We start from the raw sequence: 576,716 nt of genomic DNA on the forward strand, positions 1-576,716 counted from the left end.
CTGCGTTTCACCGGGCTGGAATCGACGTACCGACGGAGGCAGAGCCGGACGAGGTATTGGTGAAAATAAACGAGGCAGCGCGCACATCCCGGGCATGGCCATCCCCTTCGCCCCGTTCGACCGGGGCGCGTTGGGTGGCTATTACAATTAGTCACCATTATGGTAGGTTGGGCAGAGGTCGGGGGTGGGAGTGGGGGTGGAGGTGGAGGTGGTGGAGCTGGATGACCGGCGGGAGTCTATCATTGCTGACCAGCCGGCTCTACCGAACTGAACCGGACCGTTCCATCGTTTGAACGGAGTTGGGTGACGCGGGGGGGATGGGGGGCCAGTTGAAGCGGGGGCAGCGTAATTACAAGCATTCATTTCACACTGAAAGCCGAGCATCGCGTCAACCGGACGAGGCAGGCCGATCTGGAGTGCACCGCGTCGGGAGCTGGTTAAAATAAGAGAACAACAAAAGCGAAAACGCCGTTTTTGCCGCCCCCTCTGCCCCCGCCAATGCTCCCGTAGATTTATTTGGAAAAGCTCGTTAGCGGAGGGATCGCAGCGAAATAATCGGTAAAAGTCGGCCGTGGTGTAACGATTTTTGGGACGCTATAAGCGTTTCCACTAACGCCTTATGGGGGTAAATCATGTACAAGTCATCCGGTAAGATCCGCTGGTATAGACACGACTGAAGATTTTTTCTACTTTTTCATCATTAACCGACCGAATGCAGTTTTCGCGAAATAACGAGCTCCTCAAAAGCGAATCGTTTCAGTCTGTATCACCTACGTTTGCACAACTTCATCCTCTCGTAATGAGATCTCAATTTACTTTGACATTAGGTATATACCTATAGCTCAGAATTAGTGTGAGATTTTTTAAGCTCTGGCACCGATTTCGCATGTCTCAACTTATCACGGTCGATGACTGCGAAAATGATTTTGCAGCCTAGCATCCACCGCTCAAAGTTTACGTTGACACGAAGTAAACGACCACCTGATTAGAAGCTACTCGAAATATATATGATATCTCTCAAAATCTTGATACAGGGAGTTTCAACTTTTGTCACAATTTTATTAGAATTTTTTTAGTGAAATCATGACAATTGAAAAAATTCGTAGAAGCCACGGAAGCAGACAAACAGTATTAGGTAACAAAAAAAAAAAAAAAAAAGATCTGCAGTAATTATGCACTGAAAATAAAGAGTTGAGTTCGTATGTGTTTTTATACATTTATTCGCATTGGATTTCATCCGAAATCTGTAATTTAAAACGACAGGTTTGCCGAAATTTGTAAATTTCCGGTTAAACTCTTGATAGTTAAAAGCGGTACGATGTAAAGAACGGTTTTACGCAAAGATTCGAAAAGCAGTGGTTGTGCAGAACAAGCGAAGGGATTGGCGTTGACAGGTAGGTGTCAGCTCAATTCGCCGGTGGGAATCCATCATAAAATCCGCGTTACAGGCATCGCATATATAATAGGGGGTGCCGGTAACCGCAAGCGACCCCAGAATGGTGTAACGATTTATTAATGGTAACGACAGTGTTAAGCGAGCGCCGTTGGAAATTCAATCTATATACATGTAGCTGGTGTATAATATACATCGCTATACAGAGTGAGTAACGATACCTCGAAGCTACGACCCCTCTAAGAAACTGAGCGATCGCATCCCGACGGCGGAAGTCGGAACGTAGGTACCACGGGGCACCGGAAGTAGGAGTGCAAAAACAAAAGGGAATCAGAGAAAGCGAATAAGTTAACAATGGGAAAAAAGGGAATAAAATTGAAATAAAAAAAAAAAAAAAATAAAGAAAGAAAGAAAGTAAAACGAAATAGAAAAATCGAGAGCTAGAGAGGGGCAAAAACGCTGCATTTGTAGAAAAACCAATACGGTGTGCAGGGGGTGGCACGTGGATTGAGTTTGCGGTCTGGTGCAGGACTAGATGGTTAATTTCACACTCCCATGATTATATAGACGAAATGGAGGGCATTTATATGCGGCCGCTTGGAGGGCCGTTCGGTCGGTCGCTCGGCCGTCGAGGATGTCTGATTGGGTCCGATATTCAACGAATATAAAACCCGCCTGCAGGATCCAAAGCCACGGGGAACCCTCTCGATCCGCGGGTGTTATTATTATTATTATCCATGTAGGTACGTGTGCGTTGGCCGTTCAAGTATCCTGAGTCGTACCAACGCGCCGAGCGTAAGATCCGTCGGGCGAAGGGGTTGGGCGAGTGGATCTACAGGGTGGGGGTTGGGGTCGAATAAGGGGATGGGCAGGTACCCCTGGAGCAGTATAACGTAATGTCTCTCTTCCTGAATCCGAATGGAATCGTTCGGTAGCTCGAAAGATTGGCTCGTTCTTTACTTTTGAAGGCGGCTGTTTTCTCCTCCCTTTGCAGCAGTGTGAGCAGAGTCGAGTTGGTTGATCGGCGACTGTCTCGAGGAGCACTAGGAGGATCCTTTGGTCCGCAGGTCACCCCCTGCGCGCAGCCGCTTGAGAGGGGGTGGAGGTGGAGGTGGATGGGGACGGGGACGGGGATGCAGTCCTGCAACGCATGTTAACGAACTCGCGGTAACGCGCTCTAATAATATATATGTATACAGGCACAATATCAGCCTTGTGCAAAAACTGAATATAGTCACAGTTTTCCAGATACGCGGCGAGAATTGTGACCATAAATATATTTACCAACCCGCGGCTTTATCGCTCGGTATATGGTGGCTGTGCGGTGTTTCTCAACGGATGAGTCAGTGTATTTCGCCAAGCCGTTACACTTACCGGAAATATGTATAGACATACGTATATGCACGTATATATTCACGCATACAGAGAGAGAGAGAGAGAGAGAGAGAGAGAGAAATGGAGGACAAGAGCCACCCTCGGTAACTACCCGGTTAACGCAGTGCGGCGTCGCGTCGCGTTGCGCCGGTCGACAGAAGCGCCGTTGAGCGTCCCTGCAAAGGTTATAAAAATTCAATTAACTCAGCAGTTTTAATTAATTCCGTATTTATATGGCGCGATAAACAGAAACGGCCCCAGTTTGTTTAATCCCCGGTATACTCGCGCTATCTCCACGTCCATTTTACCTGTACTTTCTTTTTTGCGTCCACAGTTTTTCGTTTTTCTTTTTTTTTTTTTCCTTCCGTTTGTTTTCTTTTTTCAATTTCTTTCCTCTTCGGCAATCCTTTTTTCCAACTTTAATACTAACCGCGATCTTTCCGAGTGCACTAATGCAATCGGTTGGTATCGAGCTAATCGTAGTACGATGAAGTACGAAAGGGAGTTATAAAAGATATCACGAGTTAAGATATCGCAGGTATAATTGTGTATCTGTGGGAACAAAGAAAGAAAACATCGTCACATAGATGATTAGAGTGAAAAAAAAAAAGAATGTAAAAAAGGAAAACGAAGAAAAATGAATAGAGAAGCTAGGATAGCGTACAAAGAGTATGAAAAAAAAAAGGTGAAACTAATTTTCAGCCAGACTTTTTTCACCCTTGACTGGGTTCTCGGTTATCGGGAAATCGTGCAGGGTGCAGATTAGCGTGTCTGAGGTCGGAGCTATCGATTTCAATATCCATTCGATAAATATTCCTCTGGATAAAGTCAATCCAAGTTCTTCTCCATACTTATATACACATACCCAGAGCAATCTTGAATCTGGTATATATATAATATGTACGTAGTATATATGTATATGTATATATGCGTACGTGTGTGTGTGTGCGCGTGTGTGTGTGTGTGTGTCGGTGGTACATGGGTGGCACGGTGGCCTCGCGCACATGATTCGAGATACACGACACCCCTACAGGCGAGGGATGGCCGAAGCACCCCGGCTTTAGATAATATCCTCCTCTCAAGCCGATCCGCATCCGCAACTTCCTCTTTCACCCCCGACGGCCGCCTTCTTCCACCTCGTCTCCTCGGCCAAGGTATATTTTGAATCGTAAGTTTTCACATATTTTAAGGGCTCCTACTACCCCATACGCGCCACGCCGTGCGGTATCTCCAACGGAAGTCTATCGCGCTTATAGGTATAGAAGAGACGGTGATAAGCGATATACTCTCTTCGGCAAAGTCGCTTCATATCTATAGTATACACATTCTGCCAATAAAGACAGATACGCCACTTTCCTTCCTCGGCCAATCGCTTTTCCCTCCCTCCTCCTCCTCCTCCTTCTCCTCACCATTCAACTTGCGATAATAGAAATGTCCCGATTTCCCGCGCGTATAATGTATTTGCGCACCTATACCAATTTCCAGGGAAGTAGATTTTACCGCTGCGTTAGCTGCCCGCATAAATTCTTTTTTTTTCATTTTCATTTTCATTTTGGATCTCTTTTTCCTGCTACCTTCCCCTTCTCTATTGTTTCGAATAATCGAACTCACCCGGGACTTTATCGCTGGGATTATTCTGCAACATTGTTTGGGGAGTTGGTTTATACCAGACACGCGTGTTGCCCTCGGGTTTGATGATCGGAGGGCGTCGCGCACGGCTACGCTCAGCTGAATCAGCACCGTGCACTCTGCCGTTTCCCGCTCTCTGTCCAACATCCATGTGGGTCTGAACACGCGCAAGGGTGCGTCGGAAAGACGCTTTCCTGCATATAATAGTTTCATTTCGACTGCGCGAAGTCTTTGGTCAAATTTTGACTGATAAAGTCGATGGTCAAAATCGAAGGTGGCCGCTTGTCGTTGCGTGGTTGAAAAGCTTTCGCACGGATTCGTTCGACGTTGCCTGACGGGACGTATACACTCGTAAACTTATCGGGGGTGGTATAAGACACACGCGAACTTTCGATGGGAATAAGTAATTGGAAGTTGAAGGGTTTCGAAAGTATCGGCTTACCGAGTCAAGAAAGAGTTTTGCAGTTGGTGCAGCTTGTGCGCAACCAAGTTTTCAGCCTGTTTCTAATATATTAATATTAAGTGGGGAGAAAGGTTGGCTGATCAGAGGAGCGGCCGGTGGTGAACCGCATCAGAGAGCCACATCTATCTATCTCGGCTATTAGCATAATTACAATACTTTCATCCGAAATGCATCTCTTCGTATTTATTTTAAGCTCTTTGATATTCCTGATGGGATTGCCGGCTGAACCCATTACACTGATGCTGCGTTAAAAGGTAATAAATATAAACCGAGGTTTGAACGTGGATAATAGTACCTTTGCCAGGATAACCTGTAGGATATTGATTCCGTTCGACGAATCGCATTCTTGCTACAATTATCTCGATTGCATCATCATCATTGCATTTTGCATTTTTTTTGAAAAATTTGGCAATAATATTGTTCATTTTATAAAAGATAACGATCGACTAACACTTGACAAAACGCGGGATTTTAACGACTCCAGGGGATATCTTTTATCTGCATTCAACTACCTCGCATCGAAGATTTTGTTCCGTCAGAATTACAGTCCGTTAATGTATAAAAGCAAAGGCGAGAGAGGGCGCGAAGAAAATTTGCCCCTTAAACAGCGGTAATAATTGGTATAATTTTTTAAACTTACCTACATGTAGAGGGTCCATCAATCTGGGAAACGGGACGTAATTAAGTGCCGCACTAATTAGCGGAATATTAATCAGTTTCAACGGTGTAATTAATTACTTATTATACCCGGTGGAACCCGTGCCTTGAAAATTGTCGTTTCCGAGCATGAGAGAGTGGATGGTGAGATTAAACGAAAGCGAAATAAATTGCGGAGTTATTTATTTTCATTTAATTTCGTTGAGCTGCAGGCAAAGTATCCAGTGATTTCGATTTTTCACCGCTTCGAACAACCGCCGGACTCGCACGGTTTGATGTAACATCAGCTCGCGCCCCTCATCCCTGCATCAACCCCATAAAACTCCGAGCGTAATTTACGTCTGGTCCACCCTGTAAATAACCGTTAAAACTCTCTTGCAGTCCAGTTCTCATCCTCATTCTCATTCCCAGACTAACGCCTGGACCAAAATCCGCGCGTGGGACCCAAAATCGAACCTTATTAAAAATGTGCAAACCAATCGAACGAAGCAGCGGATTCAAATCTCAATTTAATAAACATCTCGCATTGCATTCAAGCCGCGTTTCCCACCCTCGAACATCGACGAGCCCGCAAATGTAGCAGATAGCGACCTGCAGCTGCTCCGGGAACGTCGGCGCTACACAACGCGACGCTGCATGGCTGGGCTCGGTTTTATCTCGACGGTGCAGGAGCGCCTGAAAGAGAGCAACTCTTGGTGAGCCGGTGTAAGCCGTACTTTTTGCGCGACTAACAGGGGCATTGCCTCATTATTTATACCCCGCACCTAAGGTACACCTAAGGTGGTCTTCAGTGGCCGCTGTTCATTTTACAGGATGGCAAACGGGCGTTAAATTTTTACGGCTGCGGAATAAAGGTGCGCCAATTTGCTACGGCACCACAAATTCGTACTCTCTGCGTGTTTTTTCGAGGCTCCTATATTAACCCGTTTACTTTGAGATGAAAATATTCACCCGAAATGCCTTTATTTAAGTATTGAAACACTTTGTGAATGATTTTGAGATGTTTTGGAAATGCTTCAGAAATTGCGTTGTTTTTTTTTTGTTTTGTTTTTTTTTTTTAAATTTTCAATTTTACTCGCAATGTGAGAATAATTTTGCAAAATAAATAGCGGAAATCGATTGTTTCTGTTTCGTATACTTTCCAATTACTTATTATGCAGGATATACGTCGAGGAATTGGTAAAAAAACAAAAATCAAGATTGTACACTATTGGGTGCAAAAAAACGAATGGATTGAAGACGAAAACGCGCACGCACCTGGCCCAAGGCTTGGGCCGAAAATTGAAATGATTGAAAGTTCGAATGAAAGGAATTTCACATAGTCAAAGCATTAAATCATTGAAATTCCGAACGATTGAAACTTCGAATTGTAAAAGATTCAAACGGTCGACATGTCTAATGATGAAAATTCTGAATCGACGAAATGTCTATTAATCAAAATTCCCAAAACGCGAAACTTTGAATTTATCCGAGGTGAAAATAACATGTAGAAAGATTAGAAACCAGAAGAGTTACAATATCGAGATTTCAAAAACGTAAAATTTGACTCACAGAATTTTTTGATCTAGAAAGTCATGTAGAAAAGCAATATATGAAATAACCAAAATTCTTATTCAATCTGACAATTCTACACGTTCGTCTTCTCCACTTTGACCTCGACAGATTCTGTCATCCCTATATTTCACGTCTTTCAAAAATTCGACACACTGACCCGTCTATTGTTTGATCTCGCATTTTCACTGCCAAAAGCCCAATCAACGTTAAATCCGAAATTTGCCAAATTCTTGATACCGGCTGAAACTCACCGTCCCGGAATCACTGCAGCCTAGTTGGCGTTCGAGTTGAGATATCGACGAGATCGATTAGGCGACGGGGTCGTGCACAAGGTGGGAAGTCCTCGTTCCAGAGGCACTCGAGGTAAGTGGATGTCCTGCAAGGGGGACGGTCGCCGTCGGGGCGCACGGCTGAGCCGACACCAGGACCATCTACGTGCGTGGCAATCACCTGGCTCAGGACAGGAGCTACTCTAGTGGCCGAGGCAGCGCAGACAGCCTCTTCATCAGGGATCACACGTGTGCCCAGCCAGCCGTCCTGGACGCCCATCCTCTTCCTCCAGCTCCAGCTCCAGCTCTCCGGGAGGGCGGCGTTCCCCCGACGCAGGTGCGGCATGTTATCACCCTGCACCGAGTATGTACCGATTTCGAGTGGTCGAGGGTGGAGTGCAGAGGTCACGCACTACACGGATAAGCCGTGGACCGTGGTCTTGGAGCTTGGAGGTTGGAGGTTGGAGGTTGAACCCCGTAATGCGTTTGCCTTGTTAGGCGCTCCTACGCCCGGTGAAGAGTCACCCTGATCCCCGATATCCGAGATCGGGGTGAAAATTGGCGGTGTGATAGAGCTCCCGTCTGCAAAAGCCGTCAAAGACACGCGTGATGGCCACCGGAAACACACACGCATACCGTTTCTCGACAACACATCGATGCATGGCGCATCATTAGAGCGCCTTCTGTTCGGGGCACTCGCGTCTTCGCCGAGGAGTGGATCGTGTATAAACGAACGAACGAGCGTAACTCGTGCATGTAAACGAGGTCTGCACGACAATTGGCCACCCCGCGCCCGACGGGATTGGGTACAGCTATTCTATGAATCGACGTCAGTAGCAAAGTTCACGTTTCAATGGCTCTATTTAAACGGTCGCTGGTCGGGGGGACCGGCTGACGCAAACAGGATTTCTGAGCCCGACAAAAATTTCACTCTATCATTGCACGAATCGCGCTCGCCAATGGCTAGCTCTCGTACAATCGCGGACCGATATTTTCTGTCAACACGGAACGCGAGGGGCGTCCAAACGCTTCGTTACGAATCGACTGTTTGACCGCGGTGACTATGTTGGTGAAAAAAGCTCACGTGTCTGGACAATATTATGAATATATGTACATTTAGGGTGTTGCACGAAAATATAATTTGCGAATTTCCATTTTAGCACACCCTGAAAAGTTTGTTTTGGATTGAAAGAAAGATTCTCTCCAAAAATGAGCGTTCTAAGTTACGTCTAAGGTGGCGCTCATTCCATTTTTCACTTTTTTGGATAAATCCATCGCACGCATTTTTGGAAATTGGCAATATTTTTCCAAACCAAAGAAACTTTTCAGGAGGTGCCACGATAAAAAATTGGCAAATTATTTGTTTGTGCAACACCCTAATGTACGTACAATACTCCAGTTAGAGACAGCACGTGTCAATCAGCTTTTGTGCCTTCGTTACTTTCCGGCGATAAGCAAGACAGTCGTCGGCCTTTCAAATCCAGAACGCCACCTTGAGTTCGGCCCACCTTCTCCACGGCGAGAGTGTCTCCCAAGCATTATCAAGTCGCTGGCAATCTCGGATTCGCATCTGCGCCCAATCTAACCCGCTACGTTTCCAGCGCCGTCTCTCAGACCAAAGCAGAAACCCCCCGCCATTTATACCTATACCTATACCTATACCGCAACCCTTGAGAAACGCATCTGAATTATCAGACCGAAGGGAATCCTGACATCTAGACAAAGGGATTCTGCCTTGTCGACAATGCGTGTTACTCGGATCGCACGAAATTAATTTCTATGATTCGGTTATAACATACTCACCAGCAAGTATGTTCCTGTGTCCCTGGGATCATTAGCGTATCCTCGAATTGATTCCACCCGCTTTTGATTCTTCGATTTGTTTTTTTTTTTTCAAGTACAAGCATCTGTTCGACGACAGTCAATTCGGCTCAATTTAAAGGCGAGAAGTGGAAATCCGTCGAATTCAGTGTTTGAGACTGACACGGAAGACGACCAGCTCTGGCTGTCCTGAGCCATGATGGATTGGCTATTTGCCAGGACCCACTGCTGCTGTACATAAATCAAAGACGTATTACATTGCGAGGGGTTCTTGCGCGTCAACTTTTCGCGTATTACCTAACTACCGTTGCGCAGGGTTCAATCCGTCGGGTACGCGCGACGATAGACACGAAGGCATTAAATATCAGACGGGCATTGATTGCGGAGGGTTATACGGTAGACGAGGTGCGAGTTGACGAGGGTGACGGTTCAGGCGCCAGGATTTCTCCACCCCTATACTGCAAGGGGGAAATGGCGCCCCGTCCTCGACTATCTGCACCCTCCGTCGCTTCTGTTTTCGGTATTAATATCTCCCATGACGCTCGTTCTCCAAGTTTCGCCGCTCTCCCCCCCTCCCCCCCCTGGAACAAAGATCATTCGAGTTCTTCAGGGGCTAGTTGCCCGGCGGGGAATCCCGACGTGCATCGAGATGACGCCGCTTAAGTATCAAGCTGGCTGGTGCACAAAAAGTCAGTCGACCAAAATTTGTTCGGCATAAACCAACATCTTATTATGGTGGAGTCTGAATAATGATCGAAAACCATTATCAAAGATCGAGTATCATTTCACCTCCCGGGATTGTCGCAGCAGTAGATACGCAGTGAATCTCGCTTGTTCCGATATCGGGAATTCGATATTCGGATGGTGCAGTGATAATTAAATGTACCATAAATCTCCCGGCCTCGATACGCTGACGTCAAGAGACTCGGGTTGATTTTAGGATTCTCAGGCTAATCACGTACCGGCTAAGAGTCAAGATGGGAAGAGATTCTGGCCCAATTTCAATTCGTCTTTCTCCCATCGAGCTTGCTCATCTCTCATTCTGCCCTCTGTCTTGAACTTGCGGATTCTCGCTTTGCTCCAGAGATATTCTCGACCATGGACTCAGCCTCCCGTACACTTAACAATGTGGCACTGTTAAAATAACCATTAAAATGACTTTGAACATCTTCGAGAGCCATAAATTGTTCGGTTTAATAGCCACGTCTACTACGCAGCGACTAGTCGCACCAAAAACCTGCGTTGCTTAGACGGTGAGAATGATTAGTGCTTTTATAGAATACGGCCAAGAATTCGTCCGGGGAAAAAAACAAAAAATTTCAATAGACCGTAGCTGATAATTGATGATGTATCGGTATTGTGGACGAGGAAGCTATTAAAATCACCGATGAAGTTTCTTTGCACGTACTCCACCGAGGCTATTGTAACCAGGCTACTTAACACCGACTTTCTCTCGCGGAAGCTCGTACCGTAATTAAAATGATTATGCGATGGGCCGCCAGGAGTTTTGAGGTTGAAAGAAAAGGGACATAAATCATGAAGCGCGCGGGTTAATCGATTATTTGACATGCTTGTGAAATTTTTGAAAAAAACAAGACGCTGCAAGGAGTTGTCTATTGGATATGCCTACTCAGGTATGATAACATCTAAGAGGTAGAATAGTTGGTTTGGAAAGGCAGGGTCCCGGGATACGCGGCATAAAGGCAATATAAATTTCGAATCTTTGGTCCGTGCCAATGGTACGGAATATTCTCTCTCGGACCATTGAAATGGATTATTGTACCGTAGTTTTTATTCCACGTAATACTGTCAGAAGGGTCGATGTATGCAAGCGAATTGGCAGTTTTCCAAGCGGCTTCGAGCCGGGAATAAGACGAGGGTATGGGGAGTTTGACTGGGGGATGAAGAAGATCTGAGGAATAGTTTAGAGTTCTGTCGATAGATGGTGGCTCGTCTGCAAAGCTCTGCCCGGGGCTGCTTACCGTCCCGAGCCGAGGACGCAAGGACGACGGCGACGTTGAGACCAGCCTTCTGGAAAATTTTCATATAAAAGATTCCCGGAGTGTACCTCAAGTTTTCCCTTGGATATTACTCAAACTATTCCCACCATGCGGGAGGGGCGATTTCCGGCCGGAAGTCTTCCAAGGGAATGTATTTTGGGGCCATTGATTCTATTTTATCACCTTCTTCTTCAAATGCGCGAGTCCCGTTGTTGTTTCACGGCAACATCCATCCCGCACCTTCTGCAGTTGACGCATCGGAATGCCAATTACATAAACCGAGCAGCTGGTCAAACAAGTGATAATTCAGGAAACGTCATCTACTCCACGTACAGTTAACTCTTTTGAAACAATGCCGCAGATGGGTTTCTTTGTAGCGCAATGGTTTGCCTTGCGCAAATACGACCTTCGATTATTCAGTATAAATTACTCTGCACTCGACCGACTTCCAAAGTCTCGTACGATACGATTTCACTTCACTTCATACACTATGTACGGTAAGCTGATAATCCTACTCGCTGTTGCGGGCTCCTTATCAGCCCAGTCGAATACTACCCTTTCACTGAACACTACGACCCCGGTCACTACCACAGTCGCATCAACTACTGATACCACAAGTGTATCAACGACCGAAAGTACGACCAATAGTACAACTGGAATTAGGACCGAAAGTACAACCGCATCAACGACAAATGCTACGGTAAGTTGCAATTGTGGTGATATGATATCGTGCTAAGACGTCATAGAATTCGGGAGAGTTTATGCTTATAGTATGTAATTGGTTGTATGAACCGTAGAGTGCAGCCCAAAGTACGACACAGTCTGCTACTAAGGGAACCAGGCGCCCGGGGCATCATGGACCTCATAGACATCCAAGGCCTCCAGGACCTTCAGGTTCTTCTGGGTCGCACAATAACCCAAAGCCTTCAAAACCTCACGGACTTCACGGCCCTCCAAATCCTGTCGAACTTCCAGGCTTGCCAATCCTATCTAGTTTCTTGAATGCTTTCGGCAAAATTTTTGAACCACTAGTCCCCAACGTTAGCGTTAGTCGTCATCCTAGAAGTACCGTGCCTTACAAGCTCTCGGATAGTTTTAATACAACCGACATGTCTGACCTTCTTAACGGTTCAAGCCTACCGGGTCTCTCCGGCATTCCTGATTTAAGGAACTTCCAGATGCCTAATGTATCCAACATGGTTCCGTCTTTGCCTGAAATATCGAATCCCCAGGATCTCAACATCCCCGAGATCCCAAATTTTCCGAGCCTCCCGATGATCCCCGGGATGCGAGATGTTACTGAAGAGGCGAGGCAAAGGGTAGCGAACGAAATCAGCCCTGGACAAGATCTGGTCAGCGGTATCCAAAGCGCCATTCAGAATGGACTCAGCAGTTCAAATCCGACCGAAGCCATGAGGGGGCTCATCTCCACAATCTTGGATGCCTATTCGGCCGTCGCCCGAAACTGCCCTTTCCTCATAGTCGGTGGATATATTATGCGTGAGGGACTGTGGCTCAGTTCCATCGTCCTGAGTACCATGGCAGACATCACAGAACAAATCTACAACGACTCTTAGATCGTGTTATTATTTATTTAATACTCTTGCACTTGGTAGACACGACTGTTAGATGACTATAAATGTTTTACGAACACGTATCTCGAGTGAGAAAATAAATATGCTGCACCTTTATCTCCTTAATACTCACTTACTCGTCCGATGAATATGTTTCAATCTTGGAGCGAAGGTATATGATATTTTTTGTAGTCAAGTTGCACATGTATGCGACGTATTTTACCTGAGGGTATGGAGGGGCGCATACGACACGAGGTTGCCCCATTCGATGGCTGAGCGAATATTTTTACCTCGACAGTCTGGGAAAATACATTTCCTGCGAAATGTCGCTGTAGGAGGTCTTCAGCTGCCTGAAGCTACTAGGCGTTACATTCTACATGCGTAATGCTCGGCAGAGAATTTCCATACATGAATTTCACCTGGTCCCGACACTCAAAGTGCGGAGTACTATCCTGCCTCCGTAGAAATGTTTGGGTGTTACCTTTGAGCCTTGAAACAGTTTCAGCCTCTGCTCTCATCGTTCTTGAATCGAGCTTGTCGATATATCGACGTCGAAGATCGCTGGTCGAAAGGCGTGATCTTGACGTGGACGCTGAAAAGCGCCACATTTTCCTGAGATATTCAAACTTCCCGTGGGCCAATTTTTTCCCTGGCAATTGGCTTTTGATTCGAACCTCAATTGTATTCACGAGTTGTCTGACCGAAACGGTGACATCGTTGTGGGACCTGTCACTGCACCAGCGTAATTTAATTCCCGGCGATGAAATCCAACGTTGGCGATAATGCTTGTAAATTATGCGAATTATGCACGTTACGTGGAGCGCGGTCGCGCGAGCGACCTAAATTAGCATACGCATTGCAAAAAGTCGATTCCTGTGGCTGTTTATGCAGGAGCAACACGTACTGAGTGTAATGGACGGTTTCTAATTCTTCTGCACTTTGGCGAGGCACTTTGACCGTGACTTATTGAGTGATATATGGTATCCAAAGTTGATGTGCGGATAGATAACTATGAGATTATCAGGACCAGAAACAGTCGGATGAAATAGTATTACATTGTCAAATACTCGGTGGTATATTCCTGCATAAAGATGTAGATTAAACATTTACAAAAGTCATCAAACGGAGGAGCTAATTGCCCTCAAGTCCCGGCTCTCGTTAGCGTTCCCGTCGCGTTCATCACGCTCGCATCTACCTCGCCCCAAACCGCCCGACCCATCCACGAGCCGAGCAAACCCCTTCAACGGTCTACGGATCTTTACCTTGGAACACCTTCATCAAGGGTCGAGAACGCCTCCGTTACTCCAGTACAGGGTATAAGGGCTCATCGTTGTACCCATCAAGCACAGCCGCCTGGCTCGCTCGAAACAAAACCATGAAATTAGTTACTCGTTGAACACCAGAGACACGCGTTTACGTCCTGGAATGAAAGCCGAGGAAACGTCTCGCTGGTTATTATTATTTTCCCACAAAACCTCCGCGGTGAGGAGTTAGAGGCAACTTCTCGTTAGGACAACACAGACCCAGTTGAATAGAATGGCACCGAAGATACGGAGGTTGACAGCGAGTCTCTATAAAGTATGAAAAATGTATAAAATGCGGTAGTAACTTTCCGTCTAAGGGTCGCTGGCAGTGAGGTTTTCCAAATGGTCAGAGATCCCGGAGTGCTGGTCAATTTCTCTTGCAATTTGTCTCGGTCTGTTTTAGAAATATAAGATAATCAAGAAGCCTGTAGTCGAAGCCTGAAGAAGTTGGACGGGGCCAACGAGTGGTATAAACAGTGTAGCAAAACAGAAGGTAGAGCAAGTGTGGTAAAGTAATGGTCTGTTACCCAAGTAGTCGGTTCGATGGTCCGTTTATCCGCAGCGTCTCTCTCCTAGTTAAGAGAAATCGCGGATAGGGTACGGATAATTAATTGGCATCGAACAACGCAAACAACATTAACTAGCGGGAAAATTAGCTCGTATAGCAATCGTGAGAAAGATGGGATCCGAAATAGGGTTTCCGGCGAGAATCGCCCCTTTCTAGACTCTGTTAGTTCTTTCTCCTCTCCATCTGTTGCCTCCCCTTTTCTACGAGCATCCCACCGCGATCGGCAAATAATGATGAACGGAAATCCGGGGGTATATACCGATTAGAATCGTCCGTTCGATGGGTGAAATCATGAAAGTATAGTCTCGAGTAGAACGTTACCAGGAATGGTGGTAGTCAAGGAAGTGGGTGTCGAAGAGATGGCTAAATTGTAAGACTGGAGCAAAACCCATCTGGAACCCCAATCAGAGCGTTGCCGTCAGCACATGTGTTCGAGTTGCGGTTCAATCAGGCGATAGGAGAGGGGGGGGGGGGGGCGCCCTTCGCGTCCCGCTTGGGAAGCCAGGAAGCGAGTGCTGCTTGCTAAAGGAGAAGGAGCTTTATATCGCATAATCGAGACTTTAGGGCCGGCTGTAGCAGGGTTGAATGGATGCGGTGCCGATAAATGCTACTGGCGAAGTAATCGTCGGGCGAAGAGTAAATGCAATGACGACGCGGCGCGCGAGGTGCTTGGACCTTGGAGTTGAGTACGGACAGACACTGCAGGGGGCTGTTATACGTGGTAACTGGGAAATAATGATCCCATCGTGCGATTTCCAGTTTCCCTCTGTTACTCGAAGCGAGCTAGTTGCCTGGTGCAGGGGTCTATAGCCCCAGCCTCGACCGGAAGACGCCGGGGGATTAACTCTTGGAAAGTTGTAATAGGCCGATAAATTGTAATGGGATTTCCGCGGATCTAATTATCGCGTCTTGTTCGCGGGATAAAACCGTTCGTCTAGGATAGCTCGTATAGGAAGACACGAGGGTGAGATTGACACGTCAAAGACGTGGATCTCGGACAGCATTGTGGAACAGCATGGGGCTTCGGGTAGTATGCGAGTTTATTTTCCCTATCGATTGAGGGATGCGGTCGTCTTGACTATATCTCAAGGTTTTGTATACCTATATATGTATGCCTATATGTACGTGGACATACAATAAGTATGGCATAGGTGCACAGGGTGTATATACAACCCAACGGATGGAAAGAGAACGAGGCGTCGAGGAGGAGAAATTATTATCTTCGAGAAAACGACTTCGCGGGAAAAAAGTTTCCATTGTTCCCATAAAACCCGGTATAACCGACCCACAGCGGGGGTAAGGTACCTTATTAGTTTTTATTCCCTTCGTTTGCTTTGCCGCTCTAAGAGAGCTTGCGACGTTCAGCGAGTAGAGAGAACGGCTCGCGAGCTCAGCTGAGCCACTCCATTACTCAGGTTTATCTTTTACGTGACCCTTTGACCCAATCGAACCGTCGTGTACCGGATGTGAGCCGCAAGAGCAGGAGAGTCGCGCACGTACATAGGTGCTCCGAATTTTATCTACGTATGCTAATTCGAATTTACCTTCGTCGACGACTCGAACCGGCCCACGCGGCTCTGGAGGAGAATCTCAACCCGACTGCCTCGTGAGCTCGGCACCGACTCTATGCTTAACGCTTCCCTCTTGTCACCGTTCCCATTCCAGGCTTGGTCACCGCTACTTTACAACGTTTCGCGTTTGAATAATATATGGAGCGAGCCTAGCCGCTCCCAGAGGTTCCTTGTCCACGTGACTCGTTGCCTCGAGTGCCACAACGACGACGACGACGACGACGACGAGGACGACGAGGACGACGAGGACGACGAGGCTGCTGCTGCATTTGCATAGAGTGTCTGTTGTCTCTTCGCGATCGCTATCTCGTAAAGAGTTTTGTTGTCGTAGGTATGAAAGCGCTCTTCTATTCGATGCCGCGTACAACTCTAACACAGGTCCCATTTTACGCTTACTAAACTATAAACTAGTACTCCAATCCGCTGTTTGTTCTCACAGCCTTTTCAGAGAAAAGTGTTTCGGTTGGTTCCTGACGGTGGATGATCGAAATTACTTTTCCAAGTAGCTTTCAACCCAGGCAAACCACTCAACAGAGCCACTCATTTTTATTAACAAAAAGTATTCAAGCCGATAAAAACCGAATGATGATGTTTAACCATTATTAATATATACCTTGGTTATATATTATTATTCACTTTGATCATCGCGCAAGAACATTTGACTTATGTATTTATTCTCTTTCCCTGATGATAATTCCCTGAAAATCCTGCTCCTCCAAGTACAATTTACAGATAAAAGCTCCATGCATTTTGGGCGGCTTATTATATTGGACAAATTTCACAAGGCTGGAGGGCATAATTGAACAATATCTCTAGATTGCATAATCGCTCGAGCGAAACGGTTGGTGTCTTCCAAAATGAGAAGGAGTGTGTACACAAAATGTTGCGAGACCCCGTTTCCATAACTACGGTATATAATCTCTAAGCCTTACGACGAAGAAGCGGGTCGAATTTAGGCTCAAGAATCGCATGGTCGAAGCAAATCCCCACGTAAAATTGCTCAAAGTATAAGCAGTCAGGACTCGTTACCGCAGGTACTTGGACTGCAGAATTTTGTTCACATAACGATCTATCACCGCTCGCGTGGCTCGAGAAATTCGAAAATCGGTTTATCTTGCTCCGCGTGCGACCAGTGTCGAATTAAGTGAATGCAGTTTGTTTGCAGCGGTCTGAAGCTGCATTTAGAGGGGTTTTGGGGGTGGGTCACCGGCTCTCGCATGGACTCGGAAGATACGAGCTAAATAATGGAGCACGAACCTTCGTAGGTGGTTGCCTTCCGCTTCTCAGTGGCCAGCCATATACCTACAGGATCCGTTGCAGGCACACCCGGTGTGGGTACTAAACTGCACCAACACGTGTCCACCATCACTTGTGTAAAGCGAGTCTGACCACCCGCACTTCGCGATCTTGGTAACGCCACATGGTTAGGCAACGATCGCCCACTGTGTCCTTCCGGAAGAAAAACAGCTGTAACGGTCCTTCCAGGACACGTATCAATGGCTTCGTATAGACCAGCTCCAATGCCGTGTTTGCTTAAGCAGACACTTAATGATCGTGATGATTAGTTCAAGTCAAACTGCGAAGCAAGAAGCTGACAATTGATCTTCTTTCGACACATGCGCGTATCCGTTTAATGCAAGTTGCAAAAAAAAAAAAAAAAAAAAATGCAGAGTGCATGCAGGAAGAGTTGATCTGGCTTTCACTAGTAGCAGTGTCGTTCATTCGTTCCTCGCCAAGTCCAACGGTTATCTGGTAACAAAGACCCTGAGCTTTATAACAAAGCCCCGACGTTTTGTCTGGTGCGTCGAGTGCGTCGGTTGAACTTACCCCTGGTCCTTGGCGAGATAGTGGTGGAAGCCGCTACTTAATATACGCGCTTTCGTTGACTCGCGTGTGGGCCTCTCGCGCCTACTCGAGATACGATTGTATCTCTGAGCCTCGTGTACACCGGCTGCTATTCAGCCTCGTGAGAGATAACGTGCCAAGATCGTGCCCGATGTCTGTAGTCGAGGCCAGATTCAACGGCTGACTCAAGGGTCTGGATTCTATTTACATTCGAGGGATCTCGTCTCTAGCTCGTGCCAGCAATGGACCCAGAAGACCGGGAACGGAATTCTTGACCTTATTGCAGATACAATTTCCATTCAACCGAACAAGAATATAAGGAAACAGAGAATTGAGACGAGGAGAGTTAATTGTTTCAGTCAGGTTCTATGGAAGAACGGTAACGGAAGGGTCCAACGCTTGAATCTGGAAATGATTACCGAACTATTCGGAGACAGAATGGAACCTCATATGGAAAATTGGTCTCCTTCATCATTCAACAAGGAGACTAATGATGGCGGCGGTAGCAATGATGCGAACGACGAGCATGTGCAATCACGCCAATCATTATCTGCGCGACTCGAGAAACGAACTCCGCAATCTCTATACTGCCCTGCACATTTGGCACTTCCAAAGTGACTCGGACGCGTTCCGAAAATTCAACGAAAGTTATTATCACCCTGCTACACGCCGTTCACGTGTAATGACGCGCGTTATATTGCCCAGACGTGGATGTAATATCCTTTAAATGTGTGTAAACTAGCACACTGCAATGGGCATCTGCAGTGCTGTACGCAGAGCCAGCCTACCCTGATCTGACAATTTGCATAGCGCATCGGTAATAAACACTCGAGAGCAAACTACCCGCTACGTTTGATTGGGTCGAGCTGTAATGACGCGGCATTGTCATGCAAATATACGCCCGGAGTGCCGTTGATCGTGTGACCACGTGGGGTCGTCATTTGGTCCCAAAGACCCTTGCAGGCCCGAGGGCAAGTCGCGTCAGGTTTCGTCAGGGGACCAGGATGATTCTGAATCGTGATCAGGAAGGAAGTGATTTAAAACGTGATAAGGAGCTCGTGGATCCCAAAGCTGCGCAAAGCCAGCGTTAATTGCCCCGGTTGCAGCTGAAAATATGGCTGCCTTGTGCCAGGGTGCAACACTCCAACTCCTTCGGAGTTTCATGCCTGGGGCGCCACTTGGTACTCTGAACCTAATTCCCGACGAAATGGGACTCACCGTTCGATGGTGTGAATTGATGGGGTGAGAGTGGCAATTTGAGAGCCCAGAAACGAGGATAGGGCTTTGTTATCGGGGACTTTGGAGTCCCTCGTAACCCACGCAGGCACACAAATTGCGATCACTGCAGTATTTTGTACTAAGTTGACAGCTGCGGTGGCTGTGATTCCCCTTCCAGTAAAAGTCGCACCTTCTCGTAAGAAGATGGAGATTGACGAGATCAAAGATTGACCGTGATGACGAGAATTGATTGGTGTGATCCTTGAATGTAAATCCGGCTTATAACAGCTACCGTGCAATGATCTAACGATATGTGTTTACTGCCATAACAGCAACGCGATATTTTGATTACTGTGAAATCACAAGTTACACGTATAGCCTATATAATTATTTGAACGGACAACCACACTCCTGATATACCGATTCGCAATCCGCTCTGACGGCACCACTTTCTACCTACCTGCAGGAAACTGAAACGGGTCACTTTGATGCCCCTCAGGGGAAGCACGTCAGCCGACTAGACTGGACAACCACGTCCGGAAATTTTTATTGCTTCATCCTTATCGGGCTGAAAATAGAAATAGAGAAAAATATGTATACATGTAGAGAGAGAGAGAGAGAGAGAGAGAGAAAATATTATTATGATGTGTGTTTTACCCATTTATCGCTAATCTCTCGTTAAATTCGCCTTCAGTTGACACCTCCAACGACACCATCGGTTAATAGCCTCAGGCAGCCTTTGAGCGCGCCCGTAAATAACGCTATTCAAACATAATTCAAGCCTCGTTTCCACAATAATCACGTTGGCCGACCAAAACTCTGTTAGGCAGCAGAGGACACCTGCCGTACCAGATTTCACTCTTATTTCCCAGTTTTTACAGCATTCAAAAATCGTGCGAGTAAATAGAAAATTTGACGCACTCTTAGAACGCTACGCCACTCTGAAAATGTGAGAAACATGCAAAATCATATAAAGATGATAATTGGTTTCGACATCTGATAAAATTGCAATTCATGATTTGCCTCCAAATGTTTCCAACTGTACTCACAAATGATTTCCACCCAAATCCTCATAAAGTAAGTGTGCATATAAATTTTGCAAATAGAGTGAAATACTGAGGCTGCAGGTGAGTGGGGCCCTCGGGGTTAGGACCCCGACTCCACGCCGACTTCGGGGGCTCCTGTGTCTGCCGTGTATCTGCGTAATAGGATCAGAGGCTTATAGCGGCAGCTTAACGGTCCGATCAATTATTGTCTGCTCCGGCTGCTGCTATCTGCGCTGGCTACTATCAGCCAGTCGCCGTTGCGTGGCTTGTAATGCTGCTCCATGTAGGTACGCCTTTATCTGCCTACGCCATGCTTGTGCAAAAGCCCCGTGCTGGTCATACTTCGAGTGCATGGTGGTTACTACGGGGACAGAAAAAAAAAAAATGTTGAAAACAATGTTTTAGTATCAATGAGAAAAATAATGTAGAAAATTGATAAAGTCAAAAGTTTACTTTTGTTTTTATACAACAGTGAAAAGAGAGGGATGAATATCTGGATTTTTAATATCAAGGAGTTAGAAACGTTATCGGTATTTTTTTCATCTCAAAGAAAAGCGTGATTTCAGAGATTTGCAAAAAATGTGCTGCTTTAGTGAAAAGACAAGCTAGAGGGTAAAAATAATTCGTTTTCCGTTGAGAATGAGACACGGGGTAAGAGTAGTTTTTGCCGGTGACATCTCATTTCGCACGTCCTTCGCTCTTCGGTAGGGAAAAGAGTAGCGTGAAATGCGGGCGTGAGAGAAAAGGGATAAAAAGAGAAGGAGGAAGAGCAGAATAGAGGGAAGCTCTAGCCCTCGCACTTCGGGGGAGTTTGTACTTTTATCAGTTTCAGTCTTTCCGACTCCGCCCATCCACTGCCGCTGATTACGCGCCTGTCATTTAACAAAGTCTTGACTCCAGTGGAAGTTTAAGGAGATGCTAGCACTCGAGTTTCACGAGTAGGTAGGAGAAGAAAATTCAGAGAGAAAGCTAAAGAAATACGCCTGAGTGTGTATATACGCTTTGAAAGTAAGCATGATTTGCGAGGGTGGAATTGTCACGGCAGAAAATCCTGCACCGGGTGATTCATCCCTCGTTTTTTTTACCGCAGTTTCGCAGGCGCGTATAAATGAAGAGGAAATTGGAAAAAGTAAAAGATGAACCGCGCGGAGAAAAAAGAGCGAAAGATAAGAAGCATAAACAGACGTTTGAGGAGCTGAAGGAAACAAAGCACGAATAATTTGATCCAATTTCTATGAAGCGATACAACTAATATCACCGCTGTACTACTTTTGCAGCTTTTTTCTACCATTTTTTCCCTCCTCCGGAATAATCAAAGTTCGCTGAGTGCATGGCGGAGGTTGTCGTATCAGGCAACTGCAGCCGCGGCGCATGGCGTCGATCGCCGCAAGGGATGAATAATGGCGAGTAATCTTTCGCGAAAATTAAGTTATCGGAATCTCACGGAACGGCGGCGGAGCCTCGAGGCGAGAAACGCTTTAGCGGTCCGAGGAGCGCGGTCCAAGAATTGCGGCAAACGCAGAGCGGTTCTTCGCCTCCAGGTTCCGCAAGCACGGAAGCCAGATAGAGCAGCGTCTGCACGAGCAGATAGATATAAGTTTGAAACAATCAACCGATAAATCTGCTTTCCTTCTGATTAATGGCACCTCCTAGCGAGCCGGTGTCGCGTGCCCGATCTCCGCCCCTAAAATCATCCCTCCCTTCTTCTGGCACGAGTCTCTCCCCAAGTTTTTTTTTAACAGGACAGTGAAATACGGCTATTTCTAACCTGTCGAACCTCGCGAATAAAATACTGTGGCTTTGGTTTCGTTTGGTTTCATTTCATGCGTCCAAAGAGAACGAAGTATCATATAGTCGATGCAAAGGTAGTAACACAACTTTTTCAGTTATGAAAAATCGTTTTTTTTTTTATTTTTTATTTCTGGGTACAGAAGGCAATTTGGAAACAGCAATTTTTTCACTGAGCTAATAAAATGTCTGAACAGGAACAGGTTAATACAAAACAGATCATTTCTATTGACCAATTTCATAGCTCTTAAATTCGAAATACGAGGTCTCCAAGCAACAAGTTTTCGTTTATATTATTTAGCGATGGAATTTTTTTGCTGACGCGGCTTTCATTCGGTGCGAACGTTCAGGTGAAAATGAAGAAATGATGGCGAAATTTGTAACAGGGGTGAGTGGTTATTTGCAAGTGTACGGAACTTCGACTTTTGAAGACGAAACTCTGTTAAGGCGAACAAAATGAGAACAGACAGCAGGTGATTCACTTCGTTTTGAAGCAATCGAGGTTTCGTTTGAGGGTATATGGAATTTGGAATTGAAGTTAAGCCGGCGAAAAAGGGGTGAGAAGTGTTTTCTAAATAGTTGGCAAATGGAAACACGCCGAGGGAACGAAGAAAACGAGGGCGAGCGAAGAAAAGAAGGTGGAAGCATCACGCCACATCGCCGTACACGTTCGAGAGAAGAGTTTGGTATACGTGTACGTATACACGTGTGTTAGAAGAGGCGGAGAGGACCTGCGTGCGATTAGATGACTTGTCAACCTACGGGAAAATTGCATTTTGCAAACTTGTTTCGCGAAAAAGAATTGGAGGGAATTGTGGACCAGAAAAAGGGAGGAATGAGCGGAGACCCGAGTCGGGGAGGAAAGGGAAAAGAGCGTATTTCTCTGCTCCCGGACCTCCGACGTCCCCAGAGACCCTTGGAACGTCCCGAAAGGATGCGAAGGGAGGAGCGGCAGCCTCAGAGCTTGCAGGCTGAGCGATGCAAAGTTGCCATCTTGGCTCTCCGCCTTGCCACCTCACAAAGAGAGACGCAGAAATTGGCTCGGAATTAAGTTTCGCTAGTCGCATGAAAAAACTCTCTCATATTATATGCTCTCTCGCATGTTTTTCTCGCACCTGATTGATCCACGATGACAATTTGAAAGAGTCCCAAATTCCAGCTCAAAATCTCTCTTCCTCATCTGGCCGAAAAAAGTTTCCGGATTTTCCAAACCACCCACGTGGCATGATTGCAGTTTTTTAGGGGTAGAAAGTACGTTACCCCGTAACTAAGGGTGGGTGGCTAGCAGATTTTATCTTTGAGACAAACGGTCCCTGCAGAGAATAAGTAAAACGTGTGACTCGATAAGGACAGGATCGAATCGAATTTACCTTCCATACTCCTTCCTTCCAGTGCTTATAACCTTCATCATTTGATCCAAGAGATTTGACTCACCAGACCAGGATGTTGGAACCGGAATACAGATACAGACACACAACGATGCACCTAAAATTCAATGCATGCAGATGGCAAAGCAAAATCGGGCATCGCGCCGGATCGACAAACAATCGACAAGGGATGAAGGAGGACCTGCACCGCTGGTCAGAGAAAGAATAAAGCCCCCGTTTCACCCCTCGAGCAACGATGCATCGGAGAAATCGATCAGCCGGAAAAACGTCGTATTTCCACCCCGTGTGATGCAAGCCCCGTCAACGTAGTGCGATTATGTGTTTGAAGAGAGAAAGAGATTTTTCCCGCTTTTTGGTAGTCTAAATAAGAGTTTCGTACTCGTGACGGTGCGCGTTGATCAGAACGGGTGTCCAACGGGGCGTAAAATCCTCTGAAAATCTGTAACGCAACCGTCCGACGCGTAATATTTATCGAAATAGCGTCGTTCGAGGGGTGCGGGGGTCTTTATCTTCGGCGTGTGCTTTCCGGGTGTTATTTTTCCACCGGCGACATTCACCCTTGCTAAATTTATATAAATCGGGTAAACTCCAGGTCAGATCGCCGCGATGATCCTGCCTTTGGGATGCAGGGTCGACGGCTCTGCTCGCCCGGGTGTGAAATCCGAAAAATCACACGTCTCCGTAATTTGACTGGGTGCATTTTTAGCCCCGACGTGCGTGTGGCCCCGAGCCAGAGGGGAAGTAAGGAAGAGAAGGGAAGGAAATAAGGTCCGAGTGAACTTATCTCCTGAGCCCCGTTCTGGCAAACAGCGGCCAGCGCCTCGCGTCTACGGCCGTTTGAAGCCCTTCTTAGTCAAATCAGCGACCCTCGTAATTCGCAGCCTGCGCACCCCTGTCGAGCCGGAGCGAATTATCCCTGTTTGAATAAGTTTCCCTGCACGCCTGAGTTTGCCGAGCGGTATTTAAATAAATGCCCAACGTCCAGCGGCGTGTTTGTTTGTCCAACGAATTTCGCCTTTTTATATGGCTGTAGGTGCCGATCCAATAAAGCTCGTTAGGCGCCGCGGCACGGCACGGCAGGACGAATTCAGCTTCGAGGGGCGCGTCCTGCGGCCCCCGACGATTTCGAGGATCGGTCAAGCTTTCGGGGTATTAAAAATCCCCCGCGTGAAGTGAAATTTCCACTCGGTATCCACAATGGATTTCTCCTAGCAATAATACTTCGGGTTTACAAGGAGCTCGATCACGTTGTTGGTCGATTCCCCCGTATCATAAATCGATATGTGACGTCGATCGTTGCTGGGCGCCTCGGGCCATTTGGGTCAGCGCTACATTGTCGAGGTAACACTGCCTGACCTGTACCCCTTGGTCCACGGTTTTACCGGCCCACGTATAGTAACGTCGTCAGGACTATTGTCAGCGGAATATGTGTGGAGGAGGGGTGGGGGGCTATAAAAGAGAGCGTTTCAAGGATTCCTCGAGGGCTAAAAGTGGACCGGAAGACCGAAATGAAGAAGAAATTCTTATTGTCGGAAGAACCGCGGAGGTTCGATCGCTTCATCCGGTCGGATAATTCATTATTATCGCATTTTTCGGAGTGCTCGAGACGTCGTGGAGAAGAGGAAGGAAAGTAAAGGAAAGGAATGGAAGCTGAACCGAGGTCAGCTTCTGATCGGTTTCCGCGGAGTGCATTCGGCCTCCATTCATCTTTGGCAAAGTATCGAATCGAGGAGATATATGTCGAGGCAATGAGGCGCTAAATGAAAGTGAAAATCCCCGGTGTGGACCGGATCCGTGGAATAGCCGTGAAAAAGAGTGTAGCCAAGGGTGGACAAAGAGTTTTTCAATTCTCGTGCCGAATCGCGGTTGTCAGCGACACAAAGGAACGATTCTACGGATACGAGAGTGGCGATCGAACCGCGAAGAGATAACCAATAACGAGAAATTTCGCGTTATACTTTGAGGTAGGTACGACTCAAAGTTTTCTTGTCTCCCAGTAAGCCGTCTGTATTATTGTCTCGTTTGGTCATGGTCAAAGGATAATCCGGCCGGGAATAAGACAGGGACATCCAGGACCTGCACGGTCGACAATTGGTTCTGCGAGTGAATGGCGCGCTGATTGTTCCCCCCTCCTTTGCCTTGGCAAGGAGGATCTGTGCAGCTAGTCTCTCCAAGATAGAGAATTTTTCTTCCGTCGCTGCCCCGTTAAGAGTCGACGAGTTTCAACGTACGTGGCTCGACGGGTCGGAGGCTAGTTGAGCGTTTCACGGCAGCAGACGTCGGCGTCGTCGGCGTCGTCGGCGTCGTGGGCGGGCATACATAGTCGCCACTGGTGATCCAAGCATGCGGGCGTCTGATTGCTCTCAGACATTTTTCAGGCACCGCTACCTCTCCGTTATGGACGCCTAGAATTTTAGAATTTTACGGATCGATTTCCGCCCCCCATCCCACCCTCTGGAGATAATTTCGGTAGCCTCGGTCGCCAAAACGCGAAAACGCGGTAGCGAAGCTCTACAATGTTCAATTTCCAGCCAGTTCTCCACTAATCCGTTTCAATGCCTCCTGCTCTCTTGCTCCTCGCTGTAGTCCGCAAATCCGGACAATGCAGTATGGGTTCACTGTTCCGGGGTATCCCTTGGTGCTCCTCGTCGTCTCGTGGTGGACCAAAGGCTGGTAAGCGCAAGGCTCGGACCGCCTCTCTGCAACTTCACCAGCTCCCGACACACAAAAGTCCGCCTCGTCATTTCCTCGGCAATCCAGTGGTGAACCCATAGAAATATGCTCCTCGTACTTTGCTGGCATGGAAACACGGTTAAACTTCGGCCCGACAACTCCGCATGACTCTGGTCGAATTACCAGGCTGCAAATGTCCGCGAATAATATCCGGCAGGTCAGGCGATTCTCTGTCTCTCATTCCAACCACGAAGAACCAGCGCGATATCGCAATATCTCAGGGGTGTAATCGAAGTTGCCAGTCCCAGGAACGCGACGGGCAAGTAATTGCAGTGATAGGACCGGGATTCGGTGCCATTAGAGTATCCTGGACGCGACCCAGAACCCGGTTCTGTGGCAAATGGATACCTCCTTTGACAGAGGATGTACGGCATGTAGGTCGGTGCTCGAAGGTATTGCCGGCGTTTTCATAACGCTGGCCGATTCTACTCAACGAAATCAAAATCAGCGCCCTCGATCTCCCCGAAGTCGCGGAACTGCCTCAGATATGAAAGAAGGAAGAAAACAAACGTCTGGAAATCTATCTCAGAGTAGATCCGACCGCTGTCACAAGACCGGAAGTCGATTATCGTTGGTAGCTACGTTTACTGTTTCGATATTATGGTTTTCGATTTAATTACCTAATCTGAACGGGATAAATTAGTCATGAGTTATAGGCTAATTAAATCACCGACGTAGCACATTCGTGTTTTCGCTCAATGTGACCGACTAATTACCAGTTTATAGTGTCCTGCAATTGCGCATGGCGTACCTGCCCTGTCTGTGACCAATTACGTGGTACAATATTCACGTGCGCTTGGACAATTTTGATGCACGTTTAAAACGAATTATATTCAGGAAATGTCCAACATGTCTGTTAGAAGTTGGGAAACAATGGACGAAAAAAAAAACCACAATTCAACGATAACAATATTACTTGTTCGACTGTATCAGACGTTACTATACAATCCAATACGACAGAGAACAAAAGAATCAACTAACGCGGGTACGTGGGCAGTTGCCAAAATTTTTTTTTTTCCTTTTCATTTAATATAGAAGTCTAAACCGTCAGCGACGTTATTATTTGAAAAAAGTCGTTCTGCGATTTTGTGTTCCTGCGATTCCCCAGAATTCCTAAAAGCCGAGGTTAAGGTAGCTTTTCGATATGCAATTTCAGGTTACTTCCGAGCCATGTAGTTTCGCGCACACCCGACCAAGCAATGGAGAATTGGGACATTAAGCTTTCCTATGCATACATTATCGGCGAGCTTGCAGCTGCGTTAGATATCTACAAATGACGGTTGTAACGAGAGTGAGTTTTTAGTAATAAGATTTCACGGTAACCAAGGTTGCATAAATGGAACCGGTTCTTCTTGAGCAGTCATCCAGTCCTGTTGTTTCTAAATTCAGAATTGAGGGATCTACCAACGCTCAACGCACGTCTTCATCACGGGGTTGAAAATGTATACCTACGCAGGTACAACGTACTTGATAATATTTTATTCAACACTGGGAAAGTGCTGGTGAATGTTATTGTAGCCAGTAGCATAGTAGCTAAGATACACCTACTTAGCTTTACCGCCATTGTCAATTTACCATTAAGTTTAATGCGAAGATGTAAAAGTGACGATTACGCGCGGTTCTCCTCACGCATTGGGATCTTCAAGGAAGGTTTTTTAACGAACGTTGTTAAAAGCCGGGAATAAACGAGTTTCTCAGCTTTTTCTTAGCGGATAACAACTCTGTATTTACCGCGAGAGGAAGAAGTACCGCAACAAAAAAACAAAAACAAAAAATAAAAATAAAGAAAGAATAAGAGAAGGAAAAAAAAATGCGGTAGTCCAAGATGGATACGCGAACTTTTCAAATCCTGCTCGATACAGAAATGATGGCGTGAAATAAGTGTATGCAAATACATGTTTAAATCGTGGAAACGTGAAAACCGGAATAGATTAAAATTCATATTACACCCGGTTGAACGTCACGGCGCGACGCAATTTCCTCGGGGCTTTGCCGTTATATGACGGGAATTAAGTCGCGAGTCAACGCTCCCGGAGCCCCGATGAACCTCGGCGAAACTGCACCCTTCAAGTCGACTGTATTTTTCGACTCTGCTGCAGCGGCAGCACTCAGCGCAGAATATCTGGCCGACGGCCACGGTACGTTGTAATTTATTTTTCAGCTTCTCTTATACCTCGAGCTAGACAAACAAGGGGACAAAAACATTTTATTACGCGATTAACTTTCTTGATGACGATATTTTAAGACCGATAAAAAAAACTATCCAGACGCTGCCCCTCCGGTACCCCCGCCCACCCCCTGGATCACCCGAACTCCACTTTTGTCACCCGCTATGGCCATGATCGGAGGATATATTTTGACTGCTGCTGCTGGCTACACGCGCTGTGTTCGGAAATTATCGTCAAAGTATCCACATGAAATTTATTCACGAGCATTGACACCCCCCGTTTCTGACATTTGATTCGAAACTATGTCTCCAGGGGTGTGAAAAAGATCGTAAAGTTTCTCTTTACGCATACCTACTCGCCTATGTACAGCCGGCGTGAGGCAATAAATAGAACTTTGGACACGTGGCCATGCGCTCGCAACATGGCCTGTTTGTATTTCATTTCTGTCAGCTTGCATATTGCTCGAAGATGGTTAGATGCGATTAAAAAATGGCCTTCTGCATCTTTTTTGTTTGTGGTTTTCTTTTTTTTTTTTTTGGGACTGTGGCTACGAGAGAAAAAACAAACAAAACGTGCAACAGTAAGGAACCGATATATTAATCGGTTCAGCATTTCCACGACTGGAAATTATGAAACGTTATTGAAATTGCAGAGCTTGCGCGATTGTTTGTGCTTGTCGTTCGAAACTTGATAGCCGTACAGTTGAAATAGCGCCTCGCTCTTAATTTACTGCAGTAAAATTGCCTACCAGTTATTCGTTCTACAGGCTTAAGAAGGGCGTGGTCGACGGCGGGTTTTAAAAAGCGTAGCTCACAAAATGTTTAAATACGACCGTGAAGGTAGTTTAAGTATAAAATAAACTTACGAGCCGGTGGACGTAATTGGTATATTCTACGTACAAGCACCGTGTGACTCGAACACGCGTCGAGCATCGCGGGTTGCAGGTGTCATGATTTTTACGACTGTGAAGAAACAAGGAGCGAAGAAGAAAGAGAGAAAAAAATTTAAAAAAAAAAATATATGAAGACGAAAAGAAGAAAAGCAGTAAAACAGCTTCAAAGAAATTATTTTTTAACGCAAAAGTACGCATTTCCAAGTCCGACTGCACTTTCAGTGCCAAGTATAACGCGCTGCGCTAATCCGGAGAGGATGCATCGTGCAGTTGGCAAAAAGGAAAAAAGAAAAATGAAGGAAAAAAATAAACGGGCCATTGAAAATATGCTAACTGTGATTATCGCGAACGGTGTGACCTGAAATAAAACAAATTGCTCCCGGTACAGGGTGAAACACGCCATAGCTGCGCCAATAATATAAATCCTTTATTCGTTATCATGGAAATTTATTGGAGGATATTATCGAGCATCGATTATCGCGATAACATCACGACCGCATGCTCCGCATGACCAGCCCGCTACCTCCCCCCTGCCATAATACGATTATTTATTGTAAAAGCACAGTAATTACCGGATATCATATCCTCTTACGGCTTTTTGTTTTGTTTTTGGTTTTTTGGTTTTTTTTTTTTTAATATTACTCATTTTCCCTTCGCTACTGCTTTCCACGTAATAATATACTTAATCATGACTTTAAATACTAATTAGATAAATTGTTATTCATTCGAATATGCAATCGGCATTTGACGCTTGAAGAGAAATTCGCCTTAATTGATTTTCATAAATTAATTATTCTGAATAACCAGTTTTTTTTTTTTTTTTTTTTTGTTAAATGAACAAAACGTAAAGACAATTTCACACAAGTTCTACAATGATTTCATCATATACCAAAATCATTATTCCCGATAACGTTTTTATTGTTATAATAGAAGAGATATAGGATTTCCGTAAAACAATGTCAACTTGACCAAGAAAAAAAAAAAAAAAAAAAAAAAACAGCCAAAAACCCTTTAAATTCACACCACAATAGCGGCTCTTTTAAGAGCGTTCGAAAACTTTGTTTCCCGTTGTTTCTTTTTTCTTCTAATTATAATTAATCGATCCTCGCAACCCTGCGGAGCGCGATAAAATCCTGCAGGATTCGATGGAGCCGACGGCCGCTTGAGTAGTTCGGTGGGTTGCCTTATACCAACGCCGTGGCTTAATACCGCATGGGAATTTGGCTCAAGACGCGTTAAGCCGAGGAATAAGACGGATGTAAGAGTGGCTTTTTTACGAGATTGTATACCGCGTGTACGTGCAGTACACACCGGTTTGCCATGCCAGGGCGAGGATGGAGGCGGCGGATTGCTTCTAGACTCGATTCTTACATCCAGTTTCTATGTATACCTATACAGCCCCGAAGCAAAGGGAAGGGTGTTCGAGGCTGAAGCTGGGGGTTGGCGCCCTCGGGCTACTCGGCTATCTGTACATACTCATCAGCCATTAAGGCCTAAACGATTGGTACTAGACTGCTAACGACTTAGGATTAAACCGAGGACTTAAGGAAATATTAAAGAGAGGGTGAGGCGGAAGAAATCGCGATCAAAAGCTGAGGGAACCAGCAGATCGAGCATCTTCGAGAAGACTTTGTAGCAGAATTTTTTCCGCCAGTCATGTGGATGGACCTTTTCACTAATTAGGTATTTTAATTCCCTACACGTGGGTGCCTGTAACGTTGGATTGCGACAGACGCTTGCGAGGAGCGACTCGAAGGGTTATTAAGGGTTTATTTGCTTTTGCACTTATTTATTCATTTAACGACGTCGCCTCGCCACTCGAAAGTAATGGGCGTTTTTCTCGCTCTTTACCGCGGAGTAAAAATGACGTAGAGAAAATTTTTAAATTTTAATAGTATCCTTCAAGCTTGTTATTATTACTATTATTATTATTGTTATCGTTATTGTTATAACTGTCATTAGTATTTCTTCGATTTCTACCCGTCTGTAGCGTGAATAGGTTTCAAGTTTTTCCCCTCAGAACCGTTCATCTACAATGTAAATTGAGAATTTCTTTGACATTTTTTTGGTTTTTTTTTTTTAATAATTCCACGGGATAACGAATATCGAATGACCAGTTTATGATCAGTTAATCACTGCGAACAAATCGATATCTTCGAAAATCAACTTCAAATAATTCGAAAACAATTGCCTAATATTTTCAGATTTCCACCTCAACTCTGGGACAGTCCGTTTTGTGATCGAAGTTTCTGATGGAAATGACATGTGAAAAGCTTGTTTCCTCAGTATATATTCTGTAGCAAGAGTATTAATATTAAAAAAAAAATCTGTAACTGCTAGGTTTTAGTGGGCATTAGTGCTATTATCTGTAAAAAAAATTCACATCACGATACCAGCAAATCTAGACGAATTGCATTTCCTCTAAATAAAGAAAAGTCAGATTTCGAGGGTGTGCAATTCGTCGAGATGATTATGTGAATTTTTTCTCAGACAGTAGCACTATTGCCGACTAAAACCTCACAGTTACAATTTTTCTTTACCATTATTACTTTTACAATAAAATATATACTGAGAAAAAAAGTTTTTCCCACGTTATTTCTATAAGAAACTTCGAGGTATTGAGGTAAAAATCTGAAAAAGTTTGATAATTGTTTTCTAATTATTTAAAGTTGATCTGGGAGGTGGGGTGGCAAAAATTCGTCAACATCCTAAATAAGGGACACCCTAATGTATACGTGCGTGTACATGTGTATGCATTATACTTGTAGTAAGCGTCTGCGATAACGTTAAACCATAGCTGCTGCTTACGTCGTTATACGAGGTAAATATCCATTCACGAGTAGATAGAGAATTAATCTCCTCTGAACATTATCAAGCATCAATACCTCGATCGCGTTGCTTTGGCCAAGTTTGATGGAAGCCTCAGTTACCCCATGAAGAGAACTTGAGCTGCTCGTATTATCATGCGATGCATCGTCATCGGCTAATTTCATTCAAAGATACCATCGCAGCAACAATAATCCCAGGCATAACGAGTTTCCCACCGTCTTACATGCTCGACGATCCATGTTCGTGCGAATAGTGTGGTAGGTATAAGGTGGAGGTGGAGGTGGAGGTGCACCTGTAATCCAGAGGGCTGCAGGCGCACGGTCAATTTACCAGAGAATTCTAACACGTAGGAGAAAAGTTGTTATTTCTAATAGGATATTTTCAAAAGTTGCACTTTGCACTCTCGCCCTCGTTACCCCGGGACTTCGGTGATTGCAGAAAGAGAGAGGAGAGAGAGAGAGAGAGAGAGAGAGAGAGAGAGAGAGAGAAAGAGGGAGAGGGTGAGGCGTAGAGATATTCGCACGATGTGTTGAGATTGGGTCCGGGAGAGACTGGGAGGTCAGCGGAGGTCATTCGAGGCGGAAGTTTCACGGGGAGGAAAAAGACGTCGGTGGAGTGGGAGAAATGAGGATAAGACGTTATCACCGGAGATCACGCTAATCTAGCTCCACGCCACGCCGCACCGCCCCGCAGCATCCCTCTCGACGCTGATCTGACTTCGACTTTTTGTATTTGGTTTTCCGCCTCGCTTTTCATCCCTTCTATTCTTTTTCCACCGGTCAGAACCGCTGCTGCGGTGGGGACTGAATCGAGGCGCAAGAACGTATCCCCCTAATTATCCTGTCTAGGCAAGAAAGAGAAAGGTCGGAAATAGAGAGCGGAAAAGCCTACTTCAAGCTTGTTGATACAAGATCTTCTCTCACTCTCTAATTACCTAAGCCAGGACGATCCCCTCCGGAGAAATAAGGATAATAGAAATAGTACGTAGAGTGAAATCGACTCAGAGTTCGATCGCAAATCAGCGTCGAATAATCAGCTCCTGCTGCAGTCGAGAGGTCTAACAACCCTCTCGAGTAGCAACATATTCGTTAGCAACAGCATCAAATACCCTTAGTGCTCAAGTGGTGGTGGACTTGATCCGAGTTCGGAGGGTCTTTTAAAGTGTGATCGTTCTCGGCGTGGGGCGCAAGAACGTACGAGGGTGGAAGTCCTCTTCTCACCCTCCCCCTCCCACGAAAGTGGACGACGACGTTCAACTCCGTGCCGGTGCAGCGGGGTATCGGTAAACTATAACGAGACAAATGGATGTGAGAGTGTTCAATCTCTCCTCAGGCAGCGGCTCGCAGTTTCAGTTCCAGCTCCAGCTCCAGCTTCAGCTTCAGCTTCAGCCCCAACCCTTAAGCCAGGGTATCCCGCGTCCCGCGAGAGAATCAAAGTTGTAACTGCATGTGCCCTTCCACAGTTTCGCAGAAGTTTTTCCCCGTATCTTCCACCCCCTCCTTTCTTTATCTCCGTTCTTTTCTCCTCTCGTCCCCTCGTTTTCCTCTCCAGCTTTCACCTAAGACACAACGCAACGCGACGCGACGCGACGCCGGCGACGCCGATGCACGTGCCTTGGCTGGTCAAAGTTCCGTCGCTCAGCTCCTCCGTCCTAGCATTAGATAGATATAAATGAACTCGCTCCACTCACCCCCACATTTTTAACGCTGCAGCTACGGACAACGACCCCGTAACAAAGAATAAGACCACTTTTCTTCGTTCCCTCCTCACTGCAACCGGCGAACTCCTTACGGTTCCCGCAGTTCTCCGGGTCTTCGGGAAGCCCAACGGCTTCGGGGCTAATGGGTGATTCGTGTATCGCCGTCGCCTTTGCCGCTCGGCTCATCTCCTTGGCCAGAAACTTGTTCGTCAGCTTGGAAATGATCGTCACTCTAAATTTGGCAGCTGGCCTTCAGGCTCCTTTGATTTCCGCCATAATATTCCACTTGGACATATATAAATCACGTCAGTTATTCTCAGTCTCTATCAATTCTTCCTTTCAGTTCACGGAATAGGATTCATCCTTCGATCCCAGTATGCATTGAACAGTCTATCTTACGGGTTTTGATACCCCTGTGTCACAGGGGTGGTTCACTGCTCCACGGTCTGTCCAATCCCTGAGAGATGGCGCCACGGGTTCCACCCTGGCACTGACGACCCTTCGCCCAAAGTCGCGCCAAATTTCATCAGTAGAAGAAACTGATTCTTCACTTGAAATTATGAAAAACAAAATTTCTAAGTTTTGATTATGCTTTTAAAATCGTCATCACATGATATGGTTCAGGATGGACAGGTGAAAAAAAGTTTCCTTGTCCACAGAAGGCTGCAACAACTTGTGAAATTTTTTTCCATCATCAGAAACTGATTCAGGTATATCTCATATGATCGATTGGAACCGATTCAATCCCAGCAGTATCGTTTATATTAAAGATAGAAACCGAGGTGAGAATAGGATAAGAAAGATAGAGTATGAGAGGAAATAAGAAGGAAGAAAAGTACCTAAATGGCAAGCTTCTTTCAGTTGGAAAGATGTAGTAGTAACGGCAGGTCGCAGCAGGTAAAAGAAAAAGAAGAAGAAAAAGAAGAAAAGAAGAAGAAGAAAGAGAAGGAGGAGGGATAATAAAGTGACTGGAAATCCAGATCTGAGATAGCGAGAAAGCGCGAATCTCCTAATGGAAAATGACACCCATGCCGGATTAGGTAGAGTGCAACACGGAATATGCACCGATGCAGTTCTGGCTGTATACATACATACATACATACATACATACATACATATATGCAGGCTGCAGTGCCTAGGTAATACGATGCAACGGTAAATTGCAATAGAATACAGCGAACAGCCTTAGTTTCGATATGTAGGTCAATACCTTATTTACATAGAGCGCATACAACCCTCCACGTTTCCCGTACGTTTCACGCTCCACGTTATACGTGCCTATAACCTACGTCTATACCTAGTCACGTGAACTCACGTATAAGCGGGAGTCCCGAGGGAACGGGAACGCGACGGAATCGCGTCGGTTTATCTGCCCGAGAAGAGGCGCACGGCTCTAAACTGTACCGGAATTGAACCCACCTTGATTAAAAAGTGAAATCCTGGCTTCTGACGATCATCTCTTTTGCGATCACCGATTCCCAGTCGATCCACGTGCAGAAAAGGTAGCTGCAGAGGTTAAATTCTGTTGTATGGAAAAAGGCGCGGTTAGGTGACCACAAATGTTCTCCATTTTCGCACGCTTAGAATATATTTATATGTATGTATATATTAGGGTGGTGCAAAAAAACCTATTTTTTTTTTTTTTTTTTGAGTCTCGTGTGACAAAATGTTAGTTTTTGATGTTTTAAGAGCCCACCCCAAAGGACAGCTCAAAAAAAAATTTTTTAGAGGCCACTCCAAATTTTTTAAAATGTAAAAAATCGACAAAAAATTAAATTAAAACAATTATATTTTTAGTATTTTGTTTGATTTTTAATTCATGTCGTGGTGTATTGTTGTCGATTCTTTCTAACTAAATTAAAGCAAAAAAAATTTATGAAATTTTAATATCAATATTAAAAGGTCGCTCGAAAAGATCTAAAGAAATACACGAAAAAATTGAAAAAAAATTATGAGTGACTTTTCAAAATTCAAATTTTGAACTGAAATTTTCGGAAACTTATTTTTTTTTTGTCTATAAAATTATACCGTAACGAGAAAAAAAATTCAAAAAAAAAAAATCGATTTTTTACGATTTCTGACGTTTTAAAAAATGTGGAGCAACCTCTTAAATTTTTTTTTTAACTGTCCTTTGGAGTGGGCTCTTAAAACATCAAAAACTAACATTTTGTCACACGAGACTCGAAAAAAAAAAAAAAAAATATTCGGTTTTTTTGCGCCACCCTAATATACATACGTTATACACTTGTCGTATCATATTATATTTATTGCTTATCCTTTGAATTCGATTCAGGGCACGGTTGTTGGCAGTTGAAATAAAACCCTCAAGTTAAAACTTATTAAAAAAATTCAAGAAAAAACCCTCAAAGTTGATTGTTTTTATCGCAAACCTGCAGGTGACGATTGAGCAGCCAGCTTCACCGCGTACAGTTATCATTTAAATATCCAGCATAACGGAGAAGCCGGATAAAATTGTAAACAGTAGACCATCGCAATGAGTTTTTCCCCGCTTAAAGCGCAACCCGCAAGTATATAAAGAAAGATAAGAAAAGCAGCTGAGGAACAGATGTGCATGGCAAACTGGAGAATTGCAGCCTCGTCTATCCGGGGTTTAGTTGGACAGGGAGTGAAACGGGACCTGCAATAGCTGTAAGTAATTCACGGAGTAGTCGGTGCAGGAATGGCGAAAAGAGGAGGCAACGCAGCAACGTGGAATAGAGTTAGTGAAAAAATAATGACTATGGGCGAGTGTTTCAGGCGAGGAAAACGGTCGAACTAACGGTAAGACAACACCGCATAAAACCTCAAGCATTACTCCCACGCTTTTACCCAAATAAAAGAAAAATATTTTCACTTATCGTTAGCTTTTTTCAACAACCCTCTCCACGCACGAGGAGACGAATTTTGTTTCACACCGGAAGGCTACAAACGGTGCTACAGGAAAGGTCTGATCGAACTTACAGGCTGGGGTGCGAAACCGGAATGATAGCAAAACACTTTCCTGTGTCGTGAGTAAAGCGGAAAGAGACCCTTCGAGCCCCCCTCCCCTCGGATCGAGATGGTGCACGTTTATTCAGGGGAAGATTTGGCGCGTTTCACATTCCGCTTTTCGTTTTTCACTGTGTTTTGTGCAACTTTAGAAATTGGCGTGGCGACGTCCTGCGTGTCTGTTCACCACGATGGATCATTCGATGCTTACGATTCAATAAATTTAGTATTAAAATAAAACATATTAGCATTGTGTTCAAAGGTTATCGCCAATGTTTTCGCAGCTTTAATAATTTGGTGAAATTTAACAATTTTATTTATTCACGTTGCAGGTATGTGTAGTAATAAAAGAAGCTTCGAAGCTTCTCGTGCTCTCGTGTTCCACGGTGAAATAATTAAATCAAATTCAGTACCCGTTTCTAAGTATAAGACATTCGGTGTATTATTACATTACAACGTTAATGAATTTCCTGACAACTTTATAGCGCGAGCGAGCTACCTCAAATGAGATATGTACATATATACATACACATATAGATAGGTGTATGGATGTAAACCACTATTTGCATAGCTATTTGCATCGCGTAGTTATCGAACCTTGATAATCACCAAGAAATTTGATACTAATATCGCTGCACCGTAATGCACCATATCTATTAGCTAGCCTGCATAGAATCACCTACAACAACCAGGTACGAGAATTTCATTGATCGTTGTATGTATTTCTCTCGATTGATCTTTCGAAAATCATTAACAACATGAAACAATTTTCATCAGTTCACCGCTGAAAATGATAGATTGTCTAAAATCTAGAAAGAAGAAAAAAAAAAGGAAGGAAATTAAAATTATACCGAAACACGCGTACGAGCTCATGTATAAGTTAAAAGGTCGATGCGAAGGAGCGTAGCGGGTTGGAATTATTCGAATTCTTTGACTCGGCCGTAAATCAACTTGTTACAATTTACAAACGACGATAAAAAAGATAACGATGATAATGTTTTATTCATAGGAAAAAATATACATATTTTTTTTTCCGTCTCTCCTTTATAAATTGCTCCGTAACAGTAGTCGAGCATTCATTCGAATATATAATTTTGGTAATGGACAAGGGTTGGCAGTCGTTTCGGTAACTGCGCCCCTCGCAGCCCGGTTTCGTCACATGTGGTAGCAGCAAGAACCGAAACTATTATCTCTAATTTATTGTGTGTCCAATTTGTCCGGTGACGAAATAATTCGTTTCTGAACATTTTCTTCCTCCCATTCGCATAAGCAAATCAATGAAATTACAAATGAAGTGTATATTACAAACGAAACGTTCAAGTCTTCCAAATCCAGCATCCAACCAACAATAATCATCGAAATAAAAATCGCGTAGGTACACTATACGGTAGATTCTCATTTATATGCTAAGGAGAAGACGTCTGTTCCTTCACAGCTAATACGATCCAAGGCTCGTCTGGCACTGCAGCCAAGGATTCTCTCTCGCGTTGAAACAATGGCTCTATATATCGTGCGGCATATGCGTGCGAAATCGTATTAATTTATCGCGCGGCAATTATAAGGAGCCATATATTAAGGCTCCTGGGTTCATTTACAGCCTGGCGACACACGCACACATACTGTTAAACATTCTCTGCTCATTCCGACTCTCACAATCAGGCGAAAGAGCACCCTGCACCAGCGATGCGTGCATCTGTCGCCCCCCAGTCCCTGCATGGTTTCAGTGGGTTGGTATGGTCCGACAGCATGGCGCAGCCTCGTGACGTCGGTAAATGCAGAAATACTCTCGCCCTTCGGCCCCGAAAGATTTTAGCCGTTGTTGGCTTTGTTAGAAATATCTCACCCCCGGAGAAAATGGATGTCTGTCGCACAAAGCGATTGTTGGCGAATGCAATTATATTGTAAGATGTAAGATAAATTCAGAAAAAACGGTTTATAGTTGGGTTTCAACGATCGAGGTAACGAGAACTTGAGAATTTGACGTCCTTTTTTCGTCTGCAGATTTTTTCCATTGATTTTGCATTCAGTCATCGTGTGCGTTGTAAACCATAGAACGCCAGACTGGGGCGAACGTTGGAAAATGAGATTTTCGTGGATTTTCATAATTTGTTTATGTCTTCGATTGGACTTTTCACCAATTAAACTATTCGCCATTTTTTTCCTGATCAAAAAATGAAAGGATTCATCTATTTACGAGTCCCATTACCACATTGGGAACGATTTTACGTACAAGAAAGGTGAAAAAAATAAGTCTAGCGTTCTATGGTTAATGATTTTCCCTGGCTAACTTTGAAAAAAATGTGTAAAATAATATCACCCGGAAGGAAATACGCGAAACCGTAAGCTGAGTGGCTTATAGTTTTCGCATTTGATTGATGTATTAAAATTACAAGGGTGAATATAATCGAGCGAAAATACCAACCGAAGGAGAAGAGAATCTGAGAGCTTTAAGTGCCAATTAGCAGTTTATTGGCTGTTTATTATAGAAGCAACAATCGCCTGTCTGGTACAACGCAATTATAAAGAAGAAAATTACCCGGCAACAACGCCTCCCTCGCTCTGTCCACTTTCTTTCCCGCTATTTTCGGTTCTCTAATTAAGCGAATAACAGCGCGTTTAGCATTTTCCATCCGCCATTGCGTCACGACATCGGATTCGATCACGTTGTGTGTCGAGCTTGCGGGCCTGGGTGGCTAATAAACACTGATAATACTTGCCACTGCGGTAGTAAACCGAAAATTTAAATACAAATTTAGTGGACGTGAGGCGCGCTGCAGACCCGGAACATCCGGGCACAGCGACGTCGATCCGGCTCATTATAAATTGATCTAATCTGTATGCATTAAAACCATGTTTCAATACTTGTCTCCCGCTGGCTTGCTCCGACCTTCTCCTGCAGCCTGGTTGATATCGCGTTTTGATAATGCGATTCTGTATTCAAATCGGTATTGGAATTAGTCCGATATTTATTATGGCGTCGATGCTGGCACTCGTAAAATAGTTCGGTATAATCTGTCTGACAAAGATTTTTTCTTTTCAAATAATCGAGTAGATTTATTGTACTCGCGTCTAAAAATATTGCGGCTTACACACAGACATCATGTACGCAGCGGATCTTATAAGACTTACAAAAGCAGAACAGCGAGATATTTCAAAGCACTGAAATACCGACTACCAAGCAATTCACGTAGGTGGTAACAGCCGGCCGCGAATAACCGATCATTGAGAATACCTGAACGCGAATGTGTAACGCCAAAGGAAATTCAAACCCGTTACTATAAATATGTTAGTATTTTCGGAAGCGAGGGTGAACTGCCGGATGGACCATAGACCGACCCTCGAGACCCGGAGAATCTGCGGCTAGTAGCTCTAACCACGAATTGTCTTCTTAAGCAATTTTTTTTTTTCCTTTTTTTCTCTCTTTTTACGCAGGTATTGCACAAGCCAAGATATAAAAAAAAAAAGTGCGAGTAAAATGTTTATTTCCTTAGTAAGTACCTACACGAATTCAAAACTTTTTTAAATTCTGAAAATATTTTCAGCACCATTAGCAAAAATTGATGTAATTAAAATTCGTCCAACTTTTTTCACATCTCAGTGAATATTTTACGTAAAAAGATCTTCACACGGACAAACTGCATAGGTAAAATACCTGCGTGCCGAGATTGTCGGTAAGACGGCATCTCTACCGGCGCTGTGGGTGCGTCTGCATCCGTGGTATGTAGCAATTGCCTTTCTTTGTCGGCTTTAAGACCAGCATCAAGCGGTGCTCTGTGGAATCTCGCGCATTACAGAAGAAGCCACGAGCAAGAACGTGGCGAGTAAATATAAGCTGATAAGGAAAAAGTTCGATATGAAAAAGAGAGAAGTAAAAAAAAAAGCAATACAATAAAAAAAAATAAACAAGCGCCTCGAACACAGAGGGGAAAAAAAAAAATATTACAAAAGGGCGCGTGAAGTGGCTTGAAAATTACGTGCATTATAACTCGATCTATAGCTATTCGATCATGGGTACCTATATAAGGCATTACCGCGTGACCGCCCAGCGTCGATGAACTTGTGTGCGTAAGGATTGTGTGTATAAAAAACGGTAAAGAATAGCCGCGGAATACGGGTGAATGATTCATCGAGGATTACCATGTTCAAAATTCGTTTGCACCACGTGTCTAATACATATATTATACTCGCCCTTTTTTGTATAGAAATACCTAGAAGGTACAGGTAATAATTTTATGTTTACATGTATATGTGGATAGTGTGAGAGAGAGAGAGAGAGATTAAATTGTCACTTGTGTGTGTGTGTAAATGTATATAACACGACAAGAATGAGTTACGAGTCTACGTTTGATGAAATGAAATTTAATTGAATCGAGGGTATCGCATTTATGTGGATCCTCCGAATATCCTTCGAATATCCTCCTTTACTCTATTATAAATACACACTAGCACACACGTTGAAGCTATGACATGATATGCAGGCGATCATCACTCGACAAAAGGCATTTACATACAGATACTAATAAGAATAGCTCGATTAAACGACTTTCTTTGATGATTTCGACATCTTCGAGAGGACACACGTACCCTCGTTATACGCGTGACGCTTATACGAAAGCTCTGAGGATCGTGTATCTCCTCTACCGAAGGGGATACCCATCGTCCGAAGCTGCAGCACCTTAATTTTCTAATCAACGCCCTCGGCGCCAGAATCCATAGTTAAAGGTAGATTTTTTATTTCAATATTTATTTGTATTTTTTCCATTAATTTTTTTGCCTACCTCGGCCTACCGGCAAGATTTTCAACAACGTCATGCCAAGGCGGAGGCTGACGAGAGACCAAAACCAATAATTAACACGCTGAACGAGTTATTGTGCGTAAGCTAGACCCGGTGCAGGGTGTCGAGGACGAGGGGATTAAGGGGACGTCCAAGCCTCGCGGGGTCCATGATCGAGTTCACAATGCGTCCACTTTGTTAAGGAGAAACAGCAAGAGGAAGAATAAAAGTGCGACACACTATGTCCGCTCCTTTATATTCGTTTTGTTTCACTTTTCAAGTCGTAAGATTAAAGAAGAATAAGAAGAAGAAGAGCAGCGTATACCTGATGCATACATCGACGTGCACATATTATTAACGCGTCGGTAGAAAAGTAGTCGACGAGCGGCGAATAAAGGAGCCGTTAATTGAAAATTAATAACCAAGATAAAGGCAACATTCGGCTCCGATCGGTATCTGCATTATCCCATCCCCAAGATGGGAACGGACTTTCAGAGGTTTATTGTGCCCGGAATACAACGCTCCGTGACGCGGTTATTCTCACTCGGAGAACTCCGTTGTATCTGGTACCGGATCTTGACGCAACACTCCGCATCCAGCATCCAATTCAGAGCGCGGAGGCGTCGGAGTCGGCGTCTCTGGCTATTTGTAGCAATTAAACACCCCCCGTCATTTTCCAGTACCCTTTATACCTACGTATGTATAGAGGAAGCATAGTAATAGAGACACGCTTTGTACAATCAGTTGTCATTAACGTCTGTATTATCGTTTCTGTTAATGACAGGTATAACACAATCGAATTCAGAGGTGTAGCTATGATCGAGCTTGATCCGAATGGAAATTACTTTGGGTATCATTAATTATGCATGGCTGTCCATCACTCGTTGAATAGGCATCTCGTTCGATTTCAACATACGAGTTCAAAGTCTCACTAAGAATATAGCTGAATTCCTTCGATTGGCGAACTGAATGTTCTCGTGATTTTTAAGAATTGCGTAAAATCACGCGTCAGAAGTCGAAGATTCCATGGCGCTATATAGTGAGCTCAATTTCATGGTTTAATTTCGATTGGAAGACCAGAGTGTAAGTAATCGAGAATCGAATAGAGTCTGAGGATAAGAGTTACGGACTTTCAGCTCTTGAAATATTAATGATCATTTTGAGAAAGTTATTAGCGGGGCAAAATGACTCGGCTGGAGCATTGTCTCGGTCAAAGGATCGATGCTGAAAGGTACGAGAAGAACGGACGGCGAGCTGCGGAGCTCAGAATTAAGAGTGCACTCTGGCATGAAGAACGATATATATCTCAATTTGTTCAGGACGTGGTTCTCAATGTATTTATATAAATATATATGTCCGGAGGGGTCGGTGGGTCCAGATGGAGGGATGCGGAATGGGAGGGGGAGTGGTGGGGAGGGGAGGGGACAGTCACGGGTTCTGATTTTGCAACCCTAATGACTTTTAGACCCCGCGTGTTCGGCTCCCATTTTATGGCCTTCGCTCTCCTATACTCACACACACACTCGCCCTTTCTATATAGATGTGTTTTCCAATTCCGCATATATTACACAACCCCCCACCCCCTTGCATCCATCATGCATTGAACTTGACTTCGCAGTGGCTTAAAATTCAATTATGCGTTAGAAGTTATATTGCACCTCGTATATTATATTATATTATATTAAAGCGAAACGCCGTTCGTGCAGCGTAATAAAAAAATTTTAACCGACCAATGTGAAATCGAAAAAAAGAAGACAATCCAGAATCCAAAAACTGCACGAACAAGATTCACTGGATTGATGTACTCTGGAAATTGTTTCGAGTAGATCGTTTTAAAATTCAGGTCAACGCGAGTTACTCGGCTAAACTCGACCGCATGGAGGGATGAAATTTCGTTGCTCTTATGAAGCATGTGCAATTAGATTAGAGGGCGTTCCTTGGATGTGCTCGCCGATACATAACTTTGATATTACATTCGTCGTAGCGACCGATTTACCCGACAGCAGGAATTGGCTGCATAATATCTTCGTTAATACCGCTATTCAGAGGCCGAGTTCCGATTCGCCTATACACTTTATGCCTGCAGAACGTTCAGGTATGAAGAAAGACTTATGTATTTATATGCAGGTAGGTATTATTACCTCGATGAATGGATTCTAGCTGGTATTCGACACCGATCAATGATCGTGTAAAACTGAACTATATAATCTGGACTCGTTCGTACTTTGAAATACGATCAATCCGTAGAATTCCTGACATTCTGTATAAAATTATACACTATATAAAGTTTGAAATTTCACTTGACACACCTGATGAAAAGGGCAGCGATATTTAATAAACAATATTTATTTTACTCCGTCTGTTTAATATTCAGGAGAAAAATCACGTTTCACACATCTTTGAAGTAACAAAAGAACCTCAATCTTTCATTTGCAGCTTGATTAGTTTTCAACAATTAACTTTCATATAATAATACCTAAATGAAACTTGTTACTGAACGTTAAGAGTACCCGATCAATCGACAATACATTGACGTACGGTAATTATTTAAGAATCGTAATAAAAAAAAGTCCGTTTGAAAGTAATTGGAAGAAAAAGCAGAAAAAAATAGAACAAGAAGAAAAAAAGAAACGCTGGGAAAAAAAATGAGACAAAGTAAAACTACGAGGAGAAAAGTTGTTCTTGTGGATACATCGAGAGGACGCGAAAGCTAGGCAGAGAAAGATACGGTGACATCATAGCCCGGGAAGTTATGGGGTTGCGAATTTACGAGAAGGTTGTGTAGGTGTAGAGTATAGGTGACGGGAGAACAACAACGGGGTGTTAGGTTAGCGGAGAATCTGCTGCTTTGTGGTGAAATTTTATTTATACGTATACGCGTAACGGTCGTGGGTCAAACGAGAAAGAGGAAAATATTACGGGGTTGGGGATTGCGGCGTTAATAGTTAGAGCTTTTCACCGGTGGCAAGCTGCTTCGGTGTTTTTTTCGTCTCTTTCTCAATTTTCCTTTCCCTGCACAGCGTCGAACGAGCCTCGCGGTTATGCCGGCCTTTTACGTAAATGAAAATCATACACGAAACAACGCGAGTCACCCAGCTAGCTTTACTCGAAGGGTTCTGCCATCCCCGAGTATGGCTAGTAGCAATATCGAAAATTAGAAGGGATATCAGCGGCGTTACAAAGCGGGGTTAAAGGTCAGGGAGAAAAACTCTGGGATTCAGGCTTACAGACATCAAACCACCCCAGTCGTGATGGTGCAGTAGCGGAAAAGCGACCGAATCGTTTGAAATTCTCGCTGCACTTTGTTGAGAAAACTCGATGACGTTACGTCTGATGTCGGATGAAAGATGGATCAAAGTTGCTTCACGATTTAGGTAAAAGGGAGAGCAATGAGTCGATAAATGGAGAAATAGTATGACTGTTCGACTATTTTTTTCGTTGCAAATTCATAAAGACAGAGGTTGAACCCAATTTTTAATACAGGACAGCGAAACGATTGCGAAAGGTTGATTGTAATTAGATTAAAAGACGAATTTCAGGATCAGGCAAGAAGCTCCGACGAAGTCTCGATTTCATTGGTCTAACAAAAAGTTTTTCTCCGCAGCTAAAAGGGAAGGTTTTTTTTTTTTTTTTTTTTTTTTCTTTTACGAACGGGCATCAATAGTGGTAGGATAGTAGTGGCGTAGCAGTTGTAATGACCCCGGGGGTTTTGAATTAACATGAAAATGCTTGTCATACACGTTGAGCACATCGAGCAGACCGTAGTGAACAGGGCGAAGCCTCTATACGAACACCGTGATAAATAATGCATCGACGAGAAATGCCCCAGCTCTGTTCGCCTCGTCCTGCATCGAGAGAAAGAGAGAAAGAGAGAAAGAGAGAAAGAGAGAGAGACCCTGGTGCAGTGGCTGAGCCAACTCCCATTGTCAGGACACCCCGGCTGCAATAACTCACGAGGAGCAACAACTGTACACAATGCAGGATGCAGGCCCGCCACTGTGTGTCACGTTTAATGAAAAACATTTCGTTCAATTTGAAAACGACTCTGAACTTGAGAATGCCGCCTCGTTTCTCGGCCGCTTTTACCGACCGTTTTGCACGCTTAGCTTCGGACCAGATGCTCGTCTCTTGATCTGATCAACGGGTGGATTCTAACCCCGGTGAAAATGATTCTTAAAATTTACTACGAATTTTTCGGGAACTTGGTACATACTTAGTAAAAACTAGTAAAATTGCATATTTTGTAATAAAAGTTTTTGTATATTTTGAGTAAAAAAAAAATCAACAAAATAATACTACAATTTATAACGAAAAATTAACAACTCTTTACGGAAAAGTATTTTTATTTACTATTTTGTAGGAAATAATAGAAAATATTCAAATTTCCGTAAAAATTCGTACTAGGAGAAATTTTCACCTGCTGTAGAGAAGACACTCAGAATCAAAGGCTTATAATCGTGGATGTAAGTATACAGGAACACCTCGTCTGAAATCACGTGCCTTGGACGAACGAACCAACGAAGAAAAAAAGAAAAAAAAAGATAAAGTAAAGGAAAATACACGTTTAAGATATCGCGAATGACCGTCTACTTACTCGCGGTGCATTCGCGATCAGCACCTGCACAGCGGAGCTACAGAGAAAAAGTGAAGATTGAAAGTCGTGCAGCATAAAAGTGACCTGACTGTGTATTTAAAAATGTATGACAGCTGCAACGGTGACTCGGCTAGTGTAATGTAGGTAAGTACGTGTAATACAAGATCGGTAAGAATACTTTACCGGTTTTATAATTGTAACTCAGTGTGTAAGATCTGGGCAGGAGATTTTCTTGAGATAGTTATTTCAGTCATCTCATGAAACAAGGGATCGAACGTATAACCCAGTGATACCGTTGAATTTGATATCACGCTGCGATTTTCTATATCCTAAAAGGTCTTCGACGCAAGACGAAAGATCATAGATCGTAACGATTTTCGCAATACTTATCAAAAAGAGAAGAGCGTCATTTCATCGAGTGGAAAACAAAGCAAGTCAAGTCGGTAATGGAATTCATCGAAGCACCTGCAACAGGATCCACCTGGCCTCTGTCAAGAGCAGCTTGCTTTACAATTGAGACGTGCGGATTATGCTAATCCGGTGAAACGATCTTTAAGCGAGAAAATCAGCGTCGATATTTTCGATTCGATATCGTTCGACTGTTCGTTTTTCTCGAAGCCGGTTTCAACGATGCTACAATTTGAGCAGCACTTTTCCGAGCTGAGTAGCGTCAGAATTTTGATTGTCACCTCAGTTGGTACGCCCGGAGGACGTTGCCCTATATATGTATCAGGTACATACACACATACATACGTACGTATAACTGAAGAGCAATGGAATGCACGGTATATACCATATTCGAGTTTGACGTTGTGTACGAATATACGTAGGTAGATATAGAAACGAACGTAGGTACGTGCCGTTCGCAATGAGAGAGAGAGAGAGAGTACGGCTGGAAAAAATAACAGGCAGATGTCACCTGCTGCAGGCGTATTCACGCGTGACAACTGCATCCGGGAGTTGCATTGGAAGAAAAAAAAAAAAAAAAAAAAACGAGGTAGAGTCGATGCCCCACTTATGAAAAAATCACACAGTACAGAAGAGGAGAGTCCCACAGTCGTGTATTTTTTAATTGCCGTCGTATATACTGTACACACACACACACACACACACACACATCGTTTCCTCTCTTCATTTTTGACTTTAATTCTTCATATTTCTCCACCGTTTATTCACCATATATACAATTTACGCTGCATAGCGCCAGTTGCAGGTTGTTAAAAATTATGCAATTCAAAAAATGCATTTTTGCGCGTATAGCCAGTTTCAAATTTCCTCGCCATAATAATAATAATAATAATTATTATTATTATTATTTTTTTTTTGCACCTCCAAAATTTCATCGTTAGCAGTTTTTTTTTTTCTTCCATTTTCATTTCGTCCGATTTTTCCTCACGAACGGAGGAAAAACTCTCGAGGATCATATCTATATATATGTAAATACAGATATTATACGTAGAAGAGCTGCGCTGCTGCGCAGCGATGCCAAAGGCAAATAAAAATAAACGCTGGGTAAACGTGGGACAAAGGTTCCATGACAATTTTCCCTTTATTGCTTGATCCTCGGCCAATCAAAGGTCGGGATAAATATCATCGAAGCCCGCCGGCACTGCACAGACTCTATATTTGTTCGGGCACGTGCATTGTTGTCTCTCTGTCATGCTAGCTGTCGCTACTGTCCAACCAATAAACGATCTTTGGCCGGTTTGTATTCGGCGCGTTTATCCGTCACAAATTGTCACTCGTGATACGTACACGTCGATAAATTTTTATCAAAAAAAAAAAAAAAAAATTATTTCCCAAAAAATTCAGGTCAATTAGTACGGACTTCACACTTCATTCAATTACTATCTACATTGTACCGAACGACGTGTTAACCTAAATGGAATTTAATCGTCAACCGTAATCGAAACGCGAGAAATTTCCTAGTCAAAAACTGCAACACGTATATGTATATGCAGTACATACAAGACTGAAAAAAACGAAAAACAAATAAACAAAAATTGAGTTGCAATTGTCGCTTTACCGCCTCCGCAATTATAAATATATATAACAACGTTCGTCACGTACGAGGTAAACTTTATCTACCCTCGGTTATTGCATATTCATTGTGCGAAACGGAGAATCGCATTCTCTCGACGGGTTTCGCTCACCCGTGCCAATGCACTGTATTAAAAAAAAACGTTCAAACTTTATCGGAACTAGATCCAATTAGCACTTGAAATCACGTCGGGTTTTCGGAGGGCGGACGATATTATAACTTCAAATATATATACCCTAGCTATAAATACACACACACACACACACACACACACACATGCACATATATAGTCCGAAAACCCTACACGATTATACATATATATATATATATATATCTATGTATGTATATACATGCTTATATATATATACATACATGTGTGCTTACACATTTATCTAACCGTGGCTTAGCTGCTCCTGGGGATTTGTGCAGGATCTACAGTAACAGCATATCCGGCAAATGCCCGAGGCGTTCATTAAATTGACCGTTATTCATTTTCACAGCTCACCTTTCGTGCATCCACGTGGTATGCCCAAGAGAGAGAAAGAAGAGAGGATAAGAGAAAGAGAGAAAACATATCCTGCAGTGGTTCCTAGTCCACGAACAATTTCGCTATACGATAGTTCTGACGTTTTATTGTTTCATCCCACCCCACCCCCTCCCCCCCCTACGCGCCAGGGTACACTAAAAAATTTACATCAATTCAACACACGTGCTTGTATTTTCCGAGCGTTATAACGAGTTAAACGTGTTTCAAAAATTTGACACAAATTGAGCATTTTATTACCGCGGAATGAAATTTTATCAGAGATTTTTTTATGCGCTACGGTGAAACGGCAAGAACTTGACACTTTTTAACTCGCTACAGCTAAACGTGCTCATGTGTTCATAAATATTGAACACTACTGAAAATCACGATTAATAATAATAATAATAATAAGCAGGTAGGTAATGTAATAATTGCAGAAATGATGTAAAAAATTTATAATTTCATTAAACTTTTCATAATCTTGAATCGAATAATCACCGCCACGTGTGACGGTTGTCAGAAAAGCAACAGTACAAGGGGTTTACCAATTCATGGGGTTTACTCAAGCGGAGTCCAACAGTTGGTCTCGCTCCTCGTTGCACCTGTAAATCACCCGGGTGCTGGCAGAGGAACCACCCACGTTACCTGTACAAATAAAAACCCGCTTGTGGGTTGAGCCTTGCATACCTTCGTTATACGCAGTCGGAAAGATCCGTGTAGATAGAGCCGAGAACCCGATGACTGGATCCAGGCAGTACCAATTGCGCAACGAATCGGTACGCAGTTCCGGAGGATGGACATGGATGATGAGGGAATTTTTGTCCTCGAAGATGGTTCCGACATCCTGCAGCGCTTATTTTTTGTTCAGAAAACGTATCACGCGCACGAGGAAAAAATACGCACATATGATGTATGAATAAAGGTTCTCTCGATGTAGTGTGTCGGCGTGGTGAGCGTTAAAAAATTCATAAACCATAACATAAATTTCCATCCACCTAATTTAGGCAGCAGCAGCAGCAGCAGCAGCAGCAGCATCCCGAGCGCTTCTTATCTGCCCTCGACATCGTACTGCGCGTATGGAACGCGATTGTGGTCGGTCGGCTATAGAGAACCGACCGTATATATAGACCACGCGGAGAGAATAGCGCAGCCCTTTCTCAGCTGGTCCATGAAACTCGGCCCACGCAGGCAGCATCGCTCTTATATGTACCCGCGGTTTGAAGGCAAGAAACCGAGGCAGCCGTCCAAAGCGCAGAGAACAAGATACTTTGGAATGTTATAAATATAAGACACGAGTATTCCGTGAATTCACCGTTCAAACTTCAACGCGGCACGCACACACGAACACAAGATCACAAGTCCAGGTGCTTTATACCTGAGTTATTATGCCTATAACGGAGAGCCGAGCGGCTTCACGTCGCGAGCATTGAAGAATTTGAATTTTTGAATCCACTTTCGTGCTGGCGGCGTATCGAGACACGAGCTACCCAGAGATTAATACTTCATGATCCTGACGTGAGGACCTTCGGCACTACGAAATGAAAAATCTCCACTTTCACCGGTTGAGTTAAAGAACGAGCGAATCATTCGAGGCATGATCTCGCTTCGAAGGTTGTCGTTTCTATTTCTACTTATATTGATTTCAATTCAATCATTGGACACAAAATAAGAAGATCGTCTGCCTAAATGTGCATCAAGGACTTCCACATTGAACAAATATACGTCGTCTGTCGTTAAACACGTCTGAAAGGCGAAAATCAGGAGATGCCAGCCGACGTTTGCTTGGCTCCTGGTCCAGGGTTTATCTCGTGATCCTGATGCACCAGCCGTGTCGATGCTGGTCCAGTTGGGAATAGGAATGAGGATGAACATTAGTCTCCTTCGATTTGCCGTCGGACTTCAGGTCCGTTTGTCTTCGTTGAAATGCGTACGGAGAGAGGCTGCAACGAACGGAGGAAATGCAACGCGCAGGGCGATTGAAACGGTCGACTCCTTAATTCCGTCAGTGAAGTTAACGCGGCGTTACGTCCTCCGTAAAGTCCATCCGCTATTCAAAGCGCACGCCGACACCTAATTCTCTGGCTGAGAATTCATCCAGCAGTGCAGTTTCGCTTTAATCCTGTTCGCCTCCGTAGGTACAGTGAATTGACAATTCCTGGGCCGAGTTTCGAGGCTTGTTGGTCACTCCAGAGAAGCTATTACGATTGTCCTTGGTGCAGGATTATTGGGGGGCTTTTTTTTACACAGCCACGTTGTCAAAGTTGGAAGATTTATCACCGTAGCAAGAAATTATAGAATGACTTACGCGTAAAGCGCGTCGTCGGGTTGAATTGAAGTGAATGTTTGTCCATCTTGTTTCTTTCTGATTACGGGTCATTAATGGAAATTTGAACAAACGTCGACTGTGACCGGTTGTTTGAATACATTACGACGTATAAAAAGAACTCCGTAATAAGGCATTAGACGGCACTCCGCCATTAGCCGAGACGCAAGTCTATGTAATTTTCACTGTGTGGTCCAGCTCGAGGGGTTTCAAAAGCGCTGCCCACTGACATCTTCATAATTTTACTACCAACCAGCAATTAGTGTGACAACAGCTCGTGCATTCGTCATGACGCGACGATTCAACGCTCGTCCAGCAACGTCTTCCTTATAGTAATTTCTCTCTCTCTCATATTTTATCAAACCAGTTTTCCGACCAAATGATGTTCTAATTATACGGTGTACGTACGACGGTATAATTTTTGAAAATACGGTCTTCGTTTTTATCTCATTATTCACCATAAAGCGACTGACAGTTGAATGAATTTCGTGTTGAGTTACAGCTGCGTGAGAATTGAAAGTTACAAGAGTTGACAAGAACAGCAGAGAAATAAGTTTGAAAAATCGGAGAAATTTTTCATCCCAGAAACCCGTTCGATTCTTCAACGACGAGGCGGGCGTCGAGCTTACGGAAGATGCCGAGGCATTGTCACGATGAAATGACGCGTGACGCGTGACGCGTGACGTGCCGCAGAGGAATTCAGCGAGTTCCCTCCCGCGGAATAATAGATATTATTACGACAAAGCGCGTGTGTGCCAATGTTGAAAATTGATTGGACATGTACTGATTGTCGATAAGGCTGAGAGTTCAGAGGATCCGACGAGGCGCGTGCTCTTTCATCGTGGGAAGGGAAAGGACGAGGAGCCGGAAGGAAAGGGGGAAGGAAGAGAAGAGGAAAAAGATGTGCAGAAATACGAAGATGCTAGGTCGAAGAACTTAACGATTCAGCATTATTTCACCGGGCGTGCTTACACGCAAGGACGTTTCGAGGATCGTGACGTGTATTTAGATACAGCTCGGGTTGAGATGATGTGGGGAAAAGTTAAGAAAGAGAGAGACAAAGAGATTTGAAAATACCAACGAGCCAAAAATCGTCTCGTCCGATTGGCAGAAAATCGTTGATAATTTTGGTGAAAAGTGTAAGGAAAGTGTAAATTTCTTTCGAGTCCAAACTTTGATCGAAAAGAGTTGCGCACTGTGTCAATAAATTCTTCTCCTTTTTTCCTCTCTTCGAAGACTTGGGCGAGGCGGTGGAAGAAATGTTGGAAAAATGGCTGAAGATAGTAGCGGATGGTATTCATGAGGAGAGAAAATGGGCAAGAAACTCTAGGCTGATGCACGGTACGCGGAATAGCGCGGGGACGAGCGAAGGGAGGCTTTTTTAATTAGCAAACACACATTCGCGTGCATATTGTAGCCATCCCGGCAGCATCCCCTTCACTTTACCGGGTGCCGTGGCTTTACGTGGCCCGCCGCCATCCAGCAAGGATAATCTAATTATTCGGGACGACAAATCTCGTTACCCAAGCCGTGTGCTCGTTGGCGACGTCGGCGTGCTGGTTTCAGCGCCGAGCAACGCAACCTAACGCAACGCAATTCGCAACAAAACGATACACGTACATATATTTATGTATATATATATATATGTATATATATACGTATATACGAAACGTTGCAGAGAAGAACGAAACGGTGTTGAGTTCGTTCCAGCGAACAGAAACGAACGAATGAACGAGAGAAAGCTTCGAGCCAGGTATCGTTAACATAATCGTTAATTTCTCACAAAGTCCCCGAAAATTATTCACTCTTCCTGCAGGAAAGGTAGGGACAGGAAGAGGAAAAAGAGGGAAAAAAGGAAAGGAAAAGAGAAGACGAAAAAAAAGTTTACGGGGGCTTATGCAAATGTTAGTAATTAATTTCGCGAATCCTATTAGGAGGACCTACGCTTTCCGAGAGGACCAGTTGCCGGAATAAGGATCTCATGCAGAGCTCTAGCGATTCGAGCGAGTCCATCTTTCGCACGTATTGGAAACGAGGAGGAAAAACCACGCTCGAAAAATGATGAGCTTCCTTCAAATATCAGATAATAGATAAAAGCTCAAACGTTTCTATCGAATGTAAGGTGGACGATCTCAATGATCGAATCGAATTGGCGACTGATCGTATCGATTATACATCAGCAGATATTGTAAATACGTATATCCGATTCCCGCGGAATCTCATCAGGGGTGAAAAACTGTTATATAGAAATTGATGGTTGAATGCAATAAATGGATAGATTCTTCCTACAGCGGGGCTGAAACATGACCAATAATTTGTTTGAAACCCCTCTTTCGCAACGAGGGGTGACCCTCGTTATGGCTGGCAATTTTTAAACAGTTGGAAGGGGATTCTCGGTTTGCGGGTTACAGGGCCAGGCACAGTCCGTGACTTTTCCCCCCGCGGAGATTGTCCTGATTGGCGTGACCACCCCCACCCCCACCCCCACCACCCACTCTCGGATTCTCGCCCCTTTTACAGGCCACGAGGCTGAACCGACGTTGAACTCTTCATAAACAGTTCGACGTTTTCGCTGATCTGGCTGGAAAAAAGGCGGTAAATATACATTCATCGTGGGAAATTCGTTAATTTCACAGTGACTGAATTCGGGTGGTCGGTTGGCCAGCAGGAGAGATTTTCCCGGTGTACGGTTTTCCCCCTTGATTGCGGTGGTGCCGCGACGATTTCGCGGCTGTCGAGCCTGCAGGCGCAGCTTTCGGGTTCCCATCAGCTTTTACCCTCCCTCCGAATCGCTCTCGCGTATTATTGACGGCTTAAATTCATTAGATTCCACCCGCCGCCCGCGCCTGATGCGGAACGCTTCTGAGGGGGGTTCCTCCTTCTTTGCAGGGGGAAGAATAAGGAGGACAAAAAGGAAGGTAGGAAGGAAGGAAGGAAGGAAGGATGCGGGCGGGTTGCGCCTGCAGAGTCGGCGAAAAATAATGCCGTAAATATATCGGATTACTTTATCAAATCACACCGATCCTGCAGGAAAACTGTGCAACGTAGAACCTCGGCCAGTTCTCACCCTCTCTCTCTTTCTCTTTCTCTTTCGTTATTTCCGCCTGGCTCTCGCCCTTTTTGAACCCAGTCGCTCCTCTCTTCGCGTCCTCTTCCTCTTCCTCTTCCTCTTCCTCTTCCTCTCCTCCCTTTCGCCCCCTTCCGTCCAGCCGGATCCCCTGTTTACCCACCTTTCCTCGTCGTCAGCTCTGCCTGCTCGTCTCTCTATCTCGTTCTCCTTCCCTCGCGGCGAAGCGTCGGCGTATTTATCTTTTTTTCGCAAGGGACGTAATTTGGTAAATCCGGAATAAAGCCGTCAATAAAGTGTACCTTTATACACACCTTTATACGCGCTACAACACGGATACGCGATACCTGCACAATCGCCTGCAAATTCTGCACGGAGTTTTTGATTAAGTGCAGAGAATCGCAGTACACGTACAGCCGCGTTTGTCCGTTAGCATCAACCACGTCAATCCATTATCGCGTTTTTTTCCCTAATTTTTACAATATTTGGCAAAGTCATTCGTTAGCGTTCGAAAAACAAAAAGCCAAGTGATAAAATAAAAAAAAAATAAAAATAAAAAATTGCAAAAAGAAACAAAAGCTTCGGGTAAAAATGAGAGAAAATAAAATAGACGTATATGCGACCTACTACACTAGGAAATAGACGAATGTCACCCAATCTCCGATTAAAGCTTCTGATTTAAGAGACGTCATTCACTCTGAAATAGCATACCGTCGTCATACAGTAATATCTCGGTAGCAGGTATCCGGGGTAAAATCGACATCCGAAGCTTTTCGGCGTGTTCTAGTGCCTCCCTTAGCACCCCGTGCGAAGAGCCGCGTCCCCGCTTGCGCATAACTTATTCTCCCACTTCGCAGTGCCACGAGTTCGTTTAATGGAAGTTGTATTTTTGTTTATACAGACAGATTTATCGGCGTTAGAGCAGCGAAAGCTTCGCGATGGTTAAATTGTTACTTTGTGGTCTCAGCGAAAAAAATCCTCCGATACAAGCTGTCAAAGATCTTTGAAGGGGTCCAAAAAAAAAAAAAAAGAAAAACAATAGAAAAAAAAAAGAAAACGAAAGAGAAACAGAATTGAAACTGTATAACAGACACGAAGTTGTAACGATGAGAAGCTGCGTTGTGATTAACTTGCACAACGCGGTGATCTCGCTGTCCACGCTTATTCAAACGACCCGCGAGTAAGAAGTTGATGCGTTGAAAGAGTCATAATTACTAAGTCATTCACGGCGAAGGAATAAAGAGAGAGAGTGAGCTAGAGCTTGAATGAAAGTATGAGTACCGTGCATAACTTATACGCCAGGTTTCTAGGCGCGTGTATTTATAGAGAGCAGTAAAATCCACATACGTATACGTATACGTATATACATGTGTTTCTTTTTATTCCACCATTTTTTTTCTCCCTTTTTCAAGACGGTTGCGTGCGAGACCCGACCAAGTATTTATACCTGAGACCAGACCAGACCAGACATAGTCCTCAACGCCATCAATCTTTATTTCCACACGCTCGTGCGATACGTCGACTGTGCTAACCTCACCTCAGAATTGGGTGTATATTCACTTAAATCTTTTAACAAAATGCCGAATGAATTTTCAAAGCCACTCACGTGCATCGGATGCGTGCGCTGGTAGCGAGACTGTGATGAAGAGAAGAGAAAATAAAAAGAAAAACAAAATAATTTTAAGACCTTTGGAGGCATTGCGTAGGCGTATGAGAGTATGAAGATAAGTTGTGATAAAATTGTGACTTCAATTTTGAACAAAAAACGCAAGAGGCCGGAGGAAACGCGTCACGAACGCGGACGATGGTGGAATAGAACACGAAATGTTAATAACGAACCGAAGTAATTGAGAAAAATAAAACGAAAATGGTGAAAATAGAGAAAGGCTTGCTTAAAGAACGGCTCGGTAAATTTTTTGTACGGTTTTATTTTTGAGGGATTCAATTTGCCTCTCCGACGATCACTATCGCCGCTTCGGCTCACCTTGGCGTGTCGGTGATTGCGGGTCGTTAGTTAATCAGTTAAGACGCTGTTGCCGCTGTTGCTGATGGTGATGGTGAGAGTCGGGTGTTTTAATTGCTTTTAAATTCACGAAAATATATCACCCTTGGAATACAGAATAAATTACAATCGACATTTCTGCCCACCATCGTAGGTCCGTCTTAATGCGTATAATATAAATACATCTCTACTGACCTATAGGCGTCTAATCCGTCCACGCATCTCAATTAACGTAGATACGTATGTCTAAAACCGGCAGTGATGTGTTAATTATCATTAATTAAAGCCCAAGCAGGATCTCCGATGTCCAAATGACGCCCAACAATGTCCGTAAAAAAAAAAAAAAAAAAAAATAAGTCGCAGGCACGTGTATACATATACCTACACGCATAATTCGACTTGACAATGTTACCCGTAAGAGGATGTTGGTTATGCATATGGTTTGATTAATTAGTTAAGGTCTCCAGATCAAGCTGGTAATTGATAACGTTAACTCGTTTTGTGCTCAGATATCATCGTTGACCGACGATTATGACGATCGGTTTACACGCGGTTGTGTAATTGGCATCGATATCGGTTCCCATCGCGAGGACGCGAGTTATTATTTTTTAATCACTGGTCCTTTCCGTCGGAGTTAAGAGCGGCGCGAGAAGAGAGAGCTAAGAGTTGAAGAGGAATAACGCGAACAAACTGCAGGCTAAGAAAAGAGAGAAATATTAGCCGACTATCTGAGAGCGAGAGAGATATATATATAGACTTAATGAGCGGAGTAGAAGGTCGGGGGGAGTTTTGTACAGTTCGAGTTGGACAAAGCTTTTCCGAAGCACGATGCACCAATGGAGCCTCGATGGGTACCTGGTAATTATTCCACTTCTAAACTTTACCCGATTCCCGAAACTCCCGACGCCCCGAAGCTCGGTTTCAATTCCCATATAATGTATATATATGGATCTCTGTGGAAGAGTGCTGTAAATTAGTAAAAATATGAATAAGAAGTTATCATCGCCATCGTCGAGACACTACGAGACGTTCGAATACATGAAAGAAAAAAGATCAAAAAAACAAAAACATTATTTCAAATCATGATCATCAGTTGTACTTTATGTATCAAGAACTTAAATATCTGCACCACGGGATGATGGTTATCTACGAATGTATGTACCTATAGGTATATATGTCAACCGCAAGAACCACGGTGGCGATAATTTATCTTCCAAAGGTGTCCTCGTGTGTCCGTAAGATGTGCAGAGTATGGTTATAACGTGAGGGTAAAATGTCATGGTTTCACAGACGGTGGTGATTGAGTGCGTTGTTGCAAAGAAGCTGCGAACTCGAGTCCTGCGGTGCTCTTCTTATATTCTCTGGTAAGTCGGAGAAGAATGCAAGTAACGCGGGATAAAGTGACCGGACTAACGAAGTTGGCGCCAAATTTAAAAGCTGTTGTATTCATGGAGCAAAATTTGCATCTACGTGCCTATATTTCTCATCACTGTACAGTGTTTCGATCGTTTAAACATTCCCACTGCAGGCAGCTCATCCGAAGACCATCCATGAGTCCGCTGTCCACCGACCCACGACGTCCCATTGACTACCGCGTTGATAATGTCCTCGCAATTAATAATCGTGAAATTAATGCTCAGATTAGAATAAAGACGAATGACGGGGATGTCGTCGACACACCCGAGGCCCGCGTCTTCGGCTTTCACCCTTCACCCTTCACCCTTCACCCTTCACCCTTCACCCTGCGCCCTTCGCCCTTCGCCCTCTCGGCTTCCGGTGCCCTCGCCCTGCGGGAGGCCCTTTCCTCCCGATATTCGCAATGCCATTACGGATTAGATTCTCCCTCTCGTCTCTGAAAGCGCATCACCCTCAGCCTCATGCCCTCGGTTGAGCTAGGCAAAGAGAGAGAGAGAGAGAGAACCGCCATCACGGGATTCGGTGCCGGTAGAGGATGAACCCTTTGATTTGTGCTGCCACAGCGCTATCTGGCATGAGACTTTTGCTAAATCACGCGGGCAGCACCGTTCCTTTTAAATCTCATTCCCACCCACCGACTGAGACGAGACGTTGCGCGGTAAGGGGAGGAGAGGAGAGGAGAGGAGAGGAAAGGCAAGGCGGCGCCTCCGCCTCGTCAATCGCGACGGATTTAACTTAATTCTCCTCCCAAGTTCGGCGAGAAAACCGTACCAGCGACTCGGCTCCTTTACTCGCTTTCACTAAACAAAGGACTGAGCGAAATACGGTCCTGAGTTGCGGAACGTGTAGTTTATTTTTCTTGTTGGGAGCAACCCAGTGAAAGTAAAAGTAAAAGTAAAAGTAGTGTATTTTTGGTACCGAAAAGGTGATCACTAATGCAAATCCGATCGAACCCGGGCCTAAAATCATTCGTACAAAAACCCAGGCCTCCGCACAGCCTTTTACTACCAAATCGAAAAACCCTGCGCCAGCGGTGGAGAACGTCAAAGGCCATTCAACGCCATTTCCGTCGATTACGATGGCCAGCCTTCGCGAAGCGAGAAACCAACCCGAGATTCTGCAGCGTAGCTTGGCCAGCCTGCACTTTGCCACCAACGAACCCCTGAATGCTATAGCCGATGGTCACGTGTGTGTCACGACGAGGAGATTAAGTGATTGCTACCCCAATTAATTTCTCTCGCAAAATATCGACGTTACTCTCGATTCGATTGGTCGTCACACGCTTCCCTGCTTTTGTCATAACGTTAATGGAGAGATTTTATGATGCATTTGCATGCTTGTAGGACTTGAGGTGATTGGAATGATCCGAGATGAATTGGAGCAATTGTATTGCACGCACGTAACACGCTTCGTCTTACCGAACTCTGCAATGCCAACACTCAGCCTCTCAACCCTTGTCAGTTTTACATGGACGCACGGTATAAGGGAGGATGAGACTCGGAGTGCCCGAGTCAATATGCGATGGAAAAATACCCATTCAAGGATATCGGTGCCTTTCAGACCATCGAAAGAGGGTCACCCGTAGAGGCTTCTTCTCCTAATCGAAATCAAGATATCCGAGAAAATCAAATAAAATTCCTTATTTCACGTCCCTTTTTATGAAGATTCAGTTAGGGGGGATCCCCATCCATGCATGTGTGTATCGAATCGATGCTCTCACATACACACAGAAACACTTCGGTCCAGACGTCGCGTAGAGAAATGAACGTTCAAGTTTCTTTCCACTGCCTTATAGTTGTAGAATGTAACGTAAAACGATTTTAAATTTTGGTGATTTCCAGAGCAAAACCGATTCGAACGCTTATATGTGTAATCTACCTAAAAATTTCGCCGAGCAAAAAAATTACTCCCTGAATCGAAACACACATATATACATATTGAATTCAACTACACATAGGTATACCTGTTTTACGACATTGTTTGGGATGGGGTTCCAGCTTCAGAGGATCGACGAGTTTTCCTGGAAGCAATAGGCTCATCGGACTATCGGAGATGAATCTTGATACCATTAGGGACCGAGTCGTTGGCCCGGAAGTAGATTGGGTCCAAAGTCAAAGGTCGAAGACCGAGAAGTAATCGCGTCACACTAACGACAAGAATTTCGGTCCGTTCCAGGCGGATGCAGCCAGGTTTGAGGATCTGCATCAGTGTCTGCACCGAGGACATTGGAAGAGAGTATAAATTTCTGTTTGTGTGGGATAAAAGTGAGGATAAACTATGAAGCTCGACTAGAGCAGCGTACGTGGTCCTCGGTCCTTACCGGGGGTTGGTTTCGGGCGCATGACGTGGCGCAAGCGCAGCCTGGAATCGAACCCCGAACCTCGCTTCATCGAGAAGAACCGCCGAGGACGATGATGTCTAAGCTCAGTGCGCTCGGCGGACTGTTCGCGAACGGACGTTTCCCTCGCGAGTCCTTGCCCTTCAGTCAAAGCCACGCTTGAGCCTGGATGTGCCCTCGGCTGGTGCACCCAAGTCGTGATTGAACAGTTCCTTAGTTGGCGCTGAATGTTGGAAAGAGTCCTCAGCCTACGCGGCACAATAAATCCTAAAAAAGGCAGATCAGAGACAACGAAACAGCGAAATTGCGACTTCGGTCGGAAAGTAGACCGACATTGATGCGAGCTTGCAGAGCTCAGATCCCAGCATCTCATCCAAGACAAATCCTAGCTGTTTCGACAGCATCCGTTTAATGCTTAGCGGCCAAGGAACCAGTTTTTCCAGTCATCGCACTGGCTTGCTAGGCCAGTCTAGGAACTCTTCCGTCTGAAACATATCCTAGACATGGGAATTTAGCCACGTGAATTCAAGCTTAATTGAGACTCGATTTTCTCGTTGAGAAATCGAATCAAAGCCTGACCAAGCACAGAGTCAAGGCTTTGCGGAAATTTAATACGCGTTCGTTCAGCCAGCGGGACAGCAGGAAAAGCTTTATTCCACCTGTTCGAAAGCTCAACCGTACGTAGTTGCGTGTGGCGTTGATCCATTTGTAACTCAGTTGAAATTCGTCGGCCAAAAGCATCGAGACATAGATTGCAGATTTCGGTTATCAGGAGTGCAGCGTTGTTTTCACCCTCACGTGACACAGCCTTGAGAAAGGCGAAGAGTACCACATGGTGGAAAGGCTGGATTCTACGAGTGACGTTTAGTGAAGTTTGTGAAGAAACTAGACAGACGAACTGTTCACCCTAAATAAGAAAGAGAAGAAAGAAAAACGGAAAAGAAAAAAACAGAGTGATTATTGAGTATTAAAAGAAGATAAATCGGTAACGAAGATCGACAGCAACGTTGGACTGCTCTTTCGCCATCCGAAGCTGCGGAGTAAAGAGCTGAGCTTTAGCTGGTGAGTCGAAAGCTCTACTTTTACACCCTCGGCCGTCAGTTTTTATCTTTCTTTCGGGATATATTTAAAGCTTGCGGAAGTCGGCCACGCGTAAGGATCACTCCTGGTCGGTTTCGTTCCCCTGCTGCCGATCAGCCTTTTGTTTTTCAAAGTCGAGTGGCCGATCTTCCCGCGCAAAGGGTTCACTCCGCCGTAAAATTTCTCCAACAAATTTGGCGCCTTTTATTTTCATCCACCCGAAAAACCGTCCGACACCTCGGGCACCTTAAAGGTCATCATAATAATAATAATAATAAAAATGTCGCACATTGGCAGGTGTGTGCGTTGTACAAATTTTTTTTTTTTTTCTTTTCGCAAAGCGTATAAAATTGATGACAAATTTTCGACATGATCGAGAGCGACGAAATTGCAGCGATAAGCGGAATTGTTAATTGCGTTTAAATTCACACGACCGGTCGTTCATTTTGTCCCCCATTTTTTTTTTTAACTCGCGTGACACGATGAAAAATACGTAAGCCGTAACGGGCGTCGAATGTTCGGTACAGAACGCGTTTTCAAACAAAACATTTTACCGCCCATCGATGTTTTATAACGGAGTTTTTAAGCCACTAGAATTAGCTTCTCCCTTGATCACTTACCATACATGAAGTAGGTACGCGTTTAAAAAGTGAAAGAACGACGGGTTCACCCTGAAGTACGCATAGAGACGAATATAGATCGAAGATGTGCGGCAGAGGCTTAGACTACACTTAAAAAGAGGATACGTACGTACGTACGTACGTTGAAGGCATACGGCAAAGACGCAGTGGGTTGATGGCCCATAGAAATGAGCGTAAGAAACGAATGTTGGAAAGGAAAGGAAAGGAAAGGAGAAGAAAGAACGCAAGTAAGAATGAAGGAGCGAAATAAAGGACTGCGCTATGTTCTGGGTGGTCTCTTGCTCGGTCTCCGATCTCAACCATCACACAGACACACAGACGAGAATCACTTTGAATACGAAACAGAGTTAACCGGGCTCTTTGCGAGTATTATCTACCCGCTGGCTAGTGGCTACAAGAATAATAAGTGCCAGTGACGCATTTAGCCAGACGACGGACTCCGACTGACTGACTGACTGACTGACTGACTGCCTCCTAATTGCTGGCGACAAAAGGAAATCATGAATGAAAAAAAGAAAACACTTACATCTGCGTTAGGCCTCGTTGCACCAAGTCTAATTACTAATTACTCCGCATGGCCAGGCAACCCAAAACGTCAGTGTACCTAGCATCAACCGTGTAGCGAATGAATTGAAGTTGCCGCTATAACATCATTGCGTTTGGTACGTTATTATGCTCCGATACAAAACCAAAACGCGACGTTATAGAATAGCGTGAAATTGGCAAGGGAGCGAAATTATTAGGGATCAGCGCGTGTCGCCGGTTACAAAATGACGCAGAGATGACAGTTCGTTCGGCTATGAAACGACAACGACGACGACTATCGCGCGGCGAGAGAGAGAGAGAGAGAGATTGAAGGAGAAGGTCGATCGATCACTGATTTATACGACACAATGCTTTCTCGATCAAACGATTTATAATCGCTCTCCTCGATAGAAAAGGGGCGCAGGGGTAGAAAGAGGTTCACGTGGCTCGTTTAAAGAATTTTCTCATCGATTCATCATCGCGCCTTATACAACGGGGCCCACGTAGAGCCTATGCTACCAATGGAAGCTTTGGTTTCACCACCTTTCGTATTACATGGTCAGTTTTTTCATTTTGCCAAAACTGAGACTAGTAAAAACGCACGTGGCTTGAGCGTATGAAAAGAAAAAGAAGAACGAAGGTATGAAAATCGAACCTTTCACAAAGGGTTGTTTTTTTGCGAATCAACACGTCAACCCGCGAATATCTCTGACGTAACTACTCGCGATGTTTACGTATTACTCTGACGTATGTATCTTGTTTGAGCGTTTTATTCAACAGCAGATTAATCGCGTGAACCACTCGACCCAGCCTTAGAGGTACGGGGGTGCGTGGGGGTACGTGTTAGCTCTGGTGAGCGATGTTGATGATAATGACGATGCGATGAACGGAAATCACTCGCGTGATCTTACGCCCTGCAGGCAAGACCGAGGTACACAAGCTCGTCCACATTTATGCAGCAGTCAAGCCCGACCTAGTTTGCAATCAGACCTAACGTAGGTAGGTACCTACCAACGCGAGGTGCGCGATGGAGTGCGATAATTATCGAGTTTTCTTGGCCGGGTGGTAGTTTTGCGTTTTAGGCCACTCGGCCGTGGCTATGATTTGATCGTTAATCCGAGCGAAAGTTTCGCGGTGGAGACTTATGCATATACATATACAGAAGACTTCTGATACGGATAAGATGAGTTTTAGCAAAGTGGAAATTAAAAACGGTCAGGTTATGCTAATGGGGCTTGCAAAAATGGCGCCAAGTTTACGGTGGAATTATGCAACCGCATTGGAACCCCGGCGACACGCAAGACTCCACTTTTTCCACCCTCTACAGCTGGGACGAAGTTAGCCTGCGGCTACCTCTTATCGCGAAAACAGTCGCGGTATTTGCCATTCTGGTATTCTGTCGATTCATGCTAAGAAATACTCCCTCGTCAAATTTTACTGTACAGACGAAAAAACGGATCGTGAGTCTCGATGGTGAAGATTTGCTTTAGAAGTAGCAATAGCAGAGCTTTCGTAGAGAGACAGAGACGCGAGATGGGTTATGTATATATATATATATAACAGTGTGCGAAATTAGGCGAGCTTGTCTGCCGTGATTTAAAAAAAGAAATAAAAGAAACTGAGAAATTGAAACTCTGAAATCGATCTTGTCAAGGCTCAATGCAAATTGTACGAATTGCCGCCAATCAAATATAATTGACAGTCAATCATGAAGGATTTGGATTTGGCGCCTGGCTTGTCAATTCTCCAATCCGTATAGGAACAGAGTTTACAGAAATTTGCTCGGCGTTACGAGACCGCTGTTTGCATTCTGCGCCCCCTCATCCCTCGCGATTATTAGCCCCCGCGTTGATACGCCGATGCATCAGTCACAGGTCGAAAACGATACGATAACTTTTTTCAACGTCATTTCGATACTGTATTTACAAGAATAACGCCACCAATGGTCGCAGATAAATGAAAAACAGAGATTCTATTACGTTGTCTTGGAATTGAAGGTGAATTCGTATTCATTTAATGAGGTAAATCCAGGAAAGATGCCCCAATTAGAGTGATGACCCATCATCGATATTTCTTGAAATACTTGTCGGACGTTTACATTTGAATTTAAAGTTGTTTTTCGTAATTCAAATGTGATACGCAATCCGCAAACCGCATTAAACAAACTAACATAGTTTATTGGTAAGATGCGAGGATTTTTCTAGCGAGAACGATTTAACGTTGAGCTATAAAATTTCGAAAACCTTACAATTCTAATTTTCAAAACGAATATAACTGGAAAACTATTCGAGACATTGAAAAAAAAAAAATCATCAAAACATTTTTTTCCGTCTAAAATCATAGATTTATATGTAAGAATCACCGACCTCCTCTCATCTCGATCAAAGATATTTCCGTTTTATTTTATCCCAAATTTGAAGCCAATTCTAATAAAATCCGACCTACACTCGAAAAACTTTACCTTTAATTTTGTATTAAAATGATTTCATACAAAATTTTTCACTCAAGGAAGTCATTGCTTCCGAATATACCCTACGTCGAACGGAACGGCGATTGGTCGAGGATGAAGGAGGTTGGGAGGAGGGTTCGAGGTCCTAGTCATTCCGTTAGATTGCCGCCGGGCCTGTAATCTCCGCTAATAACTATAGATTGTCCGATGACGTCACATACCATCCCCGTATCCCTCGGCGGTGGCTTATCACCACCTTAATCGTTCCCATAATACGAGACAGCAGCTACAGTACTCAGAGACTACGTACCTCTGCCGTGTCCCTCCAGACGGTAGCTGATGCAGTACGTGGATCGCATTAGAAATTGGAATATAATATATATATTCCGTTGTATCAGCCTGCAGAGTTTCTATATCTCTCAAGTTTCGAATCCTCCTCGATACCAGGCGCAGAATTTTTTTCATCGAGATTCACGAGTACTCCTGAGACCGACGAACGTCGCAGGACGATTTGACTTCGGTGATCGTGAAGGATCTGACAAAGACAAAGAAAGAATAAAATATAAAATGTTTTTCTGCTGTGATTCGTGCGTCGATATTGTTTGTCGATGCGAAGTAATAAACTTTAGTGTAAAAAAACAGGCGAATGTGTCTACCATATTTGTTGAGATAATTTGAAATAGGAAAAAAAAAAATGTCAGCTCATATTGTGGGACAATTTTTGACGTGTACAATGATCGATCGGTTTACACAGGCGCGTTTACACGTCAACAAGCATAATATTCAAGACGAAGATAAAATTGGTTGTTGTCTGAGATATTGGATATCGTGTACCTTTTTTCTTGTGTTATTTACCAAAAGTGATTCTGGACCACGGTCGAAGTGACGTGGCGGCGGAATATTTGCAAGAAATCTATTTACTTTTCACCGAAGAAAGTTAAAAAAGTTGTGGACTTAGAAGTATAAACGAGGGCGAGGAAAACGAACGAGGGGAGGAGGGAGAGGAGGGAGGACTTCATTTTATTTACGGTAAAAAACTAATAAAGAACAAGTGACCGAGTCGATAGAATTTTTTTCCTCAGTCCCACGAGAGATGGGCTCAAAGTTATTTCTTTTTCGTCTTTTATTTCTGAACCAATTACATTGTTCCAATTCTGAGTGGATTTTGCATATATAATAAAAGTCAAAAGTCGCAGGTAAGTATAACTAACTCAACCCCACGATGCGGAATGTGTATTTGTGAAATCGCTCCGAGCTTGAACATACAGTAAGGGAGGCAAGTTTCGCCAAAAATTGCAAACGCTTGTTTCCCTCGCAGAAGAGAAAAAATTTCTTCGTCATAAGCAAAAGGCTAATTGCCGCAGTGGTGAAATAGCAAAATCGCGAATCGATTGATCCAGGAGGCGTATAATAAAATGCCTTTGAAAATAGTACCTGCGGGAGTAAATTCCCGCCAAGTTATATGGGCGGTAAAATTTTTGCATCGCACGTAACTACAGCAGCAGCTAGTAAGGAAGTAAAATAAAATGAAATATCAACCCAAGGTGGAAAGATCACGACCCGACTTGCCCCTCGAGTGTGTTGAAAAGTTTTTATGTTTTTGAGTAAATCGCGTTTCCCTCTCCAGCTAGCCGGTTCGCTTCGTCCAGCACTTTGCGTGTTGCGCCATTCAGTGGAATTTCAAGCTCCCAGCGAAACCCTGTGAGCAAACGATTTTCAAGCTAGTCAAGTTTGCAGGCATAATTGCACGACTCGACTATGCGAAAGTATGCCTGAGAGATATCACGCGAAGTCGGGTGAAAAAGATATGCTCGTATATGGGGCATTCCATGCCAACTCGACCTGCCGCCAACCTTCAGCATCTCTGATTTTGCTTGAACTTTAATAAAGTATTTCGGGGGTCGAAAAACTAACCCCTAAATTGTGTGAGACTATTTTGTTTCATACTGGTTCAAAACTTGTTTTATTTACGCTGTAATTTGTATAATGCCCTGCATGCAGTTGTAAAAAACGATCAAGCCTCGCGGTTTTTCAGTAAATAAATTCACTCACTTGTCAACTTCCGTTCTAATATAATAATACGATCAAAGCTGATAAAAAAAGTGTCCTGCTAATCGCGTTAGAATCGAAAATGAAACGAATGATTTTCGCAGCGCTATAAGACAGTACAAAAATGTGTCACGAATCTGAAACTGCAGGTAAATGCGACCGAAGAATACTGATAATAAACGTGCTCGACGAGTAGCAGATGTAGCGAATCGGTAGCAGAAACAGCAGCAGAAGCAGCAGCAGGTGGGCAGCAGCTCCTATCCTCAGATACGTAGAACGTGGTGACAGCGGCGTCGCGTCGTCGAGCGTACAAAATTTTTTTCGCCCTTTTAGTGCGTCTTGTTTTCTCCCTTTTCTATTATTTTTACTCTCGTTTTTCCCCTCTTTATCCCGCCTGCCGACCACGGTGCAGGGGGCAATATTCACAAGAGAAAGAGAAAGAGAAAAAAAAAAACGAAGGGAAAAGAAAAGAAAGAGTTGGTTGGCTGCTTTGTGGAGCTAATTGTTTTCTGGAGTAACGCGGACGTAATAGCTCCTGGCGTGCGGGAGGGACGCGACGCTCGGACTGCTGTTGGCCAAGCGAAAAGGAGAAACTGAATGAAGATGGAGGGAAAATAAGAGCAGGAGAGGAGAAATGATATCGGAGAGCTGAGAGCGAGTGCCGAATTAGTGGTTAGAGTTGGACCGGGAGAGGCGGAATCCGGAGGGAACGCGGGGTGGGGGGAGGAGGGGGGTGGGGGTGCACAATGAGAGAGAGGAGTAAAGCTGTCCGCGAATGAGGTCGACATAATTGCACCCCCAGTCATACTGGAGGCGGGCGGCCCCCGCCGTCATCCATTGTGCCACCCAACCTCGACCTGGCTTTGATTAAATACTTGACACATCTCAGCGATGGGCATAAGTTCGGTTGAATTGTAATTACGGGAAGCCGACCGTAATTTTCATCGCTCTTCGCAGAGTTCGTATCCTTGCAGAGGATTCTCTGCTTTGCAAGAATATTCCGATCAATATTTGATCGTGTAATGCATCAGGTCTCTACGACGTTGCTATATTTGCTGCAGTAGCTTTTAATATGGAAAATGTTTTTAGAGATTTGATCAGGATGACAATTTTTGTTGGACCTTTTAATTACTGTGATGAAGAAAATGAATTTGCAATTTTTCGAAAATTATTTTGATCCGTAAATACGCATGTTTTACATAGTGGTAACGGAATATTTCGGATTTTGATACAATTTGTTTGTGGATTTTTTGTTCTTTAGTTAAAATTAGGACAGAAATATTTCTGCTAAGCGTGAAACATTATTCGAGTGATTTTTTATAATTACATTGAGACAGCGTTCGGTCAGTTAATTTACGTTAAACTGACACGTGGTAACCCAATTTTTTCTGTCAAAACTGATCATTTTTCTGAGCGTCAATCTGGGTGCGAGTAAACTTGAAATCCTGGTTTCAGGTTAAACTGAAATTTCCGAGACTCGATTAATCTTTCTTCATACCCGAGAAAAATCTAGCTCCACCGTTATTTGTTCCTGTTTCCGATTCTCTTCATATTCCGCTCCATTTAACAATAAGTTACGTTAACGGATAGTCACAGCTCTCTGCTGTAATTTAGCTGCTGCCCGTTTCCACAGCTGAGAAGTCGATTTTTTTTTTTTTATCAAGAACCGAGAAATACGTGGTAGTCAACTTTCGTAAACAACAATATAAATTCATATATGCGCTCTTTTTGAAAGAAGAAGTTTGTTAATCGGTCAATTCGTCTTAAAACGAGCCAACCATGAGCTTACTAACACTTAAGGGTGCTTCTCTGAAGAATAAGGGGTTGCCTTACAGGCTCCTTTTCTCTCGACAAAGAAGTTTTGTTGCAACAGTTGACTCGTCCTTTTGATGTCTAATCACGTCAAAGTCTTAATCTGATTGGATCCCGACGTTGTCGTCTTTGGTTATAACTTATATTCGGTAGAAAGAGTCATATAAGGAATCGTTGACATTACAAACTGTTGAAGAAACAAAAAAAAAAAAACAAGAAACATAGCGAAACTATTTTCTCAAATTGAAAATTGAATTTATATAATTAAGTAAATCAGACTTTACAATTTATTTTTAGAAATCTAATACCAATTATTGAACTATACCTATTTTATTTTTTTTCTAAATTTTGTTGTTCGGCCGAGTGATTTGTGCCATGGCGTCGAACTGGCCTGCAGATTATGCAATTCGAACAGAATCAATTATAGTCCAATAAGTCGTTAAAACTCCTGAGCAAATTAATTAACATGAAAGTCGGTTAGGTGGAGAAAAGCCAGTGGAATAAAAGCGATACTCCGAGGGGCGGGAGGGAGAGAAAGAAAAGAATGAATATAGCGCAGGGTCGTCGACGTCGCAGAGGGCGAGAGTGTGGTCGGTGAGTAGGTAGGTATAGCGGAAGGAAGGTCGGGTCGGTAATGAAATAACGTGCCTTATACGTATCCTTACCCCGAGCAGTGGACCAGCCTTAGGGAACTTCTGAGCTTCGCGAGCTCTAATCTGCAAACTCTGAGTGAAATGTATCAAAAGATGAATAAAAGCGAAGAAGCTCGTACATTTCAAGCCTTTGACAGCCCGGTTTAATCTGACATGAAATTACCGAGGAGATGACAAAAGGGACTCCATAAAACTGACGGCGCACTCAATCTTCGCGAATTACACCCTGCGTAACAATAATAATCGAAACGATGATTGGCGTAAAATTCTCACCGACTGTACAAGCTATCGAGCGAATGAATATTGAGTGACACAAATGTACGTGAGTATAAATGGATTTGAGTTGATGATGCCAGTCAGGATTTTCCTCGGTTATGAAATAGTTCCCCAACACGAGCTAGCAAAGTTGTAGATAGGTTGTAGGTAGGTAGGTAGGTAGGTACGAGTAGGTACCTACCACACTGCAAACTTGCTAATGCTCGTTACCAACGGTTTGACACATTTCCTATGCAGGTTGTACAATAACTGCGAATGAAATATTACCGGCGATGAACGGTTTCCGCCACGTTACCAGATATCAACGCGAAATCGATATGCGGCAGGTACACATACAGCAGATTTCGGAAAGTCATCTCGTTCTCTAGTCTGTCTGCTCAAAGTTCGAGTTGACCGATTTGTCAAGCTACCTGTCGGGCAGCGTACCGAGGAATAGGTCATGTCGTGATATGGTTATCAACGAGTTTGCGTCAGCTGTCCTTAACGTCTTCACGAACGTTATTATAGGTATTCCGACATCGAAGCCGAGCAGAAGACCGTCGTCCTGAAGGGCGAGAAAGAAAGAGAAAAAGAGAAAAAGAGAGAAAGAGAGAGAGAACGAACTTTTAAACAACGTTGTTCTAAACTTTTCCGTGTATTAATTAATATACTTGAGCCAGTGTGATTTGTAACGTAAAGCTCGGCGCCGCGCCGGCTGCGAAGGTAATGCACTGCACTTGCTACTGTTGCTGGTGCTTTTCCGTATTTCCAAGTTCCGCCATCTGGCTCACCTGAAACACCTGATAAAGTAGCTGCCACCTTTTTCAACGATATGTATGTGATATTACGAACGTTTCGATAGTTCGAAAAACCAAGACAAAAATCCGTTTCCAAAGTCCATGTGCTTTCCGAAGCTCCTTCCGAATATGATCTCAATAGCGAACAAAGTGACTGAATTTATTCTCCCTGACCGTAACGACAGGATTAATTATTTCCCGTTTTATTTCTCTAACGGAATCGCCAATTAATCGTAGCTCTTAACGGCTGGCCAAAATCCCCAAATCAACGATATGCAGTTCGAATTTCGAAGCTGCATGCTCGGTTATCTCCTGAGCTTGAACACAGATCACGTTGAACCCGTTGCCCGTTAGGCGATAGGTACATACATAGTGCGAGGATGCGGAAGCTCGAAAATCCAAACAAGCTTTGGGATCCGGAGCAGAAATCTATGTACCGAATTCAGTGGCACATTGAACACCATTCCATGGCCCATTAACGGCAGTTACTTGCCACCAGAAAATCCCTGAGTACAATAAGTCACGCAGAGAGGTTTTGCAGGAAGAAGCAGTGTCGATATACTGATCCTGGAAGACAAGCTGGACACTTTTACGCTAAAAAAATGTACTTTTACCGGGACTGTTTCAAACAACGATAAAAATATTTTCAACCAAATGGTTTACGGTGCCAAACTACACGTTACACGTCCATATAACGCACACACGTACCTTATACCTTATACCCAACCACAGAGATCGACGTACCTATACTATGTATACCCTTGAATATATATATATATATATGTATACATATATACGGTTTACGAATGTGCGGGAGCCAGGGGATAGAGCTGAATTAGCATGCCTATCTGTGTAATATATTGGACGGTATATCGCTGGACGTAGTTGGTGCCAGCGGTGGTTCCACCGGCGATGCCGCTGCTGTTGGACGCTGCCGGCGTGATGTAGTGACCCCCGGTTTTATTGGCACCCTCGTTCCCCGCCCCCCGCAAACCGCGGCCAGCTCGCTATATCCACTCTCTCTCTCTACAGTTAATCCGTACGTCGGGGTACTGACGAAGGCTCGTGATAAAAAGAATGCTGCACCCGAATTTTCTATCTACTTTGCAAGTTCGTGTCTGTGTTACGTCTGGCCTCTCAGCTACGCGTCTTTCCGTTTTTTCCGGTCACCCGTTATCTGTTGCATGTACATACTGACTCTGCTCTCCCACATTCTTGATGGTAATCCCATAGCCACGTTTCTATCCTCATGTTTTCGTTTAGCCTCAAGTTAGGCTTTGAAAGCTATACAGAGTCAGTTGCTGGTCGTTTTATTCGGCCAATTTTATACTTGACTATTAATATTCTGAATAATTGCAACTTTCCACCATTCGAAGTCTTTATCTCCGACTCACTTCTATTTTGCGATTCAATTAATCGTAAGTAAGTTTTACTTCATAACCCAACGAGACCAACACACATCTCCAAATCCGAATTCCAAATTATCATATTTCAAAAAGCACTTTGTTTAACTGAACACCTTTGTACTCCCTATTCTTACAATATATCGTTGTAAATTCAAATACACATCTTTCTCGCTTCAATTTATCCTCCTTTCTCCGTTACCTGAGTTGAGAGTATCGACGAGATCGAATCCAAATGTACCCAAATAAACATCTTGAGAGAATTGATACTAGCTAGATCTTTTTCCGGTAACACTTGGATAGAGCAGAAAAAATCGCTGATAATACAGCCTCATCCGTAGTTCTCTTATATTTTTTCTGACAATTTGTTTAACTTTTTTGCACTGAATCCCGTTCGACCGATATCGACGCGCCATATTTCATACTCGATTTTAATTTTTTTTTTTCTCTTTCTTTCTTTCTTTTTTTTTTTTTCTTTTTTGTCTCTTTTCGCCACAAATGCTCACACCTACGTATAACCACGTACGATGTATTGCTTGCGACCAGATTTTGCGACCCTCATTCTTCATCACAGATTTTCATCGTGTTTTTCACCCAAAAGGAATACCGACAGTACATAGTGGCTATGGGGTTACCATCAAGGATGCTTCTGAGTCATTGGATCGCAGGTACAACGTTACGTCACCCCAAAAAAACGGACAAAATAAATCGATTTTGGAAAATAGATGATTTTTCAATATTCATAGCTCGAACGAAATCAAATTGATTCATACTGTGAAATACAGATTTTAAAATCCATCGATAATATATTTCAAATTCACACAGCGTCGGATTTTCTTGGGAAAATTCATAAATAAATTATCAGTGTTGAAACAAGACTTGCAATAATTTTTTTACATAATGATATATCAGCTCATGTTTTCAGTTCAATAGTGTATCGTGCATCGACCTTGGCAAGTAGATGCCAAATATAACCCTCAAATAGTCAGTTGGGTAGATCAGTGTAGGGTAAAAGGCATCGATAAGTTTGTAATTGTGAGTGGACGAAAGATGGAAAACGATTTTCGGAAGAAAAGATTAACAATTAAATACACATCGAGAAACGGACGGTAAATAAGAATTCGAAGAGATTGTTAGGAAAATAGGGTTTTCTGAATTAATGAAACGTGCATGTTAGCTAGTCGGTCTGAAAATGAAAACAATCAAGTCCGTGTAAACAAACTTCACGCCATTCTATTTACCTCAACCTCTCTCGCTGACAAGCCGCCAAATTTCTCCAACCCTGGCCCTTCTTCTCACTTTTCCGTAACACTTTCCTTATCTAAATCACAGTGAATCACTAACGAACACTTATCACGGACTTTCGGATACTTTACTAATATTTATTCGCGAAGGACGCACCGAATGACGCTCTCGGCTCGCGGTTTAAATTACGGGTCTGAACGCGTTCGTTGCTGACTTCACGCCGCGGCCGTTAGTTCGTTCGACGGCCGGCCTCAGCCAAAGATGGCGCTGGCGAGCGATCGCATTTCGCCGCGGAAATTCGCCGTTTCGTGCTTCAGCTCGTGCGAGTTTTCTCGCAACTCTCAAGTTCGATTTTATTGCTCTTAGTCCCGAATTAAAGGTAAAGGATGGATCTGTGTCGTGTGTTTCGTAGAATTTTGAAAAAAAAAATCGTTCTTGTTTTATTACGACGGGAACTTTGCTGACTTTCAGTGTTGTTTTTTACGACTCTGAAAAAGAATTTTGAAATTCGGAAAAATACACGACACAGATTGCTCCTTCAACTTCAAAATGCTTGTAATGCAAATTCAATATCTCTATAAATGACGGAGAAAACTTGCATCACGCGAACCACTGCAAGCGCCAGGTACGCCGGGAGTAGACAACGCCCTTGAAACTATCTATATATGATCTGCGGTTCAAGATTGTGCATGTTACAAAAATTGAGTTAACAGTGTTTCAGCTAATTTCAATTACCTTGAATAATTAAATTTCGATGGATATTGGGAAAATCGATTATGAATAGAGGCTCAAACTGTATCACCGATACACAGAGGAGGATAAAGTGGATGAAAAAACGAAGAACAGAACCACGTAAAAAATATCTCTGCACGTTTTTTCAACTTGTTTACAAACATAGAATAAAAATTTATTATTCGCGTGAAAAATCCCTGAGAATGCGACCGGAATGTTGCAACTGTATGGTGTCCTGATCTAATCAGATTCTGCTTCGTAATCCGGTACAATGAGATCAACAGTACCTACGATTTTATTGAATGTTAATAAATACGCTCGGCATGATTTATGGAACCTAAGTGGTTCATAGTTTGGAATAACTAGGTACATTCGAGTTAACGGCTGTCCGCAATTGGTGTTCATTCTAGATTCGTCCTGGAGCTATGAATCGCGTCTTGATTAGTTCCCGAGGAACCGACGCTACGCCACCGAACCTGTCAGAAACCACAGTATATGAAATCAGCTGCGTCATTGACGTCACCATGCAGTGCACGGCACACATGGTCTACGATTGAAACAGGTTGCAGATGCTGCGGAGGAAATCAAGGATCATTGTTACCGAATACGATGGATGCGTTTCGTGAATCCGGCACAATGACGCCGCAACACTTATACCAATCAAAGTGAATTCCTCGCCGCCTAATCGAGTATCTCGAGATCTAAAAATTTCCCTGCGAGCCAATCGGGTGAAGCATGAGAAAAGTATAAATAAAAAATTAATCTGTATAAAGTATGAATAAAAAATGTCTATCTGTGTTACCATAATTTGTGATACAGATTTAATATTTTCGCCAAATTTTTCAGCATTTCTCTTGTGACCTGTTGGAAAAGTTTCTTCAAAATTTCATATATCACGTTTTATTTCATTCGTACCTACGCCGTTCTCCCGGCATATTTTACAACCATTTCAACAATATCACTCAATTTGCTCAATCAAAAGTTTCCCTTATGCCGTTTTACTTCATTTGAAATTTTCTTCGCGATTCTGAACGACACCGCATTTGTCATTCGACCGTTTTTCAATAGCGTATTGTGCCGCATTCTGTGAGTAATTTCAGTGACTATTATTAATATTGTTCCTGACCAGAACGTATACGAAAGTGAAAAACACGAGCATTTCAATTCACTCGTACCTTGCATTGATTCAAAATTTATCGGGTGTATAAAAAGTTTTCTATGTATACGTATGCACATATTATTATACGCATACATATTACTACACACACACACACATATATATTTATAATAGTGTTGACCGTGCTGACGTCATAGAAATGAATATGAAAACGGGGTATGGATTTTCAATGCAATTACTTGCATACTTGTACAAATATAAAGCGACAATGGATTAAACGATAACTCAGTTCAGTTACCCCAATTTAAATTTTCTATATTTTCAGTACGTACTCTGTGAAAAAAAAAATTAATAATGGAGTTGATTAAGAAATTCTTGAAGCAGCTCAAGCTTTTTATGCACTCTCTTCAATAATAATTAATCCACAAATTCTGCTCAATTATTTCAACGACCCAGTAACCGAGAAACTGAGTGGCACAGAATTTATTTCTCATTATTTTCCTTTCGGTACGAGCTTCACAGTTAATTAACTATCCTGAATGCAGAAATTTATGCCTGTACTAAACAATATCTCTAAATAATACATGAAAGTGAAATTTTGGTCGTTGTCATATCCATGCATGTGGCCATGTGGGCAGTTCGGAGAGACCTGAATTATCTTTGGTACGAGGTTAAATTTTCGCCTTGACATATATTAGGGTGATAATTGCTTCTATAATATATGTATATATATATAATACCGAACTGCGATTGTTAGCTCAAACCGTAACACGAGCGTATAAATTCTCCTTTGTGTTTATCCACCCGAGATCAGCACTCGTGGAGCGAGCTTGACGAGTGTTTTACACTTTGACTATTCGTTTCAATTTACCAGCTAAAAAAAGTAACGACTTGCTAGCTACAGAGTTTGTGAAAAGTATGCACTTGCAGAATTCAAACGATGTAGGTTAATTGAGGCTCGGATCATCGCGGGTGGATGACGCCTTTCGAAATCCTCAAAATTCTCTCGTCTAAATCGGAACGCAGGTGAATGAAATTCGGAAAAAATCTAAACACGTGCATTTACCTCGTGGAAGACTTTCGAAACTCGAAATTTTCACAGCGCCCGAATGTCGATACGTCGAGTATAATTAACACGGGCCGTTACGGGAGGGGTGAAAAATCGACGCAATCAGGAAGGTAGAGACGTTACTAATTACCCGTCGGAACTCGCGATTACACAGCTCAGTCAGTAGCTGATCCTCCCGCCAATTCTCTAGCCTGCAGCAGCTCAATTTGCATTCTCGTGAATTTATTCAAAGAAACCTGGTTTTCTAATCGAGCAATTTTGCGATAGTGATTTCCGAATTGTGGGAGGACCTTAATCTCCCTCTATCCAGTCTATGGCAAAGATCGGACAAAAATTTCACCCTCGTTTTATCCCGCTTTCCGTCGAACTCACGCACAAACTTTCGCGGATTGCCCTGAGCGGCGGAATTTAGTTTTCAACAAATCGGCAATAAATTCGAGGAGCTAATCTAGTTTACGTTGGCATTAGTGGGGTCCGGCGGTATAACGGTCCAAGGATCGTGAGTTGGGCTTAAGTCGCTTCGGACCGAGTTTTGTCGTTGTGCAGAAACTCAGGAAGGCCCCGCAGCGAGTCACGTTGCAAAGCCAGAGCCTTAGCGCCAAAGTACTGAAATAAGAAAGTGTCCTCGCAGAAGCCTAAACGCTACTTTACACGCGCCGAATTCTTTTCTCCAATTTTCACCGTCATTATTGCTCTGCTCTATTTTATCTCTGTATTTTCCATCGCGTTCGCGACGGTTTATAATCAATTTCCTCGCCAAGTTTATTGGCAGGAGTGTACCAGAAGGAGAAAATCACCCCGAGCTGTTCGACATACACGAAGACCCCCCTCAGGGTCTCGACAAGTTCAACGTTGCTGGTGACTTGGAGAAAAATGCCGGAAGTGAATTTCCCTGTAGCACAAACTCTTTCGCCGGGAGTATTTCTCCCATTTCTTTCAATATCTTTTCTCCTTTCTTTGCTAAATATTCACTTGATCGTCAACTTTTTCGTCAAAAATTTTGCTTCGTTTTTTTCTACACGTCATCGTCTTCGTCCACCCCGCGATACTTTATTTCACTTCTTTGTACATATATTTCTATCATAAAATGGACACTGTGTGTAAAAAATGCTCGAAGCTAAGGTCGATAATGATTTGCCCTCCATTGTGGTGGAGATAAGAGGCGCACGGGAGGGGCTTAAAGGTTAAGATACTAGGTGAGCGAGGGTTTAGATTGTAAAGAATGTTCACCCCAACCCCTGAATGCTTGTCCCGAAGAGTAGGTGCAGCTGACTATAAAAGAGGGGCAGCTTTATACGTACAAAGGCCGATGAAGTTTCGCTCGGTCGATACAAGACACATAATAGACGACTAACTTTTGATACATAGTTCGTCAATAATACAGGTCGGTTAAACCGGACTCGAAAATTGAACAGAAAGAAAACAGCAAATGGTCGAATGCCTCTTCGGACATTCTCACTTATTTCACTTCTAAATTCCAAATTTTACGAGCTTCGTGATTTTACTGAAGTCAGGACAGAATAGTCGTTCCGAACTAAGTGTTTGAAATGGTTTCAGCCATGAGTCATTTTCCTTTTTATAATTTATTGTCTGAACATTCGCTCTTTGCTAGGATTGATTTTCGTGACTTGGACTGGCTGGAAGAACCATCGCAGCAAAAAAAGTCTTGTTTTAAAACCAAATATAGTTTTCTCCTGCGTCAGTCGTTAGCCGGATTCGCAAATTTTCTGCAGGACACCATTTGGGCTATGAATATTATACATGTATCGACGATATTGATGTCAGAAAATGACTTACGAATATTGAACTTTTTTCTTTCCCCGCAATCTCTTCTTTTATACATATATCTGGTTCGGATGTAGGAATAAGGCAGCTTTCAACCAATCTATAATCGATTTATTGCACGGTTATATGTACGAATATGTATTCGTTCAAATAAATGACAAGCACACTCGTGGCTACATATATATTACATTTATGTATTGGTATGTGTATGTAAATAAGCTGCGGATTGATTGAAAGAAATCAAAAATCTCACATTTCCTTTTTGCTTCTCAACGTTTCGTGCCTTTTATTGGCGATTATAACGGACCGTGGCGTTCGCTGGACTTTTTTTTTTTTTTTCAATGCCACGCGCTCTTAGAACCACATATATTCGAAATATCGATTTTTACATTTTAATTTCTACAAGAAAAATTCGCCGACGGTGACTAATGAGCCTAAGCGAAATTCAAAGGGCGACGAAAAGGCGAAAATAAGTGAGGGAAAGGAGAAAAGAGAAAAGAAAAAAGAAAAACGAAGGAGAAGTGTAATAAAATAAAAAATAGAAGGGGGAAAAATACTTGGCACCCGGTAAATGAAAGTACCGCCCCAAGCGAGAAGGGATGGAGTTTGGCAATGCTTATATCTATACAGCGGGGAATTAATGCTGTACAGAAGAGAGTTATTCGGGGTGAGAGGAGGGAAGAGTGGAGGGTACGGAGCATTTTGAGTCGAGGCAAAGAGTTTAAAGCAATTAGGCGAAGTGTGAAACTCTCGCACGAGAGTCGAGGTCTCAGACGCAATATTCTATGCACAAACCCACACATGTAAGGAAGACAAGCGTAATGCGAGTTCTGTAAATAAATTTTTTGGCGATGAAAAGAGCTGAAGAGGGTTCAAAGGTTTAAGTAAATTGGAAAATGCACCGATTTATTCCGATGATATCGACGAGTGATTTCCAACCGAGAAGTTTTTACACGTTTACACGTGAATTGCCGGTAAAATTATTCAGTTTCAACATAGATATCGGAGCTGGAAAGGCTCGGTGTTAGTTTGTTTCTGCCGTCTGTCGACTGCAGTCAAAGTGCATTCGAATAAATTTTTTACACTGTGGTGTTGCGATTGAGAAGCTCGCGAGATAAACTAATCGATGATTTAGCGAAATTTTAGGAAAAGTATAGCATGCAGTGAGCTGAAAAGCTTTTTTTTTTACTCTCTAGTCGGTGTTAAAATCGTTGAGGTGCGAGTTCCTTGGGGAGCGAGGATCGCTCTTCACCCCAGAATCGCGTTTTGGTTATGAGGGAGGGGCGAGGATGTATTCGTCTACAGTCTTGGAGGGACTTAAGAGCGGCTCGAGAGGCGAGAGACGAAGCTAACGATAAATAGAGGCGAAGACAAGGAGACGCAGAGTGGAAAGTTAATGAATGCGTGAGCATTCGAAAGCCTTGACGTGAAAATTTTTCTCATTCAAGAGTCGCGCAGTCTCGGCCCATCAGCCATAACACCAGTTTCTCTTAATTAAATTACCCAGAAGAAGAACAGCCCTCGTCAGAATAAATTAATTTATACGAAAACTAGGAAAGTTTCGGCTCTGTTTCCACCCGTTCCTAGCTCTCGGATCTACGCACCAAAACTGCGTTTCAAAGCTTGGATTTCAACGCCTCCAATTATCCACTTGGTTTGTTGCACCAGCGATTTGCATTTATATAATGATTTATAGTGAATTTATTTTTTTTATTTTTCAAATATTAAACTGGTCTTAAAAGTTGTTGAAAGAATAGTAGATTGAAATAAAAGAATTTTAAAAAAATCGGAAGATACACTCACTTCCAAAAACACGATTTAACATTTCATTTAAACGCAAAAATCTTAATCAAAAACACTGTGAATATTTTTTTGCATTTTTTCTGTAAAGTCCATCTCAAAACAAAGATTTTCTAAAAAAAAAAAACTTCAATTTGAAGGATTATTAAGAAAGTTATGAACAAGAAACCAAAAAACGAGCCATTTTTTTTAAATTTCATGGTAAAATAAAGAATTCCATTTCAGAAAAATGGTTCCCTCTTCGTAAGAAAATTAACAAATCACTCGAAATTTTATCCATTCGCACGATTGTGGATTCTCGATTTTTTCTTACCCAGAGAGGTTACGTAGAAACGTAGACGCCTGACGATCAAAATCCGTTTAAGAAAATGACTCGTAGCACAGCTTCGTATTCCTTCCGGTATTAAAACCGCGTGGAAATGACGACAATAACGTCACGATTTCTCATAGTTAAGACGTCACGGCGCATCGTCAGCTAAACATTTTACTGCACATACATACATGTAAGTACACACGATTCTCTTACGTTCGTTTTTACGGCTTACGCGTCTATCATGCGTCTTATTTACCAAAGTACGTGTTTTATATGCAAGAACGGTGATGCGGCTAAGATGCATATAAAATACTTTACAGCATCGTTATTCCAGCGTACAGCCGCAGGTGAGTTAATTTATGACAACTTTCAATGGTTCCAAGTGTGTAAAAAATTATTTTTATCCTTTCTTTTTTCCAAAAGAAATCAGGATTTTCCTTCTGGATTCGGGATGAAGATAGAAAACCTCAATAAACTCTAAAAATATCGTCAACTCTGAATAATCGCGATCTCATTTAGCGCAAAGTTCTCTCATTTCCATTGCCCCTTCCATTTTTATGTTCAATTCTTTTTTTTTTTTCTTCTGATTGTGGAAAATCGCCTTGCCACAGTCGGTCACGCAAGGTGAGAAATAACAATGAGCGTGTTGTTAAAAACATGTACGAACCCACGCGCAATAGCGACCTTTCAGCTTTATTCAACCGACGATAAAAAAAAAAAAAAGATAGAACCACCTACGCCTGTTTGCCGATAATTCTGCACTGCTCGCGTGTTTTTATTTATCGCGACAGAATGTGGCGTTGCTATTCTCTCTGTGTGTGTGTGTGTGTGTGTTTGTGTAGTACGTATTGCTTTTTGCGCCAAAGAACTTTTCACGTCATTTCAATATGTATGAAAAGTTGTTCGAGGCTACAGCCAATTCGTCACCCCGTATAGTACAGAAACAAAACTCATTTGCTACTATCACAGCCGCTGTTGTTATCACAAGAAAAGAAAGACATGTATTGTTCAGGCTCGTGAATTGGAATCTCTCCCTCCCGCCCATCGGAGATGAAAATTCAAAATTCACATTTACCGCAGAAAAAGTGCACAATCGCCTAGAAAAGTGGAGAGAAAAGCTGTCACTTACCAATCGTGCCAGTGGATAGAAGAATCGGAAGTGTGAGCAGATGATGTTGAGCAGTATTCCGTCATTTAGGTGCACATTTCACAGGCTTGATGTTCAACACTGTGCTGCACAATTTCAATGCACTTTCACGAATGAAACTTTCACTCGAATTATAATTCACGAATAATCGCGAATCTTTTTACGAAATTTTCATCCACGCATGTGCGCCCGAATTTTTAATTGTGCTGATTACCCGAAGTTAGTAGGTAATATATCGTATTCACACGTCAGTTTAATGAAATTTTCATGGCACCTTAAAAGACTCGCGAAAATCGACATTGATTGAAAAGAAAATTCATGTTTGGATATAGCCAGAGTTCAATAATTTTAATCCGCGAGTAGGTAACGAAAGGAAAAAGGGGTTGAAATGCGTGGAGATAGAAATAAAGAGAGAGATTCACGTAACTGGTTCGCTTTGTTCCGTGTTTAGAGCAGTACTGAGGTTTACAGCTGATACAACAACATCGCGTCGAAGGGAACATAAGAAAAGTAAACATAGAGACGACAGAGGCGGACGTACAAAGAGAGAGACAGAAATAGCAACACCAGTGACAATGAGACTTTAAATTACCGGATAAATGTAAGAAATAGATTACATATACATGTACATGGGGTATTCCACGCCAATTCGACCAGCGTTAAATCCCGACCATCTGAAAACCATTGCACATTTTTTTCTAATAGTCTACTCGGTAAAAAACGTGACCTGAATTTTTTTTCAAATTCTTTTATTAAACCGTTTATTTTTTGTCGATTGCGAATGCCCATTTTAAAAAATCTGAAAAAAAATCTCAAAAATCCAGTGAATGACAGAAAACAAAATTTTTAAAAAATCTTTTTATCACCTAATTTGGAATTTAAAAAATTTTTAAACTCTTGTGTAAGAGGGGCTTACTGATATCAATAATTCGTGTACCCGTCTGGGAGATTTTTATGGTCGAATTGCCGTTTAGATTCAAGAGCGGTGGCGAACAATCCCAGGCGAAGGGTATGGAAATTTTCTCTAAAATATTTTTCTCCTCTCAATTCCTCTCCGGTATTCCTTACTTGCTTACGGATGTCGACACCTTAAGGCGCAGCTGACGCAGACACCTTGCGAAATTCGCCATCACCCTTTCGCCGAAACTCGACTGATCATTGGAATATTTCACTCCGACGAGGAAGATAAAAGCTCGGCACGTCCACGCCTAGCTCTTGGTAATAAATTTTTCCTCGTTCATCGGGTGACGCGGAGAAAAGAGAGAAAGAGAGAGAGAGAGAGAAAAAGGAAGAGATAAAAGAAAAGGAAAAAACGGGTTTCAGTTACGGTTCCAAGGCACGACTTGACGACCTCACGCGTGCATCTTGCACCGAATATCCGGCAACGAATTGCCCCATAAAACAAACGTCGTGTTTGGATAACAAATCCATACGCCGGGCATCGAGGTGCAGCATTGAGCAGGTGCGACTCAAGAAGAAGTGAATGTACCGGATTCCAAAGTCGAAGAGGCGCGATTGGTCGCGTGGTTCAAGTTAAGGTTCTGGAAGGTTCGCGAGCGGACAATTCTGTTTCAAAACGCGTTAACATTCTTTGGATTAAAAAACTTATCAAATATAAAATTACGACTCTAGGAGGTTGAAAGATCGATTCCAATTTTCCAATTCTAACAACTCCTCGACGTCTAAGCTGAAATCACCTTCACTGATTATGGCGGGACGTCATAATTCGCTCCGAATAAATAAACGAACGAAGATCCCTGAACTCTGGATCGAGAATCGGCTCCGTAGCTTCTCCGAGGATGACTGTAGGTATAACGCTGTAAAAGCGCGTTTGCTCTGCTCGGGACGCGGGTAAGGATCTACTTTGTCAGACGATACTCGGGCGATACTAACAGGGACCGGATAATCCAGCGTCTCAGTGTATCGAATGCGTATCAGAGACCGCGGCTTTGATCATAATTTATATCGGCTGATGCGCGACACCGGAGATTTCGGGATCAGGCGAGACCGGGAATAACAGGCTCCGGTGGCTCCCGGGTGCGCGCCGCAGGATTCAGGAGAGGATCCTGGGACGGCAGGCGATGTTTCAGGGGGCGATAATTTCGACCGCCGTACGTCCGGCCGACATTTGCGGCTACGGAATACATCCACTTTATTTTACTGGAGGGCGAGCAAATAAGGGCAGCGAATCCGGGAGTTCCGGACTCGGCGCGTAGCATTACACGTCTGAATTTGAATAAACTGGCTGTTGCTCCAACTTATTTCACCCCCTTTTCTCCACTTCGCGGGAAACTCACGCCCCAAGAAAGCTCCAAGGTTCTGTCTAAATTCCAAAGTCTCAAGTACAAAACCAGCTGACGGTGTCACCACGTTTTATGAAATATTATACCTATCCTATATCCCGGAAAAGTTTTCACCCCTCACCCCCCCCCCCCCCCCCCCCTCTCCCCCATTCCCTTCCCTTAATACGAGTCCTGCAGAACTCCGCACGGCTGACATCTGCAATATGCATTTTCTCACACACCGACAATCCGTCCGCGAAATGGGAACTGGGTTTAGATTTTTCGCGAAATCTCACTCTCTGCATTACTCTTTCACGATCCATGTTCTCTTCCCATTCACTGTTCACGAATTATTCACACCTTTCATGTACCCACCATTTGGAACGTGACTGTATTCAAATTGTGACAAGTTCGGATAAGATTTTTACGCTGGAAGAATATAATCTCGAGTGCAAAATTGTGTAGGAAAACCTATTTTGAAACTGCTCTTCACTTTGGAGTCGCATTTTTTTCCCGTTTGGCAAGATATTTGTTCTGAAAAGTATTTTTGAAATGTGAAAAAACAATGTTCGGTGTGAAAAAAATTCATTTTTTCATCAACTCGAACAGTTTATTCCATCGATCACAACTAGTTTGAATTGGATTTACTGGTGCTGTGTTAAAAAGTGATGCTGTAAAAACTCCAAGTGTGAATTTGCTAGAGGACAAGTGATTCGGACCGTTTGTCCGATTTTGAATCAAGGTTTCGTGTTGCGTAAAAGTTTCGATGGTGAGACTGACGTGTGTTTTCCATTCGGGGTCCAGCCGGGATGATCGCATCCGAGTGGATAACCGGATAGGAACGCCCCATCCTTTCGCCCCACTTTTTATCTATCAAGAAGTTTCATAATCGAAGTTTCCTGAATTGTTTATACGATCTCACAGCCCGGCGGCGTTTCCTTCTTCTCCCTTCCTTTTCCTCCTCCTCCTCCTCCTCCGCCACATCGACTCGGAGCATTTCTTACCGTTGAGTAACGGGATGGCAGTTTGATATCGAAGTCGCTTATTCACTCCCCCGCCGCCCCCGCACTTTCCTCGAGTTCTTACGCCGGCATCGGGGGTCCCAGCTTCGTGTCGGAAACGAATCTTTATTTGTCTACGCACGAGATCATAAAATACGCTCCTGTCGTCCCTTCCCCCCCATCGGTGTCCTGCACCTATTTATCTGAACTCCTTGTCACCGGGAGAATCTTTCATATTTCAATTCCTCGACCCTTCTGCACCCCGTCTTACGCCATGATATAGCCACGGTAATACCAGTACGCGTAATAAGCCGCGTCGTCAAAACTGGAGATGGTTTATTAAAGCGTTTTAATCCCTTGACCTAAATGAACAGCTGCCTTATACCGCTGTGCGAACAAAAATAAGGCAGGTAAGACGTAGTCCGACCTAAGAAGTCCCCTTTAATCAACGAAATTCCTTGCGTAATTAACGAAAATGTCGAGGCCTGCGATAATGGATTCAAACCACAAAGACGCGTGTTCATTCAACTTCTTTGCAAGCTGTCTAGCCACTCGTTCCTTCAAACGTTACTTACAATTAGGTCAAAACCGAATAACGCTTCTCTGCTTACAGTCAATGCGATTGTGCACGAAACAAACGTGAAGATACTCATCTTGCTCCAAAAAGCAAACATAGCAATGTCATTGACAAAGCAAAGTAGCGATGGTCTCTCTCTCTCTCCCTCACCGATTTCATTGTTCCTCATTCCATTGGAAGTCTACGGATCGATGAAAGCTCTTCGGAGATCGGAGCTTGAAGTCGGTTGAAGTGAGCCGAGGAATAATTTGGCTTCGCCTAAACTAATGATAACCGTTTTCTCCGCTGGTCCATGACGCGCTTTTGGGATCAAGAGAGAAAAAACTACGCCAGAATGGAACGTGCTTAACTGGGTGGCGTCGCTAATCGCGTAATGCTTATTACACAGGAGTCGCGAAGCGTGGCAAGAATAGCGACAAAGCCAAGGCGCAAATCTCACCAGCACCCGTCACACTTCCGGTTTACGTGCCTCCGGCGTCCTACGCCGACGCTACGAGTACCTCATCCTCACCTCCAAACTCAGGCATACTTTATGCTATTTTTTTTCTAATCTAGTATTATATAAACTTTCTGCACAATTCGGTTTTGAATTTCTTACTGGGCTCGGAATTAATTTTGACAATTTCCACTTATCTCCTGGCATCGAAAGGTGCGGTCATTTCCATGTGAAATTTGATTATGAAAACTGGATCATCGGGAGAAAGTATACCAAGGGAAAAACATGGTTATAGAAATTGTCTCTATCCTGGGAACCGAGTTGCAGTCTTTGCAGAGAATATGTTGACAAGTATTATGAAACCGATAGAAAATATCATATGTGGTATAAAACGTAGACTATATACTTTAGTATCACTGCACAGGAGGATTACTTGGGAAAGTCATTGGCTCGTCGATTGCCGAAGAAACTTTCCGTTGGATGTTTCTGGCACGGCGCCGGTTTTCTTGGCCAATAAAAGGCAATGGAAACAGGGTTTATTATGCGAACGAGAGAATTGGTAACATCGGGGAATAAGTTGGCGATAACGCGAAACGATACAGCGATATTCTGTTGCAGATTCTTCTCTGGTAAACAAGAGAATACATATCCATAGTCTTAGACAGGTACTTGCGAGGAATTCAAAAATATTGCGATACGCCGGCCACCCTGTGACCGCTTCTCAAAGTATAAACTACCCGCGAATAGATTTTCTTCCCCCTATTTTTCCGCCTCGAGCTGCGCTCGTTCGCGGGACGTGCGAGTGCATAAAAATGAAAAGCCGTGCGCATGCCGATGCACCGAGGCTTAATTAACACATCAAGTGGACGGGCTGCATTTTACTCGGACACTTTGATCGCTGCGGTCATCTTACGGCGATAAATAAGGAGAATAAAAAGGCAGGATAATCGTCGACAAGGACACGTCAAGGATTATTCTATAAACGAGAGTAACAAGCTCGGACGTCGGGTGGGAAAAAAATGAGCGGAATAATTCCGGGCCGGCTTTTCCTCGGCAATTATCCGAAAGGATGACGGCATTCTTCTCCTTTTCACGGGGTCAAGTGAGACGCGTGGGGCAGTTAGAAGGCGAAAGTGAAGGTTCTCGAACTGCGCCGGGAGGCCGTGAAGACAATAAATCGAAGGGACTGAGTGAGTTAGGTGACGGAAAATAAGTGGTCAGATTGGCCTCGCCTCGCCGGCCCACCGCCAAGGGCTCAAGGATTTCCCGCTCCGCGAGAATAAGTCGCGGCGTCTACTATCCGCGGATGGGAAAACCCCGGCCCGTCGAAATTGAAAAGCAAATTGAAAAGTGACCGCGCGTCCACCCTCGACCTCCCATTCCCCATCCCCTGCCATACGAGTCGGTGGGGGGTGAAATACGCGAGGTTCTTTTTCCGGAGGTCCTCCTGCCCCTTCTCCTCCTCGTCACTCCTTCTCGAAGGAGCGAAGAAAGGAGTCTTTTTTTTATTTTCATAATCCGTTTATTATTCAGACTTGTGAGATTAATTTTCGACCACATTATCGGCCGCACGTGAGAATGACGAGGATGTTATTGCGTCCTCGGGGTGGCGAAGAGGCGTCAAAAGCTCAACTTGCGCGGTTATTTGCCCTCACGGTGAAATGTCAAGAGCCTCTTCTCACCGCTGATTAACCGGTATTGGAGGAACAATAAAGTGACAATGCGGAAGGCTGACGCGATCGATGAGGAAAGCGGAGCTTTTTTCCCGAGATATTGCGGGACGAGAGGTACGGGGTGTGTAAATATAAGTCACGCGGAAGGCGCGGCGACAGAGGGTGAAAACTGCGCGGGGGTTAAGAAAGGGTAAGTGAAATAGTTAGTCGAGCGAAAGCGGAGAGGAAAGGAAAGGTTGCGGTTCAGACTGGGACGGGTCGAGAGAATCTAGCTGGTCAAAACTCGGGCCTCGCACTTTCACCCCCTCTCATCCCTGCCGTGTATTACAGAGTGGAATTGCCGCCCCTGGCTGTCGTATAATGGACGCCTTGGAGTCGTTTCGAATGAAATCAAACTCGGAGGTTATATCTCGAATGTTCAGGTTCTACAAATTCATCCGCAACGAGATTATCGTCGATGTGATCCGTGACCTTTACCCGAATCAGAGGAACGGGAAAAATAACGAATAATATAAATAATAATCACTTATCCCAGTATTCAAAGGGAAGAATTCAAAGCGTGCGCCGTTAAAAATGATTGTGAATTCACTACAGATTCGCTGTGAAAAGGAGAAAATTAAAATGATTTACGAAATAGGTTTTCAAATTTTCAAATTTGGTACAATTACGTAAATTACGATGCATAGCTAGTTGTTTTAAATTGACAATGAAAATTTTGATTTTGCTAAAATTCACAGGGAAAATACAGAAAAAATTTATTCGAATTTACTCAATTGAATTTACTCTTCCTTATCCGCATTAAACTTCCAATTCGGTGTAGGAATTTCCATGAAAAAACAGTTTGTTCGACTCGTCAATTTATATTTCAATTGAAATTTCACTCCTAAAATATATTATATCAAGTTCATAAGTTCGGTTCGAGTGAATCTAGAATAGCTTCTAAAGCATGTAACGTGTATTCCCTGAAAGGCAACAAACCCCGGTGAACTATCACCCTCGAGGATTGAGCTCGCAGATAGCAGCCTGCGAAATAGTGTCCGGCGGTAGTTCGCCTCGGGTTTTCAATCTCATCGTGAAAACCTCGGGGCTTTGAAGGCCTCTAAAAATCCATTCAGTCGGCGAAATCTCCTTCAGATGTGCAGGGGGATTGCAGAGAGATTTAACAAGGGATCCTGCCAACTATTCGATGCTTTCAAATTCACACGTATAACCGGCTTCATCGGATCAGCGAGATAGTCATTCGCACTCCCAGATTCCGGATGCTTTCGATAACTGCGACGATCTGCCGGGGAGTTGTGTGTCTCAATTGAATCAATGCAGGACACGAATCGCGTGAAACTTGTTCAAATGCAAATGTAACATGGAATAAATATACTTTTGAAAATTTTCGGCTGTTTTATTCGATTGAATTCCTTGCAAATATTTTGTGATTATAATTATAGGAGTAATTGAGAAGAGCTTGAATTTGTGTCTCCGAGATTAGACATGAATTTGATTTATATTTGATGTATGTATATATAGCTATGTATATGAATCATAGATATAAACGATATGAATCGTTATTCATTATTATCTGTGACGATTGTCACTCGGCACGGAACGAAATTTATATTTCGATCAATGCTCAATTTCTGGCATTAATTTATCTAGAATGTTGAAACTCAATATCCTGCGTTGAATAATTGACTTTATTGGATTACGCGGCCTGTATCCGGCAAAATTGGGTGCTATGGAAGAAAATATTTGAGAGCATAAAATATCGTAATCAATATACGACCTCGGGCTGGCGGCACGTGCGACTTTAAATTTATTACTTCGACGCAGCAGGTTGTGCGGAACTGACCCGAGGGCTTAAGCGCGTGAAATTCAACATCCGGTTCGCAGTTACGATTTCCCTAAAACTAGAATCACGAGGAGAGGAATATTTCCAAAAATTCTGATAGTTTCGTATCGAGATAAAAATCTGCAGGGTGCTTACAATAGCTTCCGACATCGATTCCCCGGGTTCAAGGAATCCAGACAGCCACCGTGATTCCGCGAATGTAACAGGATACACGCGTTTTCAGCGTCGATCGTTCGCGTACTTCCCTTAACTTTGTATCCAGGTTCAGCGATACTGTGCAGCTACTGTGATTTTATTCCACCGTTCACCAATCGGCACGATTCGACGACGCGAAAAGTAGCTTTCAATTCCCAGGAGCACGATTTCCGCGGCACGTGATCACGCGTTCCCGATAACTGGCAATCTTTTTTGTCAAATTTAATCGCATTCTTTCAAACTTCATCTCCGCACCGCTAATTTCCACTTTATACGAAAACACACAAGACTCTCGGCAAATCGTACCTGCGAATATTCGCAGACGTTTGAAAAAGTTCGTTTCGATCGCTGCTGCAGAATTTCGTTCAATTCGACTCAAGAGTTCGTGAATTAATTCGCGAGAGAATAATTCCGAGGAAAATCGTGGTTCACTGGTTATACGAGAAAGGGTTCAGCCCAGCCCTTTCGGAACCGTGTTTGGTGCCTGGCTGAGTAGTCCGATGAATCCGCAATTCGATGCTCCGACACAATGACGAGGCCGTCGGTTCTTACCGTGTTCCGTTCGGAATCCCAGCGCCGGTTACCGATATTCGGAAATACTCGAGAGTCATTAATTCTCACTCCAAGTTTCCTCACGGTTAAATATGCCCGCGTATTGTTTATTCATCCCGCGACGAGATTTCGCGGGGAATCCAATGTCCCGGCAGTTATGGACGCCAGAATCAGCGGGACCGGAAACGCCTGACTGAAGACGCTTCGGAGATCGAACGGGTTCCAAGAAACGATGAAACGCGAGGTGTAAGGGCGTTCCGAGTTTATAGGCTCGGTGATAAGGGTGGAATGCGACCTATATTGCAGCCAGCCAATATTGTCGCCGGTTATTTATCGCCCGAAAATCGACAAAATTGTCCGAATTGCACTGAAGTTTATTGTTTTTTACACCTGTTCCACCTATTTATTGTTAAATGAAAATAAAAAGTCTTGTAATTTGGTTTATAAATACCGGAACCGAGTGATCAGCGGTGATCGAGCCGGTTTACTGAAAACCCGATAATAAGTTCCCGACTTAACAAATCCCCGTTCGTTGCCGTAAAAAGTCAAGGTTAATCCGATCTGCCCCACGGCGTCGCCGTCGACGGGGTTCCTCTCGCCGAGATGAGTCGTGTAATCAAAAACTCATTAGCCTTGCCTTCCACAATGAAAATCCGCGAGGACCGAGCCAGCAGCTTTGATCGGATCTTGCTCGGTCGGATTTTGAGCAGACAACTAGAGAGAGAGAGAGAGAGAAGGAAAAAGAAAATTGCGAGGTTTTACTTTCTCTTTTTCTCAATCCTGCGACGGTCTAACGCCTCAGGTAAAGCGGACTCGAAGGTCATACACCGAGGTGGCGGTGAAAAATCTGTCCAAAAACCGAGCTCCAAGGATTTTCTTTTTTTCCCGAGTCGCGATTCATGCGCGTGTCCGCAGTTTCATCCCTTTATCCAGCGCCCCCATAAACCCAGCGCTGCACCGACGCGACGACACGAATCCCGTCTCATCTCCTCCTCTCGCACCGACGCTATTTCGCAGTCCGTTCCTTCCGTTTCGAGGCAGGAAGCTGCATTGTTCTCGGTTGTTTTACTCCTCGGTCGCCAATTTGTGCCATCACCTACAACCACGCCGTGTGTAATAAGCGAGTCGGCAGGAGAATAAGGGAGGAAATAAAAGGGGTCGTCGGTAGGCTCCGGTCTCATTCGACAATCTTTCTCATCGAACCTCTCCGCGAACATCCTCGAACCGAAGCGTCACGACGTTAACCACGATGGCCGGTGTTTGGCCATACATTATTTAAATCAGCGCTCTCGGTGTTTGCCGTCTCTGTATGCACCGCGTAAATATACCCCGCGTGTCCCGATCCCTGCAGAATCCTGGAGCCCTGCAGGACCTAGATCCGAGATCCCGGACCACACACGGCGCCGCGTCTCTTCACCCTCAGTTTCCGTCCACGCCTTTCGAGGAGACGCTGAGCTGCTTGTCCCGCAAACAGACACGCTACTTCGTCTCCTTCTCGGCAGCAGCGGCATCTCCAGGATTCGATACAACGGAAAGCCGTTCGCTCTGCATTTTTTTCTCATCTTGTTCGGGAGTTTCATCCGGTAATTTCCGCCGATTAGATTCCGCAGAACCCGGAAGTACATTGACGAGATTTTCCAGCTCTTTGATCCCGTCGACGTCTCACCAAAGCTTAATCCAGCCCCACGGATCTTCGTAAATGATCGTATTGGGCGGGAAACATGCCTGCATAAATAACCAGCAGATACACTTATCGATCATCCGATAGATCGTGCCCTTTTATCAATCCAAAGAGGCGCCGTCATCTCTGTCGACGATCCAAGGTGCGTCCCGACGTTTCGTATCTTCGAGTCACAGGATATGATTTTCATGCAAAACAGTTCCCCAAATGGTTCGCTCAGCTGCAGCACCGATGCTAAGATATACACGAAGATACCGAGTCCATTAGCCGAGTACCAGAACCGGTGGGAGGACTCCAGGATCCGCTCTCCGAGATCCTCCGAGCGCCGCAGACCTCTGACTAAATTCTCATTTGCAATTCTCTGCAGTGTTAAACACGACGACATATAAATTTACAGTTAACAGGTGTGACAATAAACTATTCGGTCAAGACGGACTTGCCAGAGATTTTTCGATTGAGTTGAAATGATTGAAAGCATCTTAATTGCGTGATAATAAATATAAGATAATAAAAAAAACTTTTTCTTTATCACTTTATATATAATATTCGAAAATCTGTAACTCTGGACATGGCCGTTGGGTATAAGGAGCGGTAGGTGTTACAGTGAAATGGGTCAATTTTTGGGACATAACGAAGAGGTTCGTGATACAAGAAAGGGTTGGGTAATGCCCTCCGATGTCCCGTTAGTGAGGAAGGGACTCGGCAGCAATTACTGCCCAAGGAAGAGCAGGACGCACAGGGTCTAAGGGAAGGGAAAGGAAAGGAGAATGTCAATAAGGTTTTGACGAGGCCGTTAACGTCAGAGTTACCACGAGTAACGTGACTATATTCCCTTCGCGAGGTTCGCCCTTCGTCTCGCCGCCGCGCCGCGTCGTCTCAATTTCTATCCCCGCACGTACACACCAATGCATTCTTGAGCTCTGCCGTTATAGTCGAAAAGATCCAATCCTCGGTGGTGCAAACGACGAAATTGCCGAAAAAAAGGGTTGCCACGGAATCCTCAGAATTTCAATTAAGCCCTCCCTCATTTTTTTTTTTCTGATCCGGAAATAGAGATATCCTCTCCCTCTCTTTCTCTCTCTCTCTCTCTATATATATGCGAATATCCCTCGATCCGAGGTTTTCCGCGTTATAAGTTATTGATTTTCTCAAAGTCAACCGAAAGCCGGTATTATACGAGTAAAGAGGACCGGGTAAATGACCCGCGAAATTTAAAACGCCAATCAGCGAACCGTTCCGAATAAATTCCATCCGAACGTTGCAATAAAACGCAATGGCCCGGCGGTAATAATGATAATAATAGTAGCAGTAATAGTACGCCGGAGCCAAAACTGTCAGGAAACCGAGCTGAGCCTACAACCTACGATCTAGGTCCGTATACCTAAAGGGGCGCACGTAACCCTTCGTGATCGCCACACGCGATTGATCTTAACTTTATATACAATAGCATCGTTTGTCGGGGAATCGGTCTCGCAAATTATTCCGGTAATTCGGAAATTCTTGCACTTCCCGTTCTCAGGATTCGGTGTGTCTAAGAGTTCGTGGAGCGCCGATCGAGCAGCGTCTTCGATTTCTCTTCTTTTTCGTTTTTGTTTTCTGTATTAAAAAAAAGAGGCTCATAAAGACACGATTATACATACGCCTTTTCACTTGGTGAAAACTTATCTAACCCTCGAACGGTATACCGATTAATTATCAATTCGAAGAAGGTGAAGTTTCAGCGATCGTTGAACCGACGACTTCGTCAAAGTTTTTGTTTCAACCTCTCCAAATATTAGTCTGCAAAACATCTCACGCATGCTGGTTAAAAAAACTTGTGACTCTTTGAACGAGTAAGAGTGTGATAAATCGAAATTGAAATCATTAAACCTTACGGAAAGCCGATCTTGGTCCACGCTTACGTCGTTGGACTTGAAAACCGACACCTACGTTCTTGAGACGAAACTTCTCGCTTCTCGAAGAAGCGTAAAAACCTCCCAACCGACCTTCTCGGTATCGGAGCCTCGGAATTGGTCGAAATACTCGACACGTGTTCTTGACGATATCTCTTCTCAAGACACCGAATGATAATTTTCGGTAATTAATCGAGTCCCTAAGCTCTCGTTAGACGGATTATCGAAGCTTAGGACTATGAGCCTTGCTTGCTCTGGGCACAAAGAGAAGCGTGTCTCACGGTGTCAATTTCAGACCATCGAGCTACCGAGGGATAACGGTTGTGTAAATACTAGACCAACGATTCACCGATATAATGTATATATGTATATATACTCGGGTAGGAGGCCGAGGATCGGAGTCACCCTGATCCTCGACAGCCGCTGCTGCTGCTGGTGCAGTGGTGAAATGACAGGCTGGCCACTTGTGTTTATTATTTCAAGAACCCGCGACAGACCTCGGTACCGTTTTTTGGGGGTGCGGCGGGTTTCTTTTCCATGTACCCTCCGGAGCGAGAAAACCACTCGCTTGTCCTTTTATTTTGGAATGATTCCTTTTTTCTTTCGTTCATTTTTTTTTCCTTCCCATGTTCACCATTCTCTTAAGTTTCCTCATTTTTATTACACTCACCCACTTTCCAAGGGGTATCGTTAGCCGCGGTCATTTGACCCCGTGTCGAATTTCAGGGGGTTAAAGCTTGTATTCTCCGTTGTTTAGGTTGAAAATTACGACTAAACTGGGGAAGCACAGGAATAGATGAAGCATTGTTCCTTCAAGTCGATAGTTAAACTACTCCAGGGGAGGTTATACTGCCACAGCTATAAGGCGATAAGTTTTATGTTGTCCAACAGACATTTGATAACAATCCATTTCAAGTTGTCTCCGCTCAAGATTACAAAGCAGCTGTATCATTGCTCGAGAACGAGAAAAAGGTTCACGACAAGCAGCCTGTACACGCAAGACAAGAGCAAGGAATTCCCATCTTTCTATTTTCTCAATTCCCTTCTCGTTTTCTTTTTCATCCCTTCGATTTGTTTATTTTTTTTTTTTTTCACTTTCGTGTCGTTTTTTTTCTCTGCCTCCCTCCTTTCTCCGGTGAAAAAGAGTCGTCATTTGCATATCGTTCGTGAAAACAAATTGAAGAGGGGCACCGAGGTGAAGGGAGGGGGCGAAGAGTCGCGCTAGGTGGGTGGCGAGGGAGGGTTGGTGGGTGGAGGAGGGGTAATCATCGGGCCTCGCGGATACCAATGATGTTAATGAATGTTAACGACACCGTGCATACATTTGCCTAACTGGCAATAAAAAAGTTTAAATGAAAAAAAGTAGCAAGTAATTAAACACGGTGATTGGCAGCTGCAATGCGGCAGGGTAGCGCTGAGCAGAGAGCAGCCCAGGGGTGTGGTATTATATAACGGAGAAGAATCGGTAAGGGTGGAAATTTTGTTTTTAATCAAACATCAATTATTATTTCGAATATACCATACTGCACATACACACATATCTATACATACATTATACACATGTGCAATATAGGTACGTCCCGATCGGTAAAAGTATTATAATAAAAAAAAAAAAAATTTATTCTTGATTGCTGAATAATATCAACCCCGTGTTAAAAATCATCCCCGTAATACAGAAACGAAGGAAGGTCACGCGGTTCCGGCCACTCGTTCACTGAAAGGGGCAGTAGCGGCGGCAGCTGGGGGTTGACGATCGATCTGATCGATCAGCTGGACGGATTAAGCCCAGCGTGGGCACCAGGGTGCAAAAAGCACTATGCCTCCACCCCTGTCTCGCCCCTTCGTCTCTTTATACATACTTTAGTTTCACACGTGGCAAGTCTCACGCACTTATTGTGTGTCCTGCCGTCGCGCGTCGCGTCGCTGCCTCCCGTAGACAACGTCGGAGCTTCCACGGTAATGCAACCATAAATAACAAAATAGCATTGCCCTTGCTTACCCCTCCACCACTCACCCACCACCACCTACCACTTCTTCGCCACCTCTACATGCCTCTTCTCTTCCCCTTTCGCACTTCGATTCCTCCGTCCCTCTCTCCCTCTTTCCCCTCTTTCCCCTCTTTCCCCTCTTTACTCGCGTCTTCGACGCGCTCTGCACGACGACGCCAGCTAATCAAACGATCTGTCAGCGTCACCCCCGTCCCACGAATGGCCGCAATTTGTCAGATTTCTACAGATTTTCGCGTAGATTTCTTTCGGCTCCGCAGGTTCTCCCCGTCTCTCGCCTATCTCATGTGTATGTATGTATATATAATATATATTGGACCGATTCATAATTCGGTCCAGGCCACCGCCGATTGCGGAGGGCGATTTTTCACGGGGGGGAAAAAAATCGTATCGGATCTATTATATCGCAAGCTTCCCTGCATCGCGTATATATATCTAACTATATTTTATTACAAGGGTGTGAAAATGTGTTTCAGGAGAACGGGTTCGGGTAAATAAATGGATAAATAAATAAAGTGTTAAATTTTATGATCACCATACGCACGAGGTAATATAACTGTAATATTTTTCTGCGAATTCGGTGAAGCTGCGCTGGAGCCACTCTGCGATATCCATTTGTGTCCTCCCTTGAAGTTGAATTAATTTCGATGGAAATTGATATAGTCTGAAAGGACAAACTGATGAAGTCCTGTCACGCTTGTAAGGGTTTTTGAAATACCGTAAAGGCTTCGGGAGATTATGAGCTTTGATCTTTTGAGTTGTTTGAGCCTGCATGGTATTACGTTAATTAAAGGCTTAGGCTCGCTCTCGTGAGCTGAAATTTTGTATATCAAAAAGCGGTTCGATGTATGGGAGCCATGAGCTAGTACCCGTAGCAGTAGTAGAAGGTGGACGTGAATAGGACGACGCGTGTTAAAGCTTCGTAACATTCTCGCTTATCTGCGTAACAAGAATTCATTCGAGACTTAAACAAGGTTGTTTACGGCGTTTGTATCGGGTGCTCGAACAGAGACACATGTTCAACGAACGGAAGTAATTCTCTTCTACTTATCGCTGAGTTTCTCCATACCACACTCTAAAGCTCCGTCAATCTTCCTCTCGAACTACCGATTAAAGCTGCTTTTCATCCAGCTGAGTCATAAAATCCACTTTGCGATTTGCTCTGGCGATAAGATATATGAACATGAAAAAGGAATCCAAAGTGATCGAAATGAGGAGAGCAACGAATTTTATTGCTCAAAAATTTATTGGACCCGTTTTAAATTAGTGCCTTACAAATTTACGAGTATTTCAAAATCCCAATTCGAAAGATGTCTCACTTGACTCGCTCGTACGCACGTCAGCTGTCAATAACTCGATACAATGTTTCTCGGGCTTTCTGAGTAAAGCTTGCAAGTGTCGCTGCGATGGAGAGGTTGTGGTTGTGCCGTTCAAAAATATCTTCGCGTCGAAGAATTCTTTGGAAGAAAAGGCAACAGCCTTACACCGGAATGTTCCCGTCATGTATTTCAAGCGTTTAAAATGCAACTGCACTGAGTGGTTCCAGGATACAGACGCGAAGGTGACGATAGACGAAAGCTGCGTGGGGGCCACCAGGTCGTCGGACATTGCGTGGTGAGAAAAGCGGAAAAATAAGAGAAGGAGAGAGAGAGAGATTTGAAGGAAAGAGGGCGCGATGAAAAATGAGAGGGATAAAAAAGGTGGTAAACTCTGGCAACTCGGTGCATGGCGGAAAGATTTTCCTCGGTAGTGCGAGTAGGCGGGTGCTTTATACCGGTCCTCAAGCTCCGGAAGGGCACGGCATAAAAATAAAACGTCCCTTGAGTGAATGATGGAAATAAATGGTACGAATGAATGGTGGACGGTCGGTCGGACCGGCGGACAAACGGCGAGCGAGACCTCGAGGCTTCAAAAGTAACCAGCAGGGCGCACTTTGGCGTCGACCATTAAAACCCCCATTACCAAAACGTTTACCCAGACACGGGGACCGCGAACCGTGTGATTCCCGACTCGAGGAGAAGAGGAGGGCCTCGTCGTAACCAGAAGCAGACTTCCTCCCGCCCCCGCCCCCGGCTTGTTGCTTTATTGTTTTATAAATCGTTTGGCGCCCGACTGACGCTGTCGAGCGACGCTTAAATGGTCCCTTTGTAAACACTTGAAATAGTTCCAAGCCGTGAGTACGAAGAGTCGCGGCCCCGGCCTCTTCTTTCTTATCCCCCTTTTAGAATACTCGGTGAAAAATACATTCTCGTGACACTAATATACGTAGGTGGATGGATGTGTGCTTGCTTATACGTACATTCAGACGTTTCAAACGCTTGAGCTTCGTCTCTGAAGCCGTTTCGTTTACCGTTCACCAATCCACCTTTAAAAAACGTACGTCTTGGACGAGACGAGCTCCCCTGGATCAGCAAATTCTCGGTTGTTATAATGAGACTCGTATTTGAGAGGTGTCCGTAGGAAAAGACGACGTTACGTAAAGAGTATGATGCAAGTTGTGTCATTAGGACAATTAGCGAAGAGAAAGAGAAGGTCATTGGTGGATGCAGGTGGGGAGGACCGAGAAACCTAGAGACCCAGAACCTGCAGGGTGGCGTGTAATTAAAACAGCAAAACATTGCGAGCGGTTGTTAGCGCCTGTTGGATAATGAAAGGTGGGCGGCTAGAATTTGCGCAGTAGTGTAATTAAAACGAAAGGCTCGGCGTGAATTCCGCGTCAGTGGTCGAAGTAAACGGATCCTGAGCTTCGCTCCAGTTCACCTTGCTCTGTACAATTTCTAGTTTTTCATAGTACGGGACTGTGTCTGTTGGTGTTGAGCGTTTTCAATACCGCACCCTGCACTGCAGCGCCCTGCTTTTGTTGCTCAAAACACCTCGGCCGGCTCTCAGGATTCACTCCGTTGCAGCAATAAGCAACAAAGCTCTGAAAGCTCGCGCTTCATTCAACGGAAACCCGAGTGAAGTTGCAGCAGATTGATGAAGAGAAAAATTAAAGTATCGGTTCTGCAGGTGCCGGATCGTACGTAGATCGATTTCCTCGCGTAGCAAGTTCCTTTTGCAAATTTTCCACCAGCGAACGACTTCCGCTCGAGAATTCACTCCTGGTCTTAACCTTAAGGACCAGGATGAAGAACAAGCACGTGTATAAAGTGTCCTTAAAAAATACACGCAGAGTCACGTGAGAATCGGAACGGAGAATTTAAAGACACACGAGGGTGTCAGACAGACAATCAGTCAGTCATTACCAACCCAAGTCGGTGGACTGACCAAACCCCTTGAAGACTTGAGAGTCGAGCTGCAGCAGTCAAGCCGATGGCGCAATTGTAGCCCTTTCTCAAGGTGTTTGCTCACGTCTAAAGTCCCGGGCGACGAGGGCGACGGAGGGGGATTTTTACACAAGAATATTTGTCGACTGCGAACACTCGACATGATGTCAGACCGCAGGTCACGGAGGCGTCCGTACACGTTAGACGTACACGGTACGTGAACCAAAGGTTGTTTAGTTAGGCTGTGACCGAAATATCCGGTAAAAGCTCCCGAATAGCTAGCATCCGAAGCCGGGGGCTGAAGTTGAGGCGCTACTGCAGTATGCGCGGTGCTTCTCTTTCCTCAGCTCTCTCTTTCTCTCTCCCTCATCTCGGTGAAGTCCCTCGTGGCACCAGCACCTTTGAACCTCCCTTTCCAAAGTAAATATTTTTATTATCACTATGCTAAGTATTCGATAGTGTATCTTCCCCTCCTCCTCCTCCTCCTCCTCCTCCTCCTCCCACTTATCCAACCCACCTACTTCTCCTATTATTCGAAAGATGCAACAGCCGCTGGCCTCTGCCTACTTCACTGCTGTGATGAACTGTAACGATCAGTGTGAAGTGCTTCCGAGATATGTAACAACATCGGACGAACCCATGGACGGACCGTCTTGAGTTGGTACGAGACTAGTTTCATCGAAATTTATCATTGTCTACTTTTTCTGGGGAGGGGGGATGGGGAGAAGGTTGATTCTAAGAAGAGGAATAAGCTCGGTCCCTTTCTTTTATTTGTGTATATGTAGTTCGTTCATTCTTAATGTTCCTCAAGCCGGTCAATTAATTTCGATGAAATAACATCGCAGCATCCCTATCTTCTCGGTATCTCATCTCTCGGACGTTTCAACTCTGACCTCTCATTCGGTGGTCGAGTTCAATAAATCCTGTATTCTATTTATATCGGGGGACAAAGAAATAAAGAAATCAGTTGAATCGATGAACTATACGGAGACGGACAGGGAAGACCGCGTCAGCTATGCTGCAATGGATTTTATTTTGCGCGGAAAGAATACGGTGTTTGAAATTTGTACACGTATCGAGTATCTTCGATACCTAAAATTGCGACAAGTTTGAAAGTTTAATATCAGATACGTGTTTTCCGGTAAAAACCGGAAGAACTTCATTCCTAAGTTGAAGTAGAATATTCCGACGCGCGGAAATATATCCGCAGCGTTTTGATAGTCGTATATCTATAGACCGACGGGACAATAGTGGATGAAGTTAGAGGGCAGCCGGTGCATGTTATAACCGTAACGTAGTGTATTGCGGGGTGTCGGTGTAACGTAACTTGGTATAATGCGACGTAGCTTGACGTAATGCGAAGTAATGCGGCGCAACGTAACACGGCGAGCAACCAAACGAGGCTTTATATCAAACGCATAACAACGCCATTATCACGCTCAATTGCTATAAGCTGTAGATTGCGGATTATCTGCAACCAGTCCGTCCGCCCGCCCAGCCGTCAGTCGGTTAGCTCTTCGCTGTTCGCTGTTTCGCCATTCGCTGAATTTCAACACGTGAAACTCCCTCACTAATCAGCGACGGTACATGTTAATGTATAATAATATACCCGATGAGTATTAATGCTAATTGATATTAGCGTAGGATCGTGTCTCATTCAGCTATACCTTCGTTTTAACCTTAATTTTTTATTTTCTCGCCATATTTTGAATCAGATTAATTTTTATCACAAAATCGATTTATAAATCGAAATTTTCTAAACCCAGGAGTTCAAAAAGCGTGCCCAAAATATCGTCAGATTAACTTGATTGTGAGAAAATACAATGCAATTTTTCGATTTGCGTTTTCGAACCTGTAGTTGTTGAACTATTGTCCTATTAATTAATTATTTTATCGTCTTTCAAATTCTCCCAGATTCGCGAGTCTCGTCAATCCAGCTAATATTCGTATTGCGAGCGATCATTTAGCGCGTTTGTCCATTTTCAGCAGCCTTCAGATATCCACGTACCTAATTTAAGAAGAAAGAGTATTTTTCACCAAAAATACTTTTGTTTTCCATTTTCTCCGTCTGTTGCTCGTCCTGATTGCCTTTCAGCAGCGGAGGAAAAAGAAGCAAATTTTTAGTGTACCGCAAAAGCGACTCGAGAATGCAGGTTAACCCTTGATCCCCTGATCTCAGTGTTAGCCATAAGTCAGAAACAGTATGGTAAGTGAATGGTGAATGGTGAATGGTGAATGGGATGCCAGGGGGCAGATGTTTCCCTGCGCAGGCCCGCAAACCAAACCAAGCATATAAGGTAGAACCGCCCCACGTTTGTCTGACGCCTAGCTCTGCATGCGTGTGACACCCGGTGATTTATTCCTACAACTGGTGTTACACGTGTTTCTATGTATATATAACGGGCATTTCCACCAACCTCGAGCATAAGTTATGACACGGAGCTTAATTATCCCCAAAATTGTCCATTTTTCATTGAGATTCTCGATCGCCGCTTCCAAGATCTGATCGATAATTCGAGGTGAATTAGAGATTCGCAGTTTGCATAAACTGTCCTCACATATTACACATTCATGTATGTATGAATTGGAATTTGCTGGAACAGGTGTGGACTTGATGAGCGGTCGTTTTCACCCCATGAAGTATGGCCGCAGTATTGCTCTCGGAGGCGGATAAATCACATGTCAATATTATCTAAGGATACACGGTAAACAGACTCTATTTCGCTTTTTGGAAAACACTGACGACGTTACGGTGAAATGCATGCGCGACTCGCGCTCGAAAGTAAAGGATTTACGGCAACATCTGAGAGAAGACAGACGCGGAATGGCCGCAAGGGACTCATTTCTCACGGTCGTATTTACAAATAACCGCGTCGAATTAATTGCATTCTCCTGAGAATATCCGCGCTTCGTTTCTTTACCTCGTGGTTTTTTTTTTTTTTTTCTTTTTTGATTTAAATTTTTTCTTAATTTTCATTCGTCGAATTTCATTCCCACCTTACTTTTTTTCTTTTCTGATCCCTCACTTTGCATTCGAGGGTCTCCTCAACTACTACAGACACGAGTCTGTTTTTGAGTGTCGAAGAAGCCGGGGAACCGAAAACAGGCAAGTATTAATAGCCTTAACGGTTGAAAAAGAGAGAAGACGAAAGGAGAAAAAAGAGCTGAAGTAAAAAAAGACTCGAGTGCAGGAGCCAGTTTGTCAGGGAATCGACGTCGCCTCGTCAACTTTGAAAATACCACCCGCGTTGGACGATAAAACCAAATACGGTACGAAGTCAGAGGCCCGTCCAGGACAAAAGTTACCCTCTGGATGACATTAGTTATAATCATGGGATGGGAATTTTTCCCGTTTCGACGATATCTCTCGCTCGACATCGGAGGTGAGCGATCAGTGACTGAAACCGAGGGCGAGGCCGGGGAACTAACTGGTGCAGGGGTTGCGAGGGAGGAAGAGTGCCAGAAGAGGAAACGAATGAGGGTCCAATTTTATTACGTTTAGAACGTAATTCATTTTTTTTCCCCTCCCAATTCGTTTCATTCTTTTTTTTCCTTTCTTTTTCTTTTTTCCCTTTTTTTTTTTTTTTTGCTTTTTGCACCGTCTCTTTGATAGATCGACGCTTGATTCGCGGGAAGGTAACCAAAATGTTCGAAAATGTTATTTCAGCCCGTCGCTGCTATACTCTCTAATTTCAATTTCAATTTCCAATACGTTTCGAATGCAAAGAGAGCTTGGCCAGCCAGTCATCCCTTCCTGCATCGGTATTTCCCGCCATGCACTCGTCTGCTCGGGCAATGCAGTGAAGCAATTATACATGTATATATAGCGATTCATGTGTTGCCGGTGTTAATTCACTTAAAATAAGCCTGTAGCGCCAATCGAACCGTGGCTGGTGAACAAATGGAAATGAAAATAAGAAGAGAGAAAGAGAAAACCAAAAAAAAAAAACTAACAAACGGAAAGAAAAAAAGAGAAAAATAAAATAAAACTCGGTGAGTTCAGCCCGGCGTGGGTTTGGGGTGGTCGGTATAATTTGCCCAGCAGAGAACTTGTAAAAGTTAGTCAAGTAGGCGAACAATCCGCGGAGTAAATATGCGAACTTTTTGCGCGAGCCATTGGAATATTAATTAATATCAGAAAATTTTGCGCCAAAGCCGGAATAATTTTGTTCGTTCGATGTTCGTTCGGCGAACTTTCGACAATGAGTGGCTGGATAATTAAAACGTTCTCGCGATAATTATTATTGGCGTCATAACTTCATCCCCTGAGCATGGTTATACATCTATACCTATATATATATGTTGTATATTATGTGCCGAAGCCCGCGCCTGCAGATGTTGGGAAATACCTATTTCTTTGAAAAACTTGACGAACTTTGAATATCAAATATTTTCCAAAGCTTGTAATCTCTAATCTTAGAGGTGCTTATTTTTTATTTACTATTTTCTATTCGCCGAAGAGTTCAGCGACTGAAGTAGAAACGTAAGAGAGAACAGGAAATTTATTTCCACTATATACACAATCTTGAATTGTCCGTATATAAATTTCGTTCACTCTATCTCGGGAATACGAGCGCGATATTCCGTCAGACCAGAAGTTCGGTTCTCGATGCGCATAACTTGTCTAGGACTGACAGATGGCGTCTCGTCTATTTTTTACACAAACTGAGAGAAGGGCCACACAGCCGTTCACCGGCGATACGACTTTAGGGATACGAGCGGCGAGACCTCTTGCAACGTCGGATCAACGCGTGTTTGTTTAACGTATTTCCTTACTGTTTTGACAAACGGGTGCAGACGTCGAGGCGGGGGGATAAATTCTCGTCGCGTCGGTCCGAACGACTTGATAAACAGTTGAGTCAGCCTAACCCGTGTAACAATATTAAATCCACGGCTTGTGCAACGCGGCGTTTCGATCCTGAACATCTTTCGAATTCATCGACATCGTGGCTGTCAAATATCAACCACCTGCGGCAATAATACATATATATATACATTAGGGCAGCGCAAAAAAACGGACTATTTTTTTTTTTTTTTGAGTCTCGTACGTGTGACAAAATGTTAGTTTTTGATGTTTTAAGAGCCCACTCCAAAGGATAGATCAAAAAAAATTTTTTAAGAGTTCGCTCCACATTTTTTAAACCGTCACAAATCGGCGAAAATCGATTTTTTTTTTAAATTTTTTTATCGTTACGGTATAATTTTATAGACAAAAAAAAAAAATAAGTTTCTGAAAGTTTCAGTTCAAAATTTGAATTTTGAAAGGTCGCTCATAATTTTTTTTCAATTTTTTGGTGCATTTCTTCAGTCTTTTCGAGCGACCTTTTATAATTCGTATTAAAATTTCATAAACTTTTTTTCTTTAATTTAGTAAGAAAGAATCGATAACAATACACCACGACATGAATTAAAAATCAAACAAAATACTGAAAATATAATTTTTTTAATTTAATTTTTTGATGATTTTTGACATCTTAAACATTTGGAGCGACCTCTTAAAAAGCGCGCCACCCTAATATACATATATATATATATATATATATATATATATATATATATATATATATATATATATATATATGTGTGTGTGAAGGTACCATCACTACTTTCGTTACTTTCAATTTTTAATTCTTTTTTTTCCTTTGAAAACGAGATTCTACAAGCGGTAACCTGTATATTCTATGAAGGATTCGCTCTGCAGGTGTATTGTATTAAAAAAGCTCGCAGAAAGGAACACGCGTGTGAGTATCCCGCAGAAATATTCTCGTGGACCGCAGCGATAGAGAGGCTCGAGCCCAAGATGTACGAAGTGGCTGGCCAATATGTTTGGTAAAATATTGATGACGCCCCGCAGGCTATAGTTGCAGCTGGTTGGTTTCACCTACGAATTTCTGCGGTTGGTGGTGCGGCAGAAGCTCGAGGGTTGGTTACCCTTAAGCCTCGGTTCGACGCCTGATTTTTCGCCAATGAATATTTGATGTTTCAATGCTGCGCACTGGCCCTTTTGGCTTCAAGCGATAAATCTAATTTAATCTTTTCAAGATTGCCTGACTGAGAGAAAGAACGAAAGAGAGAAAGAGAGAAAGAGAGAGAGCGAGAGAGTGAAACCTAAATGATAAGACGGTTCAAAGCGCGAAAGCAGAATCCAGTATTCGATCGTTTACTTGAGGTTGGTGCGGGGGAAAGGAAAAGAAAATTAGATCGGGAGACAAAGTACCGAAATAAAGAAACGGGGCGGAGTAAATATTGGGCGGGCATGTGAGGGAGGAAAGTATACGTATATACGCGGTGTAAATCTTGAATGCCGATACATACCTAGTGACAGGTTCGTTTTACTATCGTATGGAAATTCAGTGAATTATATCGAACCTTCTTCGGCATATCGGGTTAGGGTCAAATCATATTTCAAGGATAACGTATTGCGTGAGATATTTTTTTATACCCTCGTGCTGCAATGCAACCGCAATCCGGAACTTACGCAATGGCGTTCTCATAGTCCGGTGCATCCTTGGATTTGACACCGTGCGAAAGAAGAAACCAAAAATGATGTAATTGCAGCGACAATCTTCCCAGATCTTGTACGACTGCAGTTTACGCTTACTCGTATACCATCCGAACAGTTTTCTCCGGCCATTTTTATCCCGTTTCCGAATCTCTTCTGTCACTCGACCGGTGAATTTATCGGCCCGGGCGATACCGGGGCTGAAATGTTTCCCACGAAAACGGCAAGGACCGTCGCAGAACTCGGCATGCACTATATAACAACTCCATTTGTCCTAATCGAGAAATAAAGAAGTTCGGAAGAAAACAAATGCACGGTGCAGTTTTAACTTGCGGAAATTCAGACAACCTGGAGCTCTGGAGATTTGAGATTACGAGCAGCGCTCCCGAGATCGAAACGAAGTCTGAAATTTTTTTTCTTTTTCCAAAATCTCACTCGTAGTTTTTCCCGCGAACTGATCGGTAACGATTGCACATCAGCAGTGATCCGAATACTCGAACGATTGTAGATTTCTCCAAAATAAAAATCATTAATTTCCCATAATGCTGATACAACGTGATCATGAAAATGCGAGAGTGGGATTAAACGGCGAGGAAATAACGCAGCGCGGATTCAAACCGCAGTTTGCGATTCACCTAAGCGATATGCGTTGTCGAAAAGTATGTTTGAATTTCGGTTCTCTCAAGTGCGCAAACGATATTCGCTGGTCTCCGAGTAGTTTTAACCGCAGTTGAATCTAGCGGGATGAGTTTCAATTTGCGGATTGATCACGGCGTTTAATTAACATCGGGCCGAGTTAATACCAATTAGGAAATAGCAGGGTGGAATTGAGTGCAGCGCCCGGTGCGCATAACGTATATTTTCCCAGCACTCGAACTCAGAATTAGTTGGGCACGATTCAGATTTTATAACGGCAGCTAAGCAGTCTGCCATCCATAGTTCGGCTCGTCTACTGCTCAAATATGCGCACAAATATTATCACTAAGCGTGAGTTTTCCTCATAATTTTCCGGAAGACCTCGCAACCAGCTTCGTTCTTCATAAACTACTACAACGTCGCATACTAAATATGAAAACCCTCATTCCCTTCTCGCTAAAGAATTTCGATGAAAAGAAGAAGTAAAAAAAAATTCCCTTTACTTATTACGGGAAAAAAGTTTACTCCTTATTCACCCTGATCTACTTCATCGGATATCGATACTTTATTAGCGCCGAACAATTAGGTGGTTTATAGAACGAACAATATTCAGTGCCTTGTTGTTGTTGTTTTTTTTTATTTTTTATATATTTATTTTCTTTCTTTTCCTTATCATCAAGTCAATTTCTTCCAGCGTAATTTTCAAGGCAACGCGCACCCTTCGGGCCCCAAAGAGCAGCGCCCTATAGCCATAACCGGTGTTGAACTGCGCCGGAGGAAAACGGCGACAGGAAAACGGATCTGAGAAGTACCCTAAGTCGCATCGTCCCTCGTCGTCTCCGTGGAGCATTAAACGGGAGGCGGGAATTATATCGGGCGATCGAGGGGCCCGAAGGGCGTTGAAGGGCCCCGAAGGGCCCGGACTTGGCCCATAACGCGGGGCGGCTGCGACCCGCGGCAGTTTGGGCCCGGCTTCGACCCGCTAAGTTTCTTAATCTGCTCGTAAGTCAGAAGGGTTCCTGCAGGCGCAAACGAGCTGGGCGTGTATCCAAGGATTCTCGGCACCCCAGAGACCAATTTTGCCTTTTCAACTAAACTCGGTCACGTGCGCGTACAGCGAGAACCCGCAGCTTGATTTTTGGCGGATTTGAGCTTGAGACGGTGTTTCTGCGCCACGGGAATAATAAACTGGACCTTAACGTCGAGAGAAAGGATGCCGAAAATTTTTGCCACGAGCATGTAATAGTTTTGGTCGCAATTATTAAGTTGGTTGAAAATACACGTGACCACGGTTATTGGTCGAGAGGTTTCGTCGTAAATTTGCTTTTACTGTTACCGACGATCGTACATCTTTGATGGCAACTCATGATTCTGCCACCGTTCACTGAAATACATATACTAATTTTCAAAAAGATTTTTACTTACGTTTTTACCCACTTCAGGGTACCACAGCAAGTTAACTCTGACTTGGTTGGGTCACAATTACTTCGTCTGAGACAATTGATTTCTTTACGAGATGCTTTATAGAAGAGCAGTTGACGATGACACTTTAGGGAATACATTTTTTAGTATCCAAATGTAGTCGGATTTTTCCCGCGTTTCGTTCCCACTTTGAACGGGTATCAGAGCTTCTCCGAGTTTATTCAGGTGTGCAAAACCAGAGTAAAATCGTAAATTCCATCAACGAGTAAAAGTAGGTACATACACATACATGCATACAACGCAGATCCCACGGACATACATAACGTGGTTATGTAAAGTAAAATGCATGTGTATCCACACGTAGTCGCGTTAACGAACGAAGCAGAAGGATTCAAAACTTCCAACTCAAATAACGTGTAAAAATAGAAGGCGAATAAGGAAACGTAGAAGCAGAAGGAGAGAAGGCGGTCTAGCCGGAAGGTAATTCGAATAACGATAATACATAAATTTAACTGTTCTCACCGAGGGAAAAGTTTTCCCCGTAGGAATATAACGATATTGTATGAAATCTGCATCGCGGAACACGGCGAATATATTTTACCGGTTGGGTATGCACCCCGCGCTGCGCGTCTCCGCATATTCACCACCGACTATTTGAGCTTCGCAGCAGCAGCATCCACCGAGTAAGCAAGAATATCTCATCGTTACAACCTCCACCTCCCTTCCACGATGACAATCCCTTTTGCCACCCCTCCTACACCCTTTCAATTCGAAATGACCGCGAAAGCTCCTCACGGTGACCTGGTTACCGGCTATCGCCTCCGAAGAAGCCTCAGCGTCGCTGGTCGTCCCCTCGATTCTGCAGGTCAGTCGCTGGGCTCGCTAACTGGCCACAGCCAACCCCCACCTCTTTGGCAAATTACCTCCAATTTACTACCAAAGTTGCACCGCACGCCTGAAGCTCGTTCTGCCCCCCCCCCCCCCCCCCGACCTTCCCACCAACATTTCTCTCTCAGTCGCTGCTTGCGCGATGGATTGCTGAGAATCTATTGTCACGGTGCAGAATTTTCGCACACTGTACGCCGTTACGAACCATCCCTTAACCGCGTTTGGAATCAACTCACAAATGCAACGAACTGTCGGACTCAATTGGCATGTCGATATGTTGCAAATGAGATAACTTTGGAGTGTGATTATTATTGCAGTTTGTAGTCCAATGATGAGAGCATGAATAGAAAAAGCTTCGTTTACTGTTGTGGTCAGTAGGAAAATTACGTTTTTCTCTAATCTCTAATTTCTTTTATTTTTATTTTGATAAAGTCGATGATGAAGAATAAAGGTAACGAAGGGGCGAAGGATGCAGCGAAGCGCATTGCGGATGTGACGTTCTCTGTTAGCTTTGGAAAGTTCGCTGCATGAAAATGTTTAATAGTTGTATAATTTGAGCAAGTTTTCGTTTTCGAATATGGTCGGTTCAGTTGAGTGCAGCGAGAGACGTTGTAGGTAGCTAAGCTTATGCAAAGCCGAAGCGTTTATTAATAATGCATTAAGTGTATAATTATGAGAATAGCTAGCCTGCTTGTCCATGTATATACATGTATAATATTATAGGCGGGAAAGAGAAAAAGATGAAGAAGAAAGCGTATTATGAAGTACAGCGGGATCGGGAAAATCCGCGGAGCGTAGAAGAGGCGCGACATAAAACTGAAAAGTTTAATAATAAAAAGAGCTTAGCATTTTCGGAACTTGGTAAATCCCTTCGTATGGAATGACTTTACTTTCGCCGAATTAAATAAATGGTCCCTCCGCCCGCCCACCCGCCCACTCGTAACGGGGGCTAAAACCTGTAGACGCCCAGCTATGACCTCTGTTTCCATCCCACTCTCTCACTCTCTCCCTATTTCTCTTTTCGCTTATCTTTTGGCCCTTTCTCGCACGCCGCGCGTCGCTCGCTGCAAAGGGACACAAGAAATGGAACACTAACTTTTTATCGCCGCGCCAGGAACTGCGTACCAAGTGTCTCAAATGGTTTCGATTTTCATTTTCAATTTGAATTTGAATCTTCCCCGGTTAACTAGCTCCGCGAAATCCGAACCACCGAGCTTATCGGTGGATATCATCCCGCCTTTTCAACAGAATTTCGCAGCCGTGACTCGATAATATTAACTTCTCTACGAGATTTTTTTCACCCCGATTCTCCTCCCGCTGGATCCACTCATCTTCGACGGGAATTCCTTCCTCGCCCTTTCAGCACTTTTTATTTGACTAATCGTTACTCCGTCGTCGGTGTGCATGTGCGTAAGTATCATCCTTATAGGCGAGCTCAAGTGAGATCGTAACAGCTCGGAGGCGTTATTTTACGAGCTAGATTACCTCGGCTTTTCGCGACGAGTTTTGTCTAGCTCTGGTAATTGCGTGCCAGAGTTTAAGCGAAAGAAAAAAATAGAGACAGAGAGAGGGAGAAAAATTAGAAACACCTTCCCAGAGAAACAGAAAATCGTGAAGCACTGCCACGATTCAACGCATATCCGAGAGCTGTGCGAATCGGTTTTTATTGCGGTAACAAACTCGACGAACAAATGAAAGGAAAGGGGCAGAGGAGGAGGGTGGATAAGAGCGTTACAGGTGAGGCAGGCGGTTCGGAATGACGAGAGATGCTGAATCGGATATGAAATAAACAAAACATAAAAAAAAAAAGAAAAAAAAAGAAATAGCGAGACAGGAAGCGGAGGAGTATCGGTGCGATGCGATGTCGAGGTCGAGGGAGGCGGCGTTCGGCCTCCGCCATGCAGGCCGTTTGTAGGTACTGGATATATTTATTTTTACAATATAAGAACGATATCCGTGAAATCGTATTTTCCCGTAATCTCGAGGAACCCGGATAAAAATAATCTCCAATTTCCGGAAACAGTTGGGATTACTGCAGCTAGCACAGGAGCTGCCCATCGTTCCACCTCTCTCCATTCGTATAATGGGCGGCGGGTTAACTTTTTAGCTTTTTTCGATATCACTGCACCTTGCGGGCACGATTCAATTTACGAAAGCCATTCGTGTAATTGCGTAATTGCCGGCTAGCGGTTACCGCCTGCAGTTCTCGTTATTCTAAGCTCCACGTGTCGAGCCATCAACTGCCCAAGATTTTCCACGCCAGCTCCGCGTCGTTACTTCCCCCCCTCCCTTTTATTCGACATTCTCCCCTATATTGAGACTGGAAAGTAAGTAAAAATGCCTCATTGTCGAGCAGGCACATTATCGGAAACTGGGGCAGTAGAGGTCCTGTGAAAATCTGCGAACCTCTGCAGGGTGGATTTGAATGCATTTGCGGAGACGGTGCGATCCGCCTGTAGGTATGTGTGTATAATGTAGTCCGTGTCAGAAGTGATTTAGCACTGCGAATGACTGAAAATCGATAATTCAACTGCCAAGGATTACTGCAGGATATAATTCACTCGGGTAGGTGGTTAGATTCTCTTGCAGAGACCCGCTCCGCTCGCCTCGGATTGTCTTGTCTAGCATTGATCTCGCCGATCCGGATCAGCGGAGCTTCAAACAAGAGATTCGGAGTGGAATTAAGCTGCCCCCGTTTCAGAAGTTTTCCCGATAATATCCAAGCAAATTCTATATTCCTAATAGAGTAAAAATTTCGAGCTTACTCTTGCAGCGCGAATCGAATGACGGACCGAGACTCACTCACGGCAATTATTTGACATCCGTCAAATCGACGTAGCCGACTGGCAAATGGGGAACATTAAAAGTAAGGTAGCTGTCAGCGGGATGAAAATTTATAGCACCACTCGAATCGCGAATACAATTTAAGCGGTGTTGATCGGTGGCGGTGACAAAGTGGCGGGCATGATGGATGCAGCGTTGAGCTGGTCCTCGCATTACAAGCGAGAGCGAGAGAGAGAGAGAGAAGGAGAAACTGGAGGCGAAAAAGAAGATAGGCAGAAAGAAAAAGGGGGAGAAAAAAAACGAGAGCGAGGAAACGACATCCTACTTAGTTCGTAATTTGCGCTACACCCTCAAACGCGTCGTAAAAATGACTGACACACATTCGACTCTCTTACGCGGCCCGCCACGCACGGATAAAAATTGTTGAAAACAAGTCCTGACGCATCTCTGTGTCTCATAATCTGTACTCGAATGAAACGGGGTGAAATCCTCGCCGACGTTTAACCCGGCTATGTGACGACGATGGACTTCGAGGGTGTCGTTGCTTCGTTCTAAGAGATTCAAGCGCGTCTTCCACGGCGAGGAAACTTGTCTCGTTAACGGGGTTATTGTATCACTGTGCCGCAGTTGTTGCAGGGCTTCCGAGAAAACGGCTAATGTTATATACAACTGCATGTCGTTGCACTGAGTTATCCATCTCGCAGTTTGATATTATGGCATCACTTTTGCACCACAAGTTCCAATTCTTATGGATTTATTAGAGTAGTACGTGAAATGCAGAGTCGTTGGTTAAATGCTTCCACTCCGATGGATCTATGAATACACCATGAGTATGGTCAGATTTTTTTCAAACCATGATACAGCATTTTAAAAAATGATTAAAGTCATTGTCTGACATTGCATTGATAGCTCGAAACATGCAAGATCATACGTCACGTTTCGATTAACCGTCAAAACTCTATCGGTCTTCGTGTTAACCAGGCATGTATGACGTAACGGATATTCGGTGGAGTTCTGGGGTGCATGCACATCGAGAGTCCCGCGACTTAGACGTCCAGGAAAGAGGAAGGGTGGATGTTTCGGTGCAGGGTAGCCTCGCGACGCGACATTCTCTATTTACGACACTTCCTTACCAGCTAAATTACCCGAGAATGCCACGATCCTTATCCACGACATTTTGCATCGCCGTACGTGACCGGGCAGATAAGAAGCAAAGACGTCGTTAGTTTAACCGAGGAAGGGCTTGTCACGTGCAAAGTCCAAGATAATAGCGCTTATCATTCTGTCTACATACTCCCTACACATATCTAGTATACTATTCCTCTACAGTCTCTAACGCCAAGGCCAGTTCAAATCCTAATTGTAACATTCTCCCCCGATCTTGTCATGTAGAGTAAGTTCTCGAAAATCTTCCCAACTAAACGTCTGGAAGACTGAAATCTAATCGCACTTTGATTTTCCGTGTGTTTCAGGTAAGCACAACCGTTTCTTCTCCACTACCGTCACTACAAGCTAAGGTGAGTTTCACCCGCAGGTGGAAACGGAATGAGAACCATTGTCAGACATATTTACACTGCTGTTATAGCGCTCGGAGCTCGGGCTGAATTCGACTAATGGAATTTATAGCAAAGTTCCGAATCAGACATTGGCACTGTACGCAAAGCGCCGCGGAAGCTCAGGGGAGAGCTTTAGTGGCCACGGTTCGGTCGAGTTGGGTCAGTTTGTCAATTTCTCGTTATGGCCGCGGCTGGCGCACGGCCGCAGCGGGAACCGGAGTCCGGCTTGAACGGGAAAGGCCACCAGTCAGTGGGACCGCAACTTAATTCCTCTAAAACCATAAGGGCGATGCATCCGCGACCGCGTTTTGCGATTACTAGTCGTTGATTCCGTCCCGCGTTTAACTCAGTTTTCAAACTTGGCTTTCGCGGCTCAGTTTTGTGATTTCTCGCGGCAAGTTCCAGCGGGAAAGGTGTAATATTCGCGACCGCGAATCCCAACGACTGTAGGAATCCGTTCATGCACGCGGGCCGCTCGGGGACGGCGATGAATAAGTGAAAAACACGTTTCCACTTGAGTCTCTGAATGACTGTCGCCGCCGAGTTTTTGAACGGTTTAAATATTCACCGACACCTGAATAACCCATGAAATGCCGCGAGATCTGCGGAAAACGGATGGAAGCCGACTTCTCGCTTCGCCCTCGGCATGCTTCCAAAAAAAAGTTTTCCGTCAAACTGTACGGTTAGTAGCAAGCCACGTTCGTCCGTCGAACGGAGCAACGACGCGTCGCTATTTATGGGGATAAGTGTTAAATTCTGCAATATTTTCAGCAACGTCTCAGCTGACGCGAGATTTAACAATTTCAGGATCTTGATATGAGCGATGAATAATTGAATACCGATAAAACGCCGTTCGCGAAAATAGTTACGATCCTCCCAAACGCCAGTTGCCAATCGCTCAACGTGTCACGGGGAGAAAATTCGCGAAACGATAATCGCCTATCGCTGCACGAAGAAAGCATATCCACATGAATATTTCACCTGTATGCAGCGGCAGGACACCAGCGGTGTTCTTCCTTCGTTCTCAGGGTATAATTTCGCCAAGACTGAACTTGGTTCGCTTTGATTTGTCACTGGGATACTTCCTTACGTTATACGTACCGGACGGAAGCGTATGACTGCATAGCGTGGTCGTAATAGTCCCTCTAAATTATTACAACCTGTGCATGCAACGGGTATAAGGTGGACATTGAATCCCGGCACAAAACGAATCCGATACCCAAACACACCTACATATATATATATACTCATACAGCCGACGTTGTGGCCGGTATTGGAACTCGGGTAGATGCGAAAAAATATGCTGTAAAATTTAATGATGGAGAATACGTGAAAGGAACGGATAGTAAAAAAAAAGAAATGAAACAAATTGATTTGAAGAATTAAAAACCGAGTCAAACGTTGTAATTTGTTCAAATCCATACATGTATATGTGAGTTTCGAAAGGCGAATCAAGATTTTTTTTTCTCCAGTGAGCTCGAAACTTTCAACCAGTGCATGAACTCTACCCGTAATTGTGGAAAAGTTTATAGGCAGAGTGCGAGGGGGAGAAAGTAGGAATGAGAAAAGATATACGTTTATAAATATAGAAGATCATAGAAAATTTAGTATCGCCTGCATATGATTTACATGAAAAATAAATTACGATTGAAATCATCTATGTATTATCGAAATCAATAGAATTCCGCTTTACTCCTCGAGATTGAGGCAGTCTGCAGATGTATAAAAGCCGCGGTGTGGAATGCATGGCAATTTAGTTAGCCTCGTCCGAAATTAACTTTGCGAAACTTCACCGAACGATTCACTTGGGAAAAATGACGCGACTGTAATTAGTCGGAGAGAATTAGGAAACTCTTTGCGCCAACTCGTTAATCTTCATTATATTTCGCTGATCGCATTTTGTCACAAAGCGCCGGGAGCGGTGGAAAGAGAAAGCGAACTGAGCGATGGATGGAAAGGCAAGGCAGGGTAAACTCGTGCTTTCAGCAGGGATCTAAGATTGTGAAAATTTGAAATAAGTACATAACAGCTGAGAGTTTGAAGCGCCGCCTCGAGGCCGAGCGACAATCTTGCACCTAGATTTTAGTCGCCAACGTCAAATCAAAGGAACGCCGTTCAAGATCCCTAAAAGCTCTGCGCGACGCAAAGCTGCAAGCTGTGCTTAGCTAAAGCAGGTCTCAGAACGAACGCCGCAGCCCGACTCGTCACCTGATGAGTAATGAGTGCGAGATGAAATCAGTTCTTAATCCTCGCTTCTCATTTCTCTCAAAAGCCCGGGCTGACGTCTTTAATTACAGTTTTCGCGATGCAAAGCGTTGAAATATTACACCAATGTTCCCACGCGGACGGTAACTTACATAATATAACAGTAAAGAGAAAAAGAAAAACCGAGAAAATAACCCCGTATAAAATTTCCAAAAACTCGACCGTCGCGTCTTCTCTTCGCCAACTTTCGTAGCCAATTTTCGCGCCAAGTATTTCGAGCTTTTCAGGAGGTTATAACCAGCAGCGGACCTCGGCCCTACGGAGGCGGAAAGACGTCGCTGAAAGAGCCGGGCGGCGCAGTTTATAATGTTTATCTCGTAATGCGCCATCTTTCATGGGGCCTCTTCGTATAAAATGTGAGGCCGTTAGTCTTTGGTTGAAACACATTAGCCACCAACGGCCCCGCGTCTCAGCTAGCTCTGCGACGACGCCCGAGCTATTCCACCCCGCAATTTTTATACCGCCTCTTTATATTTTCCTATACTTTATACTTACACCGTTATTCCATATAGAGCCTCTCGGCGGCCGAGCGCTGCAGATTATCCCAAGGTAATACGTGTCAATTTCAAACCAATTTTCCAACCGTCCTGCGCACCCCATTATTCCCGCGTTACATTCCCCCATGCATACTGCCATTCCCTTTCCCCTTCGTACCAAAACACTTTTCCACTCTCAATCGAAGATTCAATTAACGCATCAAAGAAGTACCTATACCAGTAAAGCGAGTGGATCTTTGCAATGGGATAACTAGGTAAAAAAATCACTGTTGAAATTACTATCTTCCCGGAAATATGAGGGATTCGTACAATTTTCATAAAGTTATTATAGTTTACCGTTAAAGTTACTGCAGAGATGATCATTACATTTTCGTAAAAAAAATTTTAGTAACTTCACAGCAAACGTGCACCAGTCGCAAAAGTAGTAAGTATAAATGCAACAGTAATTTTCTTCCCAGTAATATTGGTTTTTGAATTATGGAAAAATTGTTAGGTTTAAAAATTCACCAATTTACCGAATCGTTCGCTAAACTTCGGTTTGAAAATTTTTTATCGACGAGCATGTCATTGTTGCAAATCAGCATATTGCATCTTTTCATTTTCACCCCGGCCGAAACGGCTCGGAGTGCGTAGATTCGTCGATAAGCGGGAGCCGCTGCGGAAGGTGATAAGGGGGAGGGGGCGACAGGCGTCAAAGCGTTCAATTGAATCTGTACTAAATCCCGGTAGACACAACGATGGCAACTAGGAGAGCGAGGAGAGCGTGTCTGGTTGACGGTTGTGATTTCCAACGCGGCATTAGCATGCAGCGTGAATCGCCAGTTACGTGTCCCGATGCGTGTCACGTCGGGACCCCCCGACCCTCCGCCGCCCTGAAACCACCCTTAAAAGCTGTACGTTACGCCGCTTAACCGGTGTCGCCCCTGCAGAGACCTCCTCTCCTCTCCTCTCCTCTCCTCTCCTCTCCTCTCCTCGCCCCTATTCCCTCGGATCAACCTGTCGGATATCGAAGCTTGTCGCCGAACCTCCACCCTAACCGCAAGTCTTTTGCTCTTGAAAAAAGCTGCCTCACAAATCGAGCCGTCAAATGGACGCCCAATCAGCGCCGCCTCATTCCCACCGACGATTCATCCCGAGCCCAGATTTCCGTCGATCGGAAAAATATTGGGATAAGTTTTGGCGATTCGATAACAAATTTCACGTTTAACCGGGATATTTTTTTTTCTTTTTTTTTCTTCAAATTTCATCGCGCGTTATCCGCTTGTGAGCAATTTTACGCGATTCAGTTTCGCATGACGGCTAGGTTTTCCTAGACTTGAGATGCGGAACGAATCGAGCGGCGAAATACATACGTACGTACGTCGTATAGGTACGTCGTAATGGACTAATCGTTGAAATCAGTACAAATATTTATTTCCAACCTGTCATAGGCAGCCGACTCTCAAGCTTTTCGAACCTGGCAAGAAATATACGCCGAAGGAACACTCAAACGCAGCTGTACGGTTTTCCTATTTCCTCCTTCCGGTGCAGCTGCGACTAGGTGCATGAAACTCGGGCGCAAAGTGATAGAAGTATTTCGTCACGCTGGTTAATCTTTACTGCTGCACTTGGCTTAATTCGCTGCTTCTTATTTCTGGTTTGATTTTTTCCACCTTTTCCCTCATTCCGCAACACGTTTGGATACCTTAACGAGCGAAGCACTTACATCCCTTCACTTTGGAGCTGAAACATTACGCGGTGAAATTTCTCAACTAGAGTATAGCTTGCTTTTGGGACACAAATTGCTCCCCGGTGTCGAACTCCGTGTAAAGTTTACCTTTTTACTCCCCTTCTGCTTTTTCTTCTTGCTTCCTTTTCTCTTCTTCTTTTTTTTTTTTGTGTGTGTTTCGTTCTTAACGTTCTGAGAGCGATATAATAGGACCGCATATATAAAGATTTTACGTTCCAATAAAGGTAAGCTCCCTAGTAGCGTAACTCCTGGATCCGTTTCACGGAAGCATATACAGCATAAGGGCCACCGTCGCGGGACTTTACCGAGGATAGAGAGGGCCGTTAAAAAGTTTTCCCAGTGCCAAGAAAGTCGCCTCAGGAATAGGATCGAACCGAAACGAATTTCGCCGCTACGGCTGTAGAGCTAGCTGCAGGCATCTCGTGGAAGCCGTCAAAAATGGCGAATCGAATTGTAACGCGAATGTCAAGCCGACGACAATCGCCTAACGTTCAACGGCTGTGACAAAAAATAGAATAACATAAACGCAGCTTTGACGGAAAATTGGCAGCAGTCAAAGGGACGATGACGAAAAAAATTCCGGAGACCTTTTTCAAAAGCCACAATTGCAAAGTAAAATTTCAAGGATAACACGACGAGCCAAGGGGTAACTGATAAGCGGGCCTTGGCAATTTATCGCGATAGTTTAACGCGACCTCGTCGAACTTCCGGCAACTTTAGAAGCGCAACGGTTAACTATTGGTGTAAAATATCGGCAGAGCACTGCAGCAGAGTTTGTCGATAGAACTCGCGGGTGTGGAAGTTCATATACGACGGCCTGCTGCTGCTGCGCACCTTTCGTGTGAAGGTGAAATTTTCTCTGGGGTGCAAAATGCGGGTCAGAGTTTTACACCTCATTACGTCTTCGGGGTGGAAGCCAGCTGGCAGTTGACCTACCCCAACCTCTCGGTTGCAGGCTCTAAATATCCTCCGGCATTAGCCGGGCATCTAGGTCGCGGGAAATCTCGGCCTAATATCGACGGACGAATAGGAGGACCGGTGGTGGTGGTGGGCTCACCCTGCTTCCTGGCTTCATACCTCCCTCCTTCCTTCCCTGCTTACTTCCTTCCTTCCTTCCTTCCTTCCTTCCTTCGTCATCGCTCAGAAACGCGGCATCGATTCACTCTGCGTAACCGCAACGCGGCTCGGTCGACGTCTGCCTCTCAGCCCTGCCGCCAACCATCCAACCACCACCCCCCTGTAATTTATTAATTATTCGTAAGTGCGTGGCACGTAGCAGCCGCAATCTCGTTATGCGACGTTGATTGAAGACTGTGAAATCAAAAGCACCTTCTCTCCAGAACTCCGCATCCTGGAAAGTGTCAAAGATCAAGCTTCAAGCATTAATTGAGAAGAATCATCTTCTCGCGGCACTTTGTGCTCGCGTAACGGAAAAACGGTCCCTAAAAAAATCTGATCTCAGAATCAGAATCAATTTTAAATACGGCTCTAAAAATATAAAAAATATACCCTACTCTGATGAATTTCGCATAGCTTAAATTAAACCTGTGCAGCTGGTTTTACCGGACAGCGAATGAGAATAACGTGAAATAATTTTTAATTTAAAGTCGACTTATTCCGAGTGCAAATTTATAATCCCTCTGAGGATAATACCGCAGTTGAGACACTTTGCCCCGGCTATCTCGCTCGTAATTTCACCCCTCCGTTGCGCTTTGCACCCCGAGTTCTGCCGCTGCTGCTGCGTTATCGTATGCATTGGATGCGCGGGTGAACTTATCTTGTACGTCTAATTCCCTGTAAAATGTATGACTTAATTTCTGCGGTTGTCGTGTTCTTGTTTGAACCACGTAGGAATCCGCAGGCCACTGCAACTGACTGGCGGATGTTTCCTTCCCAGGACGAAGGAGGGACGTTGGAACAACAGGAAGAGCCTTGGTTCACGCTGCAATGCGTCTCTGTTTGGTGACTACGCCTCACTAGGGTCTACACAAATTTCCACTTACGCGGGGCAGAGCGCGTCTCTATCCCCTTTCATCCCTCCACCCCTTCCGAGCTTCTTCTTCATCTCTCTTACCCTCAGTTTCCCGAATTGCTCAGGGTATATCTTGAGGGATCGCGCTCGCAACGGCCTCAAGGCGGCGGCGCGTCGCTTCTTGCTGGTCGTGGGGGTGGCTTTGGTCCCCGACCGGAGGGTCGCGCCGTCAGTCGCGTCCAGAGGACTCTGGGTTTCGCACATCCCGATCCTCCAGTCACACGCTGCAAACTACACGAGTTACTCTCGTCCGCGATTTAGCCACGCGTTCGATTCCGCAATGGATCGCAGTGCCGAATCAACCCCTTGAAACCCATCGTCGTGTGATCAGTTGTGATCTTTGTTTTGTCCTGTCGATTCTCATCCACTTCCTCTTTCACTTTACAAAGAGTGAAAACAGTGAAAATGGGTGCGATTTAGTATCATCATGGCTTCACGCATACGCTCACCTCGACCTTACATGACAAAAAAGGATGACAGAAAATGATCCGCCATCGACGTTGATGAGCGTTCAAAGATAAAGGGAGGGAGAGAGAGAGAGAGAGAGAGAAAGAGAGAGAGAGAGCAGATCGAGTTTCAGTGAAAGAATAGTACAGGAAAACAGCTAACCTATTAGCCAGCATTTCCACCCCGATGCTAAGTACACACGGCTCGTCTCGCATCGACGCCATATTGACAGCTGACACGTGAGTTCCCTCGGTTTTCCCTCCCTCGCTTGCTGCCAGCCACTGACGATATCCTTTCTCACATCCTCGAATCAGCAGCTATTCTCATCCCCTGATGTGACCACTCCATCCTGAAAGCCATCGGTTACAAAATCATTGGACAGGCACTCAGACTGGCTAAAAAGCTGGAAAAACAAGCCAAAGATAACACACCGCTCTCCCGGCTGCAGAGCAAGCTTCTTATGCAACGCTATTCGGGGTTTGGTTGTGAGAATTTTGTGCCACGATTCCGACACATCGGATAGTTCCAAATTCGAGATTCTGTTTTCATTTCTGGCGAGGAGTACACGGCGTATCCCCTTAAAGAATGAAGATTCGTCAAATCGTCACCGCGAGTTTGTCAAGCCTCCAGAAACGTGCCTTCAAGATGTTTCTCGTTGAGTGAAGCGTCGCACGTTTTCTTTCCGTTGCGGAAAGTCATCCGGAAGATTTGTCAATACGGCGTGAAGCAGCCCGAAAAAAATTTCATCACGCGGATGGTATTACGAGAAGTTCTTCCAACTCTGACAGTCGAGTGACGCGTGATTTTCCACCGACCTTGAAACTTTCGGATCATCTCGGAATTCTTAAGTGAGAAACTTTCCGCGGGTCGGCAAAAGTTGGCGAATCGGCGTACGTACCCTGCACACACACACACACACACACACACACACACACAAACGCACATCTGCTTCTGGGATCAGTGCTAGAGCCCCGTTACCAAGGGTTTCTTGATTCGACCTTGAAGATCTCCGGTAAGTGATCCTCCCGGTGTTTCTCTTTGACTTTCGGCTTGATTTCGCCGGCTACACGTGACCAAGTGAATTTCATTTTTCCTTTCTTATCCGCGTACCTACTCGAAGGCCGATGATTCGAAACTTGATTCGCTGTTTCGACGAAAGTTTGCTGATCCTTGCCTCAGTCGACGAACAGCAGTATTACTTCGGAGATTCGCTAACGGTAAGTTTAACGTGCCAGCCAAACATTTATATGCAGGACAGTAATTGACCCGGGCAATGGGACATGAAAATGGTGCCTCTTTGTGTTACGTAATTTAACGAACGATCGGCGCCGACATTCCTCGATCAGAAATTACCAATTTCTACAACTCTTATCGTGGAAGAAAATTAGCTGCTTAGTCACGTGCAGTGGGCGTGCTTAAGCCTCGACGATAATACATACTGTGCACTTATAAACTTTCGTAAGAAGCTGATTATCAGGTGTACAATCTAATGCTTGACTCGAATGAAGCGTATAATGCAGCCTTTGCGTAGGAAGATGACGATGGCTATTCAGCCAGAAAAATTGAAATCTTGATTCTTGCGGTGAGAGATCTTGATTTGGTGCTCGATGAGTGAGCCGAGAGTTTCGATTGCGTTGTGCACGGTTCCTCTCCGTGCTTTCTTCTTCTTACGTTTCTGCTGTGACCCTATTCCTGCGGTTCCTGAATCCTAATGAAACGTCTCACCGAGTAGGTGGTTGGTAAAAATCGTAATATTCCTTGCATTCTTTCCCTGGAATGTATACGCAACTATGGCGTGCCCATTTCGCGCTGTCTGGTGTTAAATACGGCGGAAGAGACTGCGGAGAAAATGTTGGAGCAAAGCGAAGCGACGCCGAAAATTACAATTCTCCATAGATCTCGTTTCAGCTCGTCTGCGCATACATAGCTTGACTCACTCGGTCGCTGGAAGAACGCGAGAAAGTTAAAAAGAAGTTGAGTCTTCGAGACATAAAACGCAATAAGGAATGGACCACGGTACCCGTGCATCCACGGAGTTTAGAGAAGCTCAGCTCAGGATAATATTCGTTACAGCTGCGGAAGCTCTGCAAGCGCTTGCATAAAATCCGCACTTCCCGACGACAGCGGGACTTGAACAGCAGTTTCCCGCGTTATGGGAAGTAATTTCGCAAGATTACTGCATCTGTCCGCGTTCGGAAGATCTTAGAAATTCTCGGGAGAAAAAAGTGAACTCAGTGTTACGTCAGACGAAGGTGGTCGCTTTAAACAATCGACTTCAGTTTTACCTGTTTGTATGATAAAAGAGATACCCCGATTGAAAATAGAAAAGACGAGACAGTTTTTTTTTCACCCGCTTCCAAACCACCTTTTGTTCATCGTTTTATCCTCTCGAGCTACAGAACCCCGTCGGAATGGTTACAATTTCATACTTGAAAGAATGTATACAATACATGTATGTATAGTATAGTAGACATGGAAAAACACGAGCGAGAAGCAGGAGTTTCGCGTTCGCGTTTTACCCTCGAAAAAATTCGCATATCCGCGCTCAACAAGCCACGTTGATGAAATTTTCAAACAAGCACAATTCAGAACGGGGATCATTAGGTTAACTTTGAAAGAAGGTTCTTTGGAGAATTAAACTCAAGTGACTCTTCGATTTTCATCATTCACAAAAGTCAAGCTCTGCTGTACAAACGGTACTACAAGTACTAAAAAAAAAAAAAATTTCACCTCATTTAATTTCACTAATTGTGCAAGAACTATTTTTTTCTGTACTCAAAAGAGAAGCTTAAATACAAAAATCGAAACACAAGAGAAAATCAATTCACAAGCAATCGTCCGATCCTTTCGATCGAGATCGGTTTCAAGTCTAATGAAGAGTCCGGTTTTCGATCACGGTATACGATCATCGATCCCGATTTTTGACACTAATATCCTGTCGGCACCCGGGTAGGTCACCAGTGGCCATGGATAGGCGACGATATCTGTTACAGACATTGATTTCGCCTCACGATCTCCGGCGACATGCCACGTACCAGACTCCAACACCGGCTACGTGTTCATGAAACAATGCTTGCCTACCGGCTGAGCTACCTGCCTAGAATCCCGATGCGCTCTTCAGCCAGAGATGTTATAAATAATTGTAGGTATGGGCATTGTGTCATACCTGCTGCGCGGCTCCGGCGCACCTAGGTCGGTCACCTTTTACCTACTACAGTCATGCCCACTCATTGCCGAGCTACACCCGGGGACGTCCGACTTAGATAGTGGAGCGAAGGGTTGAAGGCTGCTGTAAAAAACGGGATTTTATTGTAGGCAGCAAGAGATGATATAGATGCAGACAATTTCCCGTAATATTCTCCCGCGGCGGCGTGTTCTGTTATGCCCCTATAAAAATTGCCTTATAGTTACGATTTAATCCTGGGCAAGCCTCGCGATTATTAGCAGGTCCATAAAGCAGGGCTAACGGCCGAATCATTACAATAAATTACAGCCTCTCGTAAACAACGAAATGCACGCACCCCCGGCGAATCAGCTGAAATCGCCAAGGTTTTTTCCGCTTCCGCCGATAGGATGTGGCCTCTCTGACAATAAGTCAGACCCGACTTGATTCTAGCGCGCCTTTTCACTGTACCCTCTTTCCTTCCTTCCTTTTATCCCTGCTTCTTTCTTACCGCGGTAAATCTTTGCCGATGATATTAGAGAGTCAGAGATCAGTCGCTATTTTCCATCAGTCTTATCGGCGGATATTACAAGGCGTGTCGTTTTTGGTAGGCTGAAACGATTCTTGGTATCAATTTGCGCGTGCGAGCGTGTTGCTGGTGAAAATTACAGGCTTAGTTCTCGCCCGGCAACGAAAAGAGCCAAATTATTCTTGCTTTCCCGGAGGCGTTCAAAGACGGTGCAAAAGTCAAGGTTCTTAAAAGATAAAAATTGATCATCGTGGAGCCGATTTGAGGAATCCTTAGACAGACTTCCTCCTGGAGCCGGCTTGCGGGGTCCCGTTGATTCGTGCGGTAGAAAAATTTCTTCGAAAGTTGAACGGGATATTGATTTACGTGGACGAGGACCTTCCAAGGCACACTTTCAATGCTGGATATTATCGATACCCGCCTTAGAGCGCTGCAGGATCCACACCGCCGGAGAGAGTGGAATTTTTTTGACGTAACCGATCGCGGGGTGAACCGTTAACTTGATAAATCCCTGGCTATACGTATTCGATCGAACGTCATGATCGGAGCGAGATCTTGAGCAACGACGACGATGCGATTGCGCGCTCAGGAAGCGCTATAAATTACATTTAAAAACAGAGTGTCTAGAGTCGAAATACACCGAATTTCTCTCTTTCGTCTGATGCTCCCTCTCTCGGATGCGCGATGTAAATTTAAAATGGATAAGAGGATCGGTGTCGCGGCGTTTTATGATTCCATGAATCATCGAATATAAGATTCCGGTGCTTTTAATTTAACGAGCTATCTTCGCCCGGCGCTGCCGCGTGCAGCCAACTCTCGCACTAACAGGATTTCACCGTTTCCTCCCGGCCCTCGCCATCCTCCAGCCAATGATAACAATATTACCTTATCAATGCCGTAAATTTTCTTCATTTTCCACGGATGCCAGCCCGTGTCACACGGACGCTTCACCAACGTGCCGCCGATCGACCCGCATGTACGTACAACACTTTAACGGTCGGTATTTACGAAGGGCTTGGCGTGACATGTCGCAGTGGCATCCTACTGATAACCCTAACTGCCCTGCGAGCACTCTGTATTAATTCATAAAATCACTTCCAATCTATTAGATATAATCACACTTCAGAAGCCTTACACCATATACCTACTTGACTTTAGGGTGAAATAATGTATGGGATTAAATCGATGTCAAGATGTCGATTTTTATATTTCTGTCCGACGATAATTATCGAACCCTCAAAGTTTTGGATGAGCAGAAATTCTCTCACGAGAAGTATAAACACAATTTTCAAAGTTCTCCTGCACATCTTTATAAACTGTACTAAATCTCGATACCGATAGAATATCAAGATAACTGTGAACTACTTGGTTTAAGATGATTTTATCTTAATATGAAGTTTAAATTTTTTTCCAATGAAAGCTTCTGCCTAGGGTCGATTCCGACGTTGACGTATATATTTCCAAATATCGAAGTCCACGTATATAAATAACGAAAAAAGGACTAAGAGCCCGATTATATATACAATTCTGAACAAAAACACTCCAAAACATCTTCGTTTGGGACAGAAATAAAAAAAAAAAAACGCATGGACTCTACTAAATCGAAATATTAAATTCGTAGAATTCATACCATTTCTTTATTTCTGTGTAAAATAAAGAATTGCATAAAAAACAGGACCGTTATTCCCTTCTTCGATATGTGGACTTCGATATTGAAAGATGTATGCGTCAACGTCGAAATCGACCCGGGCACCCCTTCAAACGCAAGAAATTGTGAGAATGACGACGTGGAATGGTTTCCTTGAATTCCACATGTACCGCGGCTTTCCCCGCATTGAAAACCGGACGAAGAAAGGAAAAGTCTGAAAGTATAATGCGAGTGAGTAGACGCGAGTAAAGGGGCAAAGGAAGAGGTAAACTTGCGCGTTTGTCGCGTGGCTAATCCCCGACCTTCATCGGATAATCCGGCATCAATCCCGCAGCTTCTCGTCTCGTCGCGCTGCGTCAAGTCTGGCCCGATCCTCGCGCGAACGTGCGTTGGCTCTTCTTGGTCGGAAACCGGTAAGCCTGGGTCTCGGATTATGCGTCCCGTAGCCGAGGGAACGTGGAGGCAGAAGAGGCGGAGAACGGGGGCCCGGCTTGGCTGATATAATAAACAATTAATTTAACGAGACAACAATGGCCGCAATATCGGGCCCCGCGGTACGCCTAACGATGACTGACAGTGGTTTTACCGAGGCAGCTCACACGCCAGCCCCACCCTGGCCGCCCCCCGCACCCCCCGATCAGGGCGCGGCTGCAGGAAGTCGCGGGAATGCCTCCGTCCGCCTTCCGCCCCAGGTTACGTTGTACGTTGTACGTTGTACGTTGTACGTCGTTTATCCGCACACGACTCAATTTCAGCGGACAGGTAAGCCGAGGTATAGAACCTGGGGTTCTTTCATCCCCCCGTGGAGTCAACGCGGTGTCGAATTGCGGGTTTGCGGGTCGCGTGATCGTCGCGATGGATTCACTCGGGCTAATCACCCGGTGATTAATTGGAACCCGTTTCCTTGCTGGCTCGTAGATTTATTGAGAAGCTATATTTAATCCACCATTGATGGCCGCGGCCATGGCCTCGAGTTTCGTTCACTCGCCCCACGGCCACATGCGTGTGTTATACCCGGTGTTTACTACTCGATAGATTTACTGGGCGCGTGTCTACCGCAGTCGACTGGTATCGAGGACCAGCCGCCATAAAACTTATATACCGGATCGTAAATATGGTAAGTATCCGACGAATTATTGGATTATATCGGTACCCGGGAATCCGGGCCGCGCCACGAGACGACGAAAACCGTCATTGAACACGTCGACAAGTGTCGACGGGATTGTAGACGAACGAGACTCGCTTGCACTTGACACACGTTGCAATGCAGTTCGGTTCTTTTCCTCTCGCGTAGCATCGTTGCATAATTATATCGCTCTTCGTCGCGTTCCCGCAGGAAGTCACATCGAGATCCCCTCTGATGTGAGACGTTTGTGCACGTAGTTATTGCGCAACGAAGATGAAAAAAAAATCGGACACCTGCGTCGCCGCCACGTGCTCAAAAAATTAATCAGTCTGTAATAAGTGAATTCGTAGAAACCGTGCCGTAAGCATTGATGTGGTGCCAATTTAGTCCTTGAGTAATTAAAATGATTAAAATGTCCCTGAACTGTGCTTACAAATATCCTTCTCGAAGAATTTCTGAGTCCCTAAATCCATTCGTGCAAGCGTTATTCATTCCTGGACAATGAATCGGAGAAAATTGTGGGAACTGCACGCGCTAGGATCGCGTGATGCATATAAAAATCCAGGCGAGCTATTTGCTTTGGCAAGGTTGTAATTCCGAGCAGGTCTAACCATACGCTAGGAATGAAATAAAAACCAGGACAAACAGGTGAAAACCACCCTCTGCAGAAGCTAGGTCCGCCTAGAACGGCGAGAAGATAAAAGCTTGGACCGGTGACCCGGTGGTCTACGTTTTTATTGCCGAAGCCGGACGCAGCGTGCGACAATCTCGTTATTTTACTCCGGTCCAGAGTTCTCATTTTTTGACTTGTTTGTTATTTCTTCGTTTGCCAGCAGCTTTTTTTTTTTTTTTTTTTTTGTTTTTGTTATTTCCATTTCTTTCTCTCGACACGTGTGCCGCGACTGCTGGTTCTCTCGTAAAAACATCCATCCCACACCCACTTCTACACTGACAAACCAGTATATACGGAGTACAGAGAATCCTTTAAAAATATGTAACTGTTTTTCAGTCTTTTTTGTTTTAGTTCTTTTTTAGTTTTGCGGAGCAAATTGAAACTGTCAGGTTTGGCGATCGGTTTACTACCATAGTAAAAGAGAAATCGATAAGTTTCGTGACTTTCTGGTATATACTATAAAAGCTTGCAATACAGCTTTAGAAAAATGACGGAGAATATGTAGCTTCTACCATTCCATATCTCCGATTCTTAAAGACTCATCTGTACCCCGGTCGTAAGTTCTGTTTTACGTCAAAAGTATTTCCATCCCTCCCTTCCACTCAAGTACCTGGCCCTGATCCTGCAGCAGCAGGAGCAACACTAACCAGGACACCGTTGCGGTATTTTTTGGACTAATGTAACGACCATTCTCTCACGCATACCAAAGTCGGTAAGATGGACGCACTTATCTCGAGTGGGTTGGATCGAGTCGGTGGTTAGAAACTGTGAGGTATTATTCCCAGAACTACTTTCGTCCGCTTTGAAAGAGACGCGCGTAACACGTGTTCCTGTCGGAGATTACGCACGGTTTTCAATTTCTACGCACCTTATACGACGAGTGGAGGACAATCTGGAATGCTTCAAATATTTCAACCCACCGCCATAGCTCGACAATTTGATCCCGATGCCGGTATAGCAGGTTTTCTTTTTCCCAGCTCGACTGATCGTGGAATCGTCGCAATGGGGGTGAAGGGTTTTTGCATTTATTGGAATCGGTGCCTTGTTCTAGACTAAGGAAATATCCTGCGGCGTTGTGACTGATTTGAAAATCAATCACGAACGATGAGTGTCTACCGCAGTCTCAGAGTTTTCGGAAACCCCATAAACCCGGACGACGACTGTTTAATACCTTTTCTCAAGCGTCTCGGAGAGTCTTAGTCGAAGGAACGCGTCACGACACGAGCAATACGGAGTACTGATTAGCATTTGAATAAATCCCGGCGTGAGTATACTTGGATGTAAATTTTGACATCGATGACGACAGATTTGTAATGACGATTAAATTACATTATGCTTCCAGGTTGTATGTAAAGGGGTTTCTGGTGGTTCTCATCAACAGGCCCTCGACACTCGTACAAGGTTTATAATGTTGGCGAGGTTTAATTCAGCTTTATATGTATATACATACACATACGTCGACACGTGATACGAGTCATTGATGGTGCCGATACGGGGTGATAAACTGTGCCTGCCTTGGGTCGTTGATCGGAGAGTCATTGCTGACAGATTAACGCGCGCGTTAAAAGACATCGACTATTAAATGAGGTAGATAAGCCGATATAGGATGTGTGTAAATGATGAAATCCATGTAACTTACACAGTCGCGGGGGACTAAAATCTGACTCCAACATTATTGCATTATTTCCACTTGAGTGGGTTTGTAATGCGATAGTTTTAACGAGCCTGCAGGAGTGATGAAATTTCGTTTGTGAATTATCCGTAGCGCACGCGCGATTATTTTGATGAAAATTTATGCGCCGACGTAGTCGAGGGTCTGCACTCACTTGACGGTGAAAATTACCGCGTATAGGTAACGCGGAGAGTGCATGGTGACAAAGAGAAACTGTTGACAAGGGTGCGCGCGGGTGGGATTTGCGCGCGTAAATCAGAGTCCGAAACTGTTAGGGTACTTTTAACTCGTTCAACGGCGGGAGAACAATAATTTGAATTTTACATTTCTCTGGAGTCATTAACGCGCTTGTCCCCTGGCTTTATCGCCGGTCAGAACATGTTTACTCACTTAATGAAGTCGTGTAGATCCTACCGACAACTACTACCACTACTGTCCTTTGTTTACTTTCAACGAACAATACGCACCATTGTCAACGGACCCGGATATCCAGCGGGGTCCCAACACCAACGCAACGCAACGCGACGCGACGCGACGCAACGAAACGCAACGCAACGCAACGCAACGCAACTCGGGACTTCCCCGCCACCTTTGTCCAATCCGAGACAATGGAGACCACCCGAAAGTCGAGATGACTCGAATCGATTGTTCCTCTAACCGGAGGGATAATTTATGAATGAGGAGAAGTGAGGAGAGAAGAAAAAATGCACACGAATGTCGGGGGGACACGGGTGTGAGACACTTCGTCAGTCGATTCAAAAATTTTTCGGAAGCGAACGGATGTCACGCTCGTCGTTTTACCGCGTCGATCATCACGTAGGTTCGACCGCAACGTCGTGCGCTTTGCGGTTATTTTGGTTTGATGCCAAAGATGACTTCATCGCGTGAGCCGCCTCGCGCATGTGTGATTCGAGTTTGTAAAATCCATTGAAGAGAACGGTTTTCGTCATTCGCCAGATTTATCACCGCCTTGAAAACCTTGCGGTTTCATTATGGATGTAGCGACGCGATGCGGCGAGGAAGGTGAGGAATATCAACGAATGAATCAACCCGTCAGGAATCTTATTCAAACGTCAGACTCCGACGTCATTCCACGAACGAGATTGAAAGGTGTCTGATGATCCCCCGGAAATACCAAACTAGCATTAAAGAACTCGCCGAGGGTTGACTGGGAGAATTTTTGTCGACCGAATTCTCCAGACGGCTGTTTCCAAAACGATATTTGTCTTCTGAAAAGCTTTTCACGGGGACCCATATCTTCATCAACGTCACCGGTTGACTATAAAGTGTCCGTTTGACCCCGGGAAAAGAAGGAAAAAAAAACCCTGAGGACGAAAGAAACTGAGCAGATTGCTGCAGTTCGATCATCGCTTTTCCTGAAGTTCTGAACGGTGGAATGAAGAGTAATTGAAAGCAGAGCACTCGATGTATTTCAATCAACTCGGAGGAATTTCCCTGTGTCGACGCATCCGGGAAACCGGAAGACCCTTATGGAAATTAACAACCCGTGTAGCGATACAATGGCGGGTGATCACCTCGAGTTCAAACCCGAACACGCGATCCGCATCAGGAATTGCAGAACGCACCTGCGACGACTTTTTTCCGTCGTGTTTGAATCCTTGCTTCGCAGTGAGAAGTGGGGACAAATTTTCTGCTCGACGAGCTCGTCGACGCATCGATTTCACCTAACTCCAGTCATTAGCGCGTAATGTCCTTCGTACATAAAGCATTACCTCGCCTCTTGCGGCGACGAGGACGAAGAGGATGAGGAGGCGGGGGTGAAGGTGAAGGTGGAGACCGACCCTTCGTCGGCCGGGTCGTCGAAGTGCGAGGGCAAGGAGTTCGCCGGGGGTTTTACGACCTTTTTACGATTCATTCCGCGCGAAGCATATATTTGCTATCACTAAATGATCTTTGTTTTACATTCGAAGGGGACGCTGGCTGTTTTCTTTGAAAGCAGCCGAGCCCGCCATTTTCCCCCTCGTTCTCTAAAGTATGCAAACATGCCCCGGAGATATTTCGCGGATGCCTGACAAAAATAGCATGTCAAGAACCCGCGAGAGCTGTCTGACGATCGTAATCACTGGAAAGTTTACCGGGAGAGCGTGGAGAGCGAGGGATGAGAAAAGCATACACATTAGACACGCATCGAGAAAGCAACGAAGCAGCTGATGGCGGAGAGATCAAGATCAGTCATATTCGCGTGACAGAAACATTTTATCCGACTAGTTGTTGGATCGCGACGTTGATTCAAGCAGGTGGACGTGGTCACGCGTCAACGTCACGTCAGTCGATATTTCTCTAAAAGTGAAAAAGCAGAGACACCAGTCGCCGGCGAGGATCCTAAAAAGCGTCTAAAATTAACAGTTGTAATTAATTCCAGCAGTGAATCTTTTGCAGGACACTTTCGACACAGGTGTAACCAACCACCGGGAGTTCCGACGACTGTCGAGGCTCAAAGGAGGGTTGGTCGAGGTGGAAATACAAAGAAGTAAAATGAAGCCGGAGAGAAAGTGAGAAGGGATGACGAATAGATAGAGCAAAGTCGGGAAGAGCTTCGGAGGGTTGAGAGGAAAAAAGAGGGCGAAAGCAGGGCGCACGGTGGTGAGAAGATGAATTTAATGTAGGTCACGGGCTTGCGGCAGGCTACAGCTGCCGGCGCGTACAGCCGAGAATTATGAACGGGTGTTGTAAAACCTCGGGGAAAACTGACTCCTGCGGATGAAGAAATGAAGACCCTCGCTCCGGTGCCTCCGGCTTGAGAGTCGGGGCACGCTGTGGCCAATCCAGTGTTGATAACCGCACGGGGCCCGAACACGGCATGCTAATGTCTCGCCACGCAATCTTGGCTCCTGACCCCGACAGCCACGGCACCGAGGAGAGTCTAAGGCACTCGAGATTGGGCGACACCCTCTGAATATCAACCGCGAAGATATTACCGTCAAAGTCTGAACCACGGGGCGTATGCTGTTAAGATTTTTAACCAGCAGCAGCGGCGACAGGAGCAGGTGAAACATATTACAACCGGAAGACCAAATCGTTCGGTGACCTTGCCGCTTCGCACGTATGACAGATGAGTCCTAGGTGTCTTCTGCTCGGAATACAGAGCGCCGATTACACCGAAACGGACTTCTTGTGACGTGTTGAGACGTCGCGTTGGATTGCGCCGCAGTATGTGACCGGTGTCGTTGATTGATGGTGTTTTAAGTGTTTCCGGGTGTAACAGCATCACCTTATTCGGTCTGCTCTGCTGTTTTCTCCACGACACGAGGCGCGGCGTCCGATGCATGCACCCCCAGTTTCTCTCGTTTTAACACGATCTTGTGATAAACAGAGGTCATGGTTCGCGGCCTTATACCCATTCGCTCACCTCAAAGCGGGTTTGGAAGTCACGCAAGTAGAGCCGGTCTGCACGCGAACTTGAGTGGCTGCAGGTAGTCTCGGTATTTCGCCTTGCGGTATCCGTCTCGGCTCATCGAGCGGGATTTGGCAGATATAATGCAAGAACAATGTCACGCTAAGTTTTCCCCATGCAGTGAATGGAAGGTTTTTTCACGAAGAAGCTAGATTACTCGCGTATACAGTGTGTGGTAGTTTGTTTGCGGTGGCGAATCGCCGGCTGTTTGCCACGGCTTTGTCGTCGTCTCCGCCAGAAGAAAGGAACCGGCCTCATTGACATTTCCCCCAATGCCTGTCATCCCCCGTTTTTTTTTCTTCTCGACAGAGGGTAATGGTCAGAGTCCGTTTCCGGGATAGACAAAGCCGTGACGTTGCCGCCACCGCAACGACAGCCTGACAATTACAAAAGTTTCCTCGCTATTGGCGTAAGTGGGTTGAGAACAGTAGGTACCGCTACTTCTTGGTGCTCCGATGTTGCTGGCAGTGTAAGTGGGACATAACAATATTGCATCGACTGGCCACTGTCAAAACCAGAAACATCCAGAAGACCCTCCCACCCATCGCGTCTCGAGATGGCGCAGAACGGTATATATATTGTACATACACATATATATTTATATATATATGTCTGTATGTATTCACTGGATCAATTGTTCCGAAAATACTTGCAGCAAGTTGAAATCAACACGGAATGGAAAAAAGTTAATATGTTTTTACGTGAGATCAGAAGTTCGAGGATATACCGCGTAAACCGCAAAGACGGAAGACGTTACCGATAACGTAACCAGGAATACAAGCAAATCTGTGAATAATTACAAGCACAGCTTTTCGCTGGATTTCGAACTAAGTCCGCAGTTGAAGACGAGACGAAACGGTGCTAATTTTGACGCAGCTTTGCAAACCGCATACCGCGTGGGTTAGAAGTTTCGAGGAATAGAGGAAACGCGAGGGAGATCCAGCCGGTATAGAATTTCGCGAAATCCAAGAATTCCATGCTGATCAGAACTTGGCCTACATAAGTCAGTATCACCGTGGCATTCGGTGAAAAGGAGTTTGAAGGAGGGAAAGGAGATTTATCACGCCCTTCGAAACGGAGCCTTTTTCAGAGTGTGGTAAAGAAGTTCGATTACCTACCGATTGACAAAAAAAAAAAAAAAAAAAAAACATATCAAAAACCAACTCGGAAAATAAGACCTCGAACACATGTATCCTCTCAAGTAAATTCCTTCCCACTGATTTTTTTCGGCCCGACCGGGCGACTCGGATGAGCAAACACCACCGTGACGGAGCGGGCTGGATGAAATTTTCGAAACCTACCCCAGCTGGGGTTAATATTTGGACATGGCGAGCCACGGGCCCGACAAAAAATAATCCGCTGATCGAGCTGGCTAAAGAGTCCTTCAAAGTTGGGTCCTGATCCTGTCAAGGTGCAAGCTCGCCTGGGAAGGTCGGTGCTACACGAGTTGGGTTTTTCGCCGTCAGAAGTCGTCCGGCGTATAATGCGAGCGGAGAAAAATGGTGAAATATCGCAAGGATTTCTCAGCCCGAGTCTAGGCTGCTCGTTCACGATGTGCCCTTGGCTATTATTTCGCCAGCTACGGCCTCTGCGGGGAAAACGCCGTCGCGATATATCCGTTGACAAACGATTACGCTCCAACGCTCGCCCTGGCTTCAAGTAAGAAAACACTTGCGCTAAATCATACGAGCGGCTGGAAACGCCTCCGGATTCCTCTTGTCCTCCTCGCAACTCCTGTCATCATCTTGAACGAAAAGTCGCGGCATTTTATCACGGTTCGCGATGTATAAAAATGTATGGAATTCGTTCAATCATATTTCGTAGAGCATTGAAAATCTCATGGTGAACTTTTGATTGATCCAACGCTTACACAAGCTTTGTAAGCAAGCACAGTGATTCGAATAGCTTTGAACTCTGACAGGATCGTTATTTTAAAAGTATAAAGAGGTTCCAAATTTGAACGCCTACTCCCGTCAAACGATGTGAAATTATATTATACAGGCATGAGTCGAGGTGTGTCACAGCCCATACAATTCGAGCAGAGCATATCGTTGATTAAAGGCCTAACGCCCACGCCTTGACGTGTATTCAATTCGAAAATGTTCAACGAACCGTTCGTGCCACGCGTAATCCGGTGATATTGAATTTTGCCCTGGTTTGGATAGTGACAGGTGTAACGAAAGGGGGGAGTGGATTCGGGGGTTTCTCAATTTCCGGTTTTTCGACAAAGAATTTCACCCTTGACCCAGGTACTCGGATGATTTCGGGGACGGCAGCTCGCATTAGCCTTCGCTCGCGTCCCCGCATCGTGAAATAGTGAGTAAATCGGATTTTTCCTGGGGGGTGGAAGAACGGGGGTCGTAATTGATCCGGCAGCAAGTCTCGCGCGTGAGCTGTAAGGAGTTCCTCTGTCCTCCGCAGACGTTGGAGGGGTTAATTCAAGAAGCAGCGCTTGAGTGGTTCCCCGCATAAACAAGAAGCGTGACCCTGCGGATTGCGCAACGCCTAACCATCCCTTTGCCCTTCAGCCCTTCGCCAACCGCGCCGCGGCGCCGTCTGAGATACGCGCTCCACTTGGAATGCGTTACTCTTTCTTTACCCACAAGGCGACTCTTTTCGCCGGTACCAGTCGCACTCAGCGTTCACTCAACCCCCGAAACTCGGCCGCACACAACCCTCGTAAAACGTCGATTCAAGCCCTCAAAATTTCACGTGCAGGAGCAGTAGAGAGCTTGCGGGCCGCGCGGAAACGGTCCACGACTTTCCCCCGACCCTTCCAGAATGGGTTCGACCCTTGAGCTAATCTCACTTTGCACAGGCTATATATGTATATACACTCTCGGCTCGGACTTGCCGCAAGCTCCTGCATCGCGCCCTTTTTTCCCATTGTGGTTTTCGCGCTCTGGCCGCTTTTTACTCCTTCTTCGGCTCGTTTCATAAAGTAAAGCTCCGGACTGGCGGCTGAGGGTTGAATTAATGACTCCGACAGCAGACGCTACCTGGGCATTTCGCCTGGCAGAGCAGCAGTCGACGATCCCTGAGGCGTCGTTACGGGAGACAGAGCGCATCAAACCCCCATTGCCGTTTGTTTATTTACCCCATGTTCCACATTAGCGGTGCGGAAAGCTCTATTTTAGTAAATAATATGAGGATAATTCGATGAAAATGCGACAAAAAACGAAGCATCGCTTTCCAGCTCTTCAACTTGTCACGCGGTATATCCGGGAAAGTCTAAGTTTATCCGCCAATCGCCAGCGATATATATCATAGTACATATGCGGTGATAGGTGGTGGTGTATATGCATAAACGCTTCCGGGATGAAATAAAATTCCGCAAATTCCTGTCGTCACATCAAGAAATATTCCGTGAAGGGATGGTAGGAATGACGTTTGGCAGCCAGAGGGTTGTTACCCTGGAGGAGAGGCTGCCGTCGGCCCCGTCGAGGGATTCAAATAAATTCCAGGTTTTCTGAAAAATTCAAACGCCTCGGGCGGAAGCTAGGCCGCCGCCGTAAGGAGGAAAAGTCATCTCGACGATCCATATTCGAGCTCCTTATTCCACCTCATTCAACTTTCAATCAAAACCGCGTAGGGCCCTCCGCAATGCAGTATATTCTCAATGCGAAAATTTCGGATAAGAATTCGCGTGCCGATCCTCAGAACGCACTTGGCGGAACTTGGCTAATTCGATCCATAATTATTGAACTTGCGGTTCTTCGACGAGTATCGACATCCTCGTTACCAAAGACGCCGCTTGACTTGCCCCATAATTGATTGCCGACCTAAATATTAACCGATTGAACGGGCATTGACGTTCCCTCCGACGACGGAGCTGCGTCACACGGCTTCGCAAGCTTATTTACGTTTCACGTGTCTGCAGCAAAAGCTTTTCAATAGAGTTGGAAGCGTGAACTTCTTCTCTCTCGGTGTTGAAGACTGCACAGCCGTGATACCATATTTTATCATAAGGACAATCACCTGATTGTGAGGCGAAAGCTGTCGATCGTGCTTACGTAGGTAAATCTGATATCTGCAGAGCAGTTTACGCCGCAGATGTTGCACCGTGAATCCGCCGTTGAAAACTTATACGCTATAGCTCGAAGTCGCGTACGGATATCTCCAACTTTTTATTTATAACATAAAACTTTTTTATTCCAAGCTTACCCCGTGCTTTTCCTCCGCGCCATGTCTTTCTCGACGAGCTGGTATTCCGAAGCTTTCTTTTCTCTCATCCTTCGTTCTTCTTCTTCCTTCTCCCTCCGTGTATCCAGCCACACGTCCGCACTGCGTCTCCGTTCGCAGTTTTAGTTCGTTCGAACACCACTCGCGCATAACAAATGGCCACGTTGAAACTTTTCTTTAACCTGCTACGCCGGCATTCCGGGCGTTACTGTAAATAATTCGTTTCAAGAAATGAATTCGGATGAAGCGTTGTCTCCGCGGGACAAAGAGTGATTCGAAGAATCTCAATGAGTTATTGGCCCGTATAATTCACGATAAAGAAAATCTGTATCCCCGGAGTGGAAATTTTCGGTACTCGAATATTTTCATCTGCTTCGCTGGCGGTGCGTAATGACAATCGTACAATTTATCTACCCGCACATTTTTTTTTCCAGCCAGGATATTCTTTCGCCCTGCAATTATCCCAGCGCTTTTTTGCACAGCTAGGTCACGTCACCTTCACCCCCGTGAACCTCCGCTACTTTTTGGCGACTTTTATCTGCGGCCACCGCCCGGTCCAGATACATCTCGTTCTTTGGGGGCCCGCTATCGCGTCCCGACAGCCCGCAGCGTTCCTCCGTCCAAGTTTCAACTCACTCGGATCTTTGCACCCCTCGGGGCTGGCCCAGATTGTTTTATCTTGTTCGAGTCAGAGACGCACTGACACGCGCCGAAGCTAGTTAACCATAAAACCGGGCACCTTGGATCCAGCGAGAGACGTGGGTTCGATTTTCTCTTCCTTTTCTCCTGCGATCGAAAAGTAAGTATCGCTCGTTAATTTCGTTGATTCCGCGATTCGACGTTAATTTGGCAATTATACTCACCGGTTTGCGTGGAGATAATGGATCAGTCGAACTTAGCTGGCATAAAAATGTTTACGTATGTTTATTTTAACTCGATTATTATCATCGTATGAGTCGGCGTTTATCAGTCGGTAGAATCGGTGCACGGCACGCTTATGACAATCAACATGGAACCGGCTATTGAGCGCAGTCCCAATACGCTGCGAGCGATAGCTGAAAAGTTACAGCCGAAAAACTCATGATTTTCATCGTCATTTCTCTGTTGTTGGTCCGACGCTCTTTTTCATGTGTTTTCTGAGTTCCTGGGGGTCGAATTACTCTAGAAATGGTCATACTAATCGATTCCGAGACGAAAAATTTTCGGCTCCGAAAATGAGGAAAAAACTAAGGCTAACCCCTTTGGATTTTTGGCCAAAATTTCGAAGACATTGAAAAGTGCTGCGATTAATTCTTTCAGGCACTATTCCGACGTAATTTTGCGAGAGGAATCGATTAAGCGCAGTCCCAATAGGCTGCGAGCAACGCATCAAAAGTTACAGCCGAAAAACCGGAGATTTTCGTCGGCATTTCTCTGCTGTTGGTCCGACGCTCTTTTTAATGTGTTTTCTGAGTTCCTGGGGGTCGAATTACTCTAGAAATGGTCATACTAATCGATTCCGAGACGAGAAATTTTCGGCTCCGAAAATGAGCAAAAAAGTAAGGCTTACCCCTTTGGATTTTTGGCCAAAATTTCGAAGACTTTGAAAAGTGCTGCGATTAATTCTTTCAGGCACTATTTCGACGTAATTTTGCGAGAGGAATCGATTAAGCGCAGTCCCAATAGGCTGCGAGCAACGCATCAAAAGTTACAGCCGAAAAACCGGAGATTTTCGTCGGCATTTCTCTGCTGTTGGTCCGACGCTCTTTTTAATGTGTTTTCTGAGTTCCTGGGGGTCGAATTACTCTAGAAATGGTCATACTAATCGATTCCGAGACGAGAAATTTTCGGCTCCGAAAATGAGGAAAAAACTAAGGCTAACCCCTTTGGATTTTTGGCGAAAATTTCGACGACTTTGAAAAGTGCTGAAATGAATTCTTTCAGGCACTATTCCGACGTAATTTTGCGAGAGAAATCGATTAAGCGCAGTCCCAATACGCTGCGAGCGATAGCTGAAAAGTTACGGCCGAAAAAGTGAGGGTTTTGATCGTCATTTCTCTGCTGTTCGTCGGACGCTCTTTTCGATGTGTCTTCTGAGTTCCTGGGGGTCCAATCACTCCAGAGATCATCATAGAAACCGATTTCGAGACGAAAATCTGTCCGGCTCTGAGAATGACTAAAAAAGTAAGGCTTACACTAATTTTTTTTTTTTTTCGATATTGCTGGTAAAAATCCCTTATGCACACCCTGGAGCTTCGCGCAAGAAACTCCAGGGTAGTGCAGGACTTGCACCCACTAAAAAACCAGCGGCCACTCTGGTAAGGGTCGGGGACTCCACGGAACCGCACGGGGCATAACCTCAGGGAGCCCCCTGGCACCTTCGCAGATTTGCGCGGACCTACCCCTAACGCCTAGTTGGGAGTTGCGCCTCCCCTCCTACTCTATTGAATTTTTGTTCTCTATTATTTTCTACCTTCCTTATTTCCCCACCGCTTTCTTGATCTTGTTTTTTTTTTCTATTCTTTTCTCCCCCTTTCTCTGAAAAACATTCCTACCCGATGGTGGATGGTCGTCATTTAGCACCGTGGCCAGAGCTTCGCTCACAATCAGCGGAGCCGCCCATCGTATGGTGACCCCTACTCAGTGCTTGTATTGTCTTGACGGAGCACCCTTCTCATGCAGGGCTAACCTATTTCAATTTTTTGCGAAAATTTTGACGATTCTGAAAAGTGCTGCAATCTATTCTTTGAGGCACTATTCCGACGTAAATTTGCGAGAGAAATCGATTAAATCATGTGACATAATTCGACGCGACATGCAGTGAACGAAGCGGCTCGATAGCACGGGGTGTAAAAATGAAGGTATGTATACTTTATTCGTCGCAGATCGCCGAAGACGACGGCGGGCGGTATAATAATTCCGGGGGAAAAGTTGGCGCGTAAATCATTGCCGAGGCGCATATAACCCTCGTTACGTAATAATAAGGCGGTAACCTGGGTTCCCTGGTTCCCTTAGCCACCCTTGGCGGATGAAATTAAGGAGAAAGCGAAGGGGACACCCCGCCGAAAGGCATCGGTGAGCGATAGCGAAGGTTTCGGCAATGGACAGCGCGATCAGTCTTCCATTATGTTTAAGTCGGGGGTGTGGCGGCGGCGCAGTGGCGTTATCGGCCGCCCGGAGGCAACGAGGCGCTTCTTCTCCAGCTGATTCTGTCAATTTAATCGGGGAGAAGTCAACAGGCGGCTAGGATATTCCGATTTAGTATATATACGTTTCGTTATCGTTATTACAGCTCTGCTGCAAAGAACGTCACCCGGTTTCATCCTGATCGATGATTCCGCACCAACCTAGTTCGATCGGCTTCGTTTTTTCCGTGGGAAGTACCTCATACCCGAAATCCAGGCTCGGGGAATCCCTTGACAAGCCTTTCATCCTGTGCCTAAACGACGGCCGATAGCGGCGGGGGAAACGGCCAGGAATCGATGCTACAGCGAGCTGGAGACAGTATCGATTAACGACTCTGCCGCAGCGGAAGTTGACCCTGACCCTGTTGCCCGTTCGGTTTGTTTCTTTGGAAAATGAAATGACAGAGATCAGAGCAGCGGATTTCACTTTAACGTTAATTTTATATTCGCAAATTTACGCGGCGGCAAAGGTTGATTTACATTTCTCTGTGTCAATGTTTTTTCTTCTTCCCTCCGCGCGTATTTCCCTGATAGAATTAACAGCAATTTTCTATAGCTGACGACGCGTAACGCTGAAGAAAAACGAATCAGTATTGCAGAAATGAATGTCCCGGGATGTGATCGCGTTTTTGCTTTCTATTCTACGTCTGAAATAATGAAAAACACTACGCTGGGTGTACTGTATATATATACCTCAGCGTGCTTCTATTCAAGGCACGAAATTCGAATGATTCGAAGCCTGCAGCCGAGGGTTGGTAGATACAGGGATGAAAATGGAAATACGAGGCACAGCCTGGCACAGGTGCGTCAGAGATGTCTGTCATCTCTCCACCGAGTCTGCGGGATCCTCGCTCAAATGAAGCCCCGGTGAAAACTTGGCTGTTCTCAGATTTCCACCGTATATTTCAACAGTCCTCTTGTCGATGGGATCTCGTTCGAGATTTCAATTCGTCACTTTGAGACACCCCTCGAAAATTGAGGTGCTGGATATTTTCTTCCTACAAGACGGATGATCGATAATTCTCGCTTACGTAGGCGCCTATGAACGAATAAATATTTCCGCATTTCTTAACGCTGTGACAATAGAATAAAAACGAAGCAAGAAAGAGCGGTTTGTCGAAAACTAATTTCGCTTAAAAGTGGGCAACTGTCGTATAAGCTGACCATCAGACTGATTAAGTGTGAAGGAAAGCCGCCGCACAAGATTAGCCCTCCGATGTAGCCTAGAATACCGTGGCACACATGTGGCAGGATCGAGCTGCGTGTCGTGCATTTCGGTAATTAGACCTTGCGTGCGTTATCGTTCGTGACGTGCCGGATTCATTGAAAAATGAGGAGTCCGTCGGAGGCCTTTACAAATCCGTACAAGTAGTAGTCGGTTCGATTGACCGCCCGTCGTCTTTGCGCCCGTCGATTTTTCAATATCAAGAGAAGAAAGGGGCTCGGGGTGAGTGCTTTCTCTTTGCCCAACCTGTTATGTCTATACGCTATCACGAAATTCTGTATATTTTTCTCTCTCTCTCTCTCTTTCATCGAGGCTTTTTCTCTGTCGAACGCTGGGTGGCGTTGGAACCCCAGCCAGCGGTCAGGGACCATCATGAAACACTGACAGGCTGCGTTCGCTAATGTATTGATCGTTGATCGCGCCACTGGACGTCCTGTCCATGATCTATTGAATGCTGACCGCGACGCATATATCTCCATTACCGCGACCGCATCTCGTACACGCCGCTACACTCGACGCAAAAACCGGCCACCCTTGCACCGCGCCATTTTGGTGAGCAGGATTTTCAGCTGTTCACTGTTCTTCCGCCTTTTGGTCCCCGGTGAAATTGATGGCTAGCCCATGGCTGGAAGGAATATGCTTGTGCGAGTATAAAGGTCAATACATAGGCTGCTCTTGTAGATACGAACGCGGAATAAATTGACGCCAGATCATTAAACAGATTTGATCGGATGATGAATCGTGCACTGATGTTACACGACGCGATATAACCAGTGGAAACTCCTGCTGGTCTCTGTTTACTAAGTCCGTTTGGTTACGCCGTATAGTATCATACAAGTTCAGAGTCTGCTTCTTCTTCTACTTCTTCTTTTTCTCGAGTTGCTCGATTATACGAATTTAGCGTGACGAAGATGTATAATGACGCCAACTAATATCGAAGCCTCCTTTAATTCATCTCATCTTCGTATCCATTAATAACCGAAGGCTTTTCTTTGTTTCAGGTAAGTCAGCAGGGTTCCGTACAGCACGTATACACCGTGTAGTACCACGTGAGTTTCAAAGTCATTAATCAAGTCAGGCTCGCGTCTAACGCGGACGAAATATCCCGCAGTGAAAAATATCACGAGGAAAAAAACATCCCTCAAACTACCCCAGAAACTCTGCTGATATTATCTATCGTGCGATAAACGTTATTCAGATATCCGGTTGGATCGAGGCTGTTCCAATTCGCGGTATAATTAGTATGGAAAATTTTCTTCAAAGTTGCGTTACGACGACGACGCTTATGTGCCAGTTGAAATCGTTCTCATTATCATTAGCCAACGTACGTTCCAATTACCCGGTCACGTTCCTCCCTTTCACATATTTGGAACAAATAGTTCAGTTCATCGTGCCATTTATTTTTCCTCTTCGCCCGATGTGGCGTCATCAAAATTTTGGCACGAATGGACGGCAATAAAGTAATAACCCAGACAACGAGTCGCCGAGTCTTAAACCTCGGAGACTTCATTTTATCCGGAGATAACACGCCACTGAGTGCCTTGAAACGCTCGAATTTTGTTAATTAAATGTCTCCGGCGATAGATTCAACCGATTCCAGTTTGTTTATAGGAAGATCCTGGTCCTCTCTCTGCACCTGGCTTTACTCGAATAAGGGAAAGAGACGATTTGGGGTTAGCTGACGGAACGAGAGAGCGAAGGAAGCAGGGCGGGCTAATTGGATGTCGAAGGCGCAATCTTGTGGTCTCCATTTGTCATTTGGTAGCAGACACCTCCTCCCCCGTTTCGCCGCGGCGAGAGTTTTGTCACGAAACCGCGACTTTAATTCGGTTCATCTCTTTCACAATCCGATTTCGATCAATTACATGCGGCCCCCAATCGGCTCCCTTTTTCCCCTTTTTCTTACACCCGATAATGACAAGTCGATAGAAATATTGCATTCTTCGCCTGACGGATCGAGGTCACATCGCTGCCGTCGAGTCGATGGGAGGTTGGAAAGGGAGAACAAAGAAAACCGAGAAACGCCGGATTTTAAAATTGGAAGATTCGAGATGAACTGAGAAGCTCATATATGTCAATAGGTACTGACATAATCCACCTTTGGGTTTCTCCAGCAAAGAAGGCATACCAATTGAACGGATAAACACGAGACGTAGTGTAAACTCCGAAACCACGTCAACTTTGTGAAAACTTTAGCTTGCCAGAGACCCCTTCCAACAGGAATCAGATGTCGATGGAACAATTCATTCCACCATAATCGACCTGAACGCTGCTCCGATCTCTTCATGTAACAGATTTTACGGTTCGATGTACGTACCAATTGAAGTTGTGAATTATTCAGGGTCGTGGGTTGAACAATTACCAAGGTCTTTGTAGAAAATGCAGATGTATACGATGCGTGTAACTGGAGGGTAAACTCGTGCCACGCAGAGGCTAGCACGGAACGTTGTTAGGGGTTGTATAGCCGTATAGCCAGCCACCGTGCAACGTCTATCGCACTTGTGACGCAAGGGGGTTGTGCAGGGTTTACACGTCGATACGACGCCACGGCAGCGGCATTGTTTGCCCGAAAGACAACACCAGTAATTGTCTCCGTCCGTTCCTCCGTAACCCAGTTCCCGAATAACCAGAAAAATACACGATTTAGCAGGTGAATTTAAAGGTAGTATCAGCGTCAGGGTACATTCGGTTTTCACGATCATCGATCATCGTTCGTGCAGATTTGACTTTTGTGACGTAGACGATAGTCATTGGCACGGTTCGATCGCTTCTCCCCTGCTTTACTTCCCGCACGAGGAATTACGAACGAGTGACTAATTGTTCGCACGCGATAAACCAGACGGACGATAAATTCTTCTATGGCACTCAACCGGCGTGGGTGAGGCTTAGCCATGTGGTGGCCACGTTCCGTCGCCGCAATATACCCGGGGAACCCGAGACTCGGTGAGCCGGAGACCTGCAGCCGACGACCGGGAGAACCGGAGGAGCAACGCTACTAATTGCTCATTAGCCGGGTTCACAAGCATTCCTGAACGCATCGCGAGCTACGCTGCTCTTACTCTTAGAAGAAAATATCCTCAGTCCCGTAGCCCGATGCGGAGATGAATAATAATTATTGTGCAGCATCGATGTACAGAACAAGGTCGAAGCGAGAGCGACATTGCAAAGAGCCACTCGTCGTCGCACAAATTCAAGAGAGAATAATAGAGGCGGTGTAATTTTTTGCTACAGTGTTTAGTAGCGTATAGCTGGAGCCGAAGTTATCCAGGAAAATTTCACTTCCTCTTACCGATTTTCTCCACGTAATACCTTGGGCGCATTGTCAATGGTGTTACGGTCTCACCTTATCACTTTATTTTAATGCTCGCTCGTTTTCGTTATCCGAGTCCTTAGTCCCGCTCGATTTCATCAGCCACCCCACCCACCCCCAAGTCCCGCGCCACCCACTCGCAGACCATGATTAATCGTTGTAAATAAACGTCCTCGGTAGGACTGCCTCGAGAAGGATTTTGCCCGAGTTGGTTGGTTATTTCTTGCCCTTGAGGGAGAGTTGTGCGGAATTCGCCGGTGAGAGCGGGGGATGAAGGGGGTCGCGATGGCGGCGATGCGGAGTCGAGAATTTATAGGGAGTGTCCCACGCGTGTATAATTTAGTGTCCCGCTCGCGAGAATATGAGATAGGTAGTTAAGAAAATGTGTAATACCGTTACTTCGACGAGTTTCTCGCCGTCTTCGTCAGCCTCGCTCTCCGTCTCTAGCAACCCTCGAAGTTTCGTACTTTCTTGCCCTAAACTCTGACCCCTCTAACCTTCATCCCTTATCCCTTACTCCGCTACGTCTCGTCAGCTCAGCAACTGCAAGTGCCAAGAGTAGTTAGCCGAGTCCCTAGGCAAGCGACCAACCGAGGTCCATTAAAATCCTCGCACATAGATCCGTTTCAGCCGTTCAAGGATCGACCTTCCGTTGCGTCGTCCTTGACTGCAGGACCGCAAACTCCTTCGAACGTGAAATAGAGATTTTTAGAACAGCTCTCTCTTCTCCCCTTTTTCTTTTTTCATTTCGTCCAAGGGGCAGAGTCGGGGCCAAGCCTTATATAATCGGGGATCTCGTCAGGGTGCTCAACCTCTCGAGAAGAACTGGGTCGAGCCTCGGAGCGTCTCTTAATTAATTACCTTCTTCAGCTCGCTGGAGTCTCTCTCCGCTAGCACGGAGGGGAGGCACCACCGTCGAAAGTATGTAGCGCGCACGTGTTGTTAGTAGCTGCCCCTCGAACACGCCAACCCCAGTTTCTCAAACGCATCGCGTCGACGGAACTTGGCCGAGCGTAAAGGGTGTAAATGTCTTCGCTTCTAGCTATCACGAGGGCGCAAGGCCAAGACAGAGATTCTGCCAAGGTGGGGCGACTGCAAGGAAAAGCGCGGGGCTTGCGAAGTATATTGTTACGAGGAACAAGGATTAGATAATTAATGAGGCGAGGTTAAGTATCTCGGAGTAAGCGAGTACCCAGCTATTCTTTATACTCTCCCTCACTTCTACTTCTTGTTCTTCTTCTTGTTCTTCTTCTTCTTCTGTCTCAACATCCCCCAAGCGTGAGAGCAAAGAACCAAGATATTTGTGTAATGATCAAGGTGCTGCATCTGCTCTCCTAAAAACTTCCCTGAAACTCACTCACTCACTCACCCTCTCTTATTTTATCCTCGGAGATGAGCGCTGTTGTGATCTCGTGATCGAAGCCCCTTGCGATTCTGAAGCTTTTCGAAAACACGAAGAAGAAACATTCTCCTTTATTCACACCCCGGTCAAAGTAAGAAAGAAAAAAAAGGGAGAAAAACCGGACTAAATTACTCAGAAGAAAAACAACGTAATGAGGGCGCAAAGTGAAGCGACGAGCTTCGCAGCGCGAGAGACGGTAAGAACAAAGTGTTCTTCGCTGACTGCAGAACTATCGAATAGCACATCGTGGTTGCAACTTGGCTGCACCAACTCCCGAGGGGTCAACAACGGCGGAGGGGGGCAATTAAAACGTCTGAAGCCGCTAACGAGGATCACCTTGCCAGGAAATTTTCATCCCTGAAGCATCCCGGCGGTCTTTCAACGGAATCTGAGATTGCGGAAGTCACTGATTGCTCAAAGAGTACTTTCTTCTTAGACGAAAAAACAATTTTTTTTTTTTTTTTTTTCAAATTATTGTCAAGTTCTCGTCTGACCGAAATGCCTCGAGCGAGTTTTGTTCCAATTTTTTCTCTCTCTCTCTATCTCTCTCTAATATCTCAATTCCATCGTGTTGTTTGCTGGTCCATAGCTCGACTTTGGTTTGATTTGACTTCTTATAGGCTAAAAAAGGGTTAAGAGCAGGTGGGCCTGAGATGACATGCAGCATTCGAGATGATTGTTTCATTCACTGAATTCTCAGCTAATGGAGCGAAGCGGTAATTAAAATTCTTCCCAAATACCAACATCATCAAACCCTTTAGGTGCACAAAGGAAACCGCGCGAACTATTCGTCAGGATGGGCGTGTCGGATATTACGATTTTCATAAGTATCTATATATACATATATATATATATATATATATTTCGGTGGCTATCACTGCAGAACGACAATGATGCTGACGATTAACATTCGATTAAAACTGTATACACCAACCTTGTACATTCAGCCGCCTCCGACACCTGCCAGAGTTTTTTTCCGATGGACTCGAAAATTGTTGGTGGGCCCGCAGCTGGGTGGGCCCGAAACGAGCTCCAAGCAATACATCGCGATGGTAATTACGGAGAGGTTTTAATTAAATTTAATGAAAAATAATGTATCGAATACACGCGCGCTGCATGCCACTTGGCTGCAGCCTAATATTATGATGTATGCACCTATTTTTCAAACGAAAGTATACAAACGTCTCAATATAGCTCGGATTCCCGCAGTCACTGGGATCCTATTCCGTCCAAAGAAAGTAGCGGCGCGGCGGTATAAAGCGATAGCGGGAAATTCAGGCGAGGAATGTTTTTCACAAATCACTTGGAGTGGACTTCGGGCGAGCTTTGGATCCCTGGCATGCTTTGTCTCGACTGGACAGAGATATCAGGCGAGTTTCACTTTGGGTTGGCGGCGGCGAAACGTATACAAATGGAAATTAAGTCGGGAGCTGGGGTTTTCCTTGACATTTTCTCTCCGCGTTCGCGAGCGGAAAAACAGAACTCCGCAGAGTTCCGTAGGCAAGAATCGAGCTGAAGTCAGGCTCGCTTACGGCGAGACAAAAGGTCGGATTATAAGGGACGGTTAATTATTAAAACTGTTTTGGCCGGTAATTAAATTCCAGGATTCGAATATTACCATTCATATATATATATATATATGCACCGGGTATGTTTTCCGCAGCCTCTTTCTGATTAAAAATCGTGCGACGAAGGAATAAATAAATAAATTCAACCGACGACGAAACTACCACTTCTTCATACTGCCGCCTCGTACCAGCTGCGTCGTATTTCCAAGGGGGTCTTAAACCCCACCTGAGAATAATATACGGAGTAAAATGAGATCCCTTGATTATCCCGTAAGAATCGATTGGCAGAGCGCTGCATGCAATATTCGCGTCGTGATCAAATGACCAAGCGATTTCTTATGAGATTCCGTCCCGTCTTCTTCAATATCAATTTAAATTCCCCGCCACTTTCATATGGCACCTGGTCAATGAATTCAATCAACTATCAGTTTGTTTCCACCATGGATTCAAAACAGACTGCAATTTCATGAACCGTGGCATGTGAGCTCGTGCAGGGAAAAAATAATGATAGTGATAATAGTAATAATAGTGAGCACACTGCGAAAAAACCTTGCAGACGACCTTCAGACTACCAAAGAACCCTTCTCTCTCTCCACGAGCACTTTATCCAAACATTTATCAACACTTACCCAGCAGCGTCTTCTCATCACCTAAGTTATTCGTTCACATACAAGACCACGGGGCTTGTGTCAATTTGCATAGGAAAACCCGTCTTCCATTCAGCCAAATTCGTCATACTCGCTAAAATTTCTTTCATGCTGAATACATGCGCCAATTCAGACGATCTTGAATTTCGCGGCGGTTATCAGTTGCAGATGAAGCAGCAGTTCGAGACGATTTCTATTCACTCGTATACCGATGTATATATCATAGTATCGACGCTCGCATTAAGTGACGGAAGTTTGACCTGTCAAACGGTTCACTTTCAGCAAAGTAGATTCTGCCCTGACGAAGGAACGCGGCTTTGGTATCTTGTGGACTCCGTACAGAGAAGGAATCGATACTGAACCGTATAAAGTGCACTGTCACGAGCCGGTGAGATAGCTGAGTTAATTGAAAAATGCATAAGAACGTACTCCCTGGTATGACTGTAAACGCGTTTTCGATTCAACCCGAGATCCCGACGATCTCCATAAATAGACTCACAGCAGCTTTGAGCGGATCGAACGGCCATCATACGAAGCGCGCTGTACCAATCTCACGCCTGTTTTTACAGGAGATAAAGAAAGACAGAAATGAAGATGAATTGGAAAGAGAGAAGCTCGTGTCAGGGTGGAGAGTGGAAACGTACGATGCGTAGTAAGATCAAGCCATAGCGGTGGAGAAACCAGTAACAGACTTTTACTGTTATTTTGCAATGTGAGATTGTCTTCTTTTCTTTTTTTGAAAACGTAAAAATGCAGCTGCAGGGACGTACCGCTAAAGTCTAGACAGTCTGCATATAGTAATAATTTCGAAAGAATATTCGAATGCAAATCCGCCCACCTACCCAATCTAGGCAAACCTGAAATATCCGAGAGCGAAAACGCGACAGTTTGGCGTCGCCAAAAACTCTGCAAGATTCAAGATTCGAGTGAAAGAGAGAAAGAGAGAACGAGAGAGCAGGAGAGTAAGGGTCTCTTTCTGGTTCTCATCAGCATGCGAAAACTTTGTTATTTGTTTGAACACGTTAAATTATGCATGCACAATATGCCGACGACGGGCGAGTACGTCGAGTTGGAAATAGGGGTGGGTGGTCGGGTGGGTTAGGTGTAGGGGGGGCGGTGGGGGGGGGGGGGCGGTACTCGAATAAGCGACGGTCTATCCCGCGTGCCTGCGTAATTGAAACAACAATAAAGTGTGAGCGAACAACAATGAACGTGCGTAATAACTCGGAGCTCTTTGCCGAGGCGTTGACGCCACCGTCAAGCCGGATCTCGAGGGGTGGGGGTGGGGGGTGTTACCGCACGTTGACGAAAACCCGATGGAGGAAAAGCTTAGCAAAGAGCAGCGGGATGCCTGAGCCGCCGAGCTGAGCGACGTATCCGCTGTCCCCGTGGGGTGAAGGAGAGAAATATTATTAACGTGAAGCCTTTTTCCACCTTGGTGAACTTCTCGACTCTCCCGCAATTACCCAGCGATGCCTCACACCGTGCAGAATGAGGAGTTAGGAAAGGGAGTCACTGGCTCTCCGAGAGGTGTGCCGGACCCTTGATTTCCGAAGGGGATTACTCGCGCTACCAAACCCGGCTGACTTCCGCACCATGGCACAAACGCGTGGATGTGCATACATGCAAGTGTATTGCGTCACGATGGTCCTCGTGCATTTATAGAATATTATACATATACAGCACGATGATAACTAATCGCTGCGGGAAGAGTTCGCGCCGCACACGTTGCAGCGTTCACAAAGAGGGTGCATGCAGGCTTCCATCTTCGGGCAATGAACCACTGAAGCTAAGCGCACTTGTAGGTACGCAATTTTTTCACCAAGGGATGGTGGGGAGTCCGTTGGTGCGCGCCGGTTGCTTCTGCCCGTCAACACGCGGAAGGCCGAACGAGGGTTGCATCGTCGATGTAAAGTGTTTCGCGTCTGCACACGGGGTACTCGCTCGATCGCTCAGGGGTATTTTACACACCCGTGCAGCGGTGGTGGGGACGCAGAGTGGACGGGGAGAAAACTGGTATGAAACCCCGCCCCCGATACACACCAGGCAGCGAAAGGGTGCATGAGGGAGATAAAGTGACTCGGGGCAGCTGGCGGCGTTCACCTACAGCAGTCGCTATTCGCCCCACATAACTAGTGACCCATATTCCCTTGGGTCTGACAGTAAATCTGCGGGACTTGCATCCGTGTTTGCACTGTCGTATTTTCCGAGCGTCAACCACCGTCAGTTCTGAGTAGAGGATGTGGAGGGACGGCGTCAATTGCCGTGAAAAATATGAACCCACCCGGAGAACCTGACATTGGATATAATTATCACCATCAAGTCGAGAGCCGGAGGAATTTATTTGCGTGGGACATGCAACGACCATTGTTTCCATGTCCAAGTACTACGGTTGGGTCTTCCAAACGCGCGCGTCCCTTCGCCCTGTGATCTGGCTGCAACGCGTGGATGCCGGATGGATTCCATCCGTTTCGAACACCGCGAAAATGCCTGGAATTGTTAATTTCGCTTCACCCCGCCTCCTGCAAGGCTGTGGACACATTTTACGGGGGTGCGAGACACCCTGCAACGTGCAACCCTGCGCTTTTCAGCCAGCTCACGACGCTTGTCTGCACGTGTATAACCGACTCGCACTCACCCTGGTTTCACCCTTTCTTATAGCTCGGTACCAACCAGCGGTACGAGACATTTGCGACCAAGCAGTGGCAGTACCACCGGCGGCACGAGTAGCGCCAGACCTCGGCGTTATTACCGACGATAAATCGCCACCTTTAATAAGAACGCCTGCGTGCCAGCCCTACAACCACGTCGTGCTTCGCTATGCCAGGCCGTCAGAGAGGAAGAAGAGCGAGGGTGCGAAAGAGAGGGAGGGAGAGAGAGAAAGGAAATTAAGAGCCAGTCGACCTCTCGCCGATTCATTTATGCAAGAGAACAGTCCATTGATTTTTCTTGATCTATATTTTCATAGCTTTCTCGCGAACCTAAGCTCCTCGCATCATAGTGTGAAAAGACACACTACGGATCAGCCAGCTCGTCGACAGTTTTGACGAGTCGTGCGAACCGATCACCTGACGCTCCTGCAACCACCGCCTTGGTGACACCTTGGGGGTGCGCCACTTTCGGAGGGTGTATTTTAATCTCGAATAGAAATTCAAATTCAAATTCCCGTTCTGAATGGAACTGAGATTAGTGGTGATGCATTATTCCATTATGTACCACGTCGCTGACACACATTTCCTCGCTAAGCTTTTTCCGATACGAGACACACCAGGCCGAGGACCATCTGCGGGCCTGTCATATGTGTGTTATAAAAAAGTATTAAACCGAAAAATTGAGGGTAGGGAGAATCACGCGGTAGTCAGAGAGCCACTAAGTGATCAGACCTTGAAAACAATTCCCTTGTGATATCTGATGATGTTCTTTTCTTCCTTTCCTTTCTCTTCAGCTCCCGAAGAATTCCATTCGGAACCGCTAACCCCCGATTTCCATGATCGGAACAGCAGGTGCATTTCCCATGATGAAGCACCGCACCGCATACAAAAAGTCCTAAGAGTAAAGAGTGACCAGCAAGTTTGATAATGTGTTGAAGATTCAGGTATCTTCTATAAAAGACTCTACCAGTCTCTGTCGAAACAATACACGAGACATCTGAAACCAGTCTTTCGACTATCCTGGCCAAGTGAATAATTTGGGATCTGGTTATCTGGTTCAAATTAGGCGCACATTATGATCAAGAGGACAGGCTTTCATGGCTTCGTGGAGTATAAATACAGACAGTGAAAGAGCAAACGAAAAAGCAATATCTTCACTTCAGACATGGCGTCACCGTAGATAAATATAACGACATACTGAAAGATTTTTTAGCAGAGCTAGTAGCAGAACGCCGCGTGAAGCTCTACGGTATAATTGGGACGCGAGGAATTCTTCTGCCAGGTGGCACCTAATTGGTCCACCAAGAAGCCACGTGGGTGGCCTGGCGCTAATTATGCGTGAAGACTTTCTTCGTTTCTCCGGGACGAGTGTAACGCTTGGGGATAGCTGGTACGTTGCTCACCGAAAGCATATCAGTGGATAAGTCCAGGTGCACGATTTGTACGAATACACGCACATAATTACAGGTGGCAGCACCTGTGCGCGGTCTTATCGAAATAATTAAGTCGAGGAGATTTTTATTTAGCAAAGAATTTTTACCGTTTTTCTCCATTCTACATCTTGGATCAAACTTCAAAGTACATTCCGGTTTGCACTCGGTAAACCCCAACTAAATAAAGAGCATTAATTACTGACGGCGGTCCTCACGATTTCTACTTTCAGATGCCACCTCCTCTGTGACAGCACTCTGTTCGACTTCATTCCAAGGCTGAATGTTACCGGATCCAAATATTGTGAATATCAGCCACGCTGATATCTGACATATGATGATTATCCAGAAAATATTTCTCCAGGTAGCGAAGGTGTGCTGAAAAAAAGTCGATTAGGGGCACGTTTCGTTGTTGATATTAGATGAAGAATTTTTCTTTTGTTTTTTTCTTTTCATTGAGATGACTTGCGGTAAACCTCGTTCTTGGTAAAGTGCCCTGTCAGGGCTGGGATAACGAACGCCGGAATAGTGCCAGGTGTGTTTGTGATCCCCATCAAAATCCCTGCGAAGTTCGGGGACAAGTCGTTCTGGTTACATAAGTGGCCGATGAAAACTGTACCGGCTACGACGATATTTATGCAAAGAAGAATCGTTGTGGCCAACCTGTGACACCCGATGTAAGCGATGATTAATATGAGTACAGCGGTCGGGACGCAGCCTAACGTGGAGAAAAAGGGTACGCTTCAGCGTCATCTTTATACACACGGGTGAGAAGTTCAACCAAGTTGAAAATCACTCGAGACTTCATCAAATGTTACTAACTTATAGTGACGGCAATTTTTCTTGCTACCGTCATATTCCAAATACCCCGCAATCTTCCCCAGTCCAACATCTTTCCAAGACATGGATTGAGAATCGCGATGATCAGATACGGAAAGCAGGTTATCCCGGCGTTCTAAAACGTTAAAACAATTCTCACATGCAAGGGCATAAAAAGTAAAAGACAACGTCGACTCACCGCTTTGATGTTGAACTTGAGAATATGATTCATGTACAAAGGCGCCGTGGTCAATAAAAAGTACCAGGAAAAATTGCCAAGAGTATTGGTTAGTATCAGGGCCCACAACGGTACCGAAGTGAAAATGGCCTTCCATGGTACTCTGGGCTTGTTTTCAGAAAAGGGTTTGCGGTGACCATAAGCAGCGCAAATATATTCCCGTTCTTCTTCAGTGATAAACTTTTGTGACTCGGGGTTATCGGCGAAAAAGAAGATGAAAATAATACACCAGATCAAAGGTAGAGTTCCATGGATGTAGAATACGGCCTCCCAGCCTGCGGCACTCATGATTTGAGCGGTGGTCAGTATCGATATCACAGTACCAAGCGGCATGCCCGCGTATATGATCGCCGCCCACATGCTCTTCTCCTCGTAAACAATCCACTTGCCCATCATCACGTTCATTACCGGAAGGTTCGAGGAGCTTACTAGACCGGTCAGGAATCGAAGAGCGTAAAGCGCATGGAGATGCGCTCGTGCTGTCAGCGGCAACAGAATAGTTGTAACAGCGTTGAAGAATACCGTGACGATCAACACCCACTTTGAGTTGAACCTGTGGGAACCTATGAAGTACCAAGCCGCAATTACACGGCGATATTTCAGTCTACTCGCTTACCTATCGGCGCAGTATCCACTAGGAAACATGCCGAGCATGTATCCGGCGAAGTAGATGCTAACGACGAATCCTTGCTCAACCGGTGTCCATTCGAACGGTCCTTGGATCCTGGCAGCCTCGGTATCGTCATTGGTGAACTGTGGGCACTGTGGGGCTGCCTTTTCCTCTTCGACAGGCTTGTGTTTTGTCATACCAATTATAGCCGTTGCAATGTTAACCTTTAGTCCGTAGATTATCATGTTTGCGATGCAGAGCATCATCGCGCAGGCAGCGCGGACGTAACCCACTGTGTCAAGGGAAGAGTCGAGGAGTCAGCGATACATGGACTCACGATTTTTGATAAGGAAATCGACTCACCCATTATCAGAGAAATAGAGAACTGTGAAACGTCAGTGGTGTAAACACGTCCGCCCCGTCATTCGATCGTCTATTTTTCCTCCAGCAGATCCTCCGTAGGCTGAATAGTCACTCGATCTAGCGGTCGGTCTCAAAGCCTTCAATGGTACTTAGTGGTTTTCTTCAAACGCACGCACACAAGGCTCTGCTCAAAAAATACGCACCGTGTCATCCATTTCGGGGTGATTAGAGGGCAGACGCGGACTAAGCCTGACAAATGGATCTGGCTGGACACGTTCCTCCATACATCTCCACGTGGCGAAGTTGCCGTCTTCAGAAATGTTTGCCACCAGCTACATAGCTCGACTTCAAACCATAGACCTGAGTTTTTGTAGAGAAATCGAGGGCGGACTCTTGTTCCACCTGGATTACGAATTATTACTACGGTATCAATTACTTCCAAGTATATGTATAGAAGAGGACGTTGCCTCCTCGATACATCGACCATCTTCCTACCTAAGGAATTATTGCTACTGACGTCAGTCGAGTGACCTCAATATTATACAATCGTTGGCAATGTTGACCGATAAATATTCAACAGGATTCAAATTATATAGTTTGATCGTATCGATGAGTATATCGTCCTTGGACTATTCATCTCGATGACAAATGGAGGACTGATCATACGCACAGAGCGCACGTTCTGCTGTAGCCCCCGAAAAATCGGAAGATCGTTAGTGCTGACTAAGAACACGTTTTGACTCAACTTTTTTCATCGTTTCAGTAACCTGAAGTCGTTGATTAACGCGCAGCAGTCGGCCATGCAACGACTCCACCTCAGTCTTATCTAATAGTTTTTAGGGACCAGATGGACCCTAGGATTGAGTCGTTTTATTTCCAGCTGTAGACAACGGACGAAATAGGCAAGTGGGTATAGTCAGAAGTAAAAGCAGCACGTTTTAAAGGCTGTGAAAGGGTCACGTCGTTAGCACGCACTTAGGAACAACTCGACCTGGCCGGCCTACCATCAGAGCCTTTGTCTTCATTCACAGCTTGCTTTTTATGATAATTTTCATTCGGATTACTTGGTATAAGACAAAGACCAGCGTAACAACTGACGGTGGTCTATTATTCTAGCACGTTTCTGGCTTTCTTGCTATTCACTTATATATGCGAGATATATGAAGTACAGGCCACTCGGCGATGACATGTTCAGCTCCGATCCACATTCACTACAAATCGATGTGTCATCATAATTTGTCCCCGATTTTCTGCACTTTTAATTCCATCATCATCATCACCATCATTACTACATCCCTACACCTCCCTTTTCAATTTGCCACGTAATTTGCTTTAAAAAATTTTGCTGATAAAATACCCACAAATACGTTATCCTTCCACGTGTTCCACTGGAAAGGATTATCCATTACTCCGATATCTGGACAAGGATAAAATTGAGAGTGTCGAAAAATTGGAAGATCGTGGCTTCTATCTATTCAGCGATTACACGGACAGAAATTTCGTTTCTCCTTTGCCTTTTGAGAGTGCCGCAGGTAGGTTCGACAGACTTACGATGCACGCGGAACAAATGACCATTATATTCGAATATACGCCGAATATACGAAGCCGAGATAATAGCGTAGCGACGCGTCCCGGATTATCAAAAGAGTTGAGACGGCGTCTGGCGACCCTCTCGCGGGTTTCGAACTCGAAGGATATGATCCGCTTAATGTGTCCAAAGCTTAAGACTTACGAGTATAATGAATGATACGGGACTAAGCTCGACAGAGAAGCCCTGCCGAGTGACGGCTTACATGCATATTGATGTCACGGTTGATATTAATACGGTGATGTCTCGCGGTTGAACTGGTCCCAAAGGCTTTGGTCTTCACCGCCCAACATCCCAGCGCGGCAAATCGGACCTAAAAACTCGAAGAATCTCACTTAGTCGAAATATCAACCGTAATTGTCACCACACTGTCAGCTTCGCCGGGTCGAGGAGCAGGAGTTACATGAATGGATGTACGAAGCATTACCCGCGTGCTTTAAACATGCCTGAACATTTTGATCAGCTGCGTATCTTGGCACTCAAATATTACCGCCGATCGGCGTCCTGTTGGATCCTTGACAGCGGTTCCTCTTGACCGAGCAGGGATAATCGCTTTAGACCATAAAGTGCTCCTGATGCCCCAGGTTATACCTCGAGTCAGTCGAGCGTGGAATCCGTGTGACACCGGCGCTCAGATCAACCTTAAGAAGAACGCAGTGCAGATAATTCCACGGATCTTTTCTTTAAAGCGATTCAATAAAGGTAGAAATATTCTGAGCTTCGTCTAGTAGAGCTAGGAGAGGAGAGGAGAGAAGTCGCGTCAGGTAAACAGGAAGATTGCTTTAGCCAACTTCGCAAGGTCTAATGCTTCGTCATGTCATCAGGTTGATCCTTGGTAACGAGCGAGTCACGGGAAACGGCTAACAAGACAAGCATCATCTCTCCCGTAGGATGAAGCGGCGCTGCGTTGGTTTTCAGAAGGGCACGTATAAGATGTGACGTCGACAAGTTGGAATCACAAACGCTCGCTCACTTACACAGGCGGTTATTATACCTCCGCTGGCGAGCAAGCTGTCTTTCTCGCGTTTCGCGACAACTTTTTTCGCCTTTTTGCAGCACGCGTCCTCTCTCTCTCTCTCTCTCTCTCTCTTTCGCTCTTTCATAATATTGTACACAAACCCTTCTCCGTGGGTGAAGGGCAAAAAGCAGGCAAAGCGACTTTCACTCGGCCATCAATCACACCCCTCTTTCTATACCGCTTTCTCTCTTTATCTCTTTAGCCTAGCTATACCTGGCGCGTTTTTCCCAACCAGATTTCGCAGATAAATACATACAAAATTTGATAAAAATTTTCGACCCTCGAGACGCGCGGCGCCCGCGTTAAGTCAGTTGTATTTCAGCCGTATACGCGAGCTAAACGTGCAAAATACCCCAGTAAATATTCCCGCTTGTCCCCAGGGCGATTCAAAACTTGCTAAAGTAGCACCGCTGGTGTAGGAATACGAGATAGATACTCGGGCGAAATTATGTAGCCGATAACTAAAAAGGGGAAATAAATTCCCTCTGAGATATAAAATTCGGTCGGATTTCTGCGGGGATGGAAAATAAAGAAACTGTGACAATAACTAACGACCAGTCTCCGAGGTCGAGTAGCGAACTGCTACACTGCAGTTGGAAAATAAGTGAGAGAATGTCGAAGTGTATAAATCGTAAACGCGACTCACCACCCTCGCTCATTCTTAAAAGGGTTGATCTACGATCCGTGATGATGAGAGACTGAGAGTCTAGACGGATTCTGAAAGTTTTCGCAAATTTGTTGTTCGCTGGCTACGCTCTCGTTCTTATTAATCTTCAAAAAAGTTTAAGAGTCAGCCTTGCTCCGCGGTTGTTAATGTATTTCACGAGGCGTCAGTGCTATGAGCTTAAAGTGCGTTGCGTCCAGACTTTGCGTAACGATTTTTTACGATCTCACGTTCGCGACCCACGTAATACATTTGTTTTTTTTTTTCGTCCGCCTTTCATTACCATTCGTTTGAAAGTTGATAGCCTGATCCGATTCCACTTCATGTAAGCGTAATATACGCGTAAGTCCGTGGATCGACTGCTGAAACTGGAGAAGCTGCAGGATTTACGCAGATAAAACATGAGAACAGCTTGTGTCTAACTTGTGTCTAGTGTGGAAGGCTAGCTTAATATTAATCATGTAAAGGTCAGTTGAATTTTTGAAAGCACCCGTGCTTTCTCCCTCTCTCTCTCTCTTTCTCTTTCTCTCTAACTTTAATAAATCAAATCCAAAGAAAAAAAAAATCTCTCTGTCTATCTTTCATCTCTTATTGAGATGGTAAATGCGCTTGTATGTACAAACGTTGACAAAGAGGTATTAGCAGTCAAATTCATACGTACAATTAATTACACTGCGCCTACTCGACTCGGTGTATACGAAAGCGCGGTGACACCTGTGGAGCACGGTTTTCTCCCATTGTCCTCTTTGTTAGCGACGGCATCTCAACGGAACAGGGCCCCCGACGGAGGAGACTGGATAGTCTCGACTAACTCCAGACGGGCGTTTTCTGAGTGACGAGCGTGTGGATCGAGAGGCTTTTAACCCGTCGAGCATGCCTGAGTCGACGAGAGACGTGCGGCGTTCCAGCAAACGATCGATTCAAACGTAAAACCATAATCCTGAAGAATGGTGACCGACACGTCGCGTACCTCGAGAGCTTTCGAAGCCATTACACACACGAGAGGCTGAAGAGACGAAACTGCGTGCCTGTAGCGTCCGTTCTCATGCAGGGTGGATTCCCCCTTCAAAGAGGAACGAGACACTCCGTAATGATATACGGTAAGGGGTTTCCGGCAATTTTCAGACCATCAGTTCCGCGGCTGCACGGCTTATCACCCGATCATGCAACGGCGCAAAGAAGTTTAATACTAGAGAGATCAGGGTCGCAATCGCATGCAGATTCCATACTCGATCCACAACCGCCACTTAGAGGATTCCAAGCGATGCTGGGACCGCGTGCGCACGCACACCCCGCGGTCTTTCCATTTCTCACACGGATCTTGAAATAAGAATGGGGAGAATTGAAACGGGTGAAATATGAGAAAGCAATTACAGTGCATAACGCCGAAATGCGAAACACGTCGAAGACCTTAATCTCGTCACGCGATTTGAGCGCTCGGAACGTTTTTCCGTCCGTCGAGAATACGGCCAACTTACTGATCATTAGCCGCGATCATCTGCACACATCAAAGGGCCACGTGAGGCGTGTGATGTTCGAAATAAATTGAAAGCTCCCTCAGCTAGTCTAGATTCGCATCGCGTCCTCCGCGTTCAGCGAGCGTTTTCTACGCGGAATATTATCGTAGCTGCTATATGAGAGCGATGAAACTACGAGAGGCAGTTGAAAAATTAGAGGAAAGGTGAATCGAGGATGAGCGGTAACGGCGACACCTGGAAACGCGATCGGCTGCTAACGAGGCGTTGTCAGCCGGCCAGACGGGGGTGATTACGCGGTTGAAAGTTGGGCCGGAATTGCTGACACTGATATAATTAAAGGTGTTCCTCTCTCTATTTATCACAACTCAACGAGGCGTCCTTCGCCTTCTCAATTCGATCTTGCAGCCTCCAATTACCGCGGCGTCGGTCTCGCGGCTCGGCTTATTATACGGTCGCAAAATGAAATTACAAAGGTTCTCGAGAACAGTCAGGGATGCGGTGTGGCTTGTTTCCATCGGGCGGTAGTCTGCCGTCAAATTCCTACGGTTATATACCTGCGGCTCCCGCGTTATTGTGGTTGCACCTGAAAGCGCGTTTCGCCTGCATCGGCTAGGCAGCGATACCAGAGAGTGCATACATATTCAGAGCATTTTGACCCAGAGAGAAAACAATATCGCTTTATGAGCCCGCGGTGGATTTTATATAGTCACACGATCCGCCCCCCACTTCCATCTATACCCCAGCTTTTACCCACGGGGTGGTAGCTGATCGCTATCAAACGTTGAGATAGTATCTAATAACATATTCCATAAAGAATGGTAATACAGTATTAAATATCCGTCGGCTTACCGATTTATACATAGCTCATAATATTCCGCCCATTTCGCTTACCACGAATAAACTCAAGTGAATTCCGAAATAGCAATGATTCTTTTTCGAAGGAATTTGTTTATCATCTACGACGTCAGGAACAACGACTTCTTAAGAACGTAATTAGCCCGACAATAATCTAATGACCGTATCATTAAATATGATCTGACGCGTCCACAGATCTGTTTGGAAATATTCGAGTATTATGTTACCAATATATGTCTTCTTGACGTTCCGATACGTATACGATACGAATCTGTTCCCTGGAATATGTAAGTTGGTTCAACTCCCAGATTTATCGCCGTTGTAATCAGGAAACACTCGGAGTATCTCGAAAACGAATAAACCAAACGTCTGGATTATATTACAAAGTTGCATCTCTGATATATATCTGAGTCGAAGAGCTTTGGCCGAGAGAGAAGAAAAGTGTGCATTCAGATCAACAATCAAGTACCCATCGTTGGTTGTTAATTCTTATAAAAACGAATGGCTCGATCACGTTTCTGCGAGACAACAAAAAGTGACGCGATAATGCGGGTGAAACTTTAACCCACGTAGTGTAATCGAGAGGGGTTGATCGATTCGACCAGAATGTCTAGGGTACTTAATTTCTGTATAATATAATGTAATTTCGAATTTCCGAGTTATTTAGCTAACGAAAGTTTAATAATCTGAGATCTTCGGTCCTCGGAGGGACCTCAGAGGATCAAGAGAAGGAAGATTATCGTATCCAGCAGAGCCACGCAACTCGTTCGTTATTCACACCAAACTTCCATCCAATCTGACTCATGAATCTTATCAAAGCCTCATTAAATCTTACCAATCAGATATGCGCGAGGCCCGAGCACAATAAGCGGTTTCTGGCCGGCTCGATGCTCGCGGGTATAAAATACACCATCCATATACCGTTGGGGCAGATGCTGAACGCGAACAGGTACCGCACCTTGCCAGGGCACAGCCTCTTCTGCCTCCCGGCTAGCTCCTCGTTATCTGCACCGAGGCTCGTGTGACTCCGACCAGAAACAAACCTCACCCTGAGGCCCGCGTCGACTTATCTCTGCAGGTTAATCCCTGCCACGCGCTGCGCTTATTTTCCCTCCGAAAATAATTTCGAAAAAGTATTTCATGAGGGTGTGAAAATGTGGCACTTAGATCCGCAGGTGTGACTAGCTGGCTCGACTTTTGCGGTGAATGCGAACCGAAGCGTAGCAGCTGCGGCGGTAAATTTCGGGGACGTTAATCCCGAGAATCTTCTCCGATTGACATTCGGGTTCTAATGGCGGTCCGGCCGCGTCCCGATCAAAATACCTCTCAATAATCCTCCTCCGAATCCCGAGGACCACTTTCGAACTTTAACCAGAGTGTCCGGGGACCAAGAATTCCAAGAGATACCTGCAGGGCCGAGATTGGGCCCATTACGCGTTAATGCCCGTGTAACCAACGGGCCCAACAACGGACCCGCTTGCGGAGCAGCTGTCGCGACAGGTTCCTGGCCCGCGGGCTGAGCGGCATTAGGACAGTGTAAGGTAACAATTCCCGAGTCGGCTAGCTGAAGGCGGGTCAGACAGGGTCTGATCCTCGTTTTATCCTCCTTAGGATCGTTATGATGATCAGGGGTGAGAATTGTGCGCGAAAGTTGACGCGCGTCAAACTCTCATCATCGGGTTATACGCGATATTAAATATGTTCGCCTGCCCGTCGAGCTTGAATAAGGGATTCGCGACGCGTTGTGGAAGCGTGGCGTCGTCGGCGAGGACCCGCGGGGTAACTCCGCGAACGAGAGGGGCTGAATTTATGTAGAGCACGAGCAATACGGCGGGCTTCATACATCACCCGTCGGCCAACAAAACCAACCACCCAACCCACCCCCACCCCCTTCCATTCAAGATTCACCCCTATCCTTCGCCAGCCGAGCCTTATAGGCCCCGCAGAAAGACGTCGAGGGACGAGAGAGAGGGAGAGAGAGAGAGGGAACGATAGAAGATGAGGTAGCGGATGATGGGGGATTGCGTTTCTTACTAGGAGGAAAATATAATCTCTGAACACGACAGCTCATAAATATGCCTGCACGGGGCAAATCAATCAATGACTGTTTGCGTTCAATCGTATAACCTGCAGCCGCTCGGCCCCTCGAGAGGCGGGTTTTCACCAGCCTCCTAGTATACGAGTGTTCTTTAAAAGCAGCAGAGCGTCATGGACGCAAAGTGTAATCCGACCCCATTTCCAGCCTCGTTTCATCATAATATCATAGTCAGCGGAGTTCCGAACTACCTTAAAAACCTGTCATGAGATTACAAGAATCTTTAAAAGATCCTTCCGTCACTAGGATCGATTTCACATGATTCAAAATACATCTTTCTCAATGCATTCCCGGAGCTTTCAATGGATTTTTGTAGAGCTTTAAGGTTCAATGGTCATGCTTTCGATGACACTACCGTTGCGGTGACTCAAGAAAAAGCTGATAGCGGTTCCTCTACGCAAGCAGCGTCTTGACGGTCAAGTTTCCGTCGGACCAAACGCGGGCGAAGGTCCGATGGACAATGGCGGCCACGCGGCGGTACGTCTTAATGAGACCGAGGGGCCACAAATCTCCGGTTAACGAGAACGACGCCTGAGGGTACGCGGATAGCGGGAAAGCTGAAGTCGAGGGTACGTGTTTGTGTCCCTGGAGGGCCGAGCCGATCCTGAGGAGGTGGATGGGAGAAAAAAAGTCCGGGAACGAGGGGGCGGGGACGAGGCGTGCACTTCGCGCCGATCGTGGGCAGGTGGCAGGTGGCCGACGGACCGACCCGCTTCTCAAACGAGGTGTGAACCTTTCAGGTGTCCCGAGGCACGAGGTAGCCTCTTCGGCGGATATAAATTCAACCCCTTTCTCTGCCGATATTTTGTTTTCGAAGGTTTCCGTTTCCCTTCCGGGGTAGGGGGTGGGGGGTTGTTCAACGCGTGTGGAAAATTTACTTAGATACCCACCCACCGGGAAATCGCGTTTTAATTCCTGACGTAGGTGGTTAAGCACATACCGCCGTCGCGGCGTCGCGGCGTCGCTTTGCGGCTGCTGATAGGCTGCGCAAACGCGATCCCCGGGTGTGAGGCAGGCCTGTCAGTGTGTTTACGTGTAATTACATCAGGCTTGATATCGTCGGGTGAAAATAATAAGGTCGGCCCGCGTCAAGTAATTACCTTGTATCAGGTTTGTAAGAGCCCGCTATATGGAACCCCGAGAAGCCATCCGACACATTAGAATCTAATAATACGTTATTACGTTTCGGCGCGTCGACGGGTTCCCGAGAGCTTATATACTCGTTTTCAACGATGCTTAAAGTCGCCTCCAGACAATCCGGTCTGCGGATCGAGATGGCTTGTTAGCGACTTAGATGGAAGCTCACAATTACCCAGGACCCTCCTCGATTACTGCCCGCTGACTATCAGCGCCCGACGAACAGATTTAATCGCTTTTAAATACCATCTACGATCAAACCATTACTTTCACCTTCCGTTCCTCCTTGCCGCTGATCGCAGCAGCCAACCTGAGATTTTTCGGGTAACGGGATAATATTCATAAATCATTGACGGAAGAGAGGAAAAAAAATTCGCTTCACGAAATGTGCGGGAAGTTTGAAGAACTTTTCATTTCTCGTACCACTCGAAGCGAGAGATGCGAAATTGCGCTCACAATTAAACCGCGGCTCGGTAATCTATGCGGGCTTTGAAATTATTTATACCTACATACCTTACAGATAACGCCACGATGCATAAGCGCGAAGTGTTCTGCAGGTTTGGCTGTTGGCGGTCGGATTACAACTTGTGTTTTACCCGCAGCCTCGCAACTAGGTAAACCGCAGAACCAAACTGAGTTGCGTAGTTTCCATTTCATGACAATTGATTCTGCTTCTAATTACTCTTCATCACGAATACATACACAGTTTCATCTCATGGATTTAAATCAATGCATGGTGTAATGTGATGATGGCAAATTTCTGTCAATTTGTGCGTACAAGTAAGGGAAAAAACTTGTTCGAATATAAATAGTGAATGCGTTGAATTTGGATTTCCGACAGAAATATTTGATCCTCTTTGCTGGAGAAAAAATCTCTCCTCGGTAATGTGCAACAGTTTTTTTAGGTCACCAGAGACGAGATGTGCAACGAGTTGGTAAAGCAGGTACAAAAACTCGGTTGCAGGGAATTCTGTTGTCTAAAAAGAAGATTGGAAAGGTAGCTCTCATACTTCCATCTGGTGCTTGGAAAAATAAGGGAGGGATGCCGGTGAAGGGCGTTGAATAAATAAATACGATGTGAGATAACTGGGACACGCGGTTGCTTTACAATTTATTTACTAGTCACGACTTTGTGGCATACCGAGGAAACGAGGAATATTGTGACACGCTAGGTAAAATAAAGGATTTTCTCTCGGTTGGGTAACGAGCTGCTGCGACAAGAGGAAGGGTTGGAACTACACGAAAAAGAGCCTCGTGCGATTTAACTCATTGAGGAAATGCTTTTTACTGGAAATTGTAGAGAAATATCTGACTGCAGAGTCTATTCAAACTGTCCTCGTGACGACGATGATGATAATTTTAGAAAACATGAGGAATCCTCGATACTCACATTTTAGTGAAAAATTACCGTCCAGTGAAGGTAACAAGGTAATGAACCCAAGTGTAAGAAAACAAAACGGTGTTGAGAATTTCACGGATGCGACGTTTCTTGAAGTGACAAAACGTATTTTTCGTTTCTTACCGAAAAACCATTACCTCGCTGCAGTGATGGAGATGCACGCATCGGATTTTCACACCAGAAAAAGATGGAGGAGAAAAGAAGAAGAGCAGACAAGCTTTTTCTCGATTCTCTAGTTCATAAGCTACAATTCCCGTCAGCAGTTTGCGAGTTTTTCTCCGAAACGAAGAGAGTCGCGCTCCGATTCACACGCGGCGAATCGTCCTTGGCTAAAATTGTTTACGGTGAATAAAATGTCTCGACGATAAAACAAAAATATATGGAAACTCAGAAAATCGCAAGAATACCGAGCTTCAAATCGTCTCGACTACAGACGTCAACGTGCATCCGTCATAACCAAAGCTGCTCGAAGTTCCCTGAGGGTAATGTGCAGGATATCTGATCGGGGGGGAGAGAATTCAGGCGTAGGAAAAGGGGCCGGAAGATCCGATCGCAGATCTCACGTTGAGACCGGATATTAGCCGGTATAGGGCGGTTCTTAGGCAGGGAAACCGGAGTGTAGCCTGAGTGGTATGGTTGGGTAATTCGAACGCAATGGAAGACGACTTGGCTGCCTTGCAATCTTGCTAGTTGCAGATAAGGCTAATTGCTATTGTTTCTGTACACAATGAGTTTCTAGATCTCCCCAACCACCGACCCGCTGCAATCGTGTTGATATTTGCATCACAGGACGGTTTTCCTTCGTCGAGTATCCGAAAGTCGTTAAAGCGAACGATGGCTTTTTCACATTTCCTATTAACGTTATCTCCCAATATCGCCATTTGCCACAGATTCCCCTGTGTTCTTCTCCTTCTATGACCATTTACTTTTTACTTTTTCCCTCATCAGCAATGGCAACTTGGCAGAGTAAAGTCTATACAGAGGCGGCAGGTCTACAGCCACGGTAGGCGAATCCCTTCCTCCAACTGTTTGGGGTAGAAACGTCGAAGTTTTTCCATCGTTATGAAAATTTACGGATTTTAAATGCCGGAAGAAAAGGGGCGTCAGAAGTTTGAACAAGAGTTGGCCCTCCTTATCTGTTTCACGGTCGAGTACCACATAGCACGTAGAGTAATGCAGTTATTTCGTCAAGTTAGTAAGAGATGAATTATGGAAACGACTTGAACCGTAACCGGTGGAATTAAACTAGTTTGAAAAAAGTCTCTTATCACACGATAAACAAAACGATAAGATTGCCTGATAGAGCGCAGATTCACTTTCCACACCTCGGGTAGAAAAGTGAAAATAGTGAGACTAGAAATTGAAATCTGAATTGAAACTTGATCGTGAATGGCTGATTCAGCTTCCCATCTCGCGCTGTTCGGCCGACGAGATTTTCTCGCCTGGTAAAAGCGTTTAATCCCGCTTTACGACGAGACGGGCACAGTGCCGTGTCTCGAGTGGTAGCAAATTGAACTGTCCTTAGGTGTTCGGTTCTCGAGGGCGAGCGCGTGTCACGCGCATCGCAAACTTCCGGGAGCAGCAGGAGATGAATGAGAAACGAGGTTGTGAATGTAAGTGGATGGTTAATTTGTCAAACGGTGACGGTAAGCAGCCAGCTCAAGAACTCTGGTGCCATAGCTCATCCCGATGTGCCAGACGATGGAGATCCGTTCGTCCTCCTACACCCACGGCCCTCGACGTCAACAGGTGGAACAAAGCGCAGCGCCGAGATGCAGGTATCTGGAACGGCAGGATCCAAGGAACAGAAGAGACCTGGTAGACAGGAGCAACGAGGAAATCGCGCTTTTGTCCCGTTGCTTCAGCGGTCAAAAGTGACGAAGTCGGTTGGCGCTTGGCGCCGGTTGGAAACCCCCGGCAAAAGTGACCCTCGGGCTATACTGGACCAGTCTGGACGTTGGGATGTAGTTGGATTGCAGAGGCTGCTTGACTACGGTGTGTTAAATTACAAACAATGGAGCCACGATGTTCCCTGTCCAATATAAACAAGTCGGGTGTAAAGTTGCTAACTTTACCGACGCCCGTCACATCCTGTTTTAATACGGACCAAACTTTCTCGCTATTTCAAATCCACTACAAAATAGGTATTAATATCAGTGACGATCGCGTCGACTAGGGATTGAGATCATTGAGTGATCATAGATCTGGTGATACGAGGTAACAGATTCCATTTCGACTATCGCTTTCACATCTCGACAGCGAACGTGTGTTTGATTGTATCATAAAAAAATTGATCGCTGATCATCAAGCGTCCCTGCATCCTTCTGCGAAAGAATTTCGACCCGATTTTGTTCGGTATATACTTATATAGTATTAAGCTTGAAATTCCAACGCAGGGGAAATTCAGTTGTATTTTATCCAACTGCTTTATTCCGGGACTTGTCACAGTTTAACATTAGCATCGGTCCAGAGCTAGGCAGCATCTGCCGCGCTTATTTCTATGCTCCGTTTCTCCCTGTAGATTTCACTCGCCTCTCTCTCTCTTATTCCTCCCTCTGCAATTCCAGTCAGCACTGTATCTTCATTACGCTGCTTTGTCGCCGTTTCACCGGTCTCGCTTAATTCACTAACAATAAGTTCAGACGATTTCCCGCGACTTCCTCTACCATCTCATAGACGACCATCTTTATTCAGGCGCAAACTTTTCTCGAAAGAGTCATGCGCCCGGAGACACAGAGCAAAAAGCGAAACGAAGGCATGGGAAAGGACGCCGGTCCATACATCATCGCTATCTATCGACGCCCCATCACTCTCACTTTCAGCCGATCATTCCCACAGGCTGCATCTCGGGTCGGTATCAGCACCAGCTTCTCTCCCGCATTCCGAAGCAACCAGAGGAGGACGACGACGAAGGTTCGCGTATATTCTCCCATTTTACGTCATATCTGTGAGTTTTTATGCGGCCAGTTTACTGCCGCTGGCTGGCCAGTGTCCATTTAGCGAGCGGATCGTTTTGCCCGCGCGACTTACCAGTCGGCGATTCAGTGTCGACTGCCGAAGGCCCGCGTTAAGATCCCCACGAAACGATAACAAGGTATCCATGCCGCCTCAGGCCGGGTCAAGCCTTCCAACCCCGGCCGCCCTTTTCGTCCCTTTGCCTCGAAAAGCGCCCCGCGTTCTGTCGGATCACGCGAGGTCCAGCCTCGCGTATTTTGTATCGGCGAAATATCGTCACTTTACGAGATACTTTCGGCAGAAAGCGCCAGGACGGCTCGAGGAAATCGCCATTCATGGCTTCCATATTCGAACAGGACATTCTATGCCCTGCAGAGCCGAAAAGGATCGAGCCTTGTGTCCCGTGAAAGGGGGTTGACCTTCGGGATTTTACAGGATCGGATCACCGAGCTTCCACTTTCTCCGATTCAAGGCAGACTGTAGATTTCCCATTTCCCTGACTTCCTGTCACGCCTCTCTTGCAGTGAGTTTTTTTTTTTTATCCCCAAATCGCAAGTGCAGCCCAACTCTATCGATTGGATGATAACAACAGACAGGTGATAATGTAAAGAATTAACCGTCAATCAGCGAACGGAGTTTCGGACTTCGGGCTGACCGGAGCCTCAGGGAACCGGAAATGGCGGTAGAGGTAGCATAAATTATGACAGACTGCCGCAGTGGGACGACGCAGCTTGTCGATATTCGAATACGGCTGGATACGAGGCTGGTGTACGTGTGACGTATACACGTCGAAATTTTATCGACATGTCTGCATTTATACGACAAGCGTGTCCTGGCCGAGTTTCCGGTGCCCGCGGGAGTCGCCGGGGCATTTCGATGCGAGTACGTTGATATATAAACAGGGAGTTAAACGGGCACCTAGATCAGCAGCAGCAGCAGCTCTGTGTTCGATCCATGATATAAACGAATTACGCCAAAGCCTGCAGTATGGATCGGAGCAATTATAATATTTACCGCGCGAACAGAGCCGCTCAATGTTGTATTCGTTGTGTCAGCGATTGTGATGTGGTCTGTACCTACCAGCTGCGGAACACGCACAAAACGTTGTTCAATATTTCAATGCTGCACCCAGGGGCGTTTTCCGGGTCTCCCAGTCCCTCGGGACGACGGAAAAGCGCCGGGAGACACACGGAGTCGGTGATACGGGTCTCAATCGGGATGCCCGATAACGTTCCTTCGTTGTCTCATAATTCATGCCGATTTCGGAAGTTCTGTTGCCAGTTTAAACGTCTGACAGGTAAGCCCACCCACCACCCATTTCTTGCATAACACGCCTCGCCGTGGTTGCGGGAACTTTTGAAAACTCGTCAGACGATTGGGAATTGACTTTGAACGATTTTTCAACCGTTAACGGAAGTCGATTCGACGAGTACCGCCATTTTTCTAATCGAGTGTGTTTAAAAAACAAAGTTTCTTCTCAAAAAGCCGATGCTCGAGAAGCTCGATAATTTCGATGGAATTTATTCTCCCCACCTGCGACACGCGATGCGCGTCCTCGACGTCAGTCATCTATGACTGATGAATCAATTACCACAGACTCCCCGCGCAATCCTGGTTTGATTGATTCTCAAAGGACGGGTATAATATCAATTAACAATTATACCACGATTCGTTAAACATCCCTACAAATGCGGATGAGCACGGCGATATTCGTTCATTCGTCACAAACCTGATATCGTTCGCTGACTGTGTAACGGAGCAACGCCGTTTCTACGTCAATAACTATAACGCGTATACCTATTGAATGAATTCTTCCAATCATTTCAAACTGCGCATTGTATGCTCCAACGTTTCGTAACAAGTTTCGTTACGAGTCAAGTGACATCGAAAGGCGTCGTTTCATCTTTCCACAATGTACGTTGCTACAAACTTTTGCTGCTACATTGAAGATGCTATCAACGAAAGACGCAAAGAACCGAGATATACACGCCACTCAATTCAACGACGCGCAGCGGCTATCAACGGATCAAATTAGCATCGCTGGAAGGTTAAGACACGCGGAGTGACCCGACCTTTCAAAGTAGGCGGTGATAAGGTGTTCTCCAGACAGGAACACGAGAAACTACTCGACGCCGTATCGTTATTTGGCAGTATAACTGATGCGGGAACTTTAGTAGCGGAGAGAAAATGAAGGAACAGTAGTGGGTATACCGAGATTACAGTTTGTCTACCCGTTGTGTAATCTTATCCTTAGCAAGGTGGAAAAGGATGTACCCCGTTGGTATAGCCGAGGCTGGAGGCCCACGGGCGTTTTGTAACATCGGAGGTATAATTCCTCAACGTCAGTTGGGCACCCGAGTTTGCCCATTGTAATCGGGCTTATTTGTCAGCAGCGGTATCTCCGCAGTCGGTGGGCACTCGGGTGTACCGAGGTCACCCCATGCGGTGCCGGGTGGCCGGCCAACACCTATCCACGCACCCTGGTTCACCCCGTGCAGGAAGCGCGACCTAAGCAGTGTGATTCCGGCCTGCAGGCAGCTTTTGATACTCGCGGCGTGCGGTTCGTTGCGTTTTGGTAAAAACCGGGCGTTTACCGCGGAGGAAAAAACGCAAAAAGCAAAAAGCCGAAGCGGAGGTTGCAAAAACCCGCCTGGCATATGCGCGAGATCGGCTATACGATATACCGTTTCACCCCCTCCGGTTTGCCCGATGAATGATTGTCCCTATCTGCGGGCTCGCTCCGAGTCTAAAAAACGTCACACATATCCGAACTACACACCCGGACCTCTGCGGGGTGGCGCGAATTAGGGGTTGCCCACCCCCGTGACTCCCTGCATATTGTACACGCGACAGCCAACGTAGACTGCAGAGAACGTGGAATTGGATCATCTGTGATACAGGCAAGCATGACGGTTGTCCGAACGTCAAATATCGCGGTCAACGAAAATTGTTCATTTCTCTTCCTCGCCCTCGGCTCATGTTTGTTGATGTTTTCTTCTTCCCTTTTTTCACCCTTCCTGCCGTTTTTCCTATCTCGTAACAATACAGGAATGAAAATTTCTTTCAACTTATCATCGTGTGTCTGCGAGTTCTCTCGTTCGTCGAAATATAACGGGGAGGGCCTAATTGCGCTTGTCGGGGAAAACGAAGCAACACGACGAGGGAACGGGGTGGAGGGTGTTTTCCAGGGAACCGAAACAGGGCGCGTCTCTCGCTGGTCCAGTTCCGCCGCAATTATTTCATCTCTCAAGCATTCGCACTCGGATCCCAGAGCCTCTTTGGCCACCGAAACTAGATGCCGCTTTATGCTTCCGCGTTCTGTGCCTGAATATATTATGTCTCACCGGTGTTCGGACACGACGTAAGTGTAACTAAAACGACCGTGCTCGTTATGCGGCGATCTACGCAGCACCGCTAACGAGAGCAAATTAGTTCTCCCCGCCCGTCTGCCACTTCACAGACACCTAACAGGTCGCGCACAAGGCTACCTGTTAAGTGGCCAACGATGCAAATTTATTTTCTACCATAGCTTGCCGTTTAGTTCGTACGTTCGAGTTTCACCGTACCAAAGGGAGCTATCAGGCTTTGCACGTGAGATGAACAGATTCTTTTTTGTTCTAATTTTTTTTATCAAATTTTTTATTTTTTTTCTTCACCTACTCTGCAACTCCGTGTGCAAAACTACACAAAGACAATATTGTGTAGACTGAAACTCGGAAATAGATCTACCGAAGGTTATCATATTTAATTGAAATTTTGGAACAAGCTGCTATCTGACGGAAAAAAATTTTAGACCAAGAAAAAATTTATCAGTCAAACAACAGTCATGAATACAAGAGATAACTAAAGTGATCTTTATTTATCCTGTCATTGGATTTGGTATTCAATATAATGACGAAAATGAAGACTCTCCAAGATTTTGGTACACACTGTACACAAATGACCTGTTCAAAATATCATTCCAACGTTTTACGCCAGCAGAAAGGTAACCTAACGATAACATACTTCATTCTGCCGGAATGTAAATAAATCAGTGCACACCTGAGAGGAGATCATAAAACGGTGTTCCAGGGTTCCAGGTACCAGAAGCTTGTCAGGGTCCGCGTTGTTTGACGATGTGTAACCCGGGCGCATATTTACAAGGGGTAATCGGCTACCGGCGTGCACGCGTCAAGTTCCTATCGTGATATATATATATATATATATATATGTATATCCTTCGTCAGCAAGAGGGTAGTGTTACGTTGTCTACCGTTTGCTGCATCGGTGGGCCAACCTGCACGCGTCTCTACAGGTACGAGGCCACGACCGCGTGAGAGTTGTCTCGTAATCGGAGATACTATACGTTCACCGGCTCTCAGTTGGCTCGGATTACGGCTGCAGAAGCGAACGAAGACGCAGAGGTGTTCCCGAAGGAACGTTTCCGGGAACGAAATAGATTCCGCATTATTTTCTCAGCTCGAACGTTTCACCGAGTTGACAGAATTAATGGTGGAGTTATGATGTGATTGTTATTAAGTCTGCACGACAAGTTTGAATCAGGAAAGAATCGGGTGGCAAGTGTAGTTGAAAAGCTGCGATAACGCTGGCCCCGTTTTTGTTCTATAGACGATATACCCTCGCCTCTTGACCCTGATTGACGGATATGCCGAGCTGACCTCTCGCTCTGCCCTTTTCCAGTCGTTGAGAAGAAATTGATAAACGTCTTCGGAGAGATTTATTCCCGCACGCCCATTCCGTCTCCGCCTTTTCCCCTTCCGTCCCATTTCTTCAACCCCGAAAGCAACGTATCAATTCCACGCTTCTAACACAATCAGCTGCAAGGGGGCGTGGACGAGTTAATTTTTGACCCTGAACTCGGGGTGAAATTTTAATACACGGCCGAGCAACGGAGTTACGTTGATACCGCGGGCACTGCAAGATATGCTTCGTAAAACCGAGAAGAGGCTGATTCAAAGGAAGAATAATGAACATCGTTAAGAAGATGGGAATATGAGCTTACAAAATTTCCTACTAATGGTCTTTCTTACTTCTGTATTCTTCCAAATATGCTTCCTGATCAAAGATAACTTCCTACTTGTTACTCCATGTGTGTGTCTCCAATTCTTTTAATCGTGTAATGGACTCCGCTGACATTCAGTTATCAAGGAAAACCTGATCCGCCACGTTAAAACTCGCTTTTCAAGATTAGAAGACGCCGTTGCGAGACCGGTAATGTGGACATCACCGAATTTCTCACCGAACTCTCACTACGTCGACAAGACCGATGCGTGGGCGTTGATGACAGCGACACCATCGCCCTGCGCTCATGTAAGGCGGCATTCTTAGATTTTCTGTCCCCCTATGCTTCCCCTTATTTTTTTTCGTTCACAAGAGTAAGTTTTACTAGCCAAGATGAGAGAATCAGATCTGTGAAGACGCTTCCCTTTACTGCTCCATCGCACGGTAGACAAAGCTCAAACGACAAAGTTCTACGGTTGGTATAACAATTCGCGGCTGATCAAAGAGCGCACGCACGGTGGTCGTCGCCGAGGAGGTTTGACGCTTCGACATTTTTTATCTCACTTTATCAGGTAAGGAAGAATTAGGGCGCGTGGGTTTTTGAGGGGTTAATTAACGCCGTGGCCTCCGGGCTGGCTATCTTACCTCGGATCTGGAAATTTACCGACCTCGTAAAAGACACCCGAGCTCACTGGGGGCCGGCTGACCTGAGACGAGGTCAGGGGACCGTCGTCGGGCTGAGAGACTGCCGGCGCGGCGTCTTCATCGATACAAACCGGAGCACCGAATAGAGCCGTGTTCATATTCGACGAGAAGAGGGTGGCTGCAGAGGAAACACGAGACCTTGAGGGTGAGAGACCCAGACCCCCCCGGCCCACCTCGTCTTCCTCAAACCAGGTCGAACTCGAATCGCCGGGGATGATTTTCCCCAAAGTTGACGAACGGCATGGTCCAGATAGCGAAACATTCCAATTTCTTCAAACGGCAACTCTAATCCCTGCAGGTCGTTCATTTCCGCTTCTGCCCGATAAACTGTGAAAATAAATACAGCAGCAGCAGCAGCAGCAAATGAGGAAGAGTAGAAGGCGATAAAAGGTGGGTTCGCAACCTCGGCACGTATGGGACATTGGTGTTAAACTTGACAAGCTCGTAAAAACGCGGCGTTGTGCACCAATTGACGAGATAGCGTGCCTGTCGCTGCAGCTAAGATGCTGGGACAGGTACACGGGCACCCACGTCGCTTGATGAAAGAAAGACAGAGATGCGAGGAGCCGGGAAAAGGCTAGTGTTCTTTCTCCTGGAAGAATGAAACGACGATGAGGAGCCTGGCTGCGTTTCTCGCCAGGTTGACCGTCGTATTTATCGTCAGGATTTCATACTGCACTTCCATCTTTCTTCCAGCCTCAGTTTTATTCTCTCCAATTTATCAGAATGACACACTCGCCGCGTTCCGTTGGTATTAAATTTTTGCTGTCAACGACTATGATGGGAAATATTTCTGCGAAGGTTGTTGCACTTGGGTTTCACTGATTATTAGGTAGGTACGCGTACGCGTGTCATTCGTGCCATTCGAGTACCGGAGACTTTATTTCTCCGTCCCGACGTACCGAGAAATGCGCCTCAATGGAAATCCGCGAATAGTTTTACCGTCCTGCTTGACTGAGTCTTCTGAAGAAAATAAGGAGGAAGAGGCCGTCGGACGCTAAGCTAACGCATGGAAATTGTAAAGTGCATCTCCTCGAGGAGCCTCTCGTGCAGCTACGAGCACCCTGCATGGTGCCTCGCTGCTCTCGCATCGGGACAACGGAGACTCTAGCGTACTTGCAGGGATATGGTACCCTGCCTACAATAATTCCGCAAAGAGGAATACCTCGAGTAGAAATCGCACTCAGACTTAGGATGGGATCCTCAGAAGAGAGATCCGTGCCGGCTGGAAAGAGGAGGAAGAACTCGGTCCTCAAACCGAATGAGGCAGTTTATAGTTGAAATAATTGCAGAAGCATCGGTGCACAGTGGATTTGAAATTTATTAGTGAGAACTGGATTCAGGGACAATATTTCTCACTGAAAAAATTTTTCAAAATATATACGAAACTCGGAGAATTTGGTGAAGTTCTTTCTGGTACACGATACGTAACAAATATGTCAGATTGGATTTCAGAATCAGCAAGATTTTGGTATTTGAATGAAAAATTCCGAAATATTCCATCGATGAAAAGTAATGGACACGTATTTTTTCCTTTTTTTTCAATTCAATGTTTATCAACAAAGATATAGCAACCTGATTTCCACAAAAAGAGAAACTACGTGCAGATTACTTTTCGACGTTCTATCTGACGAACCTAATGAAATTTTTCATTCAAATACCTAATTGTGCATCGAGGGATTTCCGATTAGTTCCTGATTCTTGCCGATCGAAAATTTAATCTAGGATACGAGGTGCGTGATTTAGCGCCGCTGGCGGATCTGACGAATGCAGAAAAAAGGGGCGCGAGGGGAAAGTTACGATGGTTAAAACGGAACGGAGGGATGGAGGGTGTCGGGCGGAGAGAGATGGGGGGTGAGGGTGGCGCGGACCTCAGATTTCCCAAGCGATTGTCTCGCAAAGTCTCGGAGAGTCTCGTCAGACCATTCATCGACGACGTGCCCGGACTACACGGCGTCTTCGGCGTCTCTCGTGGGCTGCAAGAAGCCCGAACTTTCGCCCTGGATATCACCCCCACTCCTGGTTCTTAAAACGCGGTAGTAGCCTTGCGTGCTTTATATGGTCCGTCGCGAGGCTCCGTTGCCAAGTGCGCGATAACGTTGATTGAAAAAAGCTCACCTAGATAGAATTCAATCCTAAAACCCTTTCTTCTCCGATTCCGTTCTTGCCAGCCGTGACCGTCGTGCTAAGCGCCGCGATAACTCGACAATTTTTCCGCACGCGAGCATGAGACTGATAAAACAAATATAATCGAGTGCAGTTCGTGAAATAACATCACAATGCTCGTAGATTTCGATCCGCAGCGAGCTTATTCCGAGCGAACCTTCCGAAATTTTACGCGCACAAATTTTATTCCCAGGTCAGACCGCGAGGGTTCCTAGTCGCCTGGGGGCTAATTATTCAACCGGATTTCCTCCACCCGTAACACCGAGATAAATGCAAATATACAGAGAGATCGCGAGAGTTACTGCACAAGTAGGTGAAAAGCCTAAGTGGAATTCGTCATTCATCCGACAGGGAAATCTGACTACTCGTTATCCACACGCCATCAATTCTAATATCGCACCGAATAATTGGAGTTTGATATAATTTCTCCATGGAGGAAATTGACTCTCCCCGCAGTTCAGAATCGAGAAATTTCACTGTCTCATATAGCATTCATTCGGTGAATTTGCCAAGTCTTGTCGCGGAAGAAAGAAAAAACTTTAAGTCTTACAAAAACCAGGCTTTGAGGCGATCGACCGCCGTGTGGACAAGCGCGGGGTTTAAATTTATATTTTAAAACACTATTCAGTATGCGTGAGCGGTGAGAAGCCGAGGGATAAATTGGGGTGAGAGGCAATCGCTTGTTGGCTCGAAGCTCGGAGCTGCAGGTGCGAGTTCGAGGCTATTAGCTTAGATTTATAAAACTGCGAAACAAAGAACCCGTAAATTGTGATCTTGGATTAGTATTCCCGTTAACGCCTGCCACTTCCACCCCCTTTTACTCCCAGAAAAGCGCGCCACGATTTAGGCAGCGAAAACTGCCCCGAGTGTATATTCGCCTCAGACGTGTACGAAAAAATTTCTCTTTTATAACAACGTATTTAAGCTATAGATACAGTACATTAAGGGTAAAACAACCACCACTACCACCACAGTTTTCGCCAAATTGATGTAGTAATTTCATCTTCATGCTGGATTGTGGTTCATGGCATTGTACGAATCCCTCTCAGCTATCAAGACGAGCATTTTTCATCCCCCCACTTTAAAAAAAAATTATTTTCTTTTTTTCGGCGCACTCTCGCGGTTCAGTGATGGACGTTTTATGGAGACACGACTCCGCGAAGGGTTGTTGAGACGTCGCGGTTGGCTTCGGACGACGTCAAACCTCGTACATCAAGATTTAATATAGAAACCAAACCGAGTATCGCAGAGGAGGATGAATGAAATATAAGCCCCAGGAGCTTGCAGGGTATCGCGTCTGAGGTCCGCTATTAATGTCACCAACCGGAGGCTCGACTCGACCGTCGCCTGAACGGAGGGTGCATTCTTAATCAGGCGTCCCTCGTCCCCCGGGTCCTAATAGGACGAGATAAAATAGTATTTGAGGCGAGCCTAAATCATTTCCTCAAACCTGGGTGAATAAATTGACGACGTCGCGTCGCGACGCTCCGCCCTGTCACATGTACGATATAATCCTTCATCTTCGTCCGCCTAACTGTCATCCGGCAGATATTATTCCGTCTGCGGTTTTACAGCCTGAAATCAATGGCCGGAATGATTTTCGATTAAGCCTGTAAAGCATACAGGTGAAATCCTAATCGATGAAAATAGTTATTACACAAGAGGTAAATGAAATAATAATATAAGCCCGCAGACTCGAATCGCTTCAATTAACCCCGCCCTCATGCTTGTAAATCGTGACGTCAAGCGCGTACCGCGATTCGCTCGCTAATTTAATCACACGGTATTTTGTTCCCACCCCTTTTTCTCTAATTTTGCATAAACCGCATGAGTCATGCATGGCAGAGTCGAAACGCGGAGTAAGAAGAATCCATCGCCGCCGGAAACTAAACGTGAATAATAATTCACGAGGACGTTTTAACTAGAATCGTCGATGCTTTAAAAAATTTTGTACAACGGTTTTTTCATTGCTCGATTATCACGTACATGTTGTAGGTTTTTACTGTTTTTGCACCAATTTCGTGCTCCGGTGGATGCACGCCACGTGAATTCAATACAGAAACCATATCCAAAGAGCCTATGAAATACCGAGAATAAAAATACAGTGAAGATTTTAATTGTTTGTCGATGAAAATTACCGAAAGATCTTCGACTCTATGCTTGACCAACAAAACGCACCATTGTTCTCTACCGATGCAATCTGATTGCAGCATTTATCCACAAGCTCTCGTGAGAATCTCATGAATAATTACTTTCCAGAGTCCTCGTGCATGCCTGTAATCGCAATTTTCCCATCTGTTATTAACTTCCGAGTGTCAAATTATTTCCGATTAGTTCCACCGGACGTATATAGTATCGACCAACGTCGATCGCAATTCTGTATTCGTGATTATTCTGCATCGCGACTAAGAAGCTCGTCTATATTCTGATATGAGCTTTAATATTGGAACGCCGTTAAGTTCTCGGTGGCCGATCGATATCTTCCTGTATACGCTAGCCGTAGGAGCCTCATATGTTGCCTGTTTCAAGTGGCCCGCTCTCCTCCCTCACCCTCTCGCCCCTCTTCTCTCCGCACTTTACCCTCCATTTCTCCTCCGACTTACCATTTTCGTCTGGCTTGCGTGCGACTTGCGAAGTATCGTCCCCTCAAGCTCCTTCTTTACCTCATCTTACCCTGCACCCTCAAACACCGTCTTAGTATGGCTCATTTAACACCTCATCAGCAATTTATAGTTCACTCCGTTCTAGACGTGTACGTACGTCGATTACCCGAGGTATGATATAAATTATTGATACCAACTAGATACCAGAAAGTTCAGGACCAATACATTTCGTTCAGCGCACTGCCATTGTCCGCTTTTGGATCTATTCGAGCCCACTTGAATGACGAAAAAAAAAAGTTTCACCACGAAAAATTACATCGCACCAATCGTGAATCATCCCTGATCTCGAAGCACTGTAATGACATACGTGATCGTTATTTCCAAATGTTCCTGCACCCACCATTGGACCCACACTATATGTATACTCGTATGTATACGTATAGAAGCACAAAGACGACAATACACTGCGGTACATACATTGTATATATTTCGTTCATAATCTATCTGTATCAATTTATCTTAAGCGTATCGAATTATGTCCGTGAGTGTCTTTCCTCCCTTCTTACGCCCTCTTTCTTGTCCCCCTCGTCCTTCAGCATCCGGCTCTCGGTCCACCTCATCCGATTATTTCCCTCACCCCATCGGCCGTTTCTTTTTCCCTCCGCACAATCGACCTCTCTGAGTTTGTTATACACTTCCAAGCCACCGCCTGTAGCAGTGTTTCTCACATATTTTCGACTACCGTGCGGAGGATATAATGTTCTTTGCAAAAAACTTTAACCATTCGCAAATCTCTCCCCCCCCCCCCCTTCGCCCTCTCTTTCCTTGGCAACGTTAACTCTGACCCTCGACGAGAGACGCAAGTCAGTTCATCTCATGATGTGAAACTAAAAAAGAAAATTACTAATATAAAAAAACAAAAACAAAACAAACAGACCCGATTTTTGAGGGAAAAAGTTCTTCGAACTGCGGTGACGTTATAAGAGTACGTGCAAGTTGCTGGTAATTTGCGACGGTATTTCATTTTATGGGAAGAGCTTGAAGCGTAACGATTCTAATTAGTTGTAGTAGCACAATTATATGTATTGTGTATAATAATGGAGTGATTTAGCGGTCGATTGGAGCGAGATGGCGAGGAATTGGACAATGTCGGCAGGGTGCAGCTGGGCTTGCGATTATAGTTAGCGTTGTTACGCGCGGTGTTATTAGAGGCTTGGCGCGCTGGTCTATGGGTTGTTGCTAATTAGCACGCCAGATGGACAAGCCGTTTGCGGTATTGGCTTAGTTGGGCAATAAGTTCTGCTCGTATATTACGTGGGGGTTGAGGCGTTGCGTTGGCGCGTCGGGACGACGACATTCGGCGGAGAAATCGCGAGGAATGAACGTCAGAAATTAACGCCGAGGGAGAGGGAAGGATCGAGGCGAAATCGGCGACAGTCGAGCACAAGTCGAATGCGGATGGAATGGAATGAAATGAAATGAAATGAAATGGAATTGCGGGGAGCATGTGGGGAGGCGATATCGACGCGGCCCCGCCAAAATCAATATTTTGGTTTAATTAGACGACATTCCAATCGTCATTAAGAAGCAGCTGCTCGGCCTCTAGAACGAGCCGCGTCGCGACGCCGGTTTCATCGCTGCTCGAAATGTGTTACGAGGGTTACGGCGAGATCAGCTATATATATATATACGAGCGACGTTAATGCGGCTTCCGAATAGTTTGTAGAACTAATTTACACGCCGTTCAAAAACGACCCGTTTCGCATTCTGCACCCGGATTCGCAATTTCAATCCACCTCGATATCGCTGCGGCTAATAGTCCGTATAGTTTTTTTTTATGCTTTCTTTACCCTTGTCTTTGAGGTGGTAATTAAACGTAGTTCCTTTGTTTCAGGTGACATATTCTCGATATCCCGCGACTCCGAGCAGGAGTTAAGCCCGAGGTACATGATCGGAGGAAATGAACTACACGCAAGGTAATTAACATTAACACTGTGCGATATATGCATAATTTTAATGAAATGATATCCGCGTTCGGGGATTTCAGCTGCCGCCGTTCGGCGGAGCAGAAATAGCTCTAGAAATCGTTCGGACGAATCGAATACCCATACCCAATCCCTGCCGAAACTATTGGACAAGTTAGACAAGCCGTGTACGTGAGCGGACTGAAACTTTGCAAAAGTGAACTTTCAGTCAAGCTGACAATGAGCCGCGGGGAGGAACCGGAAATCACTATCGCTACCATTCCCAACGATCCCTGCTCCCCGACTCCCACTTGGGAATCTCGCTGGATCTTAAGGGAGGAAATTCATTAGCGAAGAAAACAATGGAACGTCGGCAACTCAAATTAAAGAGCAAAGTATATGTATAGGTTATACCACCTAGCTAGCGAGATCGCGGTCGTCTCGTGTAACTTTCATCGTCTGCTAGTTCCGCGTAAAAATCCTTGATTACATTTCAACTTCGACGTTGCGCGGTTCCCACTTCTAGATATCACAGAGTCGAACGCGATCGAAACTCGAAATTATTATAAGCGCATAAAATGAAAGCTCTGAATTTTCTCTTGCTTTTTATTTATTTCTTTGTTTATTTGTTCATTTTTTTCTGCAGAAAGTCTGGAGGGGGGGAGTTAATTTAATCTCGACACAACGAAATGGCGAATTGAATGTTGACAACTTTTAACGGGGAAATATTTTCCTCTTCCATTGGTCACAGCTGATGTTGCAACGTAACGACGATGTGAGATGACTGTTCGTCGGTAGTTCGCGAGTTTTATGTTTTATATCGCAAACTGATCGCGACAGTCGAAAATGGACTGGAACGTCGATAGTCAAACGATATTCATCTCCTCTTTTCATCCCCTTGTACAACAGGTGTATGCCACTGAATTCTGTATCGTGTAAACATTTTCAATTCAAAATTTCGTCAAGTACATCTCTTTTTTTATTGACTTGTTACTAAAAATTTCTACCCAGATTCAATTAAACTTATTAAACGTGTGATTCCGAAAACGTGACACGACGAATGATTTTGCTAAACAAAAAATATGAACTCTGAAAACCGGTGGATAATTCAAGTGTATAAAATGAATTCGATGCACTAAAAGCTTAATCCGTTTTCGCCGAATTTTATCTGCGTTTTTTGTTGTTCTTCTCTCCTTAATAATGACTTTTATCTTCGTTCTGCCACCGCGAGCATACGAGCGTGAATGAGAACCCGTATAGGCAAATGGGGGCTGCAGGGTGCCACAAAGTGGGAGGAGTTTCTCACCCCTGCAGCAGAACGAAGAGAATGAACACGTATTTCCTCGCAATACCTGCCTAATATACTTTCGTATTAATTCCAGTAATTTGGAGTGTCATTTGGGGAAATTATTACCTACCACCGTCCTGCACATTCCCACTGCCTCCGAGGACATATACACACATTGGTTAAATGACTCTGAATGCGGGGATATTACACAACAATTCCCATCCAGTCAGCGACGTGTCGTCAAACGTTCAACGTGCCACGATTGAATACCTGCGATTATATAATACCCAACCCCATGGTTGGAGGACGTTGAAAAATTTAATGTCCTTATAAAGAGCCTGCAGCGACGCAGGTTGCGCTCTTTTATCCTTAACCGAGAACACGAATCCGTTCAACGTGACCGTGTAAGTGAAAGTTATTAACCACGAGTGTACACGCAGATTGTGACACGTAAAGTAATCGGTCGCGGGTGCAATTCTGCAGATAATAATTATATTCTCTTCGCACAATGTGCAGACTTATATACATATAACGCGGCGCTGTTAGAGTTTGCCACCCACACACACACACACACACACACACTCTCATGCGCATCTGTTTCAACACACACAAGACGTGTCCGTGAAACGCAAGCCATGCACCACGGTTTATAATATATGTCCTACTTGAGCGGAGTTCTAGTTGCATCGTTCAAGAATCGCGCGCGCGGTTCATTTGCGAGTCGTGAACACAAGCAAGCAACTGCAGTATCGCAGGGCATTGAAATGGTAATGCTGTAATAGCCAGAGTCATTAGGCAACAGAATATGTATCGGGCTTAGTAACTTGTAATGGAATGGATTCCATGGAGACGATTCTTTTCCCCGGGTTGTACAAGCATTGGTTAAATGCGCTCATGTATCTGCCTTGAATACGCATTGATTTTTTTCCTACCACGTTTTTTCTCTTTTTCATTTTATGTTTAAACCTCCCCCCTTAAGCCCTATAGAAATATCATGACGAATGTGGGAAATTACGAGTTATTATAGGTCAGTACCGGACAAAGGTTCGTTATCGCGGCCCTTTGTCACCGGGAATTCCTTTGACGGAATGAAAATCTACTCAAACGGGTGCTACATTGCTGCCGCTGCTGCTGCAGCTCGCTGACATCAAATGAAAGCGAATAATCAAATTCATCCGTTTCAATCGGGGAAAAAAAAAGAGGTAGAAAGAAGAGGGGAACAAGGAGATTATCGACGGAGTACCAATGCGTGATGAAAAGCTCGTGGGATAAATGACGAGTGGACACCCGGTATCATGATCTTCCATCATCCCCCCATCTTTCTCTATCTATCTCTCTTTCTCTGACCCCCTAATTTGAATCACTCTAATCAACCATGACGGACAACTTTCAATTTAACGATTCGTCGAACAATTTATACACACACCTGCACGTCTACACTAGGAATTTCTTCCATCGCATAAAAAATGGGGCCATTCAGTAAATAGAAATTTATTTATTTTTTTCAGATAAAATTTGATACCAAAATACTGTCACGAAGCTTTGAAAAGGCTAGATTTGATCATGTAGACTTCTTCAAAGGATAAGACGCAGAAATTATCGATCATGTGAAGTCAGCGAAGGACCGGGATTTGAGGATTCCACACCGACTAGCTTGACGTTAATACGACTCGAGAATTCGTGTAAATATGAAACGTAATCCGATGACCCATGGGTGCCGGAACGTTTCGACCAACGCTGTCACCGACGCTATGCGAAGCCATTGTTCCTTCGGTATAATTGAATTCCCAAGAGAGCCGGGGCCCGATGGGACGGCTCCTGTAAGCGCGAGGCAAGGCGATGCCTCCCAGCCTCCCAGGGTAGTACCTGAGCTCTGATTTACCCTATTCAGGGTGAATAATGCGATATCTTGTGCAGCCGACCCCACTTTGCCGAGGTCATCGGCGACGTCACGAGTTCAATGCCAGCAGGGCGCAACGCTTCCTTCGAAGGGCCCGTGCAGTACCTTTTCCAGAAAGCCGGGAAACCCCTCCGGGTTCGGGACTTCTCCTAACGCGCCCAGAGATTTGGGTTCAATTAAGTGTTTAGCGTTGTAGTCACCCGAACCCATTACTTCCCGCTCCGGGCAATTCGCACGGTGAGTTTGAGCGAGTCTCCTTACGGTCTTCCCGCCCATTCGATCCGGCCCAGTAAATGGTAACCGGAGGTCAGGATCACCAGGATATGAATAAATTTATCCGTCTGAAAAACTCGCTTCTTTTAAACTCGCATGAGGGGTTCCAACGACTAGAGCCGAAACCCTGTGCAGACTGCTAAAATTCACGTAGAAGAAATTTTTTCTCCGGTGCTTCGAACGATCGAACCTATATCAGTAGTCTCCTCTCCGTCTGCGGAAAACACTTCCACGATGATGCGTATGTGTAATTGGCGCGTGTTCAAGAGTCGGATATTCTTCACGAGAAGATATCGTCCAGGGATAAATGCAAATTAGCCGCAAGCGTGCGTCGCGGCGGTGAGTCGTAAAAGCGTCGTAAACGTACAGTTTGAGCTGTTGCAGAGACAGCAAGGATGTCTGGGAAGCCGTCGAATCTAATCGGGATGAGAAGAAGGTCGTACGGATATGTCGCGTGCGAGATGCGTCGCATCTGCAGCGCGCGGTTCTCGCGTTAATTATACCCGCTGCAGCGTGCAGCCCGGCTCTCGATGGCATAAGCGCAGCACTTGGTATTCATAATTCCGTGGCTGCAGGGGTGCGCATCGACGTTTTCCAGAACAGCCCGCACGCGTTGCCTGCAAGGGGTTGAAGTTACGCACGTGACGGACACGCGGCTGGTGACGTTAGTGGATGATCGAAATCACGTGGATTGTGTGCGTCAAAGATAACCGCGCAACACTTCAACACGTCTTCAATGGCGACGTGCGTTTTCACGCAGAGCCGCAGAGGCGATCGATCGATCGATCGCGGAGAGTCTCGATCGATCGCGGAGTGTTCCTGACGGACGAAATATCCTTCGGTACATGCTGAGCAGACTAACGCGGATTATCCGGAGGCGTCGTTTGGACGAAAGACGGGGGGGGGGGGGGGAGGGAATTCGAGCCTCCACGCGCGGTTTCATGCGGCGAAATTCCGCTAATTGCACGGGGCCAACTCGATGCGGCCGATCGATTAACCGCGGTGCCGAATCACTTGCGCTTAATCCTTGACTTAAGTGTACGCCATGGAGCAAACAGTCAAACAGAACTGGGACCTCGATTTCTAGCCGGAAAGCGACTGACAGCACCGTACCTACAACCCTTACTCGAATTGGCTGGCTTTCCCCTGACCTATACGAGCCCTGACTGATTACCGAGGCATTGCGATTTGTCAATAACAATTGCAGCACCGAGCGCGTAAACGTTCGTCGCGAACTGCAACTGATGGAAACATCGATTGTCCACATGAAGCTCGACTCCGTTACACCGATGCACCGGCAGCCAGCCACCCTCTTCTCCCTAGGCTGTGCCGGTTTTCACCCCTGCAGACCTGCAACTGCACGGCGTAATAGACGTCAAAAGTCTGCCGTCGACCGCCGTGCCGTCATCAAAGGCAACGGGCAACGGCATTGCATGGACTGACCGACGTGAAGAGGGAGGAAATTCGTTGCCTACGTTACGCGAACTCCCTTTGGGTCAATCACAGGCTGCGTCTAACGGCTTAGGATTAGAAAGCCGGTAGCAGAAGAGCTGCGATCGAGCCGACGAAATAAAATGCAAAATGCATAACATAATACGCGTGCGATAGAGCTCGGGGGTAAAAGTGCAGGCTAAGGAAGATGCGGACGGGCCGGGATGAACAACGAATACCATGAGGACAATGGCTTTCAACGGAATGTCTCCGCTCGGGGCTTCCGAGCTAACAATGCCCGTTAGTTTGATTCGATGGAGAGTGGCCGGAAGGAGCGGAGAACGCGGCGTACGTTGCAGGATATACCTACCGGCCACACCTCTGGTCCCCTTATCCTTCTCCTCTGGCACGGTTCCAAACAAAGAAATGTGCCTCCGTCGGTCAATGGAAAACGATGTACCACCGACCGTCCAGCTTAACGAGAAACATCGAGTGCAAGATCGCGAACGCGGATAGGTAGGCAGGTATATCGAAAATAATTGGACGGTTACGCGCACCGAGTTGAATTGTTATTCCGGAAGACTGCGCCAAGCTGGGGCTAAAAAGCCCATGAATTTTCGAGTATAATGACGCCGTGCGATAATGATCGCAAGTCGGGAATAAGACCGGGGCGCCATGCGCCAGGGAGGCAAAGAGTGAAAGACAGTGGCTGCGTCTACACGGACACGAGGGGGTGCGAGGGTGAGAGAGTGAATTGTATTCGATTAGCGGGACAATGCGCAATTACCAGGTAAAATGGCGTCGCGCGCAAGCTGCAACGAGGCACGCGCAACGGTAACGAGTTGCATTGTGCACTACGTCGCGTCGACAGTCTCGCGCATTGTTTTATTTGCCAGGGTTGTATCAGAGCGCTGCTGCGGGCCGAGCGGGGCTTATTGTCTGTTCGGAGGGATAACAGAGGAAGTGGTGCCGCCTCTCGATCGGTCTCCCTCTTCTTCCCTCCCGCAACTTTGCAACTTTTCTTCTTCGGAGGTAATGGTGATCAACGGAAAGATGCAGCGAAGCGCAGAGGAGGACGGAAGAGGTAATTAAATTAGCTCCAGGAGTAAGCGCAGTTTGTCTTCCAGACTCGAGTATCGGCTTCCCGGTTGCAGCCCCCTTAACTCACCCCTCGCGAGGACTGAAGAGGCCTCCGAATCCCCCTGGTGAAAAAAAAATTATCTTAAATACTCGATCGGAGTGCTTTAACTCGGAGAATTTAGCAGTAGTAAAAATGATAACATCGCTGCTGCGCGAAGAAAGTCTCAACGAGGATACGCGACCCTCACCGAATACCCGGAAGATTCTGTTCTTTAGCCAGATGTTGCCCACCCTGTCCAGCAGTCCTTATGAACTCGATTGAGCGCGCGGTCCCGACGCCCCGCAGCTTCCAGATGCGGAGTCCAGAAGGTGTCGGTTGGACGTGTTCGAGTGCCTAGAGGAAGTCAACTCCGTCCGCAAAATTGTTCGCGCGTTATGCCTGATCACGATTTAGCGACATCCTTGTCGCGCCATTCGGTGACAACTTTAGGGACATCCCGACAGGATTCTTTGGGTAGTAGAATGCGCACCGTTCGTTTTCGAAGTTCTCATTGTCCGGTGAAGTTTACGCGGAGAGTGTTTGCGGTACAAACGTACGGTTAGCTTATGCAAATTTCAAAGTTGAACGCGCGTTCGAGAGCGCAGGTTTGCCAACAACGGTCGTACTTCGCCAAGTTGCCCGGTCTGGCCCTATAAACTCGGGACCCCTCTCCACGGTGTCTGGTAAGTAACCGAGTCCATTTTCCCACTTTTCACGGGCCCGAATTCCCGGGTTGGAATCGTTACTCTTCCTCGGTGTTCATTACGGACTACGCACAGGCAGCGCACGCCGATGCGAAAGTACCTTAACCGTCTCGAAGAACCCCTTGGCGCCTGCACGCCACCCTGACGAGAAGTTAGTGTTATATCCCCCGCATCGAGACCATTCGGAACTCTGTCTCTGCTAACCGGCTCGCCCCTAATTTGCCGGAAGCACTGCCCGGTGATCCCTGAAAAATTTAGAACCGGATTTCGAACCATATCACGCTTCGCCGTTCATCGTTGGGTACCCTTATTAGTTTTTCCTTTCTGAATGTAAAGATGTTTCCGGAATCGGGGAATCGAGTCGAGACGCCTTGCTACTTTCTATCCTCCGATTCGTGCGTTGCTGCATCCCCTTTTACTTCCTCCTTTTCGCCGATGCTTTACGACCGATGGTATTTTAATGCCACTGTTATTTCCACTATCATAAACTAGCCCGCCCCCCCGCGTCACGGCGTGCGAAGGCCCCTAGGGTGGAATCTTGCCCGACCTTCCTAGCCTCCACTTGACCATTATTTACACAAGCCCCCCGCCCCCTCCACGACCAGCGTGGAGATTATATCCAAGGTGGAAATAAATTGGCACGTGATTTTTAATTAGCACTCTACGTGAGGCTATTTTTAGAAGGGGCTTTTCGCGAATCTTGTTTCGCAACTGCACAGATAACAGCCTTCTTTATTGCATACTCGTTCATATTCCTGTCGCGGATGAAAATTATTCCACTTGTTTTTCCTGACTTTTATCACGCCGAAGAAGAAAAGAAAAGAACGTTTCAGGTTTAATCTTTAAACAGCTGTTCGAGGAACGGATATTGTTGAATGAAAAACAGGTCACGTAGAGTTCACAAAAAAAAAAATCTCTAGTTTCGTAACGCAAGACAAATAAGAGAAAACTGTGGTGAATCCGCATTAATAATCCACAACCGGTATCCCATGTTAATTCAATTCCATGGTTTAAATATTTCACAGACTCGGATCCCTTTAAATTTGCGATCAGTTCGTATCAAAGTAGCAGGCGGCAATTTTTGCAACGTAAATTTAAACTATGACTCGAATTCGTACCGCGAATAAAATTGCGACACGATATACACGTATATGTGACATGCTAAATATCGGAACATCGTTACGGAATTTTCAATCTCATTCGACTCACTTAAATTCGATACCTTCGTATTGCTTTTTACAGGAAAAAATACCGGCTCAAATTTAATCTGCCAAACAACATTTTGGTAACGAACGCCAGCGGCAATGATTAAGGCGAAGCGTGTATACACAAGATTGAATATTCATAGCATCAGCCGTTTTAAATAATCGATTGAATACATTCAAGGAAGTCAAATAACGATTTATGCTATAACGAAATTTTCTTACACGCACCTTTAATTGCCGCTGAAAATTTACAACATATACATAGAGTATAATCACGAATAAGCCGTGTGGAATTTCGGATCAGCTAGATTTGGAATAACGCCGGCTAATAATCCCTTTGCAATATTACTAATAGCATCCTCTGACCTAATTTTCATCCGGGAAATAGAGTCGCGTTGGCTCACCGTCTAAACTCTGTGGATCAATTAATTGCGGGATATCCCATACGCGTAAATAACTCACCACGAATCGAGGGTGCAAATACAACGTATATGATATATATATGTGTTCAGTGTTGCCGCATTATTATCAGAACGGATCAATTTGCAAATAATTTTCGTAGAAGCAATATATTGCACGGTTACTTTGAGATGGACTAAGAAAAAACGTCCTCAATGGGACTTGACGAGTTTTTCTAAATAAACAATAATAATGTATATGTTTACGTTTATGGAGGACCACGCAAACGGTAGCAATAAATAGGAACACGTGTTGAAGCTAAAACATGCGACGTAAAATATTTATTATTTACTAATTTAATCATTATTAAAATTAATACTTTATCAATTAATTAATTTTAATATAAATTTAAATCAAATAAAATTTATTAAAATTTTTAAATTAAAGCTAATTCAATGTTATATTCAATGTTCAATGTCATAGTTCAATGAAATTCTATAATTTCACTATAGTGGATGACCGTTTTCCCATTGTGTTATGGGAAATAATGGAAATTATCGACGATTAACCCCCGGGACGAAGGAATCGATTGTTCATAGTCGGTATAAACGCGTTAAAAGTTCCCCAATTCTCATTCGACAGGGGTTACAGTCGGGAAGCTATAAGATAGCAATGAAGGGAGCCAATTGAATGCAGGAACAAATTTAACCTGTTCTGCGGGTGACATGTGGAATCATGCGGGTGAAGATGCGTAGACGTACAACGTTAAACAGTGTGCGAAAATACGTGGCGAAAAAAGAGGCCCAGCTTATAGTCTCTTCCTAACGCGGTGCAGGTATCCAGTTTCACGTTGACGAGATGAGATCTTAGGATGAAAACATGGGGTTCGATGTCACCCTCTATCGTAGATTTCGATGCGGGCTTGTCACGGCGAGAGAAATTTTCAATGCTCGCGGTGTGACCTGTACGGAAATAACATCCGGGGGTGGAAAGTCTAAACTGTACCAATAAAACAGCTTTTCAAACGAAGAAGGGAAGAGGGAAGAAGCGAAAGCGTAATCACCGCTCGCGGAAATTCTTTGCGCTGGGAATCCTCGGGATCCTGGATCTCCCGAAGGTTCTTCAAGGTTCGTTTGGCACCGTCTTCAAAGCCAGGCTTCGGGTACTCCGAGTTTATTCCTTGCGCGATCTTGTCGCCCGAGTTATCAAGGTGAGCATGGTACGTGTCTTTGGTACTATGGATATTTCCACTACAGAGGATGATAATGAAGTTGAATTGACCAGCCACGTGAATCTCGGTATTTATTTGTTTGAAAAAAAAAAAAAAAAAAAAAAAAAAATCGGAAGCATGGTCGGATGACTACTGAAGTAAAATTTGAACGTTGACAGATCACTCCTGGTCACCCATCAGCGTGATCCTTTTAACACAACGTCAGGTCGAAGGTTTGCCGCGATGCTCTCACGGCTGAATGCCAACGACATCGCCAGGAAGACGGATGTGAGAAACCGGAGTCCTTTTCCGGCCGCTTTTCTTATCCGTCGAAAGCTCCGTGACTTGGTCCTGAAATTTCTACTCACTTTTTGGATGTCGCAGCCACGATATATTTGCGAGTTTTAATTTTTTTTCCACTTCTTCAATCCTCCCTCCTTCTTCTTCTCTGAACTCACGACGTTTGCGAATGAGGAATTCTTGCCAAAGAGTTCACCGCGAATTCGGGGTGGAAGGAAGGACTGATCCTCGAGCTTTGGTGCGGTTTCACCGCGTGGGCGCGGCGCAATTTTTGAAAGACGACGCGGGGCTGAACAAGGCAAGGCGCACGTGGTGTGGGTCAGGTATGCGAGGCGGATAAGGTTCCGCTTGACATTTTACTCAACCGTCAAAAGACGCGCTGCAGCATCCTTCCGCATCGCGAAGCCCTCCTTCAGGAATTCAAAGTGCCTCAATACTACTGTGAAAGCTTTCCCTCGAAATCAACCGCCGAAGCACCGCGCCCGCGTTGCAGCTTGCTTGGGCGTTCGCCTACATCTTCTTTTTCCGGCTTGTCGGATCTCGTTTCTCCTCCAGCTGCAGCAGCGGATCCCGAAGTACCGCCTATTCTTAACTTTTGCGAGTTATCCGTAACAACGCGGGACCGGATTCACTCGGGTTAACCTTTCTCGACGCGATGCAAGAAATTGCATCTGTCGTTTGACGCTTTCTTCCTGCATTATTTCTACGCCTGGAAACTTTTCAAGCAGCACGAATTTCTTGCTCTTGATCAGTAGACTTTTGTAGCGTGTCAGGTGTCCAGGAAAACGTCAGTTTCATTTGAGAATATGTCTGCGTATTGAAGAATTTATAGAAGGGAAAGGGAGAAAGCGAGAGACGCTCTTACCTGTTATACATCCTGAGTCAAGTGGTATCTCTATAAGCTACGAGGTACCGAATCACTGCTCATCGTGAAGAACTTTGACTGCTTCTTGAGGAATCTCATATCGGAAAAATTTCTCTCTCCCTTTCTGAGCGAAAATAAATTGTTTTCTTTTATTATCTTCTTATTCCTCCATATCCCTCATAAGGCGCCCCGAGAATTCGGCGAATTCGATATCTAAAGAGAAAGAACGAAAGCACCCCAACCGCAGAGGTTGAACAGAAATTTCGTTAACCCAATACAAGGTGAAAAAGAAAAGCCGGTCGAATTACGCCCTAACGACTTTCCGTCCGGCTATTCACCTCGCAATCACTTCGCTAATTGTTTAATTAACTGACCCTGAAAGCGCGCAATCAAATGTAACGAGTCGTTGTTCGGCGATAAGGTTTGGTTGGGCTTAAAGGTAGCTGGTATTTAGATGTGGGTTGAAGGGGGTCGAAGACGAGGTCCTAGATATGGGAAAATTTTCGGGGTCGGGAAAACCTATTACGCACCGCTGTAGCCTTCGCTAGCTGGTTGGATGTCTCGAAAGTTGGTTGAGGTTCGGCTAGGTTGGGTTGGGTTGGGTTGGGTTAGGAGCATTACGAGATGATATTAGAGTCCCCTGATCCTATACTATCCGCTTAATAGATTCAGCGATATTATTGAATTAGCGCGGCTGAACGAAGCCCAGCTACTTCGGGGCGCTAAAGAGGGTCCAGGAGGGTTCAAGATGGGTCTAGGCGACGGGTTTAGCGGAGGCTGAAGGCTGCCGGCTGCGCAGCGAGCTCGCGAGTTCGAATCGAAATGCCCCGCCGTTATTACCGATATGGATTTTTCACTTGCGCCTTTTCGCCGGCCCATTGACTCCGAATGGAATTTCCGGAGCTCGGGGCGCGACGAATGGAGACTGTAGATTAGGAAAAATCATGTCTACATTATTACACCCACTCCCGAAAGTGCCTAGGAGGGCCATCCCCGCCCTCTGATTAAGCTCGGAGTTGTCCTCGAGTGAAAAATATACTTTTACCCTTCCGGCTTTTAAGCCCTCCTTCATCGCGATATGCCGAATAAGCGTCAAAGTTTCTTACTATTATTGGTCTCTGACTAGATAAGTTGTTTTTTTTTTTTTTTCTTTTTTCTCTCTTATTTATATTTTCAACATTCACTCTAGGTTCCATTACAGAAACTTGGCTGCATCTCACAAGTTTCCATTGTACGTTATACTACGTGTAGTTAAAGCTCGGGTAATTCTCAGCGAACTTGGCTGTATCACGTTGAGTCTGTACAGTTTGTATACACATATATACTTTATTGTTCGCAGTAATTAAACAATCATCCCCTTCTACACTTACAGTTTACTTCAAGCCTTTTAACTCGCTGATTAAAAGATTGCGTATAAGTATAAGATGTACCTTACTCAACGGGCTTCTAGGAGCCTCCGCATAATCACTGTTCTTTTTTTTCGTTCCGCTGCATATACCGACTTGCGTTCCCTCCCTTGCGTGGTTGTTGATTTTTTTTTTTTCGTTATTTTTTTTTTTTTTTTTTTTGCCCAACAGAGAAAAGCTTTTCCTTTAATGCGTGGAAAAGCAACCCTTTGCATCGCGTAACTCTTAATAATAACGGAAGGGGGACAGAAAGTGTGAAAGCTGGAAGTGTTATTTTTTTTTTTTTTTCTAATTTTTTTTCCATCTTCGTACTTAGTCTGTGTCTCTCTCTCTCTCTCTCTCTCTCTCTCTCTCTCTCTTTCTCTCTTTTCCACTATTTATCGCATACAGGAAGATAACCGTTATACCGGAATGACGGAACGAGTTGCAGCAACTTTAAATGCGTACCTACACATGTTATGTTATGTGTAACATCGGAGAGAAGAGCGGGTGTGTTTCGACCGATAAAGACAACCGGGAATATATTTTTACCGTATTCTCTCGTCGTTATCAAATTTACCGGACGTACGAGGCGTTTGCAACGGAAACGCGCGTCATGGCCAAAACAGTTTTTCCCCATTTAAATCACGTGATCCTGACCCAGCTATGAAAACGCGAATCCAGCATCCTTCGATATACTGCGGGCACGTGGAAAGCGTATTAAGGCGAAAATCCGAACGGTAGGAGTGAATCCAGATTAGGAAGATGTCAGTCGCACTGTCTGCCGGGTGAAAATGGGTGATGGAACGAGAAGAGCTTGGGCGAGGGGGTGGAGAAGTAGAAGCGCCTTCTGTTTCCCTGCATCCTCTCAAAGACCCTTCGACCCGTCACTTAATAATCTCATCCTAGAATTCCTCCTCATCCTCCCCCTCCTTCTCCTCTTCCTTGTCCTCTTCTGGCAGACAGGAGCGTTTAAGTCGACTGGTTAAGACGGGAAGATTAGGCGAAAATCGCGGCCGTGTGATCGAGACACGGGTCAGTCTGCACGGCTTTCGGAATTCGCAACTATACTCGACGAGTCTTTGTCTCGACGTCTGAAGAGTATAAGCATTTATAATCATCTCACGGATTCAAGGATCGAAATTTCATCCCCCCCTGAGTTTTTCCTCCTTATTCCAGCCCTCTTGAGACCTCTGATGTGGACTTTTAATATTTGCCATTTCCCACTCTCGACTTCGCCGATAGGTTGAAATCGCGGACGGATTTCTACGGTTAATAATTACCCTTTGCAGGAATCCCGTCTTTCCTCGCTACTCTCCTCCCCCCCCCCCCCCTCCCCCCCTCGACGCCGTTTGTCCCGAGAATAATCCAGCAACCCTCACCGCCACCCCCAATTTCACGCCTCGCTGACTCAGTTGTCGATTGTCTCCCCTCCCCGTCCCTTCCACCCCCCGCTCCCTTTGCCATCCTCCTGCGGTTCCGCATCTATTCTCATCGTCGTCACCATCCCCCTACATCAAAGGCGGAACAATAATTCCTGGTATTTGACTTGAATTCGGAATTGATAAGTGTACGTGTTTCCCCAGGAGTTCGTATAAATGTTCTCGTCGTGTAATTCTGAACACTCTGTTGATTCTGGTTATTCATTTGTAGAGAGAACACGTGTAATTTTCTCCTAGATTATCTGGTAGAAGAGAAAAGAATAAAAAAAAAAAAAAAAGAAAAGAAAATGAGCAAACACGATATCAGAAGTGAAATCTGTTTCCTTTCACTCGATTCCCGAAATCGTTGACTTATCATCGTGTACACAAAGGAAGAAAAACAAAAAACAACAACAACAATACCATCAACCTTATTTGCATAACCTGTCATCTACAGATCCTGTATATGCCATTCACTATTTTGTACATTTTTTCTACCAAGATTGATACTCGCCAGTTGAAGATATTCTAGATTCCGAGAGTAGAACCGTTGTGTGTGAATGATGCAAGGGTAGTATCGGTGTACGGGATTATTTTAATTACTGCACCGCCGTGTCGTTCCCGAGGGTGAAAGCTGCAGTACGTAGAGCGTACTGTGTACGTATATATAGGTATAATTCTCCCTGTTACATATCAGAGAGTCCGAGTTCACTCGGAAGGGGTGTTTGTACAATGCCAAGTATATCGTTGGAGCATCTAGATTGCCCATTAAAACCTGCTGAATGGAGTAATCTTTGCTCTCTCCCATTTCACATAAAACGGACATCCAAACGTCCCCTGCCGGTCGAGGATAATACCGGACCCTCCGACGACCCCAACTCTCGCGGTATTTTTCCAAGCAAGGGTTGTTTTCAATTTCACCAGATTGCACACGACTGATACGTAGGTATGTCCGGCTGCCCGGCGCGTACTTTTATTTAATTCGGGAGAAAGAATCGAGCGGCCAGGAATACGAAGAGCAAAGAACGCGACTGAATCTACCCTTCCCTGATTGTGAGAACAAAGTTAATAGTTTTCTCTTCAGACTGTATAATAATTTTCAATGGCGTATTAGGACAATGTCGGTTAACATCTTTTGCTTTGTATCGAGAAAGATTTTCTCTCTTTATCATCATTGCACTTGAATATTTTCAAATGGGGGCAGGAAGGGGGGGGGGGTAGGTAGTTATTAATATTTATACATATAACTGCAGAGAAAATAATATAAAATAATGAACGGTGACTTGGGATCTTTGAGATTTTATCCATAGCTCATCGATACTCCTGATTAAATAACGCTGGGCTTGTACATATTATGCGGAGGATAGAGCCGAGAGAAAAGAGGGATAGAAGCGCATCCTATTAGTGTATTCATGAGATTTTCCACCCCCGTCGTCGTCCCCTACCGGCCCGTGTTAAAACTGCCTTGATATCATCCCTGGATCCCGGTAGCCCCGCGAGTTAAACAATACTGTAATTAGTTATTTAATAAGAATAGCGCTGATTAAATATGCAATAAGTGTGGAGGCGTATCAGCCGTGAAATTGGCCAATTGTTTCGACAAGTCCGCGGAGTCGCTTTTAAAACTCGTTATCATCCACTTGCATATAGACAACGTCGTTAAAATTGGCACCCGCCGCAGCTGGTGGAGAAAAATACTTACGCTTAGAAGCGAGCTCAGTGCGCAGACCATGAGCGTACGCTGCGCGAAAAATTCACCCCCTGATAAAAGTAACTTCACGTAGAATTAAGTTGTGGGTTGATATTAACCATGCATTCAAGCCTGAGTTCCAAGTCATCTAAATATCGATAATAACGAGAATTCAAAAAATTCTTATTGAATCAGTGGATCGCCACGTCGTCTCAAAGAACTTTCATACGCATTGAGGGAGGAGAGACGTCATGAATAAATGGTAGAATAAGGACGGGAACTGCAATAAATTTGACTAAGACCTTTGAAGAAGAAAGAAGTCGAATAAAAAGTCTCATTAGAGTTTCACCCCTTCTTCTTGTCAAGATCAATCGACTCGGGCCTCCCGTCTTCAGCCCTCCGCCCGTAGCTTGTAACTCGGGAAACTACCCCCAGGCCAGGTGGCAGTAATCGAGTTTATTATTCGGGGAAAGCAGTTGTTTTCACTTTATTCCTTGTGCACTGAGTCTGAACGAAGTTATAGAGTGGCAACCCTGTGGCGGTGGTGGTATAACCCGGTATTATAGATGTAGGTGTAATTCCGAAACGCAGACGTTGAAGTTGAAAGGAAAAGTAAGCCCATGATATAAGGATATCACCGAATCAAGAGAAGCATTTTGCGCGTATTTCATTCCCAAGCAATTATCCTTCCAAACGAAATTTGATAATATGAAATTAAACCTTGAAGCAGTGCGTACTCACCGATCCGGCGTTGTTTTATGGTGTGAGATCGACGTTTCCAGTATGAGCAGAACACACCTTCGCCCGAAATTTTTTCACCGTGGAAAATTGCAATGAGGATATTTCGTGGCAAAGAAGCACTCCCAGTGGATGGTGAATGAATGTCCCATATTAAAGTGAGGCGGAAGACGTTCTCCGTCTTCGCGGATCCAGCTATCGCGGCTCTTCATCTCCTCGGAGGATCTAAAATTATGAGAAACAATGATTAAAAAATCTGCATACATCGCTCCCTAGACGGAGAGGCGTCGAGATTTCAAGATTATGGGGTAGAGGGCGCAGGAGAAAACAGTGGTCCCCATGCTCTCTCTCTCATTCTCTATCCCTCACCGTTACCCTAGGAGTTCGTAGGCTCGGCTGCTAGCTGCCTAGAGGCTGTATATACAGCAAGCGGAGCAAGCTCGTAATGAACAATTAATATGCAAACAGTGATTACTTAATTCCAAGTTAGGCAGCAGATTCTAATAGGCTATTGACAAAGCGGGAGTCGGGTTTCTCTTTTTTCTAAGTAATACGTAGAATACAAGACCCAAGACGAGAAAGACGTGCGTTTTTCGCCCGCTCGTTATGCCGGAGTTTTCCTCACATACACGTGCAGCGGATAACTTGGCGATGAAACTCTTTGGTCCGTGTGAACAATAACTTCTCATTGGCGGAGTTTATTGGCATGAAATTCGAAGGATGCCAGACGCACGGCTCGGAAGGCGCGAAAACATCCCTCGTCAAAAGCTCCTCCCCGACTGAACCGGAGTGTGGAATTTTTTACGGGCGTGCGATCGTATAAACCCCGTGCGGTTTGCGGCAATTCATGCCCGTAAAAAAATTATTATTGCACGGTGTTTCCGGTGGCATGGTGTGAGTATCGCGCCTGGATGTTTTCCAAGATTTCAGCAGGATTTTCACAGACGTAGAATGATCGCGATAAGAATCTGCTGTTTGACTTCCTTCCCTGACCCTTTCGTCCATTTTACCGATCAGAATTGGCTTATATACTCGATTGAATAAAATCGCGCAGTCCGCAGTCTAATACACCGAATCCCGAAGCAATCTACTAGATAATTGGAACGCAGAAGTTTTTGTCGTTGGCAAATATTCAGGGTCCTCCTTCCAAAGACAATTCTCCACTCTCGACCCCAACGATTATCGCAAATTGGATTTATTTTATTCATTTATTTATTTATCTTTTCTCTCTTTATGGAGGTAGTTTCGCTATCTTCACCGATCGATAGAGATAATATCGCAAGTAGAGATCGTAAACTGCATCGGGCAGGTTCGGATCTTGTAACATCCGAGGACGAGGAGAGACTCCCGACTATCCTGCGCCGATGCCTACTGTTAAATAATGTCGCCGAGCGACCGCGAAACGCTTTCCGCTATTCGATATCAGGAATCAACTTTACGACTGGAATAAAAAGCATAAAGTCACAGTCAGCGGGGGCGAAGCTCTCGAACAAAAGTGTAAGCTAGCATCCCGGTCCCTCCACCCCTGCTCTCTCATACTCTCATCCATATATCCCCAACGAACTTCAGACATGATGCAGGAAAATGTTTAGAACATTGTTTCAGGTTTCTCTTCCGCGATGCAATCATCCCCGAAGTACGCAGGTGACACTAAAACTGTAGAGCTGCGTAAAATCGGAGGCCTTCACTGCGTATTGTGAAAAGTTGCGAAAGTCATGATCTCAAGTATAAACACTGTCAGCCCCGTTTTACGAGAAAACCCTTATATACGCAAACTACGAAAGATGTGAAGAAACAGTTGACTCGATTTATGATTAAGTGGATCGTTTTTCGTAGCGGTGAAAAACAGACCTTCGCATATCGGCGTCGTGCTCCTAGAAAGAGTTTGTATCGTCCAATCCCGACTAACTCGGATCAATTATGCTATCCAACTGTTTAACCCGAATGAGCGGCGATCTTATCGCTGAAAATAGCGCAGTCAATTTGGCGAAACACTTTGTGATTCCACCGGTTCAACCTGTGACTCAGGTCGCAAAAGCGAAGGTAACAGTTGTTGAAAATTCACGCAAAGTTTAAGCAGTTACTTAGGTATACATATACGTCTTCAAGCTATTAGCCGGGAGGTCTGAGTCGCCTTTAATTATTAACTGTCAAGTAACACGCAGAAAACCCTTAGCCACGCCGTGGAAATAAACGTAAAGCTGATGCAGTGCCGACCCGAATTAAAGTCGAAATATAATTGCATGACGCGTAACTCTCAGGCACGACGGAAATCGAACGAGATAAACAAAGCGATTTTCTCGACAAATGGAAACCCAACTCTTCCAACTGTTATTTATATTATTATATTTAAATATTGCTACGTATCGTCCAATACCCGCGCTCAGAACGCACCACCACAGCTCTTTATACAAATTGCGTAATCTATATTCGAAAAAGGGGATGCGGCGAAGGACCAGCAGCTGAAGGATAAGGAATGCCCATCTCGCGCTATCCGATTCTATCTCCGGCACAACGTATCGCGTTCGTCCGTTACGAATGCACCGCATTTTTTCCGCTTTTCCGACTCTTGTAAGATAGGGAGGAAATATCTACGGATGGATGCTTTTTTTTCCACGTATTGTGCCCATCTTCTCTAGCCCCGCATACTTTCTCCCTTTATTCTTTATCATGTTTACCTCCCCAAGATGCATCGCTAATATCCACAACCTAGTTTCTCCCTGATTTGTTTTTCTGTTTTGATTTACTCTATATGCAATATTTCATTATTCACGTTCAAGGAAAAAGTACCGCAGACTCGCAGAGCGATCGCAGACCTTTAATACAGCGAAGGAAACCCTTCGTCTTATTCTCTGAACTGTTTTCCCCAGAAATTGCGTGAGGGACGTGAACTTTTCCAGTTCAGAATCTAGCCGGCAGCAGGTCACAGCCCTTATTAGGGTCGTTAATTAGGCATTACGAAGGGATACGGAACACGTGACCGACTTAGGCAAAGATTATTAATTGCCGAGAAAAGTGATCCGAGAATCGTAGCTAAATCTGTGCAACAATAACTGCGATATTACGACTAACATACACAGCGTAACAACGTGTATAAAATCACGAGACAAAGTGTTGAATAATTCTGATAACATAATAAATTTCTTGATCGTATATAAATCGGGTCAAAAAAAAAAAATGTAAAACAAGATCGAAAGATTGAGGCTGATTCCAAACCCACCCTGACCTCCCTTATATCTCCCAGTATGAAAATTATTCGGTGAGGATGAGCGGGGTTGGGTCTTGGGGATCGTGCATTGCAGGGGTTAATACGTGGCGCGAAGTCGGGAGAGGAAGGGTTGGGAAACGATCCCTATGTAGCCACGCTAGCCGAGAGCTGTCCTCGACAAGCCGTACACGCCGAATATTAAATCCAAAGCGTTGATATTACACGCCGTATAAAACCGCGCACAGGGTTCTCCGGCTGCCGGATTTGATCACGCCGGCAAATCCCCTTGTCCATCTTTCACCCTGGCCCCGTTATCTGATAACCGACCTTGGATCGCGTTACTACCTCTCCGTCGACGTTTCCACCCAGGGAGGGTGAGTGAGTGTATTTTAATACAGAAATACGGAGGTTACGCGCGCGCGCGCGTGTGTGTGTGTGTGTGTGTGTGTGTACATGTAACACAGCATGAGCTGCGTCGGCTCGTTTACATTAGATTCATCAGACGTTTCTCGGGAAAGATATTAAGTTTCCTTATTCAGAAGAATAATTGTGCTGGTGGATCATGATGAAAAAGTATTTGATAGGTATAAAACAGATCGATGATACTAATCGCAATTTTTTTTATCCCGCAGTCGACTGACCAATTGTCTGATATCAGTTTCGACGTGTATTAATTTTCATCCTCCCGATAATTCGCCCGTCTTTCATGCCGCGATGAAAGAGAGAGAGAAGAAACGATTATACGAAAATACAAATAATAGGGGAACAAAACATGTGAAGGAAAAATTATCCGCATTGTGAAAAATCCACCCCATCTCGCCTCTCGAGTGAAAGCAAACAACGAAAAGCGGGTATTGGCATCGGCAAGAGAAGAGAGTAAAAAACGAAAAAAAATTAGAGTGAAGGAGAGAGGGAAAGAAAGATCAGAGTCAAAGTGGTAGGGAATCTGGTCTCTGTTCCACCTCGATTTCAGCGCGGGGCTTCATCTCGCGTCAGCCAGCGTGGCAGGTGCATTGTTACAATAATCCATTGACAACCGGGCGGAGATATATCCGATTTATAAAACGGTAAATCGAATCAAGGCGAGAACAAAGAGCGGAAAAACGAGAAAAACAACAAAAAATCGTCGAACAACCGGAAAATAAGAGAAGAACGAAATGAATAAACAGGTAAAAAAAACAATAAAAAAAGAAAAAAGAAAGAGAAGAACGAGAAAAAACTACAAACAATGTCATCAATCACCTGCCGTCCGTCATTCTCCTGCAGCTTGCTAGCGGAGGTGAAACAGAACCAATGAAAAATGACGCTCAGGCAATTATGACGGGGCGAGAGACGTGGAGGTAGAAAACGTGAGAGCGAGAGAGCAGGCTACGGGATACGATGAGTGGAGGAGGGGTGGATCCGCCCGGCAAATAGCCCGTCGTGGGGTAAAATCTGCGTATTCAACGCGATTTAGATTGCATAGTAATTGAAAACCCATGTTCTTGATGCATGGTGTTCGCGGCACTTTGGTAACAGGGTGGATGGCGAGAGAGAGAGAGAGAGAGAGAGAGAGAGAGAGAGAGAGAGAAGGGAAGAGGGAAATAGAGAAAGATGGAGGCACCAAGAGAGAACGGTATTGGTCGAACGGTTCAACCATTGGAGCTCTCTTCGTCTCCACCACAGCGCAAAACATTTCGGTATTGTCTCGAATTAAAATTCTAATCAGGTTTGATTGATCAGGAGTTCCTCACCCTCTCTTCGATGGCTCGCCGACATTGTCAGCTTTTCGAGGCGACCCGATCTCGAAAGGATCGCAGAATTACAACAAAGCATTCATTGTGCGACGGGGGCAAGCCGCGCACAGATAGAACATACAGATTCGACAAAACAGTTCGGGGACCGATGGAAATCGCATATTGACCGTCGGTGATTGATGCTTTTCTCCGAAAATCAAAGAGCGCTCGATCTGTTTCCGGGGAGAGACTCGTTTGCTCTGCACTCGGTCCGCCTGCACCCAGCACCTGACCCCCGGCCATTCGTGATCGCCACTCGGCGATCCCATCAGCCACCTCATCTCTGCCAGTTGCATCGATGAACATGTTTACTCATTACTCTGTAGAGTAGGAGCGAAATCCATTTACTCTGCACACCGTGTTGCAAACGTGGTCCAATCGTCATTCGGTCCAACTATTCAACCCCGTATCGTCACGCTTACCAACTTTTACACTTTGCACCGTATAACACACCTAAGGCTCGCTGCAAACTTACAAGTGAATTGCTGTTTGTTCGGGAAAGGGGATCTGCAGTCGGCTCGATTATCCGGTGTGTCGACCGGTTAATTTCACTCTCGAACAAAGTCTTCTTCAAACAGCCCTTACTGTCGTAAGCTGTTCGCAAATCCCTCATAGCGTAATTATGAATCTCTGTTTCTAGCTTCTACTTCTTTTCGTTTTATCCATTCCCCCTACCGACTCGATCTCAGGCCGCAAAATTGCGGCATCGCGAATGTTAATTACCTAATTAATAAGGATAAGTTCAAACGCGTCTACACCGCAGGGGTCGAGCCCCCTTGCACCGGATGTAGCTGGTTGGCGATGCCTAAGCACTACAGCTGGCTTAAGCGCGGTGGTAATGCAGAATTGTGCGCAGCATGCTTGCGGTGCATCCGATGCAGTTTATGGAAGGGATGAGGGAGGCTGGGCTGTCTCGCAAAAGCCGGATCATCATCACCTGGATATTTCATAGCAAGTTTGAGGACAATAGGAGAAATTTTTCGCGGACCTGCGACGAGAGGCGTAAGACTCGGTGAGAACAACTCGAGGGGTGAGAATTTTGATGGCGTTGAATACATTAAGCTCTTGTCAAGAGGACCGAGAGCGGTTCTTATTTATTGAATCACGGTTCACCGGTGAGGAGGATTCACCCTCCCCTCGCGGAATCGGGGTAAAGAAGAAACCATTCGTTTCTCTCTTTTCACCCGAATGAACCGCAACAAGTTTTGTCGCGTTTGTAAGATCACATTCTCAGCTGGAATAATTACTATTGTCTCCGCCCTGATCCGCACCAATTTCCGTCATCAAAAGGAAAATACCAGGCTTACTGGTCCCACCACTCATGCGACCGTGTTGAATACGGTGGGAATTTCAACTTTCCAAAGAGAGCGAGAGAGCGACAAAGAGAGCAAAACCCCTGGCAGGGTGGCGAAGGTAGGAAGGAAGAAGAGGGTGGGGGGCGGAGACGGCCGAGCGGTGGTTGAGAAAGGTTCGGAAATTGCGAATTGTTCCTCCATCTCCAGCCTGGTTTAATTACTCCTTGATAACGTAGGTGTCTCCTGACTCGAATGCGGTTAGGTCGCGTTGTTAGCTGCGTACCAGTTTCACGAAGTCAGCGTTAATTGCCCCCACAGAAGCCCGAGGAGCAGCGTCTCCCCCTTCCTTCCCTCCCCCTCGCCGCCCCCCCTCTCACCTCATTGCCAGGGGTTTTCCCGCCGCGCGCCGTAACTCACGCATAAATACATGAAATTACTTTCCCTTATTTAGGGGCTCGTTAGGCAGATCTACTGTTATTGCCGACAAACCGAAAGCAACGCCGCGCTTCTGTGTGTACGAGTTAATGCACAGCAGACTCGTAGATGCCTCTGATCCGGCAACAGCAGCCCTTCATCCGCCTGTCTGCCTTTCTGCAGACACCGCGAATCGCGATCACAATTCACCCTCGTGTCACAGATGAAAACGGACTGCGGCAGTTCGCGGAGGGGGAGGGGGAGAAAAAAAAATAGAGATCAAAACTCGAAGGAAAATACACCCGTCCTTTTTAACTGAGCGAAGCGTAAGACCCCGGCTTCGATGAATCTTCCCATGTTTGCGTAGGAGACTTGAGCTTGACGCAAAACACTTGTGCACACAACCGCGAGGAACACGGAGGAAGTGGACAGAGGGGCCGTTGACGATGCGACCATACAGCTTCTTCCTCATCCTCCTCATCCTCCTCCTCCTCCACCTCTTCATCCTCTCGTCTCCACGAGGCATTCACTAGAAGCCAAGCGAATTTTTCCTCTCTCTCTCTCTCTCTCTTTTTCCCTTTTTGCTGCGCCCAGCTACGCCGACACATACTCAAGATCGCGAGTCGCGGTGCATCTGCCAAGTGTTTGGCCAAGTTGTGTCACGTTGAACTCTTTCGTATTAACTCTTTTTATTTTCTACCTCCCTGCTTTCCTCTTTCCCCCCATTCAGTTTTTCTTATATCATTTATGCACTTTCAGCTCCTCTCCCGCCACTCAGCCGCAGACGTTTCATGTACACACATCATTCGTAAGTCAATTACGCGAGTTGTTCCGCAGCAGCGGTTGAGTGTAGCCAGTAATGAACGAGTGAGTGGTAAACTAACTTTGAAGAGATATTAACAGAAATCCAACACGTGACTCGAAAATTTAAGGAAAAAATTCGTTGATTGGTGAACAGTTTAGAGCGACAAAGTGGCGCCCGCTGCACTTCGAGAATCGGGGATGAAGGTGGTAACCGAGCTGCTGGGATGCGGCTGCGGAACGAGCGACTCCCCTAAATCATTCGGGGCGGCTCGTCGGTGAAGATTTAAAACTAGCGCGCCTCGCTAATGACCATTAACGCGCGCACGGGTGTCCCGTCAGGGTGGCCATCGCCACCACGACGCAATGCGTTGCCTCAACGGCAGCCCGCAGCCTCCTCCACGATGCGTCGCGGAGATTTATGCTCCGGATGTGACGTCAGACTAACTCTCTCGACTCACCAATTTCAGACGTCCAACGATCACAAAGCAACCACTGGTCAACCTCCCTCGTTGCTTGCAGGCGCCAAGTATCGTGATGCAGGGTGAAAGTGGGGGAGAAGGGTTTGTCCGAAGTACGAAACATGATAGTTTTGATTTTACTCACACCATAGACTCGCAGCAAGCTCCTATGGTTGATATTTGCAATGAGACCAGCTCGAAATTCGATTGTCTTTGAGGGCTAGAGACGAGAGGGACGCGGAGAAAGACGGTATATGGCTGTCTGCGTGTGTGTATGTGTGCATGTAGGTGTACCTGCGACGGGAGAAAATATTCCTTGCGATATAGGAACCGATCAAATTCCTTGAGGAAATTGTCCGTGATATTACGATGGTCGGGTCCTTGGAAAAGCGCCTGGGCCATAAGCCAGCAGCTAGCCGAGCGCGTTGGTTATTGTCAATGGAGTTTTGCCCCGAGGCGAGGCGTCGAGGCGTCCGCTTCGAGCTCTTCGGAGCCCGACGCTGGAAGCTCGGAGAGCGAGTGAGTCTGCGGTGAAATCACAGAGGCGATTTCCGTCCAAGTATCGCTCCGACGAATACGTGGTATTTGCAAGTAACGCGTCTGTGACACCGAGAAAATCGCGCAAGCACATACCAGCTGCGAAACCATGATCAATCGAGTGTTAAACGAGCGAAAAACCTGTCTCAACGAAAGGTTTTCATTGAAAATGACAAAAATTTTTTTTGAATCTCAATCTGGTTTTTGATCCATTCATCGAGCGAATCATTTTGCACTACGAAGCTTATGTGTCTTTTGCTAAATAAAGTAAAGAAGCCCGTCACTCGCATTTGAAAATGTGATATTCTTCTGGTGCTAGTAACTCTCCGCGATAAGTAGAGTACGTTTGAAACACTGTGCGAGAAGGTTGACAGTGTATATGTATGACGTATAATATCGTTGTGACCCTAGAAGTGAGGCGGCGGTATGCAGGAGAGGAGATCGTGCAGAAGTCGTAACGGAAGTATCTCCATTCCCCGGATGGATGGGCTGACGGTATCGTCCTCGACGTAAAGCGTACCAATAAACAATCGAAAAGATGCCGGTCCCTTTCATTTCTGACTTCTCTTGTAAACATAGAAGCAGTTCGGCTGGGGTCTTTATACTGTTATTTTACGGGCAACCCTTTTCTGTCGCAGCCTGCAGCATGATCCTCTAGTATTCCCCATTCTTCTTCTTCTTCTTCTGCTTCTGCTTCTTCTTCCACTTCTTGTACTTATTATTCCAACAATTTCACCTCAACTTTTAAAACCTTCAAGCTGATATTTACGGGCTTCCTTAATGGATGTTAGTTTATTTTTGTTTAGTCTGCGCGTATGTAATTTCGGACCTCGTTCAACGTCGGCCGCGTGCATTCCGCAACACCCGATCGATCTCGGGTCTTCAAATTTCACCCAGGCTCCTGTCAGGTCCAGTTTCCTCTATAGAGCCTGGAAATTCCTCACCTGGAACCGAATGCGCCTCACGTGTGCATCTCATTCAACGGAAAGTTTCACTACCCCATTTCCGCCAGCGGTACGTTTCTCTGGTACCCTGCACGTACCGAGGAAATTTCAAATTTACTCTACCAATACACCGGAGATTCAACCTCGACGGTGTCTCGCATCGTTCAACACCAAACTTCTGACCTAGTCACCCCTTAACTAACCCATAGAAATTCTCTCTCTTCCGCAAACGTGCTCTCGGCTCTTTTGGCCGGTGTCTTTGAAAGGTGCAGCATCAACTTTTCATCGAGAAATGGTCGAAACAAAAGCACAAAGCATCCGTCTCTGAACTAAGGTCGTTGTCGTCGTGGGTACAAACATAGCAACGGAGATACCAAGCGTGTTTGCAACGGCGAGCACTAACTAGCTCAGTATATTTGCTGAACGGATTCAAGTTATTCACTGCAGAGCGAGAAAAATGGTGGCAGTGGTTGGATAGACAAGGCGATAATTTCTCGTCTCGATTAGTCCTAATCTGTAATTCTTCTAACCCCAAGGAACGAATTGCGCCTGATGCAACGCAAGCGAAGAAAGATTCAATGCATAAATTAACGGAGAACTTGAACTCAGATTATTCAGGGAGACTGTTGTCTACGTCGGTAATCGACCACGCGCAGAACTTTCTGTCCAAACATATAATTCGGTGAAATAGCCAGTTTCGCGCAGTCTGCACGTTTGCATTAAAAGGGTGACTCCGGTAACGAGTATGAACACTCGATGGTGGAGGGAGCGTAAAGCGCGCCAGCACGGCAGTCCAAAATCCAACTTCTGAGCAAATACAGCCACGTGTTGTCAAACTAACCCTCCGTCCCCTCAGCAGCAGCAGCAACGTACAGCAGCAGCAGCAGCAGCCGACAAACCGTCCGTCCCGACACAACGCGAGTTGCAGCGTCCTGCCCGCCACCGCTGTTTACTAGGATAATATTTACACGTGACTTATAAGTATCAACTGTTAAGCCACGTATTAAAGCGTTTATGTAACGCCCCGTAGGCTGAAACGAGCCTTTCCCATCCACCCCGGGGGTGGACTTTTACGAGCTGGACGAGAGTATCACGAAACGTATTAGATCGACGACGAAAGGGTATAAAGAAGTGTAAGCTAGGGGTGAAGCGGCTGTCTCGAGAAGGCTCTTCGAGCGCCGGAAATAATCTGCGCTGTGCGCTAAGTAGATGTGTACAGGACGTTGCAAGATTACGCGGCCGTCACTGGGAGTTGAGAATTAATTTTCAAGCCGTCTGGTGAAGGGTTTCCTTTCACTTTTTCGCCCGTACTTACGTTTTTTTCTCGTCCTTTGACGCGTCGAATAATTACAAAAATTCACCGAGCCCGCGTCTCTGGCTTGTCTCGTCATGATCTGGTGCACAGATGCGTTCGTTAACCCTGTTATATTAACACGTCATCAATCCCCGAGGTGAAAAAGTCTACCAAGTAGATCATCGACTGCTTCCTTATACGCAACGCAGCGCATCGTCTTGATCAGAGAACTCGATACCGAGTAGAATTCGATCAATTTTCTGTGACCCCGTCAATTGGTAGGCTGACAAGCATAACGAGCAATGAAACGGATGTCAGCTGTCCCTGATGATAAACAGGCGGAGTGTCTGACCACCGAGATGTATAAACAACTGATCCCCAATCCCGGAGAACCGTGAAAGAGAGAAACTAAAAAAATTCCTTGCAAACCGTAGAGAATACCGAGTGAATTTCTAAAATTAGCCTCGATTCGTTAAGCCTCTCTACTCATGCTGTTGCAGCTAGGTATAACACAATTCAGCACATTAGAGCCGGCGTGGACGGAGACAGTCAACTCACACTCATCGTTAGTCGGTATTTTTGGACACCGTTCTGACGGCTGAAGACGGCGAAGCACTTATCGGATCACTTATCAATGTTTGCTTATCGTTCTCCTGCTCTGGTGCGAGAAATCCGCGCCAGTCCGTGTATGTGGTCAGTGCGGTATGGGCCCACCCAGAATCGCTGCAATATTGTACGTTATCGCTTTCAATTCCAGTAGGTACATATATACGATTACCCAGTAAATAGTATCTGTTCATCTTTTCTCTGTCAAACGAGAAAGTCATGCGTCAGGCCAAAGTGAAACCCACATTGGATGTATTAGTGCGGTTGGACGGATAGAACTCCAATCACTTGACACTTACTGTACGTTTTTTCATTTTTTCATCAACCCGTAGACTCAGACCAGCGTCTCGTTGTACTCGGGTAGAAAGAACGGCTCGGACGTGCAATCAGCGATCCAATCTCAAGTTAAACGCGTCAGAGAGAGAGAGAGAGAGAGAGAGAGAGAGAGAAAGAGACTTAGGTATATAAAGAAAGAAGGGTATATGCGCCCCTCGAATGTCTCGTGAGCGTCTGGCCACGAGGTTGAAAGCGAGCTGGGGCGAAGGATTGCGGGAGCAGACAAGGCGTCGGGTGAGACATTGTCACCCCTCCAAAAATCCAAAGCCTCTTTGTCTTTGCTCGGTCGGGTGAGTGTGACTACGTGGTGTGGGTTGCGTCGTCGACGCACTTCTCCAGGACTGATGAAACGTACGCGGTGAATGGTCGTACGCTGGTCGTTAAACATGTACAAGAAGCGTTGTTACGGTGAATTATTTAGCACCAGCGTCCTCCATATTGGCTCCCACCCCCAGAGCCGACTTGAGTGGAACTCAGTTACGATCGTCTCTCGTTATAAGACCGCTCATCGAGTTCGAGGGCGTCTTCAGCCCCGTGTTCGGCCTTAAAACGAGCGTGCGGCCGGAACGTGGCTTCGAAATTATCCCCGCGAGTTGGGTAATACGAGCTTGATTCAGCACGCGTTTGTATAATCGGTATAATCGTATAGCCCGTCAGGCATAGAGAGCTAATCGCGGTGATACAGAACGAAACGCCTAATGCCGCTATAAAGTTACACTGTCACGGTACGTTGGTGCCCAAGCGGGTACTTATTTTACAGCCGAAATAATGAACCTCGTTGTATTTAAATGGTGTGTAAAGTGTGTAATTGCACGCGTCGCTTTATCCCCGTAATTTGACGCGTCGCTGCCGCTCGGTCGATGGCTGATGGCCGCTGTGGGTCCCCCGGATACTGGATGCTGGAATCCGGTTTTTGGCTGTGGGTTCCCGCTCGCTGATCACTTGGCTTCGTTAAGGAATGAAGTGCGCGCGTGGGTGGAACCAGCGTCATTAACACTGCCTCAACGCTCGGATTGACTCGGCTCTCGATTCCGGCAGTTCAAACGTGATTGAACCGCGCCTGCAGATTTCCATTTCCACGCCGAAATTCCAGCCTCTGAAATAACGAGGAAGAAAAAACGTCGAGAGAGGTTCCATAAAGCGTTAGAATAAATCCGTTCCGTTATCTACCGCGATGACGATTTGCACAAATGTTATAAACGTCGACATCAGCCCGCGGAGAGAGATCTTCAAGTATGTATTTCGGTTCGTTTAAACGATCTCCAAGAGAGAAGATTTAATATGGTTAGATCCCTGGAATAGCTACATAACGTTTGTCGGTGCAGCAGAGAGAGGTGGAGAGGTGGTTATACAGCTCCGGGATGTACCGAACTCAGTCATGCGAGCCAGGAAGAGGAATATCACATTTAACCTCGTCGAGCTTTCAACCGCGACGAAAGTGTGCCAAGTGTTTCGTACTACGAGTACTGTTCAAAGTTCGCGTACTCCAGAGGACGGGTAAAAATGTCAAGAAATAGAACGGAGCTACACCCGTTGTAGGAAGCGGAGGCGTAAAGTCAGAACGCGAGTCAGACTCGATTCGTTGAATGTGTGTACCTGAAACTTCGATCGAAAACTCTGTTAATAATGTCTTGAAAAGTAAATTATGAACCTTGGTAATTCCTATTCATAATCATTAAATGGTGAGCTTGAGGTCGAACATTTTTCCGACGTGACAATGGTTTTCGGTGTCGTTATCAATGGTACTTATAGATCCAGACGAATAACAGAACTTATCGTCTAAATCTGCGGTTTTTAATTCTTTGTTGGATGTAAATTGACAGAAACGACAAACCTAACCGGAATTGCTGTAATTGTAATTACCAACCTGGATTTTTCCCTTCCAGACATCATTTGGTTTTGACGGCTGTTTTTTCATTACTAGTTTTGTGTATGTTTAATGTATCTACATAAAGTTCATTTGAAGTTATAGTTGTTTATCATAATTGATAATTGAAATTTAAAAATATTAATTGACTGAAAATAAAATAAACGCGAAACGTTTGTATTTTTTGTAAATTTTAATCGATCAAAACTCAGGTTAAAACGTCGGGGATTCGAGTGAGTCGCTAGTCTATAAATTTTTCCACTTGCCAATTGATTTTCAGAACATAATTAATTACTTCAGCAAACGTCACGATGTCTGACGGAATTTCGGGCGTTAACTCATTCGTGGTACAAAGTTGCGAGTCAGCTTAACTGGAAAGCGAAGTAATGCACGTCTGTGTACTGCGAGCGTGCTGCGGCGATACGTCATGCAATTAGCCGCAAACGTCATCGTTTGTAAGGAGCGGTTGGGGTATAAATTAAATTATCAAAGGGGGTAGGTAGGCTAACTACCCGCAACCAACAACCTGCAATCTACATCCGGTCGAACTATGCGACTTCCCTTTGCCCGCGAGCACGGAAGCATATAAATACCACATACCGAGCACAAACTATGACCATTTCACTCGGCTTGTAGCAGCGGTAGCAGCAGAAGCAGCAGCACGATTCTAGGCACCTGCCTGTATAGATTCCCGCATTAGATGCACGAAACTCACTACGTAATCCTGGCTAATTCGAAAGGCACGCGAACGACTCAAAAGTCCTACTTCCATTTGCTCTTCGACCCTGCTTACGCAGAGGACACTTGCGATTCGCAAGACGCGGGTCCTTCGTCCTTCGTCCTTCTTCCTTGAAGCATTCCGCGTCGTAAATCATGGCACATCGTCGTTATTCGTAAAAGGCGCAATTCGTAAAATGTATCTTCGGTTATAGTGACCCAGGGCGACAGGCGATCGTCGTCCACGTCTAGACTGTATAGGGATTGGTGAAGGTGCTCCGGGTGCGAGGAGGACGATGACGAGCGCAGCTGGACGTAAACTGGCTCGTAAAATTCTGCTCGTCTTCAGCCGGACGGACGAAGAGAAGGAAGTAGGCGCCGCTGACCGTGAGGCCCCTCGGGCAATTTATCCTTCTTAACTAAGACAATCACCATATAACGTGCACACGACTAATCAGTACGAGGTTCATGGCGCGTTCACAAATGCGGGATAGACAGGGAAGGTGGGTCCTAATTGAATCCCTGGTGCCCACGGGTGTATAATACGTATGTGTATACAAGCTGCGACGTGGCCAAATTACGAGCCCGAAGATTCTGGCGTTCTCTCGACTCGTACGAGTCGGTAACGACACTTTGAGATTATGTTCTGGACGCGCCTCGAATCGCGCCGTATTCCCTGTTCTCCGTTCTTGATTGCTCTCGCGACCCTGCAGGCAGGCGTCCAAGTGTAATTCGATGTTGCGTATTAAATGGGAATTTATTGGGCCTTCGGCGGTCCGTCGGTCACCCAATGATTCTAAATCCGACAAGTAAGCCAGCACGAGGCGCGGGGAACTTCGCAACAGCAATTAATCTGCCGTGAACGGTACACAGACTCATCTTCGGCTCATTAACGACATCGTTTCATTCCTCTACCATTTCCTTCCGTTTTTTCGATCCCTTCCGCCCGCTCCTTCTTTATCCCGGAATTGATGGCGCCTCTCTTATCGCCTCCACTTGACCTCCTCCCGGCTTTGATCGCGGAAGTTAATTGGTTCGTTCGTCCGTAGGGAACGGAATCCCACCAGTTCTCGTTTTCTCGAACGGAAAATACTTCGCTCAAATAACCGCAGGTTCTTCTTAAGCTCGCACAACGAGCCAAGTATCCCTGCACGTTCATCGGTTCCACGACCGTGCACCTCGTATTCCAAGAATAATTCGAGGGTGAAAAAATCATCCCTGAGCAACCAGCTCTCAAACCGAACATTCGGTTGGTACATTTCGCGTAAATAGAGACCGACTCAAGTTGGGTCAGTGGGCCTGCATAGAACGGCAGAAAATGCATGACTGGATCGTGGCTTCATCCATCCGTCCATTTTCCACCCTGCATCAAGCTCTTGACGTGCGCATAGGTACATACACTCGGTAAAGATTTGCTCAATAATCGTGGCGCGATGTCCGGGTTGATACTAAATATGCGCTCGTCTATAACCAGGAGACGAGAGCTGCATGAATGAGATTACGCGTGTTTGCCATTAGCATCGCGGTGATTCGATTGCTGCCGTATCTGTTGGTGGTGGTGATGGTGGTGATGGTGGTGGTGGTGGTGTTGCAGCGATATCGAGCCACTCGGTGCAAAACCACCCTTTCGTCTTCTCATCCCCTGTGAAGAGCTTCTCCTCTGCAAGGATCACAGCGGTTTCCTTGGAATCGAGAGCAGCGGGTGGAAGCTCCTCGCATTTGCATGCCACGTCGCAGCTGCGGCAGCCAGCGTACTGCGTCGACGGGTTTCGTACCTGCCGCACGCCCAGAATCCGTCGTATACATACGTCGTCTCGCCTAGCGTCGCGAGGCGAGGTGACATTGAAATTCAGGGTGGAAAGTGAAAACGGATTCTTTGTTACCGCTTCCGCGGGATGACGGAACGGGGGTGCCACCCCCTCGCCCCCAGCTTCTCCGTGGCTTTCGCTTCTCTCAGCGTTTGCTTAGCTTTCGCACGTGAGCGGGGTCTGGAGACGGATCGACGAACCGGCAAGTGTTTCCGTCGGGACGAGGTAAATATACCTATACACACAGTCGGAACACCTTCCAGGTTTCGATATTTTACATTCCCACCAAGCGCTTCCGAGTATCGAAGTATGGTACTCGCATATGTATACCTAGTGTATATGTATATATAATATTCTCTCCAAGGAAAATAATTACTGAAACTTTGCTTCACATCGGGCTTGAAACCGAGCTCGGCAAGTCGTCCAACTCACTGTTGTTCTTCCTCCTCCTCCTCCTCGTCTTCTTCTTTGCAGTTTCGTTGTTCTTCGATTGCTCGACATTACCATATTCTACGAGGGTGACTCCGGCAGTCGGTGAGTGTTAACGCGATGTGTAACGCTTGGCGTCCCGTTTCTCCGGTTTTCCTCTTCCTGGAGGCTCCTGTCCGCCCACCCGGATCGGCCGAGTCAGCCGGGCGCGTAAGAGGACCGAGGTGCCACGCCAGCACGCGTCCCGGAGTCGCCATGGTGACAAGTCGCCCGTTAGAGTCAGCTGCACCCGTCGCCTCGCTTCGTCCGACGATTCCCTTCGGACGACGCGACGTTTCACGCCCTATGATCAACGACCGAAAGATCGAGCAGCTTATACGAATGTCAACGTCCCCGTTTCGCGTCACTTCCGGTTCCCTGGACTCCACATGTATCTATCGCGAGTCCTCGTTTGTGAGAAGGAATGAAAATCCGCGGATACCGATTACATGTAGATTCAGTCAACTTTATCTCAAACAACGGATACCAAATTCACCAATTGGCACATTTCGCTGATGCAGGGATTTCTATCCTCTTAGACAATGATCGGTTCAACGGCTATCCCAAAGCTTTGGATTCTTTGTATCGCGGTTCGGTCTAACGAGTTCATTGTGGGGGACAGGAAGAAAGCGATTGCGAGAGTTTGAGTAGGGTCAATGCGAGCCATTAGTTACTTAGTAACTAGTGTAATATTAGCGCCGCTTATTTACTTCCTAGAAACAATTCCCGTCGCAAATAGTATGTTATAATTGAAAAACAAATTGGCAACGTATACATATACATAATAATAGTAAAAGAGAACGACGTATACGTATACGAATTTACTTTTTAGTACGCAAATAAATTCTAGTCACGCTGTTAAGTACCTACAATTTTCCAGACTGCATGTAATTCAATTATTCAGCCGCACGAGAAGAGAGGCGTAGAAAAAAAGAAGAAAAAATAAGAAAGAAAAAAACATCGAACTTTTCCGAGTAGGTACCCCACCGATGCATCGAGGCGATGGTCCACACGTGTGTGAATTCATTAAGTTCGGACGGTGACAATTACGCGAAGTTTGCAGTCGAAATCCGTGCGGCAAATGCTGCTCTCTAAAATCCACCATTTCGTTATTCACGAGTGAGAAACATTTGGAACGGAAAGGAAATGAGAGTAAAATGAATAAAATTAAGAGAGCACTTGCTTTCCGCGTGATTGAACGTCAAGTATAATTCGTCGCTGGAAGGGAGGTTAATAAAGACGTCAACTGAACAACTATTCCGAAAACGACGAACCGGGGTGACATGATTTCGAGCGGAAAACGGAATGCGACTCGAGTCTGATGGTCAGCCAATGGTCAGTCCGTAGGGCCCATGCTGTCCATGACCATCTGTCCCTCGAGGCTTGCGGCCTCGTAGCTTTTCTAGCGACGGCTCGGCTGCGGCAAGGGAAACGGTCGCGTCTACGCATGCATGAATGTTCGAGCTGAGTTCCACCACCACAGGCATCCCGCCATATGTAAATAGGTGAACACAAACGGAGAGAGGGTGGCTTTGTGCATGTAATTACATTAACTGGCCTGCAGACCCCCAGCGTCGTCCGCACTTACGCGAGCTGGATGATGAGGGGCTCTTTCCTTCGTTTCGCTGGTCTTTCTGGACGTAGTCAGGACGGACAATCCTTAATTTCTTTGTATTCTGGAAGACTTTGATTCCGATGAAAAATTCGTGAATAAATTTGGTCTTTGTTAGCTGCGAAATCGCGATGGTAGGTATAAGGGCACCGATTATTTGGACATACCTACCCATAAAAAGCTGCTGACGACGACGGTCCATTACGTTCTATTTCAATTATGACAGGCCACATCGCGAATTGAAATTGCAATTGGATTCATTTCTGATCTTATATTTGGAATGTTAACGCGAGCTGTATAATAATAACTTTTCATCGATAAACTATCATTGGCTGTCAAATTCCGTCCACCGTCAATTATTGTGATTTTCCGTAATACATCAAGGCTCATCAGCTGGACAACCACGTTTCACGATGAAATCAGAGTCACGTTACGGCCAAAGCGGTCCATCGCGATATTGGTGTCCCGCACTCTCCTGATGGCCGGATGAATCTTTCATCAAAACTCCACGAGCTCGAACGCATCCAGCAGACGCTTTTTATCACCGTACGAGCTATCAATACGTCAGCATTCCTCTCTGCATTTCTCTGCGCGATAATCCATAAGTATAAATAAGATTGGGGAAAATTTTTACCCGCAGAACGATTTCACGTCGCATTTATTGAGAGACGGAGATCAGCCTGAGGTCCCTTCTAACAATAAGCGTCGGTTAATTCTCTTCCATCGAAGTATCAAGCGAGTTACCGCTCTTCTCGACGGACTGACTTTGACCATCGCTACATATGCTGTAATAAATTTCTGCTTAACCCGACTCGCGTAAAATCGGGGTCGTAAAAAGCTGATTTTCGTTGGAAGTAACTGGGGCCGACCAACGGAGGATTTTTATGTACGATATCAAGTTCGCATCATTACGGTTACTACTTTTGCTCCGGCTGAGATACGCACCGATTCAATTGATCAGGAACCGCCGCCGCCCTCGCACGCTCACAACCCTTGCCATCTATTGTATACGTAAAGGGGGGGGGGGGGGGGGGGGGGCGGCTCACGCACACCTAGAAGTATTATAGACTGTAACGTCGCTCTGCAACCGCGGCTCGTTCTCTATCCATGCCTTCTCTGCCCCCAGCTGTCTGGAGTCCCGACATTCCACTGCGGTCCCGAAGGCTCGGCACCAAGGGAATCGAACGTAAAAACGTAGTAAACTAAACTGAGCTCGACGGTAAGGACAATTTCATGATTACTGGAGCGACTCATTTGTTTTCTCGTAAAATCTGATATATACCTACCAGTGTAGCGCGTTTCTGCGTCCATAACGTGTATAAAAGCAAAAAAGGCGGATGAAAAAATCGGAAGAAAATCACGTTTTTACATCGCTCTTTTTCTTTCCCCAGGGGGATCGCGATGTACGGTGAAATCAGGTTTTAGAAGTAGTGGTAGAAGATAAAAAAAAAAAAAAACGAAGAAGAAAAGTGTAGAACGAAAAATGAGAGCGTACGATTTTGCGACGCGACAGCTATAATCGTTGAACCGATCTCTATACCCTGGACCAAACCCACTATTGCAGACCGAACCTTACGCGTTAACCGGATTTTCATTACAGGAAGATTTATGCGGTATAGAAGTGACGAAGCTAATAGCACCTCTCATATCATGAATACTGAACGATGAAAATTGACTGATCGTGAGCACGGTGACTTTGAGGTAAGGAGGAGGCTTAATGGAATAGCTCAGCACAGCGAGAAACGACGAAGACGTTTGACGCCTGCGCAGATCGGAAGCAATAATTTAAAGCTACATTATTCAGATCGGATGAATACTAAAAGGAACCGCGCGAGCCGGCCATTGTAATCATACTGTCTGAAGAATTTTCGACGAAGCATCGTCGCCCATACTTCAGCCGTCGAACTATACCTGCCATTATCGTCGGATATGAGGCGCATCCCGTCAATTGGGGGTAGACATTCGTTTCCCGCGGTAGAGGCGGTTGTTTCCAAAATCAACTTTGCCTTTTTTCTCCCCAATTTTCCACCGCCGGTTCTCGCTTCGCTTTCCGATCGTACCGAATTTCAATATCCAATGCTATTGGGCTGAGGAGAAGAGTGCAGAGGAGAAGCGCATGTGCGAAAAATTCCGTGAAGTGAAATCAAGGAATCATCTCGTGTCACGGCCAACGGCCAGCACGTGTCCTTTATTTTGGTTTGCTTTTTCGTTTTTCGTTTTTTTTTTCTTCTGCTTTCTTCTTCTTCTTCATCCTCATGCCGCTATCAAAGAGTTTTTTTTCGGGAAACTGCCAAAGGCGTATCTACCTACTGGTGAGCGAGCTTAACGAAGCCTGAGCCGCATGCATGATGCAACTTCTCGCCTTTTCTTTATATTCTCCTTCATTCATTCCCGCCTTTAGGCCTCTAGAGTCTTTCTTTAGCTCTTTCTATTTAATCTTTGAAATGACGAGAGTAAGTTGAAATAGAACCTGGATCTCTAGGTAAAAATTTGCAATATGTAATCGAAAACCAGAATAAAATATCCGGATTATTCTTTCGTCGTTAATTAAACCGAAAATCGAATAAAAATTTTATTAAGATAATATCATTTTGCATTATCGCTATTTTCACGCTAACATTTTATCTCTGAGGTTCAATCTAATCACCAATAGAACTCTCATCGTACAAGCGCATGTACGAGGATTGTATAAATTAAAACTGTGTCGCAGAGATAATTTAAAAAGTGAAATTGTCAAGACACAATCTGACCGTACATTCTGAACCATAAAAATGATGCGTCACGAATAATAAAGACGAGAATTACATCCCAAGTCGTATGAGTCTGAATGAACCGCGCAGAATAAAAGAAAATGAAGAAGCTCACCGAACTGATTTAAAGAAGAATCATAATTATCATCAAGGATTCTAATTCACCGGACTAAATATGAATAGATAAAATTCCCCAAAATAGTGCATTTAAAATTGTGATCGCCCTGATCCCCAAGACGAATCAACGAATTCGGTATAAAAAGAACCATGAAATTCGTTCTCGGCTCTTGGAAATTGTCGGTGAACGAACGTGGGCTAAAAATGTAAATGTATTCGGCGTAGCTATTCTTTCATCTCCTATCTACCGAGAGGCGTTGATCGCGTCTATATGTAAACGTCTCTACCGTTTTCGTATACCCAGTGTGTATACTTGTATACATATATGGATAGGAGCGAAGTGTTATCGGGTTCTATACCACGATTCGCGGTATCTCGCGAAAAGAATCCCGCAAAGACTGCGAAGAAATATATACGACAAGGCTAGGAGGGTTGAAAGAGCGAAGACTGTAAAAACCCACCCCAGACATCATACTTCGCAGCATCTGTATACGCACTAAGTGAGAAAACAAATTCCGAAATAGCACTTGAAGGGTGCGCGGTGATAATTTGAAAAATATTTATCAAAAGTCATCGAGTATTAAACCGGCGTTAATTTAGCTCTCTTGAAGGCTCCGGATGAAAATACTTCCGCCCTTAATCCGGCCTCGTTGTGTTAAATCCCCGTCATTTAAATCATGCAGGGGCGTTCACGTTTTTATTCGTTGAAATTTTCGCAAAATTATTATTATTCCAAGAGACGCAAGGGCAGGGGGGGGGGGAGGGGAGGGGTGCGACGGTATCGCCGATCGGCAACCCGGACCCCAAAGGATCCTTGCAGGGAGATTTGCATGGATTTGAAGCGAAGAAGCAGTCGAGACGAGATAAGACAGTGCCGAAGAACCCCGTCCGCGATGATGGGGACGAGGCGTGAATACCAGGGCGTAGATAAGGATTGGCGGAACCGGAAACTCGGGCCTTGATAACTGCACCCCGCGAAGCGGAACGCCGTCAGGACGAAGAGCTCGATTGATGGGACAATGCGGCGCAACATCACGTGCGGAGCATTCGTCCAGACGCCGGTTTTGTTCCGTGCACGGATTACACCATTTCGGAGATGTAAATACAAGTTGTTTTATTTTTATAATTTCGCGTATAATTTGTCTGGAAAATCGAAGGACGAGATTGTTGTCTACCTTATAAGCGATAAAACAAGCATATCTGCGAAGAGCTAGAGTAGCAGACAAACAGAGAAAGAAAGAGCCGAGGGAAAAGAGAAAGCGGAACGAAGGTCCGGAATAAGTCTCGACGGGCGGCGGCGCCGGCAGAAACAACAATGTTATTATTCATTAGGTAGAAACAAACAGTTTTCCTCTCTTCCCTTTTCCTCTCGGCTGTTCCCTCGCTTCTACCTTCTTGGCACACGCCGTTACAAGAAGAGTATGATCCTGAAGTTCTGCAAAGCTGCGACGACGGTGGGTGGAAGGAAGGTAATCAATAATACGAGGCACCGCCGTTATTACATCAGTCATGAATGTTTGGTTTGGAAAATCTGACGAGGCCCAAGCGACTCAGATTTGTATCTCGGTTTTACCGAATAATGAACGGCCCGCATACACCGAGCTTCAAGCCTCAACACGGCCCGCGCCGTATACGAAAGTTAATTAACGCTCGGTTGACTGTTAATTGCTAGCTCGAGATCGGAAAAGGAAAAGGAAAAGGAAAAGGGCGAAACAATGAACGAGCCGTGCCGGGGCGAACGCGCCGGAGCGAGCTAAGAAATACGAAAACACCGACGAGGTGGAGAAGAACGGGGCTTAAGGGAGAGACGGAGGGGTGAAATTATTGTCAGGAATAAAGCTCCGCAGCAACAGCAGCAGCAGCAGCAGAGAGTTAAAAGCAAACCTTTCTTATCCTCGTTACGATTTTTCCTTTTTCCTTGGCGCGAGCGCAAAAATCGATTCGATCGGTAGAATACGGAGGTATTAATTTGTCGCACGTATAACATTATGCAAAAAAATTTGTAGTCCCCTCTTTTTAATCCCCGCGGCACGCATATTCTGACTGAAATAACGAGACACCGCGAATAATGAAGGCAGCACCCGGCATTGTTAATTGCGAATTATCAATTAAGACTAATAAGAGGGGTGGAATATTGCTCGGAGATTTTCGTCAAGCTGATCAGGCTGTGTCACCGATCCTGTTCGATTGTTGCTGAGGTAGGATATCGCTTGTAGCATTGAATAAGTAATAAAGTGCGGTCGAGCTTCTCATTGGCTAATTGAAATCGGGGGTGAATCGCGTCGAGGGCGAATAGGCTTCCGGCACTAAATACACACAACAACTCTAGCGCTGACTAATTTCCGTTTTTACGAGCTTTGCACATCGGCCGACGGCGCCCGACAAAACGTCCGTTATTTTAGAAGGTGCGCAAGTGGCCGGGCGAATACCGCTTTTAATTTACGTAAATTGCCGGTGCCTAGAGTGCGCGAGCCAACTTTTATTACGAGAGAGAATAAAATAATTTCACCGGGCTCCGACAACGGGGGGCATTAAAGCGTGCCGCCGAATAGTGCCCGGGTAGCGTATAGCGCAGCTACCCAAGCAAACGACTTTTCCTCGGCTACGAGGAGGAGCTGCCGCATTTTCGTTAACTGCCCGGCCAATTTATGCCTTCGAATTTCTGACGTGAAATTTCAGAGAGTCAGTCGAAACGAAGACGGCGAATTTCACTCGCGTGTAGCCGCGGTTCGAACCCGAGCTAGCCTTTCATCGGGAGTCAAATCTCCTTTATCCTGGTCCATCGCGGAGGCTGAATGGAGGTCGGAATCCGGGCTGAGAATTCGCCGCGTGAACTCGACCAGCAGCCGACCAAAGCCCGTCCGTACCCTTCGTTTGGTTATATACGATCTTGTAATGATATTATATTAAACTCAGAGCTGTCGTTACTCCAAAATTAAACAATTCAAAGGTGGATCAACGAGCCATAAACCAGTTTAATAATTCAATTAGCTTCGGGGAGCACTCGAAGCTGCTAACCGTCGACGGTGTACTTCTATCTAGTATCCGAACCCCGGTGTCCTTACTGATTAAATCCCTGTTACCCTCGTGACTGGCACAATTCAGGACTGATCCTAGATTTTACGACAAGTCATCGTCCGAGCAACTCCAAGTTCTGTAAGTTTGGTATTAAGGAAAAAGTGTTATCTTCAATCCTGAAGATGATCGGTCGGAAAAAGAGCGACAAAAAGCTACGCGCTTTGCACCTCGCAACTTCAACTTCTCTCCTCCCGTGTAAATTTGTAAAGATTTTCAAGAGCTCAGCGAACGATCCGCGACATCGAAGCCAAATCGCCAATCCCACGATCTGCCTAACTAGATTTTGATCGGCAAAGCTTACCTGGGGTTGGATGTCCGGGTTGACGCGTGACGGACTGACGTACCTACGACCGATGGGATGTGGATTTACATAAAGGACCCATTAAGTCGCGGGTGGTTTATTGAAAGCAGCATCGGTGGCGTCGAGGTTGGTGAGCCGAGGTGGAAACGAAGCCGGAGGTTGAAGGCGGATCGCTTAAAGGAAAGTAATAACGTTTGTCGAGCGAGAAGCTACCTCGCCTTTCTTGACTCCACGCGGGGTGGTTAGACGAGGAGGATGAAGGAGTCTTCTTCGGTGAGACTTTATCCCACGCCCTGTTCCCAAGAGGGGTGGCTGAGGGGGCGGAAGGAAGCGGGAGAAAGGGGTACGAGATATTATTAGCGAGGACGTCTTCACTCGGGCGTGAACTCACTTTCGCGACTGAATATACCAGCTTTGTAATACCACACTCACCCCCCGCGGCACATCACCCTCTCTTCGAGCATGCCGGCACCATCCCTTCACCTCCCCTCTTCCGCCCTTCACCCTTCCTGCTGGGCCGAGCCTCGCACGTACACGTTTAATTGTCTCCAAAATCAGTACCGACGACTTTCATTCCCTCCCCTCCCCCCCGAGTTTCCCCGAACCAACTTTGAAATTGCGTGTTCTCAGGTGAACCGAGCCGCAAATCTACAGACATAACAGCTATAAAACCATCCGCGCAATTACAGTGAAAACGTACCTAGGATAGGTACCAATAATGCGTAAGGTGGAGAAAGTCAGAAGGTTGGGTTCAAACTTCCCGCGCAACGTGTATAATATAAGCTTCTTTCTCCCTTCGAACGCGATGCGATATTTTCGGAGATTACTTCGAAGCCCATTAAGTGAGGTAGCCATGAATCGGCGAGGGAGGGGCTGATACACCGTGTACAACATTCGCCTTGCCGAGTGTGTTACATCATCCAAACACACCGCCGCTTGTGTGCACGTGTGTGTGTGTGTGTGTGTGTGCAGGCTGCTCGTACACGAAATACGCGGTGCTTCATCGTTCTCTGGTGAGGGCGTAATTTACAATATATCAGGATCGTGTTAGCGGGCGCCGCTCGCATTCCGAGCACATCATTATTGCCAAAGCCGCCCTTACTAGTAACGGGGTAGTATATCCAGTTCCGCGCTTGGAAGCCTCGGTCCGCCTCATCCTCATCCTCATCCTCATCCTCATCCTCATCCTCAACCTCATCTTCGTCCTGATCCTCGTCCGAAGGCCCTTCGCTCCGACTACACGGAGCATTTGCCTGGCTTCTGCAGTTTGCGAATAGGCGAGGAGAGGGGTGATCTCGCCCCTTTGCCTCGGTGGCCGAGAGTGGAAGCCACCCTGCTATAGTCCAAGCAGCACGTGAATCCTAATTTCTTGTTTGATCGAACTTTCCCTAAACTATGCCTACTATACCACGGACCGGGTTTATTGCCAGACAAGGCTTTGCAGACCGCCCCCACACTTCATACCCCACTGCGTAAGGATATCGTCTTAGCGATCCTTGTTAACCGATATTAAATTTCGCCGACGCTGAGGAGGGAATTGTTGTTCTCTGTCCACGCGGTCGAGGCCAACGATAACGCCGGTCCATGTTTGAAGGATATTCGGGCAAAGGAAACGTCTACTGTGTCTCAAAGTAACTCGGTCGAAGGGACGCGGTTAGTGATCTTCTTGTAACAGATTCGCCCCGCTATCTTTCACCCAAATTCTTGTTTCCTGATTAATCAACAATTACATGAGAAATCGAAACACGAATAATATAGACCCTGGCGAAGTCTGCGGAACAAAACCATCCACAAATAAGTTAACCGGATGATGTTTAACGCAGAGATGGACATGGTGATCGACGCCAGTTTGTAAGGACCAGAAAGGTTCCAGGAGAATAAATGTCAGTTCTGAATATCCGCAAGCACTGCACCATCCTCCTCTTTTTTTTTTTTTTTTTTTTTTTTGGGGTGGAGGAGGTGTTTCCGGTACAAGGATGTTAAAACGGGGGTCTCAGAGTGATAAGAAACCCAGCGGAGACCGTGTGCAGCGTGGATTTGCGAACCACGCGCCGAGAGAAAGGCCTCGGGTGGGTGTTAGAAAGTTGGGGTGAAATACAGACATCATGAAAAGAGGGTGAGAGTTTGGCTACCGAAGATTTCCGGAAACGAACGGAGACGTCCGAGGGTATCGGGGGGATGCGCGCGACGTACACCGGGATCAATACCAACCCCACGATGCGGGGCGCCGACCACCGACGTGAGTTCGTTGACGAGGCTGCTCACCGAGTTTCGACTCTCCCTCTTCCTTGCATCAACCCGCGAAGCCTCTTTTTACAGGATCACATCGACGTCCGACTCGTAAGCCATGGTGCCTCGATATCAATTCATTCTCCCCCACCCCTCCCCGGTTAACCGAGGCTTCAACTTTGCCGATATTAATTGTAATGAATAATTGGACAGGTGCTTCTTGGGGAAAGCATAAATCATGTATGATTTTTCATCGTCAAAACAGGTTCATTTCGGAATCATGACTGGCTGAGTTTTGGTAATTGCTTTTATTTAAAAAGACAGGTGAACTCTTAAATTTGTAACTCCTGACTCATTTGACGAAGAGTTTAGATGCGGAAAGTAAAGAGAATCTACGATGGATCAAGCTCAGGATCAGAATGCCGCAGACCGCAGTCCCGGCTGTGTGCAGTATCCCAGGGTGAAACGGGTCCTGAAGGAATTTCTCCAAGACACGGACCGCGCAAGGAGGATGTTAAATGACTAGAACCCGATAGTTTGCTCGAGGTATTAAAACGAATAATAATTATGGTGTATATCTAGAGAGTACGATAACGTCCCGGTGAACCACTTAACGAAGATACAGCCGCGGTATATCGAGGAGGCTACGGCCATTCGGGGCAGACGCTTCGGGCAACTTGTCCCATTTTGATAACGAAATGACAGGGGAGTAATTGCGTGGCTGCACAGCGAGTGGCTGATGGCCGTTGTTGCCTTCGCCTCCTGAGAGTCTCAACGACGGACGGACGGATAACTGAAACTGGGATCCCGAAGCCGAGGTGAGAAACAATTCTTTCACCAGGATGGGAAAGAATAAGCGCTGCTGTCGTACGTCAGGACGAAGCATATAAGGTGAGAATTTTATCAGGGATGACAGAAGCTTCCGGTTACCGCTGACTAATCCCAGTTTCATCGCGTAAACGACGCCCCTCGTCCGTCATCGTTGCCACCGCGTCCCTGAAACCGACGACGATGGCGCGGACCTCAGATGAAAGTCGGAGTTGAGTCGCAGTAAAATATAATTGGGTTTCGAGGATTATCCCGCGGGTGAGATAGATCTCCGTGCGACGGGTCCCGGTGTTCCCTACTCCTGTAGATACTCCCGGTGCTCGACTCCTCCGGGCTCGGCCTCGACCGAAATCGCCCACCACCCCCTGCTCGACGGTGGCTGACACTTTGCAGGACCATATTAACGCGGGGGAGCCGAATCCCGCCCCCTTTCTTCCCCCAAAGATCAGTTTCATTCCTTCGAGGATCTCTCTTGCGGGTGTACTCACCGTGAAAAGGAGACGGTTGGACGTTGCGAGTAATATTTTACAGTCGCCAGAGCGACGCATTTCGCTCGCGAGCCTCTCTTCAAAACTCCAATCTCTAATGGCCTCGCGAATGGTCCGCTGACAAAAGATACGACTCTCTGCGAACGCGGATGAAAGATACTGTGAAACGTAAATCCAACAGGCCGGGGATTTCTTTTCTTTTTTTCTTTTTTTTTTGCTTATCCTCTCATGCTCCTTCACTTTCTCTCACACTCTTGATTCCGCGATCGAAAACGAGTCTTTCAACGAAATAAAGGAGAAAAAGAAGAAGGAGAAAAAAAAAGGAAAAACCTATAGAAACTGGAGAGCCCAAGTTAGCGAACGGACGGACGTAGGGCCAGTAAATTGGCTTCGTTCGTTAGACTCTTTCTTTCCCTTCATCGTGCAGAAACGTTTCACGTGACGCTTCCTCACCGTTGAGATTTCGGTGAAATTTTATATACATATATAGTTATATATATATATATATATATATATATATATATATATATATATACGTATATCATGAAAATATATTATGGTATAACAGGTTTGAGAATTCAAGGTGAATACAAAAGTCGAAAATTCGAATGCAAATTCAGGTGCGATCCCCTCCTGATTCCCTCCGGAGTACCGTGTAAAGGGATGAAATGCAAAAGATTCTGGAGCATTAAAAAAACGGCGAGGGGGAGGAAGAAAAATTTCTGGGTCAACCGACGTCTTATTACCCCGAGCTAAAAAGTTAACGGCTTAGATTTTTTTTTTTTCTCTACCTCAAGCGAGCTTATCCGGGTTGTTTTCACTTTCTCAAATTCAACGCAGCTCGTTTCGTAGAATACAATAGGCTCAGACTGAAGTCAAACCTTTTTGGGAAATGCAAATTTTCAGTTATAGTATTGCCCGGAATTGGTTGAAAAAAAAAATAAATAATAATAATAATAATAATAATAATAAATAAAAGAATAATAAGCGCTGCGCTAACGTCACACGACTTCCTGCAGAGAATAACAACGCCAGGCGTTAGATACCACCAGCTGAATCGAGGCAGGAGGAGATAAAAGAGAGTGAAAAAAAGACCCTAAATACCCAACAACTGATTACCCAACCGAGAGACAAAAGAAACGTAAAATGAGAGATAGAGTGAAAAGGGTGAGAGGGATTCGGAGAGACAAGCGAGGAAAACGAGTTAGGGCTTAGCCTCGTGGCGCTGTAAGTGAAAATCGGGTGATCCGCTATAAGCGGCGAATGGAAAGAGGGTGAGGAGTGAGAAGGAGGGTTCGGAAAAATGACGACGTTGCAGAAACGCGGTATCGAGTTATATGCAACCGGACACATACCTACCTACCAACCGACCGACGTATTAGAGAAACGATTTGAGATGAGGAGCCAGCGAGCTTTACCCGGTGCAAAGGGGATAACGGAGTCGGCCTGAACTCGGTATGAAATAGAAGGTGGAAAATGGAAGGCAAGAGGCGAGGGGTGAAGGGTGAGGGAGGAGGGAGGAGGGCTCGCGGAAGGACCGCGCAGTGCATTGTGTATGAAGCTTGGCTAATGAGAATGGAAAGCCGCAAGAAGGGAGAGACCGCCGGCAAAGAGACGGAGAGAGAGGAGTAGGAGGAGGGAGAGGAGGAGGATTTGACGGGGAGGGGCCTTAAGCAGTCACGGATGAAGATAAGCAGATAAAAGAAATGGTTTCGCTCGACGAAGAGTGAGCTTTCCGAGGACCCGGAACGCGAATGCCAGTCAGAGCGAGAGTGAGAGTGAGAGTGAGAGTGAGAGTGCATCGCATCCAAGCCGAGAGAGAAAGCGGGATGGAAAAAGAAAGAGGAGAGAACCGCACCAGAGATACATCTTGGGCGGACGCGGGGGCGATGCGGACTGCGATAAAGACCGACTGCCACACGGCGGATATCCGCTCTTCTCAATCTACCAACGATTGACGCGCTTGCATGGTTGGCGATTTCGTCAGAAAAGCCTATGAACGCAATTCCGACGTAACGGCAGGCCCGGAAAGTCGAACCACTGCCGATTAATTTAAATGTATTTTTTTTTCATTCTTTCTTTCTTTTTTTAGTATATCCAAGAGATGAAATCCAGCGTAAAAAATTGAAACTCGATTTACGTTTATATATGTATACACACGTGGCAAAAACAGTGCTCAAAAACTGTCTTCCGATTCCGGGTCGATTATACTCACTTTGCTTGGAAATGAGACAGAAAAAAAAAACTAATAAATATATAAAACCATTTCACCGTGAATTGATCCAGCCTTAAGTCGTAAAGAGAGAAACGTTATCTGTGCAAGAGCCGAGCTGCCAGCTTTACAAGCCTTGATTGAAGCCCGGACGCGAAACTGATGGAGCTCGATAGTTGCTCGAAGTCTCTTTATCCTCTGTAAGAGTAATTTGTTTCACGCAGTTTCGAGGTACTCTCAAAGCTTTAACATTCTTTCTGTAATTCGAAAATGATTACGAAAGGATTTATCAGTTTCCCTTTGTCGAGCGTAATTAATAGACTCGGTATTATCACGCTTCGTTGCGCCTGAGAACGCTGATGTTAATTGTGAGGGAGAGACGGAGGCTCGGCCGCTCCCAGCTGTCACAACTACAACAACAACGATCGCAACTTTGCATCCACCTAAGTATGGTGAATGGTAAATGGTTATCGGGTATCTAGTGCCTTGGGTGATATAACGGAGGGACGCGAATGCGCAGATTTCGTTTATCGTTAACGCGATTCGTCATCGATTCGTCAGTTTTTGCTTTTCTTCAAGAGCCGGTAAGACAAAAAAAAAAGATTCACCGATCGTGTAGACTTATTTGGGAATTTCGGTCGAGACGGCACAATATCCGAGACTTGGATCGAAGCTTTTACAAATCCAGACTACTCGAGAACTTTTTTCTATCCAGACTGCAGACTGATCGGTAATTACGGTTTTTAAGTTTTTGGCGACAAGTTTAAGTCGCTCGATTTCGACAGACTTCATAGCTGTCGAAGAGTGTGTTCGTGCTTACCTCGAGATAAGAGAGATAGCTAGCTAGCAGCAGGCGAGAGAAATCAACACCACGGACCGGAAGTAGACCAGAATTTCAACCCACGCTGATTCCACACAACGAGAAAGTTGGAAGTCGACTGTCAAAGTCAAACGAACTGCCGTATCACCCTCGTCGTTTTCTATCTAGTATGTATGTATGTACATATACATATAACCGATCTGTTCCTCCGGCACATTTACCACGCCAGATGTATTTCGCATATCCAATTCTAAACTCTGTGAACTCGTTCACGTATCGAGATGGAGAATCAAGGTCCAATCCTATTCTCCGGAGGATGATAAAATTCGCCATCAAAGTGGGCTGAACAAACATTGATACCAATTACATACAAAGGGCATCCATATTACGGGCTGGGTGAAGGGACAGCAATAAAATAACCTTCCAGCTGTAATAAATCTAGACGAAATAAGTCGTAAACGCGATTAACAATCTGGCGAGAAACGAGCCGCCCACATTCGTACCTGAAAACAGTAAAATTTCCGCCCATCGAAGATGGAGGACCTTTCGTTAAGACGTTATTGTTAAGAATTTCGTCCTTCGCTGGGGAGCAATTATTAGAAGACGTGAAAATTCTCCGCTGCAACGACGAACCGTGTGTTATAACCGCGTCACTGCGATGCTCGCTTGAAGGATCAAAGGGAATTCCGGAAGGTGACCGAGCAAAATATTAAGGTTTCCGCTTGGCGCAGCGAGTGAATGTGGGCTAATTAGTAATTACATTCGGGTTGAATTTAATTATAACGCACCAGAGGATAATGTTATTGCCGCCTGCGTTTCTCTCCACTTATTACACCTACACGCTGTGCAACCGACTATACAAGTTTTCTGAAAGCACCGCTGCACACCGGGTGTTCCATTTGAACAAGTTTCTAGAACTGTATTTTAAAAAATACTCGGTCTACACTCCCGCCGATAAAGATCTATAACGGTATAAAAATCATGGTACCTTTGCAGGCTGTGACGAAGAGAGTTTGATACCTTAAACTAGACGTTAATTAAGAATCAATCGGTGGGTGTCAACGCGTTCCACGAAAGCTCTAAACACGTGTAAGACTCGAAACTTTTTAAGGTTTAATTACACCCACAAGGTACGTGTCGAGATGAAAGATAGCCATAGCCATAGCCACAGCCATACCCATAGCCGGATTGCGTATGTGCGCGATGGTGGGATAACCCAGGGGACGTTCAGTCGGGTAAAACGCGTCCCTCTACGCGATGGAATTTCAGCGAGCAATTAGAACGATATGAAGTCCGCGCAGGTTCAGAGGTACAACGGTGAATAATTTCGGCGAACGAGCACTGACCATGTAACGAGCCGGTGTGCGATAAACAACGAACCTGACCACGTGGAGCTAATCGCTCCATTGTTAAACGAACGAGCCGAGAGTCAGGTTTGCTCATCCGTCTTCTAACGCGCTGCAAGCGATCCCTCCGCTTTCCGATCACCGCTCATAACTCTGGCGACGCGGTTAATACCGTTGCGGAAAAATCAATCCGGAATTTAACAATCGCCCTGGTCAGTTTCCCGGATATAATCCATCGCTACCCTGAACTCTGAGGTCTGGCGCGGTAGCCGAGAAGAAGGGAGGAAGAACTGCGGCGTAGGACGTCGACAGCATTAGCGGAATTACCAGGATACCGGTCCTGCGGTATTGCGGAAAGAAAATCCCGATGTCAACGTAACGGAACGGAACGTAGCGGCGCAATCAGAACTACAAATAGGAATTAGTGTTGAGCCGCGTGCAAACAATGCCAGGCGATTGATTGACTTTTCGCCCTAGCGCGTCGCGTTTGTGTGTACATACATGTGTACACGTCTAGCCCTGTGGCTGCAGAGTTCGGGGCGCGGATTCGTCGAGGGTGGGAAACATGCACCGTCTCTCGTCAGAACGTGGGGCGCAGGTCGGCCGTCACGTCGATCCGTTGGGGCGCGATAATCCCGACGGATATGAGACAGTCAGTCGGCTGACCCACGGATGATCAGGATTCCGTGCGGATTGGTAGAGAGAAAGGAGAAAGGTGACGACGAATATGATGAAAAAGAATAAAAGTAATAATAAAATAAACACCCAACTTCCCACCCAAGTAAGATCCAGGAGAATTTTAGACGACGCTGAAGGGGCGAAAGAGCCGAGGAAAGACCTTACACCGAAAGTATCTTCCAAGAATTCAATTAAGGCATGCCTCGGCTACACGCCCCTGTCGTCCGTTCTCTCCTCGAGGTCCACCTTATCTCGGAACCGGCGTATTCCATGACTCGTCAGATTTCACAGACTCTTCAATAACTCTCTCGACACACCGGCCACCCACAGTTGTCTCTCTCTATCTCCGGCACTCTCTCTTTCTATCTTTCTTACTCGCTTTTCCCCCTCGTCCATTATCGGCTCCGGCCCAGAAAACAAGCCCGGCCTATTTCCGCGGAGCGTCCACAGCTGAGGATTGGGCGATATATTCTTACTCGATTTTTTTTTCTTATACTCCAGAATGCCTGGCACCCGGCCTGTTATTCCCAGAGTTCTGGTTATACGTGGCGTTGATCAACCTGCGCGGCAGCGTGATCGTGTACCTGCTACCTCGATCGCGATAAGAAAAAATCGAGCTCTTGTGTAGCCGCATGCAGGTATATATATATATACAGCTCACACGTATCAGATCCGCTCCAGGAAGGAAGGCTGGTGGCTCTTATGGAAACACAACCCGGCGTCCATGAAGAGGGATGGTCCAATGGCCCGCAGTTTTAAGGGGCATAGTTCCCCCCTTTTTCTTACATCTATCCACGTCACAGCGAACAAGTAGAATGTCAAATTTTCACCCATAGAACTATGAATCTGGCAATATCACCGGAAAACGACAAAGCTATAGCAGGCCAAATGTCCATAGAGGACATTTGCAGGCTGAACAGCGTAGATCTCGGTCTAGACGAGAACCATTTACGACTCTATCGCATATACATATACTCATATATCAGAAACTGTAAGCTTTAAAAAGTAAAGAAAGAAATATCGACGCTTCATTGACCTACTTATGTCTGTATCGTTCGGTAATACTTCTTGAACTACATTACACGTTACAATATACAAAAAAGCATGTATTCGATGGTATAAAAAATTATCGACGTTTTGCAGAGAATAAGAAATGACAATTCTGCACATACGTAACATTGTACCATGCAGAGAGCACTCAAGTCTAGCGAAATACTTATTTTATTTCGTTATCAATCATCTTTATTTATAGCGACTCCTTTCTTCACTGCGTCCTAATTTTTGTGTCCCATATTTCCCGAGGGCCAAATTCTACCTGAGCCTTTATTTATGTGTCCCATCGAACCGTGCCCCTTATCGTTAAAACTCTGGACCAAAGCGCAGTGTATCATTTGCTTACACCGTCTCCCTCAGAATTGTGAGCCATATAATAGCTGCCTTCTCCCAAAAATCACCTCAAACTCCGTCTCATTTTCCCTTTCTCCGTAGCTTCGCTCCGCGGAATCTCCTGCAAGCTATCTCATTTCACCCTAGAAATCGCAGCCCGCAGTTCGGGGATTGGGTGCCGCTTTTCACGCGTCAATCTTCTCCTCCCGAGTTTTCACTCCTCGCGATACTCCCGCTTGGGCGCCCTGGGAGGTGAGACCACGATCCCGATAACTTGGCACTACACCCTCACCACCTGCAGCCCGCTTACTTAACTCTACTTCACCAACTTGTCCCCACCTATTAAAATTCGGCACCCGAATCCGCGGCATGATAACGAGACTACGGAACTCGGCCAGCAGGTGTCATCAACGTCGGCTGGATAAGGGGGTGAGAATACATCCAATGTAATTTAACCAGGATCTTAATACCGCTGGGAACATCCTTTTTAAGTGAGTTCGATACATGAAACCATTCGAGAAGCGATGACTGTTGGTGTCTGGCTCTCAGAATCATGGAAGGATAACTTCAAATGCAATTGAAAAATATTACTCTTGTATGGTGGGTTCATCGCCAAATATTGTTCGGTGGTATTCGACCCTCGATCATTTGAAACGATTCGAATCAGGCCGCGGAGCTTAAAGCCTGCAGGCGTAGGTTCGAATTGCTGTAATCGCCTGCGAACAGCAATACTGAGAAGTTTATAGTGGCCATCATGTCTCTATGTGGTATTCGAAATCAGAAGGCTACATCCATTCGATTCCATCGCAAATCCATCAGTGAATTTCCCCTTACAGTATTCCTGCAGGAGTCGCATTGCCGACGGTGGAAAGCCGTCGTCCCTTCATCCCCCACGTGTACCGAGTTTCCTGGCTGCCATCCCATCGCGCACGGCTCTGTTTTCTATACATCCGCATCTGCCGTTTGAATCGATAAGCGACTGCTAAGCCCTCGCCGTCCGCTCCATCGGAATCCATTGAGAGTTGAGTGAATTTGATTAAGGGATTCGATTAATGTTGAGCATCGCGTTTTCTTTTATGAAGTTCAAAGGAGGCCTTCGTCCGCTCTTATAAGACTCTGCCTCGTTTTTGTCTCGAGTTCCACCGCCGACGTCACTTTCGTACAGGCATATAAACGTGAGTGTGAGAATATTTACACGTCTTGGCGGCTTTTGTAGAGGATTAAAGAAGAGACACTATTTTCACCGTGATGTCTTTACACACAAGAGAAAGTGAGAAGATTCTTGCATTTCTTTTCCGTTCTTCACACCATCTTCATTCGTCTAAGCAAGACTCGGTGGCATTTCGCCAAAGCGGTATGAAATCCTCGACCTCTCGCTCCCCGCAGGTAGTCTAGCCTGTATCTTTATCCCTTAACCCCGGTACTTTCTCTGCCAAATATCACATCGCGTTTATGCTTTGTTAACAAGGATTTTCGGTGGCGTCGAAGCCCTCTTCACCCCCGCTTTCTTCCCGCCCTCCTTCAAAGTATAGGGGTATTTTCGCGATGTTACACAAAGTTTCGACATTACCATATTCCACGCATCGGTGTTAATGTCCTTTGTGGTTGGGAATTATTTGGCGGTGCCTCTCCTAATCCACTGTCTCCTTCATACGGCACGCCGAATCCCTTAAAGCTGATTAGAGGGTGAACCACCCGCGCCATTTATTAGTTTACTTTTCTCTTGCACTTGGGTATTGCAATTGGAGGATACGTTCTGCACAGATTCAATTGCCGTGGTCCCATTTCTATAGCAGGTGTGAAATCCATCGCGATGGGTCTCCCGATCGAATTGGGTTGATTATTCAATTCGCCTTAAAAAAAAATCCCGGAGTTCCTTTACCGGCGAAATAGGTGTATCTAACAGCGAATGACGCGAATTTAACTTGCGCATAAATTACGAACGAATAATGGATGGGTATCGATGCAGGTCGTATAAAATAATGAACGAGCACTACGGAGGTACGTGACGTTACGGACGTACGTTTACCTGGTATATGTATGTACGGAGGAGAGTATAGGACAATTACCAATTGTCCGATAGAGGAATTTATGTAGTTGCCCAGTCGATAACTAACGGTCGCTATATAGACAGTATGGCTGGTGAATCGCCTGGCTACCCAACACGTACCTCAGACCATGGGTGGTAAATGAACTGTGAGAATATCACCTGCAAGCTGAAACTGAGTTTGGTAAAGTTCGAGTAGCGGCGAAAGCTTGTCTATCTCGAACGGAGAGTATCGATCTTAGCCACCAAGGCTTACCGATCCTAAAGAATATGAATTACACTCAGAGGATCGAACGATAGTCACTTCTGCAAGCTCATCCCCAACGATTTGTTTCTTTTTTAACATCTCACTGTACCGTTGTGGCTCGGACCCTGTTCGGCTAATGGAGCGTACGTTATTTGCTCAACTTCTCGTATTACGAAGCTCGTATAATATACGCCTCGTATATGAACTCGCACCCTTCGCCTTGCGTTCGGTGTGTATTTTTCACTCTCGACATATTGAATGACCTAAGCGTAAAAATCGCGTAAAATGTTAACATGAGCGAGGAGTACTTGTACATGGACGTTTTTTGTATTCCTCGGTCGATGTATTGGAGTAGGTATATAGGTATTATGAAATTACTGTATGAACGGCGTAGATTTCGAGTGTTATAATTCATGGTTGGGGGCTGTTCCTAGTCCTGGGTGGGATTTCTCGGGGCTTATATAGTCTGCATTTTTAAGGAGTTCACCTCGGATTAAAGCTCAACGGTACCTCGCGCGGCACTAATCCGAGGTGCTCGTAGCCATAACCGCAGTAACGACTAGGGATTTTGCTCGCGCAATTCGACCGACCCAAAGCAGCCCCTTGTAGGTACATACGTTGAGGGAATAAGTTAGAACAATACCAGTGGGTGAGTTTAAACGGTTTCGCGGTGAAACACACTCATTAACGATACAACCCCAGCGGTGCGTTACCTTTTGTCGAAATTAATCCCGATCTAAAGAGCTACAAGATCGCAGGTTGACGTTGTAAAGAACAAACAGACTTTTCAAAAATCAGCAATCTAATTCTAAAGAAGCAAACTAAAATATTGGGAGATCATCGCAAACAATTATCTCCCGAAAGTAGACAGAAGCGAACAGCGAATAGCGCTCTAAATTGTATCACAGTTTCATCACAGGCTTCCTATGGAAGCACCCTCGTTGCGGTGCAATTTGCGCTGGCTTCTTAGCGAACAACGGGCCAAGTTCCATGCAGCAGCTTATAGGTACATCGCAAAAGGAGGACGAGGCAGTTCTCCTCTACCGTAGGAATAAGATACCAAAGAGGGCTGTAATCAGTTCTCTTACTAATTAATTAACCAATTCCTGAGAGGACGATGAGGGGTTGGGGGGGGGGGGGGAGTGGGGAGGGGTTGAATATACGCTGGGGTAGATAGTGGAAGAGGAGACGAGAGGGGCAAGAAACTATCCATCGATGCTCAAGTTGCAGTTTACAAGTTTCTCCACAGAGGATGAGAAACTCCGGCGGCGAAGCGGGTGCGGAGCGTCCTGCTCCTGCTTCAGGAGGCGGCGGAAGGAAGCGAGGAAGGAAACAGCCGCCCTTAGACTACACAACCCAAGACCTCCGCCGCGGCTTCCATCTTCACCCTGCCCAACCACCAAGAGGTTGTTGGAGATCTCGCTTGTTACCGTACCGCGGCTGTACGTTAGTCCGCCGATATATATTCGCAGTTAGCCGGGCTATCATTCAATGTTAAACGGCTCGTGAACTCCGCCAAGGTAATCCGACCATCGATTAAACTCGGGTTAGCCTTACCAGCGTATTTAATGTCTCGAATTAACATCCCGTTTGCATCCAATAACTCGACCCTCGATTACTCCTCTATCATGATACAACGATCCGTACACGAGTCGATACATTGTGCGGAATTTGTTTTTTTTTTTTTTTCTTCTTTTTCTTTCTTTACAGCAATCGTAATTGCACTTCACTATTCAAAATCACGATCATTTGCATATGAGAATGGAATCCCGAAGCGATCCGGACGATTAGCGGAATAGACGCGGCGAGCCCTGCTCTCGCTATTTTAGGTTTCAGATCGACGCCCGTACAACAACGAATAGGGTCGTAAAGATTGAGCAATAAAACGGAGCTCAACCTGATAAAGAGTGTTAAACTCGTACAACGAATCGGAATACAGTAGGGCGGTGATTGTGTGCACACCGCCAGGCCATTTACGATCAATGTATATCTATTTGAACAAGTGGTAGACAAGCACAGAGCATAATATGATGAGAAGGTTGAGGAGGTAGGAGAAGGGGCGGGGGGGGGGGGGGGGGGGGGGTTAACGGGGTGCAAGAGGCCCAAGCAGAGTCTAAACGGTGGGGTGGCGAGCTGAGAGGATGGGGTGAATGCGCCACTGCTGCAGGTTCATGCCAGGGAAACATTATCCTTGGAGGGTTTTACCCCCTCCTATTTTTCACACCTTTTTTTCGTCTCCTTTCACTTTATGCCCCGCACCTTGGTTTACCCGGGGAATGAAGGTAAACGTAGTTGCCTAAACACCTCTCCAACCCCGTGTCACCCTCCGTTATTATTTCACCCTAATAGAGTTATCACGACTCGCTTTTTACGTCGAAGATCGTTCGAAAAACTTCATGTTCTCTCTCTCTCTCTCTCTCTCTCTCTTTATCTCTCTTAGCGTAGAAACGTTCACCAAGATGTTGTCTCAGCCGTTACCGCTTTTCCAGGGGCGCAGGTTCAAAACAGGGCAACGCTACTTGGTCTTACAGAGACCTTGTGTACTCACTCGGAGGAGTGGTTCCAGCCCGTTACACGCGTCGGTATCATAGATCGAGTCATAATTTCTTGGCGTTTACGAGCCAGGGATATGTGTCTACGTACCTATTCCCATATTGAATAATTTATCCACAGCAGCAGACGACGCGGTGTAAAAACACGTTTGAACGAGAATGGGTTCGCTGAACCGAGGCGAGGGTATGAAAAAAAAAAAAAAAAAAACAGATTGAAATAAAAATAAAATCCAGAGGACAGAGAAAATGAAGAGAAATATGTAATAACAAAAAATTCCGTCAAATTTATCATATCTAGACAAGCTCTCGAGCGGGCGAAAATTCAATTCGATACCTGAAATTTCTCCGCATGCAGGTATGTGTTGTATAATAATACCGCGCGATACAGCGCGAGAGGCGTCCTTGCGGGTAATTGGGTGCCTCAGGACACACATAATTCAGAGACATATTGCGGCGTGCGTTGGTGGCGCAGGACGTGAGGCCGAGGTAGGCACCGGCTTGTGCGGCGCGACGTTATCGGGCCGGCTATTTCAGACGGATTAACATAAATCTATAAAGTCAACGTTATTCCCGGGCGAAGGCAGTAATCTGTAGATTAGACGGCGCACGTGTCCTTGTCGCGTCCTGTGTATCTAAAGGACCTGCGTAAATAGAGTTAACGCGTGTCAGGGCGACGTGTCCTTCTCCTTCCTCGGTGGGTCGTCGGCCGCAGCCTGCATCAGGGTGGAAACGTGTGTTCTCGGCGCTCATGGGCACCCAAAGAATGGTTTTCACGGGGTATCGGAGAGATGAGATAACCCGGCTCTCTCTCTCTCTCTCTCTCTCTCTCTCTCTCTCTCATCCTCTCTCTGTCCGCCGGACAGTCGATAGAGTTATCTGCATGTTCCCCCTCCCTCTACCGTTGGTATCTCTCTCTATCTCCCTATCTCTCTTCCTTTTTTTTAATACATCCTTGTAACCCATGCAGCCCTAACGCGTTTTAACATCAACGCGTTATCAGCCGTCCCATATACCATACTTTACGGACTAATAGAATATGCTAACGCGCTATAGCGCTCAAACGGGCACATCAATCCCGACGGACGTCAGGGTAAAAGTTTAACCGAAACGTTATACGTGACTCCGGCCACTGCTCACGCCGTTACGTTGGTTGGAGGACTCGAGGATATACCTACACTTTTTTTTTTGATATAATAAATTTCATCCGGATCCCAGAGATTTTCAACTGTATAGGTATTAACACTATCTTAGCCATGCTGTAATGCCCTGCGCCAAGAGCGATCTGGTTAACGCGTCGTCGCCCTCCAATCATTCCAGTTTAGATCGTAAACAAACCCTCTTACTCGCTCGCTCGCTGTCGGCTGATTAAAATTACGTTCATCTCCAGCCAAACTTTTTTTTTCCACCTCAACGCTGCGCGCTGTTCTAGAAAAAAAAATATATATCACGTATATAAAGTTCGTTAAAGAGGATAAATAAATAATATATCCTGTGATTAGACCCGGAGTGTTTCACCGTTGAACGGGGACGTTGCGGTAGTTCATATCGAAAGGCTATAACACTAGGCGAAACCGCGACAAGCCTGCGAGTTTTTTATGGTACCCAACAGTAGCTGGAACAAGCAAAAGATGAGGTAATCGCTTCAAGCAATAGAAAAGTGTAGACGACGTTGTTGGAGGTCTCTGAGTGCTCGACTATCGATTTGCACATCCGCCCGCGAGTCTTCGAGAGCAAGTGCAGTGGTACAGTTGCATGGGTAAATCAAAGGGAGAGGAGGAAGTGGAAGACACAGAAGGAAATAGAGTCGGAGAGAGAGAGAGAGAGAGAGAGAGAGGGACTTGATTGACTTTTCTAATTGCGAGCAATTACGACGAGAAATTGCTACGTCAAACGTAATTAATTGTCGCATACTGGGTTTGCTGCAGTGCATCAGAAGCAGCAGCAGCAGATTCGCTGTCCTGTACGGTATCTGGAAAAAGTGCGACGTTCGTTCCTGCAGCCCTTTTTTAAGTCAGAGTACAAACCAGCAGCACTCATACCAACGGCGACCCGGCTGATTGCCTCGTGGTAAATTCAGGAGGGTTCAAGAGGAGCTGAATGCGAGAGCGAAAGGAGTGCCGGAAAGGTGGGTCGCATAAGCAGCGCCGTGGGAGCAGACGGAACAGGTGATGGTATCGACCTGGAGGAGCGAGACCGAGAGCCTACGGGATTTCCGTAGCGATACGAGAAGGAACGAGGTCACCGGATGAGAAAGATTTCAGCTGCGGAGTTTCGTTACCTTTAAAGAGATCAACGGTCGGAAACAGCAGCGATGGTCCATCAGAAGATTGGACTCGAGAAAAAAACGAGGAAGGAGACAAGAGACAGAAGTCGAATGGACCGACGTCCATCGCTCGATGCGTCAGTTTCTACTAGCTGTCGGGAAAATCCAAGCTTGTGTCGAGGAAAACTTTCAGAATCATCTGAAAAGGGGCGGACCTACAATTCGATTCACCAATTTAGGCCAAAGCTTATCCCGATCGCGAGGGGTTAATTGCCGTCCAGAAAGTCGGTTTTTCGGTAGGTGAAAAAAGTTATTTCGAGTCTCCGCGTTTCGGGTTAAGCTTTGGTTTTTCGACACGCGATATGGAGATGCGTGAAAGGCTCGAACTCGAGTAGCCTTCGTTCACCACGACGGCCTTCCGCGCGAAGAAGCCATCGAATCGGATCGAGATAAGGATAAGCCTGGGGTAAGGTGGCAGGATTTCGGACGGGAACAGTGGAAATTGGCCGATTCTGAATCTGATTGCCGATCTGGAGAAACGGCAGCGGTCAGGCTTTTACTGAAAGTCTTATACCAAGATTGACTAAATGATCAAGAATGTGGTAATTTTGTGGAGATCTCGATTATTACCGCGAGGCTCGATGCTATTGTGAGTTTGTGATTTTTGTCATTTTTATATAAATTCCCTCCGCACAGTAACTCGGCTAACGTAATTATATAAAATCGCTAAGCCGGTTAAGCGTTAAAACCCGGTAAGTTTATTTAGCTTGGGGCGTTTAGAGGGGAGGGAGCGTAAACACCGAGAGCAGCGCCGAGAGGGAAGAGCGAGAGCGAGAGCGAAAGCAAGAGCTGCGGGGAAATAATTCGGTTATCCGTGAATTCAGTTCCGCGTACGCCAGGGTTGATACATCGCGTCCATTAACGGTATGCACGATCAAACCTAATTATAATGTATCTCTCCCCCGTCCTCGTCCCCTTCTTTCGCTTCTCCCCCGCCTCGACAATCCGAGGGACAAGGCACGGGGGTGGCGACCTCGATTCGCGGGATTACGGCTTCCGGTTCGATTATTATCGAAGCAGGCAGGCAGGTAGGTAGCTCGACTCGAAGCGAATCGAATGGGTTCAATCGACTGTCGGCAAGAAAATACCGACATGAAGTATGGCGGAATGCTGGAGTCTTTGTTCGCTACGACGTCGCAATCGGGTTTTATACAGAATATCAATAAAAGATATAATACCGATACCAATATAGGTATACAATACACATATACATATAGATATACGTAAGTATACCGTCCACGTATTCTTGGCAGCCGCAGAGTCACTCCGTTCCGCAGCAAAATATACTTTTATAATAAGGTTGCTTTTCAGCGCTCTCACGTACATAATGCTGGATAAATTTGCGGAATAATTTCAGTTTCGCAGTAGCAGTTGGCACTATAGAATAGAATGAAATAGAGTTTTGTTAGGCTCTGGGATCAAAACCCACTAAGAACTGCAAAAGAACAAAACACCAGTGCGTGGTTATAACCAATGTAATGTATACCGAGTACAAAATACACACTTGTAAGAATCAGTTAACCGCAACCCAGTGGGAATTAACGCAATTACACGTAACGACATAAATTCTGTGCTTTTCGAAAGCATTAATCTGATCGAGAACTTAACGGGGCTAAGAATTTTGTAGTAGCTCGATAGGTTTTACGCCTGCACAGCACTGGTACATGGGGTAGGTATCGGATTCAAAGTGAAACTCGAGGCCTTGCAACATCTGGCAAAATATTTGTTGCGCCTAAAGTCGCTTGTATATAGGCACTCTATGAGACCTCCCAGGGGAGTAATTAGCAGCCGTCACACTCTCAACGGGAGGCGAGATTTTCGGCTTCATATTTCTTCCTCAATCCTCAGGACACTGTGTAAGTATATAGGTATATAAAGGAAAGAAGTCCACGACGAGGGATGGAAACTCTCTCCGGGTAAAATCGCGCGTGGATCTGTCAATCGGGGGTGAACCGAGACCCTCAGCTTCTTGTACCGGAAACAACCCCCACCCTGTACACCCCGGAAGTCTCGATTTTCTCGTGTTTGTCCAAGTGCGTTTCGTTCCGTGTCTGCGTGCGTGCGTGGGTGCGTGCGTCCGTGTTTCTGACGTGCATCCCCCTCGTCACCCCGTTTCGGGGCTGTTTTGCTTTGTACCCTTGTTCCCTGCGCCCCGTAGTGAAGCTGGCTAAATCTCGTCTCCAGAAAGGCCGGTTACAACAACGTGACGCGTTATAAATTATTTCCGGAGTCAATGAGTCGACATGCCTCTCTTCCTTCCACAATGCCTACACTGTACGTTATATGTATACACATAAACGAAGCGTCAATTAAGCCTGACAAAATTGTGGTGACAAGGATCGAGCAGCGTTTGCGAAAATCGATTCGAAAAATACGTTGCTGACGTCCATCACTTTACTTCTGTTCCAGGGAAGGGACGGCTCTACCCAGCCTACAGCCTCAGCGGCAGTGAAGGCGAAGACAACTCCCCGAGCATTCGCGGAGGCCGTGTTTACGCCCCAAACAATCATCAGAATAACCAGGTCCAGCATAATCATTACAACTCGAGTCAGCACAAGCAGCGAGCGTACCAGCATCCTCTGTTCCACGTGCCGGGAAGCGGAGCCGGACTCAGCGACACCCCGACCTCGGGCAACGCTTCCGACGAAACTCTGACGGACAGCGAGCTGACGAACCTCGCCCGGGACTCGACGCTGCTCGTCCATAACGGTGAGTGACGATTTATTTAAGGGAGGCTTATTATATACCGGGTGTATTCCGTGAAACTTGCCGATCGATTTTGAGAAAAGAAAAAGCTCGCGGTATAATATAAGAAGCAAGGAAAGAAGGGAGATCGATGATAAAATTTCGCGATTATTCTTCTCGTCAAGAGGTCTCCGGAAATGAGCGAGGGGTTGTCAGAATCGGTAAATCGCAATAAGGGAAAATCGTGTCTCCGCATTACTCAAAGGTGATGGATGACGGGTGGTAGTCTGAGGCATTCTGTCGCACAGACGTTGGGTTACAGCAAAAGCACGGCAAAGCGTCAAGATGACGTATCACCTCGGAGCTGGATAGCGCAGGTCGGGTTTCGCTCGGTTGGGTTCCAGTTTGTTCCAGATCCTCAAATATACTCAGTGCCTGTCTTATCGCCCCTCATCAGGGTCAGGAGTTATCCGCACGTCGCCCACGCGATAAAAGGGTATATAACCAAAAATTCTTCCCTCACCGATCCCCAAGATTTGCTGACGCTTGTTCCGAGGGCTGTTTATTTTTTCCTCCGCCCCGTGCCCCCCTCACCCCCTCATTCTATCTCTCTCTCTCTCTCTCTCTCTCTTTTTCTCCCCTCATCTCGCGCGCACCTTTTGTGCTACTTTACTTTAACTTTTGTTCAAGAGCTTGAGAGCTTTGGCGGGAAAGCGGGGTAGTAAGAGTGCGAAAGTTAGTGCAAAGAGTTCGCTGTGCGCACAATAGATTACGATCAACCCGTGACAGCTATCGTTCTAGGTCCTGACGAACCGAAAGTGTGAAAAAAAAAGGAAGAAGAAAAAAAATGACCTCCTTGTATAAATCTCTCCTTGGAAAAAAAGAATGATGCAAAAAGGAAGGAATAAAAAAAAAAAGGGAAAAAAAAATTCCAGTGGTTCTCGATTCTTCGAAAGCGCCGAGCGTTCAAGCGTTACAAGTGCACGGTGGCACGGTAGCAGAAGCATGGGGACGTGTGTGTGTGTGTGTGTGTGTGTGTGTGTTGTTGAAAAATTCATGGATTCACTCCGGTTCGTATTTTGGCGTCGTTTTCTATCGGCAACCGCGTCTAAACGGAGACGAGCGATTCCATTGTGCTTCCCGACGAGCATCATCCATCATACGGGTCCATTCTTATTTGAGCAAATATCCCCGGTGGTGAAACACATCCCGAACAATGATTGGGTCATTCTATCTTTCACCCTCGGTCGTCGTTGGCCGCCTCCCCCTTGCAGGACGAACGAGTAATTACCCAAGAAATCTGCATGACAGAGGAAATCGCATGATTCGACGACTGCCTTAGCGCGGCTTCTCCGCAGCCGATCCCGCAAAGCTGCACGCGGTCCACCGGATGGCATTTAATAAGCGCGTCTTCAATCATCTTCCGGGAGGAATGGCGGGTGTGGCGGAGGGTTTGTTGCTGTGCAATGGCGGGGAATACAGCGGCGGGGGACTTCATTGGGGATTACGCCATTAGCATTAATATCGTCATCGAGGGATTTTTGTATTAGCTACGCCTTCGCGTGACGAATTCACCGACGCGACGTAACGCGGCGACCCGCGCTCCAGGATCAACGTCTACGATACAAAACGTAGTCCTACGCCTATCTTGAGCCCGGTCCTGCGTAATGAGCCGGAAGTAATACTCCGCCTTCCTCCTCTACGCTGGATTCACTTCTCCAATTTGTCACGGATTGCCGGTATGCGCGGCCAATTTTCATTCATGGATCTCGCTTACCATACACTTTATACACACCAACTGATTGTGTTGACCCACACGGGGATTCGGCCGCAGGAATTTTTGCCTGAGGAGGTCAATAGCGCGCGGCCAAAAAACCGATCTCTCAGGTATCTCAGGCCTCCGATTATATACCCTCGAACGGATCGACGACGGGACGAAAAAGCTTCGCGTTTCTTGGTACGGCATTATTTTCAGAGGTGAGGTATTACCTTCGCTCTCTATCTTCCTCTCGGGCATAACGAGGTGCTTTTTGAGGTGCAACGGAAAGCGAGGAATAGTGAAATCGAGAAGTCACATCAACGGCCGAAGTCAGCTCTACACGCAATATCTGCACCGAGGAATATGAGAGACGAGTTGTGAAGGTGTTGAGGAAAAAGGTGCCTTAAGGGCACTGGAGGAGCCCGCAGTGGTCAGTCAACCAGGGTAGCGGAGCTGGGTGGTAAAGGTGGATGAAGAGCGTGGGAGCGAGTCGATGATACGGAATGGGATGCGTGGAGAAAATATCGAGTCTGCAAATTGAGCTTCAATAAAACGTCGAGACTATTGATCTAGATCAGAAGGACGGATCCTTTTTTGACATCTCGTAGTTGGGTCAGGGTGAAGTGACGGCCGAGAGAGAACCGCTGCGGTTAATTAGAGGCGTGAAACGTCTAGACGTTCGGTCACTCCGTCGGTTTCCTACCTCCGACCTTCTCCTCCCAGTTTCACAGACTCGCCACTCCACCCTTCCTCGTCCTCCTCTTTTCGTTATACCGCGAACTATAACGACCTTTGTTATCGTGGATGAACGCTGTCGTCCGGTCTCGACAATGGAGACCCTTTCAAGTTGGCTCTACAATCCACACGTCGAATCACTCGCGCCGTGAACACGACCCGGTTTCTCGTCTCCTCGACCACCAAAATATAACGATATTTGTAGACGAGCAATTTTCAGCCCTCGTTCCACGGATCGGTGATCGAACTTTCACTATTCGGCGGCAACAAAGAACGTGAGAAAATTGTCACTGACGGTGTAATTATTTATGAGCACGCGTTTAATTGCAACCTGTAATTTATGACGATGCGACGAAATTATTCATGTCAGTGATTACTCGTGTATCGTGAGAATGTGGGTATACTTTTCGCGAATTATTTATACACACTGGATAGTTTAAGCCTGTGACTAATTGCTTAGAAGTTAGAAACAACTGTTGAAAAATGAATAAGCCGGTTATACCACCCTAGCACCCATCCACCGAGAGCTCTAGTTCTACATCACCATAAGGAAATTGACATATTAACCTAGGGCCATTGTGAATGTGGACGACGTAGAGTTCGCCGCTTCATTATGTTGCGAAACATCAAGATTTCGTAACTGTAACACCGGCATTTCTGACTGATTCGAAGATCAATTAACGGAAGTATGTTGGCCAACATTTGACAAATGGAATGCTTTATGGATACGTGTTCGTACGGTATCGACTGGCTGCAATAATTAGACGACTCGTTCGGAATTCCATATAATTAGGGTTGAAAATCCACCGATATTACAGTCTTATTACCCTAATCTGATTATGCTCGATTGACGTCTCACACGGATTTTCGGGGCGCGGTTGTAATTCTGAATTTGAAAAGTCCTGAACGTGGCTAGTTCTGAATTATTTGGTAGCGAAGCTTGAAGTAAAGAAATCAAACTGTTCCGAAATGCGAGACTCCGACAATTCTAGTTACGATAGAGCAAAGTTCGGAAAAGTAAAGTTCCAACAGAGCAAACTTCCGAAAAGTAACGTTTCGAAAATTGAAATATATTCACACAGTGTAGTTTACTCAACGAGAGGGTATAAAAAATCAGAATTACCAGGACTGCGAACGGGAAACTGTCTAAAATCCAAAACAGAGAAAGATGAAAATGGTGAAATTTCACCACACCAAAAGTTCACAGAACTGAAAATTTTCAATCATTCGGAATTTCCATGTTACAGATTTTTCAATTTTCTCATTTTCGCACTTTCGAAACCTTGACTTGTCGGAATTACGCCATTTCGTCCTTTCGTAATTTTTTCCTTCCGGAACTTTGAGCGTCAGTTTTCGGACCATTCGAAGCTTCGATATTTCGCCAAAGTTCGATTTCCTTACTCTAAGTTTCGTCGTCGAAAAATTCGGAATCTAGCGCTTTCGGTACGTTTCAAACTCGGAATTTCAATCCCGCCCCGAATTTCTCCGTACAAGGGATACCCAACACCCAATTTCAGATCCAGGCCGAAGAATCGACTCAGTTTCTGTACTCTAATGGCATGTTTCGAATGTTGGAGGAAAATATTGCTAATTCAAGTAAAGTATAATCGAAAGAATTTCACGCACGATTCGCAAGTTTTAAAGCGGAACGTGGAGTGCGGATGGAATTTAGTCTAGCTCGTTTATCTCCAACTTCGGATACCGCGCTCGGGCGTATAAATAACGGTGAAAAAAATCGATACATATTTTCGCGAGCTTTGGGTCTCCGGTCTCTCCTTCGCCTCAATGCCTCCGGTCGCCTCTTTCACCCTGCGCGCGGCTTCCTCGCCCTCATCCTCTTCCACCGCCTCCGCATTCTGTTTTGCGCCCAATTTGCGGCCCATCATCGCTACGGAAGAAGCAATTTCTAACTTAAATGAAACTCTCTCTTCCCTCCCCCCGCCAGCCCAACCCTCCTCTCTCCTCCTCTTTCCAACTTGCTGTCCTCGGCCTCGATCAGCGAACATCCTTGGCATCAGAGGAGAGGAAGAAAAACCCTTTTGCCACGAGTGGCCGGAGGTTTGGACCCAGCTCGCCCAGGATGATACCTTTAACTTTTATACGACCCATTGGGAAACGGGTATACTCTTGTCAACTTATCGATCGACCGGACATCAAACGCGGTCTGGCATTAGCATGGTAAAGCTCTTTTCGGTCCAGAAAATAAAAAACTTTGATATCCCTAAAACTCCAATGGATGGACGTAAGATTTCGAACCGAACCAGCGCTTGGGAATAATAAACGGAAGACTGCTTCGCGCAGTGAAAATACTCGTCGACGTTTATACTACGGCAAGATGTGACGTTTGACATGGTTTAAAGGTGTCACCGTGACACAAGGTGAAAGGGAATGGAAGTAAAAGCTTTTCAAATCTGACGATTCGACCGAGCGATTATTGCGAGGATCAGTTTGTCTTTGGATAACAGAATCAGCAAGGGTTTGCTGTATTTAATGAAACTATTACCGTTCATTGATTGCTAAACTTCGGTAGCAAGAGGAGATTATGGAAGTTTGTCCTTAGTTTGTCGGCAATCTCAAAGTTGCACGAAGGCTCATTGCAAGCTCGCTTTGTTGTCGACGAGACATTTCGATCTTAATCATGACGGGGAATAAGAAGAGAGAGCTGTCTTCAAGCCATCCCTCACAGATTTCGGCAAACCCTTGTTACAACAACCTCGCTTCACATACAATGTGAAAAGAATCGATCATAGCACGAATCCATCGCCCACTTGTAAGCGAAGCGAGCAAACTATACGATTAGCGATCAGTGAAGACAGGTTTGTTACCGACTATAAAGATCGATCGGCTGTTATGATGCTTGGATATCACTCAACCACGACTGAATTACAACCCATTTCGCGTATGGAGTACGAGGGCAGTTCATGATCCATTGGCAAATCCACGTCGCGTTCAACCCGACGCGATGTTTTACCTCCGCGCAGTTTCATCGGTAATAAAGCAGAGGCACCGGACATTCGGGAACGTCGGTCCAAGAGGCAGGAACGATTTTAAACCAAGGTTCACCCCGAGCTTGGCTAAGCTCAGGAATTTGTGGTCGGTCAAGCTCGGGTAACGGCCTATAACGGCCTATAACGGGGGTATTAGCTCGGCTCTCGGATGGAAGTGATCTCGGTCGGTGCCTCGACGTGAGTTGCCGAGATGGAGAAAGAGGTTGGCTGTAGATTGTGGGCTAAATGGAAGAGGCAGGTTAACAGAAATGGCGGATTTCAGAGTCTGGGTTCACTCTTGATCCACTTGCTTTAACCTGAGTTGCTTCACCGTCTGAACCGCACTACGACCATCAGCAATATCGCTTACATTTACTTAAGGTGTATCAGGTGTTCGCCGAGTGCAGCTTTGCAGGTATGAACAACGGCAAAGCGGGACACTTTTATCCTGCATTATGAAGCCACTCTTCCATCTTCTGTAGCGCCAAGGATGCTGGTGTGCTGATCGGTGTTTATTAATTTCGCATGAAAAGGGTTGATGGTCAGGGCGCGCGTTTACACGACCGAGTGCACTAGCCGATCGCTCTTTCGAGGAAGAAACGACGCGATGTAAGATCAAGCAGCTGTTCAGGGAGCCAGTCTCCATCTTGAAGTCATTCGTAAAGAGGAGTTTTGATCCCTGGCGACCATGCCCGCATGTTTATGTATGTCGACCTGATTGCAAAAGAAGACGCGGCAGTTTGTCTCTGATGTCCGGATGTGGAAGTTGGGGAGGAAAAAGTCCGCGGTCGAGTAGCCACCGTCCGCGCCTGAGAACTTTGATTCCCGAGGGAAGGAAGACACCTTACGTCTGATTTGGGTCCTTCAAACTTTGTCTTTTCACCTCGACCGGCGACCCACGAATAGCGCGAGCGCTGTTCCGGCCATCCTCGACTCCTCGCCCTTCGTCCGCTTCTTCGGCTTCACCCTCCACTTGTTTACGAATTACCCTCTCATTTCCATCCTTTTGTCATTCCCTGCGGACGGAATTTAATTTCCATGTTTTCCGAAGAAACAAACTTTGCCGCTTTACTGACGAAATAAACCAGCGGAGGAATAAAAAAAAAGGGAGAGGGGGAGAAGAAAAAGGGAAAGATCCGAGAATCAAAAAAAGAAAAAAAAAAAAAAAAAACAACAAAGAATAAAAAATAAGTAACAAATAAACATGTAAATGAACCGAATTATTTCTTGCAGGTTAGCTGCATATTTTTCCGTCGTTGCGTCTTCCAACGTCTTGGTACTAACGACATGACCAAACACACTTGGTTAGTCTTCTGGATTAAATCAGACTTCGAGAAGCTTATAGAAAACTATTTTTCCCAATGAAATCTAGGTGATTGAGATCAAGTTTCTCTCGCGATTCGGAAATTCCCACATCTTTATACATATATAGTTCGGAAGGCAATCTGGTCAGCGGCTTCCCCTTTCGCCGCACTCCAAATATTGATACTGATGCGAGATTCCTTTTTTCCGTACATCGAAAAGAAGCGACGACAGAGGCAGAGTGAGCAGAGAGTTCGGTCAGCGGTGATGAGAAGAAGCTGTGCTTTGCGGGTCCGGGGACTCCGGCGTTCAATCGAGACAGTGAGGAGCTGCTGCAGGGTCCGCAAACAATGGTTAAAGTTTCGAATGAAAGAATTCAGTGAGCGAAAAAGACGCGGTGGAATGTAATTTGTTGCCGTAGAGACAATGGAGACGCGAACGACGAGAGACAAGGGACACGGGAGACTGTCAGAGCCGGTGCTGCGGAGCGACGCGACGGAAGCAAAGACGTAAGACTTTTCTATACCTCGTCCTACAATCCACTATCTCTTCCACGCGTTCAAGAAACAATTTCGTCCGCCGCGTCTATACATGTAGGTATATGTACGTAGAGCGAAAGCATAGACGTTCGTTGAATCGCGACTTTGAAGTTTTCTAATCCAACCTCGAACGCATTCCACTTCTGGCACCACCGTGGCAGTAATTCAACCTTTATCTCAAAAGTCTCGGGATTCGTTTGAGAGCTGCAGGACCCGTGGTTCGTGGTTCTCCAGCCATAAGATATTTCCTTCTTCCTTCCTGGGGACTGGGTGAAGAAGAAGAAGAAGAAGAAGAAGAAGAAGAAGAGAAAGAGGCTGATGCCGCAGCGCGGGAGGGAGCTTGCAGAATGCGCTTTGGCAAGTCGGGAAACCCGAGCTCACGCCGCGCCGCTGACGACACAACCAACGTTTCAATCTCATTCTGTTCCAAGAGAGTCTACTCGAGCAAATACCTCATGCCTCAGGATGGGAAACTAGCCCCGGGTCAACGACGTCCCAGCGCAAATATTTGTCGAACAGATCACGTGTCGAGAGTCAATTGTTGAACAGTCCACTTGACTAATATTTTCTTCCAATATTCGCAACGCGGTTGTTAATTAAACCTCGAATGTTATATTCTTACGCAGTTTCGAATTATCGCCACATTCGTTCCTCGCTTTCGTCGATCTTTGCTCGAGGCTTTCGTGCCTAACCTACTCGACTTTCCATCGCTGTTCTAAAGTAGATTAAGTATAAGGGAGGGGGAAACTACCCCGAACAGAAAGAAACAAACTTTTTAAATTTAGTTTACGTCTTAAATTGGCAACGCGGGGTGAACCAAGCTGCCGGCGGGGGTGAGGCGGGGGCACGGATCTTCTTCGGTCTCCTTTTTCCTTTGACTTTGCCTTTGCCTCACGTCAACCATGGCCTCTCTTTTCACACACGCGTACATAACATGCATGTGTGCGTCGATGTCTACTTTTATATATCCGTATATACACAGCCTCCATCATGCGGGCTCAAAACTGATCTTTCAATCCACAGTCCTCGGCTTCAAACAGACTTCTTTCTCAACCACACGTGCTTGCCACTTCTTTTTTTTTTTTCATTTCATCTCAAGGTAACCGCCACGTCAATGTTTCACAGAAAAAAGCCTGTGAAACTGCAGTTTACGACGCGGAGAAATATCTGATAAAAGTATTGCGCACTTCCGCAATATCTTAACATGTTTGAGTCAACAGTCTCTGCACTTGTCACTATGCGTTCCACATTATTCTGCGTATCCGGGACACTAATTTCATTACGTGAGATGACAGAGCTGAAAATTCCTAGTCAAGCGATGTTACGAGCAGCCAACCGGACCGCTCTGAAGCTTGCAGAGTACGGAGAAAGGGGGGTGGAATAGATATCAATGCCACTGATTGGAATACTTCCGCACGACAGCCTCGGTACCGCTGGAATTCCCAGAGCTAACACGCGCTTCCATTATGCGAATCAACCGGAAACTTGATTTCACACGTCGAAGGCGGAAGTACGTATATATGAAGGGGTTACAAATTACACGATATTTTCCACACCTATTGCGCCACAACAATATGCAGTATTGAAAATATTCTCAATCATAAAACGAATTATCTGCCTAGCTAGATAGAATATCCCGATTTCAATACCGTATCACTATCACTGACTATTTTTCTAAGAATCAGATCTAAAGAAACGAAGATCGAATAAGAGGGTGAATAAAGGGATGGAAGAAGAGTCTCCCTGGATATTCTCTCTCGTTTATCGTCATCTCCGGCACTCAGCACACGTAGCGCAACTAACGAGGTTCCCCAGGCTGCGAACAGTCGGTGAAATTAAACGTAGCCCCCCTCCACCCCCCAGATTCCCACCCTCTACAGCCAGTTGTTCCATCCCCGAGGTCCGCGTTAGCTATGGCTAGACTATAAAGTTCAGGGGTTTATTGTTTCCCGCGTGCGGAGTAATTTAAAACCTCGACGGACACGGGATGGTGCCGAGCTGCTGCAGGACGCGTGCCCTCGACGGCCTCTTCGTGCCCCTTTTCCTTAGCCCCACTCGGCGCTTCACCCTTCCGTTCACTTCTCCGCTGGAGTACTGTCGCCCTGTGTTTTCCCCCGCAGCTTTGCCACTTTGCTTGACATTAAACACCGTGACTTGCGAATAGGTCGAGTGCTGCGATTTAGCCTGACACTACACGATGAAAGAATCTCAAGTGAGCGGATTGTGGGTGGAATTTTTTGCCGAAATATTCATCACCGATGAACATTTCCGGCGGCTTTATTTATTTCGGTAACGGAATTCCGGAGAAGGAAATCCGTGCGAAGGAAGCTGATCAGTCTGAGAGAAAAGGTGGGCGTCGTGTAACCCGAAATGAGGATCATGGCTGTATCGCTCGATGTTTATTATCCGGAGTCCCCGGAGCAAGTATTATACACACATAATACGCGCGGACGCGTTGAACCTGCACAAGATGCAGGGAGCGGCACATAAAGGGATAAAACGGTAAGCGTGGAGCATCGAACAAGGACTCAAAGGGGCCCAAAGCCCGAACCAGGACTTTCTTACGACTCGCCTCCCGCTGGGCCCCGTACATTGTTACTTTAATTCCGGGCCTTTGATAGCGATATTTCATTTTGAGACACGGTGAGGCCCAACCGGGTTATTAGTACCCGGTGATGCCCGCTGGATGATGGGGCGCCTCCTCCCCCCTCTTGCCCCCCGATATCGCGTAGCTGCTCCGCACGCCCACGCATTGCCATATTTTTTATTGTGTCAGAGTTTGAGAGGAACGATAGCCGGTCGCCGCCAGAGGAAATTGCTGCAGGACACAGACCTGGAACCGCGCCGCTCTGGCACGCACCTCGATTCTCCGATCCTCCATTCACTCTCCAGGTCGAGTTTCTTTTCAATTTCGATAACGATCTTGGCTTACTTTTATTTTTATCGCCACCCCGGAGCCCTTTTTCACCCTCCTATATGTATAATGTATATACATCACCTACCCATACACCCTGGATGTATTGTGTTATATGTATATAGTCCATGATACGTAGGTACGAACGATCGTGCAGAAAGGGTGCAACAAAATCGCGAGTTTGTTCCCCGTGACGTGGAAATATTGAAGGGAAAAGAAAATATCCGACGAAATAATAAAGCGCCATCGATTTCTCATGGTGGAGTATTATACCAATCACGTTACGCTATACTTATATACTCGCTCGCATCGGCCGCCTTATTAACAACCGTGCACACAAAGGCTCGGCCAAAGTGCCGGGCCTCTCGGCAGGTGAAATAAATTTCATTCTACCCCCCTGAACGCACCTCGCCCATGCCACAATCGGTTGCCCAGCCCCTGCGGGGCGTGCGCACAAACCACGCGCCTCGCTGCACGGACAGGGTGAGGATGACTCTTCAGTCTCCGCTCCCACATTAACTAGCCATAAATTATGCCCTATGTATACCCGATCCTTGGGTGGCCCCGGGATGCAGCGCCGAGAACAACAAGTTCGATTTCACCAATAATCGTTCCGCTGTTAGGTACTTGAATTTTATCGAGTTACGAGTTACGACATGAAAATTCAATTTCTCGTGGTGCTGTTAACTTCTTAGTGCCATTTCGAAGGAAGAACGAACTCGAAAAGAACTTCCACGCTTTAAAGTTACAACGACCTTTAATTAGCGATGAGGATTTGGGACACCCTGCAGGTTACGTGTGCGTGCTTAATTAATATGACGTATTGTCCAGCCCCGTGTGACGGCTGTAGCATGATAATAGCGGTAAATCTCGCAACGTGAATGTGAAAAAATAATTAGGACTGACTACGCGGTTGATAGCGGTCACTGCTCATGAAAATCGTGTCCATTGATCTCCGGGGGCGACTAATTAAACATCAAATTCTTGCCTATTAAGAAATCCTGAACGAGTCATCGAGTAACTGAGCGGTGGTTGAACGCCTCTCTCTCTCTCTCTCTCTCTCTATCGGACAGTAGCAATTAAAAATCGTCGATTGATGAGAATCTCTTGCAACCATTATTATATTACATCAATCTTCCGGTCTTACGATAGCAGCAGCAGCAGCAGCAGCAAAAACAACCAACTGTACAAAGTATCAATTGACTCGGTAAGACTTGCTCGGCACCTTGTTATAAGTTTGAACTTTGCGGATAAATCAGTTTTCCCGTGAAACTTGCAGGTGTCGCGTGCCGTCGCAAAGCAAAGGGCTGCATCTCAAAGTTTAAAAGAGATATTTCAAGATTCCTGAAGGATCAAGAAAGCCGGATCGAGGGTTCCTCGCAACTGCGCGATCCTCCCGCGTCTTAAAGATCCAACTTGTCGAAGAACCGAGTTATCTTAGCGTGTACGGGCCGCCGCCGTAAGGCGAGGTTAATGTATGCTACTATATGCATGTGGGTCGGATATATACACGCCTCGAAGCCAGTACAGGTATGGAGATGGACGGTGAGCTGCAGGCGAGGCGAGGCATTGACTGTGAAATAATGAAAATTTATGACCACTCCCCCGCGCCTCGTCCTGCCCCTTTGGCATGCAACTTTCAGCCCTTTCTTGCACTCCGGGAAGGGTGGTAGGTGGTAAGAATTGAAGAGGAAAGAGATAAAAGAGGGCCGCGAAACCATAAACGAGGTGAGAGATAATTTGTAGAGTTTTACGCATGCCCCAAAGTCCCGTGAAAGTACCTTCTGGAACAATTAGCCGTTGGTGTGTGCCGCTCCCCTTGAACGGCACCTCTATTCAGGTTAATGGCAGCAGTTCGATTGCCCGCATCAATTTTTAACCGCGTCAAGTGCCGTTTTGCATTACTTATGCTGCTCTGATTTTATACAAGCTAAGGCGATCGGTCAATCCGAGATAATTTCCGCGGGGTAATGGTGCGGCAACTTGTGGAATACGGGTAGGCATCTTATACCCATAAGATACTTGAAAAACTCGCGCAGTAAGTCGGTTGCGTGACTGTTGAATAACGTATGAAAAGGTCCGGCGGTAGCCACCGATTCGATGTGTATCTACAGGCACGGTTATATTATACGCGAACATGTTCATATTGGCTCGGCACATATAATATCGATCGCATTACCCATGAATACGGTGAAATTTCATTAAGATGAGAAAATCCAAACCGTTGTATATATATATATATATATGTGTGTGTGTGTGTGTGTGTGTGTGTGTGTGTGTGTGTGTGTGTGTGTGTGTGTGTGTGTGTGTGTGTGTGTGTGTGTGTGTGTGTGTGTGTGTGTGTGTAGGAATACGTGAAGAACGTTCGAACGCTCGATATTGAAATTCACTATACATCTATAAGTTCACCGCGCGAATTTCATCTTATGATGTACATCGCGATATACGTACTTATATAGATATACGTATACATATAACTGCGAAGGGAGATTTTGTATCCACACTCTGTAACCCTGCGATCCAACTTCACCCGGCGCATCCTAACCTTCCCTAAACTAGCCGAGCTGAGCTGAGCCAAGCCTTAAGCCCTTGGAATAGTCAGTTTATCACCGAGGACGTTAATTGATAAAACAACCCTGATATAATTTATGTGTAAATCGAGTTAGGCAAGGGTTTTCGTTATTTATGTCCCCAATTTGGTGAAATTTCCGTGGTACATATATATACCAACGCGACGTAAAATTCTGAAGCGTTAATTAGGCAAGATTAATCTTTGATCCAAAGTTAGAAATTTGCATCGTACCTCGTTGCTTCTTGATTCACGGTAAGTCTCGATACATCGCTTATACGTTATACTCAACGTTTTAAACAATCGAATATACATACGTTACATTTTCACACATTGTGTATTCATACTTGAATGAATCTCCAAACGCCGTATAATATAAATACAGTATAGATATACTAAAAATTATCAATCAACTGTGCACGTACAGAAAATAAATATGTATAAACAGGATCCTTTTATCCGAGTAAACACAAGCTTTGCCGTCCGGGGAAACTAATTGACCAAAAATTAACGACGTCGTCCCACGTAAGAAAAAACAATACACGCAAGTCCAACCTAAGGGATATTCAACGAGCAGGTGTAATTTGTTCACATACCCATAACGAGGCAGGTAGTTGGTAAACAGCGAGGAACCGCCTTTTCGGCACGAGTGCCTCGGCGGTCCCGAGTAGACGTTGAATGTCGAGTGCATTCCACGCACGTGCGTGCCTCGTCAGCTCCACCCCCTCAGCCCTTACAAAAGTCGAGCTTATAAGGTGGAATGGACCGGAGTCTCTTCACTCCCCCTCCCCCTCTCAATCCTGCAGTGGGCACAGGACGCGTCAAATTATGTCGACTTATATGATGTCCTGGCTGCGCGCACCCTCGTCAAATGCAAGGTGCGACTGTACGCGAGACACATGGGCTGGGGAAAAGCTCGGTTTGTCAGTTGAGAAACAGCTTATCACGGTGATGCGACGCGTGGATACAAATGGAAGCGAAGTGTCTTTTGCCGAGGAGAAGAGGGATAATTTATAAATTACTGATATTAAATTATTGTTTTGTAGAAAATTGGGGGGTGGTGGTGCAGAGAGAAAGGGAAATGATAACAACGAAACACGACGCTGACACTTTACAGTGAGTAAAACAAAGTATAACCTGCACGCTGTTGGAATAAAACAGGATTTCAATCCATCTGAGTAAATAAGCGTAGGACAATTACCGCGTGCTGCGGCTGGTATACAATTAGGTACAAAAGCGAGGCGATAGACTAGCTAGCGGTTGGGTATATTGTAGGTATTTTCTTATATACCGTCCGAGATAAATTAGGCCGGGGAATTTACATTTCCATCTCTAGGGCGACCGAACAGATGGAACAAATGGAAGAAACGGAACAAACGAAACAAATTACACCTCGTTCGTCACGTGTCCTCGGTTCACCCGAAAACGCAGCTACTCAATGACTTCTAAGCTTCGTTAGCGGTGCCGCAGCATCCCAGTTTCTCAGACTCTCGAGGTATACATATAGGGTCGACTTATTCCCGGATGACAATGTCAAGGCTGCATGACGAAGAACGTCGACCCAGCCGTCCCTGCTCGCGGGGAGATTTACTTCATCTCGCCTTAACGAGACCATGACGAACACATATAGTCGGAGGGTTTTCAATAAACAAAGTGTAAACAGATCAGTTGTACTCACCGCTGGAACTGGTGACCTTGTGAAGCTGGAAGGCTCATTGATATCATCACCCTCGATGCTATCAACGACGTGGGAACTGTGCTCCTATCCGTAGTATCGAGGTCTCGTTACACACACACACACACGCACGCACACATACACGTAAACACACTTCACACGAAACTCGCGTCGCGACACTGTCACAATTAGTTTGAATCCTGCGGAGCGTAGAGTTGAAACGTCGTCATACACTGTGGATACGTATGTATATACGCGCCGCGAACCGAAATCAGACTTACGTTGCTGCTAACTTGGCTAACACTTTGCGAGGCTGCAGTATCGCGACTTGAGGCGTTGCGACGCGTCGCGTGTTTCGCAACCAACTACCGCGAAGTCGTTCGCACGTCTGAACTTGGGCTCAACTTGTAATGGAAGATGTAAACATCCCTGCTGGCTGAGTGATAACAGGTGACCGGATCGCGCCGAGCAGCGTCTCGTTTGTTTGGAATTGGAGAAACGCAGGTAAGCCGATAATCCGAGGCATTCTTCTCGCTGCCCTTTGTTATTAAAAACAACCCTCGGTGTTGGAAGTAATTTCATTATAATATCAGCCTGGATTATTCGTAATTCCTGCATTGTGTAACGTCGTATAATATATTATATCTAGGGAATCGGGAAAATGGCTCAAGACGAATATTTATTTCCTCGGAGACAAGAATGCCTCTCGTTCTTAACCCCCCCCCCCCCCCCCCCAATTCCATTCTCGTAATCGGCTCAAGTTCTTATTTCTCGGGTTGTTTAATTTAAGCCAAGGAAATATTATGCTGTATAATTTTATGCATCGAATGCTAGGCATCAGCGCGAGCTCTGCCGGAAAAGCTCTAACGATGCTAATTAACGTCGAACTCCTTTGAACTGCATGTAAGACCGGAACCGGATGTTTCTGTCATCAGTTACGTCATCCCCTTCCCCGTGTTCCCGGCACCACCAGCCGGCATCATACTAGTCTGGGGGCCTACACCTAGACCAGGGTTATCAGATGGTCACCCGTGACTCAGCGCCACCGAAGGCTGTTTAAAACCGCCGTCGCGTGCAAACCTCCCTCGCGTATTTTCAAAAACTTTTTGCAACCCTCCGGGACTAGCTCATGCACTCTCCGTTACTTAATGTCTCCCGCAAACGGAGGATCCTCGACCCTACGACCCCGCAAAAACACTCGGGGCTTTCGAATCCCCGCGTCGCTGATGCCAGATAAGCTCTACGCGCACGTGGATAAAAGTATGTCGGGCTTTCGCTTAATTGCTTGCGAATTCTGTCGCTATTCAGAGTTTTGCCAGAATTAACCTCTTTAGGGACGATTATTTTCAATTGTTTGCAGATCGTTTTTAGTTTTTCTATAGCACTACGGGTACATTTTAACACTAATAAGAAAGCGATTAAGTTTCTCAGACTCCACAGTAAATTGGCGATAAACGATATATGTACAAATAACACTATTTGAAAGAAAAAAATCGGTTTTAAAAACATTTTTCATTGGATTAAAGCCAATTTTTACATTCTGAGATTTTCGAAGTCGCTGATTATGAGTCCCGTATTAAATGTTTTAATTCTAAACGGTTGATGGAAGGCTAAATATTTCAAAATTTTGCATTCAAATTTTTTTTTACCTCATTGCACATGAAATTTGTGATCGAAAGTATTATTGATGCTTTTTTTTATTGAACGTGTCATTTCCTCGAACAAAAAATAGTTATATGTCCGATAATACAGGGCAACAGAGACTCACCTTCAGACCTTGAAACTAAACTATAATTCCCTAAAGGTTTTTGATACCGTATTGGATTTACTGTTCTGAATTTTTCAATCCTAACTGCAGAATCGTAATCGGTGACCTAGAAAACCTACAGTTCACTAATGAATCTTGTGTTTTATGCAAATGAAAAACGTGCCCCTGAAAGGGTGAAAAAGAAACCGTCGAGACGATATTTCAAAAACCGGATAAGTAATCTTTTGTGAACAGAGATATTTTGATGCCATTCAAACAATTCGCTACAAAATGCGCTCCGTTTCGAGAGTAAGTAAATATCACAGTTTCAAAAACGCCAACTTCATACATGTAAAATGTACACAGCTGAAATGAAAAAAACCCTTTCTAAAACGAAAAAACATTCGCAATTTTTTCCCTCTGTATTGTTAGATCCTTCAGAAAATTATTACAACATGACTGATCCAGGATTTGTATTTTTCGAATTTCGGGTAGGGCTTTATTCCAAACAATTCCTAACTCTCAAACACAGTTCTCGATCACTGAATAAAGTTCTTGCGATTTCATTATCATCAACCTCAAACTATCGAGAAGCGACACTCTTCTCTCGAGCCAGATACCGATAATAAGAAAAGAACCGAGTCCAATTCTCAGAAACAAGTCGTCCTAGCTGCTGTCGCAGGGCGAAGAAGAGTGGGGGAAGGAGCTGCTTAAATAAGGGTGAGATGACACAGTCCACCTGGTAGTGACATTCGTCAAGAGCCGTGGAGACTGGGTTGGATTGTGTCTGCGTCATCGAGCTTCGACAGTAAAAAGCGATACTCCGAAATATCGATGCGCTTGTCGCCTGCAGCGTGACGTTATAGTCACTACGTTTATACGAGTATATGACTTGAGGACGCGAGCGACGCGTGACCGAAGCCAAAGGACACGCGTCTCTTCCGTCCAACTCCGTTGGTACCTACCTCGAGTGCCCGAAATCATGGCCTCTAATTGACCCAGGTGGCCCTTGACCCTTGGCAAAGCCTGACCGAAATCGAATACGTCCTTATACTTCCTGGGGAACGTGCCTTGACCTTGCTCAACCGAAACCCGGTGCCCACGTTCACCGCCAATCGTTCGGCTGCTCGACCGGTTTAATCGCGTCATTTCCGAAGGTGCGACTCCTGCCTTTTTTGCTGGTTCAAGTTCGTCAGCGGTTCTCTTGATACGGTAACGGTGTCAAATTTGACGGTTAAAAAAGAGGAGAAAGAGAACTGTCAAATCACCGATGCGGTACAGTTCGGTCAGGATCGATTATGGAACGGTTAATCGATCGGTCTGGTGATTGGCTGTTCGATGTAAAATTATCTCGGCCAATTCCGCGAGAACATTGATTAACACTGAGGTTGAACAGCGGAGTTTCCAGCTCGATGGACATGGTCTATCGGCTCTCACGAGTCGCTGGAAGGTTCCGACAAATAGAAGAGATCGTAGCGATGGATTTTGCCGTCCTGAATGCGAGAGAAAGAGGGAGAGGGAGGGGTAGACAAAGAGAGAGAAAATTCCGAACGAGGGAGTAATGAATATATGATGTGACAGTGAAACATGCCGTGATTATTCAATGGCCGGTCGGCTCGGCCAAGAATCGCGTCTGGAACTCGGAGTCCGTACGAGGTACCCAACAGGACCTTTAGACGCGGTCGCCGGCTGCAGGACACGCAAAACATCGGCTGTGATTTCACCCTAATTGGTTCTTACGTTCCGTTGTGTCAGGCCAAAAAATAAACCGTATGAATATTTCATACACTGGTCGGCTAGACGTCTTCTTATCTTATCGTGCTATCGAGTCCACGGCAACACCGCTGATCTAGCCGTGTAACATTCACTGTCAAATGTGTAACAGCTGGGCAAGGAACGATATTGTCAGCGGTAAAAACTGTCATGAAAATGGAAAAGAGGATGAAATGGATTTGACAATTTTCAGAAACTGAGTTTAGACTCACATCTCGTACCTTTGTTAGTCAAAAAATGTGGAAGATACTCTTGATGATCATTTTTGCACATCACACGTAGCTTCTGCATCGCGTTGTGCGATCATAATCATGATAAGTGAAGTAAATTACGGGATCGCTGACAAATTATTCGAGCCAGACGTGGGAGCGGAAAACGTGGTTCTACTTTCGGCGAACCTGAAGGCTTGGCTTGCCGATATTTGCGGGAGCGCAAACCCTGCAGCGCTGCGCGTAAACACAATTACCTTGATGCATGGATCTGCTGACGCCACCATGTTACATCAACCACATCGATGGAGCCGAGCCAGCGAGCTGCAGTCTGAAACCGGGAGCTTTTGATAACCGGGAATCGGAAAAGCGAGCTTCGCGGTCACTTCGTCGGTCCATTTTCGCAATTTCTTTCTCTCATTCCTCACAGACTCGAGACGCTATTCCGGTTATTAAATCATCCGCTGCTCCGAGAAAATTTTATCCACCTCTGGCGGCATCCTGATTTTCAAAAGTCACTCTAACCACGCACCTGATAAATCGAGCCAACTCCGCACGGACAGAAGCGCGTTAGTTGCGGTTAGCAAACAGTGATGCAGAGTCAGCCCAGCGACGCTATGCAGCGCCAGTTGGTAGACGGAAAATCGGGGACGCGTGTGTGGCATCACATTAATTAATTTCCAACGAAACCATTGATTTGATGCACCCCGTGTTGGCCGTGCTCGCCATACACCCAAACGCGTCATCCCCGCGAGGGATCGCCCTGACTAATCAGCCGGAGCTGGAGCCCCGTTTCATGTCGAGGATCACTCTTCGTCGCTGAGAGAATTTTCTGGCAAAAGTTACTACGTTCCGTCCATAAAATCTAGTAGAACTTCGCGATAGCTGTCTGACGTTACTGGATCAACTGTCTATTATAGATAGTAAAACTACCCCTGCTGTGTGTGCATGAAAAGCACGATAAATCTACTATTTAGTGAAAAAATTTGACGGGAAAAATTAGTACCGAACAGACAAACAGAGAGACAAAAACGCGGTAATATTAATAATAATAAAATAGTCAACTCGACTATATACAAATCGTGAGAACATGTGTTTGCCCGATAACGTTTGAAAAGTGGGATTTCCAAGATCTAAATTTTTTTGATGATCCTTCTATACTCAACGAATCCTGCAATCTGGGAAAAATTCGATCGATCTCGATGACGAGGCCTCGAGTCTAAACACCGAAGAGGGACTTCAGCCGACGTTCAACGGGGACGGATAATCGACGCCTATAAAGTTTGACCGCGGTCGGATTGTGGGGTGGATTTATAGGGTTGTTAGCAATTGTTGTCTGCCAGTTTATATACTCTCGGCGGTCAAATTATGCGTCTTTCGCTCGTTCACCGTCCGAGGATACGCCTACCTGTCCCTGTGCTGGGCTGGTTTTCAGGTCGGAAGACGGTGCGGGCCCTTTTGAGCTTGATGTGAGGTCCGGCCCCCCGCTGAGAGGGCCCAATGGACCACCCCTGTCCGCCGACAAGGATGAAAATCAACTCCGACGCGGACGGTGGAAGATAATGGAATCATACGCATGCATAAATAACGTCGCGACGTCGGGGCGTAAAACGTCCTGCAGGTATGCAGCGAGTACCGCGATCCCTTTTATTTATTCCTGGATGTATGAAAAACGAGGGATGATAAAGGCCGAGGAATTCGCCGCCGCAGCACGAAATCAAAGTAGCGGGTAATTGTTTCCAAGTATTTATTATACTTACATCGTTTAATCTCTACGTCGGTATAATTTTTCTTTTTCGCTTCTTCTTCCTCTTCTTCTTCTTATCTTTACTGTGCTACTGTACAATCGATTCTTTCCCTCCTGCACGCGACATTCCTTACGCCTTTAATGATCGGGGCGCCAGGCTATTCGACCCTCCCTTTTTACTTTACCCTTTCCCTTGTTCAATTCTGCAATGAAGGTCTTCCGTTCGACCGGTAAACTGGCTCGAAATGTCGAGAATGAAAAGAAGTTGTAACAAACGACACCGAAAGTGAGCAAAGTTCCCAGCGTAATAAAACAAGAACGAATTTTTTTTCTCAAAATTTTACGAAACACACGACACAGATTCATCCTTTACCATTAATTCAAGACTAAGAGCAATAAAATCGAACTTAAGAGTCGCGAGAAAACTCGCACGAGCTGAAGCACGAAACAGCGAATTTCCGCGGCGAAAGGCGATCGCTCGCCAGCGCCATCTTTGGCTGAGGCCGGCCGTCGAACGAACTAACGGCCGCGGCGTGAAGTCAGCAACGAACGCGTTCAGACCCGTAATTTAAACCGCGAGCCGAGAGCGTCATTCGGTGCGTCCTTCGCGAATAAATATTAGTAAAGTATCCGAAAGTCCGTGATAAGTGTTCGTTAGTGATTCACTGTGATTTAGATAAGGAAAGTGTTACGGAAAAGTGAGAAGAAGGGCCAGGGTTGGAGAAATTTGGCGGCTTGTCAGCGAGAGAGGTTGAGGTAAATAGAATGGCGTGAAGTTTGTTTACGCGGACTTGATTGTTTTCATTTTCAGACCGACTAGCTAACATGCACGTTTCATTAATTCAGAAAACCCTATTTTCATAACAATCTCTTCGAATTCTTATTTACCGTCCGTTTCTCGATGTGTATTTAATTGTTAACCTTTTCTTCCGAAAATCGTTTTCCATCTCTCGTTCACTCACAATTACAAACTTATCGATGCCTTTTACCCTACATTGATCTACCTAAGTAACTATTTGAGGGTTATATTTGGCATCTACTCGCCAAGGTCAATGCACGATACACTATTGAACTGAAAACATGACGTGCTGTCGAAGACGTTCTCGCAGCGTAAAGTTTCAACGCCAGCTACGTCCGCTACATTTACGTACATTTACGTGTCGAAATGAGCCAATTATTCAGCTCCGTGAAACCTGAGACTTGACTCCGGCACTGATTCGGTTGTATCAGTTGTGTTAATTGGAAAAAAAAAATCTAATGAGCTAGCGCTGTTCTTTTCGAACAGGTGTGTTACTGTTTTATTCTCCAATAGCGATATATTTTCGCCTAAAATATCGTAAATTTGACTCGAAAGTGCCGAATGGAAAAAAATTAATTTCTCTTACGTATACTACAAATGCGTGAATAAAGCGTGCAAGAGGCATAGACTCAAGTCCCGCCGACTTTTCCAAAGCCAAAAACGAAGCCAAAGTTCCCGCGCGAGCTGGGTAGGCAACGTTCTTAATGAAAATTTTGACCCGTAATGCAGACACTCTGAAACTCAAAATTAATGTCAATTCAAGGGTGAAATAAGCTGGAGGGTAATATGGCGCGGTGAGGTTTCTGTACGCTCTTTGTGCTAGGAATTATTGGGGCCACTTTTCACCCCGTGGAGTTCTAAAACGTTGACCCCCAGTTAGAACAAGGTAAACAAAGCTTGTAAAAGCTGGTAAGAGGAGAACGGTGACGGGTGCGGGCTGAGCTGGCGAGGAGCCGGCTTCTTCTTCTTCTTCATTTTCTTCCTCCGAACTTTACCTTTCTATTCGTATAAGCGGCTGCAGACGGGTCTCTTGTTCCCGTTGGTTGTCTTGCGCTTGGTACTTGACGATATGCGCTGCGCCACCCCGTGAGAAGAGAAGAGAAGAGAAGAGAAGAGAAGAGAAGAGAAAAGGTCAGAAGAGGGGGGAACGTAACGGAAGGAAAGAGAATAGAACAGAAGAGATGAGATGAGCTGAGATGAGATGAAGGGAGAATGAAATTTCAAGGTCTATTTACAAAGCGGTATTTTCCTTCGATATTAACACATAGGTAAACAGTCGTTATTAATTTTACTTCCGTTGTTTGTTAAACGCTTGCACAGCTAGCTTACTCAACCGCTACCAAAATTAAATACTTTTGTACTTGACGGTACTGCTTTCCACTTTGCTGCAGCAGCAAATTTATTCGTAAACACATTGACGACCGATTAATACGCAGTAAAATACATCTGGATTATCTCGTTTCGGTAATTTTATTCTTTTTCTTCTTTATTTCTTAATTAATAATTAACACGGAAAAAAAAATTAACAATCACATCATCGGCTCATCTCATTGAATTTTTAGCAAAAGATTGTTGAAATGTCCAGTTAGAGACTTGTCAAATTCATTTCCAGCGTAACAATTCTGATAAATGGACAACACGAGGGACGCGTTTAAGCGCTGTCAACAGCAGCGATTTCCATATACAGACCGGAAATCCGAAATTCGCGGTGATTAGTTATACGGATCGATCTAGAGGATACCTCGTGGGCGTGATGCGGGCAAAGGCAAAAATCACGCGCTGAATTTCGCCAAATTTGTAATTATCGGCTGACGTGGGCGAGCTGCAATCAATGCAGTGCTTCCAACCGAACAACTATTTTCCAGAAATACCTACTCCAACAACTTTTACGCCCAATTATATGCTGGCCATAGACCAGCTGAACTAATAAATCCATTGATTCTTGAAAAATTATTCGGTCCAGTTTCGTCGTTTCATTAATTAAAATCGCGCGTCACAAAATATGCTTTGATTACAAACGAATATGGCCAAATATGTTTTTTTTCTGGCTGTGCAAAAACTCTTAAAGATGATATAATAAGTACGCGCTCTAGATACGTGCAAAGTCGCAAAAGAGTAAATACGACACACGTTTACGGGATATTCCCACTCGAGTTGAAGGACCAACCAGGAACGCCGAACGATCGGGAATCGGGGGGTTGCGGGGAGGATGCAGCAGAGCCATCTCGGTGCATCAAACGATTCGACGTCTTCTTTGACGGGGGCTGAAGCGGAAGATGGAGTATCGTGGAACGTCTTCGAGGGATGAAAGCACGCGGAAGTAACACTTCTGGCGCACCTTGGCTTACCAAGGGTGGAAGCCACGCGACGTGAAATGGGAAACCGAATGGGGCAGTTTTTCGAATTTAAAACTTGACCACGGCAATCTCGGCGTTGGCATCCCTGCGGCACCCCTGCGGGGCACGGCTAGACACGGGACCTGGAATCTTCCCCGCCATGGGTCAATGTATGCATAGGTATATATATCTATGTATACCACCGTAGCTCGGGTTTTGAACTGAACTAACAACTCGGCCAACTCACTCGTCTCCCTTACACTATGCATGCGAGATGTTTTTCTTTCAGCTACCTGACCGCCCTGCTACCCTGGAGCTCCGCACCCATCGCCTATTCACCGAAGCGACCGTCTTGAAAATTTCAAACCCCCGTAACGAGGAGCGAGATTGCCTTTCCGTTGTTGTGTTTTTCTTATCTCCGGCACGCTTTTTATTTGAATTTTAATTCTACTCTGCTTTATATACATCTGTTATTTCCTTTTACTATTATTCTTATTGCTGCTTTTCTTGCACGGCTACCTGCTATTGAAAGTTTGTTTGCTCGTTTCATTTTATACTCCAAACAGTAGATATTTCGACTTCGGATATTATACAAACTTCTCTGCGCAGGGCACGCACCCGAATACAGGCAGCTCGTAATAGCAGCAAATTAGACACAATGGCGTACGATGATTTAGCGCGTAGTCTGTGTTTTCTTGAAAAGTATAAGTTGTAGAATTTTCTCCCATCTCTCATGTCAGTACCATAGTTTCATCTACACCCTTCGGAGCACAAAGTCACAACCCATTTTTAATTTTTAACGAGTCAAAAAAAAAAAATCTCCACTTTGATCAAATTTCCAGGGTAGTAGATACACAGTTGTTTTGCTCCTGATGAAACATGTGCAAGCCATTAGTGGGTACCTATTCATACACATGTTGCACCACGGCGTTAGTACAAATAAGAGGAATGACAGAGTTGAAATTTATTAAAGGATGTACTGCTGGGGGCGAGCTACTGCGAGCATCAGGTGTTTGCAAGAGTTACTTTTAGAGGGGTTAACATTTGAGGTCAGTGTCAGGCGGCAGAATTCGCGCGCAATTAGAGAAAGCGTGTACACTTGCGCATACACACGCGAAATTGCGAAGCGATTTTCAGGGGCGTCGTCAACCCCCTCCCCCCCCTTCGCAAGCTTGACCCTAAACCCTGGTTTTCGAGCGAAACGGACTTCGGCTCACCTTTCCAGTTTTAGAGGGGACCGAGCCACGGGGCGTAAAGCATTTGTTAACGAGCGGGGCTTGTTGTGTAAATTAACGACTATACCTCGGCAGCCATGGCCGACGTTCATCAACGCTTTTGCGGATGAAATATCAAGTAAGTTATATCGCGTTTACGGACCGACCCCCGTTTTCCCACAGCCAGGCTGTGCGGCAGTATTTACGCGGGATGAAAATCATTCGAATGCCTTGCACCGCGTGGGCGAAAATTATTGCGCTGACGGGGAATTGCGAACTTGTGTATGTATACATAATTTCGGGACACCAACGGCTCGCGAATAAATGCCCCCCTAAAATATGTGTGCTGTTGGTGTTATTACGGCGTTTCACCAACGATTTATCCCCGCAGTGTAATTATCGTCGCAATTAATCCTCTCTTGAACATATTCCAATTCGTCTTCCGCAGCATTCGTGCTGTAGATATAGGTATACATAAATTTACTCGCTCGGATAGGTCAAGTATCTAACCCCAAATCCTCGAAATTCGATTCACTGGTCAAAAGAAGCGCATCTGAAAGTCTAAACACGCGACCCCTTTGCGTTCGTAAGGTTTTTTCAGACTGCGCAGAAGAACGTTGGAGCCTGGAAATATTTTCTGTATCCTTGAATCCGTTCCACGAGGTTGTAAAAAGCTTGGGCTAAAGACAAAGTTGGATTTTGCACCTAAGAGAATTGCATTATAAAATTGGAAGCGGTTCAAGCGTTTCCTAATTTCGATTTATAAACCATAGACGCCGCACGTTGCCAACAATTCTAATCACAAGGAGCGAAATCTGAAAGAAATCGTGAAAAGAAACGATCGTCATGGGACGATTAACCAGATAAAACAAGTAACTCATGAGACGGCGCTGAACGATTGTCGTTAAAACTCACACAGCGTTGACCGATCTTGATAAAATCGAAACGATTCCTCGCGAAACTGCTGCTGCTGGGGACGGAACTTTTTATCGACTGTAGGTAGGTACACATAAACACCGATCCTCGGTCAATTTGTCAAACTTTTCCATCAATTTTCTATCTAGGCAGCAGCAAGGGAAAAGTTCGGGATTCTTTGCCGCTCCTTGAGGGCGTCGACGATGTCAACGAAGCCGTAAACCAGGGGAGGAGATTACAGTAGAGAGCGGATAGGCGAAAGGTGAAACGCGTGCTCGCCCTGAAGGTTCGCGTGCGTAACACATAAATATAACGAATTAGGGTACATTTGTAATTGTGCGACATCAGCGGCGGACATAAAATCCGTATTACAAGCTTGTGTCACACCGGGATCAGCCTGGGCGAGCATATCCGGGCCCATCCGGACACTTCCTAATGGAATAATGTGTCCGTCTGTCTGCTCGTCTGTCGGGCCGAGGTGAGCCCATAAGCCATCTCTTGCAGTGAGTGACGTTAACTGAGAGCATCGCCGGAATGTTTATCGTCCGCCTAGCATGGGTTGGATAATTAAGCGAGTTTATGGACAGTCGCCTTAGGTGTCAACTAAATTTATCGTATACCCTGATAATGACAACGCGGTTCTTGAGCGCGATATACTGTCCCCCAAACGGTGCAGGTGAAACACGCCTTCGGAGTTAGTATTACGGTTCACTCTGAGAAACGAGAAACTCCACCAAGCCATCCGAGTTCGGAATTTATTTCGCTTTTTTGCAGAGCATACAGTGCAGCGACTGCACTTTATTTTTCAGCATTGGAATTGGGTTGACGGCGAATGTTTATGGCCTACATGCGCACTTGAAGTCGAAGTTGCATGGATCAGTGAGGCAATTCGATTTTCTCCGGGAGTCTTGGGCCACTTTTAACGTCCGCCATTATTAATAAACTATTAGCAAAAGTACGAACAGGTAATTGAAAATTAGTCGAATCACTCGGTTCGTTCGTTTAAATTCCCATTGGGGTCAACGTTCAATCGTAGGCACGTATATAATCGAGCAAATTCCCGATCTAGGCATAGCTAGCCTTTTAAGGAAACCGATCCGACGATCGCACCGCTCGACACGGCCTTGCAAGTGCGATTCTGTTGCATCCAGGTGAACCGGCAGACTTTGCGTTTTAACCGTGGGATACAAGTTCCGCAAGGTCGATAGATGCCAGGTGGCACAGGTGGCTTGATCAGGTGTAACTGGAAGAACCTGATGCTCGAGGAAATTGATACACTTTTACAAAGTGACGCCATAGGCGAACGGATCCAGTCCATACTTGGAACGACTGAAAGATTCATCTCCATTCCGAGTTCGAGTGAATGGCTGAATTGGACGCTGTATCTTTGCTATAAATGGAGTCTAAAATGACGAGTTGAATCACCGTGAGATATCCGAGCGGCACTGTCACTTCGGTATTTCGCATCACGTGTCGTGTGTATGTGTGAGTGTGTCATAAGCGACGAGTAAATGAATTCGTCACAAATACAATCGTACTGAAAACGAGGTTAATTTCAGTCAATTTGAACGCTTATGCGATATTTTTAATAATATAAATAAATCGTCGATCTACCGCAATAGCTAAACGAGGTTTGTGAAGGACTTTGAAGTCACGAGAATATTTTAGGTTTATATTCAGCCGACGTCCGTTAACGGAAGGATTAATAATTTCTTGTATTGGCAATCACGTCGATCCAATTGCAGATGATCAATTTACTGCTTCGTTAAAAGCGTCATCCATTTCCCAGTGACAAATGTCGCAGTGGTGAAAGGTCTTGACTGATTCTTGTTCTGTTGGTCCAGCTGCATCAAAAATAATTCATATTCGAGCCCGGAGGAATGAGATAGAAGACAACGAGACCGAGTAATTGATAAAGTGGACGGTGAAGTGAAGCCGAGCCGCGTACGTCTAGTTATTGTGTGGAGTGGAATTAAACGCAGATAGGAATCAACGAAGTTACCGCCTCTGAGGCAACTAAGAAGAGAGAAACCCGCGGGGGGTAACTCGTCGATTAATAATTGACAAGTTAACTTTTCTCGTCATTAGAGCGAGAACTCCGGGAAAGCGTGCAATGACGAACTTCGCCCGGCTAACTTTTATATTGGTTACTGTCACCCCCAACGATCCTTCAGGGCCGCAAACTCGCTTTGTCCCTCGTGAGTCACTGGCGCCCTTGACCCTGCAGGAGGCCTCCGCGATTCCCTTTATTTCCACATCTCGTCGCTTAATTTGTACCACTTTATCTCCTACCGCGTAACGACACTTGCCAAAGTTGCACAGACACTCCGAGTCGAAGAGAATCTGCAGACAAAGCTGTTATCGTTATTTCCGTGCGGTTTTCACGTCTGCTTTCTAACCACGAAGGGCTTATGCCTTCTACATTATCTCTCGCCTTCCGACCGCTGCTTGACCACACGATATTGTAGCTACCTAACTCGTATTATATTTTCTCGACCATGGCCATTCCAAGGTGGATTCGACCCGGTGCACTCGAGCTCACCAGCGGACCCGACGATGTCGATATCTCGATAAAATTCTCAGCCCCCGAGAGTTGCGTGCAGGGAAGAATCTTGTAGACTGAGCACCGCTACCTGCACTAACCTCCGTTGTCTTATCAAACGAGAAACGAGAGGCGTATGGGTATAGCCGATTGAAAACGGGAGCCCGACACTTAACCCGTCTAAGTGATGCCCGGACGATGGAAAGACGACCCTTTACTTCCTGATAGACGTCGAGACGCAAAGACCGTCGGCTAGGTACGTTGCACGGCTCCTTTTAATGGTCCGGCGGAGATAAGCAACACTTTTACGTCGAAGTATGATCTTGAAGCATCCGCAAGTGCATCTCGCCATGCGAAGCAAGGTCTTCCACAAAGGGTCGGACGCGGTGGTATCCTCAAGTAAAAAGGGAGACGACCACCCTCTCGCGCCAATATCATCATCTATTCCGGGCACCAGCTACTCTTCAAAGTCTTCTTCGCGAGATAAGCGACGGGATGGATATATCCGGAGTACCGTAGAGCGGTTCTAGCCTCGAAACAACTTCTTATAATCGTCTCTCGGGCGGTTTGGTCGTCTTTATGGTCGATGAAACGAGAGTGTAGACGTGACGTATAATAACACCGTATACTCGTACAAACAACACAACATCCTGTGACATTTTTCCTCCATCTTGTCATCCGCGCAACTAGTTTGTGCGGCTATATTTTTACGCCTGTCACTTGACGCGTGACGAGAGTCGAGGTAATGGGATAATTGGAATGGTGGATGAGGTGGTCTGTCGAGATGGAAGAATAGGTACCCCTGCCCACTGCAGCACCCACGAAATCGTCCAGTCGAAGGATCTCGGCTTCGATCCGAGCGAGGGCGGATCCTCAACGACGAATGCTGCTTCGGCCCACGACCTCAATTCGCTTTTATTCGGTACAAACCCGCCGCTTCCATGCCGCACGACGAGCCTATAAATTTGAAGAACTCTTCCAGCATATCGTTATATTCCATGCTCATTCATCTCGGCAGGCGAACGTGACGCCGCGCTCAGAGTCGTTGACATTCCTTACTCCCGGCTCCGCGGAGTTCTCGGTATCTCGTTTCCTCCTCTCCTCTCTTCTCCTCTCCTCTGTCCTTATCCCGATTCAGCGCTTCCTTACCTCATAATTCGCATTTCGCGCTTCGCGTCTTGCCCATCCTTCTCCGCGGTTAGACAAGCCCTTCTACCCACCCGCGAGATTCGAGGCTGTGGTTATACGCAGCGACTCGGCGACTCCCCGAGTGCTGTGACCGAAATTTCATCCCCCGTTTGCGAAAACCTCGAAAACCTTTCGCTCTTATCGTTTCGCTTTATGGCAGCTCTCTCCCCCCCTCTTTCTCGTTCATTGTTACCTTCGACCGGCTGATTTCAGAAGCTGATCGCCTTGAGAGCCGCCCGCGATCTGAAATCTCGAATAAAGGAGAGATTCGTATCGACGATGAGAATCTGGAAAAATTTCCTCCCTCGAAGCAGGTCGTGGCTGGTGATTTTCTAAGCCTGAAAACCGCCGGATCGCGCCTCGACTGCGAATTATCGTCGGGGAAATTACATTACTCTCTGCGCATACCCTCAACATATTTCGCGAAACAACAATCCTCAGCGAGGCGTCTAATAGGGTGTGATTTTCCCCTTCTTGGAATTCTGGTCGTTCAATTATCGTAGGTGCGTATCTACGTTTCTCTGTTCTTAGTCAGCTCTCGAGTCCCTCGCGTGTGGAACCTGTACTTATTCGCGCCTCACTGAGCCGAGAATTTGACGCGTAGTCTGTCTGAATTCACAGTCGGGCGTTGATTTGAGGATAAATTAGATCCAACACGACAGAGGTAATGAGGAAGCGCCGTTAGCGGGGGCTGAGTTTCGCGGCGAGAATTGCGCACTCGGAGAGGATGAATTTTGGGATTTCTGTTTTTTTTTTATTTCTCTCTACACCCGAAGCGCGGAGTCCCGGCATCAGCACCATCTTCTCTCGATCATGGGGCGTGCGATATATCCTCGGAAAGGAGAGAAGGAGAGAAGGAGAGAAGGAGAGAAGGAGAGAGAGAGGGACGGCCCTGCACCTCGCTGACGCCAGTAATCCATCACGCGGCTGTCTATACCAGGTTCGAAACAGCATGCCCCAGGGCTAAACCAATCCATGCATTTCATTCCCGTTCGCTTCACTCCCAGGACTCTCTGCAGGCGCTATTTTTCATCGCGGCAGCATCAGCAGCAGAAGCAGCAGAAGCAGCATCGCTGGCTGCATCATCATTTTCTGATACGGCTCGATCGTGTGCACAGAGTATTCAAGTCGCCGCGTCGTCTGCGACCCGCAGTGACGCGAATCCGACTTCGAATGGATCCTCCTCCTCCCATTTATCCGTTGATGCAGAAACGGCGCCGCGTGACGAAATCCATCCCTTAGAAAATCCGCAATCCTTCGTGAGAAGGCCGTCGATCAGAGGGTGGTGAGACCAAAGCGGTACCTCTGTTTAATTATAGATTTTTTAAGCCAAATCAAGTAATTAAATTTCGCGGCATGCCAGGGAGGGGGGTGGTGGGAGGGGGAGGGGGTTGCAGAAGTAAATGAGCAGTCTGTAGACTGCCTCCCATGACCTGACGGCGCGGCGCTGTGCTGCCGTGTTTTCTGCGTGTGTACCCTCGCCCAACCCCTAACCCCCAACCCCCAACCCCCTTATCGCCCCGCCGCTTTGCTTCGCTCCGCTCGTACGAATGCGCCCGCGTCAAGGGCTCAATTAGCGAGCGATAACGAACGCTCAAGAGTAAACACAACAGGGGACTAACCCTGCCAACGCCAAGCCGAGGCTTTCATATTTGTGCTCGGCTGTTACGCGCTTGGCGACCTCTCTCTCTCTCCTCTCTGACTCCTCTCCTATTTTCCTTTCTCGTTTCAGCCCGACTGTTGCCGACCCGACCGTTCCATCCACCTCGCCGTATACAGTGTACCAGTATTTTGGAAAATTCTTATCGCCCAGCTAGTGAATTACCCTGGGAAACGTGCGAGAGCTGATCCGTCCCGGAATCCACGAACCGGAGTCCCGGACACACGTCGAGGACACTTAATCGCGTCGTACAGCTTTTTCGAAATGATTATTATTAAGGAATTAACTGCGAAAATCTCAACAATGTGCTGTCATGTCGGTACAGAAGAGAAGCGTTGTACACATATACATCGAATAACAATTATAATATGTAGTTATACTAGCATTTGAGGGGATCGATACCTTGGATTTTGCACACACCTATGCATATGTTACATGTTTCAATTGTGTTTTACCACCCTTGCAAGGTGAGGGATGTTGCGCATGGCGGAAGGTTTTAACGGGGACTCGCCTCAACGGCTACTGCTGGGCACGTCGAAGTATTTCCAGCCTTTGGAAGGCGAAACGATGCATGAGAAGAAAAGAGTCCGTGTAGGTAGACGTGCGGCTCACCTTGGAACTCGTTAGGTCGAATTGAAACAAGCATGGCGCCGGTTTACGCTATGCTGCAGGTACCGCGCGGAACTCAAGCGCGGAATTTTATTTTAATGAGTACCAACCACGCCTGGACGCTCGCTGTTCAACGTCGTCGTCCTTTCGTCCTTTGCAACCGCGATGGATTCAAAGCGAACCGCGTTTAACGCGACGGTACCTTAAAACCGGGGAAAGCGAGGCGCGCGGGGAGGCAGTGGGGTGGAAATAAAGAAAGGGACGGGTGTGCCAGACGAAAACATATAAATAAAGGGAAATTCAAACTCCTCAGGAGAAGCTGAGATGTCGGAGATATAGGAAAACCTCTCACTACGCTACGATATGTTATGTAACATATATCACGTATACCGACATCTAATAAAACGTGTTATGGTAATGAAAAATATTTTTCAAATTCGATAATTTTCTCTCGTCTCAGATTAATTCGAACACAATTTCCGCCCGCCGCGCGCCGTTTATTTTCTTCTCGCAACGTAAGAATAAGTCAAATTAGCCCTGTAGCCATAGACCGTGTTGTATTCTACTGGTTTTCTGACGGAAAGTTGGGGAGGTAAAACGATGTTGTCGTTGTTCCGGCGTCGGAAGAAAAGCTACCCGTTAGACGGTACAAGGTGGAGAGGGTTGGCGCTTCAGAAGCCGAATGGAGAAAGGGCGGAAAGGGGGGTGGTAAGGTGCTGCATATCCGAGGCCTGGCGCAGCTGGTAGCATTCTCAGGAGTTTGAGGGCGATCAACGAGAGGAGGGCAAAGAGGTCACGATGGCTGAAGGGGGAGGGAAACGTCTGGTGTGGAAAGAGCAACAAGAGAGGACACAAAATTGAAATGACGAAAGCGGATGATCCTCTGGAAGAAGGGGGTGCCGGGGGCTGAGGAGGGGTGGGAAGGGGTCGAAAGCTCCGTATCCATCTCGCCGCCTGGTGGATTACGACCACCCGGGTCCGTATCTATAATCCATGTAGAAATTATTTCTTATTTTTGAACTTTTTTATTTTTTTTTTTGTCTTGTTTTTTTCACTTGATTCTTGAAATTTTTTAAAATAATAATAGACCAACAAGCGGAGTAGGTATATGTACTTGATGATAATCATAATGGCGTGCGGATTTCGAGTCTTGGGAATTATTATCATCCGAGCCGCGAGCCACGTTAGGTGATTATATTTTTATGCTTAATCCATGCATAGAGCGATATATGTGTATAGAATGTACGCACTTTCGGTACATTATGGCGTGGAATACATTATAAACAGCGTTGTATAATAACAAACAAAATCCACCGCAGTGAACAACCAGCTAGCTGCTGGCGCTTGTGCAGGGGAACAGTGGCGTGGTGAGGGAACTGGTTAGGTAGATATAGAACGACGAAAGTTTGCTTTACGAGCGAAATGGAACTTACATCCCTCGAGAGACAGAGATAGGAACACGTTGGGATACTGTATATCTGTGTGTACATAAAAGTGGAAAGAGGAATGCACCGTACAGATAGTCAATTTTCACTCGAGTTATTGGTAGTAGTGCTGTAAATCTTGCGAGTGAATTTTGTAGCGCCCAGTGCTTCTTCCAGCGAGGAAAAATCAAAAAAGCACGATAAGAAGTAAAAGGAAAATGAGAACATTGTTTAGAATATATATATATTGATCGATGCTTCATGTGTGGAAAATGAACATTTACACATTTTCATCTTAGGTATACTCGTATACCTACGTTGCAAACTGGAAAAATGATAAGGAATTTCCGGGGAAAAAATCCGTCTAATAACCATGTCGCATTAACAATCTGACTTCTCCCCTAATCCAGGCCCCTGATATATTACGTAAGGCTGATAAAAAGGCGAGCTGTTACGTGGCTCGCAAAAACAGCTTTTGCTCTGCAGAACGGAACGCAGAAAAATAAATTTAAACGTCGTTCTTCCTGTCCGAGGTAGTAAAGTGCAGGAATGATCAAAGACGTCTCGTTCGCTAATTAATGACCCGCGGTCCAATTTTCGATCCTGTTAAACTCTTTCGACGTCGATCAAGACGTGCAGCTGGATCATTTGTCGCGGCTGGTCGTCTGGGTGCGAACAAACAGACGGTTAAAAGAACGATTTCCGGTAAATCCGAGGGCTGCGCGGACGGGTTCACCCGTGTAAACGAGATGTCGAGCTCTTTCTTAATTCAAAGGGATAGGGTCGACCCTATTGAGACGCGTCCATGTTCCCCGGACGTGAAACTGAATTCTTGAACACAACCCCGCCGCATGCAGTGCGCGTCGTGGGCGCGGGAGATCGAGGCGAGAGGGTTAAGCCGAGTCACCTGTAGATCATGAATGTAAATTATCGTGAAATCGGGCCGCTTTATCTCGAACTACGAGCTTGAATTCAAAACAGGACCTCCGGCACTCGGGGTTTTGTTCGTATACCCGCGGCGATCTTCGACGGCCCGGCCGTGATCCGATCAGGGTGGGTCACCTCTCCCGAAAAACCGGGACTGGATCACCGTCGACGAGTCGCCCTATTCCGCCTAGCGATGTTCACCTCTCGTGTACAAAGCCGAGATAAGATCACCAATTATTCGTACGGCGATGGGCTTTTCGTCCTGGCGAAGCCTGTCAATTACCGGACTCCGGCCGCTACAAGAGCATGAGAAATGATCCTGCGTAGATCTCCGAGAGTCCAGTGCGTGCCTGCGTCGTCGTCGTCGTCGTCGTCGTCGTCGTCGTCGTCGTCGTTGTGAAGGGTTTGAAGGGACGAACCGCGTATCCGGCACCCTTCAGAATCGCAGCCTCTTCGAAAAGTCCTCCCGCTAATCACCTTGAGAACCGGGAATCAGTGAACGCGGGTTATATATGTGAACAGCCCGTCAAAGTGTGTATAATTGCGTCTGCACACACGGCTTCGCGGTGTCCGGGTGCCCTTTCCACCTCCTCCGCGTCGCCAACCCCACGTTGACGCCGGGCCGCAGGAGCCGGCCGCAACCGCCAAACATTTACATTTCTTGTTACCGTCGAGCTGGAGGGTGCTGGCGGGGTAGCCGACGCGGTCCCTATAGCCCGGGTGAAAATGTCCCTCCGAAAATACGCTTCGTCGATTTATCAAAACGCAGAGTATGCTTGCGGATTAACGTATCGTACTCGCGTTTGCTCCCGCGTATATCCCATTTAAATATAAACCCACGGGATCGTCTATACATACATTTAATACCTAATTCAGGAGTGTGTTTATTGCTGGATTTCTCCTCATCGTCCGGACCAACGAATTCAAGGAACTCGCGAATAATATCAATCTGTACCTTTGATCGTGCCAAAATTCCGCAGCCTTGACAACCCGTCGATTCCTTGCGCATTGCGCGGACTTCCAACCTCTCTCTGGGTTCTCTCACAGACTCCCTTTCTCCCCCCCCCTCTCTCTCTCTCTCTCTCTCTCTCTCTCTCTCTCTGCACGTTTAGTTTGTTAACGGCACTGCGGCGACGCCGAGCTCAGCCGCAGTCGGTGCTGATTGCTGATTATTCACAGACGCTAAAATATACACGGAGGGTAGCAGCCGGCTGTCAGACTGACGGCCACAGCAGGATGTGTGCACCCGTGACTGATACAACATTCTCATATATATATATATATATATATACTCAACATCGAGTGGTTTTCCTTTTTTCTTCCATCGCAGAAAGCAATTGTGTCACCATTTCCATGTCACTTTCATTGCTGGTTCAAGAATTACAGACAAAAAACGGTAAAACGTTGTCGCAATTGATTTACTGTTTCAATTTTTACACCTAGTTACATGAACATCAGCGGGAATATAATTAACCATTGATATTCTTAACTACTATAATCGCAGTAGTAGTACAGTATTGTAAAAATATGCTAAATAGTGGGAAAGGATCGAGAGGAGAATTACATAGTAAAAAAAAATTGTGTTGAAATAAGTATCGTCATTGACGAATTTTCTTCACTTCTCACCGATTAACAGCATACGCTGAGGAAAATCAGAAGATTGCCATCACTAATTCTTCCTCTGGCTACCCAGAGATACTAATTTAACGTTAGAGTGGTGAATTAATAGGCCTATACAGCGGAGGGTCCTACGAGTCGTAGAGCTGCATTCTAGAAATGTTTCTCTGGGATGTTACGTCGGTCTTTTTGAGAAAAGTCTAAATGCAGATAACGGTTGTTAGTTTTGTCTCATTTTTCTCCCGGTTTCCTCGTGATTCGAGAAAGCGTGAAGCAAGAGGTGTGGGTGATTTGGGTACGAGACGAGGCGTTTTTAAAACGTTTTCCAAAGGTATTCAAGCTACTCGGAATCGTGATCATCGATGGCTAATTACTATTCCTTATTCGTATTGCGATTTGCATTTACCGGTCGTTAGGACGAGAGATTCGTAGATGAATATTGTTAATCTTGCTTCGTTACCGGTTCGTAAATAAGAAGCTACACGGTTTAAAAAACGAAGGCTCTGCTCCCGCCTGCAAACGGTGACTAATTTTATTTATCTCAAAGACAAACGAAGCTACAATTTAGACTTCGGTTTCGCCGGTAATAATCGTTGCGTCGAAAAATACGTACGAAATAGAAAGTGAAATTTATCTCCCTGATTTTCTTTCCACCAAAATACACGGAGAATCGGCATCGAAGCTCACTGATTAACCATCCCACGTGGTCTATCGAACCTTCTAACGAAGCGATGTTTTTTCTGTTTCAGGTGAGTGTCCGCATCCTGCGTATTTGTCTAGGATTTTTCACTAGAAAAACATTGAGGGATGCAAGATGTGACTTGGTGGTAAGCGGATAAACTTTTTTTTTTTGATCTATTGACCGATTCGGTGACGGGCAGATGGATCTGATAGAAAATAAAAGGTGAATCTTGACGTAGAAGTCAGAGAATAACTGCCACGAATCTCTCGGATCAATTTATGAATCCCTTAAGACGCGCGTCGGGCTTTATAAGTGCTACGAAAACAACCCCTAATCGCTTGATATCCGCCTATCGGGGGATCAGTATCATAGGATGAAAAATAATGCAGAGAATTATGATGATTGGCGATATGAAAATCCTTCAAGTAGAGTTTCAGAATTTCACGAATTACTTGCTACTTGTTAATACTGGGTGAATGAAATTCAATTTTACATTTCCACCAAAAGTATGTTAGTTCATTCAATTATACACACAACGCCCCGTAGAGTTAGAATTGAAATTTTATTTCATCAGAAGTAGTGAAAATAATGAACAAAAATATTCATACAGAGCTACAGGAATGTAAGTTGAGCATCAACGAGTATCGGAATTCATTGCCAAATTAATTCGTACACACCGGATTGATGAATTAGCAATATAAATGAAATTTCGGAAGGATGCAATTTAATTTTATTAAATTTCGCGTAGCTTGAGGCAAGAAACAGTGTATAGGTACATAAATTATATCAAAGATCCTTGAATTTCAAATACTTACTACAACAAGTCCAAAAGCAATCCATTTCATCTACAATAACTCGAATCTCCGTATTATTGTATGAAAATTTTATCGCTTCTTACACAAAAGCTGAAGTAGATACTTTGTCGAGACTACGCGTACAGAAAAATGAGCAGCCGGAAAATGAAGGCGGATCTACGGGGGAGTGTTGGTCAATATAAAAGTCTGTCAAGGGTCAGAAAAAAAAAAAAAAAAAAAAAAAAAAAATGAAAACGATTGGAAAAAGTGGCGAGGTAGGGAAATAACGTTGGTTGTAATATGTTTGTGTGGGTCCAGCGTTTACCTGAACATAAGTATCACGTGCGTACACACAGACAATGAGCATAGCGGATGGGAAAGGCCGAGGCATGCATTATTCAGCGTAGTATCCAGCCAGCCTCCCTGCCCCACGCAGAGTCCCCCCTTCGCCCCTCCGCCTCGCGGTGTCGCCGTCTTCCCTGCGGTCGTTGGCGTACCTACGTCGCCTCTCCCGCGAGATTTACCCACTACACCAATTTGTACTCGACAATCAGGTCTATTTGTTAAAGAGCTTCTCAGTCCTCGCCGCGTCTGCAGCCGTCCATCCCTCCATCTCTCTTCCGATTCCATCGTCCGTCGTTGAGGGGTCCTGATTTTTCAACCCCCGTTGAATCTCGCGGTCCCGCTGCAGCCCCCCACTCCCACCCTCTAAGACGTCGTTAGTTAAGTGGATTTCGCGGAGAGAACTTTTAAGATATATATATATATATATATGGATACATATATGTGTGTGTTCGTGTCTAACTCCACACAGCCAAAGTCGACTGACCGACTCGCAGAGGTGATGTGGAACTTGGTGGTTAAATCGCCGCTAGAATCGATCCCCTGCAGCAACCATCCTCGTAAAATGCCGCCCCAAGTCTATAAGGAACGCAGAAATACTCTCAAATGTATCCGCGATGCGCGGAACTGATGAAAATCCTCGAGTAATCCCCAAATAATGGCTCGCTTTTTCCTGGGCTGTAAAAAAAAAAAAAGAAAAAGGAAAAAAGTATACACCGTGTGTACGTATGTAGTATGTATACCTACGTTCGATATCGCGGAAGGCAAGCGGAGAGCCATTTGTTCCCCTCCTCTTCTTCCACCTTCCTCCTCCTCCTCCTTCTCCTCAACTGCGTTATAACTTGAATGATTAATCCTTTTTCTCCGATTATCTTTATCCCTCGTTCGTGGTTTTTTTTTTTTTTTTTTTTCATTATTTCTCGTCGTCTCAATTGCACGTACATACGTACACAGCTGCGTATCTTACCGAATTCCGTTCAGACTTTTGCCTATCGTTTTGCGATGAATCATCGAAGTCTTATCCAATATCTACTGCCCTTTAAAATGGAAGGAGAATTTTTTTTTTCTTCTTCTTCTTCTTCTATCTACTCTTTCGGGAGGCTGGAGAAAAGGGAGCCGGAGTCGTTCGAGACGGGTCGGCGACTGGGTTACTTGGTATTCCAGAGAAACTTTGGCGATGCCCTGGCACAGGCCAACTATCCGGCGCCACCCGCGCCAGTCCCTCGACTAACTGAGTTTATTTCACCCTTCGCCAAACAAATATTTGCGATAACTTAAAACGAAACCTAGACCCGCAATTTCCGAAAGTTCTCTGTGGTGTACAGAAAAATACAAAAAGAAAGTCAAGGAAAAGGAAAAAAACAACCACAAACAAAAAAACAATGAAAAAATATTAGATGGTGAACAAAGAAATCACATCAACCAATCGCGAGTGCAGCTTACGTACAACTGGGTACCCGCACGTATCTCTTCGGGGAGAAATCTTTCTCTGCATGTATCGTTTCGGTCTATTGGGAACCTCGAGTCAAACTTCTTTCGCACGTAGGTATCGTGTCTGCAATCCGTTCGGCAAACAGGCGCGAAGAGGGATCCTTACAGTGTTCCGTTTCGTATCTAGTCGGTCCTGAATCGATGAACAAATATCGTGGCAAGGAAAAAGGGATAAGGCGACGGTGTTAAGGTGGGAGTTTTTCAGTTTTTCATTACGTTGCAGTATTCCAAAGAGACTTTCCGGAGTTTACGAAAAAGGGAGCACGCGAGAACACGGTTGTTGAATTACAGCGACTTCCGGATGCGACTGCTCAAGTGCAACGGCAGTATCCAAGCACGTTTTCAAAGTGTATCTTGGGGCCTTTGGCGCGGTGGCTTCTGAGGGAGCTCTAGGTTGGATAGTAGTTGCAGCGAGAGAACGAGCGACTAGTTATTGCATCCGCAGCTCTCCCGCTGTGTGTGCTTACCTAGTTAGTAGTTTTTAATTAGCATGTATTTACGTAATTTCAAACCCACTTAGCAAGTAACTGGGTGGCGAAGCCGGAGAAAGAGAGATGGAGCATTGCTCGCTCGCTCGCTCGCTCTAAACCAGGCTGCGATAAACATTCAAGTTTGCTCAACTTCCAGAGTCTCTTCGAGGATCCGGCGCCCTCAACCTACCACCCTTACATCTATACCTACTACTGCGCATCTTTCCACCAACCAGCCGCCTCGCCGCGATCAGGGTATCTGAACTTTCCAAGTACTTTCGGCTTAAAGCGCTGCTCCCCGCACTTCGGTGAACGAGAACGCGAAATGGGTCTCGGCTCAGGTATAGGTACTCGGTGCCCGTTGAAAATACCAAATTTCGACACTATCGGCGAGTCCGATATTCCGCCCTTTTCCTCGACCCTCGTGTTAAACTTTCTTACAGTTTCTTACCAATTCTTGCGGAATGGAACGGTAATCTGTACCCTGGAGAGGTTTTCCTCGCTGGGATGAGGAGACCTCCTTTTACCTCGCACTTTTTTTCAACTATACCTACCTTGAGAGACACGTGGCGACCGGATTTCGTTGGAAAGAAAAGCTACGCTGCTTTGAAACTAGAAAAATATTTTTGTTTTTCGTTTTATCGAAAGCCAGTGGTGCGAATCACCTCGTGTGAGACGTTTCAAGTTCAGGAAATAATTTGCACCTGCATTATATGCGTGGTTATAATAAGAAGAGAAGCTAAGCGAAGGAAAGAGAGAAGAGAGAAACGATACGGCTTTTATTTAACGGAAGAGCCGGCGGTATTATTTGATGACTGCATGTTGGGTATGGTAAGTAAACGCGGGCTCGCTAAGTGGCTCCGCCAACCGACTGTAGTTATACCATACGTATATGTATACACCCAGCTTCGCAGGGCACGCAGCTTTCCCATAGTCATTAAATACCGAGTTAGTACGGTGCACCGACTCGTAAGACTAACGTCTGACCGTCGTGATAAGGGGAACCGGCCAGAAACCGACCGGAGAGCGAGAGAGACAGAGATAAATGAGGGAGAAGGATAGACGCAGACAGGGCGAGATGGCCTGACCAATTCCACGTCGAGTAGGTACCTCATCAAACGAAACGCTCTGGCATTCAGCTTGCAGGATCTGAAAGCTCTGAAATTACGAATTCGGTTCAATTGAAGAGTGATAGTGAACGGGATCGCTTTTAGTTGATTCGTTCGCATATACTTTTATTGTATATACGTATATATGAAATGGGCCCAGTTTTTCACGACACTTAAAGATGAAACTGCCGAGACTTCGAGAGCCTCGTTATTTGTGAAAGTGAGGAGCGAAGTTGTACGGATACTCTGAAAGATTCGACGAATAACCGATGAATGAGAATGTTTCATAGAGGAGGGATGGTCGTCGTGGGTAAACGGATGGTGTGTATGATAATTTTCGATACAGTTAACGACCGGAAGAAGAAGAGTCGACAAAGATACGCTTTTTCGGGGTTCGATAAAGAAGGTGAATGTTGCTTGGATCATAAATTCATCTCCCCGCGGCGGTTACCTCAGCTTGAGATACTTTCAGCTCGAGGAATTCCAGTAGGTTCCGGCTGTCTCTCTCATCGCTCATTCAGCCTCTCAATTTCCGTCCCTCTCGGCGAGCCTGTTTCCCGGGTTCTTCGGTTTTGTCGTCTGCATTTGTTCCTCGGTGGATATTCCGTTTTATCGAACGAGAGAAACGGGGCGTGGGTTCTTTCTACACTCCCTCGTATTATTTCTGGCTGGTTAGAAACCTATGAAAGAGTAGCGCATTCCGCGTGCGGAGACCCTTTGCAGGATACCTGCGTAATATAAGGTACCTCAGGACCGCCTTCTTCCCTCTGCGCCCCCCTCAACGTCCGAGAGATCGTTTTATTCCGCGTCTCGAATTTCAGACGTTATTATTCACCCTTCTACGCACCCTCCCGCACCTACGGAACCCGCAGCTTTCCCAGAACCCTCTAAAAGCAGTTCTATCCTCGACCTATCCGCACTCACTCACCGAGCTGCTCCGAATTTTCAACCCTTATACACTCTCAAATTTTTCCACGGATAGAAAATTCGCGCGGAAATTGTTCTTTATACGTTACAGAGATACGAGTTACTTTTTTTATCGTTTAGCCCACGATGAGAAATCCAATTCCAACATTTCGGTGATAAGAGATCTCTTTAGAAACTGTTCCCGCGTTTTATTGATATATCGTCTTTATGCATCATTATACATGGACGTATGAACACGTCTGTAGGTAAAGTAGCACTCTTTCTATAAAAAACATGGCTTCCATATAATGGCTGTACTCCATATGCCTACACGAAATTGACGAAATTGAGATTAAATTAATAACCCATGATGGACAACGTCCTTCGTTTCGGTTCAAATTGATTCCACGGAGTGGAATTTAGCGTTCGATTCGAAGAGGAGGACGAGGAGGAAAACGGAAGTAGAGGAAAGGAGCTTACTGGGCTGAAGGTCTCTAACGTCGTTGGCATGAGCCGCGCCCTTTTTCAGGGTCGTTACTTGGATCCTGGCATTAGCAGAGGTCTGCATCCTCGCTATATTTCTGACAATCACGGGTCATGTGGCCGCGGTTGATCTCGACGATCAGGAATCACGATTCCCCGTGGACGACGTGGACTGAACGAGGGATCCAATCGGGGGTTTCATCTCTCCTGTCACATTTGTAACACAGAGCTGCAGGCACCTGAGAGCCTGATTACGTCCGACTCTAATATTCACCCGTTTGTTTATCTGATCGCTTCTGTAACGATCCACACTTGACGCGGCGAGCTGCTACCGGTCCTCGTCGTCGTAATAAGCGATGCGAACGATAGATTCAGGCTGCGTCCTATCCTCTATTCCTCGTCACACAACCTGAACCTCAGGCTCGGATGATCGACCGAAGGTGACGGAGGATCGTCTTCAGGTATCGAATCTCTCGGTGTACGCTCGGCTTCCATTTCGAGATCATAGTTAACCGCAGCGAACCTCCGACGCCGAATGAATCACGTGAACCAATTAGGGATTGGTCCGGGCATACGCGGGGTGACTCGCCGCCTACTGTTGCAGGGAAAGAGTCTGTTCAATCTCCCCGGAGAATAAGACCAGGAGAGTAAAGACGTTATCTGTTCGTATCGGTTGCCAATTGATTTTTAATGATTCCGATATTGTCGGAATCCTTTTATATAGATCAGCATTTCTCAGGGCGTCTTACCATCGGAGTTAATAAATTACCTCGAGTAACGGGTATTTCAATTGCATGGTTAGGTACTGGAATTCTTATCTTAAGGCAAATTTTGCTTCTGCTTTGTCTATTAGATCGTTTCAAAGTCATTTGTTTAAACATGATGGATTATTCTGATATTAAGCGACAAATTCTTCGTCAGTTTTGTTTAAATTACTGTTCGATACCTACAGACTGACACCTATTGATGACATTAACCTGGATACATACTGACGAGTAGTAAAAGAAGTTTGAATTCAACCTCAGGATTCCTCCTCCGAAATGAATTTCGAAACGCAAGTTGAAACGCGCTACGCGATCTTGAACTCTGAGGATTTCATCCCTCCGCCAAGAGAGAGAGGTGGAGTAAAAATTCGTGAGAAATTGTTGTTACCATATCAAAGGAAGCTGCGAATCGACGATGCCTAGCTCACATCAGAGATGAGCGGTCTGGAGGAGCACGTGTCGAATCGAATATAAAAGTTGAGAAATTTATTTAGAACGCAGTGCATGCCCGTTAGTGGGAATTCGAATCTTTGACAGGAAGTCTTAGCCCGGAGGTTCGTCTCTCAGGGGTGCGCCGCCGGAGCAGGCGGAGGCCTGGGGGTGTAGAACGACGATTTAGGGGTTGAAAAGGGGGGTGGTGACGACGACGTCGACGGTGGCCGCGACAGCGGCAGCAGCGACGGCGCACGGCGGCCATGTTAAGTGGCGCATGCGCCACTGTGGTATTCAGCTGTGAGTCGGGTCGAATGCTAAGGCAGACCTCAGTACACTGCCTGCTGCCCGAGGGCAACGTCCGTCGTGTCGCAAGCTCGTTGAGAGGAAAAAAAGGAACGAAGAAAAAGAGGGAAACAAAAAAGCACCACCCTTAACGGAGGCTTACAGTCGTTGACGTGCAGTGCTCCGAACTTCCGTACATTCGTGTGAAAAAGACTCGCCTTGTTCGTGCAGTTTTCTTCCTTTTTGTTATTTGTTTTTTTTTTATTGATTTGGTTTTTCTCCGACAAACCACTCGCCTTTGAATCGCACTTATGAAAGAGGAAAAAAAAATTATCGGTAATTGTGGAACGGAAGCGAAAATTGGCTTGAAAAAAGTTTGTTTTTTGTTTTTTGTTGCGGTGCTTTATCGCTCCCGTTACTTTTGAAAACGAGATCGCAATATCGGAAGCAGTGTGAATCGAAACAGTGCTCGGCAGGATTCTGTGCCACGGAAATAGTGCCTCTGGGATAATAGGTGTTTACCACCCTCGGTTGTTGTTGATACGTAGTATTGTTTCTGCTCTTCGTTCTTTTGTTGTGCTTTTTCTTTCGTACTACTTGTCGTTCGTCGTTGTCAATAGTGGCTCTGAAGCGGGCAATCATGATGGTGCTGATCTAAGTGTCGTTAAGTGGTTTTGTGCAATGAAAACTCGTCGAGACACCCCGACCTTAGCAGTGGACCAATGTACCAACCAGGTATGTATTTCATCCTGCGCCGCGCCCTTGCTACGCCCTATTTCTCTCTCATTTCTCGCTTAACCCTTGTCATTCTACCTGCTAGCTTCACCCACCATCCGAGCGAGACTTCTCCCTTCGTTCCTCTCTCTTATTAGGGACCACCCGCCGCCTCCCCGAGACCCGGTAATCCCCGAACTAATACCTTCTTGTCTTACGCGAGTTCTAAGGGCGGTAATTATTACCTGTCTTCTATTTTTATTCGTATTTCCCTTCACCCTTTTCCCTTTCATTTTAACCCTCTCGAGCTTCCTTGCTTTGAAATTCAACTTACGTCGACCTACTTGTAATTCTCTCGTGGCTCGAGAGGCGGTATTGCCTGCTCGAAATGCATTTCGCGAATTGATAGACCCTCTTCAGTAAGGGATGCAGCGAATAACTTCGGTTAGACTAACCAGTCGCAACCACTTGACGGACTTTTACCTGCAATGGAACTCGAACACTTTCTCTTCGACCTTTTCTTTGCTCTTTGATAAAAATTAGCATTCAATGAGAGCTGCTGCGGCTCTGCGATGTATAATGCGCGTGCACTCGATCCTCGGTGCTTGACACACGTGACCTATGCCTTGCCTTAGGTGGACGTCCGGTGCAAACTGACTCCGAAAATACACGCGTACTGTACGCTAATAAAGCAAGTAACGCGCTATTGAAGCAGCAGTAGCTGCAGTTGTCGGTTTAATGTAGCAGTCGGGTGTGGGTACAGAGAAAAGAAAGACCAGAAATAGAGGGATACGTAAGAAAATAAACGATCGATGTACCCGAAACGTTATTATACCTATACGTATGATGTATACGTATGTACGTTGAAGAATTTTAATGAAAATAAATGCAGCTCGTCTCTCCACCCGACACAATGAGACACCCACTGTGCCTTTGGCTCCCCTTCCGACCAACTCCAAAGGGTTGCGCGATACCGAAATAGTAACGCGAAAATAATGCACGCGCCACGGACGAAACGGCTCAGGAAAAAGCGAGGAGTTACGAAAAGAGAAAGAATTTTCCATCGTCGTTGAATTTCTGAGTTAATGTGACCGAGTCGGTTAATTTCTTATGTTAGACTTCTTCGTTCTAATTTAGAGACCATTTCACCCATGGTCATATCCGGTATCGATCAAATCCCGAATGAACTGTAACCGTGCTTCGTTTTTTCAACCCTGGCGTTATTACATGGGCGGAAAAATTGTGATTGATATATTGAAAGGGTAAATATTGGAGTCGCATAGGTTATTAGAATCGATATTGCGTGCAGGGAATATGGGTAGGTACTTATAATTTACGACGGAGTAACCGAAGGGTGGCCGGGGGGTTGACTTCGTGAAGCAATTAATTACATACAGCCGACAGTTGAACTTTAGTTCATAAATACGATCAACCAGTAACAAGATTCAATTCGGTTGGGTCACCTATTAAAAATACTTAAACTCGATGTGCTTTGTTAACCGGGTTCAATGACACTGTCAGACGAATCGCGACTCCATGTAAATAATCTCACCCGGAACTCCACCCCCGACTACCACCTCGTTCAACAATGCGAGTCTAGCCTCCTCGACTGCCTCGAAACAGACGAAAATGTAACAATACCTACAATTTCGAGACTGCTGCGCGAGGCTCGCTACTTTTTTATACTATGCAAACTGTGTACAACAGTAATGCTTATTAATCCCTTGGGCTTCCGGCTAACTTCTTCTTGGTCTGGAAGAAAATGCTAGCTAGATTCTATACGAATTGTGTGACAATGACTAGCACAACGAGAGGTTGGGAGTCATTGTCACATAATTCGTACAGAATCGAAATCGCATTTTATTTCGGACGGGAAACAATTAAGTTAGCCGGAAGCTCAAGGCGTTAATAAACATTGCTGTACAGCATATATTATTTCGTAGAAATTACACCATGTGTGCGGAAAATTTTTTTTTTATCGTGGCAAATTAGATGATTATAATTCAGTTCCAGCTGAACTTGAACGTCACATTTTACGAATTGGTTGCCGTTATTCACGGCGCAAAATGCTGCAGGTACGTTGATGCCTCGCTACACTTATTTGCAGTGCAACTTGTGCTGCATTGTGCCGTTTTAAATCAGCGCACTGGCCAACTTCCAAGTTTTGGCTAGGAGTTAATAACCGAGCTGAGAGCTTCGAGACGCTTTGTTTTATTATTTCAATTTTTTTTTTTTTCACTCTCGCCTTTTTCTTTGCAATACGAGTGTTGGTTTCTTCTTTTTTCTTTTTTGCACGTGTCCACCTGTGAGTAATCAAAAGTATTAATTTTTTCCCCTCTATGCTGAGTGGCAAAACCGTTTTAAAATTAGTCATTGCAGAAGTAATATGACCATGTATCTGCAAATGCAAGAACAGTAACCGTTTATTTCTCTCTTCGTATAGTTTTAACTTCCATGCATAGCGCGCTACGTGCTCGTAAACGTAAATAGAGGTCTTAGTTTCGACGTGAGTTTATATCAAGCAGAGAAGTTAATTTGCCCACACTGTGAAAAGTGTGTAATACTAATGTCCGAATTCGTCTCTGAGAATCGATAAAGCCCACGACGTTTACCCTTGAATGAAAAACCGACTGAATTGTGAAGGTAAAATTGAAGCGACGAAGGGATTATTGATTAAACCGATCGGCTGAACAGGTACTTGTTGTGGTTTTTGGAAAAGCGTATAATAACTAAGAACTACCTCGATGCTCGATTTTTTTTTGCCTGAAAATTGACTTTGATTCTTCGTAAACTAATCATAAGCTCGGCGAATACATAATGTCGATGATATAATATCACGAAAAAGAGAAATAAGTCTTTGATTAGTTTTCCTTTGACAAACCGCTCGCGTGCCCTAAATTTCCCCAGCTTCTCTTTCTTCGGAAAATATCGTTGAAGGCTTTGTGCACCTGGTGTGATGATATACTGCAACAACATCTTTCGTTAGGTTATTCCGGGCATTGATTTACTGTAACAACGGACGCGGAGCAAAGGATGATCTATGAGCTCGATAAAATACCGTATTGCCAATTTTCACTGAGGACGTAACTCGATCCCTTTGCTTAAAGACCGAACGTGAATACCTCGAGCGTGATTCTCTTGATCGATGTAGCTGCTTGGATCGATATGTAATCATCGTAATACAATGAAGCCCTCGTCTGACGTAAAGTGAAACGGTGAAGCGGCGGGTAAAACACCCAGCATCTCGGATTTTCGGATCTCTGCGGGTTTCTCCCTTAGGAGGACGAAAGTCTCTTTGTTTCTATGCTTTCTAATTTGTTAAAAGCTCGGAATAAGAGCCGAGACATCCTGACAACGCGACACCGAGAGAGAGTCGCGGCGCCAGCTGGTAAAGTCGCGGAAAAGCTTAGTTTACACTCGGCGATGAGCCAGCATCATCGTTACATCAAGTTACATCCTCAGTCTATGCTTGATTGGTTAAATTTTATAATAAATCGTGTTCTCTATGTTGAAATAAATTCCCGCAAGATTTTTAAAACAACAAAGTAACCATCGTTCCCACGACTTCTATAATATCGTCAAGGGACTTTCCTCGTAACTCCATAAACCAGCCAATTTCGGGGTAAAAAATCACGCATCTCTTTATTTGCCCCGGTTACCAAGCTTCGATCTAGATCATAGATCCACTAGCGAGCGATCTGGGGTGTAGAAAGCTTTGCTCCACCAGCTGGCCTAAAACCCCGTACTATTAGCTGCGGCAGGGTTCTAACCGCGCCCTTACTGCACGTCAGTGCGTGATAGAGCTGATAGGCATTATCGAGGCCGTGGAGGTCGGATGTCACGTGGCTCAGAGGCTGACCTGTACTGGCGACGAAGACCAGAGCTTGACATGCCAGGGCCCACCACACAGCTTCAGCTTGCGACGCGGTGTTTCCCCTGCAAGCTGCACCCCGGCCGTGCGCAGCCCTCATCGTCCCGCGGGAGAGGGAGGGGAGAGAGAGAGAGAGAGAGAGAGAGAGGGCAGGCAGCCCCTCTCCGACTGCACGATGTGGTGAAGTGACCACGGCATGCATGGAGGACGCGGAGTGAACGCAGATTGTAACGTAATACGAACGTCGTGGTGATCCGAGTAGATATAAGCTTCCTTTCACTGGGTCTTGGCGACGTCTTCTCTCTTTCCGTTACGTTCTGTTTCCTCCAGGATCGTCGAGCTCCTTATTGCAGCCGTTTCAATCCGTCAGTTAGAGTTAATCCCGAAACCCGTACCCGGTAAACGTTATCGAACTATCGGACCGGATTTAACGAATCGACGATTAATTACGATGGTTCGGACTGCCCAGATTTTTATCACTCCAGGCACTCCGGGTCGGTGTATATCCACCCTATTTTACTGCGATCCTCGTTGCCTCGCGCGCCCGTTAATTCATGAACTCGTTTCTCCACGCTGTAACGTGCGTAGCTCATTCAATCGGTCACTAGGAAAGCCGTCTGAAACGGAGATGCCGATAAGCCTGGTGTGTATTGGATTCTAAATGGGTATCTATCTGGGATCGCCCTTATATTGATTAACGCAACCGCTGATGCAGCTTCGCTTTTGGCCCGCTTACCGAGATCAAGACCTTGACTTCACGCTATCATCTATACGTCCCAAGTTTATACACACACTGGATCTCGATGAGAATAGAAAATGAACGATTTTTATTCGCATCATGATCCACAGCTATTCTTTACGGAGTTCGTGTTGTGGACTGACTTTTTTTTTTTTTTTTAAGGTAGTTTGACGGAAGAATTTTCGACGCGAGTCTATGCTAATACCGTCAATATCGTACAGACGAGCGCGATATTCCTTCTTGGACAGTGGCGGAATGGAATGCATATTTTATACCCTGAACATATTGTTTCAGGACATCAGCCGACGACGTAATAGGAAAATTCTCTGCTCTTATATTGCATTGCAGAATAAGAAGAGGGGAAATATCGGTGATAAAAGACGCACGGGAAGGAAAGAGAGAGGAGATGCACACAGATCACCCGATTATCTCGATTTAACAAGGGTCGCGATTATTGTTTGGGGTAATTTTCGTGCGAGCGCGATACGATATTCAAAGCCCGGCGTGATTGGGACGAGATTAATCCCTCCTCGTTGAATCGTAAATCTCTAAACCGGAAATAGTAGACTATCTGCGGTGGGAAGGGGGAAGGGGTTGCATGTCGCGATAACAACGCGAGGGAAGTTTATACGGTCCAGACAAAGGAGAAGAGAAACCACAAAATTGCTAATCTGACTTCAATGAAGAGCCGGTTTATTATAATACGAAATACCCGTATATGCATCCATATACACGCGCCTACATATCGTGTTTTGCGAAAAGCGAGGTGTACCCGGGCTAATTGAAATTTGGCAACCCCATCTGCATATTCATGCGGCACCAATCCTCGGTGGTGAAGAGACGACCTGAATGCGGCGTTCGATGCTCTCGGACAAGAAACTCGATATTTGCTTGAAACGACTGTTTTTACGGAATTCTAAAACGATGTAGAACTTCATAAAGTTCCATGAAACTCAACTCTGGCCGGACTTTAATTGCCGACTTATGACTGATTCATGGGGACGGACGGCAGGTGGCGAATCGATGGCGGGATACGGGAAGTTGAAAAAAGTCAAACTATTATCCCATAAAAAATGACGAGATGTTGAATAATGCATGCATGCATCGCGCAAGTCGGTAAGCAAAGAGCCGACGCATATGTACACGCGTGAATATTCCTACACTCGGTGGTCATGAAACCAAACCTAAACAATTTTCCCGTCATATTTTCTTCGAACGTGGTTTTTACACAGAAAGAACAAATCTGATACGATCCCAATAAGGAAGTTGAGTCCTTTGGAAGTGTGAAAAAATTTCATTCAAACGAATTGAAATAGTAAAATGATCAGCTGATTATTTGCGGTTGCCAATTACCAAACTTTGTTATCGCGACGCTGATTGTTCTGTAGGTAAACACGCGTAACGGAGGAAATGTTGTAATCCGGGTAGTAGAAAAACAAAAGCGAAAACAATTTTTCCCGCTGCTGCATTCGGTTTTAGTTTGGGAAACGGATTTGAGTATCTATACGGAAGCACACGAATGCATAAAAGTGTTACACATTTACGCTTATATGCGGGCACGGCTTTCGTGGACGGATTAATTTTTCCAACGGATGAACGAAACAAAGGGGGTGAAAATAAAATTGAAAACTGCCATCCGTCTGCCTCGTCCGCGTCAGAGGAGATCATGGCTGAGCGTGAAAGAAGGATCGACAGTTTTTACCACGATTCGTTGTTTCCAGGCTCGTCTGATGTGGTGCAAACAAATTTTTGTACCACCGACTCTGCTGTTCGCAATTACTCTCATTTCTATCAATTAAACCAGCCACAACGTGAAGTTCGCTTTCATTCACGGAGTTGATATTATCCGGGCGAACTCTCCCGTCGAAAGGGAAAAGAATACAAAAACCGAGGTGGTCGTACGCTTCGCAAAACCGCAGGGTAAAAGTGGACTTTGAATGTTGTTCGAGGCACTAACCAACGCTTTGTGCGGAAACCAAAAAATAAAAAAATACAGACTGAATTTAATCACGTTAGCGTAACGAAAAATTGGGTGGAAAAATTATTAAACTATTTTGGAAGTTTGTGAAACAATGAAAAATATGTTTACGTTTTGTTTTATTATGGTTTACCGACAATTCTGAAAATTTTTTGAACTACCGATTATTTCGAAACGTAAATCATTACAATCGCGTTATCATTTTCAATCTCATAAAAAATAAAAACAACCATTTCTGCGGGTATCGTTGCGTTTGAAATCATGGATGACGTTTGATTCGTCGTAGATACGGTAGATTCTTGACAGACGTTTGATCCGACCGAGCAACGGTTCATTGTCGTCGCTACTTACAAGCATTAAGTGGCTCAATCTCTTGTTTGCGATTGTCGGGGTGCGGAGGGAATTGATTTGGTCCGTTGGCCAGGGGCGAGATTGGAGGGTCGGAGGATCGTTGGGTTTCACAGAGCGCCCCCGAGGTTCGTTAGTGACTTTATAATAATGAGGGGTAGGCGGGTGGCTATTGCGCTCGAAATACGCGGTGCGGGATTGGAAAAATGAAATCGTCCCTAATCACTGCTCCTCGAAGCGTGCAGGAAGGAGACCGCGAGCAGGATAGGAGGAAAGAATTGTGATCGGTGAAACGGAAACTTTGCATTAAAATTTATGTTTGAGTTATATTCAAAGAGCGAGTGGTGTACAATGTCGTAAAAGGTGAGCATACCAACCCCCGGGATTAAAGTCAAAATTCAGACATCGAGTGGATCGACCCAGCTGACTGCCAACTAGAATCGTGCGCTGCGGGGTCAGCCTAGAATTCTAAATTCAGAAACGACCAGAGTCCACTTTCTCGTTTACGTAACACCGAGTCAATGTTTTGGTTTGCGGCTCAACTGGTTTAATGGATATTCGAGGAGAGTCCAGGGCCGGCGGGTGGCTGGGATATAGGTATACGTGTTTCGGAGCGTAACCCGGGCGAAGTGCGCCAAAGTCCAGGTTTGCCGGGGTGAGCTTAGCCACGGTCACGGAACATCGACGCTGCCACGAGTCCTGAACCTAAGCCCGAGCCTAGAGCTTTGCCCTCCAGCGGAAGAGAGCGACTCGCGCTGTAAACCTAATCCTGAATGGGATTTGCTAATCCAGGGTTGCGGCGTCGGTCATTATTCGGTGTCGCGTCGTCCCGGGGCAGGCTGACCTGCGGGACCAGGACCTCCTCCGGGATCGCCGATATATCGCAGGCTTTTCTTGGTATTTTTTATATTTTTTTTTTTCTCGTTTTTTTCGAAACCCGATGATTTGCAAAGTGGCTGCAATAGCTGTGACGCTAGAACCTCTGGATTTTGACGGTGCGGAAATCGAGTGGGAAAATGAAAGAAGAGTCGAGGAGGGGGGATCTAACGGTACGGGATAGGAAAATGTTAGAGAAGTTTCTCTCTTCTGGACAAATGAAGAAAGTTGGAAATTTTCGGAACGCCTAGTGGGGGCGGGGGTGCGTCGATACCGGAAAGCAGCGCACGTACGGCGCTGGCGAATCCCACCCCCACAGGAAGGCCGCAGGAGAGCGCTCACAGCCAGAAACGTTGTAAATTAGACTCGGGTGGTTCGGACCCCCCGTAAACCTTCGTAAACCACCCTGAACCACCCCGAGAATACGCCTGAACCATTTCGAACCCCTCGAACGAGCCAGCGCAGGCTTCTCTCTCCCCACGGACCGGCAACTAAACTCGGCCCTTAGCCATTTTCCCAGACCACGGTAGGAATGTACACCGACGCGGGTTGCGTGGTCCGGATGTGAAGAACGTGTGCCTGATCCGCCGGATCACGAGCGCTTCCGGTATATGCCGAGGAAAAAAAAAATGAGCCGTGGAATAAATACAATCGGAAGAAAGAAACGCGTGTGCTTGATTCCGCGGGGTGGCGGAGGGCGCGTGTATATATATATATATATATCAGATTTAACCTCAAACTCGTGGATTTTCTACCGCACAAGTGAAACCTCGGAGGTAAAGGCAAATCCCGGAACTCCTGAGGGCAACTTTCCCGGGGGTTGTTGGCTGGCCGCGCAACTCCGCTCCCTCGGCGGCATGTCGAAGTAGGTACATACCCATGTACACAGGCAGGAGGCCTCCCCGTGGACCGATGCATAAATAACTATATCGGTGCTTCGACGAGAACACCCAACACCCTCCACGGTTATCGCGAAGAGCTGCATTACGCCTCTCCGCTGCATGTGCACGTCGTGATCGATAACCGCTGCCCCCGAGGACTCCGAGGATCCTGCGAGACTCGAGTCGAGACTCAGGCAAAAATCTTGCCGAATTTAGGGCGCCTCGAATAGATTGAAAAATAATGCAGTTCTTGGGACTCTGTGGTTTGCATCACCGTATCTCGTTTCATGCAGACGGAAATAAAGACTCCCGTATCTCGATAATTTTTTCAACGTAATTTTTATGCGCTGAATTATTTTTACGAAGTAAAATCTTTCTCGCTGAATATATGAAATCGTGGAACACACTGAAATGTTACATGCAGACCTAGATTTTACCTCTCGCATAGAGGGAGAACCTGATACTTTATGTATTTTTCCGAGATACATTCACAGCGCATTTCGCTTCTCGCTTCTCTGCATCGGCGAACAAATCGACTCACATCTGCGGCACTCAATATTCATGTGACACGGTACTGTGTGCATTAGGTACGTATTCATTTTTTAATGCTACATGTGTATATTTTAGTACAAATGTTTGGATATGTTATTTCGCGTTTGATACGCGATACCTCTGCTGAAGTATTTTTAAAACGGGTGTACGAATTTCACCGAACGGTTGATTGTCGAGTTAAAGTTGACGAGCGTTGGAGATACGGATCATTTTTATTCATGAATAGTAGCAAAGTTCATCGGTGACGGATTCGTGATGAGGCACCGGCGATCGCGTAATCGTATATGTTTTAAAAGAGAAGAAAAAACCAGTACCGGAAGTAAAAATTGACCGCGAAAGAGGATCACCTCTGGTGTTTCCTATTACCCATAGTTAGAATTCGAGTTGGCTCAAGATTGGCTTACTTAACCACGAGTGAAAAAAGATCAACCGCTATACGTGGTTCTAGAGAAGCGAATTCAACACCGCTGTGAGGCTCGAAATCCGCTTGAACAAACGACGCAGGGCCGGCCGGTGAAACTTTGCCGTGAATCCACACGTGGATTTGCCACACCTACGCTTCCTATGTATTTCCGCAAACGAATAGGTACTATATATATTCTAAACTCACACCTGGTCGCCTAAGCACACCGACGCGACTCGGGTTACACTGTTGCTTTGAATTTAATTACTGGAAGTAGTAAAATATGAATGCCATTCGTTGGCTGTGAAGCTAGCTACGCTGCCAGACGCAACAAGGGTGGCTGCAAGAGCCGGGGGAAGAAACGCAGGGTGCGATTCTAGGGTACGTAATAATACATATACCTACAAATCGATAGAAGGTGGATATAAAAATCAGCAGCGTGTTCAATAACGGATGATTCCAGGCGAAAAATTGCATCTTCAAAAAACGATCGTAGAAAAATCAACCTGATTTTCGGTGAAACGGGTTAAAAAAGAGTTGAAACCTTAATCTAATGTCGCGTTCTTGTATACCTCGAACTCCATAACGAATTATATCACCGATAAAGTCGCCGGACGACATTCTCCAATCAGAAAATCTCAAGAGTTGCTACGGAGAAGTATTTCCTCGATGTGTCCTTGAGCCAATCGTTAACCCTTTGACCTAGTCTCGAAGACCACTGTGCCAGGAGAAGCGAAAGCGTCGATGAGGGTCACCGGTTACCATGGGAACGCGGTGGGAATAAAACGAAGGGACTTCTGGGAGCCGGTCCCCCGTGATTATCGGGAAATGCTTGCACGGTCACCGTTCCCCGTGCCCCGTGATTCCTTTTCTCCGTTCCTTGGCTCCCGGGTTTTCACTCCGTCGATCGGGGATCCCAGTCTTCAAAAGTACCGCGGACTAACCACGTGGCGCCGAGATGCTTCGAAGGACAGACTCCCTTTCCCGCAGCAGCAGTCCGGGCACCCCGGACCAAAGATAACAAATCCTGAAACGACGTGCCTGGAGCTCGGCCCATAATCGTCATCTTATACCAACGACGACGACCCCCTACATTATACCTCGTCTCGTGTCGCTCGTTTTAGTGGAGCAGCCAGTCTGGTTCAAACACGTCATTTGAGATGTTGTTTCAACTGCCTGGATTTCCGTTACCTACGAAAAATATCCACGATGGACAAAAAAAAAAAATAAGTTCGTTATACGTTATACGTCGGGAGTGGTTTCCTCTTCGGTCAGATCATGGGAACCAAGAGAAGAAAGAAACTATCGTCGAGTTTCGAGGCTTGGATGAGAGTATTTTTAAATTTGGTAGAAGAATTGAACCTTTACGTTTTCTACCTTTTACTGAATCTTTTTCTGCAGCAAAGCGACCATGTCGACGAGGAGCATATTTTTAGTGTCGCTGGATTCTAGTATCAGGGTCAGTTTTTTGCTCGCCGTAGGCCTCGTCCGTTTTAATGGGATTTAAGTGTTCCCTCAGAAAGGTTCTTATCGTTTTGCCTCTCCCCGACCCTTTTACTCTCCCCCGGGTAGCTGTCCCTTTCTCTCTCACTCTTTCACCCTCCGTACGGCCACCCATAAGCCGTGCAGCGCGTTGTTGGATTTGAAGAAGAGACTTTGTCTGTTCGAGAACCCGAAAACCAGGTATCGTCTACCCATTTTCTGAAAAGCGATCCCACGTTGGATACTCGTGCAGGTTACGCGAGCGTTGATTACGTCTTCCATGATTACATAATTGTCTCAGACTGTTTATCCACCCAAGGGTGTTCCATTGTGCCTATCCTTGGCTCGCCGGTTCTCGGAACGAATCAATCTCCTCCGACCATCGAGATGGAAACGTTTGTCGTGGCTTCTCAGGGTCTAATGGACCGATATCAGCTCTCCTTCCCTGTCACTCGCTCGCTGTCAAAGCGAACCGCTAAGCTGCCAGTTCCAGACCTTTGCGGCTTACTGTCGTCGTCGTCGAACAAGCAACAATATACCATTTAACCAATATAACGAATAATACGCTGTACTCTGCAGAACCGGCGGAGATCCGTTTTGTACTAAACTAAAACCGTGCACCTGGACGGCTAATTCAATGCTACGCCGGACACAAAGCTGCAAAACGCTACATTGGCACCCCATAAGATATATAGAAAAATATTGGCGTCAGAAATTTCCGTAGGGATAATGTCTGAAAGGATGTATTACTTTCATTTGCTCCGGAAACATTTCTTTCCCAGAGGATAATTGACTGAGGAAGTTTAATTTTAAGGTGAACAACAATTTTTGTTGAAGGAGTAAACATTTATTGGATGTGTATGTCTGTCGCGGTGGTTATAATATCACGGTATTATATCTGGGAGGGGAAAAAATATTGACATCGTTTTTTATTCCCCGCGACGATTCCGATCAGGCTTCAATATTAAGGTAATTTATTTCCTAGCAACTTCGAGCATCTGCGATAGGGTGAGTCGTAGGGGTTCTTGATGTAGGGACCGGTTGACCAGCAGCGGGTTCTATAGGTGATACCAGACAGGTGATGATCGATCCCCCCGAAGGGATATAATAGCTACCGAGGAAACGGAGGACCAAGGAAGCCTTCGGGACACGAAAATGGCGGGGGATGAATTCGGGGTGAATTATTATAACCGATGAAGGAGAAAATTTATGCATATGAGGGATGCGTTTTATCGGTGAAATCGAGCAGTCCTGCGCGTTACGTCGTCGGCAGCTACGCAGTGTTTTATGCTTTCCTCTTTATCTGCATTAGGCACCGCGTCGTAAAGATTCTCGGTCTATTCTTGGACCGGCTTTAAATTGCTGCCAGTACCTACACCTCCGCAGCCTGCATAGCCGTACAAGACTGAAGACCGCCGCTCAAAAAGGCGATACGCAAGATATAGGAACCAGTCGTTTGTATCATAAAACCGAATATGGTTACCGGTTGAAATTTGATGCAATGTATACGTTATAAATTAGCATAAATCACGAATTTCGTGCGGCAGTAACACTCTTTTAATTACCGAATACATTCGGTCATTTCCTCGTTCCGTCGACGTGATATTGCGGCAACTGATGATCGATACCACGTGAATGAAATTTGGTGATTGAACAATAAAAAGAGGCATTTATTTTTAACGATCTATATTGCACCGAGTTGTCACTTTGCTCCGTCAGTTTATACGTGCGAAAATAAACTCCATTGCTTGAATGCGCAATTTTCTAAACGAGAAAAGAAACTCACCGTGTTTTAACTAACGAGTAATTCATCTTCTCTCTGACGCAGGGAAAATAGTAAAGAAAACGAAGCGACTGTAGCTACGGTGGAATAACGAGCGGGTCTTGAACGTGGAAAATGGACTCTGACTTTGCCGCATGAAAAACATACCTTGTTTTATCGCTGCACGTTTAACGTTATCTCTACCCCCGCTACGTTACTTCGCCCCGTGACCATCCGGTAATTACGGATCCTCGTACGTCATGTATTTCACAGACTCCGAGGGTAGGTGGCACGAAAACAGCTAAAATACGCCGGATCTGATAAAGCTTATTCATTTCCTACAGTCCATATTTTCAATGTTTCGCGTAACTTGATTATAAATTTAGTCACGACCGAACGACCCGACCCACCGCCTGTCACGCGTGTCAGGCGTGTAAAGTCCACACTAACGCACGCCTCGTATAACCACCTAGACACGGTGCCCAATAATTGACGGTGCAACCCATCCATTTCCACGCCATGCCGCTGCTGCTACCCAGCTATCCATTGCTTTTCATTAAATCAACATTTGAGAACGCGTTACTTATGTAAATAGAAACCTCGGGCTGCAACTAACGCGTCCAATCCCGAATATGATATACGGAACTAAACGTATTCGGCAACCGCGATGACGTTTTTTAGAAAAAAGAGAACGCAAAAAAGAAGCCTAGATTCTGTGTTTTTTTTTTTTTTTTTTCGTTCCTTTCGATCCAAACACTTTATCGGAGTCTCGGCTGATCACTCGTGCCGTAAATTGTTATCGAGACTGCACAGTGTCTCTGTTAGTGTGAAAAGAAAAAGCTTTCAAAGGGGAACCGCGTGCTGCGATTATCTGATTGGAATAAGTCATCTGCTGTTGCTGTCTATAAAAACTCGTACAAAGCTCTGCAGGATCGTTTCGGCCGCCATTGAAGATCCGTTCATATGCATGGCAGACAGAGAGGTCGAACGAGCTACTCCCATGGAGCGAGATAACAAAAACAAGAGCACGGTGCTCTGCAACAGATGCTGCAGAGTCCATCCCAACGTTGTGTTGCAGAGGGCCTGCATAAGACTATCCATCCAAATCGTTGGTCGACGCATGCCGCGAAATTAAATCCCCGCTGAGTCTGATCCACCGCGATAAGGAAAACCTACAGCGCACGTGCCGTAGACTTTGGGAAAAAGCACCAACCGATTTTCCGCTTCACCATATGCCGGCTGCTTTCGCTTTTGACGCCGGATTGCTTTATCCAGCATCGCCATCCGATGGGGTTTTGGGAACGGAGCTGTGGGGTTAGACTCTTTGATTAATCTGCACCACTTGAGGTTGGTTTTTGACGCGCAGGTTTGAAAATTCGAAACTCATTTGACGCAGGGTTGCCTGAGATAGCACGCGTGGCAAGATTCGTGTTAGCTATCTGTCTCGCTGTCATGTCATTGTTTTTAAAGCCACTTATACACCATGCCCAGTACAGTGAAGAAACCTACGCCTTGTGAACTTGGTTGACGGATGCGAGAGCGGAGTCGAGATCTGGTAACCCAGCGACGTAACGAGATGGAGTGTCGAAAAAGAGAAACAAAGAAGAAAAAGAAGAAGACGAGAAGAAGAAGGAGTCGGAAAAAGGGAAACGGGAATGAGGAATACGCTACATTATCAAACCTAGCTGGCTGACTGGGCTCGACTAATTACCAAAAAATGCGTTAATTAAGCGCGCGTGTAATTTCTACCAGTTCGTCTGATCTCGCGTTCACAGAGAAATTTCTCCTCCTCTTTCTCGACATCGTCGCGCATAATATGAGCTCTTAATTCCCGTCACCCAGCTACCGGGATGTTCGACGTCTACGGCACAGTTTAATTTTATTCCTCGCCTCGACCTCGCGTCGGCTTCCAACCGCCCACCCCGAATCGAATTTATTATACCGGTTCCCCTTTATTGTGGGAAGCACGGGGTGCCGGAACACGCACCTGGTCCCCTTGCCCTCAGGATTCGCCGCGATTCTGGGTCCTCCGAAAAGGTTCGCAACGAGGTCAGTCCTCGACCAGCACGCGTCGATTCCAGTCCAAAGTCCAGACGATGGCGAGAAAAACATGGCAATTTCTTTGCCGAGCCTGCCGCTTGCTCCAGCCGCCATTCTCTTGCTCCAGAGTCTATTTTAAGACCACAATCTTTTTACGGTATCAAGATTCTCATTCTTCTTATTCTTATATTCTTCCTTAGTGTCGTCGTGCAAGGCTATACCGCCCTCGCGTCCCAAGAGTGACTGTAATTGAGACCAATTATTCTATTAGCCTGATATTTAGGCGTTGCGCTAAGTTCCGTGCTAACTTTCAAACTGTGTTTTCACATAGTTGTTTCCAAACCGTGCCAAATGCTCAAGAATGCTCCAAATCACTTCGAATGATCGTGATATCTCGGATTTTACTCAATTACCCTGTTTTGATAACGCGAACTCATTCATTAACAGCTGAATATACTCGACATCCTAGTTTGCTCACGACAGCTCATCGTATCGTCGTGAAAAACGTCACTTCAGTCTTCCACTTACATATTTTTCTCGCTAAAACTATTCACAGGATTTCACAAAAATATACCATTTTCGAAAATTCGATCACATCAGACAACGGTTTGTTCACAGCTCCAAGTATAACCATAGAAACAATTTCTTCCAGTTACTGGTATAACGAAATTTGCCTTAAGTATTTCGAACTTGTTATTTTCAAATAATTCTGCAACCATTGGTGTGAAACGAAACTACTTTACGTTGGCACTGAATCGATTTACGATGACTATTTCCTGCGCATATAAAGTACGCTCTTGGCTAAAGTACGAGAGTGAAATTATTAAACCAAAGAATCGTATGCCAGCGACTGGAGGGGGGGGGGGGGGGGGGAAGCACGATATCAAGAGAGGAGAGGAATATATACGAGCACGTTTGATATTACAGAAGCCATATATAGAAAGCTATTGATCTAGAGAAGTAGTAGCGTGCATACATATTTCACGAAGATGGAAGAAAACTGGGATATTTTTCTTCTAGGCTTCTTTACAGCTGTGTACCTATTTCATTTTACCTAATAGGAGGAGACCCCTTCCCGCGCAGGTGTTTCCTGTATCACACGGACCAGCGGTAATGACAGCCGAGCTTAAATTACTGGCTGTAGAAATTCGAGCGCAATTTAACACTGACTAGTTATACGTGTTCCCTTCGGAATAGGCACCCTGATGAAAGACGTTCGCTCGCTCGATCGCCGAATACAGAGTCTCGTTTTTTTAACAACAGCTTATAGCAAAGTGTTTCCCAAGTCTTTTTCGTCAATATTTAACGCCGCTGACTACTTTCGACACAATTTCACTCGCGAAACAAACCGGGCGGATAGATACCTCTTTTAAAAACTTTCGGACAAATAACCCCGAGCGAAAAACCAACGCATTCACTCAGACCCCTCGAGCAATAATAAACTCGATGTATCAACCATCAGACGAAATTACTACCTCCACTCTTCTGTCCTCGCCATAAATACCCTAACTGCGATACAGATATATATATGTATACCTAATGGATACTCGTCAGACGCAAGTGGTTTTTTTATTCTTTATATTTTTCTTAATTTCTTTTTCTTGGAAACATTCTTCTACAAAATTATCCTCTTCTAAGGCTTCTGAAAAATTATTTATCGCATTATTTTTATTTTATTTTTTTTCTTCGCAATCACTGGAAGCTACATTTCACCGTTAACCCGCCTAATCGTACTCACATGAATCTTACGTTTTTCATAGATATGTCACGTTGTGTGAATATATTCTTGCGTGCTTTTTGACCTTTCCAATTTTCTCCCGCGACTTGATCTCCGCGCAAGATCAACCTCCCTTATATATCCTGGTGGTGATAAGTAGGCACTGAAAAAATGTTGCGTGTCGTGTTGCCGGGGGATTTGCTTACTTACTCCCCCCCCCCCCCCCCCCCCACCCCCCACCCCTCAGATTAATAGCCTCAGAGAACTGGCTTTGAGATCCCGTGTGTGAATTTATCATAGCCTTATTTACCGCAATAAAATAAAAATGAGAAAAAATAAATAAGTAAATAAACAAAGTTACAACAATGCGCAATCCGATCTAACGGGTGTAACGGTTCATCCTAGGCGTCTGTAGTCATCGAGCTAGGTGTTCCCTGTAAATAAAAAATGTGAAAAATACATGAGCCTTCCGAAGGAAGCAATGAAAGTATAAATATAACTAGTTACGAGTTTTCTTGGAACAAGGGGTGCGTCTATGCTCGTCTGGCTTGTACCCACTTCTGCGTCTGTGTGCTGATGCTTCCTCAGGTTTCGTGTTTCTGCGGCTAATTCCCCACCTCTGGTGTTTTTTTTTCTTTTTTTTTTTTTTTCTTTTCACCTATAATGGAAAAAATTATTCACTCGACCAACAAATTTTTATCCTATAATATAATAACGATGATAAAGTTTGTTTGCAGTAGTTAAAACTTTGCAAGTTTAGCTAACAGGTTTGATATATTGGAGCTCCATTTCACTATGCTTACAAAACCTTTAATGTTGGATTGAAATTTTTTGCTTCAATAGCTAAAATCTTGCTGGGACTTTATTAAAACGGATCTTTGCATGAATAATTTTTATTCGAGAGCAAAATGAGACTTTTGAATGACAGATTCGTAATTCTTTTTCGGCATCCTGAATAATGAAAGCTAATTTCGTGGCATTCCAAGAGTCCAAAAAAATCTCTTCTCGCGCTTTGCCTCATTTCTTAGCCGGCACGTAGATGGCGTTTCGGAATTTCTATTCCTCGATCCGCAGGGTGTATGGGTGGAGTGATTTTTAGGATCCTACCGCGTGAAGTCCGTCTAGGATATTGGAAAGTTTATCGTCGCTGATGCGGATGGCACGCGGTTGTAAACTATGCATCTGCAGGATTCCCATTCAATAAAGGGATGGAATGATTCAGATGGGAGGGGCCTCCCGAAAAGGTGCAATAAATAGGGCTGAAACGTGACCCGCATGCTGGGGCTTCCCCGAGTGTGCTGCTTCGTGTGAGTGAACACCCACATCGACGCGACCATATTCGCGAACTGGCGGATCCTCCGGGGCGAGAGTATCAGAAGAGAGGGAAAATATGACCGGAATATTTTCCCTTGTTTGTTCGAAGGCGAGAGAAATTGCTTCCAGGGACTCAGAGCCAAGCGGTCATGTTCGATCGCTCGCTGCGTGCTTTTCCCTCGCTAGGGATCCGCGTATATCGCAACCGCAGAGATATCCGCCAAAAGTCGGTATGCAAAATCGAAGCTACACATAAATTTCTTTTCCTACCCCTGAATATGAATAAAAAAATTCTACACAACCGATCACGGAAACCCGACGTTTCGCCGATCCAGGATTATTGAGTCGTTTTACCGGCAGGCTGACAAGCCTCGAAAAACAAACAAAAAACCGTTTAATCGTAGCCAAACACTTATCATTAATCTACATTGTCGTGCCCTTGAATTAACCAGTTTCAAGATCACATGACCTGGGGGTGAAATTAAAATTGTGACGAACGATTTTGAGAATTCATCGGGCGCCCGGGGAATGGAGAAAAAAATCGGAAATTGACGCTTCAAGTGAGAGCTGCAATGCGGAAAAGTGGGAATATTCGAACGGCGTGGGCGACTCAGTCGCGTTATATGATCCTGACTATTCCCACGGCGACCATAAACCTCGAGAGGATATTTCGTCCCCGAATGATAGAGATGAGGGAGGGGCAAGGGGTGGAGGGAGTAGCCGAATACGGCGATAAGCCCGGAGACTTTGAGATCTCCGGTGATAACCGAAGTGAATGGGACCCGGGGTTCAATCAAGCCTACGGAGCGGACGAAACCACCCCTTTTCTCCTCTTCCGATATTAATTCGAGAGCACGGTGTCCTGGATTGACGGACGTGGGTTGGAATTATGGGGAGAAAAGGAGCAAATCCGAATTTCAATTACCTATGGAAAGGAAAAATTGAATAAACAGCAGTGTGTCGATGGTGAGGATTTACGTGGGTCAAATCTGGGCTTTTCGGTGTCGGACAAAGAGCGAAGAATGGTGAAAAAATAAAAGGGTCGTAATATCAATTCGAAATTTATATACATTTCATAATTATTTATCTACCTGAAACAGGATTTTTCTTCGACGTTCTGAACGCGGTTTGTTTTTCAATAATTTCACGTTTTTACCCCCGCCTGACTTTTCGGGCTGGTCATCGCGCCCGGATTCTCACCCTATGGGGTGCGAATAAATCGCAAGAATTACTCCCTCAAAACGACGGGTCGGTCAGTCGACTCGTGCATACGCTCCCTGAATAGGGTTGGTCTAAAACCCTTATTGTGCGCGCGGACATGGGAACTGTTTTTTGCGCTGGGTCACCTTTGACGAGGGATTAAGCCGGCAGAATAGAGTATAAGGACCGACCTGATGATCCCGTCAACCTTCGCCCTGCAGTTTCTCCCCGGCGCGGCGTCTCGACGAGGCAGCGGAAGTCGTTGCCCCGCACCAGCGATATGCGCGACTCCAATTAGCCCTAATTTATTCGTTGTCTACCCCGGCGAACACGAGCCAGTCACGCTACCCTTTCCTCGAGATCCCAGATTAGCCGGACTCGCGATTGCTAAGTTACTTGGGAAATTTCCGACTTCTTTATATACGTATAATTCGCCGTTTTTCCTGCGGACAGAAAGCTTCGGTTTTGCTATTGGCCGCGCCCCGGTCATTATACCATTCGGTACTGATTACGATAGGGGAGATTTTCGCTCGTGGTGGGGTTAATCCATCGACAGGGAAGCGGGGTGGCATAAAAGATTCACCCTCATTGTTGGACGATGGCTATTCATTTGACGCATTATCCGCTCGGATGGCCCGCGACCCGCTCTCGCCGATATCCTTCTCTATAATTTACTGCGACCAACCCTGTGCAGTGAAGAGCAAAACCTACACCGGATTCATTTTCATCGACAATACAGGCTCAGGTATTATAAGCCGTATACTGATTACCGATACCCTCCAGGCTGAATAAATTTTAGATAAAGAGGTATGAATAGATTTTTGAAAATCTGTCGGTTGGCGTTATACTGTGGCTGTGAGAATCGATTTTTCTGATTCATTGCCAGAAAATTTCTCGATCTTATGCAGAGCATATCGAAATAAAAATTTCAACGCGATGTGCAGAGTTCAAAAATATCTGCCATGATTAACAATTTTCGCAATGCAGTTCCTGCAAAAAAAGCAAATCAGCGCTGCAATAAATTGGAGATCAATTAACTCGACTTTATCAATTAATTATTATATTCGTATAGTTATTGTGTCAGATAAAAATCCGGATAGTTATTATTTATAATATTGACGGAGGTGTATCTAAATCGTTAGGCAACAATCATTGTCACTTGCGCTAATTATCTCCCATATACTGTTTCCTCCTCTACCCGACAATTATCACCACATCAGGTGTATAATGTATGTTGATATTATCGCTCCGTCGCATGTTCTATGTATACGTATAACGCATGGACAGCCGTCAATTATTTCTCCCGATTTAATTTCTGGCCCTGCGGCGTATTTCGTGTAACAGCTACCACCCGTGTGCAATTCGGGGTTGCGACCCTGCGGCGCTCCGATGCGGCGATTAATCGTCGACTATTAACCGAGCTTTCATCAGTCAGTGTTCCAAACCCTGCAGGTATACTGTATACACGATTCCATGTACACACGTACATACAAGTACGAGTATGTTTCCCTGAAGTGAGCCTGGATTTGAACGAAGACGAGCGAAAACTGAGCAAAGTGCTGAGGAAGAGGGATTCGCGGGTTTGACGGCGGGCGAACTGGAAATGGAAAGGAGAAGAGAAGAGGGGTGGGAAGGGGATTGGAACTCCTGCAGGTCCAATCTCTGTCCAATCTCAGGCATCTAGGCGTGACCCTACAGACAGCCGGGTGAACGTAGTTAACCTTGTTACTAACAGATCGATACGAGGCTGTACAGTAAACCTACCCTCCGCTAAATTCAACTCTGTGCCTTGCCTGTGGGTGTCCGTATACACACAACTTTGCCGGGGGTTTATACCACACCAGGGTACGGTCTGTGCATAATGCTATCATCCGAGAGGAAGGCCTGGTGGTCTAGTGATTTTTTTAACCGGCTACTTCAGTCGTGAAATCAACTTTGATGGGATCGGTGATACGAGATAATTTTTGGCAAGCTGGGGTGGTGACAGAGGAAAGCTGAAATTTTCGCATTTTGATTACGGTTGCATCACGAAATTTAGAAATTATATTTTTCGACGATACGATTTGGGGTGATTTTAGTTATAGACGATGTTCAATTGTTGCAGTTAGAAAATGATTATCCGTGTAATTACTTAATCGCGATCGAGTAGAATAAATTTGAAATTAAGTTTTTCGGAAGACAATGATTACAACGTGACCTAGTACCTATTCTTTTTACCCCTTGTCAAAGTTAATCTGCTCGCTTTGCCTCGGCAAAGTCCCCTGGTGGGTACTTGACACCTTCAAAGAGAATGAAGAGTTTCATTATTGAAAAGGGTTGAGGGGGATACAATCCCTAATTATTTATGGTCGAGGAGCTGGGGAAAAATATAATTTTGTCAACGAACGCGGGGGGACGATGAAAAATAAAAAGGAGACAACAACGCTGGGGAGGGTAAAATAATTAAAAACGATATCAACGAGAGGATTCTGCATGCGGGTTGTGCCTCGTTCTCCTGCAAACATGATGTCACGTACCTACACGGCTTATTGTAAATCTCTCTCTCACTCTCTTTCTGTCTCTCTTCATCAACACGTCGCGACGCATTCTTAGCCGACGTTATTAATGTTAATTTTTCAATTACCATCCCCCGCGGAAAGCCGGGAATTTTTACAACTGCGGAAAACCACGTAGAACATCGCGAGAGTTACGGAGGCGAAACAGGTTTTTAGACGGGAAGATTAACCGGCCTGCATCGTGAAACGACAAATCCAACACACCGTAGGTACCTACTCACACGTTTTTACTTTTTCTTTGCATTTTCTCTCGACTAAAATTATATGGAAGGATCGCGGACGTGGAATTTGAAATTTCGATGTAAGGGAAATACCGCGCGGGGGAGTATAACTCGGACAAAACCTGATTAGGGAAACGAAATTTCCCAGGACTCTCTCGGCTCAGGAATGAAGAAGGTCCCCCAGGAATTTTGGTTCGTTCCTTCTTGCCGGGATCGTCGTTAAGCTTGATTAATGAGTACGAAGATATCGGCCCTCGTGGCCTCTGGCACTTGACAAACTGGACGTGAATTAGGCAGGCACTCGCCTTCGCATTAGCCGTGTCTAGTTGCATGCTAGCATATCTCTGTTTCTATAAAAGTATATCTGAATAACCGAACGTGAATTACGATCCCTCTTCTTCGTCGGCTCAAGTACTGCACCTAGACTTGTTACAGAAGATCTTCACTTATCGACTCCGGAAGCGAGACGAAGATAGATTAGAAAAAAAAAGCCTCCTCCAACGATCCTGCATTACAACCTGGTTTATTTGTGCCTGTCTTGTGGACCATCCTTGAAGCACATGTGAATTAGGCGCTCGAAAAAAGAATACACTATATAATAGTTTTCTAATCCTCTCTATTCCGCCATCTTCGACTCTGTCCGATAATTAACGAGCGAGTTTTTCTTATGCCTACTGTAGCTTGTCTAAACACAGACGACCGGATATATACGTGTAATAGAAAATAAATAGCCGGTTACACACAAATTGATCGCTGCTTACCACCGAGTACATCGACTGTCGGGATAGCTGAATTTAACAGAGGTTCTGACTCTCACCTGTCCCGCAGATTTAACTCGACACTCGAGTAGAAACTCATGTTTAGCTATTAGCTACGTCGCGTATATGCAGTTCGTGATTCCACGCTGTGAATTATTTATACACTTTTGTATTACTTACGCAGCGTATACGTGTATCTGCTTTAATTTATTATCACCGCAACACCTGCCATTCACGTAGGTAATTAATCGGAATTCCAGCTTTTAGAGAGATTAGCAACACTTATTTACTCACATACAATTTATACCAGAATTTGATACAATTAATCTTTATCAACCAATCGCTAGATTTTCACGTCACGGTTCCAATTCGATTAATAATTGCTACGCCTGGGAATATGGGAATTTGCCTGGAACAACTGTTACTACTCGATGAAGTGTTACGTGAGGATTTTTTATCCACTAGGATATAACGACGAACGATTGTTAGGCACGTTTACAAACAAGATAATAATTCCACTATTTTTTCCCCGACGTTCATTTGTTGTTTGACTATAAAAAACACCCCCCATCATAATTCCGTCATTTAGTAAAGAACACCGCAGCCCCCCTCCCCCAGTGAATAAAACGTATACCTTTGCGAAAAATTTGCGCAATGTTGAAACTGTTATATGTATAATATTGTGCAACAACGTTACTATAATTGTGCTTTTATCATTGCGACAAAATGTTTTACCTTTCGCTTGTTACGACGAGACAATTGTCCCTTTTGTATATAAATTCTATCCCCTATGCAGCCAACGTCACTTCCGGAAGTCGACGAACTGTAAATATAAATAAAATATCTGCATTTATATCACGCTTATCCATCTCGTGAGATTCGCTTATAAGCAACTTTGCAAGGCAGCAAGTGGCTGTGATTTGTTTGAATAACTAAAGAGATTCTTGCCTCGTTCGGATATATTAGGATTCTGCCTCATGGGTTTATTAATTATTTGCGTTAACTGCAGGGAAAATTTAACCCTCCCGATTCCCATTCACCATTATAACATATTAGAATAGTGTTTGCCGCTGGTTAAAGCGGTTGGGAAATAACAATGAGTATTTCAAGCTTTAACGGGCGTGGTTTCAAAGTGTTATAATTTAAGCTCGTTTCACACGATTACCATACATTTGTATTATTACTCAAATTCCGGCGACATTCACCGAAACACTGTTTTGTTTACAAAATTACAATAAATCTCCATAAACCATTCCGCAATTGAAAATTTATCACCGTTAAATCCCGTAGCGACCAACTTCCTTCGAAGCTTTTCCTTCTACCCACTTCGACTTCTCAAAGTCTAAACACTCTCTTGATTTTCGGTAGGTTTATACATAACGAACGCAATTATCATCGCTTCAGAGTCGTATATATGTATTTATGAATATATATGTATAAAATAATACAACGTAACAGACGGAGATTTCTCGTCAACCACCGTGCTCATCTCGCTTTGTGATTTTCTGATTTCAGGTGAGTTCCTCCTCCCGCTTGTTTATACGCCATTTTGCCAAAACTCTGAAAGCGTATATACACCAACCAGCCTTGCGAGTTCGTCAACTCCGTGAGTATTTATCTTCGGAAATAACGTTCTAAACCCCGTAGGTATATATATATATATATATATATATATATATATATATATATATATATATATATATATATGTACTGTATACTATATACGCGTGTGTATATACACTGGCGGAAAAATAAACTCGAACTTCCGCTGTTTAACGGAAAGCGTTTCCTTCCTTCGGCCCTCTGTTATATGTCTATATATGTACATACATATTCACCCCGGCTAGTTACAGATCTAAGAGGAAACAAACAAATCTTATAAGGGGAGAAGGGGGGGGGGGGGGGGGGAGGGGGACAAGCGCCCACAAAACTCGAGACAATTTCCATGTCGAATCCTGAACAAGCTTCTCTTCAAACTGGTTCGATCGCTATCAACGGAGTCCTGTGCAGGACTCCTTCGTACGGGATGCGGAAAGGGCCCTGACTTACTCAGAATCAGTCAGTCAGACACTTGAGACTTCCTCTCCGATCACCTGTAGTCGTTACCTTCACTGGTTGCGGAGAGAATCCGATGTGATTCGGTATTGACCGCATCTCGAATAATTTAATTAGTAATAAAGGAGGAGGTGAAAGTGCAGGGGGATGAAGAGGAAAATCATGAGGGAGAAAGTGCACAGTTTTACTAGGTACGCCGTATAGCTGTATTATAAAAAACAAAACTAACTACGGAGAAAGGATCGCGAGTCAGGGGTGCGGGCAGAACGATCGGGGTAAGAGGAGGGGAGCAGTTTCAGAAATGAGTTTTCGCAAATAGTGTTAAGCGGAATAAATGTCCCGCCGCGCCTCACCCCGCCACCCTTGTCGCGATACCGCCTCACCCTCGAGCCCCTTTTTTCTACCACCTTGAAAAAGGCATCGAGTCCGTCGATGGCGCGTACAACCAACGCGCCGAACCGCCCAATTACCACCCCTTCGACCCTTCAACCCCCTCGCCAAGCAACCCCCAGGACTACCTGACTGTAGTCGAACGAAGCAACCGCTAGGAAGGCGCTATCTAAATTACATTTCAAAGAAAAGCGTTATTTATTTGTAGCTTGGGGGCATAAATTTTGCAATCAAGACAGCGGGTAGACGCTCGAGTACTTTTCGTGTCTCTCTCTTATATATCTATCTCTCTCCTCTTACTTACTTTATTTCACCGGTATAACCGTGAACACTTTTTACTTGTATAAAACATCTTTCTTGGTTTAAATCAAGTATTCATATTCAAGATTCGCTTGGCTGCGAGCCGGTTAGTTCTAATCATCTCCAATATTTGATCTGGTTCGAGATTTCGTTCGATAAACATTTGCAAAAATTCATTACCTTTTACGCGACCTGATGCGGTACGAAGTTTTCGGGGTAAAAAAAGGGACTGAATTTGTTAAGGCGAAAAGAAACCAGACAACTTAGACTAAGATAATATAATCATAATTCTTTATGCCAGCGAAAGGATCGGTTAATTTTATCGGTGTTATAAAAAGTTACAATGCAAATCTTTTTATTGAATAATGGTAAATTGAGGAAAAGTTAATTAAACTGAGTTTAGTTCCAGTGCAAACGACAAATTTTTATTCTCTTCGTTTTTGCGTAATTTACTTTAATCAGGCTGATGATAATTAAATTCTATTCAATTAAAACGTACTATTTTTATAAATAGGTAAAAAAGACAAATTCACTTGTGTCACGTGCAAGTACACACAAGGTATGAAAAATTTGTCGCTTCCAACAGAGTTCTTGCGACTACATATATATATATAATATATATATATAACGAACTATACCGCGATACTTGTAATTTTGTACTTAATGTACATAATCACGTGTAGAACCTGCATTCTTCCTGCGCACGGTGTTGTACAATAATTTTTTCACCGCTTCTTTTTTAATGCGTAAATAAAAGCGACAAACTAGCGAGAGCGTAAGGAAAGAAATAACAGAATCCGGAGGAGTGCAACGAGCATCAATAATAATACCTACGGTAGGGTGACCGTTAAGGCCGGAATAAGCGCGCGGTTCTTTTCTTCCGGAAACCGGAACTGAAACAGGAATTGGATCGTTATTTAATTTCGGGTTGAGCGACGACCGCCGCCTCCATTGGCGAACTCCTTGAGGGATTCCCGTCGCCCCCCGCTTCCCCAACTACGACTCGATCCCTATCCCTGATACACAAGCGCCGAGATCGCGGGAGAACACCCCGAAGTGTTTCGTTATTTCCGCGCGCATCCCGCCACACATGCTCACATTGTATACCTACAACACGTATGCGCACACACACGTGTCTTTGCTTAAGAAGGGAGAAAATCCGGACCGCGCCCTCGCCCTTCTTTCACTCTCTTCTTCGGCTACCCTCCTTCCCCCTCTCCACCCCCTGCCGCGGAGGGTTGGCATTCTAATGCCCCGAGGTCCTCTCTCGCCCAGCACACTTCCCTGTTTTCCCTTTTCCCTTTTTTTATACTGTTATTCTTTTCCTTTCCTCGCTTTTCTTGGCCTCTTTATCTCTCTTTCTCTCACTCGCTCGCTGTAGCTTCTTTACTCTGTTTTTCGGCGAATACTCTATTCGTATACACGGAAGGGTGGAAACCCCGCGGAGAAAAGGAAAGGGAGGAGAGAACGGAGAGAGAGAGAGAGAGAGAGAGAGAACTTGGATAGCAAACTTTTTCTCATAGCCGAAGTAAATTCGATCGGACAGGCGCGCTCTGCAGCCGATATGCGGGCTAGGTTGGAAAACGTCTGTGTAGAGGGTGGAATTTGACAGGGTTGTTCGTGAAGAGCCAGCAGTGCCTGCAGTTCGATATTATATTATATATATATACATGTATGCAGAGGAAAGTATCTATAGCTGCCTAGGTTATACACCGAACGTGGAAAATATTATACATCAATTTCTGCCACGCGCTGCAGTAGGTACGTAACTACAAGGTACATGTAGTTTTATCAGGGGAAAGTGCTTGACACAACCTTCCCCCCGGCAAAAGCCGTTCACCTAGCCTCATCATAATCCTCCCTCACGAGAAATACGGTTCTACCCATACTTTTCAATTTCCTTTTAAATCGTGCTTAAAACGGTCTCTCGATCAAGGCGAACGTCGCACCACGTCCTTTTCGTCTCGCGAGGTCGTCTCCCTGCAGACTAGACCGACGCGCGACGGTAGTACGTATAGTAGATACGTGCAGAGTAGGTGGATAAAGTCTTTCAGTCTGATCGAGGAAATCGGCTGTATGAGGTAGGCAGGTGTAGGTATACGTATGTATTGTATAGAATAGTGTACCTGCATAGACGCAGCAACGACGCAGCGAGGTGAGAGAGGAGGAGGAGGGAAGGAAGAGCGAGAGAATCGGATAGCATCTCGCTTCCGCCCCTCTTAGCAACACCTCCGCCGCGCCGCCTCCACCACCCTCGCCCTGGGAACCGGAGAGTACGACTTTGGCTTCGATTCCAAATCGCGAAACGCGTGGCCCGGGGCGGCTTATTCCCGGGATCCAATCAAAATCGAGTCGATCGAGATTTAAGCGGCCCTTTCGCGTCCCCCGGGTGCCGCTGCCTCCAAGGACGTCCAAGGGCGTTCAAAGAAGCTCTTTGCCAGGGACGAAGGAGCGGGAGGCAGGGCTTGCTTGCGGAATAATTGAAGACGCGATAATTGAGCCCCTCGTCCTACAGATCCGTCGTATTATATTCACTCGGCAAAAGGGGCAAGAGGCGCGTCTGTTTTTAACTGATTAAAAAGAAACTCGACGGAGCTTATACAGACTCTGTTTTACGCGATCATGCTGAGCTACAGAGCTAACGAGCTGCATCATACGTCGCGAATCCAGCTTATCCGTCATCTGACGATGGAAATGATAAGCTCGCTTGCGATACGACAGATTCTAATTAAAAACGACGTTCCTCGGCTGCCCTTGCTGCGACGATCGCATGCTTCAATCCACGATTCATTGTATTATATATTATAACAACTAGACGGAGTGAAAATAACGTTAGTTTTTCGTACGCTCGTTTTAATTGGAAAATAAAATACTGAATAATAATTATTTTGGTCTCTTTTACGAGATAGACTTGATTTTTATTTTTTGTTTATTTATTATTATTATTATTTGTTTTTTCTATAAACCAAACAACTCCGCGTCACTGCGGGGTGTAGAGTGCGTCGAGGCTGGAGCTTCGAGTAGATTACCGTCTGGCATAGCATAGCGCCGGGGGTTGCAGGCAGGCTGTGTAGTGTAGAAGCCTTCCGCTCTCGCGTATCAACATCAGCGCCATCTGCAACCCCGCTCAACTCGCTCTTCTCGTTCAATACTCGCCCTCCCGGCCTTCCTTCGGTCATTCCTGCCTTCCTTTGTCGAGTTCCTACGGTGTGTGATAGGATAAGAGCCGTGGTTAAAACGCAAGAAAACCGCGGCTCGGCCGCGTCGACGACGACGTCTTCTTGCGCGCGGGCTGAAAGTGATATTTTATTTTTTTCCTTCATCTCTTTTTTACTCTATATTCTTTCGGTCTTCTATTGTGACATTTTTTATTCACATTTTTTGCTCTCGGGTATCATCATTTGGTCAATTTGCAATATGAAAATACCGAAATCTGTGAATATTATCTATTTACGCTTGAAATAGACTCGCGTTATTATTTATTTTCTTTTCTCTTTTTTCTTGTTTTGGATTGGATTGGAAGGGGTGGAAATATCTCAGTGCAGAAGTAAACCGCAGGTCAATCACCAAAAGTTTGACCCTTCACGCTCGACACATATTGTGCCGAGAAATTTCTACAGGTTCGACCTAATTCAGAACTGCAGGGGAATTATTAGTTTGCCAAGTTTCGCGACGCCCATGCTCTAATACCTGCTCCCTCTCACCCTTACTAATGGCTTGTTTCACCACCACGACGATATCGCGAATCCTCGTGATCAACGTATTTTACCGTAAGCACGAACCAACCTCATCGATCGCAAAATACGAGACTCGTCTCGTCAGCTGGACTTGCACGCAATTTTATAACGATGCTTTGACTGTTTTTAGTCAGAATTCATAGATATTAGACATTCGTTTCGTTCATTCTGGTCATCTGATGCTGCTATGTAGACTCGAATGAATGCTTCGAACGTAAGGAATTTGTTGAATTAATATTCTGTTCGTTTCGAACTCAGCGATTATCGGAACTTGAAATTTCTGGAATTTAGTGGAATAAAAATACGTTTTTGAAAATGGACGTGATTCGGAAAATTGGTCTAATTGTTAAACTTGAGTATCTTATCATCTCTGAATTTTTCTCCCAATAACACCACGTGCCATACGCGATGGGGATGTATCAAGATTCTTTCTGGAAGATACGAAAATAAAGTACCTTATGTGTCTCACAGAATTTTGGTAGGCATGAGATTGTGATTTATCGTACTCCACACCACACACCAGGCTATAAACTTTTCAACAATATCACCGACTCTCGAGCTGTGCGGTAAACATGGATTCGGCCTGTTCGTTCGAATTTATTTTCAACACTATGTTTCTCTTCAGACGGCGATACGACTTTCCCTCAGATCCAAACACGCGTTTCTTATTCGCTTCGAGCCTATTTTTTATCGCTGTATCCACGCATCATTCTGATATTGTAGGTGCACCGGAAATGAGGGGTGAAAAAGACAAGCGATTGGTTATGGTAACTATATATATTCATATATATGTACAAAAGTGATAAAAAAAAATTTAATGTTGAAAATAAAAGATTCAATCCTCCATTATGTTGGCCCAATTTTTCACCGGAATAAAAATGAATGAATGTTAATTAAAATCGCAAAATCCCAACACACATCCCACGAAGTGTGCAAATCCGACTGTACTTGGGCCATAAAAATAGCGTGTAATGTTCCGTTGATTCCGAGCTTTTGCTCGTGCCGTAATACGTCAGAGGCATTACATATAAGAGCGAATTTTATTGGACATTTTCTTTACACCGTTGAAACGCTTCTTTACCTTTTTCGCTAAATCTTCGCCAAAAAGTTTCACGAAGTAAAGTACCGCAAGCTGGGATAATATTGACGACGAGATCGTTTTGCGCAACATTCTTTCTCAGGCGTCGTTTAGCTACTTCGTCACCCAGGCAATCACGTAAGCGTATTATGATCTAACCGTATGAGTGGATGAAGAGAGGAGAAGAGAGAGGAAGGGAGGGTGAAGGGGGGGGAAACGATCGTCTAAGCGGATGGCCCTGTGACGTGACTGTTGCCGACAATTACCTCTAATGCGATAGTACAATGCCAGACGGTTGAGAGTTCAGCCTTGCTCACACAATCACTCGAGTCTAGGTTCCTTTCTTTTACCCGCTCACTTACTTACTTACTTACTTACTTATTTACTTATTTATAGACTCCTATTCTTGGTGTGGATACCGGAATAGATAAAAAGAAGAGAAAAGAAGGAGATGAAGTAAAATGTTGAAAAACTTGATGCTGGGCGAGGAATTTGTTGGTCCCAGGAGGAAACGTGACTTTTCAATCACAAACTTGTTCCACGTCACTGTCTTACCTAGTATGCACAGCCGCTGCAACTAATTCTCATTCATACCAGGAGTTCGGTTTCTCTCTCTCTCTACCTCTCTCTCTTTTTTTCTCTCTCTATACCTGTTAAACTGAGAACGAAGCCTGAAACACGTCAAGTTTTTCGTAATTACTTCGGTTAATTCAATACTGTCAAAAATGGTTTACATTAAATTGCTCGTATAAGCTCTGCGTTATCAAATTTTTGCTAATTCAAGAAGTGCGTGAATGGTGAGAACTAATCCCTTATAATTACTAGTAAAGTTAAATTGAGTGTAATTCAATGATAGCAGGAATTGGATATGAATTCGCGAATGTAGATTCTTCCCTAAGTTTAAATACAAAAATGTGAAAAACTTAGAGGAACTTCAACACCTTTTTCAACGCAAACTATGCAGTCCAAGTGTATAAAGGATTACAGCAGGACAGCTGAGTTTAGATAACCAAGACCGAGTCGCCGGTGGTAACTTGGCGTAACTATACGCCCCGTTAGATTGTGACTAATTGCACCCCCGGCGACAGCGGGTGGTGGTAGATACAGTGGCGGGAAATCGTCAGGAGGCAACTCGGTTAAACTAAAATTTGGGACAATCGTGAGTCTCGGGGTTCGGCTGTTCGTTCCTAGCTCGACGCCTTCTCGCAGCTTCCGTGTAGCGTAGATTCCTAACTATATATTTCCCTCCCCCGATTCAGCCGGCTTGAGAAGGGGGTGCAGCACCTGGCCACGCGCACACAAACTTCCTCACCAAGTTCGCCAAACTCTCGTTGTAATAACGCGAATGTCTTTGCCGAAGTAGGAACAACCGGCACGCCCCGGCTCCGAGTTATGCGCCTTGTCATTAGGCTGCTTCGATGTAAGTACAAGCAATTCTCCGCAGCACTATAAGACACAACAGTGCTCTCTCGACCCTTTGGTACAGCGACACTGCAAGGGGTTACCTCCTGGAATTTGGTAATTCGGTTGAAAAATGCGGGGTCACAGACTCGGGGAGGGGGTGGAAATTAGGCATTATTTTACTAGGGGGGTAATTATTGCCTCGTAAACAGTGCACGAGCTGCACAGAACGTGATGTCTTTTGGCTCGGAAAGCTCAGGGGTTCTTGAGCTATTATTCGCCGTAACGTCAGGTGTTCGGAATTTAATCGGCGTTTCGGAAAGACTAAGGTGTATATGTATATATAGCTCGATATTCAATATGGCTGAAACTCTAGCGGCAGATATTTATTTTTATGTTTACTTTTCTTGCGAAATTTTTTTCTTCTTCTTCTTTTAACAAATTCATCGTGTTGAACACATCGTTGCTCCTTTTCGCTTCAGTTTCACTTCCCTTACCTCAGACGAAATAAACTCATGATTTAAAGCGGCTGAAAAGAGATCTTTATTTCCCTCCGAATCAGAGAGAGAGAGAGAGAGAGAGAGAGAGAATTGAATTGAATTGATTAGTTTATTTATGCCTTGGATAGATCCTTGAGGCAAATGTAGATACAGAGCGAGTATTAAAATAAATTGTACATAGTGTTTCTTAAAATAATATTACATGAACAGCAGTAAGACAAGCAGTAAGTAGACGGAGTAGAAAGTAAAAATATTCTTAATCGATAACTTAAAACTAGTTGAGAATTACGCTTCAAGAGCAAAGAGGTGAGCGAAAAGATTACTTTTGAAAGTGGCTAGTGATGTCAAAGATGTAACCACAGTAGGTAGTGAATGCCAGAAATATATAGCGGATATTAGAAACGAGTTTTGATAGCAGGAAGTACGGTAAGAAGGAATATTAAAATAAATTGAAGGTGTAGGACGGAGTGAATGAGTGGATGGCGTATGTCTAATGAAGAGTTCGGTTAAATAAGCTGGAGATTTATCATGAACAATATTGAAAACCGAAATACCAAGAAAGTATAGGCGCCGAGAACGTATTGTGAGCCAGCCAAGCTGTCTGCGATAGGGAGTAATATGCTCATCCCTCCTTAGATCAAAGATGAACCGAATACAGCTGTTCGCGAGTTGTTGAAGTTTTGTGTTTAATTCATTAGTGAGATCGTTGTAGACAAGACAGCAGTGATCCAAGAGAGGGAAGATGAGAGAAACAACGAGCATGGATTTTAACTGACGAGAGAGTACATTTCTGTGATATTTTAGTTTGAACAATGAAAAATTTACTTTGCGAGAGATAGTCATGACTTGGCTGCGCCAGGAGAGGTTTGAGGACATGGTGACGCCTAGGTTACGAGCCTCGTTTACATATGGAATAGTGACTCCATTTACCAAGATAGGGTCTAGACTATCGGTATCAATACGACTAATATAAGTACTACTACCTAGAATAAGGACCTTCGATTTCGCGATGTTTAGCTTGAGACCATTTGAGTCCGCATATCGCGCTATAACATTGACATCACAAGAGATCTGAGCTATGCCTGCATTAAGTTCAGATGGCAAGCAGCTAAGGTAAATTTGGGTGTCATCAGCAAAGATCATGTGCTGAGAATGCACAAGATCGTTACCGATGTCATTGATGAATAATGAAAACAACAGAGGACCCAGAACAGACCCTTGAGGAACCCCCGAGGAGGTACTCAACCAAGTTGACATGTTTCCATCATAGTCAATAACTGCTTGCGATCTGCCCGAAAGATAGGAAGAAACCCATTTGAGCACATCATCGGAAAATCCAATGTTACATAGTTTGATTAACAAAAGTTCATGGGACACCATGTCGAAAGCCTTGCTGAAATCAAACAAGACGAGAATCGTTAAGCGTCTATCGTCCACACCACGTCTAACATCGTGACATATTCTAAGTAAGGCTGATTGGGTGTTGAAACCACTTCGGTAACCAGACTGACGTGAATCAAGAATGTTGTGTTGCTCAATGAATTTAGTCATTTGGCCATGGACTATTCTTTCTAGAATTTTTGAAAGCTCACACAGGTTTGCGATGGGACGGGTGTCAGACGGAGAGAGTGGACGATTGACCTTTAAAAGTGGACGAATGTAAGCTCGTTTCCATGTCGTCGGAAAATAGGAGCGCATCAAAGAGTCATTGAATAAAGACGCAAGCATTGGTGCTATTTTAGGGAGAGCTTTGTGAATCGCAAACAATGAAATGCGAGAGAGAGAGAGAGAGAGAGAGTTCGCCTTAGCGCGAAGAGGGGTTGATTAATGGCAGTTAGTTTTATTCGCTCGCCATCCAGCCAACCCCCGTGTTTCAGTAACCTTTATCTCTAGCTCGCGAGAGAAAAGACTACGACGTTGCAGCAGCTATAAGGGAAGTTTGGCGTTGCACCCTTCGCCCGCTTTTCACGCTCTGCACCCATAATGCACTATGTTACAGGAGGAGTCGAAAGGTTGTCAAAAACCGTTTCGACATTTCAAGGAAACAGCCCGACCGTTATAATCGGTCTGACATTTCACTAGCACGTCGTTTGCGACACGCGGGGCTGCTGCATGCGGAAAGGAAGAAAAAGGGCGTCGAGAATGCTAAGAGCTTCGGAATTTCGCGATGCACACAGTGTTTCACAGTTGATGATCGAGTGCTACAGGAACTCGAAAAACTGCATCCTGGTCACTGATTATTCGTTGATTAGAATTTGCAACGCGCAATTACAGATCGAGGTATCGACTCCGCGTAGATCACGTGGATCACGTGGATCGATGTATTATTTTTGAGAGAGCTTGCAGTCTAAATCTTTGATTTATATCGGAGGTCAGTCATCCGCCAATTTCGGGTATCTCGGATGCTGGCAACAGATTTTACTCAACGTCTTTGGTATTCCGGTGAGTCAGAATCCGCGATGATCGTGATCAAAAAATTTTTTCACACCCCCACGCCAAGCTCAATAGCTACCGGGCGAAATCAGTACAGAAGAAAATTCCCGCACCGTGGATAGAAACCTTCAGCTGCACACCCTGGCGTGGCAGGATTTCGTTGCATTATCACAAAAAGCTCGTATTTCTTCCCGCAAGGCCTGCGGGAGGCTCGATTTTTACCCGGTTTCCACGCCTGCACGTCGGCTTTCGTTGCCCCCTTGTTTTAACCCCCGATCCTTATCTACTGGCTGCCAAACGACCCTGGGAATCCAAATGAAAATTGGAACCGATCCAGAACGAGTTTATTACCCAGTTGTATACGAAAATGTTCGACAATGGAGATCTATAACTCATTTTTTTCTTCCATCTATATGTATATCCGTTATTGAATGAAAAGCGATGTTAGAATATAGGGAAGGGGCGGGCAAAATGAACATTTGCCCCCCTATTATTTATTTATACACACGGTTTTTCAAACATTATTCTCTCACCCGCGATAATTGTGCCCCGTGTGTGCACGACGGAATCAATGCGAAAAATCTTCAAAGACTCCTCGACGTCGTGGCTGACGTTAGAGAGTGTTTATTAATATGGAAATTAGCTGACAATCCCTCTTAACAAAGCGACGGGTGGAAGATTAATTACACCGCTTATCACAGGTACGACCGAGTGTGACCTCTCATTAGCTGAACCTTTCCTACCCCCACCTTCCTCTTCTTTCTACTTTTTCTCCCCTTTCTTTTCTCGCGCACTTCAAACCCGCGTGTTGTTTCTGTGAAACACGAGCACGTAATCTTGGACGGCGATTATTCGCGGTGCAGCGTGCAGTTTTGCACTCCGGAATAAACTAGCTGGTTGGTACAAAGGAGCGAACTGACAAGGAGATGCTGAAACTTCTAGGGCTGTTTCTTAGGCCCAAGATATGAAGATTCTGATGTGTAGTTCGATCCAACGAACCTTCCTTCGTTTTATATCGGGGAGGGAGGAGTAGGGAGGAGGGCCTCTTAAGAAAATAATGCCTAAAATTAGAATAAAGTACTTAAAGTAATCATGATTGCCGAGTAATTCATATTTAATACAAAGTTCAGGTCGTTAATTTTATCCCTTGTTATTTAAAACATTTTAGAAGGCCCAGTTTGTCCCCAAATTATTTGTGATATCAAAAATTTTAAGGTGACAATTTTACCCTGCCCTCCCCTACAATAATAATATATCCACTTACACTTGAGTCTATGAGAACATGACTAGGAAACTTTAAGCGGGGACGATCATTATGATTAATATATGCTGCAAAAATACTGTATTCTAATGAAACTACTAGTCGGAAGCTGCATATTTTTTTTGGGGGAGGAGGGGGGGATTGAAACACCCCTGAAAGGTTCAGGAAAACCCGTAACCCGGAGGTTTCGAACTCTCCTTGTGAGTACTAGCATCAAGCATGATCAAGACTGTATTAGGGTTCCGTTTTTTACATCTCGAAGATCGCGTGACCTGGCCGGGGTGAACGGGGTCTTTGGATCAGGGAAGATAATTTAGCAAGCTGCAGAAGAGAGCTTACTAACACCCAAAGGCCGTGCTACGCAAACTCTGCCACCTGTTTATTTTCCAATTAACTGGTCATTATCCACCCTCTCGGTCAAGAGGCCGAAGTGTAACGCGTCACGCATCCCCCATTTTTGGGGCGAGGAAATTATCCGGCAATGTTTTTATTTACAATTTTTATTTTTAATTTTTCCAGTAGTAATAGATAATTTTGAAGAGAGAAATCTGTGTGGGGGTTGAAGAATTAGGGAGGAGATCGGTTAGCTGAAAATCGATATTATATTCTTATTCATTTTGGTACGAAATAATCGTACATTGAGTATATGTGAAATTATTATTAACCTAAGCTACGTGAATGTTTTATTTTGCAACATTGTACCAATGCTGATAATTATAACGAATAAATCGTGGTATTAAATTGATCACTAACAAAATAAAAGACAATCTGTTTCAGTTACTTTGCAGAAAATAGTATCCTTAATAGAATGAACCTTCGTGGAGTGAAAATCGAACGATATAAAATAGATTCTGCGGTAATCTGAACGTTTTGAAATAATTTCATTATTTTTTAGTTATTTATTTCGTAATTTGATAGATACTCAATGCCACGACTGTATCGTAATAAAGTTAATAAGAAATGCCGATTTTCAGGCAGGAAACCTGCTAGTGATTCTGACACACAGAGAAGGCCTTGTCGTCTACAATCGGGGAAATATGTACATGCATATGAAACGTTGCAATGAATGCTTCCCAGATGGATAAACTTGGTCATAAATTTAACCAATTGTTCATATTTCATTGGAGATTACATCTTTTGCTAGGAGTATGAATTAACCGCGTATGTATATGTGTAATGTAAAGTATTTTTCGTGTACAAACTAAATTGATAAATTTACGATTTCTCGTTACTACTTACACGGTTGAGTTTCGTGCTTGTTGGATGAAATTTCATTGAATTTAAATGAAAAACCAATAACTGTACAAACAATAATATTCTAAACCCCAACATATTAAAATTTAGTTACAACCAACCAGAAATAGAATTGAGGCTGTACATTAATAATACTATTAATAAATACAAAAATTTTTGTCAGTTTCATAAAGAGTAACAAAAACAAAATTTATATCGCGTAAAATCAAAACTTATAAATATTCATTTATTTTCAGATCGTCAAAAAACGAAGTGTTTGCAATTCGGTTGATATTCAATTCATACTCAATCAATATAAGAAACAATATTTCGCAAAAAAATAATCAAAAAATATCCACCAAACATCGACAAATAAAATTCAATGATATAATCCGAATATGGTATGTATCGTGTGTATATGAATGTATATAATATATTATAAACAGCGAGTAAGCTTCTAAGAACATAGATTAACCGACTTTTCTCCTGTGGTATATCAAACCGCGGTTCATGGCGGGTGTACCTACCTATATGTGTATAGCTAGGAGGGAGGAAACGTTTTCGCGTGAACGAGACGAGAATCTGAGTGGAACTGGGTCAATGTGCCGAGAAGGCGAGAGGAGGAGGAACGTGAGAGATGGAACGAGAAAATGGTGGAAGAGTAAAGAGCGGAGAGAAAAGAGAAGAGAAGCTGATAACAAGAAGATGAAAAAGGAAAAAAAAAATTGTGAAAATGAAAAGCCAGGAGAAACGGACAACTCGCAACGAAGAGTGAAAACAAAACAAAGAAACAAAAAAAAAACTACAACAACAAAACAAAAAACATTTTTTTTTACTCAGTTGATTATGTTTTACGGAAGACCTTAATCAACCGCTTCTCGTCGGCTCGTTTGAGTTGCCTCGTACTTTCTCGAAACGTATATTCCGCATTCACCCTTTTTGTTTTCTGTCTCTTTTATTTTCTTTCTCCGAAGAGAATCTCAAACTTGAGACATGAGAGAGATTCGTATCGCCTCGTCGTTGTTTCGAGAACAGTTATTTTTTATTCTCTAATTAGACACATAAGCTACTTTGCTTTGTGTTTTATAACGCGTTTCACTCCCTAAATTTCACAATCTTTAAGATTAGGAATCGGACATTCCTGCGATCTGGATTTATACTGGAGTATAATACAGATGAAATTTTGAAATATGGAAAAATAACTGAGATTCACAAAAACATACTTACGTAGAAATGTATATATATACATACATTAATTCAAATATATATAAATAATGATTACAAATATAGATAACAAAAGCACAGTTGCAAGAAATTAGCAAAGCTGATGGTGGGATTCCGTATTTCAAATATCCATCGTACCAACCAACTTCGATGTATGCAAATGAAGTTTCATAACCACACGCCAGTGGATGGCGTGTCCAAAGTTCATGTTACATTTCGATGCGACATTAGTCATAAAGACGTTGAAAAAGATGGACAGTTCGCACGAGCATCACTCTTTCTGCATATTTTTTGCAATCTCTTGAGAATAATACAGTTATTTATCGCGGGATAGAGTCTTCACCTAAATTCTAGTTCACCTCTGTCTGCTCTTTACACCTGAACTTCTTCTGTGGCAGAAATTTAGGTTGTTTTCTATGGAGACCATAGAGGGCAAAAAAAAAATTTATATGTATTTTAGCATTTCGAGTCGAAGCAAAAACTGCCTGGATATCGTTGAAGGCGGAAAATTTATTTCCTGGGAGAAGTTGAAAGAGTAGTAAAAGCTAGTCTAGTTCTATCGAGCGAAAAACGCCGCGTTCTGGCTCTAGAATTCTGGAAGACAAACTTCCGCTAAGAAAATGGGCAGAGAAAGTTTATCCGACTCTCCCTAACTCTCTCTCCCTCCCCCCTCTCTCTCTCTCTTTCTATCTGCTCTTCCGAGGGCGACTCGAGTCGATTGGCGTGACTGTGGCTGAGGGTTGGGGAAAGGGGTAAAAGGGTGGGAAAGGGAGGCAAGGAGGGGAGAAACGGGTATAGTAAAGGCTTCGCAGTTTTAATCAAGTCCACGTCAAGAAACCAACAACAAATACCGCAGCAAACAACACACGAATTATTGTATGTGTATATGTAGGAGTATATATAGGTTGCAAAAGTTGCGCAACATTCTTAATTAGCCCTTTCAGAATTGGGATAATTAAAACAATTCGGTGGCGAGGCGGTACAACTGGCCGCTCTAATTAATTACACCTATTAGCCAGCGTTACTTGTTGAGACTTAAATTTTCTCCCCCTCAAAACGCATATCCATTATTCGTGTGAAAAGCGCAGTTATGCTCGCTGCGAGTAATTTGTGGGACTCCCTTAAAAATGCTAATTTCTTTACCGCTTCACCCTTTTGGTAATTTTACCCCTCTCGGGTTGCCGCGGAACTCGATGCATGATCTCTACATCAGGGCTAAAGTTCTGCAGAGAAACGTGGTGTTCGTTAAATTAAGATAAATCAACGAGTCGTAGAAATCGATTCATCTATACAACGATCCTTCCTTATATATATATATACCATGTTGAAATTTAATCGCCATTTTACCTTATTCAATTCACCTGAGTGGTTTTCTCGCTTGAATACACTCTTAATTGCCGGTTAACGATTTGTTGATGAATCATTTATGCTCATTTTCCGATTTCGGGTTACGATACGAGTTGAAGGATGACCAAATGCGTGTCATTACAACCTCGCATCGACAAAAATTCTCATTTCACCCTCAAATATGCTCGGTGCGATAATTTACTCAATTTTTTTTGCGTGTAGATTATAGACAACGGCGTTATCTCGGCGTATAGAATACGAAGCTCGGGAAAAATGGCGAGAGTTAAGAGAGGCACTGAGCCCGGTTTGTGCAGAGCACCCGCGAGACTGATAGGGCTTGAAATCCCAGCCACGTTCCTGTTCCTGGACCCGCCGAGTGTGACTCTTTTCCAACTTCTCCCCAGCGGCTTGTTGCCCTACTTCCAAAGATTCCGGCGAATCCGAATCCTGAATCGCGGATGTAAAAAGTATGCAAACTCAGGGCAATCGGAAAGCTTTCGAGCAAGCTTTCGAGCCTCTCGATGCGGAAGACGTGCGAATGAGCATACGATGTGCGATCGAATACAGGGGAAATTGATTCCGCCGCGGAGATCCACGGCCGCAGATTGCATCATCGCGGTTAGCGCCAAGCCCTAATACTAATTTCAACCCGGATATGCAACGAACTACCAGACCAGGAAACTAATGGTAATGATTTTCCCGCACCGAGCAGGAGATTCGCTTCTCGGTTATTGCAGCTTCGCTCCCACTAAACACTCCGGCTGATAATAAACTGGTGTTGCTGCACATTACGTAGCGGGAATTTCATTGCCCTTTGCAATACCGACACCCGCAGTACACACACAAAGAGCCATTGTTACAATCGAAGACGTAGTGTCGACTTGTGTAGCCGATTACAACTAACTGCTTTACTATTGCTCTCACCCTTACGATACACTATTTGATACCTATTTATCATCAGATTAAATAGATGGATATTTAACAGTTAAAAACAGAAACAAAAAATTTATGCTGAATGTTTTTTTTTCGCGTTCAGAGTATCATTTTTTTTTCATGATTTTTGTTAATAATTTTTTGCGCGTCGTTGAAGTTTCAGGAGTTGACTGGTGATGTTAAATTCAATTAGCGGAACCGGAACTTCGTATCTGGATCGGGATGAAGTTTTTATCTTCTGTATAAATTCTAAATTCATCAAGCTCTTTTCATTTTTCCTGTCTTCTTGAAATCCGCTAGGAATTACGAACGCCGGTCGATACGTCATTGCGCTTATTTTTTATCCACTTTTCGTCATATGCCTCCTGCTTATCATTTCACCAATTACGTGGATTAAGTCTCAAATGCATCGGGCATGCATCTTCGTTTGTGTCAAATTATTTTGACAAAGCTTTTTCGTTTCATTCATTCTTTACCGAAGCTCATGAGTTCTGAAACGAAGGCAGCTGTTCATTGTCGCATTAATTCATGCTCCAAGTGAAAATTAATCAATTAATCGAAATATGATGCGGATATATTGTTCAAAATTTCAAATGGACGAGGCTGCAAATCGATGCCGAGCAGGTGCCTCTATGCATCAACATTGTATCAAGTGAACAATAACTTCGAGCCTCATCGTGATGCCGATGCGCAAAGCGTTATATTCACACCAGTACCACAATACTGGGGAGTTTTGGTGAAACCACGAGGCAGTAGATCACGCCATCCGCCACCGGGAACATCCTCAGCGATCAATTTTCATTCTAAATCATTTGATCACCGGGTTGCAGCGGCATTGAATCAAGTCGGGGCAACGCTTTGGTCCATCCTGCATCCCGAGCGGAGGAAACATCTGTGATTGAGTAGGCGCGGGGGTTGCGCCAACGCTGAACACGTCGGCCAGAAATTAATCAGCCGGAGTGACGATGAGTTTATATACCTATATGTAAACGGGGTTTACACAGGTGGACAGGTGATGCGGCCGATTCTTAATTTGCAGGCGGTTACCGCAAGGAAGGCGGCTTGCAGCGGTGTCCAAGGAATGCAATAACTCGAAAAGCTCGACGATTCGAAGTGGCGACGGGGGTTAATCTTGACGGGGTTGTCCTCGAGTCGCGAGAGGTCAAAGGACACCCGGTGGAACTCTCAAATGAGATTCCGCCAATTCGATGGAATTGTCTGTAGGTCTAGGTGGACCGCTTTGTGGCTCCGGCAACTTGGAGGACCTCCGTAACTCGAGAGAGGAAACCGTCATGTCATGGGGAAAGTTTCGAGCGGTGATTGCACAAAGGGATCGCTGCGTATTTCCGATCTCGCATTCGGAAGCCACGCGCGTTTCCGGATATCCACGTACCTCATAGACCAACTCGTCGGAAGACCAAGACCGCAACTCCGGCGTGCATAATGTCTCGAGAATTTCAGAATTCGTTGTCGAATTTTGGTACTTTGTACGATTTGAAATTTTTTTTTTTTTATAAAAATATTTCTTTGAAAAAAATTGTTTTACAAAAATATGTGGCTCAAATGATGAATTCAAAGCGAAGAATTAGAAAAGAGGGATAAAAAATGATGAACACCAAAGCGATCATAAATTTTCCTGAAACTTGTTTTTTTTTTTTTTTTTTTTCGCCTTCTTTCCTCTTGTTTTCATGACAGAAAAAGGGAGAGAAAAAACAATATGAGTCGGCTCCAATTCTTCCCACGGGTAAAATGAATCTTGTATATGTAATAACACGAAGGAAACGATGCGTGCGTGATCTGCAATATCTAGGCGTCGATCGGGGGGGATGACTGACCATGGGTCTGCAGCATCGAAGATCTCGGATCACGTCCCGAGCAGTATATGACCGGTAACTGAGATCGGGATCGTCCCCATAACGTGCGGCACGACTGCATTCATATACCATCCTGCAACCGGGGGGGGGGGGGGGAGGGGGACAGCCGTTTTGGTTCGCGATCAATATCGGCGCTTATTTGGCCCCGATATAGCTCCGTTTAATTTCCTATAACGTCAGCAAGCCGTCGAAGTATCAGTGGTTTTCATTCAACGGTGCACCGTGGCTCCCCAAAAACTAATCGAGCCTTGTACCTACTCTTCGAGTCCATTTGTGTCACGACGTACATACACTGCGCAAAAATTCCTCATGGATTTCATTGGGGTGCGCATCGCTTGCAGCACATGTCCGTGTGTTATTCTTTCGCTCCCTTGCCCCTCAGCGATTCTGTAGCGAGATATCGACCCTCCATATACTTTGGACCACCGGTGCAACTCGAATGTGGCCAGGCCTGACCCTCTAAGCGATCCACTCGTCCGTGCGACCCAGACGCCGAGGGTTCTGGACGTCTCGTCTCGTCTCGTCTCGCGTCGCCAAGAGGTGAGAGGGAACGGAACGGCACGTCGACGTTCGTCTCGTCTGTAAACGCTACGCGTTACCCGAGTCTCCTAACTAACCCAATACTCGCTTCCGGGATTCAACCTCGCTTCTTGATTGACTTCGGACAAAGGATGGGCACGTTTCGGACACCCAAGAAAACGGACGTGCTCTAAGGTATGATCGAGATACCGCGATCAGGATAGACCAAAGCACCGTTTGTGACCATTTGTAGACCATCTTTAAGACTAATCACACTTGTCGAATCTTGTCACTGGGTATAGATGTCAAGTGCGAAAGCATACGTTTCAGGAAATATAAAATCGCTAAGGTGATGTACAAAAATGTTACATTTAATCTAAACGTGCATGTTTAAGCAAAGCCAAGAGTGAGAAGATCATGGCTATCGAACAGCCACGTACATTGAGTCTAGGGCAAATGCTGTGCTTACTTAGACTGTTGTTCGGACGAGCGTGCAGGCCAAACAGACCCGTTTGAGTAGGTCCGGAGCGCGGAGGAAAGGAGCGTTTACGTAGGCAAGGTCCGTCGATGATCATTAGGCAAGATCAATATGGTTTACCTGGGCGTCAAGGTACGTGACTTGGCCAAGGTTTAGCGGTATTCCTGAACCATAGAAGTTCTTGCGCGCCGGCGTGGCTGAAGGATTGCACCATTACGAGACGCGGACAATCAGTGCGGGACAAATGAGTGGAATACTGATGCGCTCTGGTGCGAGACTCGATTCTCTCGGCTTGGGGAAAAAAGTTTGTCGGGTCATTTGCATCCGGGGTGAGGGAGTGAGAAAGAAATATAAATTAGGTACGCTCGCCGAAGGTAATTTCAATTGGAACCTCGTCCAGCTCGACGCCCGCCTCCCGGCTATACTTCTTATTCAGTTTTAGATTAATTGCCATCCGGATTGTCGACTGACACCGAAACTTCCTTACGGCAACGGAAACGTCTTTCCTGCCGCAGGCTAATCGGGTATATATATACATCGTTAGCTAGTTTTATTATCCGGAAAATCTTCGTACATCTACTCAAAGCAAATAGCAAATAGACTCTATCTACCGCGACACCTTCGCTATTTTGTAATTGTTGTTGCCCGAGTCTTGATGGTATTAAAAAACTTTTTATCCGCAGACAGCGTGCGAAATTTACTTGCGATGAACCAGATTCGTTCGTCATCGAAGAGAAGAAACAGTTCGGATTCCCTTCCGAGGAACTTGGACGTGTTTAATTACAGGAATTTTCAGCGCCGTACATGCCAAAATTGAGCATGCGAATGGCTGGCACGATTCTTTCGGGAACGGAAAGCAATCAAAGGCCGACCGGTCGGTTGTTCGTTTGATAAATTCGGAAACGCGGGGGCGTTTGGGAGGCGAAAGTTAACCGGAGCGAGGGGCCCGGACTGACGCGTAACGGACAGAGTTAGCTTCGTTTCCGGCGTTGCCTCGAAGAGCCCCGAAGGGTTCGCCGGCCGAGAATCACGGCGATCCGACGTAGTTTGCACGCCATCTTCGGCACGCCATCGAGAAACACGCGATCCGACTCTCGTTCCTTCGCCTTGGGTCCCGGGGGTTCTTCCTCTCGGTCCCCGGTTGACAAAACACCTTGACGTATCGAGAAATCAGACCCACCCACTACCGACTGACTCCCTTCACCGCAGGACGAAACCCTTCCTTTCCGTGACTCGCGTATATACGTGTGGGTATAACAATAACGCACACACCTTGCTGGGAGGCTTAGGGGTTGGGTCGAAGTTCGAACCCCGAAAGAGGCGCGGAATAAGCCGGTCGCTAACTCGTACCTCGTGTAGAAATTTCTAGAACCAGTTTATATCAACGTTACATACAGCTTCGTGACAACTGGAATTATCGCCGGTCTTCGCGTTATTTTCAAACATGAAAGACTCGAGCGGAAGTTCACGCAAGCGGACTAAATCGAATGGTGCAGGATACATGTGATGTTAGCGAAAAAGAAAACATTAATTTACCGATACCGGTCATTCTTTTTTCTTTTTTTGTTTTTTTTATTCAACGGTTAATCCAAAGACCGACGTGGATGCCTACTCTGAAAACGCGCGACCGGAGTGTCGAAGACAAGCTGGGAGGGGGTGGATACGGGGTAAAATGAACCCGATTCTGAATAGGGTGAGTCAATCGGGTGCGAACGAAAGTCCATAAATTTTCATCTCGAATTCCCGGGGATCGGTTTAGGTACGCCGCGGATGGACAAACGGAGTGTCCGATCCCGTGCAGGCTGACCTGTACCACCCCGCGTATATTGGCAAAACGGGGTTAATTTATTTCAGACATCGATATTCACGGCGCGACGGGCCTGCAAGGGGTCAGCTAGATTAACAGTCCACGGCTCTAATAAATATAAAAGGGCTGACTGCCCTTTCCTCCCCCTGTTCCTCGGGACTAACACTGCCTGGCTGACCGCTTTGCCACCCCCACTCTCCCACGTGATTAAGGGTTTCAATTTATCGGGTGCGTGTTCCACGATTTCCGCGAAACCGAACCACCGTCGTAGATACTCTGCACCCCGAGTATCTACGCGTGGTTATTTATCGATAAGATATTCGAAAAGTTTTCGATAAGATATCTTTTCCATATTCGTACGATGATTGTATTGTATAATAAAACCCTTGTGTGCATTAGGCTCGTGTTGTTTTCTTTAAGTATTCATTTTATACAACGGTCCTTTTCTCGTATTTCAGATGGGAAAAAAAAAAAAAAAAAAACAAGAGCGAAAGGAAAGGCGAGAGGTAGAGAGATAAGCGAATGAAGTGAAGCGTTTTTTTTTTCTTTTTCTTTTTCGTTTTTCTTTTATTCACGGGATAAATTGAAACGATGAATTTATTCGAGGGATTTAAATTGGCTGAAGCAGCGGGTCCGGGTGGCACGAAAGTTTGTCCTTGACAACCTTTTAATGCTGGCACTTCGTCAAAGTGGTGGAAAATTCTACCCTCTCGGGAGTCTATATACATATAAAATATTATTATTATTATCATTATTATATATATACATATATATTGTACGTATGCATTTATACAACCTACCTGCAGCTGTGTTATTGAAGAATCAGATCGTATAACGGTGAAAATAAAAGTATAAAAACAGAAAGGCGAGAAATATTTCGAGCAACAGAGAAAGGGAGCGTGGGGAAGCAGGGAGGGAGGGAGGGTGGGGGTGTAGAAGAGATGAAACCTTACTCCATGCGAATGCGGGGGGGTGATGCGGGCTGTTCGCGCGTGTACGAAAATTGCGAATATAGGCGCCTGGCTGATGTTTTGGAGAATCTTGTATTATATTATACTGCTTTCTCCATTCACTCTGTGCACACTTGCCCACAATAGATCCTGCACGTGTGTCTTACCCTGCAATAAATTTATACGCGTGTGCGTGCGTGTGTTTGTGTGTTTGTGTGTTTGTGTGTTTGTGTGTGCGCCGACGTTATTCGTACAACAAGGAAACCCGTGGCTCGATTCCTTTTGCAACGGAAAAGCGGTGTAGCAAGAGGAGGAGGAAGAGGAGGGGGAGGAAGGTGGCAGGGGAGAAGGAAGGAAGAGAGGCCTGCGCGGTTTAGATAGGAATACAATTCCGCGAATTTACATTCTAGCGAATTTACAATTTGATTAGGGTAGAATAACTGCCTCGCTCTTTACTACATATCTAACGCCGGGGCGGCACATCGCTTGGCTCTTTTCCCCCCGCACGAGGGCCGTTTTCAATTTACGCAGCAGTGAGAGGCGGGCGAAAGAAGGAGAATAAGAAGAATAAAGAGAGGAGAGAGAAAAAAATGACTGAGAACCAGATATAAAGAGGATTTTGAACGATTAAGAATACTTACCTCGTATCAAACTCACACGCATGCGAAAACGCGCGTAAATACAGTCTCGTAAAATAATTTCACTTTTACTTTTTTCTATGTGGTGTGTTTTTCTCTCTCTCTCTCTCTCTCACTCTTCTTTTTCCCGTTTCTTTTCCAACTCACTCAAATCCCACGGGTTCTCTTATATCCCGTTTGTGTCGCTCTCTAATTTACCATCCAGACCTTTTCCTCGCTCTTCTTCCTCTTCCTCTTATTCTTCTTCCTCTTCGTCTTCTTCTCTTCACTCAGATTCTATAATAAAAAGCTAAAAGGTCGCGTTGTGCAGCAGACGAAGCCGCTGCTCGCTGTGCATCGTGGTGTGTAACATCACGGGCTAAAAGCGGTTTTAATTTCCGGCGTGAACGCCGTCAGCTACTAACGTTTACAAGTCCTCCTCAAGCTCGTCCACACCACATTTCCACTAGGTATGTTCTATACGTATACACACATACTTACATTCAGACAGAACACTATACGCTAATACCTCGTTATACCCTGTTCGCCTCGTCGCTCGCTCCAGAAGTTACGATCCCGTTCATCCCGTGGTCTGAGACAAACGCGCACTCAAACACCGGGCGGTTCTTCTTCCTCTATTTCCATCTTACTTTTCTCCTCTCAACGAGACAAATCAAACACGAGATCTACTCCGAACTGAAAGGATCTATCGGCCACAGATCCGCGTATCATCCAAATCGATCGTACACGCGCGGTTATTGGAACCATGGAATCTGGAAACGGTACAAGGACACAAGCCGTCTTATTGTGCAGGGAGCGAAATCCCTCGTTGGGAACCCCTGTAGGAGAGTGATGGAGGGAGGAGAATGGTGATAGCTGGGTATAACTAGGGGGTGGCGGTGGCAGGAAGTTAGGAGGGTTACGAGAGATGGTAACGCGGATGGAAGGGGAGGTGGAGGAAGTGGTCGGTCGGACGTCTTGCTGACTCTGCTCAGCTCAGCCCGCTTCGACGGCCAGCTAACCAAGTTCCTTCTCGGTCTCCCCAGGGATTCTCGTAATCCTCTCTATCATTTCGCGGCAATATAAAAAGAGTACTTATACTATTTCAATTATAGGAGCTTGAATCGCTCCTCGCATCTCTCTCTCTCTCTCTCCCCTCTTCCCCGATACCCCAGTAGCCAACCTGAGCTAAGCAATTCCCTTTTATCCGACGAATCCATATCCTACTCGAGGGCTTTTTGCAAGCGTAGGTATACCTACGTATAATCGTCCCGGTAGAATCCCAATCGTACAGGATCAGCCCCGATCCTTTATCTCGGAACAAAAAAATCTTAAACGATGCACGAATCTTTCGAGATATTTTTACTTCATTTTCAAGGCTAGGTCACAGATTACCGCACATTTTCCCTGTCATTCTAATGCAGGAATATAGAGTCGAACCCTGGAGGAAACCGCATGTGGGATCAGAGGCGGGATTCTGGGACTGCAGTTGCACTTTCGGTATCCGCAACTCTCGTCAACCGCCGCATCGCAAATCCTTTTCTTACCCTCTCGTCTCCGCATGCGGCACTCTTCATCCCCCATCCTTGTAAAGTATGCATCTCGCGAAGCGGATACGTGCAGCTGCACAGCATCCAATTTCATCCCGTGGCACATCCTTGGCTAAGTCTCGTCTCTACACACCAGGAAATCAACATGGTATAACTCGGTTTAAACAGTTGAAGAGTTGCTAACTGTGAAGCGATTATCTGGAGATGATTCAACGGCTGCAATGCTTTTCACTCGATTCTTTTTACCGACTTTATCACTTCGTTCCCGGAGGCATCGGGGAGAACGGACGACGTCGCAAGAAAAGCTGGAGTGATTTCAGAGGCTAGCCAACCGTGCAGGGAGCCGTGGACCGTCGCCGATGCGAGTGTATATTGTTATTTTTAGTGACTGGCAAAAACGACTATCGGACTTTCTGACCGAACTAATGACTACCGGCCCGGAGGCTGCCGGACTGTTTGTGGGTGGCGGAAATGGTTGTAAAAATTTTTTGCCTTCTTTACGCCCTTCGCTCTTCGGTTCTTCCTTCAATTACCGCCGGTCAGATTCAGGCGACGCTGCTACGAGGTGTCCTGTACTCCCGCAGGATCACAAGAGGATCTCTCTGGGAGTGACGGGTTTACCTCGTGTACGCGTGACTCTCGAGAGTGGACGCACGCTTCCAGCATCCGGTCAATCTCCTCCGCTCAACGCTCTCGACGGATGCCACCCAACTTCCGTTCCGTAATTAGTTGCTATCAAAGTGGGAAATAATTAACTGATATGCAACTGGACCAAAGGGCTTTGAACAGCATCTGATCCACCTACGCGAACCAGAAGACGACGACGTGTCCTGCGTAGATTACGTTATACACCCTGGATCATCACACGAGAGACTCAGGATATTACGTGCCTGCCTCTGTACTTTCACATATTTGTAATACTTTTGTCAACGTAAGGAAAATGAGAAAAAATTCATTGCGAAACTGCAGAAGCCTGACAGCAATTGTCTTTTACGCCTGCAAATAGACCGATCTACAATTGGAGTCAAGGAGAAATTCATGAACCGATATCGACAATCCAAACTATTATATATGCAAAGCGACTGTAGATATATATAGAAAATCGCCGAGTGCATAAATTATGGGTTCATCCTGTTTAGACGGCATTCATTATGAAATACTGTGTAAAGACGTGACTTATCTCTGGGATCGCACCCCCATATCGACGGACGTCGCGACGTTATCCTTAATACTACTTGTGGATAGTTTCTCGAGCTATTCTACCTCTGGCAGTGCTCTCGACGAATCGATACTCATCTATGATTGCGTAAAAGGTTGACTAAAGGCTTTGGAATATAGTTCCAAGATCGAAACTCGGCTCTTCCACAATCCACAGTCTTGCCAATTTCTTTTTATCGCTGATACGCTTCGCCCTGCCAATGAACTCTGGATACCTTGAATAAACCATCGCCATTCATTACGTCACGGTTGTACAAATTGCCCGCGGCATCGCCTTTACATTGTACCAGTAGATACCTAAATACAGCCCCGTTATTATTTTCTCTCACATATACATACACCTACGATGTAATTTCTATTGCTTGCGAATAATAGCGGACGATCGTATTATTGACGATTGAAACGTTTTCACTACCCTCGACTGGTTATCACCGCGTTCCTTTAATTACTTGAACGGCTATTTTTAAATCCGTCGCGGTTTTTCCTGTTATGAAAAACATAGTGTTTACCACATTTCTTTGGTAAAACCAAAGTCATTATCATAGTTACGATTATCAGTACGTTGGGTGGAATTTCTAAATACAGTTTTCACCGCAAAGAGGAAGAGGCGGTATTAGAAAATGAACGCTATCGCTCTGAACAGAATTGTACCTTATCATTTCCTGCGACGCGCCATCACTGTCTGAATGAATGGCAGCGCCGATAAGACTATTCACAATGCCAATGCTAATTGGATGCATAAATATAATTATGAGTACATAAATCTTCACGAAGAATGCATCGGGAATATTCACATAAGAAGCCGCCTTCTCTGCAGCTGCAGGTCGTCTTCTGCTGAGAACTTTTTTATTCGCTAACCGAACCAGCCCATGTATAAGTCGATTAAAATTCTACACTCTTGTCAGACACAAAAGATCCTCTGTCATTCCGCGATATGACTCTGCTGAAATAATTCCTCGATTTACTTTTACGCCAGCTGTATTATAACGATCATATCACAAGCAAACTTCTCGGAACAGCCTCAGTCTTCTTTATCGCTACTTTGGTTTGTGAGATATTATACTTAATTGCACACTGCGGTGTTCTCAGGCAAAACTAGAAAACTTACATCATTTTTCATCGAACAAACACTGCGGCGTATTCCTGTGGCTACGAGCTCTGCACAAAGGTCGGTTAAAGACCGCACGTCTAATGCGTTAAGACAAACAATCTTGGAGATAATTGATGCTGACGTGTTAACCGGTGCCAACGCCTGATTTATCCACGTGTATCAGTCTTACGGGTGATCGAATTTCGAGCCTCAGGGCTCCCGACTTTTTGCGATCGTTGGATAAAATTGCAGGAAAAATAGGCCATCTACTCACTGCACGATCGGAGGTACCTTGATTCATGTGGTTCAAATTCGTAACGAAAATTGTTACTTCGCATTCCCATACTTTGATAAAACCAACTCGTTGAAAGTAATTTTAAAATTGTAAATAATGAATTTCTTCCTCAGATTTCGTAACGTTAACGTTACTTATTTGAACCTCGTATTTATTCGTGATCAACAATCAAGGACTACGATGTATTTCCAGCTCAACCTTTCATTGTCAGTCTCGCTTCCGATATTCTTATTTCTGCCCTCATCCGTTCAGATTTGACACTCGCTTAATCAACCGTTGATAAATCATACACCTTTCCATATCACCCGTCACGATTGAGCTGGCTGTTCATTTTTTACACCTCGTATAGACCGTAGAAAACCCCCTCACAGCCTTCTCGTTTATCATAAAATGCAGCGCCTGTGGCATCGGGAAATAAGATGGAATTTAAAGAGGGGGGGGAAATTTGGAGAATAGGCTCTTGGTAGAATTGTATCGGAATGATTTATTTCGACGTTCAATTAGCTCTGTCGTGATGAATGTAAAATACACGCGCGACTAGAAAACGTATAGATTATTAAAATACGATAATTTTCTATGAGAAAAGTGAAGCGATGAAGACATAAATATCGGAGGACACTTACCTTATTGCGCATCAATGAAACAGCTGAGTTATTGTGTTACCGGGAACCAAGACTCGTTCCCATGCATATCGTCGAGGTAATATTAATCTCACATTTTCCCGTGACGCCGTGACCTGCACACCATGAATGTTCACGCATCATTGCATAATTACCGCGCTAATAGCTTGGCTATTAATAATACAAAGTGACGCATTGTGGACGTGTCCCAACAAAGCGCAAACCCGCAGACCCGGAAACAAAGTATTTCAACTAAATTATAACGATACTGTTACAGAGGGTGAAATCACCCGTTTTTACCCCTCTTCTGATCTGTAGTCATCGTAGATGAAACACGCGTCAAAGCTTTCATGTATTTAGCGAATTATTACAAATAATGTCGTAATTTTTACTTTTCATTCGGTATAAATTTCTGCGAGTGCAGTTCCACCTCATTTTCTTATTTTCTTATTCCACTTTGATGCTCATCTTTCTCCGCCCTAAATTACGGACACATTTGCGCCACACTTTAGCCTCCGTTATTCGTTTATGTCGAGCGGATTCTCCGCGCATATCTGTTAACGCACGAGTGGATTTTACCGCGGCGGAGGGGGGAGGTGAATAAGGGAAATTGCGCAAGTACATCGCGGTGTACTCGAGGATATCATAGCCTAGTCTAGCCGTGAACCCTTGGCTTATTAAACCGCTGCTATAATTATATTTCAATATACGCTCTGGCACGACCAGCCACCCTGTACCTTCGCCTTCCACCCTCCACCTTTCGCCTTTCGCCTTCCTCAACTACGAGGTGCGGTGAAGTTCCCTTCTCTCCTTCTCCTTCTCCTTCCCTCTCGCCATCTCTCAGCCGAGCACCAAGGGGCTGGATCTCGGCGCTTTTGAGTAATTAATTAATAGTTTAATTAATATGTTGCTTGCGGGATATTAAATGTCGCTGGCTGATCCTCGCTGCGTGCAATTAGTTTTCGCATTACCTGTACCTGCGTTTCGCCTCGTGCCGCCCCTGCTTCACACGCCTGTCGATTACTCTGCATACCATTAATTATTATAATTCGAATCCAATCTGACATTCGTTCGTTCCTCATTTTTTCTTCTTTTTTTTTAACCCCGGACGGATGCCAGGACTTTCACCAACGCCAATGGAATTAGACAAATATTTTAGTATACACTCAAATTTCTAAGGATTTCGAAAAATTGTTCCGTTAACAATTCCGCGCTCGTACTTTACTGCGAATGCATCGGTTTGCCGAGGATTAACACCGCGATGAAGATCGAGGTTGAAACTGGCGAGAGGCTGGCGCCTGGCGCAAGCTATTATTAACATTTTTATTCAAATTCCTATTCATTCATATTCTATTGTTTTCCGGATAATTCCTGATTAATTCCCCTTCGTTATTCATCTCTTCATCGCTATTCATCCCGGAAGTTTATTGCCCCTCTGAATATATCCGTATATACAATTCCTGCAGCTTCTCTACGCTTCTTATTTTTCAACAATTCTCGGATCCTCGAAGCTGCAGGCTATTGAGATCTGGGAATGCGCAGCTCTGGCGCAGACAAAATTCTTCACGAATGAAACGCGATATAATAGCCGTGTTTACATTATGAAATATAATCCAGAATATCGTCAATCTTCCGAAGATATTATACGCAAAATTTATTTCACATATTGGTCGACTCATCAGTTATAGTTTTTCCAGATCTTGAACGAAATATTTTACATTTTTACGTTTTACATGTAAAAAAATACAGGTACATGCTAATTCATTCTCAACCAATAACCTCTCCCTCAAAGCTTTCACCAATCCAGAACTCAGAGATATATCTACATATATTATACGCATAATATCAACGAGATAAGCCGTTTGATCCACGGTACGTTTTTATCTTTCTTCTCTGGCTGCGGACTTCGTCTTGAAGTGTATTTTTCCCCTTAGCTATTCTTATTATATACCCTTCGCGATTCTCCCCTCTTTATCCGAGTATCACATGCCTGTATAATCCCATTGATTTCTCACAGTTGAGACAAGAAACGAGAATCACAGCAATTTTTCAATTTTCCTAACCAATTTTTTCCCTTTCATTTTCGTCGACCACTCAGTCTGCGTGGCACGGGAGACTAACGATACACAATTTTGCCCAAAATAAAATACACCGCGGTAATTTCGCGAGAGTAAATTTTTCGCAACGATGAAGGTTATTCCATAGACAATTCGCCTAATTGCAGCAGCGCGGTTATTACAGCCAGACAAACGGCGAGTCAGCAAAATGTGATCAAGATTCCGCATAATCTGTTCTCAGTAATGAAACGAGAGATGTTGCAATCGTGACACCGATTTATTGCAATCATGCTTCGACGACGATATTCTTCTTTCAAGGCTGCTACGATGCATTGGAGTTTCAACACTTTACTAATAACCGAAATAAATTGTAATATATAAATATCAAGGAAATTTACAACAACTTTCAGCAGGTTGTCGCAAAATCAAATGTCGTCGTTAAACCTATTTTTCAATTCCGACATGCGCCTTCAGCGGTAATTAGATATATCGATAATTAACCTGACTTTGAACACGTGTTTATCACAATCACAGAGTGAAATCTCTCCGCTCATCAAAAGCGATGACGTTGGTAGAATTAAACAGTCGTAGTTGGTACTCTACAAAGGGATAATCCTATGAGTATAAATCGATGTGGTGGTTCCGAGACTCCAGCATCCATCGCGCAAGGTGGTCGCGAGAGTAGTTTGTAGAGACTCACGAGGTCCGGATTTTATTGCTCCTTCGTTATTTATTTACGCCGTTTTTAAACCCGACGAACAAAGAAACGGTCAAAGCGAACCGCCTCCGGAGTGGCGACTGCTCTATTCGGACAAGAACAGAGAAACTCTTCTTTGCGGCAAAACGTTTCAAACGACCAAACGACGCACGATCAGCCTCATTCGTTTCTTTATGATTTCTCCCGAGAAATCGAGATCTGGAACAAGTCCCGTCGACACCTCGTTACCATATGAAATTAATTCCGCGACAGATGAGGACTGGACTTAAACCGAAACTGCTCGAGCTGCTTAACGTCAATCGTCGAGGTCGTGATTTCGTTTGGCGGCTAGGAAAACGGACACAGAAATAAGGAACCAGAGTGGCAGACGTCAACGTCGTGGGCAGTTAACAAACTATGGACAAGGGACAGAAGCACAAAGTGCCGCGTTACGCGATGGTCGTTGCAATCCGACAATCAGAGGCCATGGATTGTCCAAGAATGCAAACGGTCACTAACAAAGTACAGCCACGATGTTAAAAAGAAAATAATGGCGCATAATTAGTTGGTAAAATTTCGCTCACTTAGCGACACCCATTACCTTATTCACAACGGTAACGTTAATCCTGTGACTTGGAGTTCGGAACTTTCCTAACGATCCTTGATATCACGAGGTGGCTACAATCGCTTGTCTTACACTGGATGAAAATAAAGAACTTAGTATTCAGGTGAAAAGTAGATGTGTACAGTGTACACTATAGAAAGACAGGAACGTTGAACGATCAACTCGAGTCTCTTACTCCGGGAGCTCAAGTCTGAAAACCCCTGGACTTTGAACACCATGAATCATGGTATATACATCCCTTCGTGGACTTTGGTGATAAAAAGAACCCGTCTGCGCGTATACCAACGTATTCGTGCGGACAGACATGAGAGCAGGTGCAGAGAAGCGGAGAAACAAAATCATCTATCGCACAGCAGCGTGTGTGTCTTGGATCGTATGATGGATTGAGCAACCTCACGTATCCTGGGTACCTACATACGTAATGACGTAGGTGCGAGTGCCAAACTTGCGCTTTCAATTCGCACTCGAAGTGTTTTTTTTTTTTTTGATAACCTTTGCAGGGTTTAGTTTTTAGAATTTTTACACGGATATCACGAGTTTCGAGCTTGATACTTCGTGAAGTTCAACCTCAGCGATTTTTCTGAAAAAGATAGTAGCACGTAAAGGGTGGAACAGAAACGCTGAGAGAGAAAATGGCCCGATTGGCACAACGGATTACGGCGCCAACTTTGATCTCGTCGAGGGGTTAGATTATAGGCGAGGTTAGAAAAAGAGAAACGAGCGATTGTGCCGGAACGGCGCATTCGCAATGTCAGGGTAAAGCTCACCCGACCAGAGTAAACGATAACGAGCGATAACTAGTGATTTTCTGATTGACGCACTGGTGCTAACGGGCCCGTTTATATCCCCGTGACACGCGCTTCGTCTGGATTTGACAGGAGACGGTACGTCGGTTGACGTACAAACGTACGTGCGTGTGCTTACGAACACGCGTGTCGGACGTGCGGAGAAGGGGGAAAAAGTGAGTGGGCAGCTTCGGGGTGCGGGTCCTTGTCAAATATTTAGTCGGGTAATGAATGATTTTTGACCGGCTGACCCACCGAGCTCAATATTTCGGCCATTCTACATCGTTGAATTGAAAGACATCTCGGAACTCGAATCGTGACGTTGCAACGCCTCCGGCTTTGTGCCTGCGCTTTTGCGAACAAGTGCTTGCATCGTAGATCGATCTGTTTGAACAGCGCAATTTATAACGTAGCCTATCACCTCGTGAATATTGTAACCACCAGACCACCTACCAACCGACGATTGGGGAGAGGTTAATTAGCACACGTACCCACGCAATTAACCATGGCAGCTGACGTGAGTCACCGAAAACGTCGGAGAGAGACCCGTGAACGTCACGCAAGGATTTCCAGAAGCTCGCGCAGGTTGACGGACGGAGTATATATAAACGCCCGGTGCTGGTTCATATGAAGAAGCTTCTACGACCAGATTGCACGTTTGATCCCGGAGCAGGTGCAGCCGTCGGAAGAAAGGGAGATAAAAAAAACCAAGTGCTACAATAAAATTTTTAATTTACTTCTCGGACAGTTGGTTCAACGACACCGACAGAGCTTTCTGTAAACCCGCACACACCTATCCATCCGCAGCTGATTGTGAGTAGGTATCCATAGCGCAATGCAGGCGCAGGATCACTTGCATGCAGTGTATCAATGGCGTATAAAAGCAAACGAGTCTAGTGGACTCCAGGGACACTGAGTCATCCCTTTTCTGCACCGACGCGACGACACATAGAGGCACATACTAGGTAAAGGGTTGCCGCACGCGTGTGATGTACAGCCGTATTTATTGCGTACTGTTTGCTCTTCTCTCGTGGATGGCGCTCGGTTTGTCGCAATACGCAATAACGCATCGAGAGTCTGTGTACCGAGCCTCTCCGCAAACTAATTGCAATAAAACTGCATAAGCTGTTGTTGTTGTTGTAGTTGTCGTCGCTGCTGATTCCGACGGTTCTGACGACGCTAAGTAAAACGAGAAAGGGTCTCTCGTTTCTTTTCGGTTTTATCGGTGCTACCTGCAGCCCACCCAATTATTGAGTAGCTTTCTCGCACATGCGAGGAAACGAGGGAGTGAAGAGTTTCTTCCGCGTGGATAACGGACCGCTCAACGAGGCCGAGGCGAAACGAGGAAAGCACTTTGTCGGTAATAGTCAGGCCACTCGGAGAGATAAGGGTGAGCTGTGACTCGTCGCGTTGTCTAGTCAGTCGATAGGGGGTAACTCGGTCTGAGTAAACGAGTAGCTGACAGTAGTGGTGCCGCAGGTTGGGAATTTCTTCTTCTTCTTATTCTTCTTCTTCTTATCTCCACGCCACTCGACTCACGGAATGCCGGGTTCCTACTTAAAAGCATTCTCGTTAAGGGTAAATGGATTACAAAACGGTAATTATGGTGCGACATTATGTTCCTGGCATGACGTTATAGAGCTTGGAAAGAAGCCACTTTTCAACCACATTATCTACTTACATTACGTGTTGCGGGATGACTCACAACCGGAACAACTCCGATGACGCGACTCGTTTGAACGTTCTTAGGGAAAAAATTCAAATTACACACGGACCACATTTCCATTAACGTTACTGGATGGTTAGGAAGAAAAAAAAAAGGCAAAATACGAGATACGTATATCGAAGGACGAGTATTACCTGTCTTCGGAATGAAAACGCTCCTGAACTATTCACGGGGTGCTATGAATAATAATAGAGAAAGCGGCCGCCTACTCGTCTGTAATTACCTACCCACTTCAGCCTTTGGCCACACTGATACATCAGCTAAACGGGATATCAACTCAAGTTCGAAGCATAGTATTATGATATTTAGTATTGAAGTGGGTGGTTGAATATAACGTATGCGCTGCGCTAACCGGTATCGTCAATGTAGCAATACGAGCTAATATTACAGAGCATTCTAGGCGTGTGTGTGTGTGTATAATATTGCATAACGTATGCCGGACGTGTGGAGGAATAGATTTTCTTGCATGCATCCACTATACATGGGTGAAAATAACAGGAGCCTATTATACGTACAGTTTTATCAACTGTTTCTGTATCCAACCGGAATAAAAGCAGAGATATTACAGGCATACGACGAGTCGAGCCACGGAGGAGTTTGCGAAGCAAAGTGAAACCGCAAATAATATTTTAAGCAAAAACTTGCAGGAAGGTTTGCTTCTGCAGGGTGGCTGAATAATTCATGCAGCTACATCGCTCTTCTCTGCTCTTTATTTATTACATACCCCTCCTTCGCATTTGTTGCCCGTTATACACACCGTACACAGGACCAGTCGGTGTGTATCCTGCAATTCAACAGCTCTTCGGTTATTTCAGTTATTTCAAAACTCGATATTTTTGTTCATCGAGTCGAACAGACGTCGATTTCCGCTTCGACTTTATCCTGCCGCGATTCAGGCTTCGGTGTAATAAATTTTGGAAAAACAGTCGCCAAATACACTTTACCGCAGCTTTCGACTTCTCTACATGTCGGGCATGCTCTACGAGCCGTGAATTCCCCCTTCGACACTCGAAACCACACTACGTCCCTCGTTTTCTTCTCTCTCCGCTTCACACTGTGCTTTACTTTATTATGTGTATAAGTTTTTATCGCCGCTGTTGAAAACTTTCTCATATTCGACGATTCTTACGTAGTACGATGAGGAAAATATGGAAGCGGAAGGAAAAAAAAAACTGTCGAGTCACAAATTTTTACGTTCACACGTGATCGGATCAGATTGTATCTAGAATGATTGATAATTTTTTCACATCGTTTATCACGTGAAGATACAGGCCAATTCCACAAGACGGTGGCACCGTTTGACGAGAAATTTTAATCACCCTAAGACCGCCCTTTTCTCTCCCTCGTTCGGCGGTCAGGGTTGATTAATTCACCCTTTAATCCTGATTGGTTAAAATTGAAGCAGTTTTGATTGCTTATAATTACATATACGCAGCAACGTCGAATTAACGGCGTCTGCATGCCCTTCATTTTTCGTTTCTCTCGTTTTCGTCGCAAAAATTCAGATCCTCGGGCGTTTGTAACCGGTTTTGATTACTCCTCTCGTCATGACAGACGGCGCGCCCTTAACCCTTGACAATATTTTTCACAGCACAGCATGTAAGTATAGGTGCGATTGATAGCCCTCGGACTCTTGACTATGTGAATGCGGAATCTGACTTCAGTACGCGTGACGCGTACGATGCGTCACGTGGACTTGCGACGAGAAGAAGTTAATGACGTTGCAACAGACGGGAATTATCTGTTCAATGAGGGACGTGCAGATTACACCGAGGGTGGGAATCGCGGACGCCTAACGCTCGATACGATAGGGTAGAAATTCGGTCCCCAATTCTTGCAGCGTGCAGCGACAAAATCCAATCCGGATTCTCTTCATTCCGATAATAACGGTCTTCGCACTGGACGACTTTTGTCCAAAATCGCTAACGTCGACGATTTTTATTTACTTATTTATTCATTTATTTATTCATTTTTATTTATTACTTTGAACACCAGAGCTGATCTGTATCAGTGAGTAACGTACAAGATTGAGGATTCATTTTCAAAAATGCATAAATCCCAAATGAAATCTCACGCACAGAAGTCGAGCGCGGGTATCGCGATACGCGTTCGTTATTCATACTCGTCATGCAGTTTCGACGAAGTGCAATTGGAAAAAATTCCTATCAATCATCTCCAATTTATCTAACCGATTGGTAGGTTGGTGGGTACACAGGTACAGACGAGATCCGCACAGTGCCAGGATATATACGCATCGAATCGCTCGGTTCGAAACGAAATGCAAATTTTCTTCCGACACATTTAGTCAGAACGTGCGGCCGTCGCGTCGCCCAGCAGCTAAAGCAGCGGTTGGTTATTTGGAAACTCGGTCAGATCACCGCGGTGCTTGATCGTGTTTGTCTGTTTTTTTGTTTTTATTCCTTCTTTTTGGTGTTGTTTTTTTCTTTCTTCTTTTCGCTGGCAAACAACCGCGGGAATAAATCCGCAAGTAAATCTGCATGCGGGGCGACCGGCCGGGGGCCCCGCGATTTTAATCCGAACAAAAGTCGTATATTACGCGAGAGAATTTTTCCCGCGCACAATTGACCGGCTTTGTCAGGGAGAGAGAGAGCAATATCCGAAAATCCTCTAAACCAGCACCAACACCTGCAACGTCACCCACGCATTCGTGCCTTGATCGTATTCATAAGTTCGGAAATCCACAATAGACGCGATGATGGCGCTGGATGCCAACGCAGGGTCGCCGTAAGTGAGTCACCCCATACGAATCCCGGGAGGCCGAGCGACCGACCCTCTTTCATCCCGTTGGAAGAGCCGCTGATCAGCGCCTGGGGAACTGAGACAACAGGAGGAGGAATAGCGAATTTCCAGGCAAGCTGCATCGCGTGCATCCCCGTCGACCTCGTAGTCGTGTCATGTTGCCGATTTTCATCGCTCCCCTTACTCGTAATGAAATATCACACGTACACGTATGAAATTGACGGGAATAAAGAGTCCGATGATAGCAGAAGCTAGCGAGAGAGCGATGGACGCGGCATTGTGTTCGGTTATAACTTAAGGGATCTACTTTTTTTAACCATTTTTTTTTTTACCCACTTTTTTTATTTTTATTCTCTCTTCCGGTAAGAAAATAAATCGATGACCTTATTCTTCTTTGCTTCATCAAGATTAGATGAATTATGTGCCATATATGTATAATGTGTATCGAGTGGGGAAAATTGTTTGGCTAAAAATAATCTCGATTTGGAAAGTCTGATTAATCTGAAGTAGGGTTGATGATAGGTGCGTTTTTATACATATATGTATACATACATACATCGGAGAAAGAATACTTTTCTGGAATATTGCCGATTTCCGAGTTTTCGCGTGGTCTGAAATGGGTTGCTAAACTTTTTTTTCTTCGTCCACCCCTCCTTCAACCCTTACCAATTTCTTTTTATCACGCACGGAACGGATGGGGGTCGTGGCGTGACCGACTTGCATGGAAGGTCTGCGCGAACCTGAATCGCAATTAGTATGCCTTTAATGCGCAATCGTGAATTGAATATCGAATGACTCGACCTTATAACGATCAGCTAAGGCCTCGGAGAAAATGGACGGAAAGAAAAAAAAGTGAAGAAAAAACGAATCCGTACAAAACCTTCATGATCCTCGAGTTCCTCTTTAAGTTGACGAAATTTGACAAATTTTCTCACACGATTACGAAATGGGAGGGGATGGGAGGGAGGATTTCACTGCCGTTTTTGTCAGGAGGATTTAGATTATCCCCTTGTTGTGCGGCTGATGAGAACGCGTAAAAACTTTTCGCCTCACGTAAGTGAATGTTGATAATGGAAGAGAGGAAAAGAAAAGAAAAGAAAAACAAGAGTCCATACGCGTAGAGCAGCACGCAACTGGCTGCACGTATAGAAATTCTATGGTGCGTTCTCCTCTTTGGTCAACAAAGGGAAACATTTCGAAATCCGCCGCAGGGATTCAAATTTTCTTTCTTTTTTCTTTCCTTTCTATTTTCCTTCGCTGTTTTTTTTTTTTTTTTTTTTTTTGCTCTCATTCCTCCCACTCGCATCACCATAGTCAGCCCCTGTGGTCTCCGGGGGTTTTAAAATTTAAGGGAACGCGTGCAAGCCTCCGGTAGATTCGTAACTTACTTGAAACTTTTTCTCGTTCACAAGAGGTTGTGAATCTATTTCCGAATCTACCGGTCCATGTGTGCGAGTATCCTGTAAATGTAAATTGCTATTTCCTTCGTAAAAAAATATGTATGAAAGTTTCGAGGAACCAAAATTTCCTACGACGATCTGACGGTTCTCTTTTTTCTGTTTCAGGTACGTACCTCTAATTGCCATAACCAATGGACTAGAATCGTTCTCAGAAGCTTTATGCTCCGAGGAAGCGCAATTTTATGGGTAAAGAGAAACACATGTGAATGCACGTTATATGTTGTAACATACTATATATGTAACTGACAAGTGAGGTAGGTAAATATTAACACCGTACGAGATCCGAACTACTAAAATCTCCCGCGATGATCACTAGCATGGCGATAAGCCGGGATTACGCGTTCGTTTAACTGATCGTTACCGCCTGTCTACATATATCGAGAGGCTCTGCACCACCAGGGGGCGATAAATATTCTCTACCAGTCAACAGTCCCTGCATGCAATAAACCCTGTAGGGATGGACGAGGTCGAAATAATAACTCGTGACTGATCGAGATCGAGACCGAGGAACGAGGGTGAAAAGTTAGAAATAGAAAAATGGGGGCGAGAAAGGGAAAAGCTCTTCGTGTATTTCGCTGAAAGCCTCTCGCTTTAAAGTGTGTTTCATACTCAGTCTCGCAGGTCTGGAGTAAGCGAAGCCGAAGTTTTGACTCGAAAAAAGCGACCGACAAATCGAACTCTTACATTTTACTTTACGGATTCTCTCTCTCTCTCTCGACGGATCGAGAACAGGTCGGAAAAGCTGTTTCTTTGTGTCGATATAATATTAAAATTTTCGACGAACGAACATTGGGTACCTGTGCGACGTTACATACGTGGAATGAAAAAAAAAATGTACACGGAAAAATAAATGGCGTATAGACAAAGACATTCGACGGATGAGAAATGTCATCGTAAAAACATCGCGCACAAAGCTCATAAAAGTTAATCGACGATTAACTTCGTCGCCGTGGGAGAGTTGTACTTTTGAGAATATAGCACGCTTACGTTCTTATCTTCAAGGGTGCAGCAGCGGTTTCAACGTTCACGGAACGCGATATAAAACGACATTTTCTCGCCTGTTCTTCAGCCCGTTTCTCAATCCTCAAAAGGTCTCAATTCGCACCAATTATTATCGTCGACGTCGACGTCGACGACAATTTCGCTCGGCGTCAATTCACGTGTTGGCAGCAGCTTCGAAACAACGGATATATATGATCTTGTAACAAAGAAGACATTCTGTTTCGGCGTGATTGGCGAGCTCGTAAACTCCCTGGTGGGCACTAAAAGTGCTGATAGAACCCCCGCCCACGAATCCGGAGATGCAGCGGCCAAGGTAGTAAAAAAATACACCGATTGCCTCCGACGGTGAACGACGCACGCCGTTCCATACCAGCGCAGATATTGGACGGCTGATGGACGTCTCGTGTTCATACGTCATCGCCATGCAGCCTCGGCTACGCGCGTTCGGTAAACTTCCGGGATCATTTTTCACCCCCTCCAGACTTTGATGGCTTCCGATATCCAGCCGCAACGCGAATAGCACCGTCCAACCCCTTTAACAATTCCAATTCCGTACGGCAAATCACATCACTCTCTCACTCTCTCTTTCTCTCTCTTCTAATTAGAAGCGCGAGTCCTGCTTTGACCGACTTTCGAAACAATGTTGGCTGAAATTTCGACAATTGAAGAACATTCGGCGTGTAATACCGAGTGGAATTATTTTTTTTACTTAACGAAATTCGTCGAGATTTGCGAGCTTGATAATCCTGTACCCCGCTGTATTATAAGTTAATCAGAAAATGAAAAACAAACCTGTTGTCGCCAGTTTTCTATTAATTAAACCAAAGTGGATGGCGTTGGTTTACCTACGGGTAAGTATTCAATATCGCTTCTATTGCACGAAGTGGATATTTTTTGTAAAAAGTATCAGCACTGCTGAAAACAATGCTATACGGATATTTTATCGAATCCGAGTTCAACTAGTCAGGACAGTTTCATGCTGACGTGGTTCGACGCGAATATGCGATCGGCATAGTTTCACCGAGGCATCAAACGGCGTTGCATAATCGCGAATGTAACGTTGGTGCATCCGAGCAAGTAAACTGCACCAAGTATGCGAGATACTGCAGCAAATTGCACAAGTACATGTATAAGGCCTGGCCGTATTTAATAACGGTGACTCACTCGTCTCGAGTTAATGTAAGATATTGCACCCACCATGCACTGGATGCAGCACATGTGATGCATGGAGCGTCAATAAGAGGCTGGAGAAATGGTGGAAATACCAATTTGAAAGTGCAACGTAGTTTCAAGTCGATAATAAATTACTTGTCTAGAATCTTTGGGAAATATTAAAACAAACAGGTAAAAACCAAAAACAGATCTTTTCTCACCATTGCTTCTGCATAATTGCAAATTGAACCTATAATAATTATGAAAAATTTGATTACTTTCTTCTGTTTTTTCGTTTCGAAACAGAATAGTAGTTGCAATTCTTGACGTTTCGCTAACGTAATATGCAAGCTGTGTTATATTTGTGTGATAGTGAGCAGAAATGAAAGAGGAAAAAGGTATAATAAAAATGGCTCAATATTCCACTTAAGTGTAAGAAGAGCGCGGGAGCCTGTCGTGTCGTGCCGGAAGAGAGGCTTACGCCTATTCTGCAATGCAGGGCGAAGGCGAGGGTCTCGTTTGGCTGGGCTTGCATCGCACAATGCTCGCTAATCCTACCGTCGACACTTTCGATTCAGACGTCTGAGACACGCCCGTCGTCGTCTATTCGCCCCGATAAAGGACGAGAATCGAGGAAAAAAGAGGGACCCGAGAGGGATTTCCATAACCGAACCACGCGCGCCTTCTTCCACTTCCGGATGTTCGACTGTGCGTGTATATAATATTCGGGAAAATGCCGCGTCGACGACATTTCCGAGGAGAATAAGGTCGCGCATTTTGTAACGGCTCAAAAGGGCCTCGGGTCAGGATTTCGAGACGCGTGTACCAAGAACCGGAAATGTTCAAACTTTCGAAAGGTGGTCTCTATCTGATTTATTCAAAGTGCGCTAAAATCAAAGTGTGGCAAAGTAATTTCGCAAATTTAAACAGACTTCGTCGTCCTATTTTTCCCAATAATTTTCGTAATATCTTTTTCTCAGAAATTAAGTAAGAGAGGAGATAAAATTGTAGATTCAAGGGGTCGCTTTCGGATGTCGGAGGGTGGTTGATTAAAATTGACACCGCACGGTCCGAGTCTGAGTGCCGAGCATCCGGTGAATTACACTGTATTCGTAGGTGTGTGCGTGCGTTTACACAAACACGCACAAATTATACAACCATGTTTCAACGCTGTACAAGCTACGTTATTGTGCTTTGGTACACGTAACGAAGTTGTGCTTTGGGGGTAGGGGGTGAGATGTGAACCGAGATACGCCGAGACCCTGAGAAATGTTGCTGATAAAACATACGGCGAATAAGTTTGCCGAGGTGAAAGTTTAGGCCTCAGCACGAAGCGAAGGAAACTCGGAGAAAAGCCTGCGAGGCTGTGGTAGGTACGCTGTCCAAGAGCAAGTAGGTAGGTACGCGTACGTTGCAAAACCCGGTGATGGGTGAATATGGGCTACAGGAGCCACCCACTCGTATGAATTTCGCGCTTAGCTTAACGCTGCGTTTGACTCCTTTTCAAACTTCAACCGCGCTTCTGCGTTACACACGCCTACAGAGAGGAATATATGCCTAGATCCGAACTCTCTCTTTGGTTATACGTACGAAGCTCGCGTTTTCCCCTTGCAAAAGTGAAAGCACGAGCCGTGGATGAGGCCTCGAGTGAGACTCGAGTTAACCCCTCTCGCTACGACTGTCTTCCAATCACACGTCACCCACAATTTTGCAACTTTGCGAATTAAGCTCTGACTCTTTGGCCAAACGCCTGGTGTACAATATATCGAGTACAGATTCGGCCTGGCTTTGTAATTCATGGCTGAAAGCCATGTCGCCACCTGGAATCCACCATAAAAACTAACTCGCGAAACGCCGAGTCGCCTACAGATGCGCACATCCGCTCTTCGTTACGTCCGCGTCCCTTCGTAACGGGTTTAGCACGGCTCGTGGGTATGTTGGGCACACTAATGACCAGACACTCTGAAAATCGAATTCGAAGCTGGCGCGGGGGTCGGATTTATGCTCCCGGCTCCGTGGTTCATTCATACGGCCAATTATACCTGAATATGGATTCCGGGTCTTTTTACACCGCGGGCAGTGAATTTTTTTCTCCTTTTTTTTTTTCTTTTTTCACTGCCGATTTCGCAGCGTCAGTGCTATGGCTGAAGCTTTTCGCTCACCTCACTCATTAGAACGGGGGTTGAAATGGAGAGAAGTAGATAATTTCAATGCGTTCGATGAGTAGAACCTGACACAGTTGTTTATGACTTTAATCGCTGATTCGAATGACGCGACACTGCACCTGCAGGAATACGGAATCTGTGTCACTGCAGCTTGAACGATGCATGATAGGCCGATTTTCGAATCTATTTCGCGGTTGCCTCGCGTCAAATCAATACTTGACCACCGTTGGCTGGAATCGACGTCATCGAGGAATCGGCTGGTGTCCGCAAACGGCTGAGTTTGGCACTTGATACGGTTTATTTATCCTCGTCTCCGGGTAAACTGCCGCTGCTGCGAACAGACGAGAATGAAAACCCGTGGTTATCAGCTTTCGGATACACAATTATTCTATAGTTCCATATCTATTTCGTCGACATGTTGAGGCGATGGATTCTTGCCGTAAGACTTCCCATAAATAATGGAAGGCGGTTTCTCAAAATCTCGCTCCTGCACGCAACTTATACACGCGGTTATAAAATCTTCTCTTGACTCGAGACTCGTTGCCGAATTGAATCTTGAAAGTTTGTTAGCCGATGAAAAATAATGCAGACAATAGTGGAAAATAAAACTGCGAATCTTCTTCTTCTCAATACTTCAATGAGGCTGAATTTAGTCAGGTTAACGTAAGGATACATCAGGAGCAAAAAGAGTTAGTTTTTCAGAATTAGTGTATATTTTATTCACTAAATTTTGGTAAGTCATAATAATACGAATTAACGATTTTTCTTAAAACTAAAACCGACTTCATCTTTATACTCTTCAAGCACGCCACCACTGATATTACTCCACAGTTACATTGGAATTGACATATCATTCCACGGCGAAACGCTTCAACGGTATAAATGCGAAATTCTGGGCTCCAGATTGCCAGTTCAAAATTCTCCGGGGGAACGTGAAACGTATTGCCAATCAAATCGGAGCTTTTCCAGTCCTTCCCGCGAGTTGCGGGTATTCTTAGATCGGGAATCGAGTCTTTAATGAAGGCCTCATGCATTCGGCTCGCAAGCCTCGTTCGAACCACTTCCGATAAGCTCTCTAAACGGAATGCGTTTCCAACGTTTCGATATCCAACGCGGCTCGCGGCTCTCAGTCACGTTCTAAACCCAACCCACCCGGCGTTGTATTTTAACCTTTAACACGTCACCCCCGACTCTAAACTCATCAGCTCTCCTCGGCGGCGGTGGGTTTGGAATTCTAAAACTAGACGACCCGGAGCAACTAATTTCAGGCTCCTCTATTCCCACGGATCTTTCGACGCGTGCTTATAAAGCTGTACAAGCCACGTAGCTTGACTAGGAAAAGTGCTCTTGAGAAAAGATTCTGTCACCTGAATAGGTGAAAAGCATCATTCCAAGAAAATTTCTTAACGTGTGTCTGTACGATACTTGTACGTAGTGAAATTTTGAAGCGTGTTTAAAGTGCTCGATTTAAGTGCTTCTTTAACTTATCTCGGCAGAGGACGTTCTTTTATACGTTTAAAAAACGCCGCTTCCATCCCACCTGGACAATCCTTCTTCACCCAACTCTTATGAAATTAGATTAATCGATGTTTCACGGGAATAAAATTGATCGATGGATGTGATTGTTTAAAATTTACGGGACCAATATGGACATTCATTATAGTCAAAGGTTACTCGCCGACTTCGGAGCGAAGTGAAATGCCGATTGTTACGCGTTGTTGAATATTAAAACCGAAAATATTCGGCCACTCAGTACCCCGGAATCCTCGGTATTCTAACTTCAACCGACATTAGGGTATTCGAAACCGTGAATGGAGTCTTAGTGAGGAGGCGTCGCTTGTCCACTTTTTTCGCGATTTCATTCTACCCTTATTTTTCACGAGTCGAGGGATGAAGAGGTGGGTCGAGAGTGGCCGCCGGCGAACCACCCCTTTGTTCTAGCATTAGTTAGTTTCATTAATGTAATTCCCATGTAGGAGATGAGAGACGCTGGGGTATTTACTTGCTTTCCTTTTTGGCGATCTATTGTCAAGCTTTATGCCCCCTGCCTGGTCCGCGCATTGTTCCAGCCATTGTAACGAACCGACTTTACTGAAATCTGCGCCGTTGATGCAAGGGATGGAAGAACAAGAGAGAGAGAGAGAGAGAGAGAGAGAGAGATGATGAGGGGGTGGGAGTTGACGTTACGTGTGCTACACCATAATCATGGCGTTTCTATCGGCTCGCGTCTATCCGCTGCTAGATATCACCAGGAACCTCTTTCATAGTCTTCGATAAGTCCCTCGATAGGTATCCCAGAGGCTTTATACCAACTCTATGCCCCCTATTTTCTCCCGGAAATCACCCCGGAGGATTTGCAAATCGCTCACGTCAGATTCAAGATTCTAAAGTTACAGCAAGAAAGAGCTTTATTGTCAAATTTTTCAACCGTTTTCATTACCGAGTTAGGCTAATCGTCAACGAAAGAAACTCGAAAATTTACAAATATTCTCTAAAATAAATTTGTCGAAACACACGCAATTTTTACTCAATCTAATTTGTTTACTTAATCAATTAGAAGCAGACGTTTCGTTTTAATCTACTTTAGACTCGCGGAGCTTGCTCTTTTCATAGACCGAAATGTAATACCAAAATATTTCTATCCATCGTCAAACAGTAATTAACTGCCTAACCAATATAAATTTAAGGAAAACAATCTTTCCGTAAAATATACCGAAGAATATTTTATAACCTACACGAAAAATCGCTGTAAAACGTATGCGAACATCATCGGTGGTACGAGCGTGGATCTTTTTTCCGAGATTGAAAAGGGTGAAGAATATCTCGAGATTGACCCGAGATGCCGAAAACGATACGAAAGACACGTCGAGCAAGTCGAAGCAGGGATCTCGAATAGAAGTGCATGGTGGATATAACTTTGTCACGTAGATTACTTTTCGCTCGGGCGAACGATAAGCTCTTGCCTTTTGACAACCACACGCTGTTCACCGTTTCCGTTGAACGGTCGTCGGCTGACCTGGTCGTTCGATCCACGTCGATCTCGAGGAAATTCCACCCGTCGTGGATCTCAGCGGATCGTTCATCTCTCTTCTTCTTCTTCTTCTTCTTCTTTCGTTCTTGCCGACGCCGCGACGTTTGAATTTCATTTTTCCTCCTCCGTTTTACCAGAGTTGGACCGAAATCGTTCGTCAGTGAATTCAGAGTCGACTCTCCGCGAGAAATCCTTCAAAGATCCCACTTGAGCTTTTCACAGATCCTGCAGGGTCCGAATAACGGAATTCGTAATCAAATGTTCCGCCACATCGGGCTTTTCGCTTTGGTCGTAGAAATGGGTCCGTCACACAGACGAGTCGATTTTTGTGCTGTTCAAAAACCGGGATCGATCGTCTCGCCGTCGCTCCTTCGGCAGTAACCACCCCTGCGTTAATTTTACCCCGGAATTAATTCCGTGGATTATCCTTGAGCGAACCAAGTCTTGCTTACACATTGAGACCAACTACCGCAGTCAGCCGCAATTCTAGCTGCTATACAGGAAGTTGTAACGACCGTTGCAGGGAGTTTTTGCCAAGCACATTTTCTGTCTCAGTCGTTGGCGCCGCGGCAGTGTCAAATCCGTGGATTTTTTCCCCTCGACGTTGAAGAATTCGCAAGGCAGACCCTCCGAGTTACTGCCGGGTTCGAGGAGGAGCCGGAAGCGGAGGTTCAGGGGTGGGAACTCGATCGATGCAAGCAAGCGCCACCGACAGGGAGGATAAGGAAAGCGAAGGGGGTAAAGGCGGCCTTATGACACGCAGGGTTGCTTCCCGAAACCCATTCATTTATCGCATCATGGCTCGCGGCCCTTATTTGTTCCCAAACTTTTCGACGGCGTAGTCTCAGGAGTTAGGGATGCCCTCATTCCCTTCCAATTTCCACCCCGGATCGGTCCGCCTGCCGCGGATTAGCTGTTGATTAGATTTCCTTTTTATGAGGAATTTACGCTGGCTCCACCCTCCTCCTCCTCCTATCCCAATCCACGGATTATCCGCATGTGGCTCTCTAATCTTTATTGTACGCAATATAAGCCGTCGAAGTATCTCTTCGTACAGCGATTCCACGTGTCTCTAATTGGCTGATTTCAAATTTCTTTTGCGTACTTGGTTTCTAAAGGTGGTAGACGCGGCTACGTAGGGGGATGAAAGGACTCTCGGCGTTGTAACTTCCGGACAAAAATATTCAGTCGGAAAAGTTGCGGGCGGCTCGGAGTGCCAGCTCGATTCCCACCCCGCGTCACCAGAAAACATCTCATGTATTTATGCAAATAAGAATAATTATTCATCTTATGAAACGGAACGAATTGCACGGCAACTCAGGCCGACTGCCGCGCGGCGGACTCTTTCATTAGCATAATGAATGGGCCAATTAGGAAACCAAACAGCACGCGCTATTTAAAAATCTCAAAGCGCTGATCCCGTCCGCTCTGTAAGCACGGAGCTTATAAATCTTCCGGACCGTTCCGACCCGTCTGGAGTCACGGCTCTCGTCCCTGTTTCCTACTGGAGTCGTCGAAGATGCCGGGAGAAAAGGGAGAAACGGAGGAGGAAAAGATGAGAACGAGGTAAAGGCGGCGGATCGGCAAACGGCTGTCTCTCCCTCCTCCCCCTTCTTACTTTGGCGTTTTTTTTTTTGGGTGGGGGGGAGGAAGGAGGGGCTGTTATGACACCTTTTCTTTTACGCTTCACTTTGTCTACTGAGTTTTATTTATTTTATTTTACAACTACTCTTTGTTTTACTTGCCACTTTTATATATTTTATACTTACTTGTTTCGTTTATTTTTAATGATTTATTCTTTCGCATTTCTTATGTGTGGGAGAGTTTCATAGTCCTTAGGGGATCGTAGTATCATAGGACTTATAGTAAACCCATTTTTTCTTCTTCTTCTTCCTCCCTCCTACCCCCGCAGAAATTATGTCCGACGTGCACTCTGCGAATTCGACTTACTACGCGATGCAGGTTGCCCTTAATTTCCTCTCTCTCTCTCCCCGTCTACTATTATTTCATTAAAAAGTCATTGATAAAGTTACGTTACCGACGACCCTACTCTGCACGGCACGCGCGTAATGCAATATTCAACACCGGATGTCCTCTCGCGGTGCGGCTTCTCCTATCTACTTAAATGCCATCCGCGACGTACTAATACGACACGCGTTTTATACAGTATATAGGTAGGTACAAGACGACGGTGGCGATATCATGTGGTAACGCACGTGGTTCCTTTAACGGTTTCATTTTCGGTTTCTCCCCATCCTCGAATAAATAAGCCGATTATCTCCGAAGTTTACTCTTGTACTTATATGTCTATGTGTGCGCGACTAATCAACCCTTCGCTTAACCCTTGATCAAGAACTGGTACTTTGTTTGGGTCCTTGACTATATAGGCGCAGGTGAGTATGAAAAAAACATTCAAGAGGATCCCTAATTCTTGGTCCTCCGATACCTGGACTTGACTTGATTATCCCTACTAAAGTAGAACATTAATAATTTTTGTGTCTGATATATAGAAGATTATAGATTTAGTTTTGATATCACTTATAATCCTTCCCCCTTGATGATGCCGACAGTCTTAAGGTATACGAAACAGTTTTTGTTTATGTAATATCTATGTTTGTTGAAAACTTTTAAGGATGAGAATTTCCTCGTACCTACTCGGATATTTATAGTTCTAAAATAAAACCGACATTTTCGGTAGTGGATCGAGCCTATAGACGCAAAGGCAGCCCTTCAACGGGACCGCGAACAACGGACGGTGAACAGTGTTACGTCGTGTTGAATGACAACTGCACTGCGCCCTATTTACAGCTTGTTTCTGTAAATAGCTAATGGTGGAGCACAGCCCGGGTAACATTCTAGCGGTGTCGTATTTCACCGCACACAGCAAAGCGCCGAACCCTAAACCCACCACGGTTTAAGCCCAAGCTCAATGCACGACCCGCGCTGCCACGCCACGCCACGCCACGCCACCACCCACCACTCCCTGTTACGCGTAACAAATTTGTTCGAAAAGCGGGCGCGCGGCCGCCGTGAACCCGAATAATTATCATCCCTTGTTTAAAACCCGTTTGTACCGATCAATCGATCCGGCGCTGCGTAGGATTTGCAACGCAGAGGAAGAGGGAGATGGAATTTGAGTTTTAGTTTTGGAAAGTAGGTACCTAACTTACAAAATTTCTGCACTGTAGTCAAAGAGTTAAGGGGTCACGACGGTATTATACGAATGTATGGGAGATGGAACACGAGTATGAATATCAGCAGATGTTTCTCGGTGTAAGTTACGGGTCGTGCGAATCCCTCAACGAGATAGCATCCGAGATAGGTGGATCTCTGGAGGGAGAGAGAAAGAGAGAAAGAGAGGGAGCGAATCAACAACACAGAGACATGTGCACGTATAGCCAGCCAACTCTGCCGCCACACCGCTCTGAAAGGGTCGTTTGCATAATGTGAATTATTACAAATGCCAGGTGCGCCCCTGCATTTCGAGCCCGCGACGAAACATCAAAGAGATCAGCCTCTACGATTTCCAAAATCGGACATCACGCTTTCAAAACCGAAAACCGACTGTAGAAACAAGCCTCGGTACGCTGTGCGGCTGGATGTGAAAGTTTTCAGAGATTCATCGAGGAGATGAAAATCGAAAACTGCAGGTATAAATTTTTCAGTCTCAGGAACGTATTGTTGTGATACGCATGTATACGTACAAAGTATCGGTTTCGTGGAGCTGCCGGTTGTTTCTGGTTTTATTATATCCACCTTTTTTTTTTACCTTTATATTCAGCTTCGTGTTTAACGCCGTGTGCCAGCGATGAACTAGTATTTCTTACACCGTATCCCAGGATCACCTCGTGACCAGGATAACTGTTTCCGTACGTATTAAGAGCTGGCTTCAAGGAGGAGAAAGAAATGAGAAAAATAAGTGGAATTAGATTGAGAAAAGAAAAGCAAAAGAGGACGAAGGAGGAAGGTAGAGAGAAAAAAAGAATTACTCTCTAAGCTCGTTCAGTCACGGTTGCTAAGCACCCATTGCTGGGCACTCGGGATCGTGCGCCAAAAAACAGCCAGGCCACCCACACAGGAAGCATTCTTCAATGCGGTACCTAAAGATCCTTAAAGTACGCCACCAGCTTTATGAAAGAGCCTTCAATTACGGGCACACTCGCCGGCCGGGAGCGGTTAGGAGAAAATCCTACAGCATCCACCCTGTACGATCGCTACGCCGGACGACGCGAGCGTCGCGATGCTTCGAGTAACGAGATTAGCGAACCGCTGGATGAGGTACGGAGTTGGGAAAATTCCCGTCGCAGAAAGGAGGAGAATTGGAAAAAGAGAATGACAATGATCGAGAGTAGGATCCAGAAGACGAGGCGAAGCCAGCTGGCAGGTTGAGGTAGGCTAGACCAGACTTTCGACCCACCAACCGACAGACACACTGCAGCAGGAAGAAGTGGATGGACAGACAACGAGGCTTTGTCCGTCACTCACAATCAGTTTGACGTTTGATGGTCTGCTAGCGACATTGGGAACCGTTCACTCTACCCATTTCCTATGCCTCCACTCCAATCGTGGACAAGTGTCGAGGCGCACTCGAGCCGTTCTCGTGAGTCGCTCGTATAATCACCGCTGATCTCGTTACAACGGTCAATTTTATTTGGCTCTGTTTGCGTGTGGCCGGATTGTGATTTTTTTTCTATTTTTTTCAAACTGACTTGAAGAATATTGTAGGAAAGGACTAGACGATGAAAGATGATAAAAAAATTTTAAATTCCAACCAATTGGTCTAAGGGGTGCAAATTTGGTGGTAAAAATTTACTCAGGGTGAGTATGAAATTTGGGAATAGAACGGAACGGTCGACTCGTTCAAAGTTGGCTTTGAGGTCTACATGGGAACGGAGTGAAACGGTTTACCGTCGTCAACGCCATGACGCAACGAGGAGGGTTAACTGCAGGGTACCTAACTATCAAAACTTGGGAATCCCCGCCCCCGAAGGTTCTGTGGTCGATTTTTTACCCGACGACGGTAAAAGGAAGTGACGCGTGCGAAATTTCCTCCTCGAGTTCCTTCTCCGCTTTATACGCGGTCCGAAATTGCCCATCGAGTCCAAAGCAGCCCGCGTCAATGGCAAATAGGGAGGGAGGGGGATAAGGGGATCCATCCTTAATGGTGAGGGAAAATCCGGTGGACTGACCGCCGTTGTTGGCGAAAGTATCGTTGCACTGACGTTCAATTAAAACTCCTTTCAGATCAACCATAAATATCACCCCCCAGCCCCCCCCCCCCCCCCCTTTTCGCAGCAGTGAAACGGCATCTTTACTAAATTACCGGTTAGTAAATACCGGGCGGTCACTGAGCGGCCCCCGCCGACATTTCCATCTCAATGTCAATGAGACGGCGGCGCCTAATCCAACGGCGGGAGCAGGCATCAGAAGGCAGCCATGAGTGCAGGGACCTGGAAGCCCGAGCATCCCTGAAGCTGTGCGGAGCCTAATGGAATGAGTAAGCGAATGAGGCTGGATAGATGATCGCTCGAATCGTCAGGGCGAAGACTCTGAAGGCTCCATCAGCGGCGGTCGGTAACCGGGCGGTATCAAAGGGCTCGTAGGGCCAAGTCGCTCCAGTGAACTACGTTAACCCGCGATCATCCCCGTCGGGATCAGGATAGGACGACCTCGGCCACACAGGCAGTGGAGAATCTCGCTGAGCGAGATGAAGGGCGTCGATATCATCTGCGGCTGTCGATAAAATTCATTAACCCCCGATGATTGGCGGTGCAAATATTACACGGAGTGGAAAATAAGGAGACGTCGCTAACCGTCGTCGGTTTGGTACGGGGTATCCGCAGGGTGCGGATGATGAATACCCCTCACGCAGCGAACTATAATTGCGGAAATTTGTCTCCGAGCGAGTTGTGTACCCACTCGCGACAACCTCCTCGAGACCATCAAGGGGCGCCAATGCATGCCAGACGAGAAACTGCACCCTGCGCACCCCGTTTACTTATGACAGGGTGTCATTAATCTCGGGAGTGAGGAACGATCACGACTCTCGTACGCTGCCCCTGCTATGCACCTCGAACTCGATCGCTCGCGACGATATTAAAACTCCAATAAATCAGCTAATACCTAGGCTGAATGATGAGCCCTGCATTGCACCCCTAACCCATTGCTCAACGTTCGTCTATCTTCTCTTATCCTTATGAATAGCCCGAGACATTACCACCGGCGCTATAGAGAACTTTATACCTACACCACGTGTGTATAAAACCTGCTGCAGCCCTGCGGACGTAAATCGTAAGAATTAAACGCGCGGCCTTATCGTGACTCATTCCTATAACCATTATATCACGAGATCGATGGATGTCCTACATCTTCGAGGTTGAAATGCCGCCGATCATCAGACCGAAAGAATTCATTGGTGCATAATTAATTTTTATATCAACCTTAAGCCGAGTCATCTCGGACGCGTCTGTGAAATTAAGGGTGAACGTTATTTTTTCTTTCTTTCTATCTCCTTTATTTTATTGTATTTTTTTTTTTTTTTATCTCTTCGTGACATAGGCGAGTTTTAGATCTGCTGATGGAAACTACTGACGAATGAGAGGAGAGAGAAAAATTACATTTTACCGAATACCTACTGGGCGGGAGTGTTTTAATCTCGAAGCCATAGGGGGTTGCCTACTTTGGATAACTATTCGAGGGTTGTATATAGTGCAGCGGCGCTATATTGGAGGAGGCAGGGAGTGTTTCGATACAGCGTTCGCTAACCCCCCAAAGATTGATGGTGACAGTCGACAAGGGGACTTGCAAGTCATTGGGTTATAGCGAGAGGAGGAAAGTTTAAGTTTACGAGTTGCTTTGGTTATCCACGCTTCAGCCATTAGGCCTTACCCTCTCATAATGTTCGCTTCGATTACGTATACCTACCACCGAGTTTTTTCCAACTCTTAGTTCCAACTTGCGTAACGTTCGAATAGATGTTTCGAAAATTAAAAAAATGCGGTTACTCTGCGTCGTTTTATTCTTAGCAACCACATCGGTGCTTGGGACAAATGAAAACCGTGTTTCATTGAGAAAAAAAAAAAAAAATTTCAAACCTTCGTAAGAAATAATCCAGATCGTAAAACTTCCGGTAAATATAATTCAAGGCTCTGTAATTACGTGGTCGATAGAATATTATAGTATTTGAGGTAGCAGTTTTTTACGGAGGGAAATGATGTTCCGAACGTACTCCGTACAGTTTACACGCTGGTAATGAATCATTGGGTAGAATAAGTGATTATTTTCCGCTCAAATTTTTAATAATTCGCTCTTATCTTCTTCTGTTGCAGGTATGTTTATCCAGACCAACCCTTTCGAGCATCAGACCCATAATACAAACGAATTCGAGCGTGGAGGCAAGTACCTAAATTAGTTGGTCGCGAGGGGAAGGAAAAAAAAAGGGGGGGAAAGAGAAAAAAACTTGAAGACAGAAACACACCGGCATGGCAGTATCAGAAAGGGATCGAAGTAAAGGGTTACTAAAATTACCAATTAGTCTCGATTAACGAATTTCCAGCCGCTACGCGGTGCGAGACTAATCGCGATCGGTGGAGAGAGATTAGACTCAATTACACATCGAATTTCCGAAGGTTATACACAACCGAAGGTAAGAAGAGAGAAAGAAAAAACAAGCTTCGGGTGAAAATTATCTTTTTATACCGTGAAAAGAGTCGGGTTCTGCAGGCGCAAGTTTCGTGTGTATTTACTACACGAGCTTGTATCCAAGCAATCAAAATAAATACCGGGCTGTAAAATTCATATCTAAGTCAGCGGTACGGTAACATACGGCAGACGAGTCTGAGGCACAAGAAACGAAGCTGCAACCTGCCGCGCGGGGCCCGACAGCTGTTACGTATTAACCCGACCCGTAGGGCCCCGCTCGGCTCACGTGCTGCATGGAACCTGTTTTTGTTTACAATCTGGAGCGATAAAAACCGAGATTTTTCCGGAGTAAAACGCGGGGAATTGTCGTACCTGCGCCGTTTTCTCCGAGGCATTGTGGGCCGCATATCCGGAAGAACAACGGCTGGCCCGCTCTCTACGGTGAATATAAAAAAATCAATGGAAAAAATTAAGCAGGAGACCGCAGGCTCTCTTCACCCTCTCTCTCTCTCTCTCTCTCTAGCTCTCTGTACTTCTCACGATAAACTCGCACGGCTGGATCGCTCGATAAGGTTCGCGCTGGGCCGAGGATCGCTATTACCTCGTTACACGTCGAGTAAGAATGCAAAATTGCTAGATTACACTTAATGGTCTTGCGCGCATAGTCCGAAGGTATTTGCGAGGAATAGTAAATTCTGCTTTTCTTATTCGATGCCGACGTTCGCCCGATCAGCCGTTCCGAGACTCCGAGTCTAAGTGCATCGGGGCCCGTAAAAAAACACGAAACGGGTCCCGCAGCGAGCAGCTGCGATAGCAACGCTGAACCTAAAAATGGCACAGTGCTTTGACGCGCGTCACACTCTTCTACATAATGGCGGAAAATCGGCGTGTTTATTTAGCCGTGAAATTTCCTACCCTTATAGGTATGTAGTAGGTATACCGTTCCAGGTATGCATGTGCCATTAGCAGGTATATTACGCCCTCCTCTACGGCTATCGATCCCTTGTTTATTTTCCCCGATTTCGCCCCCACCGCCTGAGTAAACATTCCTGGCTGCACCGGTGTAAAAGGTGCGGAAAATTCCTCCTGCGCTCGGGCAATCTCTTCGGTAGGGGGGAAGAAAATTAGGATTCGCCGTTCGGGAGGAAAAACGACGAGTACGGAGAAGGGAAAATTACCGAGAGGATGAAAGAATATTGGGAAACAAAAATCTGGGGGAAAAAACAGACGCCACGGGGTGCTCTGACTGCCCCAGGAGGTGACCATTGTCCAGACGGAGAGTCGGCCTGACGGTGACGGCCGCTTCGACTTCTAAATGCAAATTCTCCGCTCTGGACAATGTCGGTCCCTCCCTCCCTTCGTGGGTGGCTCGGAACGCGGCTCGCGATGGAAAGATAACTGGCCCTTGGCGGCAACGGCGGCGGCGTCCGGAGGTTCGACGAAGCGTGTGCTCCACGTGTCAACCCTGGTTTAAAGAATATTCCTGCAGCGCGACGGATCGCTGAGAGAGACTCACCAAACGCAGGTTTCTCTGCCACTTGGTAGCGCTTGCGTCCCTGCGGGGTGGAGGAAGAGGATGGCGAACTGGGTGAGCCAACTTTGCGCTCAAACAAACTATCGAGTAAATAAACTCGACGTGTGTATATTCCGCGTGTTAAACATCTGCGGATATGTACAACGTAATATCAAGCCAGCCGCACTTTGACGCTCCTAGAACCCTGCCGAATCGTCTATTTACTATTCCGTGTTCCGTTATAGATTCGCGATTTTCTAGAACAAAAGTTTTTTTTTCATTATTTTTACCAGACGATTTGCCCGATTCAACGTTGACGCGTCATTTCAAAAGCTTCATTAATCATACTTGCTCAAATAATCGGACTCGAATGTAAACGTTTACAGTCTCATTAAATACAAACTGATTTTGTACATTTCTTAACGACTTTTAATTTGCAATTATTCTAACAGTGTCGCGTCAAAATTCAGTTGGATTAATCACGGTGATTTCTGGAGACGACGTTGAATCTGACCGAGCAATAATTGGAGTCTTGGAAAAACCGTTCCAAAGGGTACTGCACGAATTTAATCTATACATATACAATACACGTATAGTTTATCGTAGAAAACGGAAGACTCGCCAGATTCTCTTTCCGGTGTAGAAAAAGAGCGCGGCTGGCGGCTGCCGGGACGGCAATTACGGGCTAGTGAACTCTGGCCCGATAAAATATACTTGTACAAGCAATTTCTATGCGCGGCAAGAGGGTCATTGGCCAAGGGCCAATTGGCGAGAAGATCCCTTGCGTCTGGTGAGCTCGAGCCTCGAGTAGAAATCCGTTTGCGCGACGACAGGTGCCCGGATTTTTTCCTTCTCCCCTTTTCTCCTCTCCTCTCCTCTCCTCTCCTTGTCCTGCGGAAATAATTACGTATACACTGCGCCACTCTCTCTCCCTAGGGACTTTCGCAGTGTACGTCTTCGGGGTCCGGCCCCCTCCCGCGATACCAATCAGACCTGCCATCGATCACCCTTATACACTCCGGCTGCACGAGGAATCTCAGGGTGAGGAAGAAGCGCGCGAAAAGTCGACTCGCCTTCCGTCATGTCCTGGTGCAGCTTCTCGCCGCCGCCCCCCATGCACGTCTCGAATAGCGGGGCTTCCCCGAACAACCCTCGTCAACGGGGCGAAACCCTCGCGCGAAATTCCGCCGCAAGAAAACGCCACTCGACATTCTCTTATTTCGAACTCGATTTACCCTGCAGGACGGAAATCAAGCCGCGTTATTGCCTCGAATCGACAAAAATGACAGGCAAAGTGGCGGCTACGTAAACGGGGAACTTGGGTTGACGGGAGTGCAGGGTGGTAATTCGACGCAGTTGTGACGGCGACAGTGATATATACACGTTGCTTTCGCTTGCCGTATGACGTACTGATAGAGGAAAATATACATCGCTTACACCTTCGCTTTGAATAATCAAACTTCTTTCCTTGCGGATGTTATAAGTTCTTCATACGCGACGGTTGCAAGACAGTTTTTTCACCATCGGTACGAAAAAACGTGGGCTACAGTCGCGTGGTCTGGTATGAAATTTTTGTAAGGTTTATACGACCTACATTTTTTACAACCAGTACCAGCTGCATCGACGTAACTTTTTTTTCTTCTTCTTACTCTCGTCGAACCTCCGAAGCTATAAAGACGGCAAAAGTGTTGAACCGATATCTACTCAGTCAGCATTTAGAAGACATATTAGAATATGTCGAACGTGCGGATATTAAATTCTGAGTAACCTAATGTTAGACGGATAAAGAAATTGAGAAAAAATATATGCACAGTGTAAACTGCGCTCTCTGTACATTCGAATCTCGGAACAATAATCATTTTTTACTATTTTTATTCAACAAGAGTAACGAAGATCGTCGAAATTACTGGACAATTTCTGTCAAACATCCCGGTACACTGCACGTTTCAAAAGGACTCGTTATCTTTTTTCGCGATGCGATTATGACAATTCAGAACTGTGATTCAACAGTCGAGTTATCTGTATTATCTCAACGATAAATGGCTGCCATCCCTCTTGCGATTTAATTACCTTACTAAACTTATATATAATCGGGTAATGAAGTCACCCAGACAGAATCGTCCTGCCGCCGCAGGCGTGACTTACGATTAGATTACTCAAATATAGTCGAGATCAAACCTATTTCAGTCCGTCCCCTGCGTCAGAACCCAACGATCCAAGGAGGATTCTCTATTTCATGGTGGCTCCATAACTTAGAAGACATATCATGATTAGTTTCAGTCTACCATCGATGCAGAAGATTCGGGGCAGTTTTCTCGATCACATGATTGAAGGGGGAAAAAAAATCCGATTTGTCTCGAGGGTTTTGGCTGGCGAAAGAAACAGGCGCCGTTCAATTAGCGAGGTTGGGCTGATTAGCCACTTAAGTCTGACGATAAAAAAGACAGTTTCCACGAATCTTGTCGTGAACGGGTTTAACACCACTACATGCTGCCTTTTTCGCAAGCTCAGCCTCTTCAATTATCCGCCGGCAACCTGTGGGAGGTTTGCCAGTGAGAACCTGGATGAGAGCATTAATATTGCTGTTTGAAAACTCACGGTTGTTTAATTGCAAAGGGCGACGGAGCACAACCCACGGCTAGCTGCAGTGGGCTAAATCCACAGCCTCCGTCTCGGGAACAAATTACCAATGAATTTCGATTAATCCGAGCGCTTGTCGGAGGCGCGACGCCCGGAATACAAATGCTCCTGCGAACCCCTTGCGACGACGCCCCGACGCCGAGAAGAAGACGCCCGACGATGTCGGGCCGAGGGTGCCTGCAGCCTCGCTAAACCCTCCAGCGTCGCTCTCAAAACGCCCGTTGCGATTCCAGCACGCGTCTGAAACCGAACGCACACGTAGAATATTATTCATCCTCCCTTGTACTGATGAAATATGTGACTAAGTACGCCTCGTGGATACGAGGCCTCGATTTTCACCTCGTAAACTCGATCGCACTAACTTCAGACAATGATTATATCCGCGCGAATTACTTCAGCCTCCTCATATATTAGGCATGCCCTATACATTCTGGGGTGCCATTGAATTTTCTCGAAAATCATCAGCACTCCGAGGGCTTCAACGTCGTGCTGATGAAACCCTTTCTTCACTGCTTTATCCACCAAGTTCAAATCAAGTTATTCGTTTCGTGGAAGCCTGGAAGTTATTGTCATCCGCATAGTGGCTCGGGACCAATTGACGGTCACAACCGCACGGATCTTCCGGGACGCTGCCGCTCTTCGTAACCATCTAAACGAACACTAATCAATTTAATAAACGCTCATGCGAGTCGTGTGACAGTGCCAAGCTGCGTGGCCCGGCAACTTTGCCGAATGTTAATGCCGCAATTGAGAGCAAGGAATCGAAAGCTCAAGTAAAATATTGTAATAACTAAACATAATTCTTGCGATCAGCTCGCTAATCATCGGTAGAGTATTGGATTTAGTCTTTGGTCGAAATCGATTGACGCCTGTATTGATTACTTGGAATCTCTCCATGACGAAAGCGAAAATGAGGGATGAGACGAAGCCAAGAACCAATGTTTACCAAATATGAGCTCCTTTACGTCACGAGACAGAAACGTTTTTTTGCAAATTATTATCGTCGATTGGGAATTCTTATACAGCGTATAAAGTTGAAGAGTTTCTACTTACCATGGTGCAAAAAACGAGTTTCGAGGAATTACAAAACAGAGGAATCATTAGAAGAGTTGTACTCGCGTAATCAAAGGCTCGGCTCAGTGTTTCGGCAAAAGCCTGAACTCGTAGGCAGACCTAAAAGGGACAGACGGGACCCTGGGAGGCTCGGAGGGTCTGGATGGCTGCAGGGGTAGCCGCACACTCCACATTGACAAAACATCTGATTATTCCCCGAAGACTTCAAACATCCCTTAAGCAAACTGAAGAGCTCCGTAATACTGTCTCTTCCCCTCCGTTCTTACGCCGGCAAACACATTCAATGCCCGGATTGTTGATTTTCTTTTCACGAATGCAGAAAGGGAAACAAGATGAATAAAATCCTCAAGTGATGCAGACCCGAATTGGGTCTGTTCAACCGGCGAGGATCGACGCTGCAGGGGGACCGAATCCGCCGAATCCTAATTGCAATTCCGCGTCATATTCTCCGATCATTTCGCACATAATCGGCCGTCGAGTGCATCGGACCGATAACCAGGACTAGCAAAATGGCGAAGAAAAAGTCGCTCGCCTAGATCGAACACCTGCTTGCCTACGAGGAGTGGGTTACGAGTAGAAGCTGGGCAGGGTTGGTTGGCTTCTGCGGTCAGAATGCGGTCAATACTGGAAGGAGTCGTGCGTGCTGATACGATGTGTTTTCGAGAGGGCGAGTCTGGAGTGTCCCTGGGAGTCAATATAGCGGAGAGCCGAGACTAGGGCTCGTGCCAAGTCAAACAAAGGAATCCATTTTTCGACCAAATCTTTGTTATTCGTTCGTCTGAGTGCCTCCGAGCCTTTAATTCGAGACAGAAGAGTGTCTGGATGAAAAAACGTCGGCGATTAGAAAATTTCTTCGAGCTATAGGCATACGCCTTACCTGTATCGCAACGTCGCGAGACATCGGACAGACAGTTTTGTTTTGTGGTCGGGTAGTTTTTGCCTCGTGAATCTCCTTGCGAAGCTACGTTTAGTTTTGCGGTCTCCAAATGTGCCGGAATCGCTTGATGCAGTGGTTCGGACTGACAATAAGCGAGTTTGGAAAGACCAGTTACGACCGGAGCACCAACGTGGCGACCACCTTGTCGCTGAAACCCCCGAGATGAGACACGAACTGCACGAGGACTGAGTATAAAAGACCATAAACCTCCGGCTGAAACTTTCTTAAGAGGCTCTTAAAACTGTCCCAACGAACCACAACCGGTCATATTTCTCGCCGAAGACGTATCAAAGCGTTCTCATATATTAAACTCGCACGCCAACGCCGAGATGCACTGACTTGCAGTATAACGTCCGCGGGAAATAGAAGACGCGAAAGGAAATCCTTGATTGGATGGAGTGCGATAATAAACTCCTCTGGATATTTTATTCAACAGTAACAGCTTCACAGTGCTTGTTTAAGGTGCACTTCAAAGATATATAATAATGTGAGTTAGATATTTTATTCAAAGTTACAAAACGATTGCTGAATCGTTGCCTTCTCTCTTTCACTAGCTCATAAAATTACAGAATCAAACTGCAGTTTGTTTAATTTCAACTTTAAAATTCGCGCCACGTGGCAGTTCAATAAATTTATCGAATCTGCTGATCGGCCGATTAGAAAAAAATTGAATATATCACGCAGTTGCATCAACCTGCATATCTGAGAGGTCAAATAGAACAGCTCAATCTGGACTCAGATGTTACGTAACTTGTCCGAAGCCTATAGATAGAGAAAATTGTCTTCCGAAATTACTTGGTTGCTGGTAGATGGTTTGGGGTCACCACAGGTGTTCTCTTTTCACGATGGTTGGAACGGCGAATCACAAGATCGATCAAAGTCCTCGCTAAAGTATTTACACGAATAATAGATAACCAAAGTGTCGAGGTAGCGGCTTGCGCTGTACGGCAGTTACAAATCGAGACCACGCGCCACGTGATAATTGTCCACTGACTCTAGAAACCTTTTCCATCCACGGTTGAAAAAATATCCGTGTAAATTGCAAGAACATTTTTCAAAAATTCATTTAAAATATTATTGTGACATTCGTGAATAGCTCGTCGAGCACGAAACGTGGAGTGTCGGTCTCTGGGCAAAAACTCTTCAACCGAAGAATCTTGATCCTACCTCTTGAATGTGGCAGAAAAAAAGAGCGAATAAGAACAAAAGATTCCTCCGCCGAAGGCTGACGTTTTTATCGGAAAAATCAGAAGAGGGAGGAAAACATCGGCATCGTGGGTGAATGTTTACAGTTTTTCGTTGAATCCATTAGCACCCGAGCCGGGCTGCAAAGACGGGGCGACGGGGGGGAAGGGTTGCTGCATTTGTTCACGGGTAAACGCAAACACTTCCGAAACAACACCGAGGCTGAACCACCCCAGCGAAACTTTCGGCTTCCGGCGAACGAAAAGAAGGCGAGAAAAGAGTGCCTGTGTAACCATGCTAAAACGCGCCACTCAAACTACGAATAACGCGCACGGTGGACGACCGTGTCCTGCACACGCACGTACACGTCGCTGAAAATGTCACACACGCGTGAAACCCGCGCCGGTACAGGGCACCGACAAATGCCCCCGTAATAGGGCCGATTGTTCCTTGTCTGGGCAATTTGAGTGGCAGCCCGGGTAATTTTTACCCCCCCCCCCCCCCCCCCCCCCCCCCGCCGTTCATCCGCCCCTGGTTTGTGTAGCAGTCTAGAACACGAGAGACCAACGGGAGAGTGAAAGAGACAAAGATAGGGTGAGGAAGAGAGAGAGAGAAACAGAGACGGATAGAAAAAGCAAGAGAACCTGACTCCTCATGCCCTCGTTTTCTCCACCCCTAATTTCCAAAATTTTTTTTCATAAACGTAATAACGCTGTACGCTCGCGTTCGGCAGGGGTTTCGCTACGGGGCGCTGTAGGAAGAAAGGAAGGGTTGTTTTTCGCCTGCCTTTCAATCGCGCGTGTACCCCGTGTGCCGTATGTCGAAATGAGGGGGAGGAGGGGGGGGGGGAGGGAGGATGTTGCTACGTTCGCAGTTAGAATACATGTATATATGTAGCAGAAGCGAACAAACGCCGAGTTGTATTATATTATGGTTACGGTTAGCGGCCGTGCTGCTGCAAGCGCATTGCATGCCCGGAGAGTAGAGGAGGAGCCCCCTAAGCGTATTAGGTAATCATCGGGGACCGGGGCACGGGGACGACTTGAAAGGCCCCTTTACCGCCGACATCAATCGAGAAAGGGTCCAAACTCTCGATCGCAGGGCAAAGGTACGGTGACATATACGAAATGCAAACTTTGTCGAGTTGCACCACCCGTTAAATGTTTAATTCGTATACCTATTTGTCCTACGTCCGTACCTGATTATCCCACAAATATAAACCCCATTGGTAACCAAAACTAACGATGAGCTCTCGGCTCCCTCCCTCCTCCTCGCTTGCCCGTAAAACCGTCGACGCATCAAAGGGACGCGTCAGCGTCGTCGGATCTGTAAAAACGTCCGAATAAAATGACTCAAATTTTAACGTACGACGAGGTTTTTAGTCACTGCTGGCTAATCAACGCCACGTTACAAGCACCTCGTGAGACCTTCGTTACGTTGCACCAGTCGCTGTGTGGAAATGGTCGTAAAGTTTCTCGCCACGTGTTCCAGAAGAAGAAGAAGAAGCCAAAGAAGAGATGAGATAGAAAAGCGGAGAGAATCGCGCTCGCTTATATTGGTACCTATAACAACGGGATGCTATTTTCTCGGATTACAAGCGAAAAACTACGCTTTTCCACTCGTCCCTTCGGAGGGGACCATGAATTTCTATACCTTTCGAAGAGCGTTGGACGTGCTCTCGCATCAAGCATCAATGCTCGGAAAGGTTTGCGCAAATTGTACTCGACGGCGAAAAATCTGGCCGAAGCACGCTCGCCACATGGACCCGGGACTTGCTGGGACTTATTACCATAATCACTACGGACTGCCGTCCACGTTTCGGATCGCGAGCGGACCCTTCCGACCCCTTAGGCTTAGAGTCAGATGGCGCTCGACGAATCTTTCATGCTACAGGCTGAGGGACCGGACCGGCCGGAAAGGTGCGTCCTTGAAAGGATAGACAGTCCACCGTTCGGATCCTTGAATTACGGATAAGGAGGTAAGCAGGGAAGAAATAGCTCTCTGCATATTTCACGTTTTACTCCGGTACGGATCCCGAGGAACGCCCATTAGGCGATAAACGTAATTCTGCCGTCGTGCGCAGGCTTCGACGATTTATCTCGATTTATATTCGAAAAATCGGCTGCATCTCCATAGCGGGATTGGAAAATTCGCCGCCTCTGTATCGGTATTGTTAAATTTAAATAAAAAATTATTATCAGAAGGTTAGAAAACTAGTCGACGCGTCAAAGCTAGGCTATTTTACTTGAGCAACGTCTTCCGGCTCACCAAACTCTTGCGCAATTAACGCGGGAGCGTGCCTGTATTACTAGTTTTAATTACCGGTAATTGGCGTGGTCCTCTTATCTCTTGGGACGCATCTTTCTCGCCTCTGGAATTACCGCCACGGTCCTTTAAGCCTCCAAGCTTTCACGCTTATACATTTATATGTATATAAATATATGTTGGTGGATGTATATGTATATAATATGTATATGTAGATGTGTACAAACTAACGCCGACAAATATGCGTAGGCTGGCTAATGTCGCCACGTGTATATGACTAATATGAAGGTAGAGTAGTCTCTTCGTAAACGGCGTTACAGGACATTTGTGTGCGTAATACGGGCGCGTAAACAGGAGTGTAACTAAAGTCCATGTAGATTTTAGACGTGGTGGATCGGCGATGCAAGCTCCGCCGGGGCGACCCTCGACGACCCTCCGTGTATATACACAACAGCTCTCTTTATCCAACCGGAACGCCGTATCCCCTTTAATTTATTGCAGGGCAGTGGGTATAGGTACGGGGATGAGAAGCCGATCGATAAAGCAAAGTCCAAATAGTTTTTGATTCCTGGCCTCGGCACGAGCGTGTATCACGTGACTCTTCCCGATATACATATAGACGAGTATTACATCATGTACCTATAGGTACCTCGGACAATATTTTCCCGCACCCTCATTGGAATTATCTCGTCAGACATTCGGCTCGTAAACGTAAAACAACTTCTCCGGAATCAGAATTCACGAGAAGGATATTTTTCAATTTCTCAGGCTCAAGGGTTTCCGTTGAGTTAACCACCCCGCAGGCCAGATTGCAAAGGGGTTTCGGCGGGACCCTGAAGTGTAGGGGCGACGCCCGACTCGTTTGAATATGCATGCGGTTGATCCTTTGCACAGAGGACGACGGAAGCCCGGAAAGGTGTTTAGCGGGTGGACGACGAAGACGGGAGCAAAGCTAAAGCCTTGCAGGATTCCGGGCTGGCCAGAAGGATGGCCGGAAGTCTGGCCTCGAGGCTGTGCAGAAGATAAGCGAAAACAAACCGTCGGGACTCGGTGCATTCCCGGAGGTCCTTGTCCGAGTCCTGGGGACGAGAGCTGGGCTCTGATTCAGGAATGCGATAGGATCTGGTTTTGCTTGGTAGGAGGGAGACCCCCTGCTCGAAAGGGAGGGTAGGGGGTGAAATTGCACCGCGGAAATGACGCTGATGCAGTATTTAAGCCTCGGCTTCTCTTCTTGGCGGCACTTCGCCATGCATCAAAGGCTCCAGCTGACAATGAGGGAGTCCTTCACCGCGACATTCAACCAAGCTGCGAGTGAGTGTCTTCGCGTCGTCGGCAAAGGTGTATCATATATATACAAGCCCGTACAAACGGGACTCTGAATAATTTGTATACCCCGACGACGACGTCAAGGAAAACCGAAACTTAGGTACGCGTGTAAAAGGGGAGGGGGGGGGGGGGCGATTCATCCGCATGTAAAAAATTACTGACTCACCGAAAAGTGCGGACATTAACGACAGCGTGAGTCACTCTTCCCACTCGTGAAAGTCAAGGTAGCTGCAGCCCCAGACGTGGTGTCCTCAACCTTAATTTATGGCTTTAAACTGTGTAATGTGTTGCTGATGTTGTTGTTGTTGTTGTTGTTGTTGTTGTTGACCATTTTCAATTTCAACGACTGCCGGAGAAGTTTTACTGTGTTTTCATCTTCCGATGTTCAATCATCACCGAGAGTCTTTCGATGTGAACGTAGAACGTTTACGGAAATCTGAGCCTCCCACACAACCTACGCAGTGAAAACGAGCCAGTTTTAGGTTTAGGGTTGAAAACGCGACGCTTATCGCCGAGACGCCAACCTTACTCGACTCCGACAATAGAGCCAAGAACTAGAAGCTTTCTCGGGTCGATGGTATCTTTGTGCCTGCATATAGTTCAGGGTCGCTGCTCTGAGATGAGGTCCTAGTCGACACTGACACATCCCGCGTACCCAAATGGTGCAGCAGAAACGTGCGGGATCAGTGAGAAGTTATACCCGACGGAGTAGCTATTTCGTAATTGAAAAGAGCGAGCGATCCCTTCTGCCCTTCCTTTTTTTCTCTCTCTCTCTCTCTCTCTCTGTCTTTTTCTTAGTCTCCTTTTTCGAACGTCTGCAAAAACTTGAAACGGGTGACGAAGCGGAGCGATGAACCAAAAGGAAGCGGAGATGAAAGAGAGAGAGAGAGAGAGAGAGAGAGAGAAACGCGAATAAAGAGAACGAAAAACTTTTGGGACGAGCAGCTCGATTTTCGGGGGTGATATACTTGTTGAATGGAAACTGGCGAACGGGTGGATGGTGGACCTGCGGGACTGCAGGGCGTAGCCGAGGGGGAGGAGGAGGAGAAGGAAAAAAGTTTTTCATCCGAGATTGGAAAACGTCTGGGATTACGAAAAAGGTTAAGTCGGATTCCGTATCGGCCAGATGGCAGGCGAAGGTACCTACGAGGTGCCCTGGTCCTTGATGCTGCCGGCTACTACTTCCCCCCGGCTCCTGACAGGCGGTGCTGCGCATCCTTCGAGACGAGGGAAGTCGAAGGTGTTGTGTGTCCCAATTTCACCCCGTTCCCCGGCTCCTTTGGACAGGTATTATATCCGGAAATCGGAGCACGTAATAGACCTTGTCCTCTGTGAGCTGCCGAGTCTTGGAGTTCACAATCAGAGAGCAGGAGACTCCGAGTCTTTTTACATCAGAGATCGTCGGGAATAATTCTCAATGCAGCTTTCAAACTAGTTGCGAAATTCGTCCTGATACGCAGCATCCTAATTGCAGATCCTTGTTGGCTGTACACCAACTTTGAAAAATTCTCCGCGAGAAGCTAGAATCTAAACTTGGCGAAAAATGATTGTTTGGCATCGCCTTGCGATAATCGAACAATGAATTTCGTAAAGAAATGGTATAGAAAAGAAAAAGAAAAAAGAAAAAAAAGAAATGAAAAGGAAAACGGAGGGGAAGAAAAAGAAATGAGCTGTCCGCTTTAGGAACGAGTCGACCTATCATTAGGGCGCAGCTCGCCGGAGATTTTTTTGTATACGTAACATTTTTTATACCCTCCATATACGTTATACATATACACTATACGTATATATGTATACTGGCACGGTTTTACGTCCGTCATATGGTCCTCAACTTATTATAATTCCCCGAGTTATACCCGGCCGGCTGCAGGAGGATTTTTTCTTTAACGTCTTTTTCTTCTTTACCATTTTGCTCTATATAGTAGGGGCGGGGGGGCGGGAGGGGTTCCTGAAATAAAAGTTAATGGTACTGTCGTTACAAATCCAGAACCCGAAGAGACAACTGGAAAAACATTCGAACGGCCGTCAGAGTCTTGAATGGTTGTTTCGCTGAGCCTTTGGCTGAAACCGCACTGAGAAAGCGGCCAAGAGTGAAACAGAATAATTTGTAACCCGAGAATGAGACATTTCGGAACCGATTTCACCCTCCCGGTGATAATACGGAAATAAGGATGCGAGTTTGGAGTCTCGTTTCCAACTGGGCAACGGATCTGTTCGATACGAGGTATAAATTAGATATAAAAAACAAACACAAAAATAAAAAAAAAATAAAAAAACAACAACAACCTCCGCGCACCTACATACAAGCCATACTCGACACGGACAAACGGACAGACGTTCGGTGCAGTCATCGCCTAGAGCGTAGTGCAATTTATGACGCTATCATCCATGTGTATGCAGATGCGATGGGCCCCTTTGGGCTCGTCTCTTCACTCACTCACTCACTCACTCACTCACTCACTCGTTCGCCCTGTACGAGCTCACAACTTGAACCCCCGCATCGAGACCCTCGCCAGCTAGTTTTATTGGCTTAACTCAGTATTTTACAACCGATAGTGGATTAAGGGATTACAGTGCCTTCTCTTCGCGGTGGCACCGATATTGAGACGTAAACTACCGAATGTACGACCATTTTTGAATATTACAAAGAACGAAAAAAAATGTATGCATACTAGCGCGTTCTCATACTCGAATTCTGAAGCTTTCAGCCAACGAAGTTAAGGGGCTTAAATAAGGGGCTCGGAGCGTCGAGCTAAACGAGAAAGACTCTAAATAACACGATTCATCGCCATAGACACACCTGCCCGATAAGGAATACAATTGTCATATTTATTTACAAAAGTGGGAGGTGCACATTTTTTCATATTCTGGCTGCAGAGTATTTTTAATTTTTTCATCAGTCACAAGTAATGCAAATCTGCGGAACGGGGTAAAAATTGTCGAGGATGAAAGGATCTGAATTAGTAGAGGAGAGAAATTTGAGACTAATTGACAGGGAAAATTGAAACCTGCTGTAAGTACCTGAAAGTAACAATTGTATAAAAAAAAAAAGGACGAATAAAAACTATCTTTTCTCGCTGCATATTTATTTGTCGCATGAATTCGTCTGTTGAAAATAATCGCACTGTTTTAACTCTCCTTTTGAATCGTGAGAACCCTTCGAAAAACAAGGAGCATTTTGACTTCAAGAAAATCGACCAACAGGATAACCGATTCAATTAATTTCACTTCCTCCCTAATGAGCTAGCTCGTTTCACCAATTTCAAAAAATATATTGACGACCAAATTTCCCGCGACCTGAAAGAATAGCAAACGATCTTGATTTTCCCTAGTGAAAAGCCACTCTTTTATCGACTACCCCGAGCTGGCTCTGGTGTTGTTTCGAACGTGTGAAAAAGAGGGATACGAAACAACGATAATCGGAAACGAGTTTGAAAATAACTCCTCAATAAGGTGCCCGTAACCGAACACCACGCCGTCGGACCACCGCCCCGTGAGTTTTGAACTTATTTAGCGATCTTCAGCTAAACAAGCCGATGGAGTCTCACACTTGGTCCGATCGTGGGAGTCTTTCTCGTCCGAAGAGGGCCCGGGGCCTTGGGGCCCAGGCAGGTATGAGCGGGGGAGGAACGGTGGGGAAACCCTTTGGTACCAATCCGCCGGAGTCGGATCTCCGCGGCTCGGATGCACCGGCGCATCTTCTCACATACGTATTGCATGCTGCACTTTGTGCTCTCTGCACACGCAGGCTGCACAAGTACTCTTGATGGTGGGTGCTCGACTGCTATGCTCCGAGGCTCCGGCGACCGGCTGTTGTCTTCCCCCTCCATCCGGGAAACTTCGCCCCCTGCCTCTGCCCCCACCCCCGCCCCCGCCCCACGAGCCCTGAGCCCTCAGTCAGTCGCTTCGGAGTCATCGCGCCTCGCCGGCAATCCTCAGTCTCTCACCGACCGCGCAAGCGTTAGGCGTCTTATACAGCGTCCCCCAGCCGATCAGGCAGAACCGAATTTCAACCCTCGAATTCTCGCGGGGGTGAAACTGCCAGTCGTTGATCCGGCACCGAGCCGAAAAGATTGGATATCCCTTCTACGACTCTCGAGGTTTTGGATATTTTTTTTAATTTGTTTTTTTTTTAGTAGAGGTGCTTTCTTCGGTTTCCTGTTACTTTTGTTGTTTTTACGTTTGGTTTGGTTGTTTTTTCTTCTTCTGAAGCCGGAAAAATTCGTGCGTATGATTTTGTGATCGGTGGAATTTTTCGATCAGTGATCAAGGTTTATATACTTCTGGTGTTATAAGGTTTCGTGTGACAAATTGGAGCGATTTGTGAGATCCTATGGATCGTGTATTGGAATCATCTGATCAGTGAAGAGTTTGTGAAGTTCGTTTTTTGAAATATTTTTAAATCCATCATCCGTCTCTTATAATCATCCCTGAGTAATGAATCGTGACATGTGACTGAGGTAAGGTGTGTGTGCGTGTGTGTATTTTGTGACAGTTTTTGTCCTGTGCGCAAAACCGTTCGACTCGGTAATTGCTAAATGAAGTGAGAATTATTTATAGGGTGGTTTGAATTTGAAACAAAATATTATAAGTTGGGAGTAAAAAAACGAAAAAAAAAAAAAAAAACAGAAAGAAAACGAGATTCTCGGGGTGAAAAAACATGCTGCGACAAAGATCGTGACGATCCGTTGAGGAAATCGGAGTTAGATCTCGCCGGAAGTATATCGTCGGACATAAAAGAAGAAAGCTTTTGAAAAACTTCCCGCAGGGAGCAGCAGAAGAAGAAGACGAAGAAGAAGAAAAGACAAGTAATCTTCCCGATCAAAGTTTGGCGTATACTATATAAGAGAGGGTGGCGCAGTCTGCTGGAGGAAGAGAAGCGAGGATGGTTCGGTGATAAATTTAACGATTTGACGAGGACGGAAAGCGACGGCGAAGGCGAAGGCGAAGGCGAAGGCGACGTCGTTCGAGACCCGCGAGCAGCTCAACATCTCTCTAGATGTGCGATCCCACAGCGCTCCTGGATCTCGTCCCTCGGAAAGGATTACTCGGGAGACCCGGCATGGATTACAACGAGTACGCGTACTGTTACGGCCCTGGTGGTGTTCCTGGCGGTCGAGGTTAGTCTCCTCCAGATTTTCGGTCACAGCCAGCCTTGTCATCCGTGTCACCCGGCTTCGCTCTTTCCCCGCGTGGTCCGTAATTCTGATCCCCCGGACTTAACGCTGCCCCCGATGAACACGCGACCGATAAATCGCTCGGGATAATAAAACCTGACGCGCAGTTTTTGTTTTTTTTTTCCTATTCGATCCTCGTGTAACTAATTCCTCTCGCTCTCATTGTCGTTTTTAACTTTACAATCACGTATGTCTCTTATGTCCCATTCTTTTCTGCGGGATTTTTGCTCGAGGAGGAAATATGCGTTGGGTAAGTTCCTGGATGAACGGAAATCGTTTGGAGCATCGAAAAGTGTCGGTGAACTTGTGAAAGTCTTAGAATTGTGGAGCTTAGCGCACAGTATTCGGTATGGAAATCATTGAGAGTAGGTATAACAATTTGAAATAAGAGTAACAAATTTTACCTTTCTTTTGTATATCGTAAAACAAAACTTTCTGTATCGAGTATAACTGAATTCCGGTACATCGGATCCAGCCCTGAAACGTAGTCATAAATGTTAGCAATACTTGAATTGCAAAAGAGCAATCGGCGAATGAAAAAGTTTAAGTTTGATATACCGTTTCGAAATCCTTGTACCGAACGATGTCGTGTGGCAGCTATGAAGTGGGAGTGGATCGTGGGTGGCAGATTGCCTTCCGCAGAGATATGGTATACATACATATAACGCGGTATGGTCAGCGGGCAACCCAGAGCGGAATCTCGTCCACTTTTAATATTACGATATACCTATACGTTCGTAGGTCGAACAGCACGCGATGTTTTATTATGCAAATTCGATGCTGTGGGGGTGTGCGTTGGTCTGACGTCACGAGAGTGCGGCAGTATAATATAATCCGCCGTATTCGGTAGCCAAGGGTGCATGGCGCTTTCGTGTATCCTGCAACGGATGCAGCCATAGCTTGTGCAGGGTGCAGCACGCTTGAGGTTTTGCGAGAAGGTTCAGAAGGTGCGATCGCGACGCGGCGTTTCGTGCTCCAGGGCTTGATAAAAGACCGGCATTTGGAAATGTCGAGGTGATAAATACCCCGCGACAATGCCAACGTCACCCGTACATTGCGCTGAGGCTCCCCTTCTCCTTCCCCAAAAAACCTCTATGAACGTGCAAGTGCGACGAATCGAAGCTGCAGAACTGCATCCACCAAAGATACGAGAATTGCCTACTTAATTCGGTCCGTAATCAAGGTCGCAACTTGACATTGACCGTCATCATCCCGCGCGGGACTCATGGACCATTAAATAAATTTCATTTCCACTCGATAACCGTTCCGTAATTACACAAACAGCTTTTGATCACCGAGTTTGTATAACGAGGATGAAAACGAGGCGGGTATAGATGAGACCTTCCGGAAGCCTCGGGCTCTCTGAGTTACGCAACGACACATATATTCGGGTGAAATTAACGTCTCGTAATAACAGAGGAACTCCTGAGGTGCCGGGGGTTCAAGCTTGGGGTGAAGGTGGCTCGCCGCGGGCGCACAAACTCTTACTTGACTTGAACCTTGCTTTAATTCTCATTAACGGCACGTGCTCCAAGCGTTCCAGGGCTGATTATTGATTGTATACAATTCCGCAATGGCGCAACTCGGATGTTCGATGGTCCGATTATGCCGATGGTGATGCGACTCCGGTCTAATTGCAGGCGCACTCCCATCGTCCCGAGATGTTCTCAACCCTTGTCCGCGTCAAGACAAACCCATCGCCTTTGCCCGGCTTTTCTCAATGTCCGTAAACTGTCAAACGCATAGCCTGGATCTCTCGCTAAGAAGACGTTCGACGCTGAAGAGAGATTAATTCTCCGAAAATTTGTGACCCGATTATACTCACTCTCCTAGCCGTTTGGCATTATTGTACCAGTAATTGTGACCGTCGTTTGATACACTTGTGACCATATTCATTATAAGTACCTATATACGTATAATCGGATATTACGACCACTAGAGTGGGCTGTGACAAAGTGCTTTGATCATGATCACTCATTAAAATCAACGAGTCTTAGTCGTGAATAGTTATGTGATTCAAGAGACTGAATGTTAAATTAAGAAATAGAGATTCGTGTAAAGGTAGTCGCAAACGGTGCATCTATCCTACATCAACTCGATCCAAAAACAGAAATTTCACGGCAATTTCAGCCCGCGCGTTAATCGGGCCAGTCACGTGGGTACGCGACAAATGACCGGCCTTATTTATAGTTAACTATCGTAGAAGACCAGAGGCTGATTCTGAAACCGGTCCGCACCTTGGCGCGTGGGCATCGTCTTCGCGTTCGGCGCAAGAACGCTACCTTTCACTCTTTCCAGGTGACAACTTTTGCCGCAGGCAAAAGTTCACCGCGGTTCTTAACTCGTTATACTACACGTGCAGAGATCGCACACTGTCTCACGTTGCGTTAAACGTTTGCCCTGAGGGCCTTAAAAGACTTCCGGACCGTGAAAACATCTGTTGCACAAGAATTCAATGCGGAATTTTTAAAACATTATGACCCACTCTGGACCGAGAGGCTTCGACTTCGATTGCAAGTGCCGCAATGCCTTATTCGGATATTAGTGATCAAATGGAAAGAGCAGCTGCATCGAGAGGCAGTCGAGTCTGAGTAATTCTCAGGTGGGCTTCGGACGGTTGGTGACGCAACGATCACCTTATTCGAACCGTTTTTTCCCCCGAAAACCCTTTTCCGTGCCCTGACGACACTCGCAAGTGACGCTTAACTTCGCCCTCCGGGTTACGCGCACCTAGTTGGTACGTACATAGATCCGGGTGCACATAAAGGCATGTGCCCATCCATCTTCCCTCCACCCCCGACCACACCTACGTCTAGGTAAGATCACTAAGCTTAGCAGTAAAGAAATTACCCCCAACCCCGGCCACTCGACTTCCAATTAAAACCGTTTCACCCTCGCCGCTCTGCTCCGAGTTCCCTCATTTTTCAAGATTTCCCTCCCAAGGCTCTTGAGCATGTTCCCTCCGCCACTCGTCGACGAAAATTTTCTACCGGAGAGATTTTTAACGCGAACTTGCGACGAGAGGCCAAGAACAATCGGAACTGTTCCCTTCCGATCGCGAAGTGGGACGAACCTCGGCTCGTTGTTTGAACGTTCGCGTCACGACGTGGTGAGCGAGTGTCTCTTGTGCGAGGAGAGACGTGCTCCCTAGTCCAAAGACCTCTTGATTCCAGGTGGAGTGGCTCTAGACGCGCCGACGTTTACCTGGATCTTGGTCCTACCGAAAAAAAGACGCAGACAGGATCTAGTATGGGCCTCGCCAAGCCTTCGCTAATAAATTCCATTAGCCACGGCCTCTTGGCCCGCAAGATCGTCGGGTGATATTGTGTTACGCGTTCGCCGTTCCACGTTTCTATGGGACTCCAAGGCGCCCCCATTCAAAACCGCGTCCGCGTAAGGAATTTCTCCGGAGCCCCGTAGACCTCGGCATGGGCTACACCGCATTATACCTCCTCGTACCTACTTCCCAATCTCATTCAGGACTTCGTCGGCCCGCGTGGCTCAACGACCTGTGCATAATTCGATTCACGGATTCGTCTCCGGTGCCCTGGTACCCATCGTCGTCTTTTGTCGGGAAGGGAGAGCGGATTCCCTTCGAGCCAGGATCGACTGTCCTTCGAGCGCACGCTCTGTCAACCTACTCGAAGCGAAGCCCGTAGGTACGTATAGGTACCCTTACCTGATGCCCGATGGGGGATAAAAAAGACGGTCTTACGTTGCACGTTGCATAGAATGAAACACAATACCGTTCTGGCCCTGCTATTAACAACAATAACCAGACGTCGGATCCTTTCTTCCTTTCTGCCGTCGTCGAGCACTTTGGATTATATGTAGCTTCAGCATGCGAGACAAAACTACCCCAAAGATTTTCCCCGGGTGATTTTAAAGGTGGTCTGGATATACTCGTGAAGCCTGGACCGAGTTTTGATTACGCTTCTTGAACAAGCTTGATGTGCAGGATGCTCTTTTCGGATTGGGGAAGACGAGAGTTGGGTGGATACATATATAGAGGAAGGGGGGTACATCGTAATCTGGGAAGTTATCAAGAAGTTTGATCGTAAGGAAGAAAAAGATGAAGAAAAAAACAACGGTTAAGTGCACTTTTGGCCTGCCGAAAAAAGGCCGAGCGCGTGCAAACAAACTGGAAGACGAATGGCGGGCGGGCGAATATCGCGGAGAATTTCGACGTGGGGATTGCCGCGAGGAGAGGAACGAAGGAGGGGGATAAAACGACGACGATAAAGAAATATAATGCCAGGAGATGAGCACGCGATTAAGCGAGATTGAGAAAGTCTTTGTCAACACACTGCCGCAGAACCAAACTTCTACTTCTCTCGCAGTATTTTATTTCTCTCTCTCTCTCTTTCCTTCCCCCATATAATACATCCATTTTATTTCGTTTTTATTTCCTTCATCTTCATCGGACTCTCTGCCATTTCATAAAACTTTTTTAACCACGATAATTACTCTCAGAGGACTGGTACTCAAATCGAAATTTGAATTTGAATTTCAGGGTGTCTATTGGACAACGTCGCACCGAGGGGCCCGCCCGATGTGCCCCCCCGTAATCCTACAATGAGCCGACTGAACGGAAGATTACCCGGGAGCCACGCAACTAGCGATCACGAACGCGATCCGGACCTGGAACCATCCTGCCTGGTCAGGACACCGTCTGGAAATTTTTACAACATACCAAGTGAGTCGAGACCGTCAGACTTTGAGATATGCTTTGGGCGTTTCTTTTTTTCTTTTGTGTCGAGAGAGAGATATATATATATATACCGAGGGTGGAGACAAACATTCGCAGGCTTATCTTATCAGTTTACGTTGGCGATCCTGATGATTACGGGGGGAAAAGAAAGTTGAAACATTCATTTCTTCTGGTATTTATCAAGCCTCTTTCCGTTCAGGCTTATTTTATCGAAGGGTGCTTCCCGAGGGGATCTGGGTAAACAGTTTTTCCCCGGTATTAATCACGTGTCACGCGCCACGTGCTGCGGGTAGGTGTTCCCTGGCACCGTTGAGACTGGAAGCTCGGACGTTCTACCTTCTTAAAAATTTACCGTCAACCTCCGCCGAACGGGATACTCGGCGCAGGTTCGCACCTTATGTATACGCACGTACATTCGGGCAGGAATAAACCGACGGATACTTTTAGGGTGAAGTATCAATTACTTACCTTCCTGCAGCAGCCCGTCCGGCTTTCGAGTCGTTGCAGGATTTTCTTCGACGGCGAAGGAGAGAGGGTATTAGGACGGGATCCCGCGGGTACGGAGTTAAGGACTTTACGAGAGACCGTTAAAAGTGGGCGCCACGACGGCATTGACCACCGCTCCTTGAAACCCTCGAAATTTAACAGACCCTCCGCAGATACGGGGTTCAGTTTTCACTCGGCACTCAAGCTCCCCCGACGACGACGACGACGCGTTTCTGAAAAGAAAAACTCTGAAAGCGTGGGACTGACTAAAGTTCCGCTGTGACCCTGACCGAGGTTCGATGATTTATGACAATCGTTCGTTACGGCGGTATGGCCATCGACATTCGGCGGTACGGCTCGTAAAGTATCACGAGGTCCTGAGGGCTTGTTACGCTAATACGATCGGTGATTGATCGACGATTGATCGACGCCAGTCGCGGGTCACTCGGGACGGAGGCTTTTTCGAGTTTCCCAATTTTTCGTTTTCGGGATTGCCTCTTCCTACTCCGATTTCCGTTGCCGATTGAATCGACGAAGACTTCGGAAGTCATTGCACCCTGGTGTAACCGCAGAGACGAACTGATCTCTAATCAAGCGTGAACCGTCTAACGGAGTTATACGTTATTAGAATAATGGCTCATCAACGTTGCACTCCCACGAGACGTTACCATGCATCTTCCAGCGTGCAGCACGAGTCGTTTTCGAAGGTCGTATCTCTCCGCGTCGAGTGCCGACGCACTTTAACGGTCCGAAAACCTGGAGAGGTAATATGAATACGCGTCTACACTAAACGCTATAATCACCGTAGAACCAGATACGAGAACCCCGTTTGCAATTAAGGGCTTCGAGTGGCTCGACGAACTTCCCACGCCCTCGATATTTCGAGTCGAGGTTTAAGCAGGTAACAGGTTACAGACGGTAGGTAACGGCCCGAGGTGAAAGGGTGAGCGAAAGCTCCTCCTAAGACAAAGCCTCTCGAATATTGACCGTTCCTTCGACGTCCCTTGCCGGGGTATCTTAATATACCCTCTTCCGCGGGTAATAATTACAAGGAGAGCCAAATAACCGCTCTCGACACTCTGACCCAGAGATGAAGCAGATCCTGCAACCCTGCCAAGGGGTGCTGTTACCTTCGTCTAGGAAATATGGATCCTGTAACAGGGTGCGTGAAACGCGACGAGGAAGGATGCAGGTTTCTTGAAATTCAACCCGCGCCTGGTGAATCATGTACTTATCGATTCAACATGGGGCGTCTCTGCGGCGTATCAGGTTTAGGCGGTGGCTAGGTGCCCGAATATATGCCCTTGGTGATGGCAGTTCCTCGCAAGAAACATCGGCCACGACGTTAGCAGCCAGCTACTAACCCCGCCCGTGCACCGGCTAGCGTGTCTCTCTCTCGCATGCCAGGGATATTAGTTCGACACGCAAGAAAGCGCCGAGCCCGAAACCCACCCACCCCACCGAACCCTGTAATTAATTTCTTTCCATTTTTAGGATCGATGAATTTCCTTCAGGTAATAAGAAACTCCCCTGCTGACCAACCCCGTTACAATCGTGACCAACTTAGCTGCCGCGATGTCGCTAGACTACTTTAACCACCTGTCAAAGTTCATCTTCCAAATATGCTTAGGAGTATAATCGTAGATCGTAAGAGCGTTGTGACACTTCTCAGAATTGACATAGCGCAATATGGAAATCCGGTCTTTCAGCTTTCCGGGTATATCGTGTCTTGTTAATATTCTGTGATTGCCGTTTTAAATTTCCTAGCAAGATGAGAAATCGAACACTATACTTCGAGTACTCAGTTTTCAGGAATGCATGGCATAGATATTTTACCCATCATGGTTTCCTGCTTCTCAGAATGCGTAATATGCATTTGCCGATGTGTGGTAGAAAACTGATGACTAATCAGAACCTTTTGTTTTCTCTTTATCGTTGCAGAGATACCGAAGAATGAGTACAATAACAAGAATCAATCGACAGGAAACAGCCCTATAAAAGTCGAACTACAAAACAATATGGACAGGTAAGCGGTAAAACCCGACAAATTAGTCACTCACTGGATTTTATGTTATAAAACTTTTGTCACGTGCAACGAATGTTTGATTATTCTAATTTCGTGACAAATCGTCTCGAGTTGCCAACTAACTTTCTCGACACTCGGAGCAACAAACCGTATACGTGGCATAAACGATGTATCTGTTTGGCAACAAGAAACACGTTGAAAAACTCAAGCCAGGTTGACCCATTCTTGGGCTACTCCTACGAAACAACAAATAGGTTGCCAAGTCCTTGCTCGACTTGACAACGTCATGAATCATCGGCCTTTCGAGTGTGCCTGTTATACGGGCTGAATGAGTCAACGTTGGTGAATGGCAATTGTCACTTTTGAATTCGAATAACGTACCGTTCCTCGCTGTGAGTGTCGTTCGGTGCTTGGATTCCTACGGCGGTATAGTCACCTTTCACGAGTGTCTCTCCTTCCCGGTTTTCCTCAAAGAGACACTCTAGGACGCGGTCAGTCCGCAAGTTCGAAAGAGTCCGGGAACATCCTCGGGTCCCAGTGTATCGAGGACGTTGTAACAAAGTACACAATACAGAACGTGTAGGTTATACCTATATCCGTCCCAGTTTCTCTTTCGAGTTTTACACAAGCCCGGGAGTCTTGCCGGCGCGAAAACTGTTTGTACTACTCGAAGGCCGGCAGTGAAGTGGTCTGGCTTTGATCATCTTTATTGCGTCGCCTCGCGGCTCTGCAAATAAAACAAACGTACCTACCTTCTTTCGTTCAGAATCTCACTAGGTATATCTCGTCTAAATATTTTCGTTAGACTTTCGTTAGTTTTCCTTTTCGGTTTTCACTTCTCCAGCGAATAATTCACGATAAAGCTTAGAGTCGCGCGAACACTTCATTCTGGTAAAATAATTTGGCCCAATTTTTCCCTTGTTTATCTTACTCGCATCACCACCACCACTTAACGTTCCTCGCTCGCGTTATCAGCGCCTCGCTAATTGCCTTCAAATAATACGTCGAACCATTTCACATTGTTCACAATATTCCAGAGTGACGCTACCCTACGGCCACGGTCCGTCGATGATTCCAATGAGGCGGCAAAGCTTCAGATGTCAGCTCCGCAAGGGCATCGACTGGTGCAGTTGGAAACTGATTGCTATCGTCGTGATCATGCTCTCCCTCTGTTTGACGGCAGCTCTCACCTACGTTGCAGGTAACGAGATGTTTTACCGCTGACGATCCGTGTGCCAGGGCAACGTGAGTCTGTGGGATACTAATTTGCCGAATGCGTTTGCTTACAGCGTCAAACATGGTGAACTGGAACCAAGGCACGAAAGCGTGCACCGTTCTCGTTGGCGAGAATACAGAGTCAAAGCCGGCGAGCACAGAGCCCAACAAGACGTCGTCGAGCAGGCCGAGACAGCAATCGTCATCCGGAGGTAATAATTTAGATCCTGTTTACACCCGCAAGCGTAGAGACACACCTAACCAGCATGCCCCAGTGTTGCACCAAACTCCCCAAGTCTCAGACACGTCTGCAAAAATGCCAAAACCTTACCCAACCACTGGTACCGGTCCGGTTGTCGTGGAACCAAAACAGCCCGAATCGTCGACAACGATCTCTTTGCATGAAGATATAAGTAGGAGTGTGCATGCTGAGCTAAGTGGGCATAAAAACGTGCAGGTTAGTGGGACGGTTTCATCGGCGCCAAAGACGGAGCTTCCATACTCAGGATCATCGACTATCGAGCCAGTGCTTTATGTCAATGTCTCTAGCTCTACTACTAACTCTTTTCTCGATACTGCAAACCTCACGACCGCTGTCGATCCTCTTTCTCAAACTTCTTCGGAGGACCTTGACCCGAGCACAATTGCTCCTGTTGAAATCGCGCACGAATCTGACGGATCTCAAACTGCTCATGACGATGCTGTGAGTCAGTCTGCAGGCGTTGAAACGTTTGTTGATGAACAAATTGAGGTAACCACAGAGATTTATACAGATCAGTCAATACCCACGAAGTCTGATGAAATGGAAATTCCTGGGATACCAGAAATCATACCGGAACTTGACGGGAATTGGACAAAAAATGGGTCCGACTCGGACGTGACAGTCAATAAAGGCAACACCAGCAACGGTATTGATTACCCTGCATCTATTAACGTTAACGGGAACCATGAGTCTACGTCGGATTTTGGTAAACCACCGGGACAAAACCGTAGCAAAAATGTAGAAGATGACATAGATAAATCTAGTTTTGACAGTAAGCATATAGATACAAGAAATGGTAGTTTAATCTCTGATAATGATAACGTCGGGTCTGTCAATATGTCGTTGTTCCACACTGATACTAAAGCAAACGATGAAGTTTTGCCAGTGGCATTACCGTTAGTAGTAACTCGTATAGATATCGATGCTCATAGTTCAGAAGAAGTAGGCGTAGGGCAAAGTCCTTCCGCTGAAATTGAAGCGATGGAGCCACCGAATAAAAAAGTTGATCGAAGAACCGATGAACCGACAAATGTGACAATTAGTCAAAATGACGCGGCGATTTTGAAAGGGTCAAAGAAAACGTTAGGTGGGTCGGAAAAAGCAAAGTCTCCTGGTGTTATAAAAGAAACTAGAGAATTATCCCGCGAAGATTCTTCGTCGGAGTTCGTTGCCGGTGGAATTTCACCCGGCAATACAACCGTCCCGGAGAAAACAGAGGAGCCGCAGCGGGATTATCCAGTATTTAGTTATGGCCAGGACGAAGTAGAGATAGTAAAACTAGACCAGGAGGAGGACGGGACGACTGTGAAATCCAAGATAGCCCGCGTGCCAGACAAGGAAATAAAATCCGCCTCAAGCTTGGCAACTAACGAAGTAAGAATTCAGGAGGAGAAGGATAATCCCGAGGTTCCAGAAATGAAACGCAAGGAGAGTCTGCAGGTTGTGAATGCTGGGAGTGAGCAGTTTGGAGATAATACGGGCAATTTGCATGGCGATGAGGACGATAGTGAGAACAGTGTTCAACACGGGGCGACGAAGTTTAGTCAGAGGTCGGACACGGCTAATAATAACTGCGATAGTTCGTTGCATGAAAAGCATGAAACTGAGAAATCATCTAACGCAAACTCCGTCACATTTAACTCAAACGCCATTCCTGAACATCCGTTAACGCATCAAGTACACGTCGTAGAGGTACCCCGAGGCGCTGAATCGCAGCGATCATCGCGACGAATACTTGTAAACGTGACAATTTCTACGGATGATTTCGAGGGAAACGCTGATTCGAATAAAGCTTCGCGTCCGTTGTACATGTTGTCTGTATCCGTACCAACCGGTGGCCAAACTAACAATTTTCCCGGCATTAACATCAGCCCAATGCAATTACCTGGGCAACCGGCAATGTCGAGCCTGGTGGAAAACTCACGTGTCGATGAAACTACCACCCGAATTCCACCTCCGCCCCAACCCCCGACATCACCACCTCCAAGTTGGGGTGGGGAATGCGAATGCTCGTGTCCTTGCATGGAATCTGATGAGAAGGACAAATTTTCAGACGAAATGAACGCTTTGGAAGATGCTATGTTTCCCGAATTTGAAAATTACAACTTCAGCTCTTCTTACGAGGATACTTACTTATTTACCAGCTCCGAAGATTATTCGCAGAATAGTAATAATTCCTTTCAAATAAATGGTTCGAAAGGTCTGTCAGACGTTGAAGAATCGACGACAGAGCCTTCGTTAAGTAGTGTTTCGGAATTGAACGTCACTGAGTCAACGACTGAATCTTGGTTAAGTAGTACTTTGGATTTGAACTTCAACGAGTCGACTACATACTCCTCGGAGGAGATGACGACCCAAGGTCTTTGGTGTACTGGGACAACTCCACTTCCCCCAGAGCCCACTATACTGATTCTTGAAGGTGAGGTCTTGTTTTCTAGCTTCTCTACTTTTTTTCCTTCACCTTTACACTATCGCTTTAGCTAACAATGCTTCTTCGCTTTCTCTATCGCACCGTTACACAGGCAGCACTCTTTATTTTCCGGTACTTTGAGTTGCACTTATTAGTAGAGACAAAATGTTGGTTAATGTAATGAGTGTGCTAATAGTAGAATTGCATATATGCAATTCAGGTTGTTTGTAAATAGAAAACCAGTAGTTAATGTTAAGGGTTCATAAAAAATAATTTAATTATTTTTTTAGGGTATCATAAAATAGTTTGTATTTCATAGTACGTATAATATTATAATGTCGTAATCTTTGATGGTAAATTAAATTTAATCGATCACAATGAATTTCGAAGCATTCGTAATTCTCGTCAGATTTTAACAATCATACATTCATATGCAGAATTTAGCGGTTTAATATAAATGTAACGAAAAATAAACTAATTAAAATAATAAAAAGTTGATCAATAAAATAGTATTGCTAATTCGCCTATCATTGAAGCTAAGCTGGGAATGACAGAGCATTTTCTTTCATCACATATTTTTTTCTCCAACGCCAAAATTCCCAGGGTAAATATGACATCAGAAACGAGAATTAATTCAAAGATGTACGTGGAAATTGTTACCCCTTGATAAAACATTTTTTTGTTTTTTTCACGACAAATTTGTCTATTCCTCTTAAAAATTCCTGATCATTACGAATTAGTAGACTGCATTTTATCCTGGGAAAAAATTGGCGTGATATTTGAACATCGATTTTAAAACCCACTCATTATTTTAGGTGCAAGAACGTTTCCAGCTCGATCCTTTCCACCTGACGGTACCACCTTTGCTCAAGTTGCACTTGGACAACGTCTGAGTAAAGAAATACCACCGTACAGTTACTGGAACATGCAGTTTTACCAATCGGAGGCAGCCTACGTCCGTTTCGACTACAACATACCCCGAGGAGCGAGCATCGGAGTTTACGCGAGGCGAAACGCTCTTCCGACTCACACGCAGTACGATCTGTTGGAAGTCCTGAGTGGCTTCAAGGCTCGCACATCTCGGGCATCACATGTTAGTGTCATTGTATGTCACCTTGTATTGTCTCATTATATCGTCAAATGCTCAGCTCTCGTCTTAACATCAGATTAATCCATGTCAAATACAAATGTGCTTCTGAGACCAAGACTGATCGTGACATTTGATCGATTCGATTTCCAGCAACCATCGATCAAGAAAGAAGCGACGCACTACATGGAACCGGGTCACTGGTTTTTGTCGCTATACAATGACGACGGCGACCCGCAAGAAGTGGCCTTCATAGCCATTGTTGCCGAAGACATGACGCACAACTGCCCCAACGGATGCAGTGGAAAGGGCGAATGCCTGCTTGGGCATTGCCAATGCAATCCTGGCTTCGGTGGCGAAGACTGCAGCGACAGCGTTTGTCCGGTACTGTGCAGTCAACGGGGAGAGTACATCAACGGAGAGTGCCAATGCAACCCCGGATGGAAAGGCAAGGAGTGTTCTCTGCGCCACGACGAATGCGAAGTTCCGGACTGCAACGGACACGGCCACTGTACCAACGGAAAGTGCAACTGCGTTCGTGGTTACAAGGGAAAGTTCTGCGAGGAGGTCGACTGCCCTCATCCGACCTGTTCGGGTCACGGATTCTGCGCCGAAGGAACCTGCATTTGCAAGAAAGGATGGAAGGGCGCTGACTGCAGTCAAATGGACAAGGAGGCTCTCCAATGTCTGCCGGATTGCAGTGGTCACGGGAACTTTGATCTGGAAACGCAAACATGTTTGTGCGAACCGATGTGGTCCGGTGACGATTGTTCGAAAGGTAAGTGCTGGTCGTAGTACCGAGTTGATGCTGGATAAACCGTGTTGCTAACTTTCTTGTCTCCAATATTACAGAACTTTGTGACCTCGACTGCGGACCTCACGGTCATTGCGTGGACAACGCGTGCGACTGCGTGCCCGGCTGGTCCGGCGAGCTTTGCAACATGAAACAATGTGATCCTCGTTGCAACGAACACGGCCAATGCAAGAACGGTACTTGCCTATGTGTGACCGGATGGAATGGAAGGCATTGCACAATGGAAGGGTGTCCAAGCTCGTGTTCCGGTCATGGGCAGTGCAGGGTGAACGGTGAGGCTCAGTGGGAATGTCGGTGCTACGACGGTTGGGATGGAACGGACTGCAGCGTTTTGTTGGAACAGAACTGTAGCGACAGCCGCGATAATGACAAAGGTACTTTCGATGATATTTTGGAACATTTTTGTGGGTTCTCGATTGAGATGGTTGAACAATTCGCCTATGGTCCAGTGATTTTTGTAAGTGTGTAATTTCTTGACGCTCGTTACGTTAGATGGCCTCGTGGATTGCGAAGACCCGGAATGTTGCGCCAACCATCACTGCCGTGATAGCCAGCTATGCGTCTCTGCCCCAAAACCGATCGACATCCTCCTTCGAAAGCAGCCTCCGGCAATAACTGCCTCGTTCTTTGAGAGGATGAAATTCCTGATCGACGAGGGTAGCCTGCAAAACTACGCACGCCAGGAGACCTTCAACGAAAGGTACGTTGTGAATTCGTTTTTCTTTCTCTCTTTTCTTTCTACTGCGTGAACCGCAATCTCGATCCGCAAATATTGTACACGAACACTGTGTGACCATTGTCCGTCCTGAATCAGTGTTGCGTGGAGTGACACTCTTATTCTATAAGTTTCATACGTATTACGTATACCATACTATATATATCTTGTCATCCTTCCTATTATACATTATGATAATCTGTGCGTTGTTGTGACCCGTGTGAAATCACATCCCAAACAGTTTTGTACATATGTTTGTATGTACGTGTGAACGAGCGTGTGCCTTGCACCTCTCTTGTCCGTCCGAGTGACGCTTGCGTGAATGTGTGAGTCCATGTTAACCATAATAAGCTTACGCCCATGCTCTATAGAGGAATAGTAGGACCTTAAGATAGACTGATCAAAGAGAAAACGATTATGACAATTATGAGATGATAGATAGTCGTACTGAAAATCCAAATCGACGTCAATTTTCTTGGTGTAATCACAAATTTTAACTGGGCTCTGTTTTATCGGTGCTGCTGGGTCAGTGTGTTCTGGAATCACTTCAACACAAGGTAAGAGGGCGTACGGCCGACGCATCGAAAAGATAAGTTTGTAGCGTTATAAACGGTAGCTGCTGCAAAATATTTTCTAATGCATCTACATAATATCCTGTATTTACATAATATACTATATAGATGCGTCATGTATATGTATGTGTGTGTTTGCAAAATACTGTTATATGTATACTTTACAATATTCACGACGGCAGCGGCGGCCCAACTGTTATATGTCATAAGCCGACTACACCAACGCCTATATATCTGTTAATATACATATATGTATATGGTCAGATTTTCAAATCACTAGCTCATTTGCCATCACACTATTTGTTGCATGGTTGAGTTCCCTTATTATTCCTACATTGTGTTTCGTGCCTTTTTGGTTACGCTTCCAAATTTGTGTTACTTGTACGTGTGTTGTCCTAGGTTTAAGACTTCTAAAAAAAATATATCGATATTGTACAAATTATCTATCATTCTATACATATATAGCACAAGTTTTAACATCGAAATGGTTTAGCAATTCACGTGTATCACGTTCGAAGACCTCCCATATCTAAATATCTCGATAAAAAGGACTAATTGGAGTTTGAGTGAAGGCTATACACGAATGTTACGAGACTGACAACAGACAACAGTGGGGGCATTCGATTTTTCTGCACTGTATTATCACATAGCTTGAACCACTGTTTTACATCAGAAGACCGTCGAACGTATTAAATTCCATTTCTCACTGTCAAAAATATGCGTTCAATTCTTGAGACTTACAGCCTAGTTGTCAATATTGACCAATGTAAATATTTCAATCCGCACTTCTCCAAGATTTTCTACCAAATGCAGAGAGTGGACTGTGTTAAAAACTATGAAACATTGTATAAAAACGAATAGTAGTAGGTAGACATTAGTTTAGAACATAGTCTCGCTTATTTATACTTTTCATTCTAGCACAAAAAGACGAATATTGTAGACGTAATTTTTGTTGATTCGACACAATTTACGAACCACGATTGTAATTGATTTGTTTTTTCCAACAGCCGATCTGCTGTGGTTCGTGGTCAGGTCGTTACTGCCCTTGGTACCGGTCTCATGGGTGTCAGAGTAAGCACCAGCACTCCACTGGAAGGTTTTACCCTGACACGGCACGATGGATGGTTCGATTTGCTCGTCAACGGCGGTGGAGCTGTCATTCTACAGTTTGGAAGATCACCTTTCAAAGCGCAGAGTCATATCGTGTTCGTTCCGTGGAACGAGGTATGAGGGATTTCTAGAAATAACGTAGAAGCGATCAGCATGGAGTGCATTTTGATGATCCGAACGTGAATTTCTCTTTTCTTATTACAGGTGATCATCATTGACAAAATCGTGATGACTACAACGGATGAAAAGCATATTTCACACATTCCTCACGCCTGCGGTGCACACGACTACGACCTGATGAAACCGGTCGTTCTTGCAACGTGGAAACATGGTTTCCAAGGTGCCTGTCCAGACCGTAGTGCGATTCTTGCCGAGTCCCAGGTCATTCAAGAAAGTCTTCAAATACCCGGTACCGGTCTGAATCTTGTCTACCACAGTTCAAGGGCTGCCGGATACCTGTCAACAATCCAGCTGCAGCTCACCCCCGAAACAATACCACCATCCCTCAATCTGATTCACTTGAGAATCACCATTGAGGGTATATTGTTCGAAAAGACATTCGAAGCTGATCCAGTGATAAAATTCACGTACGCTTGGAACCGTTTAAACGTCTATCGCCAACGAGTTTACGGAGTCACAACGGCCATGGTCAAAGTCGGATACGAATACATCGATTGCAAGGACGTAATCTGGGATGTGCAGACGACTAAACTGAGTGGTCACGACATGTCAATATCGGAAGTCGGAGGATGGAACCTGGACATTCATCACAGATACAACTTCCACGAAGGAATACTACAGAAAGGCGACGGCGCGAACATTTATCTAAAGCACAAACCCCGGGTTATTTTAACCTCGATGGGCGACGGACATCAACGACCATTGGATTGCTTTGACTGCGACGGACAAGCATCGAAACAACGATTGCTAGCTCCAGTCGCTCTCGCGACGGCTCCGGATGGATCGATTTTCGTCGGTGACTTCAATCTCGTGAGAAAAATCCTCGTAGACGGCACCGTTAAGACCGTAGTTCGACTTAAGTAAGCTCATTTTCATCTTTACACTGTTCTTTCAAATCTCCTTACTGCTAGCCGATGTACTCACATGTGTTATCCATTTTTCTGTTACAGCGCAACGAGGGTGTCGTACCGTTACCACGTAGCACTGAGTCCATTGGACGGAGTTCTCTACATTTCCGATCCAGAATCTCATCAGATAATTCGCGTCCGTGACACGAATGACTATTCGGATCCGGAGCACAACTGGGAAACGGTCGTTGGCTCTGGAGAACGCTGTCTTCCGGGAGACGAGGCGCACTGCGGAGATGGCGCACTGGCTAGAGACGCGAAACTGGCCTATCCGAAAGGCGTAGCAGTGTCAGCTGACAACGTTTTGTACTTCGCCGATGGTACCAACATACGAATGGTAGACAGAGACGGTATCATAACAACGGTCATTGGAAATCATATGCACAAGTCCCACTGGAAGCCAATACCTTGTGAAGGAACACTGAATGTCGAAGAGGTGCACCTTAGGTGGCCCACTGAACTGGCGATAAACCCGCTTGACAATTCTCTACACATGATCGACGATCACATGGTTCTTCAGCTCGCACCAGACGGTCGCGTGAAGGTCGTGGCTGGCCGTCCACTTCATTGTGCGTCGCCATCTACCACCTTCGATACGGAATTGGCCACCCATGCGACCCTGGTGATGCCGCAGAGTATAGCGTTCGCTCCTTCCGGGGATTTGTACATCGCTGAAAGTGACTCTCAGCGGATAAATCGGGTTCGGGTCATCGGAACTGACGGCAAGATTTCACCGTACGCTGGAGCGGAGTCGAAGTGCAACTGCCTCGAACGCGGCTGCGACTGTTTCGAGGCTGATCACTACCTGGCATCCAGTTCAAAGTTCAACACTATTTCGGCTGTTGCTGTTTCTCCCGATGGTATCGTACACATCGGTGATCAAGCTAACTATAGAATTCGATCTGTCATGGCGAGCATACCGGATGCCAGTGGAGCCAGGGAGTACGAAATATACTCACCTGACACTCAAGAGATCTACGTATTCAACAGATTCGGTCAGCACATTGCAACGAAGAATATTCTTACCGGGGAAACGAACTATCTGTTTTCCTACAACGTGAATACAAGCAACGGAAAATTGAGCACCGTCACGGATGCTGCAGGGAACAAAGTGTTCCTCCTTCGCGATTATTCGAGTCAGGTAAATTCCATCGAGAACACTAAGGGACAAAAATGTAGGCTGAGAATGTCGAGAATGAAGATGCTCCACGAGCTCAGCACCCCTGATAATTACAACGTCACTTTTGACTATCACGGACCGACCGGCTTGCTGAAAACTAAGCTTGACAGTACCGGGAGAAGCTACGTCTATAATTACGACGAATTCGGAAGATTGACGAGCGCCGTAACGCCAACTGGAAAGGTTATTAGTCTGGCATTTGACCTGAGTGTCAAAGGTGCGACTGTCAAAGTTGGCCAGAATAATAGAAAGCCTGTTTCCATGCTCATCAAGGGCTCCTCGGTAGTGACGAAAGTCGGAGAGGCCGAACAGAGGACCATTGTTCTCGGAGACGGTGGCGTGGGTCAAGTAACCCCCTGGTTACACACAGTGAGCACCGACACCGTTCCCTATTCGATATTGGCCGAGATTGAACCATTGCTCGGGGAAAGCTATCCAGTGCCAGCTAAACAACGGACTGAGATAGCCGGTGACTTGGCGAACAGATTCGAGTGGAGATACTTCTTGAGAAGAGTGCAGGGCAACAAAAACCGCGGAAACACAAAAGCAGTGGCTCAAGTTGGGCGAAAGCTTCGAATAAACGGAGAGAATCTCCTCTCTCTGGAATACGACAGAGAGTCGAACACCGTTGCGGTCTTCATGGACGATCGTGTAGAACTCCTTAACGTCACCTACGACAGAACGGCGAGGCCCGTCAAATGGGGGCCGAGGAACGGAATTTTCGCTGGTGTAGATTTGGAGTACGACAGGTTCAGCAGATTGACCAGTTGGACGTGGGGTGACATCAGCGAAACTTACGGCTTTGACAGAGCTGGAAGATTGTACGAAATAAAATACAGTGACGGTACCGCGATGATCTACGCGTTCAAAGACATGTTCAGCAGCTTGCCTCTAAAAGTCACAACTCCACGAGGCAGCGACTATCTTCTCCAATATGACGAGGCCGGAGCTCTTCAGTCGTTAACTACACCCAGAGGACACATTCATGCCTTCTCTCTCCAGACTTCGCTCGGCTTCTACAAGTACCAGTACTATTCACCGATGAACAGACATCCGTACGAGATTCTTTACAACGACGATGGCCAAATATTGGCGAAAGTTTATCCTCATCAGAGTGGGAAGGTTGCCTACGTCTACGATCACACGGGGAAACTGGAAACCACGTTAGCAGGTTGGTTCATCTCTTCATTCATTCTTTGAATAAATTTTTTTTGTTAGACTTCTCTAGCGTTTATATCTAATTTCCGAAATGAATAAACCGACTTGTAAACTGTCACTAACAATGTTTCTTCCATCAGGATTGTCTTCTATCCATTACACCTACCAAGAAGCCACGAGCCTCGTGCGAAGCATCGATGTAAACGAGCCGAACTTCGAAATGCGTCTGGAGTACAAGTATCATGCGGGAATAGTGAAGGATGAGAAAATTAAATTCGGCAGTAAAAGCGGAATGGACAACGCACACTACCGCTTCCAGTATGATGGTAACGCCCGAATTTCGGGTCTCGAGGTGGACATAAATGGAAAGGAGTTGCCCCAGCTGCGAATAAAATACAACCAAAATCTCGGGTTACTGGAGGGAGTGAGTGACCTTAGAATTTACAGGAATACCTTCAACAGATCAGTTATGCAGGACACGAGCAAACAGTTCTTCACGATAACCGACTACGACGATCATGGCCGGATAAAGACAGTGCTGATGAACATAAGAGCGTTGGATGTGTTCAGAATGGAATTGGAATACGACAATCGGAATCGTATAAAGATGAGGAAGTTCAGTATCGGCAGAGAGTCGATGATGGACAAGATAACGTACAACGCCGACGGGCACGTTCTGGAAGTAGCTGACACGGACAACAACTGGCAGTACAGCTACGACGAGAATGGAAACATAGTCGGGGTTACCGAGCAAAACGAGAAGATCACGCTTGGATACGACAGCGGGGATCGTGTCGTTCAGTACGGAGACGTCGAGTTCAACTCCTACGACGGTCGAGGCTTCGTTGTGAGACGAGGAGAGCACAAGTACAGGTACAACTCGAGAGGACAGTTGATCCACGCCTTCGAGCACGACAAATTCCAGATATGGTACTTCTACGACGACCGCGGAAGGCTGGTGGCGTGGAATGACGACAGAGGAAACATCACCCAGTACTTCTACGCCAATCCGAGAACACCAGACCTGATAACTCACGTGCATTTCCCGAAGTCATCCAAGACTTTCAGGTTCCTGTATGACGCTCGAGACTTCTTGATAACAGTTGAAACCTCGGAACAAAGATTCTACGTAGCTTCCGACCAGAACGGCTCGCCACTGGCACTCTTCGACACGAACGGGAACCTCATCAAAGAAATGGGAAGAACTCCATTCGGCAAAATCATCAAGGACACCAACCCCGATTTCTATCTTCCAATCGACTTCCACGGTGGTTTGTTAGACCCCAACACGCGACTGGTGTATCTGAACAAACGTCTCTACGATCCAGCGGTGGGTCAGTGGATGACCCCGGCCTGGGAACAAATGGCCAATGAACTGACGACTCCGACCGACATCTTCATCTACAGATTCCGTAACAATGATCCGATAAACAGTAAACAGACCGTGGAATACATGACTGATTTGGCCAGCTGGCTGATGCTGTACGGCTACGACATCTCTGCCATGCTCGGTTCGGAGTACACCAAGGGTATGGTCTACCAGCCCAGCGCCACGATCACTTCTCCTCAGCTGACGCCAGAGTTCGGAGTCATGTCGGGACTGCAGTGCATCGTCAATAGGGTTCACCAGAAATTCTCTGACCTCGGTTTCGTGCCAAAGCCACTTCTGAAGCTGGAACCAAAGACGAGAAACCTTCTTCCGAGAGTGGCGCACAGAAGAGCAGTCTTCGGCGAAGGTGTTCTGGTCTCCAGGGTCGGCGGTCGAGCCCTGGTTAGCGTTGTAGACGGCGTGAACAGCGTCGTTCAAGACGTGGTAACCTCGGTATTCAACAGTTCGTTCTTCCTCCCCTTGCACTTCAGTGTCCACGATCAGGACGTGTTCTACTTCGTTAAGGACAACGCGTTGAAGATAAGGGATGACATGGAGGAGCTCCGTCGTCTCGGGGGAATGTTCAATGTTTCTACCCACGAAACAACGGAGCATGGCGCCGGGACGTGGAAGGAGCTCAGACTCCACAATCCGGACGCCGCAGTCGTCATCAAATACGGGGCAGACCCGGAGCAGGAGAGACACAGGATACTGAAGCACGCCCACAAAAGGGCCGTCGAGAGAGCTTGGGAAATAGAGAAACAGTTGGTCGCCAATGGTTTTCAAGGACGCGGCGACTGGACCGAAGAAGAGAAGGAAGAGCTGATTAACCACGGTGACGTCGACGGTTACGAGGGCGTGGATATTCACAGTGTACATAGGTATCCGCAACTCGCCGACGATCCGGGAAACGTCGCGTTTACGAGAGACACTAAACGTAAGAGGCGACGGAGTGGCAACAGACGGAACAGAATTCACAGGCACGACTCGTGATTTGATAAATTTTAATTAATTAATCGAACATTTTACCTATTACAATAAGATCAAACCGCAATGTGTGAAATTCTACGTACGTTATGAAAACGTATAAAAAGTTCATAGGTATGAATAACACGTTGTGATATGTCCATGGTAACGTTTAGAATTAAAACAATCAAAAAACAGACTTTTTATTAAACTAAAAAAAAATAAAAGGAGAAAATTAACTCAAGTGAATCGAGGAACAGAAACGGAGAGATTGAGAATAATATGAAATTAATTAAACGGTAATGCAAATTTCAATGAAATATTAATCTCCTTGCTATATGTGGGGAAAATTCTCGACTTAATTAATGAGACGACTGAGACTCGTGTGTAATATATATTATTATTATTTTATTTGTATCGAACTTGTTGGTGCCATATATTATTATTATCATCACAATTATTATTATTATTATTACTATTACTAACATTATTATTATTATTATTATTATTGTTATTATTATTGTTAGTGCGTTTTGTTCTCCTTTGAAGGAATAATCCATAAAGTGTCAAAATTAAACTAGTCGCAAGTAATGAAATGATGAGTATAAAGCTGATCCTTATCGGGGTGATTATTTTATAAACAAGAGACAAACAATTATACGCGTGCACGTGCGATGTTGATAAGCTTGTATACTCAATTTAGGAGATGCTGCGCAGGTGTAGTTTGATAAAAAGAAATAATAATAATGTGGACACTATCTGCGATAAATGTGAATGTAATATATAGTGATGATGTTCATTGTTCGGTACGCATGATATAAAATATGAATTTTATGATAATGTTATCGAGAGACAAATGCATGGTATAACATGATCGATATCTGTCCGCGTGTGAGTGCATGTACATGTTGCGTGCCAGCCATGAATTTTCGAAGAGAATTGAAAGGGTGACGAAGAATAAAAACATGGTTGAAAATACATAAATAATAATACCGATAAAACAAAAAAAAAAAAAAAAAAACACGCAACATTGATGGGTTTATAACAGGGTCTATGACACATACAAAAACTAATATATTTCAAACGTGGTATAAGTTTGCTCCTAACAGCCTATAAATTGCAGAAACTTTATAATATTGTTGAATGAATGTAAATAATATTGCAGAAATTATTATCCTTACTTGACGACAATTTTTTGCAACCTGTCATCAGTGGCGAAAGAGAAAAAAGCAACAGAAATATTGCTATGCTAATATATTAATAATTATTATGATAATTATTAACGATAAGAACAAGAATACCCAACAAATATTTTTAACAGAGTATGACGATAAGGGAAGATGGTGTAAATATTATACTATATAAATGAATCAATATGTAAAATGTAGATATAATCTAACGTAATTATACTTATATATTATATATTATATATTATATTTATATAATATATAGTATAACGATGGCAAGTTCAATTTGGGGAAAAAATTTTGGGTATTCTTTTTTTACACACAGATACACACCCACACATGATCATCGTATGACTAAATTATACATACATACACGCATAAACAATACCTACCATATATACATCATACTCCTAATATCGTGAGCTGAAAATATATATTATACACGGTGAATCGAGGGGGATTCTCACACACACGCCTACTACAGCAGGGAAATGATAGATACGTATACTAGTCCAATGCATATATAGAGGTACACACATGATGCAATGATATACATGCGTACATACCGTAATATGGCCTATTCGGAAAGTCGTCGCCAATGTAACCGACGTAATTCATTCACGATCAGGAATTAGAAATTGCGTATGTAACCCTAAGCATATGTATACGTATTACGCATTACGTATACGTATACACGATACAAATTACGTAACATATAAAATTTCTCGAAATAATTTAGAGACACTACTGTAAATAGGTACGCAATATAATATATTACGTATACATAGATGACGGTATAAAAAAATTGTACCTAGTTCGTAAGTCGTAGCGATAAATATCGGTAAACGTAAGGTATTACTATACCTTACCCTCTAAACAATTGAAAAACAATTGAAAAAGGTAAAGAAAATAATAATAATAATAATAATAATAACAATAACAACAGTTGTAGTAGTAGTAGTATTACTGTTAATAATAATAATAACAATAACAATAATAATAATAATAATAACGATAACGATAATGATAATGTCCAAGAAGAATGATATATAAATACCCCCCGCCTATCTTTCTACTAAAAATGAGAAAAAAAAAAATTATTTTTTGAATTGTGTCGTCAAAAATCCTTAACACGTCTAAAGAATAACAAAGAATAACCTTTGTGTAACATTATAAAACAAAAGACAAGACGAGAAAGAAAAAAAAAATAAATAATAACAAGGAGAAACAAATTGTCGGTGTTTGATATTGGAAAATAAAGGGAAAAGAAAAAAAAAAATAATTAATGAAATATTAATAAATTAAAATAGATCAAACATGAAACGTTTGTATCGAAGTAATCGATAGAAAGTAATAAATAGGGATGCAGCGAGCCAACGTGCGAGCCGTCGCTCCACCGTTGTGTTCTCATAGGTGTAACTAAATACATAATCATAATGCAACATACCTAGTTGACGTGTAAGTTGACAGTAAAATGTGCAAGTAAATTTTAAACGCTATATGCTGTACATATCTATTGTGTATAGCTAAACTCAATAGTCTTCTTCTGTACATGTTGTTACTTTCTTCTTCATTCCGTTAATACGATCTGCATACTTGAATTATATCCACAAACACATTTGAATTCGGACTGATTTCCAATATTACTATTAGATATACGTAAAATTCGTTGAACATTTGGATCGGTAAAAACGATGAATGAGATTTTATACCTTTTGATATTCCATTATTTTATTTTTATTGAACGTGGGGTAAAATCATGAATTAGATTTATATTGTACGTGCATAATTGGATTCCGACGTTTTCTTTTTGTTTGTTTGCTTTTTTTTTTTTTATCATTTTACAACTTTTGAAACGCGACTATAAAATATAATCTTGATAGACTGCAAGGTGTGAAACTTATTGGTTTCATTTTTTTTATTCATTGTCGTTTTTTTTTCTTTGTTTCATCCTTGTTTTTCGATATTTATTATCATTTTGTGAGAGAAATTTTATTCAAAAGTTAATACGTAGGACGTAAACAGAAAAATAATCTCTCAACGTCAGTTCATCGAATAATATGACGTTGATGTAAATATTCTCTGTTCTCTCTATATCCGTAAAACTCGATGCTATTGTGCTATATATGGAGATTTTCTAGAATACGTTGTAGTAGGAGAAACTGGCTGATCGGTTGCAGGATATTAAGTGGATTTTTAACGAACGCATAATCAGAATATAATGATTTACTAAGAAAGCAAGGAATGAAATGAAATGAAAAAAAAAAAAAAAAAAGAAAGAAGATGAATACGTAAAAACGATAGTTATACTATAAATACCTATATTACTTACGCTTATTATCATTTGCCCGAGTATGATAATTAAAGAATAAAGATAAACATACTCTTTTTTTCTAAATATCGACAATGAGAACCTAAGCCGTCGCAAGTGTTAAAATTTATACTCATATTGGGAGAGGTGATATTTAAAATACTGTTGCTAAACGTGACAAAGAAAAGCAATACTTTGTAACTTTCGTGTATGTCTTAAAGAGGATAAAAAAAAGAGAGAGAAACAAAATAATATAAATTAATATATTTAATTGTGTATCGATAATTATTGTGAAAGGTCATGTGTTTTAGAGGAAAAAAAAAAAAAGTAAAGTATGTAACGTAAAGAAAAGAAAAGAAGAAACATGACGCACCTGCCATTTTCGTTTTTGATTCGTACTTTTTTTTTTTTTTTTTCTTTTCAATTGTAATCTTCTTCTCAAAATTTTTCTTCAGAACAATCAGGCAAAAATCTATTAGATATACATGTGATGTGTAAGCGAGTTGAGTCGAATTTTTGTACATATATATAATATAATACATTACATATATAATTAATTATATTTTGCTCTGTTAATGTTGTGGATTTTAAACGATTAAAAGAAAAAGAAAAAACGAAAAAAGAAGAAAAAAAAAACAAGTCATTGAAAAAAATGCGGTAAATGTTCGTAGAGGAAAATATCTGCATGATACAGTTCGGAAGCGATATTTAATGTTGGCTAGACACCTACACTATCCACGATAGTAGCTACATCTGATTATAGCTCTCTCTCCTCTTTCGTACCCGTTATACTTTGATAAAAAAAAAACTATTATTTCAATCTTTCCAAATCCTAATTCTCCCCCCCCCCCCTAAACATTTCCTAAAAAAATGTAACGATTTCAATGTCTGCAATAGTTATGCATACCTATGTTTGCAAGGTTGAATATTGCAGGGATTGTATATGCGTATTATATAAACAATTTTTTCATAATTTAAATGTAAATATTTATAATTATTATTATGTAAATATTCTTATATACACGAGTTTATTTTACACTACCATATATATATATATAAATATATATACATATACATATACACATTATCATGTAATATTTAATATAAGAAACATATTCTATACTCTTACACTATAAGATACTCAATAAATATATCTATAAAATTCCCCCGTGTCTGTGAATGTCTACCTTATTCCTCTTCCTGATGTTCCCATCATATTGTAGCGTCCGAATCAGCCCAGTCATATATGATATACATGTAATATGAATTTTTGAAAATTCCTTTAAAGCAAAATAAGACCGATGAACTTACCTTGTATAAATATAACTTGTATATACATATATTATACATATATTATGCATTGAGATATATACCATTTACATTTTTAACAGATCTTTTTCGCAAAATTTATCCTGTGTGTTATCATTTCAAAAATTGCTTCAACAGAATTCTCAATGTTACATAATACCTTATATCTGATTAAATGCATTTTCACTGGCAAAATGAAGTTTCGTTGGTGAAATGCGTGGATAAAATTTATTATGAAATCAGCAAAAGTCGATGCTGAAATGAAGGAAACGGTAAGCGATGATCTACACATTAAATCACGTAAGTAATAGTTACTGTTCTGTGATTAAGTGCAATAATTGTCGTGTCCGATTCGAATTTTATCGTGCTTGTGCCAAATGACGGTGATTTTTTGGCGAAGGGAAAGGAATCGATATGATAAAATTACATCCCGCGAATAGTTCTAATATATTTAACGAAAAACTTACACGTATATTACATATGTTGTACTGTATCTAGGACCACGGCCTTATTTTGATTGGCCTGTAAATTCGACTTAATATTCAATAATTATCACAAAAATTTAATACATTGATTCACCCCTCGCAAAGAGGGGAAAAAGTAGTCGTAACGTTTATAAATAGAAAGAAAACTAAAAGAAGATTGCAATATAAGTCCACGAAGAATTAGACGCTGAATAGATTAAAAAGTTCAACGCTTTAAATTCTATGCAAAATATTTTGGATTTATTATACAAATACGAAACGATAAAATAGGTTTCCAGTAAACTTATTACTAGTTATTAAATGCAGTGTTCGAAATATCAAGATAAAATATTACCCTTAAGTGAAGATTACTCACCGAAATTAATAAATAAGCATCTTTCGTATTTTCATACTCGTTCTCACGATTTTCTTACTCTCTGTAAAATCAATCGATAATTGAGAGGAAAAATCGCTACACTGAATTCATCAGTGACAATGTGATAAAAGTTAAAGTAATTTTGTTACTACAATATGAATCCAATTGTAACTTAGAAAAGCTAAATTAAAGTAACATAAATTTATCGACGTTTGTGATTTTGACTAAAATAAAGAAAATGTGAACTGGGAATTGAAAACTAACTTGGGAACATGATGAAAGGATTACGCTGATGAGAATGAGTACTGAATTGAAATTTATTTTTTCAATGATTTGAAAATGGGTGATGTTTTGTCATAGACAATACATATTATCATTATATATTACAAATAACGAAACGCTTATCAGAACGTAGGTAGGATTCTATTTACAATTCTTTGTTCTAGATTATACAAGACAGTGTTTCTATTCAAATTGTTACGTGCCTGTATGGTTTCGGGTGTCTGCCTAATCCATCTAACACAGCAGGCCAATTAGTTAGTCACTAATACAAGGATTGTGACATGTGTTATATAAACTTAGTATTAACATAGTCAAAGTGGAGCGAGGAAAGTGTTCTTGAAGTACCCAAGATCAGTAGATAATAACGACATTTGAAAGGTATGCAAATTGTTACGAGATTTCTACTGTCGAGCACCAAAAACGATTAATCAACCAACGCGAAACTCACTCTTAAACGATTCAACATTCCCATCTTTGGAAAAGGTATGCTTTTTTAAAAAAAAACCGTAGGGTTGAAACTTCTTCAATTATGAGTTTCTTCATAGTTCATTTATGTAGTATCAAGAATTTTATTTGACGTAAAGTACAAAAGTACGGCTATGATTTCATCTGGAGTAGCTACATGCGACTGGTTATTTGGATTTTACAATGTAAAACGACTTAATTTTTATCGTTTGAAAGAAAATTTTTTTACTTCATGAGACTGTACAGTGGTACTTTTTTATATCAATTGCCGAATGGACGACACAGCGAATGAATGAATCATGCAACAACTAACGAATAAGTTCACTCTCGATCACTTGATAATTTCATTAATTTCAACATTCAAGTCATGTATAGAACGGCGTGTGAACAATTACACTCTTCACAACCATACAAATAATAGCGTTATCTAGTGAAAATATTATGCCACTTATGATCCAGTCACAGGTATTAATTATGGTACCGAGCGAGAAGTTATCGGAAATGTTGATGGGGATGGCGGAATATGTAACCAATTTCGTGTTACGATAACTATATTGAAAATGCATGATTGTTTTCCGAAGGCTGAAGTGAAAATACTAAGTTGGTTATAAAATATCGCGCCGCAGTTGCGAATATAAAATATATACGACTAACATTAAAATATGTATATTATATATATATACAAACGTATGAAACACAGTGTTATTTTTTAGGTAAGTGTATAAATAAACTCACGTGATTCATAATGTGTAAAATGAAATTATACACATAGGAATTTATTATCTTTGGCTGGAATTCGTGTAGAATACACACCACAGAGACATTTTTTTACTCACTCGAGGCCTAGGGCCCAATTTATTCCTTGAACTAAGAAGAGGATTAAAGGTTGCCATGCCACCAACCACCTAATCCAATCTAATAATTGTCCATACAAAACGTGCGGCCGCTCCCATCTTGGAAGAACACAGTTAAGGTAACGTAAGTAAATTACGAACTTGAAGACTCCAGTTATTAAACCTTTCGGTCAAAGTTTTACTTGTCATCAAAGGATACGGACTGCAGAACATCTTCTTAAGGTCTACTTTCTCCTTACAGTACGGACAGGTTTGCTTTTTACCTACGATGCACCAGCCTCTGATGCAAAACTCGTGAAATACATGATCACAGCTCAATTTGTATGTATTCTCGATAACTCCTTCTTCGTTTTCAGAAACCAACAATCTGTTGCCACACACTGCGCACACTCCTGGTTCCAGCGTTCTTGTTGGCATACTGCCTGGGGCGTAATACTACAAATAAGATACAAGTAATAGAACATAAGATTTTTTTCTTGACGTTTTGAGGTTTAGAAGCGTTTAGCAGCAAGGTGGTAAAAAATCTTTGGTGATTCAATATTTCAAACTAGATGGAATGACTGCAGAATATTTTTATTTCTCCAGATCATCGGGGTTTCGTGACGGCCCAACAGTCTGCAGAATATTTTTCACTGACCCCGATATGTGAGGCCATTTTATCGGCGCAAATTTCTGCGATGTCTCTGCCCAGTACACCGAAGTAAAGACCATAGAAAACAAAGAGTAGGCCATAGTCCATCCACACGTGAGGTTTAACGTCAAATATCAAATTCAAGCCAAAGAATGTGGCCAGCATTATAACGTAGCCAATAATACCCAAGGTATAGCTTAATTTGTAAATGAAATAGAACCATTTGTAAACTAATCTGAAAATGAAAATGTTTTAGCACTAATTATGGGGGTATTTAAAAGTTTTATTGGATGATTTCTTAACCCTAGAACACACGAAACCCCTTAAAACACTTTTTGTCACGCTTTTATTGTCTCTTCTAAATTTCCGTATTTCGTATTTTTCTCATTTTCATATCCCAAAATGAATTTATATACTTTTTCAGCGGTACATAGGAATAGGAATATTTTCTGATAGTCTATTGTAAAAATGACGTTTTTACCGTTTCTTAGCACTTTTGTGATACCTCATTGAATTTTTTACCAACTCAACTTTAATGAAATTAAATTTGCTCCATACCAGAAAAAATCTATTTCCTTATTAAAAAGAACAGAAAACCATCGCTTCTAAAACGATTTGATAATAAAGAAACGCGTGGGGTCGTTATCGATCTCACTTATGAGTTGGAAGGTAGAAAAAAAGATACATGTGTTCTAGGGTTAAACATACGTATGTGAATAGCTGATTTAAAGCAAGATGCAGACCTGGGTGTAGTGCCTTGAATTGGTCGTTGCAATGCTTTTCTAACTATGAGCCAAGTTATGCACGAGAATACGTGCCATAAGAATATAAATCTCCACCACTGATTTCTTATGCATAATACAAGCGGTATCACCCACATGGCAAGCAGCGTGATCATCTGTAAAAAAAAATTAAGAAAAATATAAATATCGGATGGCCCACATAACTCACATTTTTTTTTCTCTCTCTCTATTTCAATATCGAACCCTTTCCTACCTGATAAGATTTGTAATGTCTTTTTTTCCATTCAACCAGGAACACCTGTGCAATAATCAGTGTCACTAACAGGATGAGAAGCATCTCTGCATGCATAGATTCGTGCCCTCGATGCTTTTCGTGCATCTTTATGTGTTCCACCCTGTGGTAGGAAAAATATATAATTGATAAAATCCAAGTACGTACAACACAAGTTTATACACTGAATATTTGAAAGACTCTTAACTTTGTCACACGTTGTTTCTAATATCAAATGAATAAATTATAAGCCTGCATGAGACATAGAGGGATACAGTAATACAGCGTTAATACAGCATATTGATTTTAAGATAATAACACGGTGCTGGTGAGGTAACAGTTTTCTGTAATGAGTTTCATTGAGGATGGATGTGCCGGAAGAAATGAAAATTACTGTAATAAGATTTGATATTTTCTTCTTAAATTTACCTCCATTTCTCTTCCGGAGTGAGTTCAGCTTCGCTCTGAAATTTTAACCAAAAATAAACAACAAGATTAACAAAAATTGTCACGTGATGAAATTGCCTTAAATAATTAGAACGAAGTAATGGAAAAAAAAAAAAAAACATCACAAGATAACTGTTTGAAATAGCGTTTAATGCCGATTCACTTATGAATGTACCTACGGAGATTACGGTACTTGGTAAAACATTAATGCGTTTACCGATTTTAGGTTATATCTCATCTGCCAAGATAAGCCTCAACGAATGTCATTTTAAATGTGACAATTTGTTGCTGAGACCATTTCGTACCTTGTTCGGCATCACGTGGATGTTATCCATTATTGGCTGTTCACTTGTATTATTAACTACAAACTTAATCGCACGTAGCAAAATGTCATAATAGGAGTTTAATTACACAGCCGACGCAGCAGAAGCAATGTAACATACGTGACATACGTAGCTATGCTGCTATGCATGGACATGGAACTTATGGAACCCAGAACCATCACCGCTAATTGGCTGGATTTTTGATGGCAGCAAAACCCTGCCGCAGTATTTTGTTTCTCGACCAATAGGAATGCCAGTAAGGTAGGAAAGCGCTATCTGGTGGTTGCTGAGTGCGATTCTCCCGTCTTACTCGCATTCTTATTGGTCAAGAACTAGAAGCTACGGTTTTTCGAACGACTTTTCAAACACTATTCTCGATATTCAAATTTCATTCGAATCTGATAGTTACAGGGCGAATTTCTTAACAGACAACCGCGAGCTTCCAAATAATTTAGACAGTTTCTCTGGTGAAATAAAATCGAATATTGGGATTAAAAATAGTAGGTATTTAATTTAACGAGAAATTATGTATATATATATATATATATATATATATATATATATATAGTGCTTGAAATAGCTGTACGTATTACGCGTGATATATGTATAAAAAATAAAAATAAAAAATATTGTCAATGCTCCTTTCGATAGGCAATATGAATTTTATTCTGTTTTTATTTATTTTTTGTTTATAAAACGTAGAAAAACAATATCCTGTTGTTACCAATCGAAAATCAATTAATTTTATACAAAAAGGAACATTCAATGTTTCACTTATTATTAGCTTATATATTAACTTTTCACAATTACTTGTATTGAAAAAAAAATACTTGTGCATAAACATTACGTAAATCTAAGTAACAGGTACATGCAAAGATAATTGATTTCGTGCAATGAAAAACAGTGATGAACATTAAAGATTCTCACTCTCGGATCCTTCATGTTTTACAGTGGTTTTGGGTGTAAAGTACATCCAGTTCAACTCTTCAGAAAAGGGCGAATTCGGGCGGTCATAATGAACGATATCTATAGTTTCTGGACGATAACTTTTATGATACGAAGGATCAACTACTTGAAATTGGAATGGACGCATTACTTCCTTCTTTAATCTGCAAGAAACAAAAAAAAAATATAATCATGCCCTGAGAAATTGTGGGAGAATGTTCAATTCATGAAGTAATGAAAAATGTGAACGATAGAAATTAGCAATAATCTCTGCTATATAAAAGCAGTAACGACTGTATTATGTTTACCTTCGCAACAAAGCGATCAGCTTGTCATTATCACGTTTGGCGGTCGCGTAACTAACAGATTTAAATGTATGTAATTGAGTGCAAGTCCGAATTAGATTTTCAATTGATGCGGCCAAACGCGAGGTATTTGATTGTCCCCTCCCATGTATTACACGGATATTTTCGATATGTCCGTTCAGGGCAAGGGAACTGAACACGTCATATAATTCAGTTATCCAGTTCTGTTCCCATGAAAAATTCTTCAATTTACGACAGTGAATTAGCATTTCCGCGAGCTGTTTTGTAAAGATGCAGGATTGTGCCCAGCCCAGACAATTTAACACTATTGTCTCCAAGTTTGGACAGTGTTCTCCAATATAGATCAAAGCTGTGGCATCTTGAATAGGTATGTAGGCCAAACGTAAGGTCGTGAGTTTTTTCCAATTTGGAAAAAGGAATAAAGCATCCAAGTCCCACAGCGCAACTCGAGTATCATTGCGACTGTAAAATAAAAATTTTTCACACATTTGTAATTAGCTGTATAGTATTTTCAAAGATATAAAGAAAAAAGAAAAAAAAACATGAATGGTACATTATTTCTTACGAAATATAGGCATGAAACGTTATATCCTGGACATTCGGCGTGTTTTCTATTAGAAGTTTGAAAGAAGAATCCGTATCTTTCATCAATACATCCCTTTGGCGAAATTCTTCTTTACCTCGCTTGGCGAGACGTCTCCTCCAGTATTTCTTTCTTTTCATTTCAACTGTGTAAACAGAAACATGACGGATTTTAGTAATTTGAGAAAAATTTTCTCCAACAATGGAAATTTTTCCGAGGTTCGCCCGCATGCACGAATTCAATTGTTGTGTTAAATAAGAATATAAACATAAAGAATTTTTCGAAATAAACGAGATTTTTTTTCTTTCACGCTCACAAAGTATAGAATTGCATTTTACCTGGTAGTTTTACTACGTGCCATAAAACAAGTTGTGTCACGCTTGGGAATGCCGATAGCAATAAATGTGCATCACAATCCAGTTCTATGGTATGTCTCAGTAGTAAGAAAGATATCTGATACTCAGGGTTCTCTAACAGCCGCTGTAACAAATTTAGAAAATCTTGTAATTCCATTGAATTGGCAACTTAGTATTCACTTATTTTTAAACTATAAAAACGAGACTCAACATATCTATACATATATACATGTATGATTCTACCTTTGCTTCTTCTGGTTTTAGTAGACACGTGCCTTCCGGTAAATTTAGACCTACACGATATCGGTGCAAACAACAATACCTTTTTGGTGCGTCTACATGGGTGAGACTGACTACACTTGGCAACAAAGATTCTGCTATTACAGTCCAACCAATTGCATAGTAGTATTTGTACCAGGAATCTCGATATCTTCTTGTTACGTGTCTTGCCAGTAGGTTTTCATGAACGTCGACATCTTTTTCTGAAATCACAAATTTCCCTCAAGTTCACGAGTCAATAATTGTAATTAGAAAATGAGTAACAAAAGAACTATGCTCTATTTTTTTGCAATTAGGAGCGATCATCCTTTGTCAGAGTCGATATTTAAAAACTGTATCGCCGAATTTGTCAGATAAAATTCGTTGGAATTCCACTAAAATAATTTGTGAAATTTTTCGATTTGTTAATTGCAGTTGATTATATAAAGGAATTGCTTCTGAATAATTTGGAATTCACTTGGGAGGGCGGTCCGGGAAAAATATATTAACACTCATAATAAGGACTACCTTAATACACATACACCCACACGGAACACTCCATCTGTTAGAGGTCCATACAGGATAAACAGCTCCTAAATGATCCATATCCATGGTGGATCTCTAATAGACATTTACAGAAATCCACAATATCTAGGGTCAGATTAAAGCCGGTGGTGGACATCCATTGGATGTCTATGAATATCGACACACACGAGTAGAAGTACTATAGTCAACCACCAGGTGGCGAAAAGTCACCCTCCTCTCTCGCAACAAAAGAGAGTTCCAAATTATACAAATTCCCAGCAATTCAGCCTTTATTCTTTTATTCCGAATTTTGTCCGGTATCCACGTGCTGGGTTCGTTCTTAAGTGCCAAGTCTATGTTGCCTAAAAGCTTTGGACTTATATATTGTCTGGGGCAGAACAAAATGTGCACATGATAGTTTCTAAAATTTTTCGGCATGACACGGCAATCAGATGTAAATGTTCCGTCTGGGTAAGATCGAGGTGCATATGGATAATGGATTAAAGAACTTTCATTGGAGGTGCATTTTTACTTCTTAACGAAATCAATGAAATCTTGAACGTAGATCTGTCTGAATATCTAGTAGAGCTCTACTAGATGTATAACAAGCAAACATTTGAATCTCTAACAATAAGAGAGCTCTACTGCTCTTCATTTCGGTTTAAATGGATGTCTAATAGAGATATTGCATATCCATCATGGATGTCCACGGTATGTCCATTAGAGGTAAATGTTCCGCGTGTGTGTATACATATATTTTCGAATGCTAGAATTTTCCATGAGTACCATAAAATGATGATATCAGTTCCTTTCGTTAAATCAAATTTAAAAAAAAATAAATAAATGCCCATCAACGTAGAAATTAGATAATTATCGTGAAACATACCTAAATAGAAACCGTTTGCCCGACGCATATAAATCTGTTCGAAATCTGTCCATTGCCTACTATCCGGAAGCATAGAAAGAATGTAATCCTTTATAGATCCAAGGGCATCCCATCCACGAACTTGAACAATTTTAATTTTCGTTAGCTTATTTGATACCTGACGCCACCGCATCCTTATCACGGGTCCACCAGGAGGTTCCATTGAATTTACACGGAGCTCCTCGAGCTCATCACAGTATGATATAAGAGGAAGACAATTCCTGTTGTAAGCCAGCACGCATAATGACAAATAGTGAAGCTTGCTGAATGGTTCACTCAAAAGATTAACACAATTTCTAAAACTTCCTTTATCATCGTTTGGCCAATCAATGGCTAGCCTCTTAACGTGTATTACGCATTTCAGAAAAGAACTCAGCTGTAAAACGGTGTCGAACTTAGTCCCATGTATATTAACGTCAACAAGGTTTACTGCCTTGCCAATCGTGGTGTCCAACATCTCTCCAGCCTTTATGCAAATCGCGTTGGCTATGTTTATTTTACGTAATTGCGCACAGTTGATTACATTGCTAAAATAATATTGGAGATGTCTGGGTTCTGTTTGCCATCCATTTTTTGAAAAATCCAAATCCCTGAAAACACAGAAATATATGGAAATATTTTATTGCTAATGCTAATTTGCTTAAGCGCAGTTACGAATAGTTACTGAATTTCGTTGAAAATACTTTTTTGTTATGCGCAAAGAGGGTGTAAGTCTACATTAGGGTGTCCGTTCTTTTCTAAGTTGGCTTTTTTTTTGTTACCACCCCTCAAGTTTTAGTTTTTGGCCTAAAAAAATATCAAACAAAACAAAAGCTCTTAATTTTCATTTGAAACCGTACCACGTAACCCTGTTACATTTCACATTTGAATAACATGGGATTTTTGTACTTCTTGGAATTAATTTTTATCTTTCGAATAAACAGCAGTAAAGCTACGATCGAAGCATATTCTTGTAGGAAATTGGATGCTCTACAAAAATAATAATAATTGAAAACTTTCATTTTTCAACAAGAATATGCATCTATCGTTGCTTTACTGCTGTTTATTTGGAGGATAAAAAATTAATTCTAAAAATTAAAAAAATCCCATGTTATTTAAATAGAAAATGTAAGATGATTGTGGCACGGTTTAAAATGACAATTAAGAGCTTTTGTGGTATGATATTTTTAGGCCTAAAACTAAAACTTTAGTGGATGGCAGCAAAAAAAAAGTTAACTTGGGAAACAATGGACACTCTAGTGTACATAAAAAATTTCCATGCAGAGGTAATAATATAGTTAACTCACCTCTCTAACTTCGCATCACCGAACATAAAATTGTCCAACCTCCTACAAGTGCAACCAAACGCCACACGATCTCGTTCATTGAAATATCGAAGAATTTTTGTGAGAAGTTCAGTAGGAAGATCAAGTATGCTGTAATACATAAATATTAACACTTACCATGCGATGCTTTTTAGTGAAAATAGGAAAAACTAATATATTCATAAAGTTATTAAGTACAAGAACATTAACATTAACATTATCAGTCAGTATGAGAATTCGTAGATATGATAAGTTTTTCCGCGTAGCAGGATTTACATTTATATTTAAATATAGGTACAATGCTGCTCCAGACCTGCACTGGAAGTCGTTTCTAATTCGTAAAATGTCTGGACTAATTACATACCTGGTACTCATTTCTTTAAATATCTTTTAACAGGGAAAAAGAACGATCACCACGTTACTATAAGAGAAATATGTCACACCGGCAGCAAAATGTTGCACGACCGTTAACCGAAGACTGTGTTTCCTGATCTTCTTCCAACCCTAAGCCAAATCCATATCACGTGATCGTGTTTTGAATCGACTACTTTTTTTCTATCGACTACTTTTTTTCTATAAACTCTTGCGTATCTGACAGTGATCGCTATTGGTTGAACGTTTCTTGAGAAGCCACGATAACAACAATTTGGGAAAGAAAATAAACGAAATACACCGGGCACCGAGGTCTCAGTTTAGCTAATTCGAAAACTTTACTCGAGGCAGAAAAGCAAACTGTCACAGAGGATAAACGTAAAGTTGAACAAAATGTTTACGAGCATAGGTCACTCGACACGCTTTGGTTGCTGTGCGGACTGCTCTGTATGTCCAAACAGATTTTGCCATCTATAATATGTCCCAACCCAAGGAAATTTTTTCAGAATAAGTATATTGTGACCCAAAGTTTGAATTTTTTCTCAGGGAAAATGATTCTCAAAGTGTTATTCGGTAAAGCTAAAATTTTGTACGCATATTTAATTATAACTCATTAATTTTGATTTTACATATATCCTCGATCTTCTATGACCTTGGAATTAGTTTTACAGATAAACTAATCATTTATACCGGTTGGAATTGCGAATTGCTAAATTTTAATGCTAAAAAAATTCGTTTAACAATTAAAATGGTTTTTTTTTTTACACTTCTTCAGGGAGGTTCTGTAACAGACTTTTTTTTTAAATCTTGTGTTCTGTAAGATTGGCTCTATATTTGTATCCTCATTTCAGCCATTTTCGAAGCACTCTGACTAAGGGATCATCGACGATCTGCCGTATCGATCTTACAATCCTCACCATTCTTTGTTCACTTCCTTCATCCTTCGATTAGTTAACAATGCGATATTCTCAATCCATTTTTTAATATAATTTTTAATCATTCATCATTCATTAATCATCCCTCACTCGTATGATATAGTCATTAATATTTTTTGGCTAGCATTCCTCGTTTCTTTCTCTGTTTTTTTTAAAACAAAGGCGTCAAAACTTGGCGGACCAGAGTAGAAAGTATGAATTTGTTCAGTTGCTTCAAAAGGAAAAGTGAACGTGGAACAACAAATTGCATAACAGAAAAAGTCAGAGTACTGTGAAAAATCAGGCCTTTGACTGATGAGGAACCTGAGGAAGGGTATGTGATGTGTCTCAATAAAAAATAGTATAATCTTTTTGTTCGATAAACAAGCGATAATTTATATTATCCACGTTACAAACGGGTCCAACTTGTAAAACTTATATTAATGGGGACAAGAAAAGAATAATTTTGTTGAAGCTCGTGTCTTTTTTTATTCCATTTTATTATAATTTTCTCACAGTGTTGCAATTTTACATTTAGTTTCACAAGGCACAATATTCATTTTTCCTGTTTTAATTAATACTTATAGTTGAAAATTTCTGGAATTAGAATTCTACGTCGACAGGAATTTTCACTTCTCCGCAAATCAAGAGGAAGTGACAAAATTCATTGGCTTTTCCGCTTAGGTGACGTAACGAATCTTCAAATCGAGAACGTTGAAGGTCTTGAGGATCTGGAAGACCGTTTAAAAACCGAAAGTTGGACATGATTGAAAATTGACGGAAAACGAGGTAGATACACCATAAATTTTCAGTCATTGTGTCAATCGTGGCATCTATTTTTATAGATGATAGCCTGTAAAATCATTGAAAACAGTATAAAGTACAACAAATGAATGATTGAAAACATCATGGCAAAAAATTTTACGAAAGAAGCCAGAAACGTTGCTCTTATCATTTAGATATAGATTATAAATCTAAATAAATAAATACTGGTCGAGTATTAAAGATTTTAACGAATTCGTTTGAATTTCAGCTTTATAATTTACAAAAACGTTATGAAATATAAACATGTGTATTTGAGATGCAGAAGAGCTTCATGAGAATTATTATTGTTACTCCAAACGCTTCGCATTACTTATTAAAAATCAGTAAAAAATGTATTCAACACACTGTTCATTCCAATTCTACACATCCTCCAACAGGTGCTGCTGCGAGCGGTTACCAGTGAAACGATATTTCGAAGCGAGGTAAAATTTGAAGAAAAACGACACGCCGTGTAGAATTACGCTATAAAATTAATTCGAGTGATGCAGAAAATATCAGAAGATATCAAAATGATTTGTGCAGGATGTTAAAGACTCATCGCTCTTAACTTTAATCGCCGCATAGCTCGAACTGCGGTTAATTGACGTCATTCAAATGTCGGTAACCGCTCACCAGGCCTTCAGCCCAGCTGATTTTCATTCATTAACCAGGCGGCTGCGCTCATCCGATGTCTGAAGTTCGGCGCTTTAGGCAGCCGGCCAATCGGAGCCAAGACGCCGTCAGAACCAATCAGAAGCGAGCTGCGTCTTCCGAGTGAAGGGCGCCGCGACAGGTGACCAAAGTGAACGCAGCCGCGCTTCGGCGTGTATCGCGATCTTCCGTGGAATAAACCACGCCCATCAATGACCGTCGTAGCGTTGAGTGGGGGGGGGGGGGGGGGGGGGCTAGTAATTTGCCGTGGAGCCAGCAATATGAGCGCTCGTACCGTTTCGTGAGCGAGACAGACGGAATCCGTAAACGCGAGAAAATATCGCACTCGCATAAGTACATCGGCCAAGTGGCGACTCGCGGTGTAATTATAGGCGTACGATCGTCGAGTGAGAGTGTTTTGTGCGGAATACAATCGACGTCGCCAAAGGTATACACGTGGATGATTTTTGGTTATTAGTTACAGTGGTTGTTTCTTCTCTCGGTGGATTTGTGGTGTGCGTGTTTCGAAAGGATAGGAATTCCGCTTCTCTCGATTCTCCTCGAGGAGTCGCTTCTTTTGGTAAGTAAGCTAACTAACCTGACAAGAACTCAACACGTACACCTCGTACTTTTTAATCTCACAATAATCATCAGGCTGAAGTTTGTTACGTTATTTCGATGATTTAGAGACATCGTCGTTATTTCACAATTTTCACGATTAACTGAAATTAAGCAAACCGTTAACAAACTCGGATTCTCTAAATTCAACAATTTCAATTATTTCAAAGGTACCAAATAGTCATTTTTTTTTTTTTTCAACGTCACTAACTTCAACCTCGTGAATAATACATCCCCTCCCACCCCCCCCCCCCCTCCCCCCCCTACTAGCGCTCGTTGTAGCTGATTGAAATTTTTCAAATTCGTCATATGAAAGTGAAAAACACTCTACACCTGATCGCGCCAATGGCTCTTGACTGCGTATCCGCGTTTTGTCAAAGTCACGTTTCACCCTCTGTTCCAAAATCATCTCTCATCCATCCTCCCCACTTACGTAGGTATCTAGATCATGATTTATAGTGAACAAATCATCGTCGCGCGAGTGTTTTCAACGGCGCTGCGGAATTCGTCCGTTTAATCGGACTTTCAATCACGATTTTCACGTCTCGTCCGGCCCCCTCTTTTCCACCTGGATTCTTGTGATTGAAACGACTTCTCGCTTTTATTTTCCGATCCCTAGATCACAACGGTAGCTTATTTTCGTTGGTCATTTTTACGACTAGTAACCGAGCCGCTTGACTAACAGGTAGTTTTCGACACGACGGAAAAAACTTTGTCCTTCTCCACACTCCTTATCCACTCCGATTCGACGAGTTTGATCGTTTTTCGAGAATGCGGAAACGTGATTTTCTGTACAAGTTGCCGAAGGGGGGGGGGGGGGGGGGGGCAGGCAGGCAGGCAGGCAGGCAAGCAAACTAATTCCTGTGGAAAAATTGCGAGGAGTGAAAAGAAGGTCAATACGGAAGTTAATCCGTTGCTCCGAAACATCCGGCAAGCGTTATTATACACTTGAAAAATATTGAGTGGCTGTTGGTTTTTCTAGAGGAGAACGGGTTTCGATGTTTGTTTATCAATTGTATTATACACCCATCAGCTAAAACGAGCAGGAACGCCGTAACCATAAGTAAACATTACTCGTTACGTACAGGAGAAACAATTTTATCATGATGATTCGATCATCGCGTCTCCTTCTGGCAACTATTGCCATGAATGTATTCATATCTGCCGTTTTATTGTACCTGCGTATTCATTCACTGCGAGTAAGACGAGAGAGACAAAACGAAATACCTGATAAAAAGATGGAGAAACGCTCTCGACCGGCTTTCTGAATGAGATTTCAGATAGTAGAGTAGAACTATGTTACATTATATTACATACGTAACAGCGTTTCAGGGCAGGCAATCACCGTCGGTATCTCGTATTATTAAGATATTTGTTATACGTTAGAGTCAGTGAACTTGTTAGGCCAAGCCCTCGAGCAAAAGCGAGACGCTGGTTCCTGAAGCATGCTGCATGGGCATGGCATTCGCTATCGGACACGTAATTCTTTGCTGGCATTTCTCCAGGGCATTTTCTATACCCACCTACTTACTTCTTCTTCTTCTTCTCCTTCGACAATAGGAGAGAATCCACTGAACTCATCTCATCTTCTCAATATATGAAGAAACGACCTTTTATCTCGTGTATTTATATATATACATATATTTAATTATTTGTGATTGAATGAATTAATGATGGAATGAATGAAGTATTGAAGAATCAATTTTTAAACCGAACTTCAAACGCTGTTCGCAGTATTAAAAGCGTGTGTGTTTAAACTCTTCGTCTGAAACTGCGCAACGATTTTATCGCGTAGTATGATACGATAATTTAGATTAGGTTCAGATAAGGAGTGTATAAAGTTACGAACGAATGATTATTTTTTCACCGTGGTGTGTTCAACAGTCGATTCATCCCAGTCTTCACGGATTTACTTGCATCGTTCTACTATACATGTGTGTATAGGAAGAAAAAATTTGACGTAGAAATTATACTGCAAGGCTTACGTTCAATATTTTATAAAACGTTGTTAATATTTTTCCCGTCCAATTCCATTCCATTTCTTGTATTAATATGTATAGCTATAGAATCTGAAAAAGTCCATCGAAAGTTTTCCTTGTAGATACGTAATATATATGCATAGTGGGGGGCGTAGATGCAGAAACATTTTTCATTTTTCATTTACTCGATATCATGTATTTAAATAATAGAAGTACCGAACAGATTCGAATTAGAAACGGTTGTCAAGGATAATAAAAAAAAAAACAAAAAACAAAATGTGCCGGTAACTACTTCTTTCGGAACTAGGTTAATTGAAATTGTATCGTATTAGTTACGTCAAAGCCGAAGCCTGTACCTTCCTACCTACTTTTTCTGTGCATTGAGCTAAAGCGACGAAAGCGATTGAGTTTTGAAAACGGATTTCATGCGGAGAGGATCTTAATGTGTAACGTGAAAAATTGAAATTACGATGCAGGCTTCGTCCTTGTCCGTTTCTATTTTCTGTTCTTCTCGCTGCGCAGCCTGATTTTCCGTCATTCAGTTTCATTGTTCTGCGGATAGTTGATCGGTAAACTCAAACGCTTGTTATGGCGATTGATATGGTGTCTTCAGAATCTTTCAAATCTATTGTAAACGGATGGAAAATTTTTCTCTGCCGAGTATCTGCATATCATATATATATATGCTGAAAATTTATACCTCCTGCAAATTCTTTGATTCGATTTCTCAGTCCAGGCGGCACAGAAAATGTTACATTACACGTATTGTTCCGTAACCTTTATACAGCTGCAACGTGTAGGAATTCTCGTCTCGATCATGAGTTATTTATCATATATACATGTACTTACGTATATATATATATATATTTATATACGGAGAACAGTACCGAACGATCATATAATTTATCGAGAGATGATCTCATCGTCATCATCTTTCCTGCAACGACGAACAACGCCTCGAGGTGTAGAATAATAAGAAAATTTGTTATACTAAACTGCTTTTGTTATTTATAAAAGAGAGCTTTTTTTACTCTCAGCAAATTATACAATCAATTTTCATCTAGTAAATTCTGCCAACTTAGTTGCCAAAATTTTTTAGCCACAAGAACGTTGCACTACATATTCATGACCGATCGATGAAAAAAACGATTTACAATTAGGACGATACCGCTCATTTGTGCTATATATATACGTCGATCCAATCGGTTATCTCAAGTCATTTCTGTGAGGCTTAAACACTCTGTTTATCCATCGTGGATTTTCAACAATTTGCACAGCATGTATGATCTAAGAAGTAAATGAGTCAACGAGCTTCTGATATCAATTAATTACATATTCATATATTTTTAGCTCATATAGTTTATACGCCGTTTTAATTATAGATACGCGAGAGAGAAGAAATTGAAAATAAGAAAAACAGTTACGTATACCATTCAGCATCAACGTCATCGATCGATTAATGCATTATGCATGAACGTGTATTATTTTTTCACTATCCTCGATTCGCGCCGCGATCCATGCACGCAGTAGTATATATCGCCAATTGTGTTTGCCTTAAAGGAGAACAAGGTGATGTAGATGAGATGCGCATCTTATTCGCAATATATTATAACACCACTTACATCTAACGAGTTAATTGTATTACGAGAAGAACGGTGAAGATAATCTGCATCGGCAATGGATTATATCGCGATCATAAATATCACGCGATCCGATGAGAAGCTTCGACGTTTAAACAACGCGTCTCTGAAATTTCAATCATATCCGTACCGTCGTTGATTAATTTCATCCCTTATACGCGATTACGCGGGGCTTCTTCGACAGAAGAGAGAAGACGACGGGGTTTAATATTCATTGAAGGGGTGAAACGAGATAAACCCTTCGAATTTCACCCTCATGACCAAGCGAAGAGAAGTGAATAAGAGTGTCCCTCTTCTCCCCCCCCCCCCTCCCCTCCCTCTTACATTCGAGACTGTAATTACTTGAAGCTATGTACAGATAGCGTTTCTTCGTTAGCAGAAAATTCCATTATTCATCAGCCTAACTGAAAGTCGATTAAATTTGTTGCTTCAATTCACCGAAAGTCGATACAATTCACACTCACCGATTCTGTGAAATTTCGCCAAGATTTATCGCGTGAGGAAATTCGTCAGATTTGTTGAAAGGTAAAAAAAAAAAAAGAGCTGCTGTTTGTTTTTTTTTTTTTTTTTTATTTACTTTAACGATTACTGTCTTTGCTTTCGATCAATTCTTGTTTTATAATTTGTTTATAAACGTTATGTTTTGTGTCGAGAGATTCTCTCTTCACGGTAGTTATAATTATTCACAAATAATGTTCAGTGTTATTATACATCCATCGTGCATGTAATCCACGTTTCATTTTAACATTAAATTGCACTCGCGAAAAATTTACGATTATCATCTTTATATAATATATACACGTTTATTTAATCAAAGTATAAAAAATTGAAACAAGTATAATATAATTAATAAACATTGTAATTTATATCAATGCAGAAATGTTGTTGTAAAAAAAATATATTCAGTCTCTGATTATTTTACGTCTCGCTACGTCACCGTAGCTGGTATGTAATGCAGTATTATTATAATAATAACTTGTCTGTCTAGACGTCAACATATATATATGTATATACGTATACACATAATTATTCATATTATCTTATTATGTATGTACGTATAAGTTGAATGTGCGTCTAAATTGAGCGCAAACGAGACGCGTCACTTCCTCTTCTCGATAGTCCTTTTTCAACACTTTTTATTTTTTATAGTTCATTCGTCCCTTCTCCTTTCTCCTTTCGCCTTTCGCCTTTCGCCTTTCGCCTTTCTCTCTTGTTTGCATACAGGTGCTTTCTCTCTTCTTCATATAATAATCATGCGAAGTTCGGAAATGCATGCCGCCATGCCAGACACTTTCCATATATATATGTATACTCTATATTCACTTAACCCCGTGTTGCTGGAAGCTAGAGATGAATATTCCCTCAAGGGTGCAGGCTGTGGCTTTCGAGAGGGTGAAAATTTAACGAGCTTGTCCCCGCCATCGGCCCTCCCATACTACAGGCACACGTACCTATATATATATACAATACATATATATACATATATTATATATAATATGTTTGGGGCATTCCACGTCAATTCGACTAGAGCTTGACCCTCATCCTCTCGGATTTGGTCCGGAATTTTTTATATTGTGCAGTTGCAACTCTCAAAATCATTCCAATTTTTTTTTTCAATCTTTCTTTCAGCCCCCTCCGGTGTCCCTAGAGAGCTCCTTAAATGACGATACCTTGACCAGTGATTGGAATATTTTTGAAAATAAACAAAATAATTACATAAATTCTGCAAACGAAACCAAAAATATTTCAACGAAATTTGAAGCGCGCAGGTTAAATGCTGATTTTTTTTTTAACTTATTTTCATTTCATTTGTCTTCATTTTCAGTCTCCAATGTATCTTCTCTATTACAATAAAAAATCTGTACATTTTAATTAATCAAATTGTAGCGATTTTTAGAGCTTGAACAACAATATAAAAAGTCACAGGCCAAATCCAAGAAAGTGAGGATCAGACTCTAGTCGAATTGACCTGGAATGCCACGTATATATATACCTTTCGTCTCGATATTGTTAATCGATGTTGGCGATGGAACATCTTCCCCTCCTCCAATAGCGTCCGTCGCGTCGTCTGCATCCTCCTCTACGTCACGTCATGTCACCCTAAACTATTTTCTTCTTAGCCATCCACTCCACCCCTACCGCATTTCAAGTCAGACTTAACCCTCGAACGGCAAGCAAGCTCTTACACAGCAGAGCGGAAGTGTTCAGGGGAATTCAGAGAGTGGAAAATGGCGGGAGATTTAAATTATATTCCCACGGGGTATCGGGAATTGATTGTAACATCTTTGGATTTTATTTGGCTACCTTATTCCTCATAATTTGGAATAAAAATTTCGTTCGGTGAAACAAGATCTGTAAATTCTCGTTGTGCATCAACTTTTTTTTTTTCAATTTACTTTATGCGGGCGGGGTTATAAAGTTCCGAATTTAAAAACTTACGAAAGCGACTAATTCAGAATCATTTTTTCTGGTAAAACTTGATGTAATTGAATTTATCCAGGCCCTAGTTATAAATATAAATATAGACACGTTGCTTATCAGCTGCGATGAGGTAATTAGTACTGACTCATCGCTGACGATGTCTAAATAAATATTCGATGGACGTGCTGCACAGTATCCGCTGATTGTACGAGGCGATAATTAAATATCTGCATTAATAACTTGTTCATTCTGTAATGAGTCGCAAAAAATCCACTATATATATATATATATATATTTGCTGCATCGAAGACGTCTCGTATGAACGCCGTCTATAATACTCGACCGGAAGTTACGAATCCTGTTCGTATAGCAGAGCCATGAAGGTTGTGCGAGGCAAAGTTCGTTTAAATTGTCCCTTTCACTTGACGAAGATCAGCAGCGTGCAGCTCTCCTACATGCAAGTGTTTTAATCCCGTGTCTAAAATTCACCTGCATGTGAGAAATTACCGAGGAAATTACCTACGCGTTACATGAGTTTATTCAATTACCTGCTAAAGCTTTCCTTTCTATCCTTTTTGTAACTGTCGAAACTTCAGTTTGTGGATTTTTAAGAAACAGACACAAAGATGGATAAGCTGAAGCGATACGGAAGCAAAAATAATTACGTGTCTGTTCAATAAAATTATTGTAAAACAAGTGTTTTGAAGTCCGTTTACATCGCTTTCTTTTTATCGAATGAAATTTTGATGAAATATATATTTTGTTTGCGAATATATATAAAGGTAATAAATGCAATTGCACATCAATTCGGTGATTTCGTTATCCACAGAATTACACATTATTTCATATTATTTTATATTATATATGTATATAGAATGTATAAAACAAACTTTCTTCCGACAATTTGTAATCTCAATCGTATCGTTCTTCTGTACGATGGTTTTTTTTTTCTCGGTATAAATTTAACAAACAACAAAATAAAAAATAAAATGTAAATCTCTCTTTTTATATATAATTACTATAATTAGTAAAACTAAATTATAAGAAATGTGGGATAAGGCAAGTTGTAGAATAGAAATGTGAAGTAAAACCAAAGGTCAAAGGTTACTGCGAAAACCGTTAGGAATTCATCTCGGGCATATATATGTGTATATATATATATATATATATATATATAGCTCCGGAAGTAACTCGATGAGAAATATTTTCACGTCTGTGCAGCCGCTGCATTTCTGATCGTTACAACTATTTCTTTAATTAAATACCCGCAGTTATAGGAGAGGTCTTAAACTATAAATTTTGTGACGGTCGATTGGTGTGTTCAGTGATTCCGAAAGTGGTCGCAAAGAAATGTCAGACTGATTGAAAAATCGTTGAATCCGTTCGTTTCGTGTGGAATTTTTTTTTTACTTTATTCTAGCGCACTTGAAATTTTTTTTTTGTTTTTTTTTATCAACTAAAACATTGTTTAAATAGTCGGAAATTGCCTTAAAAATTCCCGAAACTTTATTTTCTTACTTAGAACATTTCTAGACTGGTTTCATTACGAAATTGATGGAAAAAGAATTGTTCGTAAATTTCCAAACTGTTCGAACGATGTTTTAGCTACTAAAGAAAAAAAAAACAATGGAAAAAAGTCTCGAAATGTTTGAAATTTTAAGAAAAAAAACGTCATTTTCAAAATCACTGCAAATATTTATAAGTAATTGAGGAGTTAAATAAATAATCTGATAATATTTAGGATACTGTTTCTGTGTTTGGACGATTTCAGGAAAATTTTTTAAACAAAATCAGATATAGCGATGCACAGACGTCGGGCGGGTTCGCTTTAAATTCCTCATCTACATATCGTTTTAATTACGATGGACGGTGTCCTGACGGATGAAAATCCTGGAATTTCGGACGGGAATTTGGACCCAACACTCGCGCATCATGCGTGACGGAAGTGTCGGCCTTCCCTGAAGGCAATCTAAGTTTACATTCCGCAGCTGCGGTGGTGGTGGTCGGAATTTCGCACGTGTCGAGAGTCGATTCAATTTTTATCAATCAATTTTTGGGCCTGTGTGGGCCTTGCGATAAGAGAGAGCCAAACGCGTTCTCAAAGGTAAATGAGCCTGCGAATAAATTAATTGATAGCAATTATAATATACATAATATATATATATTGTGTTTTAAATTTTATGCAGGCCCGTCAATTCGAGCTGACGACGTAAGATTATAAATTGCGTAAGAATGACGTCGACGGAACTTCAGCAATAAAGACGTAATGATATTATTTTGAAATTGTAAAACAGTGATTTTCGTCGTTTGCATGAAAAATTGAAAATTTCTCAACGTTATTATTAAAAAATTGCTCGCTGAAAAAGATAAAAAAAAAGAAAAAAAAAAATCATGGATACCTTTTTACTACTATCTTTCGACAGGTAAATTTAATTTTTCAAAATTTTGACCACACGGTACAACTTGTAATATATATATATATATAATAAAATAGACGAGAAATAATAATTTCTTACTCTTCGATTCCGTATCTCAAATTCCTCGTATCTTATCTAATCATGTTCCTTTTCTATCCGCTCCGGATTTTCTCACTACTGGGTATATAAAACACACATCGAGTCATCCCCGAGTGTCTTTCAAGCCTTATATATTAAGAAGGGTAGGTCACGTCAAATCTGGCTTTGTTCGTCGTCTTGATCCTCGTAAATGTGGGTTTATTTAGGCTTGGTTCACCTTGGGGTTGGAGAATCGATATCAGTTCCCATCGTGGGGCTGTATTTCTAGTGTACAGGTCGTACGATGTATGACGTATTAATACAGCCCGCAGCAAAGACACTGACAATAAAACTCTTTCTACGTCGTCGTGTGAAATTGCTTTTCTTCTTTCGTTGGATTTTTCGCCAGCTCTCAAAATCAGACACTCTGCAAATAATTGCGAAAAATTCTGCTTTAATTAAAAGAAAAAAAAAAAGAAAATAATGTCACGGTTTTGCAAAAGAGAAATAAAACACGCCGATTATATGCATAACCTGACTGTGTAAAATTCTTTCTAAAGATGGGACGAAAAGGGCGGAAATTAAGAGAGAACAAAACGAAAAATACTGCAGTAGAATAATTAATCATCGACGAATATTAAAAACCGCACGAAAGCTGCTGCACGTGGTTCAATTAAGCTTCGATCAATCATGCTTGATCACTCTGGATGATTATTTTTTTTTTTTTGTTTTTTTCCCTAAGGGTAAGAAAAGTCTTAATTTTTATATTCGAATCATTATGATTTTTTTCTTTTCTTTTTGATAACTGTACTGTGTAGCTATAAAAGTTATAAGCGTGCAGACAACTTTCCACTTGTTGTTTGTATTCTACATATTTATCAGTGTATTACGTGAATAAGAAAGCAAAATGCGGAAACCAAAGCGTGGTGCGGACTTGCAGTCAGCTGCTCGCGTTGTCATTCATTTATTCGAAATTTACGCAGATGATGTGCATGGATAGTTTTCACGATGAGCTCTAAAAGCCACCGAAGCTTCTTGCATCTTGATTATAGAACTGCTTTTCACGATAGCAGCTGTGATGCTAATAAATTATTTACCTCGGCATGCCGCCGCTTCATGGGTATATATATATATATATATATATATATATATATATATATAGTGTATTTACAATACGTATGTATGCACGTACGTTTTACCTACTTGAGAAATCACTACAGCGGTGATCCACTTTAGTCTGCAGCGATTTCTGACTCGACGTGTAATAGGAGTGAAAAGTTATTGTCGTTATTGTAAATTTTCACCATTGTGGTCGTGATTGTTGAATGGAAATTTTGACAACGCGAGACTGCACTTTTGTAGAGTTTCAAAACCGGGGTGGAGGGCGGGTTAAAGTTTCAAATTTAAAAAGATTCGAAAACACCTGATTCCGAGGTATTTTGTGGCGAAACTTGGAATGAAGAAACTTTTACGAAACGACGAAGTTTCAAAAAAATTTAAGTTTCGATAGAATAAAATTCCGAAAATTGAGATATATATATATATATATATATATATACTCATACAGCGTAGTTTCCCAGTGAGTGGACGTAAAAAATCAGAATTACCGGGATCCCGAATGTGAAATTATCGAAAATTCAGAACAAGGAAATATCAAAGCAGAGAAATTTAACCAAGTTCGAAATTCGCAGACCTGAAAATCTTTGATTACTCGAAATTTCGGTGTTTTAGATTTTTGAATTTTCTCATTATCGAGTTATGCCCTTCCGACATTTTGTTCTTCCTTCGGAATTTCAAACTTTCGGAACTTTTTTGAAATTCTGAATTTCAACCCTGCCACAAAAGCTACATAGCAGTAATAAATTATCTATATATAATTAAATTAGAAATGATGATAACAGTTATGAATAATAATATACGTATAATAAATCGTGAAATAAATCTTGTAATTGCTTGAGAACCTTACGAAAAAATGATATATTTAACCTGTTACATATGTCCGTATATATTTCGGCGAGCAAATCTCATTTTGTAATTTGCTCCCCGGGTGCTCTTTAATATCTCGATATCTTCTTTCTGCTATCGAATGAGAATTAATGACCCGGCGAGAGTGATATTTGTATACCTACTTTATACGATCCATTTGCCCTTATTCAACCCCTAAATCATCATCATCATCCTAATGGCATTGCGTGAAAAATCACCTCTTCCTCCTCTTTTACAATACGGGAATGAAATCAATCCCCGATCCCGGATATCGCGTGTCGGAAGTGATTTACCATCACCACGAATAGTTATATATATATATAATAAATGATATATATCGTATGTAACCTGCAACGTGAGTTTAGAGTAAGTGAGGCGACAGTAAAGTGCGACTCTAGTTTTATAATCATACGGAAATAGCAATTCTATTTAAATACATCTAATCATTCATCAATTGCAGGGAATTTGAATTGTACATAACTTGTTTCTTTTTTCTGCTTTTATTTTACGATCGCACGTCGAATCGATAGGAACGATTAAAATTTTCCTCGATGAAACAGAGAGAAAGTTGAAGAAAATCGTAATTTACAATGTACATAACTGAAATCCCTTACGCCGCGTGCTGCACGCGTCCTGACGATGATCGTGTATAATTTACTTTGTGTGTGTAAATCGTGGGTGGCATCGAAGATTATTATCACGCTATTGAATCCTGACACGCACGCAGCTGCTGACAGTGAGTTACATGAATAAGGATGCGGGTCCGGCATCTGGATATAGGATGTAAGCCTATACATATACATACATATATTTAACGTATATATATATCCTTCTTCGGTATTGACATGGTACAATATATAAAATATTCTATGTGCCACTGTACAGTGTATTAAGGTGATTTTTTTTTTGAAATTTTCGAATTTTGACTTGAGTGTCTCCCAGATTGGTTCAAAATGGATAAATAAATAGTGATTTCCTCCAGAGCAGAGATCTCGCTCGCTTCTCTCTCTCTCTCTCTCTCTCTCTCTCTCTCTCTCTCTCTCTCTCTCTCTCTCTCTCTCTCTCTCTCTCTCTCTCTCTCTCTCTCTCTCTCTCTCTCTCTCTCTCTCTCTCTCTCTCAATCCTAAACCCTCGCGCAAGGGCTGTAAAGTTTTTCTGCCTTCAAAATGCACAAGTTTTTACTAGAGTTTCAATCTACATATTTCGTCTCACGACCAATTGGTTGGTTTCAAAAAATCTGTTACTCTGAGAAATCAGTGAGCGTTGACTCTAACGTACAATAAAACATCTGTATCGTCTACGGAGCGTTCCATGCCAGTTAAACCCGATTAGAATTTGACTATTTTGTGAGCTTAATATCACTGGACAATTGACGTAAAATCCGACGTCGAGAATGCTGACACTTTTATAAAAAAGTAGCATCCAATGCTGATCAATTTCTTGTATTTAAAGATCTTTCGCAGATAGTTGGTCCCACGATCAAAATATGTGTACACTAAAAGTGGAATGAAAATGTGTGCATTTTAAACGGCAAACTTGACAAACCTTGCGAGAGGGTTTAGGCTCGAGATAGATATCGAAAAAGTTCAAAACAACCACCACCCTAATTTCTATGAAAAAGGCGCAAGTTACACACGTTCGACTTTCTTCTTCAGCCGTTATAGAATCAATGAATGACACACGGTCATTTACTCACCCCACTCGCCATGATTTCTAAATTATAAACGTATACATATGTGTAATGTATATACATATATCTATAATGCATAGAATCTAAATAGAACATACTGTTATACCCAGCATGCATGTGAATTATTGCATACGCGTTCATTCACCGATTGCATTCCATTAGATTAGAGATTTATCCGGTATACCAGACGCTGGAATCTCTTCCCATGGTCTATAAGCTCCCCCCCCCCCCCCCCCCACCCCGCTCTCTGACTGCTCTCTATCTCTCTCTCTCTCTCTCTCTATAATCGATTTTGAGCACCGTTGACCCCAATTACAAGCTTGTATTAACAATCGATGCCCTACATACCTCTGATCCTATATGTATATATATATGTATATATACAATCCGTAGCTGCGATATGTCGTGGTAATCCTCACATGTGTGTACATGTTATTTATTGTTAAAAAAAATTTTATCATCGCGAAAGCAAATGTGAAAAGCGTGAATATAAATATACGTATATATATATTATATGTATCTCGATGTCTTATTTACTTCGAGGACTGGCCTTATACCTAACATAGAAAAAAACACACACACTCAAAAAAATTAAAACACAAGTGTATAAAAATGGAAATGAAAATTTTTTTAGAGCAAGTATACGTTATACATTTATATACATATATATATGTATATAGGTATACAGTATATTATATGCTCATGTGACTAGATATCGTAAAAACCTACTGTGATAACACCGCGCCGCAGTGTGCCAACTGAGAAAACAAAAGTTTCGTAAAAAGAGCCGTGATCCAGTCATTTTTATGCGGAGTGTAAAAAGAACTGCGTGCGTTGTATAGATACGCTGTTGATGAATATATAGAGATATAACGTCATATCCTGAAAATTTCAACCCCATTTGTCCACGGAAATAAAATTATTTTAAATTTCAAGCCAAGTTCGAATGAAACAAAAAATTGCAAAAAATGTTTGAGAAGATGATAATGATAAAACTTGGAAAAATATCATAAACCGAAGAATTTTTCTAATCCCGATTCTGTGCGGGTTATGTTCGGCATGTTTGGAAAATAAAATATTTTTTTCGTGTTATTCAAACGGGAAATGGAAAATCACAAATATAAGCAAAATTTACAGAATTTTCTTTTCGTCATCTTGAACGATATTTTCACGGTGACTAACGAAAAAAAAATAATTTTGTAATTATCAAGACGTTAGACGTGATCGTTGAATTAATACAGAGTACAAAGAAGATGAAGAAGAAGAGGCAGAATCATGCGTGTACATACGATATATATTTTAATAAAACGTGCAGACACCTCACACTTCTCGCCGACGTTTTAAATCCTGCAATTGGACGGCTTGTACACTACATACATATATATTATACGCTATTATACGGCGTCGTTAATTCACCCCGTTTATTCATTCATTCCTTCGTTTATTCTCACTTAGTAGGCATGGCTGTTTATTCATAAAAATCCTTTTCTTCCTTGGCTCTATACATGTGAGAACGTAGCAGGAAATCAGGAAATTTTTAGCTGTCTTTAATAGTTGGAAAATTTTTTCTCCACATTTGAGTATAATTTGAATAAAACCGATTGGTATAAATGAATAAATATTCATGTATTTCAGTTTTCTAATACGCGTCGTAATGATTTTGAAATATTGATTAGAGCATCTACAAGATTTATCAATTTGATAAATTATCGAATTAACATGTTAGATTTTTGTTTCCATAGAACAACAATAACAATAACAAGTATCATGATGCGGTTGTTGATTGGATTGGTGGTGATACTTAAACGTATATAAGTATTCAACTTTTCGGCAATATTTATACACGTAGTACGACGTAGTATAATAAAACCTCCGAGTGCATATTACATGACGATAACGTCAAGTGTATCGGCATCGACTAATTTTCGAGGTTTGAAAAAGCATTAAGTGAAAGAGAATGAAACAAGAGAACAACGGTACCAATTAACGTAGAGAAGAATCTGACGAAGATAATGATAAAATAAGAACACCTAATTGAGTGTTGCTCGGAATTCTCATCAAAGTCATTTCTACTTTTTTTCCTTCTACTTCTTCTATTTCTTCTTTTTAGTACATTCACATGTCACCAACCGTCACGTTATGTATAATATAATTTAATATAATATAACATAAAATAACATAACGTAACATAACGTACATTCGTATTCATCTGTCGTTTATTATTACACATATGCCGTTGTCGAAATCGCGCTTATTGCGATAACAATGATCAGCATACCATCGTATAATCTTACACACACACACACACACACACACACACACACACACCTGTGTAACATGTGAACAATATAATCTCCCCGCATAAGAGTTAATACCAATGTATCATACAGTACACCACCACACATAGACGACATAGAGAGCGATTAGATAGGTCTACGAACTCTTTCCATTCCATTCCATTCCATTCCCTGGTCCTCGAGGATGTGGTCCTCCTCCTCCTCCTCCTCCTCTTCTTCGGCTAGCCCGGGGCGCCAAGAACCGGTCCTTCGGATTCCCGTTTCCCCGCGGGAGAACGGCAACAACCTGCGTGGATGTCCGATTGTAGGAAAGGAAGGCCGCGGCTGCGTTCGTCGCGCATCTGCGTTTAGTACCTACGTATTTCCTTACGAGCATATATACATGTATGTGTGTGTGTGTGTGTGTGTGTATATATATATATGTGCATATGTACGTATGATTTTACTTCAACGGGAGAGACCCCGACCTTCGTGGGAACTCGTTCGCGATATTGCGAAATATACGCGACCATGCAGTGATTCTGCCTGTATATATATGTGTGTATATATATATATATATATACACACAATATGTATATGAATGTTATTATATACCGTGAGAATGCAGCACAATTTTGATATATATATATATTTATATTTTTTTTTTCTTTCTACTTATCCGATCTTTTTATCATCCCGGTGATTATTTTAACCGTGATGATTTATCATTTGACCCTAGAATCGGATTTCGGGTCGATTATTTTGTCATGTTAAAGTTAGTAACGATATTGTGATGATTTGTGCTGAGAGAAGAAAAAAAAAATTCTCGTTTCGCGACTTTAGAGTTGTTTGAAATTTTGTAACAGCACTAATAAAGTAAGACTGTATATATATATAATATATATATATTCATGTTTTGAAAACTTTGATCATTCGAAGTGATTTTGAAAATAAGAAAATAGTGACACTATTTTTTTTTTATTTATTTATTTATTTTTATTTTTTTTTATTTTTTTTGCAATTCTTCATTACGGTAATAGTTACAAAATTTAACTGCATATTGTTTTACAATCTCGTTCAGTCTAAACTGGACAAACATACGGCAATGAATTATTAATAATCACAGAAAGAACAACACACACACACACGTATATATATAATATATATGTGTGCGACGTGTAAACCGTACTGTATAAAGTGACGTAATTTGAATGACGCGATTTGTAATTCAGCTCGTCGTATAAATGAACTAGAAACTTATGCACGACATTTTGAATCGGTTATTATAGTTAAACATGTGCAGACATTACGCTCTGAATTTATTGCGAATCAGGACTCGACGAAATCATTTAATACCGTGATAATATGATGAGGAGGATGATTATGATGATGGTCAGAATTAACATTTATATACATGAACATTGTATTTTTATAGAATCACAATTCGACTGTTGAAATATGTTTTTGAAAATTTATCTAAAATTCATTTGCAACGATTTGATGTATTGTGTGTAGGTGTATTAAAAGTAAATTGACTGTCTGAAAAATTATATGTTTATAAAACTCATGGTTTGTTTATAGTAATAAATATCGCTGATCTCATTCTGCCGCAGAACTGATATCATCTGAATTTAATTGCGACGTTAATCAGACTCGTTATTTTTTATTATGCGAAATTCGATGAAGAATATTAATTTCTACATGTGAAAAAGATAATATTACCATTTTTGGAACTCTAATCAGAATACCTAAAAAAGTACACACGTAACAAACTTATTCTAACGTTGAAAAATAGCATAGATTTAAAAATATAATATATATATATATATATATAATATGATGGCGTGGGAAAATTCGGAAGAATTTTTTTTGTCACCTTCTTTAGAATAAAAACATTCGAAAGATTAAAGTTGACATGTGCTCAATTATATTATTAATTCAAACGTATACAATTCTAATTGTAAGCGTGACTTGTCACAAATGAATGCGTTGATTACTTTACGATAATAATAGGACTGAATGGTGATCATTTTTTTTATTTATTTATTTTTCATTCCTATTTCTGTACCTCATCCTGACGAATCAAATCTGTCATAATAATTTCAATTATACGATCGTCATTTATATCGTACATGATTTGTGAATTTAATTCAATTACGTGTACCGATTTCGATGTCTCATATATATATAATTTATCTCAACCTTGTCTATTTTTATTTCAGGTGAGTAAAAAATCCAACTTCCCAATCGTCACGACGCTTTTCTATTGAATGAATTTCAATCCTTTGACGCACCCTGCGGTAAGTTAATGTTTCAACTTTCTCTTGCTCTTGCATGAAAGGAGATTACGCAAAAAAAAAAAATTAATAAACAATTAAAATTGAAGACAAAAGATACGTTCAAAAGTGAACAAACAATTGAAACAGTGAACTCAGTCTTGAATCCTCATTATTACAGTTTTTCATAGAAAATTTTCGAATTCTATCACTGTGTAACTGTATAATAAGTGAATAAATCGTGTGTCAGAATTATTTTTTGCATACATGTATAGTAAAAATAGAATTTCGCTGAAACAAAAAAAACTGAATTTCCCGTTATGTAAATCTGTGCGAATCCCGAAGCGGACACTTGCGGATGCCTCATCTCGAGTCTCGTTCTCATCTCCTCATCCTCGTTTACGTTTTTCGTACTTAACACGATTGTATCTCCGCATGGAGATTCAGAGTCGACGTCTTTGTCTACAATAAAAGAACGATATAATTTTGCGAAAAGTTGTCAGGCAAAAATTATTTATTCGGTATAATCGTGCTGCACGACTACTTGACTCAATGATAAAAATCCAAATAGCTTACATAACAATCTAAAACTATATATATAATTCACATCGATATTAAAACCTGGCTATTTTATACATATATATATACATATAATATATATATATACATTATAATAAATTGTTAATACGTGACTTCGTGACAAAAGTAGACTTTACCAAGAAGAAAAATAATTTCAAGAACATTGAGAGGGGGAGGGGGAGGGGGAGCTCGATTAATAACCGCGATAAAGTCTATACAACCCTCCCCCTCCCCCTCCCTCTACACACACACACACACACACACACATTTCATCTCAAACTCTACAGAGGAGAACAAAATGTCATTCGCTCAGCAAATTGTAAAAAAAAAAGTTATATACAGTATATATATATTGTGTCGAATATAGAGTACAATATGTTTAAATAGATATGTGTCATGATGTGAATTGAAAATGTATTCGTGGGCAAGAAAAATTAATTAACTCAAAGTTTCGAATTTAATCAGCTGCGAGTACGTTGTTGATTTATAAATTAATAATCTAGTCGATTGAGTGGATCTTTTTTTTTTTCTTCACGGTGTCTGTAAAGTGTTTCTTCGCTGTTTCTAACCTCATTAATATCTCTTATGTAACATACGTAATACGTAAATATATGTAGGCACAGGTACGTAACAAATTCGCGTTAAGATAGATAACTTTTTCCCATTTTTCAATCCCTGATCGCTTGATTAAAGATGTGAAAAATTTTCTCTCAAAACTGCAAACTTCCTGATTTAAATCAACCGGATTTTGGATTCAAATTTCGTACACTTTAAACGGTATAAGGTATAACACAGGAGCAGCTGTGCTGAAATTATAATTATTGCTGTAAATACGCGGGTAGAGCAAAAACGCGCGTGACCGAATTTAAAACAGCAGAGTATTAAATTAGGCATCCAATATTTTTTCCTTACAAATTAGTCAACACCCAACGCAAAACGCCACGCGGCGACCGCGGATTTTGGGAAATAAATACCGCCTATCTTGTTATTGCCACTCGTTGCGGCGCGTTATACCGCATTATTGTAATTGGGATTGTCTTAATTGGATTGTCAACGGGCGTTTTATACGCACCAGCGAATTAAGCACGCGTAAACTAATACCTATGCAGTACATGTAACTTTTAATTATACGGTATAATATAATATGTGTGACGTCACGTTAAATCTCTCTCGCATAAATCCGCATAAATCCAACCTGTATGTCTGTTGAAAAGCTTCAAATTGCTTAGGTTATGTATATATATGTATATGTATATATTTATATTCATCATATATGTTATAAGCTAATATTGACCTTAAGTTGATCGCATTATTCCAGTTTTAATCTGCATTTGTATATTTCCGAAATTTGCGTCGGATGCAGTTAAAAATCTATATATGAATAGGAAAAAAAATCGAAGAATATAAATGAAATAATAATTTTGCGTCAAGACCGCGATTCGCCGAGTCATAAATATAATTAGAAAAAATTTGTTATTATAGCTTTGAGATATTTTAAACGAATATTTCACTTATATATTATAATTTAAAGTAAAAAAATAAAATCCTTTGCATATTACATTATGTATAAAGAGAAATGTGGGTACTTGAAGTTGTAATAATTTGTTCAACGAATGTTTCGTAACATTTTTAAATCTATCTAAATTATTTCTTTTTTTTTTTTCACTCATCATTTTTCTTCTGTACTATGAATAAAACGAAAGCTTCCGAGTTTCCTCTGCTCTGCTTCCGCTGCTGCTGCTGCTCTGCTTATGACGGTAACGAAGTTGTTAGGTTTCGGATAAGCTCTCTTGAAGAGGTGTACGTAGCTTGTCGAGTAGTTGAACTATTTATCGTGTCATATCCCACGCATACATGCACGTGTATGTATACATATATATATATATATATATATATACCGATACATGTAGCGTAATATTATTTTATATATCCTGTAAGGTATGCGAGGTATATCATTTTCGAACACTCTCCTGCAGGCTGAAATGAAGTTTAAACGAATCTGCATTATACATCGTATGTATAAATATAAATATAAATTTTTTCAACGTAAAATATTATTCCAGTTTGATCGTAACTGTAAATCGATATTTATTAATTTACGCACGATAGAATATAAACAGTTGTTTTTGTTTAATTTTCATATTACCATTACGTATTTTTTATTAAATATGTCATTTTATTTGCGGTTATATCAAATAAACTATCGACTTTTTAATTTCAATAATTTTTTTTTTTTTTTTTTTTTTCTTCTTGTCGGTTTCTTTTTTCGTTTATTCACTTTTACGTCGATAAGGCATGTATGAGAATCGGAAACGAGAGCCGCGCCGGTTAGAACGGAATCATCATGCATATATTCGGAGATATCGAGTTTGTACCTGACGAAACTATACAAATTGAAGGAAAGTTGATGCGGTACAAACTCTCTTCCTTTCTCTTTTTCAGATTCGTATCGACCGACGCCTGCGTTCGATTATTATCCAGACACACAAAATTTCCCCTCGTAATCCGTATAACGCATTTAACACATTCGAGTTTTTCTACTTTCGTATTAATTCTAAGGATCTGCAGCTCCGATTTTCTCGACAAGCGAATTGCCATTCGTTATCCTGCATGGGGGTCTAAAGAAAACTCATGTAAACGAACGATCAGGAAAAAAAAATGTGTGCAGAATTTCAATCCTACAACCGTATAATATATATATATATATATATATATATATATATATATATATATATGTACGTACAGCAGTATATCGATTCCCATGAAATACAGGGAGAGGAAATGATCCCGCGGGAATTGAACATGCGGGGAAACCAATCTGCAACCTGAAGTACCTGCGGTTGTGTATATATATATGTATAATATAGTATATATAGTACATATTCTCGCCAATTTCTCTGCTTTAGATATGCGATACGTTGAACGATGGTAAACACGAATCGTAACCGTTATTCTCTGCCGCTATACTGTAGGGGTGCGTTTTATTGTTATACGGTCATGTGACGACTCGTGTTTTATACGATAAACAAGTTTGTTACATGCCTGGCGCAGACTCGCGTAATTGGGTTTATATATCACTTTGAATTTCCGCACTGCACACATTTTTTTTTCAGTACGAAATGATCGCATGCGGAATCCGTGATGTTAATTATATCTCGTTGAATTTCCTGTGTGCGTTATATATAGGGTGGTGGTTGTTTTGAACTTTTTCGATATTATCTATCTCGAGCCTAAACCCTCTCGTAAGGTTTGTCAAGTTTGCCGTTTAAAATGCACACATTTTCACTCTACTTTTAGTCTACATATATTTTGATCGTGGGATCAAATATCTGCGGAAGATCTTTAAATCCAAGAAATCGATCAGCATTGGATGCTACTTTTTCATAAAAGTGTCAGCATCGTCGACGTCGGATTTTACGTCAATTGTCCAGTGATATTAAGCTCACAAAATAGTCAAATTCTAATCGGATTCAACTGGCATGGAACGCTCCGTAGACGATACAGATGTTTTATTGTACGTTAGAGTCAACGCTTACTGATTTCTCAGAGTAACAGATTTTTTGAAACCAACCAATTGGTCGTGAGACGAAATATGTGCATTGAAACTCTAGTAAAAACTTGTGCATTTTGAATGCTAAACTTCACAGCCCTTGCGCGAGGGCTTAGGATTGAGAGAGTGAGAGAGAGCTAGCGAGGTTCTTGCTCTGGAAGAAATCTCTATTTATTTATCCATTTAGAACCAATCTGTAGGCGGCCTAGTCACAAATTATAAAATGTAAAAAAAAAAAAACTCACCCTAGTATAATACAAACAATAAATTTAATGCTCGCCACACCGCCGTGATCTTTTTAATTTCTTTCTCATTTGATAAAATATCCTCGAAGTCGAGAGCTAATTAAATTTTGACCGGATTGTTGCGTGCATGTGGTCAAAAATTTGCCAGCTCACTCTGTCCAAACAGGCTTTCTAAAAATATAATTTTTCCTTTCCTTTTTCGCCAGACATCGTACGCATCTCAGATTTATACGAAGCGAGTAAATAATCTGCAATCACGAGGACCGAGTACGACCCAGTTTTACAGGATTACAGGTTTACCGAATCTTTAAACTCATTTCACTCGAGGTGGTCGTAATTGTCATTGGTTTCCTCGCTTCTGCAGCTGGCGTTGACATTTTGATTGGTATTTCACAGCGCGCGGTTATATGTCTTTCGGTTTCAGAAACAGCGACTGCTCTTTTCTCTCTCTCTCTCTCTCTCTCTCTCCTTTCCTCCCTCCCTCCCTCTGCAACCAACATGGTTTTACGTTTTAGTCATTTAATTTTCTCTGGTACCTATATATACCTACCTACCTATACCTACACTGCGCGTAGGTATAAATGCAGGATCGAGAACCGTGCAATCGAGTGATTGAAGTGGCCGCGTTTTTCCGCCCCTTTTTCTCCTCCCTCGTATATCTTTTCCTATCCTCTCTTGTATTGTTAATCAAATTATGACCACTACTCTGCACTCTTCACTCTTATAGATATTATCATACACATTTATATACACACATATATATGTATATACATATGGGCTTATACTATACCGAGGAAAAGTCTTATAAATGCAACTTAATTCCGATACTCGACGTTGAGCTGCGCAGCAGCCTACATTTATTCATTTATTTATTCATTTTTTATCTCTACTTTTACCTAGTGGAATATATTATGTACATGTATGTACATACGTGTAAGTATTATATATATGTATAAACCAATCGACTAGAATATATTAATATTATACACGTATGTATAGAATTACTAATTATACCTGCAAAATTCTAATATTTTTTTCGACGTGCGATCTGCAAATTACGAATTTCTGTAATTATATCAATTCCTCAACGATCCGCAGTCGAGAATCGAGGAAAATAATACAAAACAATTTTGAATTTGCAAATCGCTGGACGAAAGCGAATTTCCGTTTTTTTTTTTTTTTTTTTGTTCTCCGGCAGGAAAATCAGCTTCGTTTTCATTCTCGAAAATCTGCGAACGCTTGTGCTTTTATGTGTAATTTACATATAAGAAAGAAAAGAAAAAGGAAAAAAAAAATGACGAACAACAGGATAAAATTTGCACAGTTGCTTACGTTGAAATTAAAATTAAACTGATCGCCAGCGCGTTCTTTGATCACAGCATGCATGCAAATGTATTATAAAAAGTATGCAACAAGTCAGGTGTGATGTCGATTAAACGGATTAATTGCGTGGTACGTAAATCGGTGAAAAAATCGAACATTCGTGTTTTGCGTATATATAACTCCCGTATGTCGGATATTCGAATTGGTTCGATTTGTGAATTTGTATGATAAATCGACACCTCCGGCCAACTGGTAACGTCGTCACCGATATCCAACTTCCATATAAACGATTTCAGACCACTAAACTCTACTTTCTAACGGCGTGACTGCTGACTCGAAGCAAAACTGATCGAGAGATGTGCGAAATTTAGAACGAATCTGTATAACAATATATATATTAATATTTTAAATAATATAATAATAATAATGATATCAGCAACATTAATCAGTAATGCCTGTAAGCAACAGTTTTATTTAATTACGTATCCGTGTAATTTATTTATTTATTTATTTCTTTTTTCTTCTTTTTTTTTCTATCACGAAATTCGATGAAAATCGTGGAAAAAAAAATCACTAGATTTCATATCGGGTGTAATAAATTGCGGGATAAAAAAAAAATTTCGTTTCGTGCGTGGGTGGTGAAATAAATTATATAATTAAATAATATTATTAGCACACTTCGTTATCTTGGCACGATGCACGCCTCTTGCTTCCATTAATCGTTCCAGTGCGTTAACCCTTTCTTATATATATATATGTTTTAATTGCGACCGACGCTAACAACGAACCAAGTAAATTCATGACTAGGCGACTAGCCTTCTTCGTCTATGTGGCGTAACGATTCTGTTACACCTTCGTCGTCGTGTATGAACATTACACTTGAGCCATATATATATATGCCTCGTAGCCAGGGTCAGGAATAAGCCTCGATTAATGTTAGTGAAAATTTTTTTTACCGATAATTAAAAGAGAAACCGTTTTATACCGCATAAAATTATTGTTACAATAAATTGTCAAGTAATTATCCTCTGCTGCGGGATATTATTGGATGAGTTTTATATATTTAAATTTGTCTCTTTACAATAAATTATCATTTTTTAATCAGAGAAATTGACCGACTTAATTATATGTTGTATATGTATTATATATAATTGATCAGGGTTTGAAAAAACGACGGGAACTTGTTTATTCGTCACAGGTTTCAGACGCGTGTCTTTTTTTTTTTTTTCTTCACATATTGCTTTCCTTATTTTTAATCAATTAATTAATGAAACGCCTGGTAGTAAAACTCGCTCCGGTACCTAGTATCTATAAATACAGCTTCCATTATTTCTGCTGGTGTTTTATACATATGTCGAAAGATCCGCTCTTGTTAAATACTTTTCGTGAATGATAAAAATAACACTGTTATCTCAATGTTTAAAGAGTGATTTGTGCGCTGATATTATTGCCTTTTGAAATACTGTAATATATAGAGAAAAGATGAAATTTTTTTGCCCTCGTATAATAATTGCGTGACTGATTACGTTATTATAATTATAATTCGACAATCCAAATGAAAAAAAAATTATTGTTACTCCCTTACATTGGTGGCAAAGTTTGTACACCACTTTTGAGTATACTTGTACATAAGGTAGATTTTTTTTATAAACAAAAAAGAAAATTTTACTTCTCGACCAGAAATCGGTCAAGAAAAATTCCCGAACGACCGAGGGACGAAGGATAGGAAAAGGAAAAAGGAACGCAGGTATACGGGGACAGGTAGGGAACCGAAAATCACGACGACGATCCAATAATTTCCCTAGAAAAAATCCGGTAGAACGAGTTTCTTAAATGGGGATCCGAGGCCGTGAGCCAAAAGAAGACGAAAACGAGAAGAGAGGAGAAGAGCTGAAACTAATATGATAGGCACATGAATATGTGCGTATAACATGCTATAATACGTCTATACAGAAATGAAATCTGGCGAATGTAAGTCTCTCTTATATGTATTATATGTATGTAAATGGGCATATATTATGATCATCATCGCGTTCGCAATAAACCCAAATACAAATTGAACTTCGTCCGTGAAGAACCGAACGTGAAGTCGAAATGGAAAAAAGAGGGAGAAAATTTTTTCACATTTAAATATGTTATAAGAAAGTAATCTATTTGGAATTACGGAGTGAAAAAGTTAAATGTTCACGCAGTATGGATCGGTCAGAATATAGAATGTTCAAAACCGCGAAAATCTTACTTATACAGAAATTGTAATTATAGAATATAGAGGAAAAATGGATTTCTTACACCATTTTCCGTATTCCTTATTATACATTTAAATTCTGACGATTGTTTAACCCGATTTTTAATGCATATTATTATATCACATTTTCTGTATAATTCTCTACGTTTCTCTATAAACACTGTATACATTTCGACGACTTTATATTTTTCGCGTTTTACATTTTAATTAGTACAAATTTACAGATTTTTCTGTGTATAATGATGTCTAAATTTATTCCTAGGATTGAGGATACATTTAAATTTTCTAAATTTCAAAATTCTACGAAACAAACAATTTTCCCAGTTTTCAGAAAAAAGAAAGAAAAAAAAAAATCAACACTTGCACCTATTCTTCTTTTTTCAACCCTCTATCCATCACCTGTTATCCTTGATGACTTTTACCGACGTTTTACGAACTTCGCGAGTCACTTTCTTTGCGCACACACTGTATATATATATATATATATATACAGAGCTCTAACGCGTACATACATATGTAGGTACTACGTCACGATGCCTGCCAGCTTTACCCAGTTCGTAGCTATGGAATCAGTCAGTCTGGTTTCTCCGTTCGCCCCGAACGTTCGATCGTTCGTCGCTTCGTTCGCCTTTACGTTCTTACACCTGCACGTATTCATACGTTTTATGGCAGTCTGATTGTACATACTCGACGCACGACGTAAGCGTATGACGTAAAAATTAGCGTTAAGTCGCACAAATAAATACGTACGTAACACACCTTGGACTGGAGGTTAGTTTGTTTCTTCGATGGATACGCTGCATATTACAGTGTGCGAATATTTAATCTCGCTAATTTAGTGCAGTTAATGATAATCGAATCATAAGTGACGTACGTTTGTACAGTTCATTAGTTTTTTTTCTGTAATTTTTTTTTTTCTCTTTCCTTCACTTTTTGTGCGACAACCGTGGGTGGAACAAAATTGGAACAGGAAGTGAATCGGAAGTGTAACTATATATATATATATATATGGTGCACCTTTAAATACCGCGGTTGTACAATTTCGCACGGGTACCTACAAGTCTTTCTTCGTATCTACGCCATCGGATATAATATTCTGCACAGTTATGTCCTTTCAAGGTAATTTTTAACAGTTGTTTATAAGCTGTGATTGTGGAAAATTTTAATATTATATATATATATATATATATATATATATATATATATATATATATATATATATATATATGTTTAATTAGTTTGTCACGATTCGTATTAAGATAGGCCGAAGATTTGTGGAAAGTCAGTTTTAATGATTTTTCGGAAAGCACTTGGAAACTGTGAATAGTCGGATGAATTAGTTTGGACTAGAAAGCCTATTATCCACGATTCTTACACCGGAGGAAACACGGGATCTGAGAGAATTTTTCTTACCTTCTTTCTTTATTTTCACCTCTTATATTTAACGTACTTTCAAAATTTCGTCAAATGTTATATATACTGTTTTCAATTTTCTTCCTTTCTCCGTTTAAATTTTTCGTTGAAATTAGTAGTTACACTCTAAAGTAGAAGCGGTTGTTTAGTTGTTTGCCTGAGCAGTTAAACCTACTCCGATGAGTGCGGAGTAATTCCGTTATACCGGTTTATATATACGACTTGATGATGATGATGATGATGATTATGATGATTTCACGATCTAATCTATTCCCGTTTTTTAATTACGCGTAACACAATAATCACAGCCGGTCATCATGGTGAAAATTATTTATTATACAATTTTCTACGGACAATTTTTTTTTTTTTTGTAAAAAATTGAAAGTATGGGTATTTTCTTGTGAAAAAAATGAAATAAATTAACAATTATTAACGAAAAATTATACATATTTAAAATTTTTTACAAAACACTGGATCGTGGGTGTAAAAAATGGTGAAAAATTTTCAAAATTCAATCCAACACACTTATTGTTGCGTGAAAAGCTCTGAGCGCTACAGTTCCTGCATGCAGCTAGGTGTACGAATGCATCCGTCTGCTTTCGACGCATCCTGTGCAGGCTGCATCGGGGTTAGGATATATGCAGCTTTCTTATAATAAGACTAGTCGAGCTACGTACGCTGCTTGTACGCGAGCTCATTCTACCTACACACGTTCTACACATGCGAAGACTGCATTTACACGCCTCGGTGCTCTCGGATGGATATTAGCTGCTGCTGCACGGCTGATGTGAGTCTAGACGTATACCTACATGCGGTGTATATACCTATATCTTCACATCTTATATATATATATATATATATATATATATATGAATACTTTGGTTAGATATAATGTTTGAAGTATATATGATGACAATTTTTAACGACAATTGCTCAGTGCAGTGAAAAAAAACGGGGAAATTTTATCCCTGACTCGCGATGCTGAAGTGGCGAGACCCATTATTATCATTATACAGCTGTTATACGTTGATTTTTATCCCCTTTCTATGGATCTCCTCTTTTTTATTCATATTTCTTTGCTTTTTTAAAAATTTCTTCTTCTTTTTCTTCTGATTTTTCTTTCATTTTTTTCTCACTTGCATTCTGGAAGAGAAAGAAGGGATTTTTATTTTTCGCTTGTCACCGTGAAAATGTCGTTCAAGATGACGAAAAAAAAAAAATTCTGTAACAGTTTGACATCTTGATATTAATATTAAGAATCGACTATTTGCGATTTTTCATTTCTTGTTTGAATAATATAGGATTTTTTTTTTATTGTCTTGGCTTTTATTACTCAACAACGGATTGGCGTAGCGTAAAGAACAATATATATCTCTTGCGATTTTTTTGTAAATCCACCGGTTCAAAAATTATTTAAGGTTAAAAATTAGTTACGTCAAATTTCACGATTTTTTTCATTTCCGCAAGAGCTTTTTTTTTTTTTGTCATCCTGAACAATATTTTTACGGTGACTAACGAAAAAAAAAAAAAATCGTCACTTTTTTTGGTCCACCCTAATATATAATATATATACACATTACGTGGTTCGTATCGCGCAATTTATGCGCTATTCGTATTTCTATTCTAGTTTATAATTATCATAAATTTAATGGATAAATTATTAGTTAAAAAAAAAAAAAAAGGAAGGAAAAAAAAATACACGTGACGTAACTGTGAAATTATAATCGTAATTATAAGTGGCTAACGCATTATTTACCTTGAATAAATTACACCCATGCATGCGTGCGTTCACCGAGTAACTTATAAACGTATAATATTGCACTACTTTTGTAAAAAATATGAAAGAATTTCTGTTTTTTTTTTTTTTTCTCTCTCTTCTCCTGACCCTGAGACGCTGTTAACGCTGAGCTTAGATAACTTCTATACTTGCTATGTAATAACACCTTATACTCGAGTTCTACACGCGTTGAGGAATTGATTTTTGTTCAGCTCGAGACTAGAGACTGTTTGCTGAGTAATATGCACCAAGCTTGTTTGCACAACCTAAATCGGGTTGGAAAACCTAGGCATAGGTACGCTATATACATCTACATATACATATATATATATATTACAAACCACGAAACGACCTTGGGCTTTATATATATATATATATATATATATATATATATATATATATATATATATTATATTCACGTTAATGTTTTAATGTAGCGTTTTTTTTTATCTTTGTTCTTTTTTTTTTAATATATATACCTACGTCTTAGACATCTGCTGAGCGATAATTTTGGCGTTGAATTAGAAGAGGTCGTGATTTATTTAAAATAGATCAGAACCTCGAGCAGCGTTAATTGTACATATATTATATAAACTGCAGCAGGGGACGAAGTACTCGATGAGGGGCTAATTGAGATTATTAACAGCACGGTGCTAGTCGCCCCCTCATCAGCCTTGACTGACCTAACGATAACTTAATCAATATTCATCATTTATCAGCTTGTTCGTTGCAGGGCTACCAAGTATAATACGTTTAAACTTTAAGAGGGTACTACTTTTGTGATTACCCGGTACAATAAATTTATTATTGTTTTACTTTACTTTCGCTCATTTCTTCGGTGGTATATACATATATATGTAAGCTTTGCGCAAATTTTAATCGCGACTAAAAAATAACTGTCAAAGTTATATTCGCGTTAACAGTTGCTTTAACGTAACTGAATGTAATTTATTATATTTATTATATTTACTTTATTTTATTTTATTTTACTTTATACGATGGAAATGCTTTTTCAAAGATAATCATCACACACCTTTTGTACGTAATGAACGTAAGCTGAAGCGAAATGAAAATATAACCAATTAAGGCGGATCGTCCGATTAATGGTAATTCGGGAATGCAGTATACATAATGGGCTTGTAGTTTTAGAAAGGTGTAGTAAAAAAAAAAAAAAATCAAATCGTATAATACATAATATACACTATTAGACAGTAAAATGATTAAAAAAATAAATTATAGAATTTATGAAACGACTCAGTGTATTGTGTAATTATTCGAAAGTCATGTATTGCAAAAGAATTTTTAAATTTTATTCCACAAATACCGGATAATAATTTTTTTTCATCGTCTTATTTAAATAGTCTAGACTTTCCAGACTGGCTCTCGGATCTCTCAAGCATGCGATAATAACCTTGAATACATAGAATTTATGTACTAATATAATTATTAAGTGTATTAGCTGCAGTTCAGAATCATCGATGAAACGATGAAGGAATAGTTGAACCGTTGAGAAATTGTGCACAGAAAGTTCGGAATTCATCATTGATAGATCGCCTTAATTCTAGATCTAACGATCCTTTTCTTGTTCGCTGCATTTTCAATTTCACAGGAAACGATCTTATTCTACGATCTTATAAATTCACATGTTTGAACAATTTTCTCGCGTTTCACCGCATATTTGTCACATTTGCCGCATCGCCGTTCAAGTTCAAGCCCGAGATTTAATACTGTGTAGACAAATTTCTACGTGACCTGAAATGCAACGATAACATTGTTGAGCCCCATTGTCATCGTTGTTCTGTCTTTTCAAGCCTGAGTGTACAGAGCAGACCGCTGAATTATTCACGCCCTGCTCTTGAAACGCTTTTGGTCGCTAAAGTTTATCCGTGAAACACTTGCATAAAGCTCAACAGTGTCGAGCCATTTATTTTTTCATTTGTCGACCATATTTATCTTTAGTCTTCCCATTTTCTCTTCTTATCACATTGATTGTTTCATCTCACAGCTTCAATCTTAATATTGCGAAATATATTTCGAATAATTAGTCTTGACATTTTATTGACTTCGTTAGTGGAACGCACAGACGTATCTATATAATATATTTATAATAGCCATAAAGTGAGACGTGATAGATAATTATTATTCACTTTTTCATTGTGTACCGCCCTGTGTACCAGGGTGGTCACACGCCTAGAAAATCTGGAAAAGATGGAATTGTTAAAGGGGATTTTTAATTTCGTTATGGAAAAAAGTGAAAATATCACTTTTTTATCATGGGAGTTAGAAATGATTTTTTTAGGCAATAAGTTTACCTTTTTTTTTGTCGAGAAAGCAAATTGGCTCGAATTGAATTTTTTTTTTACGTTATATTTTTCCTCAATTCGAATTGAATTTTAACCGAATATAGAGTTGGCAAGCTGAATGATTTAGGATTTAGTAAATTACTGGAGAAATTGGGAAAATTTCAGGGAAAACTAGGTTTTAGGTTCTGGAAAAACTGGAAATGTGGAACTCAAATGTGTAGCCGAAATATTGTATAGTTGCCCAATGTATTGAATTATTCGTACAGCCAGCGGATATATTATACGTTGTGCAAACTAAAAGTGGTGGAAGAATTTATGGGTTTGTTTTTCTTGAAGATTCGCTATTTTCTTTCGTCCATTGTGAAATAGGATTCGATTTAAAGAGAACATGTATATGATATTATATATATTTATATATACATGGCATATTTTTACAAACAATTTGTAGACAACATATTTTCCAGTTTTTTTTTTTTTATTTACGCCTATATATATAGGTTCATGTACGACAATTTCGCGCCTACCTAATTTTAGAATTTGACAGAATGTGAAACGAAGCTGAACGTGAATGTATTATTATTTAAATGACAATTTTTCGTAATTTGGATAAATTTTTTTCAACTGTGATGAGAAGAGAAGAGAAAGCAGAAGGGAAGAATAAGAATTAAATAAAATTGCTGGCGCAGCTTTTTCATATAGATCTACATTATGGTAAATCGCGTTCCGGACTGTTGAATAATTTCTAAAAAGCTTCAGATTTGTTTAATTGCATCTATAATGACTCTACCGGATTTTTGGGGGGTTGTTTGATATATATTTTAATTAATTGAAAGAATTAACTGGGATATTAACCGAACGTGAAACGGTTGTTAGAAGTTAATTAAATCAATTTAATTCAGAGCAGGTCGTTATCCGTTCAAGTGGTTCCAACAAAAAGTTTAAAATTACGTGCCTGCAGCGAGTCGGCGCGGACTAAACACGGTAATATAATAATACCCTCATACACATTTGAATAATCTCTGAAGATTTTTCTCTTAAATACAATTATTAAATATTAGATCAGTATAGAATATTTTCACCCTAAGGGCAAGAAATAAATTTCGCTTGGATACTTGAATAATATGATCATAGAGCATTAAACAAAATTTTTTTTTTAAAATAAATAAATACATAAATAGCTTAATTTTTCGCCAAATTTTCTTCCTCGTGATGAATTCGGAAGTACTGTATTCGGAAAATTTAAACTTGAGGTAATAATACGTTGGAGATGTGCGTAGGAGTTTTAAGTATACATATATGCATGCATGTAACATATACCTGCGGCATATACGAAGGTTCAAGAATAGCGACTGAGTTTTATACATATAAGTGCGTCAAGGGAGCGACAGACGCTGAAATCGAGGGAGGAAGCCTAAAAAAGAATTTATTTTTATTCTCCTCTCTTTGACAGAATTCAGCTTATGTCAGTGTCGAAACATTCATTTTGAATATTCCATCGAAATGTTTACGTTACCAGTATTTAAAAGACTTTTTTTTTTTTTATGTATAAGAGTGATAAATCAACTGATCGCGATCTTCTTTATATTTTGACAGAACTTTTCTTTTAACCTGTGTATAGACAAACTTTTCAGGCAGATTATTCTTTTGAAATGTTTTTTCTTATTCTTTTTTCTTCTTGTTGAATGAATATTCACTAACCTAAATTTAATGATAATTTAAATACGATATCGCGATCTTTCATACAATTTGATATTCCTCAAGTACATATGCAAAAAAAAGTTTCACCACATTCTAGTTTCTTATTATGTACCCCGCATTCACTTGCGTATAAGGCGTGGTCTCATTATTTCCTCCAGACATGCTGCCACGTAGAGATTTTATCCGCAACACATTCAATTTCAATTTCGCGGCGCGTATTGACCGGAAGTTATTCCCTCCACGCTACCTGTCTAGAGGTAATAAGCACTTGATCTTGTTTCTTAGTTTTTATTCCGTTCTTGTTCGATCGTAAAACCGAAGAGCAAGAGCAAGGAAATTAAAGAGGTACAAGAAAATCGATCCTGAGATTAGATTGTCGATAATTCGCAGGGTTTTTTTTAAGTTTTATAGGAAATTATTATTGTTTTTATTATCAAAGTTCAAATCCACCACTCGAGGCGTTTCTCACAAGCGTGACGTGACTTTATACAGTTTGGAATTTATATGTACATATAGATATATCTATATATATGTTCATCATATCTACGGAGTTCAAATTTATACCTTATAAATATGAAAATGTATGCGAATATTACTATATAGGTATACACGTTAAAGTTAACGGCTGAATAACCTTCAACCAAAAGTTTAAATCATTATTTCAATATTACTGCTCCGGCAAAATAAAACTTAAGTCCCAGCAGGGAACCTTTTCATCTGCTTCTCAACACACTAATATTCTCAAGTGTATTTTAGTAAATATATATACATGTATATACTGTAAACGTAAAGTTTTTTTCCTGCTAGCTTTTTAGCCCGTTAAATATGTAACTTTTACGACGATGTATAATAGTAAACTTAGTTGAACAAAGATCATTCGTACTATGTATATATAAGGTACTTGAAGATTACACCCCTGTAATAAAAATTCATAATTCGCTCCACATTTTTTAAAACATCAGTAATCGCCAATAATCGATTTTTTTTTTTACATTTTTTTTTCTCGTTACGGTATAATTTTATAGACAAAAAAAAAAATAAGTTTCCGAAAGTTTCAGTTCAAAATTTGAATTTTGAAAGGTCGCTCATAATTTTTTTTCAATTTTTTGCTGCATTTCTTTAGATCTTTTCCAGCGACCTTTTAATATTCATATTAAAATTTCATAAATTTTTTTTCTTTTATCTAGTGAGAAAGAATCGATAACAATACACCACGGCATGAATTAAAAATCAAACAAAATACTGAAAATATAATTCTTTTAATTTAATTTCTTGACGATTTTTAACATTTTAAAAAATTTGAAGCGACCTTTTAAAACATTTTTTTTTAGCTGTCCTTTGGAGTGGGCTCTTAAAACATCTAAAACTAACATTTTGTCACACGAGACTCAAAAAAAAAAAAAAAAAAAAAAAAATAGTGGGTTTTTTGCGCCACCCTAATATATATTTATATATGTATGATCTATTTACGTCATACTTGATCAAAAATACACCCTCCTGCTTGGCCTATTTTCCCCACAAATTTCTGTAGAGCCATCATGCGTGAATATGTGCGAAGCCTGAATAAGAGGTCGTCGACGTAGGAAAGCTTCTTCAGCTTGCAGCTGATATTCATTCTGCAAGCGTATAACTAAAGGGCCGTATACCTATATATGTCCGGATTCAAGTCGGACTTTGTTCGGCCGACCCTTTTCTTCGAGCTTAAGAAGGGAAAATCTAGCAGTCGCTAAGGGGTTTGAGAAAAAACGAATTCTTTCTCTGTCGAGAGTATATATATAGCTGAGAAGGGAGGCGCGCTATGTACATACATACATATATATATATATATATATATATATATACAAACACATATATATAAGGTGGAAGGAACGTTCCGAAGTGAAAAAAACCTTTCAATTTTCGTCCTTTGTGTACGCAAATAATTATTCGTTGGTTAAAATACTTCGCTTTTTTGCAAAACGAAGAGGTGCTCTCTGTCTGTAATATTAATAATAATTTATAAGACTTGGGATGTGGAACGTTTGTTACGGAAATGATGGAATGAGAATGCAGCAGGAATCGATTCGTGAATTTTGAGGGACAATTTTGCTCTCTGTAATGTCGAAGAGTGTTTGTAAGTCTTATTTCTTTATTAATAATTGTATATTCTTTTTCAATTTTCCATTTTCAGTCGCTTTATTTCAAATTTTAAATTGTTAACGATGTGAACTTTCTTTCTAAATTATCGCGTTTAGTTTTTTTTTGCATTAGGTTTATAAAATTGCGTGTCAGCTGCCCAGCAAAGAGTGATGATGACTATTACAAATTACTGACAAAATCCGACAGTTGACAATCAGATAAATTTACGTAGGTATTTAATAATAAATTTTACTCGCACTTTGAGCGTAGGTATCTCCTTATATTATCTCTTTGATGACAATACGGTTTGTCGGACTAATTCGTTAATTGATAAAGATTTTAAGCCCCTCGTGGATCAGCGATGCGTCTTTCGTCGATTATAAACGCGTCAAGCGTTATCACTATTGTTAATAATTTTATTATTAGCACAGTATTTATACAGAAATTATTTTCCACGTTGATTCATAATCCTGAGTGAAATGAGGTGCGGAATTAGTTAAGCTTTGAAGATGTCCTTATATCGATTACAATAAATTTCTCGGCTGATTGTACAATACATAACTTAATTTCATTTTGAAATGTATCCGTTCCGGAATTTTTTGTATCATTCAAACTGCCATTTAAAATCACATTGTAAATATATATGCTGTGTATTTTATATACAATGATATTATGCATTCATCATATTCTAAATTTAGATCATGATTCAGTTTGTAATTCCGATATATACATTCAGGCTGATTTCAGTTAGTATAAAATATTTGCAATTTCTCACTCAAAACACAGTCTCCGTAACATATAAAAAATTAGATAAAAATTTATTTCGATAAAGATAATTTTTGTTTGAATTAATAAAAAAAAAAAGAAAATTGCGTTTTACGCCTTAACTGTTACGTACAACCTAATTAAAAAAAGATCCATTGTTGGACTTGTGTAGAAGGGTGTACACTATCGGCCCGAAGCCATTGTTTCTGTTTCTCGCTTTTCTTCATTCCTAGCTCAGCTGTGTAGGCTACAGGTACAATAGATACAATGCGAAACAGCTGGCAGCCCAGATTACTCCTCCGACAAATTGGGCCAGTGTGATTAACGGGGGATCATCATCGTCATCATTATCTCTCTAAGGCTCCTCAACAACAGATCCTGATTAGAAATCGAAAATACACCAGGTATTTACGCTACGCGGTTGTTGGATGCTATTGTCGAGCCTTTCGTTGATGTCTCTATATGTATATTACTGACACCTTGCAGGCGAGACATGTTAAAATCAAGAAGGTATCTATGACGTAGCGTCCTACATAGATCAGTCTTGAGGCTATTAATTAATTGCCGCACCGCGTAATTGGTTTATTATCGGTATTTAAAACACCAATAAAAATTGTAATTAGCTATGAAGATAACACTCGATAAAACACAATGAATTAAAAATTGTTCACACTAAATTAGCGACCGGTTGAGCTAGATCTTTTCAATTTACTTATTTTTCTTTACGAACAATCTTCTCAAGAGGAAATGTGTACATTTTCACTTCCGATGCGTCATAACCTGACAAATTAAACCTGCATGGCAGTCCATTGTAAATCAGACGCTCGTTCAACCGTGCGGACGACATTCAGGCAAACATTGCACGGCATTCGTTGCTGATTACAATTGCTAAAGAACATTTATCTAAAATCTAAAGAATTGCGTTCGTTTTTTTTTTTTTTTTTTTTTTTTTTTTTAGTCCAACAAACGCGAAGGTTCGAACAATTAACAAAATCAGAATTGCTGTATCTCATCACTTATATTATATGTTCACCAAAATCGTATATGTATAAGTATTTCTTACCGATTTTCGTACACACCAAGAACGAAAGTCAGGGTAATAAAAAATTATCAACTAATGAGCAACGAATTTCTGTATTATTCGTCTGAATGTACGCTGCACTCAATCTCGTGGTACTGACTTGATTATTTATGTATATATAGACATGTTTAAAAGAAATCTCAGGCTTTGAAGAATTTATAAAATTTTGTCAACCATGATAAATAAAATATAATCATATTTTGCAAAGCCGATTCCTTGAAAATCGTTGTCAAATTGCGCAATAATGATTCTTTCCCTGATGTTGTTGTTGTTGTTGTTGTTTTTTTTTTTTTTTTTTTTTTTTTTATGGTAACGTTGGTAACTTTACTCTCACATTTATTCACGCACACGATTAAATCGTTGAGGGTAATGCCACGTACGTAGGTATCACGATTCTAGTCACGCGTCCACTCTGCTCGGAACTATCGCTTCGGAAATGACGCACCCTGTTGAATGTATTGTACAGTTTAGCTTTATTGTTTGCTTATAACTGGACGCTTGAATTTTCCTTCACAAGAAATATATCTGTACAATGCAGAAACAGAAAGTTTTTGGTTTTAGGTCAATGATCTCGAAACGTATGTTCACCAGACACGAGACAATATGGCGGCGAAAAAAGTAATCAGCTGATCGTATCTCATTGTGCTTAATAGAATTAAAATTCATACACAAATTCGTACCAAATAAAAGAATGTATAAATAAAAGGCGATGAACGTACGTGCTTCGTCGTAATCAAGCATAACTTCTTTCTAGAACCGGATCATCTCTTCAGTTATTCTTACGTACATATGTTCGGCGCCAATGTAGGTTATGTGCACACCACGGATTCATAAAATCTTTCTCTGAGGCTGTTGCTGCAGATCCAATGCAATGCTGGACGAAGTCTCGTAAGAGGCTTTGTATCAGCACCCACGCATTCATTTTCTTGCCGCAGTTATAATGCAATAACCAACACGTCCGAACGTAAAATACACTTGTGTTGACCGCGTCATTCTTTATTTCCGATTCCCTCCCAGGCGGTAGTCGCGCTGGTTATTTAAAAAATAAATATATATCTAGTTCCAAGCCTATTGCAATCTGAGTTCGCATCTTTGGGATTCTTCTTTCTTACGCAATTTTTTAATACGTGTGGGCAGGCGCAAACGCACAGGTATGCTGGACGGCCTTGCCTTGGTCAAGCCTTGGTCAAGCCTTTCGCACCTTCTACGGCCATTATTCGAAGGCTCTCGATACCGTGTTTTGAAAATTTACGATATATATATTTTTTTCAAAAACATCTTAATCTGTTTTTAAAACCATTTTTTTTTTTTTCTCGTTTTTCTATGCTTTACTATGGAAGTATTTCAGTATTCATATATTATACGCGAAATATTCGTATTTATATAACGGGTCTTGGATAGTTTTTAATTATGATATTTAACAAACTCCGTGAGGATAATTTATTTCTAAAATCATATCGAAATATAAACGTCTTAGATTTAATTCATCATACTACGGGTGTAACAACATTGACAGTGAAACTTGTCAAATCTTATCGACTCTTCAAAATGACATCACCGCGTGAGCGAGAAAAATTATGTAACTATTTATTATCAGTACTTAATCGTTTATAAGATACCACGCATTTATGATAAATGACTGGATTGTCTGCGGAAAATTACTCTCGCTGAAAAATCTGAGGTTATATTTTTACTCATTGTGTCTTACCAATTCGTTTTATACCGCGTAAAATATTATAATTTTTATTTGCAACCCGTGTCTGTATGAAATATTATAAAAAATGTACCTGAGTATATATATTTTTCATTTTATTTCTTTTGTCTTAAAGTCTGTTTGCATTATTTACCCTGCATTATGCACATGGTACTTTTTCTATCTAATAACGTGAATTTATGTTAGTGTATGAAAACCACGCGCATACATTGTGTAAGGTATGTGCAGGTGAAAGGATGGAGAACTACTCCAGCGGTGGAAAGTCTGCACTTGACTTGCTGTTCGTTTGAAATTTCATCGTTTCGATATTTGGGATGCAAGTATAATGTTCAATACTTACCGACATATTCTAGAATCGTCTAATAACTGTGAGAAGCGTCTCTTAATTGTCCCTTTGAACCTTTCAAAGTGCTGCAGTAACCGAAAAGCGTGTATATATATATATATATATATGTCTTATATATCTACGTGCAGATTTTGTCTCATTGTGTCGAATGTGTACCGAAAATATATTATTTTTTTTCCTTTGAAAACTAATTTCCTCCTCAATTATTACTTGTTATTCCACGAATGTTTTTCCACTTGTTTTTTTACTAACGGCTGGATTGTGTATATCGTATATATCTGTATACGTAACGCCCCACACTCGATATGATTGATCGTGAAAATATTGTCGTCTGCACGACGTGGACGGTTACACCTCGATTAATCATCTTCACCCCTCGCTATTTGCGATCTTTATTCCTGTCTACTTTGCTCCAACATTGTTGTAGCCAAGCGTTGTCTTGGTACTGGTGGGGTATGACTGATCCTTTTTTCAATTAATCAACGATCCCTCCATACATTCGTCGCCAAAGTGGAACAATTATAATAGATTGTTTGTAACTAAATATAAAAATTTTAAGTTTGAAAATTGTTTCCGAATGCAAGAGTTGTTTTTTATTTATTTATTTATTGATTTCTTTCTTAGATTCAATGATATGAAATAAATAAAGATCTTTATACATACATATATATACATATATATATATACTCAAGACAAATCTCGGCGCATATTCGCATTATTTTTACACCGTTTCCGCAAGTGTCTAAAACAATGTACATTATAATTCGCATAACGCGGTGGTGGCGACTCGGCAGAACCGACTTCTGCTTTATATGGTTATATGCGTCCGGAGACAAGGACGTTTCTTGGCACCGGAATCTCGAGCTCCTCGACGGAATGCCGTTATGAAAGTACCTGCGAAGCTAGGCCGAGAAACTACGGCGTATACTTAGCTGCACTACAGAGCGAGAGAAAGATCTGCGGAATGATTATAGTCGGTTATAGAGAGTGAGATATGGTTATAGGTGAGGAAGAGAAAAGCATAAAATCGGCGTTCGCCTGTACATACATACATATATATAATTATATATATACACTAGGGTGGCGCAAAAAAAAACCGACTATTTTTCTTTTTGAGTCTCGTGTGACAAAATGTTAGTTTTAGATGTTTTAAGAGCCCACCCCAAAGGACAGCTCAAAAAAAATATTTTAAGAGGTCGCTCCAAATTTAAAAAAATTTCAAAAATCGTCAAAAAATTAAATAAAAAAAATTATATTTTCAGTATTTTGTTTGATTTTTAATTCATGCCGTGGTGTATTGTTATCGATTCTTTCTCACTAAATAAAAGAAAAAAAATGTATGAAATTTTAATATGAATATTAAAAGGTCGCTCGAAAAGATCTAAAGAAATGCACCGAAAAATTGGAAAAAAATTGTGAGCGACCTTTCAAAATTCAAATTTTGAACTGAAACTTTCGGAAACTAATTTTTTTTTCTCTATAAAATTACACCGTAACGAGATAAAAGATTTTTTTTTTAAATCGATTTTTGACGATTTCTGACGTTTTACAAAATGTGGAGCGACCTCTTAAAATTTTTTTTTGAACAGTCCTTTGGAGTGGACTCTTAAAACATCAAAAACTGACATTTTGTCACACGAGACTCAAAAAAAAAAAAAATTGTCCGTTTTTTACGCCACCCTAATATATACATACATACACACATATACAAATATTCACTAATATATTATTATTATTCATCATTCAACTGTCCGATTGAATCCAATTCAATCCAGGAAATTATCCCTTTTCACCCATGCACGCGCATGCATTTTTATCGTCGGTTTTCACCTTGTGCACAAGCAGCCTCCAGTCTCGCTTCGTACTGCACGAATAATGTGCAGGCACGCATAACCATGCCACGCAATGCACACGCACTGATTTATGCCGTGTCGTACCTACCGTAGGCCGAGGTTGAGGTCGCGTTTACTTTCAGTTTCAATTTCTTCACTGCGCATATAAAGAGAGAAGAAGAAGAAGAAGAAGAAGTCACTGTGGCGCCGCTTATATCTATAATTATCCCTTTTTTTCTTGACAACATAACAGGAAACAGGTACGGAAATGACGTTCGAGTTATTCGTATAATATATATCCATCTTTTTTTTGAAGTTTTATCAATCAGTCAAGCGTGAAAGATTTTCTGAATCAATTATCTCTGTTTTGCAGTCTGTTCTTATTGTACGGCGACAACTTTTAAAAGCGATGATTTTGAGCGCACAACTTGTATATATATATATATATATATATATATATATATATATATATATATATATATATATATATATATATATATATATATAGGATCCAGCTGATGTATCGAAAGTGATCACAATTAGGCACAATTGCTCGATCGTTAGCACGGCTGCATTCTTTGCCCCCCCCCCCCCCCCCCATTCCTGTATGCACGGATCGCTTTGGAGGATTATTATTATCATTACGAATATAATTAGTATCATAAATATCTCAACTGCATAGGCAGATATAGACGACGTTTAAATCATAACCGAGATTCGTGTTTGAATTATATACAAAAAATTATATTATTTTTTATTATAAAGAAATTATAAAGAAATGTGACTTCAGTTAATGAATTAATAAATAATTGCAAGTGATGTATTATTTTATTTATAATCTTAGAAGAAGCGTATCTACTTCGCACATCGAAAAATGAAAGTCGACGTTCCAAGACAGGAACAATTCTGACACTCGTTCGCGTCTTTTAATCTCTCTTGGAAAATGTATCACGACTTGAAACGGCTTCGCAAATTGGGCCAATCAATATGCGAGAATATAAATAAGCTTATTGTATCGACATCGCGTTGTGTGAAATTAATTTCGTTTACTTCGAGATTTGATTTATTAAAATTGACAAATTTCGCAGTTAATCAGTAAAATTTCATTTCTATGTTACACTTGAAACGTTTATGTAACTTTGATTTTAACCGCGCGGTGCGTCAGTCGGAACTTTTATAAGAATAACACTTTGTACGTATATGTATATACATATAAAAAAATTTCCCTCTGTTCCAGGAGGAAGGGGCTATTTGCTCTAGGCTAGGATGTCACATCACAGCGACGACAACATGCTGATAGCAACGTCGGACTCGTTTTGGGAACCGGGGAACTATAAGCGGACGACAAAACGTATTGAGGATGGACACAAGTTGTGCGACAGTCTGATTGCGTTGGTTCAAGAGCGGGCCGAGATTGAGAAAAATTACGCCAAAGCGCTCAAGAGCTGGTCCAAGAATTGGAATGACAAGATTGAAAAGGGTCCCGAATATGGAACGACGGAAGCCGCGTGGAAAGGCGTTCTCGTCGAGTCGGACAGACTCTGCGATCTGCATTTACGGGTTAAAGACAACTTGTGCAACGACATTGTACAGCAGGTGAAAACGTGGCAGAAAGACACTTATCACAAGGTGAGAAAATTTTCGTCACTTACATCGGAATTATATATATATATATATATATATATGTATATTAGGGTGGCCCCAAAAAAACCGACTATTTTTTTCTTTTTTGAGTCTCGTGTGACAAAATGTTAGTTTTTGATGTTTTAAGAGCCCCCTCCAAAGGACAGTTCAAAAAAAAAATTTTAAGAGATCGCTCCACATTTTTTAAAACGTCAGAAATCGTCAAAAATCGATTTTCTTTTTTTTTTTTATTATTTTTTTTCTCGTTACGGTATAATCTTATAGACAAAAAAAAATGAGTTTCCGAAAGTTTCAGTTCAAAATTTGAATTTTGAAAGGTCGCTCATAATTTTTTTTCAATTTTTTGGTGCTTCCTCTCGATCTTTCCGAGCGATCTTTTAATATTCATATTAAAATTTCATAAAAGAATCGATAACAATACACCACGACATGAATTAAAAATCAAACAAAATACTGAAAATACAATTTTTTTAATTTAATTTTTTGACGATTTTTTACATTTAAAAAAATTTGGAGCGACTTCTTAACATTTTTTTTTTTTGAGCTGTCCTTTGGAGTGGGCTCTTGAAACATCAAAAACTAACATTTTGTCACACTAGACTCAAAAAAAAAAAATAGTCGGTTTTTTGGCGCCACCCTAATGTATATACATCGATGAATCCATATTTTAAAAGCATGCTGATAACGATAGCAGAAAAAAAAACGTTGTTTGAAAATTCGTTTCAACTTTATTCTTAGGGAAAAAAAACGATAAATATAAATGAAGTTGTGAAAAGAAAGAAACATTTTTCAGTCAATGATTACGCTGAGGGAACGAAAAGAGATGGAAGACTCGTTTAAAAAGGCTCAAAAACCGTGGGCAAAGCTACTACAAAAAGTCGAAAAAGCCAAGGCCGAGTATCACAACAGTTGTAAAACGGAAAGAACCGCGGCCAACATGGAACGAAACGCTTCCGCAGATAGTTCGCTCTCACCTGATCAGGTAAAAACCGATGATTTTTATACGAACCATATAAAATTTAAGGCGCATATGATGATTGTGTATTCATTTATTAAATCTTTGATTAAAATAACGTTAATCCGGCAAGTTGATTTCTCGATTGAGCTTGAAGAAAATTCCTCGCGATAAATCCATTCGCCAAATTGTGCGAATTGGACGCAAGCAGTTTTCCTCAACAGCTCAATATGGCGACGATAAAATATTGATATAACTTATACATGACTATCGAAGCGTAATGATCGATGAACTTGGATATGCCGATGATAAGATTACGAATTACACTGACGTCTCACTTCTTAATATACCCATATATCAAGGTTTTATATGCATATAGATTTGTTAATAATAGTTTGATAAAATTCATTCCCATCTTCGCTATTTTATTCCCTATTATTGATGATAGAACGCTCAGCCCTAAACGAAAAACTAATATTATCCAATGAATGTACATACATATACATAATAAGGTGTGTGGACTAGCAGTTGTTTTAGTCTTAATTATTTTCAGATTGCCCGAGGCTCGGAAAACGTATGTGAATCGTGTTGTTGCGTATCATACAACGTGTATAATCCACGAATAAGAATGCATGTCAAGTCTTGTTCTCAATTTTTATTCTCCTATTATCTATTTAACGTGTGATCATTTATTATCTCATACCCCACGTCACGTGTGCTCTATTTTTCAATAATGTTGAATAACTTCATAATAATTATTTACATTGATTCAGTAGTGTAAAAAGTTTCATTCGTTGCCTGTTTCGTCGTAGCAATATTTTGGAAATTTTTGAAAAATATAACTAAAAATACTTTATATAGTTGCCGTCGGATATATTATTATTATTTTATTTTTCCGCTATCTACTTTAAGAGATACTTTACCAATTCAAGGAAATGGGTTCAGAATTTTTTGGAATCATACTAAACTCTACTTGTTTATAATCGAAAATTTTTTTATTTGAAATTTAATTGGAAATTGCGCGCGTTATATACTCCGAAGTCTTTAACGACGAAATTTTTAGATGGCACAATGTGGATGTGGTGCATGGGGCCTCAGAATGCGAAAGTGCCTTAGGAATTCTAAGATAGGCGACGTTGCGTTTGTATGTATGCATAGGTATTGTCGCATGCTGCATGCGTTTTAGTATATATATATATCTTCTTTTTTTTTTTTTTTGCCTCGCAGAGAGCTCTGTTGGTAAGCAGCATTATATAAAATTATTTTTCACATTCGGGTTTATTATTATAATATTATACATACCTATAGTGATGGATGGTTTTTTTTATTCATATTTTCTTTTCGCTTATTTTCCATTATTTACTTATATCAATTGTTATTTGTCCAGGAGCACGTTATTCTTACACAATATGTAAAAATATGTCCTATGCATCCGTCGAATTGTACGTACTTGGTAAAAAAAAAATTCGAATTTATTCTTATACTTGTTGTGTTTTTCTATTATATGATATTAGAAAGAGAGAAATGAAGAAAGTAGAACATTAGTTCCTGCCCATGCACCATTGGTACAAAAAATAATTTGCAACTGTTGTATAGGTATAAATAAACGATACAGTTTCACTGGTATTAAGTAGTTCTCATAACTTTATGAGTGTTTCGATATATAGTGAATAAAAATGTATCAATTTGCCATTGATTTGGAATAGTCGTTTTATTTAACAAGTGAAAATGTAACGTTATAATGTACTGGGTTTATGAAAAAAACAAAAATCGAAAACCGTGTTTTCGCAGATATATAATCAGCCTTCTGTTTGTACTAGGTTAAAAAAATGCAAGATCGTGTACAAAAAACAAAGGAGGAGGTACAGAAGTCGAAAGAAAAATACGAGGCGTCTCTTCTTGAAATAAATCAGTACAATCCTAAATATATGGAAGACATGACGCAAGTTTTTGAAAAATGTCAAGAGATGGAGGCCCAACGACTGCAGTTCTTCAAAGATGTTCTTTTTGGAATACACAAATGCCTTAACATATCACAGGATCCGGTGTAAGGATAATTTTATTTTATAATTTCCGGTTATTCAAAAGACGATTGGTCTGCCAACGTCTCGAGGTTTTAGTTTACTGCTCGATCATAAATAAATTTTCTAATTTTAGGCTCCCTCAAATATACGAAGAATTTTATCACACAATCAACAATGCTGCGCACGAAAAAGACTTGAAATGGTGGTCGAATAATCACGGGGTCAATATGGCAATGAATTGGCCGCAATTTGAGGTACGTCGTTTTTTACAGCACAGCGATAAACCCGTTCGCAAATTTATCTTTTTGCTCGCATGTTTATGTAATATCTGCTCACACGTGTTTCGCTGATACATTTGAGTTTTCCATTATTGTACCTTAGTTAATATCCATGTGATGTATCCATTCTACTGAAGGGATTAATACTGTTGTTTTTTCTTTCTTTTTTTTTTCTTGTGTTTTCGAAATTCAATTTAATTTTCTTTGTTCACTTTTATAATTAAATATACCTATATATAATGTGCTTGTATAATTTAACGGTGTGTAAAAGTCACTGTTTAATCGTTCCGATTTAATTTTTATTTTCAAACGGCTTAGCCTTTTTTTTTTTGAAAATATTTATTAATACGTTGCACTAAAATGGAATGTATTCATTTATTCCGTATCAAATTATTTATTTAATTACCTCTAACAGAGCATATAGTTGCATCTCGCTACTTATTATAATAGTTTAGAGTGACTGAAAATTTGGAATGCATGCATGTGATTGTGTGGGTGTTGCTATTATGCAGGATTATACGGAGGAGTTCCGTGACATCACCAAAGGGTCTAAATCGAAGGAGGCATTACCTGCTGGATCCATCACTCTCATCAATCAACGCCCTGTTGGTGAAGATCTGCATGTAAATTTGTTTATTTATTTATTTATTCATTTATTTATTCTATTCGCACGATATATGTGATTTCCCTGATCCATTTTTTTTTTTACGACTTACCAAAAACACGTCATCACATAGTACAAATTTTTTTTATTTTCTCTAATTCAGGTACAGCATGACTGTATTAACGATATACTTTTCAGTTAATTGATATTGCATCGTGTACGATAATTTAAAGGATTGAAAAATTTAAAAGAAAGTCACACAAGTAACCGCAAGTTTTTCCCAGATTCGTGCAACTTTTTCATAATTTATCAATTGTTTTTATGTGTCTCGATTTTTATTTACGCGAATATCTGCATCATGCGCATGATCATCCCATGATAAGTCTAATTTTTGTAACATAAATGCCGATAATATGTTTTTTTTCACGCATAAATAGCAAGACTTTAAGTCGATGATATTTCAAAGATATATTCTATTAATGCAGAATTTCATTTCTGCCGTAGTTTATTGTCAGATTCAAAACGCCGGAAATCCGGTGGTTGTATATATAATTTTAAAAAATTCTGTAACGAAGAAAATTCATTCTTCTTATGAATTGTAACAAACTGTTATTTTTCTTGCGTTTTTTTTTTCGTTTTCTTTTTCTCTCAAACAGGAGTTCCCGCCTGTCAACCATAAAGCCAGAGTAAAACCTGCCGGACGAGTTATACCAACAGACGCACCGCTTCCAGATACCAAAATCGACACGATCAACTCATCGAGCAAACAAACCTCGGAAAAGAACAACCATGAAACGAGCACAGTGAACAGGACTGCAACTATCACGTTAGTGAATAAAAAAAAAAGAAAAGAGAAAAAAATTAATCAAAGAAACTCTTGTTTATCCCTCTCATTCGGTGTGTGTTTTTCCTGGTAATTGTAGAGATTAACAAGACAAGTATTCATACCGACGAGATTCTTCAAATTGTATAGAAAGTAAATTTCTTCGTATCGTTGGAATCTAATTAGAAACTGTAGTCTCTTAGATCGAGACTAAAAATAATCTTCTTAAACTGTGTAAACATTCACGGGAGTTAATTTACGTAGAAAATGCTGTGTAATTATTTTTTAATTTGATGTGTCTGTTTCTTTTTTTTTTTTAACGTACAGAAATGGAACCAGTGTAAAACAAGAATCTAATCCATTCGAAGAGGAAGAATGGGATGAAGATGGTGGTGAGCCTCTAGTCGACAATGGGGAACCTGGTGTCCCTGTCAGAGCATTATACGATTACGAAGGTGCCGAAGCGGACGAATTGAGCTTCAAACAAGGTGTGACAAATACCTTCAGATTTAACGAAAGTGGAAAATTCAGTCCTCGAAATGTGTTATCATCGAATTTTCGTCATGGTTACAGGTGACGTGTTTGAAAAACTGGAAGACGAGGACGAGCAGGGTTGGTGCAAGGGGAGGAAGGACGGTAGGGTGGGACTTTATCCTGCCAACTACGTAGACCTTGTATCTCAGTAATATATGAGTTAAACACCAAATCAATTCGTTGATAAAATTTAAAGCCGTACCAACGGCCTAGAATCGTTGCTGATTAATGCCGAAGTAATTGGTAATATGTATAGCAACAGATGTGTAGGGGAGTATTGGCATTTTTTCAATGCATTTCCTGGTGTGAATTGGGCGAGGAGCCGAGAGAAGGAGAACGTATAAAGTACATGGTGTTTTCATTCACGGCTTTCGTGTAAAGTTGTCAAATCCATATGTCTCTGAGATGCCTCGAGGCCGAAAAGTTGTTTATATTTTATATGAAAGGAAACAATATACTTTGATGATTTTACAAGTTCGTTTTTAATTTCTGAATGCCGACGTGTGAGGGTTGGATGTGCTGTAACTTGTAAAATTGACAATTTTTGAGAGATCAAAAAATCTTTCTCGTTTCGTCTTGATAGGTATTTTATATATTTGCAGCTAGACTCGTCGAAGAATGAATCTTCTTTCTAATTATTTTTCTTTGTATTTTATTTTTTTTTCTCTTGCAACTATTTCGAGGTAGTAGGGTAGTGAAAAAATCCATTACTAGATGTGGAAAAAATATTGAGCGATGATACGTATGCAAATTCTAGGTTCTTGAAGAGAGTTTAAACAATAATTAAATAATTGAATGTATAGTCATACCTTTCGTGACTTATTATTACCTATTATAATTATTATTATTATTATTATTATTATTGTTTTATTAATTAAGGACGTTTTGGCAGAAGTAATGAGAATTATATTTAATTTATTGTTATATTAAAAATCTAACGTTTATCTAAATGGTGTCATTGTACATATAATACTTGAAACAGAAAAAATGCACGGCAGTGCATAAGTTATAATGATTTATAACTATTATGTATAACAGAAATGTATAAGTGAAGTGAATTAAATTACAGGAGATAATTTACGGAACACAAGGAAAACAAAAATGATCCCCAATACAAGTAAACACGGAACGTATCGCTCATTTGGATAATTAAAAGTATCATATTATTCCGTTACGTTTGAGATATCGAAACATAATTTTCGTGTAATAGTTATAGTTTCTTTCTCTCCAACATGGAAGTAGTAGAGGGATGTTTAAGATTTTCTGTCGTGTTCGTTGGCCAGTGTATATTTTTGCTGATAGGAATAATCCCGTGTAAAATGCATACACATCATTCATTTCGGCCAGAACTCGATATTCCACCTTTTACTGGTGCATCTATGTGTATCTATGTAATTTTTTCATAATATTCTCGTAAACTATACGTGTTGTGCAATTATTATCATTTAATCAATCACGTTCATGAATTTAGTTTCCCGTCCAGGTACGTAAATGAAAAGATCGATGATCAAAGTTTGAATTGAGAAACCCGGTTTTAAGAAGGAAAAAATACGAGCTCATATGAGAAAACGGGGACTCAACTTACTTTGGAAATTCAAACAATAATGTAATTATCTGTATTAGTCCACAAGTTGGTTCTGCAAACGGAGATAATTGTGCAAATTTCGTGTTTATATAAGAAAACAAAATGACCAAAACCTTATATCACCAAACTTGAGAAATATTTGGTAAATATTTTTTTTTTTTTTGCTGTAGTCGCTATCGTTCCGTATGTACGACGCATATAGTTGCCAAATATTAGAAGTACAGAAACAGGAAACAAAAATAAAAAATGAAGTGAAAATCTTGGATTGTTCTACGTGAACAAAGTACGCGTTATACGATAAAAGGTATATATAGGTATTTATGTAAATAAAGTAGAAAGCAATAGGATTTCAGACCTAGCTCGCGACCGATTTAATATAACACGCTCATTTCGGTAGTTTACCAAAATTATATATTGTCAGTAAAAAATATATAATTCCATGAAGTTGTTATGTAGGCTTTAGTTTGTGTATAAAATTTATTATAATGTATATCTAATAAATGACCTATATAAAATATATATATATACTATATATATATAAATATATTTTCAAAAATAACTACTGTCTTAAATAAGATGATATAAATATATTAAACTTTATCATGAAGTGAAATAATGGCGTTGCATGAATGTCGGAGCTTGAACCGCAACTGAATTAATTTATGTATATCAAGCAATCCACCGCACCGACCTATGTCTGACCCTCATCATCAGCGTTTTTATTTGATTTATAAATTTGAATTTTTTCGAGTTACGTTTCATTTGAATTTTCTCACCTTTCAATTACTTGTTTCGCCTGTAGCTTCTGAAGAAAAAGCTTGCCCACTTCCATCTTGGCCTCAAAATTTTCGATTTGTAGCAAAGAATTCATAAGAAAAATTTGAAACCAATCGACAAGGGCTATTAATTCGAAAATTGGGTTTCTGTGCTTTTTGAAGCAATAACAATGAAAACCGTAGTTCGAAAAATCTAAAACTCCGTAAAAGATGTTCTTTTTGTGCATTACACCAAGCTTAAAAATAAAAAGAAATCGCTGATGGTTAGGGTTGTACGTAGGTCGGTTTAGAGTGGAATGCTTCTCTCAGACTCGTCAGAGTTTTAATCAATGTGTATCATTTCGTGTATGAACGCAGTAAAATGAAATTAGGGTGAGTATTTTTGTTAACTTTCATTTATTCCAATGTAAGTAAAATTATCTGAACAAACGATATATACTTTATACATATCTATTTTAACTAACTTTTCATTCTCAATCATCATCATTTTACTATTCGTTTACAATATTACATATAATATTTAAAAATAGGTATGTAGTTTAATAAAATATTTTTTAATATAGAACGGATACACCCTGTAGCTGGTAACCGTCACTCAAATCAACACGCGCCATTTATTTCTAAATCAGTTGAATGATAACTGTGATAAAGAATCCTTAAACTTTAGAGTACAGCATTTTATACTTAAGAAAGTCATTTTCATTGTTATCCAACAGCATTTTATACTTGAGAAAGTTATTTTCACTGTTATCCAACTCGAAGTTTCTTAGTTTATTATTCACAGATAATATACTCGTTACCCAAAGATGTTAATTTTTACATTATTTTGCTTTTCACACTAAATTGGGCATATACATAATTCTTCTTTCAATTACTTTTTACATTTTTGTTTGATCCGTTAGGACGCATATTTGAATCTTATGGGGGTGTCCTTCCTGATTAAGTTCGCAATATGCATTATTATTTCGTGTCATCAAATGACTAAAAATATTATACATTCTACACCAAAGGTACATAACTTTTCATAAACAAACTATGGGTATGAATAAAAGGAGAATGTTCCGGGAAAATCTAAATCAAGTTTTATGTATGAAATTTTCACTTCGGTTAAAAAATCTTCGAACAATCTTAATTGTTTCTATGGATGGAGTGACTTTGTAGCAAATTAACGAAAAATGAAGAGTGAACGGGTGTTGTGAGAATTTATGTATATATTATGAATTTCGGTAATAATCTATTACCGAATTCCTTTTCATTTCCGTTAATAATGCGTCAGGTGGTGCTTCGATGTAATTACATTTTCGTCAAATTTTCATATCGTTTCAAAAATTTTGATATTCATACTTTTTAGAACATTTCTATCCTGTTAATATAGAGTGCTCTCATCTGCTCATTGATGCTCAATTTCAAAATTGTATTTCACAGCAAGTGATAAGTCGGTTCGCTCATTTTCTCCTTAAATTATTTTTACTGAGAAATTGAGAATTGTACGTTCAAAATACTTACTAAATTCGACACAAGTGATTTTTGGTAGCTAAATAACAAATTAATAAACTATTCTTAAACTTGTGTACGGATATGATTAGATGTATCAGCGAGAGAAACAATCTGCAAGCAAAAGTTATGCCATTTCAACCGAAAAAATTAATATTATAACTTGTAAAAACGATTAAGGAATCGCGACAACAAATATCAAGCAATATAAATATAAGAACATAGTAATGTACACAGTAATTTATTTTAATTGTTTCCACGAATTTACCAAGTTTTGTATATGATGTTCATTCCTGATTTCTGGTTTTTTAATTAGTTGAATAAGAATAAGTTGATCTTTATTTATTACTTTATAAAGCAACGAATTTTGAGTATATTTCATATTCTGATTGAAACAGACTGCAGATTTTTAACAAAATTCTCACTACTGTTAGTGTGCATGCAAAGTGAGACGACAATTTCTATTGCAGTTGTACTGAGTAAAAATAAATTGAACTAATATACCAGAAAATGATAAATTCACACGCGATACATGAATAATTTCATGAATTTGATAATGACATGAAAAGTTAAATGGCTAGCAAATTGAAGGGAAGAAAAGAAGTAAAAAAAGGAAACAAAAAATCATTATGTTACAGATTGAACTACAACCTAGTCAAAAAGCAATGTTGAAATTATTAGAAAGGGGTTACATGCACTGATAATTATACATATTACCTATCATCATACAACAAGAAACATGCTTTTTTTGGAAAGACACTATTGCATCCAGTATAATTTACTCACATTAAGTGTGAAAAAATCTACTACACATATGCGTATGTACATTCTATTTAATGACTTTCAACATGTGCTTGAAGGTCTTCAAGAGTGAGGAAAGGTTTCTCGCACAAGAAGCAAACGTGAGCGTTACCATTATGCATATCGACATGTTCTGAAAGTTCTGCTTCAGTTTTAAATGTCTCATCACATATAGCGCAGAGAAATTCTTCGCGTATTATCGTCCGTTCTGCAGATTCTTTTTCCCATTTCGCTATAGCGAGCTCTTCTTCGTGAGACTGCATATGGAGGGCTAACAATACTTCGGATGTAAATCCGTTTGTACATTGCTCGCACTTAAACATCACCTCCAACTTTTTGTTATCACTTTCGCTTGTTATATTTATTAGATTTGGATTGTCGTCTTGGTCATCGCAAAGATGTTTTTCCACATGAGCTTCCAGGGCATCTTCATTCTCCAGCGAATCACCGCAAATTGCACATTGATATTCTTCTTTCCCGGAACCATTATCTTCTTCGCTTTCATCATTACAATGTTGCTGCAGATGGTCTTTTAGTATTTCTTGGTCTGTAAACTTTTTATCACAAACAAAACATGTGTATATCTCTGTGACTGTGGCAGGCATTTCTTTTTCACATTGCTCTATACTTGTGGTGTTCGAATCAGCTGCACGCTGAGCCACCGTTACTTGGGTACTAGTAACATTGGCTACTTTTTTAATACTTTCTCCACACTCAATATTGTCAATATTAAATTCTGATTCGTCGTGAGTCTCCAGGTGTGTGACTAACAACTTTTCTGTTCTGAAAGTTGAGTTACAAACGTAGCATTTGTGAAATTTCGCTGTTCGACAGGTGTGGATTCTAACTAATCTTGCGTCAACTACCTCGTGACATCGCTTGCAGCGCATCATACGTCGTTTCTTAGGTTTTGGAACAGTCTCAATAGATGAAACTGCCTGATGAGATTTGGTATGTTCTTCTTTCTCGTGTAAAGTAGCAAAACTTTGTTTACATGTATCGCATGAATATTTAGATTGAGTCGGCTCTTCCGCAATATTGCATTGACTTTCAAAATCTGTGGAAAACTTCACTCTCTTTGTTCCCAATTTATCAGTTACAGGCTGCAACGGTAAACTTTTGGTTGTTGTATCACATTCGACTGTTTCACAAATTGCCTTCTTAACTTGTTTAACATTAGACAAGTCATCAACATGTCCTTTGCGCAATGCGTTCAGAACTTCATCAGAAACGGAGAAGTTTTTACGACCTTTAGGACCACATAATTTTCTTCTTTGGGGTTCACTTGTGTTTGGAGATACAGAGATGGAATTTAAATTGTTGTCAATTTCTTTTGGAGTGGAAGTTACAGTTCGATCATCCGAATTCACATTATCATCAGATTCAATAGGCATTAGCTTGAACGTTCGATATTGTAGTGAAGAATTGTTTTCTCCATCGTTGTAAGTTACATTTTCATCTTCAGTGTAGGAGTTGTTAGATTTTTGACTTTCCATTGATGGAAGATTATTTATTTTATACCTTTTCATTACCTTGTTTATATCCAATCTCATTAGAATGACTTTAGGTTGGAATATTTTTGAACGCGTTGCTGCTTTGATGAAGGCTGGTGAAAAGGTTGATGATTTTTGATTGCGAAGTGTTGTTATCTTGCTTGGAGGGATTTTTCTCAATTTTAATGATGTCTCGATATTCTTTCTAATCGCCTTTTCTACAATTGCTTTCAGCTGCTGATCCAATGTTTGGAAAGAGTCTTTTGGTTTACTTTTCACTTCATCAATGCACGGTAGTACATCTTTATGCGATAACCTGTTCTTCATATCTTTTTCAACAAAAGCAGCTAACTCAGCCTGAACCCTTTGCAAGGCTTCTAATTCTGTCCCCTCAACTTCAATGTTCAAACACCTTTCAACATTTCTTTTGTCATCATTTTCAATTATTGTTTTCGGATTTATTCTTCGGAGTTGTACAGCATCGATGATATCTGTGTTACGCTCCTGACTGTTTTCATCTATGTTCGTACCATTATCGTCCAGAGAAGAGTTTTTCGAACCAGGTTTTATGTAATGATCTTCTGAGAGCACCAGTGTTGACGTTACAATGTAAGTAGAATTTCCAACTTCAATCTCGGATTTAATTGGTTGTGGGTTAAAGATCGATTGTGTGTAGGCTGGGCTATCATTACTTCCTTCCATTGTTCTAGATTGTGAACTCGGAACGTGTTCCTTCAATCCTGATTCGTTGAAAGTAGAGCTGTTCTCTTTTTCATTCGCAACTTCTTTTTCATTATTTGTTTCAGTACTGTTTTCGTTTCTTGCAGAGTTTCGCACATTCCTTGGATCGCTCGTGGGACCTTTCTCAAGCGTTATTTTCTTTTGATACCTTGTTTTGTGTTTGTTCAATCCGGAATCTGTTTGAGGAATTAAAATTGCATCGCTATCGTATTTAATACCGTATTCACCTTTCATATCTGTTTCTAAATTTTTCAAAGCTTTAGCTAATCTCCTTTGTTTCACAACTTCTTTATCCGCGTTTGTCTTTGCGCGAGCTTTTTGAACTGGTGATAATTTCGAGTCATTATCTGATATAATAGAATCAGTATCCGAAGCATATTTACCCGTAGCAGCCAGAAGAGCTTTTTTCCTTGCCACCCATCGTTTGGTCGATGCTCTTCGCTTTGCCGTAGTCCTACCACGTCTTCCTCCAAAATGTCTAATTCTCATAGGAATCAATGTAGGCTTTGGGTGGAGATCTAATTCCTGAGATTTGGATTCTACTTGATGATTTTTCTCGCTTTTGTCATGTTCACCCATTGATGATTTCTTATCTAGCATCGCTGTATCTTCTTTGAAGCTAGAAGTTATTGGATCATCCTCCGGTATAAACATGTCCTTTAATTCAGATTGATCAGTAACATATTCCACTCTTGTGAATTCTAGAGGTTCCACTGGAATATTGTTCTTCTTAAATTTTTTCTGTCAACAAAAAAATATCTGTTATTCAGCAGACAAGATTTTGATATACTAAACTAGACTACTAATTTCCACAATCACGCGATACGAAAGTAACTTGATTAAAAGTAACTGTGTTAAAATCAGGTTTTGAAATATCTGATAATTATAAAAGTGTGGAAAGTTGTAATTAGACATCAAGTTTAATTATGTTTACTAGTTCTTACTGCTTTTATAAGATAGGAAGTGATAAATAGGGAGTATTGGGAAACCTGAAATAAGGAGATGGAAATATAGAGGTCCCCCAGAAATGCAGAAATTAACAGCCGCAGCCGACTTGCGAGCAGCGTAAATATATGAGCATTACTTCACACCAAGCAACGATGCGGCTGCCAACTTGAGCGTAAATCTCCATCAAAATACCACTCACCGTGCCGGGGTTTTCAGACAAAGTTTCCGTTTCACTTGCTTGAAAATCATATTTTCTCTTAGAATTGTTAGATTCCAGCTGTAAGCGACGAATAGCTACTTTCAGTTTTAAAAAAATTATTTGGATACCTGTGAGTTGTACTCGAATCAGGTACGGCGATGTTTGAGTGTAGCGTTAAGCTTATTTTGATTGTTTTCATCAGCAAAATCGACGAGGTATGTCTGTTATTTCTGTGATATGGGTGAATAGATACTTACGGTGGAATCATTGATCTCGCTAGCATCCAAATGGGCGAGCAGCACTTCATTTGACTTGATGAATTGTTCCTTGAATTCGTTCCACATATCCAACTTGTACAAACAGAGGTGGCAGACTTTGTTAGGTAGGTCACCATCTTCCCGTATCTGTAGAAAGTTGAAGATTCATTTAAATTTGTCAATACGCATTCAGCGGGTACAGCCGCATTCCAGAAATGTAATCTAGTTAGTCAATATATACAACATACAATGATCGAGGTGCACTTGGTTATGTTCTCAACTTTTGGAAGCAGTGTATCTTCGAAAAGGTAACTCATGTAGCCCTCGTCTCCGAGGCAGAGACGACACTTCGTGTCCACGTCAAATATCTTTCGTTTATTTGACATTCTGCATTGATTTTGATCAAAAATTATAACCCCAATCTATCGCGTATTAAAATCGAGAATTAGACTGAAGTGACGCACTTGCGACGTGATGGCGGGGCGCTGCATCGTTTCTACAATCGACGCGCATCAGAGACGCGCCATCTTCGAATTTCAAAATTAAAACACCGGATGAAACCACAGCTATTACTCCGTATGCCAAACTATAATGCCTAAAAATTGAATGATGTATAATACACAAGTTTTTACTTCATATGATACTGGAATTTATGAAATTAATTCATTTGAGAATATTCATGTAACGGAATAGAAATGAGCTAGCAACCAACTTCAGCACTGAGTTCATTGTTGACACAATTAATCAAGTTGCGCAGAAACCAATATTAGCCTTCGCGCAGCTTCACGTCGAGAAACCAATGCGATGGAACTTTTATTTCATCATGCCGTGTGAACGCCGTATGGAATGAAGATTCGCTTGAAATGGAGTAACATGTGGCACAATAACCAATAGAAATCTCGCTTTTCCCGCGTTTGTGGTTGCGATCTTACCTTCGAAATAACCTCCTCAGAATTTCCTGATGTATCCGTACTTCATACAAGGCTGATTTCATCGTCCATAACCTCACCAGCACGCGTATAAGATTCGAATATTGCTAAAGCAAATCATGACAAGTAGTGTTCAACTTGCTAAAAGTAAAATCCCTTTTGTGCCAGGAACAAAGCCATCAATCCAGAATGCCCAGCTTCTCGTTTCGACGGGCGTTCCTTCATTGGACCATGTAATCGGTTTGTATATTTTCAAGGTTAATTCAAAAGTCAATAAACAGTTTTTTGAAACCGTATTATAATTACAGGTGGCGGTCTGCCCGTGGGAACGATCATCCTCATAGGTGAGTTCTGCCTTTTTGAATCATATTTCAGAGTCAAGATTAAGTATGATAATAACATTTTACAGAGGAGGATACCTATGGCAGCTATGGTAAAATTATTCTCAAATATTTCATGGCGGAGGGTGTTGTTTCTTCTCACCAGCTTCTTGTTGCATCCCAGAATATAAAACCGTCACAGCTGGTGGCTGAATTGCCAGCAGTTTCAGTCAACTCCATCACCTGTCCTCCACCACAGGATGAAAAAATGCAAATAGCTTGGAGATACCAAAACATGAGGAAAATCGATACCTCACCAATAGGAGGACAGCCTTTTGGACACTATTATGACCTCACTAAAACTATCGACAAGGATATTATAGAAGCAGCGAGCATCAAACACTGGGACGGATATGATGTGAGATACACAGCAGAATCTTTTGAAAACGATGCTTACGTTGATCTGCTGAAAACTATTCAGGAGAGCATAAAAGATGGCCAATTCTCAATTTCAAGTGAACCAGAAAAAAGAAATATTCTTCGGATAGCCATTCATTCCTTGGGTTCAAGACTCTGGTCGAATGAGAAAGAAGAAACTACAACCAGTGACCTTCTGAAATTTTTCTTCTGTCTAAAATCTCTTCTGAGGAACGCATATGCCGTTGCGATGGTTACCATTCCCGCTCATCACTTTGACAACTCCGTACGTTAACATATGTGCAGCCAAGTATAGACCATGGCTTCATTCAATTATGCTCATAACATTATTGTGCTCCTATTTGGAGTCTAAATAATATTTACATAATAAACTATTCCTTCATAGGACGCAGTGGTAGAGAGAATAGAACATTTGTCAGACATAGCATTGAGGCTGGAGTCATTCGCTGGATCAGCTAAAGAGGCAAATCCTATATTCAGTGATTACCACGGCCTGTTACACATCCGAAAGTTGGGAGCGTTGAATTCCTTGGCACCCCATTACCCAGAATCCATGGATCTTGCTTTTAAGCTTCGCCGGAAAAAATTCGTTGTTGAGGTACATGCACATAAGTTTGAACATTGCTTCGTCATTCAAATTAATGAATCGATTTTAGAATAGAGAACCGTTTGTTTCAGGTGCTACATCTACCACCGGAATTGCCAGGTACAGCTCAAAGGGAACAAGATGAAATTGTGCCATTAACTGGGGGCTGTAGCAGTGGGGCTGGAAAAAATCGATTAGACTTTTAAGGTGTTTACTTGAGTGTCGAAAATTGAAAGTTTCTGACATTGAGAAAAAATGTTCACTTTTTGTATATACTGATAATTTATCGAAACAGTTTTGGAAATCCTTCGGAGACGCTCTCGAGCTGAAAACAAGAAAAATGCTGAATAATAAACTATGAATAATACGTCTAAGACTGTGTGGAGGTTTTACAGCAAAAACTCTATGATATGAAAAAATTTTCCACTCGTCAGCTAACGTAATTGTCTACGTACAGGGAATGTCAACTTGTTCAGAAATACTCTGCTTCTGAATAATTATAAAGAACCTGAAGAAAATCAAATTCCGTACAAATGTTCTTTACAACTGTGCATTTTTGTTTTCCCGTTAGAAAAGCACATAACTATGTGCTGGAGAATAAATGACAAGGTTGAACTTTCAATTAGTTGTGGCTAAAACAAGAATCATTTTGCAATTTTAGAATTGTTTGTAAGGTTGGATTTGTCTGATGTGAACACGACAAAGATATATTTCGGTAAATATTCTTTCTCCGGTTGAATTTGAACTACAATTTGGAGATGCAAACCTTAGGCTTACAAAACATGACACCAGTAAAACCGATACTGATTGCTTACTTCTATGTGATTGTGAGCTTAGGGTCATGAGGATCAATTTGACAAGCGCTGTAATTAATTCATGATATGCTGAGATGAAAGAATTTTACAGAAGTAATCGGCTGAGCAAAGTCTAAACTCACTATGACCAACGGATCGGAAGTGATATCTTACGGAATTGGAGATGCTTCGTAAATCTTCATATTATTGAAATCAAGAACGGAACAATTTCGTCGTATTTTCAAAGCTGGTGGTCCTACTCTGTTTCGGGTGCCGATTTTGCGATCTTGTAAATGCTGCGTACAATTCTTTGAACCAGTAATCTCAAGTAATTTTGCAAGAAAATTGATTAGCCGCAGTCCCAATACGCTGCGAGCAACGGATCGGAAGTTACAGCCAAAAAACCGCAGATTTTCAGCGCTATTTATCTGCTGTTGGTCCGACGCTTTTTTAATGTGTTTTTCGAATTTCTGGGGTTCCAATTAGCCAAGTAACGGTCATACTAATCAATTTGGAGACCGAAGATTTTCGGCTCCAAAAATCGCAAAAAAAGTAAGGCAAACCCCTTTGGATTTGTGACGAAAATTTTGACGATTCCGAAATGTGCTGCAATGAATTCTTTCAGGCACTATTCCGACGTAATTTTGCAGGGGGAATCGATTGATCGCAGTCCCAATACGCTGCGAGCAACACCTGTAAAGTTACAGCCGAAAAACTCATGATTTTCGTCGTCATTTCTCTGCTGCTGGTCCTACGCTATTTTTGATGTGTTTTCTGAGTTCCTGGGCGTCGAATTAGTCTAGAAAACGTCATACGAATCGATTCCCAGACAAAAGATTTTTCGGCCAAAAAAAATCCAAGGCTAACCCCTTTGCATTTTTGGTGAAAATTTCGACGACTTTGAAAAGTGCTGCAATTAATTCTGTAGGGCACTATTCCGACGTAATTTTGCGAGAGAAATCGATTAAACGCAGTCCCAATACGCTGCGAGCAACACCTGTAAAGTTACAGCCGAAAAACTCATGATTTTCGTCGTCATTTCTCTGCTGCTGGTCCTACGCTATTTTTGATGTGTTTTCTGAGTTCCTGGGCGTCGAATTAGTCTAGAAAACGTCATACGAATCGATTCCCTGACAAAAGATTTTTCGGCCAAAAAAAATCCAAGGCTAACCCCTTTGCATTTTTGGTGAAAATTTCGACGACTTTGAAAAGTGCTGCAATTAATTCTGTAGGGCACTATTCCGACGTAATTTTGCGAGAGAAATCGATTAAACGCAGTCCCAATACGCTGCGAGCAACACCTGTAAAGTTACAGCCGAAAAACTCATGATTTTCGTCGTCATTTCTCTGCTGCTGGTCCTACGCTATTTTTGATGTGTTTTCTGAGTTCCTGGGCGTCGAATTAGTCTAGAAAACGTCATACGAATCGATTCCCAGACAAAAGATTTTTCGGCCAAAAAAAAATCCAAGGCTAACGCCTTTGCATTTTTGGTGAAAATTTCGACGACTTTGAAAAGTGCTGCAATTAATTCTGTAGGGCACTATTCCGACGTAATTTTGCGAGAGAAATCGATTAAACGCAGTCCCAATACGCTGCGAGCAACACCTGTGAAGTTACAGCCGAAAAACTCATGATTTTCGTCGTCATTTCTCTGCTGCTGGTCCTACGCTATTTTTGATGTGTTTTCTGAGTTCCTGGGCGTCGAATTAGTCTAGAAAACGTCATACGAATCGATTCCCAGACAAAAGATTTTTCGGCCAAAAAAAATCCAAGGCTAACCCCTTTGCATTTTTGGTGAAAATTTCGAAGACTTTGAAAAGTGCTGCAATTAATTCTGTAGGGCACTATTCCGACGTAATTTTGCGAGAGAAATCGATTAAACGCAGTCCCAATACGCTGCGAGCAACACCTGTAAAGTTACAGCCGAAAAACTCATGATTTTCGTCGTCATTTCTCTGCTGCTGGTCCTACGCTATTTTTGATGTGTTTTCTGAGTTCCTGGGCGTCGAATTAGTCTAGAAAACGTCATACGAATCGATTCCCAGACAAAAGATTTTTCGGCCAAAAAAAAATCCAAGGCTAACCCCTTTGCATTTTTGGTGAAAATTTCGACGACTTTGAAAAGTGCTGCAATTAATTCTGTAGGGCACTATTCCGACGTAATTTTGCGAGAGAAATCGATTAAACGCAGTCCCAATACGCTGCGAGCAACACCTGTAAAGTTACAGCCGAAAAACTCATGATTTTCGTCGTCATTTCTCTGCTGCTGGTCCTACGCTATTTTTGATGTGTTTTCTGAGTTCCTGGGCGTCGAATTAGTCTAGAAAACGTCATACGAATCGATTCCCAGACAAAAGATTTTTCGGCCAAAAAAAATCCAAGGCTAACCCCTTTGCATTTTTGGTGAAAATTTCGACGACTTTGAAAAGTGCTGCAATTAATTCTGTAGGGCACTATTCCGACGTAATTTTGCGAGAGAAATCGATTAAACGCAGTCCCAATACGCTGCGAGCAACACCTGTAAAGTTACAGCCGAAAAACTCATGATTTTCGTCGTCATTTCTCTGCTGCTGGTCCTACGCTATTTTTGATGTGTTTTCTAAGTTCCTGGGCGTCGAATTAGTCTAGGAAACGTCATACGAATCGATTCCCAGACAAAAGATTTTTCGGCCAAAAAAAAATCCAAGGCTAACCCCTTTGCATTTTTGGTGAAAATTTCGACGACTTTGAAAAGTGCTGCAATTAATTCTGTAGGGCACTATTCCGACGTAATTTTGCGAGAGAAATCGATTAAACGCAGTCCCAATACGCTGCGAGCAACACCTGTAAAGTTACAGCCGAAAAACTCATGATTTTCGTCGTCATTTCTCTGCTGCTGGTCCTACGCTATTTTTGATGTGTTTTCTGAGTTCCTGGGCGTCGAATTAGTCTAGAAAACGTCATACGAATCGATTCCCAGACAAAAGATTTTTCGGCCAAAAAAAATCCAAGGCTAACCCCTTTGCATTTTTGGTGAAAATTTCGACGACTTTGAAAAGTGCTGCAATTAATTCTGTAGGGCACTATTCCGACGTAATTTTGCGAGAGAAATCGATTAAACGCAGTCCCAATACGCTGCGAGCAACACCTGTAAAGTTACAGCCGAAAAACTCATGATTTTCGTCGTCATTTCTCTGCTGCTGGTCCTACGCTATTTTTGATGTGTTTTCTGAGTTCCTGGGCGTCGAATTAGTCTAGAAAACGTCATACGAATCGATTCCCAGACAAAAGATTTTTCGGCCAAAAAAAAATCCAAGGCTAACCCCTTTGCATTTTTGGTGGAAATTTCGACGACTTTGAAAAGTGCTGCAATTAATTCTGTAGGGCACTATTCCGACGTAATTTTGCGAGAGAAATCGATTAAACGCAGTCCCAATACGCTGCGAGCAACACCTGTAAAGTTACAGCCGAAAAACTCATGATTTTCGTCGTCATTTCTCTGCTGCTGGTCCTACGCTATTTTTGATGTGTTTTCTGAGTTCCTGGGCGTCGAATTAGTCTAGAAAACGTCATACGAATCGATTCCCAGACAAAAGATTTTTCGGCCAAAAAAAAATCCAAGGCTAACCCCTTTGCATTTTTGGTGAAAATTTCGACGACTTTGAAAAGTGCTGCAATTAATTCTGTAGGGCACTATTCCGACGTAATTTTGCGAGAGAAATCGATTAAACGCAGTCCCAATACGCTGCGAGCAACACCTGTAAAGTTACAGCCGAAAAACTCATGATTTTCGTCGTCATTTCTCTGCTGCTGGTCCTACGCTATTTTTGATGTGTTTTCTGAGTTCCTGGGCGTCGAATTAGTCTAGAAAACGTCATACGAATCGATTCCCAGACAAAAGATTTTTCGGCCAAAAAAAATCCAAGGCTAACCCCTTTGCATTTTTGGTGAAAATTTCGACGACTTTGAAAAGTGCTGCAATTAATTCTGTAGGGCACTGTTCCGACGTAATTTTGCGAGAGAAATCGATTAAACGCAGTCCCAATACGCTGCGAGCAACACCTGTAAAGTTACAGCCGAAAAACTCATGATTTTCGTCGTCATTTCTCTGCTGCTGGTCCTACGCTATTTTTGATGTGTTTTCTGAGTTCCTGGGCGTCGAATTAGTCTAGAAAACGTCATACGAATCGATTCCCAGACAAAAGATTTTTCGGCCAAAAAAAATCCAAGGCTAACCCCTTTGCATTTTTGGTGAAAATTTCGACGACTTTGAAAAGTGCTGCAATTAATTCTGTAGGGCACTATTCCGACGTAATTTTGCGAGAGAAATCGATTAAACGCAGTCCCAATACGCTGCGAGCAACACCTGTAAAGTTACAGCCGAAAAACTCATGATTTTCGTCGTCATTTCTCTGCTGCTGGTCCTACGCTATTTTTGATGTGTTTTCTGAGTTCCTGGGCGTCGAATTAGTCTAGAAAACGTCATACGAATCGATTCCCAGACAAAAGATTTTTCGGCCAAAAAAAATCCAAGGCTAACCCCTTTGCATTTTTGGTGAAAATTTCGACGACTTTGAAAAGTGCTGCAATTAATTCTGTAGGGCACTATTCCGACGTAATTTTGCGAGAGAAATCGATTAAACGCAGTCCCAATACGCTGCGAGCAACACCTGTAAAGTTACAGCCGAAAAACTCATGATTTTCGTCGTCATTTCTCTGCTGCTGGTCCTACGCTATTTTTGATGTGTTTTCTGAGTTCCTGGGCGTCGAATTAGTCTAGAAAACGTCATACGAATCGATTCCCAGACAAAAGATTTTTCGGCCAAAAAAAATCCAAGGCTAACCCCTTTGCATTTTTGGTGAAAATTTCGACGACTTTGAAAAGTGCTGCAATTAATTCTGTAGGGCACTATTCCGACGTAATTTTGCGAGAGAAATCGATCAAACGCAGTCCCAATACGCTGCGAGCAACACCTGTAAAGTTACAGCCGAAAAACTCATGATTTTCGTCGTCATTTCTCTGCTGCTGGTCCTACGCTATTTTTGATGTGTTTTCTGAGTTCCTGGGCGTCGAATTAGTCTAGAAAACGTCATACGAATCGATTCCCAGACAAAAGATTTTTCGGCCAAAAAAAATCCAAGGCTAACCCCTTTGCATTTTTGGTGAAAATTTCGACGACTTTGAAAAGTGCTGCAATTAATTCTGTAGGGCACTATTCCGACGTAATTTTGCGAGAGAAATCGATTAAACGCAGTCCCAATACGCTGCGAGCAACACCTGTAAAGTTACAGCCGAAAAACTCATGATTTTCGTCGTCATTTCTCTGCTGCTGGTCCTACGCTATTTTTGATGTGTTTTCTGAGTTCCTGGGCGTCGAATTAGTCTAGAAAACGTCATACGAATCGATTCCCAGACAAAAGATTTTTCGGCCAAAAAAAATCCAAGGCTAACCCCTTTGCATTTTTGGTGAAAATTTCGACGACTTTGAAAAGTGCTGCAATTAATTCTGTAGGGCACTGTTCCGACGTAATTTTGCGAGAGAAATCGATTAAACGCAGTCCCAATACGCTGCGAGCAACACCTGTAAAGTTACAGCCGTAAAACTAATGATTTTCGTCGTCATTTCTCTGCTGCTGGTCCTACGCTATTTTTGATGTGTTTTCTGAGTTCCTGGGCGTCGAATTAGTCTAGAAAACGTTATACGAATCGATTCCCAGACAAAAGATTTTTCGGCCAAAAAAAATCCAAGGCTAACCCCTTTGCATTTTTGGTGAAAATTTCGACGACTTTGAAAAGTGCTGCAATTAATTCTGTAGGGCACTATTCCGACGTAATTTTGCGAGAGAAATCGATTAAACGCAGTCCCAATACGCTGCGAGCAACACCTGTAAAGTTACAGCCGTAAAACTAATGATTTTCGTCGTCATTTCTCTGCTGCTGGTCCTACGCTATTTTTGATGTGTTTTCTGAGTTCCTGGGCGTCGAATTAGTCTAGAAAACGTCATACGAATCGATTCCCAGACAAAAGATTTTTCGGCCAAAAAAAATCCAAGGCTAACCCCTTTGCATTTTTGGTGAAAATTTCGACGACTTTGAAAAGTGCTGCAATTAATTCTGTAGGGCACTATTCCGACGTAATTTTGCGAGAGAAATCGATTAAACGCAGTCCCAATACGCTGCGAGCAACACCTGTAAAGTTACAGCCGAAAAACTCATGATTTTCGTCGTCATTTCTCTGCTGCTGGTCCTACGCTATTTTTGATGTGTTTTCTGAGTCCCTGGGCGTCGAATTAGTCTAGAAAACGTCATACGAATCGATTCCCAGACAAAAGATTTTTCGGCCAAAAAAAATCCAAGGCTAACCCCTTTGCATTTTTGGTGAAAATTTCGACGACTTTGAAAAGTGCTGCAATTAATTCTGTAGGGCACTATTCCGACGTAATTTTGCGAGAGAAATCGATTAAACGCAGTCCCAATACGCTGCGAGCAACACCTGTAAAGTTACAGCCGAAAAACTCATGATTTTCGTCGTCATTTCTCTGCTGCTGGTCCTACGCTATTTTTGATGTGTTTTCTGAGTTCCTGGGCGTCGAATTAGTCTAGAAAACGTCATACGAATCGATTCCCAGACAAAAGATTTTTCGGCCAAAAAAAAATCCAAGGCTAACCCCTTTGCATTTTTGGTGAAAATTTCGACGACTTTGAAAAGTGCTGCAATTAATTCTGTAGGGCACTATTCCGACGTAATTTTGCGAGAGAAATCGATTAAACGCAGTCCCAATACGCTGCGAGCAACACCTGTAAAGTTACAGCCGAAAAACTCATGATTTTCGTCGTCATTTCTCTGCTGCTGGTCCTACGCTATTTTTGATGTGTTTTCTGAGTTCCTGGGCGTCGAATTAGTCTAGAAAACGTCATACGAATCGATTCCCAGACAAAAGATTGTTCGGCCAAAAAAAATCCAAGGCTAACCCCTTTGCATTTTTGGTGAAAATTTCGACGACTTTGAAAAGTGCTGCAATTAATTCTGTAGGGCACTATTCCGACGTAATTTTGCGAGAGAAATCGATTAAACGCAGTCCCAATACGCTGCGAGCAACACCTGTAAAGTTACAGCCGAAAAACTCATGATTTTCGTCGTCATTTCTCTGCTGCTGGTCCTACGCTATTTTTGATGTGTTTTCTGAGTTCCTGGGCGTCGAATTAGTCTAGAAAACGTCATACGAATCGATTCCCAGACAAAAGATTTTTCGGCCAAAAAAAATCCAAGGCTAACCCCTTTGCATTTTTGGTGAAAATTTCGACGACTTTGAAAAGTGCTGCAATTAATTCTGTAGGGCACTATTCCGACGTAATTTTGCGAGAGAAATCGATTAAACGCAGTCCCAATACGCTGCGAGCAACACCTGTAAAGTTACAGCCGAAAAACTCATGATTTTCGTCGTCATTTCTCTGCTGCTGGTCCTACGCTATTTTTGATGTGTTTTCTGAGTTCCTGGGCGTCGAATTAGTCTAGAAAACGTCATACGAATCGATTCCCAGACAAAAGATTGTTCGGCCAAAAAAAATCCAAGGCTAACCCCTTTGCATTTTTGGTGAAAATTTCGACGACTTTGAAAAGTGCTGCAATTAATTCTGTAGGGCACTATTCCGACGTAATTTTGCGAGAGAAATCGATTAAACGCAGTCCCAATACGCTGCGAGCAACACCTGTAAAGTTACAGCCGAAAAACTCATGATTTTCGTCGTCATTTCTCTGCTGCTGGTCCTACGCTATTTTTGATGTGTTTTCTGAGTTCCTGGGCGTCGAATTAGTCTAGAAAACGTCATACGAATCGATTCCCAGACAAAAGATTTTTCGGCCAAAAAAAATCCAAGGCTAACCCCTTTGCATTTTTGGTGAAAATTTCGACGACTTTGAAAAGTGCTGCAATTAATTCTGTAGGGCACTATTCCGACGTAATTTTGCGAGAGAAATCGATCAAACGCAGTCCCAATACGCTGCGAGCAACACCTGTAAAGTTACAGCCGAAAAACTCATGATTTTCGTCGTCATTTCTCTGCTGCTGGTCCTACGCTATTTTTGATGTGTTTTCTGAGTTCCTGGGCGTCGAATTAGTCTAGAAAACGTCATACGAATCGATTCCCAGACAAAAGATTTTTCGGCCAAAAAAAATCCAAGGCTAACCCCTTTGCATTTTTGGTGAAAATTTCGACGACTTTGAAAAGTGCTGCAATTAATTCTGTAGGGCACTATTCCGACGTAATTTTGCGAGAGAAATCGATTAAACGCAGTCCCAATACGCTGCGAGCAACACCTGTAAAGTTACAGCCGAAAAACTCATGATTTTCGTCGTCATTTCTCTGCTGCTGGTCCTACGCTATTTTTGATGTGTTTTCTGAGTTCCTGGGCGTCGAATTAGTCTAGAAAACGTCATACGAATCGATTCCCAGACAAAAGATTTTTCGGCCAAAAAAAATCCAAGGCTAACCCCTTTGCATTTTTGGTGAAAATTTCGACGACTTTGAAAAGTGCTGCAATTAATTCTGTAGGGCACTATTCCGACGTAATTTTGCGAGAGAAATCGATTGAACGCAGTCCCAATACGCTGCGAGCAACACCTGTAAAGTTACAGCCGAAAAACTCATGATTTTCGTCGTCATTTCTCTGCTGCTGGTCCTACGCTATTTTTGATGTGTTTTCTGAGTTCCTGGGCGTCGAATTAGTCTAGAAAACGTCATACGAATCGATTCCGGGACAAAAGATTTTTCGGCCAAAAAAAATCCAAGGCTAACCCCTTTGCATTTTTGGTGAAAATTTCGACGACTTTGAAAAGTGCTGCAATTAATTCTGTAGGGCACTGTTCCGACGTAATTTTGCGAGAGAAATCGATTAAACGCAGTCCCAATACGCTGCGAGCAACACCTGTAAAGTTACAGCCGAAAAACTCATGATTTTCGTCGTCATTTCTCTGCTGCTGGTCCTACGCTATTTTTGATGTGTTTTTTGAGTTCCTGGGCGTCGAATTAGTCTGGAAAACGTCATACGAATCGATTCCCAGACAAAAGATTTTTCGGCCAAAAAAAATCCAAGGCTAACCCCTTTGCATTTTTGGTGAAAATTTCGACGACTTTGAAAAGTGCTGCAATTAATTCTGTAGGGCACTATTCCGACGTAATTTTGCGAGAGAAATCGATTAAACGCAGTCCCAATACGCTGCGAGCAACACCTGTAAAGTTACAGCCGAAAAACTCATGATTTTCGTCGTCATTTCTCTGCTGCTGGTCCTACGCTATTTTTGATGTGTTTTTTGAGTTCCTGGGCGTCGAATTAGTCTAGAAAACGTCATACGAATCGATTCCGGGACAAAAGATTTTTCGGCCAAAAAAAATCCAAGGCTAACCCCTTTGCATTTTTGGTGGAAATTTCGACGACTTTGAAAAGTGCTGCAATTAATTCTGTAGGGCACTATTCCGACGTAATTTTGCGAGAGAAATCGATTAAACGCAGTCCCAATACGCTGCGAGCAACACCTGTAAAGTTACAGCCGAAAAACTCATGATTTTCGTCGTCATTTCTCTGCTGCTGGTCCTACGCTATTTTTGATGTGTTTTCTGAGTTCCTGGGCGTCGAATTAGTCTAGAAAACGTCATACGAATCGATTCCCAGACAAAAGATTTTTCGGCCAAAAAAAATCCAAGGCTAACCCCTTTGCATTTTTGGTGAAAATTTCGACGACTTTGAAAAGTGCTGCAATTAATTCTGTAGGGCACTGTTCCGACGTAATTTTGCGAGAGAAATCGATTAAACGCAGTCCCAATACGCTGCGAGCAACACCTGTAAAGTTACAGCCGAAAAACTCATGATTTTCGTCGTCATTTCTCTGCTGCTGGTCCTACGCTATTTTTGATGTGTTTTCTGAGTTCCTGGGCGTCGAATTAGTCTGGAAAACGTCATACGAATCGATTCCCAGACAAAAGATTTTTCGGCCAAAAAAAATCCAAGGCTAACCCCTTTGCATTTTTGGTGAAAATTTCGACGACTTTGAAAAGTGCTGCAATTAATTCTGTAGGGCACTATTCCGACGTAATTTTGCGAGAGAAATCGATTAAACGCAGTCCCAATACGCTGCGAGCAACACCTGTAAAGTTACAGCCGAAAAACTCATGATTTTCGTCGTCATTTCTCTGCTGCTGGTCCTACGCTATTTTTGATGTGTTTTCTGAGTTCCTGGGCGTCGAATTAGTCTAGAAAACGTCATACGAATCGATTCCCAGACAAAAGATTTTTCGGCCAAAAAAAATCCAAGGCTAACCCCTTTGCATTTTTGGTGAAAATTTCGACGACTTTGAAAAGTGCTGCAATTAATTCTGTAGGGCACTATTCCGACGTAATTTTGCGAGAGAAATCGATTAAACGCAGTCCCAATACGCTGCGAGCAACACCTGTAAAGTTACAGCCGAAAAACTCATGATTTTCGTCGTCATTTCTCTGCTGCTGGTCCTACGCTATTTTTGATGTGTTTTCTGAGTTCCTGGGCGTCGAATTAGTCTAGAAAACGTCATACGAATCGATTCCCAGACAAAAGATTTTTCGGCCAAAAAAAATCCAAGGCTAACCCCTTTGCATTTTTGGTGAAAATTTCGACGACTTTGAAAAGTGCTGCAATTAATTCTGTAGGGCACTGTTCCGACGTAATTTTGCGAGAGAAATCGATTAAACGCAGTCCCAATACGCTGCGAGCAACACCTGTAAAGTTACAGCCGAAAAACTCATGATTTTCGTCGTCATTTCTCTGCTGCTGGTCCTACGCTATTTTTGATGTGTTTTCTGAGTTCCTGGGCGTCGAATTAGTCTAGAAAACGTCATACGAATCGATTCCCAGACAAAAGATTTTTCGGCCAAAAAAAATCCAAGGCTAACCCCTTTGCATTTTTGGTGACAATTTCGACGACTTTGAAAAGTGCTGCAATTAATTCTGTAGGGCACTATTCCGACGTAATTTTGCGAGAGAAATCGATCAAACGCAGTCCCAATACGCTGCGAGCAACACCTGTAAAGTTACAGCCGAAAAACTCATGATTTTCGTCGTCATTTCTCTGCTGCTGGTCCTACGCTATTTTTGATGTGTTTTCTGAGTTCTTGGGCGTCGAATTAGTCTAGAAAACGTCATACGAATCGATTCCCAGACAAAAGATTTTTCGGCCAAAAAAAATCCAAGGCTAACCCCTTTGCATTTTTGGTGAAAATTTCGACGACTTTGAAAAGTGCTGCAATTAATTCTGTAGGGCACTGTTCCGACGTAATTTTGCGAGAGAAATCGATTAAACGCAGTCCCAATACGCTGCGAGCAACACCTGTAAAGTTACAGCCGAAAAACTCATGATTTTCGTCGTCATTTCTCTGCTGCTGGTCCTACGCTATTTTTGATGTGTTTTCTGAGTTCCTGGGCGTCGAATTAGTCTGGAAAACGTCATACGAATCGATTCCCAGACAAAAGATTTTTCGGCCAAAAAAAATCCAAGGCTAACCCCTTTGCATTTTTGGTGAAAATTTCGACGACTTTGAAAAGTGCTGCAATTAATTCTGTAGGGCACTATTCCGACGTAATTTTGCGAGAGAAATCGATTAAACGCAGTCCCAATACGCTGCGAGCAACACCTGTAAAGTTACAGCCGAAAAACTCATGATTTTCGTCGTCATTTCTCTGCTGCTGGTCCTACGCTATTTTTGATGTGTTTTCTGAGTTCCTGGGCGTCGAATTAGTCTAGAAAACGTCATACGAATCGATTCCCAGACAAAAGATTGTTCGGCCAAAAAAAATCCAAGGCTAACCCCTTTGCATTTTTGGTGAAAATTTCGACGACTTTGAAAAGTGCTGCAATTAATTCTGTAGGGCACTATTCCGACGTAATTTTGCGAGAGAAATCGATTAAACGCAGTCCCAATACGCTGCGAGCAACACCTGTAAAGTTACAGCCGAAAAACTCATGATTTTCGTCGTCATTTCTCTGCTGCTGGTCCTACGCTATTTTTGATGTGTTTTCTGAGTTCCTGGGCGTCGAATTAGTCTAGAAAACGTCATACGAATCGATTCCCAGACAAAAGATTTTTCGGCCAAAAAAAATCCAAGGCTAACCCCTTTGCATTTTTGGTGAAAATTTCGACGACTTTGAAAAGTGCTGCAATTAATTCTGTAGGGCACTATTCCGACGTAATTTTGCGAGAGAAATCGATTAAACGCAGTCCCAATACGCTGCGAGCAACACCTGTAAAGTTACAGCCGAAAAACTCATGATTTTCGTCGTCATTTCTCTGCTGCTGGTCCTACGCTATTTTTGATGTGTTTTCTGAGTTCCTGGGCGTCGAATTAGTCTAGAAAACGTCATACGAATCGATTCCCAGACAAAAGATTTTTCGGCCAAAAAAAATCCAAGGCTAACCCCTTTGCATTTTTGGTGAAAATTTCGACGACTTTGAAAAGTGCTGCAATTAATTCTGTAGGGCACTATTCCGACGTAATTTTGCGAGAGAAATCGATCAAACGCAGTCCCAATACGCTGCGAGCAACACCTGTAAAGTTACAGCCGAAAAACTCATGATTTTCGTCGTCATTTCTCTGCTGCTGGTCCTACGCTATTTTTGATGTGTTTTCTGAGTTCCTGGGCGTCGAATTAGTCTAGAAAACGTCATACGAATCGATTCCCAGACAAAAGATTTTTCGGCCAAAAAAAATCCAAGGCTAACCCCTTTGCATTTTTGGTGAAAATTTCGACGACTTTGAAAAGTGCTGCAATTAATTCTGTAGGGCACTATTCCGACGTAATTTTGCGAGAGAAATCGATTAAACGCAGTCCCAATACGCTGCGAGCAACACCTGTAAAGTTACAGCCGAAAAACTCATGATTTTCGTCGTCATTTCTCTGCTGCTGGTCCTACGCTATTTTTGATGTGTTTTCTGAGTTCCTGGGCGTCGAATTAGTCTAGAAAACGTCATACGAATCGATTCCCAGACAAAAGATTTTTCGGCCAAAAAAAATCCAAGGCTAACCCCTTTGCATTTTTGGTGAAAATTTCGACGACTTTGAAAAGTGCTGCAATTAATTCTGTAGGGCACTATTCCGACGTAATTTTGCGAGAGAAATCGATTGAACGCAGTCCCAATACGCTGCGAGCAACACCTGTAAAGTTACAGCCGAAAAACTCATGATTTTCGTCGTCATTTCTCTGCTGCTGGTCCTACGCTATTTTTGATGTGTTTTCTGAGTTCCTGGGCGTCGAATTAGTCTAGAAAACGTCATACGAATCGATTCCGGGACAAAAGATTTTTCGGCCAAAAAAAATCCAAGGCTAACCCCTTTGCATTTTTGGTGAAAATTTCGACGACTTTGAAAAGTGCTGCAATTAATTCTGTAGGGCACTGTCTCGACGTAATTTTGCGAAAGAAATCGATTAAACGCAGTCCCAATACGCTGCGAGCAACACCTGTAAAGTTACAGCCGAAAAACTCATGATTTTCGTCGTCATTTCTCTGCTGCTGGTCCTACGCTATTTTTGATGTGTTTTTTGAGTTCCTGGGCGTCGAATTAGTCTGGAAAACGTCATACGAATCGATTCCCAGACAAAAGATTTTTCGGCCAAAAAAAATCCAAGGCTAACCCCTTTGCATTTTTGGTGAAAATTTCGACGACTTTGAAAAGTGCTGCAATTAATTCTGTAGGGCACTATTCCGACGTAATTTTGCGAGAGAAATCGATTAAACGCAGTCCCAATACGCTGCGAGCAACACCTGTAAAGTTACAGCCGAAAAACTCATGATTTTCGTCGTCATTTCTCTGCTGCTGGTCCTACGCTATTTTTGATGTGTTTTTTGAGTTCCTGGGCGTCGAATTAGTCTAGAAAACGTCATACGAATCGATTCCGGGACAAAAGATTTTTCGGCCAAAAAAAATCCAAGGCTAACCCCTTTGCATTTTTGGTGGAAATTTCGACGACTTTGAAAAGTGCTGCAATTAATTCTGTAGGGCACTATTCCGACGTAATTTTGCGAGAGAAATCGATTAAACGCAGTCCCAATACGCTGCGAGCAACACCTGTAAAGTTACAGCCGAAAAACTCATGATTTTCGTCGTCATTTCTCTGCTGCTGGTCCTACGCTATTTTTGATGTGTTTTCTGAGTTCCTGGGCGTCGAATTAGTCTAGAAAACGTCATACGAATCGATTCCCAGACAAAAGATTTTTCGGCCAAAAAAAATCCAAGGCTAACCCCTTTGCATTTTTGGTGAAAATTTCGACGACTTTGAAAAGTGCTGCAATTAATTCTGTAGGGCACTGTTCCGACGTAATTTTGCGAGAGAAATCGATTAAACGCAGTCCCAATACGCTGCGAGCAACACCTGTAAAGTTACAGCCGAAAAACTCATGATTTTCGTCGTCATTTCTCTGCTGCTGGTCCTACGCTATTTTTGATGTGTTTTCTGAGTTCCTGGGCGTCGAATTAGTCTAGGAAACGTCATACGAATCGATTCCCAGACAAAAGATTTTTCGGCCAAAAAAAATCCAAGGCTAACCCCTTTGCATTTTTGGTGAAAATTTCGACGACTTTGAAAAGTGCTGCAATTAATTCTGTAGGGCACTATTCCGACGTAATTTTGCGAGAGAAATCGATTAAACGCAGTCCCAATACGCTGCGAGCAACACCTGTAAAGTTACAGCCGAAAAACTCATGATTTTTGTCGTCATTTCTCTGCTGCTGGTCCTACGCTATTTTTGATGTGTTTTCTGAGTTCCTGGGCGTCGAATTAGTCTAGAAAACGTCATACGAATCGATTCCCAGACAAAAGATTTTTCGGCCAAAAAAAATCCAAGGCTAACCCCTTTGCATTTTTGGTGAAAATTTCGACGACTTTGAAAAGTGCTGCAATTATTTCTGTAGGGCACTATTCCGACGTAGTTTTGCGAGAGAAATCGATTAAACGCAGTCCCAATACGCTGCGAGCAACACCTGTAAAGTTACAGCCGAAAAACTCATGATTTTCGTCGTCATTTCTCTGCTGCTGGTCCTACGCTATTTTTGATGTGTTTTCTGAGTTCCTGGGCGTCGAATTAGTCTAGAAAACGTCATACGAATCGATTCCCAGACAAAAGATTTTTCGGCCAAAAAAAATCCAAGGCTAACCCCTTTGCATTTTTGGTGAAAATTTCGACGACTTTGAAAAGTGCTGCAATTAATTCTGTAGGGCACTATTCCGACGTAATTTTGCGAGAGAAATCGATTAAACGCAGTCCCAATACGCTGCAAGCAACACCTGTAAAGTTACAGCCGAAAAACTCATGATTTTCGTCGTCATTTCTCTGCTGCTGGTCCTACGCTATTTTTGATGTGTTTTCTGAGTTCCTGGGCGTCGAATTAGTCTAGAAAACGTCATACGAATCGATTCCCAGACAAAAGATTTTTCGGCCAAAAAAAATCCAAGGCTAACCCCTTTGCATTTTTGGTGAAAATTTCGACGACTTTGAAAAGTGCTGCAATTAATTCTGTAGGGCACTATTCCGACGTAATTTTGCGAGAGAAATCGATTGAACGCAGTCCCAATACGCTGCGAGCAACACCTGTAAAGTTACAGCCGAAAAACTCATGATTTTCGTCGTCATTTCTCTGCTGCTGGTCCTACGCTATTTTTGATGTGTTTTCTGAGTTCCTGGGCGTCGAATTAGTCTAGAAAACGTCATACGAATCGATTCCCAGACAAAAGATTTTTCGGCCAAAAAAAATCCAAGGCTAACCCCTTTGCATTTTTGGTGAAAATTTCGACGACTTTGAAAAGTGCTGCAATTAATTCTGTAGGGCACTATTCCGACGTAATTTTGCGAGAGAAATCGATTAAACGCAGTCCCAATACGCTGCGAGCAACACCTGTAAAGTTACAGCCGAAAAACTCATGATTTTCGTCGTCATTTCTCTGCTGCTGGTCCTACGCTATTTTTGATGTGTTTTCTGAGTTCCTGGGCGTCGAATTAGTCTAGAAAACGTCATACGAATCGATTCCCAGACAAAAGATTTTTCGGCCAAAAAAAATCCAAGGCTAACCCCTTTGCATTTTTGGTGAAAATTTCGACGACTTTGAAAAGTGCTGCAATTAATTCTGTAGGGCACTATTCCGACGTAATTTTGCGAGAGAAATCGATTAAACGCAGTCCCAATACGCTGCGAGCAACACCTGTAAAGTTACAGCCGAAAAACTCATGATTTTCGTCGTCATTTCTCTGCTGCTGGTCCTACGCTATTTTTGATGTGTTTTCTGAGTTCCTGGGCGTCGAATTAGTCTAGAAAACGTCATACGAATCGATTCCCAGACAAAAGATTTTTCGGCCAAAAAAAATCCAAGGCTAACCCCTTTGCATTTTTGGTGAAAATTTCGACGACTTTGAAAAGTGCTGCAATTAATTCTGTAGGGCACTATTAGGACGTAATTTTGCGAGAGAAATCGATTAAACGCAGTCCCAATACGCTGCGAGCAACACCTGTAAAGTTACAGCCGAAAAACTCATGATTTTCGTCGTCATTTCTCTGCTGCTGGTCCTACGCTATTTTTGATGTGTTTTCTGAGTTCCTGGGCGTCGAATTAGTCTAGAAAACGTCATACGAATCGATTCCCAGACAAAAGATTTTTCGGCCAAAAAAAATCCAAGGCTAACCCCTTTGCATTTTTGGTGAAAATTTCGACGACTTTGAAAAGTGCTGCAATTAATTCTGTAGGGCACTATTCCGACGTAATTTTGCGAGAGAAATCGATTGAACGCAGTCCCAATACGCTGCGAGCAACACCTGTAAAGTTACAGCCGAAAAACTCATGATTTTCGTCGTCATTTCTCTGCTGCTGGTCCTACGCTATTTTTGATGTGTTTTCTGAGTTCCTGGGCGTCGAATTAGTCTAGAAAACGTCATACGAATCGATTCCCAGACAAAAGATTTTTCGGCCAAAAAAAATCCAAGGCTAACCCCTTTGCATTTTTGGTGAAAATTTCGACGACTTTGAAAAGTGCTGCAATTAATTCTGTAGGGCACTATTCCGACGTAATTTTGCGAGAGAAATCGATTAAACGCAGTCCCAATACGCTGCGAGCAACACCTGTAAAGTTACAGCCGAAAAACTCATGATTTTCGTCGTCATTTCTCTGCTGCTGGTCCTACGTTATTTTTGATGTGTTTTCTGAGTTCCTGGGCGTCGAATTAGTCTAGAAAACGTCATCCGAATCGATTCCCAGACAAAAGATTTTTCGGCCAAAAAAAATCCAAGGCTAACCCCTTTGCATTTTTGGTGAAAATTTCGACGACTTTGAAAAGTGCTGCAATCAATTCTGTAGGGCACTATTCCGACGTAATTTTGCGAGAGAAATCGATTGAACGCAGTCCCAATACGCTGCGAGCAACACCTGTAAAGTTACAGCCGAAAAACTCATGATTTTCGTCGTCATTTCTCTGCTGCTGGTCCTACGCTATTTTTGATGTGTTTTCTGAGTTCCTGGGCGTCGAATTAGTCTAGAAAACGTCATACGAATCGATTCCCAGACAAAAGATTTTTCGGCCAAAAAAAATCCAAGGCTAACCCCTTTGCATTTTTGGTGAAAATTTCGACGACTTTGAAAAGTGCTGCAATTAATTCTGTAGGGCACTATTCCGACGTAATTTTGCGAGAGAAATCGATTAAACGCAGTCCCAATACGCTGCGAGCAACACCTGTAAAGTTACAGCCGAAAAACTCATGATTTTCGTCGTCATTTCTCTGCTGCTGGTCCTACGCTATTTTTGATGTGTTTTCTGAGTTCCTGGGCATCGAATTAGTCTAGAAAACGTCATACGAATCGATTCCCAGACAAAAGATTTTTCGGCCAAAAAAAATCCAAGGCTAACCCCTTTGCATTTTTGGTGAAAATTTCGACGACTTTGAAAAGTGCTGCAATTAATTCTGTAGGGCACTATTCCGACGTAATTTTGCGAGAGAAATCGATTGAACGCAGTCCCAATACGCTGCGAGCAACACCTGTAAAGTTACAGCCGAAAAACTCATGATTTTCGTCGTCATTTCTCTGCTGCTGGTCCTACGCTATTTTTGATGTGTTTTCTGAGTTCCTGGGCGTCGAATTAGTCTAGAAAACGTCATACGAATCGATTCCCAGACAAAAGATTTTTCGGCCAAAAAAAATCCAAGGCTAACCCCTTTGCATTTTTGGTGAAAATTTCGACGACTTTGAAAAGTGCTGCAATTAATTCTGTAGGGCACTATTCCGACGTAATTTTGCGAGAGAAATCGATTAAACGCAGTCCCAATACGCTGCAAGCAACACCTGTAAAGTTACAGCCGAAAAACTCATGATTTTCGTCGTCATTTCTCTGCTGCTGGTCCTACGCTATTTTTGATGTGTTTTCTGAGTTCCTGGGCGTCGAATTAGTCTAGAAAACGTCATACGAATCGATTCCCAGACAAAAGATTTTTCGGCCAAAAAAAATCCAAGGCTAACCCCTTTGCATTTTTGGTGAAAATTTCGACGACTTTGAAAAGTGCTGCAATTAATTCTGTAGGGCACTATTCCGACGTAATTTTGCGAGAGAAATCGATTGAACGCAGTCCCAATACGCTGCGAGCAACACCTGTAAAGTTACAGCCGAAAAACTCATGATTTTCGTCGTCATTTCTCTGCTGCTGGTCCTACGCTATTTTTGATGTGTTTTCTGAGTTCCTGGGCGTCGAATTAGTCTAGAAAACGTCATACGAATCGATTCCCAGACAAAAGATTTTTCGGCCAAAAAAAATCCAAGGCTAACCCCTTTGCATTTTTGGTGAAAATTTCGACGACTTTGAAAAGTGCTGCAATTAATTCTGTAGGGCACTATTCCGACGTAATTTTGCGAGAGAAATCGATTAAACGCAGTCCCAATACGCTGCGAGCAACACCTGTAAAGTTACAGCCGAAAAACTCATGATTTTCGTCGTCATTTCTCTGCTGCTGGTCCTACGCTATTTTTGATGTGTTTTCTGAGTTCCTGGGCGTCGAATTAGTCTAGAAAACGTCATACGAATCGATTCCCAGACAAAAGATTTTTCGGCCAAAAAAAATCCAAGGCTAACCCCTTTGCATTTTTGGTGAAAATTTCGACGACTTTGAAAAGTGCTGCAATTAATTCTGTAGGGCACTATTCCGACGTAATTTTGCGAGAGAAATCGATTAAACGCAGTCCCAATACGCTGCGAGCAACACCTGTAAAGTTACAGCCGAAAAACTCATGATTTTCGTCGTCATTTCTCTGCTGCTGGTCCTACGCTATTTTTGATGTGTTTTCTGAGTTCCTGGGCGTCGAATTAGTCTAGAAAACGTCATACGAATCGATTCCCAGACAAAAGATTTTTCGGCCAAAAAAAATCCAAGGCTAACCCCTTTGCATTTTTGGTGAAAATTTCGACGACTTTGAAAAGTGCTGCAATTAATTCTGTAGGGCACTATTAGGACGTAATTTTGCGAGAGAAATCGATTAAACGCAGTCCCAATACGCTGCGAGCAACACCTGTAAAGTTACAGCCGAAAAACTCATGATTTTCGTCGTCATTTCTCTGCTGCTGGTCCTACGCTATTTTTGATGTGTTTTCTGAGTTCCTGGGCGTCGAATTAGTCTAGAAAACGTCATACGAATCGATTCCCAGACAAAAGATTTTTCGGCCAAAAAAAATCCAAGGCTAACCCCTTTGCATTTTTGGTGAAAATTTCGACGACTTTGAAAAGTGCTGCAATTAATTCTGTAGGGCACTATTCCGACGTAATTTTGCGAGAGAAATCGATTGAACGCAGTCCCAATACGCTGCGAGCAACACCTGTAAAGTTACAGCCGAAAAACTCATGATTTTCGTCGTCATTTCTCTGCTGCTGGTCCTACGCTATTTTTGATGTGTTTTCTGAGTTCCTGGGCGTCGAATTAGTCTAGAAAACGTCATACGAATCGATTCCCAGACAAAAGATTTTTCGGCCAAAAAAAATCCAAGGCTAACCCCTTTGCATTTTTGGTGAAAATTTCGACGACTTTGAAAAGTGCTGCAATTAATTCTGTAGGGCACTATTCCGACGTAATTTTGCGAGAGAAATCGATTAAACGCAGTCCCAATACGCTGCGAGCAACACCTGTAAAGTTACAGCCGAAAAACTCATGATTTTCGTCGTCATTTCTCTGCTGCTGGTCCTACGCTATTTTTGATGTGTTTTCTGAGTTCCTGGGCGTCGAATTAGTCTAGAAAACGTCATACGAATCGATTCCGGGACAAAAGATTTTTCGGCCAAAAAAAATCCAAGGCTAACCCCTTTGCATTTTTGGTGAAAATTTCGACGACTTTGAAAAGTGCTGCAATTAATTCTGTAGGGCACTATTCCGACGTAATTTTGCGAGAGAAATCGATTAAACGCAGTCCCAATACGCTGCGAGCAACACCTGTAAAGTTACAGCCGAAAAACTCATGATTTTCGTCGTCATTTCTCTGCTGCTGGTCCTACGTTATTTTTGATGTGTTTTCTGAGTTCCTGGGCGTCGAATTAGTCTAGAAAACGTCATCCGAATCGATTCCCAGACAAAAGATTTTTCGGCCAAAAAAAATCCAAGGCTAACCCCTTTGCATTTTTGGTGAAAATTTCGACGACTTTGAAAAGTGCTGCAATCAATTCTGTAGGGCACTATTCCGACGTAATTTTGCGAGAGAAATCGATTGAACGCAGTCCCAATACGCTGCGAGCAACACCTGTAAAGTTACAGCCGAAAAACTCATGATTTTCGTCGTCATTTCTCTGCTGCTGGTCCTACGCTATTTTTGATGTGTTTTCTGAGTTCCTGGGCGTCGAATTAGTCTAGAAAACGTCATACGAATCGATTCCCAGACAAAAGATTTTTCGGCCAAAAAAAATCCAAGGCTAACCCCTTTGCATTTTTGGTGAAAATTTCGACGACTTTGAAAAGTGCTGCAATTAATTCTGTAGGGCACTATTCCGACGTAATTTTGCGAGAGAAATCGATTAAACGCAGTCCCAATACGCTGCGAGCAACACCTGTAAAGTTACAGCCGAAAAACTCATGATTTTCGTCGTCATTTCTCTGCTGCTGGTCCTACGCTATTTTTGATGTGTTTTCTGAGTTCCTGGGCATCGAATTAGTCTAGAAAACGTCATACGAATCGATTCCCAGACAAAAGATTTTTCGGCCAAAAAAAATCCAAGGCTAACCCCTTTGCATTTTTGGTGAAAATTTCGACGACTTTGAAAAGTGCTGCAATTAATTCTGTAGGGCACTATTCCGACGTAATTTTGCGAGAGAAATCGATTGAACGCAGTCCCAATACGCTGCGAGCAACACCTGTAAAGTTACAGCCGAAAAACTCATGATTTTCGTCGTCATTTCTCTGCTGCTGGTCCTACGCTATTTTTGATGTGTTTTCTGAGTTCCTGGGCGTCGAATTAGTCTAGAAAACGTCATACGAATCGATTCCCAGACAAAAGATTTTTCGGCCAAAAAAAATCCAAGGCTAACCCCTTTGCATTTTTGGTGAAAATTTCGACGACTTTGAAAAGTGCTGCAATTAATTCTGTAGGGCACTATTCCGACGTAATTTTGCGAGAGAAATCGATTCAACGCAGTCCCAATACGCTGCGAGCACCACCTGTAAAGTTACAGCCGAAAAACTCATGATTTTCGTCGTCATTTCTCTGCTGCTGGTCCTACGCTATTTTTGATGTGTTTTCTGAGTTCCTGGGCGTCGAATTAGTCTAGAAAACGTCATACGAATCGATTCCCAGACAAAAGATTTTTCGGCCAAAAAAAATCCAAGGCTAACCCCTTTGCATTTTTGGTGAAAATTTCGACGACTTTGAAAAGTGCTGCAATTAATTCTGTAGGGCACTATTCCGACGTAATTTTGCGAGAGAAATCGATTAAACGCAGTCCCAATACGCTGCGAGCAACACCTGTAAAGTTACAGCCGAAAAACTCATGATTTTCGTCGTCATTTCTCTGCTGCTGGTCCTACGCTATTTTTGATGTGTTTTCTGAGTTCCTGGGCGTCGAATTAGTCTAGAAAACGTCATACGAATCGATTCCGGGACAAAAGATTTTTCGGCCAAAAAAAATCCAAGGCTAACCCCTTTGCATTTTTGGTGAAAATTTCGACGACTTTGAAAAGTGCTGCAATTAATTCTGTAGGGCACTATTCCGACGTAATTTTGCGAGAGAAATCGATTAAACGCAGTCCCAATACGCTGCGAGCAACACCTGTAAAGTTACAGCCGAAAAACTCATGATTTTCGTCGTCATTTCTCTGCTGCTGGTCCTACGTTATTTTTGATGTGTTTTCTGAGTTCCTGGGCGTCGAATTAGTCTAGAAAACGTCATCCGAATCGATTCCCAGACAAAAGATTTTTCGGCCAAAAAAAATCCAAGGCTAACCCCTTTGCATTTTTGGTGAAAATTTCGACGACTTTGAAAAGTGCTGCAATCAATTCTGTAGGGCACTATTCCGACGTAATTTTGCGAGAGAAATCGATTGAACGCAGTCCCAATACGCTGCGAGCAACACCTGTAAAGTTACTGCCGAAAAACTCATGATTTTCGTCGTCATTTCTCTGCTGCTGGTCCTACGCTATTTTTGATGTGTTTTCTGAGTTCCTGGGCGTCGAATTAGTCTAGAAAACGTCATACGAATCGATTCCCAGACAAAAGATTTTTCGGCCAAAAAAAATCCAAGGCTAACCCCTTTGCATTTTTGGTGAAAATTTCGACGACTTTGAAAAGTGCTGCAATTAATTCTGTAGCGCACTATTCCGACGTAATTTTGCGAGAGAAATCGATCAAACGCAGTCCCAATACGCTGCGAGCAACGGATCAAAAGTTACAGCCAAAAAACTGCAGATTTTCATCGTCATTTCTCTGATGTTGGTCCCACGCTTTTCTCAATGTGTTTTTTGAGTTCCTGGGGTCCCAATTAGCCAAGAAATGGTCTTACAAATCAATTCGGAGACCGGAAATTTTCGGCTCCGAAAATCGCAAAAAAAGTAAGCAGGGCTAACCCCTTTCGATTTTTGGCGAAAATTTCGACCACTTTGAAAAGTGCTGCAATTATTCCTATAGGGCACCATTCCGACGTAATTTTGCGAGGGAAATTGATTGAGCGCAGTCTCAATACGCTGCGAGCAACGGATCGAGAGTTACAGCCAAAAAACGAAAGACGTATTTTTTCAATTTTTCTGCTGCTGGTCTTTGCGTCGTCATTTCTCTGCTGTTGCTTCTTTGCTTTTGTTCCTGTATTTACTGAGTTCCAGGGTGTACAATTAGTTTAGAAAGGGCCCTATAAATCGATTCTGAGACGACAATTTTTTGGCACTCAAATTGACGAAAAAAGCAAGGCTCACCCCTGTGGATGTCTGGAGAATCTTTTGACGATTCCGAAAACGCATCAAGACTCATAGCTTATAAACTGAGGATGCTTCAGTATTCCATCAGATGCCCGACCAATACTATTTTTTATGGTTTCACAACACAATTCACGGTCTTACCATTGGATGCATTCACAAATTCACTTCAGATGACAAAGTTCAATTTCCTAATATCGCAATTCAGGCAGTGCTCACCCTCTCGAGCATTGGATCGGAATGTATAGTCAATTCGATAAACTCATGCACAAGGTTCGCAAAAGGCTGGAGGATAAGAATCACATATTTATAGGTTTCAAGTCTTAGCTGTTTTATTCACATGACTTTATTCTGATACAAGCATTTGTATGCCAGCTTGCAGTAATTTAACTAGATACCTTGTTGTATACTAGTAATGTCAAAGGGTATGAAAGAGTATGATCGAATATTACATAATCAGTCTGATTATTTAAATGGGAAAGCGGAGTGCAATGTATGTTATCTTTAGCATAATGATAAAAATATCATATCAGATAGTCAGTTTCGTAGTTAGTAAGTATAGTTTTAGTGTCGACTTGCTTACAAGCGCAACACATTTTTATAGGATACGATATATTACGTATGACATTGTATTGTCATTATTTCATGTAACCTGATCTAAAATGAATAAATAACATGATCTTTATTGATTTAATTCTTACTTTCTTAACTGTTGATCCCACTACGCCTTTTTTGCAATCTTCGAGGACCAATTACTCATTAGTCCACGAAGAGTCGTAATAATAGATCCCGAGACACAAAATTGTTAGCTTCGAAATCCATAAAAAAAAGTAAGACTAATCCCCTTGGGTTTCTGCTGAAAATTGAACGGATTTAAAAAAATGACGCATTCAGTGTCTACACGCACTGTATCGCATTATATATGCTGAACAAAAATATTCCGACACATTTTGACCTGTTGCAGAAGTAAAGTAATCGCCCGGATTCTACGAAATGGCGAAACGAAATAGTAAATCACTAAAATTGGCGCTACTTTTTGATTTCAAATGAAAATTTCTGTTTCGACTTTGATGTGTGGAGATATACCGTCGAAATCGACTCGGACACCCTTTTAAATGCATGTTTTGAAATCCTCGTGGTGCATTGATTTTTCAATTGATTTTCAGATTGAAAGTATTCGATTCGGAAAAAAAAACAAAAAAAGAAATCTCACTCTAACCTCTTTCAATTTCATTATCCAAGTTTAGTGGTTATTTTGGTAAAATGCTGCGATCAATCCACGGAAACTTTATATCAACGTGTTTTTGTGTGAGAAATTCAATATCCGCAGTCTTAACACGCTGCAATTTGAGAATTCCTAATCAATCAAGAAACATTCTTCCAACTCGATTCTAAGATGAATCGTCATTGACTCTCAAAAATTGGAACAAATCTCACGCAATCGCTATATGTTACTTCCCGTATCAATTATTGGCCGATTCTCAAGAATGCTCAAATCATTTTCGTTCAACCATTCCTAATTCCTCAACCGAAACAGCTGGAAAAGAAAGACACGTCATATCTTTTTTCGCCCTGATTCCGAACTGCCATTTTTACCGTTTTTGTTGAGTTTTCTGTGTCTGAGTGAGTGTAAATTGTTTCAAAAAATCTAATGACGCAGTATTACTGGACTTTGTGGAGGAGGCTGGGTAGAAATATCGTAACCTAAATTTTTTCGTAATCACTTTTGATTGTAGAATCATCGTTATATCATTTTCACTCTTGTTTTCTAAAATATTTAGTCATCTAGAACTGAGTGAAGCTAATCCAATTTAATATTTTTTCAATTAAAATTTTTTCAATGTTTGTCATTCAATCACATCATGCTTCACAAATCAGCTTTTTTAGTTTTGACGATCCTCCACTTTACGTAGGTAAGCAGCTCTTCCAACGAATGCTATATCATGAAGCCTTTTCTCATGTCATACTTAACCAAGAAGTTTTAAATCTTTGACATTCGATAACCATCGACGTGATGATGAATCATACTCAGAATGTTGGAAATCATCATTCCTTCGTATTCGCGGCTCTCTTTTATCCGTTCCACGATCACTCGCGACTCGATGCCGACACAGAGGCGTTAGAAAACTGGATTCCACAAGTTCCCGGGATGAACTGATTTGTCCTTCAAGTTCTTGTCCGAAAATTGTACCCTATGATAATAGCTGCAGCGGCGTATATCCACGCAGCCAGTAAGAAGCAGGCTTGAATAGCGTCTCCAAGGATAAAAATGCCTTGAAAAAAAAACAAGATTTGTGATTTATACTGGGTTACAAAAATTCAGCATTATATAACCGTTGATATTATATTTGGCATTTACTCACGTGTCAAGGGTATAGTGACTAGGAGAGCGACACCGACGACGATATCAGTGGCGTCGGATATTCTTGGACATTCTCTCGGCGCCAGGAACTGAAGAGCTGCGGAAGCTGCTCCGCTTCCAATACCAAGGCCAAGGCTTGCCAGTGTCATGGCATCCAAACTCCTCGAAATCCACGTTACTGAGACATAAAAAATTCAAATTCTCAAAAGACACTCAGAGGCTGAAGACAAGCGAACCACAATATCCGAAAAGTAAAATTGAAGTGATTTATATCAACTCACAGTAAAGACCAACGGAAGCAAAGAAAGGCCCCCCCAAAAAGACGAGCTTTGATTTTCCGGACTTTCGGACCAGAGCCACGAGTGGTAGCTCAGTCAAAATTCTGGAGAAGCCACAGAGGCTCATGAGAAAGGCTTTCTCTTCGACCCTTAGGTCGGGCAGAAGGTGGCTCGCGAAGACTGGCAGAATGGAAATGACAATCGCGACGCCAAACTGGTCTCCGAGCCGGAGGAGAACGTTAGCGATAAAAAGCGAATAGGTAAAAGAGGTCATCTCGACGCCTTTCGGCAGGACGCCGATTCCCTTCAAATTCGTATCTCGCGTCTTCTCTTGGAGGTGCGATTCCCGCCTGTGCTTTTCCTCCTGACGAGAGCCGCCGTTCAGCCGGACTCCCGATTCCTCAGCATCCGGAACTACCACTGTCTGGTTCTCTTCGTCCTGTTCACGCTCGCTCTCGTATTCCGATTCCTCGGGAATGCCCGGAAGCACCTCGACGTAATAGGAAGGCCGAACTGCGTACGAATCATACTCGATTAGCTGATAGGCCATCCTGTACTGCTCCAGACTTGGAAGCGTTTCAGAAACCGCGGGTGTTCTGCAGGACAAGGAAAGTGTGAAAATACTTCAACCCTAGCAGTACAGGCCACCGCCACTCATTAAGGTCGAGTAAAGACGTAAATGTCTCGTACATGGACACTGTCGCGATACCATCGTCTGGATTCTGCGGTTCGTCCTCCTCGCAAGCGGTTATTGCATTTGGTTTTACCAGCAGGGCTAGTGGTATCGCATGCAGGGTTATTCCGCTCAGAACCAATAGCGCGTACTTAGGTCCAATCCTGCGGATGAAGAGGCACGCGATTAGCGGCCACAGCGAAAGACCGATTCCAGAAACACCGGTGCCCCAAAGCTTCCAATTTGCTGCACCTTGTGAATGAAGAAAATAGTACTAGAGAATAAAAGGATCAGGGTGACAAAGCGAGTTGCGCGGTCACTTTACTTGTAATCTGTATAGATATGGTATGCATGGACAGCAATATGTATATTGTACATGGCTTAATCGGAAGAAAGAAAGGTTCTGCCAATTTAAAACCAGCAGAATTTTATCACTCTGGTGAAACTTGCTCACTGCAATTCATAAGTTACCCGAATGAAATTTCATCAGCTTGACCTGGAGACGAACGAGGCCCATTCCTATTCCTCCTAGAACAACATAGGCCACGTTTCCGGCGAGGATCTCCTGGCAAGAAGCAGCGATGACGGAAACGGCCACCGTTGCGATTCCAAGGATCGTGGTTATCCGACCCCCGTAACCCCCGATTATCCACCTCCAACATGGCTCTGATGATCAATGAACTTTACAGTGAATTCGGATTGTTGCTGTTGCGCGAGGAGTTAATTTGCGAGTCGCACAAATAGAGTTGATACTAGCAATCAATCAAACTTGAGGGCATATCGAGGTGCAATCTGCCGATCGTTAAACCAAATTCTTCAATCAAAGGCAACTGGAAGCAGTAAATATTCTATCGAGAAAGAAACCGCACGAGAAAATAACAACGCAGATTATTCACCGCCTCATCGATATTTCAAGAATTCATTTACGACACCAATTCAACTAGTGTTCGCAACAAGATTGTTATGATGAAAATCTTGGAATATATGAGTAGAAAAAAAAGAAAAAATAAATAAACTTAAGTAGGTAATCCGATAAAACTTGAGTCATATATATTCACCTCTCGTACGTCTGACAATAAAAAAAACAAACATGTATCATGCAAAGTAATCTGTGCATGGTGCCCACGTGAAAATACATGCGCTACAGTTTTTGTTACGTCTGTAGAATCACTTAATAATAACCTCTCAATCCGATAAACTATTATACCCTCGAATGCTCAATCCATGTGATCCGCGTTAATCCAATTTTATTGCGATAAAAATATATTCCTAGTTCTATCAACCGTGCCGGCAGAGGCTTATAATGTGGGTTACATGGCAGTCCATTTGCGCTACACCGTCAACCCGATCATGGATTAATGAGTGGAAAGGTTGCAGACCACCGATACCATCGATAGTTGATTGTGCATTGGAACAGAGCTTAGCATAGGTTAAGATCGGAAAATATGTATTAGCGGTAAGGGGTGAAAATTGCAAAAATATTTTTTTAATGAAAGAATAACATGAAAAATTACCAGATATGTGACGTGTGACGGCGTAGAAGAGGGGCACGCATATCCGAATCCAGTCCAGTTCCGTTTCCTCGCGATTTGTTTCTTCGCTGGCCAAGATTCCTTGGGCGAAGAATACGCACTCACTCAGCACCTGTTCACGCGTTCGTTATATAATATGCGAATTTTAATACTTGCGGCACATTCGCGTTTTTCTACGCGAGTGCGTAATTTACATGCATACATAGTGTGGATTTAATCGTGAACATTATGCTTATTGCCAGCTATATCACCACTCAGTATCGACACTTATTATATGCTTACAAAAGGAGAGACTAAGAGAGAGAGAAAGTGAGACACACACACACACAGCACCCAGAATTTCGTATAATTTGCTTGTTCATGTCATATACCTGGACCGCAGACACCGATGTCACAATCTTCCAAGTCTCGAACGACATCTCACATGCTCTTCCGGTGGTAAACTTTGCTTTTCGATTTCTCTAATTTCTCCTGCACTTCCCTTTTCTATTTTCCTCACTCTATTTCCATCCCTCGAGTCCTTCGATCCTTCTTCGACGACGAATTTGACGGTACAACTTACGGCAGATCACGGAGATTTCAACGAAAGATTATCTTTGGATTTTCACGTTAAAGGGAGGGAGGGGGCGGAGGGACGAAGGAGAAAAATACAAGGAAAGTGATGAAATATGAATAGCGGAAATACGATGGATTATGGGAGATCTTTTACGATGGCTGTACACACGATGGACAGTGGTCAGGTATTGAATGCAGGTCTGTACAAGTGGCAGAAAAATCTTCGGGAACAAACTGTATACAAGTGGGTAATACTCCCGTATATTGTTGATCTTATCGATATCCAGCTATGAGCATTATCTTATCGCGAACCACGGTCTGCCGTATATACAACGTGCACCCAACATGGGTGACGATGAGCGATGGGTACGGAGGTCCGTCACCTCGATCGTGTCATTGCTCACGAATATGATTTACACGTACATATTATGCACTCTCGGTGTCCATATATACACGAGTACATTTAATACAAAATTAGGTATGTGTATACTTGCGTACGAACTCGAGTCTTATCCGCGACTGTTGCCATCGACAGCTGCCGCTGCCGCAGCTTAAGGACAATTTTTTCTTACTCATCTATACGTATATATACAGCACGCTTATGTACTTGCTCAACCGCCTTTATTTATTGAGAATAACAAGAACGTGCCAAGTTAGCGTTGTTTGATCGGAATGTGCTGTAATGTAGCCGCAGAAATACTCCCAGTATCGATCTGCCATGTTGTTACCACTCCTCGCTTCGATTCCTCGAATCAGTGATCGGCTTCGATGGATTTGGTTAATCGAATGGATTAGTTTGAAAATAAATATTTCATCATTTTATTGGTCGCCGACTATCATACGTGACCCATGTCTAACCTCTAGGATATTTCACGCCTCGTCTGCGGTGGGAGCGGATAGTCGGTGACGATAATTTTATGTCGAGTTCCAGAAAAGGTACATACGTCATAGCTAATGTACTGGAATCACTTGGCCATGATGAACCAGTAGTTTCACAGACGGAGGATTAAAATTAGAAGCCGTGAGCTCAGGCGGCGTCTATACGTTCGGACAAGGGTTATTGCCTGAAATAACACAAGGCTTCGACACATAGAAATTGTTTTATTGATATACGAACGGAGACAGTATAAACGTCCGAACAGCCTGGATTACAATTAAGATAGCAATTTAATGACGTTTGCAGATATTTGCGCAGTTGTTTCGCGCGTTGGCATTTTGAAAAAACGCAACCTCACTTATACCCGCCCCACTTTTCCGGCTTCACGTGCCTTTCTGATCGTTACACGTATCGGACGACAAGAGAAAATATAATGCTGCGTTGGCGATTTGTTGAGTTTCATAGTCGTCGATCGATGTATTAATGAATAACGAGACGTCAAAGACACTATTATTAAATTTATAAAATAGTGAACATTATTAAGCGTCGCATAATATTGTGACAGTTCTAAATCAAGTGCAAACTGATTGTGTCAGATTTTGCGATTTTGGGATAAGGGTATGGAGTGATTAAGGTGAAAATTGTTAAGTTAACATAAACTAAATACAAGCGTTGAATCTGGTGACCGGTGCGGACTTATAAAATAATGAAACGCAATCGGTCTTCACGGTACAACGGAGACCAATCGAGCAATATCGCTACTAATGTCGACTAATATCGAGGCTATCGTAGCTATTCACACATTCATGCTCTTCCATGTCCCCGCGTGAATAACAAATTTAAAATATATAAGGTTGTTCCCGTGACAAACGCGCTGCTAGGATTTCGTAACGTCAAAGTCAATTGCTCTGATTAGATTAGAATTTTAGAGGCGGCTCTGTGCCGTAGCCTCGGCACGCAATTCCGTATCATTAATATTGGCATCACTATTGTTATTATCGACATTATTACTTGAATTATTTTTATGATCGTTATACCCCAGCTATGTATAGTTTCTTCTCTATTGAATCATCGAGCAGTGACATGCCCCATATACTCTGACACTATTTATATTATAAATGTAAATTTTACCCGCAAAGCTCATGTACCATAATTATTTCACATCATAAGTACGCACAATAAACTTACAATACGCATTAAAGGTGGTATATTCAATTCCCTATCTTCAATACATCAGCGATCTATCACTGATTTAATCAATCACTCAATACTAGTCGATCGAATAACTTCTACCAACCTGTGACACCGGAAACGTTGAGATTGATTCTACTATGTCAATCAACAGCCCAGCTCAACTGGAAATATCTTTATGAACTATTTCTTCGCCATCTTATCTCCTAGGTACTTTCTTCTCTGAAGTATTAGTTTTTCATAACGTGAAAATTTTACCTTGATTTTTCAAGGGTTGATTCTTTTAAAAATTCGTGCCATTATCTACCTCGATTGGACTCCAGCTATAACGGAAAAGTTGATGAACTTTGCATTGAATAACCGGCTTCTCAAATCCTGATCCTTCCTTTCCCTGTTCCGGAATAGTTTCTACTGAACTGCAGAGCACACTCCGGAGTTGTGCGTGCGGTCTGTAATAGCTAGTCACGCTTCTAATTAGATCACTTTCTTATCAATTGACGACTTGTTTTGAGAGAAATTGAGTGAAACTGATGCGTAGATCCTAGATATGCAGAATGAAAGTAAAACTACTGCAGTAAAGTTGGGCAGGAAAGATAGCCGATGAATTCTGTAATTCATCAATGTGTCAGTTAGAGTTTGGCTGAAGTATTTTTTTTTTCAATCTGTCGCAAGAATGTTTTATCATTTGAATACAGTAAATTTGTATCCTGAATTCAATACTAGGATGAAAAACGGAACAACTCTGGGACAAAAATACTGGAATCGTTGTTACTTTTCATTCGAAAGTTGGTATCTCCCTATATTTAAATAGCTGGTAACTTTCGCTGCACTCTTGATGCGTTACAAGTTATACAAAAAAACATATTTTATTTTATTCATATCACTATTAGTGAGATATTACGGCATGAATTCATCGAGCAGCAACAAATCCTTGATTCAATCTTGCTCCGGCTTTATGGGCGATAAATTTGTACCCATTCTTTTTCATTCTGAAATGCATGAAGATGCAATTTGGCCTTCAGTTGTAGTTATCGCGCTATAGCGTCTTTCTTATCGAAATGAAAACTAGTCAACGAATAGTAATTTGTTTATAATTGCACTAGCAGTATTGATACAGTTAAGAATTGTCGAAGCTCTAGAGCTGCGACGATCCACCGTTGACGGTTCTCCTGCGCATATTGCGTCGAATGGAAATACCTAATTTATACCAACTGCCGTTCGATGAAAATGAAATCATTAATGTTTTCGAAAGAGGATTAATCCAACTGGAGTTTTCACTCCTACGCGGAATGCAGATTCAATAGCCTCACAGAGTCCAAGCACATAGTAGCAGGTAGACAATTGTGTGCATAACAGAGGTGAGAATTGTTCACTTGGGTTCACAACAGCCGGAAGTAATCAATCCGTGGTTATCGTGAATCGAAATTGTGATTTGTATGGTATATGACTCGAGTCGTAAACCGCCGTTAGACAAAAGGTGGTAATTTTTTTCTACTCAACGGTCGATAATTGGCGTATTTGGCCATGACCGTGAGCTGAGAGTTCGGCATTTCAGGAACTAACCCCGGTGTGCGGAACGTGGGTGAACATTGGAAATGGAAACTTAAAGATTCGTCGTAAATTTCAAGCGACGGAGTTTAAATCGAAAGCAGTGAAATTTGTCTGAATGTAGATTCAAATTTTTCCTCCGTCAGCCGAAGTTTACGAACCAATAAATCTGTCCTTAGCCATCATCAACCTGTAACTGATTCCGATAAGCTCCTCCCGACGTTTCATACCCAGTTACCGCAGCTGATATGGATTTTAACTGTTGCCAATGAAATGCGAAACGTCTTTCAGAGCTATAAGAAATGTAAAGGAATAAAATCAAACCCCGTTATTCGGGAGTTAAAGTCTTGACGCGTGAAAATTAATTATTGATTGTTCGCGGCTGTTATAAAAGACGGTCCCCATTCGTATGAAAATTTTACGTAGCGAGTTTCTGCTTATTGGCTCTGAGATTGGCGACTTTCAAGTTCTCTGTGGTCCCCCAGACCGTCGTCCTGGAAAACAAAGGCGTGGGTACACGATCTTAATAACATCGGTAAAGTGCTAGGAACCATTTTTGTTCACGGCTACAGAGTAATTAAGAACGAATTGATACGTGTTAAGTCGTCAAGTCGTCAAGTCGTCGTTGCAACCGTCACACAATGCTCCTGTTCTACCGATCGGCAAACACCTACGCGGTGATAGATGAACGAGAGAAGCGAACGAGAGAGTGAAAGAGAGAGAGAGAGAGAGAGAGATAGCAAAGGCTCGAGAAGTTTGAGAAAGAGAGAAAAAAAGAGGGGAAATAAAGGGGGGAAAAGCCAAGACCCGTACTCATCGGTACTTGGGTATGTTCGGACAACGTGGTGGTGGAGCACAACTGTAACACACGTTGGAAATTGCGGTGCCTGTTCGCCATCCTCGAACCCATAGAGTCTCGTCTTCGGTCTGCTGTGTAAAACGGTTTTCCTCCTTTTTGGGACTTATCTCTTCTCATATTTTGGGTTTAGAGAGCCCAATTGGCAGATAGAAATCGCCAAGCCAGCTAAAATCGGTGTGCGGTGAATTAGTCGCAAGGCAATTTTCATATTTATAGTGGAAAATTGAGAAGTGCGAGTTGCTCAAACAGTGCCAGAAGGAATATTGAGCTGAAACCATGCAGGCGCGAATCACCCATGGATATTTTATAACAGTGGCACTATTTCTGGTAAGCCTGATTCCTGGCTCATTACTATTCTTCTTCTTTTCATTATCTCTGCGTGTTAATTCCTCGACCATTCGATAAACAGCCCTTCGAACCATTATCGAAATCCTCCGTTAAAGCTCGCTGTAAATCTGGTGATGGAAAGTACAAAAACAAGGCTTCATACCGATTCGGAAATTTTCTCTGCGTCGACCTGTGAGTTGGTTTGCAGTTGTTCTTTTTTTCTTCAAAATTTTTTTCGGTTGAGGATTTCTTTCGACTTTTCTGTTTCAAATCTCCGGCTTTGCCACCAGCTTTGGTACCGCAGTGTAGAGCGAAATTGCAAGCACATTTCGAGCCTACAACGAAATTGTATTTTTGTTGCGAGCTAAGGTACATACGTGAACAGATAGCGATGAAAAATTAAATTACATCAAAAAAGAAATTTGTATGGTTACTTTTCTCAAAATGTTTCATTTATAGTTCAAGTATGGTATATACTTACCGAAAAAATAATTGAATACCAGATTAAACCGTGTCGTCATTCTGAGAAAGCAATCGCGAAGAAATCAACTTCTTAGCATTTCTAATTAATTTTCGGGATATTGGTTGCGGTACGCGTATACACAAACACTCGTTAAATCACTTTCAATTTCGACTATATACCAAAGCACTGGTTTGACGATAAATCATTGCCTTGCAATTATATTCTTAGTTTACGAATAAGTAAGTATACGAAATATACTTTATCAGACACGTAACGTATCGGAATTAGCTCAATTCGCTACAAATATCGCATTTATGAGTGCTGCAGTTTTTGAGTTTTGACACATGCGTCGATAACGATTTTATTTCAATACGGTCTTATTCAGTGAAACTTGCTGATATTGTGAGTACGTTCTAAACTGAGAATATAGAAGTAAATGAAAAACAATTATAGTATAAAATCGATGACCTATTATATTCTTGAACAGGCTTGCTGCTGGGTGAATTCGAATGACGCGATCCCGCACCGAAGACATTCACATCCGCAAAAGGAGGTATATTTTCGCATCATATTGAATTATCATAGGCCTATTACATATAATTTCTCAAGTAATTTTTTATTCTTCATTTTTAATTAAGTTTTTCTATTTTCATAGCTGACACTAACCTTCCTGTTCAGAAGTGGCGTATAACACATATGCATATAACACACACGATTGGGCGAAGGGTATCAGCTTAAAATTGGATTTCGAAACACATTTGGTTTTCTTCTTCGATTCATTTTCACATTTATTTTCAGAACGAACATCCGTTTGCCACCGTTTCAGTTCACGTGATGGGTAGACTTGTTAGCTGTTTTGATTTCAACTTTGTTTTAATATATATCTTTATTTCATCATACATGATAAGACCAACCTGTCGAGTTTCCTCGCTTGGTGTTAATATACTTAACGTTTTTCATCGGTTCCATGTGGCTAGCTTGTAATAACGGTATAGTGGTTTTTTCAAAATTCCCGTTACTCTCTTTCACCTTTTGTTTAGAATTTTTACCGTACTTTTTTCAAACAATCATGATACGTCGAATAATCGTGGTTCGATTATTTTTTACACAATAACCAGGTGAGTCATCGGGTCAACCACAGGTCAGCCACGGATGGAACGAGCCTATCTCGCGATGAATTTGGGCGTTTGGATGAAAAGCGAGACCGGAAGTCGGTACCGACGGGTGGAGGTCATAAATCGAGCTCCTCGAAAAAAGCGCGACATTTGCGGAGTAAAACGAGCAACATCAACGTGAACGTGAACAAAAATATAATGTCCTACTTGCCCAGGATCGAGAAACATTCAACTCAATTGGAACATCCGGTTTCCGAGTTTCCATTGACGATGTTGGAGCCTTTAGCAGAACAGGTGAAAAACTGCACCAACTCCTATAACTCGAATGACAGGAATTCGAGCATCTTCAACGTGAATTCGACAAGTGAGTTGATCAACGTGGGTGACGAGTTCCAAGTAGCAGGTGAAACCGGGACGAAGAGAACCACCAGCGTACACGTTGGCGTGAACATCACGCTCTGCTGGATAGAGACTACAACCATCAAGGAAGATCACCACACGCAACCAGTCCAAAGGCAAGTGGTGAGAGAGTACACTATATCCTTTGAAAATTCGGCAACCACACCTGAACAGTATCTTGAGCTGGAAGGCGAAGTCGATTCAACGAACAGCAGTTTTCCAAAATCTGCCTTGTTTAAAGTAGTAGATGAGAACACTCGGCACAGCTACGTAGTCAACTTCACGAGGGTGAGTCACACGAACGACCTCACCGTATGGCAGCACAAGCGAGTCCAGTGCGGTGTAGGCCCCGTTGTCACCACGAACATCATCGTGTGGGCCGAGGAGCATGTTCTGAAAAAGAGAGTCGAGATCAAGGTCAGTCCCAATGTTCACCGACTCACCGCTATTCCCGTCGAGACCGAATCCTACACCGCGGACTCCAAGGACTGGGGTGTCACATCAACAACCACTTTCCCCCTCATCCAGGACTGCGGCCCAGGATCGACCTGCGAGAGCTACGGTGACTGCGCCGACGAAGACTGTGGCTCTTCCTCAACTTCCGAGGTAGGCGTCACTGACGACCTTCTGCAGGAACAATCTACCACAGCCTACACACTCACAACACGCTCGGGTAGTTTGGAATCGGACAATCCGTCAACTACCTCCACCAAAGACTCGACCACGATGGTTTCAACCGCGTATAACCTGGACTGCGGCCCGGGATCGAGCTGCGAGAGCTACAGTGACTGCGTCAACGAAGACTGTAGCTCTTCACCAACTCCCGAGGTAGACGTGACTGACGATCTTCAGCAGCAACAATCTACCACGACCTACATACCTCCAACATCTTCGGGTAATTTGGAATCGGAAACTCCGTCAACTACCGCGACCGAAGACTCGACCATTACGGTTTCAATCAAGTATGACCCAGACTGCCGCCCGGGATCGAGCTGCGAGAGCTACAGTGACTGCGTTGACGAAGACTGTAGCTCTTCCTTGACTTCAGAGGTAGATGTAACTGACGATCTTCCGCAGCAACAATCTACCACAGCCTACATACCCACAACACGCTCGGATAATTTGGAATCGGAAACTCCTTCAACTACCTCAACCGAAGACTCGACCACGACGGTTTCAGTCACGTATAACCCAGACTGCGGCCCGGGATCGAGCTGCGAGAGCTACAGTGACTGCACCGACGAAGACTGTGGCTTGTCCTCGACTTCCGAGGTAGGCGTCAATGACGACCTTCAGCAGGAACAGTCTACCACAGCCTACACATCCACAACACGCTCGGGTAGTTCGGAATCGGAAAATACGTCAACTACCTCCACCAAAGACTCGACCACGATGGTTTCAATCACGTATAACCAAGACTGCGGCCCAGGGTCGACCTGTGAGAGCCACAGTGACTGCGCCGACGAAGACTGTGGCTCTTCTTCGACTTCGGAGGTGGGCGTGACTGACGATCTTCAGCAACAACAATCTACCACAGCCTACATACCCTCAACGACCCCAGGTAAATTGGAATCGGAAACTCCGTTAACCACTTCTACCGAAGACTCGACCACAATGATTTCAATCACGTATAACCAGGACTGCGGCCCGGGATCGAGCTGCGAGAGCTACAGTGACTGCGTCGACGAAGACTGTGGTTCTTCCTCGACTTCCGAGGTAGGTGTGACTGAGGATCTACATCAGAAACAATCCACCACGACCTACACACTTCCAACACCCACGGGTAATTTGGAATCAGAAACTCTGTTAACTGCCACCACTGAAGACTCGACCACGATGGTTTCAATCGCGTATAACGAACACGAAACCAGCAACTATTTTTCACCTCTTGTCTCCGAAACATCTACACTGATTACTGATCAGCCCACTGATTTTTCCGAAGTTACAACCGCGTCACTTTCATCGATATATGACATTTCGAACGAGGGCCATGATTACTCCACTCCGACGTCACTCCAGGAAAGCACAACTTCAACGGTATCGCACGTCAAATCACCTCAATCTACAGAAGATGTCACAGTCTTGAGCATGACGACGGATTACTATATAGAACATTCTGTTGAGACTGATGACCAGACGGTGGATTCCACACCAGTTCATGATGATTCGTATTTTAGCTCTACCGAGTCAGATGAAATAAGCGAATCAAACGTTTCCGACGGAACAACAATGGCCTATGAAAGTGAGGGGTCCAGCGTTAGTTTGATACCATCTGAGCGAACAACAGTTTCTTGGGAATACGAAACCAGCATTGAGACCGGAACCCGTAAAGACGGCCAACAGACCGATATTGAACAAGTTACCGTAACTTTAACGCCTAATAACGGCTCCACTCACATCACTGAATCCGACATTGATGATAGTGGTGAATACCTTGGTGAAGAAAATGTGGTGTCTACCACTAAGGCTGACGAAACTAATAATGTAAACGAGTACCTGCCGAGTGGCACGACTGTCGGTTTACCCGATTTTGAAAGTACCTCGACGAAAACGACGGAAACTGACATTTTGGGTACTGGGTCAACCGAAACCGGAGAGATAACTGAAGTTACAATGACTGATAGAATGATTACTGGTTCAACGGACAATTACAGCACAAAAACCGAAATACCAGAAGACGACACACCGGTCGTTTGGTCAGTGGATAGCAGTACCGCGATAACTCAAATGAAAGAAAGCGAGACCTCGACTGCTGGATCGACTGAAAGCAACACTACGGTGACTGAAACTGATAGGCCCGGAAATGACTTCACGTCGTCTAACCCAACAGAAGATGATAGCAATATTGCGACTACTGAATCGACGGCGAGTAGTGACGAGTTTACTGAAGCAACTACTAATATGACAAGTTCCGCCGATGTGGTGACGTCAGCCCAGTGTGATTCAAGTTCAGAAAATTGCATTCAATTAATCAACTCAACGGTGGTGACGACCATGACAGGGTCTATCGAAGAAAGTACCGGCACAATGATGATGGTAACTGATCACGCAATAGAAAGAAATAAGACCACAACTGATCACAACTTGTCAGAAACTGGTTCTACAGATGCGCATACGACGATAATTGGTGACCACGAATTGGACGCGACGTCTGTAACTACTTCGACAGAGTTCACTAGCACAGCAATAACTACAGACGAAGTCACCGATATTTCGAATGAATTAGATTCCAGTACAAAGGCCTTTGGTGGTCTTGAATTTGACGCCACTAGTGTTAGCATGTCGACCGGGTTCACCAGCACGGTGACGTCAGAAGGAGTCACAAATGGATTGATGGAATCGGAAACCAATACAACGGAGGCTAGTGTTCACGAATTGAACGCTACTTCTGTGACCGTCTTGACAGAATTCACCAGTACGGTCACAACAACAGAGGAAGTCACAATCGAATTGAATGAACTGAACTCTGGTACAACGGTGGGTGGTGCACATGAATTCAACACAATGGAAACCAGTAATATACAACCGTCAACGACTCCCTGCACGAATGGCGAGAATTGTCACTCCACATTGTCTAGTGACTGTGATCCCATATCCGGCGAGTGTAAGACTATTGAATTAAACGAAACAACAGCGACCGCGTTACCTCCTTGCGATTCTGACTCAGAAAATTGCGATCATACTAGGAAAAGCACGACAAACTCGACCTCCATTATGACCATCAATAATGAACCAACAATTGATCCAAAACAGCACCACATATTAGGACTGAAGATCAAGATCCTGCTTGAGCACGTAGATGATAATGACGAGACGCAGAAGCTCGTAGAGGTCGATAAGCATTTACTGTTCAATGAGCAGGCGGATGAAGAAGGGGAACAGACACTGCTTAATCAAGTCGTAGCGTTGGACAACAATATCAGTATCCAGACAATTCAAGAGTTACTTAATTGCTCGACTCTAGCGAACTTCACTGGAGATCTGAGTAATACTGCGGCTGAATATCTTGCGATGCACGACGGAGTAAAAAATATAACTGTTAGCGATTCGGGGAACTCAGACGGTCGCAGAAAAAGCAACGCGAGTTCAATGTCCGAACGAGAAATGGATCCAAATTTGAATATGACTCTGCCAGAAATAGTTGATGATATCCATGCCGGATTGAACTACCTTATCACTAAAATACCGTCAAACCGCGCAATGGAGAATCAGAGCAGAAAAATGATCGAACATGAGATTCCACGATCTGACATCCTGAAACTAATATCAAATCCGCAGGATTATCGCACCAATAATGATAGGGTAAAAAGAAACATGGGTATCGAAGATGTAGCAATTAATGGAAAAGATATGCCGAAAGACTTTCAGGAAGTTGGTCACTGGTCCAACGAGCGAGTGAGAAGGGGGTTGAACAGCGGTCACGTTCGGACTCTCACTGAGTTTACTATCTACAAGGGTCCAGAAGCACAGTGATAAATATAGGATACACCAATGATAATTGTATTCTAAATGATCGTGCAAATAAAGAGTTACGTAGTTACACACGAGTCTTGTACCACGTGGGGAAAATGATGTATTTAGGTTGATGCACATTTAAAGCGATACTTTATTTGCTCAATTGTTTCACTATATAGCACCTAAATAATGAAAGCAAAAATCCGACTAATTCGGATCATCACGGTGCTATGTGTAAAATGAAACCTTGGAATTAGACCGGGTAAATCAGTGACTTATAACTTTCAAACCGTCTAACCGTAGCCCCACTAGCATGTCATAGCAATAAGTCAATTTTATTCAGAATAAAATATTTTTAAGTGATCCCCATGAATGTTCTTAGTTTAATTTGTACAGGTATACGCAGTCGGTGCAACGCACTTTGATGTTTTTGGATTAAACACCGTTGTTGTTGGACAAGTGAATTCTTCCATGGTGAAACTTCCGTCGCTATTCAGGGTGCAAAAATAATATGTTTTACACGTTGTGTCCGTAGTTATCGCATATCTACCATATGCAGTGCAGGAAAATATTGTAGTAGTTGCAGCTTCGGTGGTGGTTGCAGCTTCGGTGGTGGATGCAGCTTCGGTGGTGGTTGCAGCTTCGGTGGTGGTTGCAGCTTCGGTGGTGGTTGCAGCTTCGGTGGTGGTTGCAGCTACGGTAGTGGTTGCAGCTTCGGTGGTAGTCGCAGCATCGGTGGTAGTTGTAGACTCCGTGGTAGTTGCAGAATCTGTGGTAGTCGTAGCATCAGTGGTAGTTGCCTCGTTGGTGCAGGTATAGGCACTCGAGTTAACGCACTTCGAAATTGTTGGATCGAACACCGTTGTCGTTGGGCAAGTTTCATTGTACCGGGTGTAGGTCCCGTCGTCTTCAGGAAAGCACAAATAATAAGACTGGCAAGTTGTGTCCGTAGTTATAGCATATCTGCCATACGTAGTGCAGTCGTATGCTGCTGTTGTGGTAGTTTCTGTTGCCTCAGTTGTCGTCGTATCTTCTCCGTTTGTACAGGTATAAGAAGTCGAGTTAACGCAATTCGCTGTTGTTGGATCGAAGAGCGTCGTCGTTGGGCAAGTTTCATTGTAAACGGTGTAGGTCCCATCGTCTTCAGGAAAGCACAAGTAATAAGACTGACAAGTTGTATCCGTAGTTATAGCATATCTGCCGTACGTCGTACAGTTATATGCTGCAGCCTCGGAGGTCGGAATTAATGCTGTGATACTCGCAGCGATCTGTTGGAAATAAAATTCGAGTTTACAGAGATTCAAGATTGTTCAGTGATAAAAAACTTCCACGTTCTTCAGTCACCGAAATTTTTTTTAACTTCGTGGATCAAATCCCTAGCTTGGCTTGGACCTGAAGATCAAACACATTTAGGTATTGAGATTACACTTTAGATGTCCCCATGAAGACATCAGGTGATTACAGAGGTGTTTGAAAGTTCACTTAGAAGATATAAGATACGTACAATTATCGCAAAGACCTGCTTTTCCATGATTACTTCATGCGACGTTGACGTACTCCTCAAGAATGATCGAACGATCGGGTAAATCGTCTGCTTTATATCGGTTAATAAGCTGAGTAATTCATAGATTGTACGTTTATTGAACCAGTAAGTAAGTAAGTCACGTGTGTCATCTAATTATTACATTCAGAATTGTCAGGGTCGTATTTGCCAATAATTAAATTGATAACGTTATTTTATCTCTCCTTCGGAGTTTTTGAAATTTGATAATTATAGATACACAGCACGTCTTGCAGGTTGAATGTATTCAAGAGAGTCCTGCAAACAAGGTTGCCGGATATCAATGCTCTCGCGAAATTCTTCCAATTCCATATTCACGGGGGCAGCCATCCCATTGAATTTCGGTTTCCATTTTGCGAGCGATAATTTTATTCGTATAGATTGCGAATAGGTGAAAGCAGGAGATTCGTTATGAATTCGTTAGTCGTCTTAAGACCTAATTCAGATTCCATCGAGCAGATGTTCGCCGACTTGGTTTGTTGGTCGCCTTAACTCGCAACTTGCGGTATCGTCTTTGCGCTCATGCGAAAGTAAAAGTCACCTCGTGAGTTGACCCAGGCTTTTCTCGACGCGTGACACTCGTTGCTATTCCAATCACGTTGAACCTGTTCCTCTTCCAATTGCACTCGCATTAATTTACTGAGCTGCGATGTGCCTATACTGCCTACGCAAACTGACGAAAAAATTCAGTGCATTAACAATAACATATCTATCAAGTTTACAGCCGCTCGATTTATGGAGCATTGAAAATGACGCGCCTTGCTAGTGCAGCGGTGAATTTCGCAGATAAGATATCTTGGCAGTCGTAATAATAAAAAAATTATTTACTCTCGATTCAACCGAGGCCTTTTCGTCGTCACCATATTTGCTTTTTTTTATACTTTTTATACCCAGGCCTGAAGGACTTAAAAAGTTACAAAAACCTTTATAAATCGCATCAAAGTATGTTTGTCAGTAAATGCCTTGCTCAGGATGCTCCGGTTGTCAACGACTTTCGTTTCGTCAACCTTTCGTTTGGATTTTCAACACGTTTGGATTTTCAACGCAACGTCACGTTCGCACGTAGCTTCGGTTTCTTCCATTTCATACCTTTCTTGATACAATCTTTCGGCTTCTCCATTAGCTACCGACACTTATCATCAACCATTTCACCATCCACACGGTTTAGCTACTCTAACGTCTCATCTGACACTCACGGTGACAACGATAACGAAAACGACTGACAAGAAGGCACATAACACCGGACGAGGCCATCAAACTCATGACTACTTTCACGTCACTTTCTGGCGATTTTGTATTCCGCAGGAGCGAGTACTATCCGAAGATTTCCTCATTCTACTACGCGATCCGATCGCTTGCCTGCAGTCTGTCGACGCCAGTGTTAGGTGCGGCTTTTTCGAGGATCATTCGTACGTCAGCACGTTCCTGAAATATTTATTACACATTATTATATTACGAATTCTAACCTGCTGCGCAGTGGTTAGGCATCGTTGCATCTGGTATGAACGCTGTGACGATGCTGTAGGATGACTTCGAGATAAACGTAGAGCATTTTTCGTTCCTTGAAACTGCACCGTTCAGGATCGGAATTTTAGATAAGACCACTTTGGTGAACCATACTCTCGGCTTTACCCTAATGGTTCGGTCAGATTCCTGCTAGACGAAATAATCATTCGTCTGGAATTCGTTTGTGGAATGCCGCGCAGCCCCTTTTTCTCAAGGATCAGTCGGGGTAGAAAATGAAGGCGTCCATTGTTGCTTGCCATGCGCTGGGACCTGTGCAGCGAGCAGGTAAAATATCACCTACATAAAGTTTTCACGGTGGGCAGGTATGCGGGTGGGTGTTTGTTCAGGTATCCTGAGACCTGGGACCGCTGGCAGCCCCCCTCCGGAAGAAATGGAGCCGAGGACCACTAGGAGTAGCCTTCGCATGCCTCGTCGAAGGAGAGAATCATGCGTGCCGGGGTTTTCGTCGTGGATATAAGCAACCCGGGGTACGGGGACGACCGACTCTCTCTTTGACCCTCACCAAGAGCTCGTCTACCTAGTGCTTATACATAATTCCATTCTTCGTCGTCCTTTCGTTTTGGAACAACGCGCGCTGCACCGTCGCTGTCTATCGGAGCGTTGTGTTACGTAGATTACCAAAATTTTATACTCATCTTATTCTTAGTTTGTACATGCTTAAGAAAATTTTTCATTCAGGTCAAACGTGAGAAAATATTTCATATCTATGATTCTCATCCCGGGAGATGTGATTTAAGCATTTTAATTATTTTCAAATGTGTTTTCAACATTTGTGATTAAATTCAGTGTTTCGCAGTTAATGTGTGATGCTTTACCATAAGGAGAATCAAAATGGATATCAAAATTGTGAGTAATTATATAAATTCTGATCATAATTCTTCCGCAGTATTGTTTTCTGCATGTTAATAAACCTGATCATTTTTGAGAACAGTGTCTGTGGCATGATTTTCCATGTAACGTTGTTCGTCAGGTGATATCCTTAGAAATGATCCGATAAGAGGCATTTTGACTGTAACAACTGACCACCGAAATAAATCTAATTTCTTCACATTTATCATAGAATTAGCTTAATCGCGTTTCAGCTGATCAATCGTGCAATGGAATACGTACATGGAGCAGAAGAAAGTGTCTTAATATATGTTAGTCGATTCTTCGGCCAAGGACTCTCAGCGAATCAGCAGTCGTTGAATCCATCAACCGATATACGTGTGTTTGAATGAATTTTGACGTTTCGCACTGAAGCCGCGTTTCAGCAGAAGTATGTATCTGGGTTTGGCATAAGTCCAAAAGGAAACTTCGCGATACGTGACCTTAATAGTAAACGCAACATAGTCGTTCACACTTTTCTCTCCTCAATTCTCGCGTTGCATGGGTGATGAGAATTTCGAATGGACGTGGTCTTCGAACTCGACACAGTTTTCGTTTTTCAACGAAGACAATATATCGCCCCGTACAGTCGAAAGCCGACTTTGACGAAATTCGACATGGGTCTAACAATTATCAGGAGTACTCTAACTCGGGATCCTCACGTGCTGCTCGATGCGTGCCGACATTGTCTCTTCCTCTCCTACAGCTTCTGAGCTTCCGTACAGCTCTCGCACGAACCGCCAACCCACTTACCTACATTACACAGCGTCATCCCATGCCGTACTTACGGATACACATACACTTGATGTGTCCGTATAGTCAATTACTCACGCTACAGTCAGTGGTACTTGCGGATTGTCGTTACCTGCATCGCGGCTCGTTATCGCTCGCGTGTTGACTGTTGTCGATCTTATGTCACGCGCTTTGAAACTTTCATCTCTATATCTCTTCCTCGACCATGACCCGATCTCATTCGAGTTTTCCATACAAGGATCATTAAGATGCAGGTCTGAGATCCAGTTCTCAGGGCCACGGTAAATCAGAGAATCCGTAATATTTATAATATCTTATGAAATTTATCTTTGTTGATATACCATGCAGGAAAAAAGAACAAAATCCGGTCGGATTTTTTTACCATTGAGTCGAACAAGGTAATGATTGATCTTTTAATTGTACTCCATAAAGCTGTAAAATGATAAACGAATCCCGAGTAATAGTATCACACCTGCATAAGTCTGGCTTTGACATTGACTCTGACGCCGGTTCTGAACATACGCTTTAAATCTATAGGTGAGAAAAAATGGCACAGGTGAGATACAAGAATGTGTATTACGAGGGCAAAGAGAATAGAAAAATAGAGAGATAAGATTATCTGGTGCTTGAGCAGCGTGCGAGACTCTCACGCACCGGCTCTCCCTCTTTTCTTCTCTCTCTCTTGTTATCTCAGTATTTTCTCCACTTCCGCGTGTCTCAGAGCCTTCTTGAATGAAACTATATCTACGTAGGCAGGTAGGTGTATAAGGAGAGCAGGAGGCCATATCATTTGACGATAAACCGGAAACAGTCGTAGGAAAGTGAACTTCGTGGTACATACGTGAATATTAATCGTAAAGCTATCCGAATATTCGAATACAATATGCTGTGAATATAATATTCGACAAAGTCCTAAGCTTTGCATACTGCAGAATAATCCATTACTCTGTATAACCGTATCCGTAACCGCGTTATAGAGGCATATTAATAATAGTCACAAAAATTAACGAGGCAGATGATCTTGCAGTTATTTACCCTTGTTGTTCGTGGCAACGCACGTGGATGGAATAACTGGTTAACGTTTCCCGTACAATTAGCCGAATACTATAAATTTGTAGGATTTACGTTGGCACCTAATAGCAAAGTTTTTTATGGTGCCATTTACCTAAGCCGATAAACTGCGACTTGCAAAGTTATACGTCTAAGAAGTTTCTTGTTATGGGTTTAGAAACTGCACGTTAATATATATCTGCGATCAGACTGGTCGTAGTGCCTGTGTGACATTAGTTTTCACGCAAGTAAATGACCATGATTAAATATAACATGGAACAAGGAAAATAAACATGAAAGAACTAACCGTATCCCCGAGATACGACTGAAAAGACGAAGCAATTTCTTTGTCGCCATTACTAGCATTCATCAGTAGTAGGACTGAAGGGGAAATTGGTACACGGTCTTGTTAGTATAGAAATCGATCTCCAGCTGTAACCTCTATGTGGACGAGTCTACTTACTCTCTACGGGACCATACGTGCATTTCTAATTAAACAGCAAATACGAGTGAAAATATCAGAGTGCCGGTAACAGCATGTACGATGGATTCATAATTTTAATCTTCCACATTGCGTACGATGTTTCAATTTTCGTGTTACTACTCAAGAGTCGAAATTCCGTGACATTTCAATTGGTTTGTTTGAAGGAAGCTTCTACTTGCCGTGACGTTTTATCATCAGAGATTAATTGTTATGATATCAAGAATGCCCATGTTTCTATTTTCTTACGGCAGCCGCACTCCAACGCGTTGCGACGAAAGTAATGCCAAAGCGAGCTGTAGCGCTAATTCACCAGCAACTTTTGCTTTGGCTACTTAGGGCGTCGAAGATAACTTCAGGGATAACGAAGCTAAGACACAGAGCCACACGGCCTGAGAACTCTTCCACTTTCATTGACCCGAGACTTCTAATCTCTGGGAACCGCAGCTGCGGCCACGATAGATCAGACGTACTTACCACGAATTTTCCTCCATCTACCAAAAATTGCCCGTCAACTTAGAGTTTCTACTAATTAAACCTCAGTCTGCGGTTTAACACCTCGCCGTTACTCGACTCAAAAGGGTTTGAGGCGAAAGCGAATGATTTGGACTTGCTTAATTAGCTTGATTTCACACCTTAACCAACACTCGAAGGTTGGTCTGGACCGCCCTGCAACTGCATAAAGAATTCTGCGTGAAAATATTCTTCTAGTAAAACCCACGAGACGTGCAGTATATCCGCTGAGCATGCAGGCAGGTTCTCACGGCGTGACCCACTTAAACGGGGCCCCGAATGGTTTCCTTGTTCTACACTTGACGCATCCATACGCCGTGTGATCGCTTCACTAGCTTTAACGCCGTCTTCTATCATCCAGACGCGGATCGGGCACCAGAATCATCGTGCACAATCAGCAGCTGCACTGCTTTTCTCGCGGTTACCTGCAGTTGCATGGAGGCCAATTTCACCGCCAATAATGCACGCCTACTTTACGAGCAGCCGATACCGGGTAATAACCAGAGGCACCGATAGCACGTACAGTGTTGGCGCAATGTAATCGGCTATTCAGCCTGCACGCTTTATCGAATCAATTCCGTTCACCGGTGGTTGGCTAAGCCCCGACTACGTGACCAATAATAAAATACGATTGAAAATTTTTGTTGTAAATAAGAATTTGTCATTGTTTTCGTTTCAGAATTCTACCTGGGTGGCTCTTGTTCTTGCCATTCTCGTTTTCGACATCCCGACGAGTTCAGCTGGTCACAGGAATCGCGGATCGGGAAGAATCTCTTACAGAAGTCACAATCGACGGGAAGTTCGCGACTACCTCGCCCCACCATCACAAGACGCTTTCTACACGAGCTACGGAACTAAGTCGCGTCAGCCGCCTCCGCTGATACCCTATCGACCTGGCAGATACTTGGATCCTCCTCCAACTCCGTCGACCGAAGCACCGGGCTACTTTTCTAGGTTCATAAGCTGGATTAATCCATTCGGAGGAACAACTACTGCCGCGCCAATCAGCTACTTACCTCCAGAGGGCAAATTGATAGAAAAAAAATACAAGCCATGCAACAGCGTACCTTGGAATCCAATGCCAAATATTGGTCAGCACGATGCATACCACTCAGGCACGACGAACGTCGAGATCCAACCTAGCGTTGGCCAGGAGGGGAAAAACGACGGTGGGTCAATCAAATCGAGCTACTCGGAAGGTATCCGTATTCCCGACTTCAGCTATGGACGTCCCACCAGCTCAGTACCCGAAGGTTTGCAACCGCCACCGGCGGAATTGAGCACATCACTACCGATTCCATTTCCTCATTTATACCCGGGCCCAATGCCACCCCTCTTCAAGGCCAAGCCGTTCCAGTCTTTGCCTGAGTTCTTTCAGCCAACGCCTTCGATCCAGCTGACATCAGGTCTGCCAGACTTCACTGACCAGTCATTACCGAACTTTTCTGGCCACGAGCAACAGCATCATGACGATGGACACGTGGACGTTCTGCCCCCAGGTGCAGAGGTCGATATTTCGGGACATGATAGCGAAATTCGCGACACGCCACCCCCTGGATACGGGGTGCCGTCTTTCGAGAATGAAGGGTATCATGGAATCGAGTACGGAAGCAGCACGCTGAACGTTGACCAGTCAAAAACAGTTACAGCTAGCTACAATGTCCAACCCCCAGTGACCGTTGAGGTGATTCATAGCGTTCCTGCAGCTGAATTTTCAGCGTCGGTCGAGCACCCTGTACACTACGAGGAGTCACCGATTATCGATCTGAGCAAAGACGATCAGAAGGGAACCCAGGGTCGGGGGCAGCAGAATGGCGGCAGTGATTATACGCCTGGATTAAATCCTCCACCGAATGAAGCTGTCCAGTCCTACAACAGTAATGGCGGAAACTTACTTGCAGCGGACGCAGCGAAGAACGAAGGCCCTGAAAACTTCTACGGAAGTTCCCTGAACACTAATTCACCCGTGGACTCACTGGTTGCTTCGTCTTCTACAAACGGGACCATTTCTTCTACCACACCGTCTTACAGCATTCCAAGTGTTGGCGGGCTCCCCGTCAGTCAGGAAACCGGCAAATCAAATGCATATGAAAGCTTTCCACCCTCGACGGAGAAATTTTTAATATCCGTCCATGATCCAGAGCAGAATTCTCAAGACCAGAGCAAACAGCTGCTGAATGGCTCTACTCTTCAACAGCAGACTTCGCAGAATCATGGAAACGTCGTTGACAGCTATCAACAGAACATAGAACGACCGTCCAGTGGTCAATCAGCCGTCATCCAAAATCCAGAACCTCTTGTCTCATATCGTCCCGATTCGCTCTACGTACCTTATCCCCCGTATTCTGTCACTAACACCCCACAGGCAGACGTGACATCCATTGGAAGCTCCCAGTCGCCTGCAAGCATTGGTCCAACCACCGAGGAGCCATTCTTAGATGCTCTGCTCAAGTCGTATAACAATTTCAAGCACGAGATGGCTGTCAAGGATTATCAGGAAAGACTGAGGGCAGAGATCCAACAGAACCTGGGATCATGGGATTCGCCTACGCTCGGTGGCACGACTTGGGTCTCGCAACCGCAGCCGAGTTTCGCAGTGCCAGGGAGCATGAATCCCAGCATTTTGCCCGGTGGGAATACGATGAACTCCCAGAATCAGCAGCAACAGTCGGGAGCCAAAAAAAACAAGAAGGTGATTGAGAAGCATTGTTGTGTATTTTACAATTTTCATAAGTATCGATAACCGTATGGTATTGGAATCGTGTGCCTCATGTCACGTACTTTAAAACACTTTTTCTTTCAGGTACAGATCATAATTCCTTACACCTCGCAGTACACGCCTAGTCCGTTCCAGCCCATTGCGGATGATTGGAGTGGCCGCGGCCCCCTTGAGCAGACTCAAGGAAGGAAGGTTCCTATCAATGATGAAGCATATCACAACTATGTTGGGCAAGAGTCCCAGAAGGTTGAGGTCAAGAGGCCATTAAGGCCCTTGGAAAACCTGTTATCTAAAGAAATTTCCCAGAAACCACTTGTCAAGCAGGCGAATAATTCAATCGACGTCACAAGGCTTCAGAAAAACATCGACAACTGGACTATTCAGGTGAGCGAACGATTAGACTATTCTTATTTAGGTCTCATGCAATTCCCACATTCTTAATTGCGATTCGTTTACTTTAGGAATATTCGCGTGGAATCACTTCGAGCACCGCTCTCCCCAGTTCTTCGCATCCCTACCTTCTCCCGTCTAAGAAAATACCAAACGAATACTTCACCAGCACCCAATCCTCGGCTCCCCAGGAAAGGATTGACACGAATCAATCTGATTTACCCGGCCTTAACTACAACGATCTCGATCACGAAGGTGCTGCAAGTGGCCGCGTTGATGTTCCTCATATTCAGGTTACTTTTCAAAGCATTTAATCCCTATAAGCTGAGGTTCGTCATCCGAGATATATTTGGAAGATTGAATTCGACGATGAAGGGCAAAGAAAAAAATATATATGCCAAAATGTCGCATACAATGTAAATGCAAAACGAGGCATTTTTTTTTTTCGTTTGACCTTCACCGACGATTTTTATTTTCTTACGATATTGACTTCAAAACTCGACATTTGTTTTTTGACCAGGTCTTACGCGTTGAGAACGTTCCTAAGTCAAATGAGACTGAGAAAAGCCTGTTGACCATGTCTACGACAACAGAGAGTTCAACCCCCGCATCGTCACCTTCATCTTTCGCATCGACGTCACCAACGACGACGACGACTCAACAGTCATGGGCTGAGCTTCCGGTGTCTATTTCACCGCACAACAACGAACGAGTTTACGTCGTCACCCCACAGCCGGTGAGAACGTCCAAATCAGAAAAATATGAGGTAATCGAGAGAGCCTACCAGGTGCTGCCCCAGGCGGTAAATAATCTGGCATCCGCGTCCGTGAGCACTCGTGAAGATTCACCCCTTTGGGGAATCATGGAACACGAAAAATACGCGAGAAACGAAGAAGAAAATCAAAACGCAACCATCCCGATTCTCTACTCCGGACATTCTAAGGCAAGCACTGATTATTCGAGCCAGAACCAAGTGCGATTTTCACATGTCGCTGAAAACAAGAATACCTTTTACTTAAATAATAATTTTTCAACTTATTTTTCCAGGTTTCCAACGCGAAACACTGACCATCTTGAAGGATGACCCATGGCTGCTCAAACTGTCGAAGTAACTTACGATTGTAACAATTTACGAGTGAACGTGAAGCTTATATAGTATTTATACGTAGATAAAATATGATATTGTGATTCTTGTGCGAATGATTTGTGCATGATATAGATGGACAACTTAGATTGCCTACAATAAGACTGTGTTTTAACATTAATATAGTTCATAACGTAGATTCTAGGTAGATTATATTAATCCTATGCTTACAATGTAAATGCGCAATATTATGCCATGTGTATATTTCTCGTGCGGCAAGTTTTCCTTTTTCTAGCTCAAAAGGACCTCGTGGCCAGTTGTATAATTTACTGTACACATGTACTCTACACATACACAATAAAGTTGAGATAAGTAAACGGAGAATTTCCAAGCTTCAGTAATACGTGCCTTTCAAACGTAGATATTTGTAATCCTCTTCTGTCGCTGCTTCTACCAGTCATCAACTTGATCGTCTGACAACTTGATGGCATAAAGATTTACAGCACTAACGTAACCACTAGTCGCTATCGCAAAGCGCTTTCTCTGTTCGCCATTAAATCGGTTCACACTTTAATTTGCATTGCTTGCTGTTCGTGTTTTATTCATTCAGATAAAAAAAATCTCTTTTACTGATATAACGTGACAAGAAATCTTACCCAAATGGACGAGGAAGTTGATAGATGGTTTTTAAGCTTTTTATGTCATTCTGAGCCACGTTAGCGACGAGAGGAAGTGAGATCGAGGATTGTTCTTTAGTAGCATTAGGCACTTAATATCATGAGAACTCCAAGCCGGAAGTCGATGAGAAAAACAGACATTGTCTTTCCTTCCTCTCCACCACCAGTGAGATTCTCTGCGTGTAATTCGACGGCCTACGAAACCTGAGATAAAAATCACGGGGACCATAATAGTATGCGAAAAAAGTGGTGAAAAAATGTCTGAAGCACCTGTAAAACCTAAGATTAAGTTTTATTTCGTCTTTTTTTTTGTTGGTTCGTCGCTTATAAGGTTCAGGTGAGTAAGTGGGAGTCCGTGAGTACCTTAGAGAAGATTTTATTCGTTACTCTGATGATTACCGCTGAAACAACGATAATAATTAAATTTTTGAGTTCACTGATGTTCAACAACAAAACAAAAAATATCCATATGTATGTATATATATACATATATATATTACATGCATGTGCAGTGAACCGTGGCTCTGTTCAACAGTGAAAAAAGTCTGAGTTGATAATTCTGCTTTCGTCTTCTACGATGTGATTGCTTCCTCATTATTTTCAGCATTTTTTGATCGTCTAGCAATTATCTTACGTATGATTATTTCCAACGTCCACATCATCACGGTGATAAAAGTTATCCCGTTTATGAACAGCAAGCACAAATCGTAGTTTCCAGTTTTGTCCCTCAAAAGACCTACGATTAAACATAAAAATCATCTTTTTTCCCATAGCAGGTTTCCAATATCCTATTAACAGCTGTAATAGTACTTCAATGAAATATCGTCTATCAAATTCTCTTAATAATCAGTGAAGTCCCAAAAGTATGTAATTTGACAACTCACCGAGCAAGGGACCAAGGATCAAAAGTATGATTCCGTTGGTTACCATTTGGATCCCGGTAGCTGAAGCGAGTTTTTGTATTGGCACGTAACTGGCTAGTGTCAATGACATGTAAACGGATCGAACCCCCTTTGCAACGCCGAGACCAAATCCAATTATTACAACACTTCGGAAACCGCTAGCTAAGAAAAGACCTATCGAGAAAAAACGACAGCTCATCTGTAAACACGTCCGGACGGATGTGATCCTTGGACCTATTGAACTTTGTTTTGTTACTTACTCAGTCTCGTGATGATCAGTGTAATTAGACTGAGAAGATACATAACCCTAGGTGTTTGATTGAGAAACTCTCCAATGAATGGGGCTAGCGCTCTGAAGATCAGATCTGTAACTGCTATGCAGCTCATCACCGTAGCAATCTGTTCCGTGTCGAAGCTCATGTCGCTCAGGATGAAAGGTGTCAGAATTGAAAAGTTCAATTCGGCAAATACCGCTATTGACATGCCAAGCATTAAGCTTACGTAGACAGGATCGCGAAGAAGATCGAAATCGAAGAAAACGACCACCGCATGCAGCATGCGACTTATTCTCGACTTTTCTTTTTTGATATCTTTCTCTTTCGGGTTTCTGAAAATACGTAAATACATAATATCGGCAGCTAGTCGAGAAGGTCGGGTCAGGACTTACGTTTGCTGATCATCGTCCTCGACATCATCCTCCTCCTCGTGAACAGTTTCTACCTTCTTCTTTTGCATCAGGGCTTGGGCCTCACTAGCTCTTCGTTCATCGTCTTTTCCTCCTTCGAATATCTTTATGCTACTACCCAGATTAATTGTGTCCAAACTTTTCCCTGCAATAATTAAACACTTGCGGATGATCTCGCTGGAGCTGCTTAATATTCAGACTCTTCTACAGCTCATCGAAAACTCACCAGAGCTCCACCACTTGTATGTAGGATCGGAACGTTCCACAGGCGTAGCGGCAGTTGATGAACTGTCTACCTGGCTGACACTTCTTCTATATGTTCTTTTGGCTGCTTAAAACCGGAGTTATTATATTATTGTTGGTTCTTGTAAAAAAGATTAAGCAGTTAATTGCATTTCATAGTGTGTTACCTGGATTCACCGTGTAAGTTATTGACGTCTTTCTTGGCACTAGGGTTTCAAAACCGTAGAGACTACCGGAATCAATTTCGTGATCAACGCTGGACATGGTTAGTACGCGTTTTCGTTCGGTTACTACTATGTCCTCGATAGATCTGCTCTTGCAGTTCTCGCTGTCATTTCTGTCTTGAAAAATTCATTTCATTTCTAGGCGTTAGTTAATTTAGATTCAAGGAAATTTTCATTTCATTATTTCATCCCAAACTATTATTCATCATCGGGATGAAAAAAATTTAACCGATGGAAACAAACAAACAAATATAATACGTCAGGAACACGTCATGCTTGAGACGTCATATCAAGTTCTTCACGAGCGATGAATCGTAAAAAATGTAATTAAATGACTATCAAAAAAGCGGTTCTGAGATTACGTCCAACACACACTCAAATTGAGTTTAATATAACGTATCTTGTGATTGTAAAATAGCTGATTTGCTCCAAATAGTTCATCAGACATCTGTATATCAACCTTTTTCCTCAGTTTCGGCGAGCTTCGGGACCGCTTCCGGGTCAGATTCCTCGGTGTCTTCGATCAGATGCCATTGTATTGGCTGCAGAAGAAGAGCTGCTACCACCACGTGAAGAACCAAGCCACCCAAGATAAAAGTTGTTCCCTGTCCTCAATAAAAAGGGTAAATGGCACACGGAGAAAAAATGTTAATTGTTTCCTCGTCTGTGTATCAACAAACTGATAAACACTGAAAGAATTCTTTATGCGAACCGATTCCACGTTGTTGAAGAGATTGCAATACTTACCGTAACATCGTATTTCGTCAGCAGCACCGATATCAACTGGGGCACTACAATTGGGCCCAGTCCATTCAGAGTCATCGCCAAGGCCACAGCTCGGCCTCTTTTTTTCATGAAGTATGAGTTTAGAGAAAGAGAAAATGCCGAATTCATTACGGAGGTGCTGATAGCTGAAATGTTGATTGAGTGTGAGTTAATTTTTTCATTTTCGATACATGCCATAGCAATTATGCTTCACTTCGAACTCACAGCACACAACGCCGTAGGTTATGATGAAGTAAATAAACGAGTTTGCCCAGGCGCAGAGCGTTAGTCCCAATGAGTAGAATATGGCTGCACATAGTGCGACCCTTCTGCATCCGAAGTAACGAAGCAGTGGACCATTAGCAAGGCCCAAGGCCATCCCACAAGCGGAGTTGACATTCAAAATAATAGAAATGTCTGTTCCCGACATGCCCAGGTCCGCGCAAGTGCCTCTGAAAAGCAGCCCGAATCCTTGCATTACAGGAATTGTACAGATCTGAAGGAACAAGAATTTGGCTAACGTAAAACTATTTCTCACTGAAACTCACGTATAATTTCAATGAAATAAAACTTACCCCGTTTATAGCGTAAGCTACAACGATCAGCCATCCCCAGCCTCCGTCCGGTGGAACAAGTTTTTTCGACATGATGCCTTCACTTTGTTTAATTTTAGTAGTCACGTTTCTTTACTTTCTTTATTTATTTTTAAATTACAGTTTTGAGGATTTCGTTTGTCAGTACAGATCATTCGGATACCACAACTAATAAAATAGCTGTAAAAATGATTGATTTTGTCAATTTTGCAACGATGACATTACAAAAATCCAACCGTGAATAACGACGATCCTTTTTACGGGAAATGCTTTATTTTTCTATTGCAGAATACCGGATATATATCTATTACAAGATCAGGGCAAGTTAACGAATCACGAAGGTACGTATGCTTGGTCACGACGCGTAGACCTTCTGAATCGAATTATCTTTGCATTCACACGATTTACTGGCGATATTTGATATGATAACTAGCTTACTCACTCTTGGACCGATATCTGAATAATTTTACCGTGTTCACATACTGTCCCGATACAAGAGATAAGCTTTCGGCTAATCTAATCGGTTCGTTTCTTCTGGCCTTCACAGTCGCGTCATGATCTGTAACTACTCTACAGATAAAAATCTCTGGTATTATTCGGCCCCAAAATTTGGCGTATAAGTTAATTCATAATTCCCTGATCACCTCTGGTTTTAAAAAAATTTCAGATTTTTCATTAGTTTAAATTTCTTTTTTCGCAATCCCACATACAATTAAGAATTTTATTCTTACCAGTGACTACTAGCTCAACACAAGCTTCTACTTTGCATAGTAGGAAATAAACATTACACAGTAATGATAAACTAGAGACTAAGACGAAGATCAAACACGTCCAGAACACATTGTCTCGGTTCGATATAAAATAGTCCTTAGATGAAGATTTGGCTTATCTCCAACTGACCTACCGAAGGAGAATGATATTCAAGTTTGGTGGCGTCGATTATTGATTAGTTACCAAGTGTAAAAAATAAAATTTATTGTACCAGCAGTTGATTATTTTTTGTACATATCTCTAGCTAGTATTATAAATTAATTCTAGTTAGATATTATTAGTTACCTAAGGCACGTCATTGGTTTTAAGTTTTATCTTCCAATTACTGAACTATTTTTTGTGTTCGTGATCCCAAAGACCAGGAATCCAGTATTCAAGTTCATACGTGATAGACCCATGATCGTTTTAGATTCAGGTACACATAGTACCTGCGATACATCTGTTAATATTCATACGCGATGAGGCACAGCGTTCCATCTTTATTTGCCAACCTATTAATACTGCTGCAGATTTCTATTGAGATCCGTTTTCTTTAATATACATTAAGTTTCGAATTCACCTTTTTTTTCACCGATATTTGCAGTCAAACGACTGTTAAAATATCATTGAAACTTCTCAACGTCTCCGGTGCACTCTTTTTCAACGGTCCTCTTCCTCTGCCGCCATATGGTCACCCATTTTTCGGTAATCCAAGATATCGACGTCATGAACGTAAAGAAATTTAGAAAATGTAGCATCAGGGTATAATCGCCGGTCGTGTCACGAACCCAGCCAACAACTGGACCTAAGATTAGGAACATGATGCCACTGAAGATGAGTTGCAGGCCAGTAGCTCCTGGCAGACGATCGAGAGTCACATGCGTCGGAATAACTAGAGCCATAAATATGGTCTTGAATCCTTTTCCCACCCCGATCCACACGGACAGGAACATCATCATCGAGTAGCTGTGCATATGGGCGAGAACTGAAAACAAAAGGAAAAGATGAAGGCTTGCGTTAGCTTCCGAGGAATAGTATTTACGGAATATTCGGTCCAGGGCATTACCGGCACGACCAACTGCCATTAGGCAGACACCGAAGATGAAAAAGAACTTGTTTTGCCATCCGATGTAACCGGCGACAAACGGTATCAACAATCTGGTTGCAACGTCGACGCCAGCCAGAATTGACATGGCCATTGCCCTTTCCGTTGGGTCAAGACCGTACTCAGCTAAGATGAACGGTGTTAACAGGGAAAAATTGATCTCTGCAAAGTTCGCAAACGTCACGCCCATCATCAAGTTCACGTAGCTCAGATCCTTCAGTAGGTCAAGATCGAAGAAGATAACTACCATTTTGAAGAACCGCTTGTACCATGGTGCTCTGGGGTCGTACTGAAAAATGATTTGATCATGCGCCAATGAATACATCGACTCGAATCGTTGCGTAAGAATATTCATTGGGAATGAAGGCATTACTTGACTCGGTTTGCATTCGTCCTCGGTTTCAGCGACTTGATTCTTACGCGCCGTTTCGAAGACTTGAGCCAACCTCCTTTTAACGCACTCCTCGTTGTTGCATTTTTCTTTGTTACAACCTTCGTCCATGTGTTCACAGGACTCGCTCACCATAACCAACGGGGAATTGATCGCCGATGGTAGATTCGAGAGTTTTCGTTTCGGCAGCTTTTCAGAAAGGTTGCTTCGCGATTCGCTCTCGCTGTTTTGCCTGTCGAAAAGAAGTTTTATAATTCAATCATTCGTAAAAGACGAGTCATTTTTAGAGTGTGAATGGTATACCTGCTCAGTGCTTTGCAGCTTGAATGTCTGCTTAAACTTACTGACGAGTATCTGCTCAAATTTTTCTGAGAGTTCTCTCTATTTGATATTTTATTCGAAGCCAAAGAGTTGTTCGAAGCTGCGATTGACTGTCTGGAATACCTGAAAGAAAAAGAAGGATATTTTTACCAAAAGTTTTTGTCCTTCTTCAGCGCTACTAGTTCTAGTGCAGGATTCGACTGCAGACAGTCTTTGACTGTTATTAACAAACCATCCATCGTTTGCTCTTGACATCATCGGTGTTCCGGGGTTGAAGACGTCGATTCCAGAAGCACCGTGTTCCTCGTCATCGTAGTAAAGGTACTGACTGCTGAATTTTTCGCTGAACCGATTCTCGCTGGCCAATTTTGTACTTCCATTAACATTATCCAAAGATTTGTACTGCGATTCGTTCAGAAGTCCTTCTCCACTTTCATCAGCTTCGTCAATTTCCTGTTAAAGCAAAACGCAGTCATGGTTCGTGATTCGTCCAAGCTTCGTTGACCAGCGGAAGTAAGTCTGCAGAATCTTACCGGTCGATCGATGGCCTTCTTTTTCTTTATATGCCACGAAACTGGCTGCAGTAGAAGGGCGCAGGGAACAGCGTTGAACGCAAAACCGCCAAAAATTAGTACAGTTCCTGCCACTCCAAAAATCGGCAAAAGCGGAGTGATGATCTGTGGAAAAAGCCAATGCAGATTGACGAGCTATCGGCATCGCTTGACCTTATTTTATGGAAGTGTGTAAGGACAGGCTGATAAGTGCGTAACGATACTGCGAATCAAAATCGCTACAGAGTGTAGTAGACACTCAGACCCTAAGATAACACAGGCGTCAACTATTTAATACAACTCTGCAAGGAATTAGACAACACTGATAAGTTACGAGCAAAATGAAATCCCATTCGGTAGCGGGATGAAAAATGAAAATGAAGGGATAGAAACTATTCATCTCTTCAGTTGATTACTTTCGTTTGAACAGGTTTGTACTTCCATTGTAACCGGTTTCTCGGACCGGAAATTACTTTCCCTGAATTCTATTCACGTTCTTGTGCTCTGCAGTTACCTGGCGCCGCGGCGCTGCGTGTCAATGACCAAATCCAGCTCAACACACAACGGGTATAATTAATGCCAGTGATGGAAATTTACGATCTTGATTTAAGGGGGAAACAAAATTGTGAAATCAATGCACTCAAACCCTACTTTTGTTCGAATCGTGACTTGACCGGGTTTTATTATGCTCCGAGATAAAATCGTATAAATATTTGCCTCGTTATTATTTCCATGTAATGTCTACAACGTTTTATTATGCTTAGTTAATAATAACGTTTTTCCGTGAAAAGTTGATCACAATTGAGAAAACGACCAAGAATCTGGCAAATCTAGAACGGGAAGCTTCGAATAAATGGATTGCGACTAACGTTACGTAACCATTGTGTCCTTAGAGGTTTTAAAAGGTTCCAAGCATCTGGCGATGAGTTAATCATCTTTTCTGCCAGTCCCTGATATTACCTGAGGCATGATAATTGGGCCTAGACCAGTACACGTCCAGCTCAGACCCGTTGCAATTCTTCTTTTTTTCTTGAAGTAGGTATTCAAAGCCAACGAGTTTGCTGAGGATGAAATTCCGGTACCCGCACCTAGGTGCAAAAGTCGTTACTTGAAAATTCTAGTCGATGTAAGATGCTCGGAGAGCTGTATCCATGTTGAACATCTGAACACATACTTCTATTTCATTCGGGTAAACTTAAATAAAAATATTTAACTTCAAGCTAAAACTCTGGTTCGTATACCGTACCGAAAAGAATGGAGAAAAATATTAAAATGCCAGTAAAGGTCTTCATGGTGGACAAGGTAGTCACGCATATTGCACAGATCAGAGCTCCGGCGAGTGATACTTGTCTGTAACTGAATCTTCTGAAGAGGGGTCCATTGGCCAAACCTGGGAGATGAGATATGCAGGTCAGAAAAAAGATCGATCAGTATCACATTTACATGATCCGCATATAAGACGTGATCAAGAAGTAACAGCAGTATTTGTGACTCGTCGATCATCAATCGGATCAAGAGTTGTTTTCAAGTGAGACACCCGCTTTGGTCGTCGTAATTACATCTGACGATTAGTATACATTTGTTTGTTTCAAGACCAATAATTTGATTGCTCAATCGGCTTATCTGAACTGGTATTATTTCAGGCGTCTAATCTAGTGTGTATACAATATTAGCTGCTTGCAGACTTATAAATGAAAAAGAAAAACAAAGACTTGTGAGATCAACCAGATTATTCTACAGGATATTTCTGCGACACCTAAGTCAGATAGCAATTAACAAATATGATAACCATATACTTGAGATATAATTTAACAGCACGGACTTTTGCACATTTCAACTTAAGGATCTCAGTTAAAAATAAACTTTTTTGATAGTTGTCATAAGATTTTACTGAATTTGATTTCTTCATGCATGAGGATAACCGTAAGCAAGTACTTGCGATGTTAATTTATGCAGGTATCACAGTAACTTTCACTTTCGAAATTGGTTGACTTTCACGATATTCCGTGAACGTGATTTCATTCATGGGTTTGCAATAGAATTGTAGAAAGCAATTTAAACTATCATTTTTACATAGAGTAAGTAAGTACAGGTATTTTCCACAAGAGAAACACTTCGGGGTTTCTTGCTGGCCTCTACGTGTGTTGTGGTCATGATGCAATTCCATATGATCGCATTTATAATGTGTCATGCACCAGGTGACCCTACTGAGTCGTTTACATTATTTAACGTTCCTGGGCGTTCCAGACCCACCGCTTGTTCATTTGCCATTTCGGCCGTTTTGCTAATTCCACACCCAGGAGTTTGTTGGATGCGTTCAACAATTCGTAGCATATCAACTAATGATTCACTCCAGAAATTATTTGATCACTGATGTTGTTATTTATTTTGGCTAGCTTGCAAGGCTTCTGAGTAACTGGACATAATCTTGGATCGATCCGGTTGGTTTTTGCTTACATTTTCGAAATGTTAATCGAAGTAAAGAATCATTCACAGTTGGGCTACAGAGGCTTACCAATTTATTTTTTACCTCGGTGTAACTTATTGTTAGAGTCTTCACTAGAGAGCGTTCAAATGTTCTACATATACTAAAGTGAATAGACTTTTTACGCATTTTGTGCGTTCTCTCCAGCAACCGAAGACGGTTGTAGAGAGTTACGTCAGTAATCGATACTCGGCGACGCCGACGTAGACGCATTTCCGCGACCCTGTATAACTATCGTCGTCTGGTTTATTTTAGGAATCGTGGTTCGAACCTGTAGCGTTGGCTTATGCAGAGGCATGTTAATGTGTCTCATGGCCATACTTATACCAGTGAATTTCGACGCCATGCTCGAGACAAAATTATGAGAAGCGTTTGAAAAATAGTCAATCATATATTTGGGCGCGTAAAAATTTGCGATTAGAATCCGGACACTCACCTATGCATGCAGTCACCGCACTGTTCGTATTGATAATGGTGGTCGTCTGCGCGGAGGTAATTCCAAGATCTTCGAATTTGTCACGGAATATGATACCGAAGGACTGGAGGACCGGGAATATGCAGAACTGTAATAGGAAACGGGTCAGGACTCAAGTTTCGGAAGATGCAATTGATCATTGAAGGAAGAATGTCAACTCACATTGGCGAATCCTGCTCCAAGGACCACAATCCAACCCCAACCCCCATCCGGAGCGATGAACGGTTCTTGCTTCTTCTTATCATCGTCATCGTGCTTTTCTTGTTGTTTCATTTCTCCTTTGTTGTAGCCAATCACTTGCCCGTAACTTTGCTCGCTAATTTCAACAGTCAGTCAACGTCACTTGAGCCATTGACCACATCGGAACAGTATTTCAAGTTCAATGACTACTAGAGTGAAATTACTGCAACCGAAACTGCCACAGTTTTCCCACGCTTAAACAAGTATTTGATTCGTGAAATTGTTTTCACCTCTCACGTCGATTGAATTCTGGGATTATTCGATTCACGATAAGAAAAAGGAGAAAATCAGTGAGATTTAAATAAAGAGAATCAAAATCGTTCACAACCTGATCTGCACCCACACTCACTGGCCAGGCCCATTCACTCGAATAATTCTATCTCCTGTAAAAAAAAAAACGGATACACGTGAATACTACAATACAATAGTAAACTGCAATTTTCGACTAAACGAGGTTTCATCGAACCTGCAGATTGCGGTGCATGGAACGATCGTGTTTTTTGCAGTTGGTGAACCTTACTCTACCACGACGAGAAAGAACTGAGATCGTCGTATCGGTGCCAGCGATTGATTACTGTACGCGAGGCACATTCCTCAAGTGTTCGTACAATCACTATAGTCGATCGTTCTCAGTTTTCAGCTGCTTGTAACGTTGTTACTGTTTAAATCACGCACGCATAGCTACGCGCACGATCCTCTCTCTTACTACGGTTTGTACGCAACTGCGTTCTGCTGCCTTCACCGTCTGTTATGACTGTAGTGCCCTTTATTTAACAACTGTTACTTTGGACCCACGATATGAGAGCAAAAATTACATCACAATATCGCGAGTATTTAGTTGGCTGTTTTTATTTTCTACCTCTCGTGGTATCTTAATATCTATACACACTACATCACGGATATTTGAGAAACTCTTATAATTACCAAAACACATACCACATATCTTATCTATAATTGTAACCTCTGTATCGCAGTTGTACAAACAGATTTGAACTATAATTTGGTATTGGTTGAGCATCCGAGACAATCAGCTGTCGATGCATAACATTACGTTTTAAACGTATCGTACGTTTTAAATTTGAGTTAATTCGAGTGAGGTCAGTCACTCAGCATCAAGCACGCAAGTTTATACGATACTCGTTTGAACTTGCAGGTCGCCTGACACCGAGACGAGCTTTGATAAATGTCAGTAACCTTAGCCGTTCAAACGCGTAAACATATTCGCATCTACGAGAATGGAGAAAACCACATGTAATTAACGGAATGCCTTGAGAGCTTTGTTCACCCACGATTCGCACGATTTTCTTGAATGTCGGTTCCTATATGGGAATGTAAGATTTTCTTAGAAATTTTCTTGCACAAATTGACTACTCAATTATCACGATTCATTAAGACCGGAATCAACCATTCTGGCCTAGCTATCGCATGTTCGTGGCGACACGTGGAAATGTCGCAATCTCTTATTTTTTCCTTTCCTCCTACGATCTCCACCTCTTGAAATTCGTTAGACTACGGCATTTTATCGATGATTGGAATTATCTCACAAGCCCTAGAAACATTCCGCATTTCGCTACGAGTGCAGAGGTCGCCTGTTTTGTGCACGGGTTCCGTGAACTATTTTTCCTAACTAGTGTGCGAAATAACAGCAACAATAACATTAAAATGTGAAAAACCAAAACACACAATATTTTGGCAAAACGCTAAAAATAAAAGATACAAGAGTAGACACAGATAACCTATCCGATAATCCTTTATCTCTGTACTTCGTGTAAAGAAATGTAAATAAAAAATAATCCTTCTCACCGTTTCATTTGTACGGTTAATCAAATACGGGTGTTTATGCAAGTTCCGTTAAAAAGACTCATTCTTATCGCTTGCACGGGGTATATATCTCGCTTATAGATATAATAATGTATGTACGTCTACACTATTATAGGTCTATTAGTTATTTACGTGCTCTGGAAACAATTTTTCATCTAAATCTCGCAAACAAGAGAAGCACAAAATCAACTGCGTGCCAATTTTTATTCTACTTATCACTCGCTTGTTATATATGTAATTACGATTTTCATAGAGCTACAGAACTCGCGGTTATTATCACCAACGTTCAAGTCATTTCGATCCCAATATTTTACGCACGAACATTTTTCATGTAACTTAAACTTTGAATGAATTGTACTGTGAGCTGATTTTATGGCAACAAAATTAAACTGTTTAATTTTGAATAAGGTTTTTCTATTCCTTAACATCATTCGTCGACAATCTCAAGGACGTATGGAACTTGGCGTCATTTCAATTATGGTCTTGGTTGTTTAACATAACACGTGAAAAGAATAGAATTGAAAAACGTATTCAATTCCGTTGATAAATTTAAAATAAGTACGCGTTTAGGTATCTACAGACAATAGGGCGTGAACGGAGCACAACAGCTGACTGAACGCTGGTTGAACGGATGACGTAATTAGGTGCTGGTATAAACTCGTAGTACAATAAAATTCACCATACGTATAAAATTACACACACTTCAGTACCACAACCAGGAAACACCGATAACGTGCGTCAAAATGCTTCCGATAGTAAGACCCAGCCAATCCGTCATGAGGGTAAGAAAAATTTGTTTAAAAAAATACATCAATTATTGTAAATGATTTTTCTCTAAAACATAAAGACTAGTTTAAGGAGAGGGAAATTTATTTTGAAAAATACGTTTCCGTGAAGCATTATAACGAGGATCTCATCTTATGGAAACACGTGAGCACGCGGTGACGGATAACCGAGAACTGGTCACGCGACGAAGAAGTGAATCCATGGAACGCGGAGTAAACACGAATTCTCGATACGTATACAAGAAACGCGCACGTGCGCAGAAGCTGCGTAGGCATTAGACTTGCGTAAACGATGGGGAATAGAGTCTAAAAATTTTCCGAAGGTCGAAGCAACGATGTTCGGAAGATCACGACCGTCACGTAACGTCAGACAGAGAAAGGGAATCACCTTCGGCCGAATTCTGGGATTTATGCCAATTCTTCTTTCCGACCTTCCAAACTTAATGTGATAATAAGTCTGCGACGATATTTAAATTGCATTTGTAATACGTCTAATCACGTGCACGGTATAATAAATAATACAAGCGCTAAACTAGGAAGTATTCGGGCTGTTGTAGATCATTAACTATTGCCACATGGAAAAACGACTAGTTAATTTATTGAACGTAAGTGCGCGGATCGCGCATCTCAGGTTTACAAATTAATTGTTATGGTCCAATATTACTTTGAACTCGACATCGAGTGCAGTTAGTTGAGTGCGAACACGATATTGGAACGTGGTTATATCTATGTACAATACTGAATACATACATGCATATCCGCATGTTACAGATTAAACTTACCCAGATCTGTAGAGGCATAGATTATTGATATCTTTGATTTCAATAATTGACATAAAGTTCGCAAATTTTCATAATAAATTCTCCAACATCTTTTTCCTACGTTGCTGAATTTTAGCCACTCGTCTTGCTACTTAGAGTCAAGTTTTTCTGGCCCCGGTTTGTTCTGCATTCGATTTTAAGGATGCAGAGGCATGTCGATCCATACCGAGCTAGATCGATGAAGATTATACAAATTTTTTTCACTTACACTTCTGAAACCTTTGTTAATTTGAAAGCGATTGTCCGAACTATACCGGATTTATTTTAATTTTGTTTTTTCTTGATTTTACATTGCACCTGACAGTTTCCCATAAGAATCTATGTAAAATCACAAAAAAACAAAAGTAAAATATCTCCGGTACGGTTCGGACAATTACGTAAAAACTTCGGACAGATGTTTGGAACGAAAGTGAGAACAATTTGTTCGATTTTCATTGATCTGTCGCGACTTTAACTTACACGCCTGTACATCTCCTCAAGTCGTTATGCGCAAGTCGGTGACCGTACAACAATTGAAGAATGCTCTAATCGCTGCGATTCATTATTTCCAACTCATTATGCAATTTTACAAGAGTCTTCGTGGACCCACAGCTGTACGCGACTCATAAGTTGACTAGTTTTCCTCACAGTTTTTCCCGTCTTCGTTCGGTTCCTTTGAAGTTTTCCTGCTCGAGTTGTACACGTGTTCGCCGATCCATAGAAGTATGCAGGAAAGGCTCAGGGCCGATGTGAAATGAAGAGCTCCCACGTAGCTGTGTGTCTTGTCGTGCACCAAGCCTACGAAATTCACGATTCTCCAATAATGTTCATCAACCGTTGAAACTAGGTCTAGTTATATTTCTAGCATTCAGATAGACGAGTAGGATCTTAAAAGTAGAATGAAAAGGCGATAGAAGGGTCACAAAATCGAATTTTCGAAGAGCCAAAAACAGAATTCATAGAATTAATATACATAGGTGAAGCATAGGAGTGTCAAATTCCAAAAAGATTAAGGTATAAAAGAACCAAAATGCAGAATTCTGACGAATACAAAGTTTTGGCTAATTTATATATTCTTATTCGTCCCGAAGTTTCTATATTTTGGATTTCATACTTCACCATCCACCGTTATAAATTTTCTGTACCTCAATTTTCCACGTTTCGAAATTCCATGAAACAGATTTTCATACCTTCAAAAATGACATTCTTAGCCTTTTACTGTATGACCATTTTAACTTTTCGACTCCCATCCGAGTATTATAGACCATGGATAACAGTCTCACCTATCAGTGGGCCCAGGGTTATCGACAGGACACCATTGCAGACCATCAGGAGACCGGAAGCTGCGGGTAACCTTGCCAAAGGAACATTGTCTGGGACAACCAGAGCTTGAAATACGGCCTTGGTACCTTTGGCGATCCCGAGGAGGACAGAAGACGCAATTATTACCGTGTACGAGCTGCTCCACGTTGCGAGGACTGGAAGAAATTTTTTTAAATAGTTTACAACGAGTTTTCCCATGTTAACATTATTATTTTTAACGATCCTTGTCGTTTGTTCCAATGAAAATACCATTGGAAAAAAAGCATAACATGGCTCTCACATTTACAATGAAATAAGGACATGCCTTTCTTCAATTCTCACCTGATCGTCCTAGGATTGAGCCCAACAAGGAAACGGCGTAGAGGTTCATGGAAGGCCAGCCGAACTTTTGGGTGATCAGTGGAACGCAGAGTCTTCCAGTTATGTCAGCCGAGGCCTGGACAGACATTACCGTCGCGACTTCGGGGGGTGTGAGGTTCGCCAGTTCTGAGAGTATCAAGGGTATCATCGAGTTGAAATTGTACTCGGATACGAGTGTTATCCCCATTCCTAAAACAAGTGGAAAAAGACAGATGAAGAAGGTCAACGATCGGTGAGCCCGATGGAAGATCAATGAGTCAATGAAACGTAATTAATCACCGAGGATGATGACCAGGAAGTGATTGTTACGGAGAAGATCAAGCTCGAGGCTGGCTGCAATTTTCGACAGTATGTGACGACAGTATGTCATACATGTTTCGACACGAGGCATTAAGTTGTCATCGACTACGCTGGCATGGCGTTGTTTATCCCTGTTTTCATTCCCGCGAAGGTTGGCGACTAGCTTGACCTCTTCCGGAGCAGCGCTGGCGGCACTTCTGCTGAGATCATTGGCGGTCTCGGTTTTATTGCCGGTTTCTATGTCGTGACTCGGAGCTTCCGGGTCTCCAGGAACAACTGGGACTAGTTCCACGTCCGAAATCTCTGGGAAATGAAAAATGACGCATTCTGTACTCCTAGTATTTCACAGCTCCTTAGCGCAGTGTTACCTTGATGTTTGTATCCAGAGGACGCAGGAGACTCGCCCCGATAAACGAGTGCAGCGCAATTGCGGCAAGAATCAGTATCGTTCCCGTCGTTCCGTAGGAATTCAGAAACCTGACGATCAGTTGAGGCATCAATATCGGACCCAAACCAGTGAGTGTAATCGTCAGGCCCATTGCGACGCTCCGTTTCTTAGAGAAGTATGTGTTCAGAGCCAAGCTGATCGCGGAATACATCATGCCTTGTCCGATGGCTGCAGGAAAAGCAAGCAGTGTGATTAGTACGACTCATGGGTCGAAATAAAAGTGCGATTAATTTACTATTTCCCATTCGAATCAAAGATTACCGAAAAATTCTCTTTGGGACGTCATTATGTCATTGAAACATGAAGGTATGGATCGCAGGATCCTGCATGGAAGAAGGAACTAATTTCCCCTGATCTCTTGTTTCCACGATCAGGTAGTAATTGAATGAATTAAACACATTGTTTGGCTCGGAGGTCGAGCAAATTAGGTGCGAAGTCTTAAAACCGTGTTATACATTGAATTATTTCTCTTTTCATCCATCTCTGCAATAATAACAGGGACAGAAGACGGTTTGACGTTAACATTCGACAAGAAAATTGAATCGTTCTGCGTCAATTTCGATAGCGTGATACGATTACAAAGTGACTTCTCGCAAGGAGATTAGATAAGCAGTCGCCTATAGATTTGTTTCTTATCAGTTACAGCATTTCGCAATAATAGTTCATAGTCACGCGGTTAAATACAAGCCTTTTTTCATATTAATCAACGCTCCCCGAATTTTCTGTACGTATTGAACGTCGTGTTCGCACTTTGAATTTTATTGTGATCAGACGACGTGCCAAAAGTAGACTCTGACGAAACTGAGCGACGTTATCACGAGACAACCGTTCACCTAGATTTCACGAAACTCCAAGGCGTGGCTACCACATCGTAATATCATACCTATGAAAATACAGTAGGCGGCGATTATGGTCCCCAAAGATTCGGCAAAGGCGGCAAGACAGATTCCGAAGAAGATGAAAGTCGTTCCCAAGTAGGCGACGGTTCGGAACGAGAATTTCTTCATCAGAGGTCCGTTTATCAGTCCCAGACTACACATAATTGCCGCGGTGAAAGAGAAAATGAATGACGTCTCTGTCGCCGTCATTCCTAGCTCAGAAAACCGGCTCTCAAACACGAGACCGAAGCTTTGTTGAATCGGTAAGAGCGCCAGCTGGAACGTGTTACAAGTTAGTACGAAGACAAAGAAGAAGAAATGACCCATCTATCATTTCTTCTAGTTTATTGGTCAGCATGGAAGGAAATTCATGTCATCTTACGTTACTGATGGTGACGGCGGCCACGACGATCCATCCCCAGCCTCCGTCAGGGGCACCGGACATCTTCAGGGTCAAAATTTGTTTCTAGTTTTCTGAAAGAAGAAGAATAATAAAAGTAATGAATTGTCGATCGGTATAAGTGTTCGATTTGACCAGATTACGTCGAGTCGTGTCTCCGGTTACAGCTAAACGTAACCCGTGATTTACCACCGGTTGTGATAAAGTTAGTCGTGAGAATGTCACCACTCGAAATCCTGTACCTTAAGACACTTGAGATAATAGGATAGAATCTCCTAAAGATCATCAGCGTCCCCCGTGACCGAGTCTCGTGCTCCAAGCAGTCGTAAGGGCCTGGCCTCTTGGAGTGAAAACTCACTGTTGCAATTTAGTCAAGTTATCTGGTGATGTACCTACACGAAATGTCTCCTCTGTGCGCATCGCTTATAGCGCAGATGTAACCGTAGATATAGATGCTAACGCTTAGACCCAGTTGATAAGATAATTGAAAAAGTAGGATAGATACACACGAAGATGGACTTCGTTAGACGGAGAGAAGGAGGCAATTATCAGCCGCTGTAATTACCTCCGATTCTCTTCGTTTAATCTGATTATCTACTGTCTACTATGAAAGTTACCAACGCATCCTACATTGAGGTTGACGTATCCATAGTCAGAAGACTGTCGTTTCGGTTTTGAGCCTGAACGTACGTACACACGATTTATTGGCTTTTCAATTTACCTGTTGACAAAGAGAAGAACCAAAGAGCATGTAGACCTTGTTCCAACAACAACCGATTGGTTACTTTCTTTATCGGAACTTATCTTTTCCGCATACACATCTCTTGGAATTTCTCTTGTTACCAAATTCCGAATATATCCCAAGGATGATTTGCCGTTTGGGTTGAAATTGTTTGCTAATTACGACTGTCCGAAGATTAGACATATAACGATTCAAAACAAATAGGTATGTACATAAGCTACCCGTTTCAAGTTTCACATTTTCAAATTGGTTAAAAGGCGAATGGTTAATTGAAATTCGAATCCCAGTCTCACCTTTCTCGTAAAATCTTCCCCCATTTTTCGAAATCAATGCTGTACAAGAATTACCCTGCAGCCTTATGTAGTAGATACGGGGAACGAAATGCTTGTTTCAATGTTTGCTCGATATTCACGTCTTTTCGTAGAAGGCCTTCGTTCTCAACTCCGATTATCAGCATTCTGTTGAATAGTTAGTCTCACATTAAACAATGAGAGTGGAAAAACACTAGTCACACTTATATCGTCCGACTATAAATAATTGAAACGTACTGTCACCGCGTCACGACGGTTTGGAGTCGTATGCAAGCCAACAGGGCCAACTACTTACGAATCAAGCGCGTCACAGCAGAACACAACGTGAGGCGAATGGCCAGCTTCACTCTAGCCCCGCATGCTAACGGTAAGAGAGAAACGGAGAGGGCGAGAAAGGGACAGAGGCAAGGAGAGAGCATTCTTGGACGACGGAGAAAGATAACCGGTCATTCTCCCGCATGCTTTAAACTGGATTCGTAAGAGTTAGAGCTGAAAGCCGACTACAGATCGCACCACGTGTTGTACAACTTGTTGCTAGTCGGCAAGCAAGTTAGCTTCCAATTTCCGTTCAAATTTCACGCCAAAACCAGAATAACGATTTGATTTATGGCGAAATTTGATGGAGTGATAGATTCTGATTTCTTGATTTGACCTCAGGAAAAGCAGCCAACGAGACCCAATGGACCGACATGAAGTACAGAATAAAATATAATAAATAACATATTTTATTTTACAGCTTGAATATCTGAACTTCCATCACTAAGCATTTTACATCGCGGTGTTTTTTACATGAATATCTACCAACTTATTTTGCATTCTCACTCACATTTCACGCACTTACACAAATATGGCGATGAATGAATAAACTATTTAAGAATCAGCCACGTTGATCCCAGGGGATAAGGATAACTTAAACACCTGCAATTGCTTTAGATGTTAATCCATGAAAATATTGCACAATTGTTGTGCGCTTTTATAATCACAAACATGAGCTACACATGCATCTAAAGAATGCTGCTCAGGTATTGAAATTATCGATCGCTCTCTTAATCTTATCTCCGTTGTAAATTAAAACTGACGAACACATAATTCAATATTTGCGACATAGAAGAAAAAAAAGGTAAAGAAAGTGAGAACATCATGACTATCCTCTTTTTCTTCAATTTTCACTTGTGATTATCGATCAATGAGGTTGACGGATTAGCAACGTAGACAGTAATTCACTGTGATCATCATCGCACCAATTCGCTGGTAGTTTAAACCATTTTACTCCTCACACCAACCTCGCGTTGAGAACTGCTCTCAATCCGCTTGCGAATTTCCTTCACTGCAAATTCTATCCCCCATGATGTTGTACACAGCATAATCGAAACCGTCATTGAGTGTATGCATATTCGATAGCTTCCAGTCCAGTCCCTGATATGCCCTGAAAATTATAAGCGGTGAATCAGCCTAAATTTGAATGACACATTTATTTTGTTGTAAAATATTGTTCGAGAGTACGTTCGATGTACCTAATACAGGCCCTAAACCAGCAACGAACAGACCCTTGGAAACCATCAACATTCCCAGGGCCGAGGGGACTTTGGACAGTGAGCAACCTTCGGTAACGCAAAGATTGAGATTCGTCACCGTAATGCCTCGTAAGAATCCATTGAAAACTAAATTGGCCATCAGAATTTTGCCCACTACTTGTTCTGCCATCACTGAAAACCAATTTCTGCACGTAACTCCGCTGTTTATTCGATGACATGTAACCATGAACCCCTAACACTTACTCGAACGGCTGATGCCAACCAGAAATGAACTGACCCAAAAGACCTTTCTGTTCTTGAGTTTCAGCTTCCCGAATATCATGGGCATCGTCAGTCTGGCGACGACATCCGCAAAGGCGGTGAGAGAAAGGCAAAAGGCTACCTCAACATCCGCCATGCCTGAAAATAGATTTCAGGACACCTTTACAGTTGTGAAAAACCCGTTCAACGAAAAATGGAGATTAAAAGCGATTGTTTTGAGCTTACCGATGCTTGCTAAGAAAAATGGTGTTATCATTTTGAAGTTCGACTCCGCCAACGAGAATAAGCCCACGCCAATAACGGTGTTCAGGTATGTGGCATTTGTGAGTAGATCCAAGTCGAAGAAGGCGATAAGTTTTGCCTTAGCTGACTGCCATGACGTTTGCTCATCGCTCGGTTCACTTTTCTCACACTCTTCCTCGTGAGCTTGTAATTTTTCATCTAAAAACCGTTCGACTCAATCATCTTTGCACCTTGTGCTTCACCACGTTACACTGCAACTCACTCGTGTTCTCTTTCGTTACGTTATTCGTCGATAGATCCACGCTAGACTCGTCAGAGGAAGTACTTTTTCGCCGATATCCGTTGTCATCTTTCCTTAAGAGTTTCTCTCCTTCCAACACTCTTCCATTGGACTTGAAATTTTTCAACTTCTGCTAGAACATTTTTCACGTCTTAACACCATTTCTTTTCTTCCGGTGTTACAAATATCTCCTTATAGTTTACGCGGTTAAATTCTCGTAAGGTTTTAGGCATTGTCCTACCTCGTCACTGGGGGCTGGTACCAAGTGCCAGGATACAGGTTGAAGGAGGCAGGAACCGACGACTGAGTGCAAAGCCAGGCCACCGAGGATGAGAACAGCACCGCGAAAGTTGTAGTAGATCAGGAGCAAGTGTACGATCTATAAAACCAGCTTATTCACCATTTCGTCCACCGTTCATCATCGTCTTCATCATTTGGCAAAAAGAAACGAGGCGGTGGAGGGCAAATAATGAGTCAGCCCCAGATAAAACACACATAGATGTAGATAAAGTCTAAATGACCGTCTATGACATGTACATTATCGGCAATTATTGCATTTTACCGATATTATACGTATTTTAGACGGTCATCCAGACTTCATCTACATATATGTGTGTTCTATCTGGGAGGCCTACCTGCGGCATGCACATCATTCCAAGAGTTGTGCCAGCCATTGAAAGACCAACTGCTTGGGTTCGTTTCTGAGCAAAGTAGCTGTGTAGTGAAACGAAACCTGCTGACATTGCAAATCCTGTTCCAATTCCTGTAAAAAATCAAAATTAACATACAGCTTCGAGGATTATGATATAACTAGTACGGTTCCTCACTCTTTTATGAATGATCTTAGTTTTATCAATTATAATACCAACCACCGAGGATGCTGTAGGTGCAGATTATGTAACCTATGCTGTTTGCCTGTGACGTTAGGATTAGACCTGTGCAGCTTAAGCAGGCACCGATTATTCCTATTTTACGGCAGCCGAATTTCTTTATCGCCGGACCCACGAACATACCTACGTCAACAGGTCTGATTACTTTCCATTTTACAAACTTTTCGGATACAATGGGAGACAGATAGAAAAAAGAAGTACCTGAGAAATTCACCACTGATTCAAGGATCCCCATTATCAAGGTGCCTCCAACCGTTGTTACGTTCAGTTCGTTCAATATATCTCCAAAAAGCAGGCCAAACGATGGGTCCAAAGAACGAAGCGAGATCTGAAAAGTATTTGCACACAGTTACTCATCTTACAATATAAAGTTTATTGCTGAACATTTCATCGCTTTCAATGCGTTGTGCAAAATAGATAGTGTTGAAACATTTTTATAGTTTTGAAATCGACTTCAACGAACGTTCTTGGATAAGAACATGGCAAATAAAAGTTCAATCGGTGGGTATAGCGTAGATTTAATTATCACGACGAGAAAACCGTTTTATCTCGGTATTGAAAGACTGTTCACAAATAAAGTTATAATGTTCGGAAAAATTGTTTGTGATTACGTTTATCAGACTGTTTCCTAGGCAGGCCATCCATCCCCATCCACCATCCGGTGGCACGAGCTTCTTGGTTTGTCCCTTCATGACGAGATCCTTTCAAACTTTTCCGGTCTCAGCAGGACGAGGTTACCGTTTCTGATGTGAAGCACAACGTTCCGTCACGTGAACCGAGACACAAAGAATTCCTCAGGCTAATTCCACTGGCAATATCGGCATTACGCAATATCAATTGACAATGAGACCATTTTATCACCACTTCGATCGATGGATTGCCAGTGCGAAACGGTAAGATTGCGTATCAACCATATCAACGTAAACGGTAATCGGATTACGCACAACAGCGTGACAATTTGACGATATGGCCACTACACCTCCATGTGATCGTACTTTTCATTTACAATTCAGCGAAGTTTAACAGGGTGGGGGACAAAACTTGAAACGGTCAATATTTTTAATCGGCAAAATTGTCGAATTCTTGATTTTTTAAAGTGTAACAGATTTGCAGTCACTCAAGTCACCAACACTTTCGAAAACCGAGATTGAATTCCGAAAATCAATATGAAATTGCGATATATCAGCGATTCGAAATACTGACTCTTCCAAGTTTTGACCCCCATCCGTTTAACTGCGCTTATTGTTGGTGGATTTTACAGAACGGCTGAACCACCGCCCATGTTTTTTCCTCTGAGTGCTCAGTGTCCCAGGCACAAGAATCTGAATCATTAATCCATCGGTTCTAAAGTGGAAAAAAAAAAATACTTCCATATCTATTGGTTCAAAACAGTCATTAACATTGCTGATATCCACTGACGTACAAGAGAAGTAATCTAAGGCCACTACAACTTCTACCTCTTTATAGTAGGTTGAACATTATCTCTGAACTGTGAACTTTGCGCACATAATTTGAGTCTGTATCTATAGTGAGTACAGAAATTTAACTCACGTTTTTGTACCATGTGATCACGGTCAACAGTCGTAGGGACGTGAGATTCAGACTCCTGTTTTTGAATCAATCGGTCCAGCTGGGCGATATTCCTGCACCCTTGAAGTCCCATAATTCCGTTCAAGTGATTCGATAGGCGCTCCCGGTTCATTACTGTCGATACAAATTGGAATTCTGCAGCAAGAAAAGACGAGTATTACGTATCGACAAATGATTAAAGACACTGTTCCGCGAAGCGCTGTGACGATGACCCGGTAGCCTTGCAACATGCGTAAAACGTTTTATTGCAGCGTTTCATAGTGATGAAATCGAGTTTCACTGAAACAAGGAAATGTATTTACTTTGCTTTATGAGATTAGACAGGCAAGTACGGTTCTCTCCCTGTTCAAATTGTCTCGCGAGAATGCAGCATCGTTTTTTGATTCTGTAATTAATTAATTATTTGTCAAAAGAAATGTGCAACTGTTTATGTAGTTGACATATCAGATTAATAATACAGAACTTAAATAACTTTCGTTATGAAGTTGTACGGGCGCCGTTATTTAGTCAAGTAATTATTATTCTGATAGCGGTTTATTCGTCGAACCAAAGAATCGTTATGGACAAATTTGGATTGGTTGTAGACGTAGTTATCGATGTAAGACACATAATCTTGCAGTGCAAATACAACGAGAAATTTCAATTTATACGTCGTTTCTGCTAAATAGATTTTCTGATTCAAGGATGCTGTCCAAAAAAAAATAATTAACACCGAGATGATAAAGAGGGAATGTTGGTGAACAGGAGTCGTTTTTCCTATCAACATGATTAATTTCTTCTAGAAGCTGAGACCTCGCTACTATTGAAAAGATAACGGTGTAAGAACTTGTGTACATAATCGTTGTTATTCACTGTGTCATTACGCAAGTGTTTGTAATTGATTTCATCCGGAACATGGGTGAGAGTAGGTAAACTCCTAAGTCACGATGATCTACCACGTGCTGTTTATTACCCCTGCCGTAAATGTTCATGCGATAAATCATAAGATGTTATGACCGAAACCTAAATGTAATTAATTGCATGATTTGTCTTGCGAATTCAAGAAAAATATATAAAAAATCACGTCATAAATTACAGAATCACGAATCATCAAATATTCTAGATCAAAAATTATATACAATTAACTATATGATTTTAGATCTAGTACATTTGCTGATTCGCGTGTTTGCGAATTTTTAATCATTTATTATCAATAATAAATTACACCTTGATTTCCCTGATAACGTTATATTCCTATCTCTTATGTATATTTTTTTATATGTTTATAGATTTAAGATATGGTCACTTTCAGTAGAGACAAGACTTACATGCGATCAGACCAATCGGCTCATCTCTTTGGAGAACCAGCAGACCAGCAGTTCACTTTCAACGAGGTATTTTCCACCGATTGCACCAGATCATCTGCACAGTCATTGAGGACGAGTCAGACTAGGGCGATTCATGTTTCTTTCTTCAAAATCGCAAACATTAATTGAGGCTGAAAATCGAAACATTTCAATACAATATATCTATGTGCCTTTCGAATGAATTATCCCTGCTGATTTTTATTTGAGCCCAACGAACACATATCACCTGCAATTGGAAATAATGTGGGACGAAAATTGTCACCGATTTTTTATTCCAAATGGTGATCGAGAGTCTCTATAAATCGTAGCAATTTCATTTTTCTCTCGTCCTGCGAATACTACTAATCAAAATAAGGTGATTACACGACCAACGCTAAAGAAGAATGAAATGACATATCGTAGAGGGTTCAATGAACAGGTTTATAAGAATTGTGACGAGCGTGAGTTGCAGTTTGAATTGTTTGATTAGCTTTGAGTATTTACTGTAGAAAAACGGCGCCAATTACAAACCCACGCTTCGCCATGTAGAAAGAAGGACTCGACGGAGCAGGGATGATTGTAGAATCTGTTCTATTCCAATAAAACGATATCACAACGAAGCCAACCCCCAACTTCATTGGCGTGGCGGATAAGAGCGGTAATGTACTCACGAGACGCCCATATGTACTTAGCCTTTCAACAGATAGTCATTTCTGTAAACGAGCCGGGAACTCTAGTTCGCTTTTGTATGCGGGAGAAATTAGACAGTGTTTTCCGTAGACGTCGTAGACGACAAATTAAACTTTCATTCAAAAAATTTATCTGATAATAATACAACTAACTTATGATGCTGTTGTCACGAAGATTGTCATAGAAAGAGAAAAGAAGAATTGCTTCAGAAAAGCAATGCATGTGAAAAAATAAAGAGCGTTGTACGTACTTCAATATTGGAACGAGATATCAACGTATTCATTTACCAAGATTGGTAAGTTTCACGATGGCGATGGCGCGAAACGGTAACGGAGATCTTCAGGATAAAACGAAAAGGGAACTCGATTCGCCTCTTCCTCAGAGCGTAGAGCAATTGACTGCGGAAGAATTGGCACCGGATGGAGGCTGGGGTTGGGTGGTTGCCGGAGGGACTGTCATATCATACGTAGGCACTCAATATTTTATTTGCTTCTTACCGATTGCACAGTTTAATTCGGAAATCTAGTCTCTTCAACGTTCCTCTTCAAACTTAAAAAGTTGTCTTTTTCGTCTACTAATAATAACGTCTTTTTGTGACGATAAAAAGAAAAATTAACCAGGGTTGTGAAATTTTTTATTCAAAGTAATATATTGACCATTCATTTTTTATTCTTTAATGGAAATAATTTTCGTTGTGAATTAAAAGTTAACGGTTAGTGAAAATTATTTCCCATTGAAACTGAAAGTTAATGAGTGATGGGAATTATTCTCTATTGAAAATTAAAACTGAATGGTTAATGGATCATCATTCTGTAAAGCAACATTAAGTTGCAAGAGTGAAATGTAAATAATGAAAGTATCTTTGAGAAAAATTTAGTAACAAAATAGAATTTTATAATTAGACTTCAATATTTTACGGAGACTCATGTACGTGTAAAACCGTTTCCACAGATAGTTTGTCTCTGTCCGATTACATCGATTGGATTAGTATACCAGGACTTTTTAGAAACGACCGGAAATGATGGATCAGCCCTGACTTTGATGAACGCCATGTTTATGCTTAGTTTTTCATTTGCTGGTAAGTCATTGAAAGCGTTGGTCAATTATTAATACATACATTTTTTGTTTTCTCGGATAATAGTAATAAAAGGCTGAAGTAGAGAAAAAAATTAAGGCAGCTCGTGATCCGATCACTAAATTGTCGCAGTCGCAAGAGATCCGTGTAAATAAAATAAACTAATTTTAAACTTAGATCACTCCTTCTATGGAATTAGTAATGTTTCATTTTTATCTGCAGTAAGAATAAGTAACCATGACACGCATTACTTAAGCTCAGGTAAAACACGTCAGTTGTGATAGAAAGATAACTACCCAAGATGAGTGATATTCAGGATTTGAAAGAAATTCTCTTTACACGGGACATTATTTATGAGCGTAAACCAAACAATTGCGTTGCTAGGATTCACAGTCAGCCTTACATAATGTTAACAATTTTTTAAATTACTTCATGCTCTTCAGATTACTTCACAAACAGAGGCGTACACGTGGAGTAGATGTTTTTACAATAGGATTTAAAGTTGTACGCAACCAATTCCATTCGTATCTTGCGTGTTCTAAGTAGAATGACATAGTACCGTTGAGAAAAATAATACTTGTAAAAGAATACGCATGTGTTTTATACAAACAGCCCGAGTCTGAGAAAAATAAATGCACCCGATAAGAAATGTACTTTGATTCATGTTCAAATCAATGTCGTTTATTTCAAGGTCTCTTCTGCAACGAGCTTCTCAAGAGGTACAACGTTAAGCACGTGGCTGTGTTCGGTTCCATGATTTTTTCAATTGCAAATTTCTTCACAATTTTTACCCCGAACGTACCATACCTGGCAGCTTGCTATTTTATGCAAGGGATAGGAGTTGGCGTGGTTCTCACCATCGTTAACACCAGCATGAACGCATACTTTGTTAAGCGTAGGGCATTGGTAACTAATAATTATTAATTAGCCTCTCTTGTCAACCAAAACTGTTCAAAATAAACCTTATTTTTCACTGACAGTAAACGTCCATTTCAGGTGATGATTGTGCAGCAAGTGGCTGTCGGTTTTGGCGCAATCTTTTATCCATTCTTAATCGAGTACTTTTCAAGAAGTTATGGTTTTCGGGGTAAGGAACTACTCCTAAACTTGCATAAAATAATGTTTTCGTGATTTTCTGCATGCCATCCGACCATCCTTTATGACACTTTTTCCGCCCTTAGGATGCTTGGCTTTACTCGCTGGACTGAGCTTCCACTCAAATATTGGAATGGTCACGATAAGTCCAGTGGAAAACCACTTCAAGAAGCCAAAAGTAATTAGGCATAAGCCCGGCGAAAATATTGGCTATGTAATGAACTTTGAATCCAGTGGTAACAATGGCATTTTAATTGAGGGGGAAAAAGTAATTCCAATCGAAAGGAAATATCTGAACGATGAACAAGGCTGGAAGAAAAATAAAAGCGTTCCGAGCCTCAACGTCGAACTGGAGAACGAGAAGCCGCTATTGATCGATCGCTTGAAGGTGCACTTGAAAGTTTTAGACTCCATTTCATTCCGTATAAACTTCTTGTAACCAGTTCATCCTGCCATGCACAAGTTCGTTCATTTTTTCAGGAATCTCGTCGATCTCAGGATCACGTCGGTTTCATTTATGACATCGAGAATGGATGTCACTCGAGGAAGAGCAAGGGGTCAGTTCTGGACATGGTGTCGAATCAAATACCCATGATGACGGCCACAAGTGTGTCCAGCATGCCGGGTGTCGGGGCGTTTGGTGATGTGGGTCATCCGGTCGCCGATGTGGAAAAGAAGGATGAATCTATGGAGAAAAAGACGATACTGTAAGACATTCCGTAATTCTTGAGCAGAAATTCGAACGATTCATCGACTGTCAACCTTATTAAATTATTCAGGTCGATTTTGGGAGACTTCTTCGAGGTGTCGTTACTGCGCGACTATTCCTTCGTTAATATATGTCTTGGGATCAGCTTGGTTTTCGTCAGTGATATGACGTTCACTGGATTTGTTCCAATGATAATGGCCAACGGTGGATACAACCAGCAAAACACTGCTCTAGCCCTTACTACAATCGCGATAGCTGAGGTGGTCTCCAGAATTGTACTCGTCGTCTTCGCTATGTTCTTCAAGGTCAAAGCCAGGAATCTAGTCCTTGGAGCGGTCTATGCTCTGTTCTGTAGTCGAATAGGTGAGCTTCCAATTACCAGTTACATTTTTCGCTAACCCTTCCACTGATTATAAATATTGTGAAATATTCACTTTCACAGCGTTTTTATACTGCACCTCCCTGACTGGCATCATCGTCGTGATGTCATTCACTGGACTCGCACGATCCTGGTTTTTAGTACCTCAGGCACTAGTTCTCGCCGAGCATTTCTGCATCGAGAAATTCCCCGCAGCCTATGGACTCTTCACAGTCATCAATGGATGCATTGGGGTTGTCGTTTCTCCAGCGACAGGTGAGTGTCACCCATCGGCATGAAGCATCGTCGGATGGAAAATGACGAGTTACGTAACACAATGTGTCAAACGTTTCTATCCACAGGGCTCGTGAAGGATTGGACGGGCAGCTATGTTATTGCACAATACATGCTTATGGGGGTAATGGCACTCTGCATCGTAGCTTGGACGATCGAACTTTGGTTCACAAATATGTTCTCAAACAGAAAAAAGCTGGAACAGCGACCGAGCGTTGACCCTCGTTAATTTTAGCTTAACCACCATGACCATGGGAACTCGGCGGAACCACTGTTTTACTCGTGTTAAGTTATTTGTATGAATTTATGAATAACAATTAACATTATTTCTTGTTTGAAGCGAAGTTGTCATTTCTCTCTCAATGCCAATTTTCCGTTTCCACAAATGTGTATTATTTAGACTGTCCTTTGTCGAGTGGAGAAATGAACCATAAATGTCTCCCTACCGAAAACCAACTTTTGACCGTCTTCGTCAATCTTGACGTTTTGACTCCCTCATTTTTTTTCGCGTGAGTGTCACTTCAAGTTGCTGAACTTTCAAAACGTGACAGACCAGAGATGACTTCAATTCTTTAAAACTACTGGATCTTGGGCTTTGACTATAGTCTTGGGTGAAACTTGAAACGGAGCTTTGTTTAAATTTATAAGTGTCCGGGTGCGGAGCGAGGCACTTTACAGCTGAGCAATTCATGGGGGATGCCGCCAACGGAAAGAGACTATTCACAAAATTCTGCGCCACGTGTCACACGACGGATAAAGGTGGAAGGCACAAGATTGGACCTAACCTAAACGGCGTTTTAGGCCGGTCAAGTGGGAGTAAGTCTTACCAGGCGAGATCACTTCGCTTCCTTATATCCAACGCGATTTAAAAGTTTCGGTAACGTGTGTTCAGCTTGATCAAGGTTTCGATTAATGTTGGGGGTGAATATTAAAGTTTTTTAACCTGGAATTCATTTTCCTCTAGAAATATTTATGTAGGTGTTTTTTAACGAGTGCCAATACATAGGTGCAGCTGGCTTCGCGTACAGTGAAGCGATGAAGTCGAAAGGGGTTACTTGGAACGACAACAGTATGGACGAGTACCTCAAAGCGCCAAAGAAATTCGTACCCGGTACCAAAATGGTATTTCCCGGAATTAAAAAGGCTGAGGATCGGCGAGATGTTATCGCCTTTTTGAACAGTCAGAAGTAATCGTGACGCTGAACTCGCATCTTCGTTAAACTGTAAATTTGGAAATACGTTTTGTCGAATTGATAAATGCACGTGATTTTTGAAATAATTCAACTTTGTTCTTCATCATGGACTCAAGACGAAAGAAACACAAATTCTTCTAAGTAATGTTAGTCCGCAATCTGTGATGTTGCACAAATGAGTCTTGAGTAATCACTAATGTTATTCTCAACTTATGTAAAGTGGGCGTCTCGTTTCTCGCGATTCATTTGTACTACATCACTTGATTACGGTTTTATTCGTTTCTTGAAAGAACTGTACAGCATTTCTTTCTGTTCCTGCATTCTTCTCTGTCTCTATATAAACGCATCGTTTTGTTTTCTTGTAATAACCAGCTGGAGCAAAATGCTATTGTTTACTGTGAATTATTGATGCACAGGATTCTCAGTACTAACAGTCAGCCCAAAGTTAAGACTCCGTGATCTCTCCGATGTTACGTATGTTACGTAGATTCATTCGTAAAAAAATAAACGTAACACATTACAGGCATTTCGTCGGTTCTTAAATTTTTCAGACGTATCAACAATACTCAACCTTACTCACAATTAGCATTACATAGCGTGCCACTAGAACTCTGTAACCCATATTTTTCAAGCTTATCGGTAATTTTTATGAACAATTTTAATCACTTTAGCGATCTACTGATATGTTCATGTAATTATGATGTTAAATTAATATATGGATAAAAAAAAATTTGAAAATTATGCACATGGAGACGTTATCCGTCTCATGGCAGAGTTTTAGCGACACTGTTGTTACAAGAAATAGAACATTTATTTACGATAGTGGAACCAAATTCAGAATGGGAGATACATCATTTGTTTATATGTACTACAAAACATAAGGCGCAAAATAAAGCTGCAGGTTAGCCGAGAATAATAGTGGCCGGAATCAGATCTGACAGCCATGTTTCCCTGCTCACTTGCCTAAAATCGTTATCAATTTAATGGTTGAAATGTGATTCAGGCCTCACACGAGCATCACGAGGTTCGATCCTGATCTTAAATCCATCCGATCGCTTCAGTATTATATCACCCACAAGACGAAACTGCTTTGGCGGTACGTTTGACAGGATTTTATAGTGTCGGAGGATAGTTGACAGCAGAACCTTGAGCTTCAACATCGCGTATTTCCTCCCGACACAGGATCTGTTTATATAATATTTATTTCCAAAGTGAATCACGATATTTTCGTAATAACAGAAGGCAACTTGTGCTTACCTAGGTCCTGCACTGAAAGGAATGTAGCTGTAGTAGTGTCTTTGCTGCATATTCTCGGGTAGAAAATTGTCCGGATTAAACTCTTCCGGATTCGGATAAATCTCTTCTTGGCGGTGGACCTGATATGGCGGTATTAAGACGGTGGCTCCTTCAGGTATAACGTAGCCTCCGGTTACTGAAATTATTAACAGTTAATCTTTCTTTCCAGCAGCTCACTTGTACGAAGGATCAAATCATTCGAAATAATCCTTTAAATACCGAGCTTAACGTCTTCATTGAGCTTTCGCGCAATTAATGGAACCGGAGGAAACAGCCTGAGCGTTTCCAGAATCACTCTCTCAAGGTACTTCATCTCTAAAGTGTCACGGAACGTCGTCTCCCTGTCCGATCCTTGAAAAATTTCGTCCAATTCTTGATAAACTTTTTCCTGCAAAAAAAGGAAAGAAGAAAACGATGACATCAATCTTCGTCTTCGATCCGTGCTTCACTTATAATATTTTCATGTCGCACGTTAAACACGATTTTTTTCAATAAATGACCTGTTATTGACACCAACCTGAACGTCCGGGTAATATCCAAGCAAGCACAAAACAAAACTCGATCCAGCAGCCGTTGTGTCGTGTCCCTGAAATTACATCAGACTTCAAACACAACTGTAATCAATGATATCGGTATCTCCTTCCTCAAACTGACCTCGAACATAATTGTGTCGACTTCTTCCTTTATTTCCTCGTCGGTTAAATTCACCCCATTGCGCGCGAGTTCTATCATCAAGTCCAAAAATGCCAACCTTTTCTTTTCCCCTGGATTATAAGAATTTTCAGACTTTATGGCCATAAATTTAAAGCCATAATTACTCGGCTTAAGAACAGAGAAACGTGACAGAAACTCACCGATATCATTCTCATCAATATCGTCCAGGTCGTCTCTGACGTAATTATACCTCGCCTTCTCCTCGCTTGAATTTTTTTCGACAACTTCTTTAGGCTCATTATTCTCTTGACAACTGTTGACTGATTTGATTTGCATTTTATCTTGTGACGCCATCGCGACATGTCGATTTTTCTTTTCCTTTATCACACTGTTAGTCAAACCGTGAATAATACCTAATAATTTCTCTTGCAGTTTGGCAGACTTGGTTAAATTGAAGAAGAAGTCAAAACGTGTGAACAAGGCGTACGTACGCCGATGAACTATATCGCACATTCTGTGAAACCAAGATATAACTTTTTTACGAACTGCTGATATCCCGATATTTCGAAATACACCTCAAACCGCGTGAAGGTAACTTACTTCATAACTGCCATCGCGTATTCGAAGCCTGCCCCGTCCGTCTTGGTGTCTTTGACACCCATTGCTGTTTCCAACAAAATGTCCACGGTAGTAGCAGACAGGTAATCATGGCAATCAAATTCCTTGCCAATTACCTCCCGCATCTTCGATACTAAAACTTTGCTGTTCTCGTAGAATAACGGCACAAATGTTCTGAGGATACTCAAATGAAAAGTCGGTGCGATAATCTTCCGATGAGACCTCCACTTTTCACCGGTGCTAATGAGCAGGCCTTCCCCGAGCCAAGGCTTGAAATACCTACAACAGGCAACCAAGAATTAAATGCTTTATGTTATGAGGACTGATTGTGAGTAAGTTCTGAGCAGTCTGAAGTACCTGTATTCAAAGGACTTGTCGATGTGCACGTGACTGCTTAGAATGATTTCGACATCTTTCGGGTCTATGATGAAAACGTACAATAGCGGACCTAGGAATGCTCTGACCACTTTACCGTAGAAAACGAATTCCCGCAGCTTGTCGATTAATTGTGCGGGCTCCACGTTGAACACTACTAGTCCATTGCCCAGGAACGGTACAGTCGGTGGTCCTGAAAGCACTTCGAGCTGATAAACCATATTTAAAACGTACAAAATCGCGTGGTCGACTTCTTGAGTGACTATAATATCCTTGAAAATGTCGAATTTTATTTCGATCCATACCTGGTATCAGTTGGCCCATTTTACTGATTCTCGAAGTTTCTATGTAATAGTAAATTACTCCCAAAATTGCACTCAGGATCAGAAGAAGATAAAATACAATCATGGCTAAACTGTGTGACGACGTGAATGTCGCATCATCCATTTTCCCGGTGATTAATGAAAAATTGTATTCTCCGGAAGATGAGACTATCCCAAAGAAGGGGTTCAAGCACTAAACTGATGTGAAATCTAGCGTGAAATTACCGTGATTGTGCGTGTTGGTAATTGCGCGTCGAGTAAACTAAAAAATGCCGCAGTAATTGCTGCGAAAATTTGCAACTAAACCGTCGCGGTGAAATTCAGAAGCGCAATTGAAGTGCGAATGCTGAATTTCAAATTCTTATATAGAGCTTAACCGTAAATACTTCAAGTATATTTCCGCTCGGTGATGTCGTAAGTCGCAAATGTATAATGACTTGACCCTGGCATGAACGGAATATGTTTATTTTCACTTCCTCAGGACTGCCAATGTTAAGTGATGTGCTCTATTGACCCGATGAAAACATACAAATACAAGCTGACGAATAACTTTGCACACCTGAGTAATTGAATTTCAAAACACGTGGCAACGTATTTTCCTAATTCCATCGAAAATCTGCATACATTGTTCACCAACCTGTCTAAACGACTAAGCTTTGCATACAAGGTTGGTATTACCTCCGACGCCTCGTTGTAGGCAACCCGTCGTGCACGTGACTTATTTTTCGACACAGTTTAACTTGAACTTGAATTCTCAGAAAACTGATCAAGATTCGAGCTATTCGAATTCACATGAAGATTAAATTAGAAAAAAATCACCAAATTTTCAAATTTTATTAAAAGTGTTGAGCTCTCCGTTGTACATTATATTCTTTGTTCGGTCCAGGAGGTGGTGCCATCGGTGAGAAGCCTTGAACACACAGTGGACTCTCTCAATAGGGCTGCAACAGAACAAGAGGGGAAGCGATTTTCCTGGATACGGAGGTCTCCTAACAGTTATCTTCTCACCGGCGTCACCTCGCAAAAAATTCGCTAATCCTCTCACACAGACACGTGCGGTAAGTTATTTAAATCGGTTGGACTCTCATTTCATTGTATTTTAGCCTTGCAGAAGACTTGCATATTTTATTAACACATTCAATTTTTTTTTGTCTTTCTACACATTACTATGCATGTAAGCGTTTTACATGAAAGATTGTGTCGTCATAGAAATAACAGAATTATTGCATTTGCTGCGTGGCTCTATTGAGAGAGTTACACTTTAAAGGTAAACTTGGGCGACCCTTACATTGATGGTAAAGAATTTCCGAATGCGGAAGAATCGTTTACTGAGACTTGCGAATCTGGATCTAACGTGTTTTTGTGAAAATCGCTAGAGCAGGATTGTGAAAGAAAAATGAACCCTTATCGAGAACCCATGAAGAAACGTCTGTAAATCTACTGTTAAAATCGAACCTGCGTTCCGCGATTATCATTACGTAATTTGATAATTTGGTAATTTTGTTGAATTGGTTTCGCTCGAGTGCTCGGTTTTTTTTTCAGTTTAGTTGTGTTTTTTTCCTATCCGTCTCGAGGGTCGGCTTCCGGGCACGTTCTACGCAGGGGTTGCCCACGTCATTTCCGGCCTGCGCTTATTTCCGGCTCCCCTGTCGCCGGTGAAAAAGAACAACTCATTACCTGTAAGCGGGGCCCGTTCAATGCCGTGAGTCATTTGAAACGTGCATAAAAATCAGCTTGTTTGTAACAAACAATTTCATTATCGATGAACAGCGCGATGAATAGCGGATTAAAACGATCGTGTGCCTGTAAATCAATGACAATTTTTAATTTTAATAATTGTATACACCCCCTGCATAAATATTAAGATGTATTTTAAATATTCGATAATGTAAAAAAATATCAAGTACAAAATAGTCTTATAAAATGTATAAACTTAGCCTAGGTATAATCGTCTTAATTAAGGCACTTGTATTTACACCATTTTGATTAAATTCGTTTCGCCGTATTTAAAAATACACAATTTTGAATGATATGATGGGGTCTTGGATTTATCGCATTTTATCGGAAGTGATCGTTGCGTTGATTATCCGATTAAAAAAATATCATTGGCATAATATTTGCAGTTCTATTCGTGCTCGGAAAATATTTCCGAGAGTAAAAGAACGGAAACAAAAACGTCTAATACCTCTGTCATCTTTCGTAATGCAAGGTGAATTACTTCTACCGATATATATATGTACGTTGTACACTGTCAAAGAATAATCATTCTTCCGTAGAATCTACTAGGACTCGTCGTACCTACAATGGCGTGCTATGTTACATATATTCGTGTATAACTTACATAATTATAACTTAATTTTAATATCATTTTGCATTTTCACTGACATCTTACGAGACTAGTAAACTATAGGCACTTGGGAGTTTATAAGAATATTTACAAATCAACTGAAACATGTGTTATAACTACGATAAATGTTACGAAAATCTGGGACTCAACGCGTGTATACTTACAAAAATATTTGCAGTTGACAAACTTTTTTTTTCCCCTCTTCAAAGAATCAGACGAGTCTATACTTTTCGGTTTGGTATTAATATTCGTTTAGAATGGTTTTTATGGACGATGCTGAGTAACGGATAAGTACTAACTCCAAGTATCACGGAATATTTACATCAATTGTTGCCTTTGGATATAATACTGAACTTATATGAAAATAAAATATATAAATGATAAATAAAACGATTTTTTGTTGTTGTTGTTTTTTTTTTTTTTTTTTTGCCTGCATTGTTTCACTTTCTAATCGCCAATGCGTGTTGTGAGATGGTGATTGCATGCCGTAATTCTCTCAACACTGTTTTGTATTATGTGTGCGGTTAGAACATACGTCCTGTGGTTTCAAAGAAAATAATAATAATAACATTAGAGCATTTTGGTGGACAAAAGTTTTTTGAGATCGTGGATTCTTTCCGGCACCTTCTCGCATTTCGATCATGAAAAATGTCCGACCCCAGGTGTTGAACTGTAATCAATAAAAAAACATGAGAGGTTATTACTCAACAATTTATACCTACAGGTCAATGTATGGATCAATTCTCTTAATACACTAACAATAAGTCTGTTGAATATACTCATGAGCCTTATCAATTTAACTAGCGAATTATTTTCGTTCATATTTTGTTCATTTATCATTTACCAAATTCATTTATCAGCTTTGAAAACGATGCAAATTTTGTTTATCGTCCTCTTTTTGTTGGGCGAGTGAACCGTGAAGTGTGAGGTATACGCATGCATAAAAAGTAAAGAATATGGAGCTGGCTAGTCGGAAGGAGCCTATACTTAAGTAGTGACGCGACGTAAGGAGAATAAACAGCCTCAAGATCCGCTATCTAGCTTCTGTCGCTCTTGGCAGGGGCTGCGCGGGGAGGACGGAACCAGATGACGCAACTGTCTTCTGCATGGTGCCCTTCAGGGTCCCAACTGGCTGCCAGGTTTGAGAAACGGAGAAAGAGAGAAACGGATGAAAGGAAGAAGGAAGATTAATTACATCTGTCGTAGCTTTTCAGCAGGTGGAGTTCAGGAGAATCGATCGAACGAAAAAGGTGTAGTCGTAAATGTCGTAAATTTTGGAAAAAGACGAAAACAAGAAACTAAGCAGCGAAGAAGAAGCGAAGGAAGAGATATAATAAACCGTTACAGCTTATCTCTAGTTTTGCTTCTCCCCGTACTCAGAAAAAAATTTCTTCGTATCTGACAAAAGTGTGTTATGATGTATAAATTTCAGGATCAATATGCAATCCACGAACGATTTTTCAAAAAAATTCATTCCATTACTCTACCCCAACGAAACAAAACTATTTTAGTCCTTTCGGAGAAGATGTTTGTTGCAAAAATGGTTATTTTATTATTGCGTAACTGATTCCAAAATTCGTTTAAAAAACGAAGATATCTTATCGTATTTTCTTCCAGCTATAGATGCTGAGATTTGTTTGTCGTATTTCTGGGCTATCAATTATTCAAAACACATAGCAAGAAATTGATTTCCTTGATAACGGAATAAGCTTTCCCTGAGTGCTCCCGAAGAAAAATCTACTTCCGAAATGTCGTTTCTAAGAAATTTCCATGACAATGCGTGGATGCAGGGAACGAGATTCATCCCAGAATGTCCTCTCCCTCCTTCTCTCTTTTCCTTAAATCTCACTCGCGCAGCTACAAGCTACTTCATTTCCCAACCGTTCGCCGTTCCTTCGAGCCATTGTGCAGCTCGGTATACGCTGCATTTTGTCCCGCGGAAGACACAATGTGAGCAAAAGTATGTCTTTGTCATCCGAGACGGGGACGGTGTCGCGTCAGATCGAGGATACGCATGGGGGAAATTGAAATTTTACCTGAAACGGGAGGAAAAGAAGGGAGAAGAGATCCAAAAGGAGAAGAAAAAAAAAAAAAAAAAAATTAAGCCGCTAGAACGAGAGACCGTGGTCGAATTTACAAAATTTTTATTGAAATACGCACTGACACAAAATTCTATCTCCACGGCGCTTGAGGTCGTGGGAAAGATAAGTTCTATTTGATGACACGAATGGACACAAATGCATACAGCATCTTCCTTGATGGTGGGAAAACTAGGTGGGGAGAAAAAAAAAAGAGAAAAGAGCAAAGAGGAGATCAGAGTCGCGTGAGCCTTCAGTTTCGACGGAAGAACAGTCACCTTGGATTTTTTTTTTTCTTTTTTTCTATCTTTATTCCACCCTGTATAATGTACGGACAGGTACACTCTTCCCTCGGGATCTCGATAAGGCATCTGAAACACGCTCGGATCACGGGTGACGAGGCATCGGGCGCTGTCCACGCTTCTCGAAATTCTGGAGAAGACGGCGTCATGCAACCTTTGGAGAGCCGGAGAGCGAGATCAGTGGATCCGACGAGCCGGGCACGCGTCATCGAGCAAAAGGACCGCGAAGAGTTCATCGCCGGAGTTGGGATCGGGAATCCAAGTGATTCTCATGCGGGGCTGCAACATGTGGCACCGAGTGGAAAAGAGGAGACCCCTCCACCCCCTTCCACGTGCTCTTCTAGACCCAGGGGAACGACGATTTTCCGGCAGAAACGGAAACGCCGGGGATGCGACCAGGATCGGTGTTTTTGAAAAATGACTGTTTTGACGCGCCACTCCTAATGGGAACTAGATCTCTACTGAAATAGTAAATTATCGAGTTTTCCCTTAGCGCTGTTTCACGGAAAAGCACGTATATTGATAAAATTTTATAGGTAATTGTGAAACACTAATTTTTCTCCGAAGTAGACGATTTATTAGATTGATATAAATTCATACACGTTGTCAAAATTTACATCCCATGATATTTCAGTTCAACGAACACAAAGAAAATCGTTTGGAAAAATCGTCAAGTGTGTATGCCAACCACTCACTGTGACGAATAGACACAACCGTCTGCAGTGGAAACGAAAATTGAGAAAAGAATTTGATAAATTAATTTGCCGCGGCAAGAACGGGCTCGTAAACGGCAAGATGACCTCACTTTATAATTGTACGAATTAACGGACGCCCCCAAGAGGTCGGGGTGATCACGACGCGTTTGTGCGTAGGGCCGAGTGCTGCAGTGTCTGAGTAAGAATGTCGTTCAAGTAGAGATAGAGAATGGCGGGTAAGCAGTCACGCGTGACGTGTCTGAGGCGGTCGGAATCTCCAAAGACTCAACGAAGCAGCTTCTGCTGAATTTTGCCGCCGCCTTTGAACTGAAAGGAAAATTTTTACCGGCCCATGACAGAAGCTGTGTGTGAACCGGATAAGGCAGAGCGGATCAGAAGAGCTTGAAACACTATCTAAAGTGGCAGCAACGCGAATGGCCCGACCGCTGGAGTCTGTTCACGGGTTGACGCTACCCAAGTACCCCATCGTCCGATAAACGAGTGGAGAACTTGGACTCCTGAGCTGAGCGATCGACGGCGAAGAAAACGCACGAAATAACCAAACGAATGACGATTCAAGGTGAGACGTCGTCTTCTGATGAAAAGCGTCGAAAATGGTTTGGAACCAACTTCACGCAAACTTCAAAAAAATTTCTTACAAGAAACATCAGTTTGGTGCCCCCCTCTGATTTCGTTGAGACTCATGCATGTTGTAGAACAGTGAAAACTAAGACACACTTTGGGGGCCGTCTTGACCCCTCTAACCCGTTTTTTCGCAGATAAAAAAATACGTGTCTCTTAGTTTTCAATGTTCTACAACATGCATGAGTCTCAACGAAATTAGAGGAGGATAGCAAAGAAATGTTCCTTGATAGACTCGAGCGTTTCGCGCAAGCTTGATCCGCGCAATTTGGAGTTTAAAAATTTTCACCGTCACGTCATTAGAGTTCAAGGATAATTGTGAGCGTCGGTTTGTCCTCGAACGTTGGGCCTTTAGACCAGCAGCTCGAAGCCAACTCGTGTTAGCCGGCAACGGGTTTTACACGGGTTTATAGAGGAATGGTATACGAAACAAAAGAGCTAAGTCGTTTGTAAAATTATGCTGGTGAAGAGCCCGCATCGTTGTAGGCGCGACACTCGGACGACACGTCTTCTCTTATCAATATACATTACCGGCATGTTAAAGCGGGTCTCGTATCAACGAGACGAAGCAGCGCACACGGCTACGTTGTTGAAAAGTTAAATTACGGATTACGTGCCACGGATTATAGTCGGAATCCTTGGGGATGTAAGAAGCGCCGCATTTCCATTCGACCACAAGTTCCCGAAGATGACTTAATGGAGTTGAACGAAATTTGACAAAATTGGAAGCTCATTTCGTTTCTATTTCGAATCATCCTGCGGTTGGGATTAGCTCCTTGACGAGGACGAAATCGCCAAGGATCCTGCCCGGAATCGGTGCCGCTGGGTTGCCGATCTGGCGTCAAGCATATGGCACTCTTGGCTGACCTCTTAACCGTGCTGTAGTTGTATTCCTAGCCCATATGGTACTCGTTTCGGTAACTCGCGCAACGTCGCAGCTCCACGTCCAGCCTCGAATGTCTACTCCGTATGTATTTATAGTTTGCGGTTTGCGGCTGCATATGGCGTCCTGAACCCCGCGCGTTTGTAATCCGCTTCCACATACCGTTTACGTGGAACCACGACTAGCTGACACACTAAACTTTTCCAAATTTTCCCAAAGAGGGAGTGAGAGAGGGATATGACTAGCTAGGATGGACTGGATCACGCCGCTATTTCGGTCTTTCCGGCACATGGCTATCCCAGACCACTTCCGGTTAGCGGGCTGCCCTCCAACCACCAATGGATTTCGAAAAAATCGTTCCCATCTTCGCGCCTTAAGTTGAAATTGGAAAACTTGAGTTGGTGAAGGTTTTCGAAGTCGATGTGAACATTTTTTCCGGCCCAAAATATGCGGGTCCTTTCACCTTTCTCTCTTCTCATACGAGTTGCCTCGACGAGTCCATGCTCTTGCAAGTAGCACGTGCCGACGCGTGGTAATACACGATTTCTCACTCAGCGTAACTTCGCGAAGTAAAATCGGCCACGTGGAGCTGCTGAGTATGAACGTTCCGGGAAGTTGCAGCCGCAGGTGTGTCGACGCTACTCTCCACGACGGTGGTCTCGGAAAGGATAATTATTTGCAATAAAGTAAAACGCAGCGTACTTTGAGCTGGAAGAGGAGGAGAAGGAGGAGGAGAAGGAAGGAGAAGAAGAAGAAGTCGGATCGACTGTGTTTAATAGTGGCGGTTGGGGCGGTTCGCGGTTTGGTAAGGCGATGCTAATTGACTCTCGCCGACCCCCGACTTCCAGCTCGTCGACGAAAGTTGTTCGCGTCGATCGAGAAGAAAATAAGGAGAGAGAGAAAGAAAGAAAAAGAGCGTAAGAGGGGGGGGGGGGGGGGGGGGGGGGGTGGGGCGAGTGCCGTCAGTTACGAGGCAATTTTTTGCCGGCATAAAATTAAAAGTTGAAATTACGAAGAGCTGTTTACGATCAATGCATCGCTTAAATATAAGACTTAAATGTGCGACTTCGTATCGGGAGCTCGCGATCTCCTGCCCCTCATGCGTTAAGTGGCACGCGCGTTATACCTGCCTACCTTCACGATCCACCCGAGTATGTCCGCTTGGAAGGTACAGCATATAACTAACTAACTATATCGTTCGAATTACAAATGAGAAGAAGTAACGCGGCGCATTCGAACCTGATCCGACCAACATCTCATCCAGGCCATTCTCGCCCTCGAATTCATCTTGACATCACGTCAGCGCTTCCAAAGTCGATCGACGACCAGAAATTACAGGTCCAGTCACGTTGTAATTATTTTATGCAGCAGCGCTCATTTTTTACAATGATGAAAAAACTCAATCGTACGAAACAGTGTTCGCACTTTTCTGAACCCTTTCGGGCTTCTGACACACATTCGAATTAAATAAAGGATAAGAAAGTCAGTTTGTTCGATACTTTCGGTATCAATAAATTATCACGCGAATCGAAAAGCCAGAAACTTCATCTCTTGTGTCATTGACTTCTCTTCATTACAGTACAAAAATTGGCGAACATGAGTAAATGACAATGTGACTGAATCTAAATCTCAAGTACCCAAAGTTAAGCAGTAAAACAGTGAACCTTAACTCACCATAAGATCGGCGACGCGACATCTTAAGGGAATAATTCACGCATGCGTCAGATGCTGCGTGTGTTGATTGAGCCGTCCCTGTTCCTGTTCCCACCAGCTAACAACGTCCATCACATCGCTGGTGCCGGGAAGTTCTTGTTTGTAATAAAGAGCCCCGGAGAAGACCTCAGGGCTGGCTGCGTAGACGGTGCCACCCTCCTCGCTGTCACCCCCGCTATACGGCGAGAGTGGGGCTCGAGGTTCGACGTTCTCCTCGTTCTGGGTGTAGTACTCGCAGGGCGAAGGTGCGGGGGTCGGCGAGAGACGAGAAAACACCTGGTTCCCATGGGTCAGCACCCTCGTCGCGTCCAAGGGCTCGAGGTTCTCCTCGTCTCCGACCGACGCTGGGTAGAATTCCGGCGATCCCACCATCGGCGACAACCTAGATTCAGAAATTCACTATCACCTAGGAACAAAGGATCGCAGCAACATCGAGGATTCAGATTTGGCCTAATCGAAAAACCGTCGCTGCGGTGAATTTTGTCGGGTTTGGAACTCTGTTTTACCTAAAAAGAGCCAACTCTATACAAAAAAGTAGCTGTAAAAATTTATCGACCGAAATGAGTGACAATCAGTGGGGTTGAAGTTCCTTCAAGAATCGAATGTCTGCAAGAAGTATCATAGACCTGTCTTACCTCAAGCAGGGTGGGGGCTTGACGTCCTCGTCATCGGCGTCGTCATCGAGGACGAGTCGTTCGCCAGAGCCGTTATGGCTCGAGGAGATGACGCTGCTGGTCGGCGATGGTACGTTTTGCCCCATGCCAGCGTTTGGGTCATACTCGAGGCCGTCGGCCTCGGCGAGAAGCCGCTGCAGCCCCCTGATGTACTCGACGGCCATACGGAGGGTCTCAACCTTGGACAGTTTTTTTCCTCGGTCCCCATAGCCGGCGGCAATGTGTCCAGGAATGTGTTGCCTAAGGGTGGCGAAGCCGTTATTGACTTGCTTGACGCGGTTTCTTTCCCGCGCGTTTCTCCGCGCAACCGCAACCGGCGGTGGTTGTCCGTTCTTTCCGTGCTTTTTCAGCCGCGAGGGATCGTAAGGCGGCAAAACGCTGGCACTCGACGCGCTGGTAGTTTTTGGAACTATCAGATGCGGCTGGTTGCTCAAAATGTTCGTCTCGTTGTCCTGCAGCGTCCGCAACAGCATCAGCTGCTCCTGATCACCCCCGTTTATCTGCACCCGGTTGCAAAACACCGTGACACCCATAGTCGTCATCGTGCCAGTTTGTCTTCTCAACGAGTACAAAAAAAGGCGAGTACAGGAGGGTTGTGGAAGAACTTAAAAATTTGATGCGAGTTTTTTTTTTGTTTTTTTTTTTCTACTGGACGGAATTTGTTTTCACCGTTTTCATTACGCCGATTACGGACGATTCGTAAAAAGGAATCACACTTGTGGAAAACTGAGGGTGAGGATGAGAAAGGAGAGGACAGTCGGATGACGTTGAAATATAATCCACTATAAATTAGGACGGCAAACAAAAAAATAAAAAGGAAAAAGAAAAGAAAAGAAAAATCGGTATAGTAATTCGTGATCACATGCGGAGACGGAGAGACGAGTTCGTTGCCACCACGCTACGAGTTTACGTTTACAAACGATTCAAGCACATCTTATTCTCTCGGTGGCCTAAACTACACTCTAATTGTCTCGTTGTGTCGTCGCTTAAGTAAAGCATGAGGTCACCATCTATTCCGACGGTTGTCAACTTGGAATTTGTCCACACACTGGAGGCCCGATGGAATTGAACGTTCAAGGAAACCTTGACCAAGTACCCGCGACACTTCGTGCACTGTGTTTTTCTTCCTCCGATATCGGGAACTGAATGTCTATTGTATCCGACAAACAACGAAAGAACTGTTAACGCCACACACAACACGGTTGATCTGTCGTCAGTCCCGATTATCAGATCAAGCTGCGACGAACTTTGGTCACGATTTCACTGCGGGTTTTCATCCACGAAGGGTGTTCGACTGTCGTTGTGAACACCGAGTGAAATTTTTTACCGGTTTATTACTTTGCACAGAATGATTAAAAAGTTCACGATCAGTGGATGAACGTGCGAACCCCGTGCAGACAGTGAGCCGCGACTGTTGGTGGGTCGATCCGACAACCGATGGTATCACAACTTGGTTCGCACTGCATGGCGTCTGAATTGAGAATGAGTCGACATCGACTAGATGGGTTATAGCCTTAGCATTTTGCGGGGTACAGAGCAGGCCGGCATTAGGGGATTCGTTGAGGGGCCCGTAGCTCGGTGGTGGGGATTTCGAGCACGCGCCACCGGGCTGTCTCCCTCAGGGTACCCCGTGTCTTCCCGTCTCCCCTGCAGCCCCCGGAACTGGAAATAAAGGGGAGCGACCATATGCCCGAGGGAGGCTGCCGGTATAATGCCCGTCGGAACCATACGTGTCGCGTATCCCTGTGTGAGTCGGGTTTACACAGGCCCACTTACGCGAGTTATCTCCGCCGTACGCATGCACGCATGCACGCACATTCGTATAACCGAGCGTTCGCCCATCGACCGAATATTGCATTATGATCTATAATGGGCTCTGACGAGAACGGATCGTGGATCGAGGAAGGCGAGATCTCGGGGCGATAAAAATGAGCAAATGGATTTCGTGATTTGCATTTTTCCGGAACTATTTTCCGCCCTGCGCTTTCGAACTAAGAACGATGAAAAAATTAGACCGAATCGAGGCCAACGAAACCGGATTTTTGAACACCGCAGGTAAGACCCAGCATTTCAGGCACCGAACTTTTCATGAGGCTGATTTAATTTTGAATATAATCTAGGCCAGTCAGTCTAGGGACCGCCTTACCTACTCCTGCACAATGCGCCCTGTATAATAAAAGAATGGAAAGGTCTGCAATCGTAAAACGCCGCGACTCTCGTCTAGGCTCAATTCCCTCGTGCAGGGTACGCGGGGCACAGGATGAACCAGAATGAACCGTGTCTAGGTAGGTACCTAGTACCAACACACGCTTCTAGCTGCGCTCTGTGTGCATGTTCGGGCAGTAGATTCCAGGCCAATTCTTGATCGGGGAACGAGCCCTGCACCTCGCGGCCGGGGCGCGCCAGAATTTATAATACAAAATATAAAGTGGGTTTGGGGACTGTGTGAACCTTTATGAACTTTAATCCGCACCAACTAACCAGTCCGCTCCTCGTTTGGGAACCGGCGCAGATGGGGCTCGTGCCGATCTGTGGCAGCCCGTCAACGTTGCTGGTTTTTCAACATTTTCCAACTGAGTTTGATTCCGAGTTAGAAAACGGGAGGAAATGTTCCTCCATCCCGGAACAGCGTGAGATGAACGAGTGGCTGCGCCACCTCAGGGCCTTTTCAGGCCCCGTGAAAAGGGCGCTGCTAGGTATCAAGGTTTATCCACGACTCTCCGTGAGTCAGGGTGGCAACACACGTGCTGGTTGTTAACGGGGGTTAGAATATTAATGACGGGTTAAAGTTGTGATTTATGAAATGGGGGGATAGATGAATTTTTCTTGGCCTTTCCGAAATACCCATTTCCATAGATTATGGTTTCCTGATTGATTCTCAACGCTTGTAGAAGTCGGCGAGGCTACGATCTGAACGCTTTTATCGATACACCTGAATTAATTTATCTTCATTTCAGATTCCGAAAAGAAGGCGATTAAATGGAATAATAAACAGGCAGGATCGTTCTATTCATCCTTGATACTCTATATTCTCGGCTTGATCCTGCAAGGAAGGATCTCGTAAAAATGAGAGCATTTCGGGTAATGTATATCGAGTTTCGCCTGCAATAGACTCTTCCCTCGATTCTTCACAGAAAATACAGGAAAAAAATATAATGGGATATGGACTGCCCAGCGCATATCCCAAGTCTCACGGAAGTGTCGGATTTCTCCGATCCGAGATCCCGGGATTCTGTTCCGTCTTTCGGTTTCACAGACTCTCTTCCTCCCTCGTTACTGCTGCTTTAGCTGCATCAGCACCACGTGCTAAGCGTGTCCAAACTTTCCTTCATGTGCCTTCAGTTTTCTTCGAACTACGTTAAATCTGTACTTGAGATTCGTCACTCAAAGAGTTTATAAAAAGATGGACAAAAAACTGAGAAGGTGATAAAAAAAAAAGTCTAAGATAACGCATGAAAGCCATCCGGTATCCCACACAGCGTGATTAATTCTTTCCTTTCGTGTGAACGAAACTTTTAATTTTGCGTACCTAAACTTTCATCGCCAGTTCCGTGAACTTGGAAAATTGCTACAAACGAATTTGCATCATCATGGGGAAAAATTTGAAAGTATATAATTCTTTCCGAATGATGCGAAGAATTTTCGCCATGTGTTCTAAGTAGAACGCGTGCATTGGAATCTCTCGCTTCCTCCCTCTCCCCACGCACTCTCGTTTATATAAATCAAAGGCTTCACGCAGGTTTCGAAAATTGTTATAGTTCCGTGCACAGTGGGAGTTTGAACACGTGTGTGCTCACCCATTGTGCCGAGGGGACGGCGGGCGACCGGAGAGAGAACGACGGAAGGCAGAGGGGATAGGGAGAGAAAGAGAGAGAGAGAGAGGAAAATCTAGGGGGTGGGCTAGTGCGGGCCCTTTGTTGGGACGCGTGCCTGCGCACGTGTTCGCGACCAATAGCGATGGAAATGGTAATGGCAATGCCAATGGCCACCGCCATTCCACTCCACTCTCTCCCCCTCTCTCACTCTATCTCTCTCTCTTACCGCTCTCGCTACTTCGTATACAGCAATTGTACGCATTCACGTTAGCTCACAACTTTGGGTGTAATAACACGCACGCAGCCTCTCGTTATGCAACTGCACCACGGGTATTCGCACCTAGAGCGGTCTCTCAATTATGCATTCCGAATGGCAACTGCACTGGCGCACGCTCCGCTGATTTTTGGAGCGCAAAAGAAAAAAATCACTCGATAATTCCATCCTCCCTTCTCTTTTTTTAGGGACCTCTTTGTCTCCGTCCGTAATCCAGGACAGTAGTCGGGTAACTCGTAAGCGATATACCCAAACACACGTGCAACTAATTTTTCCTATATCGTTTCCATTTTCAGCAGAGTCGACAAGTTTTTTGACTCCGGTTTCACAGTTTTACTCCGCATGAATTTCGACGGTGTTACATATGGCTTATCCTTCGTCTGACTTAATCAGGTTACGAGGAAGAGGAAAAAAATCAACAGAACAAGAACGACGGATTATCGAGCAACGGATTAACGGGAGTACCAGGGCCTCGGCCACCAGCCGTATTTATGCAACCTGCGAGTACACACGATTCACGAATCAACTCGTTGATGAGGCTCTACGTTAATCGCCTGGGTCATTAAAGGACCGTTAAAGTCGTTGCTACATTCGAAAGACACAGATGTCAGTTTAGTATGCAAACCTGCGCCCATTCGGAACCGAAAATTGAGCCAATTAATAAACCTGACATGTACGAAAGGCGATGAAAGCGTTGGTTGTGATAAATCAGCGATCGGCTATCAATAACACCGAATGTATTCGGTGTGAAGAGAGCCTAACATGCGACGTGTGGCCGAAGCGTGGCTCTCTCTGGTCCTCCGAGGCTCTCGAGGATCCGGCACTCGCAATGGGAGGAGCGCGCGCGCGCCCGAGGGAGAGACGAGGAGAAACGCGTGCCCGAAGTAGGTATTTGACGTGGGACCAGCTGCCCTTCGGGCTTTATTTCACGTACGGCGGGTCTGGCTGGAAGGACCATAACGCATAACATGAGGTAAGCAATACTCCAGAAAAGGGAATAACTCCTTAACTCGTCACCTTGTACGCGTTATTGTACCTGTACAAGACGTGCTTATAGTAACCGGAATGTATATTTCATCGAGTACAACAATCGCCGGTTGATTATGCGCTCGTCATCGTTTCCTCCTTTCCTTTTTAATTACGTCTAACTATTCTTGGTGTCGAAAACGTGCTGCACGCCACCTTCTGGCCGAGTCCTCGACTCGAGTACCGGAATTCTGCCCCAACATCCCGGGAAGAGAACGCTCAACAAGTGGTTCTGAAAAGTCCAAGGAGAGAGCCACTGCGACCCTCCGGTGGTGGTTGGGGTGGTTGGGGTGGTTGGGGTGTCTCGGCTCCCTCCGCACTCCGAGTAGAGGGTGCCTAGGGGGCTTTTTTGGATCGAGGGGGAACCAAGCCATCTGTCCGCATATGTTATCCCCCCACGCCGGGGGACACCGTTGCACGGTATACCGTAAGGAAACTTGGCGCTCGTCCGAGACCGAAACTACCATTGCACACATGCGTGTAGGCGAGCACAGGAACTCGTACGAGGACCCGCGAGGAACGACCAGTCGGACACTGCCCGATGAGGAGGAAGTAGGAAATAGCCACCGTGCCACCGTCTCCGCCCTGTCCGTCACTGTCGTCCACTCCCCAAGAGAGCTGAAAATAAATGCAGCTTTGGCATATAATTAGAAAAACATGAAACGTAAACAACGGTCACGTGGCCAAGACCAACGGCAGTTAGGAAGAAACTTTACACCAAATCCTTATGCGTTATTTCCCTTTAAATCGACAAAGAATGATCACTGAACGAATTCTGGTTAGAAGTGGCCAGATGCGCGTGCGTAGAGGAGTTTGAATTTATTTATTCTCCCGCCGAAATCATACTTCGTGACGTCAGGCGCCTTTGGCCAATCAGCAGCCGAGCGAACGGTTGCCGTTATGCGCGCGCAGCGCGGTTCGTATTGAATTTTAAAGTATCAGCTTTTTCCGAGGCTCCATATGGATCCAGGCTTGCAATTTCGCAGAGAAGAGAACAAAAAATGAGATCCCGGTCCAGCACCCTCGACGCTTAACTGTTTCTCATAGTTTTTTTGCCGTTTCGTGTAAAACTTCCGGTTGAGAAACGCGCACCGTGGTTCTCCGCGGATTGATTCAGGGATCTTTCGCCTTACGGTGCGCGTCAAGAGTTTTTTTTATTTTTTTTCTTCCTATTTTCTGATATACCTGCGTGAGCCGCCGTGCGTATGCGTGGTTACGCGATGCACGCTTATGCGTGTCTACGCGCACCGAGGCAGGGGATTAGTGAGAGGCTCGAGGTAGCAGCTACCTTGCACTGCAAGGGCATGTAGGCATCACGCACACAGACGAACTCACACAGGCGGTGCGGTGCGACGTATAAAGGCGAGTGAATTTATTTCGGGGTGGAAATCGGGGACCCGTGCCCTGTGCAACGCGATTCTTTTGTTCAATTCCGTACCCAACCTGGGGCCCCCGATGCACTCACACACGCACCCGACACCGCACAAAGCGCTATTTCATTCCGTAGCACGACGACGGCGCGCAGTCTAGCCCTCCCCCCTGACGAAGGGTGCTCGTTCCCCGCCCCTCCAACCCGTCGCTCGTTCTTGCCCCGCTACACACGCTCACCTTTCCTTTCCCCGCGTCCACGCACAGAATCCTGTACGTACGCACTTTGGGGTACCTATTACTTCGCGCGAGCTTACCTGCAGGCTCCGTTTTAATTTCTCGCTGGAGGGGAACGTCGTGCGTAGTTAGTTAACTTTTTTACGAATACGGAAAATAGACGCTCTGTGACTACAGTCTTGTTGCAATTACTTTACGGAAAATATGAAATTTTCTAATCAACGATGAGGAATTAAAATTTATGCACGTTTATCGATCATCGCAATCCTCGGAAACGAAGCATTTACCACGTGGTGAAGTAATCCAGGTGAATCGCTATTCAGAATCAACTTCTGCACCTGACAATTATCATTGAGATTTGATTCAGTGTCTTTCGATTTTTCCTATGTTCAAATTAGAAATTAACTTGTATGATTTATCTTTTCGAAATTCATTTCTTCACCGTACTCTTCTTTTGAAAAACATTCTTCTTTCAGGAAGAAGAGTTTACCTACTTTTTCGGGTAAAATTGTGAGGGGTGAGGAGAGGCTGATCAATGAGAACCGCTGGCACGCGCCGTGCGCGCTTCTATACGCACCTCGGTTATCCTTACGTCGATTATAAACTAAGTATAGGTGTACCTACCCACGTGTGTGTATGAATATGAATACGCTGGTGTACGTATGTGAGCCACCTGAACAGGAGCAGCGCAACCAGGGCGGGGCAAGCCGGGTGGAGTCAGGTTCCAAGGGCTGCAAATCAAGGCCAAACTACCGCACCATTCCTGAAGAATAATTAATTTGGACTATGATGTAAAATAGAATTGGTTGCATTGAAAGATAAGAGAATGTAGGAAAGCCAATTCTATCACCGTTTCGCAAAACAGTTGCTTAGTTTCTAGAAACTTCAACATTTTAACCGACGATCAAGGGTGCAGCGACAGTTTTTAGGGTGCGGTTGAGGCAGCGAAAAGAAACGGTGATTTCTTATAGCCGGTTTGAAGACGCTTCGAATTTCGTATCTAGGTGTGTGTAGGATGAAACGGCGGAACGGTGCAGGATCGTCCTTTGAAAAGGAACCGTTAAACGTACGTCGGCGCTGGTACACCGGGTGTCCTCCACCTCCTCCACCTCCTCCTCCTTTCCATTCTTCTTTTTCTTCTCCTGGGCACAAGACTTTTTTTTTTAAACTTTGTCTAGACAAACTCGGTGGAATGAGTGTTGACAGCGTTCATGGATTCGGAACTTATTCGAGTTCATTCGTCGGGTTCATCGAAGCTCTTGAGATCCCCGATTATCAGGCCTCGAAAGCTCGGCCGAAACCCGTTCGATCACTCACAGTGAAGCATGAAAAGGCATCGACTTTCTCGATTCGGATATCTCAACGACCAGCGAAGCTTTCCAATGTGAAAATTTTATCGAATCTAGGTTTCAGAAATTTTTGTTACAACGGTATGGTTACTCTTCAATATCAGAAATTTTACCTTTTACAAAGGGATCAAGAGATTCCTCAATTTTCAAAAAGAAATCACCAAGTTCGTAGGCTTTATATCAAAACTACTCGAAGTCCAGACACGAAAATTGAATCATTGATTTCGGACGAGATCGAAAGAAGCTCGCACGTTTCTCCGTAAAAGTTCTGGTCGTTTCGAGGAAAGTTTAATGTGGATGGTGAAACGATGATCTCGGTCTTTCGCAACACCCGTTAGATTCGGGTGGACTGAAAATGAAAATGGAAACTGTTTGCACGGGGGAACATATAATGGTGCGGCAAGTATAAAGAAGCCAGAGATCCCGTTCGATCAGTTTCGATCGGCGTCTGCGTTTGGGTTGCATATAGTTACACATGGGGATCGAGAAAGCTAGAATTTGGGCCCGGATATCCGCGATCTTACAATCAGTTGGGTCTGACGTGAAATTTGATTTTTCATAGAGCAAAAAAAGAAATTGAAATCGCAACCCTCGGATGGGATCGAATTATCGATCACGTGTAGATCGTTCGGCTTTAAATATTTGAATGCGAAATTGGGAGAGTTTCTCGATTACGGTCCATGTTATAATTTATGCTTCGGCTGCACGCTTTTGCTCCATCGGTTATACGACGAACATACGTAAATACAAACAGGAACGCACATTTACAGACACAAGCGAGAGTCGAGGCGGTTTGAACGTCCGTCGCTGGTCCCAATGCACGGTTACACGGCACCAGTTTGATATGTGAGCGGTGGCACGCGTCCCCGAGTTATCGGGGTGGGGGGGAACAGGCAGGTGCGTCGCGGCGCCAATTATATTTCAGAAGGTAGAGAGAAGGAGGGGAAAAAATTGAAACTAAAAAACGTGAAAAAAGGTGGAGAGCAAAAAGGAGAATAGGAATCGGAGAAAAATAAGAAGAGAAAATAAACGAAAATCACGTCGGTGTGTAACGAAGAAGTAAAAATGCAAATCGTGCACGCGCGTCGCGAAAGTAAAATAGGTGAGTATAAATTTAGAGTGAAACACGAATAAAAATGAAAATGAAACAATAAAGTGAAATAATTGAGACACTCGACGCAAAATAATGATATAACGAGCCACGCGGCGCATAAAGAGAGCTAAAGACTATACCTACCATGTACCCATGATAAATTCAAGCCTGTGTTGCAAAGCCAGTTGAGGTTCGTGTACGAGGATGGATTGCCTTGAGGGTATTTACGTTATTAATGGTCAGTGATCTGCATACCGTTCGGCTGCTGCCTCGATCGTCTCGTCGATAAATCAAGCTTCAGGGTCGCCGGGATTCCCATATTCTGAGAACATCCTTGAGCTTAAAATGCGACAGCACAATCTGCCGCAGAAAGTCCTCTCTTGAAGTCTCTTTCCTGATCGCTCGTTACAATTTTCATAAATAAAGCTTATACCTGCTTTTTACGGACTCGAGGAGTGTTCGCGAATGCCCGCAAAGCAATTCTCTGCCTTTCAGATACTACAAATCAACAAACATTATGCGTACAAGGTTACATTGTGAGCCAAGCCTCCCACTCATCGCCGGTTTACAAAGTGAAGGTGAAGTTAAATTTGACTCAGTTTCTATGCAACGAAATAGATGAATTTACTTATAGCATTAATGAATTTATTACCATTATAATGTATCCATGCTTATTTATAGTGACGAAATGATATCCTATCGACCGATACTCGATCTACATATCCATAGACCAGTAAGAAAAAAATGCTCGTTCACGAATAACAATTGTATAATGAAACGAAAAAAAATATCGCGTTCCTCGTATACTGGGGTAGGTGAAAAGGCACGATAAATAGCGATAAACACAAAGAGGAAAGCGTGCAGATCGTCGATCGGACGAAGTACAAACTATAAATGAAAATAAAAGCGAAGCAAGTGAGATGAAGATGATAAAACGACGAAAAATAAAGTAAAGAAAAGTCGGGACGGCACGCGCCTCGATCTCTTCATACGTCGAAGTGACATTGAGGTAGGAGGTAGAGATATCGTCGAGTGGCGTGCGAACGGCAGGTGCTCCGAGCCCTCATCTCCGGCTCTCGACAGACTTGCCTGCACGATCAAGTCACCCTCGTTTCTCCATCAAGTCCACTTTCCCCCTCCTCAAGCGATAATAACGATCCCTAAACGACTAATTATGGAAAAATTACCAACCGAATTTCTCTACATAGGTACTCGCGGAATCGATCATCCTCGTTCGTGAAATACGTTTCTCTGCGTGCAGTTCACTCCGATGGAATTGAGGAACGGACAGCGTAATTTTCATATCGTCGCTCCTGTGCCACGTGCCGTAATCGTCGTACAGTCTCGGTCAATTTACTCCTCGGTTTAATCTCGTTACTGGAGTGAGGAGGACGCGGCGATATCGAGTGGCTCGGAAGAGGCGAGGATAAAAAGTCGGAGCTCGATAAGATGCACCTGTCCAC

The 576,716-nt window shown here is 43.4% G+C and overlaps 19 protein-coding genes and 2 long non-coding RNA genes across 37 annotated transcripts; 8 read left to right on the top strand and 13 right to left on the bottom strand.

Moving 5' to 3' along the window:
* Positions 1-11,619: 11,619 nt before the first annotated feature.
* On the bottom strand, positions 11,620-28,647 carry LOC124412416. Its single transcript, XR_006929793.1, has 3 exons — positions 28,637-28,647; positions 23,408-23,413; positions 11,620-11,729 (listed from the first exon to the last, which is right to left on the bottom strand). It is a non-coding gene; the product is annotated as an uncharacterized LOC124412416 (long non-coding RNA).
* LOC124412415 (collagen alpha-2(IV) chain-like) lies at positions 11,651-12,848 on the top strand. Its single transcript, XM_046892273.1, has 2 exons — positions 11,651-11,860; positions 11,958-12,848. Exons 1-2 carry the CDS (start codon positions 11,651-11,653, stop codon positions 12,735-12,737), a joined length of 990 nt encoding a protein of 329 aa, XP_046748229.1. The 3' UTR covers positions 12,738-12,848.
* Positions 28,648-60,806: 32,159 nt separating the features above from the next.
* Positions 60,807-397,113, top strand: LOC124412512 (teneurin-m). Of its 6 annotated transcripts, none has more exons than XM_046892440.1 (16): positions 60,807-60,915; positions 178,281-178,362; positions 238,234-238,533; positions 379,507-379,689; positions 382,132-382,216; positions 383,254-383,417; positions 383,506-386,112; positions 386,919-387,208; positions 387,344-387,968; positions 388,043-388,378; positions 388,497-388,704; positions 389,250-389,276; positions 390,299-390,515; positions 390,606-391,441; positions 391,532-393,840; positions 393,968-397,113. In XM_046892440.1, the coding sequence occupies exons 2-16, from the start codon at positions 178,347-178,349 to the stop codon at positions 396,187-396,189; spliced, it is 10,425 nt and encodes a 3,474-aa protein (XP_046748396.1). In that variant the 5' UTR covers positions 60,807-60,915; positions 178,281-178,346; the 3' UTR covers positions 396,190-397,113. The 6 variants fall into 6 exon arrangements, with proteins under 6 accessions (XP_046748396.1, XP_046748402.1, XP_046748397.1 ...); XM_046892446.1 differs by having other exon boundaries at positions 383,506-383,643; XM_046892441.1 differs by lacking the exon at positions 60,807-60,915 and adding an exon at positions 119,833-119,899.
* On the bottom strand, positions 150,891-152,726 carry LOC124412738 (sialin-like). The gene is made up of 6 exons (XM_046892860.1): positions 152,723-152,726; positions 152,366-152,651; positions 151,711-152,302; positions 151,515-151,647; positions 151,169-151,410; positions 150,891-151,070 (listed from the first exon to the last, which is right to left on the bottom strand). Exons 1-6 carry the CDS (start codon positions 152,724-152,726, stop codon positions 150,891-150,893), a joined length of 1,437 nt encoding a protein of 478 aa, XP_046748816.1.
* Positions 397,114-398,686: 1,573 nt separating the features above from the next.
* LOC124412518 lies at positions 398,687-415,964 on the bottom strand. The gene is made up of 3 exons (XR_006929801.1): positions 415,937-415,964; positions 400,848-400,860; positions 398,687-398,895 (listed from the first exon to the last, which is right to left on the bottom strand). It is a non-coding gene; the product is annotated as an uncharacterized LOC124412518 (long non-coding RNA).
* Positions 403,206-405,960, bottom strand: LOC124412517 (RING finger protein 121). 2 transcript variants are annotated; one of them, XM_046892456.1, is made up of 7 exons: positions 405,807-405,960; positions 405,484-405,518; positions 405,037-405,178; positions 404,784-404,938; positions 404,047-404,275; positions 403,609-403,844; positions 403,206-403,508 (listed from the first exon to the last, which is right to left on the bottom strand). In XM_046892456.1, the coding sequence occupies exons 1-7, from the start codon at positions 405,834-405,836 to the stop codon at positions 403,388-403,390; spliced, it is 948 nt and encodes a 315-aa protein (XP_046748412.1). In that variant the 5' UTR covers positions 405,837-405,960; the 3' UTR covers positions 403,206-403,387. The 2 variants fall into 2 exon arrangements, with proteins under 2 accessions (XP_046748412.1, XP_046748413.1); XM_046892457.1 differs by lacking the exon at positions 405,807-405,960 and adding an exon at positions 405,681-405,801.
* On the bottom strand, positions 406,616-411,594 carry LOC124412514. Of its 2 annotated transcripts, XM_046892447.1 has the most exons (8): positions 411,411-411,594; positions 411,029-411,157; positions 409,704-410,332; positions 408,278-408,516; positions 408,017-408,158; positions 407,661-407,823; positions 407,078-407,557; positions 406,617-406,933 (listed from the first exon to the last, which is right to left on the bottom strand). In XM_046892447.1, exons 1-8 carry the CDS (start codon positions 411,419-411,421, stop codon positions 406,738-406,740), a joined length of 1,989 nt encoding a protein of 662 aa, XP_046748403.1. In that variant the 5' UTR covers positions 411,422-411,594; the 3' UTR covers positions 406,617-406,737. The 2 variants fall into 2 exon arrangements, with proteins under 2 accessions (XP_046748404.1, XP_046748403.1); XM_046892448.1 differs by lacking the exon at positions 411,411-411,594 and having other exon boundaries at positions 406,616-406,933; positions 411,029-411,168.
* LOC124412515 (protein kinase C and casein kinase substrate in neurons protein 1) lies at positions 414,055-462,511 on the top strand. 6 transcript variants are annotated; one of them, XM_046892449.1, is made up of 11 exons: positions 414,058-414,367; positions 455,395-455,786; positions 456,595-456,783; positions 457,310-457,330; positions 457,984-457,995; positions 458,577-458,803; positions 458,914-459,034; positions 459,571-459,681; positions 460,319-460,488; positions 460,813-460,973; positions 461,059-462,511. In XM_046892449.1, the coding sequence occupies exons 2-11, from the start codon at positions 455,424-455,426 to the stop codon at positions 461,169-461,171; spliced, it is 1,488 nt and encodes a 495-aa protein (XP_046748405.1). In that variant the 5' UTR covers positions 414,058-414,367; positions 455,395-455,423; the 3' UTR covers positions 461,172-462,511. The 6 variants fall into 6 exon arrangements, with proteins under 6 accessions (XP_046748410.1, XP_046748405.1, XP_046748407.1 ...); XM_046892450.1 differs by lacking the exon at positions 414,058-414,367 and adding an exon at positions 440,146-440,229; XM_046892454.1 differs by lacking the exon at positions 459,571-459,681 and having other exon boundaries at positions 414,055-414,367.
* A 2,817-nt stretch (positions 462,512-465,328) lies between these two features.
* On the bottom strand, positions 465,329-469,781 carry LOC124412287. Of its 2 annotated transcripts, XM_046892033.1 has the most exons (5): positions 469,562-469,781; positions 469,314-469,460; positions 469,057-469,134; positions 468,293-468,650; positions 465,329-468,085 (listed from the first exon to the last, which is right to left on the bottom strand). In XM_046892033.1, the coding sequence occupies exons 1-5, from the start codon at positions 469,697-469,699 to the stop codon at positions 465,708-465,710; spliced, it is 3,099 nt and encodes a 1,032-aa protein (XP_046747989.1). In that variant the 5' UTR covers positions 469,700-469,781; the 3' UTR covers positions 465,329-465,707. The 2 variants fall into 2 exon arrangements, with proteins under 2 accessions (XP_046747989.1, XP_046747988.1); XM_046892032.1 differs by having other exon boundaries at positions 465,329-468,650.
* Positions 469,782-470,108: 327 nt separating this feature from the next.
* Positions 470,109-471,953, top strand: LOC124412345 (elongator complex protein 4). The gene is made up of 5 exons (XM_046892135.1): positions 470,109-470,482; positions 470,551-470,586; positions 470,652-471,265; positions 471,386-471,598; positions 471,679-471,953. Exons 1-5 carry the CDS (start codon positions 470,362-470,364, stop codon positions 471,790-471,792), a joined length of 1,098 nt encoding a protein of 365 aa, XP_046748091.1. The 5' UTR covers positions 470,109-470,361; the 3' UTR covers positions 471,793-471,953.
* Positions 471,954-497,457: 25,504 nt separating this feature from the next.
* On the bottom strand, positions 497,458-501,836 carry LOC124412405. 2 transcript variants are annotated; one of them, XM_046892253.1, is made up of 7 exons: positions 501,016-501,836; positions 500,627-500,756; positions 499,584-499,778; positions 499,130-499,358; positions 498,443-499,035; positions 498,163-498,339; positions 497,458-498,072 (listed from the first exon to the last, which is right to left on the bottom strand). In XM_046892253.1, the coding sequence occupies exons 1-7, from the start codon at positions 501,061-501,063 to the stop codon at positions 497,966-497,968; spliced, it is 1,479 nt and encodes a 492-aa protein (XP_046748209.1). In that variant the 5' UTR covers positions 501,064-501,836; the 3' UTR covers positions 497,458-497,965. The 2 variants fall into 2 exon arrangements, with proteins under 2 accessions (XP_046748209.1, XP_046748208.1); XM_046892252.1 differs by having other exon boundaries at positions 499,130-499,364; positions 501,016-501,833.
* Positions 501,837-505,578: 3,742 nt separating this feature from the next.
* Positions 505,579-512,541, top strand: LOC124412604 (flocculation protein FLO11-like). The gene is made up of 3 exons (XM_046892614.1): positions 505,579-506,001; positions 506,952-507,017; positions 507,583-512,541. Exons 1-3 carry the CDS (start codon positions 505,951-505,953, stop codon positions 512,449-512,451), a joined length of 4,986 nt encoding a protein of 1,661 aa, XP_046748570.1. The 5' UTR covers positions 505,579-505,950; the 3' UTR covers positions 512,452-512,541.
* A 211-nt stretch (positions 512,542-512,752) lies between these two features.
* Positions 512,753-514,595, bottom strand: LOC124412609 (uncharacterized protein PB18E9.04c-like). Of its 3 annotated transcripts, none has more exons than XM_046892622.1 (3): positions 513,938-514,595; positions 513,122-513,701; positions 512,753-513,049 (listed from the first exon to the last, which is right to left on the bottom strand). In XM_046892622.1, exons 1-3 carry the CDS (start codon positions 513,962-513,964, stop codon positions 512,817-512,819), a joined length of 840 nt encoding a protein of 279 aa, XP_046748578.1. In that variant the 5' UTR covers positions 513,965-514,595; the 3' UTR covers positions 512,753-512,816. The 3 variants fall into 3 exon arrangements, with proteins under 3 accessions (XP_046748578.1, XP_046748579.1, XP_046748577.1); XM_046892623.1 differs by having other exon boundaries at positions 512,753-513,074; positions 513,165-513,701; positions 513,938-514,594; XM_046892621.1 differs by having other exon boundaries at positions 512,753-513,701; positions 513,938-514,594.
* Positions 514,596-515,582: 987 nt separating this feature from the next.
* LOC124412605 lies at positions 515,583-523,998 on the top strand. The gene is made up of 6 exons (XM_046892615.1): positions 515,583-516,367; positions 519,865-521,877; positions 521,989-522,288; positions 522,366-522,587; positions 522,815-523,237; positions 523,342-523,998. Exons 1-6 carry the CDS (start codon positions 516,353-516,355, stop codon positions 523,360-523,362), a joined length of 2,994 nt encoding a protein of 997 aa, XP_046748571.1. The 5' UTR covers positions 515,583-516,352; the 3' UTR covers positions 523,363-523,998.
* Positions 523,999-524,079: 81 nt separating this feature from the next.
* Positions 524,080-534,049, bottom strand: LOC124412739. Its single transcript, XM_046892861.1, has 24 exons — positions 533,708-534,049; positions 533,507-533,633; positions 531,832-531,975; positions 531,546-531,673; positions 530,568-530,711; positions 530,267-530,487; positions 530,017-530,157; positions 529,696-529,945; positions 529,284-529,611; positions 528,843-529,202; positions 528,199-528,228; positions 527,938-528,032; positions 527,693-527,746; positions 527,450-527,554; positions 527,100-527,370; positions 526,857-527,020; positions 526,570-526,714; positions 526,053-526,226; positions 525,869-525,970; positions 525,625-525,787; positions 525,218-525,564; positions 524,940-525,131; positions 524,556-524,791; positions 524,080-524,456 (listed from the first exon to the last, which is right to left on the bottom strand). The coding sequence occupies exons 1-23, from the start codon at positions 533,816-533,818 to the stop codon at positions 524,628-524,630; spliced, it is 3,960 nt and encodes a 1,319-aa protein (XP_046748817.1). The 5' UTR covers positions 533,819-534,049; the 3' UTR covers positions 524,080-524,456; positions 524,556-524,627.
* Positions 534,050-537,746: 3,697 nt separating this feature from the next.
* On the bottom strand, positions 537,747-542,301 carry LOC124412608 (monocarboxylate transporter 9-like). The gene is made up of 8 exons (XM_046892620.1): positions 541,936-542,301; positions 540,883-540,974; positions 540,506-540,776; positions 539,543-539,790; positions 539,154-539,475; positions 538,836-539,063; positions 538,475-538,669; positions 537,747-537,989 (listed from the first exon to the last, which is right to left on the bottom strand). The coding sequence occupies exons 2-8, from the start codon at positions 540,943-540,945 to the stop codon at positions 537,826-537,828; spliced, it is 1,491 nt and encodes a 496-aa protein (XP_046748576.1). The 5' UTR covers positions 540,946-540,974; positions 541,936-542,301; the 3' UTR covers positions 537,747-537,825.
* An 810-nt stretch (positions 542,302-543,111) lies between these two features.
* LOC124412611 (monocarboxylate transporter 2-like) lies at positions 543,112-545,938 on the bottom strand. Its single transcript, XM_046892625.1, has 10 exons — positions 545,774-545,938; positions 545,364-545,490; positions 545,142-545,285; positions 544,908-545,035; positions 544,514-544,651; positions 544,255-544,405; positions 543,975-544,190; positions 543,732-543,887; positions 543,468-543,659; positions 543,112-543,379 (listed from the first exon to the last, which is right to left on the bottom strand). Exons 1-10 carry the CDS (start codon positions 545,852-545,854, stop codon positions 543,210-543,212), a joined length of 1,503 nt encoding a protein of 500 aa, XP_046748581.1. The 5' UTR covers positions 545,855-545,938; the 3' UTR covers positions 543,112-543,209.
* A 2,922-nt stretch (positions 545,939-548,860) lies between these two features.
* LOC124412606 lies at positions 548,861-552,546 on the top strand. The gene is given in 10 exon segments (XM_046892618.1): positions 548,861-549,233; positions 549,719-549,845; positions 550,534-550,748; positions 550,839-550,929; positions 551,024-551,325; positions 551,418-551,644; positions 551,717-552,009; positions 552,089-552,280; positions 552,367-552,456; positions 552,459-552,546. Coding segments are annotated over 10 exon segments (1,755 nt in total). The 5' UTR covers positions 548,861-549,074; the 3' UTR covers positions 552,518-552,546.
* Positions 552,547-552,987: 441 nt separating this feature from the next.
* On the top strand, positions 552,988-553,489 carry LOC124412610 (cytochrome c-1-like). Its single transcript, XM_046892624.1, has 2 exons — positions 552,988-553,114; positions 553,305-553,489. Exons 1-2 carry the CDS (start codon positions 552,988-552,990, stop codon positions 553,487-553,489), a joined length of 312 nt encoding a protein of 103 aa, XP_046748580.1.
* A 799-nt stretch (positions 553,490-554,288) lies between these two features.
* LOC124412607 (cytochrome P450 4g15-like) lies at positions 554,289-556,896 on the bottom strand. The gene is made up of 9 exons (XM_046892619.1): positions 556,740-556,896; positions 556,417-556,627; positions 556,042-556,338; positions 555,642-555,955; positions 555,442-555,551; positions 555,305-555,373; positions 555,007-555,175; positions 554,749-554,923; positions 554,289-554,676 (listed from the first exon to the last, which is right to left on the bottom strand). The coding sequence occupies exons 1-9, from the start codon at positions 556,879-556,881 to the stop codon at positions 554,472-554,474; spliced, it is 1,692 nt and encodes a 563-aa protein (XP_046748575.1). The 5' UTR covers positions 556,882-556,896; the 3' UTR covers positions 554,289-554,471.
* Positions 556,897-559,303: 2,407 nt separating this feature from the next.
* On the bottom strand, positions 559,304-566,663 carry LOC124412198 (achaete-scute complex protein T3-like). The gene is made up of 3 exons (XM_046891880.1): positions 566,053-566,663; positions 565,379-565,799; positions 559,304-559,774 (listed from the first exon to the last, which is right to left on the bottom strand). Exons 1-2 carry the CDS (start codon positions 566,631-566,633, stop codon positions 565,415-565,417), a joined length of 966 nt encoding a protein of 321 aa, XP_046747836.1. The 5' UTR covers positions 566,634-566,663; the 3' UTR covers positions 559,304-559,774; positions 565,379-565,414.
* Positions 566,664-576,716: the final 10,053 nt, after the last annotated feature.

The sequence above is a fragment of the Diprion similis genome, chromosome 11 (assembly GCF_021155765.1).
Source record: "Diprion similis isolate iyDipSimi1 chromosome 11, iyDipSimi1.1, whole genome shotgun sequence".
Lineage (NCBI taxonomy): Eukaryota > Metazoa > Arthropoda > Insecta > Hymenoptera > Diprionidae > Diprion > Diprion similis.

What these genes read in the sequence shown, in the direction of transcription:
- LOC124412512 (XM_046892440.1), top strand. An exon ending in GACGCTGCTCGTCCATAACG is followed by an intron (nt 238,534 to 379,506) that starts GTGAGTGACGAT and finishes TTTGAATTTCAG; the next exon opens with GGTGTCTATTGGACAACGTC. An exon ending in CTACAAAACAATATGGACAG is followed by an intron (nt 382,217 to 383,253) that starts GTAAGCGGTAAA and finishes ACAATATTCCAG; the next exon opens with AGTGACGCTACCCTACGGCC.
- LOC124412739 (XM_046892861.1), bottom strand. Translation starts at nt 533,818, where the DNA reads ATGAAACAACAAGAAAAGCACGATGACGATGATAAGAAGAAGCAAGAA. An exon ending in ACGAATGCAAACCGAGTCAA is followed by an intron (nt 529,612 to 529,695) that starts GTAATGCCTTCA and finishes ATCATTTTTCAG; the next exon opens with TACGACCCCAGAGCACCATG. An exon ending in GAGGACGATGATCAGCAAAC is followed by an intron (nt 525,565 to 525,624) that starts GTAAGTCCTGAC and finishes ACGTATTTTCAG; the next exon opens with AAACCCGAAAGAGAAAGATA.
- LOC124412515 (XM_046892449.1), top strand. Translation starts at nt 455,424, where the DNA reads ATGTCACATCACAGCGACGACAACATGCTGATAGCAACGTCGGACTCG. An exon ending in TGAATTGGCCGCAATTTGAG is followed by an intron (nt 459,035 to 459,570) that starts GTACGTCGTTTT and finishes GCTATTATGCAG; the next exon opens with GATTATACGGAGGAGTTCCG. An exon ending in CGAATTGAGCTTCAAACAAG is followed by an intron (nt 460,974 to 461,058) that starts GTGTGACAAATA and finishes TCATGGTTACAG; the next exon opens with GTGACGTGTTTGAAAAACTG.
- LOC124412514 (XM_046892448.1), bottom strand. Translation starts at nt 411,168, where the DNA reads ATGTATTACAGCATACTTGATCTTCCTACTGAACTTCTCACAAAAATT. An exon ending in GCACGTAGTAAAACTACCAG is followed by an intron (nt 407,824 to 408,016) that starts GTAAAATGCAAT and finishes CTGTTTACACAG; the next exon opens with TTGAAATGAAAAGAAAGAAA. An exon ending in ACGTTTCATGCCTATATTTC is followed by an intron (nt 407,558 to 407,660) that starts GTAAGAAATAAT and finishes TTTATTTTACAG; the next exon opens with TCGCAATGATACTCGAGTTG.
- LOC124412607 (XM_046892619.1), bottom strand. Translation starts at nt 556,881, where the DNA reads ATGGATGATGCGACATTCACGTCGTCACACAGTTTAGCCATGATTGTA. An exon ending in GACAAGTCCTTTGAATACAG is followed by an intron (nt 556,339 to 556,416) that starts GTACTTCAGACT and finishes TGCCTGTTGTAG; the next exon opens with GTATTTCAAGCCTTGGCTCG. An exon ending in TATTGATGAGAATGATATCG is followed by an intron (nt 555,552 to 555,641) that starts GTGAGTTTCTGT and finishes CTTATAATCCAG; the next exon opens with GGGAAAAGAAAAGGTTGGCA.
- LOC124412610 (XM_046892624.1), top strand. Translation starts at nt 552,988, where the DNA reads ATGGGGGATGCCGCCAACGGAAAGAGACTATTCACAAAATTCTGCGCC. An exon ending in TTTAGGCCGGTCAAGTGGGA is followed by an intron (nt 553,115 to 553,304) that starts GTAAGTCTTACC and finishes GCCAATACATAG; the next exon opens with GTGCAGCTGGCTTCGCGTAC.
- LOC124412198 (XM_046891880.1), bottom strand. Translation starts at nt 566,633, where the DNA reads ATGACGACTATGGGTGTCACGGTGTTTTGCAACCGGGTGCAGATAAAC. An exon ending in AAGCCCCCACCCTGCTTGAG is followed by an intron (nt 565,800 to 566,052) that starts GTAAGACAGGTC and finishes TTCTGAATCTAG; the next exon opens with GTTGTCGCCGATGGTGGGAT.
- LOC124412609 (XM_046892621.1), bottom strand. Translation starts at nt 513,964, where the DNA reads ATGGAAAAGCAGGTCTTTGCGATAATT. An exon ending in AGCAGGTCTTTGCGATAATT is followed by an intron (nt 513,702 to 513,937) that starts GTACGTATCTTA and finishes TATTTCCAACAG; the next exon opens with ATCGCTGCGAGTATCACAGC.
- LOC124412405 (XM_046892252.1), bottom strand. Translation starts at nt 501,063, where the DNA reads ATGTCGTTCGAGACTTGGAAGATTGTGACATCGGTGTCTGCGGTCCAG. An exon ending in GGTATCGCGACAGTGTCCAT is followed by an intron (nt 499,036 to 499,129) that starts GTACGAGACATT and finishes CTTGTCCTGCAG; the next exon opens with AACACCCGCGGTTTCTGAAA. An exon ending in AGTCACTATACCCTTGACAC is followed by an intron (nt 498,073 to 498,162) that starts GTGAGTAAATGC and finishes TTTTTTTTCAAG; the next exon opens with GCATTTTTATCCTTGGAGAC.
- LOC124412415 (XM_046892273.1), top strand. Translation starts at nt 11,651, where the DNA reads ATGTACGGTAAGCTGATAATCCTACTCGCTGTTGCGGGCTCCTTATCA. An exon ending in CATCAACGACAAATGCTACG is followed by an intron (nt 11,861 to 11,957) that starts GTAAGTTGCAAT and finishes TATGAACCGTAG; the next exon opens with AGTGCAGCCCAAAGTACGAC.
- LOC124412517 (XM_046892456.1), bottom strand. Translation starts at nt 405,836, where the DNA reads ATGGATAACATCCACGTGATGCCGAACAAG. An exon ending in TCCACGTGATGCCGAACAAG is followed by an intron (nt 405,519 to 405,806) that starts GTACGAAATGGT and finishes TTAAAATTTCAG; the next exon opens with AGCGAAGCTGAACTCACTCC. An exon ending in AAGAAGATGTTCTGCAGTCC is followed by an intron (nt 403,509 to 403,608) that starts GTATCCTTTGAT and finishes TGTTCTTCCAAG; the next exon opens with ATGGGAGCGGCCGCACGTTT.
- LOC124412611 (XM_046892625.1), bottom strand. Translation starts at nt 545,854, where the DNA reads ATGAAGGGACAAACCAAGAAGCTCGTGCCACCGGATGGTGGATGGGGA. An exon ending in GAATGATGTGCATGCCGCAG is followed by an intron (nt 544,652 to 544,907) that starts GTAGGCCTCCCA and finishes CTGGTTTTATAG; the next exon opens with ATCGTACACTTGCTCCTGAT. An exon ending in GGTTGGCATCAGCCGTTCGA is followed by an intron (nt 543,660 to 543,731) that starts GTAAGTGTTAGG and finishes ATTGGTTTTCAG; the next exon opens with TGATGGCAGAACAAGTAGTG.
- LOC124412604 (XM_046892614.1), top strand. Translation starts at nt 505,951, where the DNA reads ATGCAGGCGCGAATCACCCATGGATATTTTATAACAGTGGCACTATTT. An exon ending in TAACAGTGGCACTATTTCTG is followed by an intron (nt 506,002 to 506,951) that starts GTAAGCCTGATT and finishes ATTCTTGAACAG; the next exon opens with GCTTGCTGCTGGGTGAATTC. An exon ending in ATTCACATCCGCAAAAGGAG is followed by an intron (nt 507,018 to 507,582) that starts GTATATTTTCGC and finishes CACAATAACCAG; the next exon opens with GTGAGTCATCGGGTCAACCA.
- LOC124412608 (XM_046892620.1), bottom strand. Translation starts at nt 540,945, where the DNA reads ATGTCCGGTGCCCCTGACGGAGGCTGGGGATGGATCGTCGTGGCCGCC. An exon ending in CCGCCGTCACCATCAGTAAC is followed by an intron (nt 540,777 to 540,882) that starts GTAAGATGACAT and finishes AACACGTTCCAG; the next exon opens with CTGGCGCTCTTACCGATTCA. An exon ending in CTTCCTGGTCATCATCCTCG is followed by an intron (nt 539,064 to 539,153) that starts GTGATTAATTAC and finishes CACTTGTTTTAG; the next exon opens with GAATGGGGATAACACTCGTA.
- LOC124412287 (XM_046892032.1), bottom strand. Translation starts at nt 469,699, where the DNA reads ATGTCAAATAAACGAAAGATATTTGACGTGGACACGAAGTGTCGTCTC. An exon ending in CCAAGTGCACCTCGATCATT is followed by an intron (nt 469,461 to 469,561) that starts GTATGTTGTATA and finishes AACTTTCTACAG; the next exon opens with ATACGGGAAGATGGTGACCT. An exon ending in GCGAGATCAATGATTCCACC is followed by an intron (nt 469,135 to 469,313) that starts GTAAGTATCTAT and finishes CGTCGCTTACAG; the next exon opens with CTGGAATCTAACAATTCTAA.
- LOC124412738 (XM_046892860.1), bottom strand. An exon ending in AGTGGATACTGCGCCGATAG is followed by an intron (nt 152,303 to 152,365) that starts GTAAGCGAGTAG and finishes AGGTTCCCACAG; the next exon opens with GTTCAACTCAAAGTGGGTGT. An exon ending in TCAAGTTCAACATCAAAGCG is followed by an intron (nt 151,648 to 151,710) that starts GTGAGTCGACGT and finishes TTAACGTTTTAG; the next exon opens with AACGCCGGGATAACCTGCTT.
- LOC124412605 (XM_046892615.1), top strand. An exon ending in GAGCCAAAAAAAACAAGAAG is followed by an intron (nt 521,878 to 521,988) that starts GTGATTGAGAAG and finishes TTTTTCTTTCAG; the next exon opens with GTACAGATCATAATTCCTTA. An exon ending in TCTACTCCGGACATTCTAAG is followed by an intron (nt 523,238 to 523,341) that starts GCAAGCACTGAT and finishes TTATTTTTCCAG; the next exon opens with GTTTCCAACGCGAAACACTG.
- LOC124412345 (XM_046892135.1), top strand. Translation starts at nt 470,362, where the DNA reads ATGACAAGTAGTGTTCAACTTGCTAAAAGTAAAATCCCTTTTGTGCCA. An exon ending in GGGAACGATCATCCTCATAG is followed by an intron (nt 470,587 to 470,651) that starts GTGAGTTCTGCC and finishes AACATTTTACAG; the next exon opens with AGGAGGATACCTATGGCAGC. An exon ending in CTCATCACTTTGACAACTCC is followed by an intron (nt 471,266 to 471,385) that starts GTACGTTAACAT and finishes ATTCCTTCATAG; the next exon opens with GACGCAGTGGTAGAGAGAAT.